The 537250-nt window shown below is 35.8% G+C and overlaps 10 protein-coding genes, 3 non-coding genes and 1 pseudogene across 14 annotated transcripts; 7 read left to right on the plus strand and 7 right to left on the minus strand.

The window, feature by feature from the left end:
* Nucleotides 1-8633: 8633 nt before the first annotated feature.
* Nucleotides 8634-10376, minus strand: SmD1 (small ribonucleoprotein particle protein SmD1). Its single transcript, XM_089648537.1, has one exon. The coding sequence runs from the start codon at nucleotides 10305-10307 to the stop codon at nucleotides 9921-9923; it is 387 nt and encodes a 128-aa protein (XP_089504663.1). The 5' UTR covers nucleotides 10308-10376; the 3' UTR covers nucleotides 8634-9920.
* A 1282-nt stretch (nucleotides 10377-11658) lies between these two features.
* LOC149410053 (uncharacterized) lies at nucleotides 11659-14804 on the plus strand. The gene is made up of 2 exons (XM_089648837.1): nucleotides 11659-11764; nucleotides 14407-14804. Exons 1-2 carry the CDS (start codon nucleotides 11740-11742, stop codon nucleotides 14802-14804), a joined length of 423 nt encoding a protein of 140 aa, XP_089504963.1. The 5' UTR covers nucleotides 11659-11739.
* A 4189-nt stretch (nucleotides 14805-18993) lies between these two features.
* LOC149410054 (uncharacterized) lies at nucleotides 18994-21927 on the plus strand. Its single transcript, XM_089648836.1, has 3 exons — nucleotides 18994-19234; nucleotides 19328-19428; nucleotides 20913-21927. Exons 1-3 carry the CDS (start codon nucleotides 18994-18996, stop codon nucleotides 21681-21683), a joined length of 1113 nt encoding a protein of 370 aa, XP_089504962.1. The 3' UTR covers nucleotides 21684-21927.
* Nucleotides 21928-24028: 2101 nt separating this feature from the next.
* Nucleotides 24029-250304, minus strand: IntS14 (integrator complex subunit 14). The gene is made up of 11 exons (XM_089648835.1): nucleotides 249991-250304; nucleotides 249417-249571; nucleotides 246031-246151; nucleotides 244750-244850; nucleotides 244183-244381; nucleotides 235695-235786; nucleotides 231793-231885; nucleotides 231070-231247; nucleotides 225433-225581; nucleotides 224255-224446; nucleotides 24029-24120 (listed from the first exon to the last, which is right to left on the minus strand). Exons 1-10 carry the CDS (start codon nucleotides 250175-250177, stop codon nucleotides 224270-224272), a joined length of 1452 nt encoding a protein of 483 aa, XP_089504961.1. The 5' UTR covers nucleotides 250178-250304; the 3' UTR covers nucleotides 24029-24120; nucleotides 224255-224269.
* LOC149410056 (uncharacterized) lies at nucleotides 228872-229670 on the plus strand (annotated as a pseudogene).
* A 5465-nt stretch (nucleotides 250305-255769) lies between the features above and the next one.
* Nucleotides 255770-255842, plus strand: TRNAK-CUU (transfer RNA lysine (anticodon CUU)). The gene has a single exon. It is a non-coding gene; the product is annotated as a tRNA-Lys (tRNA).
* A 6867-nt stretch (nucleotides 255843-262709) lies between these two features.
* Nucleotides 262710-267115, minus strand: Fdx2 (Adrenodoxin-like protein 2, mitochondrial Ferredoxin 2). Its single transcript, XM_089648593.1, has 3 exons — nucleotides 266804-267115; nucleotides 265852-266031; nucleotides 262710-262965 (listed from the first exon to the last, which is right to left on the minus strand). The coding sequence occupies exons 1-3, from the start codon at nucleotides 266953-266955 to the stop codon at nucleotides 262809-262811; spliced, it is 489 nt and encodes a 162-aa protein (XP_089504719.1). The 5' UTR covers nucleotides 266956-267115; the 3' UTR covers nucleotides 262710-262808.
* A 31810-nt stretch (nucleotides 267116-298925) lies between these two features.
* Nucleotides 298926-334524, minus strand: sim (bHLH transcription factor single-minded). Its single transcript, XM_089648930.1, has 7 exons — nucleotides 334350-334524; nucleotides 328184-328359; nucleotides 326646-326852; nucleotides 318672-318856; nucleotides 304197-304303; nucleotides 300495-300642; nucleotides 298926-299535 (listed from the first exon to the last, which is right to left on the minus strand). The coding sequence occupies exons 1-7, from the start codon at nucleotides 334522-334524 to the stop codon at nucleotides 298926-298928; spliced, it is 1608 nt and encodes a 535-aa protein (XP_089505056.1).
* Nucleotides 334525-366789: 32265 nt separating this feature from the next.
* On the minus strand, nucleotides 366790-366861 carry TRNAT-GGU (transfer RNA threonine (anticodon GGU)). Its single transcript has one exon. It is a non-coding gene; the product is annotated as a tRNA-Thr (tRNA).
* Nucleotides 366862-408396: 41535 nt separating this feature from the next.
* Nucleotides 408397-408469, minus strand: TRNAP-CGG (transfer RNA proline (anticodon CGG)). The gene has a single exon. It is a non-coding gene; the product is annotated as a tRNA-Pro (tRNA).
* A 1027-nt stretch (nucleotides 408470-409496) lies between these two features.
* On the minus strand, nucleotides 409497-416280 carry LOC149410062 (tetratricopeptide repeat protein 1-like). Its single transcript, XM_089648489.1, has 3 exons — nucleotides 416145-416280; nucleotides 413067-413654; nucleotides 409497-412245 (listed from the first exon to the last, which is right to left on the minus strand). Exons 2-3 carry the CDS (start codon nucleotides 413648-413650, stop codon nucleotides 411954-411956), a joined length of 876 nt encoding a protein of 291 aa, XP_089504615.1. The 5' UTR covers nucleotides 413651-413654; nucleotides 416145-416280; the 3' UTR covers nucleotides 409497-411953.
* Nucleotides 416281-417122: 842 nt separating this feature from the next.
* On the plus strand, nucleotides 417123-432663 carry LOC149410063 (uncharacterized). Its single transcript, XM_089648600.1, has 9 exons — nucleotides 417123-417371; nucleotides 418703-419090; nucleotides 422168-422362; nucleotides 422945-423137; nucleotides 423218-423399; nucleotides 424671-424747; nucleotides 425362-425534; nucleotides 429334-429442; nucleotides 431385-432663. Exons 1-9 carry the CDS (start codon nucleotides 417243-417245, stop codon nucleotides 431595-431597), a joined length of 1659 nt encoding a protein of 552 aa, XP_089504726.1. The 5' UTR covers nucleotides 417123-417242; the 3' UTR covers nucleotides 431598-432663.
* Nucleotides 432664-436804: 4141 nt separating this feature from the next.
* On the plus strand, nucleotides 436805-472431 carry slmb (beta-transducin repeat containing E3 ubiquitin protein ligase slmb). Of its 2 annotated transcripts, none has more exons than XM_089648773.1 (11): nucleotides 436805-436957; nucleotides 449114-449248; nucleotides 450391-450499; nucleotides 452372-452558; nucleotides 453294-453558; nucleotides 455036-455227; nucleotides 457195-457338; nucleotides 458292-458443; nucleotides 460272-460428; nucleotides 465449-465602; nucleotides 470009-472431. In XM_089648773.1, the coding sequence occupies exons 1-11, from the start codon at nucleotides 436904-436906 to the stop codon at nucleotides 470017-470019; spliced, it is 1560 nt and encodes a 519-aa protein (XP_089504899.1). In that variant the 5' UTR covers nucleotides 436805-436903; the 3' UTR covers nucleotides 470020-472431. The 2 variants fall into 2 exon arrangements, with proteins under 2 accessions (XP_089504899.1, XP_089504900.1); XM_089648774.1 differs by having other exon boundaries at nucleotides 465452-465602.
* A 15566-nt stretch (nucleotides 472432-487997) lies between these two features.
* LOC149410065 (uncharacterized) lies at nucleotides 487998-493199 on the plus strand. The gene is made up of 3 exons (XM_089648931.1): nucleotides 487998-488670; nucleotides 489217-489381; nucleotides 493011-493199. Exons 1-3 carry the CDS (start codon nucleotides 488521-488523, stop codon nucleotides 493197-493199), a joined length of 504 nt encoding a protein of 167 aa, XP_089505057.1. The 5' UTR covers nucleotides 487998-488520.
* Nucleotides 493200-537250: the final 44051 nt, after the last annotated feature.

Here is a 537250-nt window from a genome sequence, read left to right on the forward strand (position 1 = left end):
TGGAAAAACTGATGAGGATTGTTAGAATTATTAATGATAGCAGCAATAGATTAAATAAAACCGACAAAACGGAAATTACCACCTTGGTAGATGCACTCATGACGGATTTGACCTCCATGACGATTGAACTTACAAAAGTAAAAACGAGAGGTGCAACCATTGAGGAACTTTTGGAAGCTCAACAAAAGATGTCAGATAAAATGGACAAAATCATAGTACAACCGCCTGTCACTGTACCACAAAGAAGAAGTTATGTCAGTGTAGCCTCGGGAGCCCCAGCATCACAGACCATTGTACTTAATGGGTTAGAGCGACCAACACCTCAAAAACAACCTACGGTGCTGTTTTACCCTTCGATCGCGGAGGGTAAAACTTCTGAACAACTACAGAAAGCGCTCACAGAAATTCTAGATCCTAAAAAGGACGGCTTTCAAGTGGTGCGCACTCGTAAGATAAAGGGAGCTGGCCTGGCCTTACAGACCACCTCTCTTGGAGGTCTAGATAACATCAAAAAGGCTGAAGAAAAACTAAGCGCCCAAGGAATTTAGATGATCTCCCCCCAAGGCAGATTACCCAAAATCGTTTTGTATGACGTCCCAAGAGGAGAAGCAAGCTCAGACGTGGCCCTTTTTGAGGAAATTTATACTAATAATATTTCAGATAAAGGTAGCCTCACCAAGGAAGATCACATAAGGACCATGCGACGAGTCTCGCTCTTCGGAAAGAGGGACGGGCCGTATATGAACATGATCTTAACCTGCCATCCCGAGGCCAGGAAAATTCTAATCGACAGTGGCCATTGTTTCCTTGGTTGGAATTCTTGTAGGGTTAGAGATTTCGTTGGAGCCACTAGATGCTTCAAATGCCATTTGTATGGTCATATTTCGAAGGTTTGTACACAGGAAGCCGCCATCTGCAGACATTGTGCAACAACTGGACATGATTTCGAAGTCTGCCCCAACAAAGGCAAAGCGGCTGTCTGTGCTACTTGTAGCCGTTTCAAGAAGCCGTCCAACCACACAACAGGTGACAGACAATGCCCGGCCCAGTTGGCTGCCATAAACGCTCAGGTCAGAATGACTGATTATGGCCGTTAACCCTCTCTTTACCATAGGTCAGATCAACCTCCAGAGATCTCGGGCAGCTACGCTCGAGGCGCTGAAGGTCATGTCCGACCTGAAAATCGACCTTATGCTCATCCAGGAGCAATACACCTGGCAAGGGAGAACACCAGTAAGTCATCCAGGGGCGGTGCTTGAAGTAGGCAGATCACCGGGGGCGGGTGTCCTGGTCAATACCACATTGATCAGCCCCCTCCTCCTGGTTGGCCTGTCGAACGAATACCAAACCTGTGTATCTATTAATTTTGGCCAAATATACTTTAAATATAGCAACCCTGTCGGACCACACATTCTGAGCTTGACGCGCGCCCTTAACGCGCTTAAAGGCCGTAACATAGTTATTGGAGGTGACTTTAATGCTCGCTCCCCAATGTGGTTTGACGATAATAATCATAGAACGGAACGATCAGACGCCGTTGAGGATCTAATTGCTGCGCAAGGTCTATTACTATTAAATGAAAACTGTCACTTAACCACATTCGCAAACATACATGGGGAGAGCAACATAGATCTAACTCTTTGCTCTGGATCAGTTGCAACCAGGATGTCAAACTGGAAGGTCCATGATAGCGCAATTGTCTCCGATCATAGATTAATTACTTTTGCTGTGGGGGTCCAGAAGACCCATGCTCCGAAAACCTCCTGGAACTTCAAAACCACAGGGGCGAATTGGGATAACTTTGGGGAGGCTCTACGTGACACTCTAAGGGGATTTCACAACGTAGCAGCAAACGATCCGGATAATTTGGGAAATTACTTTAACGCAGCCGTTGTGTCAGCTGCTGAACGGTCTTTGGGAAGATCAAACCCAAAAACCGCTATTAGAACGCCGTGGTGGTCGAGTGAGTTGACTTTGCTGAAGGGGGACTATAAGAGGGCTTTTAGGGCACTTGGATCCCTAAAGAGGATTGGTGGCACGCAAGAGATGCTCACATCTCTTAAGACTCGTGTCAGTAGGGCCAGGAAAGCTTTCAAATTATCTATCCTCTCGGCAAAACGAACTGCATGGCACAATTGGGTAAAACAAGTGGGTAACGCCAACCCGTGGGAAATCCACAGCGCAATCGAAAAAACGGGAAAAGGTTCTGACCGGTATTTGACTAGCGTCATATCGGATAATCCCTCTGGGAACTCTGAGAGTACTGATGTGACCAGCACACTAAACACCTTGTTGGATAAATTAGTTCCATTAGACTCAGTAATCGGGGAAAACGACCACCACAAACAGATAAGAGCTCTGTCACGGCTTCAACCTAGGATCCTCGCCAGTGAGGATAGAACGCTAAAAGTAACTAAGGCTGAAATTGATGTTATAATTAAGGGTTTGGATCCGAAGAAGGCACCAGGGCACGATCGTCTTAATGGTATAATAGCGAAGAACGTCTGGATCCATGCCAAGGAAGAGTTGTTCCAGGTTATGGAAACATGTCTGCGTAGAGGAGTTTTCCCTACGGAATGGAAGAGAGGTGTGCTCAAGATTATCCCAAAGGGAAACGACAAACTCAGGACGGACGTGAAGGCCTACCGTCCAATCACCCTTTTGCCTGTTTTCAGCAAAATTTTGGAAACACTAATAAATAACAGGTTGCAGCAATATCTTTCACCAGCATGTGAGCGACAATTTGGCTTCGTCCCTGGGAAATCTACCGAGCACGCCATTATGTATGCGCTTGAATGGGTGAAGGTCTGTCCAAAGAAGTATGTCATTGGAATCTTCTTAGATATAACTGGTGCCTTCGATCACGCGTGGTGGCCGATGTTGATCACCAAAATTAAAAATAGAGGCTGCCCACCAGACCTTTTTAAAATCAACTGCGATTACTTAAATGATCGCACAATAGAGATCGTTTATGGTGATCAGAAAATAGTGCGTAAGGTTGATAAGGGATGCCCACAAGGCTCCATATTGGCACCTAAATATTGGAATATAAATTTTGATGACTCCTCCAGGTTACCCTTTCCTGAAGGATGCACATCGGTCGACTACGCTGATGATAAGTTGTATCTGGTCTCGGGGGACAGCAGAAGGGAAGTGGAAAGAAAGGCTGAAGAAGGTTTGCAAGCAATCCTCAGTTGGGGTGAGAGGAACAAGTTGAACTTTGCCCCCCAAAAGACCGTGGGACTCTTGATGAAAGGCACCCTCAGTAGAGGAAGAAATCCTTTCATCAGAATGGGAGCCTCCACTATTCAATTTGCAGACTCTGTCAAATATCTTGGTGTAACACTAGATCGATCGTCTTCCTTTTTAACTCATGTTAAAGAGGTCTCCAGCAAGGCCCAGGCCCTCTTCTTGAAACTGAGAAGAATCTCTACAGCTGAGTGGGGGTTGCGATCCCCAGCGCTGCGACTACTTTATAGGGGTACATACGTGGCGCAAGTCTCGTATGCTGCCTCTGTGTGGGAGCACCGTTTGGGGAATTCGCTTATACTCTCGGCTCTCAAGAGGGGTCAGCGAACCCCCTTGCTGGCGCTCTCCGGTGCTTATAGAACCGTTGCTTCAGACGCTTTGCCCGTGTTGGCCGGTATTTTGCCAATCGATCTAGAAATTAGGGAGGTTTTAACGAAGAAAAAGTTGACCAGGGGACTCCCCGCTACCCATCTCGGCGTAACTCTTACGCCAGGCGGTGTCGGGACTCTTCCTGGACTGCTTAGACAAATGAGTGATTTGTCACTCAACGAGTGGCAATCTCGCTGGGATAGGTCGAATATGGGAAGATGGACTTTCTCCTTCTTCCCATCAGTTAAAATCAGAATGGAAGGAGCCCACATTAAATTGGATCATCACATGACCCAAATTTTGTCAGGACATGGTGAGTTCAGGGGGAGACTACATAGACTCTCCCTGTCCCCACATCCAAACTGCGCGTGTGGTAGTTCTGATCAAACCGCTGAGCACATTTTGTGGCACTGTGAGATTATGATGGATGCAAGAGATGAATTATTGGCCGGTTTGGAAGTAACAACGAGACCGGTTTGGAACTCCGATCTCGTCTCGAACAAAGTGAATTTCGAGTGTCTGAGGAAGTATACAAAGATCTGGGTTGAGAGATGGTCTGATCTTAGAGTCGAGTACTAGACTAAAATCGATAGCTTTAACGCCAGGTGTTGCTCCTGGACACAATGGACTACGAGACAATTGTTTTCATGTACATATTTATAACTGTTTTTTTTTCTTTTTCTTTCTGTTTATTTACTGTATTAATTAGCATTCTACAAATTTTCTGTTCCTGATTATACTAATGTTTATTATTTGCATCTAATGTTTACTTTCTATCTCTTATTGCAGGTTATTTTGGATATTTTGTAACAGACTGATTCTGCTTATAATTTTTTTAAGATTTTCTTTTATTTTTATACACTGCTTTGTATCTTGTTCTTTCTTTTCTACTATAGAGTGACCTGCTTGCTGGTAGTAGCACTGAACTTATATTTTTCTTGTGTCAGTCCGGCGTACCCCAACTCTGGGGTGACAGAAGACCTCGTCCGTGCATATCAAACTTCAAGATCAAATCACGATGAGGGATCTGTGTCATCGTCTGCTCGCAGCGCCTCCCCTGAGGTCAGGAACTGGACTGAGGATGGGCCGAACGTGGATTGGCGACCTTCCGCCCTGCCTCCAGGTATTCCGACGCTTTCTCCTCATGGTCTTCGGGATATTCCCAACCCCAACTCACACTTCTCGTCGAGGCACAACCGGTTTCCTGGCTTAGGGGCGCGGAACCTGATTCTCGTGAAGCCAATCCAACGCCCAGCTTTCTCTCCCTAGGTCTGCCTGTTAGTGGGTATCGACACCCCCTTCACCACAGAAAGAGGCGCATACTTTACCATTTTCTTTTTTGTTCTCTTTGTAGGTGGCTGTGTATTATTTTAATTCTTCTCTACCTATTGTTGACATTTTGTAAATGTGTTTTTATTATATTAACCAAGTAGAATAGAACTTACTAAAATTATTAAAACACAGCACTTGCATACTGCGAATAACATCGTATGCATGGACATTTTGGAGGTCTTGTTTTGAAATTTTAAATGTAGATTCGTTTTTTTTTAAAAATTAGCGTCCTTGCGAGAGCTCTGAAGGGGTACCATCAGTACCTAAAACAGGGCGGGGAAGTGGTGGGCCTCCTCCAAAATGTCATGTCATTGTCTCACTGGCTCCGGTCAGAAAGGAATTAGTAGTTGGGACTCCTATGCGGTATTTACGTTTATGCATGTACCTACTATATATTATGTAGCTTTCGTGGTCCGGTGCCGGCTCACGGACCACCGTCTGAGAAACACACGATAGGATAATGTGTTAAATCAATCACTCCACAGATAAGATTGTAAAAAAAATCGCTATGTAATAAATCGAATAATCCACGGAAAATATTGTATGACGCATTCGCTGATAATGCAATAATCATAATTCATATCTCTAAATAGTATAAAATAAAGTCGCTATCCGCGTCTGTCTGTTTGTGCGCTTAGTTCTTCTAAACTACTTGGTGGATTTTGATAGGATTTTCTTCCGGAAAGTTTATGTATATAATTCATGCATATTATACTTATAAAAAGTAGAGACTGAAGTCCATGTTTTGTAATCAAGTCGTAAATAAAATATTTTCAGGTGCTTACATCGTTAACGCTGGCTACACCTTATGAGATACATCAAAATAATGTACTACGGAATTGTATATCTTAAAAAGGCCTACGGAAAAGTACGGGATGGTATATGTCTATCTCCTAAGAAAAACTCCCATCAACGCCGGTACACGTCAGAATTAATGTTGATACAGTGTAAGATTTTAAATATATATTCATTTTACTATTGGTAGCCCTGCTACCAAGGTGTCAAACCACCAATTTATTTTCGATATGTTGCCATCTATGGAATATAAACAGAACTCCGAAATGAAAAATTCGTTTGGTTTGAGTCCCGGACAATATTGTTTAACTTTTATATTTGTGTATAGATGTCGCCCAAATCGTATCAACTTTTTTTCAAGTATGGATAATTTTTCTACAAAAATAATGGCTTCAACGCCCTGGTCCGAATTTATTAATTAATATTTAATTATTTTAGGGACATAAAATAAAAATACGTAGACTTTACGTTTTACATCCCAGAAACCAGATAAAAAATCCCAGCGAAGCAATGAAAGCAGAAAAAATAAGTAATTTGGGTGCCGGTATGGGTACCGCCGCCCCTGGGACCATTCATAGGGTCACCTCTGCCATATGTCACCCCAAGTAATTCGCTACATTTGGCGACTTAGCAGTGGTGTCTCCTGTGTGGAGCCAATATAAAAAAGCAAACAAAACTAATCATTTTCTGCATCTTCCTTTTTTTTTAATCATTAGAGGTATTGACTCACCTAGTTTGTTGCAACTCATCTCTTACCCTTTTCCTCAATCAATATTCCACAAATTATGGATACCATTCACCAACGTCCAGAATCGCCAAACTGTCAACTAATGGCAAGGCCATTTTTTTGGTGTAAGTCTTAATGAATTTGTCATCACACAAGTATTACTTTGTATAGATGTGGCAGAAGTCATGAACTCCATCAAAACCTTGTTCCTTTCTTGACTTGGCATTTTCTTTATTGTTATTCATACCCTATTTTTATCATAGCTGTCATTTTTTCCTCGCGATCCGTATCGGCAGCCGTTTGCCCTGCATGTTTTTTTACAACCTCAATATTGGAACCTCAAAAGGCATAAAGTTTTATGCTGACATATCGACGTATGGAGTTAAAATAAGCCAGCAGGACAAAGAATAGTACACTGATCACTGTACTATTGCTTTCTCGGGCATTTGACGGCCTCCATGGTCGAGGGGTAAGGCTCTCGACGAGCAACCCGGAGGTTGTGGATATTTTATTTTATTACTTAAAAATAACAGTGTACTTGCGGCACGTTCTAGAGTGGAAGTTACTCTCAAAGTAGCCCTGGTGAAGACTACCGTTCAGAATTGAAATATGGGTTAAAATGGCTTCAGCTGTGAATAGCCAGGTAGGTACTTCCCCACCTTCCTCTCCCTCGTCTCCTACCCCTCCCTACTTCATTCAGCCTCACAAGAATTAAGGATGATCATCCCCAAATAATCGAGTCATTTGGTCTCTTGTCTCACCGCTACGCTGACGATCAGCAAGTTTATTTTTACTGCGCTCCAAACGAAATCAATAGTCTCAAGATCTGTATAACTGAATGTCTAGAAGCAATAACTCGTTGGATGTCTTCAAACAAGCTGAAGCTCAATCCATCTAAGACTGAGTTTCTCTGGGCAGCTACAAACAAACGTCAACATTTCATAGACGATTCCCCTATTTCTATTTCCGGCAGCAATATCATCCCAAAAATAACAGTCAAACTTCTCCGTGTCAATTTCGATGCGGACTTCTCGTTTAAAAGTAAAATAAATAGGACTGTAAGTACCGGTTTTTCAGACAACTCAAGACTGTCCGAAGAAATCTTCCTACAGAAGCAACGAATCTACTTATCAACTCTTACGTAGTTTCACGTCCCAATTACTGCACATTGACAAACTTCAATCAGTGTTTAATGCAGCAGCACGGCTCATTACCGGGGTTTCTAAATATTCACACATTTCAGAACACCTTCGTAACCTACACTGGCTCAAATACCCTGAAAGAATCCAGTGCAAATTGTGCTGGATGGTGTTTAAATCCATCAATGAAATGGCCCCACCCTACATCTCTGAACTATGCATACCGGAAAAGACTGGTCTGAGGCAGTCAACTCTTAGATCAGCAACATCATCAGCTGTAGGCAGACTGATGGAACCTAAGCGCAAGCCAAATACTAAGTTTGATGATCGCGCTTTCGAAGTATCTGGGCCGAAAGCTTGGAATAAACTCCCTCCGGAACTAAGATCCATAACAAGTCCAAAAGAATTCAGGTCTAAACAAAAAACTTACCTTTTTAAGCTGTCATATCCTTAAATTAAATATACCATTCCTGAGAGAAAGTCCAATTATATCCAATTTTACAATTATGTTTTAAATCCTGTATCTAAATTTCACTAACAAACAATTAGTTAATGTTAATCTCAAGTGACCTACCAGGTAAGTATTATACTGTATATTATCTCCATATATAGTTAGTAATAACATAGATCATTGTAGAAATGTATTATATATTTGTACAGCGCCCTTGAGGTTATTTTGCACATAAATGGCGCTATACAAATCATCCAAATATTATTATTATGAGGATGCCAAAGTCCCAATGGCTCCAGATGGTTGGGTCGCAATATACGAAACGGAGGTGTTTCCCAGGACTCTAAAAGGATTGTAAATAGAAATAAAGTCATTTGTGTTATAAAAATTAATTTATTTCTAAAGAAATTAAATTTAACCTTAATCTAACCTTCATGTAATGTGCAGACAGGGTTTACACTTCATAGATCAACACTTTCCTTCGATAATAACCCTCAGTAGAAATCTTAATTCGGCGAGTAATACCGTTAATGTGCCATAAAACAAATTGTTCAAAAGAGAGGAAAAACAATGAAATAAAACATGGATGAATTAAATACAGGAAGATACATTCCAGAGACAATGCACATGGTTATATAGCTATTTCACCGGTAAACACATATTCGTTGAACGGCTATCCTTTTCATACGTATTGTTAGCTTTGAATTGAAAATAAGAATGTGCTACTGTCGAAGATCTGAAAGGAGAATGTTGAAAATCTCCTACTACCACCACAGTAAGCTGAAAATGTTGCTTGTGTTGTGATGGAGGACTTAGCCAGCCGAGGAATTGAACACACTACGCCTGGGTGGGACCCAAACGCGATGTCAACTCGGCCACCGACCGGTCCTTTATATTGTATACCGATATTGTCCTTTGATGTGATGTTACATATTTTCCACAAATATTAGTCACTCTGTTAATGGAAATAAAAATACTTCTGGAAAAATTGTTACATTTACATGTCGAAACACAACATATTTTCAGATTCCCACGGCCAAAAATAATACATAAATATAATTTTTTTTAAGTTAAATACGCATACATGAAAATGTTAACCATCCTATCTTATACAAAAGAAAAACCATGTGAGAAAATACAAAAACTTTAATGTTATTTTTTCTTACACAAATACGGTTGGCTACATAATAATACCTGAGTACACAATATGGTATTATGAATGAAGTAGACAGTGTTGTGTTTTACATAATTACCGATATTGTTGTTTATCATGATAATTTTTAGGGTAATTATGCAGTGTTGCGCTCCCTCCTTCTTTAGCCAACGTTTCAAACAGCATTCAGTGTCCATCATCAGGGCAGATGAAGACACTGCAATGCTGTTCTAAATTTTGTCTAAAGAAAGAGAAAGCTCAACACGGTATAATGACCCAAAAACTAATAACGATAATACTTTTGGCAGTGAAAATCTCAAATCATAATATATAATATTGTTGTTTGTTTGGACTTACAATCCTATCTGAAGTTTTTATCTTGGATTAAACGTTAATATGAAGAAGGAAAAGTATCAAGAAGTTGATAATGATGCTCCCTTTAGTAAATTTTATTAAATTATGACAACCCTTCATATTGTTGTAATGAGTTATCAGCGTTCAACTACAATTGTTTTGGTCTTTTATAAACACTAGTATCACTGTAGGAAAAGTTTGAAGGATAAACGGGCGCCCAGCACAAATTTGAAAACACTTAACACTCTTGACATTTTGACGAGCCGCGGTACACTTTTAAAGGGAGTGAAATTGTGGGAAGAACCAAGTCTTCCCGGGTTCCACGAATAATCATTAACACTTTGATTTAGTCTATCGTCTTCCGCGCCCCCGTCCGCCGCCACGGCTGGCCCCCCGAGGGCCCCCGCGTCCTCCACGGCCTCTACCTCGCACGCCGCGGGGCCCGCTTCCCCTGGCCATGTCCTTCTTCCTGGACTTGCCTTTAGGATTCACATCGAGCAGGAGAACCTCGAGAAGTAGACTGTCGGGAAGGATGTAATATCTTATGTTATTCCCGCGGATGCTGAGGGTATCTAGCTGCACCGGGTCCTTGTTCTTCAGCGTCATCTTGACCGCTTTCAGATGGGTGTTCATGGCTACATCCACTCCCGTGATGGTCCCGTGAACCTGCGTTCCATTCTTCAACTCTATCGTCACTGTTTCGTGGCTCAATTTCATTAAAAAGCGAACTAACTTCATGATTGTTTGAATTTAGAAGCGGCTTGTGATTAATATAACATTGAGGTTATGAAAGCGCAAACTCAACGCCGAATCCAGTGTTGCCAACTCTAATTTTAAAGTAGAGCTAGGCGAAACCCAAAAAGAGCCAAAAAGGAGCTAAAATTTTGAAAGTGACATAAATCATGGGGGGGGGGGGGGGTTGTTAGAGAATTTGAGAGAAGAAAAATTCGGGGGCGGACTGCAGAATTTTTGACAGAAAAAAACTTACCTTTTGTCCTTCTTGTTGGCTGCTTTTGAACAACTCATAACAAACACTCAACAATACACTTGTTTGTTTTTATAATTTTCAAAACACTATTATTTTTGATAATATCGAAGTCTTCAGGATATTTTTATTGTTTTTTAATTAATTTTTTTTTTGTTAGGTTAGGTTAGGTTAGGTTACTAGTCGCTAGTCCTCTAAAAAAATCTAAGCAGTCATCCGGTTCCAGTTCCTGTACCATCGCACTACTAGGACCGGCTTCATCAGGATTTTTTTCATATACAGCCATTGTTTCAATTTTGTTTTGAACTTCTGGGGGAAGTTCATAATCCTCGCAACATTTGTTGTGTCGCCTGAGCCCCGATCGAATTGTTAAAATCGAACTAACCATGTCATTGCCAAGTCTATTTCTAGTTTTATTTTTGACTATATTTAACTGGCTAAAAACTCGTTCCACTTCTCCGTTTGACCACGGCAGAGCAAGTACCGAAACTGTGAAAGATCTGATTTGATCGATAAGTTTACAGCGCAGTTCACTGTGAGACTTGCGCGGCGGCTAGAAGTGTCGCGGGACTCGGTCGCTCCGAAGTGTGCGTGTAAACGGCGCTATTTTTAGTAACTGTTTACTTGTGCAGGAGTTCGGGGAATCTCTTTTTTTGGGAAGTCCTCGTTATTTTGGAATATTATTCCAAATATAATTTTTTTTAATATTATTTCACGTGAATAAGAGCTAAAAAATCTGAAAAAAGAGCTAAGAAGCTAAATGACTTTTTTTGGAGCTGACGACGTCGATTTAGAGCCAGATCTAGCTCTAAAGGAGCTGAATTGGCAACACTGGCCGAATCGCGCTATTTCGTTTCTGCTCTATGACTTAGATAATACATTTTTCTATGGGATAAATTTCAGCGAAATGCTAAAGCCTGACTAGAAATGCTCTGTTAAACTAATGTTATTCAAAAATAGTCTTTACCACGTTCCATTAGTATGGTTTTAAAGATGATATTGCTGCACACATTATAGACAAACGCTCTGTCAAACGTCATTTACAATATTCATGTCTATGGTATAATTTTGTGAAATGATTTTCTAATATTTGTAATTTCTATGACCAATTGAATTCGAATGTTTACTGTCTGTTTGGATTGTTGATCGAATTTTTATTTATTGGATTTATGAAAAACTGGAAATATGGCGCAACAAAACAATACTACAGGTAAGATCATGCTCTCACAAATAATAATAATAATGACATTAATTATTTATGATCTGACAGAATATCAACCGGTTTCCGACTAAATTTTATACAAACTGAACAATGTTTTTTTAGACTTTCTTGTTCACTAGGTATTTGAAAATGAAAATTTTACAACTATTTAGGTGTTATTACTTTGTATATTTACCTATATTTACTTTGTATATTTACCTTTACGGTAAGAGGGCTGACAGATTATTCTATACGCATCATTGCTTGGCCTATGTCAGCATGAAATAGGCCTAGCCACGATTATATAGTGTGGTCTGTCATAGGCTTTCTGTTATCAGACCTGGGGGCCTACTCTGTATCTTTCGGGTTAACCAACCAGTTCGTGGTTTAACCTTTCCTTGCCGGTGCTATCAACTAAGTGAACATCGTCTCTAATTAATAAAATATCTCTGTAAATACACTAAACAAAGGGTTCAAATTGTAGGTATTCCTCCTCAATACATTTATGTATTGCATTAAGTAATATATAAATATTTACCGAGTGTATAGCACCGGAGGACGAGGAATTTTTGAACACCGTAAGGGAGGGGTTAGTACGGGTTTGTAACGTGGCTAAACCGGCGGCAGGAAAGTTTCCAAAGATACAGAGTAGGCCCCCTGTTACAATTCGCATACCCGCACCTACACTGCTGTAAGTCAACGGATTTTGATAGGTTTTTCACTATCTTTTAGGGAATTTCTTCCGGAATGTTTATAGAAAGTAGAGAAAAGCCGATGTTTATCTTAGAATTCTCAACCTCAAAACATTACTCCAAATCATTCACTCCGATCAACGCCGGTACCTACACGCCTGCTAGTATATACTAAATCAAAACCAAAACTTCCTCTGAGATTATAAGATTTGTAAGTAGGTACTTAAATACCTACCTACTTTATTAAAAACAATCGTATTTTATGTAATATTTTTTTATATTTCAAATAAGGAATTATAAAATTTGTTGAAAAACATCACTACCTCGGTGATAATTCTGTGAAACCGACATAGAAGGACATTGATGGATCCCTCTGATGGAGCAAAGTCACTCATAAATTCGTTCGTCGTCTCACGTATGGACTATTGCAATAGTGCATATGCCGGCCTACCTCAGAAAACAATCAATAGAATCCTGTCAGTTTTTAATGCTGCGGCGAGAATGATTTTTGGTGAATCTAAGTATTGTCGTATAACCCCACTTCTAAGGGATCGCCTTCACTGGCTTCGATGCCCTGAAATAATAGAGTTTAAGATCTTAATGACCTTCATTGCAAGGAATAGCGCCAGCCTATATATCGGAACTATGTGTCTGACAAAACTTAAGCAATAGACAGCTTACTCTAAGGTCAGCAGATCTAGATGTTAGTAATCGTCTAATCGAACTTTCTAGGTCAAATCGACCCGTATATTATCGTTCTTTTCGTGTAACAGGCCCGCTCATCTGGAGTAGACTTCCCTCAGCTCTTACTAATCACCAGAATTTGGCTGAATTTAAACGGGCTTTAAAAACAAAATTATTTAAAAAATCTTACCATTCATAAATCTTAACTTATTTTATAATAAGCCATATTCTAAAACTTCCGGTAATTGTTTGGTTTCGGTTGTCTCCTTATTGTACCTTTTTAAAATGTCTGCTCAGAAAATTCTCATTTCTGAGCACAAACTGCCTCCTGTTTTATATTACGTTTTAGTTTTAATATTCTTGTTTTGTCCTGTCCTGCTGTTATTGTTATTCTAAGTTTTGTCATCACTTTGTATAAGAATTTTAATTATTAGTGCTATAATATTAGATCTGTATTGGGTAAGGCACACTGTAGGAATAATTTTAAGAACCACTAATACTGAATTACCATTTTTAAGTTTATTATAGTAAAGCGCACTTAAGTGAAATGACACTAAACTGCGCTATATAAATGCCATGTTATTATTATTGAAAGAAGGATAGAAAGAAATGACCCCATTTGCTTCTTCAAAATTATAAATGGTATTGTTGATTCACCTACTCTACTGCAACTCATTCCCTTCAATATGCAAAGACTCAGAAATAATGAACTGCTCTTCCTCAACCACCATTCGACAAATTATGGATATTATTCACCATTGTCCAGATTATCATGTTTTTCATAGACTGGTCAACTCAAGTCAAAACCTTAACTTTTTTGGGATAAGTCTAAATGATTTTTGCCAGTCGCTAAACAAGTGGCGGAATATTAAGTGTCCTGTGGTCCCTGACCCACGGCGTATTCTTAACTTGATTCGACTTGTCACTTTATTTTCTTATATTATATCTACCTATGTCTTTGCTTTCATGTACCTTTGTCTACTCCTATATTTTTCATTTTACTTTATTTGTGTTATTATTTTGTAATTTGGACGATGTCCGTTAATAAATAAATAAATAATAGTAGGAACTACATTGAAAGGGTAGTGCAGATATGTGGGCACAAAATATTATGGTCGAGCAACTCTATTGAATTGACACATTGTTTTTATCCAAAATCTCATTTTATGATCTTTGTCCCAGTTTGACATATTTATTTTGATCATATATTGATATTAATTATGATCTTAATTTCGATAAATTAATATACTCACCAATTTTCTATTTATCTTTCAGAAATTGAAGAAGAAGCAACTCTGGAAGAAAAATGCGAACAATTGATGCAATACGTTGTTAAAATGCGCGTCCTTTATCCCACGCACGTTGCTAAACTGAATGCAGAAATAACCAAACACAACATGGCCCATCTTAAAAAGCAAATGAAACCCAAAAAGGTAACAACCGACAAGAGGAAACAAGTTAAATCGAATGGAGAACGTTTGTTGAGAGAGTTGGAAGAGCTACAAGGTATCGAGAAAGAACGAATTAAGAAACAAAATAATTTAAAATCGTTAATGAATATCGAACAACAATTTAAGAACGACTTAACGGGTCAAATTATAAGAGATGGAACTGATTCAGCCACCATTTTGAAACGGGCTAAACTAAAAATTGAAAAAAACAAAATGGCCTAAACAAAATTGGGTCGGCTGTCATTTTGAAAAGAGTTAAACTAAAAATATATAGAAACAAGATGGCCGCCTAGAAAAAATTGATTCAGCCGCCATTTTGAAAAGAGCTAAACTAAAAATATATAGAAACAAGATGGCCGCCTAGAAAAAATTGATGCAGCCGCCATGTTGAAACGAGATGAACTAAAAATGGATAAAAACAATATGGATTCATCGAAATTGGGTCAGCCGCCATTTTGGAAGAAGCTAAACTAAATGTATTTATTATAAAAGCCTACTTTTAAGTTTGAATATTTTTGTTATTAAAAAATATATTTGCTAACTGCGTAAGAATCTCAACGGACTGTGGCTGAAGGAAGTCGGAAAGGGAAAGATTGGGAAGTGCCTGGCTATCGAAAATGGCTAAAGCCATTTCAAGCAACGTTTCGATATCACATTATAAAATTAATATTATCTAGTATTAACATTTTTTAACTTACTTTTTTTATAAAAACAGCTTCACAGATGTTGTGGGGTCATTGACGCAGTGATACAAAGATAATATGATATACATGGAGTGAGGAAAGAGAAAACAGAATAAACACAAGTTATCGCATTAACAAATTTATTTATGAAAAATATAAACAATTGGAAAATTCTTTTTATAATCTTATTTTCATTTACATTGTATTGAAATCACAGAATAAATACATTTGCGCAACAACATTATCAACAATACAAACAAATCATATATTTAAAAAAAAAAACTGGCATTATAATATATTGTAAGTATTAACCCCTCAGGGCTCTGGCATATTTTTTATTATTTAATAAATGTTTACATGTTACATTTTTTAACTACCATACTAGGCTAATGCCCGTGTTGTGATAGTTATACATGAAATAATAATAAAAATAACATAAAAGAACTAAAAAATACTATTTTATAGAAACATAAGTATGCAAGTACGAATCATACATGAAATAATAATAAAAATAACATAAAAGAACTAAAAAATACTATTTTATAGAAACATAAGTATGCAAGTACGAATCATACATGAAATAATAATAAAAATAACATAAAAGAACTAAAAAATACTATTTTATAGAAACATAAGAAAGAAGTAAAGAAAAAAAAACAAATTTAATGATTGACCCTTATATTTCCTAAAGACGCTGTCAGAAAGTCAGAGAATTTATGTGTCTTTTTGCTTTGCAATAAAATTATACAAATGTATTATAAACATTATTTTCACTTAATTTTACCTTACAATAAAACTTATATTATGTACTTAGCTTTATTTAAAACCTAGGCAAGGGATGCCTGATGAGATCTAATGAAGCGTGAAATTATAGCGTCACTAGTGGCGTCCCCACTACTGGCGCCGCCTCAAGGATGCATTTGGAACTAGCAGGTGACATTGGCAGGAGATTTAAACTAAGAATTACACACGAAATTGGTAAGAAACGTCGATTTGGCTGCAAAATGGTAATGTTTATCTCACTTTATAGGTTTTAAATAAAGCTAAGTACATAATATAGGTTTTATTGTAAGGTAAAACTTTTTCATTTTCACTTAATTTTTTTTGTTTCACATAAAAATATTTAGTAAAAAAAAAGTTACATAAATTTTTCTCGAATTGTGGTTTGAATCTTTGGCTTTGTAGGGGTGTACATTTTAATTCTTCAGTAATTAACTTGTAGATTTGAAGTGTGGTATTTTCTCTTTCTAACATCATTTAGATAATATTTCTAACCATAGTGATTTGTGTGTGCCATTCTCCAAAGCGATCAAATTGACTCTACAGGTATTTGTTTCCAAAACTGAAAAAATTTGCATGAGGAGTTAAAGAAAAAAACATAACACTACTCCAAAGCAACAGTGAGATATCTCTGAAAAAAAAATGCTTCATGTTCATTGTAAAATCTTGAGTCTTTTCTACATGGTGCATTAAAAAATATACCTGTATTACAATTAATATCTAAAGTACTTTAATTTCCGGTTACTCTGAGATTTTTATTTTTTTATTATAGCGACTATTTAAACATTGTACATACAAAATATGATGTGAATATACGTACAGTAAATTGTATTTCTTAGTCCTCCTCACTAGGGTGACCTGTGCTGGTCGGACTAAAGTTAATCATTTCAATTTTATTAGTTTTCTATGTCGTTTTTAATGTTTTTTTTCATTGATCTCTTTCAGCCAGATTTTTATACTTGACTAGCTGTAACCCGCAATGCGTTGCTGTGGTTCAGTATATCTGTGCAGATAGAGAAACAATAGCGTGTGCTACTTTTAAGTCCAACAGAAGGCGCTGTTTTTCGAAAAAAAATCATGTTTTTACCTGTCACACGTGACATATAAAAACACACATATTCGAATGCAAAGTTGTGTCAAAATTTTATAGCAATCAATGAAGAACTTTCGCAGATTTAAGATTTTGAACAAATAAACATTTACATTTTTATTTATATAGATAGATTTGTAATCATTAAACTTTTCTATTCGCTTTATATCTGGGATGCGGATATTGTATTTTAATATATCCCACTATTGCTCTGGGTTAGTGACAATTGTACCCCATATCACTGAAAACTTATTTTTCTCTTTAATAACATATTGATGACCTTTGTTTAGTAATCAAAAAACCATTTCATAATGTGATTCTGCTGAGAGCTTCGTTGCATCCATGGATTCAAAATTCAAAAAAACATATTTATTGCACAAATATACAGAGTACAAAGGGTATAGCTTATAGGTTACATCATATTTATTTCAGCTAACCCAACAAATACACATTATATTACATAACCCAACAATTACATGTTAACAAATGTATGTAAATAAAAAATTTAAAAAACAGAGGTATTTAATTAATGTAAGGTATTCATTTAAGGTGTAGCGACAATTGTTTGATGCTACGTGGAAGGTTGTTGTATACTTTAATGGCCATGTAGTGTGGTCCTTTTTGAAATATAGTTTGGTTTGCTTTTGGGATTAATAAGTTTTCTGTAAACCTTGTAGCGTGTTTATGTGTTGAGTTTTTTTGTGGGAACTTTTCTGGAGATGATCGAACTAACAGGCATAACTCCATTATATATATGTCCGTCACTGTCAGAAGTTTGAGATTTTTAAAAATTGGTCTACATGAATCCCGGTGATCACAGTTTGTAATTTTTCGATGCCGACTGTGGCAAAGCCACGTGTAGTCAAGCCAGCCTGTAGTAGTGTGGGTGAACAATGTTAGCGACACTCGGTTTCTTACTAATAATAATTCATGGTGATCATGTGTTATTTTTATGTTTTGGTGAAATTAAAAGTATTCATTATTATTTTTTTGGTAAACTAATGTTTAAGACAAGATTTTTTATGCGCGGATAAGAGATAAGCCGCCATAGCTCAGTGGTCAGAGCTGTCGACCGGAAATCGAAAGGACACAGGTTCAAGTCCCGTTGGCGTCATGTATCTTTAATCAGGAGATTTTTCAGAATGATGAAGGATGAGTGTTTCAGGCTAATAATTATTGCTTATAAAATAAAAGTATTTAAACATGAAACCATGAGATTTAATTTTTCTTTTATAAAAGTTGCATTTAAAATATTTAGAGGGTTTTATGATTTTTCATAACAGGTTGCGTCTGACAAAGCTCCCTCCGGAAGAATGAGCTGAAAAGATAAATGCTTTAAAGATCATTTCTCAGGACTGCGCTTCGTCAGATGGGACCTTGCTATCGTGAAACATTCCGACATTTTTGCTTCTTTGGGAATATTATATATTTCGAAGACAAAATTTTTGCCCAGAAAAATCGATCTATATATCGTATATTTATGATTACATTCAAAGGGGATTTCCAATATTATTGGAATACCCTTTTATTAGAATGAAAAAATGAAATCGAGAAATCTTTTGTTTTGTTAAGCCGCGTCCAAATACGTGGCAAGCCTCTGCAAGCGTCCACAAGCCCCAGCGTCTGGTGCCGCGCGTGTGGCTTGGCTTGCGTAGGCTTGCAAGAGCTTGCGAGAGCTTGCCGCCGATCCGATCGAGGTCGGATATTTTGGCCCAAGCAGCAAGCGCTTGCGGCAAACGCTGGCGTGGCATCCACACGTTAGTACAACTTACGGACTGGCGGAAGGTAGACGTGCTTTTCGTTCCGAACTTGACGTGCTTTTCGTTCCGAACTTTTTATACAAATAAAAATTCCAAACATGAATACCTGGACAAATGACACGACATTATTTTTCTTGGAATGTTACCAAGGGGAGTCGTGCATTTGGAACCCAAACGATGTGGATCATAAAGATAAAAAAAAAGTGTCTGATGCGTGGACTCGTTTGAGCCGAACTGTGAATAAGCCCGTAAAGGAAATAAAATCAAAGAAAGAGATTTTGATGACAACTTTTAGGAAACATCTAAAAAAGAAGCAAGATTCCATACGATCTGGCGCTGGTATGGATAATTATTTTTATGCCTCTACCTTATTTTTGTTTCAATTTATTTGAGTAAATTTGTAAGAGAAATATCAATTTTTTTTCCTTTCAGGCGTTGAAGACATATATGATCCCATTTGGTTCGCGTACAAGACGATGGAACTTTTTTTATTGCCTATATATACCTGTAGAAATACAATAAATACCGAAACGGTGAGTAAAAAAACTTCATATTACTTTAATGGTTTATTTTTAGGTTTAATTTTATTGACATGACATGACATTGTATAAAATTATATTGGTAAAATGTAATTTTATAAATCACGTCCTGAAGAGCGATTCTATATCTTTTGTGAGATAACGGATGTGATCTCCTGTCAGATTTGTGTGATTTTCTATGGCTGTTATTAATAGGAATTAGTGTTTAGAACGATCTAAGCTAAAATATGTGACAGCTCACATACAGTGGCGGCTCGTGACTTTTGGGTGTGCTAGAGTGCTAATATTAAAAAACGGCATTATTGAAGTTGTCGTAGGCGAATTTTCTTTTATTCTTTTCGAAAATCGGTTTTTTGTATGAAGATTTTTCAGGAAATCCGTGTGACACACGGCCAAACTAAAAATTCATAAAATTTTTCATACAAAAAATCTAGCACACAAAAAAGTCATGAGCCGCCACAGCTCACAGCTAAAACCTGACATCGGCCCATAGAAAAATCAAATAACCGCTATAGAAAATCACACAAATCTGAAAGGAGATCGCGTCCGTTATCTCGTTACGATCCCACTAAAGATATAGAATCGCTCTTCAGGTAGTGCTCCTACAAAAATATGAAGTAAATTCTTCCCTAATTTGAATGGCGTTCAACGGCGACCTTCGGGGTATGTTTGGCATGTTTTGTATTGCATTATATTCATCCTGGTTTCTTCGCCATGAACCAAGTCTCATAAGATTGCCATTTTCATCATGTGCATCAAACGTACCTGGGGGAGTATATCTTGCTGAAGAACTTTCACTTTTTCTGAGAAAATTATGTAGGAGTACACAAGTCATCGTGATTTCCGACACAGTATCTGGTTGCAAATTAATTGGTCGTCGGAAAATTCTGAAAACTGAAGTTAAAACCCCAAATGTATTTTCCACGACAACCCGAGACCTAGATAAGCATTGGTTAAATTTCCTTTTTGGTGAACCTATTTCATGATTTCCAGGGTATGGCTTCATTATATGAGTGCTTAGGGCAAAAGCACCGTCGGCTAAAAAGACGTAAGGCACGTCATTATTTGATCCAGGAAGTGGGCAAGATGTGGGGAAATTAGTTTCGTTTCTACAAATTCTTTGCCACAATAATGAATTCTTAAAAACACCACCGTCACTAATTCTCCCTTGACTTCCTATGTCCGCAAATGTAAATTTGTATTTGCTATCGACTAATGCCATAAGAACAATGCTAAACGTTTTCTTGTAGTTGAAATACTCAGTACCACTATAAAATGGACTTTCAATAACTATATGTTTGCCGTCCAACGAACCCACGCAATGTGGAAACTTGCTCCTGTATCCTTCTTCTATTGCCAGCCAACCTTCCGCTGTTGAGGGCATCTGAAATTATAACATATTAGGTATATCAGTAATTAATAAAACAATTAATCTGTAACAAATAACAATTTAATAGTGTCGGTTTATATTTTTTCAGCAATCACGACCGGAAATCGACGAGATAGAAATCGAATCCGAAGAGATGGATGGGGACTTATTAGGAGAAGACAACAATCACCCGCTGCCATCGACTTCTTCGGCCACACCTGTTTCTACGCCGAAACCCCCTCGCCCGCGCCGTGGTCCTGACTTTGCTGAGCGACAAATGACCACAGCTTTAGGACAATTGACAAACATTTTAAATAAGCCACCGCCTCCCAAAGACGATGAATGTGACCTCTACGGAAAGTTATTAGCTTTGAAGCTGCGGGAGCTTTCTAACAATGAAAGGAAACTTTTTATGTTAAAAATTGATGGATTGTTTGTGGAAAGACTTCAGCAAAGTGAATTCATAAGAGAAACCTCAATATCTCCTCAATATTCAAATTTTTATAGACCTCCATCGGCATCCAGCGTCCATTTTCCCAGCCGACCTTCATCATCTCAATCTTCCCATTACGAACCCTTGAGCACACCAATTCCAAAACGCCCTTCATCCTCCCAAACTTCTTACGAGCCCTATATGAGCTTATTGAACCCAAAACCTCGAAGAACCAAAAAATTTGTTCCATTTAACCAGTACCCGATACAACCCGATACTTTCAATCCGCATTCATCCAATCGTCAACCCCAAAACGACTGCAATTCTACCCGTCCAATAGAAATAATATCGGCAGAAATACTTCAGCCCCCTCGAGAGTACATTGCAAACGCAGATTTATTGAAAGCGTATGAAGATTTCGAATCTTCTAATGACACGAATCAGTAAATTGTTAGTGTCATTAAAATTTTAATTGTTCATTAGTGTCTAATGACACTAATCAGTAAACTTTTTTGTAATTGTAATTTGTGATTGTAATTTGTTATTGTAATTTGTGATTGTAATTTGTAATTGTAATTTGTGATTGTAATTTGTAATTGTAATTTGTGATTGTAATTTGTAATTGTAATTTGTACTAACAAAAAAGAAATAAAAAATATCATAAAAAATATTATTATTGTTTTCCTTTACCTTTATTTCGTCCTTTAGAACTGCAATAATAGCCTTGCAAACTTCTCGTACGATTGTAGATATGCTTTGGCTCGATACTTTAAATAAATAATGAAGGCTTTTATAACTGTCGCCAGATGCCAGAAATCTTAAAGTTATCGCAAGACGATATTTCGCTGGTATAGCTTCCCTGAAATTGGTATCTTGCTTTGAAATCGCAGGTGAAATTTTGTTCAGCAAGAATTCAAAATCAGCCGAGGTCATGCGACAGAAGTTATCAAACTCCCCAGACGGCTCACAAAGAAGTTCATTAAACCGTTCTTCAATTAGTTCTCTGAAACAAAACAAAAAAAAATAGCATCTACGAACACAAAACACACAAATAAACAAAATATTAGAATATAAATGAATTACCTGGTACGATTTCTGTGAATTTTAATCATCCACCATCTTCTTCTCTTTCGAATTTTCCGTTTTTTTTTCATTTTGTTTCGCTTTATAATAAAAATACGTTAGCGCAAAAATAACAGCTGATGCAGCTGCTTCGACGTCCGCCATCTTTGGGCTCTGCGAATATACTGGCGCGCTTGCGTGGGGATGCCAGCCATTCGCTTGCCAGAGCTTGCCTGAGCTTGCGACAAGCTGCTTGTCGCAAGCATTTGGACGTAGCAATAGACCGTGCGATTGCGTTCATCAGTATTTGACGCAATCGCGTGGTTCGAGGTTGCTTTACACGTACAGTTCTTTCGCGCACGCAAGATGGCGGACATACGCACGTGGAGTAAAGAATTAATAATAGAGTTACTTGAGTTATATAAGTCTTTTCCTTGCCTATGGAAAATTAAGTCGGAACATTATAAAAACAAAAATCTTAAGGAGGAAGCTTACATCAAAATAATCGACTTTTGTAAAGAGAAAGGATTTCCTGATGCCAATCGAGATTTTGTGGTCAAAAAACTACAAAGTCTAAGAGGCTCTTTTCGAAAGGAACTAAAGAAAGTTCAAAACAGCCACCGCAGTGGAAAAGGAACAGATGAAGTGTACAAATCCTCGCTTTGGTACTATGATCATTTGCTGTTCACTAAGGACCAAGAACTACCTACTGACAGTATATCTAACATTGAGGATGATCCAGTTGATGAAAACAGAGCTGTTGAGGAAAATATTATTTCGACCAACGAAGGCGGAATAACAGAAAGTGGCGTTGGTGAAATTGGACAGCAAACTCAAGTCGTAAGTAAATTTAATTTATTTTTATTTATTATTATTATACATTTAAATATATCCAATAGTACAGTTAAAACATTTTGACCGTTTAAGAACTCACGTTACTTAACCCCATTGGTTGTCGCACACAAAGACACACACACACGCAACTTTAAGAGAAGGTCCGACAACCTTTACATTATATTTTCTGTTTTTAAGTTCTTCCACTATTAACCATACGATCTTGCCACTCAACACTCCCATCTGTATTAAAGTATGTTTTATATTGTTCTCTGTTTCGTTTAGCTTCCGAAGTGATCTGTGTGTGGGGACGTCTTTGAAGATTGATCAATGGAACAGAATTTTGTTGAGAGTCTGTAGTAATCTCGTCTCGTGGGTAATTAGAAATAGGATATGTGTTACTGCGTTTACACAAAAAATTGTGTAAAGTGCAAATAGCAAGGACGACGTAACAAATACTTTTGTGGTTTTTTATATTTATTGCTGTTTGTAATACCCTAAACCTAGCTGAAATGATTCCAAATGCATTTTCAACTACGTTACGGGCCCTTGACAGTCTGTAATTATAAATCCTTTTTTCGTAATCTAGTTCTCTCTGAGAATATGGTTTGAGAAAATTAGGTTCTAATCCAAACGCTTCATCACCCAGAAAGACAAAGTTCAAGTTATTTACGGTATCACAATTTTCTGGAAAATTGAGATCGCCCATTTGCAGTTTATGATAAAATTCTGTTTGCTCTAAGACTCCTCCATCGGATACTCTTCCATTTTTACCCACGTCAACATAAAGAAACTCATAGTTTGGACCAACTAAAGCCATCAATACGATGCTATAGAAGTGTTTGTAATTATAGTACACAGCTCCGGAACCCGGCAAAGGCACAATGCGAATGTGCTTGCCATCCATGGCACCTCCGCAGTTGATGAATTGCCATTTCACTTCAAATTCTTTTGCTATCTTGATCCATTCTTCCTTCGTAGACGGCATCTGAAAATGAAATTATAATATGTTTTTTGTCTTATATTTTTAGAATGATGCTGCTCCTACTGGATGGGACTCGACACCGCGTAGAAATAAAAGAAAAGCTACAAACAACTACCAGACCGAATTCTTTAAAGTCTGTGCAGATACTCTCAAATCAAATAGCAAGGAGTTTTCGGAGTTCGAAGTCGCCGGAATGAATATGGCCAAAAAATTAACTAAAATGGATCCGGTGCAGGCAATTTATGCGGAATCCTTAATAAATAATATTTTACGCAAAGGGTTGCTGAAAAAGTTGACGGAAGAAACTGACATATGCGACAATTATTGTAATAAGACCATTCGAACACCGTCTTCTGCTGACTTGCACAGGACTTCATCGATTAGTTCAGACGTATCACAGTCTATATTAGAAGGCATCTACCAAAATCAGGAAGAAACAAGCCTGAGAACTTTTTACGAATCTTCTACTGATACGTACCAATGACAATCTGATATGTATCTCAAATGAATCACAATTAATCTCAATAAAAAATACTATGTAAAACTATAATTTGGATGATGATTAAAGATATACAGGACTGATTATTTAGATTTTTATTTATAACAATAATAAAGTTACTTACCTTTAAATAATCCACCCTTAAACATTCATAAATAGCTCGACACGTTTCTGGTATTATTGAAGAAAGAGATGGAGCAGATATACCGGTACTGAATTTCAAATCTTCAAATGAGCGTCCTGTGGCGAGATATCGAAGAGTTGCTGCTAATCGTGCTTCTGCACTAATACTCTCTCTCATAATGGTGTCTTGTCTTGATATTTTATGTTTGATTTTATCTAACAACATACTAAATAACTGATCATCCATACGCAAATAATTCTTGAAATCGTCCGGATAATTTTCACGTAATTCTTCAATCAGTGGCATATGACAATATTGCTGTCTGTATTTCTTAACCCATACAGATCGTTTCTTCTTCTTTTTGAGTAGGCTAACACCAGCAAATATCATGACTTGTGCCATGATATTTCTTTTTCTTCTATCCATTTTGCTCCGTCGCACTATACTGAGTGTACGCGAACTTGAGTAAAACTTTGTAAATTGCACACACTCCAACACGCGCCAGTTCCACGCGGTCTATCGCGCATGATTAGTCTTTACACGTTCGCTCTTTCCGTTCACATGTAACGTACACATGTAATCGCGCGCGAATGAATGTTAAGCTTCAAAACTAACAAAAAGTGATCGCGCACGATTGCGCGCACAGGCTTACCAATACGCAATCCTGTACGCTCCTGAGAATGCGCGATAGAGCGACTGTATAAAGGCAGCTAATGACGAGGAGTGCCTCCAACATATTATTCTAGGCCAGCCATACTCAACCGGCTGTTCTAGACCACTAGTGGTTTCTTGATGTTATCTTCTAGAAACGGCAAACAGGTTCAAGACCAAGATAATTTATGTGTAATTAACTACCAGTCGTTCGTGTGAAGCATAATGTCAAAAAAATTTAGAAATTCAGCAAATTATGTTTGAATTCCTCGTGACAGACTGGAGAAATCTGCAGATTATGCCGATATACCCACCTTATCAAGAGAACACTGACTGAAGTGCCAAATGCTTTTGATACTTGAATTATGGGAGATATTTAAATTCCTCGCAGAACCAAATACATTCACTTATTATTAACATACTGTAACGCAAACAATTACAATAAAACAACCATTTTAATCGGAGATGCGGTGATGATTTCCCACCGCTAGATGGCAGTGACAGACTGGAGAAATCTGAACATGCAGATATACCCAAGTGATCAAGACACCATTGACTCTGTCATGAGAGAGATTTAAATTCCACGTGGAACCAAATACATTAACTTATTATCAGAGATGTGCTTTATTTCAAATAACCCCATTTCAAATGGAAATGCAAAATGGGTATTTTCCATTTTGCATTTTAAATGCTTTTCTAAAAACCATTTTGCATTTTGCATTTTAAATGCTATTCTCAATGCATTTTCCATTTTAAATGCTTTTTTGCAACATTCTTCCTACTATCGCCACTCATCTTTTTTTCATAAGTCCCAAATATCAGTCGGTCCTCAACCTCGCTATGAGAGATAATTTACATTTGTCAAGTTGCTCCCTGGTAGGAGGCCTGGCAATTGAGTGATACCATTACAAAATACTGAACATGGGGCCATGACGCTGTAATATTAAATGTTAGATAGCAGTTTCTATGTTTTTACGTTGGCAACATAAGTCCCGCGCAAATGTTTTGTGGTTTCATAATCTGTAGTCGTGGTGTTTTTGGATTTACCATCATGTAATATGTTTGTTCTACATTGATGTCCATTATTGAATGACAAAATTGTTTAAAAATTCAATAATTATTTTAATTGTTTGACCCGAGAATCCATTTTGCATTTTCAATGCATTTTGAAAATAGGTGTTTTGCATTTTGCATTTGAAATGCTTTTCTAAAAACCATTTTGCATTTTCAAATGGAAAAGTTTTGACCCATTTCCATTTTGCATTTCAAATAGTTTTGGGTACCAATTTTGCACATCTCTGCTTATTATTAACATACTGTAATGTAAAACCTATAATTAAATCGAATTGAAGGAGGCGAAAATTAAATTGAAAGACAAAAGTTTGCTACCAATTATTGAATAACACTTTATCCGGAGACATTTATATGCAGGAGAGCTGAATGAGGGGTACTAAGAGTGCTCCACCAAGCCCGGCCCTAAAATTTAAGGAAAAATAATTTTAAAAAGTCGCAATGAAAGAGTATTTTGTGTTCGATTTTCAAAATCAACTTTATCAAATCATTTTAACTAATCCGACCTCAAGTCGTTGAGGCAGAACCAAGTTAAAGGAAGTACATAGTTTGTAACTCCAATCTATGAAATCCAGGAAAAACTCCCGTATCACATTAACACAAAAAATGAATTCAGATTAGTCTTGTTTCCTTTGACATTATATCTGGTTTGCACCAGACCCGGCAAGCTGGCAGACCAGTGATGTTATGTATAGGGAAAACCCAAGATCTAGGAGAAAAACTTATTTTGGGGGAAAAGAGAAAAAATAAGAATCTAGGGAAAATTTGAAATGTTGCCTACATTAGCAACCCGGCTATTGAATATTGTGGGGGAATTCAGTATGTATATAATGGTCGCAGGAGCACTGATGACAAACCAATCTCCGGGCTCCCCTTTGAGGTAGTAACTCACAAAATGATCCATAAAATTGTGTTGGAAGATCGCATATTTAAAGTGAATGAGATAGCTGCGGCTGTTACAATGTCAACCGAATGTTTGCGCAATACTTTACGTAACCATTCAGGTATGGAAAAACTGCGCGCTTGGCGGGTGCTAACAGTTGATCATGGGCACGCCATAAGACTGCTTCAAATGAGAATTGGCGTTGTGCAGACGAAATCGAAACAAATTTTTGATAAAAGAAACAATAAAAAATGAAAACGACAACATTTGGCTAAAAAAAACCTTGTTTCACCACAACAATACATCATCACATACTCCAGTTGTCGCGATGGCTAAAACGAACCAATTAAAGTTTGAATTGCTTACCCAACCACCTTATCAGCCAGCGACTATCATCTATTCCCTCAGCTCAAAACATGGCTCAGAGGACAAACAATTCAGAGCTTCCGAGTCATTGGCTCTGTGAGGAGCTCGATGGATCGTACTATAATGTTGGTATCACTACATTAGAGCACCACTATCAAAAATGTAGTAGTCTTCTTGGAGACTTTGTTGAGAAATAAAACCAAAAAAAAGTGTTTTCTTTGTCAGGCCGGAAACATTTATATAAACATCAAAATGTGTATATTGTTTACCACTAGTCTGCAGTTTAATACTAGTAGAAAATACAATTGTAAAGTGGATTAATATAACAAACACCATATTTATAATGTTTATTAGCGGTAAAAAAACTAGGTAGAGAAGTCTTAAGGTATTTGAAGGGTTATAATTATTAGCCAATGAACTAGACACCGTGAGGCGAAGTTCCTATGGTCTAAAAGCAAGCAAATCCATTCTTCCTGAAAAGGATTATTTATTTAATAAAGCTGAGACGGTATACGGATAGTTCCCATAAGCACTCAGGCTGTGGGCCCATTGTGCGTTCTCCCATTTCACCTCATTATATTATTGATTTTTTTTTTTAATTTCGGTGATGAGGTGATAATTTCCTACCGCTAGATGGCAGTGTACCTGCATTCTAATAGAATGCACAGTATAACAGATGTATATAGGAACCTGCAGATAATGCCGATATACCCAAGTGAGGAAGAGACCATTGACTCTGTGCCTAATGCTTTGGATACTTGCATTATGGGAGAGATTTAAATTCCTCGCGGAACCAAATACATTCACTTATTATTAGACATCGGATTATATGCATTTGCATATTTGCATATGCAAATGCATATAACTCTCTAATTACGACGTTAATGCATATTTCAGCCTTTTTTCCCAAATCGTGCATATTTCGTTTAATAGCGGGAGGTATCATCTATGTATAGGGACAAATTTTTGATAAAAGAAACAATAAAAAATGAAAACGACAACATTTGGCTAAAAAAAACCTTGTTTCACCACAACAATACATCATCACATACTCCAGTTGTCGCGATGGCTAAAACGAACCAATTAAAGTTTGAATTGCTTCCCCAACCACCTTATCAGCCAGCGACTATCATCTATTCCCTCAGCTCAAAACATGGCTCAGAGGACAAAAAATTCAGAGCTTCGAGTCATTGGCTCTGTGAGGAGCTCGATGGATCGTACTATAAAGTTGGTATCACTACATTAGAGCACCACTATCAAAAATGTATTAGTCTTGGAGACTATGTTGAGAAATAAAACCAAAAAAAAAATTGTTTTCTTTGTTAGGCCGGAAACTTTACACCCCACCCTCGTATTATGTTGTTTCATTTAGTCGGAACTTTCACAGTAAAAAAATGTGTATATTGTTTACCACTAGTCTGTAGTTTAATACTAGTAGAAAATAAAGTTGGAAAGAGGATTCATATAACAAACACCGTATTTATAATGTTTATTAGTGGTAAAAAAAAATAGGTGGAGAAGTATTAAAGTATTTAAAGGGTTATAATTATTAGCCAATGAACTAGACACCGTGAGCCGAAGTTCGTATGGTCTAAAAGCAAGCAAATCCATTCTTCCTGAAAATGATTATTTATTTGATAAAGCTGTGACAGTATACGGATAGTTCGCATAAGCACTCAGGCTGTGGGCCCATTGTGAGTTCTCCCATTTCACCTCATTCGTGTAGCATTTTTATTTTAATTGAATCGGAGATGAGGTTATAATTTCCTACCGCTAGATGGCAGTGTACCTGCATTCTAATAGAATGCACAGTATAACAGATGTATATAGGAACCTGCAGATAATGCCAATATACGCACCTTATCAAGAGACCACTGACTCTGTGCCTAATGCTTTGGATACTTACATTATGGGAGAGATTTAAATTCCTTGTAGAACCAAATACATCATATCCATCAATAGATAGATATATCATCACTGTAGTTCGTTTTTGTCCAACAGACCATTTTGGGCGAAATTGAGTAAAGTATGCAGCTTTCTTAGAAAGCATTTATTTATACGATACAAGTAAAAAAAAATATTGTAAGGTGTTTTCAAGACGCAGTTTGTCGTAAGTCCACCAAAATTAAACAACATTGAGCGTGTTTGTCCAACATTTTGTCCTACATCCAAATTAAAAAAGTGATTTCTGCGTAATTTTAAACATTTGGAACGAATTTTACTTTAAAATAATAATTCCCATCACTTTAAATCATTTTAGTAAGCTTAGAATTGAGCTAATTTCATTGTATATGCGTTTTTCGTAAAAAAAACTTTGAAGCGCTATTTCTCCCGATTTACGTTTTGGTCTGTTGGATAAAAACGAACTAGAGCGACGATATCACAATAAAGTCCAAGTGAAGGGGTGTGGGAAAACCCGAAAATACAAAGACTGTAATTAGGTAAAAACCCTTGAAGCCACAAAATTAAAACTTTACTGGAGGCGATGAAAATGAGTATTTACGGATTCAGAACTAAAGGCCCGAACAAACCGCCGCGATCAAAGCGCGTCCGCGATCCCGTGCATAGTGGAGATCAGATGTTGTGTATGAACTTGTAGCAACGTGTTCACATCGAAGCGTTCTCTGATTGGCCGCGGCGTCCTGTGCAGCGTCTGGATGCGGCGATCGCTCGCGTCCGCGATCAGTTGATGCTTGCAGAATCTCCATGCTGCACGCAACGTAATTATCTCTGAGTTTGTGGTATTTCTCATGATGTCGGATACAAATACAGAGAGAATGATCAACGAAATTAGCAAGCATCGTTTACTTTATGACACTTCACATCCAGAATATAAAAATAATAGAAAGAAGTATCAAGTTTGGAAAGAAATAGGAGAATTATTGGGATTAAGTGGTAAGTTTTAGAAAAAATATATTTATTTTTATAGGACATACATTTTTATGAATTAATATTTTCACGAATTAACATCTTCTGTTTTCACCTAGCGATATTTGTTTATACTTGAGTAAATATCAATATTATTTATTTATTTTTATTTATTTAATACATGTTACATTGTTTCGAAATTTACATAAAGTAGATATAATGAATCACCATACTAGGCGGCTGCCTGTTTCATGGTGACCAATTGAGTGTAATTACTTTGTATGAAATATGAAATCTAGTGTAAACATATGAAATAAGTAACTATAGATGAAGCTAAAATTTTGGAAAAATTGTAATAAAAAGTAGAAGATAGAAATTAGAAAGGAGAAATAAGTAAATTAGCATTAGATTGTAAAAATGTACATAATTATATATATAATTTTTAATATGTGTGCATACAAGCACACATGTGTATATAGCAGCAGACATACCTATATACATATAACAACACATGTATACATACAACCATATGACGCATCCTCACGCATATAAACAATATAGTATACACCTCTATCTGAGTACTTGGAATAGGCTACTAACACTATAACAATCGCACATCAAAAAAATCCCGAGCGCTTTCCTGAAACTGTCGTATTTGGCTATTGATTTTATTTCTAACGTTAAATTATTGAATATTTTTGGAGCAAGAAAGTTAAATTGTCTTTGTGCCATTGAGGTTTTTATTGGGGGAATAGTATAATTGGATTTGTTGGAATATCTTGTATTATGGGTCGATTCAAAAATATTTTTTTTCGTATGTTTGAATTTATAGTAGGAGGATATGTTTTTGACGTATAAGGATTTTAAGTTGAGTACTTTGAAGTCGTTAAATAAGTCCTTCGTGGGGTGAATATAGTGTACTTTGTAAATAGTCCGCATTATCAATTTTTGAGCTTTAATTAATGGATCTAATATCGTGTTAGAGCATCCTCCCCAGACTACTATACCGTAAGATATAATTGATTGGCATAAAGAAAAGTATACTGTTTTTAGTGTATTTTTATTTAGAATATTTCGTAATGACCTGAAGATATATGCCAGTTTCCGTATACGGTTTGTAACATTTATTACGTGATCTTCCCATCGTAGTTTATTGTCAATTATTACACCCAAATATTTAATGGAATCTACTCGTTCTAGTGGATTGCACAGACAACTAGAGTTATCTCTACAAGAATGTATTTTTAGTGTACGATTGATTGAAGGCTGACTCGGAATATTAAGACTAAACGTTATATATTTCGTTTTAGTAATGTTTAGGGTGAGTAGATTATCATCCAACCACTGTTTAATAATTTGCAATGTTAGATCCGCTCTATGAAATGTTTCTTCCCATGTCTTACTTTTTAGTACTAGGGCAGTGTCATCGGCGAAAGTGATTATATTGCCATCAATAATAGATAGTTTACATAAGTCATTGATATAAATGAGAAAAAGTGTGGGACCGAGTACACTGCCCTGTGGCACACCAAAGTTAATGCTAGTTGAGTGGGATGGTTTATGCGTGAATTATATCAGTGAACAAAACTACAAAAAACATTAAAAACACGCCTCTTTTAGAAATTATTTTCTCTTAAAAAATTGTATCAGTAATTTATCTTCATCATCTGCAATAGCCGCTAGAAGTAATAATTCTTCTTCAGATTCGTCTCCAAACATGATTATGATTATTTAAATGGTTCCCGCTCCGAGCTATACCTACCACACAACCGACACGAACGTACGAGTGCCACGGACGCCAGCTGATCGCTAGTTGATCGCTAGTTTGGTGTGAACGGTTCTGCACGTACACAGGACGCTCACCGTGCACGCCATCGCGGACGCAAAATGATCGCGGCGGTTTGGTCTTGCCTTAAATCCATCTACTAAAAATGTCAATAATAATATTGAGTAGTATATGAGGAGAGTTAATAGTTACTGTTCAGATCCTCAAATAAGGCCTGAGGGCTGTTCAAATTACGCACTTCTGTAAATGACCAAATGAAGTCTCCAAGGATGATAATGATTGTCATAGAATATATACGTATTGATTTATTGTTGAAATATGGGAGAGATTCAATCGAACTCAAGGAGGCAAAAACGAATTGAAAAAATGAATTCTCCTAAAATGTAATGGTCGCACTTATCTTGGCTATTTGTATTTGCATATTTGGTTTATTTAGTAACAATCGCTGTGTATTAACGGTGTATATTTGATAAAATATTATCCTTATTTGCCGAATAATATGGGACCCTCAGAATGAATGCCATAAAAATAGGCAGCATGTAAACAATGCCTTGAATAACATTAACACCGCATTCAGCCATTAAATGTCACTAAACATGCAAACCCAAATATTCAGAAATTGGAATCCCTCAAGGAACAGTATTAGGTCCAATATCGTTTATCATATACGTAAATGAAATGTTATCAATACCGAAAATTAAAATAATATATCTTTCGCCCACGACCACGACACAATCTTGATCATAAAAAAGAAACCTGAGAAGAAGCCTATCAAAGCGCGAATGTAGAAATAAACAAGTTAAAACAATGGTTGATAATTATAATGATTGACAATTATCTATCCTTAAACTAGGACAAAACTTACCATATGACATTTACATTAACGGACAAAAACCTTTCAATAATAAATTCGAAAATTACTCTTGTAAAAATTCTGACGACCGCAACTCACCAACATGCTCAACACTGACTAAAACGAATTATTAAAACGAATTATTAAAAATATAGAGATATTTAGGTATAATAATAGATCAACACATTACATGAACAGAACATACTGCAAACTATTAAAAGAATACGTAAACTTTATTGCATTTTCCTCAAACTAAGAAATATTCTTCAAAATCCAATGCTACAGAAGGTTTACTATGCATTCGCCAATCAAATATACAATCTTGAATAAAAGGGTGGGTGCAGCATATTAAACCAACTTAGTCCCACTGGAAATAGTCAAGAGAAGACTCATTAAAATTTTTAAATAATATAATTATTTTTTTTAAACACTTAAAAATGATCAACGTGTGACAATTTAAGTGTACTTTTTATATTACATATTTAACTTCCTCGTGACAGCACGGAGACATCTGAACCTGTAGATAATGACGATATACCCACCTGATCAATAGACCATTGGCTCTGTCATGAGAGAGATTTAAATTCCTCGTGGAACCAAATACATTCCCTTATCATTAACATACTGTAATATAAAATCTATAATTCAATGGAATTGAAGGCGGCAAAATTAAATAGAAAGACAACAGTCTGCTATCAATTATTGAATAACACTTTATCCTTTAGACATTTATATGGAGGAGAGCTGTATAAGAGGTACTAAGAGTGCTCCACCAAGCACCAAGCACGAAGCAAGTTATGCAGACAACATGATGTTGATGACGCCAACGATAAGGGGGCTAAAAAGCTTTTAAGCAAAAATTAAGATACTCCCGAAATACATGTTGAAGAATGTAAATTTCAATTTTGCAATACATGACTACCCCACGTGAAACTGTGGAGATTTTAAAGGATTTAAGTTTTTTAATGAATTACCGACAGATGTTAAAGAAGCTAAAAGCTTTTTGTGGGTTATGCCTAAATACTATAAAGAATAAGTTTTCCATGTATTATAAAGTGTCCTTCATGTCGTAGAAATAAATTGTTAAAAGATTTAAACTAGATATAAAACTAAACTTTACTGGAGCAAGCACTCTGGAATGCATTTGTGTTCAAATAAGTCTAAATTTAGAAAAAAGGTAATCTTTCAATATTTATAAAATTACCCTGCAGCAGAGTTTTCATCCAAATGGGGAAGACCATCAAGGAATCCCCCAAGCAATCCTATCCTTGTAGCAGTGAGGTCCATGGCTATCAGTAAACTCCCACCCTTTTTGTGATTGGTTCGTATGAGGAAGGAATTGGTAAAAGTTCATAAATCATGAGCCTCTTCATAATCAGCAGTTCACTTTGAAAGTGTAATGGAAAAATGGCCGAGGGAAAAGTGTTCATTTGATAAACTTTCGGAGACAACGTTATTGGCAGCAGGTACGATGTGATTTTAGAAAAGTATATAATTAAAGAACGGTGGGACTACAAACTTTAATTCAATTAAGTTTTGAAAAGTAACTAAGAGTATGTTAAAAACCATAAAGCGCTTGTTATATGACAGTGAATTTTCGCAAACTATCAAAATGTCTTCATTTTTTGTCGCTAGAGGGCGGTAGTCGTAAAATTAATGAACTTGTTAGAATACAACGTCAAATGTCCGTTTATGTCACAAAGTGTGTACTTTATGAACATACGCAATTCAAAGTCAAACTCTTCTGACCACTTTCTATTCACTTAGGGTGCTATTTTTGATTCCATACAAATTTGTCCAACTCTGACTCTTCAAGAATTCTCTTGGATTTAGTGTTAAAAAATGTATGTGGGCATTTGTAGTAACAGTAAGGTTAAATTAAACAACATCATTTTAATTATATTAAATAAATTGTGCATGTCCTTAATTTTCTTCCATTGTGTAATGTGAAAAGACACTAAACTGCGCTATATAAATGCCATGTTATTATTATTATTATTAACATTTACACTAGAAATCTCCAATGCACGACAGTTGTTTTCATTTTTTAGTTGTGGTAACACTAGCCCTTGACCAGCCAATGTAATGATTATGCCTAAGAATACTTCCAACAGTAACAAGTACAGTACAAGTAAAATGTATGCTTTCTGTTTCGTAGATATTCATAAATATTTTACCATACTTATTTTGATTTTCAACTGAATAATCTTCAATAATTTTCAACTAACCTTTCATAATTTAATAATGTTGAATAATTTATTGAACACAAATCATTGAAATCCAAAGGTCGACGCAGTCACCGAGTTATTGTCAGGAATGACGACATTTGACTATTGTATTACAAAATGGTGAGACAATGAACCTGTCATCATGCTGTCTTCGGTGCAAGCTAAAGAAGAAGTAAACAAATGCAAACGCTGGTGCAAAAAGGGAAATAGCTGTCAATGAAAATATGTGAGGTGTTGACAGAAGTTTAAAAAAAATTCAAACATTGTCTGGGTCTGAAGGCATTGTTTTTTTAAGGACCTACTTCATAAAGTAACCATAGGTGACAATTCATAAGTCCATTTTAAAAACTCTGGGCTTTAGGGGGTTAAACGTATCATGTTCTGTAGTAAGTATTACTACTAATAGTTATCTAAAATAATGTAATTAGTAATAATACGCAATATTACATTTTTTGGAGAAGAAATGATCAATTATGGAAAACTAGCGACCCGCCACGGCTTCGTACGGGTCCAATGTACTAATGTGGCGATCCAAGCGATTTATACACATGTACTATCTAATCCAATTTTTTTTTTGCACATCGACATTTATAATTTATAATACATATCTATCTATATACATAAAAATCACGTGTCACGGTGTTTGTGGTTTGTGTGTGTGAAACGGCTTGACCTATTTTTATGAAATTTTGTATGTGTATTTGTGAGGTATGAGAATCGGTGGCAAAGTATATTTCATACCGCTGGGTGATTAGGGTGTCCCCGTCCAATTTTTTTGTTTTAAACTTTTGACAAAAATAATATTTTTTAATCAAAAAATACCCATAACTGAGCAAAACTTTCAAAGCTCATATTAATGTTGAGTTCTGCAGTTCGGTGAAGAGCATCAAATCCATTTGCAAGTGTGTGAATACGGATGTGAATGCTTCTCGATTAAATGACAACGATGAAATAATACGCTACCAAATTGGCCGGTACATCAGCTACAATGAAGCTGTCTGGCGTATCTTTGGTTGCGCTTTGATAAATCCACCAAAAACTACAATCACCGAATTTTTCGAATTGTGTAAAAGTGCGGATACTTTCGGTGCCTTTGCACGAACACTACTCTATTCCAAAGTACCACGCTAATTCACATGGAATCAAACAAAAAATGGATCCCCCGCAAGCAAGGCACACCAATTGTTGCGCACCCCGGCCTATTCAAATCAAACAATTTCGGCCGAGTATATAAAGCCAATCCAAGACAGATTGAGTGCTTCTACCTGCTACTGTTGTTGGTTAATGTCACCGGCCCATTGTCATTTCAAGATATACGCAAAGTGAATGGACAACAGTGTCCAACATTTAAAGATGCATGCCTTGCACCCGGCTTGCTCGAAGACGAAAATCACTGGAACGATATGCTTGCTGAAGCAGCATTGGGCTGTACATCAACACAAATTCGTCTACTATTCGCTATAGTGTTGACTACAAGTTTCCCGGGACGAACAGACACATTGTGGGATAAGCATAGAGATTCAATGACTGACGATATATTGCATCGAATTCGTACACGGTGCAACGATCTAACGATTAAATTCAGCGAAGCTATGTACGATGAAGCATTGATTGCAATCGAGGATCTATGCGTTGTCATTGCCAATTTACCACTCAGTCATTTCGGTATGAGTTCGCCAAATCGAAGTGCTTCTGATTTAATGGACACCGAAATGAATCGTGAATTGCAGTACGATACTGCAGAAAAATTATTATCTGTGATGAATGCACTATGGCACACAAACATTCTGTTGAGGCGTTGAACAGAACACTCAAAGATATAAAAAAACAACGACAAACTATTCGGCGGCATTCTTTTCAGGTGATTTCACGCAACAAACACTTGTTGAGTGAAACACTTTCCGTCATTCCACGTTCAACGAACGCTGATGAGATCAACGCTTGTATGAAAATGCGATTAAGCACTTGACTATAAAATAATTAATAAATTAACTGATTCGTTTGTCCACATTGGCAACATTGGTGATGTCACCATTTCCGACTAGAGTGAACCCCGTTCGGAGAAACTTGACGGACTTCATTCTAGTCGTGACTTTCGTGCCGAGAACACGTGGCGAAAAATTAAGCTATTTCGCATTCCCAAGTTTTTACCTACCGCGATCTCGCCTAAATGTAACCTGTACATTTCGTATGTAAAATTCAATAAATTATTAAATGTGCGAGGAACTTTTGATTTCATCTCTGAACACATGATCCTTCCTGAAAGATTCGTAAGTATCTTCGACACCACACGAAGTAAAGTTTCCTCCACACTTGCTTGAAATCATCGCAATCTCGAAAAAGTCCAGCTGAAAATATACATGCGCGTCCAAATGTTACAAGATCCATCCACTGACACATTCTCGAACCAATTGTTAAATATCGGCGATGGAAAAGTTGCAATACTGTTGAAAATACTGGATGCCGCAAAATGCTCTCATTGACTGCATAAATCCTGATGTACGCACACAATACATAAATTGATTTGTGACAAATTAAGTCACCAGATTATGCCATTCACTGGAGAAAATCAACACGGTTTCCTTCTAAAGAAATCAACAATCACAAATCTGCTTACTTTCTCAAGATTGGTGTTATTTGTTTATTTGTTTATTTAATTTCGGTGATGCGGTGATGATTTCCCACCGCTAGATGGCAGTGTAACCTACCTACCTGCAGAGTAAAAAAACATTGGTAATAGACTTCTTGTGACAGCGTGGAGACATCTGAACCTGCAGATAATGCCGATATACCCAAGTTATCAAGAGACCATCGACTCTGTCATGAGAGAGATTTAAATTCCACGGGGAACCAAATACATTCACTTATTACTTTAGTCTTGGGCGTAAATGGGTTAATATATCATTATAGGCTATTTGCTTGACAGAACTGAAATAAAAACAGAACTTGAAAAAATCTTTCCCATAACAAGGAAAATGAATTTTACAAAGCAAGCAAATAATTTTAAAAAGTCGCAATGAAAGAGTATTTTGTGTGCGATATTCAAAATCAACTTTATAAAATCATTTTAGAGCAACTTATACGACCTCAAGTCGTTGAGGCAAAACAATACATATATTAATAATTAATATATATACATATATTAATACTCAGTTTCTTTGTTTTTTTTTGCTCGCCGAAATTTAGGCGAAAAGCGACCACTCTCCCCCTTAAGTTCAAACAACTCGAGGTTCGTTTTGGCGTGAAAGTCGCAAAAAAGTTGCCTTTCATTTGTTTCGGTCTTCAGGCAAAAAGCGACCGAGACGCCTTCCCGTCCGTATAGAAGCCGAGGCTCAATTCAGTCTGTAAAAACTGAAAACACGACAGTATAAGTTTGTATGAAAATGTTTACTAAAATATTCGTTCGGGATAAAATGTCGACACAAATTTGAGTAGCATCTAGCGGTGGAAACTGGAAGCGCTCGCGGCGCGCCATACGAAAGTGCGCGGTTCTCTCTCCGGCCGCCAGGTTTGCCTAACACACAAATTGCCTAATACTTAAGTTGATTTGCGGCAGTTTAATTGGCACAGCTTCGAATCTTTGACAAAAATTAGTCACGTGGTCAACACGAAACCACGTGGTATGCCATTTTATAAAATCAACACGGTCAACCTAATGATAGAATACCGTCAAAAAGGCACAGTCTACGGTTAAAATTATCGAAAAAATTCATCCTCCGAAGGTTTAGGAACGTTAATCGGCCGTTCCACAGATGGCGTTCGGTTCAAAATGTCTCACAGTAACCGGCTGAAGTTTTGACATTTGCCATTTGAACCGAAAATGCCAACAATCGGGATTTTGGTTAATCAGAGATAATAGCCGATCATAGACTAGCATCGAAATGTTGTGAATTCAAGGAAACAATAAAAACTGTGTAGGTACTTACTTCGCAGTATATTTTTAAAAATCGATAGTGCTTTTGAACGAAATAAAATAAAGTTTGGTAAAAATAATTTGGCACGTGTACCGTCGCCCCGTAGTGAAAAACTACATCAATAGCGTCAAGCAAATTTATTAGTTGTACCAGGAGCGCAGAACTTGGATGAGGTTAGCCTGGGAGCCATTCATATTAAAAGTTTTCATATGTTTATTTTTTAACGAGTAGGTGCCTAATTGCGTTATGTAAATATTTTTTCGGTAAATTTTTAATAGTAGGTGCAGGTACCTACACAGATGGTACCGGGTAGAGGTCCTAGGTAGGCAGGTACTGAGAGCGTGTTTTAGCCTGTTTTCTAGGTTAGGTCCGTATAGACTGAGAGGTCACAGTCTTTTTCATAACGATCACAGGAATGGGTAGTTTTAGTACATATTCAAAGTATGGCGTCTCCGCATATGAAACAAGTTGGTCTGCCTGCTCTAAGTGGTTGCAACTATGAGTTATAGAGCTAGAAGAGGCTTCATTGTTTCGAAAAAAAAACGATCAGAGGAATGGGTAGTTTTGGTGCATATTCAAAGAATGGCGTCTCCGCATATGAAAAAAGTTGGTCTGCCTGCTCTAAGTGGTTGCAACTATGAGTTATAGAGCTTACAAGAGGCTTCATTGTTTCGAAAAAAAAACGATCAGAGGAATGGGTAGTTTTAGTACATATTCAAAGTATGGCGTCTCCGCATATGAAAAAAGTTGGTCTGCCTGCTCTAAGTGGTTGCAACTATGAGTTATAGAGCTTACAAGATTAGGCTACATTGTTGCGGAAAAAAAAAACGATCACAGAAATGGGTAGTTTTAGTGCATATTCAAAGTATGGCGTCTCCGCATATGAAAAAAGTTGGTCTGCCTGCTCTAAGTGGTTGCAACTATGAGTTATAGAGCTTACAAGATTAGGCTACATTGTTGCGAAAAAAAAAACGATCACAGAAATGGGTAGTTTTAGTACATATTCAAAGTATGGCGTCTCCGCATATGAAAAAAGTTGGTCTGCCTGCTCTAAGTGGTTGCAACTTCGAGTTATAAAGCTTACAAAATTAGGCTACATTGTTGCGAAAAAAAAACGATCAGAGAAATGGTCAGTTTTAAGTAAATCTGAAAAATTCCCCGCAGTTTGGGGAATTCCCGCAAATCGGGAACCCTGCTTGACACACACATTGCCCCCTCCTCCGCCCGCGTCCGGCCCGTAACCATAGTGATTTGTGTGTGCCATTCTCAAAAGCGATCAAATTGACTCTACAGGTATTTGTCTCCAAAACTGAAAAAATTTGCATGAGGAGTTAAAGAAAAAAACATAACACTACTCCAAAGCAACAGTGAGATATCTCTGAAAAAAAATGCTTCATGTTGTGATGTTTGGATACTCACATAAAATAAACGAGACAAACATACTCCAAAAAATTTTTTGTTTAGAATATGAGAAGATTTATGGACAGACAGGCCTGGAGTAAACAGATTCCCACGGGAAAGGAGAGACCGGAGCGGCAGTCGAGGCTTGAACTTGGGTGCATTGACAGCCCCGAGAAATGGATACAAATCAGAAGTGTTGTTTGAAATTACAGTTAATTATTGAATTCAAATGGTATTAGAGAATATTGTGGAATTTTGAACTAAAGTGAAATATTATTGAACCGGTTTTTGTGTGAAGTGAAAGTGGTTGGACTCAGTGAGAAAACAATTAATAACAATGACAATAAGGAACAATCGGATAATTTGTAGAGCGCCGTTTTGTAAAAACCCACCTCAGGGGCGCCCGGTGTTGTGCAATCGCGATTGTGTTATAAAGTTGTGTTGATTTAAATGTGTAGTTCAAACTAAATTACTTGTCTTAAAAACATGAAAATAATAATAATAATGATCGCGTTTTTAAAACAGAGTGACCGTATATAAAGGCAGCAAGTTTTAATCGGGCTAGGTTATTGATTTGGCGAGATGGCATTCTATCCACGGAGACCGAAAAACCAGAGAATCAAATAGATTATTAACTGTGGGTTCGAATCCTAACAGATTAGGGAGGTACAATTTTATTTACAGGAATATTTAATTACCCTTTTATAAGCGTAGGGAGGAGGTCGAAAATTAAAGTGATTTAGCTATATAGTGTAACCAGGTAAGCTTCACGCTGAGAATGAGAGGTGCCTAACTGGGTGAGTTTTTTATATTATTTATTAAATTCCAGAGGACCCCCTTTAAAAGACGGATACAACTAAGTTTACAACGCCTGCAACCCAAATAATCTTCCCATAAGTAGGGATACGCTAGACGCATTGTCAATCAGCTGTGAGCGAGAGACGAGTCAACGACCTTTTCATATATAGGCCGAGAGGCGCGGAGTACAGTCAGTCAAAGGGGAAGTTTTGCTAGTGTATGCCGTCCCAAATTGAAAGCGATCGGATACAACCAGACGGAACAAAATGAAAACTTTTCTTCTGTTATTTGACCTTCTAATTTAATACCTTTCATCTATTGTTTGACTTCCTAAGTTACGAATTGGGATGCACAAAAACAAATCTAAAGTCGAAAGAGGGAGATGGTAATCTCCGAAATAAAACTACCAACCGAACAACTTTTCTCAACAGGTATCTTTCGAGAGGTAGGCGGCCTCTTTAAATTAAATGCAAAAAACCAAACCAATTATCCGTTTATACCTTACCTGAGAGGATAGGTATTCAGTAGAAGTTACCCATACCTAATACACGAGGATGCTAGTAACCTCATAAAATAAATACTGGAACCAAATATTAAAATACAGACAGTCCTCATCCCAAATTTGGCATATCGAGTAGACCTTACATATATCTCACATGATAATTGGCTGAATGGGTAGGCACACAACCTATCGTTAATAAGCAGGCAGAATGTCGACAAGATCGTCGTGTGTTATATGTGTATTGACCTAGAAAGGGATGTAAATCCCCGACGGCGTGGGAGTTACAACGTTTTCTGGAGGTGGCACGTAACTTAGGACCTTGCGTGTCACATTTTCGCGACTAGATTCGTGATAAAGGGATGTTATGGTTTTCCCCTTCTACACTCAGTAAAGTAGTTTATCCTGGAGGTGTTTGAGATTGGGGCAATTCTGAAATTGGTGAAGAGACCTGGTTTTCTTTATTCTGGCGTGAAGGTTGCCGATTTGGAACAAGGGGAGACCCGGCCGGTTGTGATATCCAGACACGCAGATATCGATTGCCTTGTTCGAATTATCATCCATCAGTTTTGTTTGGTAAGCGGAGGAGCCAGTCTTAACTTGAAAAAAAATTCATTTCCTTTCCTCTCCTTCCCCTCCCAAAATATATACATGGATGGCGCCGACAACTAACACCATGAATTTATCGTATGTATATCACATATATAAAATCTAACACTTTATTATATTCACATTACCCTACGATAGGTAGAATCGAGTAGCTAGGGGGGGGTGAGCAGGCGACTTAGAAGATAAGGTTTATGAAATGGTTTTGAAAAACAGCGGTAATGGATTCAACTCACTCTATCTCAAAAGAACCAAGGGATACCACACAAAACATAAATAACTAGGTTTCTAAACCGAGAAACAAAAACCCAACACAACGTTCGGTGAAGCCTTTTTATACTGAACCGTCACGTGAAATGAGTACGTTCAAGGTCGTACGTCACGTAGACAAACTAGGATGTACACACTTGAAGGGGTGTGTAATAAAGAAAAGACGGCAGGGAGGACCTTCCTACCCCGGATATATATATATAACCAAAGCCTTATGGAAAAGTTTGAAGTAGAAAGGGCATATCATTACATCTGATGCCGCAAACCAGGAGAGATAGATATACAAGCTGGTTTGAATTCATTACTGTTGTTGAAAAAAAAAAAAAAATGGATTTCATAAACCTTATTAATTCACATTAACAGCAAAAGAAATGGTACCTATCGTCAAAAATGATAACAGAGACATCGTACTTCAAAGGCAAAATAGAATAAACAGACAGACCCGGAAAACATTGAATTCATTGTGACGACAAAAAACATCTAAAATGTTCATAAACAACGAAGCCAAAGGATAAACAAACATCGAAATCGGATTAATTATAACACAAGAATAAGATAGCTGGGACAAATCTAAAATAAACATTGCATTCAGATATCGTGAAGTATATGGCATATTTTATACCGTTGATATTTGAATAAATGTAAACAATTATTGTTTATTCCAGATCTAAAAGGCAGAGAATGTTTAAGACATAAATAATAAAAGACAGACAAAACCATCGGATCACCGCCGAGGACACAAAATAAAAACAAATCAACATGAAAATAAATAACACTCGAACATAATACAAATAACGTATTGAGGTGAAACAACACTGTTTAAACAAATAACTCAAAATTCTAAAATAAACAAGTGTGACATGACATATTGAATTTCTACCCATAGCGACACGAAACACTTGAAAAAGCTGAGGGCGGAAAAAAACTCACCAGTAGAACAAGCCGATAATCACGGAAACCAAAAAATAAACAGATGGTAGGTTGCGAAGAAAAAACCGAAGAACAGGGGCGCTCAACATTTTGGAAGAATTAAAATAAAATTTAAAATAAAAATAAAAAATAAATACAGAGGTATTCGAGAAACGTAAATTACCTATAGTTATTTCTAATCCCATCGACTAACACGAGGAAGCGAGATTACCCGCTGGGCTTAGAACTAAAGGGAGGCTGTGATGTTTGGATACTCACATAAAATAAACGAGACAAACATACTCCAAAAATTTTTTTGTTTAGAATATGAGAAGATTTATGGACAGACAGGCCTGGAGTAAACAGATTCCCACGGGAAAGGAGAGACCGGAGCGGCAGTCGAGGCTTGAACTTGGGTGCATTGACAGCCCCGAGAAATGGATACAAATCAGAAGTGTTGTTTGAAATTACAGTTAATTATTGAATTCAAATGGTATTAGAGAATATTGTGGAATTTTGAACTAAAGTGAAATATTATTGAACCGGTTTTTGTGTGAAGTGAAAGTGGTTGGACTCAGTGAGAAAACAATTAATAACAATGACAATAAGGAACAATCGGATAATTTGTAGAGCGCCGTTTTGTAAAAACCCACCTCAGGGGCGCCCGGTGTTGTGCAATCGCGATTGTGTTATAAAGTTGTGTTGATTTAAATGTGTAGTTCAAACTAAATTACTTGTCTTAAAAACATGAAAATAATAATAATAATGATCGCGTTTTTAAAACAGAGTGACCGTATATAAAGGCAGCAAGTTTTAATCGGGCTAGGTTATTGATTTGGCGAGATGGCATTCTATCCACGGAGACCGAAAAACCAGAGAATCAAATAGATTATTAACTGTGGGTTCGAATCCTAACAGATTAGGGAGGTACAATTTTATTTACAGGAATATTTAATTACCCTTTTATAAGCGTAGGGAGGAGGTCGAAAATTAAAGTGATTTAGCTATATAGTGTAACCAGGTAAGCTTCACGCTGAGAATGAGAGGTGCCTAACTGGGTGAGTTTTTTATATTATTTATTAAATTCCAGAGGACCCCCTTTAAAAGACGGATACAACTAAGTTTACAACGCCTGCAACCCAAATAATCTTCCCATAAGTAGGGATACGCTAGACGCATTGTCAATCAGCTGTGAGCGAGAGACGAGTCAACGACCTTTTCATATATAGGCCGAGAGGCGCGGAGTACAGTCAGTCAAAGGGGAAGTTTTGCTAGTGTATGCCGTCCCAAATTGAAAGCGATCGGATACAACCAGACGGAACAAAATGAAAACTTTTCTTCTGTTATTTGACCTTCTAATTTAATACCTTTCATCTATTGTTTGACTTCCTAAGTTACGAATTGGGATGCACAAAAACAAATCTAAAGTCGAAAGAGGGAGATGGTAATCTCCGAAATAAAACTACCAACCGAACAACTTTTCTCAACAGGTATCTTTCGAGAGGTAGGCGGCCTCTTTAAATTAAATGCAAAAAACCAAACCAATTATCCGTTTATACCTTACCTGAGAGGATAGGTATTCAGTAGAAGTTACCCATACCTAATACACGAGGATGCTAGTAACCTCATAAAATAAATACTGGAACCAAATATTAAAATACAGACAGTCCTCATCCCAAATTTGGCATATCGAGTAGACCTTACATATATCTCACATGATAATTGGCTGAATGGGTAGGCACACAACCTATCGTTAATAAGCAGGCAGAATGTCGACAAGATCGTCGTGTGTTATATGTGTATTGACCTAGAAAGGGATGTAAATCCCCGACGGCGTGGGAGTTACAACGTTTTCTGGAGGTGGCACGTAACTTAGGACCTTGCGTGTCACATTTTCGCGACTAGATTCGTGATAAAGGGATGTTATGGTTTTCCCCTTCTACACTCAGTAAAGTAGTTTATCCTGGAGGTGTTTGAGATTGGGGCAATTCTGAAATTGGTGAAGAGACCTGGTTTTCTTTATTCTGGCGTGAAGGTTGCCGATTTGGAACAAGGGGAGACCCGGCCGGTTGTGATATCCAGACACGCAGATATCGATTGCCTTGTTCGAATTATCATCCATCAGTTTTGTTTGGTAAGCGGAGGAGCCAGTCTTAACTTGAAAAAAAATTCATTTCCTTTCCTCTCCTTCCCCTCCCAAAATATATACATGGATGGCGCCGACAACTAACACCATGAATTTATCGTATGTATATCACATATATAAAATCTAACACTTTATTATATTCACATTACCCTACGATAGGTAGAATCGAGTAGCTAGGGGGGGGGTGAGCAGGCGACTTAGAAGATAAGGTTTATGAAATGGTTTTGAAAAACAGCGGTAATGGATTCAACTCACTCTATCTCAAAAGAACCAAGGGATACCACACAAAACATAAATAACTAGGTTTCTAAACCGAGAAACAAAAACCCAACACAACGTTCGGTGAAGCCTTTTTATACTGAACCGTCACGTGAAATGAGTACGTTCAAGGTCGTACGTCACGTAGACAAACTAGGATGTACACACTTGAAGGGGTGTGTAATAAAGAAAAGACGGCAGGGAGGACCTTCCTACCCCGGATATATATATATAACCAAAGCCTTATGGAAAAGTTTGAAGTAGAAAGGGCAGATCATTACAATGTTCATTGTAAAATCTTGAGTCTTTTCTACATGGTGCATCGAAAAATATACCTGTATTACAATTAATATCTAAAGTACTTTAATTTCCGGTTACTCTGAGATTTTTATTTTTTTATTATAGCGACTATTTAAACATTGTACATACAAAATATGATGTGAATATACGTACAGTAAATTGTATTTCTTAGTCCTCCTCACTAGGGTGACCTGTGCTGAGGCGGACTAAAGCTATTCATTCCTGTTTTATTAGTTTTCTATGTCGTTTTTAATTTATTTTTTTTAATGGATCTCTTTCAGCCAGATTTTTATACTTGACTAGCTGTAACCCGCAACGCGTTGCTGTGGCTCAGTATATCTGTGCAGATAGAGAAACAATAGCGTGTGCTACTTTTAAGTCCAACAGAAGGCGCTGTTTTTCGAAAAAAAATCATGTTTTTACCTGTCACAGGTGACATATATAAAAACACACATATTCGAATGCAACGTTGTGTCAAAATTTTATAGCAATCAATGAAGAACTTTCGCAGATTTAAGATTTTGAACAAATAAACATTTACATTTTTATTTATATAGATAGATTTGTAATCATCAAACTTTTCTTTTCGCTTTATACCTGGGATGAGGATGTTGTACTTTAAGATATCCCACTATTGCTCTGGCTTAGTGATAATTGTACCCCATATCAGTGAAAACTTATTTTTCTCTTAAATAACTTATTTATGACCTTTGTTTAGTAAACAAAAAACCATTTCATAATGTGGTTCTGCGGAGAGCTTCGTTGTATCCATGGATTCAAAATTCAAAAAAACATATTTATTGCACAAATATACAGAGTACAAAGGGTAAAGCTTATAGGTTACATCATATTTATTTCAGATAACCCAACAATTACATGTTAACAAATGTATGTAAATAAAAAAACAGAGGTATTTCATTTATGTAAGGTATTCATTTAAGGCAGGGCTGTCCAAACCACGGTTTAGATTATTGCGGCCCATTGAACCTTTTTTTAACCGACTTCAAAAAAAAGTCCGGTTCGGTTACACCGACTACAAAGAGGTCTGTAGGTGTACCCACTGCATATAATAATACTTTATTAACACGCTTTTATATTAACTTCACTTGTATGTTTGTTTGCTTGCTTGTTTGCTTGCTTGTATGTAACTCTCCTGCTGCCTTCCTCGGCCCTAGTGGTAGCCGTTTCTCAGGCTCCCTCTCCGGAATAAAAGTTACCTGTTAGAACCATAGTCGGTAATAAAGAAACTACCATTAAATAAATATAGTTTAAAGAAACTAAAAAAACACGCTTTTGTAGCATACGAAACTAAAAAGTGAAAAATAAATATAGTTTAAAAAAACTAAAAAACACGCTTTTAAATAATATAGAACTAAAAACTTCAAAATAATTTTTAAAATAAGCTTAAAGCAATAATGAATGAAAAATGATAGTATTATTGTGAAAAAGCGTCGGGCGCACGATATACGAAAAATATGGCACAAAGCGCCCACGCTTTTTAACAATAATACTATCATTTTTCATTCATTATTGCTTTAAGCTTATTTTAAAAATTATTTTGAAGTTTTTAGTTCGATATTATTTAAAAGCGTGTTTTTTAGTTTTTTTAAACTATATTTATTTTAATTAATAATTGCTTTAACTTAGTTACTTTATTTATTTCTTGTAACATTTTGTATGAAAGCAATTATTATTCAGATTTTAGTTCATTATCTTCTTTGTTCGAAGTTTTAAATACATTAATGAGCAAACTATTTTTCTCGCGACGAAATTCAAACGTTTTGGGTATGTTCGATCACGTCGCTCACATCACTATTGACTCGAGAATTCGGGGAATTCCCCGAACTCAAAATAGGTACCTACCGCGCATCGTTCATTGGGCATTTGTTTGTCACTTGTCATTCAACGCAATGAAAGTTTTGATTGCGCAAGGTTACTCTCAGGTTATTAAAGACTTTTACATTATTTTAAAGTTTGGTATTACGTTGTTCGCTTTGTGTTTGAGTATATTGAACTTTTCATCATGTCTACAAAGAAGAGGAAGTTAAGTGAAGAAAATCGTACATTCAATGCGAAATGGGAGTTAGACTACTTTATCTCCAACAATAACAATAAAATTCAGTGTTTGATTTGTATGCAAGTTTTATCTGTAAGTAAAGAATATAATGTTAAGCGACACTATACTTCTTTACATGAAGAAAAGTATAAAAAACATGTCGGTGAAGCAAGAAAAGTTATGGTGGCTGAGTACAAAAAAAAACTAATACAGCAAACAAGTATGTTTTCAAAAGTAAGTACTGAGAATGAACAAAGCTTGGCTGCCTCATATGAAGTTTCATTACAATTAGCCAAAGCAAAAAAACCATTTAGTGATGGAGTTTTAATAAAAAAATGCGCAGTTGAAATGGCTAAACGCTTTATGCAGCCGAAATTAGCGGAAAAGTTTGAATCTGTTGCATTATCTCATCAAACGGTGGCGCGACGAATAGAGGACATGGGTAATTATATTACAAAAAAAATATGTGATTACTTTGTAGATTGCGAATACTATTCAATATGTTTGGATGAAAGTACCGACCAGACCGATGTCAGTCAATTAATAATCTTTATACGTTGCATTTCCAAAGATTTTACAATCACGGAAGAAATGCTGGATTTAATACCATTTCATGGAACAACTAAAGGCAGTGATATATTTGAAGCGGTTAACAAAACTATAGTAGAATATGGAGGATTTCGTAAGTGTTCTTGTATTGTGACCGATGGGGCAAAAGCTATGACCGGGACAGTGACAGGATTCGCGGGACTTCTAACACAAAATGGCATTGATTGCCCGTTGTTGCATTGTATTATACATCAGGAAGCCTTGTGTGGAAAATCTTTGCGTCAAATGAATGCTATGAAAGTTGTTATAAGGATAACCAATTTGATTAGAGGTGGAAACAGGGCATTGACACATAGAAAATTTAGAGACTTTTTAAGTGAAATCGATGCAAACTATGGAGATTTACTATTGCATTCGGAAATCAGATGGCTAAGTGCTGGCCAGTGCTTGCAACGCTTTTTCGCCTTAAGAAAAGAAATACCTTTATTTCTAAAAAATGAGATATCATCTGACACTTCTGAACTACAAGATAAAATGCGAGATCATCAGTTTCTGGCTGATCTTGCGTTTTTAACTGATATGACGCAACACTTGAATGAATTAAATTTAAAATTGCAAGGTAAAAACCTCAATATAGCCAACATGTACGGAAATGTGAATGGATTCAGAAGTAAACTGAAATTGTTCAAAACGTCTCTACAACAAAATGATTTTTCTTTTTTTTCAAGTTGTAAAGAACATTATTTAGAGATGAAAAATTTTGAAGAATGTAATTTTTTGGACCACCTCAAATACATGGACGAAATAATCGTCGAATTTGAGCGGCGTTTTGCAGATTTAAAAAAAATTGAGAGTGATATAGCTCTCTTTACTCATCCATTAACGATCGCAGTTGCGAGTGTGAAGATTGATTATCAATTGGAACTGTGTGATCTGCAATCAGACCCCTTTTACAAGGGCAGAACAGAAACAGGAATTGATTTTTTTAAGCTCCTCGCTGAACGTTTCCCGAAACTGACGAATTTCGGGCAAAAAATGGGCTCGATGATGGGCACTACCTACCTTTGTGAAAGTGCATATTCAACAATGAAGTTTATTAAATCGAAATACAGGTCTTCATTGACAGATACTTCACTTAAACATGCACTGCGCCTAGCTACCACTAGTATTGAGGTTGATGTTGACAGAATTGTAAAAGACAAATTAATGAAAAAGTAGATAATAAAATAACGATATTACGTATTATTACCAGTATTTTATTTTTATAAATATTTTGCGGCCCACCAATGTATTTAGTCTTTTTTATTGGCCCTGGGTCCCATCTAGTTTGGACACCCCTGATTTAAGGTGTAGTGACATTTGTTTAAAAGAAATGTTTTTAGTGATGATTTAAATTTGAGTATGTCGGTTATTTGTTTGATGCTACGTGGAAGGTTGTTATATACTTTAATGGCCATGTAGTGTGGTCTTTTTTGAAATATAGTTTTGTTTGCTTTTGGGCTTAATAAGTTTTCTGTGAACCTTGTAGCCTGTTTATGTATTGAGTTTTTTTGTGGGAACTTTCTGGAGATGTTCGAACTAACAGCCCTAACTCCATTATACAATATGTCCGTCACTGTCAGAAGTTTGAGATTTTTAAAAATTGGTCTACATGAATCCCGGTGATCAGAGTTGTAATTTTTCAATGTATGCGTGCCGACTATCGCCACGCCACGTGTAGTCAAGCCAGCCATAGTAGTGTGGGTGAACAATGTTAGCGACACTCTGTTTCATACTAATAATAGTTCATGGTCCACTGCCACCTCTGGGCTGGAGCCCCGCAATACCTGATTCTGTGCAAAGGAGGGCTGTTCGTCAGATTGACAATCCATTGTCAGCAGACCGATTGCCATCTCTAACGTACAGACGCAATGTGAGTATGCTGAGTCTGTTCTACAGACATTTTAAAGGAAACGCTCTGAGGAGCTAGCAGCATTGATCACCGGTGCACGTGTGTGATACTCGACGTGCACAAGCGGAATTGATGTTAGCTTCATGAGAACGGGCCGCTTCTTTGACTCTTTTGTGTATGACGGCTTGTATGTGGAACGAGCTACAAGCAAATGTTTTTAGTAATTTAGGAAATTTATTAAAAATAATTTGTATATGGACGCCGAAAAGGTTTCAAAGTGTAAAGGTGCGTCCACACCAGTAACAAAACGTGTTACAAAGAGTTATATAACCAATGTTATGTAACTTGTTAGAAATTCAACTGAAAAATGTTGTATAACACGATGTTGTGTAACTTTTTTTCTGTTTTTATAGCAGGTTACATGTTACCCAGAGGTTGTCGGTAAAGATCAAAGGAATTAGATAACTTGGTTGTATAACAAGTTGCAAGCTCGTCCACACACACAACAAAACAAAAAAAAAAAACACAAAAAACAAACAACCCACCTTTCAGTGTCCTCCCATCAGTTGATGGAGAACTATCTGTAAGTGAGTGTGTCTGAGTGCGTGGAGTTTTTTTTAATTTGACTGGCGTTCTTTGTTTTGTGTATTTTGTGAGGTATTTTTTGAGGTCTTTTGGAGATGGAGTGGACGAAGGAGAATACCGAAAGATTGATTGAGCAGTATCGTGAGAAAGCAGTACTTTGGGATCCACAACACAATGAATACAAAAACCGTAATAAAAAGCAAGATGGTTGGACACACTTCAGTTTTAATTAAACTTTAATTAATTTTAATTACATTTTATACAGTTTAATTTTTCAACTTTAATTTAGTAGTTAACTACCTATTTAGTAGGTACCTACATAATAATTATTTGTCACTAAGAAGAAAGTGGGAGGAGAAAAACAATGTAGGTAGGTACCTACTTAATCCCTCGCATTCAGTATCTGTTTTGCCACGGCACTGATCCCTCTTCAGATTGAAAAAAAGCGCTGATTTCATTACGAACCATTCTGCCGACGTCGGAGGGTTTTCTCGGGATCCTTCTGAGCCGCAGAAAGGTATCTGTTGGTTCACCCACGATTCTCCAATGTCCAGGTGTAACTTCACCGGAGGAGGTATCTTCATCATCGAAGGTCCCAGGGGGGGTGTACGATGATGCTGATTGACTTTTTCGAAGAAAGTTGTGGAGGAGGCAACAAGTTAGGACAACATTTTCTGCAGTTAGGGGCTCAAGAAGCAGGGGTTTTCTGAGGACTCTGAATACAGCTGACATTATACCAAATACATTTTCCACAGTGCGCCTTGCTCTGCTATGTCTGCCATTATATATTCTCTGTGGCGAACCTTTTGCTTGTGCCCCCGGATACGGTTTCATCATGTTTGGCAGTAACTGAAAAGCGTCGTCACACACAAAAACGTAAGGAGTTGGCAGTGTTCTCCCAGGCAGAGGTGTTGCCGCTGGCAAATGTAAATGTGATGTTTCAAGAAGCCTCTTGAACTCTGTACTGCCAAACACGCCACCATCAGATATTCGCCCTTGGCATCCAATGCTGACATAAGTAAAACAGTAGTTTGCGTTGACGATGGCCATAAGTACAATACTGAAATACCCTTTGTAGTTGAAATAATCACTACCGCTGTGTTTGGGAGCTTGCAACGTAATATGTTTCCCATCAATGCTGCCACAGCAGTGAGGATAATTCCATTTTTGGTCAAAGTCAGCAGCTAAATCAAGCCATTCTCCTTGACTGCTTGGGGTCTGCAAAAAAAGAAAATATTTCATCATATACTTATTGTTGACAACCCACTTCATTTCTTTGAATTAATGAAATTTGTTTTTCTTTATAGGGGCCAGAAGAGACACAGACAGAGCAAGAACAGTCTACTTTCCTTCCGCCATCTCAAATGAAAAGACCCAGCAAAAAGAGATCCCACAACGACAGTATGGCCAGGGAAGCATACGATGTAATGAAAAAGCTTAGCGCCAGGACCAGGGACGAGTTTGATGTATTTGGGGAACAAGTAGCTATTGCCCTGAGAAATTTGAAAGATAAAATGTTGGTGGTGGACACGAAACATCAACTTACTAACATTTTGTACCACGCAGAAAGGCAAGATCTACGCGGAAGACCACAAGTCTACGGTCATGGAAGCCCACAAGTCTACGGTCAAGGAAGCCCACAAGTCTACGGTCAAGGAAGCCCACAATTCTACGGTGACGTAAGCCCACAGTTGCACCCTAGTACCCAGCAAGTCTACTCTGCTGTCAGCCCAGATGCTTACTCTGCAGCTAGCACATCTGCCGAACCTAGCCCCGTTGACCAAGCAACGACTGACTCGTTGAATTTACTGGATATGTAATTGGCTTTTTAATTGTTTTTTTTTTCTTCATTTTATTTAGCATTATTGAAAGTAATAGTATATAAGTTTGCATAATATATATTAAAGTTTGCATAATAAAATATTTGTTTGAATATAATTATTGATATACATACCTTGATTACATCCTTCAAGAAGACAATAAGGGCCCTACAGACTTCAGGAACAATCTTGGAAATACTCTGCTTTGAGATCTTGAATAAGTAACTCAAGCTTTGATAGGAATCACCACTCGCCAAAAATCTCAGAGTAACTGCAAGCCTTTCTCTTGCAGGTATAGCCCATCGATAATTGGTGTCCTGCTTTGCAATAGTTGGGGCAACATTGATCAAGAGATATTCAAAGTCAGAACTGCTCATTCGAGCGAAATTCCGAAAACTCCCATCATCCCTGATTTCCCCACTAAGGGGATCTCTACCGTCTTCCATCAGATCCTCCATCAGGTGAGTTCCACTGTAACGATGTCGAGCTTCCAGCGAAGGTCGCACCCACCATCTGCGCTGAGTTGGTTGACGGTGAGTTGATATAATTACACAGGCCGCGGCGGCCAGCAAAACCTCTTCCTCCGAAGCCATGATTACTACTGAATCCTCAAATGATTGAAAGTGTTGCATTTCTTGTTTCATGAGGTGTGGACGCGTTTGCTAGTTGTAACTTGTTATATAACAAAATTATAAAAGTTGTACAACAAAGTTTATACAACATATATACATGTTTTAAAACAATTGTTATACAACTTTGCTATTTCGTTACCGGTGTGGACGTACCTTAAGGAAACGTATATCTAAATATATGCAAGAGACAACTGAGTAACAATGAGGCAGCTTAAAGTGAGTATGTAAATAAAAGTGCATGACTGTCAGTAGCGGCCAGTTAACAAATGCTCCTGAGCACCGAACAACCTATAAAATTGCCCACATGGCTAATCACAATACGAAACTCGATTCGGTTATAACATCTCACAAAGATCTCATACAACAAGTACCTACTAAGCGTGCGTAACTAGCAGAACGACTTCGCCTGTTTTCGTAGCAGTTCGCTTTCGATTGCGATCCAGATTTTGATTGCATAATCTGTGAACTTAAGCATAGGTACATATGAAGCGTGTTGAAACAATGACAGCAATCTCCACCATTGGTGTAAAATGAGTTAGATATGGCGATGGATAGAGAATCAAAAATACTATCGACTGCTGCAAAGGTTTCGGAGCATAAACGACAATATTCAATACATTTTTGAATTTTAATATTTAGTTCCACAACAAACATGGCGATTTCCTTCTGGTTACGGAAGAAAAACAGCAGTTTTTGTTTGAGACAATCAGAGACCCAGAAATATGATATTTAAAACCGCCACCCCATACAAAGTGTGAACAGCTGGTGTGATACATAAGGTATTGGAAAAATACAAAAAAAAACATTTATTGCATTTTACTCAAAATGAAAAGAAGTGGAGATTGCTGTCTTTGTTTCAACACGCCTCATATGATTCTTTCCCAATATTAGCATATCGCAGAAAGCGTCTCAACTTTTACCACCATATCGGAAGGAACGGTTTGTTCAGTAGCATGTTAAATGGTACACCTCACCAGTATTGTCAATAAAAGCAAGAACAAGTGCTTCAAGAAGATCTTTACACACTACATAGCTGGTGTACTCAAAATGATATGTTTCTAAATATTGATAAATGTTACATTATAACCTTCACTCGTTACAGAAGACGAATGGATCGTGCATATTTCATTAATAATGTTCATTTAAATGCAGTCACCACTATTAGAGATCTAGGAATCACTCTTGATTCAAAATTTAAGTTTGATGTACATATCAGTGATATCACGAGTAAATCCTTAAAAATGATTTATACATAGAATATCGAAACCATTCAAAAATCCCCAATCCATTATAACCTTGTACCACTCATTGGTCAGAAGCAAATTGGAATATGGTAGTGTTATCTGGAACCCACACTACTTCAAATATTCAAAAACTATTGAATCTGACTTTTTGAAATAATGTCATACAGAGCTCCGGGCCAAAAAGGCCTAAAAAGTTTAACCCTTTATAGGTCATAAGCTAAAAACGGATAGTTTTGAGACCTGCAATATTAAGGTCTATATTTGTTTGTGTTAACTAGTTATAATCACCCTTATGGGTTGTAATCATTCTCAGGTAACGCACGGAGGTCTTGAATCAAAGCAACCGCCCCGAAGTTCGTACATGTTGAGTAAATTTACGAAAACCGCGTCCTGGTCAGTTTCTAGACCTGCGTCCATTTAGCAACACGACAGCTGCCAGTTTTACAAGAACACTTATTTTTATGTTATTGTTTCTCTAACATTGAGAGTTATTTCTGAAAACAAAGTAAGTACATTTGTTATATACACAATACTGTATAGTTTTTGTATTTTTAATTAAAAATTGTATGTGGAATAATCGAGTAAAGTCAAATTATTTACCATCATGTCTAAAATCTAACCTCAAAAGCTAAAATGTAGGCCCTTTTTGATTATCATATTATAGACACTGCAAATAATTTCTTAACCACAATACATTTAATTTCGTATGATAATATTATATTCTTTTACAACTAATAATTATTTTTTGTGGATATTTTCCCGCCATCGAGTTTCTTGATGATATGTGTCATCCTTGATAAAATGATTTTCGTAAAAATTTCCTATCAAAATTATTGTTTTTGTTTTCATTCAAACTGTAATAATTATTTGAAATACATATCTCAAATTGAAGTAGAATAGTTATGGAATGTTATATGTATAAGTAAAAGCCTTTATTGCAGCGCAAAACTATGTTTTTACTTTGTTTTAGGATGGAAAATAAGAGTGGCGGAGGTTTTAGTGTGAAAGACCTTGAAGACATGGGTGAAGGTGCATTCCTATCACTATTTGAGGGAATTACAAGCTGAGGATTCGGAGCTTGGAGGAGACTCCGATCCCGAAGATGAGATTTCCCAGGTTCTTTCAAGTCCTCGGGATTCAGTTCCTAGGAGCGCTGCTAAGAATAATTTCGATTCTAATCCTGTCAATGCGGTGTCGGACCCTACTTATTGAAAGGATTATGGAAGCTGATTGTTCTTCAGATGAAGACCCAAACATTCCCGATCAATCACCGGAAATTACTCCTTCTCCTAGTGCGACCTACTATAAATGGCGGAAACGAAGGCATCACGCGCCTTCTAGTTTACTTCTAAGTATACTTCTCACAAGTTTTCACAATTCCAAGGAATTCATATTGAGGTAGATTTGTCTTCACCAATCAATATTTTTTTCAATTTTGTTACTCACGCTATTCTGCAGCACATGATTGACGAAAGTAATAAATATGCTAGGCAAAAAAATGTTGCCCTTGATTTATCCATAGAGGAATTAAAAGCGTTCATTGGCATCATTATTATAATGGGATTTCACCAGTTACCTAGCTTACGATTGTATTGGTCAACCCATGCTAATTTTTATGTTGCCCGTATTGCAAAAGTTATGAGCCTCAGGAGATTTTTAAAAGTTATTCGTTTCCTTCATATGAATGACAATCAAAAAATGCAGCCTCGCGAAAGTTTGCTGTTTGATCGTCTACATAAAATAAGGCCACTATTGACTCACTTCAGTGCCGTATTTAGGACTGCATTTTCACCAAGCAGATTTCTTTCTGTAGATGAAAGTATGATTGGTTTCAAAGGGAGATGTACACTAAAACAATACATGCCTTTGAAACCAATAAAGCGAGGATTCAAAGTTTGGGTGATATGTTGTGCAGTTACTGGGTACATGATCAACTTCCAAGTTTACGAAGGAAAAGAAGTTACATCTCAACACCCCGAAATTGGTTTAGGAGAACGTGTTGTGATGCAATTGTCACAGATGTTTGAACATTTGGGATATTGTTTATTTTTTGACCGCTTCTTCACTTCCATTCCTTTACTATCGAAGTTACTAGCAAATAAGTTGTTTGCTTGTGGCACGATTCAAACAAACAGAAAATTTTTTCCAAGTGCAAAAATTAAGCAAGATAAATACATTAAACTTGGTGAGCACGACAGTGTTATGGCAGATTCTATATCTGTAACAAAATGGAAAGACAGGGGTACGAAAGCAGTTTGCATGGCGTCCAACTTTCACGATCCTTCGAAAACAACAACAATAAAACGAACCAACAAGCAAGGCGGCAAAGATGATGTGCCCTGTCCGATAAGCATAGCAGACTATAATAAGTATATGGGAGGAGTTGATCGATTTGACCAACTTGCTTCATCATATAACATAACGTGGAAATCAAGGCGGTGGTGGTTAAAAATCTGGTATTACCTTATTGAATGTGCCATTGTTAATTCGTACACTTTATATAGGGAAACATTGAAGAAATTGGATAAAGAAAAAAACCTATTACACATCTTCACTTCCACAACCAATTGGCTGATCAGTTGATAGGATCTTTTACTTCAAGAAAAAGGATTGGTCGTCCTCAGACTTCATTAGCTAACGATATCAATTCTAATCATTATCCTGAAAAATGTACACTTCGTAGATGTGGATATTGCAGCACGTCGCTGAAAGTGGTACGAAGCTCAGTAGCATGCAACATTTGCAAAGTAGCTCTTTGCATACCGTGTTTTATGCCGTACCATTTATCTGGTCAAAAGAAGAAACTAACGAAGCCTTAGAATTTGTTAACATTTTATGTCGCACCATGTACCTATCTGATCAAAAGAAGAAACCAACAAGGCCTTAGAATTGTTTATTATTTTATGTTGTACCATTAATCTGTTCAAAAGAAGAAGTTTTCGAGGCCCTAGAACCGTTTATTATTTTGAAATTTTTTTATAAAATTATCAAAGCAGTTATTCTCTTGTAACGCAAATAAATAAAACGACATTTTTTGTTACCAAACTGTCTTTTTGTAATGTAAACAAAATTTTTATAAAATATATTTTTTTTTTACCTAAATGGACACCGGTCAGAAAAAAGACTTTTTTTTATTTTTTTATTTTTTATATTTACTCCACACAGGAGGCCCTGAAGAAAATAATTTCCCTCAGGGCCTATGTCATCTTTGGGAATGCTGTGTGGAGGGTCTTTTTGTGGAGAGGAAGGAGTGAACATGGGTCTTGAAGAGTCCCATGTTGTAGGAGGGAGGAAACACAGAGGCCGGCAGTTCGTTCCACAGCCGAGCTGTTGAACTTAAGAACGAATCGTAGAAGCGACCCGTTCTCATGTGACAAGTGTCAACTGTGTACAAATGTTGGGCGCGCGTTTGGCGTGTATCCCGACTACGCACCGGTGCCGAAGGGATCAATGACGCTAGTTCCTCAGAGCATCTTCCATTGTAATACCGATAGAACAAGGACAGCATACCTACCTGACGCCTGTGCTCTAAAGATTGCAGTCCGTTTGTTAAGATTGGGGAATCTATCAAACGGACCGCCCGTTTCTGCACAGAGTCAAGGGTTATATAGACTGCTGGAAAATCGAAAAATTTCAAAAAGACCAAGCAAAAAAAAAAAAAAAAAAGTTTTTTCTGTTCATCAAAATGAATATAGTATTCATAAATAAAACCATTAAGGGTGTATCGTTAAAAACAAAAGTTGTCCTATAAAGGGTTAAATTGGTTGTAGGAAGATAATTTTTATTTCTTCATATGAAGTGGTTACTTTGTGATGTGACATTATAATTTAAAATACTGCCCTGATGAAGCTACGGTTGTAGCGAAACCCGGTCGGCATTAAGTATTTACCTATAAGTGATGTTTACAAAGTTATTGTTTAATTTTAAATTAAAAGATAATTTTTAGTTTTTTGTGAAAATTTTTTTGCAATAAAACATTTCTGCAATTAGGGGGGTAATTTACGTAGGATTTGTTTTGGTTTTTTATACTAGGTTTTGGCATTTGCGTCGTACTGGGCGAGACAATTAATGGAAGGGTTTGTATGGGTTGGAATGCCCGAATAAAAAAGATTTCACGAGACTTATGATGTGGTTCTTGAGGAGGGGGACTTCGGAGTCACGGTGGATTTGGGAGACCTTCATCCACGTTGGGGCTCCCAAGGCTGTGCGAATGACTTTATTTTGGAATAATTGTAATCTATTTAATTGTGATTTTGAAGCGTGGGCCCAGATTGGGCTTGCGTAGGTTAATTTTGGTCTTACCGTGGATTTGTATATTAAAAGGTTATTTCTTGTTTTTTTTACATATCATGGGAAAAAAATTCTATGATTGTTATCATTTAAACTTGGACTAAATGCCGTACTCCAGTCTTACGAGGAATGCCTCCAATACTTTAACTTTACGACCCTGGATAAAAGAAGACAATTTGCTAACTTAATATGTCTACAGAAAATTATTCATGACAAGCTTGAAACAACTCATTGTCAGAGCAATATTGGCGTAATCCAAGGAGTCAGTATATATTCCATCTAGAATTATTTAAGAACAATATTGCATACTACAATCCATTGTCTCGAATGTGTCGTCTGTACAATTCAATTGAGTGTAACTACATAGATATATATGCAAATAGTCTCGCTTCGTAATCGTCCAACAAAACTAATTGTTCAATCAATCAGTGTAATTATAGACCAACATATGAAATGAAAAAACACATATGTTAACTTGTTAAGCGCATTAGGAAATGTATTTATATATTTATTAGATTAAGAAATATTCTTAAGTTAGATAATTTTAAAAAGTGTGTTACGCGCTAGTCCAGTCATTAATTCAGTATGGAATTATTGGATGGGGAGGTGCATATGAAACAATTGTAAACCATGTAAATGTGGTACAAAGACTAATTATTAAAGTAATTTTGAAAAACAACCACATTCCCTTCAGCAACATTATTCAAAATTTTGGCAAAAAATTTATAAAAAAAGTCTCAATATTACAAGTATTCAAAGGTAAAACATTGAAACAATTAAAACTTAATTCATCATTAAGACATTAATATAACATTCAAATTTGTCTATTTTCTATACAAAAATTATATTTAAAAGGGATAAAATTGTAACAAGCGTCAAGAACAACCAACCCCGAGCAAGCCGCATCAATTCACAGAGAGTGAAGTTGAGAAATATCCTGCGAGTGGCCACCTTGGAGCCACCTGGAAGGGTAGCCCGACTGCCTACCCGTTTCTCGCGCTCTCTTCTCTCTCCTGAATCCGAGCCGGAAACTTCCACAAGACAACAGCAATTACAAACTTTGTGCCACGTCTTCCTCCAGATGCAGATAATGCCGATATACCCATCATATCAAGAGACCATTGACTCTGTGCCAAATGCTTTGGATACTTGTATTATGGGAGAAATTTGAATTCCTTACAGAACAAAATACATTCACTGGGACAGTATTCCACAAAGTGTGTACCACAGCACCGTGGTGTACCGTGGTCATTAGTTGGTATGGAATGCTAGCTATATGTTATGCAAGCGAGGCGCTTCATTGCGAGAGGAGTGGTCATAGCACAATGCGCGTGACAATATAACATTGCGACCCTGCGCCCGCTTAGTCGTCGTTCGTTAGCACTAGTTTGGGATTGTGTCGTCGGGAACGACTTGAAATTGACTTTTTCAATTGCAAATAAATAGCCCATAATAGGTTACATACAATGGATAAATTTGTTAAACGTACTGCAAGTTTGTCAAGTGGATTCACAAGAAGAAGCAGAGTCAACGAAAAAAAAAGCTTACCTAAGCTTGTTAATCGAAAAGCTGATGAGAGCTATGTAAGTTATGGCTTTATATATTGCGGAGACGAATCATGCTCAACCCGAAATGTCTTGTTTGTGGAGAATGGGTAAAAATTTGATGGTGCGGTGGCTCAAAAACACAAAGCCTCTTTTCAACTTATGAAAGACCAGTCTAAGAAACAGGTAACTCTCATTTTACAGATTTTGATTATCTGTTTAAGTGCTTTGTTCCTTTTCGGACCAGATTGAAAGCTTTCGCGCTAAGTTGGTGTTATGGATCAGCCACGCTACCAATGGTAGTAATGAAATGTTCGCAAATGTCATGACTGCAGATTCAGAAACAAAGTGCAGGTTTTGATAGTGAAACACTTGGAGCTATTAGCAGAAAAAATTACCTAATATTTTCCTAAGTGTGACCTGCAACCTATGGACTGGGTATGAAATCCATTATCAGATAGCATTTCTCTTGGACACTTGCCGATAAACGAGCAGGAAGAATTCATGGAGCTAAAAACTGTTTGGATATTTTATTTTATTTTTATTTAATTCTATATAATTCTTACAGTGTTCACATAATTATTTATATTTGTACATGATACATTTCAAACTTATAACTATAATATGTTGTGTGTAAGGTAGGTTTGAGAAGGTGAAACTGTATGTGATTAATATTGTATGTTTCGTGAACACCTCACTAGGAGAACCTGTGCTGAGGTGTTTACATTAAAACTTAAGTTTTCCAAAACACATTTTCCGTTATGACATTTGTCATTTTTCAGGCTACGCCACATTATTAGCTTTGTTACTGTCACGCCAACCATAGAGCAGGAATTCAAACTCCACGCTTGATTTTTGGATGTGCAATTTTTGTACGCTGCTAGCTGCATTCGGTTGCACGTACAAAATCTAGTTGCTCGCTAGTGAAAAATGCGGGAAGTGAGGAATCAACCGTCATCGACTCAAGATCAAAGAGTTATTTACCAGAGAGAAAACTGCCGTAAAATGCTGTAAAATTCATTAATCGTCCGCCGTTTGAGGCAATGATTATAATTCTATCGTGAACAGTGTTTTAAATGTCTTATTGATTAACTTCCGTCTCCTCTATATGTGAATTAAAGATACCACCGTAAAACTCATCCCAATACGACATATTGGAAGGTACCGCGTACCTGCAGATATTAAACTGCCGTTAAATATAATTATTCGCAGCAAGTGATCGCCGATTGTGTGTGCTAGCTCATGTTTAAAAGTGACTTGTGATTCATTAATTCATGGAACATTCTTCCCAAGTGCGGGCCCCACTGGACATCAATATACGAAAGAATCACCAAACCTGTTAAGTGCAGAAATCTTGCGATCACTTTGTGTGTTGGTTGGGGCAGCGCAATTCCCATCGACTTACAAGTCTCCCTAGAACAGAGAGAGGATAGAACGCCTTTCTCTGACCCAATTACGGTGACGCAATCTACTGCGTCATCGTACAACAGAGCTAGCACATTTTTGGCTGCATATAAAAAATGAGTATCCACTGCTTTCAAAGCGTGCTATTGCAATTCTCTTACCACTTGCTACGACCTACTTATGCGAATTGGGGGTTTCAACTCGAAGACGATCGACGAAGAGATGAGACCAGCATTATCAACGATTGTTGAAATGCTCCAAATGTTGATCACATGTGCTCAGTTAAGGACGTTCACATTTTTCACAAAATATATTTTCATGTTATATTGATTTTAATTAAAGTATTAAATATGCATTTTTTTTTCTTTGGTGTAGGTATGTCTAAAATTCCTTGTTTTGGTAGGAGTACCTTGAACATAGAAAGTTTGCAGAACACTGCACTAGGACATAGCTAGGAGGACTGACCTAACTTAACCACCATTTTGGTATTACAAGTACACACTACGGAGAGCACTAGCTATTATAAAGTCCAGCTTATAATAACTGGAATTACTTAGGATACGTCAACATATTAAATATATGTGAAATGTATATGTATAGCATCAATAAAAACTGCTTGTGGATGTATTATTTTAATGAAAAATGCTATTTCTAATTGTCAAGTCTCTTACAGCCCTGAACTGTGTACTTATAATCCCATGTTTCACATTACTGTAAAAGCCTTTTATGGCGTTTAATAAATAAATAAATAAATAAATATTACTCTATAAGTACTATACAATACTATTAAGTACTGTAGCGCACCGTTTTTACGCTTGCCACTACACCATCTCTTTTCCCCGTACAGCGCCATCCTGCTCACCCAAACCTAGGCGAACCAGGCTGTGCATTTCCCACTCTCGAGTCGCCACATAAGCCACGCCCCGCCACAAGGAATGGCCTATATAAAGAGCTGCAGACCTCAATTCAGCCAGTTCGTCTGCAGCTCGCCCTTGGCTAGTACCCTCTCTTAATTGCGCCTCGTCCTTTGGCACGACCCTCTAAGGAGTATTCTACTTCCATAAGCAAAGCACCAACCAGACCCCGACTGCTGCCTTAGTTGCGCTTTGTCCTATGGTACGACCCTCTAAGCAGAACACAGTCGCCGCCGCCCGTTACCATAACGGCACAAGTCAGTTTTGTTGCTCCCAAAGACTAATCGGCAAGGTTCCCTCCGATCCCGTGCTCAGTTAATTATTATTGTGATTTGATACATTGTGACTATTTTTACTATATGTGATCTGTGAACTTACCTTAAATAAATAACATTTAACCAACAATTGTGTTATAGTACTACATAATGCCTACTACTTACAGTACTGCAGTACAATAACACGCTATTAAAATTGCTCCAGTTTAAAACAAAATAAGTGAACATCCTCAACACATTTTAATAAAAATAATTCGCTCGGTAAAAATACACAAGGAATTACAGTAACAGTGCAATAAAAGAGTTTCAAGATATTCCAAAATCTGAGTTGCTGTCAAAACAATATTTAAAATCACCGATCACTCAGTCCGAACTCTATCAGTGTGTGTTGTGTGTGTTGTGTGTGTACCTTGTTTACAGACATTTCAATCATTTGATTTTCCTGCACAAAACAGGGCCACAAAACCTTTTTTTCTCTCTGAAGTAACATGGACAACTGCAATGCCTATTATTTTATCACTGCAGCAAACAATATCATAAATTCATTACAAATGACTATAACAGATTCAAGGAACAAATTCACCAAAGAACATATGGGATAACTGCCCCCTAAACTCTCGGAACTTTTGGGAAATATAAGTCTAGTTGCTGCCAAAATGGGCTTTATCGAAGGAGAACTTAATAATAATAATTATTATTATTTATTCCAGGATGTGGGGAAGTGAGTGCAATCATTAAGACGCATCACCGCATCTCGGAGAACCAGCCACTCCAGCCTCAAATAAGGCAAGTTTTACATTTTGTTAATACTAAACACGGGAGAAGTTATAATCTTACAACGACGGGGCACTCACTTGCAGGCTGGTTGGCCCAAGTAACGGCGTTCACGGCGAAGTGGCTGAATGTATCGGACGGAGTACTAATGAAGAATACCAGCAGAGGGCTGTACGCTAAGACCGTGGTATTTGACAGCCCGGGTGCAAAGAACATGTTGAATAAAATACGAGATGAACATAACCATAGACATACGACTGATTTGGTCTGGTTGGACATTACAGTTTACGTTTCGGCACCAAACCGTATCAACACTTGCGGTGCGCATGTAGGAAGGGTATATCGTGTTTTCATTGATGTATCTAGCTTTAGTTCGATAGATAATAAAACCATTCAGTATAATCTAAAAACTCATGAAATTTGTAATTTCACAAATTCTTTTAAACAAAACTCACCGAATATAAGCGAAGTATTGGACTGGGCGAAGGACAGGGCTGAATTTTCTCGCCTTCTTGGAAAAGAAGCTTTGAACCGCGTCAATAATTACCACTCAGATTTTGAGGATTTAACAGAAAAAAATAAATAAAATAGCTAAGCCGTATAACGTGGTCCCTACCGGACCTCAATCAGAAGCTGAAATTTCTTTTATTATTTGCTTTAGTTCGATATATGTATATAGAATTTACTCTGACCAAACTCCTCTACAAAGGCAATATATTAATGATCTCAGACAAACTCTGGCAAACCGTACCCAGGAAGGCGAAGTCGGACTCACCATAAAATTTATTAACAACAAGCAATAAATAAATAAACAATAGTAAAAATTGTCCCAAAAAACTAGACCTAAGTAGCCGAAAATGCCGGACCAAATGCCAAGACGTGACTAAAATCTACTACCAAAATACGCGAGGACTTCGTACAAAACTACACAAACTAAAAACAACAGTACCTTTACATCGACACGATATATTTATCCTTACCGAAACATGGCTCGTCCCAGAAATAAAAACTCCAGAACTTGGTTTTACAAATCACAAGATATTTCTTGAGGTGAAATACTAATAAAGGAAAGCTAAGGTAGCAATAAAGGAAAATTTATCAGCGAAAAAACTAAACACGCAAAATACTTCATTGGAACAATTATTTGTACAAATTGTTACCCCCATGGAAAAAAATCATCATTGGAACTGTAACATACCGCCAAACTCCGACATTCAAATTTACAAGAAACATTGCGAAGACATTGAATCCCTTATGTCAAAAAATCCTACGTCGAAAATAATTATCGTCAGCGATTATAATTGGGAAATTTGAAATGAAACTCCAGTGAGAGTGGCTATATTACTAATGAATGTTATAATGACCCAGCACGTGAAGTGATAGATATGATCAACTATTTATATCTGCACCAATAAAATTTTGTATACAATGAATGTAAACTATGTGTTGAAATGTCAAACGATCAGCTCGTACCGGTATATAATCATCATCCTCTCTTACACATTGTAGTAAATATGTACACAAACAAACCCCCATTGAAACAAACAACGCTCAACTTCAAAAACGCCGATTACGATTCTATTAACTATCAACTCATTAATACAGATTGGATCTTTTTGACTTATGATAACATCGAACAAACCCTAGAAAAACTTTGCCATACATTTTCTATAAACATAAATTCTCATGTCCCCTCGTATTTACCAAAACACAGAACATATCCATTTTGGTTCTCCAAAGACCTTATTATATATTATTACTCAAATAAACAAAAAAAAACAGTTATGTAAAAATTTTAAACTTACTCACCAAACCGATGACTATTTAAACTTTACAGAAACGAGAAAAAAATGTAAAACACTATCCAAATTGTGCTATAAAGCATACATCACCTCCATTGAGAAAAAAGCCCTAGGAACAAAAAACCTGTGGAACTTTGTTAAAAAAATAAACAATGAAGGTACCGACTATCCCCCCCACAATACATTACGACGGCAAAATAGTAAATAGTACCATTGATATTGTAAATTTGTTTGCTGATCATTTCCAAAGCGTATACGAAGACGAAATATCAGACAACAAGGTACCAGTGTATGTATATCAAAATATAATAGTTACAGAACCACCGCATTACACGGGAATCATGTCTAAACAAAATACTTTCCCTAACAAATCTGCGGGCCCAGATAACACACCGCCAATATTTCTAAAACAATTCGCACATGCAATATCAAGTCCACTTGCCGCACTATTTAACCACTTACTTTCTTATGGACATTTTCATAAAAAAGCTGAAACAGACAAGCATGGTAAAAAAGTGGTTGGATATAAACAAGCTCCCACTGAACCCCGAGAAAACTAAATATGTCACATCAAGCATTAATATTACTGGTCAACCTCTTGACGATTAGAATACACTCACATTAGAATACTCACGTCTCCATTAGAATACACTCACATTTGAATTCCGATGAATGTTGCCAGTGCCCCTACATTGAGCCACTACTAGATGAAGTACCTCGGCCTCACCATTGATCCATATCTCAAATGGAATCTTCATACTCAAATAATTGCAAACAGAATAAGAAAAATTATACACTTTTTCAGAATCATACGAAACTTTCTCGGCTTACAACACCTGAAAATGATTTATTTTGCAGTCTGCCAATCTATTATTGAGTATGGTATCATAGCATGGGGAGGCGGCACTTCATCTGCACTAGACCCAATCATAAAGGCTCAGAAAATAATTCTTAGGCTACCTATAATTACAGACTCGAACCTAATCATCCATATTATGAATGTTTTTGATGTTCGGCAGCTATATGCAAAAACTTTCTAACTCATCAGTACACAAATATACATAATTACTTCGAAAAAAGTTCAAATACACGATGTACTCGAAGCAACAACAAAAACAGACCACAAATACCGATAACGCATACTACTTTTGGTCAACGAAACTTTAAATACTTTGCGACAAGACTCTACAACATTCTTCCAGACAGCATAAAACAATGTGATTCACAAAAAAATTTCAAAGACAATGTAAAAACTCGGATCAAAAATAAGAATAGGACCTTCACCGGTGCATTCACCCAAATTCGCAGTTATTGAAATAACCACATTAATGAGCGAATACATCTTAATACACGTATGGGTATGTATTAGAAAGTAACTTGAAAAATTCTGCCTCAACATTCTACCTCAACAGGCTATCGTGAGGCGGTATTTGAGAAACCTCAACTAACTGTACTTTTATTTTCTTTTTTACCTTCATCATATTATTTTTGTATTTTTCTGTTAAACTGTTAAGCTTGAAAATTATAAATCAATGTACAATAAACATCGTAATATGCATTTTTAGTTGTAATGTGCAAACTTTTCAAAATAAAGATATATGTATACATACATATATTAATACTCAGTTTCTTTGTTTTATTTGGTCGCTTAAAATTAGGCGAAAATCGACCACTTAACCCCTCAAGTCGTTTACACTCTAGGTTCGTTTTGGCGTGCTTGAAAAAAGTTGCCTTTCATTTGTTTCAGTCTTCAGGCGAAAGTAGACCGAGACGCCTCTAGAACGCGTAGAGCCCGGCGTTCAATTCAGCGTGCAAAAACGTAAAACAGCAGTCAGTGATTTATTTTGGAAACTCGACCGGATTCGAAGTAGAAAAAAATTAGAGGAACTCTGTCGGCGGAAACTGGAAGCGTTCGAGGCGCGCTATACTAAAGTACCGAAGTTCACTCTCCCGCCGCCAGGACAGGTGACACTCTGGCAAAAAATCGATTTGCGGCCGTATAATTGTCAGAGCTTCTAAATTTGGGAATCGTACCACGTGGTCATTACGAAACCACGTGGTACGATTTATTTATAAAATGTACACGGTCAAACTGATGATTGCATTCCGTCGAAAATATGGAGGCTACGGTAAAAGTTTTCGAAAAAATTCAACCTCCGAAGGTTTAGGAACGTTTATCGACCGTCCCACAGATGGCGCTCGGTTCAAAATGTCTCACAGTAACCGGCTAAACTTTTGACATTTGCCATTTGAACCGATAATGCCAACAATCGGGCTTTTGGTTAATCAGAGATAATAACCGATCATAGACTAGCAGCGAAATGTTGTGAATTCAAAGAAACAATAAAAACTGTGTAGGTACTTACTTGACAGTATATTTTTAAAAATCGATAGTGCTTTTGAACGAAATAAAATAAAGTTTGGTAAAAATAATTTGACACGGATACCGTCGCCCCGTAGTGAAAAACTACATCGATAGCGTCTCGCAGATTTATTATTTGTACCAGGAGCGCAGAACTTGGATGAGGTTAGCCTTGGAGCCATTCATAGGTTTTCATCTGTTTATTTTTTAACGAGTAGGTGCGTAATTGCGTTATGTAAATATATTTTCGGTAAATTTTTGATAGTAGGTGCAGGTACCTACACAGATGGTACCGGGTAGAGGTCCTAGGTAGGCAGGTACTGAGAGCGTGTTTTAGCCCGTTTTCTAGGTTTAGTCCGTTGTATTGTAATAAAAAGTATGGATTTAAAATTTAAAAAAAACGACAAAATCTGTGCAGGTACTTACTTTTGCAGTTTATTTTTTTAAATCGATAATGCTTTTGAACGAAATAAAATAAATGGTAAGTTTTTAGATTCTCACGGCCAAAAGTATTTTTGTTATTTGTTTTTGGGGTGTTATGCCGTGTTGCGCTAACTCCTTCTTTATCCGACGTTTCGGACAGCGTTGCAGTGTCCATCATCAGGGCAGATCCGGTAGATCCGAAACGTCGGCTAAAGAAGGAGTTAGCGCAACACGGCATAACACCCCAAAAAAAAACAACAAAAAAAGAAATAAAATAAAGTTTGGTAAAAATAATTTGACACGGATACCGTCGCACAGTGGGGCCAAATCGCCAAAACGTGGCGGAAACCCCGAAAAATGAATGTTCGATTCGGGGTATTTCAAGGAATGAAGCGGGTGGGGGAAGGGTTCGTGCATCTCACTCCGAACGGATAGGTCCCTACCTTCGGGATCTGTCAAACCATTTCAGTTCGAAGTTGACCTTTGTCAAGAGCACACGTGTCGCTGTCGAAACTAGTCAAATTTACCCTCGATTAGTGAGTTCATAATTAAGTAGTGAAGTAAAGAATTACAATTCTACAAAATGGAAACGATTGCCTCAGGTATGTAGAAAATATTCATATACTAATAAGTTTTAAATCTAATGGTTATCCTATTTATATTACACATATTTCGACGCTTGTACAAAAATAGCATGATTTTCTGTACTTGTATTTTCAACTAGAGCAAAAGTAGCATTTTTTGCAATATCATGCGGAATTACAACTCCCAGACTATAGAATAATCAATTATCTGATGGAATTGACAAAAATCAGCTGCCTAAATCTGCCTATTCTCTTGTATAATGAATTTTTCTTCGAGCGTGTGCGTCCCAAATAACGTATCACAACATGGCGGTGCACCGCGGTCGATGTAGCGCGCGGTGCGGCAGGCTTCAGAACTATTTTTCCCATGCAGCACGCTTACGATATTTGATTATTTTTCTGTAATTAATTTGTTGCTAATGCTAAAGTAATATTTTTCATACAGATTCGGATGAAGAGTGTGTGAAATTCACTCGGCAAGAAATATTCAACATCGTTAAACACCGGTTGAATGATGGCCTACCTGAAATAATCCCTTTTCTGGAGGAACAACTTTCCGGAAAAATTGATCGACCGTTGCAGGTACCTGAGGACATGAGAGTCTCGCTTTCTATATTGTTTAATCAAATGAGAACAAGGTGGCAAAAAGCTAACAGGACAGAGAATCCCTTTTTGAAACGGAATAATGAATGGCTGAATGCATCCGTTTCATTTCCGGCACCTATTGTTAGTGGCAATTATCAAGCTGACTGTGATCTGCCATCGACTAGTACGTGCAGTGGTCGTCCTTCTGGGGATTTTGAATTATTGAGCAAGAGGTCGAAACGCGAAAGAACCCAATCAGTTCGCGAAACTTTGACGCCACAAGAGTTAGCTTATGCTACTCAAATGAGCCTGCGCTCTGCAGGTAAATTGGATGCTTCAAAGGTTCTTTATGAAATAACAATGACAAGTCCATCGAGAGCTTTGAAGTATCGACAGGCTTTCCAATTGACCGCGACAAGCGAGAAAACTTTGTCCTCCGAAGCCGCACTTTCGTTATATATTGAGTACAAATTCACAAAGAATCAATATCAGGGATTGAGAATAACAAGTAATGAGAATAACTGCAAGCTGTATCCTTCATACAAGAAATTGGCAGAAGCGAAAAAACGTTGCTATCCACCTAATACTGCTATCACCATTACAGAAAGCATGGCTGAAGTTCAGCTACAAGCTTTATTGGATCATACAACCGACCGTATTTTACTATGCCAAGAAGATATCATTCGCAGTTTGGATCAAGCGAATGTTAGCCACATGAAATTCATTTTCAAATGGGGTTGTGACGGAAGTTCAGGACAAAGTGAATATAAACAAACATTTGAGGATGAACGCGTATCAGATGCGAATGTATTTTTTACATCGGTAGTACCCTTACAACTCATTTCTGTGGATCCAAAATCAGAGGCAGTAGTCGTGATTTGGAAGAATCCTAGACCATCGTCTCCTCGATTTTGTAGACCACTGAGACTACAATTTTTGCACGAAAGTGCAGAATATACGGTCAGTGAGGTGCAATATATTGAAGAGCAGATAAAGTCACTTGTTCCCTTTGAGAATATAATATATGGGAAAGAAATCTCGGTTTCGTACAATATGGCGTTCACAATGATCGATGGCAAAGTATGCAACGCAGTCGCATCCATAAACTCTACGCAACGATGCTATTTATGTGGAAGTACTAGCAAAGATTTCAATAACATCGATGCTGTTTTGCAAAAAGAAGTCAAAGAAGAGAATCTGAAGTTTGGACTTTCAATATTACATGCTTGGATAAGGTTTTTTGAATGCTGCTTGCATTTGTCGTATAAACTTGGCTTAAAAAAATGGCAAGCACGCAGTGCCGAAGAAAAAGAGATGGTAGACACGCGCAAGAAGATCATTCAAAAGGGATTCAGATCAAAACTGGGACTTATTGTCGATCGTCCGAAACCTGGTTACGGAAATACCAATGATGGAAATACAGCTCGACGCTTTTTTGAAAATTCGAAGACATCTGCTCTCATAACATCATTGGACATAGATTTGATAGAACAGTTTCACGTCATCTTACAAGTCATTTCGAGTGGACATGAAATCAATTCTGATAAGTTCCATAATTATACGCTGACAACTGCGAGGAAATTCGTTGAGCTGTATCCATGGTATTATATGCCTACTTCGGTGCATAAGTTATTGATTCACGGTCCACAAATTGTAGCTCACGCATTGCTACCAATCAGTCAGTTATCCGAAGAAGCACAGGAAGCGAGGAACAAGGATATTAAAAGATATCGCGAAGACTTTTCCAGAAAGTGTTCGCGAGTAAAAACAATGGAAGACGTTTTCAAGCGGCTTCTGGTAACTTCCGATCCATACATCTCCAGCATCAGAAAACTGCCACAGAAGAAAATGAAAAGTTTATCAAAGGAGGCAATAGGATTATTACTTTCTCCTGAAATTCAAATCGCACCACGACTGAACACGGAAGACTCTGATGTGGATTCTGACTCTGAGGACTTCGAGAGCGATACTGATTCGGATAGGGCATAGGGTTAATCAGATTAAGTTTTGAATTTTAAGACAACAATGCTTCGATATATTTTCGACTGATATTCTGTTATTTAGTTTAATAAACAATGACGTTTTCAGTATGTTAATTGTTGTAATTATTGATCTCCTACTGTCTATATATTTTCGGGTTTTCATGCGTCTCGTTGCTATATTGGATCCACCATTGTGTTTGGATAATTTTTAACTTCAAATTCGTAATCAGCGACCTCAAAAACCCCTGAGTGATGAGTTTTGTTTGAATTAAACGTCGTTTCGGGGTTTCAGCCACGTTTTGGGGGTTCGGCCCCACTGTGCGTCGCCCCGTAGTGAAAAACTACATCGATAGCGTCACGCAAATTTATAAATTGTACCAAGTAGTAGTAGCAGTAGTAGTAGTAGTATTAGTAGTAATAGGAGCAGGAGTAGGAGTATTAGTAGTAGTAGGAGTAGGAGTAGGAGTAGTAGTAGTAGGAGTAGGAGTAGTAGTAGTAGGAGTAGGAGTAGGAGTATGAGTAGTAGTAGGAGTAGTAGTAGAAGTAGTAGTAGGAGTAGTAGGAGTAGTAGGAGGAGTAGGAGTAGTAGTAGTAGTAGTAGTAGTAGTTGTAGTAGTAATAGGAGGAGGAGTAGGAGTAGTAGTAGTAGGAGTAGTAGAAGTAGTAGTAGAAGTAGGAGTAGTAGTAGTAGTAGTAGTAGTAGGAGGAGTAGGAGTAGTAGTAGTAGTAGTAGTAGTAGGAGTAGTAGAAGTAGTAGTAGTAGGAGTAGTAGTAGGAGTAGTAGAAGTAGTAGTAGTAGGAGTAGTAGTAGTAGTAGGAGTAGTAGGAGTAGTAGTAGTAGTAGAAGTAGTAGTAGTAGTAGTAGTAGGAGGAGTAGGAGTTGTAGTAGTAGTAGTAGTAGTTGTAGTAGTAGTAGTAGGAGTAGTACGAAAAACCGTACATACAATATGGGTATCAAATTACGCGTCTCGACTTACAAAATCCGAATGGCTCAGTGAAAAAATGATCAGAAAGCTCCTTGGCACTTTTTTTTCTCAAAATATCCATTTATTTCTATCCATACATATATTTTAATATATTTGTGGTCACACACTCATAGTTTCATTTATATGCCAAAATACATATTACATTTTTAAAAGTTTTTAAATTTTGCGTGTTGATTGAGCAATTCTTTTTCCAAAATAACAACTTTTGAAGAATGTCGGTGACAAAACCGTACATACGATATAGGTATCAAATTACGCGTCTCGACCAACACAACTCGAACGGATCGGTGAAAAAATGATTATTAAGCTCCTTGGCACTTTTTTGTCTCCAAATATACATTTATTTTGTTAAATTTTTAGTAGACCCACACTCCTTGCTTAATTTTTACCCATTAGTTGCCTGCAACGGGCAAAAAGCTAGTATATATATTATTATTCAATTTGGTTTTGCCTGAACGACATGAGGTCGGCTAAGCTGCTCTAAAATGATTTGATTATGTTGATTTTGAAAATCAAACACAAAATACTCATTCATTGCGACTAAATTATTTAATGAGTAGGTACCCTCATTTGCACGAGTTAGTACTGCGGCCATCGTGTTCCGTACCCCACTACATTGACCCGAGGGAGATGTTTTTTTGGTAGAAAGGTGGCGTTAAAGTCATAAGTTTGGGGACCCCTCGTCTAAATACTCGGAGATGATTTCCCGCCGCTGGATGGCAGTGTAAGCTACACAAATACGGATGACTAAATGAATACTTAAAGGGTTAAGCACGCAAACTGTGCGATACTCAATTTGAATGCTGGCTACCCGGTGTTTCATCATATATTCCTAGAATTATGACTTCCTCGTCACAGCATAGATATGTTTCCTACAGATAATGCCGAAACACCCGCCTTTTCAAGAGTCAGTATTGCAACATTAAGATTGTGGTTTAGATTATTTCTACCGCCTGTTAAGAAGCCGGAGTTTTATTGAGGTTTGGATTTACTTCCAAGAGGAGTGCGGCAGGCTGTTCCCTTCGCCCTGGTAGAGTGAAGGACCATCACATGTACATCACCTAAAATTAGAGTTTGAAATTGAATACAGAAAAGCTTTACTACATGGGCCAACTAGATGGTTAAGTTTGGGGAGAGCTGTTGACCGATTGATATTGTCGTGGCCTGCTGTATCAGCGTATTTTAAAAGTCGTGGTGAAGCAGCTAAGACGATGAAGCACTACAGGAATGTTATTTATACATATTTCATTCATCATCACATGAATATGCTGACAGAAGCCATATTGTTGCTAGAAAAAAACTCCGTGACAGCTGCTAAATTGCACCCAATTATGAGGAACATAAAAGACAAGGTTGAAAGCCGACTGTATGATGAATTTTACGGTGCCAAAATAATGAGAAACATAAAGTTTTTGAGGCCTTCTGATCAGGATCAATTAAAAAAAGAAGCCAATGAGGTTTACAGGAGAAACCTTGAATAGATACAGAAATATTATGATTTTGAGGATTCTGTATTCAAAATCTTTTCCAAATTCGATCTAAAAAGTGCAGTAAGTTACGAAGCTGTCGAATCACTTGGTTTGAAAAATGTCGACGAAGATAAACTTTATGACGAGACCCGAAAATTAAACCAAGTATTTCCTAAGTACGTACAATCTAGTGATTCAACATTGCCTGTTGATTTACGATGGATTCAGTCACCTCAGCCTTCACCGAACTGCCAAAAATAATTGGAATTTTTTTTCAATCCATATAATGCTTTTGTTGAACGCGTCTTTTCTTTAATGAGAAATTTGTGGACATACGAGTGAAACTGCTTGTCAGTGGACATGGTGAAGGCAGAGTTAATTGTGAAAATTAAGTTTTTGAAGAAACCTGAGCAAGAAAAGATGCTTAAACAATCTCTTCAGAATGAAAAATATAGTTTTAAGTGTCAAGCTGGTCCAAGTCAGCTTAGCACTAGTTAGGTCATTTATATTTAAAAAAAACATTACCAATGGTAATTTACCATGACATTTTGAGTTAATTAAATAATTCATACTAAAAAAGTTTTATTTTAATAAAAAAACTATATTTCTAAAATCTCCGGGTCTAGGTACTGTTTTAGAAAGGTGGCAGCCCTAATTGCAAGATGAAATCAGCAGTGGAATACGTTCGTGAAAAGAAGGTGACAATTCGAGAAGCTGCCTTATATTTTGGGAGAAGGGGCTCGGGGTGAATGGAAGGATTGTAATATGAAATCAGTAGTGGAATACGTTCGTGAAAAGAAGGTGACAAATCGAGAAGCTGCCTTATATTTTGGGAGAAGGGGCTCGGCGTGAATGGAAGGATTGTAATATGAAATCAGTAGTGGAATACGTTCGTGAAAAGAATATGACGATTGGAGAAGCTGCCTTATATTTTGGGAGAAGGGGCTCGGGGTGAATGGAAGGATTGTAATATGAAATCAGTAGTGGAATACGTTCGTGAAAAGAATATGACAATTGGAGAAGCTGCCTTATATTTTGGGAGAAGGGGCTCGGGGTGAATGGAAGGATTGTAATATGAAATCAGTAGTGGAATACGTTCGTGAAAAGAATATGACAATTGGAGAAGCTGCCTTATATTTTGGGAGCAGGGGCTCGGGGTGAATGGAAGGATTGCAACATGAAATCAGCAGTGGAATATGACAATTGGAGAAGCTGCCTTATATTTTGGGAGCAGGGGCTCGGGGTGAATGGAAGGATTGCAACATGAAATCAGTAGTGGAATATGTTCGTGAAAAGAACATGACAATTCGACAAGCGGCCTTATATTTTGGGAGCAGGGGCTCGGGGTGATGGAAGGATTGAAACATGAAATCAGCAGTGGAATATGACAATTGGAGAAGCTGCCTTATATTTTGGGAGAAGGGGCTCGGGGTGAATGGAAGGATTGCAACATGAAATCAGCAGTGGAATATGACAATTGGAGAAATCGGATACCAAAGAATCTTTGTTGAAGACGCACATCCAGTTATGCAATGTTACCACTGTCAACGCTTCGGACATGGTACTGCAAGATGTCTGCAGAGAGAGAAGGACGAAAAGCCTGTTTGCAGTTACTGCAGTCTCAATCACACATACAGCGAATGCGGGAGCAAGAACAAACAATCAAATTGCAAAAATTGTAGTATTCAAAATGAAAAATATAAAATGACATTTCCAGTTAATTATTAGCTAGGCAAATGACAAACACAACTGTTAGGTATATAAAAAATGCTCTCAATCGCTGAACAAAATATTGAATATTAAATTTTACATATAAAAAAAATGCTGCAGTATATTTTAAATAAGAATCCTGTGTTATATTTTAGTATTTTGATAATTAACATCAATAAAAATAATCAATTTAATATACATGTGTATGTGATATGTGAACTCACACTATACTGTTGGCAGCAAATGAATGTATAGTTTTAAATGTATATATCAAACTGTATAACTAAAACTAATTCACTTTATATTGATAACATTGTGACATGTCACCTTCTTGTCAAAATAATTGTTTATTTTTATTCGCTTCTATTACATTCTAAACATACGGATGGTAGGATTTCAAGTGAATATTCTCAAATGAAAAAAGTCTTTTAGTTATATTGATGATGAAAGAGATGTAAATTATTGTAAAGTTAATAATTTGCATGAATTGATTCAAACTCAGACTACAAGAAAATGTGAAACAAATAATCTAACTTGTTTAGAACTAAACATTAGGTCAATATGCAAGTACTGGGATCTCTTTCAAGCTTATTTTAAAAACAGTATAAATCACATTGACATACTTAACTTATGCTTTGTGAAACAGCAATACGTTCGGAACAAGTTGATTTCTATGAAATTCCCGGATTTAATTCGTATCACTCTTGCAGAAGTTACATATCCGGTGGAGATATTTTGTCAAATGTAAAAAATAATCTCGCCTTCTCGCAAATATTTATAGACACAAAATGTTTGGAAAACGTTTTTGGAAAATTGACACTTAAAAGAAACGAAATTTTAAATCTTTTACCTATATACCGACCTCCGAATCTCAATAAACAAGCATTTTTGTCTGATGTATCTTCTGGGTTTAAAAATAATATTGACCCAAATGAAAGTGTTATAATATATTTTAGTGGCATCGATTTAAACTTATTAAATAAAAATGATTCAGTCATAATAACTTATGAAAATATCCTCTCAAATAATTATTTAATAAAATGTATAGATGACGTAAAAAGAGAAGTTATAGTTCAACAGAAAATAAATAGCTCGTGTATTGATGATTTTTTGTAAGGATTAGCGGAAGACAATCCGCTGGAGCTTTTGCAGGTGTGAGTTCAATCTCCTCATACGCAGCGACCGCGGAAGTGGGGGGCAGAGGGGGCCAAATGCCCCCCTAAAATCAAATGGGGGGGGCCGCGCCCCCTCCAATTTTACTACCTGGGTAAAGAAGGATTATCTGTGCTGGTAAAGATTATCTGTATCCTTCACAGTGCTTTTTTTCATAAATGAAAAAATGTTTGTTGTATACAAGAAAAATTGTCAAGAGATAGCATTAGAGCTTTGATTATTTAAATAATCAAAGCATTCGAGGACTTGTTTTATATTGAGGCGGAAGAAGATGCAATAGTGTGGCGGTGACGGTATTATTGTTAGGTATTACTTTGCGTTCATTTTGTGTTATCAAAACAGTTAAACAAATAAGAATCTGGCGATCCAGTGCGTTAAGTTAATTCGCTTTTTGTTTCCGACAAGGTGGTGACTCGGCAGTGGATACTCTGCCGCCAAAACGGGCCAAGAGTCCCAGAAAGGAAGGTAGCTTGGACAACGCCCCAGACATAGAACAGACGATACAAACGCGAAAGTCTGATGATACCTGTGCACGAAAGTCTATTTTCACTGTTTAATAACGAAAACTACGGTCAGGCCTCTGTCACTCGAACATATATTTGATTTGATTTTGTTTGTAGAGCTCGCAGATGTCGCAGACGCTGGATCCGCAGAACCTGAGCCAGTGGAACAGTTCGTTCCGTCGCAAAACTTTAAGTTCCCTAAGAACGACAGCGGCCGCTCTTGCGTTCTGGACTGGTTCTCTAAGTTCAAGTGGCTGCACTACGATCAAACCAAGGACAGCGTTCGGTGCTTCACTTGCATCCAAGCCCGTCGCCTCGGAAGACCCGTCACCTCGCGAGGTAATGAGGAAGCATTTACCAGCGAGGGAGTTCGAAACTGGCGGAAGACTTTGGAGAAACTGCAAAAACATGATTTTAGTCATTTTCATCGTGAATTCGCCCATTATGTTTGTCAAGTATTGAAAAGGGAGTCAGTGGCAGTTCGCCTTAGTACGCAACTGAAACAAGAACAGCAGTCTGCACGTGTCGCTATGCGCCGTATCATCAGCTCTATTCGCTATCTTACACATTCTGGTCAGGCACTGCAAGGGTCGACTGCTGATAAGGGAAACTTAATGGATCTTTTGCATGAAAGAGCTCTTGATTGCCCTGACTTAGCGAACTGGATCAAACGTTGGAACAAGTGGGTAAGTCATGATATTCAAGATTAAATAATTCAATTAATGACTCATCAAGTGCAACGTAAACTTATTCGTGATATAAACAGCAGTCCTTTTTTTGGTCTTATGGCTGATGGCACCACTGATAGAACTGGTGATGAGCAGTTCTCTACTTGTTTTCGATACGTAGAATTAGACACTTTGCAACCGAAGGAAATTTTCATGGGCTTGTATAATGCCGATGATGGGACTTCTAAAACACTTCACAAAACAGTTTGTGATGTCATGCTACGTTCTTCACTGCCGATTGAAAATCTTAGGGGGCACTGTTTTGACGGCGCAGCAGCTATGTCTGGCCGCCTTAACGGATTACAAAAGCTTTTGACAGACGATCAACCAAAGTCGATATTTGTGCACTGCTCCAACCACTCCCTCCACTTAGTCATTCAGGAAGTTGCTAGAAAATGTGAACTTATATCTAATTCCATTGCCCTTGTAAAAGACGTTTCAAATGCAATCCTGGAGTCATCCAAACGGAAGAACATATTCTCTAACATTGTCTTGGAGCCATGCACTGAAGATGATAATTCTCCCCTAAAACCGAATCGGCTAATCGCATTATGCCCTACAAGATGGTGCGTCCGAGCAAAATCAATGAGGCGCTTTGTACAATACTATGTTCGAGTTCAGGAGACCCTTGTGGTAATGCTAGACGATGACAAGTCATGTAATATTAGTGATGAGCGCAGGGCGACACTTTTATTTATTTTTATTTAAGTACATAAAACAGGCATGGTGCCCAAAAATTTATATACATGGATGTTTAAATACATAATGAATACATAATTAAATACATAGACACTTGGCGGCTATCAAGGGAAAATGGGCGAATTTACCACCCTGCTTGCACTAAATATTGCCCTTGCCATTTGTGAGCCGGCGGAGCAGCTGGCTAAGGCCCTGCAGAGTGTTGATTATACTGCTACCGGGGCGCAACAATCTACACGGTCATTGTGGAATGTGTACAACTCGATGGGTGAACACGATTCCAATCGCATATGGACAGATATGGAAAAGGCTAATACCGATCAAAATATGGAACTCACTATGCCTACTATGCCCCGTGCTCGAGCCCCTCCAAAACGCTTCAGTGGCAGAGCTCCAGCTGTGCAGTTGTCGCCTAGGGAAAGTCTATATCAGTGTTAGACTGGTCTAAAAACGAGTTGGAAAGAAGGTTTGAACAGCCTGGAATGAATCGCCTCGCCCAGCTCGAATCTGTTCTACTTAACCGTTCAAAGGAATTATCAGCAAGCGACATCCAGGCCGAATTAGGCATTCACGCAACTGATTTTGATATTGACTCACTAGCACTGCAAATGAAGATAGCTAAGAAAGCAATACCTCACGTGAAGACTGTCCGAGAGTACGCAAGAGAACTGGCTAATCTACCTAAAGTTTCAAGAGCAATGATTAATGAAGTAGAAAAGTTACTAGTCTTGCTCCTCACCGTGCCAGCTACGTCTACGTCGTGTGAAAGGTCTCTGAGTGCCCTCCGACGCATCGGAACATTCCTCCGACTACCAGCAACTGAAGCAGAGAAGACTTACTTATCTAGCAATACTGCACGTGCATAAGGCGGAAACATTTAGTTTAGATTTAAATGAAATTCTTAGGGAATTTGCTTCAAAGACGGCTTAGAGACGCAACGTTTTTGGTATCGTTCAACGAATGCAATAAAGCAATACATATTTAAAAAAAAAAGTTTTTTATTCACTGAACCTGTTATTTGTTTGACCGTTTTGTCTTATTTATAACTAGTTGATTGACTGGAGAGGAAACTGAAGGAAGAGGGTGACTAAACAAGTTTGCCCCCCCCCGTCATAGAGTATTTCCGCGGTCCCTGCTCATACATAACATTGCAGATCACCACACTACGGCTATTAATGTTCAGTTAGATTCTAGAAACTGAAAATATAACGATTCTTTTGCAGAGACATATCGACAATATTATCCAAAATTATGATTGGAAATCACTTCCAGAAGAAAATGACTGTTCTACTATTTATTCAAAATTTCAGAATTATTTTGATGACTTGCATAAAAATAGCACAATTGTGACAAGCAAAAAATCCAAAACCCGGCCTTATGCGAAAAACGATTGGATATTCCGATATTTCATGTAAAATTAAAAAAAGAGATAACTTATATGTTGAAAAAATGCTCCAACAAACAAATATTACGAGAAAGAATATAAATGTTTTAGAAATGTATTAAATAAATTATTAGTTAAATTAAAAACTTCTTACTATAATGATAAATTCAAAAAATATTTTCAAGACTCAAAAAAAAAACATGGGAGGAGTGTAATAAAATTTTAGAAACTAAATGTAAAAATGACTGTGATGAAAATGCTTCCAAATATCTGATGAAAGATTGAACAAAAGAAAGTTTAACTAATGATTTTGGTGATTATTTCTCTGAAAGTGTTTAAAATATGTTACATAAGTGCAACCATAAGACAATTGAATTTGAACCAGAAAAGATGCCTCAAAGCATGTACCTACCGAGGGCAACAGCGGCGGATATAGAAAGATATAGATCTTATTTCAAGCAAAAATTCCCGCTGACTTAAAATGTAGTATTGTAAGACCTATATATAGTTATCGGCGCATTCAAATACTGTCGCCACAGTGTTTAGTTCACCAATTGGCTGCCAGAGGCGCCACTCTCATCACTGTCGGCCAACCAGAGATCTACACTTCGTGAGTGGTTCGCGGTATGGCCGGCAGAGGCGCTGATGGTTTAAGGCGGGAGCTACTCCCCCCCCGACCTACCGGCCACCAGTGGGACGAGCAAGGATTGCAAGCGATCAAGACATTAGCACAGCCACGCTGAGCGAATAAGAGCAAACAAAGTTATTGATTGTAATACCGTGGAGACAAGACCAATATATTCCATCTCAAACATCTATTAGCGTTTTATTATTTCTAACATCAGAAGTGGGATTCGTATAAACAAATACTTCAACATATCAGTTCGCTCTACTGACTTTTCACACTTCGTGTTTTGAAAACAAGCGACGCTTGGCGATCCGCCATTGCGCGTCACCAAGCTTGTTTTGTGTTTACATACTGTTTCGTTTATAAATAGTGACTTTTGTGAGTAAGTGTGAAACATAGAACATTGGACAATACTCATTATTGCGAATCACGATAATGCCGCGTAATTGCAGTGAACACTCGGAGGAATGCTATACTCCGCCACGTCGTTCGCGTTCCCGCCGAAACTCGCAGAGAAGCCGTAATCATCGTAGATTTCGCACGCGATCTCGCTCCCGATCGGAATCACAACCAAGAAGGACGCACAAGCGTTACCGGGGCACATCCGAAACCCCGGAATTGGGATTGGTTTCGCATTTCAATCACGCGCGTGAAAACGCATATGTGGTGGAATGGATTCGTCAAGTGGATGAGGTGGCCACGTATTCATGGAGCGAGCGGCGTAAATTATACCGCGCTACTCAAGCCTTGGAGGGAGAAGGCAGAGCATGGTTCAACCTGTGGACGCCGCCCAAGCATATCTGGAAGACCTTGCTTTGTCGTATTCTCGGGAACCGAACTTCTATGCAATGATCGAAGATATCGTCAAGTATAAAAGCTGCCAAGCGAAGTCGCTTGTACTGTATGCTGGGCGCATGACCGGCAAAATTAAGAGGCTCGGTGTGAAGCTGACAGAGAGGCAATAGATGGACGTGATGCTGGGTGGCACCAGCGATAAGAGCCTGAGCGTCGTTCTGGAGAGCTGCGAGACGATGCAGTCCCTGGTCACCCAGATGTCGCGTCCCTCGATGGCGGTGAGGATTGATTCGCCAGCGGTAAAGCCCGGCCCTACGGCCCCTTCTAGTCGACAAACGGATGCAGCCACTAAAAAAGCGACTAGTTTGGTCACCTGTCACAAGTGTGGACGCACTGGCCACAAGCGCAATGAGTGCAAAAGTGCTGCTAGCAGTGGGGCTTCGCAAAGGCCTAAATGCACACATTGCAAGATGGAAGGCCACACCGAGGAAACATGCTTCAGGAAGTTGAAGCCAGTGAATTTGTGTGGTGATAAGTTGTTGCACATGACAACAAAATGTAACATTAACGGCACCGTTATCGATGCCATCATAGACAACGGCAGTTCCTGTACTTTGATGCGGGAGAAAAGAGCAAGTTCCCTTGGCCTGCATCTGGTACCATCCACTGCGCTCATGAGTGGCATCAATGGTGCCATCGTACCAGCAATAGGGGCAGACCAAATGCCACATAACATCTCAGGGGATTGGAATTCAAATGGAGGCCTTGGTGATGGAAGATAAGGGCCTGCCAGTTGATCTTCTCGTTGCGAGAGACATCATGCGCCACCTCAGTTTTGAAGTGTTGGCTGACAAGGACGGAGTAAGACTTCAATAAAAGGAGGTGCGGCCCGATCATGTGGTTGAGGTGACTGATCTTCCCGCTGGAGCTCTGTCAGAGGTAGGAGTTACATCCCTTCATAAGCTCATGAAAAACTATTGGGATCTCACATCCTCCTCCCTTAAAGATATCGGATGCTCTAAAATTGGCAGCCTGAAGATCTTGCTGAATTCAAATGTGCCCATTTTTGTGAGACCTCGTCGATTGTCACTAGTTGAGAGGAACACGGTGAAGGAAAATGATTTCGGAGATGATTAAGGCCAACATTGTCCGACCAAGTTCATCACCCTACACAAGCCCTATTCTGCTCGTCAAAAAGAAGGTTGGCAGTGATCGCCTATGCATTGATTTTCGAGCTTTGAATGGAATTACAGTAAAGGACCGTTATCCTTTGCCGAGGATCCAAGACCACATAGACACTTTGGGGAAAGGCATATACTTCAATAAGTTGGATTTAATGTCTGGCTTCTACCAAATTCCCATTGAAGAAGACTCGGTTGAGAAAACTGGGTTTGTGACTCCTGAAGGACATTATGAATTTTCGAGAACACCTTTCTGTATTGCTAATGCTAATGCCCCTTCAGTATTTCAACGAACACTAAATAAAGTATTAGCCGATTTAAACGACGAGGTACTTATGTTCATTGATGACATCATAATTTCCGTCGGAAACAGAAGAAGAAGGTTTTGAAAAGCTTGAAAAAGTGCTCTTGCGTCTTAAGCAAGCTGGTCTTAACCTAAATTTGGCGAAGTGTGAGTTCTTTCAAACCACTATAAACTATTTAGGCAAAGAAATATGCGCTGGCTCTATAAAACCAAGTAGCTGTAAAACAGAATGTCTCATCAAAGCATTAGTTCCTAAAATTGTGAAACAGCTGAGGCAATTCATCGGCCTTGCCAGCTACTTCAGGCAGTTTATTCCCAACTTCGCAACTAGGATCGGAGCTTTATACGATCTGTTGAAGAAAGATGGTGATTGGAGTTGGACTTCCAAATGCAGCGAGGCATTCAAAGATATAAAAACTGCCCTGACTAATAGATCTGTGTTACAAATATATAACCCAGAAGCTGCTGCAGAAGTCCACACGGACGCTTCTGCTAAAGGACTGGGAGCAATCTTATAACAGCAAGGTCAATATAATAAAATGCATCCCGTGGCTTACTATAGCCGTCGTACATCTCCGGATGAATCATTTCTGGAAAAGTTAGCTGTAACACAAGCCTTGAAACACTTCCGCGTATACCTGATCGGAACCCGATTCAAAGTGGTAACAGATTGTAATGTAGTCCGGGCTACGATGACTAAGAAGAATATTAATCCACGTGTGGCACGGTGGTGGATATTTTTACAAGATTACCAATTTGACATTGAATATCATGAGAGCAAAAGAGTAGCATATGTCGACTACTTCAGCAAAAACCCTGTATGTTTGACATACGAATGGACTACCCAGGAGCATCTGTTGGATATGCAAACCGCCGATCCGGAAATTTACAACATAAAGAATATCCTAAAAAGTGGCAAAGAGGCAAAAGACTGCAAGCAATATTTTATTGACTACGAGATAAAGGAAGACAGATTTTTCCGTAAGACGTCAATTGGTTTGAAGTGGTTCGTGCCTAGAAATGCCAGATGAGGCGTTCTTAGGATCCTCCATGACGATAGTGGGCATCAATGTGTTGATAGAACAATGGCTGCCATCACTGGTTTCCGCAGATGAGGAATGTTGTCACGAAATACGTGAAAAAATGTTTCGAATGTTTAGTTGGGAAAAGCGATACCGGTCGAAAGCCTGGGGTATTACATCCCATTCCCAAAATAGAGATTCCTTTTGCCGTTGTGCATGTAGTCCCTTTTGGGCCCTTCGTGAAGAGTGTGGAGGGAATGCAGTACGTCATTGCTCTCCAGGATGGCTTCACGAAATACTGCTTCTTAGACTGCTTTCTTGGCGGTGGCAGAGACAAGTACGAAAGGTGTCATAAAATCACTTTCGGCGATGGCGTACCTTTTCGGGGTGCCAAGGAGACCTGTTTACGATCGAGGTACAGCTTTTACTTCGAAAGCGATGCGTGCTTTATGTGAAGAGCACAGCATCAAGCTGACCATAAACTCAGTTTTTAACCATAAACATAAACACACTTGCGGTGCGCATGTCACAAGGGTATTTCGTGTTTTCAGTGATGTATCTAGCTTTAGTTCGATAGATAATAAAACCACTCTCCATAATCTAAAAACTCATGCAATTTGTAATTTTACAAATTCTTTTAAATCACAGAATATAAGCGAAGTATTGGACTGGGCTAAGGACAGGGCTGAATTTTCTCGCCTTCTTGGAAAAGAAGCTTTGAACCGCGTCAATAATTACCACTCAGATTTTGAAGATTTAATAGAAAAAAATAGCTAAGCCGTATAACGTGGTCCCTACCGGACCTCAATCAGAAGCTGAAATTTCAGCCGTAATTCATTTTGACGCTTTCTCTGAAGACGAATTTTAAATTCTCAACCGGTTAGTGATTATTCAAAAGCATCAAAGAAAATTTGGCAGGGCTGGCGACTCCTGACGACTGGCTGCAGCCCGGGCTGGACTAACAGGTATTTCGGTTCAGCGTTTGTGGACGTTAAGTCGCAGCAAGTTGTGGTGGCCCACCGCGGAACCATTCTAACTAACACGGGAGCGCTACTCACAGATGGTTTAGGAATTTGCAGAACCCAATACACGGCCCACATGAACTCCGCAATCACTTTTGTTGACCAAATAAGGCAAGTTTTACATTTTGTTAATACTAAACAGGGGAGAAGTTATAATATTACAACGACAGGGCACTCACTTGGAGGCTGGTTGGCGCAAGTAACGGCGTTCACGGCGAAGTGGCTGAATGTATCGGACGGAGTACTGATGAAGAATACCAGCAGAGGGTTGTACGCTAAGACCGTGGTATTTGACAGCCCGGGTGCAAAGAACATGTTGAATAAAATACGAGATGAACATTACCATAGATATACGACTGATTTGGACTGGTTGGACATTACAGTTTACGTTTCAGCACCAAACCGTATCAACACTTGCGGTGCGCATGTAGGAAGGGTATATCGTGTTTTCATTGATGTATCTAGCTTTAGTTCGATAGATAATAAAACCATTCTGTATAATCATAGACATATGAATATTAATAGACGAGAACTTAAAGGCGAGGGGTCGAACCAACAGTTGGGGGACGCAGAGGGGAAAGCTGACGGTGATTCGTCAATAAATCAATCTGACAGTATATAGGCATCTCGCATTATGATATCACCATTTAGTTCTTAAAAGTAAAATCTGCTTTCGAATGAATAGACATTTTTATATGGGAGCGCAAATTACTCGCCACGTTGTGAACAAATTTGCGAAGTCCAAATTAGGCAAAGTAAATTTCTTCTATTTTCAGAGTCGAATATTTTGTTTACGTATTTAGTTAAGACACTTTTATAAATGTTTCATAATTTACTTCCCAGTAAACAACGATGAGCACACTTGAGAATCGCTACATTCGAGCAATGTTGGAGGGTTGTCACCAGTGGCGGTTCTTCCCTTAGGTCAATTGGTGTTTGACCCCCCAAAATTATAAAACAACAATAATAATCAATTATGTGCATCAACACAACTGGCATTATTATTAATTTATTTAAAATGTAACGCGAAATAGCAGAGCTGCGAGCGGCGCGGCGGCGGCCAGTGACTAGCAGTGACATCTGTTGTCTCTAATAGAAGCTTTCATTCACAAGTCCACACGATTCGCTGGGTCAATTAAAAGAATGTCCACTTTGGTATCTTCTGTCCCTATGCGCGCCATAGAATAAACGAGATGGCACTATATTTTTTGTCGAAGTAAAAATTAGGTAACGAAAAAAGCTTAGGGACGCTTAGGTCATGACCGTGAGGGAGACAACACGATGAATATTATATGTTTTACAGAGATGGTGACATAAACAAAGTCGGTTTTTCATTTCAAACGCTTGTAGTGTGTGGAACAACGATTGTTTTTCAATTGGATAGTTCGGGAAAGGTTTGGAATAATTATTTATGTTGTTAACGATTTAGAATGACGCTGAAGAATGAAACAAAACAAAAAATGTAAAAGATCATTGTCAAATAGAATCAAACTCTTATTTACTTTAATGTTGTACACAACTACATTAAAACTTAATATCTTAAAAATAATTTGCTGTAAGTACATAGATTGTGTATTTATTTCCAATTTACTATATTAACATAATACGCGGACTCTAAATACTATAACAAATTGATATAGATAATAATAAATGGGCATTTTTCACAATATCAAATAAAGATTAGTCACACATTTTTTTCAAATAACCTACCACGATTGGATCCCTAGAGCCGCCTCTGGTTGTCACAACCGCTCTGTTCCTATTAATAATAAAATAATGAAATCTTTAAGAAAATATATAACATTTCACTTTAAAGAAGATAATAGAAAAGGAAAAAAACTAAAAAAACAAATGAAATTATATACACACAGCTTTTACCAGCGATTCCTAAGAGTATTTGGAGTAAAAATTTGGACATCATTTTGCCGTCCGATGACAGTTTTTCAATTAAAAACAAAAAACATGTTTTTCTATCACACATCGCCACTCGGTATAATCTAGCGCATTACGTTATATGCACTCCTTCTCGTTCCAGCAGTACCGTACATACGAAACAACGCGCGTACCTAACACGTGGTCCGTTGCGACGTGTGATAGTATGATCCAAAGATAATATATGATCGGTGGCGACGTGCGATAGAAAAATATAATATTTTTAATTTTAATAGATAAAAAATATCATCAGACAGCAAAATGACACATACATTTTTCATTCCAAACATGCTCACTGTATCTACATTTTACTTCCAAACATACCAATTTTTCACAATTGATAACCAACCATTTATCCTATACCAAGTGTTGTTTATGAGTTGTGTAAAATTCAAAACTCGTTTAGTAATAACTCCATTAGTGGAATAAATTTAAAAATGATTGGTTTATTATCCTTTATTAATACGACGGAGTTCCAGAAGATATAACAGATGAAAAAATATCGTTCCAAATGATACAATTATGTATTTTATCAAAACGCAAAAGGCGAAGGCACATCCCTGATTCTTATGAAAACGGCTTTGTGTTTTGCGTCCAGATGTATCTCGATATGATAATATATGTTTCTACAACTGATCCATATTATACGATGTGAATAAGCTTAAAATAAAGTAAAATAATGCTTACATGTGGAATGTAATACGACAATTGGGTTTATTCTCTTTTTCACATCTATTTTTACAAGTTTTCATAGCACAAGCCACCATTTTGCCGCGTTATTTCGTAAAATGAACCGATGAAGCTCGACCATAGCTCGACGCTAGTTCGCACAAAAATGACGACGTCACATTTTCTAGATTCACGGGAAGCCATACGCGAGCCCAGCCGGCTCCAATGGAACCGGTATGGGGAGTGGGGAATAATACGCTTTTATCACTTAGGGCAGGTTTACTAATATTCATATGTCTATGTGTATAATCTAAAAACTTTTAGGGGGCAACCCTACCTTTCTCCTTTACATCTGCGACAACCCTGGAGGTCTTGCACACGGCCCCAATCATCACGCGACTGCGATGACAGCGCCGCCAGAAGCGGAGAACGCGCAGCGCACCACGCCGGCGAGAAGCCGCGCACCCGTCCCGCGATCAACAGTTCCCTCGACTCTTATTATCGATACCGATTTGTATTACTTTAACTTGACGCTCAGAGCTTCTCCTGAGACGTAAATAAATCAATCAACGATCAATTGTGTTTTTCCTCACCTACCTTCTGATTCCTTCTCCTGTGGATCCTGCCATAGACATTCGGCCCACAAACTCATGAAATTTGTAATTTCACAAATTCTTTGAAATCACCGAATATAAGCGAAGTATTGGACTGGGCTAAGGACAGGGCTGAATTTTCTCGCCTTTTTGGAAAAGAAGCTTTGAACCGCGTCAATAATTACCACTCAGATTTTGAGGATTTAATAGAAAAAAATAGCTAAGCGGTATAACGTGTCCCTACCGGACCTCAATCAGACGCCGAAATTTCAGCCGTAATTCATTTTGACGCTTTCTCTGAAGACGAATTTTAAATTCTCAACCGTTTAGTGATTATTCAAAAGCATCAAAGAAAATTTGAAGATTCAACTAAATTAGTTGAGGTAAAAAAACTTGAATTGAAAAACAGTAATTTATTTTCCCATTTTAAAATCAATCACAATAATAGAAAAATAATCTGTGAGTCTAAACAATTACTTGAAAACCGACTGAAGCAGGTGATGCGGTGGCTGGGGCCAGAGTGCTTCAAGGCAGTGGAGGAACAGAGCAGAAACGCTGACTTGATTTACCGCGATGAGGGACAAACCTATCGCATGCATCTGCCAAATACTTCGAAGATTCAATAGGCCTTCAGGAATTCTCGCTTTCTCCCACAGATCGTGTTCTTTGGATAATTCTAAAGAAGGGGCATTTGTTCGCGGTACGGCCGGCAGAGGCGCTGCTGGTTTATAAGGCGGGAGCTACTCCCCCACCCAGGCACATAAGGGACGGGGCACTGAAAGAGAAGCCCCTCCACGAGTTACAGTTTGCTTACCAAGCAGGTAAGTCAGTCGACGCGGCACTGCACAGGTTGGTGTACAAACTGGAGCAGGCACAAGCGACTGGGGAACTGGCGGTAGGGCTATTCCTGGATATAGAGGGAGAATTTAACTGCACCACTATTAAATCCATTGATGAAGCGGCAGAAAGACATGGACTCGACAAAACCACCAGAAGGTGGCTGAGGAACATGCTCTCAGGCCGGATACTTACGGTGACAAGGGGTGAGGTAAGCATCAAAGTGCTGGTGACACGAGGGTGTCCACAGGGAGGGGTCTTATCACCCTTGCTGTGGAGCCTGGTGGTGGACAACCTCATCCGGAAACTCAACAACAGGGGCCTATATACGCAAGGGTATGCGGATGACATTGCAACCATAATAAGGTGTTGGGATGCAGACACAACCCGAGGCCTTATACAGTCAACACTGGCAACAGTGGAAGAATGGTGTGAAGAAACAGGACTGTCAGTCAACCCAGACAAGACAGAACTAGTAATCTTTACGCGTAAAAGGAAACTAGAAGGATGGAGCAATCCAACCTTCTATGGAAAGGAATTAGAACCCTCTGACACGGTTAAGTACCTCGGAGTCATCATAGATGCCAAACTGAGCTGGAAAAACCAGGTGGAAACTGTAGGCAGAAAGGCCTGTGCTCTGATGTGGGCAACTAGGCGAATCTGCGGCAGAACGTGGGGTCTCAAACCTAAAATGATGCAATGGCTTTACACAGCCGTTGTAAAACCAAGGATCATGCACGCAGCCCTGGTCTGGTGGAGGAGAACGACACTGAAAACAGTGATGGTCACACTCAATCACATACAGGGACTTGCATGCAGAAGCATCACAGGAGCCATGAGAACCACTCCAATACTAGCCATGGGAGTGCTGCTGAACCTACCCCCACTAAACATAGAAATAGAGGGGGCGGCGATGGCGGCAGCCTACAGGTTACATTGCAATGGCCAATGGAGAGGAGAGTTGCCCAGAAACAGTCACACGGAAATAGGAATAAGACTGAGGGCAATTAGTCCGACGGCTGGGATGAAGCAGGACGGCAAGCAAGCCGAATACTTCTTTGGACAGCTGTTTAAAGTGACGTACCCCACAAGGGAGGAATGGGACTCGGTCCCAGGTCCAAACTCCAAACAGGAACTAATCTGGTTCACAGACGGGTCCAAGATGGAGGAAGGTACAGGGGCCGGGGTCTGTCTACAGGGATCTAAGAGGGAACTCAGTATACCTCTAGGAATGCACTGCACTGTGTTTCAAGCTGAGATGAAAGCCATCTTAGCCTGCGCACAGGAGAATATGAGTATCGGGTACAGAAATAAGAACATAAACATATGTTCGGATAGCCAGGCGGCCTTAATGGCACTGGAAAGTAACCGATGCGACTCCAGACTGGTGATGGAATGCAGGACTATCCTAATAGAACTGGCGACCATCAATAAAGTAACCCTGCTCTGGGTACCAGGACATAAAGGTATTGAGGGCAACGAGCGGGCTGACGAACTAGCAAGGAAAGGGGCGAAAGCACCACTTGCGGGATCCGAGCCGGCCGTAGGAGTAGCAGCTTGCCACACCAAACTACATATCAAGAGGTGGGTCAAATCCCAACACTGGAAGGAATGGAAGAAGGCACCCGGAATGAGGCAATCTAAAGTACTCATAAACGGACCGGACCCTAACCGAACCAGGCAACTACTCGATATGGACAGAAACTCACTGAGGGAACTGGTAGGACTATTAACGGGACACTGCCATCTCAGGAGACACATGCAACTGTTGGGAGTGGAAAACACCAACATCTGTAGGAAATGTGAAGAGGAGGAAGAGACTCCAATTCACCTATGGTGCCAATGTCCCGCTCTGCTGGGAATAAGGCTCAGATACCTGGGAAGACACAGTGTGGAACCAGAAGACATCGCCACATATCCAATGACAGCCCTGGTGAACTTCATAAAAGGGACCGGGTTACTGGCAAGGGAATGAGGTAAAATGGGAGATAGTACAATGGGCCTATGGCCTAAGTGCTCGCGGGGAACGTAAGTAAACCGCCTCCGACTTAAAAAAAAAAAAAAAAAAAAAAAAACCACCTACCAGCTACCCGCGAGGCGAGCAAGGATTTCAATCAATCAAGACATTAGCACAGCCACGCTGAGCGAATACAGAGCAAACAAAGTTATTGATTGTAATACCTTGGAGACAAGACCAATATATTTCATCTCAAACATCTATTAGCGTTTTATTATTGCTAACAATATAAGGGAGGTAACCACACTGTATTGGGTAATTACAGACCAATTAGTATATTGTCATCACTAGAAATAATTCTTGAAAAATATATTCAAATAAAATATTTAGAAGATTTTCTATAATAGATACTAATCAATACGGTTTCCAAAAAAAATAGTACAGAAGGTAGTAGTGTTAAGGTATATATTACACCAGAAATAAAAACCCATACTTCAGATACTTACCTATGTAACTGAATTTATACCTATGTCAATTTTAAGCGTACGCCTTTAGCAAACCAACCGACAAAATGAATGTGCAACATTTTGCGGTGGCTTATGTACTCTCATGTAGCGTGGGTAATATCCTCACTCCTTTTCGGTTGACAGCCAAATTTCGGCCGAGAGTCGACCTTATAGGTTCATATTTATGTATACTCACGTATCATATTTTTTCATAATTTTGCTCTTATGCCATTCACTATGTATTTTTGTACGAAATATTATAAATGTTTTTATATGTGATGTAATTTAAAAGAATAAATTGTGAAAATCCTTTTTCGACATAAAAATATTCTAACTTCTAAAGTACCAAACAATCCTGGACACAATGACGAGGAGTGCCTCCAACATATTATTCTAGGCCAGCCATACTCAACCGGCTGTTCTAGACCACTAGTGGTTTCTTGGTGTTATCTTCTAGAAACGGCAAACAGGTTCAAGACCAAGATAATTTATGTATAATTAACTACCAGTCGTTCGTGTGAAGCAAAATGTCAAAAAAATTTAGAAATTCAGCAAATTATGTTTGAATTCCTCGTGACAGACTGGAGAAATCTGCAGATTATGCCGATATACCCACCTTATCAAGAGAACACTGACTGAAGTGCCAAATGCTTTTGATACTTGAATTATGGGAGAGATTTAAATTCCTCGCAGAACCAAATACATTCACTTATTATTAACATACTGTAACGCAAACAATTACAATAAAACAACCATTTTAATCGGAGATGCGGTGATGATTTCCCACCGCTAGATGGCAGTGACAGACTGGAGAAATCTGAACCTGCAGATAATGCCGATATACCCAAGTGATCAAGACATCATTGACTCTGTCATGAGAGAGATTTAAATTCCACGTGGATCCAAATACATTAACTTATTATCAGAGATGTGCTTTATTTCAAATAAATCCATTTCAAATGGAAATGCAAAATGCAAAATGGGTATTTTCCATTTTGCATTTTAAATGCTTTTCTAAAAACCATTTTGCATTTTAAATGCTATTCTCAATGCATTTTCCATTTTAAATGCTTTTTTGCAACATTCTTCCTACTATCTCCACTCATCTTTTTTTCATAAGTCCCAAATATCAGTCGGTCCTCAACCTCGCTATGAGAGATAATTTACATTTGTCAAGTTGCTCCCTGGTAGGAGGCCTGGCAATTGAGTGATACCATTACAAAATACTGAACATGGGGCCATGACGCTGTAATATTAAATGTTAGATAGCAGTTTCTATGTTTTTACGTTGGCAACATAAGTCCCGCGCAAATGTTTTGTGGTTTCATAATCTGTAGTCGTGGTGTTTTTGGATTTACCATCATGTAATATGTTTGTTCTACATTGATATCCATTATTGAATGACAAAATTGTTTAAAAATTCTACTAACTAACTAACTAACCATCACGCCGTTTCCCCGCAGGGGTAGGCAGAGAGGACGGACCGCCAAACAACTCGGTCTTGGCACACACTTCTTGCCTCATTCACATTCATACATCGTCTCATACATACTCTTCTATTATTCTGACTCTTGACATGGCCCGACTCTAGTATCTGATTCACTTGATCGTGCCATGTCTTCCTCGGGCGTCCCCGACTTCTGCTACCATTCGCATTTGCATCATATATCCTCCTTACACTCCTATCTTCGCTCATTCGCTCTACATGCCCAAACCATCTAAGCGTCCCTTTCTTAATCTTACTCATTACGCTTACATCAGCCTTGCACTCTTTGCGGATCTCCACATTCCTCACACGATCAAACATGGTTTTACCACACATACGCCTTTAATTCATTTAAAAATTCTATAATTATTTTAATTGTTTGACCCGAGAATCCATTTTGCATTTTCAATGCATTTTGAAAATAGGTATTTTGCATTTGAAATGCTTTTCTAAAAACCATTTTGCATTTTGCATTTTCAAATGGAAAAGTTTTGACCCATTTCCATTTTACATTTCAAATGGTTTTGGGTACCAATTTTGCACATCTCTGCTTATTATTAACATACTGTAATGTAAAACCTATAATTAAATCGAATTGAAGGAGGCAAAAATTAAATTGAAAGACAACAGTTTGCTACCAATTATTGAATAACACTATATTCGGAGACATTTATATGCAGGAGAGCTGAATGAGGGGTACTAAGAGTGCTCCACCAAGCCCGGACCTAAAATTTAAGGAAAAATAATTTTAAAAAGTCGCAATGAAAGAGTATTTTGTGTTCGATTTTCAAAATCAACTTTATCAAATCATTTTAGAGCAACTTATCCGACCTCAAGTCGTTGAGGCAAAACAAAGTTAAAGGAAGTACATAGTTTGTAACTCCAATCTATGAAAAATCAGGCAAAACTCCCGTATCACATTAACAAAAAAAAATGAATTCAGATTAGTCTTGTTTCCTTTGACATTATATCTGGTTTTCACCAGACCCGGCAAGCTAGCAGACCAGTGATGTTATGTATAGGGAAAACCCAAGATCTAGGAGAAAAACTTATTTTTGGGAAAAGAGAAAAAATAAGAATCTAGGGAAAATTTGAAATGTTGCCTACATTAGCAACCCGGCTATCGAATATTGTGGGAGAATTCAGTAGAGAACATAATTTGTATGAGCTTGTACTGCAGCCATCGTGTTCCATATCCCAGTACACGAAAAAAGCCGGCAAATCCGGCAGCCAGGCGCACAGTGAGCATGTCCGGCTTTGACCCGGCCACCCGGTGCCGGATGTAGGGGTACACCCGGTGCCGGATGTAGGGGTACACCCGGTGCCGGATGTAGGGGTACACCCGGTGCCGGGGGGTGCGGAGATTTTTTTATGATAGAGAGGAGGCGTAACACAAATAAGCTTTTGGCTTATTTTTTTTTTAAATTTATTTTTAGCCAAAGAATTAGACACCGTCAGGCGAAGTTCCGATGGTGTAAAAGCATGCGAATCAATTCTTGCTGAAAAGGATCATTTATTCAATATAGCTGAGACGGGATACGGATAGTTCCCATAAGCACTCAGGCTGTGGGCCCATTGTGCGTTCTCCCATTTCACCTCATTATATTATTGTTTTTATATTTAATTTCGGTGATGAGGTGATAATTTCCTACCGCTAGATGGCAGTGTACCTGCATTCTAATAGAATGCACAGTATAACAGAGATATATAGGAACCTGCAGATAATGCCGATATACCCAAGTGGTCAAGAGACCATTGACTCTGTCATGAGAGAGATTTAAATTCCACGTGGAACCAAATACATTATTAACATACTGTAACGTAAAACCTATACTTCAATCGAATTGAAGGAGGCAAAAATTAAATTGAAAGACAACAGTCTGCTATCAATTATTGAATAACACTTTATCCTTTAGACATTTATATGGAGGAAAGCTGAATAAGGGATACAAACCTGCAGATAAAGCGGAGATACTGAATATATATTCTCCATGAACATCAGAAGCTTTCACCGAAATTTGAATGAATTAATGGTACTTTTCACAAGCTTTGAGATAAAAGCTGGATCAATGATAACTATCTTCCTAAAAGCATAATGACCCCACAATCATTATAATACACAGAATAACCAACCCCAAAATGATGTAATTATCATATATACGCGTCACGTGGGTACACATCAGCTTGTATGTAAATCTTTCTAGTTTATTCCGATAACTTCCTTGTCCCATGCCAAAACTGACTATTTGGCTCCGTGTGTTGACGATTTTCAAATCATCTAAACACAAATCATTAATATCACAGCAACTCATCCATGGTCACTTACATAGCAGATGAACGATTTAGTCATGTATGTGTATTAGGGTGTCCCTTATATTTCAAAGTTTTTATTTTCTAATGCATAGGTCTTAGTTTTGTTCCTTTGCTTCTAAAACACTCGGATTTTTTTTTTAACCTTATTCGGAGCACGATAACCCGTGCCGACTTGCACCGAATCATGTTCATACAAGTTGCGCGGAAGTAGCGGCGCGCACTCGCAGTATCTGTCATTTGTGTTCAGTTATTCTCGTGATTATCACATACTGTTTTACATTTAAAAGATGGCAGTGGAATTAAGAAGCAATAAAAAAAGTATTTTCTTAGTTGGTGACGTAAATTATCAAATAACAGGCGCAAAGTTACCGTCTAACCGGCAAGTTCTTGCAGTACTTTTTTTTAACATTCGCGAAGTTAAATTGACTGTTAGTGAAAGCGCGAATCTCGTCATTCGAGAGTGTATTATATTTTGGGAAAAAGCTAGAATCCCTACCAGAGCTATACCTAACTGTGTAAAAAAACTTGTGGATCTTCACCATGCTTGGAGGGAGTTGCAAAAAAATACCAAAAAAAAAACACTTGTTTACAAGCGCCGTGAGGAGGACTTTCAAAACAATTTAAACAATATATTCGATATAGCACACGTTGATGCTTTGGAACGGATGAAAATAGAAGAAGACAAAATATTTTTACAAAAACAAAGAGAACCAGGCCGTCCAGGATGCTTAGCGGGTGTAGACAAAAAGTTAGCCGAAAAAGAAGAAAGGACAAGAGAGAGAAAATTAAAAGAGAAGAAAAGACATGAGCAAATGTGTTTCGCGAGTTTATCGTCATCTCTTACTACACAAGATTTTATACAAACACAAGGACATACCGATCAACATACCAGCTCTGAAGAAAGCCTCGAGGAACCCTTGCCTACCACCTCTCAAACGGTTTCTGAAACTACTACAAAAAGAGGACGGAAAAACTTTATCACGCCTAAGTTAGTTGCAGCTTTAGATAGATGTCAATTAAGCATAAGGGATTCTGTCTATATTCTTCATGCTGTAGTAGAAGCGCTAGACCTTAGCTGTGATCAGAGGCGGTCCCTGCCTTAGTGCATTTGTGCACTGCACTGCCAAACATCGATATACGTTAGAAATGTAAATTCGTATATCCACTCACGAAGAATTCACGCCAGATCATTATAATATTCTTACCAATCAAAGTTTGTACTAGACTGCCGCGCATGCGAAAAACAGTGTAATATATCAACCCGTGCATTTTCGGCTTTGCCCGAGACATGCCATGTACCTTCTATAGGCATTGTCTCTAGAGGTCGGAACCGTGAAATGAGCGAGACAGGTAGAGACCCATAACGGCTGATGATGTGTTAGAGCAGTGGAGATAGAAGCTGGTCTGTGCATTATCGGCGCATGCGCAGAAACATCCTGATATGTATCAAAACCTTAAACATGCGTAAAACGTTTGGAATGCATTAGTTAGGATTGACAGATTTCGAACTAATTAACAATGTTATAATATTCTAGCGTTAACGGCGCGAACTACATATCTGCAAACTTGACAGTATTCATTATTGGCGATTGACGCGACCTTTTAACGGTTTTTACGAGTTTTGCTCTGCAAAAAGCTTTTTAAAATTGAGTGCTAATGAAAACATTGCGGTTTTATCAAAAGTAACCGAAGTTCATTTAATCCCAACAAACTAGAGATGATTTTGCGAATGCTGACGGAGCAATATCAATTTTACAAGTGTAACTTGGTGGAGTGTTTTAGTGAAATAGTGAAACTGTTAAAAATAATTTGTATTATTCCGATGACAACTGTCGAGTGCGAAAGGTGTTTTTCTACGTTGAAACGTGTAAAAACATTTTTGAGGAATACTATGTCCCAAGATCGTCTCAATGTTTTATCAATGATGAGCATCGAAAAAAGTTTGATCTCGTATATACCAGTCTTTAATAATCTTGTAATTGAAGAATTTTCTCAAATGAAAGAGCGACGAATGGATTTTCTCTACAAATGAATTATTTGTACTGGGTATGTACCTAGTTCCCTTTAAATCACTTTATTTTCCTATTTTACATTTTACCATTATTTGTGAAATGCACTGCTGGCAAATTCTGTCACGAGCCGCCTCTGGCTGTGATGATTTTCCGATAAACAAATCGTCCATTCAACGCATTCGCACACAGAGTAGAAAAGATAGAGCGGAATCTATAAAATCAGATTTTCAGGATAATATGCCTGAAATGGTGACCGTTCACTGGGATGGGAAATTATTACCTGGACTAGACGTGAGAAGTTCTAAAGAAGAACGCCTGCCAATTCTAATTTCATTTGGAGAAAAGGAAACACTGCTGGCTGTACCCAAACTGGAGAGCTCTTCCGGCCAGGATCAAGCTAAAGCTGTGTTAAACGCACTTCATGACTGGAACATCGATGACAAAGTTCAAATAATGTGTTGTGACACAACTGCGTCTAATACAGGGCGATTGAAAGGAGTCTGTGTACTTTTGGAACAAAGACTAGACAGGGAATTACTACTCTTTGCTTGCCGCCATCACGTTTACGAACTGGTTTTGAAATGTGTGTTTGAAACAAAAATCCAACAAGTTACTAGTAGCCCTGATATTCCAATGTTCAAAAAGTTTAGAGACAACTGGAAAACTATTAATCCTGCTGCTATTGAAACATACACCGATATCGTCACACAACATTTTTGTAATACAACAATAGAAGAACTGTTGACATTTTATAATCAAGAACTGCAAAAAACCATTGTACGTGACGATTATCGTGAGCTGATTGAACTATCTATTATTTTCTTAGGAGGAGATAATGAGAAAAAAATTAATATCAGACCTCCTGGAGCGATGCATCAAGCAAGGTGGATGGCTAGAGCTATTTACTCTTTAAAGATATGTTTGTTGCAATCCCAGTTCCAAATTAGCGCCGAGGATAAACGAGCACTTCAAGACGTTTGTTTATTCATTGCGGTTATATATGTGAAACCATGGCTTGGATGTAGTCTGGCGGTAAAGGCACCAAATCAAGATTTGTGCTTTTTAAAGAGGCTTAAGGAATATGAAACTGTTGACAAATTGATCTCCAAAGCAGCCCTGAGCAAGTTTAGTCAACATCTTTGGTACTTGTCAGAAGAAATTGCCGTTTTGTCACTCTTTGATGATGAAGTTAATACACAAACCAAGGGAAACATTGTAGTGAACTTACAAAGAGAGAGTTTGTATGATTCTGGGAAGAGATACATTCCATCGAAAGAAGATATGTCTGATTTTTTGTATGGTAAGTAGGAATACATAGTTTTATTTTTTATACTGTTTTCACTAAACTGATAATAAAACTTATTTATTATTGCAGGAAAATTATTAAGTGATTTTGTGTCTGTCAAAAGCACAAATTTATTTTCTCGATTAAAAATTGATGAGAACTTCCTCCAGAGACCCGTTTCTACGTGGGACGAAGATGTTGCCTATATAGAGGCAAAACTAAATTCCTAAGGTATGTTTACATGCGATCATACGGAATATATCCGAAATTCATGCATCACGTGGAACTGCTAAAGGAGACAAATTACCAAAGCCTGGAGACTAGGCGTAATGCCGGACTCATGGTATTTGAATTAAAGTTACTAAAAAACCTTATCGATTGCCCATATCTCCTGTCATGCTGTGGATTATTCGTTCCTGATAAATACTGTCGAAATCGTAGCCACGACCTATTCTGTATACCGCAGGGTCGGACAGATGTCATTGCCCGACATAGCATGACAAGAGGTATGACCTTACTAAATGCCCTACCAGCGGATATAGATGTGTTTAATATCACTATACCATGTTTTAAAAAATATATGTACATGTATTGTTAGTTTTAATAAAATTGTACCATAATTGGACTTACCTGTCTGTCGTACAATAATAAAAAAAATAAAAAATAAAATAAAAAAAACGAAAAGTTTTTTCTGGGCAGTTAATGATACAGCTGAAAGAGCTGTAAAACTTATGCAAGATTTCCATGGTTTGATCACTGCAAATGAAGAACAAAAGCAATTTTTGCTACGCTGTGTGCAAGAGCATAGAAATCTGTATCCAGATTGTAAAAAAGAGACCCCCAAAGGAAAATATCCTGCCTGATCTGTAATTTTATTTTCTTAATAAATATTATTTTAAATATAAATATTTAAACTGCTTACTTTGTACTGTTCATGATTTATTCCTTCTGTGTACTCCCTGTGTGTAATAAAAGTTTATTATTATTATCATTATTTCAATTGATTTCAATACATAACGGAAAGAATTAAAAACAGCAATTTTCAAAATCTTCAGAGCTCTGTCGGCACGGGTTAATGTTGACGTAGGAAGATAAAATTTTGTATTTAAGTAAGTCTGGGTAGTTCAAAAAGAAATAGTGGGTATCACAGACATAGGAATTAATAGACGAGAAGATAAAGGCGAGGGGTAAAATCAACTGTTGAAGAACGAAGGGAGTGAAGATGACTGTGATTCGTCAATAAATCAATCTGACAGTAAATAGGCATCTCGCATTATAATATCACCATTTACTTCTTAAAAGTAAAATCTGCTTTGAATGAATAGACATTTTTACATGGGAGCGCAAATTACTCGCCACGTTATGAACAAATTTGCGAAGTCCAAATTCGGCAAAGTAAGGCAGCTTCTATATTCAGAATCGTAGTTAGTTTCAGAGTATTTAGTTAAGACACTTTTATAAATGTTCATAATTTACTTCCCAGCAACCAACCAGCTTTGTGTTTCGCGTCCAGACGTTTCTCGATGTGATAGTAACAACTGATTCATATTATACGATGTGAATATGCTTAAAATAAAATAAAATAATGCTTATATATGGAATGTAATACAACAATTGGGTTTATTCTCTTTTTTCGCATCTATTTTTACCAGTTTTCATAGTACAAGTAAACATTTTGCCGTGTTATTTCGTAAAATGAACCGATGAAGCCTCGACCATAGTTCGCACAAGAATGATGACGTCACGTTTTCAAATATCACTTGAGGCCGTACGCGAGCCCAGCCGGCTCAATGGAACCGGTATGGGGAGTGGGGATAATACGCTTTTAATCACTTAGGGCAGGTCTACTAATATTCATATGTCTATGGTGGGTATGCATTTTGATATCAAATTTTTTTTTTTTTTCAACCATATAAGGGACGCCCTAATGTGTATATACAAGTCAGGTCGATGATACAATACCCTAATAAAGACCTCCATTACCTTTATAATTTATTTATTTATTTGTACACGCCCAATTAGGGCTTTTACATATGATACAATCAAAAATACATTTGATATAATCAGAGAGAGAAGTAATCGTAAATGTTTAAATATGTACCAATAATTGTAATATTATTGGGAGACAGCCAAACCTGCAGATAATGCGGAGACACCGAATATATATTCTGCAGGGATATCAGAAGCTTTCACAGAAATTTTAATGAATTTATAGCACTTTTAACAGACTTTGATTTTGAGATATGGGACCGGTCCAAATACTTTGCAAATGTTGACAGCTGTGGTTGTCAGCGTTGATCAATGATAACTATCTTCCTTAAAACATTGTCAAATCATCTAAACAAAAATCCTTAATATAAGAGCAACTCATCCATGGTCACTTCCATAGCCAAGGGTACTGAGATTGGAATAGCAAGGAGGATGAGAGATTAGTAGAAATTACAGTATCACATCGTAAAACACCAGAGTGGGGTCAGATGGAAGTAGAGGTTTCCAAAGAGAAAGCGTCGCGCTCGGCGGATGTACAACAGATAACATGAGTTAATATTGGATCATTCCAAAAAGTTCTGCCTCCGTGAAGCGAGGACGCACATTGAGGTCTTATTCTATAGATCGCGTTGAACTACAGAATTATGTTCACTTCTTATGCTACACCATTTTTATTTACTACGGTTTAGTCCAAAGATAAATTCTTCTGACCACTCCCTCAAGCAATGGGGAGACATCCAAACCTGCAGATAATACGGAGACACCTCATATATATTCTCCACGAACATCAGAAGCTTTCACAGAAATTTTAATGAATTAATGGTACTTTTCACAAACTTATACTTTGAGATAAAAGCTGGATCAATGATAACTATCTTCCTAAAAACTTAATCACCCTACAATCATTATAATACACAGAATAACCAACCCCAAAATGATGGAGTTATCATATATACACGTCACGTGGGTACACATCAGCTTGTATGTAGATATTTCTAGTTAATATGACTACTTCCTTGTCCCATTGTAGCAGTTCAAGTTCGCCCCGCTACATTTGTGGTAATTCTTTCCTCAACTCTATCTACAGACCGCTTTCCTTTTTGGGACGCTCGGTCTATGGTTGATCGCAGAGCAGCGCGACTGACGAGCTCCGGTGAATTCAGTACCAAACGGGCGCCCTTGGAACGAAGACAGGACAGCGGGAAGGATTCGAGCAACTGCTCCAGACGACAGACATTACGGGAGATTTTGATGGCTGATTAGCTAGCTGTTGTAATCGCTGGTCATCATGTAAACCTTTATAAATTTTACAGTTCTGATCCTAGAGATGTATGGCGCCCTTTTGAGAAACAGGTCAGACAATATTCTTTGTAATCGTTTGTCACAAATTTAACTTATAAATTACTAACATTAATACCAACTGTGCTAGTGATCTTCGTTTCACTGCAACACCTTGAGATAATGTCATCCATGCTAATTTGAGAGTCTAATGTTTCTAATTATTATTTAATAAATGTTGTTAACTTCATCTTTCTTTTTATTCTTTAACAATGCAATCGTTTCTGATAGTAAACCTAATCTGTTACAATGATGCCGCAATCGCGGGTTTGTCATCTCATATTTGATAATTATCAATTACTTTTGCTTCGTAAAGATTTTATTTATTACTATGGCGTTTAACGTGGTGAATTTAAGTTGACGCAATAATCTCATTGTTATACCATGCCTAAACTGAAATTAGATAATAGAAATCACACATCATTTTTCAAAGTGAATTTATAATAGTCGTCAAAAACATTTCTTTTGCTGTAAAATCAATTATGCCACCCAACGAAAAGCGATTGGTCAATCTACCCCTCAAGCAAAGGGATTAAGGCATTACGAGCTTCAGAAACAGACGAGCAACGGGAAGCAAGACTGGAAACCGCTCGATTACGCATTGCTCAAACCTTTTCATCTTAAACAGTCGAGCAACGGGAAGCAAGACTTGAAACAGTTGACTACGCGCTGCTCCATCCAAACGAACACTGCACGTAGATTTAAATCTAGGTGCATCCATGACATTTCTAATTGTCTTTTTCGTTATCCAAGTATGGTTTTGGATTAATGGATAAATTATGTGTGCAAGAGTAGTTTGTGTTCGATTTTCAGGTCAACTTCCTCGAGCCACTTTAACAATTCATCCATCGTTAGAGGCAAAAACCAACTGAAAAAAGTTTCAGCCTTTTGTTCTAGATAGTATCAAAATAACTTTCAATCCAATAACCAGTTGAGATATAAGATCCAATATGAGACTTTTTATTATTCCATCGCATGATTGAATATCTATAATGCTAATTTATTTTAACTGGTAAACCCAAAAACGGAAAGCTGGGGTGCAAAAGATTCATGATAGTAACAAGAAAACACCATTGCAATTCTCGCCAGAGACATGGAAGTAGTGTTCAAATACCAACAGACAGATGAACTACACGCGGCAGCTTCTTCGTCCATCACAAAGTTCCACTATAAGTTAAATGAGCTTGTAATATGTGACATGTAATCATGATTAGGAAATGACTTGACTAGTCATAGATATTTGAGAATAGAAAGCACCTCCCACAAGAACTCGAACTTATCCATCCTAAGTAAGCAAAAACAACTGTAGTTTTCAATCCGACAAGGAAAGGGGGATGGAATGAAGACTCAGACAGGTACAGACATTGGAATAACAAAGACAATGAGAGATAAAGACCTGACACTTGTAATACGTATCTAATAAAATCCTAAGTAAAAAAAAAAAGAAATTGAATCTTCAGGCCTACCCCCTTTCCTGGTAATATTGAAAACTACAGACAGGTACAGAGATTGGAATAACAAGGACGATGAGAGATCCCCGCTACCTGTGTAATTGTAAGATTATGTAAATGTTTTTATCTTATTCATGAGCTTGAAACGCCGGAGTGGGGCCAATCTAAGCGATTTATACACATGTACTATCCTAAACCTGCAGATAATGCGGAGACACCGAATATATATTCTCCACGAACATCAGAAGCTATTACCGAAGGTTTGATGAATTAATGGTACTTTTGTCAAACTTTGATTTTGATATAAACCCTGGAGCAATGATAACTATCTTCCTAAAAGACGCTCAACGCTCAAATCTAAACCTGCAACATTGAATGTTTGACCCTGTGACTCATTGAAAATGCACAATTTGGGTGGATTAAAGTTTTGTAATAAAATAATGGGACACCCTACTTTCAACACCAATTTATGTGGGGGGGAGTCCAGAGAGCTGCAAGAAATTCTGTAGGAAAATGAACAGCCTCTTCAAGATCGAGCACACTGTCTACAGAGTAGCATGCCTGCGTCGATGCATCAATCTTCGAGAAAATCAAGTAATTTTACCTTTCCTACTTGTTCGTTAATAGGTGATAGATTTGCTCTCTCCTTGAAACCAAGGTATAGTCTTACAACTTATGTTATTCATAATTTTGGGATAAACATTAACAACCAATTCTTGAAGGTCTTTTACCAAAACCCAAAGTAAGCTGCCCATTTCCAATTTTGAGTAACAACTGCAAAAAGCCTGTTTTCATGTGTAGACAACGAAACTCTTATGTTGATTTAAAGTTCCAATTTATTTTCATATTGCTTATTTCATCAGCACGTGTACATCTCTTCACAACCGGGAAGATTTGACGAAAGTCAACTGAGAACAAAATTTTACAACCACCCATAGGTGAGTTTTGCTGCGCAAATCGCACATTCTTCTGTTTAATGCTTACACGGAAGTCTTGTTCGACATGGTAGCTTCATCCCAAACTATTGATGAGCAGTCACGCATCATTTTTCCAGTATTGGTTTATTTGGAAAAACTTCAAACACTGTTAGTATCATCAGTAGCAATTTTTAGCGGGAGTTTGAATGTCGCGTGTGCGGTTCGAATTCCTTACAAAAATGTAGCAACAGGAAAAATACTTTTCCTTAGTTCCTATCAATCGATGTAGATCTTGAGTTAATTAACATCTTAAAACAGTTTTAATTGACCATAGCATGTTTCTCTCGTGCAGATGGAACGACCAGATTGATTTCTCAACTTCATTTGGTGATTGTGTGCTGAACGTAGCCTGATTGGTACCTTTATTCATATACACATTTAGTACAGTATTGGATTGATTTTACTGAACTACACAACTCAACGTTGATGTGAGCATTAGAGAATAAGTATTGAGTTATAGGGAACGACCCATCGGTTGTCAATTTCATGGTTTTGCACAGTGGTAGTTTGCCCACCTTCGTCTGGCGACTGCAGAAGATATTTAGGATATCCGTCATCGCTGGTGGATGTTTTGCTCTGGAATGATTTCGAAAGGTGGGAGGAGTAAACAAAATAGTTGTTATTTGAACTCTGTTTACGAAATAAGTGTTTTTTAGCGAACTTTATGTGAATGTACGTCTATTTATTAGTGGCTTTTTTATAACGTTTACGTACATTGCGTTTATTAAAAAACTGATTTTTATTGTGTTCCAATATTTCAAGTGAGAGTGAATATGAAAATATTAGCACCTCCGGAAGGAAGTGAGACCACTATAAGTGAAGATTTTTCTACTTCACAAGATGAACATGAAAGCGAAGTAGAAGACGTTCCTACAAGTGCTCAGGAGTGGGTGGATGTAAATTCTGAAGAAGATGTTTTGCAACCACCATTTGAATTTACGTGGACATGTAAATTCAAATGAATCCTGAAGCATTAAATAATTGTAAAGATGAATATGAATTCTTTAACTACTTGTTTGATGAAGAACTGACGCAACTGATAGTGGATCAGTGGAGCAATTTAGCAGTTCTACTCCATACGGATAGTACCCATGAGCACTCAGGTCGTGGGCCCATTGTGCGTTCTCCCATTTCACCTCATTACAATATTATTTACATATTGGGATGGTGATTTATTGACTTCCTTGTGACAGCGTGGAGACATCTGAACCTGCAGATAATGCCCATATACCCACCTTATCAAGAGACCATTGACTCTGTCATGGGAGAGATTTAAATTCCTCGCGGAACCAAATACATTCTCTTAATATTAACAAACTGTAACCTAAAACCTGTAATTCAATTAAATTGAAGGAGGCAAAATCAAATTGAAAGACACAGTCTGCTATCAATTATTGATTATGTAACACTTTATCCGGAGAGATTTATATGGAGGAGAGCTGTATGAGGGGTACTAAGAGTGCTTCACCAAGCCCGGCCCAAAAATTTAAGGAAACGAGGCATTGTTTTTACCTGCTACCTGGTGCTAGGGAGCTTCGTCCGGCACGTGTGAAACATTTTTTTTGTGTTAATGTGATAAGGAAGTTTTTCCCTGGTTTTACTTCCTTCAATTTGGTTTTGCCTCAACGACATGAGGTCGGCTAAGTTGCTCTAAAATGATTTGATTATGTTGATTTTGAAAATCGAACATAAAATACTCATTCATTGCGACTTTGTCTAAATTATTTAATGAGTACCCTCATTTGCTCGAGTTAGTACTGTGGCCATCGTGTTCCGTACCCCACTACATCGACACGGTGGAGATGTTTTTTTGGTAGAAAGGTGGCGTTAAAGTCATAAGTTTGGGGACCCCTCGTCTAAATACTCGGAGATGATTTCCCGCCGCTGGATGGCAGTGTAAGCTACACAAATACGGATGACTGAATGAATACTTAAAAGGTTAAGCACGCAAACTGTGCGATACTCAATTTGAATGCTGGCTACCCGGTGTTTCATCATATATTCCTAGACTTATGAATTATGACTTCCTCGTCACAGCATAGATATCAGTTTCCTACAGATAATGCCGAAACACCCGGCTTTCCAAGAGTCGGTATTGCGTTTTATTTACTTTGTAATTACATCCAAACGACATGGTGCCCCTTATTAATGAGCGCAGCATTATCAACGATTGCTCCAAATGTTGATTGCATGTGCTCAGTTAAGCACGCTCATATTTCTCATTAAATATATTTTCATATTTAATTGGTTTTAATTATAAATAAAAAATGCTTTTTCTTCGGCTTAACGCTAAAATTTCATGATTTGGTAGGTGTCCCTTGTGCAGATCTCGAAGTCGTGTTCAAATTTCAGGAAAATCATCCAAAGTTATCCAAATCCAAGGCTGCACACCTCCGCAGTCCGCACTAAATTTGACTTTTCACATGAAAATATTGTAAACCATGTAAAGGTGGTACAAAAAATAATTATTTAAGTATTTTTGATAAAACAACCTATATTCATATAAAAAAATGCAGTGATATTGCTTTTTAATCTTTCACCAAACCAAGAGCTAGTTCTCTTCATTGGTGTAGAAATTTAAAAAAATCATATTTTTTCATAATTTTGCTCTTATGCCATGCACTATGTATTTTTGTACGAAATATTATAAATGTTTTTATATGTAATGTAATTTAAAAGAATAAATTGTGAAAATTCTTTTTCGACATAAAAATATTCTAACTTCTGAAGTACCAAACCAACCTGGCGGCTGGTTTGGTTAGCAAACACAATGACGAGGAGTGCCTCCAATATATTATTCTAGGCCAGCCATATTCAACCGGCTGTTCTAGACCACTAGTGGTTTCTTGATGTTATCTTCTAGAAACGGCAAACAGGTTCGAGACCAAGATACTTTTTGTGTAATTAACTACCAGTCGTTCGTGTGTGTTGGTGTTATTAGTATAATGTTATCTATGGCCATTTCCTAATATATTGTCTGTGCTACACAAACCCTAGCTGTCACCACTTGTCAACAGATCGCCAGCTGGGCTGGTTTAATAAATAACATATCAAATACAAGCGTGTTATAATATTCGTTCACCACAATACAACATGGTGTCAGGTGTGTCTTAATAAATATATTGTGAGTGAAGTCAAGTCAAGTCACATCAAGAGTCAATAATTTGTATCCAAAACAAATTGTCAAAAGAAATAAAATGTCGAGTCATATTGTGCCGATGGTTCAAGATATCGCAGGAATAGGAAACACTTAAATTTAGACAGATCACGTCAGGAATCATCATCACCGCTGAATGGAAATAGTTCATCGAAGAAAGGTGTACGTTTTGACAATGATTTTCATTCCATCCCGTTTTATCCAGGTCCTACAACTTCTGATGAGCTGACAAACAATGAGGCAAGCATTCGAACTCGTTCGGGCAGAATTGTTAATAAACCTGATAGATATAATCCATCTGATTATAATTAAATTTGGTAATTGTATTTCACTTACAGTTTATTACTACATATGTCATGAATTATGTTTATTTGAAAAGAAAAATTTATTATTATTTTTCGGAATAACTTATTGAGTAAAACCTCAAATTATAATATTTAAATATTGAAGACAATATTAGTGATTTTTAAACGCAAATCTGAAACAGAAAAATCAGAAAAGGAAACGGTCTTTTCTGATTTTTCTGTTTCAGATTTGCGTTTAAAAATCACTAATATTGTCTTCAATATTTAGAAAAATTTATATTTGTAATGTTCATCTTGTCTTGACTTGTTTTTCTTTATTAGGAAAAGAGGGATGTTGGTGTTATTAGTATAATGTTATCTATGGCCATTTCCTAATATATTGTCTGTGCTACACAAACCCTAGCTGTCACCACTTGTCAACAGATCGCCAGCTAGGCTGGTTTAATAAATAACATATCGAATACAAACGTGTTATAATATTCGTTCACCACAATACAACAGTGTGAAGCAAAATGTACTGAAGAAATTCAGCAAATTATGTTTGAATTCCTCGTGACAGACTGGAGAAATCTGCAGATTATGCCGATATACCCACCTTATCAAGAGAACACTGACTGAAGTGCCAAATGCTTTTGATACTTGAATTATGGGAGAGATTTAAATTCCTCGCGGAACCAAATACATTCACTTATTATTAACATACTGTAACGCAAACCCTACTATTTATTATTTTCTTTTAATCAGAGATGCGGTGATGATTTCCCACCGCTAGATGGCAGTGACAGAATGGAGAAATCTGAACCTGCAGATAATGCCGATATACCCAAGTGATCAAGAGACCATTGACTCTGTCATGAGAGAGATTTAAATTCCACGTGGAACCAAATACATTCACTTATTATTAACATACTGTAACGTAAAACCTATAATTCAATCGAATTGAAGGAGGCAAAAATTAAATTGAAAGACAACAGTTTGCTACCAATTATTGAATAACACTTTTTCCGGAGACATTTATATGCAGGAGAGCTGAATGAGGGGTACTAAGAGTGATCCACCAAGCCCGGACCTAAAATTTAAGGAAAAATAATTTTAAAAAGTCGCAATGAAAGAGTATTTTGTGTTCGATTTTCAAAATCAACTTTATCAAATCATTTTAGCGCAACTTATCCGACCTCAAGTCGTTGAGGCAAAACCAAAAATAGTTTGTAACTCCAATCTATGAAAAACCAGACAAAACTCCCGTATCACATTAACACAAAAAATGAATTCAGATTAGTCTTGTTTCCTTTGACATTATATCTGGTTTTCACCAGACCCGGCAAGCTAGCAGACCAGTGATGTTATGTATAGGGAAAACCCAAGATCTAGGAGAAAAACTTATTTTAGGGAAAAGAGAAAAAATGAGAATCTAGGGAAAATTTGAAATGTTGCCTACATTAGCAACCCGGCTATCGAATATTGTGGGGGAATTCAGTAGAGAACATAATTTGTATGAGCTTGTACTGCAGCCATCGTGTTCCATATCCCAGTACACGAAAAAAGCCGGCAAATCCGGCAGCCAGGCGCACAGTGAGCATGTCCGGCTTTGACCCGGCCACCCGGTGCCGGATGTAGGGGTACACCCGGTGCCGGGGGGTGCGGAGATTTTTTTATGATAGAGAGGAGGCGTAACACAAATAAGCTTTTGGCTTATTTTTTTATTTATTTTTAGCAAAAGAATGAAGAAAGATGATAAAATGCATTTCATACTTTTTATTAGAGATGCGGTGATGATTTCCCACCGTTAGATGGCAGTGTAACCTACCTACCTGCAGAGTAAATAAAATTGGAAATAGACTTCTTGTGACAGCGTGGAGACATCTGAACCTGCAGATAATGCCGATATACCCAAATGATATAGAGACCATTGACTCTGTCACGAGAGAACCAAATACATTCACTAATTATTAACAATCTGTAATGTAAAACCTATAATTCAATGGAATTAAAGGAGGCAAAATTAAATTGAAAGACAACAGTCTGCTATCAATTATTGAATAACACTTTATCCTTTAGATATTTATATGGAGGAAAGCTGTATAAGAGGTACTAAGAGTGCTCCACCAAGCCCAGCCCTAAAATTTTAGGGAATGCGGCAACAAGAAATATAAATTTATAAAGCAAGATGCATAGATCACATTTTTATAAGGTTCAACAGCAGGCAGCAACAAGCTGTCGTATTTTCATCTTGTATTTGTGATTTTACTATAGCGGATCACTTCGCGACAGCTCTTAACATCACATATAGTAGCGCAATTACAAAAACCAAACATCGCGGGGAAAGTATTTCAATAATATCCCAAAAACGAATTGATAAAAACATACGTAGTTTTAATTGGAGAGCCCTGCTTGCTGAAGAAAGTTGCGTTGACATATACAAAAAACTCAAAATCATTTTTAACGATCTATATGAAAAAAGTAAAATCACTTTCTATCCAAAACCCAAAAAAAGACCACATGCAATAAAATTATGGATAACGAATGATATTTTAGAAATAAGAGACTCTTTGTACAGAAGATGGAAAAAGTCACCTACTAATAAAACCTACGAAAAACATTACAAATCAACCCGAAATACTGTTTCCAAATTAATCATAAAAAGTAAAAATACGTATATTAATGAAACATTTAAAAACTATTTCAGCAATTCTAAAAAAACTTGGGAACAAATTAATAAATTATTGGGAAGTAAAACGAAAACAAACTGCGATGAAATTATTTCAAAGTATATGTTAAATAATAGCGAGCAAACAGAGGAAATCATTGTAAATAGATTCGCTGAGCAGTTTACCAATAGTATCAACTATATAGCAACTCATCCCTGGTCACATTCATAGCAGACAAACGATTTTTTTTTTTTTTTTTTTTTTTTAATTTATTAACGAGGCTTCTGACTCACATAATGTTGTCATTTTTTGCCTCTTCAGTTTTTAAAATTACAATATTAAAATATTTTAATTATAATTTATAAGTTCTTTAAAAGGTGCCTTTTGTCCAAGATTACACTTTCAAATATTTTCCAATTTACATGATCGAATAAATTTCATGATTCTAAATATGGCATAGAACTCTGTTGAGGCTATTAAATTCTGAATTTCCGATGGGTCCGAGGTCATCAATATTGTCACTCTCTGTTGTTCATACTTAATGCACTTTGTTAATGTATGTTGGACATCTTCAATTTCTTCACATATTGAGCACATTGGAGAATCAGAGAGGCCCATCAAACACAATACTCTTCCCATTAGTGCATGTCCGGATCTTAATCTAAAAATTATTCTCATTTCTGATCTTTTCAGATTAACCTCAGTGAACCAGGGTTCTTTAGGCTTGGGCAAAAAATATCGATGTATCAAAATATCGATATTTTTTCAGGAAAATATCGATATAAATCAGCGATATTTTTTTCCGCGATATATCAACTTTCGATATTTATTTTTAGGTATCAAAATCGATATATTTTTTAAAGCTCTGCTGTCTTCTCATGCGTCACATCATGTCTTTGACCAATCTGATTTCTTAAATTTAATTCAAACGCAAACAAAAATTACACTCTATGACCTGCTTGTCTATTTTGTTCATCTATGACAATGACACTGCTTGTTGGTTTGGTTGGTGTTGATCACTGACTGCGTGTGTGTGTTGGAGTGTTGGTACTTGGTAGATACGTACGTGTTTTTGTGCTGTGGCGGGCGACTGGCGAGTAAGCTAAGCGTAGCTCATTGTTATTTTTTGTTATTTATGATAAAACGTTATGTCTGCTGTGTGGAAGTTCTTTACCAAAAAACGGAACAACGAACCTGATACTTGCAACTTGTGCGGTAAAACGTATAAAACTTGTGGAAACACTACAAATTTGGCAACACATTTAAAAACGAAGCACCATTATGCTTATTTGCAAGTGGTAAACATACAAAATTCATCGAAAACCGAAAAGTCTAGCAATGAGACTATAGATGTTGCGTCGGCAAACTTTGATGATGATGACACCAGTGTTGATGTAAGTCTCAAAAGATCCAAACTAAAATTGCAATAATTAGTCAAATTTTTAAATAGGTTATGAAATTATTTTTGTTCTGTTGACTATTGTCAGGTTACTTTACTAAGATCAAGTACTCCAAATACGAATACTTCTAATGACGATTCCCAAATACAAAAGATTAGAGAAAATTCTGCACATTCTCCAAAAATCCAATTCTTCAATGAAGCCGTAAAAAAAAGAAAGCAAGAAATGCAACTTAAGCAACCTACATTAGCAAGCTGTTTAGAGAAAAGTTCAAGCTTTGAAGGTAAGTTAGTGCCACGGTTTTAAAAAAATAATATTTTTATCTTAATTTTGATAATAATAACATTCATACATTCCGGTAAACAAATTAGAGTGATTCACAATATTTTAGTGATGTTCCTCAATCAATTTGCAAATATATCGCTAGTTTAGACGTGACTTTATTTATATTTGTGTTTTCAAACAATTTTTTTTTTCTAAGTACATATCAATTATATAACTTAAGATAATTTATATATTTCAGAAGGTGGACAAAAGCATTGTGAAATTACACAGGCATTAATTTACATGATATGCAAGGACAATTTGCCAATGTCGTGTGTAGAAAAAAAGGGACTACAAAAATTTATTCGCACAGTTTGCCCTCTCTATAAACTGCCTTCAAGAAAAAAGGTTGTCTTTAAATTACTTTTGGTCTAATTTATATTTTTAACATTTAATCGCAGTGAAATAACTGATACTTTTTACTTTCAGGTAACTCACTTAGTACAAAACAGATACAATACTACAAAGGAGGTCATAATAAAAACATTGAAAGAGATATCTTTTTTATGTTTCACAAGTGACATACTTACAATTACTAATTCTACCAGAAGTTTCTTAGTATTGACGGTTCACTTTATTGACATCGTAAACGGATCGCCTGTCCTTCAGAGTTTGAACCTATGCGCCCAGAAACTTTCTCAGGTATATTTGATGTACTTTATAATTTTTAACCCCACCTCTAAATTATTTTGATTTGCAATTATTACATTTTATACAGTGTACAAATATACTTATTTTAGGGTCATACAGGACAGTACATCCAAGAATGTTGGAAAGAAATATGTGAAGAGTTTGAAATTGACAAAAATAAAATTGTATCTATTACCACTGATGGCGGCGCAAATATAGTGTCAGCGGTACGATTGTTTTTAGGTGATAATCATTATCAGTCAGTCAACGCTATGGATCATCACCACATTGTGAACGAATTATAAGTGGCCTCAGCGAAGTTCCGTAACAACCCCCCCCCCCCCATGGATTTCACAAATATTTTGTGGGGAGCACTCATTTTGAATTTTTGTTGTGGGTAATTATGTTTTATAGGTTTTTTCGATCCGTCGGTGTAGATCTGGTAGAATCCTGAATATTTCTTAATTAGCATATCGCTTACGATATTACTAATTTCTCTCAATGAAAGTTGTCTTTTGGGGTAATTGAAATCATCAATATCAACTGCAAAACATTCTAAATTAATTGCTCCAACCCAGGTTTCGAAGGAGTACATATCGAGACATTTGTTTCTATTTGGTTTCCAATCAATGGTTTCTGTACAAATTTTTATCAACATAGGTAATTTTTTATTATTCCAGAATCTGTTTTGTATCAAGGATTTTAGTTTGAAAATTTCCAAAACAAGTGGATTATTTTCAATTGATACAGCTCTTAGCCAAAATCTTGCAGCTAGTTTCCAAGTTCTTATATGCAAAGGAGGGGCACACATTTCACTTTGTAAGACATGCACCGGAGTTGAGTTCAGGAAGCCTCCACATATTCTTAAAGCTCGTGATTGTATTCTCTCTAATTTTTCAATATTGCTTTTGGCAGAATTATGAAAGAGTATACTACCATAATCTAATCGACTTCTTATAAGGGACGTGTACAATCTTCTCATATGAAGTGGATGAATTCCCCAGCTTTTGCCTGACAACACTTTCAAAATATTCATCGGCTGGTTCAATTTTAGACAGGTATTATTTATATGTTTATTCCAAGCGAGTCTGTAATCCAACCACACCCCAAGGAACTTATGTTCATCCACTCTTTCTATAAGTATATCATTTATTTTAATATTCAGAATGTTTCGTCTCTTTCCCCTTGCAAATAGACATATTTTCGTTTTATGTTCCGATATTTCAAGACCTTTTATTTGAAGAGCATTCTGTAGTTCTAACAGAGCTTGTTGAATAATGTCTTCACATGTTTTTACTTTCTTACTTGAATAATAAATACCAAAATCATCAATTTACTGTACGCGTTTCACTTGAGGATGGTTTCCTATACCAGAAGTTCCAATATTGAATAGTAGGGCAGACATGGGATCTCCTTGCGGTAGTCCTCTCGAGCACCTTTGTGTAGCAAATATGTTAGATTCTTTAATAATGATCATTCTTTGTTTAAAATATTCCCAGATATACTTTATAACTTTTCCTTTTATACCTTTAGAGATGAGAACCTTAATGACCTCTTCGATCTTTATATTATTGTATGCATCTTTAATGTCTACAAAAGCAGCAATTGTAACGGCATTGGTTGTTTGGGCAACTTGTATTTCTGTAACCATTCTTCCCAGATTATCCATGGTTGATAGTTTTCTTCTAGATCCTATTGTAGACTTATCGAATAAGAAATTATTTTCTAAATACCACTCTAATCGTCTTGTAATTATAGTGTTGAAAGTTTTACAAAGACATGAAATTAATGAAATTGGCCTTATAGAGGTCATAAGTTTCGGATCTCTTCCGGGTTTAATTATAGGCACAATTTTTACCTGTTTCCATTGCATAGGTAATATAGAAGTTCGTAAAATTGAATTGAATAAATCGATGATAAGCAAATGACAAGAAGTAGGTAAATTAGTTATCATAGAATAAGATATCATATCTATTCCTGCGGATGTATCTTTCATTTTTAATACTGATTGTAGTTCAGAAGCTGTTATCGGTTTGTGAATGCCAAAAGTATCCGAGGTTTCTTCTTCTGTCCACACATGTTCAATTAGATCTTCGTTTGGGGCCAGATATTTTAGATACTCCAACGCTGATTCGCTATTCTCAAATATATTTGGACGGGAGGTTCCTATTCCCTTATACCATTTCATTTTCTTCCACATATCAGAATAGGTTGTATTAGCGTCAACAGAATCACAGAACTTTCTCCATCCATCCCTTTTTGCTTTTCTTACTATCCGCCTAGTACTCGACTCCTTGCGCTTTAATTCTATGTAATTGTCAATATTAACATTTTTCCGTAAACGAGTCAGAGCTAATCTTCTTTCAGCTATAGCTTTCGAGACTTCTTGATTCCACCATGACTTCGGTTTGAATTCTTTATTTTTAGACTTCTTAAAGAATGGAATACTTTCATCTGCACCTTTGTTCAGAACTTCTTCTAATTTGTCATAGTACTCTTGGATTGACAATGATTGTTCTGGAAGGTTTTGTATTAATTTTTCCACCGTGGATTTATATTTGTTCCAATCTGCTTTTTTGAAATTTCTTTTCAAAATTGGTTCATAGTTACAACAATTTTCTTCTAAAGTGATAATAATTGGTAAATGATCACTACCCATCGTATCTGAATCTACCCTCCAGTTACAAGTCAGTACAAGCTCTGAAGATACCAGGGTAATATCCGGGCTCGAACTCCTTGGTCCGGGATGTCCTAATCTTGTTATATCTCCGTTATCGATAATAATAAGGTTTGAATCTTGGCAGGCTTCTGCAATGAGATCTCCCCTCGTATCTCGTATAGCTCTATCCCATAGTGGATTGTGGGCATTGAAATCACCGCATACTAGGGCACCTGATCCCATCTGATCAAAAACTTTCCTCCATGTTTGAATTGTAACATTTATATTACTAGGACAATATATCACGTTGACGGATTTCAGATTTCCAGCATTGAGTAAGTTAACACTGCATAATTCTAATTCACAGGATCCGATGATATCTAGGGTTCGTTCAATTGACTGTAAACTTTTATGGATTAAGATTGCAACTCCTCCATAGCAATCGGCTCTGTCTCGTCTATATGTTGTATAGTCTTTAAATGTCAAAATGTAAGGAAATTGTAGCCAAGTTTCTGATATAAGGGCAATTTTAATGTGTTGCCTCTGTAAATATATTTCTAAATCAGGTTTCTTAAAATGTAAGCTTCGAGCATTCCATTGTAATATGTTAAGGTTATTCTTATCCATTATTCGCCGTGACAAGTGATTTCAATATATCATTTAAGCCTCCATCCTTAATCATACCCATTATGGTGTCTATGAATCTATTAATTGCTATTTTTACGAGATTTTCCCAGTTTTCCCCATTTATTATTGCTGTCAATATTTCACGAGCAATGTTGCAGATGAACGATTTAGTCATGTATGTGTATACACAAGTTGGGTCGATGATACAATACCCTAATAAAGACCTGACATCCACTCATTACCTTTATAATTGTAATATTATGGGGAGACAGCCAAACCTGCAGATAATGCGGACACACCGAATATATATTCTACGGGAATATCAGAAGCTTTTACCGAAAGTTTAATGAATTAATGGTACTTTTGACAAACTTTGACTTTGAGATAAACGCTGGATCAATGATGACTATCTTCCTAAAAACATAATGACCGTAGAATGTATGATTGTAGAATCATTATAATACACAGAATAAACAATCCCGAAATGGGAGTTATCATATATACACGTCACGTGGGTACACATCAGCTTGTATGTAGATATTTCTAGTTAATTATGACTACTTCCTTATCCCATTGTAGCAGTTCACGTTTGCCCCACTACATTTATGGTAATTCTTTCCTCAACTCTATCTACAGACCACTTTCCTTTATGGGACGCTCGGTCTATGGTTGATCGCAGAGCAGCGCGACTGACGAGCTCCGGTGAATTCAGTACCAAACGGGCGGCCTTGGAGCGAAGACAGGACAGCGGGAAGGATTCGAGCAACTGCTCCAGACGACAGACATTACGGGAGATTTTGATGGCTGATTAGCTAGCTGTTGTAATCGCTGGTCATCATGTAAACCTTTATAAATTTTACAGGTCTAATCCTAGAGCCGAAACTAGAAACCGCCATAAAAACCCCCCCGTTCAAATTTTATTTAAAAATTCTCCAATCCCCAACGCTTCTGAAGTAAAATTTTTGGGAGTAACATTTGATAGGAAACTTAAATGGTCTTCCCATATTAATAATTTAGTTACTAAATGCGAAAAAAATTTAAATATCATCAGATCATTATCTGGCGTTTGGTGGGGTACTCACCCTACTTGCATTAAGTTGCTTTACAACGCACTTATTCGAAGCCATCTTGACTATGCCTGCCCACTTTTTAGTACTGCCTCAAAAAATGTACTTGATAAATTAGACAAAATTCAATCTAAATCTTTGCGAATTATAACTGGAGCGATGCAATCGTCACCCATCAATTCCCTTCAAGTAGAATGTTCTGATCCTCCTCTTTATTTAAGGCGTCAACTATTTGCTGACAAATTTGTTCTTAAATGTTTAAATTCTAAATGTCATCAGATTATCCCCAGCGTCTCATTGTTCATTGACTCAACCCATTCATCTACAATCAGAGCTTCAACTAAACCTCTTCCTGACATCTGTAAAAATTTGAAGTCTCTCTCAGAGCTCCACATCATCCAAAATGATCTACTACCCTTATACAAATTAAAATATAGTCACGTCACCCTATCCCCAACAATAATAGAAGGGATCGGAATCCTTAAAAGTCATTCCAATCTCCCGGCCCGAACTGTCAATAATATGTTCAATGACATTATTTCATCTAAATGGCCCAACTTTTCTCTTTTATTTACTGATGGATCCAAATCTCCCGACTCTCCTAACTGTGGTATAGGTATTAACGTTTACCACAATAATTCTAATGACAGAATATTTCATTCAATTTCAAATCAATTTTCAATATTTTCAGCCGAGTGCATTGCAATAATAGAATCTCTCAAATACATAATCAAAAATAATTTTGAACATTCCCTCGTTCTCTCTGACTCTCTCAGTTCCCTCCAAAAACTTAAATCCAGTCCTCTTCTTCATCCTGATGATCACTTTGTATGCCTTATTCGAGAGATGATAGCCTCCATTCAAAGCTATGGTAAAACTGTAACTCTGATTTGGATTCCTGGACATGTTGGTATCATGGGTAATGATATTGCGGATGCCTTGGCAAAACAAGGAGCGTCCAACCCTGTTGTTACCCTCGTAAACCACATTCCCCTATCTGACATTTTTTCCATCATCAAAGATAGATCCCGCAATGTTTGGTCGGAGTATTGGCACATTGCTAGTCAATCCAAGGGAGCCTGCTATGCCTCAATACAAAGGACTATTCCATCAAAACCGTGGTTTCAGCAATTCCCTCATTTTTCCAAAAAAGAAATTTCTTCACTCATTCGAATGTGGATCGGACATTGTTCCGTTCCTTCCCATCTTTTTAAAATTCACGTTGTTGACTCCCCAGATTGTACATTCTGTGGTCTAGAAGTGGGAACTTTAGATCACATATTTTTTGGTTGTCCCTCTCTAAACAAATATCTTCTATTCTATCAAGCCTTATCTAAAATTGCCTCCCCTCCATTCAACATCTCATCTCTTCTAAGTCTGAACTCGACTCCAATTTTCATTATAATTTTGAAATTTGCCTATTTAAATAAAATTAATATTTAAATTCACCTTTCATTTCTCAATAATTTTAAATGATGGCCAAGAACACCCTTGAAGGGTGAAAGCCAGAAATAATGTTTAAAAAAAAAAAAAAAAAAAACCATTGTAATTTAATAACCCAATCATATGTACCTACCTTGACAATGTGTACCTAATTTTGTATAAATTCTGTAACAAAAGAATTTCAATTGCCAGCCTGAAGATGTCCATAATAGGACGAAACCGGTACTGGTAAAATAAACAAGTGGAAATAAGTTAAAAAGTGATTTATTTTCTATTTTAATACTATATAGTTCCACCACGTATAACAGTGTAATAAATAAACTAATAATTTCTTTATTTTAATCGGAGATGCGGTGATGATTTCCCACCGCTAGATGGCAGTGACAGACTGGAGAAATCTGAACCTGCAGATAATGCCGATATACCCAAGTGATTAAGAGACCATTGACTCTGTCATGAGAGAGATTTAAATTCCACGCGGAACCAAATACATTCACTTATTATTTACATACTGTAACGTAAAACCAACATTCAATCGAATTGAAGGAAGCATAAATTAATTTGAAAGACAAAACAGTCTGATATCAATTATTCAATCCTTTAGACCAGGGGTGCTCAATCGGTCGATCGCGAGTGCTTTTTGAGTCGATCTCGAGAAAAATTTCCCATTTTTCATGCCTTCTTTTTTTTATTATTTATTTGTAGCTCGTAGCAGACTGAGTTACTGAACGGATTGTTCTGGAACAGCTGGCAAATTTCGTATTCGCTGTGAGCTGAGAAAGTTCCACGTGCTGCCGAGCGCGGGTATGCACTGTCTCTGGACCTTTCCACTGAGTGCCGATATATATACTGCGATACAACGATTGAAGGCGATACAACGTTTGTTGATAAATAATACAAAATGAGTACGGTGAAGAGAAGTAAAACGTATCATTTTAATAACGATTGGGAGGAAGAATTTGTATGGTGAAGGATAAGTGCATTTGTCTCATTTGCCAGGCGTCAGTTGCAATAGCTTAGCGTGGGAAATTAGAGAGGCATTATAAAACCATTCATAAAAATTATGAAAAGGATTTCCCGCCACAGAGTGAATTAAGAAAACGAAAAGTATGTGATTTGATAGCTAGTTTAAAAAACGAACAAACCTTGTTCACAAGACCAGTCAAACAATCAAAAGCTGCAACGATCGCATCATATAAAATATCTCATATACTGGCGAAACACAAGAAACCATTTGAAGATGGAATGGTTGTGAAGGAAGCATTTATTGAAGCGGGTGAAACTTTATTTGGCAATTTTTAAAATAAAACAGAGATTATGTCTGCTATTAGAGAACTTCAGTTATCTCGTCCGACTGTCACAAGGCGTGTTGAAGTCATGAGCCAGGACATGGCAGATAAACTAAACAATGATATCATGGAATGTACATACTTTTCTTTACAGTTCGACGAATCCACCGATTTGACAGACACTGCTCAGCTGTGTATGTTCGAATGGTATTCAATGACATGTCGGCTAAGGAAGAGTTTTTGACAATGATTCCTCTGAAAGGAAAGACCCGTGGCGAAGATATAGAGTAAAGACGCCATTTACCGGGTAGTTGCCCAATTCCGGGTACCCCTTTATGTCAAAACTGGTGCCAACTGCGCCAACTAATCGACCGGTAAAACAGAGATCTTACCATCCGCCATCATAAGGCGAAGATCGACAACCGTCACTCGCACGTTCATTAAGTGGCAGGCATTTTTGCAAAAAATCTGATAAATAGTTTATCAAGGCAGTTTTAACACGGCATATTTTGATAACAAGGGTAAGTGTTTTTTAGAGTTATTATTATTTTTCTTTTAACATATGTAGTTAAGTTCACACGACATGCATTCTTTGGACATTTCATCGCTCTGTTACGTTTCTGTCATCATTTCGTTGTTCAGATTTGTGATATCCACAATACTGATAGTAATGGCCAACTTCGGATACCCGATAAAAGGCTTAATTTATTCAGCTAATATTTGTTTTAGATGGCAACTTCAGCACGCAAAAAATGGGATAGATATGAAAAGAGCTATAGAAGCTGTTCAAAACAAAACGATGGGATATATGAAAGCAGCCCGGGAGTTCCATGTCCCACAGACTACTTTGGAAGATTACGTGAGAAATAAGAAGCAAATAAGTTGCATCGACAAACTGATTTTCCAGAAGTCTGGAAGAAAGCCTACACTGTCAGCAGGATTTGAAAAACAGCTTGTGCAGTACTGTATTCAAATGGATGAACGGTTCTACAGACTCACTCTCGCTGATGTCAAAAGTTTAGCTTTTCAACTTGCCGATTTAAATAAAATACCACATCCGTTTAACGTCAAAAAACATCTGCTGGTGCAAAATGGCTTAAATTATTTTTACAGAGACACCCCCATCTTGCCAAGAGGAAGCCCCAAGGCACGTCTTTGGCACGTATTAAAGGTTTCAACCCAGACAATGTTTCAAAATTTTTTGATATTTTGGAGGCACAACTAGACAGTGTTGATAATTCCCCAACTAGAATTTACAACGTAGATGAAACCGGTATCAGCGTTGAGCAAAGTAAATTGCCAAAAATCTCTCTCTCTCTGGTTTCAATCCTGGGATTGGTTTGCAGCAATTTCATCTAATCTCCTTTTCCATTCTTCCCTGTCTTGTGCGGCTCTTTTGACTTCTGCATATGATGAGCAGCGCACGTCCACCAGCAGGTCCTCCAGGTACTCTCGGCGTGGGCGTCCCCTAGAGTTGGTCCCCTCGGTCATACCCTCCATTATGACATGCAAGAGGCCTTCTTGTCGTATAACATGGCCGATTCATCTTGCACGCCTTTCGGACAAGGTCCTGAGCAGGTGCCTTCCTCCTTCGATTCTTTGGAGAACCTCCTCATTTGTAATATGGTCTCTCCAGGAAATTCCTAACAGTCTTCTATAGGACCACATCTCAAAAGCCTCTAGTCTCCGTTTATCTCTTTCGGATAGGCACCATTTTTCGCAGCCGTACATCAAGATACTGCATACATAGGTCTTGATGAGGAGTATTCTCAGTTTTAGGTCTATATTATTCGATTCTATTATTTTCGACCTTTTATTGAATGCAAGCCTAGCCTGATGTATACGGCTGTCGACCTCGCTCTTAGACCGACCGTCTCATGTTATTTTGCTCCCGAGGTAGACAAACTCCTTCTTTAGTGGAACTCCTGCCATCTCTACTCTCATCTGATGTTGCGTTCGGCCTACAGTCAGCAGCTTTGTTTTGTCTTTATTTATCTTCATGTTGTAGTTGTTTTGAAGAATGCTTTGCATGGTTGTTAAGGCCTCTTGCAGTTCTTCTTCGCTTTCAGCAACCAAAGCAATATCGTCAGCAAACCTTATCATATCCACCTTTTGCCCGTGTATCTTTACACCTTTTCTGTGACTCATTCTCTCTCTCAAGTCATCAATCGCACTCTGTATATAAGCATTAAAAAGAACAGGTGACAGAGAGCATCCCTGTCTCACCCCTTGTCTTATACTGGCTTCTTTTGTTTCATTGTCACATCTAATTATAGCGGCCTCATTCTTGTATAGCGCCGTCTATCTCTATATTTTATATCAATTCTCTTTATTATCGCTGAAAGGAAAGAAGCAAGTCGGAGCTATAACGTCTGCAGAAAGAGGAGCCCTCATAACTGTTATAACATGTATGAGTGCATCTGGCAACTACGTACCTCCGATGCTCATATTTCCCCGTAAAAACATGAAAGCAGAACTCATAGATGGAGCTCCTCCAGGAGCTATATCGGCGTGCCATCCTTCAGGCTGGGTTCAGCAAAATATTTTTACTGATTGGTTTCGCCACTTCGTTAAATACACCAGGCCTTCTAAAGGGGATCAAATTATTCTTATTCTTGATGGTCATTACCCGCATACACGAAATATTGACGTAATCAACATGGCCCGCGACAATGGCGTTATAATAATTTTTTTACCCCCACATTCAACTCATAACATGCAATAGCTAGACCTAGCTTTTATGGGGGCATTTAAAACATATTATTCAAAAGCTGTAACTACGTGGTTAAGGAATAATGTCGGAAGAATGGTGACTCCATTACAAGTCGCAAGTCTTATGGGGCAAGCATACCAACGTAGTGCAACTGTTGAAGTGGCCATCAATGGTTTCCGCAAAAGTGGCATATTTCCTTGCAATCGTTTCATATTCAGAGACCACGATTTTGCTGCTCACGATGTTCCAGAACCAGAAAAATCACAAAATATTACGCTAGAAGCTGAGTTACTTGATTCTGGCACACATCTCACTCAGGCGTTGGCAACTGTTTATACCCCTGGGCACTGTAGATACCCCTGCTGCATCTTCAAGCAATGATCCTATTAGATGTATTGACATTAAAAAACTACCCACTGTTAAATCTAACACAAGTAAAAGAACCGGATCTGCTTGTTTAATTTCGGGATCCCCATACAAAAACAATTTAAGTGAGTCTTTAGCTAAACAAAATAAGAAAGGCGTCAGTAAATTAAATTTGGTTAAAGGTAAACAACGCATTATGAAAAAACAGACGAAAACTGAAAATACAACGAAGATGAAACGGAAGCAAAAAAAAGTGGACACATCAGATTCCAGCAGTGGTGAGAGTAACGATGACTCTGTTATTTTCATGGATACTGACGATGATCCAGATACCGATGAAGAAGATGCAGCGTGCGTTTACTGTAACAAAGCATATTCATCTAATTTCAGAGGAGAAAAATGGATAAAATGCATTGCATGTAAAAAATGGGCTCACGTAGAATGTTCCGGTAACGGGAATTTCGATTTCATATGTGATATTTGCCTTAACGGTTGAACTTAACAGTACGAAAATAATCAACCTTTTTTTATAACTTAATTAACTATGTTTTATTAAAAAGAAAAAAAATTTTTTCAAAGCACCTGTAAAAATACTTTTTATGCGTATTACCGGGTACCCGATAAATGGTAGGCATCCTATCACCGGGTACCCGATAAAAGGCAGGTATGGTACCCGATATAAGGACCTCTTTTTTTCAAAGACAAAATTTCTCCTTTCACATATTTTTCCTTTTGTGTTTTTAAGTACGGCCACTAAATTATTTATATTGTACATACATGATAAAAGATTAATACAGTTATACACATACAAACTAATTTTCAGAAAATTCAATCATTTCTTTGTTTTAAGGCTGATCAAAAAAAAGTACCCGGTAAATGGCATCCTCACTCTATATGACGTTTTCTTCAATTTTGTAACAAACTATAAGCTACCAATATATAAACTAGTGTGCATTACAACCGATGAAGCACCAGCAATGACTGGAAACAAAAATGGTTTTGTGGCATTGTGTCGAGCTAACAACAATTTCCCTTCGTTTTTTCTCATTCCATTGTAAATTTTATTCTCAACATTCAGTCGATAGATCGGAATCTAATATTGAGGTAGATCGCCAGCAGTTCAAGTTTGAGCACCCCTGCTTTAGACATTTATATGGAGGAAAGCTGTATAAGGGATACTTAGAGTACTTCACCAAGCCCGGTCCTAAAATTTAAGGAAATGCGGCAGCAAGAAATATGAATTTTACAAAGCAAGCAAATAATTTTAAAAAGTCGCAATGAAAGACTATTTTGTGTTCGATTTTCAAAATCAAATTTATCAAATCATTTAAGCGCAAATTATCCGACCTCAAATCGTTGAGGCAAAACCAAGTTAAAGGAAGTACATAGTTTGTAACTCCAATCTATGAAAAACCAGGCAAAACTCCCGTATCACATTAACACAAAAAATGAATTCAGATTAGTCTTGTTTCCTTTGACTTTATATCTGGTTTGCACCAGACCCGGCAAGACCAGTGATGTTATGTATAGGGAAATCCCAAGATCTAGAAGAAAAACTTCTTTTAGGAAAAAGAGAAAAACTTCTTCTAGGGAAAATTTGAAATGTTGCCTACATTAGCAACCCGGCTATTGAATATTGTGGGGGAATTCAGTAGAGAACATAATTTGTATGAGTTTGTACTGCAGCCATCGTGTTCCATATCCCAGTACACGAAAAAAGCCGGCAAATCCGGCAGCCAGGCGCACAGTGAGCATGTCCGGCTTTGACCCGGCCACCCGGTGCCGGATGTAGGGGTACACCCGGTGCCGGGGGGTGCGGAGATTTTTTTTTTTATAGAAAGGAGGCGTAACACAAATAAGCTTTTGGCTTATTTATTTATTTTTAGCCAAAGAATTAGACACCGTCAGGCGAAGTTCCGATGGTGTAGAAGCAAGCGAATCAATTCTTGCTGAAAAGGATCATTTATTTAATATAGCTGAGACGGTTTACGGATAGTTCCCATTAGCACTCAGGCCGTGGGCCCATTGTGAGTTCTCCCATTACACCTCATGATACACATACTTTTCATTAGAGATGGGGGATGATTTCCCACCGTTAGATGGCAGTGTAACCTACCTACCTGCAGAGTAAAAAACATTGGTAATAGACTTCTTGTGACAGCGTGGAGACATCTGAACGTGCAGATAATGCCGATATACCCAAGTGATATAGAGACCATTGTCACGAGAGAACCAAATACATTCACTTACTATTAACAATCTGTAATATATAATTCAATCGAATTGAAGGAGGCAAAACTAAATAGAAAGACAACAGTCTGCTATCAATTATTGAATAACACTTTATCCTTTAGATATTTATATGGAGGAAAGCTGTATAAGAGGTACTAAGAGTGCTCCACCAAGCCCAGCCCTAAAATTTTAGGAAATGCGGCAACAAGAAATATAAATTTATAAAGCAAGATGCGTAGATCACATTTTTATAAGGTTCAACAGCAGGCAGCAACAAGCTGTCGTATTTTCATCTTGTATTTGTGATTTTACTATAGCGGATCACTTCGCGACAGCTCTTAACATCACATATAGCAGCGCAATTACAAAAACACAAGATCGCGGGGAAAGTATTTCAATAATATCCCAAAAACGATTTTTTTTTAAATTTTTTTTTTTAAACTTGAAGAACTTAATAATTACTAGGTATAACATTATTAAATTTGATTTATTTTAAATTTATTTAAAAAATTAAATGGAGTTCTACAAATTAAACACCAAAACAATAAATAAACAAAAACGAATTGATAAAAACATACGTAGTTTTAATTGGAACGCCCTGCTTGCTGAAGAAAATTGCATTGACGTATACAAAAAACTCAAAATCATTTTTAACGATCTATATGAAAAAATTAAAATCACTTTCTATCCAAAACCCAAAAAAAGACCACATGCAATAAAATTATGGATAACGGATGATATTTTAGAAATTGTATTTGCGTTTTTCGTAAAAAAAAATTTGAAAAGCTATTTCTCCCGATTTACGTTTTGGTCTGTTGGATAAAAACGAACTAGAGCGACGATATCACAATAAAGTCCAAGTGAAGGGGTGTGGGAAAACCCGAAAATACAAAGACTGTAATTAGGTAAAACCCTTGAAGCCACAAAATAAAAACTTTACAGGAGGCGATAAAAATGAGTATTTACGGATTCAGAACTAAATCCATCTACTAAAAATGTCAATATTAATATTGAGTAGTATATGGGGAGTTAATAGTTACTGTTCAGATCCTCAAATAAGGCCGGAAGGCTGTTCAAATTACGCACTTCTGTAAATGACCAAATGAAGTCTCCAAGGATGATAACGTTTGTCATGGAATATGTACGTATTGATTTATTGTTGAAATATGGGAGAGATTCAATCGAACTCAAGGAGGCAAAAACGAATTGAAAGACAACAGTCTGCAATCAATTATTGAATAAAACTTAATCAGGCGTACTCAAAGTGCCGTACCAAGCCCGGTCCTAAAATGTAATGGTCGCACTTATCTTGGCTATTTGTATTTGCATATTTGGTTTATTTAGTAACAATCGCTGTGTATTAACGGTGTGTATTTGATAAAATATTAGCCTTATTTGCCGAATAATATGGGACCCTCAGAATGAATGCCATAAAAATAGGCAGCATGTAAACAATACCCTGAATAACATTAACAGCGCATTCCGCTATTAAATGTCACTAAACATGGAACCCACATATTCAGAAATTGGAATCCCTCAAGGAACAGTATTAGGTCCAATATTGTTTATCATATACGTAAATGAAATCAATACCGAAAATTAAAAAAATATATCTTTCGCCCACAACACAATCTTGATCATAAAAAAGAAACCTGAGAAGAAGCCTATCAAAGCGCGAATATAGAAATAAACAAGTTGAAACAGTGGTTGATGACAATTATATATCCTTAAACTAAGACAAAACTTACCATATGACATTTACATTAACGGACAAAAATTTTTCAATAATAAATTCGAAAATTACTCTTGTAAAAAATTTTCTGATGACTGCAACTCACCAAAATGCTCAACACTGACTAAAGCGAATTATTAAAAATATAGAGATATTTAGGTATAATAATAGATCAACACATTACATGGACAGAACATACTGCACAAACTATTAAAAGAATTGGTAAACATTATTGCATTTTCCTCAAACTAAGAAATATTCTTCAAAATCCAATGCTACAGAAGGTTTACTATGCATTCGCCAATCAAATATACAAACTTGAATATAAGGCTGGGGGGAGCATATTAAACCAACTTAGTCCCACTGCAAATAGTCCAGAGAAGACCCATTAAAATTTTTAAAAAATATAATTATTTTTTTAAACACGTAAAAATGATCAACGTGTGACATTTTAAGTGTATTTTTTAAATTAGATATTTAACTTCCTCGTGACAGACTGGAGAAATCTGAACCTGCAGTTTATGCCCATATACCCACATTATCAAGAGAACACTGACTGAAGTGTCAAATGCTTCCGATACTTGCATTATGGGAGAGATTTAAATTCCTCACGGAACCAAATACATTCACTTATTATTAACATACTGTAACGTAAACCCTTATAATAATAATACTTTTTTTTAATCGGAGATGCGGTAATGATTTCCCACCGCTAGATGGCAGTGACAGGCTGGAGAAATCTGAACCTGCAGATAATGCCGATATACCCAAGTGATCAAGAGACCATTGACTCTGTCATGAGAGAGATTTAAATTCCACGTGGAACCAAATACATTAACTTATTATTAACATACTGTAACGTAAAACCTATACTTCAATCGAATTGAAGGAGACAAAAATTAAATTGAAAGACAACAGTCTGTTATCAATTATTGAATAACACTTTATCCGGAGACATTTATATGGAGGAAAGCTGTATAAGGGATACAAACCTGCAGATAAAGCGGAGATACTGAATATATATTCTCCATGAACATCAGAAGCTTTCACCGAAATTTGAATGAATTAATGGTACTTTTCACAAGCTTTGAGATAAAAGCTGGATCAATGATAACTATCTTCCTAAAAGCATAATGACCCTACAATCATTATAATACACAGAATAACCAACTCCAAAATTATGGAATTATCATATATACGCGTCACGTGGGTACACATCAGATTGTATGTAAATCTTTCTAGTTTATTCCGATTACTTCCTTGTCCCATGCTAAAACTGACTATTTGGCTCCGTGTGTTGACGATTTTCAAATCATCTAAACATAAATCATTAATATCAGAGCAACTCATCCATGGTCACTTACATAGCGGATGAACGATTTAGTCATGTATGTGTATATACAAGTCGAGTCGATGATACAATACCCTAATAAAGACCTGACACCCACTCCATTACCTTTATAATTTATTTATTTATTTGTACACGCCCAATTAGGGCTTTTACATATGATACAATCAAAAATACATTTGATATAATCAGAGAGAGAAGTAATCGTAATTGTGTAAATATGTACCAATAATTGTAATATTATTGGGAGACAGCCAAACCTGCAGATAATGCGGAGACACCGAATATATATTCTGCAGGGATATCAGAAGCTTTCACAGAAATTTTAATGAATTTATAGCACTTTTAACAGACTTTGATTTTGAGATATGGGACCGGTCCAAATACTTTGCAAATGTTGACAGCTGTGGTTGTCAGCGTTGATCAATGATAACTTCTAATAATCTTCCTTAAAACATTTTCAAATCATCTAAACAAAAATCCTTAATATAAGAGCAACTCATCCATAGTCACTTCCATAGCCAAGGGTACTGAGATTGGAATAGCAAGGAGGATGAGAGATTAGTAGAAATTACAGTATCACATCGTAAAACACCAGAGTGGGGTCAGATGGAAGTAGAGGTTTCCAAAGAGAAAGCGTCGCGCTCGGCGAATGTACAACAGATAACATGAGTTAATATTGGATCATTCCAAAAAGTTCTGCCTCCGTGAAGCGAGGACGCACATTGAGGTCTTATTCTATAGATCGCGTTGAACTACAGAATTATGTTCACTTCTTATGCTACAGAAATTTCATTAATTACCGTTTAGTCCAAAGATAAATTCTTCTGACCACTCCCTCAAGCAATGGGGAGACATCCAAACCTGCAGATAATGCGGAGACACCGAATATATATTCTCCACGAACATCAGAAAGTTTCACAGAAATTTTAATGAATTAATTGCACTTTTCACAGACTTTCACTTTGAGATATGGGACCGGTCCAAATAATGACCCTACAATCATTATAACACACAGAAAAAACCAAACCCAAAACGATGGAGTTATCATATACACACTTTCGTTGGAGGCAAAAACCAACTGAAAAAAGGTTCGCCTTTTGTTCTAGTTTGAAATAACCACTTGAGAAATATACGATATAAGGCTTTTTACTTCCGAACCGAGTACTCCATTGCAAGATTGAATGTATGTAATATTTATTTCTTTTAACTGGTAACCCCAAAAATGGAAGGCTGGGGTACTACAAATTCCTTTTACATATATCTGATATAAAGATTTTTACTTCTGAATCAAGTACTCTATTGCATGATTGAATATGAAATAAGCATTTTATGTACATATATATCACAATATATATAATACTTATTTCATTTAACTGGCAACCTTAAAAAAGGATTATATACAAGAAATCGCCATGGCCAGAGATATGGAAGTAGTGTTCAAAGACCAACAGACAGATGAACTACAGGCGGAAGGTTCTTGGTGATACGTGACATGTAATCGTGACTTGAAAAAAACGAAGAGGAGTGAGAATAGAAAGCAATTCCCACAAGACATTTTACTAAAATAGAATAGGGTTAATTTCAGGATGCATTGTACTTGTTAATATTTTTATACCAAGTCAATCGCATTCATATATGCGTTCCAAAGAGACTTTAGTACTAATTTTCAATGATGAAGAATAAGTTAATGATGAATATTAGTAAGTCTAAAGTAATGGTGTTTGAAAGAGATAGTACGAAAACTTTATTGTATACTATATTTCAAACATAAAATTGATATGTATCATCAAAATTCAAACTATTTATAGGAATGAAGATATTTGTGGAACAAATATGAAAATTATTCACTCGGTTTGATGTTTATGCATTGTCAGCATCCACAAGCGCTATGCACTTGTTCGTCATGTTCTTTTATCTACTTTGCATTTTTTAACAAGTAGCACGTAACACGCATTTTAATAATACAATCCAGCTGTTAGAGCAAAAACGTTTGTACTGTTATGCAATCAAATTGCTCTCTGAATAGCAAATGTATTTGTATTTACTATTTGGCTCCATGTGTGGACGATTTTCAAATCATGTAAACACAAATCATTAATATTAGAGCAACCCATCCATGGTCACATACATAGCAGACGAACGCTTTAGTCATGTATGTGTATACACAAGTCGTCACACATCCACTCATTACCTTTATAATTGTAATATTATGGGGAGAAAGCCAAACCTGCAGATAATGCGGCGACACCGAATATATATTCTCCACGAACATCAGAAGCTTTCACAGAAATTTTAATGAATTAATGGTACTATTCACAAACTTTGACTTTTAGATAAAAGCTGGATCAATGATAAATATCTTCCTAAAAACATAATCACCCTACAATCATTATAATACACAGAATAACCAACCCCAAAATGATGGAGTTATCATATATATACGTCACGTGGGTACACATCAGCTTGTATGTAGATATTTCTAGTTAATTATGACTACTTCCTGGTCCCATTGTAGCAGTTCATGTTCGCCCCGCTACAACTCTATCTACAGACCGCTTTCCTTTTTGGGACGCTCGGTCTATGGTTGATCGCAGAGCAGCACGACTGACGAGCTTGATAATTTTCAATTACTTTTGCTTGGTTAAGATTTTATTTATTACTTTGGCGTTCAAAGTGGTGAATTTAAGATGACGCAATAATCTCATTGTTACACCATGCCTAAACTGAAATTAGATAATAGAAATCACACACCATTTTGTTTGCTTTTTCAAAGTGAGTTTGTAATAGTTGTCAAAAACATTTTTTTTGCTGTAAAATCAATTATGCCACCCAACGAAAAGCGATTGGTCAATCTACCCCTCAAGTAAAGGGATTAAGGCATCACGAGCTTCAGAAACAGACGAGCAAGACTGGAAACCGCTCGATTACGCATTACTCAAACCTGTTCATCCTAAACAGTCGAGCAACGGGAAGCAAGACTTGAAACAGTTGACTACGCGCTGCTCCATCCAAACAAACACTGCACGTAGATTTAAATCTAGGTGCATCCATGACATTTCTAATTGTCTTTTTCGTTATCCAAGTATGGTTTTGGAAAAATGGATAAATTATGTGTGCAAGAGTAGTTTGTGTTCGATTTTCAGGTCAACTTCCTCGAGCCACTTTAACAATTCATCCATCATTAGAGGCAAAAACCAACTGAAAAAAGTTTCAGTCTTTTGTTCTAGATAGTATCAAAATAACTTTCAATCCAATAACCAGTTGAGATATAAGATCCAATATGAGACTTTTTATTATTCCATCGCACGATTGAATATCTATAATGCTAATTTCTTTTAACTGGTAACCCCAAAAAGGAAAAGCTGGGGTGCAAAAGATTCCTGTTAGTAACAAGAAAACACCATTGCAATTCTCGCCAGAGACATGGAAGTAGTGTTCAAATACCAACAGACAGATGAACTACACGCGGCAGCTTCTTCGTCCATCACAAAGTTCCACTATAAGTTAAATGAGCTTGTAATATGTGACATGTAATCATGATTAGGAAATGACTTGACTAGTCATAGATATTTGAGAATAGAAAGCACCTCCCACAAGAACTCGAACTTATCCATCCTAAGTAAGCAAAAACAACTGTAGTTTTCAATCCAACGAGGAAAGGGGGATGGAATGAAGACTCAGACAGGTACAGACATTGGAATAACAAAGACAATGAGAGATAAAGACCTGACACTTGTAATACGTATCTAATAAAATCCTAAATAATAAAAAAAGAAATTGAATCTTCAGGCCTACCCCCTTTCCTGGTAATATTGAAAACTACAGACAGGTACAGAGATTGGAATAACAAGGACGATGAGAGATCCCCGCTACCTGTGTAATTGTAAGATTATGTAAATGTTTTTATCTTATTCATGAGCTTGAAACGCCGGAGTGGGGCCGATCTAAGCGATTTATACACATGTACTATCCTAAACCTGCAACTAAATACAAATGATATTTATAATATATATAGAGTATCACAAAGAAACAAAAATATTCCTCCAACAGTTAAACCTAGGTCAGTGGTAATTAACTTTAATTCAATACCGTTAAAAGAGGAGCTTCTTAATGCTATAAAAAAATATAACAGGTCTTGCGAAAAGATTGGGGACAAACTAAACACGGGAACAATCGGATTGTCTGGCCCCATTACACCCATATACGTCTCAGAACTCCTCACGTCTAAAGGCAAACGGCTTTGGTATCTAGCTCGCCAACGTGCGACGGAATGTAAATATAGGTACGTCTGGACGAAAGCAGGTCTAATCTACATGAAAAAAGATGACTCTTCTCGACCTATATTAATAGACTCAGAACAAGCTATACCGAAGCTCTGACTACCTGCTCTTTATTCTGATTATCGTGATAAAACTACTGACTACCCCTTTATATCGCCATTTCATACTCTATTACATAACAGCACTATATTATATGAACACCTAGGTTTTTGCATAACTCCAATTTGTACTGGAACAATTTTAATCCTAATTTTAACTTTAATTTTAATCTTTATTCTCTCTAGAATGGTAACTACACTTATTATAAGATTATTATTTGATTTATTAGTAATATTACTAATAATTCGGCAAAAGAGAACTCTAATCAACATATTTTATGTAACCCAGATATTACTTATTTTTCATACTTATACTACTTTTTACTGTCTTTTGAAAGAAAAAATGCCACACACCAACTACATACGTTATTTATTTCCTGGATTTTATTTCAGATATTATTTCTTACTCATATATATTTTAATTTTCCTAATTACATCATTTTGTTTACAGTTTTGTCGCTACATATTTCGTACTACAAGTATTTATATGATAATAAAATACTGTTTTATAACTTTACCCAGAAAACAACAATTAATTTTTGAATTCTAATGGTAATAAACGATCTTCAACATGAAATCGATAGTATCTTAGTGCCAAATACTGAAATAATTTTTGAAAACATTAACAAAATTATGCAATTTAATTGGGAATCTAATAGGATTAATATTATTCATCAAAATATTAGAACGATGGGAAACTTGGATGATTTTCTTATATTTTTGGAAGAAATAAAAGCTGTGGTAAAGTTCCATGTACTAATTCTCACTGAATGCAGGTTAAATGATTCATACATAGCCAAACAAATTTCAGGCTATAACGAATACCATACAACATCGCATATTAACCAAAATAGCGGAGTAGTAGTATATATCGACAACACATTAAATTCCTTAGTACAAGAAATAAACATAAATCAGTGTAATTGTTTAAAAATCAACATTAATGAAAATTTAGGTATCCTAGCTATCTACCGATCACCATCGTTCAATGACATCCAAGATTTCCTGGAAAATCTTATTGGTGAGTTAAAAAAAACTAAGGATTATGCACAATATGTACTGATCGGGGACATGAATATAAATACTATAGGAGAAGTATTGCATAGACAGTCCGACGACTACTTATGTGCTATGGCTGAAAGTAACTTTATTTCCAATATTAATTCTCCAACTAGGGTACAAGGTAGCTCTAGCTCATGTTTGGATCATATATATACCAGAAATATAACAAATTCAAATGCATTTGTAATACATAATACAATCACTGATCATTACACCACTGCAATCAGTATCCCAAACTCAACACCCAAAAAACATAAAATTAATCACAAACAGATTATCGATTATGAGGCTTTATTAAATGATCTTAATAATAAAAATTGGGAATATGTTTATAAAGAGACTGAAGTTAACAATGCTCTAAACTATTTTATTAATGAAATCAATACATTCATAACAAAACACACAATAACTAAACGCATTCCATATAGTAAAATACATCTCACACCATGGATTACCAACGGCATTGTTAAATCTATACACAAAAGAAATCACCTTCATAAAATAGCTAAACGAGACCCATTGAACGATACTAAACAGCAAAACTATTACCGATACCGTAATATTTGCAAAACCGTTATTCGCAAATGTAAAGAGCGTTATTATAAATTCTTACTTGATAAGGATAATTCCAGCAAAAACATGTGGAATGTTGTCAGAGACATAACTAAAAGTAAAAGAAATACCAATGCATCTGTAACTGAATTAAATACCGGAAATTTGATTATAACTGACAATCAATCAATTGCATGTCATACTAATCAATATTTTGCATCTGTTGGATCAAATCTAGCAAAAAAAATTTTATTAGAAACCCAGAAAACGGAAGACTCTTTAGCATCGACAATTGAAACAAAGGAACAATCTTTTTCATTTAATATTAAACCAACTACTGTAGAAGAGGTCTTAAAAATAATCAACGGCCTTAAAACTACACATGCAAAGGGTCCAGATAGTCTAAATATCAAATACTAAAAAAAATTAAAAATCAGATTTCTGCTCCGCTATCATATATTTACAACTTAAGTTTTGCATCAGGAATATTTCCTGATCACTTCAAAAAATCAATAACTGTCCCAATTCACAAAAGTGGACCTAAATCTCTTGTAGAAAACTATAGGCCAATATCACTATTAAGCGCGATATCCAAAGTCATTGAAAAGCTTTTCAAAACTAGGTTAAACGAATATGTGGAGAAACATAACATTCTAAGTCCTAACCAATACGGCTTTCGGTCGGGTAAGGGAACGGATGATGCCATCGCATGTCTCACTGAAACTATTGCAGGGAATATGAACCATGGCAAGAAAACTATTGCCCTTTTCCTGGACCTGGCCAAGGCATTTGACACTATATCTCATAAAATTCTTTTACAGAGACTTAGAAATATAGGAATAAAGGGAAAAGCTTTTCAATGGATAGAAAGTTATATATCTAATAGATTTCAACAAACCAGAATTAACGAGGCTATTAGCACTTCACTAAAATACACTTTTGGGGTACCACAAGGAAGTACACTTGGGCCCCTTCTCTTTATTATATACATAAACGAACTTTGTAACCAACACATTGGTGGCAAAATTATCACGTTCGCTGACGATACAGTTATTTTGTTTGAAGGAGATGATTGGATAGAAACACACCACCTTGCGAACACAGGTATAAACAGAGTAAAACAGTGGCTAGACAGTAATTTGCTTACACTAAACATACAAAAAACAAAATATCTCACATTTAGCGCTACCCTTGCAGGTCAACCCAAAACACCTCATCTCCTCACAATACATAATATTAAGTGTAGCCTTGGAAATAATAACCATACTTGTAAATGCGAAACCCTTGAATGTGTTAAATCTATTAAATATTTAGGTATAATAGTGGATAACCATCTTAAATGGAAACAACAAATTGAAAACACAGCTAATAAAGTGCGCAAGCTTATTTATATATTTATAGCATTGCGGGAAATTATAAAAACTCAAGACATTAAAAAAATATACTACGGGCTCTGTAACTCCGTCATAACCTACGGTTGCATTGGATGGGGTGGAACAGGATTAACAATATTATACCCGCTACTGAAGGCACAGAAATCCATTCTACGCGTCATTATGAAGAAACCCTTCAGATACTCGAGCGACGCTCTCTTCAAGGAGTTTAATGTGCTTGATGTTCGACAGTGTTACATAAAAAAAATAACAATCTGCGTCCACAAAAATAAAAACAAAACGATAACAGTCGATCATAATCATCACACCAGAAGTAAGAGCAGAAACGACCTTTCTATTCCAACTAGCAATACTGCGGCTTATCAAAAAGTTTTCTCATACCTGGGACCAAAAATATACAACAAAATCCCCTCTCAATTTAAACTATGTGAATTATCAGCCTTCGGTACTAAAATTACTAAATGGTTATTAGACTTAGGTAGGACAGATTCCGAAAAATTATTAAAAAACGTAGTCTGAGTTGATTTCCTCGATTTTGTATTTTGTATTTACCTAAAAAATATTTTTTTTATTTTTCTTTCTTACATTGATATATTATATTTTTATTTTATATTTTACATGTACCTATCTGGATTTTATTGTTCATTACTGCTAAATTGTATTTTCCTAAAAAAATATTTTCTTTCTATTTTTCTTTCTTACATTTATATGTTATATTTTAATTTTATTTTATATTTTACATGTACCTACCTGGAATTATGTACACGCAACCTGCCAATTTGACTGTCCTAAAACGGGAAACTTCCTAGTTGGACAGTCAAAGCTTCCTTTTATATTTGTATATCTTGTATGTAATAAATGTAATAATAATAATAATAAATAAATAAAAATAAATGCGGAGACACCGAATATATATTCTCCACGAACATCAGAAGCTATTACCGAAGGTTTGATGAATTAATGGTACTTTTGTCAAACTTTGATTTTGATATAAACCCTGGAGCAATGATAACTATCTTCCTAAAAGACGCTCAACGCTCAAATCTAAACCTGCAACATTGAATGTTTGACCCTGTGACTCATTGAAAATGCACAATTTGGGTGGATTAAAGTTTTGTAATAAAATAATGGGACACCCTACTTTCAACACCAATTTATGTGGGGGGGAGTCCAGAGAGCTGCAAGAAATTCTGTAGGAAAATGAACAGCCTCTTCAAGATCGAGCACAGTGTCTACAGAGTAGCATGCCTGCGTCGATGCATCAATCTTCGAGAAAATCAAGTAATTTTACCTTTCCTACTCGTTCGTTAATAGGTGATAGATTTGCTCTCTCCTTGAAACCAAGGTATAGTCTTACAACTTATGTTATTCATAATTTTGGGATAAACATTAACGACCAATTCTTGAAGGTCTTTTACCAAAACACCAAGTAAGCTGCCCATTTCCAATTTTGAGTAACAACTGCAAAAAGCCTGTTTTCATGTGTAGACAACGAAACTCTTATGTTGATTTTATGTTCCAATTTATTTTCATATTGCTTATTTCATCAGCACGTGTACATCTCTTCACAACCGGGAAGATTTGAAGAAAGTCAACTGAGAACAAAATTTTACAACCACCCATAGGTGAGTTTTGCTGCGCAAATCGCGCATTCTTCTGTCTAATGCTTACACGGAAGTCTTGTTCGACATGGTAGCTTCATCCCAAACTATTGATGAGCAGTCACGCATCATTTTTCCAGTATTGGTTTATTTGGAAAAACTTCAAACACTGTTAGTATCATCAGTAGCAATTTTTAGCGGGAGTTTGAATGTCGCGTGTGCGGTTCGAATTCCTTACAAAAATGTAGCAACAGGAAAAATACTTTTCCTTAGTTCCTATCAATCGATGTAGATCTTGAGTTACATCTTAAAACAGTTTTAATTGACCATAGCATGTTTCTCTCGTGCAGATGGAACGACCAGATTGATTTCTCAACTTCATTTGGTGATTGTGTGCTGAACGTAGCCTGATTGGTACCTTTATTTATATACACATTTAGTACAGTATTGGATTGATTTTACTGAACTACACAACTCAACGTTGATGTGAGCATTAGAGAATAAGTATTGAGTTATAGGGAACGACCCATCGGTTGTCAATTTCATGGTTTTGCACAGTGGTAGTTTGCCCACCTTCGTCTGGCGACTGCAGAAGATATTTAGGATATCCGTCATAGCTGGTGGATGTTTTGCTCTGGAATGATTTCGAAAGGTGGGAGGAGTAAACAAAATAGTTGTTATTTGAACTCTGTTTACGAAATAAGTGTTTTTTAGCGAACTTTATGTGAATGTACGTCTATTTATTAGTGGCTTTTTTATAACGTTTACGTACATTGCGTTTATTAAAAAACTGATTTTTATTGTGTTCCAATATTTCAAGTGAGAGTGAATATGAAAATATTAGCACCTCCGGAAGGAAGTGAGACCACTATAAGTGAAGATTTTTCTACTTCACAAGATGAACATGAAAGCGAAGTAGAAGACGTTCCTACAAGTGCTCAGGAGTGGGTGGATGTAAATTCTGAAGAAGATGTTTTGCAACCACCATTTGAATTTACGTGGACATGTAAATTCAAATAAATCCTGAAGCATTAAATAATTGTAAAGATGAATATGAATTCTTTAACTACTTGTTTGATGAAGAACTGACGCAACTGATAGTGGATCAGTGGAGCAATTTAGCAGTTCTACTCCATACGGATAGTACCCATGAGCACTCAGGTCGTGGGCCCATTGTGCGTTCTCCCATTTCACCTTATTACAATATAATTTACATATTTATTTATTGGGATGGTGATTTATTGACTTCCTTGTGACAGCGTGGAGACATTTGAACCTGCAGATAATGCCCATATACCCACCTTATCAAGAGACCATTGACTCTGTCATGGGAGAGATTTAAATTCCTCGCGGAACCAAATATATTCTCTTAATATTAACGTACTGTAACCTAAAACCTGTAATTCAATCAAATTGAAGGAGGAAAAATCAAATTGAAAGACACAGTCTGCTTTCAATTAATGATTAACACTTTATCTGGAGAGATTTATATGCAGGAGAGCTGTATGAGGGGTACTAAGAGTGCTTCACCAAGCCCGGCCCAAAAATTTAAGGAAACGAGGCATTGTTTTTACCTGCTACCTGGTGCTAGGGAGCTTCGTCCGGCACGTGTGAAACATTTTTTTTGTGTTAATGTGATAAGGAAGTTTTTCCCTGGTTTTACTTCCTTCAATTTGGTTTTGCCTCAACGACATGAGGTCGGCTAAGTTGCTCTAAAATGATTTGATTATGTTGATTTTGAAAATCGAACATAAAATACTCATTCATTGCGACTAAATTATTTAATGAGTAGGTACCCTCATTTGTACGAGTACTGCGGCCATCGTGTTCCGTACTCCAATACATTGACCCGGCGGAGATGTTTTTTTGGTAGAAAGGTGGCGTTAGAGTCATAAGTTTGGGGACCCCTCGTCTATATACTCGGAGATGATTTCCCGCCGCTGGATGGCAGTGTAAGCTACACAAATACGGATGACTAAATGAATATTTAAAGGGTTAAGCACGCAAACTGTGCGATACTCAATTTGAATGCTGGCTACCCGGTGTTTCATCATATATTCCTAGACTTATGAATTATGACTTCCTCGTCACAACACAGATAGTCCTACAGATAATGCCGAAACACCCGGCTTTCCAAGAGTCAGTATTGCGTTTTATTTACTTTCTAATTACATCCAAACGACACGGTGCCCCTTAAAATCAATAGATATTAATGAGCGCAGCATTATCAACGATTGCTCCAAATGTTGATTGCATGTGCTCAGTTAAGCACGCTCATATTCCTGATTAAATATATTTTCATAGTTAATTGGTTTTAATTATAAATAAGAAATGCTTTTTCTTCGGCTTAACGCTAAAATTTCATGATTTGGTAGGTGTCCCTTGTGCAGATCTCGAAGTCGTGTTCAAATTTCAGGAAAATCATCCAAATTTATCCAAATCCAAGGCTGCACACCTCCGCAGTCCGCACTAAATTTGACTTTTCACATGAAAATATTGTAAACCGTGTAAAAGTGGTACAAAAAATAATTAAAAGTATTTTTGATAAAACAACCTATATTCATATAAAAAAATGCAGTGATATTGCTTTTTAATCTTTTACCAAACCAAGAGCTAGTTCTCTTCATTGGTGTAGAAATTTTAAAAAATCATATTTTTTCATAATTTTGCTCTTATGCCATTCACTATGTATTTTTGTACGAAATATTATAAATGTTTTTATATGTAATGTAATTTAAAAAAATAAATTGTGAAAATCCTTTTTCAAAATAAAAACATTCTAACTTCTAAAGTACCAAACAATCCTGGACACAATGACGAGGAGTGCCTCCAACATATTATTCTAGGCCAGCCATACTCAACCGGCTGTTCTAGACCACTAGTGGTTTCTTGATGTTATCTTCTAGAAACGGCAAACAGGTTCAAGACCAAGATACTTTATGTGTAATTAACTACCAGTCGTTCGTGTGAAGCAAAAAGTACTGAAGAAATTCAGCAAATTATGTTTGAATTCCTCGTGACAGACTGGAGAAATCTGCAGATTATGCCGATATACCCATCTTATCAAGAGAACACTGACTGAAGTGCCAAGTGCTTTTGATACTTGAATTATGGGAGAGATTTAAATTCCTCGCGGAACCAAATACATTCACTAATTATTAACATAATGTTACGAACACAATTACAATATAACTACCATTTTCATCGGAGATGCGGTGATGATTTCCCACCGCTAGATGGCAGTGACAGAGTGGAGAAATCTGAACCTGCAGATAATGCCGATATACCCAAGTGATCAAGAGACCATTGACTCTGTCATGAGAGAGATTTAAATTCCACGTGGAAGCAAATACATTAACTTATTATTAACATACTGTAACGTAAAACCTATAATTCAATCGAATTGAAGGAGGCAAAAATTAAATTGAAAGACAACAGTTTGCTACCAATTATTGAATAACACTATATCCGGAGACATTTATATGCAGGAGAGCTGAATGAGGGGTACTAAGAGTGCTCCACCAAGCCCGGCCCTAAAATTTAAGGAAAAATAATTTTAAAAAGTCGCAATGAAAGAGTATTTTGTGTTCGATTTTCAAAATCAACTTTATCAAATCATTTTAGCGCAACTTATCCGACCTCAAGTCGTTGAGGCAAAACCAAGTTAAAGGAAGTACATAGTTTGTAACTCCAATCTATGAAAAACCAGGCAAAACTCCCGCATCACATTAACACAAAAAATGAATTCAGATTAGTCTTGTTTCCTTTGACATTATATCTGGTTTGCACCAGACCCGGCAAGCTAGCAGACCAGTGATGTTATGTATAGGGAAAACCCAAGATCTAGGAGAAAAACTTATTTTAGGGAAAAGAGAAAAAACAAGAATCTAGGGAAAATTTGAAATGTTGCCTACATTAGCAACCCGGCTATTGAATATTGTGGGGGAATTCAGTAGAGAACATAATTTGTATGAGCTTGTACTGCAGCCATCGTGTTCCATATCCCAGTACACGAAAAAAGCCGGCAAATCCGGCAGCCAGGCGCACAGTGAGCATGTCCGGCTTTGACCCGGCCACCCGGTGCCGGATGTAGGGGTACACCCGGTGCCGGGGGGTGCGGAGATTTTTTTTTTTTGATAGTAAGGAGGCGGAACACAAATAAGATTTTGGCTTATTTATTTTTAGCCAAAGAAATAGACACCGTCAGGCGAAGTTCCTATGGTCTAAAAGCAAGCGAATCAATTCTTGCTGAAAAGGATTATTTATTTAATATAGCTGAGACGGTATACAGATAGTTCCCATAAGCACTCAGGCTGTGGGCCCATTGTGCATTCTCCCATTTCACCTCATCACAATATCATATATGTTTTTATCGGAGATGCGGTGACGATTTCCTATATTATTAAGTAGTAAAAAAAGACGATAGACTTCTTGTGATAGCGTGGAGACATCTGAACCTGCAGACAATGGTGATATACCCAAGTGATATAGAGACCATTGACTCTGTCACGAGAGAACCAAATACATTCACTTATACATTATACATACATTACAATCTGTAATGTAAAACCTATAATTCAATTGAATCGAAGGAGCAAACTTAAATAGAAAGACAACAGTCTGCTATCAATCATTGAATAACACTTTATCCTTTAGACATTTATATGGATGAGAGCTGTATAAGAGGTACTAAGAGTGCTCCACCAAGCACTAAGCACCAAGCAAGTTATGCAGACAACATGGTGTTGATGACGCCAACGATAAGGGGGCTACGAATACTATTCAAAATCTGAGAAGAGTAAAAAAAAACAGCACTGTTGGTCAACAGATATGGACGGGGTCCAAAACGCATTCCACCAACTTTCCTGACCGGCGAGGCTATAAAAGTGGTAGAGGAAACAGTAGTAAGTATTTAGGCCACATCATCAATAGTAAGCTGACGGACGACGATGACATCGACCGGCAAAGACGAGCGCTCAGCATAAAGTCGAATATGCTCAGTAGAAGGTTACGGCTTTGCAGCCCACGTATAAAAATAATGCTTTTCCTAACATTTTGTACGTCCCTTTAAAAAGTGCGACCTCTGGGCGAACTTTAAGAAGAGCAGCATGGAAAGCCAAAGCGTGCAGTATAGCAACACCCACCGCATGATATTTGGCCTACCCAGATACTGCAGTGCTTCCAACTTGCTCACGGAAGGGCGAGTACGAGGTGTGCTTTCGGTTAATATGGAACTATTAACCGCTCTTTCATCGAACGTACGTAATACGGCCGCCATATTATCACCCGAGCGTAACAATCCGTATCTCGTATGCTCAAGTACAAAAAAAATCCGTAGATCCGTTCGTACACATCAAGTTTGTTCCTGCGTCATCCCGTTGAGTATTTCGAGGTCAGCCGAAGCAAACGGGTGTGTTCGGGTATTTTCGTCTCTCCCATTCAAGTTACGTCGCTAGTCAGTGGTTCTCTATGCAAGTGGCGCAGTTTTTATAACAATATTATTATGTTACGTGTTTTTTATTGAACTTTATGAGAATGTACGTCTATTTATTAGTAAATTTTTTCACACCGTTTGTGTACTTGTTTTATCAAAAACTGTTATCTTTTTCCAATATGTCAAGTGAGAGTGAATAGGAAAATATGATCACCTCCGGAAGGAAGTGAGACCACTAGAAGTTAGGATTTTTCTACTTCACAAGATGAACATGAAAGCGAAGTAGAAGACGTTCCTACAAGTGCTCAGGAGTGGGTGGATATAAATTCTGAAGGAGATGTTTTGCAACCACCATTTGAATTTACATGAATATGAATTCTTTAACTACTTTCTTGATCAAGAACTGACCCAACTGATAGTGGATCCAACAAATATATTTACTGAGCAATTTACCAGTTTTACTCCACATTCTTCGACAAGCCTTGTAAGTTCGTGGCATCCAACAACAATCGACGAAATGAGAATATTTTTGGCAATCATTTTAGTGCAAAAGTTTAGTAAAGAAACCAGAAGAGAAGATGTACTGGTCCAAAAGTCCGATATTTAAAACTCCATTTTTTTCACCGTTTCATGCAGGCGGTTTTTATTGCTAAAGAATTTTTTGCATTTTACAATAATGCTGAATACAATGAATCGACCCACCCCAATCCCAAACTGAACAAAATATGTCCTGTGTATCAATACTTGCAAAATAAATTTAGTAGAGAAAATAAATACTTGGGCATTATAATAGATAATCGACTCAAATTTAACTCTAACTTTGAATAATAAGCTAAATAAATTACAAAAACTGTCGATTTTTTAAGAAGAATAAGGAATAAATTATATGTAATACAAGTAAATTAGTTTATAATAGTATGTATGGTAGCATCTTATTTAAATTACTGCTCTAGTGTCCTTTTCTTGTGCAATCAAACACAGATAAAGAAGTAGCAAATAATTGAAAGTAGAGCCATGCGAGCAGTATTGAATTGTAGTAGATATCCTAAGATAATTATTGTGCAAAATAAACAAGGAATGTTAAGTGTGAGACAGCGAATAATTTACAATACCCAAATATTTACATTTAAGCTAAATATTGGAGATACTGAGATAAAAGTAAAGTAGATGGCAGTATAACCTACCTACCTGCAGAGTGAAGAAATTGGTAACTGACTTCTTGTGATAGCGTGGAGACATCTGAACCTGCAGATAATGCCGATATACCCAAGTGATCAAGAGACCATGACTCTGTTATGAGAGAGATTTAAATTCCACGCGGAACCAAATACATTCACTTATTATTAACATACTGTAATGTAAAACCTACAATTCAATGGAAGGAGCAAAATTAAATAGAAAGACAACAGTCTGCTATCAATTATTGAATAACACTTTATCCTTTAGACATTTATATGGATGAGAGCTGTATAAGAGGTACTAAGAGTGCTCCACCAAGCACTAAGCACCAAGCTGTTGATGACGCCAACGATAAGGGGGCTACGAATACTATTCAAAATCTGAGAAGAGTCTGCACTAGAAACCAACATACTGTTTCAACCGAGAATTGGCGTTGTGCAGATGAAATCGAAACAAATTTTTGATAAAAGAAACAATAAAAAATTAAAACGACTAAATCTGGGTAAAAAAACACCTTGTTTCACCACAACAATACATCATCACATACTCCATTTGTTGCGATGGCTAAAACGAACCAATTAAAGTTTGAATTGCTTACCCAACCACCTTATCAGCCAGCGACTATCATCTATTCCCTCAGCTCAAAACATGGCTCAGAGGACAAACAATTCAGAGCTTCCGAGTCATTGGCTCTGTGAGGAGCTCGATGGATCGTACTATAATGTTGGTATCACTACATTAGAGCACCACTATCAAAAATGTAGTAGTCTTCTTGGAGACTATGTTGAGAAATAAAACCAAAAAAAAAGTGTTTTCTTTGTCAGGCCGGAAACATTTCACCCCACACTCGTAATAGTTTGTTCCATTTAGTTGGAACTTTCACTTATTGTTTTTATTTTTTAATTTCGGTGATGAGGTGATAATTTCCTACCGCTAGATGGCAGTGTACCTGCATTCTAATAGAATGCACAGTATAACAGAGATATATAGGAACCTGCAGATAATGCCGATATACCCAAGTGAGGAAGAGACCATTGACTCTGTGCCTAATGCTTTGGATACTTGCATTATGGGAGAGATTTAAATTCCTCGCGGAACCAAATACATTCACTTATTATTAGATATCGGATTATATGCATTTGCAAATGCATATAACTCTCTAATTACGACGTTAATGCATATTTCAGCCTTTTTTCCCAAATCGTGCATATTTCGTTTAATAGCGGGAGGTATCATCTACGTATAGGGAGCTAGGTGACTCGGACGCTAGGGGCACGAGCGCGGTGGCTGACTGACTGAAACGGATTGTTATGCATAAATCACCTTAGAAAGCGTTTAGCGGGAGGTATCATCTACGTATAGGGAGGTAGGTGACTCGGACGCTAGGGGCACGAGTGCGGTGGCTGACTGACTGAAACGGATTGTTATGCATAAATCACCTTACAAAAGCGTTTAGCGGGAGGTATCATCTACGTATAGGGAGCTAGGTGACTCGGACGCTAGGGGCACGAGCGCGGTGGCTGACTGACTGAAACGGATTGTTATGCATAAATCACCTTACAAAAGCGTTTAGCGGGAGGTATCATCTACGTATAGGGAGCTAGGTGACTCGGACGCTAGGGGCACGAGCGCGGTGGCTGACTGACTGAAACGCGGTAGGGATTGTTATACATAAATCACCTTACAAAAGCGTGGATGAAAAAATCTGCATGTTTGTTTCTGATGCTGCGCCATACATGATGAAAGCTGGCCAAGCCTTTTTATCCAAATTTACTACACATTACCTGCTTAGCTCACGGGTTTCATCGCCTTGCAGAAGAGATACGGCAAGAGTATGGGAATGTCAATAAATTGATTTCCTCTACAAAAAGTGTTTTTAAAAGCACCGTCGCGTGTGCAGTCTTATAAAGAGCAATTGCCAAATCTAGCTTTGCCTCCAGAACCCATAATTACTCGATGGGGTACTCGGCTAAAGGCAGTATTATTCTATGCTGAAAATTTTGAGGCCGTAAAACAAGTAGTTGGGCAATTTGACAGTTCTGAGGCCATTGCAATTCATTCAAGCAAGCTAGCATTTGAAGACGCATCCATTAAACAGAATATCGCCCTCATCTCAACACATTTCCACAAGTTACCAGATACCATAAAAAAATTGAAAACAAAAAACCTTCCTCTAATTAAAGCAATAGAAATACTGGAAACAATGATCGAACTCGCCAACGCCCTTCCTAATTCAATATCAGAAAAGGTTAGACTCTATTTTGCTTAAAACCCCGAGTCTTGAAGATATGAAGAACATTAATGCCTACATCAACGGCACAGGTACCATGTCTAAACAGATAGGTATATCCATTTGTCCAATGACGTCAGTTGACGTAGAGAGGTCGTTCTCGGCGTAAAAATTAATACTGGGTGACAAACGTCACAAATTTGAGCTCGAAAATTTGGAAAAATACTTAGTTGTATATTGTCACAAAAACTATGCATAATTTTAAGAATATTTCGCTGTTTTTGTACGGTCTTTAATTAAAATATATAAAAATATAAGTGGCTTTTTGATTTTGCATTGTGCATATTTTGGGCAAATCAAGAGTTTTTAGTGCATATTTCGGCCTTTTTTAGTGCATATTTGCATGCATATTTTGGCACTTTGTTAGTGCATGTAATCCGATGTCTACTTATTATTAACACACTGTAATGTAAAACCTATAATTCAATAAAATCAACAGTCTGCTATCAATTATTGAATAACACTTTATCCGAAGACATTTATATGGAGGAAAGCTGTATAAGAGGTACTAAGAGTGCTCCACCAAGCCCAGCCCTAAAATATAAGGAACTGGGGCAGCAAGAAATATGAATTTTACAAAACAAGCAAATAATTTTAAAAAGTCGCAATGAAAGAGTATTTTGTGTGCGATTTTCAAAATCAACTTTATCAAATCATTTTAGCGCAACTTATCCGACCTCAAGTCGTTGAGGCAAAACCAAGTTAAAGGAAGTACATAGTTTGTAACTCCAATCTATGAAAAACCAGGCAAAACTCCCGTATCACATTAACACAAAAAATGAATTCAGATTAGTCTTGTTTCCTTTGACATTATATCTGGTTTGCACCAGACCCGGAAAGCTAGCAGACCAGTGATGTTATGTATAGGGAAATCCCAAGATCTAGAAGAAAAACACATTTTAGGGAAAAAAGAAAAAATAAGAATCTAGGGAAACTTTGAAAATGTCTTTCCTCAACTCTATCTACAGACCGCTTTCCTTTTTGGGACGCTCGGTCTATGGTTGATCGCAGAGCAGCGCGACTGACGAGCTCCGGTGAATTCAGTACCAAACGGGCGGCCTTGGAGCGAAGACAGGACAGCGGGAAGGATTCGAGCAACTGCTCCAGACGACAGACATTACGGGAGATTTTGATGGCTGATTAGCTAGCTGTTGTAATCGCTGGTCATCATGTAAACCTTTATAAATTTTACAGTTCTGATCCTAGAGATGTATGGCGCCCTTTTGAGAAACAGGTCAGACAATATTCTTTGTAATAGTTTGTCACAAATTTAACTTATAAATTACTAACATTAATACCAACTGTGCTAGTGATCTTCGTTTCACTGCAACACCTTGAGATAATGTAATCCATGCTAATTTGAGAGTCTAATGTTTCTAATTATTATTTAATAAATGTTGTTAACTTCATCTTTCTTTTTATTCTTTAACAATGCAATCGTTTCTGATAGTAAACCTAATCTGTTACAATGATGCCGCAATCGCGGGTTTGTCATCTCATATTTGATAATTATCAATTACTTTTGCTTCGTAAAGATTTTATTTATTACTATGGCGTTTAACGTGGTGAATTTAAGTTGACGCAATAATCTCATTGTTATACCATGCCTAAACTGAAATTAGATAATAGAAATCACACATCATTTTTCAAAGTGAATTTATAATAGTCGTCAAAAACATTTCTTTTGCTGTAAAATCAATTATGCCACCCAACGAAAAGCGATTGGTCAATCTACCCCTCAAGCAAAGGGATTAAGGCATTACGAGCTTCAGAAACAGACGAGCAACGGGAAGCAAGACTGGAAACCGCTCGATTACGCATTGCTCAAACCTTTTCATCTTAAACAGTCGAGCAACGGGAAGCAAGACTTGAAACAGTTGACTACGCGCTGCTCCATCGAAACGAACACTGCACGTAGATTTAAATCTAGGTGCATCCATGACATTTCTAATTGTCTTTTTCGTTATCCAAGTATGGTTTTGGATTAATGGATAAATTATGTGTGCAAGAGTAGTTTGTGTTCGATTTTCAGGTCAACTTCCTCGAGCCACTTTAACAATTCATCCATCGTTAGAGGCAAAAACCAACTGAAAAAAGTTTCAGCCTTTTGTTCTAGATAGTATCAAAATAACTTTCAATCCAATAACCAGTTGAGATATAAGATCCAATATGAGACTTTTTATTATTCCATCGCACGATTGAATATCTATAATGCTAATTTCTTTTAACTGGTAAACCCAAAAACGGAAAGCTGGGGTGCAAAAGATTCATGATAGTAACAAGAAAACACCATTGCAATTCTCGCCAGAGACATGGAAGTAGTGTTCAAATACCAACAGACAGATGAACTACACGCGGCAGCTTCTTCGTCCATCACAAAGTTCCACTATAAGTTAAATGAGCTTGTAATATGTGACATGTAATCATGATTAGGAAATGACTTGACTAGTCATAGATATTTGAGAATAGAAAGCACCTCCCACAAGAACTCGAACTTATCCATCCTAAGTAAGCAAAAACAACTGTAGTTTTCAATCCGACAAGGAAAGGGGAATGGAATGAAGACTCAGACAGGTACAGACATTGGAATAACAAAGACAATGAGAGATAAAGACCTGACACTTGTAATACGTATCTAATAAAATCCTAAGTAAAAAAAAAAGAAATTGAATCTTCAGGCCTACCCCCTTTCCTGGTAATATTGAAAACTACAGACAGGTACAGAGATTGGAATAACAAGGACGATGAGAGATCCCCGCTACCTGTGTAATTGTAAGATTATGTAAATGTTTTTATCTTATTCATGAGCTTGAAACGCCGGAGTGGGGCCGATCTAAGCGATTTATACAAATGTACTATCCTAAACCTGCAGATAATGCGGAGACACCGAATATATATTCTCCACGAACATCAGAAGCTATTACCGAAGGTTTGATGAATTAATGGTACTTTTGTCAAACTTTGATTTTGATATAAACCCTGGAGCAATGATAACTATCTTCCTAAAAGACGCTCAACGCTCAAATCTAAACCTGCAACATTGAATGTTTGACCCTGTGACTCATTGAAAATGCACAATTTGGGTGGATTAAAGTTTTGTAATAAAATAATGGGACACCCTACTTTCAACACCAATTTATGTGGGGGGGAGTCCAGAGAGCTGCAAGAAATTCTGTAGGAAAATGAACAGCCTCTTCAAGATCGAGCACAGTGTCTACAGAGTAGCATGCCTGCGTCGAGGCATCAATCTTCGAGAAAATCAAGTAATTTTACCTTTCCTACTTGTTCGTTAATAGGTGATAGATTTGCTCTCTCCTTGAAACCAAGGTATAGTCTTACAACTTATGTTATTCATAATTTTGGGATAAACATTAACGACCAATTCTTGAAGGTCTTTTACCAAAACACAAAGTAAGCTGCCCATTTCCAATTTTGAGTAACAACTGCAAAAAGCCTGTTTTCATGTGTAGACAACGAAACTCTTATGTTGATTTTAAGTTCCAATTTATTTTCATATTGCTTATTTCATCAGCACGTGTACATCTCTTTACAACCGGGAAGATTTGAAGAAAGTCAACTGAGAACAAAATTTTACAACCACCCATAGGTGAGTTTTGCTGCGCAAATCGCGCATTCTTCTGTCTAATGCTTACACGGAAGTCTTGTTCGACATGGTAGCTTCATCCCAAACTATTGATGAGCAGTCACGCATCATTTTTCCAGTATTGGTTTATTTGGAAAAACTTCAAACACTGTTAGTATCATCAGTAGCAATTTTTAGCGGGAGTTTGAATGTCGCGTGTGCGGTTCGAATTCCTTACAAAAATATAGCAACAGGAAAAATACTTTTCCTTAGTTCCTATCAATCGATGTAGATCTTGAGTTACATCTTAAAACAGTTTTAATTGACCATAGCATGTTTCTCTCGTGCAGATGGAACGACAAGATTGATTTCTCAACTTCATTTGGTGATTGTGTGCTGAACGTAGCCTGATTGGTACCTTTATTTATATACACATTTAGTACAGTATTGGATTGATTTTACTGAACTACACAACTCAACGTTGATGTGAGCATTAGAGAATAAGTATTGAGTTATAGGGAACGACCCATCGGTTGTCAATTTCATGGTTTTGCACAGTGGTAGTTTGCCCACCTTCGTCTGGCGACTGCAGAAGATATTTAGGATATCCGTCATAGCTGGTGGATGTTTTGCTCTGGAATGATTTCGAAAGGTGGGAGGAGTAAACAAAATAGTTGTTATTTGAACTCTGTTTACGAAATAAGTGTTTTTTAGCGAACTTTATGTGAATGTACGTCTATTTATTAGTGGCTTTTTTATAACGTTTACGTACATTGCGTTTATTAAAAAACTGATTTTTATTGTGTTCCAATATTTCAAGTGAGAGTGAATATGAAAATATTAGCACCTCCGGAAGGAAGTGAGACCACTATAAGTGAAGATTTTTATACTTCACAAGATGAACATGAAAGCGAAGTAGAAGACGTTCCTACAAGTGCTCAGGAGTGGGTGGATGTAAATTCTGAAGGAGATGTTTTGCAACCACCATTTGAATTTACGTGGACATGTAAATTCAAATGAATCCTGAAGCATTAAATAATTGTAAAGATGAATATGAATTCTTTAACTACTTGTTTGATGAAGAACTGACGCAACTGATAGTGGATCAGTGGAGCAATTTAGCAGTTCTACTCCATACGGATAGTACCCATGAGCACTCAGGTCGTGGGTCCATTGTGCGTTCTCCCATTTCACCTCATTACAATATTATTTACATAACGGTGAAACCAATATAACTATCAAATATGTGAACTCTGTACCTAAAATTATTGAATGTGCGCCAAAAAACTGAAACAACAAAAAATAAAATGCTACTACCAAAATGTGAGAGGGATCCGCACTAAACTTCCCATGTTGCTGACTTCGGCGGCAACTATCAGCAGTGATATCTTCATTTTAACCGAAACATGGCTCGACTCAGGAATCAATTCCGCCGAATTAGGCTTCCCTAATTTCAACATCTACCGTATGGATAGGAATTCTAAAACAAGTGCCAAAACGAGAGGAGGTGGTGTAGCCATTGCTATCTCAAAAATTCTCAGTTCTTCAAAAATATCCACAAAAAACACATCCATCGAGCAACTATTTGTCAATGTGAACACTTCTAGAGGTAAAATAATAGTGGGATGTGCATACTTACCTCCGAATTCTGATGTCCAAAGCTACAGCAATCACTGCGACGAGGTTGAATCAATTTGTGCTAAATATCCTAATACTAAACTACTTCTAGTTGGTGATTACAATCTGCCACATTATGATTGGTGTAATATGAATTCTGTCAATTCTTGTTCTAATGTTAATATTCGTGTTATTAGAGATATGGCACTGTTCTTAGGTCTAACACAGTGTAATAATGTTCTTAATATAGGAGGTCGTACGTTGGATTTGGCACTGTCAAATGTGTCTGACATCTGTGTTGTGAGAAGTACCGAAATTCTATTACCTGTCGATGTTTACCATCCACCACTAGAAATATGCATGTCCAATCTTAAACCAATTCCTATCGTAAAAAAGGTAGTAGAAACTCGAAATTTCAAAAAAGCTGACTATGTTAAAATTTCAAATTTCCTTAAACAGACTGACTGGTCATTCTTTGATAGCGACGATGATATTAATGTACACCTTAAAAAATTTTACTTCATCGTTAATTCTGCAATTGAACAATTTGTTCCTTTAACGACTTACAGAGAAACTCTATACCCAAAATGGTTCTCAAAAGACCTGATAGACTTAATTTACCTCAAAAAATTATCTCATAAGAGATTCAAACAAAGTCGCCTGGCCATCGATTATACTGCGTTTCAAAAATTGAGGGCAGAGTGCAATAAGCTCTCCGCAAAATGTTACAAAAATTACATTAGTGATGTCGAAGGCTCTATCATGGACGACTCAAATTTCTTTTGGAAATATGTTAAATCCCAAAAAGAAAATGGTACTTACATACCTAGTAGTGTGTCATTCGATTCTAAATTATCCCAAAATCTTCAGGAAACTGTTAATCTTTTTGCTGATTTTTTTAGCGGCGTTTACATTAATGCAAGTGAAGACAGCAATATTTCGTGCTTTGATTTGGTTGAAACTCTTGATATATCTGACTGTAATGTAACCATAGACGATATTATATCTAAGCTGAAGAGTCTTGATTCCCGAAAATCCGCAGGACCTGATAATGTTCCGCCCAGGTTTTTAGTAAATTGTATGCATACATTGCCATATCCTATTCATAAGTTATTTACAAAGTCACTCTCATCAGGTGTATTCCCGGACCTTTGGAAGTTTAGTCTTTTAACGCCCATTTTCAAAAAAGGTAATAAGAGCGAAGTAACAAATTATAGGCCAATATGTATAATGTCTACTTTACCCAAACTTTTTGAAAGCCTAGTACTAGATAAGTTGATATCCCGAATCAATCGAACCATCTCTCCTCTTCAACATGGATTCATTAAAGGTAGATCTACTCTTACCAATTTGATATTGTACACGAATGATATTGTTAATGCCCTTAATGCATCACATCAAACTGATTCCATATATACTGACTTCAGTAAGGCATTTGATAAAGTAAACCACAAAATATTATTACGTAAACTAAAATTGTTGGGAATAAGAGGGAGCATGTTGGAATGGTTTAAGAGTTATCTATTAGGAAGGTACTTAGCAGTCAAGATAGATTCGTTTACTTCTTATACATTTGCTGCCTCGAGCGGAGTACCACAGGGATCTCACTTGGGCCCAATATTATTTTGTTTGTTTATCAATGATATTGTTAATATTTTTACTAATGTTAAAGTCCTGTTATTTGCCGACGATCTGAAGATATACAGAATAATCAAAGACGATGACGATCGCGCAATTTTGCAGTTGAACCTTAATAAACTATGTGCGTGGTGTTCTGTCAATGATTTGCAACTAAATTTAGGTAAATGCCAGATTATCAGTTTTTACAAAGGCAAAAATCCACTTAATTTTTCCTATTTTATGAATGGTGCTAATCTTCTTCGTGTATCACAGATTCGTGATCTTGGTGTTATATTCCACGAGAGTCTACAGTTTAACGAACACATCGATGAAATAACAAGCGATGCGATGAGAATACTAGGTTTTATTTTGAGAATGGGAGCAAATTTTAAAAGTATGTCAACATTAAAACATCTGTATTGCTCGTTAGTACGAAGCAAATTAGAATACAATTCCACCGTATGGTCACCGTACTACAAGGTCCATTCTCAATCATTAGAAAAAGTACAAAATAAATTCCTTCGGTACATTAATTTTAAAATGAAAATTCCAATCGAATTTATAAATTACAATAACTTGCTTGCTGAAACTAAACTTCTTAAATTATCTGATAGAAGAGTGTTAATTGATTTGCTATTTTTATTCAAAATTATTAAATCTTTAATTGACAGCCCTAATTTGTTGGAACTTATTTGCATTAATGTTCCTGCTAGGCAAACTCGCAGTAAAGATACTTTTAAATTTAACAAGAACCTCAACACTAATTATTCTATTTTTTCACCAATTCCTAGAATTCACAACCTTGCGAATAAATACTGTGAACTTATAGATATGTTTGGTTTTGACAATTTTGTGAGCTTTAAAAGGCAACTTATTTCGATTCTATCGGCTAATAATTAACTTTTATAGCTTTAATAATTTTATTACATCTTCTCCCATTCGAAACCTTTCAAGTAAATTATATCCATATTTGTTTGTTTTTTTATTTGCTCTACTATACACTTATAATTGTATGCATATACCTACTAACTACTTTTTATACATAACACTATGTTCCATCTCAGATCTTATTATTTCTTATTCATGTCGATATTGCTAAATTCTATTAGTTTTTGCTTTTTACAGGTGCAACTCTTATTTTGTTATTTTTTTTTTTTTTTTTTTTTTTAAATCTCTGTTATAATGTTCTTTACCTCACGAGTAAGTTACACTCTAATTTATATTGGTTTATCGATTTGTTAAACTCACAATTAATACTGGGTTTAAACACACCCACTTACTTACTTTTTATGTTGAACTTTCTTTTACTTACTATTTCATGCTTGGGTATATTTTATATTGAATCCATCTTATTAGTGTTTTGCTAATTTGCACAAAATTTTATTATATGTGTTGCTTTCTTACAATTAACTCCATTTATCTTCTTATGTTCAATTATTGTAATCAATGTAAATGTATATTTTCATGTAAAAGCCCATTAGGGCGTAAATAAAATAATAAATAAATAAATAAATAAATAAATAAATATTGGGATGGTGATTTATTGACTTCCTTGTGACAGTGTGGAGACATCTGAACCTGCAGATAATGCCCATATACCCACCTTATCAAGAGACCATTGACTCTGTCATGGGAGAGATTTAAATTCCTCGCGGAACCAAATACATTCTCTTAATATTAACGTACTGTAACCTAAAACCTGTAATTCAATTAAATTGAAGGAGGCAAAATCAAATTGAAAGACACAGTCTGCTATCAATTATTGATTATGTAACACTTTATCCGGAGAGATTTATATGGAGGAGAGCTGTATGAGGGGTACTAAGAGTGCTTCACCAAGCCCGGCCCAAAAATTTAAGGAAACGAGGCATTGTTTTTACCTGCTACCTGGTGCTAGGGAGCTTCGTCCGGCACGTGTGAAACATTTTTTTTGTGTTAATGTGATAAGGAAGTTTTTCCCTGGTTTTACTTCCTTCAATTTGGTTTTGCCTCAACGACATGAGGTCGGCTAAGTTGCTCTAAAATGATTTGATTATGTTGATTTTGAAAATCGAACATAAAATACTCATTCATTGCGACTGTTGCGACTGTTGCGATGTTCCGTACCCCACTACATCGACACGGTGGAGATGTTTTTTTGGTAGAAAGGTGGCGTTAAAGTCATAAGTTTGGGGACCCCTCGTCTAAATACTCGGAGATGATTTCCCGCCGCTGGATGGCAGTGTAAGCTACACAAATACGGATGACTGAATGAATACTTAAAAGGTTAAGCACGCAAACTGTGCGATACTCAATTTGAATGCTGGCTACCCGGTGTTTCATCATATATTCCTAGACTTATGAATTATGACTTCCTCGTCACAGCATAGATATCAGTTTCCTACAGATAATGCCGAAACACCCGGCTTTCCAAGAGTCGGTATTGCGTTTTATTTACTTTGTAATTACATCCAAACGACATGGTGCCCCTTATTAATGAGCGCAGCATTATCAACGATTGCTCCAAATGTTGATTGCATGTGCTCAGTTAAGCACGCTCATATTTCTCATTAAATATATTTTCATATTTAATTGGTTTTAATTATAAATAAGAAATGCTTTTTCTTCGGCTTAACGCTAAAATTTCATGATTTGGTAGGTGTCCCTTGTGCAGATCTCGAAGTCGTGTTCAAATTTCAGGAAAATCATCCAAAGTTATCCAAATCCAAGGCTGCACACCTCCGCAGTCCGCACTAAATTTGACTTTTCACATGAAAATATTGTAAACCATGTAAAGGTGGTACAAAAAATAATTATTTAAGTATTTTTGATAAAACAACCTATATTCATATAAAAAAATGCAGTGATATTGCTTTTTAATCTTTCACCAAACCAAGAGCTAGTTCTCTTCATTGGTGTAGAAATTTAAAAAAATCATATTTTTTCATAATTTTGCTCTTATGCCATGCACTATGTATTTTTGTACGAAATATTATAAATGTTTTTATATGTAATGTAATTTAAAAGAATAAATTGTGAAAATTCTTTTTCGACATAAAAATATTCTAACTTCTGAAGTACCAAACCATCCTGGCGGCTGGTTTGGTTAGCAAACACAATGACGAGGAGTGCCTCCAATATATTATTCTAGGCCAGCCATATTCAACCGGCTGTTCTAGACCACTAGTGGTTTCTTGATGTTATCTTCTAGAAACGGCAAACAGGTTCGAGACCAAGATACTTTTTGTGTAATTAACTACCAGTCGTTCGTGTGTGTTGGTGTTATTAGTATAATGTTATCTATGGCCATTTCCTAATATATTGTCTGTGCTACACAAACCCTAGCTGTCACCACTTGTCAACAGATCGCCAGCTGGGCTGGTTTAATAAATAACATATCAAATACAAGCGTGTTATAATATTCGTTCACCACAATACAACATGGTGTCAGGTGTGTCTTAATAAATATATTGTGAGTGAAGTCAAGTCAAGTCACATCAAGAGTCAATAATTTGTATCCAAAACAAATTGTCAAAAGAAATAAAATGTCGAGTCATATTGTGCCGATGGTTCAAGATATCGCAGGAATAGGAAACACTTAAATTTAGACAGATCACGTCAGGAATCATCATCACCGCTGAATGGAAATAGTTCATCGAAGAAAGGTGTACGTTTTGACAATGATTTTCATTCCATCCCGTTTTATCCAGGTCCTACAACTTCTGATGAGCTGACAAACAATGAGGCAAGCATTCGAACTCGTTCGGGCAGAATTGTTAATAAACCTGATAGATATAATCCATCTGATTATAATTAAATTTGGTAATTGTATTTCACTTACAGTTTATTACTACATATGTCATGAATTATGTTTATTTGAAAAGAAAAATTTATTATTATTTTTCGGAATAACTTATTGAGTAAAACCTCAAATTATAATATTTAAATATTGAAGACAATATTAGTGATTTTTAAACGCAAATCTGAAACAGAAAAATCAGAAAAGGAAACGGTCTTTTCTGATTTTTCTGTTTCAGATTTGCGTTTAAAAATCACTAATATTGTCTTCAATATTTAGAAAAATTTATATTTGTAATGTTCATCTTGTCTTGACTTGTTTTTCTTTATTAGGAAAAGAGGGATGTTGGTGTTATTAGTATAATGTTATCTATGGCCATTTCCTAATATATTGTCTGTGCTACACAAACCCTAGCTGTCACCACTTGTCAACAGATCGCCAGCTAGGCTGGTTTAATAAATAACATATCGAATACAAACGTGTTATAATATTCGTTCACCACAATACAACAGTGTGAAGCAAAATGTACTGAAGAAATTCAGCAAATTATGTTTGAATTCCTCGTGACAGACTGGAGAAATCTGCAGATTATGCCGATATACCCACCTTATCAAGAGAACACTGACTGAAGTGCCAAATGCTTTTGATACTTGAATTATGGGAGAGATTTAAATTCCTCGCGGAACCAAATACATTCACTTATTATTAACATACTGTAACGCAAACCCTACTATTTATTATTTTCTTTTAATCAGAGATGCGGTGATGATTTCCCACCGCTAGATGGCAGTGACAGAATGGAGAAATCTGAACCTGCAGATAATGCCGATATACCCAAGTGATCAAGAGACCATTGACTCTGTCATGAGAGAGATTTAAATTCCACGTGGAACCAAATACATTCACTTATTATTAACATACTGTAACGTAAAACCTATAATTCAATCGAATTGAAGGAGGCAAAAATTAAATTGAAAGACAACAGTTTGCTACCAATTATTGAATAACACTTTTTCCGGAGACATTTATATGCAGGAGAGCTGAATGAGGGGTACTAAGAGTGATCCACCAAGCCCGGACCTAAAATTTAAGGAAAAATAATTTTAAAAAGTCGCAATGAAAGAGTATTTTGTGTTCGATTTTCAAAATCAACTTTATCAAATCATTTTAGCGCAACTTATCCGACCTCAAGTCGTTGAGGCAAAACCAAAAATAGTTTGTAACTCCAATCTATGAAAAACCAGACAAAACTCCCGTATCACATTAACACAAAAAATGAATTCAGATTAGTCTTGTTTCCTTTGACATTATATCTGGTTTTCACCAGACCCGGCAAGCTAGCAGACCAGTGATGTTATGTATAGGGAAAACCCAAGATCTAGGAGAAAAACTTATTTTAGGGAAAAGAGAAAAAATGAGAATCTAGGGAAAATTTGAAATGTTGCCTATATTAGCAACCCGGCTATCGAATATTGTGGGGGAATTCAGTAGAGAACATAATTTGTATGAGCTTGTACTGCAGCCATCGTGTTCCATATCCCAGTACACGAAAAAAGCCGGCAAATCCGGCAGCCAGGCGCACAGTGAGCATGTCCGGCTTTGACCCGGCCACCCGGTGCCGGATGTAGGGGTACACCCGGTGCCGGATGTAGGGGTACACCCGGTGCCGGGGGGTGTGGAGATTTTTTTATGATAGAAAGGAGGCGTAACACAAATAAGCTTTTGGCTTATTTTTTTATTTATTTTTAGCAAAAGAATGAAGAAAGATGATAAAATGCATTTCATACTTTTTATTAGAGATGCGGTGATGATTTCCCACCGTTAGATGGCAGTGTAACCTACCTACCTGCAGAGTAAATAAAATTGGAAATAGACTTCTTGTGACAGCGTGGAGACATCTGAACCTGCAGATAATGCCGATATACCCAAATGATATAGAGACCATTGACTCTGTCACGAGAGAACCAAATACATTCACTAATTATTAACAATCTGTAATGTAAAACCTATAATTCAATGGAATTAAAGGAGGCAAAATTAAATTGAAAGACAACAGTCTGCTATCAATTATTGAATAACACTTTATCCTTTAGACATTTATATGGAGGAAAGCTGTATAAGAGGTACTAAGAGTGCTCCACCAAGCCCAGCCCTAAAATTTTAGGGAATGCGGCAACAAGAAATATAAATTTATAAAGCAAGATGCATAGATCACATTTTTATAAGGTTCAACAGCAGGCAGCAACAAGCTGTCGTATTTTCATCTTGTATTTGTGATTTTACTATAGCGGATCACTTCGCGACAGCTCTTAACATCACATATAGTAGCGCAATTACAAAAACCAAACATCGCGGGGAAAGTATTTCAATAATATCCCAAAAACGAATTGATAAAAACATACGTAGTTTTAATTGGAACGCCCTGCTTGCTGAAGAAAGTTGCGTTGACATATACAAAAAACTCAAAATCATTTTTAACGATCTATATGAAAAAAGTAAAATCACTTTCTATCCAAAACCCAAAAAAAGACCACATGCAATAAAATTATGGATAACGAATGATATTTTAGAAATAAGAGACTCTTTGTACAGAAGATGGAAAAAGTCACCTACTAATAAAACCTACGAAAAACATTACAAATCAACCCGAAATACTGTTTCCAAATTAATCATAAAAAGTAAAAATACGTATATTAATGAAACATTTAAAAACTATTTCAGCAATTCTAAAAAAACTTGGGAACAAATTAATAAATTATTGGGAAGTAAAACGAAAACAAACTGCGATGAAATTATTTCAAAGTATATGTTAAATAATAGCGAGCAAACAGAGGAAATCATTGTAAATAGATTCGCTGAGCAGTTTACCAATAGTATCAACTATATAGCAACTCATCCCTGGTCACATTCATAGCAGACAAACGATTTTTTTTTTTTTTTTTTTTTTTTAATTTATTAACGAGGCTTCTGACTCACATAATGTTGTCATTTTTTGCCTCTTCAGTTTTTAAAATTACAATATTAAAATATTTTAATTATAATTTATAAGTTCTTTAAAAGGTGCCTTTTGTCCAAGATTACACTTTCAAATATTTTCCAATTTACATGATCGAATAAATTTCATGATTCTTGATATGGCATAGAACTCTGTTGAGGCTATTAAATTCTGAATTTCCGATGGGTCCGAGGTCATCAATATTGTCACTCTCTGTTGTTCATACTTAATGCACTTTGTTAATGTATGTTGGACATCTTCAATTTCTTCACATATTGAGCACATTGGAGAATCAGAGAGGCCCATCAAACACAATACTCTTCCCATTAGTGCATGTCCGGATCTTAATCTAAAAATTATTCTCATTTCTGATCTTTTCAGATTAACCTCAGTGAACCAGGGTTCTTTAGGCTTGGGCAAAAAATATCGATGTATCAAAATATCGATATTTTTTCAGGAAAATATCGATATAAATCAGCGATATTTTTTTCCGCGATATATCAACTTTCGATATTTATTTTTAGGTATCAAAATCGATATATTTTTTAAAGCTCTGCTGTCTTCTCATGCGTCACATCATGTCTTTGACCAATCTGATTTCTTAAATTTAATTCAAACGCAAACAAAAATTACACTCTATGACCTGCTTGTCTATTTTGTTCATCTATGACAATGACACTGCTTGTTGGTTTGGTTGGTGTTGATCACTGACTGCGTGTGTGTGTTGGAGTGTTGGTACTTGGTAGATACGTACGTGTTTTTGTGCTGTGGCGGGCGACTGGCGAGTAAGCTAAGCGTAGCTCATTGTTATTTTTTGTTATTTATGATAAAACGTTATGTCTGCTGTGTGGAAGTTCTTTACCAAAAAACGGAACAACGAACCTGATACTTGCAACTTGTGCGGTAAAACGTATAAAACTTGTGGAAACACTACAAATTTGGCAACACATTTAAAAACGAAGCACCATTATGCTTATTTGCAAGTGGTAAACATACAAAATTCATCGAAAACCGAAAAGTCTAGCAATGAGACTATAGATGTTGCGTCGGCGAACTTTGATGATGATGACACCAGTGTTGATGTAAGTCTCAAAAGATCCAAACTAAAATTGCAATAATTAGTCAAATTTTTAAATAGGTTATGAAATTATTTTTGTTCTGTTGACTATTGTCAGGTTACTTTACTAAGATCAAGTACTCCAAATACGAATACTTCTAATGACGATTCCCAAATACAAGAGATTAGAGAAAATTCTGCACATTCTCCAAAAATCCAATTCTTCAATGAAGCCGTAAAAAAAAGAAAGCAAGAAATGCAACTTAAGCAACCTACATTAGCAAGCTGTTTAGAGAAAAGTTCAAGCTTTGAAGGTAAGTTAGTGCCACGGTTTTAAAAAAATAATATTTTTATCTTAATTTTGATAATAATAACATTCATACATTCCGATAAACAAATTAGAGTGATTCACAATATTTTAGTGATGTTCCTCAATCAATTTGCAAATATATCACTAGTTTAGACGTGACTTTATTTATATTTGTGTTTTCAAACAATTTTTTTTTTCTAAGTACATATCAATTATATAACTTAAGATAATTTATATATTTCAGAAGGTGGACAAAAGCATTGTGAAATTACACAGGCATTAATTTACATGATATGCAAGGACAATTTGCCAATGTCGTGTGTAGAAAAAAAGGGACTACAAAAATTTATTCGCACAGTTTGCCCTCTCTATAAACTGCCTTCAAGAAAAAAGGTTGTCTTTAAATTACTTTTGGTCTAATTTATATTTTTAACATTTAATCGCAGTGAAATAACTGATACTTTTTACTTTCAGGTAACTCACTTAGTACAAAACAGATACAATACTACAAAGGAGGTCATAATAAAAACATTGAAAGAGATATCTTTTTTATGTTTCACAAGTGACATACTTACAATTACTAATTCTACCAGAAGTTTCTTAGTATTGACGGTTCACTTTATTGACATCGTAAACGGATCGCCTGTCCTTCAGAGTTTGAACCTATGCGCCCAGAAACTTTCTCAGGTATATTTGATGTACTTTATAATTTTTAACCCCACCTCTAAATTATTTTGATTTGCAATTATTACATTTTATACAGTGTATAAATATACTTATTTTAGGGTCATACAGGACAGTACATCCAAGAATGTTGGAAAGAAATATGTGAAGAGTTTGAAATTGACAAAAATAAAATTGTATCTATTACCACTGATGGCGGCTGAAATATAGTGTCAGCGGTACGATTGTTTTTAGGTGATAATCATTATCAGTCAGTCAACGCTATGGATCAATTACGAGCTCAACAAGAATCATGTGGAAAAAAAGAAGGTGAGGTGTTGACATTGATACAAGCTGTCAGCACTAGATGGAATTCTTGCTCCGACATGCTAGAGCAAGGCTGCCCAACCCCAGGCCCGCGGGCCACATTGTGGCCCGCGAACGAATTATAAGTGGCCTCAGCGAAGTTCCGTAACAACCCCCCCCCCCCATGGATTTCACAAATATTTTGTGGGGAGCACTCATTTTGAATTTTTGTTGTGGGTAATTATGTTTTATAGGTTTTTTCGATCCGTCGGTGTAGATCTGGTAGAATCCTGAATATTTCTTAATTAGCATATCGCTTACGATATTACTAATTTCTCTCAATGAAAGTTGTCTTTTGGGGTAATTGAAATCATCAATATCAACTGCAATACATTCTAAATTAATTGCTCCAACCCAGGTTTCGAAGGAGTACATATCGAGACATTTGTTTCTATTTGTTTTCCAATCAATGGTTTCTGTACAAATTTTTATCAACATAGGTAATTTTTTATTATTCCAGAATCTGTTTTGTATCAAGGATTTTAGTTTGAAAATTTCCAAAACAAGTGGATTATTTTCAATTGATACAGCTCTTAGCCAAAATCTTGCAGCTAGTTTCCAAGTTCTTATATGCAAAGGAGGGGCACACATTTCACTTTGTAAGACATGCACCGGAGTTGAGTTCAGGAAGCCTCCACATATTCTTAAAGCTCGTGATTGTATTCTCTCTAATTTTTCAATATTGCTTTTGGCAGAATTATGAAAGAGTATACTACCATAATCTAATCGACTTCTTATAAGGGACGTGTACAATCTTCTCATATGAAGTGGATGAATTCCCCAGCTTTTGCCTGACAACACTTTCAAAATATTCATCGGCTGGTTCAATTTTAGACAGGTATTATTTATATGTTTATTCCAAGCGAGTCTGTAATCCAACCACACCCCAAGGAACTTATGTTCATCCACTCTTTCTATAAGTATATCATTTATTTTAATATTCAGAATGTTTCGTCTCTTTCCCCTTGCAAATAGACATATTTTCGTTTTATGTTCCGATATTTCAAGACCTTTTATTTGAAGAGCATTCTGTAGTTCTAACAGAGCTTGTTGAATAATGTCTTCACATGTTTTTACTTTCTTACTTGAATAATAAATACCAAAATCATCAATTTACTGTACGCGTTTCACTTGAGGATGGTTTCCTATACCAGAAGTTCCAATATTGAATAGTAGGGCAGACATGGGATCTCCTTGCGGTAGTCCTCTCGAGCACCTTTGTGTAGCAAATATGTTAGATTCTTTAATAATGATCATTCTTTGTTTAAAATATTCCCAGATATACTTTATAACTTTTCCTTTTATACCTTTAGAGATGAGAACCTTAATGACCTCTTCGATCTTTATATTATTGTATGCATCTTTAATGTCTACAAAAGCAGCAATTGTAACGGCATTGGTTGTTTGGGCAACTTGTATTTCTGTAACCATTCTTCCCAGATTATCCATGGTTGATAGTTTTCTTCTAGATCCTATTGTAGACTTATCGAATAAGAAATTATTTTCTAAATACCACTCTAATCGTCTTGTAATTATAGTGTTGAAAGTTTTACAAAGACATGAAATTAATGAAATTGGCCTTATAGAGGTCATAAGTTTCGGATCTCTTCCGGGTTTAATTATAGGCACAATTTTTACCTGTTTCCATTGCATAGGTAATATAGAAGTTCGTAAAATTGAATTGAATAAATCGATGATAAGCAAATGACAAGAAGTAGGTAAATTAGTTATCATAGAATAAGATATCATATCTATTCCTGCGGATGTATCTTTCATTTTTAATACTGATTGTAGTTCAGAAGCTGTTATCGGTTTGTGAATGCCAAAAGTATCCGAGGTTTCTTCTTCTGTCCACACATGTTCAATTAGATCTTCGTTTGGGGCCAGATATTTTAGATACTCCAACGCTGATTCGCTATTCTCAAATATATTTGGACGGGAGGTTCCTATTCCCTTATACCATTTCATTTTCTTCCACATATCAGAATAGGTTGTATTAGCGTCAACAGAATCACAGAACTTTCTCCATCCATCCCTTTTTGCTTTTCTTACTATCCGCCTAGTACTCGACTCCTTGCGCTTTAATTCTATGTAATTGTCAATATTAACATTTTTCCGTAAACGAGTCAGAGCTAATCTTCTTTCAGCTATAGCTTTCGAGACTTCTTGATTCCACCATGACTTCGGTTTGAATTCTTTATTTTTAGACTTCTTAAAGAATGGAATACTTTCATCTGCACCTTTGTTCAGAACTTCTTCTAATTTGTCATAGTACTCTTGGATTGACAATGATTGTTCTGGAAGGTTTTGTATTAATTTTTCCACCGTGGATTTATATTTGTTCCAATCTGCTTTTTTGAAATTTCTTTTCAAAATTGGTTCATAGTTACAACAATTTTCTTCTAAAGTGATAATAATTGGTAAATGATCACTACCCATCGTATCTGAATCTACCCTCCAGTTACAAGTCAGTACAAGCTCTGAAGATACCAGGGTAATATCCGGGCTCGAACTCCTTGGTCCGGGATGTCCTAATCTTGTTATATCTCCGTTATTGATAATAATAAGGTTTGAATCTTGGCAGGCTTCTGCAATGAGATCTCCCCTCGTATCTCGTATAGTATAGCTCTATCCCATAGTGGATTGTGGGCATTGAAATCACCGCATACTAGGGCACCTGATCCCATCTGATCAAAAACTTTCCTCCATGTTTGAATTGTAACATTTATATTACTAGGACAATATATCACGTTGACGGATTTCAGATTTCCAGCATTGAGTAAGTTAACACTGCATAATTCTAATTCACAGGATCCGATGATATCTAGGGTTCGTTCAATTGACTGTAAACTTTTATGGATTAAGATTGCAACTCCTCCATAGCAATCGGCTCTGTCTCGTCTATATGTTGTATAGTCTTTAAATGTCAAAATGTAAGGAAATTGTAGCCAAGTTTCTGATATAAGGGCAATTTTAATGTGTTGCCTCTGTAAATATATTTCTAAATCAGGTTTCTTAAAATGTAAGCTTCGAGCATTCCATTGTAATATGTTAAGGTTATTCTTATCCATTATTCGCCGTGACAAGTGATTTCAATATATCATTTAAGCCTCCATCCTTAATCATACCCATTATGGTGTCTATGAATCTATTAATTGCTATTTTTACGAGATTTTCCCAGTTTTCCCCATTTATTATTGCTGTCAATATTTCACGAGCAATGTTGCAGATGAACGATTTAGTCATGTATGTGTATACACAAGTTGGGTCGATGATACAATACCCTAATAAAGACCTGACATCCACTCATTACCTTTATAATTGTAATATTATGGGGAGACAGCCAAACCTGCAGATAATGCGGACACACCGAATATATATTCTACGGGAATATCAGAAGCTTTTACCGAAAGTTTAATGAATTAATGGTACTTTTGACAAACTTTGACTTTGAGATAAACGCTGGATCAATGATGACTATCTTCCTAAAAACATAATGACCGTAGAATGTATGATTGTAGAATCATTATAATACACAGAATAAACAATCCCGAAATGGGAGTTATCATATATACACGTCACGTGGGTACACATCAGCTTGTATGTAGATATTTCTAGTTAATTATGACTACTTCCTTGTCCCATTGTAGCAGTTCACGTTTGCCCCACTACATTTATGGTAATTCTTTCCTCAACTCTATCTACAGACCACTTTCCTTTATGGGACGCTCGGTCTATGGTTGATCGCAGAGCAGCGCGACTGACGAGCTCCGGTGAATTCAGTACCAAACGGGCGGCCTTGGAGCGAAGACAGGACAGCGGGAAGGATTCGAGCAACTGCTCCAGACGACAGACATTACGGGAGATTTTGATGGCTGATTAGCTAGCTGTTGTAATCGCTGGTCATCATGTAAACCTTTATAAATTTTACAGGTCTAATCCTAGAGCCGAAACTAGAAACCGCCATAAAAACCCCCCCGTTCAAATTTTATTTAAAAATTCTCCAATCCCCAACGCTTCTGAAGTAAAATTTTTGGGAGTAACATTTGATAGGAAACTTAAATGGTCTTCCCATATTAATAATTTAGTTACTAAATGCGAAAAAAATTTAAATATCATCAGATCATTATCTGGCGTTTGGTGGGGTACTCACCCTACTTGCATTAAGTTGCTTTACAACGCACTTATTCGAAGCCATCTTGACTATGACTTTTTAGTACTGCCTCAAAAAATGTACTTGATAAATTAGACAAAATTCAATCTAAATCTTTGCGAATTATAACTGGAGCGATGCAATCGTCACCCATCAATTCCCTTCAAGTAGAATGTTCTGATCCTCCTCTTTATTTAAGGCGTCAACTATTTGCTGACAAATTTGTTCTTAAATGTTTAAATTCTAAATGTCATCAGATTATCCCCAGCGTCTCATTGTTCATTGACTCAACCCATTCATCTACAATCAGAGCTTCAACTAAACCTCTTCCTGACATCTGTAAAAATTTTAAGTCTCTCTCAGAGCTCCACATCATCCAAAATGATCTACTACCCTTATACAAATTAAAATATAGTCACGTCACCCTATCCCCAACAATAATAGAAGGGATCGGAATCCTTAAAAGTCATTCCAATCTCCCGGCCCGAACTGTCAATAATATGTTCAATGACATTATTTCATCTAAATGGCCCAACTTTTCTCTTTTATTTACTGATGGATCCAAATCTCCCGACTCTCCTAACTGTGGTATAGGTATTAACGTTTACCACAATAATTCTAATGACAGAATATTTCATTCAATTTCAAATCAATTTTCAATATTTTCAGCCGAGTGCATTGCAATAATAAAATCTCTCAAATACATAATCAAAAATAATTTTGAACATTCCCTCGTTCTCTCTGACTCTCTCAGTTCCCTCCAAAAACTTAAATCCAGTCCTCTTCTTCATCCTGATGATCACTTTGTATGCCTTATTCGAGAGATGATAGCCTCCATTCAAAGCTATGGTAAAACTGTAACTCTGATTTGGATTCCTGGACATGTTGGTATCATGGGTAATGATATTGCGGATGCCTTGGCAAAACAAGGAGCGTCCAACCCTGTTGTTACCCTCGTAAACCACATTCCCCTATCTGACATTTTTTCCATCATCAAAGATAGATCCCGCAATGTTTGGTCGGAGTATTGGCACATTGCTAGTCAATCCAAGGGAGCCTGCTATGCCTCAATACAAAGGACTATTCCATCAAAACCGTGGTTTCAGCAATTCCCTCATTTTTCCAAAAAAGAAATTTCTTCACTCATTCGAATGTGGATCGGACATTGTTCCGTTCCTTCCCATCTTTTTAAAATTCACGTTGTTGACTCCCCAGATTGTACATTCTGTGGTCTAGAAGTGGGAACTTTAGATCACATATTTTTTGGTTGTCCCTCTCTAAACAAATATCCTCTATTCTATCAAGCCTTATCTAAAATTGCCTCCCCTCCATTCAACATCTCATCTCTTCTAAGTCTGAACTCGACTCCAATTTTCATTATAATTTTGAAATTTGCCTATTTAAATAAAATTAATATTTAAATTCACCTTTCATTTCTCAATAATTTTAAATGATGGCCAAGAACACCCTTGAAGGGTGAAAGCCAGAAATAATGTTTAAAAAAAAAAAAAAACCATTGTAATTTAATAACCCAAACATATGTACCTACCTTGACAATGTGTACCTAATTTTGTATAAATTCTGTAACAAAAGAATTTCAATTGCCAGCCTGAAGATGTCCATAATAGGACGAAACCGGTACTGGTAAAATAAACAAGTGGAAATAAGTTAAAAAGTGTTTAATTTTCTATTTTAATACTATATAGTTCCACCACGTATAACAGTGTAATAAATATTAATAACAATACTTATTTGGGAAATATCATATTTCACGAAAAACCCCTCATAATTCAAATCAACCTACTATGTTAACCCCTCCCCTCATTGTAATTTTGCCTATGTATATAAACCCTAGTTTAAGATAAAAATTGTACCAGTCTGAAGATGGCCCTAACAGGCTGAAACCGGTCACGGTCAAATAAAAAACAAGTGGAAAAAAGTTTAAAATTGTGTTCTTTATATATATTAACACACTTTAATCGGGAAGAGTAGTTCTACCCGTTCGGTCGATTGATGCTTAACGTCGGGAAGGGTAGTTCTACCTTCTGCGCCCGCCTCATTTCAATGGCAGAAAAGAAGAAATTATCCGATGTCTTTATATGAATATTATATACCAATCTCTTTGTAAAGGTCCCAACTATACGTACATAATTATCAAATTGTAATGCAAGTCTTTTTTTAATATTTATCTTGGAGTCTTTTGTGTACATCGATATTTCAACTAAAATGACCTATATTATTTAAAACTTGACACTTGATAGGTATTTCATTTGAAGATCAACGAAATAAGTAATTTAGATGACATATTCTGTTATTCTAATAATTCAATTCTTGGAATGAGGGTTTTTATGACCATGAAACCCGAAACAAATCTCTCTATCTCTGTTCCGCACCCACTCAACTCCTAGGTGCGAGCGAGCGCACAGTGTCTGACGCGACTAACAAAAGCAGGTATCGGCAAACACAGTTAGGCGGACCCTAATAAATATTTACAAGACAAGTGCATGTCAGTTTTTAAAACGCAAATTGTCGTACGGTTGTGTTCTGAGGAGATAATATTTATATTAGCTTTTTCAAACCTTTCAAAATGGATTCTGAAAATTACGAAAGTGATGACGAAATCGTTGCAGATAATTTATCTGCCTGTTCTAGTAATTATTTGCCTGAATTCAATAGTGAAAGTGAAGAATCTAGTGGAAGTGAAGAAATTCCTTGTAGGAGAAGAATGTCAGTGATGCCATTACAGTTTAGTGATTCTGAAGAAAGTGATATGGAGCAAGAAGGAGAAGAGTGGTCTCGAATAGATAATCCGCCAAATATCGAATCATTTTTAGGTCATCCTGGTGTTTGCGTAACACCAGCTGATTCCAAAAGTATTATGCAAGTAGTAGAACTATTTATTGGAAATGATTTGTTTGAAATGATGGTAGAAGAAAGCAATCGTTACCATGCTCAAAATGAATCAAGATTCAAACAAACGAACAAATCCATCAAGTGGAAGCCCATAAACATTCCAGATATGAAAAAAATGTTAGGATTGATTCTGCTTATGGGTCAAGTGCAAAAAACTACGAGACAAGATTATTGGTCTTCAGACCAATGTATCGAGACGCCCATATTTTCAAAAACAATGAGCCGTGATCGTTTCAATCAAATTTGGTGATCTTGGCACTTTTCAAATAACCAAAACATTACCGATTCCAGCGACCGCCTTGAAAAAATTCGACCCGTTTTGACATATCTCATCCCAAAATTTAATTCTGTTTACAAGCCTCAAAGGGAGCTTTCTCTAGATGAAAGCATCATACCGTGGCGGGGAAGGCTAGCATTTAAAGTATACAATGCGTCAAAAATAATTAGATATGGTATTCTCGTGCGAATGGTTAGTGAAGCCCCTACGGGATATATTTGCAATTTGGAAATATACTGTGGGCAAGGAAAGCGACTAATAGATACAGTTGAAACATTGCTTAATCCATACCTAAATTTGTGGCATCATGTATATATGGACAATTACTATAATAGCGTTAAAACTAGTGAAGTGTTGTTGAAACATAAAATAAGAACGTGCGGAACAATGCGAATTAATCGAGGTTTTCCCGAATGCCTTAAAAACGTAAAACTCAATCCAGGCCAAAGTATTTTCCGTCGAAAAAATGATGTGTTATTGCAAATTTGGAAATCTAAGAGGGACGTCAGAATGATTTCAACTATACATTCTTCGATCATACTTGAAAGCGGCAATATCGATTGGAAGACGAAACTACGAATCTGGAAACCACAGAGTGTTATTGAGTATAACAAATATATGAAAGGAGTTGATCGTGCAGATCAGTATCTTTCGTATTACTCAATAATAAGAAGAACCAAAAAATGGACTAAGAGAGCTGTGATGTATTTATTGAATTGTGCTCTGTTTAATTCCTACAAAGTTTACAAGGCCTTGAATGCAACCAAAAGACTGACTTATAAACAATTTTTACTTAATGTTGCCAAATATTGGATAATGACCGAGATTTCTGAAACTGATGCAAATTTTGAGGAACCGAGACCATCCACTTCACAATTACAAAGGAAAGTCTTGAAAAAAGATCCTCCAGGGAGATTATCAATGGACACGAAAAAACATAAAGCGATAAAAATTGTCACCGGCGGTAAAAAGAAATATCCCCAGAGACAATGTCGCGTGTGTTCTGCGCACAAAACGAAAGGTCTGACGAGTTATATGTGTCAATTTTGCGACGTCCCTCTTCATAGGGGGGAATGTTTCACTAAGTATCACACCGTATCCAAATATTAGATGAACAATTTTTAGACGTGAACTGAAACTGATTAGATAAAAGTGGTTAGAAACTAAAACCTAATAGTGTATGGTGAAAAACAATAAACAATATTACGTGAGCAATACGAGAAGCATTCTACCGTAAGTGATTATTTTAAATTTCATTTGAAAAAATAACCAATATTATTAGCATGTTCCGATGGTTTTGGTCCGCTGTACCGTGCGAGGAGCAATTGTACACGTGGTATTTCAATGGGTAATAATGTGTTACTTTGACGATACTAGAGAAGTGGCAATTGTTTTTGTTTTTATAATGATTTGGGCTTGGTGAAAATATAATAATTTGTAATTTTATTAAATTGAAACCTAGTTTATACTTAAAAAATTGAGCCCTAATGACACAACAATGACTTTGTTTTCGATTTATTATGTTGCATTAGAAATAATACTTGGTTTTCGGCTAGAAATTTTATAGCTTGGGTATGCTGAGTTAGTATGTAGAAAATTTTATTGAAATATTTCCATTATTTAAGAAGATATAGCGATTTAAAACAAATTACACAAATTCGCGCGGGACCTTTATTTTCGCCCGTTTTCAGCGGTCAGCCGGCGAAAAAATAACCCGATCAAAGTGTGTTAATACAGTTATACACATACAAACTAATTTTCAGAAAATTCAATCATCTTCGTTTTATGGCTGATCAAAAAAAAGTACCCGGTAAATGGCATCCTTACTCTATATGACGTTTTCTTCAATTTTGTAACAAACTATAAGCTACCAATATATAAACTAGTGTGCATTACAACCGATGAAGCACCAGCAATGACTGGAAACAAAAATTGTTTTGTGGCATTGTGTCGAGCTAACAACAATTTCCCTTCGTTTTTTCTCATTCCATTGTAAATTTTATTCTCAACATTCAGTCGATAGATCGGAATCTAATATTGAGGTAGATCGCCAGCAGTTCAAGTTTGAGCACCCCTGCTTTAGACATTTATATGGAGGAAAGCTCTATAAGGGATACTTAGAGTGCTTCACCAAGCCCGGTCCTAAAATTTAAGGAAATGCGGCAGCAAGAAATATGAATTTTACAAAGCAAGCAAATAATTTTAAAAAGTCGCAATGAAAGACTATTTTGTGTTCGATTTTCAAAATCAAATTTATCAAATCATTTAAGCGCAAATTATCCGACCTCAAATCGTTGAGGCAAAACCAAGTTAAAGGAAGTACATAGTTTGTAACTCCAATCTATGAAAAACCAGGCAAAACTCCCGTATCACATTAACACAAAAAATGAATTCAGATTAGTCTTGTTTCCTTTGACATTATATCTGGTTTGCACCAGACCCGGCAAGACCAGTGATGTTATGTATAGGGAAATCCCAAGATCTAGAAGAAAAACTTCTTTTAGGAAAAAGAGAAAAACTTCTTCTAGGGAAAATTTGAAATGTTGACTACATTAGCAACCCGGCTATTGAATATTGTGGGGGAATTCAGTAGAGAACATAATTTGTATGAGTTTGTACTGCAGCCATCGTGTTCCATATATTAGTACACGAAAAAAGCCGGCAAATCCGGCAGCCAGGCGCACAGTGAGCATGTCCGGCTTTGACCCGGCCACCCGGTGCCGGATGTAGGGGTACACCCGGTGCCGGGGGGTGCGGAGATTTTTTTTTTTATAGAAAGGAGGCGTAACACAAATAAGCTTTTGGCTTATTTATTTATTTTTAGCCAAAGAATTAGACACCGTCAGGCGAAGTTCCGATGGTGTAGAAGCAAGCGAATCAATTCTTGCTGAAAAGGATCATTTATTTAATATAGCTGAGACGGTTTACGGATAGTTCCCATAAGCACTCAGGCTGTGGGCCCATTGTGAGTTCTCCCATTACACCTCATGATACACATACTTTTCATTAGAGATGGGGGATGATTTCCCACCGTTAGATGGCAGTGTAACCTACCTACCTGCAGAGTAAAAAACATTGGTAATAGACTTCTTGTGACAGCGTGGAGACATCTGAACGTGCAGATAATGCCGATATACCCAAGTGATATAGAGACCATTGTCACGAGAGAACCAAATACATTCACTTACTATTAACAATCTGTAATATATAATTCAATCGAATTGAAGGAGGCAAAACTAAATAGAAAGACAACAGTCTGCTATCAATTATTGAATAACACTTTATCCTTTAGATATTTATATGGAGGAAAGCTGTATAAGAGGTACTAAGAGTGCTCCACCAAGCCCAGCCCTAAAATTTTAGGAAATGCGGCAACAAGAAATATAAATTTATAAAGCAAGATGCGTAGATCACATTTTTATAAGGTTCAACAGCAGGCAGCAACAAGCTGTCGTATTTTCATCTTGTATTTGTGATTTTACTATAGCGGATCACTTCGCGACAGCTCTTAACATCACATATAGCAGCGCAATTACAAAAACACAAGATCGCGGGGAAAGTATTTCAATAATATCCCAAAAACGATTTTTTTTTAAATTTTTTTTTTTAAACTTGAAGAACTTAATAATTACTAGGTATAACATTATTAAATTTGATTTATTTTAAACTTATTTAAAAAATTAAATGGAGTTCTACAAATTAAACACCAAAACAATAAATAAACAAAAACGAATTGATAAAAACATACGTAGTTTTAATTGGAACGCCCTGCTTGCTGAAGAAAATTGCATTGACGTATACAAAAAACTCAAAATCATTTTTAACGATCTATATGAAAAAATTAAAATCACTTTCTATCCAAAACCCAAAAAAAGACCACATGCAATAAAATTATGGATAACGGATGATATTTTAGAAATTGTATTTGCGTTTTTCGTAAAAAAAAATTTGAAAAGCTATTTCTCCCGATTTACGTTTTGGTCTGTTGGATAAAAACGAACTAGAGCGACGATATCACAATAAAGTCCAAGTGAAGGGGTGTGGGAAAACCCGAAAATACAAAGACTGTAATTAGGTAAAACCCTTGAAGCCACAAAATTAAAACTTTACAGGAGGCGATGAAAATGAGAATTTACGGATTCAGAACTAAATCCATCTACTAAAAATGTCAATATTAATATTGAGTAGTATATGGGGAGTTAATAGTTACTGTTCAGATCCTCAAATAAGGCCGGAAGGCTGTTCAAATTACGCACTTCTGTAAATGACCAAATGAAGTCTCCAAGGATGATAACGTTTGTCATGGAATATGTACGTATTGATTTATTGTTGAAATATGGGAGAGATTCAATCGAACTCAAGGAGGCAAAAACGAATTGAAAGACAACAGTCTGCAATCAATTATTGAATAAAACTTAATCAGGCGTACTCAAAGTGCCGTACCAAGCCCGGTCCTAAAATGTAATGGTCGCACTTATCTTGGCTATTTGTATTTGCATATTTGGTTTATTTAGTAACAATCGCTGTGTATTAACGGTGTGTATTTGATAAAATATTAGCCTTATTTGCCGAATAATATGGGACCCTCAGAATGAATGCCATAAAAATAGGCAGCATGTAAACAATGCCTTGAATAACATTAACACCGCATTCCGCTATTAAATGTCACTAAACATGGAACCCACATATTCAGAAATTGGAATCCCTCAAGGAACAGTATTAGGTCCAATATTGTTTATCATATACGTAAATGAAATCAATACCGAAAATTAAAAAAATATATCTTTCGCCCACAACACAATCTTGATCATAAAAAAGAAACCTGAGAAGAAGCCTATCAAAGCACGAATATAGAAATAAACAAGTTGAAATAGTGGTTGATGACAATTATATATCCTTAAACTAAGACAAAACTTACCATATGACATTTACATTAACGGACAAAAAATTTTCAATAATAAATTCGAAAATTACTCTTGGAAAAAAATTTCTGATGACTGCAACTCACCAAAATGCTCAACACTGACTAAAGCGAATTATTAAAAATATAGAGATATTTAGGTATAATAATAGATCAACACATTACATGGACAGAACATACTGCACAAACTATTAAAAGAATTGGTAAACATTATTGCATTCTCCTCAAACTAAGAAATATTCTTCAAAATCCAATGCTACAGAAGGTTTACTATGCATTCGCCAATCAAATATACAAACTTGAATAAAGGCTGGGGGGAGCATATACCAACTTAGTCCCACTGCAAATAGTCCAGAGAAGACCCATTAAAATTTTTAAAAAATATAATTATTTTTTTAAACACGTAAAAATGATCAACGTGTGACATTTTAAGTGTATTTTTTATATTAGATATTTAACTTCCTCGTGACAGACTGGAGAAATCTGAACCTGCAGTTTATGCCCATATACCCACATTATCAAGAGAACACTGACTGAAGTGTCAAATGCTTCCGATACTTGCATTATGGGAGAGATTTAAATTCCTCACGGAACCAAATACATTCACTTATTATTAACATACTGTAACGTAAACCCTTATAATAATAATACTTTTTTTTAATCGGAGATGCGGTAATGATTTCCCACCGCTAGATGGCAGTGACAGGCTGGAGAAATCTGAACCTGCAGATAATGCCGATATACCCAAGTGATCAAGAGACCATTGACTCTGTCATGAGAGAGATTTAAATTCCACGTGGAACCAAATACATTAACTTATTATTAACATACTGTAACGTAAAACCTATACTTCAATCGAATTGAAGGAGACAAAAATTAAATAGAAAGACAACAGTCTGTTATCAATTATTGAATAACACTTTATCCGGAGACATTTGTATGGAGGAAAGCTGTATAAGGGATACAAACCTGCAGATAAAGCGGAGATACTGAATATATATTCTCCATGAACATCAGAAGCTTTCACCGAAATTTGAATGAATTAATGGTACTTTTCACAAGCTTTGAGATAAAAGCTGGATCAATGATAACTATCTTCCTAAAAGCATAATGACCCTACAATCATTATAATACACAGAATAACCAACTCCAAAATTATGGAATTATCATATATACGCGTCACGTGGGTACACATCAGCTTGTATGTAAATCTTTCTAGTTTATTCCGATTACTTCCTTGTCCCATGCTAAAACTGACTATTTGGCTCCGTGTGTTGACGATTTTCAAATCATCTAAACATAAATCATTAATATCAGAGCAACTCATCCATGGTCACTTACATAGCGGATGAACGATTTAGTCATGTATGTGTATATACAAGTCGAGTCGATGATACAATACCCTAATAAAGACCTGACACCCACTCCATTACCTTTATAATTTATTTATTTATTTGTACACGCCCAATTAGGGCTTTTACATATGATACAATCAAAAATACATTTGATATAATCAGAGAGAGAAGTAATCGTAATTGTGTAAATATGTACCAATAATTGTAATATTATTGGGAGACAGCCAAACCTGCAGATAATGCGGAGACACCGAATATATATTCTGCAGGGATATCAGAAGCTTTCACAGAAATTTTAATGAATTTATAGCACTTTTAACAGACTTTGATTTTGAGATATGGGACCGGTCCAAATACTTTGCAAATGTTGACAGCTGTGGTTGTCAGCGTTGATCAATGATAACTATCTTCCTTAAAACATTGTCAAATCATCTAAACAAAAATCCTTAATATAAGAGCAACTCATCCATGGTCACTTCCATAGCCAAGGGTACTGAGATTGGAATAGCAAGGAGGATGAGAGATTAGTAGAAATTACAGTATCACATCGTAAAACACCAGAGTGGGGTCAGATGGAAGTAGAGGTTTCCAAAGAGAAAGCGTCGCGCTCGGCGAATGTACAACAGATAACATGAGTTAATATTGGATCATTCCAAAAAGTTCTGCCTCCGTGAAGCGAGGACGCACATTGAGGTCTTATTCTATAGATCGCGTTGAACTACAGAATTATGTTCACTTCTTATGCTACAGAAATTTCATTAATTACCGTTTAGTCCAAAGATAAATTCTTCTGACCACTCCCTCAAGCAATGGGGAGACATCCAAACCTGCAGATAATGCGGAGACACCGAATATATATTCTCCACGAACATCAGAAAGTTTCACAGAAATTTTAATGAATTAATTGCACTTTTCACAGACTTTCACTTTGAGATATGGGACCGGTCCAAATAATGACCCTACAATCATTATAACACACAGAAAAAACCAAACCCAAAACGATGGAGTTATCATATACACACTTTCGTTGGAGGCAAAAACCAACTGAAAAAAGGTTCGCCTTTTGTTCTAGTTTGAAATAACCACTTGAGAAATATACGATATAAGGCTTTTTACTTCCGAACCGAGTACTCCATTGCAAGATTGAATGTATGTAATATTTATTTCTTTTAACTGGTAACCCCAAAAATGGAAGGCTGGGGTACTACAAATTCCTTTTACATATATCTGATATAAAGATTTTTACTTCTGAATCAAGTACTCTATTGCATGATTGAATATGAAATAAGCATTTTATGTACATATATATCACAATATATATAATACTTATTTCATTTAACTGGCAACCTTAAAAAAGGATTATATACAAGAAATCGCCATGGCCAGAGATATGGAAGTAGTGTTCAAAGACCAACAGACAGATGAACTACAGGCGGAAGGTTCTTGGTGATACGTGACATGTAATCGTGACTTGAAAAAAACGAAGAGGAGTGAGAATAGAAAGCAATTCCCACAAGACATTTTACTAAAATAGAATAGGGTTAATTTCAGGATGCATTGTACTTGTTAATATTTTTATACCAAGTCAATCGCATTCATATATGCGTTCCAAAGAGACTTTAGTACTAATTTTCAATGATGAAGAATAAGTTAATGATGAATATTAGTAAGTCTAAAGTAATGGTGTTTGAAAGAGATAGTACGAAAACTTTATTGTATACTATATTTCAAACATAAAATTGATATGTATCATCAAAATTCAAACTATTTATAGGAATGAAGATATTTGTGGAACAAATATGAAAATTATTCACTCGGTTTGATGTTTATGCATTGTCAGCATCCACAAGCGCTATGCACTTGTTCGTCATGTTCTTTTATCTACTTTGCATTTTTTAACAAGTAGCACGTAACACGCATTTTAATAATACAATCCAGCTGTTAGAGCAAAAACGTTTGTACTGTTATGCAATCAAATTGCTCTCTGAATAGCAAATGTATTTGTATTTACTATTTGGCTCCATGTGTGGACGATTTTCAAATCATGTAAACACAAATCATTAATATTAGAGCAACCCATCCATGGTCACATACATAGCAGACGAACGCTTTAGTCATGTATGTGTATACACAAGTCGTCACACATCCACTCATTACCTTTATAATTGTAATATTATGGGGAGAAAGCCAAACCTGCAGATAATGCGGCGACACCGAATATATATTTTCCACGAACATCAGAAGCTTTCACAGAAATTTTAATGAATTAATGGTACTATTCACAAACTTTGACTTTTAGATAAAAGCTGGATCAATGATAAATATCTTCCTAAAAACATAATCACCCTGCAATCATTATAATACACAGAATAACCAACCCCAAAATGATGGAGTTATCATATATATACGTCACGTGGGTACACATCAGCTTGTATGTAGATATTTCTAGTTAATTATGACTACTTCCTGGTCCCATTGTAGCAGTTCATGTTCGCCCCGCTACAACTCTATCTACAGACCGCTTTCCTTTTTGGGACGCTCGGTCTATGGTTGATCGCAGAGCAGCACGACTGACGAGCTTGATAATTTTCAATTACTTTTGCTTGGTTAAGATTTTATTTATTACTTTGGCGTTCAAAGTGGTGAATTTAAGATGACGCAATAATCTCATTGTTACACCATGCCTAAACTGAAATTAGATAATAGAAATCACACACCATTTTGTTTGCTTTTTCAAAGTGAGTTTGTAATAGTTGTCAAAAACATTTTTTTTGCTGTAAAATCAATTATGCCACCCAACGAAAAGCGATTGGTCAATCTACCCCTCAAGTAAAGGGATTAAGGCATCACGAGCTTCAGAAACAGACGAGCAAGACTGGAAACCGCTCGATTACGCATTACTCAAACCTGTTCATCCTAAACAGTCGAGCAACGGGAAGCAAGACTTGAAACAGTTGACTACGCGCTGCTCCATCCAAACAAACACTGCACGTAGATTTAAATCTAGGTGCATCCATGACATTTCTAATTGTCTTTTTCGTTATCCAAGTATGGTTTTGGAAAAATGGATAAATTATGTGTGCAAGAGTAGTTTGTGTTCGATTTTCAGGTCAACTTCCTCGAGCCACTTTAACAATTCATCCATCATTAGAGGCAAAAACCAACTGAAAAAAGTTTCAGTCTTTTGTTCTAGATAGTATCAAAATAACTTTCAATCCAATAACCAGTTGAGATATAAGATCCAATATGAGACTTTTTATTATTCCATCGCACGATTGAATATCTATAATGCTAATTTCTTTTAACTGGTAACCCCAAAAAGGAAAAGCTGGGGTGCAAAAGATTCCTGTTAGTAACAAGAAAACACCATTGCAATTCTCGCCAGAGACATGGAAGTAGTGTTCAAATACCAACAGACAGATGAACTACACGCGGCAGCTTCTTCGTCCATCACAAAGTTCCACTATAAGTTAAATGAGCTTGTAATATGTGACATGTAATCATGATTAGGAAATGACTTGACTAGTCATAGATATTTGAGAATAGAAAGCACCTCCCACAAGAACTCGAACTTATCCATCCTAAGTAAGCAAAAACAACTGTAGTTTTCAATCCGACAAGGAAAGGGGAATGGAATGAAGACTCAGACAGGTACAGACATTGGAATAACAAAGACAATGAGAGATAAAGACCTGACACTTGTAATACGTATCTAATAAAATCCTAAATAAAAAAAAAAGAAATTGAATCTTCAGGCCTACCCCCTTTCCTGGTAATATTGAAAACTACAGACAGGTACAGAGATTGGAATAACAAGGACGATGAGAGATCCCCGCTACCTGTGTAATTGTAAGATTATGTAAATGTTTTTATCTTATTCATGAGCTTGAAACGCCGGAGTGGGGCCGATCTAAGCGATTTATACACATGTACTATCCTAAACCTGCAACTAAATACAAATGATATTTATAATATATATAGAGTATCACAAAGAAACAAAAATATTCCTCCAACAGTTAAACCTAGGTCAGTGGTAATTAACTTTAATTCAATACCGTTAAAAGAGGAGCTCCTTAATGCTATAAAAAAATATAACAGGTCTTGCGAAAAGATTGGGGACAAACTAAACACGGGAACAATCGGATTGTCTGGCCCCATTACACCCATATACGTCTCAGAACTCCTCACGTCTAAAGGCAAACGGCTTTGGTATCTAGCTCGCCAACGTGCGACGGAATGTAAATATAGGTACGTCTGGACGAAAGCAGGTCTAATCTACATGAAAAAAGATGACTCTTCTCGACCTATATTAATAGACTCAGAACAAGCTATACCGAAGCTCTGACTACCTGCTCTTTATTCTGATTATCGTGATAAAACTACTGACTACCCCTTTATATCGCCATTTCATACTCTATTACATAACAGCACTATATTATATGAACACCTAGGTTTTTGCATAACTCCAATTTGTACTGGAACAATTTTAATCCTAATTTTAACTTTAATTTTAATCTTTATTCTCTCTAGAATGGTAACTACACTTATTATAAGATTATTATTTGATTTATTAGTAATATTACTAATAATTCGGCAAAAGAGAACTCTAATCAACATATTTTATATAACCCAGATATTACTTATTTTTCATACTTATACTACTTTTTACTGTCTTTTGAAAGAAAAAATGCCACACACCAACTACATACGTTATTTATTTCCTGGATTTTATTTCAGATATTATTTCTTACTCATATATATTTTAATTTTCCTAATTACATCATTTTGTTTACAGTTTTGTCGCTACATATTTCGTACTACAAGTATTTATATGATAATAAAATACTGTTTTATAACTTTACCCAGAAAACAACAATTAATTTTTGAATTCTAATGGTAATAAACGATCTTCAACATGAAATCGATAGTATCTTAGTGCCAAATACTGAAATAATTTTTGAAAACATTAACAAAATTATGCAATTTAATTGGGAATCTAATAGGATTAATATTATTCATCAAAATATTAGAACGATGGGAAACTTGGATGATTTTCTTATATTTTTGGAAGAAATAAAAGCTGTGGTAAAGTTCCATGTACTAATTCTCACTGAATGCAGGTTAAATGATTCATACATAGCCAAACAAATTTCAGGCTATAACGAATACCATACAACATCGCATATTAACCAAAATAGCGGAGTAGTAGTATATATCGACAACACATTAAATTCCTTAGTACAAGAAATAAACATAAATCAGTGTAATTGTTTAAAAATCAACATGAATGAAAATTTAGGTATCCTAGCTATCTACCGATCACCATCGTTCAATGACATCCAAGATTTCCTGGAAAATCTTATTGGTGAGTTAAAAAAAACTAAGGATTATGCACAATATGTACTGATCGGGGACATGAATATAAATACTATAGGAGAAGTATTGCATAGGCAGTCCGACGACTACTTATGTGCTATGGCTGAAAGTAACTTTATTTCCAATATTAATTCTCCAACTAGGGTACAAGGTAGCTCTAGCTCATGTTTGGATCATATATATACCAGAAATATAACAAATTCAAATGCATTTGTAATACATAATACAATCACTGATCATTACACCACTGCAATCAGTATCCCAAACTCAACACCCAAAAAACATAAAATTAATCACAAACAGATTATCGATTATGAGGCTTTATTAAATGATCTTAATAATAAAAATTGGGAATATGTTTATAAAGAGACTGAAGTTAACAATGCTCTAAACTATTTTATTAATGAAATCAATACATTCATAACAAAACACACAATAACTAAACGCATTCCATATAGTAAAATACATCTCACACCATGGATTACCAACGGCATTGTTAAATCTATACACAAAAGAAATCACCTTCATAAAATAGCTAAACGAGACCCATTGAACGATACTAAACAGCAAAACTATTACCGATACCGTAATATTTGCAAAACCGTTATTCGCAAATGTAAAGAGCGTTATTATAAATTCTTACTTGATAAGGATAATTCCAGCAAAAACATGTGGAATGTTGTCAGAGACATAACTAAAAGTAAAAGAAATACCAATGCATCTGTAACTGAATTAAATACCGGAAATTTGATTATAACTGACAATCAATCAATTGCATGTCATACTAATCAATATTTTGCATCTGTTGGATCAAATCTAGCAAAAAAAATTTTATTAGAAACCCAGAAAACGGAAGACTCTTTAGCATCGACAATTGAAACAAAGGAACAATCTTTTTCATTTAATATTAAACCAACTACTGTAGAAGAGGTCTTAAAAATAATCAACGGCCTTAAAACTACACATGCAAAGGGTCCAGATAGTCTAAATACACAAATACTAAAAAAAATTAAAAATCAGATTTCTGCTCCGCTATCATATATTTACAACTTAAGTTTTGCATCAGGAATATTTCCTGATCACTTCAAAAAATCAATAACTGTCCCAATTCACAAAAGTGGACCTAAATCTCTTGTAGAAAACTATAGGCCAATATCACTATTAAGCGCGATATCCAAAGTCATTGAAAAGCTTTTCAAAACTAGGTTAAACGAATATGTGGAGAAACATAACATTCTAAGTCCTAACCAATACGGCTTTCGGTCGGGTAAGGGAACGGATGATGCCATCGCATGTCTCACTGAAACTATTGCAGGGAATATGAACCATGGCAAGAAAACTATTGCCCTTTTCCTGGACCTGGCCAAGGCATTTGACACTATATCTCATAAAATTCTTTTACAGAGACTTAGAAATATAGGAATAAAGGGAAAAGCTTTTCAATGGATAGAAAGTTATATATCTAATAGATTTCAACAAACCAGAATTAACGAGGCTATTAGCACTTCACTAAAATACACTTTTGGGGTACCACAAGGAAGTACACTTGGGCCCCTTCTCTTTATTATATACATAAACGAACTTTGTAACCAACACATTGGTGGCAAAATTATCACGTTCGCTGACGATACAGTTATTTTGTTTGAAGGAGATGATTGGATAGAAACACACCACCTTGCGAACACAGGTATAAACAGAGTAAAACAGTGGCTAGACAGTAATTTGCTTACACTAAACATACAAAAAACAAAATATCTCACATTTAGCGCTACCCTTGCAGGTCAACCCAAAACACCTCATCTCCTCACAATACATAATATTAAGTGTAGCCTTGGAAATAATAACCATACTTGTAAATGCGAAACCCTTGAATGTGTTAAATCTATTAAATATTTAGGTATAATAGTGGATAACCATCTTAAATGGAAACAACAAATTGAAAACACAGCTAATAAAGTGCGCAAGCTTATTTATACACGGTGTCCGGAAACTCGTAGTACAAGCGGGAAACTGGAGAATCTACACCACATGGGGAACCCAAAAAAACATAAAGTTTTTTGATTTGAGCATTTTCAAAAAAAAAAAAAAAAAAACCAAAAAAAAATATTTTTCGGCTATTTTTGGGTTAAAGTTTTTTCTGGTGTTTAGGTTTGAATAAAAGATGTTTTAACCCTGCAGAGCAGAAATATTTTATGATTACACCGGGTTAAATGAAGGGTGATTTCAAAATAATGCTTCAAATCCGAGTTTCTTCATTTGTTTTACTTTCAAATAGTTTTAATTAGTTGGGTACTTTGATCTTCAGTAATAATTTATAAAAATTTGATTAAAAAAAAAAAAAAAAAAATCAACTTCAAACTCGATTTACTCGATAACGAAAGCTCAAATAAAAAAAAAATATACTACAAAATCGACTCCAAATGTGATGTAGATTCACCAGTTTCCCGCTTGTACTACGAGTTTCCGGACACCCTGTATATTTATAGCATTGCGGGAAATTATAAAAACTCAAGACATTAAAAAAATATACTACGGGCTCTGTAACTCCGTCATAACCTACGGTTGCATTGGATGGGGTGGAACAGGATTAACAATATTATACCCGCTACTGAAGGCACAGAAATCCATTCTACGCGTCATTATGAAGAAACCCTTCAGATACTCGAGCGACGCTCTCTTCAAGGAGTTTAATGTGCTTGATGTTCGACAGTGTTACATAAAAAAAATAACAATCTGCGTCCACAAAAATAAAAACAAAACGATAACAGTCGATCATAATCATCACACCAGAAGTAAGAGCAGAAACGACCTTTCTATTCCAACTAGCAATACTGCGGCTTATCAAAAAGTTTTCTCATACCTGGGACCAAAAATATACAACAAAATCCCCTCTCAATTTAAACTATGTGAATTATCAGCCTTCGGTACTAAAATTACTAAATGGTTATTAGACTTAGGTAGGACAGATTCCGAAAAATTATTAAAAAACGTAGTCTGAGTTGATTTCCTCGATTTTGTATTTTGTATTTACCTAAAAAATATTTTTTTTATTTTTCTTTCTTACATTGATATATTATATTTTTATTTTATATTTTACATGTACCTATCTGGATTTTATTGTTCATTACTGCTAAATTGTATTTTCCTAAAAAAATATTTTCTTTCTATTTTTCTTTCTTACATTTATATGTTATATTTTAATTTTATTTTATATTTTACATGTACCTACCTGGAATTATGTACACGCAACCTGCCAATTTGACTGTCCTAAAACGGGAAACTTCCTAGTTGGACAGTCAAAGCTTCCTTTTATATTTGTATATCTTGTATGTAATAAATGTAATAATAATAATAATAAATAAATAAAAATAAATGCGGAGACACCGAATATATATTCTCCACGAACATCAGAAGCTATTACCGAAGGTTTGATGAATTAATGGTACTTTTGTCAAACTTTGATTTTGATATAAACCCTGGAGCAATGATAACTATCTTCCTAAAAGACGCTCAACGCTCAAATCTAAACCTGCAACATTGAATGTTTGACCCTGTGACTCATTGAAAATGCACAATTTGGGTGGATTAAAGTTTTGTAATAAAATAATGGGACACCCTACTTTCAACACCAATTTATGTGGGGGGGAGTCCAGAGAGCTGCAAGAAATTCTGTAGGAAAATGAACAGCCTCTTCAAGATCGAGCACACTGTCTACAGAGTAGCATGCCTGCGTCGATGCATCAATCTTCGAGAAAATCAAGTAATTTTACCTTTCCTACTTGTTCGTTAATAGGTGATAGATTTGCTCTCTCCTTGAAACCAAGGTATAGTCTTACAACTTATGTTATTCATAATTTTGGGATAAACATTAACGACCAATTCTTGAAGGTCTTTTACCAAAACACAAAGTAAGCTGCCCATTTCCAATTTTGAGTAACAACTGCAAAAAGCCTGTTTTCATGTGTAGACAACGAAACTCTTATGTTGATTTTAAGTTCCAATTTATTTTCATATTGCTTATTTCATCAGCACGTGTACATCTCTTCACAACCGGGAAGATTTGAAGAAAGTCAACTGAGAACAAAATTTTACAACCACCCATAGGTGAGTTTTGCTGCGCAAATCGCACATTCTTCTGTCTAATGCTTACACGGAAGTCTTGTTCGACATGGTAGCTTCATCCCAAACTATTGATGAGCAGTCACGCATCATTTTTCCAGTATTGGTTTATTTGGAAAAACTTCAAACACTGTTAGTATCATCAGTAGCAATTTTTAGCGGGAGTTTGAATGTCGCGTGTGCGGTTCGAATTCCTTACAAAAATGTAGCAACAGGGAAAAATACTTTTCCTTAGTTCCTATCAATCGATGTAGATCTTGAGTTACAACTTAAAACAGTTTTAATTGACCATAGCATGTTTCTCTCGTGCAGATGGAACGACCAGATTGATTTCTCAACTTCATTTGGTGATTGTGTGCTGAACGTAGCCTGATTGGTACCTTTATTTATATACACATTTAGTAACGTATTGGATTGATTTTACTGAACTACACAACTCAACGTTGATGTGAGCATTAGAGAATAAGTATTGAGTTATAGGGAACGACCCATCGGTTGTCAATTTCATGGTTTTGCACAATGGTAGTTTGCCCACCTTCGTCTGGCAACTGCAGAAGATATTTAGGATATCCGTCATCGCTGGTGGATGTTTTGCTCTGGAATGATTTCGAAAGGTGGGAGGAGTAAACAAAATAGTTGTTATTTGAACTCTGTTTACGAAATAAGTGTTTTTTAGCGAACTTTATGTGAATATATGTCTATTTATTAGTGGCTTTTTTTTATATCGTTTATGTACAATGTGTTTATTAAAAAACTGATTTTATTGTGTTCCAATTTGTCAAGTGAGAGTGAATATGAAAATATTAGCATCTCCGGAAGGAAGTGAGACCACTATAAGTGAAGATACAAGATGAACATGAAAGCGAAGTAGAAGACGTTCCTACAATTCCTCAGGAGTGGGTGGATGTAAATTCTGAAGGAGATGTTTTGCAACCACCATTTGAATTTACGTGGACATGTAAATTCAAATGAATCCTGAAGCATTAAATAATTGTAAAGATGAATATGAATTCTTTAACTACTTTTTTGATGAAGAACTGACGCAACTGATAGTGGATCAGTGGAGCAATTTAGCAGTTCTACTCCATACGGATAGTACCCATGAGCACTCAGGTCGTGGGCCCATTGTGCGTTCTCCCATTTCACCTTATTACAATATAATTTACATATTTATTTATTGGGATGGTGATTTATTGACTTCCTTGTGACAGCGTGGAGACATTTGAACCTGCAGATAATGCCCATATACCCACCTTATCAAGAGACCATTGACTCTGTCATGGGAGAGATTTAAATTCCTCGCGGAACCAAATATATTCTCTTAATATTAACGTACTGTAACCTAAAACCTGTAATTCAATCAAATTGAAGGAGGAAAAATCAAATTGAAAGACACAGTCTGCTTTCAATTAATGATTAACACTTTATCTGGAGAGATTTATATGCAGGAGAGCTGTATGAGGGGTACTAAGAGTGCTTCACCAAGCCCGGCCCAAAAATTTAAGGAAACGAGGCATTGTTTTTACCTGCTACCTGGTGCTAGGGAGCTTCGTCCGGCACGTGTGAAACATTTTTTTTGTGTTAATGTGATAAGGAAGTTTTTCCCTGGTTTTACTTCCTTCAATTTGGTTTTGCCTCAACGACATGAGGTCGGCTAAGTTGCTCTAAAATGATTTGATTATGTTGATTTTGAAAATCGAACATAAAATACTCATTCATTGCGACTTTGTCTAAATTATTTAATGAGTACCCTCATTTGCTCGAGTTAGTACTGTGGCCATCGTGTTCCGTACCCCACTACATCGACACGGTGGAGATGTTTTTTTGGTAGAAAGGTGGCGTTAGAGTCATAAGTTTGGGGACCCCTCGTCTAAATACTCGGAGATGATTTCCCGCCGCTGGATGGCAGTGTAAGCTACACAAATACGGATGACTAAATGAATATTTAAAGGGTTAAGCACGCAAACTGTGCGATACTCAATTTGAATGCTGGCTACCCGGTGTTTCATCATATATTCCTAGACTTATGAATTATGACTTCCTCGTCACAGCACAGATAGTCCTACAGATAATGCCGAAACACCCGGCTTTCCAAGAGTCAGTATTGCGTTTTATTTACTTTCTAATTACATCCAAACGACATGGTGCCCCTTAAAATCAATAGATATTAATGAGCGCAGCATTATCAACGATTGCTCCAAATGTTGATTGCATGTGCTAAAATGTTTAAAATTGGTGTAAAGTCACAGGAATATGCCCATAGACGGCAATACGATGCATATTTACAGAATATGCATCGAATATGCATATGCGACCCCTGTCGTCCATAGACGTCCATACTCCTTTGGCGAAAGTGTGTACCGTCGTTCATTTGCGTCCATACTCCCGGAAAGGTTAATTATAAATAAGAAATGCTTTTTCTTCGGCTTAACGCTAAAATTTCATGATTTGGTAGATGTCCCTTGTGCAGATCTCGAAGTCGTGTTCAAATTTCAGGAAAATCATCCAAATTTATCCAAATCCAAGGCTGCACACCTCCGCAGTCCGCACTAAATTTGACTTTTCACATGAAAATATTGTAAACCGTGTAAAAGTGGTACAAAAAATAATTATAAGTATTTTTGATAAAACAACCTATATTCATATAAAAAAATGCAGTGATATTGCTTTTTAATCTTTCACCAAACCAAGAGCTAGTTCTCTTCATTGGTGTAGAAATTTTAAAAAATCATATTTTTTCATAATTTTGCTCTTATGCCATTCACTATGTATTTTTGTACGAAATATTATAAATGTTTTTATATGTAATGTAATTTAAAAAAATAAATTGTGAAAATCCTTTTTCAAAATAAAAACATTCTAACTTCTAAAGTACCAAACAATCCTGGACACAATGACGAGGAGTGCCTCCAACATATTATTCTAGGCCAGCCATACTCAACCGGCTGTTCTAGACCACTAGTGGTTTCTTGATGTTATCTTCTAGAAACGGCAAACAGGTTCAAGACCAAGATAATTTATGTGTAATTAACTACCAGTCGTTCGTGTGAAGCATAATGTCAAAAAAATTTAGAAATTCAGCAAATTATGTTTGAATTCCTCGTGACAGACTGGAGAAATCTGCAGATTATGCCGATATACCCATCTTATCAAGAGAACACTGACTGAAGTGCCAAGTGCTTTTGATACTTGAATTATGGGAGAGATTTAAATTCCTCGCGGAACCAAATACATTCACTAATTATTAACATAATGTAACGCACACAATTACAATATAACTACCATTTTCATCGGAGATGCGGTGATGATTTCCCACCGCTAGATGGCAGTGACAGAGTGGAGAAATCTGAACCTGCAGATAATGCCGATATACCCAAGTGATCAAGAGACCATTGACTCTGTCATGAGAGAGATTTAAATTCCACGTGGAAGCAAATACATTAACTTATTATTAACATACTGTAACGTAAAACCTATAATTCAATCGAATTGAAGGAGGCAAAAATTAAATTGAAAGACAACAGTTTGCTACCAATTATTGAATAACACTATATCCGGAGACATTTATGTGCAGGAGAGCTGAATGAGGGGTACTAAGAGTGCTCCACCAAGCCCGGCCCTAAAATTTAAGGAAAAATAATTTTAAAAAGTCGCAATGAAAGAGTATTTTGTGTTCGATTTTCAAAATCAACTTTATCAAATCATTTTAGCGCAACTTATCCGACCTCAAGTCGTTGAGGCAAAACCAAGTTAAAGTACATAGTTTGTAACTCCAATCTATGAAAAACCAGGCAAAACTCCCGTATCACATTAACACAAAAAATGAATTCAAATTAGTCTTGTTTCCTTTGACATTATATCTGGTTTGCACCAGACCCGGCAAGCTGGCAGACCAGTGATGTTATGTATAGGGAAATCCCAAGATCTAGAAGAAAAACTTATTTTAGGGAAAAGAGAAAAAATAAGAATCTAGGGAAACTTTGAAATGTTGCCTACATTAGCAACCCGGCTATTGAATATTGTGGGAAATTCAATATGTATATAATGGTCGCAGGAGCACTGATGACAAACCAATCTCCGGGCTCCCCTTTGAGGTAGTAACTCACAAAATGATCCATAAAATTGTGCTGGAAGATCGCATATTTAAAGTGAATGAGATAGCTGCGGCTGTTACAATGTCAACCGAATGTTTGCGCAGTACTTTACGTAACCATTCAGGTATGGAAAAACTGCGCGCTTGGCGGGTGCTAACAGGTGATCATGGGCGCGCCATGAGACTGTTTCAACCGAGAATTGGCATTGTGCAGACGAAATCGAAACAAATTTTTGATAAAAGAAACAATAAAAAATGAAAACGACAACATTTGGCTAAAAAAAACCTTGTTTCACCACAACAATACATCAGCACATACTTCAGTTGTTGCGATGGCTAAAACGAACCAATTAAAGTTTGAATTGCTTCCCCAACCACCTTATCAGCCAGCGACTATCATCTATTCCCTCAGCTCAAAACATGGCTCAGAGGACAAGCAATTCAGAGCTTCCGAGTCATTGGCTCTGTGAGGAGCTCGATGGATCGTACTATAATGTTGGTATCACTACATTAGAGCACCACTATCAAAAATGTAGTAGTCTTCTTGGAGACTATGTTGAGAAATAAAACCAAAAAAAAAATTGTTTTCTTTGTTAGGCCGGAAACTTTACACCCCACCCTCGTATTATGTTGTTCCATTTAGTCGGAACTTTCACAGTAAAAAAATGTGTATATTGTTTACCACTAGTCTGCAGTTTAATACTAGTAGAAAATACAATTGTAAAGTGGATTAATATAACAAACACCATATTTATAATGTTTATTAGCGGTAAAAAAACTAGGTAGAGAAGTCTTAAGGTATTTGAAGGGTTATAATTATTAGCCAATGAACTAGACACCGTGAGGCGAAGTTCCTATGGTCTAAAAGCAAGCAAATCCATTCTTCCTGAAAAGGATTATTTATTTAATAAAGCTGAGACGGTATACGGATAGTTCCCATAAGCACTCAGGCTGTGGGCCCATTGTGCGTTCTCCCATTTCACCTCATTATATTATTATTTTTTTATTTAATTTCGGTGATGAGGTGATAATTTCCTACCGCTAGATGGCAGTGTACCTGCATTCTAATAGAATGCACAGTATAACAGATGTATATAGGAACCTGCAGATAATGCCGATATACCCAAGTGAGGAAGAGACCATTGACTCTGTGCCTAATGCTTTGGATACTTGCATTATGGGAGAGATTTAAATTCCTCGCGGAACCAAATACACTCACTTATTATTAACACACTGTAATGTAAAACCTATAATTCAATCAAATCAACAGTCTGCTATCAATTATTGAATAACACTTTATCCGAAGACATTTATATGGAGAAGAGCTGTATAAGGGATACTAAGGACGGGTTGTTTCGGAGAATTTGAACAATTCATCAAATTTCATGGTCATTTCTGGGTTCTGTGAAAGTCCTATTCAACTTCTATTAATATATCATTATAGGCTATTTGCTTGACAGAACTGAAATAAAAACAGAACTTGAAAAAATCTTTCCCATAACTGGAAAATGAACGTTGAAATTTGATGAATTGTTCAAATTCTCCGAAACAACCCGTCCTAAGAGTGCTCCACCAAGCCCAGCCCTAAAATTTAAGGAAATGCGGCAGCAAGAAATATGAATTTTAGAAAGCAAGCAAATAATTTTAAAAAGTCGCAATGAAAGAGTATTTTGTGTGCGATTTTCAAAATCAACTTTATCAAATCATTTTAGCGCAACTTATCCGACCTCAAGTCGTTGAGGCAAAACCAAGTTAAAGGAAGTACATAGTTTGTAACTCCAATCTATGAAAAACCAGGCAAAACTCCCATATCACATTAAGCCCACAGGGTCGAAAACGACCCAACCACTTTCAGCTGCTCTCTACTTTTTATTATTTATTCAATTTTTTTTGTTTCCCTCTTAAATTATTTTTCGGTTGGTACTTCTGCAAAAGCAATAACATATTTGATACTGCAGTGACATCTGTGGTCACTAAGTGAAAGTTTCTAACTACCGTTGACTGCTGTCAGTTTTGCGAGTTGTCATCCTAAGATAAACATGAAGTACTAATTACTGTATATATGATAATGAAGCGTTTTGCATTTTTAAATCACTCACATAATATGTACATACAATTCAGAATCATTGAAAGTCTTCAATCTTTGTTAGGATTTTATTTATACATGGTCAAAAATTATCTGGGTCGAAAACGACCCAGTAGGCATATATATGTGTTCTTTTCATCCATAACCTAACTTTTCACTGTTTATTATTTTGTCTTCTTTATGAGTCACTAACTAATATATGTATTCCGAATAGGTCAAGAAGGACTCTCACGGCACTGGAGATATTGGAGGAGCTAGACCTCACTCCGCCCAACGATGATGGGCCAGAAACTGACGGAGATTCGGGAGATGAAGACGACTGTGATGATCCGAGCCGACTAAGCCGGAAACAACTAATGGCTGAGGCAGAAATAGTCTTAGATGATGGTGAAAGTGTAATACCACCTCTAGCTGTCGCGACTGTTACCAACAGTGTATCAACTGATAATAATGGGACAAAAACGTTCACCGTTATTCATGGTGGAAGAAAACGAGTGGCGAAGGGAGGTGCTCAACCTGATGGAGATTAGCCGCAAAACCGCACTATCGGCAGGTTAGAGCCTGAGCAACTTGTCAACAGCCTACTGAATGAAGGCAGTCACCCAGCCGATTTTTTTGAATTCTTCATGGATACAAATGTTGTTACCAATATTGTAAAACATTCAGTCAATTATGCAGTTTCTAAGAATTCACCATCCTTTGAGTTGTCTGTTGAAGACATGTACACATTTATGGGCATTCTTTTTGTAAGCGGATATGTGCCGCTCCCACGCCGAAGGATGTTCTGGGAGTCACAAGACGACGTGCACAACGTTTTAGTTTCGGGTGCAATGCGCCGCAATCGCTTCGAAGAGATCTTTCGATATTTGCACGTCGCGGATAATAATCAATTACCGGAAGGTGACAAGTTCGGCAAAATAAGGCCATTGCTGAATGAGCTGAACGATAATTTTCTGAAATATGCTCCTATCGAGGCGAAGGTATCCATAGACGAGTCTATGATTCCGTACTTTGGGCGTCACGGATGCAAACAATTTATCCGTGGGAAACCAATCTGTTTTGGATTCAAATGATGGGTTTTGGCCCATAGACTTGGGTATTGCCTCCAAGTTGATTTATATCAAGGGCGTGATGGCTTGAGGGTTCCAGAGGTCTTGGGGAATCTGTGGTTCTAAATTTTGCAAATACATTGAAAAATTCATTAAAAAATTCAAATTTTTCATTATATTTTGATAATTTTTTCACGTCAGCTAAACTTATTACAAAGCTGGGTGAAATCTGTTTCTTTGGTACTGGTACCGTGAGAGACAATAGAACCGAAAGATGTCCACTTACTGAATCTACAGACATGAAGAAAGCCGAAAGGGGCACCTATGATTATAAACTTGACAAAGTCAACAATATAATAGCTTGCAAGTGGAAGGATAACGCTGTTGTGACGGTCATGTCCAACGAGACGGGTGTTCATCCACTGAAAAAAGCACTGCGTTACAGCGCAAAAGAGAAGAAGAAGGTTGAAGTGCCTCAACCGCATATGTTTTCCATGTATAATAGATTCATGGGAGGAGTAGACCAAATGGATAACAGCGTCGCGAAGTACCGCATTGGGATGCGTGCTAAGAAATGGTACATGCCAATTATCATGTGGCTTTTCCATGTCTGTATGAACAATGCTTGGCTGCTTTCAAGGGCGTGTGGTCAAAAACTGGACAATTTGGGTTTTCGGCGAGCAGTCGCACGATGCCTAATCATGAAGTATGGTGTTCGACCTGCCGCTTCGGGACCATCTCGGCCGGTGAGCGGTGCATTTTGTGTGCCCGTTGCTGTCAGAACACACAAAGCAGCACATCTTATTATTACCAAGCAGGCTCGAAGAAGATGCGCAGTTTGTGCAAGCAAGACTACAAAGGCCTGCATAAAATGCACCGTTGCTCTTCACGATAAATGTATTGTGCTTTTTCATCAAAAGTAAATAATTTCAAGTTAGATTTTAAACCTATATGGATAAGAAGTAATAATTACTTAATTAATAATTATTGTAATATAAGGAATTGATATTGTAACATATGTTTCACATTGTAATAAATATTTTTAAAAAATGAATTGTATACTTCATATGCCCACTGGGTGGTTTTCGACCCATTGATTATTTAAGGAACAGATCTAAAAAAAGAAAATTCCAGAAATTACTTTGCTTGTATAAAAATAGTGAGCAAGTTCATAAAAGTTTCATTCCTGGCGGCTGGTTTGGTTAGCAAACACAATGACGAGGAGTGCCTCCAACATATTATTCTAGGCCAGCCATACTCAACCGGCTGTTCTAGACCACTAGTGGTTTCTTAGTGTTATCTTCTAGAAACGGCAAACAGGTTCAAGACTGTAGTGTCTCGTATAGGTGTTCGTGCACGGCCGAGGTTTGTCGAACGTTTCCGACTCTGCTCGGAGAACGCGGGCAGCGGGGAGCGCGACGGCATTCTGCTAGATTCCTTCCTTGCAGTTAGACTGCTCTGTACTTTATAAACAACTGTATTATCAATAAACTACCTTCTTATAAAAGAAACTTATTTAAAACAGTAAAGAACATTACAAAGACCAAGATATTTTTTGTGTAATTAACTACCAGTCGTTCGTGTGAAGCAAAATGTACTGAAGAAATTCAGCAAATTATGTTTGAATTCCTCGTGACAGACTGGAGAAATCTGCAGATTATGCCGATATACCCACCTTATCAAGAGAACACTGACTGAAGTGCCAAATGCTTTTGATACTTGAATTATGGGAGAGATTTAAATTCCTCGTGGAACCAAATACATTCACTTATTATTAACATACCGTAACGCAAAAAATTATAATAAAACTACCATTTTAATCGGAGATGCGGTGATGATTTCCCACCGCTAGATGGCAGTGACAGACTGGAGAAATCTGAACCTGCAGATAAGGCCGATATACCCAAGTGATCAAGAGACCATTGACTCTGTCATGAGAGAGATTTAAATTCCACGCGGAACCAAATAGATTAACTTATTATTAACATACTGTAACGTAAAACCTATAATTCAATCGAATTGAAGGAGGCAAAAATTAAATTGAAAGACAACAGTTTGCTACCAATTATTGAATAACACTATATCCGGAGACATTTATATGCAGGAGAGCTGAATGAGGGGTACTAAGAGTGCTCCACCAAGCCCGGCCCTAAAATTTAAGGAAAAATAATATTAAAAAGTCGCAATGAAAGAGTATTTTGTGTGCGATTTTCAAAATCAACTTTATCAAATCATTTTAGCGCAACTTATCCGACCTCAAGTCGTTGAGGCAAAACCAAGTTAAAGGAAGTACATAGTTTGTAACTCCAATCTATGAAAAACCAGGCAAAACTCCCGTATCACATTAACACAAAAAATGAATTCAGATTAGTCTTGTTTCCTTTGACATTATATCTGGTTTGCACCAGACCCGGCAAGCTAGCAGACCAGTGATGTTATGTATAGGGAAAACCCAAGATCTAGGAGAAAAACTTATTTTAGGGAAAAGAGAAAAAATAAGAATCTAGGGAAAATTTGAAATGTTGCCTACATTAGCAACCCGGCTATTGAATATTGTGGGACAATTCAGTAGAGAACATAATTTGTACAGTACACGAAAAAAGCCGGCAAATCCGGCAGCCAGGCGCACAGTGAGCATGTCCGGCTTCGACCCGGCCACCCGGTGTCGGGGGGTGCGGACATTTTTTTTATGATAGAAAGGAGGCGTAACACAAATAAGCTTATGGCTTATTTTTTTTTAAAATTTATTTTTAGCCAAAGAATTAGACACCGTCAGGCGAAGTTCCGATGGTGTAAAAGCAAGCGAATCAATTCTTGCTGAAAAGGATCATTTATTTAATATAGCTGAGACGGGATACGGATAGTTCCCATAAGCACTCAGGCTGTGGGCCCATTGTGCGTTGTCCCATTTCACCTCATATTTAATATCGGAGATGCGGTGATGATTTCCCACCGCTAGATGGCAGTGACAGACTAGAGAAATCTGAACCTGCAGATAATGCCGATATACCCAAGTGGTCAAGAGACCATTGACCCTGTCATGAGAGAGATTTAAATTCCACGTGGAACCAAATACATTATTAACATACTGTAACGTAAAACCTATACTTCAATCGAATTGAAGGAGGCAAAAATTAAATTGAAAGACAATAGTCTGTTATCAATTATTGAATAACACTTTATCCGGAGACATTTATATGGAGGAAAGCTGTATAAGGGATACAAACCTGCAGATAAAGCGGAGATACTGAATATATATTCTCCATGAACATCAGAAGCTTTCACCGAAATTTGAATGAATTAATGGTACTTTTCACAAGCTTTGAGATAAAAGCTGGATCAATGATAACTATCTTCCTAAAAGCATAATGGCCCTACATTCATTGTAATACACAGAATAACCAACCCCAAAATGATGGAGTTATCATATATACGCGTCACGTGGGTACACATCAGCTTGTATGTAAAATCTTTCTATAATAATTAAAATAAAATAACTTTGTTTAAATACCACTTTATTGTATATATTTATAACCAACCGGTTTCAGTTCAACCTGAAACTTCATCAGGGTTAATAAAAACATATTTTTTTATTAACCCTGATGAAGGTTCGGGTTGAACTGAAACCGGTTGGTTATAAATATATACAATAAAGTGGTATTTAAACAAAGTTATTTTATTTTAATTATTATAATTATGTATACCCACAAAGTGTTTGCTACAAGTGAAAAATTAAAATCTTTCTAGTTTATTCCGATTACTTCCTTGTCCCATGCCAAAACTGACTATTTGGCTCCATGTGTTGACGATTTTCAAATCATCTAAACACAAATCATTAATATCAGAGCAACTCATCCATGGTCACCTACATAGTGGATGAACGATTTAGTCATGTATGTGTATATACAAGTCAGGTCGATGATACAATACCCTAATGAAGACCTGACACGCACTCATTACCTTTATAATTTATTTATTTATTTGTACACGCCCAATTAGGGCTTTTACATATGATACAATCAAAAATACATTTGATATAATCAGAGAGAGATGTGATCATAAGAATTTAAATATGTACCAATAATTGTAATATTATTGGGAGACAGCCAAACCTGCAGATAATGCGGAGACACCGAATATATATTCTGCAGGAATATCAGAAGCTTTCACAGAAATTTTAATGAATTTATAGCACTTTTAACGGCCCTCGCTATTAAATGTTTCTAGCGCGAATTTGAATATCTAACTCCCTGCACCTGCAGCTGGCCGGTGCGTTCCATTCAATACAAGACACGCACAGAGCAAAACAAATTATTATTAATTAAAAATATTGTGATTATGAAAATTATGAAAATTATGTTAAAATATATTTTAGAATGTAATGCAATATTACAATAGCTTGATTCATGGAGGAGGTTCTCAGAAACAACATTTAATATAACTTTTTATTTGGAACTTTTTTTGATACATACATAGATGAGATGTATTAATATGTACCCATACAAAGGTACACATAGTAATACATAAAGAGTGACAAAAGGCTTGGCCTTTGTTCCAGCCTGGTTTCGCAGTGCGGCCGGGCACTGTTAATACTAAATTGCCTAGTTTGATTTGAGGTCACGGATTCAAAACAAATTTAATTTAATTTATATGAGTATATCATATTGTAGAATCATTTTTTTTATACAGGTACATATAATGAATTTGTACCTCGTTCCATAGTGGAAGATACGTTCAGTATCACCCTGGTGAGAGACCATAATTCTAAATTGAGAGTTGCTTGAGAACGGCGTAGATATATTTAGTGACTAGATCTGAATACTGAATAGCCAGGAACTTTCCAACCCCCCTCTTCCCTGTCTCTAAATATGTGGACTACATACATTAGGAATATAAATAAAATTTCTTTGAAGACACTTCAATGAAATAAAATGTTATTGATTTATTATTAACAATTCCTTCTTACATGTTTTGGTTTTAGCTGAAACCAATAATTTACTTCTTTTCGGTATTATGCACTTTTCTAAATACTCGGGATTTCAAATAGGCATGCAGCGATTACGTCGAGGATCAATTAATTCGGGTAGCATGCAAATTTCCAAAAGGTAATTCTTTTGGATTATACTGCTTCATATATGAGCATGCTGCGAAAGGATATTTAATTTCAATCACGGCGTCTTCAGAAGAAATTCCATCTGGGGTCGCACCCATATACGGATACTCTTCATCTATGAAAAGACCACACTTTTCTATGGTAATGTTTTTTAGTCCTGCAAGCTCCTTCAGGACATTGTATTCATGTTTTTGTCCGTGCCGAATTGAAGGAATATTTGATAAGGATTGCTGATACAGTATATTTTTGACTAATGGAGCGCAACTGATATTTTGCCGCCGTTTGCACACTTTTCCAAACCACGATGCCGTAATCATATTGCGGCGCATGTCGATCCACTTTCCACTAGATGCTTGAAGTACTGTCACCTTTTCAATTGCTTGCCTATCTTTGGCTATGGTATAAAGCCATTTAAAAAAATCATCTTTGGCTGCCTCATACAATGCTTGGTCCATGTCAGGTTTTTCTGCATTGGAACCATAATGCCGATCTTTTGCTGGAGCGAGCTGCAGCGTTTTTCTTTTCTTTTTTTTTTACTTAATACTTGTTGATTATTTTTCTGCAATCTTTTTAATTCTAATTCCTTTATGAGTTTTCCGGAACTATTACCAGTTCAAATTTATGCAAAGAATAGTGTGGACGATTGGTGTTGAACGCCACTACTGCTGCAGCGCACCTTCCATTGTAGGACCGTTTTAGAAAATAGTTGATATGCTTTCCGCCAACAAATTTAGCCACAACATTATTATAACACACCACATTTTTGCTGTCTACATCTTGTATTAAACTTCGAGCATTAGATGACAAAAGTCGAACGTGCTGCATGATTCTGTACATTATCAAGCTCGAAGTCATATTGGGTACGTAATTAGTGTCGCCAGTATCCCGTTTGCAAAAGTATGCCCGTTCCTTGCATAGTGAGTGGTCTCCAAATACATGTTTTGGACCATTCAATATATCCAAGTAAAACTGTTTTATTTTTCCTCTTGACTACAATTCATAGCCTTCCGGTACGTTATTGCACAACGTACAGCCGTTCTCAGGCGTAAAATACGGCTTGACACAATCTTCCTTAATGATAAGTATTCCTTAGCATTGACAGTGATCTAAGTTTTTTGCAATAATTTCGAAGTAAGTGATTTCGGCATTCGATCTTTTCGACTGAAACATTTTTATACGATGTGCTTCTTTTATTTTATTGTAAGTGCTGGAATATTTTATGTACTTTTATATTTGAAAAACATCAAATTGTTCATTACAATATTTATTAGAAACATGAAAAAAAGTTAACAATAAATTAATTCTTAATAATATCAAATTGTTTATTACCTAGAAACCAGAAAAAATGTTAACAATATATTAATTCTTAATAATATCAAATTGTTTATTACCTAGAAACCCAAAAAAATGTTAACAATAAATTAATTCTTAATAATACTATTTGACACTACACAGCTTTGACGGAAACGCACAGATGAAACATAAAAAAGGCGACACACTATTATAGTCCCTACGCGCAACGCATAGAGTAGAATATTGTTGAAACGTCACATGGAAGTGTAATAATTACGCGGAATTTCGAACTTTGAAAAAAGATTGACACGACGGACCGTAGGAAGCGTGCATTCACGGCCACCTCATAGAGCCGAATGAGTAGGAGAATTCTTAGATGTTCATTATATAGTATTTAACGAAAATAAATTGTTAGTAAAAACATATATCTCGACAGAAAAATGTATTTATGGTAGCCTAGCGTGGCTACATTATCGATATTTTGACGATTAATAACTTTGATTGTCGTTCGAATCTGACAATTCATGATTCTCCATACAACGATTGAGATCGCTAGTAAGGAAGGCCCTTAACAGACTTTGATTTTGAGATATGGGACCGGTCCAAATACTTTGCAAATGTTGACAGCCGTGGTTGTCAGCGTTGATTAATGATAACTATCTTCCTTAAAACATTGTCAAATCATCTAAACAAAAATCATTAATATAAGAGCAACTCATCCATGGTCACTTCCATAGCCAAGGGTACTGAGATTGGAATAGCAAGGAGGATGAGAGATTAGTAGAAATTACAGTATCACATCGTAAAACACCAGAGTGGGGTCAGATGGAAGTAGAGGTTTCCAAAGAGAAAGCGTCGCGCTCGGCGGATGTACAACAGATAACATGAGTTAATATTGAATCATTCCAAAAAGTTCTGCCTCCGTGAAGCGAGGACGCACATTGAGGTCTTATTCTATAGATCGCGTTGAACTACAGAATTATGTTCACTTCTTATGCTACAGAAATTTCATTAATTACCGTTTAGTCCAAAGATAAATTCTTCTGACCACTCCCTCAAGCAATGGGGAGACATCCAAACCTGCAGATAATGCGGAGACACCGAATATATATTCTCCACGAACATCAGAAAGTTTCACAGAAATTTTAATGAATTAATTGCACTTTTCACAGACTTTCACTTTGAGATATGGGACCGGTCCAAATAATGACCCTACAATCATTATAACACACAGAAAAAACCAAACCCAAAACGATGGAGTTATCATATACACACTTTCGTTGGAGGCAAAAACCAACTGAAAAAAGGTTCGCCTTTTGTTCTAGTTTGAAATAACCACTTGAGAAATATACGATATAAGGCTTTTTACTTCCGAACCGAGTACTCCATTGCAAGATTGAATGTATATAATATTTATTTCTTTTAAATGGTAACCCCAAAAATGGAAGGCTGGGGTGCTACAAATTCCTTTTACATATATCTGATATAAAGATTTTTACTTCTGAATCAAGTAGTCTATTGCACGATTGAATATATGAAAGTATTTTATGTACATATATATCACGATATATATAATACTTATTTCATTTAACTGGCAACCTTAAAAAAGGATTATATACAAGAAATCGCCATCGCCAGAGACATGGAAGTAGTGTTCAAAGACCAACAGACAGATGAACTACAGGCGGAAGGTTCTTGGTGATACGTGACATGTAATCGTGACTTGAAAAATAACGAAGAGGAGTGAGAATAGAAATCAATTCCCACAAGACATTTTACTTAGTAATATTTTTATACCAAGTCAATCGCATTCATATATGCATTCCAAAGAGACTTTAGTACTAATTTTCAATGATGGAGATAATGCAATGAACGAAGTATGTATGAAGAATAAGTTAATGAAGAGGAGTGAGAATAGAAAGCAATTCCCACAAGACATTTTACTAAAATAGAATAGTGTTAATTTCAGGATGCATTGTACTTAGTAATAGGGGTGTGCCTAATATAACGTTAACAGGTATGGATAACATAGTATCTTCAAATAATGGCATACCTGTTACTCTAGTACCGCATAACATAGTATTGAATAACTTCCCGTTATTTTATAAGTGGACTAGTCAACCGTTCTGACATGGAACGGTTGACTTAAAATAACTGAATAACTAAATAATAACTAACTTCTTGGAACTTGGAAGTTCCGAGTTCTAAGAATGTAAGAATAATTATTAATTATTAATAATAATAATTCGAATAACGAACGGAACGGAATAACAAAATTATGAAATAATGTTAACTTCTTGGAACTTGGAAGTTCCGAGTTCTAAGAATATTAAATAAAATAAAATTTAATAAAATTCGGTTAATTCCCGATCACCGAAGATATACGAAGTATTGTTGGATAATTTTGTTATTCCGTTCCTTTCGTTAGTGGCATTATTTACTTATTCAATTATTTAGTATTTAGAATCAGTATCCATCGGTCAGCCCTAGTAGTTGGTTATCGGTGATTAAAGTGCTTATTTCGTTCTACCGTTTTTTTAAATTACAAGCTTGTGAAAACGTACTGTTGTGATATTTTGAATATAGAGAGGACTGGAAAGCAATATAGACATTATTATAGACTATTTATTTTAGTGTTCGTTGTTCGCTTGTGGAGATTTAATTAGTTTTTTTCTTGACTTCGCGTATATTTAAGATGTCGAATAGAAAATCGAGTGAAGTGTGGAACTTTTTTGAAGTTGGGTGTGAAACTGAAAAAATTGCTAAGTGTAATCTTACAAATCGACTGTTTCAAATCTCAAAAAACATTTACAATCGAAACATCTCGTGGTAATGCGAGAAGAGACGAGGAATAGGAATGTAGAACATTCCAGCAATGTGGAACCTCTGCAGCAGCCAAGTTCTTCAGACACTCCTGTACCTGTTGATCTGGTTAGTGATCTTCCCGCTCAGCCGGTTCCACTTGCGGGATCTTCAACTTCAGTAGGTTCGGTGCCTTCAGCGATGACGACGGCAGTAACACACTTTTTTAAACACCCGCGTGTTACAATGGATGGGTTTGTTTAAAAAAGAATGGATGTGACCCAGAAGAAAAGGTTGGATGAAGTTTTGATGAAACTCTTCACATTAGACTTTCAACCATTTACGATTGTAGAAGATGCTGGCTTCAGAGAATTGATAAAACATTTGAATCCGAGCTATACATTACCGAATCGTAAACATTTGTCCACGGTTTTGTTACCGGCGTTGAAAGGAAGATTCCAGAATATCCAGTGGGTGTCAGTGTGCCTGACTACAGATTGCTGGACCAATTCCGCAACTACCGACGGATACATTGCAGTCACGGCGCATTATTTGGATGAGGACTTTTGTATGCACTCGATATTATTAGAATGTGCCCCATTAACTGGTTCGCACACTAGCCAGAATTTAGCGAGTGAGTTGGATCGGATAATGAATGCCTGGAACATACGTTAAAAAGTTCTCATTATTATTTCGGACAACGCGTCAAACATCAAATCGGCTATAAAAAATGAATTAGGGATGAAACACTTTGGCTGTTTTGCGCATACCCTTAACCTTGCCGTAAAATCAGGGCTGGAATTGGATCAGGCTATGAGTTATTTGAAAACTAATTTATATAATGTCAAAGGCAGTAAATATTGCCATTTAATATTGTCACCCAATTTCCAGTAATTTGGTAATCACTGTCGCAGGAATATTGCTATACAATAATACAATTGTTTGCCAATATATAAACGATTTATGTACTATTTATATTTGGGAAATAACAAACATAAATATTATATTGTTGTGTAAAAATATTTTATGGTTGGTATATCCAGGGTTGTGTCCCATTGAAAGTTAATTTGAACGTCCGTTATAATTGTTTTCTAGGAATCAAGTAACTTTCAAGCGTTTAAACGTAATAACAAGTATGTTACCTTCACGTATCTCCTTTGAGAAATGTATAGTTCTTATTTATTACGTCGTTTTTGTTATGTACAGCAGTTGCGTGAAATTTCACTGCAAGTGCAATTTATCATAATTTTACAACACATTTACCTTACATACTTATCCAATGGAGCGATTTTTGCCATATTTTGATACTATTTTAAATGTCTCTGATTGATTTGTGGCTTTGCTATAGCTAAATCCTAAAAATATGTGATAAAAATATATGATAAAATATAGTTGGATTCATTGCCTAGATATCAATTTAATCAGTTTTGTGTGTCTCCATATTCAAATTCGGCAGCATTGATATACACTAGATCGATAATTACCGCGTCAAAGCATTGCCACTGCAATTTAGGTCACAGCCAACTTTGCCGCTAACGTCAGTTCAGTGCTCAGTGAGACGCCGACCGAGTTAAACCGAGCGACACGCCGTCAAAACTATTTCCAAAATGGGTAAATGCGTCGTTAAAGAATGCAATTCAAGGTCACAAAAACATAATAAATCAAGCGGAATTACTTTCCACTCGTAAGTTTAATGTTTACATATTCACATTAAGTTAAAAAACGCTAAAATTGGAATAAAATATCGAATACTATAAATATAGGTTCAGTGTTGCCACTAAAAATTCGTTTTGGTTTTCCCACATTAATGGGAGAATACATAATTTATGTAATAAGTTACTATGGAGGTAACCTCTGATTTTAAATATTTTTGAAATAATATTAAATTATATTTTAATCTTCGTACAAAAAAATTCTTTAATCTTATTTTAGTTTATTAATGAATAATCCAGTAATTATATTTTTTTACGTATTTTATATTAATAATTTTGCAGTGTACCTAAAGATCCAGCACGCCGTAAGAAGTGGGTGGAAATTATTCGATTACTTAGAAAAGAGACAGACTGGCTGTCTACAGTCATTTGTTGGAAACACTTCCGGGATCAAGACAAGCTAAGACCAAAAAGCGATGGTGGTCATGTTTTTTTGTCTAACGAAGCAATTCCAATGCTTTTTGTAAGTAAAGATTTAATAGGCTAGGTAATTTATATAGTCAAAACATAGTTAATATTTGTCTAAAATATATTCTCATCAAATAACAACAACCTGCTTTGGGGTCGTCCATTAATCACGTGATGTTTTTTAGCAACTTTTGAAACGTTTTTTAATGATTTTGAATGTTTTTTAACAATGTGATATCTCATTGTACCTCCCCCCCTTGTGATATTTCGTAATTTTTTCCGAACCCCCCCCCCCTCCCCCTTTCGAGCCTCGCGTGATTAATGGACGACCCCTTTAATGCAACTCAAACTAAATTTGTTTCCATGATGAACGTTTTTTTTTTACTTAGTAATCAGATTTGATGTTGCTCTTTTGACTACAGTATAATGTACTTTTTTCAGGACGAATCTCATTCTGAAGAGCCGGTGGAACTTGTAGTGGAAGAAAATATGGATGTGGATATTGTGGAAACCGATGAAGAGATAAATGAAATAACTGAAACGCCGCGAAAGCCCAAAATGAGAAAAATAATTCACCGCTTGAAAATTGTATCCGCACGAAGACTAAGAAAAATTAAAAATATATCACAGAAAAATAAAAGACTAGAAGTAAAAAATAAAAAATTAAAAGGTGTTATAGAAGAACAGAAATTAAACGTAAATTTGAATGAAGAAACAATGCAATTGATGGAAGAATTTCAAAAATCCTTCAAAAAGAAAAGGACTTTTAAAAAATTTCCTTATACGCTAAAAAAATTTGCATTAACATTAAACTTTTACTCCCCTGCTGCTTATAAATATGTTCGATCCGCATTTAATGACTCATTACCGCATCCAAGAACGCTGGTCAATTGGTATAGCAAAATAAACGGGGATCCGGGGTTTACATCGGAAGCCTTTAATGTTCTTAAGGTCAAAAGTGATAATTCTAAGTCCAAGATCATTTGTAATTTAGTTATCGATGAGATGGCCATCCGTCAACAAAAAATTTTCGATGGAAAGAAGCACCACGGGTATGTTGATTATGGATTAATTGACACGAACGATACGCAAAATCTAGCGTCCTCCGCATTGGTTTTACTTCTCGTGTGTTTGAATGAAACATGGAAGGTACCTATTGGCTATTTTTTTACACATGGGTTATCTTCAGTAAAACTTGCCAATATCATAAATTTGGCTTAGACAAAATGCGAACAAATAAATGTCGAAGTAACATCAGTAACGTGTGACGGCAGCCAGACAAATATTGCTGCAATGCGGGTTTTAGGATGTAACCTAAACGACCCAAACAACCTGAAAACAACTTTCAAACATCCTACAACAGGACACGATGTTGTGCTATTGTTAGACGCTTGTCACATGCTCAAGCTAGTGAGAAACAGTTTTGCATCAAAAAAAATATTTTTAAACAAAAATATGTAATGAGAAGATAGAATGGAAGTATGTAAACCGTTTACAGGAGATTCGAGAAATTGAAGGCCTTAGAACAGGTAACAAATTAAGCAACCGCCATATTAATTTTCGTAATCAAATTATGAAGGTGAAGTTGGCATCACAGCTGCTAAGCAATAGTGTAGCTCAGTCACTTCATTTGGCCAAGGAGTTGTCTTCTGAATTTTCAGGAGGTGAACCCACTGCGGAATTTATTCAATTACACAATTATATTTTTGATGTCCTAAATTCTAAAGGGGACCCCAAAGCTTATGGTTTTAAGAAAAGTCTTAAATCAGATACGAAAAATGATATCTACACATTAATTGAAAGATATAAAAAGTATGTTACGAACCTAAGTGTAGAAGTTATAACAAAAAAAAACAATTAAACAGAAGGGCCAGATACACAAGATACTGATAAAAAAATATATGAAGAAAGTGTTAGATTACAAATTTAAAACGGGATTTTTGGGTTTTCTGATTTGTCTGGAAAGTTTAAAAGTATTATATACAAGGTTGATTGAGACTAACGAAATGAAATACATCGCAAAATATAGACTTTCACAAGACCATGTAGAATTATTTTTTGGTTGTATCCGGCAAAAAGGTGGTTACAATAATAATCCGAATGTTGTGCAGTTTAAATCTGCCTACAAAAAATTATTAAATCACCTTGAATTAAAAAACGGTTTTAGAGGCAACTGTGTGCCCCTTGAAAAAATTAATATCTTGTGCTCTACAACTTCTGCAAGTGAAAAGGACCACATACAAGAAATCAACAAGTCTTCCTTTGATCGTCATGATGACATTGACTTACAAAAATCTCAAACTATAGTGAACAATCAAAACGTAACAGATTTAGAAGAAGAATGGGTCGTGCAGCAAACGAATGATAACCTTTTTACGAACGTAACAAAACAAGTCGTTGGATACATTTCCGGCTATGTTGTTAACAAAGTTGGTCAAGAACTCAAATGCGAAATATGCATCAAAGCTTTACTCGCTACAGAACTGGAGTGGTTTCACAAGCTAATTAATGTAAAAGATAAAGGAGGATTATGTTACCCATCGAAACATGTGTATGAAATATGTATTATTTGTGAAGGCATTATAAGACATGCAATAACGCTTTCCGACACTAAGTCTTTGCCTCCTAAATTTGGGCTCATGATATTAGCTACAAAAACTTTAAAAACGCTTCAAGGAAAAAAGTAACTAAAAGAATTTGCAATGCAGCCGGGGGATCATTTGTCATCAGTAGAAGTGGATCATTCTCTTTTATTAATTAATGCCATTATTAACAAATATTTAAAAATAAGACTGTATCAAGAAAGCAAATTATTCACACAAACTCACAAAAAGGAATCTAAAAGGCAATTGTTTACAAAATTAATGCTTCATAGCGGAGTTTAATTTATTTTTTTTATTTACTATTATATTTTAGTAAATTGAACATTTGAGTTTATAACCGGTCCAGTTTATGACCGGTCAGTGGTTGAGTGGGCATAGCGCTTGGGTCTCACCCGAGCGTCGCGTGTTCAATTCCTCGGCTGGCTAAGTCCTCCATCACAACACAAGCAACATTTTCGGCTTTCTGTGGTGGTAGTAGGAGATTTTCAAACATTGTCGGGTTATTCGTAACCCGGGAATGTTTGTCTATCTTTAAAAAAAAAAAAAATAATAATTTGCTAATTAGTTACATTTTTTCATATTGCAAACTATATTTATTCTTGTTTAACGTAGCTCCAACAATACATCTTGAACTTGTTATGAAATGAACTTTCTTAAAATTAAAACATTCAACCCCGCAATATTTTCTTAAAATCAGGTACTTTGTATTTTTAAATATTTTCATATGGTAACCCCTTGGGGGCGTTGACCATTATCGGGGGGGGGGGGGCGGGGCGAAGGCCAGTCCTCAGCTTGTTCGGAAGAGAGACAGCTTCTCTTGGGTTTTAGCTGTCGTAACGAGAGGTTGTTACGCTCTCCGCTTTGAATTCCAGACTTGCTTTGCTAAACAGTGTTTTGAAAGTGTTTAAAAAATTAATTACTAGTATATTTCGATTCATTTTTTCTACTGCCTGCCCCCTGGACGTCTACAAAAATACCTGCGGTATCGTTCCATGCTTTATTCTATTAATTTCTGTCTCTGCTTTCTTCCCATTAATTTAACATCATTTTTCATTCTTTTAACCGTCCACAAAGAGATTTAAGCTTTTCCTACGCTTAGAATAAAGTGCTGTAATATAGGTCTTCTTGAAGGCATTTAAAAGCACCACAATAATAGTGTTTTATTTCCAAGAAACCCTTTTGTTCTATCCACTTCTAGAAGGCGTCTGTTCTCTCCTAATACAAACGAACTAATAACACGGAACCTGCTTGAGCTAGCCAAGTATTCTTGAAGATATATATTACGTTTCCATAGGCGGTTCGATTCCGTGGAAACGCGTTATCTAACAAACTTTCCAATTTGTGCGGACTTTAAAGTTTCTGGTAGCGTGTTATACTACAACTTAATCCCTTTGAACAGTAAACTGTTCTGCGTATTCGCTTTGTCCTTTTTTTTGTAACCTGATTTCCTTGCACGTCCTTGTATTATGTCTGAGAATGTCCTTGTTGTATATAATTTTATTTGAGAAATATTTTGAAAACAGGTTGTTTACTATTTTACTGTCAACGTCAGCATATATGGTGTAGCTAGTTTTATTTCTTAAATTTGATGTTTCTTTTACAAATGTTACTCTTATTTGTGAGTTTTGTTAAAAAATAAACTCATTTAGAAATATGTTTTTCCTTTCTACCTCTTCAAAAGAGTATTTTTCGATTAAACCTATAATTTCGAGAGATGTTTGAGTATTGTATGCTAGGTATAATACAAAATATTGGAACAAAAAATGTCTTTATTATTTAATTAATTATGCTTACTTTTAGTCATATAATAAAAAAAACACATATTAAAATAATTTTAATTAGTTTATCTTATTACAAACTAACGTTAAAAAAACACTCTATTTTATTGCTTATGTCGGGTAAAATTTCAAATGGTAGGCAACACTGACACGCCAGCGCAGGTTTGTGTTTCTGTCGTTGTCTAATCGTAGCGGCAGCATTGTTCTCGTGACTTGTGTAAGTGAGACAAATATATGTTTACTTTAAAATGTTTATTGGTTTCAAAGCTACGTCGTCGCGGTTCTAGAGTGGTTATGCTTTTTTTGACGCGCGGTAATGAAGCTTGCTTCTCTATTTATATAACCTCATTGTTCGGCGGTAAGATATTTTTAATGTGGAATGAACTTTTTTCGCGCAGGAATGTCGAGCAATCAAGGAGAATATTTTTTATTTCTGTAATCGCTCCAGTGATAAAAATATATATTTTTTATTTGAGGTATTTATTCAAAATTAATTCAACAATTTTATGTACTTCATAATGTATATGCAACCTGACTGTCACTAGAAAAGTGCAAAGCAATAAAAATCATCAAATTATAAACATTATTTATTTTATGCTCCTCTCCTGCCCTAATATGAATATAACATATTATAACATTTCATTATCGACTCAGCCGCTCGGCCCCAGCAACGAATAACGATGCCGTTCGTTATTACGTATCTACAAGCTTATCCAAATTCTTGGAATACTATGTTATTAAATAACAGGTATGATACTATGTTATTGGGTTGGGGTGTTATTTGTTATATTAGGTATCGGAAAAGAACCGTTATTCACACCTCTACTTAGTAATATTCTTATACCAAGTCAATCGCATTCATATATACGTTCCAAAGAGACTTTAGTACTAATTTTCAATGATGAAGAATAAGTTAATGATGAATATTAGTAAGTCTAAAGTAATGGTGTTTGAAAGAGATAGTACGAAAACTTTATTGTATCCTATATTTCAAACATAAAATTGATATGTATCATCAAAATTCAAACTATTTATAGGAATGAAGATATTTGTGGAACAAATATGAACATTATTCACTCGGTTTGATGTTTATGCATTGTCAGCATCCACAAGCGCTATGCACTTGTTCGTCATGCTCTTTTATCTACTTTGCATTTTTTAACAAGTAGCACGTAACACGCATTTTAATAATACAATCCAGCTGTTAGAGCAAAAACGTTTGTACTGTTACGCAATCAAATTGCTCTCTGAATAGCAAATGTATTTGTATTTACTACTTGGTTCCATGTGTGGACGATTTTCAAATCATGTAAACACAAATCATTATTAGAGCAACTCATCCATGGTCACATATTTTTTTTTTTTTTTTTTTTTAATGTTCTTTATTCAGTAAACTTTATACATTGCAGTAAACGGGTAAATTTTTGGCCACCACACTAGGCACATGCCCGTGTTGTAGTGGTCATGGTCATATATTACAGATGAAAGGTTTAGTCATGTATGTGTATACACAAGTCGTCACACATCCACTCATTACCTTTATAATTGTAATATTATGGGGAGACAGCCAAACCTGCAGATAATGCGGAGACACCGAATATATATTCTCCACGAACATCAGAAGCTTTCACAGAAATTTTAATGAATTAATGGTACTTTTCACAAACTTTGACTGGATCAATGATAACTATCTTCCCAAAAACTTAATCACCCTACAATCATTATAATACACAGAATAACCAACCCCAAAATGATGGATTTATCATATATACACGTCACGTGGGTACTTATCAGCTTGTATGTAAATATTTCTAGTTTATTCTTTTTTACTGCTTACCAGAAGAAATAAACAGTCTAAAAATTCGTATAACTGAGTGTATAGAAGCAATTAGAAGTGAAATAACCTCCACATTAAAATTACCAAAACAAGTGTATTTTTGCAAGTAAACAAACTAGAAAGTGTTCTAAAGTTGAAATCAACTAGTGAATTTGATCTCCAGTCAGTTAGATTTCCTTAAAATAGTGTTTGCTGTGCTTGTGAGGTGTTTTAAATCTCAAAATAATCTTTAAAAATAAACGTGCAACCATAAACATCATAAACACGCAGGCGCTAGAAAAGTGTTGTCATTCTGTCACCATTGGTCTAAAGTGTCGTCATCTGCATCGCTATTGGTCGATAGTGTTGTCATAATCGGCTTGTGTTCAACTGATTGCGGTACATAGGCGCTATTGAGAAATTTCAGTTTATTATTATTTCTCTTTGAATATTATCTCGGAGTAATATCCTTTTGCCAAATTATCAATCAATCATGAACTCAATCAATCTACACGAAAACTCTCTGATTTACATGACCAAGGCAAAAGACCTTTTAAGTACACTAATAAAAATTATCAATGACCCAGTTAACAAATTTACTAAGGAGCAAATGGGAAAAATTACGCAGATAACTTCAGAACTTCTGGGCACCACTGGATTGATGGCGGTGCAAATGGGGATCCTTGAAGGCGAATTATCAGCCTTTAAAAGCATTCCTCAAACTTTGTCATCAGAAGTTAACTCCCAAATTCCTCCATCTAATATGTGTGATGTACTGACAGAAATCGAAGAGAGAAAGATGCGAGCAAATAATATCATTCTCTTCAATATCCCGGAGAGTGTGTCAGATCTCACCGCAATTAACATCTCAGAGGATATTAGCAAGGTATCTACAGCTCTTAAAAACATAGATGATATTAAAATCCAAAGATTAGGAGCAAAGAAAGTTGATGGTAAAATAAGACCTATCAAATTGGAACTTAAAGATCATCAATTAGCCCGGACGATTCTAATTAACAATAAAAAATTAAAGGACGGTGTTAAAGCCAGTAATGATCAAACTTTCCAACAACGGCGGCAATTGATAATGCTTCGTGAAGAACTGGAGTCCAGAAAAAAAAATGGCGAAACAAACTTAACAATAAAGTATGTGAACTCCAGCCCTAAAATTGTCGAGATGCAGCTTAATGGTGTTCCACTAGTTACAAAAAACGGTTAATTTCACACATGAATAATAACCCAGTAAATAACTTTATGGTGAATTATCAAAATGTTTTAGAATTACGCACGAAGGTGGTTGATGTGAAATTACAGAGGCCAGCTAATAAACATAAACTGGGATCATGCAGCATCTACTACCAAAATATCAGGGGTATCAAATCAAAACTCGGCAAATTCAGAGTTACAGCTCCTACCATCACACAAGACGTCATCGTACTCACCGAAACCTGGTTGGAACCTTCCATTCATTCAGCAGAGCTCGGATTACCGAATCACAACATATACCGAATGGACCGGAGTCATAATACTAGTGCCAAATCAAGAGGAGGGGGCGTCTTAATAGCAGTAAATAAAAGCACTAACTCTAAATTAATTAAACATAAAAATTATGATGTCGAGCAAATATTTGTACTATTAAGCGGAAAATCATGTAAAACTATTATTGGCAGTGTATATATTCCTCCCAACTCGGACCTGTCGATATACAAAAATCACTGTGAGGACGTCGAGTATGTAAAAACAAAATATCCAACACACAAAATAATTGTCTGTGGTGATTACAACCTACCGAATTGTAAGTTTAATGATCCTAATTACTCGCCAATTTCTGATTGTGAAAGGGATATTCTGGATATGTGTTCTTATTTAAATCTTTCTCAATTTAATAATGTACCTAATGTTAACAATCGCATTCTCGACTTGATATTCTCAAATGAAGATAATGTAAATGTTTACGAATCTCCTGAGTTCATTGTCCCTATAGATAAACACCATCCTACACTTATAGTTTCTATACCCTACACTGGAAATGATAATCTTAAAATCTCAAGAATTTGTTATAATTTTAAAAACGCAGATTACAATAAAGTTAATGAGGTACTGTCTAACATTGACTGGACAAGTCTAAATGATGGTGATATTGATTTCAATACTGACTATTTTTACTCGCAACTCAATAATGTAATTTCAAATAATATTCCTCTTACCCAACATAAAGAATCAACGTATCCAATATGGTTCACTAAGGAATTAATTCACTTGATAAATTGTAAAAAAGAATCTCATAAAATCTATAAAGAACATAGATCTGTACCTAATTATATTAAATTTAAAAGTGTCAGGAAAGTTTGCAAAAATTTGTCTAAAAATTGTTATAAAAATTATATAATGGAAGTGGAAAATACTATAAATCATGATGTAAAACATTTCTGGAAACACGTAAAGTCTATGAAAAAAAATGAAGTCGGGATCCCCGGAACTATGAATCATAAACAAAGGAGTTCTAGCAACATAAAAGAAATTGTTGACATGTTTGCCGATTTCTTTAAAGATGCGTTTGAACCTGACATTTCAGATGAACAAATTCCTGAATTTAATTCTGATATAAACTTGCAATTATCAAATATTAATATTAACATCACCGACATTACAAATTACCTTAAAACACTTGAACCAAAATTAAGTTCCGGGCCGGATCAAATTCCACCCATCTTGATTAAAAACTGTGCAGACAGCTTATCCATTCCGTTGTTCATATTATTTAATAAGTCTCTGTCAACGGGAAATTTCCCAAAACTTTGGAAAAAAAGTTACTTAACTCCAATATTTAAATGCGGGGATAAATCTGCAATTGAAAATTATCGTCCAATTTGTATACAATCATCAATACCCAAGATTTTTGAAAAATTAATTCTTCTAGAGATAAACCCCAGCGTGAAATCCATCATTACAACTTGCCAACATGGTTTTGTTTCAAACAGATCAACCTTAACCTCTCAGAAAAGGACTTTTATTTACTTTGTGTTCCTTTGCGAACTGTCAAAACGCGAAAATTTTTGTGTTATTCACGAGTTCTGTTAAAAGCTTCATAACTCACGCTTTGGGAAACGTAGCCTCATTCTAAAAAATGTTTTGGAAAGATTATGAAATTCACTATCGTATTGTTTTGTTATACGTAAATATTTGCGTTTCTAAATATACATTTTCTGAAAACGTCAAAAATATGTAAAAATCGCTGACCATTATTTCAAAGCTGTGAAAAATGTACCATTTTCTGAGTATCATAAAGAAATAACACTTTATATATTGAAGAAATATAATTAAAAACTATTAGTCACCTCAAAATAGTAACCGTCCAAACTAAAATATTTTTAATAAATTATTTAAAAACGCAATAAATTATGAACGAACAAGATGACAAGTCCAATCGACTTAGATAATGCACCTCGAAATTCCATAGATATTCTTGAATGCAGACGCGTAGCGTTATTCATTATCGATACTCTGTTTTTTAAATCATGGCAATCCGTATACTAGTGATGGAAATAAATCGATTTTTGTAAAATCTCGCGCGTTTACGTGAAAAGACGTACTAATGTCTTGACCGCTATTATCATATTTACGTCTTTTGACGTTCTAATGTTCCGAGTGGTTAACCAATCTATCCCTGTACGAAAATTATATAACAAATGCACTTGCTAATAGACAACAAGTCGATTCTATATATACTGATTTCAGCAAAGCGTTTGATAAGGTTTGCCATAAAATTCTTGTTAACAAGCTGGCGAAAATTGGCATAACCGGTAACGTACTATCCTGGTTTAAGAATTATCTGTTTAATCGAGAGCTTACTGTCTGCATTAAAGGTCAACTGTCCTACACCTTTACAGCTACAAGCGGCGTGCCCCAGGGATCACATCTAGGACCCATTCTTTTCAACATATTTATAAATGACGTTACAAATGTATTTAAACGTGTATTTACTTTGATGTTCGCAGATGATATGAAAATTTACCGAATTATTGACAATATTAATGACTGCTTATTATTACAATCAAATCTCATTAGCTTTTCTGAATGGTGTATCCGAAATAAATTAACCCTTAATGTAAAAAAGTGTCAAGTCATGAAATTTTTTAGGAAGAAAAACCCATTGATTTTCACATACTGTATGAATAATCAAGTCTAATCCAACATAAATTTTTACGAAACATAAATTATAGATTAGGTATTCCCATTGAAAACATTAACTACACCTCACTATTGAAAGTCATGGGCCTTGCCACTTTAAAAGAAAGAAGAATATGTTCTGATCTCTTTTTTCTTTATAAAATTGTTAATAACATGTTTGACTCCCCTGAACTCCTTAGGCTGATTGACTTTCATGTGCCTAGTAGAACGGTTCGTCAGAAGGTACCTTACCATTGTAACATTGCAGGTACGAAAGCAGAATTAAATTCAGTAATGAACCGACTGCACAGTGCAGGGAATAAATATAACATGAACACCAACGGTACTGAATGTCTGTCAGCCTATAAAAACATTGTTATTAAATCTTTATGTCTATCTTGATTTTTTTTAGATTCATTGTTATTAAATCTGTATGTCTATCTTGAGCTTTGTAATGTTTATAATTTTCAATGTATCTAAAGTTATAGAAATGTGCATCCTATAGTTTACTCTGTTTGTTGTTTTTAACTTAATATTTTTATACTCGGTACATTTTTAATTGTTTTATCTCTTCTACTCTCTGATTATATCAAATGTATTATAATTGTATCATATGTAAAAGCCCTAATTGGGCGTGTACAAACAAATAAATAAATAAATAAATTACTCACTGGATGACCTCAAATAGATTGAAACTGAATCCCACAAAGACTGAGTTTCTGTGGACTGCTACAAGCAGACGTCAGCATAACATTGAAAACTCCCCAATAACCATTTCCGGAAGTGACATCACTCCAAAAACGTGCATCAAATTACTGGGTGTCAATCTGGACGCTAATTTTTCCCTTAAAACTCAGGTGAACAGAACTGTAAGCACGGGGTTCTTTCAATTAAGGCAAATTAAAGCAGTGCGGAGAAACCTGCCAACAGAGGCGACTAAATTGCTAGTCAATTCCTATGTTGTTTCACGTCTAGATTATTGCAACGGAATATATGCAAATCTCCCTAAATGTCAAATCAACAAATTACAATCCGTTTTCAACGCCGCGGCAAGGCTTATCACCGGAGTATCTAAATACTCCCACATTTCAGAGCATCTCAAAAATCTGCACTGGCTCAAATGTCCTGAAAGAATCCAGTTCAAGGTATGCTGGATGGTATTTAAGTCACTTAACGGAATGGCTCCGGCTTATTTATCAGAATTGTGTATTCCAGAAGATTCCAATTCCCGACAGTCAACCCTTAGGTCAGCAACGTCATCAGCTATCGGAAGGTTGAAGGAACCAAAGCGCACACCAGATACTAAGTTCGGTGAGCGTGCTTTTGCCGTGTCAGGACCTAAAGCCTGGAATGGACTGCCACATGATTTGAGAATGATCGCAGACTCGACAGAATTTAGGTCTAAACTTAAAACGCACCTTTTCAGACAGTCGTATCCATAATTTCAGAAACCTCCACTTTCACAGTTGACGGCAATTTAAATTTAAATTAACAAAATGTAAAAAATACTAAAAATAAAATAAAATAAATAAAAATAATAATTAAAAATAAATAAATAAAAATGATAACAACTAACAATTTGTAGGCTTTTAAGACAGTTAAAATACATTTAAATTAAAATAAAAACTATAGCAGACTTAAGATCATGCGACGACCAGTGTTTTTTGATATAGTGTCCTCTGCGTGCAGTTCTATCTTTTATAAGCATAAACTTTTTAATATAAGTGTGTTTGTTGGAAGTGACTTGCCAGGTAAGTATGTTTTGGTATCTTTTCTAAATAACAAATGTAGATCCTAGGAAATAAATTGTACAGCGCCCTTGAGGTGATTTTTCACAAAAACGGCGCTCTACAAATTATCCAATTATTATTATTATTATTATTATTCTGACTACTTTCTTGTCCCATGCCAAAACTGACATTAGATAATAGAAATCACACATCATTTTTTATTGTTATTAAGTTTAATTTGTAGAACTCCATTTTATTTTTTTATTTTTTTATATATACAATAATATTATTATTGGGTTTATAAAAACAATTTATTTTTAAACAAGTTCTGCTGTGTAATTATTATTACGCGTGACAGCTGTTTCGCCCTCTGAAGGCATTATCAAACTGTGGGTAGCCCACTTACAGACGATACATTTATATTATTTCTAGGTAGGTATTTTAATTTCAATTACTGATTTCTTAATTGATTTCTGTGTAAAAATGTTAGAAATTATTGATGGTTATTACCCTAGTAAAGTTTCCCCAATTAGTGTAATGTTTAAATTTGACTGAATGTCTTAATGTTAGTTATTCCCAAACGATGACTCATAGGGTTATTTTAATAGTATAATTAAGTACTTCAAAGGCACTCAAATTACAAAATAGTGGCATTTATAAACTCCAGTGTGACGAATGCAACGCTGTTTATGTTGGACAAACGGGCCGGTCCTTTAACACTAGGTTCAAAGAACATATAAGATCTTTTAAAAATAATAATAAAATACAATCTCAATTTGCCAAACATCTCCTAGATGAAAATCACTCACTTAATGATAATAATAAACCAACTCCGTTACACGTACAAAATAAAGGCCGTAAACTTAATCTTTTAGAGCAGTTAGAAATTAACAAAAATTCTAATAATCCGAAAGCTATTCTAATTAATGAACAAACCAATATAATTCGTTCACCCCTACTAGATATCTTCAAACCTAGTGCAAATACGAGTGCACATTGAAGTACTTAATTATACTATTAAAATAACCCTATGAGTCATTGTTTGGGAATAACTAACATTAAGACATTCAGTCAAATTTAAACATTACACTAATTGGGGAAACTTTACTAGGGTAATAACCATCAATAATTTCTAACATTTTTACACAGAAATCAATTAAGAAATCAGTAATAAGGAAGTTGAGTGAAAAATATTTTGACTTATAAAAAATATGTTCATGTAGATCAAAAAATATCGATTCTAAATATATAAATATATTTCTATATTATTATTCTTAGAATTAGTTAAACGTTCTTGAAAAAGCATTCAATAGCAATAGACTGTATACGCTCCACGATTGGTCGAAAGAATTCTGTCGTCACATGTGTCGTGACTTGTACGTACAACGGAACACCTATGGTGCATCTCTTTCTATTACATGAGAGATGGTCGGTTTAGATGAGAGAGCTGTATAGGCCAAAGGTTTATTTGGGTTTGTCAAATATATGTACGTATTTGTTATTATTATTATATGAAATAGATTTCTAAAGATACATATTCGTATAGTGCTTTATAATAATATGTTGTTTATTGCATAACTTAGATGTTTTTATTATTATACATGTCACATAGCATGTGATACACTTCAGGCCGCCGGCCGCTCAGAAAAGTCTCACAGTGAACTGGGCTGTAAACCGTTATTTTACTTTTGGTCTCTACTTTTCTGCGCGGTGGTCCTGAATTCGCGCGGGGAACGTCAACAAGTAGCGACGGCAATACCGTACCGGGCGTGAAAAGCAAATATTCTAACTTAAAATATTAATTTAACTATCAAATCTTAATCAATTTTCTTTTTTTTTTAATAACATCAATTATAATAGACGGTTAACATTGGTAAAAAAATTACTGGAATTCCTTGTTAAAGAATTAAAAAAATTTCCATACATAATGCTTAAGCGACGTGGTTTTCACAGTTCTAATGACGTCACACTACACCCCGCCTGTTACCGCTCGGATTCCGCTCGTTTTGGCGGGCTTAATAAAATTTAAACTTTGAGAATTAATTTAACTATGAAAACAAACTTAAAAAAAAAAAAAAAAAATACCAGTATTTAAGTTTGAATGCGAACATTGATAAAAAAAAATAAAAAAAATGGACTCAACTTCCTTATTGTAATTAAAATACCTACCTAGAAATAATATAAATGTATCGTCTGTAAGTGGGCTACCCACAGTTTGATAATGCCTTTAGAGGGCGAAACAGCTGTCACGCGTAATAATAATTACACAGCAGAACTTGTTTAAAAATAAACTGTTTTTATAAACCCAATAATAATATTATTGTATATATAAAAAAATAAAAGAAAAAAATAAAAAAAAACACATCATTATGTTTACTTTTTCAACGTGTATTTGTAATAGTCGTCAAAAACATTTATTTTGCTGTCAAATCAATTATGCCACCCAATCGAAAAGCAATTGGTCGATCTACCTCTCAAGCAAAGGGATTAAGGCATTACCAACTTCAGAAAAAGATGAGTAAAGAGTTACAGCTCAGTGAAAATTTATTGTATCCTATATTTCAAATATAAAATTGATATGTATCATCAACATTACCAAGTATCAAGTGTAACAGTCGATTATTTCAACTCTCCGTTATAAAACTAGTTAATCCGCAATAAATCACTACAATAACTAATTTCTCGGTGGTATCTCAATAACTATTGCCATTCGAAACTGTTAGTGTTTATAAACCGTACTGTGCAAACATTATTATAAATTTAAAACGAAAAGTGACATTTACTCACGACACTGGTTGCTCTGCATGTTTTGTTTATGCTGAGTGAGCTGAATATACATTTGTTATAGTAGTTCCCGCTTAGTGCTGCAGGGTTGTCAAAACTTAATTCTTGTCCAAAATTAAAAAATAATATTTATTTTATTTTCATTATGAATAATAACGATAGTGCCGTGTCATCATTAAATATGGCGACAGAATCAATTAGTGCCCTCCATAAAGCCATCACCGATCCTGCACTTAAAATCACCAGGGATCAAATGACAAAAATATTGTCACTACGAACGTCACAGCGGTGCTGCCAAGGTTTGTTATCTATGTGAGGATGTTGTGTCAGCGCTCTTTATTGGCAGCAGACACATGTCAGCGCTATATTGGCGGCAGACACATACCTGAACGGATGACGAACCTCGTGTTGGCACAGTTGGTCTAAATAACAAATGTAGATCCTAGGAAATAAATTGTACAGCGCCCTTGAGGTGATTTTTCACAAAAACGGCGCTCTACAAATTATCCAATTATTATTATTATTATCAACCGTCTCTGGAAACATGACAGACGTAGGAGTGAAGGTGGGGATTCTCGTGGGTAAAATTGATACTTACGAAAGGACAATTGATAAGCAACAAATTCCAGTAAACTGCTTTCCAATAAATGATTTGTTCGCGGAGGCAGAAGTAAGAAAAATCCGATCGAAGAATATCATTCTCTTTAATGTTCCGGAGAGCATCTCGGAATCTACTGCAACGACTATCGCAATGGATAAAGAAAAAGCCGTTTCAGTAATTAGTGATATTAATAGCGAAATCATACCAAATTTCGTAAAGATGTATCGACTGGGTGTACAAAGAGCTAACAAAACAAGACCAATTAAGATCGAATTTAAGGGATCTGTATCGGCGCGTGAAGTTTTATCAAGAAGTGCAAGAATTAAAAATGGTATCAAAGACAGTAATGATCAAACTAATTTGCAGAGGGCTCAACTTCAGGATTTACGAAACAAACTTGACACGAGGAAGAAAAACGGTGAAACAAATATCACAATCAAATACGTGAACTCAGTCCCAAAAATTATAAACTGTGTACCAAAAAACTACGACAGCAAATAATAAAGTGCTATTATCAAAATGTGAGAGGTATCCGCACCAAACTTCCCATTTTGGTAGCATCGGCAGCAACCATCAGCTGTGATATTTTATTTTTGTGAAACATGGCTTGACTCGGGAATCAAATCTGCTGAATTAGGCTTCCCTAATTTTAATATATGCCGCACGGACAGAAATTCTAAAACAAGCGCCAAAACACGAGAGGGTGGTGTAGCCATTGCTATCTCAAAAAATCTCAGTTCCTCAAAAATATCCACAAAGAACCCAAGCAAAGTGAACACCTCTAGCGGAAAAATAATAGTGGGATGTGCGTACCTACCTCCAAATTCTGACGTTCAATGCTACAGCAATCACTGTGAAGAGGTTGAATCAATTTGCGCCCAATACCCTCATACAAAATTACTTCTAGTTGGTGATTACAACCTGCCACATTACGACTGGTGTAATATAAGTACTGACAATTATTGTTCCAATGTTCAAATTCGTGAAGTTAGAGATATGGCCCTGTTCTTGGGACTAACTCAGTGTAATTATGTTCATAATATAGGTGGCCGTACGTTGGACTTGGTCTTTTCCAATGTGTCATCTGTGTTGTGAGAAGTACAGAAATACTTTTGCCCGTCGATGTTTACCATCCGCCACTAGAAATATGTGTGTCTAATCTTAAACCAATTCCCACTGTAAAAAAGATAGAAGAAACTCGCAATTTCAAAAAAGCAGACTATGTTCAAATTTCTAACTTTCTTAAACAGAGTGACTGGTCATTTTTAGACACTGATGCTGATATTATACGACGGATGTACAACAGATAACATAAGTTAATATTGGATCATTCCAAAAAGTTCTGCCTCCGAGAAGCGAGGACGCACATTGAGGTCTTATTCTATAGATCGCGTTGAACTACAGAATTATGTTCGCTACTTATGCTACAGAGTGCTAATTTATTACAGCTAGAAATTTCCAAGTCGAATGCTCTGAAAATCCAACCGCTCAACTCATATTAGAGTTATTGACACGATCGCTCGAATGGATATCAGCGTTTGTTGCGCGCACTTATTTATTTTTTATTTGCTCTCTGTCTAACGTAAAGAAGAGCGCCTGTGACGGGAGGGCGGAGTGCATTTTATTTTAATACAAATCTACACTTTTATTCAGAGATTGGTTAAATTTTCTAAATTGTGAAACCTTTTACTGAAGGTGATTTTATTAAGGAATGCTGCAGAAATAGTTTGTCCTAGAAGTGTGACGGCTTTGACGGCGTGCAATGGCAATTTTCGATAAACGTTATCGAAAATTTTAATTGATAAATGACTAACAGTACAATTCAGTGATGTTGGAGTGACTTTCCAAAAAATTGCCAGTCAGGTTTAAAAATACAAAAAAATTGGCATGTAGAAATTTCCATGTTTGGAAGTACCTACTGGCAGTGTGTAAGGAGTTTTTAAAAGGGCAGGCTGTAGGAAATAAAGGAAATTAATTTCTATTAAAAAAAAAATTCTTGGAATAACTTAACTTTAATAAATTTTGGAGGATATACCCATCAATGTAATACATCATTTAGTTGAAGATTATACCCATCAATGTAATACATCATTTAGTTGAAGGTTATACCCATCAATGTAATACATCATTTAGTTGCAAGATAATATTGTTAATTCTGAATTTGAAATATGAGATCGACAAAAACGACGTGTAATAATTACGTCCTAATGGTAGAGTGGTTAAAGACGTTTTCTCTGAAAGACAGAGATTCCCGGTTGAGACCGTTATCTTTTTATTTTTCCGTGTCTTGTTCTGTTTCATGTTTCATTTAGATTTTAGTATTATCTTCTTTAATGAGATATTAAAAAAACTTAATACAGATGTTTTAGTTTCGCTAAGAATGGCAAAGCTGCTGACTTCAGCCGATGTTGGTCGGGATTATCACATTAAATAATTGTTTCACTTATGCATATTACAAATTTAAGGCCAATTACTGGACGTATAAAATTTTCAAGCAAGAAAGCTAAAATAATATATATATATATATAGCAAGCAATTAAGAGTTAGCAGGTTTTTTTGTAGCGGAGCTGGTACAAACGTCAAATATTTAACAAGTAATTGTGGATAATTTTTATTGTAATGTAATTAATCCAATGGATTATTAACTTTCTAAAACATATTTTCTTCGATATTATCCAAAAGTTATATGAGCAAAAGAGATGTTTTTTGCAGAAATCTCGTATTACATGAGGCAATTAAAAAAATAGTACATTTTCTAACGGCACAACGGCAAAATAAAAAAACAAATTTTTGGCACGAAAGTTTCCTTGTGAAAACTTACTATTTTTACTGGCGAACCTGCTGCTTGGAAATATAACTACGGCGAAATTTCTTCAGTGAGTTATGAGAAGTTATTAAGTTCCAGTTTTGGTCGCCGTGGGGACGCAGGTAAATTTTGTAACGGTATTTCAAGTTAATTTTCAAAGTCTTCATTTTTTGGGTCCAGTCGCCTGCAAACCAAAATGAACCTTACGGTCGGTTAAAATTGAGGGGCAGAGTGGTCGTTTTTGCCAGCAGACCCCTGATTTTATTTTTTTGCGCAAAGGCTATGTGGAATTTACCCGAAAGATACGATTTGAATTCGACCAATCAAAGGGCCGAAAACGTCCAAACGATAGCATAATAATACTATCAGATAATTATTTGGTTAGTAAAATTGCACTAATTAATAGAGGTATCAACAGATGGCACTGATTGCTATATTGGTGATTTGTACCAAAAAGGCATGACCTTTTTCAACACTAAAACAAACGAATCATCCCTACAATTAGCATTCCGCGAACATCAACATTTTTGTGTCGAATCGAGACAACATTTGAATATTACGTATACGTCACTTTGCATACATGGTTAATAAGAACCTTAGAGTTTGATTTGCTAGGCTTAGAAAATTTGACGCGGTACCTGTTTCAAAACAACATAATCAAGTCACATTAAGAGAAAAATAAGTTTTCACCACGTCAAAACACGTAAAATAGTTTGTACCCATGGAATAAATTTTAGTGTAAGGACTTCGGCTACGAAATAACGAAACTCGGTGAGTGGAAATGCGTACATCAATAGGTGCGAAACCTTGGTCAATTTACAATCTATGTTTGTGTCAAACTATATATACATAAGTATTTTCCACTTTCCGGCGTTTCATTATTTCGTTAATAGGATATAAATACATTTTCAACACGACAAACCGCAGTGAAATTATCAACAAAATCTCCCACTACAACTTCAGCCGTCTTTGTACAAAGAACCGGTAGACTCGCGCAGGTCTTTCATGAAGATGAAGATAGTCGAGGGAGGTCATGACCAACAGCGGAAGTCAAATGGCTCAACTATTGATTGTTCTACATCAATTGGCAAAACTGGAGACAGTTGATGTTGGTCACGTCCAAAAGTGGATATCAAAAGGCTAATCTTTCTTTACGTTATAGATGGACATAAGAACTGGAGACAATTGAGGGAGGCCACATCCACATTCAGTACCAACAAACTGATGGACGTCAGGAGACACAGAGTGAATAGAATGGATACCGTGGGTGGTGGCAGTCAGAGTGGCAGCTGCATCTTGGGGTCGGTGCACTGGCGCAGGTGCTGCACAGCTGTGGCGATGGCGGGCCCGGCCTGCGGCAGGAGTGCTGCTTCTCGCTCCAGCACCGTGGCGGCGGCACCCAGCGCCTCCACCCAGCCCAGGGCCAGGGCGGCACGGCGCACTCGGTTCACCTCCTGCCCAGTGAATTATTTCTTTAGTACATTGGAGGAGACCCCACCACTTTCCCAACGGAAAAGGAATCATTTCCTCCTTCACCGCACACGTCAAGACCTCCAATTTCCCTGCATACGGGGTTAGCAAGCAGTATGCAAGTACTTACATAGTTAGTTTTAAATTACAGGCACCGCAATGATGAAAGTAGACATGTATACTATAACAAGAGATAGTGTAAAAGAGAAAAAAGGAGATCTAAAATCAAATATGTAAGTATACAAGGTTGTGAAGTTGCATCATCGCGTACCCAAGACAGCTAAACCCAGGTACCCAGGGCAGTCCCATTCCTTTAGCAGTGTGTGTTGTAACTCTACGTGACCACGCTCAGCTAAACTGCTTCATCAGGCCAGAGTTAAGTTAGCCGGCAGATACTGCAGATAGTACCTAACTGCCAATAACCCTGTACAAATCGCAAGCGCCCTGCGGTCGAATTTGGCAGCCACCTCTGGTCTGGAGACCTGACCGTGCAGAAACGGGTGTTCCATTTGATAGATTCTCCTATCTTAATAAACCGATTGCAATCTTTAGAGTACAGGTGTCGGGTGGGAATGCTGCCCTTGTTCTACCAATATTCAATGGAAGATGCTCTGAGGAACGAGTGTCAATGATTCCTTCACATGAGAACGGGTCTCTTCGACAACTCGTTCCAACATTCAACAGCTCCGCTATGGAATCGTATGCCGACTGTGTTCCCTCCCTCCTACAACACGGGTCATTTAAATAACCCTGTTTCACTCATTCCTTTGCTCAAAAAGACCCAAAAACGAACGACCCTGAAGGAAATTACTTCCCTCGGGAACTCCTGTGGATTTTGTTAAAGTTTTGGTTAATTTACACACGAAAGTGGGGAGCAGATGGATTATAGAAACAGGAAAGGGGAATGGGAAGAAAACGAGAAAGATAAAAGAAACGGTGTAGGGAAAAAAAGTTTAAATAAAAGTGTCACCTTGTTAAAGTGATGTGTCTTCTCAGGCAGTTTTCTGGCATGGCGCAATAGCTTGTGCAGATCTGCCTGGAGGCCGGCCGGTCTCACCCACACAGCACCTGCCGCTGCGTAGCTGCGACGCTCCGACGAACGCACCGGGAAGCAATTGTCTACAAACAATACAAACAGGTACCATCAGCGGCCACCACAGATAACAGAAACAAGGGAGATGGGCTATGAACCATTAATGACTGTTTTAACTTACACATGATGATTCCAGTGGCGCCCAGCTAATATGTGCTCCTTAGCGCCGAACAACCAACAAAATTTCTGACATGGCTAATCACAATCCGAAATTCGGTTAGGTTATATATCTCATACAAAAAGTTACCTACTTATTGAGCGCGCTTAACTTGCAGACCGACCGTGACTAGTGCCTATTTTCGTAGCAGTTCGTTTTCGATTGCGATACAAAATTTAACTGCTTTGTTTGCATATTCTGTGGAACAGTCGAAAGCGTGGGTACATACTATTCTTTGCAAATATGTATTACCATACCGCGGACAGAGTCCGGAGCTTTACCACCACATCAGAAGGTACGGTTTGTTCAGTAGAAAGTTAAACTAAAACGCTTATGTATGATATTGTGTCTTCCCTTTACCATCTACTCTTTTTCAGCGAATGTTCCGCTTACTTCGATACAAGCACATAAGATAAAACATGTCATTAAGAGATGAGTGATGTTCAGATTAGTTATTATCAGTTCAGTCAGTTGTCGCCGTCGTCGGACATTATCTGTTCAATTTAAAACCTTTCTTGCTCTGCAAAAGTTTTGAAGTTTAATTGCAGATTATTTCGATCATAAATATCAATTGTTAAATTGGTATATCAACCGCAGGCTATATCAACTTGTATGTTTTTTCATTGTATAAATTAAAAATGTCTGTGAATGTGGAATATATTAAGAACAATAAGTCGAGTAGAGAGACTTACGGCCGTTCTTCCCAATCCTACTGACCAACTGCTGAGCCGAAATTTTGGCTCAACACTGCTCAAACGCACAACTATGCTCTTTCCAACGGAAAAGTGACAACTGAGTGATCAACCAATTTAAGGAAGCCAAACTACTGGATTAAGCTTGCCTCAGTAAATGACTACTTATAAAAAGTGTCAACAGAGTGAAACATATTTGCGAGCCCTAGGCACGGTGGCATTAAAGTCAAGCTAATACTTTATTTTTAACATATTTCATACGCTTAAATATAAAATATCTTTTTATGTATTACAGTACTTAAAAAAATATATGCATTAATAATAAATACAATAATTAATTTGTCAATGTTAATTTAGCGTTGAAAGTTTTAACTTTGATGTCATTTTATTGTCTATGAAAGTGGGCATGGCCACTTATGATAATCAACAGTAAAGATGTTTGGAAACAGGCGAATCGAACGTTAGTGAATAAATCACTTGGCTGATCGGACCCTGAGATTGATCGTTCGAAATGTTGGGAACAACGGCCGTGAATGTTGTACACCGGTGAATCCCGACATATTTTGACCACCGGCCGCCACTGATGATTCTGCACTTTTCAATTTCTACCCAGTTTAAGGGAACGGCTCGGTCCCTCAACCAGTTTTGCAGTAAACTGCTTTAAAATGCAACAAGTAATTCAAAACTACCTATATTTATAAAAAATATAAAATAACAATAATAAAGAATTGACAGAAGCATATGTTTTTGTAACTCCTGAGAGAAAACTGCCTTATCATATACATAATCAGTAAAGTCTAAGTAAGACGACAGGGAGTTCAGACGAGCTTCAATATAAAGAATAGTAGTATGTAGTTACTTTTTAAACGGCCTAATAATTAATTGTGCAAAAAACCGCACCAAATCAATGCGGGGGTGCCACAAGGATCTGTGCTGTCTCCGACGCTGTTTTTATTGCACATCAACAATCTCGTTGAATGTGCACCAATTCACTGCTACGCTGATGACAGCACCGTTCACGAGGGTTATCTTTTTGACAGGCCCCCTTCCACCTATGATGTCCGAACAGCTCGGGAAGTTTTGAAGCAAAAAATTAACCACCACCTCGAGATGGTTCGTGCCTGGGGCAAGGCCAACTTGGTCAGTTTCAAAGTCTCAAAAACCCAAGCGTGTCTGATTTCGGCAAAGAGGGAGATCAATGACTGTCGGGTGCAATTTGATGGGAGCACTCTCCCCAATAAAGACTCCATTGAAATGCTTGGAGTTACTATATCAGACCAGCTCAAGTATCGGGGATCCATAGAAGCCCGAGTAAATCAGGCCTCCAAAAAGTTGGGCGTCTTGTACAGGGCTAGGAGATTCTTCAACAGTGACCAGCTGCTGACCCTGTTCAAGTCTCAAGTCCGCCCAACTATTGAATTTGGGAGCCACCTTTGGGCTGGTGCCCCAAAATACTTGATAAACCTGCTTGAATCTGTGCAAAGGAGAGCGATCCGTCTGATTGACAACCCGTTGTTAACAGACCGATTGCCTTCTCTAATGCATAGACGCAATGTAGGCATGCTGTGTCTGTTCTACAGGTATTTCAATGGAGCCTGCTCCAAGGAGCTAGCAGCATTGATTCCTGATGCACCGGTGCACGTGCGCGAAACTCGACGGACACGAACTGAACACCCGTTCACGGTTGACGTTGGCTTCATGAGAACGGGCCGTTTTTACGACTCGTTTTTGTGTAAGTCGGCTCGTATGTGGAACGAGCTACCGGCATCTGTTTTTCCTCCCTCCTATAATCTGAGCCTCTTCAAGGCCCGCATTAACAAATCCCTTCCTACAGCACCTACCTTATTCCGCCTCACAACGCCGCCCAACCGGGTGGTGACATAGTTCCCCTGTCTGTACACTGCACAGGCAGGGACACACTTGTGAGGTTTCACATTAAAAAAAAAAAAAAAATATATAAAAAAAAAAAAAAAAATAAAAGTCGTGTTTATTTGCATTTTTTCATTATTATGGTACCGACATATTTCCGCAAAAAATCGATATTTCGAGGCCAATTTGCTACTGACCCTATAAATTCAGATATTCGATATTTAAATTACAATTTCGAGGCCGATTTCTGTGGCGGCGGACCTTTAAATTCATATATTTGATAGATAGCGAATGTCGTTGGACAACTGACTGATTGGGCCAATTGTTCGCATATCGATTGAGTTAAAATTCAACAGTTTCTATGCGTGTTAAGGTTATAAGTTAGAATTTTCAAAAAAATGAAAAAAAAATTATTTCATTTTCGTAATGAACATTTATTTAAGTACACACACAGAAAATTTCAAGTTAATCCGGCTATTATTTTCGAAGTTACACGCATATTTGTAAAGATGGGTCAGAGCGGAGACAGTGACTCCTAAACGTATTCGGGGGTTTTAAAAGGTGCACCTGACGGCGATCAAGAAGTTATGAAGAAAAAATGTATTGGACAAGTACAGAAGAGAATGGGCACGTGACACCGAGATTGTGTGAATAAAAATGTGGAAACAGTTGATAATAAAAACGAAAAAAGTACAAAAAAAAAACTTTTGGTGGAAAAGGCCAACTTAGTGGTAAAATTATCGACAAGTTGACAGTTTATTATGGCTTAGCAATTAGGAAAAATTGTGATCTCGTTGAAAAAATGTATAATGCTATCTGGGCCACATATTATCATTATTGCTCAATGGACAAAAACCTCAACACGAGAAGTGCCCGATCGGACCAGAGTCATGGTGCAGTTGGCAACGGGCAGTAGCTGCCAATAAATTACCCACTTTCAAGCATGATCATCCATCATCACCACAATATTTTGCTGAGACTATACTTCCCATTTATACAGATCTCAGCAATGAGAAATTTTTAGAAAGATGTGTTTGTGGTTTCACCCAAAACAACAAAGAGAGCTACAGTCAACTGATACGGAAAATCTCTCCAAAAATAGTTCAGGCCGGTTCCAAAACTGTAGAAACCGCTGCATACATGCTGCTGGCATATTTAATGAAGTTACAACATCATTATTATATTACATGAATGCAATAGGGGTTTTACTTAGGCCCAAAGCGCATTCATACGCCGAAAGAGAGGATAAACAGCGCGTGGCCGTCTCCGACCGCAGAGCACATGATAGCACACGAGAGGGAAGAATGGTCCGCAGACAACACCAACTCGAGTTATTAGAAGCTGCCGAAGTGGCGGAGGGTGTATTATATGACCCTGGAATAGACGACTCGATGTAACTTTAAAAAATTATTTTTTTACTCCATGTAAAGTACTTTTCAAACTTTAAACGCATTTTTCTCAAAACTGTGTTTTTAAAGTCGGTGACCAAGATTACTCGGAAACGGCTGAACCGATCAGTCTCAAATTTTAACACAAGCTTTTTAAATATATTTTAAAGTTATTAATCGAAGGCCTGTTCTTACCGATAAACTCATATTTTTTTATAAACAATATAAGGCCAAAATTTTGCCGAGAAGCCGCCATTTTGCCAAAAAAATATTTTGCTCTGTCCTTCGATCAATTAGAGGAATATTTATTATTATAAAGAAATCCGTTTGGTTTTTTCATTTTAAATAATCCAGTCCAGAGATATGATGGTCACCGCAAAATGCCTTTTTTGAGAGGAGCTTCTGGAGAACAGCTATGGCAGCTTTCAAAATAATTATTTTTACAAATAAAAATTCTTAAAATACTTTTTAAAGTTGCCATAATAGGTGTACGAATTTTTACTTTAATAAATTAAAAAGTCTTATCACGAAAAATTTTTGAAAACTCCCTTTTTTTGGGCCTCCTGACTGTATATAACCCCTTAATGTGCAGCAATTATTCTTATCTCTTAAAAGGATGCATGAGAGCATTAAGGAAGGAAGAAAAATAACCGAAATTTACTGTTAAATCCAAAGATATTAGAAGAACGAGATGTGCTATGAGCAGTTCATACTGTGTGGAATTGTTTTGCCCAGTGTCGCCGGTTTTGTTCACCAATACTACTGCACACCTTCGCATACGCTAAGGTATCCGCACTAATACATAGAACAGATTTCTGTGCGTACACGTCCCGATACCGTTCAAAGTACCCTAATTAGGTAGTACTCCGCCTACGGTCCGGCGGCCAACATAGCATATCTCGTTCTTCTAATATCTTTGGTTAAATCCCATTTGACACATGATAAGTGTCCAGTGATAAACCTCAAAGAATTTGGCATAAAATGTGTGATAACAGATAAATATTCATTTCCTTAATTATTTCAATTATTATTTAAGTACATCCATCTGTTGTCTGGTACATTATTAATACAACAACTAGGATGATGTATAAAAAGACATTTTACGGCATTTTACCACCATTGCTGTCTGTTAGATACAGATTTACGAAATGATCGTTTTTGCAAACACAAAAAAAAAATTTGTGCGCGGACAAAAATAAATTTAGAATTAAGAATTAACGAATTTCGAATAAAAAAATCATTTTGCATGAAAAAATTATTTGGAATTACGCATTTTAGAATTATCGGGATTTGAATTAACAGGGTTCTACTGTATTATGATGGCAGTAGGAGAAATTCATACATTATCAGGTTATTTGTAACCCGAGAAAGATTAAATGGCAACACAAAGCGGCTGAGAGCGAAGTACCTTGGTCTGCAGGATCCGCAGGCCCCAGCTGCCCCAGGGGGCCCAGCCAGGGCACGGCATCGTCCCCGGGGGGCAGGCAGCTCAGCATGAGGTTGGACTTCTTCTTGGAGTCCGCCCAGGAGTGCACCAGGCCGTACCAGTCCTCACCCAACTGCACAAGAGCTGCCATGTTCTCCACCTGAGATATCCAGTAGAACAAGATTGTTATCGAGCGCTAATCGAATAATTCAGTTTTTGTGCAAATTCATTCAAACTACACGCCATATATCCATCTATGTTCACACCAAAAGACGGCCGGTAGCACGAGCGACGTATTTTCAATGCAACGGTCAGGTCAAGTCAATTTGAAACGGACAGTTTGTGTGGAGGGCTTTTGGATTGTTTGCCGTTATGTGACCTTTTTCTATAAAAATAGTACTGATTGGCTGAAAAACTAGCTAAATATATTCTAATACTCAGCAAAGAAACTGACTCTGAAGACACCCATTTTATTGAAACATAATGTTAAGAAATTGCAAGTTTAAGTTAAATGTTGATTTATGAAACTTGTATTTTTCTTCTTATGGTGGAGGCCAAAGTGTGTGACGCAGTTATTCAGTCTGAGTACGACAGCACTCGGTAAGTCACTTGGTAAGGTACACGCCTTCGGGAAAATGATGAAGATGACATTCTTCTATGAAGCTTTCCGTAGTTTGTATTTGTTATTGAAATGTTTAAAGTAACCTTTAAGGCTCCGTGCAGCAGGACACAGAAACTGGGCTTCCCAATGTCACTGGGATCTTCCTCGGGAGTGCTCGGAGCCTCTGTAGGCTCCCCCTGAAACAAAAAAAAAATCATTTTATTAGGGATAACCGGAGTATGGATTAGACTGAGCTGCAGAGGGGATCAAGGAGCAGGGGGAGTGGCGCGGGTGTGTCCCTGTCAGTGATTTGTCAATAAAGGCATCTGACAGTATACAGGCACCCCGCACTGTAATATCACAATTTAATGCTCTAGTAACTTAACTACATAATATACATCCCAAATCGGGTAAACAAAAGTTCGGGCTTGTTTATTTAGACACTTTTACAATACGCACTCAATTTTAGCGTCGCTACATCAGGCGATTCTTTCAAGAACAAACAGATCCTGCATAGAAAAGTCTCACAATGGACTGTGCTGAAAACCGTTGCCTTACTTCTTTCTGCGCAGGTTCTGGTTATTTTCATGTGTTCTCATCGGCGTTCAACGTACGACTGATGTTGTAGATTATTCAAAGCATTCTGGAACCCTTTTGGTGTTAAAAATGCAGTACATAACATGTTTTGCCTCCAGCTTGTCAAAATGATAACCAGATTCAATGTGAAGGGAAATCTATCAATGGTGTTCGTCTGTTTCATATTTTCAATATTATCTTCGTGAATGATAAAATGAAAATACATACATATCATAGAAAGTCAAAAACATGACATGGGTTGAAACAAATTGGCACAATGAATTTAAAACATTCACGGACACTTGCCGGGAAAACAGAGGTTCGCGATAAGACACATGCTTGGGTGTGGTACTAGCCATCGTAGAAGTGTTTGCGTTGACACAAAGACAAACTAATATCGTGTCCCTAACAAAAAGATGTATTTATACATCGTGTCATCTTGCAACTCCTCTAAAATGAAGTCCACAGATGTTGTATCCACGAAAGTGTTAACTAACATACTTTGCAAGTTAAATTATATCAAAGCTTCAAGCTCTGATAAAATATCAGATGAGAAAATTTTGATCTGTGCTGTTGAGATGGCAAATGACACGGGCCAGCCATGCTGACAACTGACTTAAACTCTATGGTTCTCATTTCTTCTTCTTCCTCTAGTCCTATTCGGATGGTGGACCCATGGATTCGACATTTCTGTCATGTGCCACTTCAATGAGTCTCTCCTCGCACATTGTCTAGAATCGCTTTCTCCAACATTGCAACAATGGACGTCTTATTGCTAAAATAGTCTTTTTACTGCTCATCTATAATACCCCCATTACACAAGTCAGTTACAAGCCATTACAAATTACTTGTGTATTGGCAAATACTAATAACATTACTGATGCGCATCTAGATATTTGGATAGGCCTATCAGTTTTGGGGCATTGCCAAAAAGTGGTAGGGATACTGAAGCGCTACTGATACTTGTGTGCGCTTGCCATCACTGTGCATCAGTATTTCTTGTGATCTAATTTAGACGACTTCTGCATAGTGTAGTGCTACGATGCATCCATCGCCACCAGCTACAAAGATGTCGCACCTCTGCCGCAAAAAGAAAATGTCCTAGCGACATTTATAGAGGCATATGAAACACGTGATCTGCTGTGGAACATGACTCACAAGGACTACAAAAATACACTCAAGAGAAATCGGGCTGTGTCCAATATCACTTGGCTTATTGCCGCTGGAGACAGAATTGCCGAAAACTTTAAATGCTCAAGGCTTCGCATAGAAACATAGAACTACAGCTGATTTTTCTTTGGGCATGATCGAAACTCTCGTGGCTGTATCTTGTTACATGTAAAATAAATAAATATAACCAAATATAGGAACTTGTTGAAATTCTCATTGGTTTTCCTTAAATATTTTTTTATAGTCGTGTGGATCAGTCAGCAAAATTTCATCCGTTAAATTCAAATGTGAGAATTTTTCTATTTTGAGAAGCCAGTCCTTCACCCATACTTTTACGCTTTTACGCGCCAAAATTATAGCAACACAAGCTTTTCACTTCAGATCCATTACATTAAAAACGTTTTGCGCAGGATTCGCAATATTACTGATGTCAGTATACTGAGATTGTGTAATGGCAGCAATACTGAGGGATGCTGTCAGTATACTGATCAGCAAATAATGAGGCAAAATACTGATTCGTGTAAAGGCAGGGTAAGTACGGGTTTGACAGTTCAACATCGACCTATTTTGTCATTTTTTATATTTCCATAATAATAATAGATATTTATTTAATACACTAGAAAACTCTAAATATGATATGTTCATGAATGGGCTAATTATTTGATTGATAGATTATCATTGAAACACGAACAAAGTCACGACTCAACACCATTATTATATTATATATGACTCGACCTGCACTCCAAGTTCATATTCAAATTACAGATAGATTAGGACAGTGAAGTCAAATGATTTTATACAGATTTCCCGGGTCTCAGTGTTGATACGCAGACCGATGTTGGTAACACAATAAATCAGATATAAGCTGGCAACACTGGCGCATCTCTCTATAATTGAAATTCCTAAACGTCAGACGGCTACATAAAAGTTAAAAATACTAATAAGTTGCCAGTGTCAAATTGAAATACTAACTTTAATATACATTGGCAGTCGGCATGTACTTTTTGACACTAAAAAGAATTACAGAATAGTTATAGTTCATGAGGAAGCTGGAAGGTCTATGGATCGTGTATACCACAAACATATGAATATATAGACTAGAAATTAAAGGTGAGGGGTAAAATCAACTGTTGAAGAACGAAGGGGGTAAAGCTGACTGTGATTCGTCAATAAATCAATCTGACAGTATATAGGCATCTCGCATTATAATATCACCATTTAGTTCTTAAAAGTAAAATCTGCTTTTGAATGAATAGACATTTTTACACAGGAGCGCAAATTACTCGCCACGTTATGAACAAATTTGCGAAGTCCAAATTCGGCAAAAAAAAATTTCTTCTATTTTCAGAGTCGAATATTTTGTTTACGTATTTAGTTAAGACACTTTTATAAGTGTTCATAATTTACTTCCCAGTAACAACGATGCGCACACTTGGGAATCGCTACATTCGACCAGATGTATCTCGATGTGATAGTATATGTTTCTACAACTGATTCATATTATACGATGTGAATAAGCTTAAAATGATGCTTACATATGGAATGTGATACGACAATTGGGTTTATTCTCTTTTTCACATCTATTTTTACAAGTTTTCGTATAACAAGCCACTATTTTGCCGTGTTATTTCATAAAATGCTTCGACCATAGCTCGACGCTAGTTCGAACAGGAATGATGACGTCACATTCTCAAGATTCACGGGAAGCCATACGAGAGCCCAGCCGGCTCCAATGGAACCGGTATGGGGAGTGGGGAATAATACGCTTTTAATCACTTAGGGCAGGTCTACTAATATTCATATGTCTATGGTGTATACAATTTCTTTCAGTTCTAGGAGCTTAGTTAGTTCACCACAATTTGCCAGTTATTTTGACATTATCCAAAAAAATTGTGCATATTGACAGCTTATCTGACACCTTGGAGAGCAGCGGCTTTTGTCTACCAACTGTCAGAATCATATTCTGACCGTCCTCGCAAATATCGCTAACCGACCATAATAGATGACAAATTTGATCAATATTGTATTGACACAGGGCTTTATCGATCGTCCATGCTAGACCTCCTGGAGTCGCTAGACGAGCCCCAAAAGATCACAACCCACACTTCTGACTGGTCTACGGGCATAGTGTGGATTTCTAGACGGCAGTCTGCTTTGTAACGCAATTGCCTGATAAGCCCCTGGTCCTGTTTCATCAGTAACAGGAGACTAAATAACAAGAAAACGAATACGATCATACAACATTGGTGGGTGTACCTACCTTGACGGGTGTGGTGGGTGGTTTAGGGGTGGCCAGCGTCACGGGGGGAGGGATGGGCAGCACCAGGTGTCTGCTGAGAGCCATGGGGGAACCTGGGAGTAAAAATAATCAGAGATTAGTACAACAGCTAACAACAATTACAATCTAATTTGGGAGACGGATTGGGAACAGTTTATCAGTTGACCAACACCTCTGCCATAGGTTACCCCAAGTGTTTTCTTTACGATTAATGACTTAGCAGGGGTGCCCAGTTTCATAGAGTGAGATTTGTTCAGGATGCGCTTGCCCACCAGTTAGACGGATTCACGCAGAACTCACTTCCTCACCAGAACGTCCTCTCCTTCCTTTCCTTAAAAATACTCTCCACACAGCATCCCCAAATACATAGGCCCTGAGGGAAATTATTTTCGTTTTATTCTCCTGTGTTATGTTAACATTGAAAATAAAATAAAAAACTAATGAGGATAAAGAAAAAAGGTGAAATCTATAATCTCTGCAATACATTTATGTGCAGCGGTTCAAACCACTCAAGCGATATAGCTACCCAAATTTAGGTAGGTATTTTTACGAATTATAAATGTAACCATTTTTATTTATAAAACCTAAGAATGTGGGATCTAAGAGTCATTAACAACTTAATTGATAGTCCTGCCATCGTTGCCACCATTAAATTCCATGTGCCGACTAGGAACACAAGACAAAATGTAACATTCTTCTGCAATACATACACAACCAACTATCAGACACACTCACTAACCAATAGGATGCATTTATATTTATTTATTTATTTATATATATAATTAGTACATTTATTTATAACAATTACAGGTAATAAAGCCTAAGACGTTATAATTGTACCATTTATGCAGTGTATATGCAATGCCAAAAATCTCGTAAATGCGCTATAGGACACAAAAAATAAATCTAATTTCTTATCTACCGCATTCAAAAAGCACGTAGCTCTCCCCACAGGTGAGTTCATTAATAAATTAGTGCGGCTTGCTCTACTATATAGAAGATTGTGATGACGTCCTCGAGAGTGAGACTCTGGTACAAAAAAATTTAATTGGGCCAGTATCTCATTATTAGATAAGTGACCGTTTATTAGTTGGAAAAAATATTTAAGCAAAGCAATACCTCTACGTGTCTCTAGGGAGTGGTAATTGGTCATGCCTAATATATAAATCGATGGGTAAAGCCAAGGGTAACGTCCATAGAGCCGCGAGAATAAAAACCTTAAAAATTTTTTATGGACTCTTTCAATGCGTAAAGTGTATGTTAATTCATGTGGAGCCCAGATGATCGAGTTTGATTCAAGTACACTTAGGACTAGTGTGTTATATAATAACGTCAGTGTTTTTGTGTTACGAAACGGATATGAGTTTCTAATTACGAAGCCGAGAAGCCTGTATCCTCTGCTTATTAAATCATCGATGTGTTGGTGAAAGGTTAGTTTGCTGTCGTAAATAACTCCTAGATCTTTGATTTGATTTAGGTGTTGGAGAATAATTTCATTGATTGTATATTCAAATACATGCGGTTTCTTTGATCTTGTATAGGAGACGATATTGCACTTGGGTGTACTGAAGTTCAAGCCATTTATTTTGGCCCAGTTTGAGACGCAGTCAATGTCACGTTGAAGGAGAATACAGTCAAGATGGTTTTTTATTGAACGATATAGTTTCAAGTCATCTGCAAATAGTAAATACAGCGAATGTGTGATGACTGAACCAATATCGTTGATAAAAATCAGAAACAGAAGTGGTCCAAGGATAGACCCCTGAGGAACTCCAGAAAAAACTGTGAATTCCAAAGAACTGGAACCCTTATAATAAACAAACTGTCTACGATTTCGAAAATATGAAGCAAAAAAACAGAGTAGTCTTTTGGAAAAACCAAATGAAGCTAGCTTATTTAGAAGAATGTCGATGTCAACCTTGTCGAATGCTTTTTCCAGGTCGAAATAAGCAACATCCACCTGTCCCCGATTGTCGAGAGTTTGTGATAAGAAATCTGAGATGCATAAGAGGTTTGATGTTACTGACATCTGGGGTCTAAAACCATATTGACGGTCATCAAGAATTGGATTAACGTGATTAAGTATATATTTATGTAGAATTTTCTCGAATATTTTCATGATGGAACATAGAACGGCAACTGGTCGATAATTCCGGATATCGCGTTTATCTCCCTTCTTGTAGATAGGGGTTATTTTAGTTAATCTCCAGATGTCTGGGAGAATCCCGTTTTTTAGGCAAACATTGAAGAGATGACATAATGGTGGTATTAAAAGGTCGGAACAACCCTTTAGTATAAATGTTGGAATATTGTCAGGACCGATGGAGTGAGGTTTCTTTAAATTTGAGAGTGCCTCCTTAACATCTTTTTCTGAAATACTGACCAGGTCGAATGAGGGCCCAATCTGTACAGTGTGAAGGGTAGAGTCAATATTGAGAGTTGGTTGGACATTTTTGTAAACAGATGAAAAAAAGGTCGCAAAACTATTTGCGATTTTATCATCAGTAGTCAATTCCTCTCCGTCAAGAATCATAGACTTAAATGAGTTGTTGGATTTTTTTAGATCCTTAATGTACTTCCAAAACTGTTTGGGATCGATAGATAATTTTTCTTCCATTGAAGTTAAATGATTTTTAAAAGCTTCACTGATTTCATGTTTTACGATGGAGCGATAGGCTGAAAAACTAGCATAGTCCAAGTTGTGACGTGTTTTTTTCCATCGCTTATGAAAAATATGTTTAATTTTAATATTTGAAATAATACTATTGGTGTACCACTTAGGATATACTCTGTGTGCCGTAGTGCGAGGTGTGGAAATGGGTATACACTTGTCGAATATATTGTAAATTGAATTGTAAAAATTTGTACATAATGCATTTATATCTGTTGAACTTTGGCAGACCGGTTGCCATGAGCATTCAGAAAGCAATTCATATAATAAGTGGAAATTTCCTTTGTTGAATCTCCATGCGTTTATGGTTCTAGCTCCATGATAGGAGGGAACTTCTATTGGACTTGGGTTTAGACATGAATTTGCAACACCTGAGTGAGTTTCACTAATACTTATAGACAAAGCAGGGTGGTGCTTGTCCTCGTTTGTAATAGGGTCATGACATTTCTCAACACACTTTATAAGATCCTTGGCATTACATAAAACTACGTCCAGAGTGTTATTATAATCATTACATATCAAGTTATATTCTTGCAAACCGTAGAAACATTTAAAATAGTTAAACATGTTCACAATATTGGAGTTACAGGAAGGGAGGTTCAAATCACCTAATATTAAGATATTTTTGTCACTGAGAAGATTATAATTACTTTCTATTTTTTCGAACATGTTGTAGTATAACGAAGTTGAAGAACGAGGTGGCACATATATCACACATACGAAAACAGTTGAAGATTTCAAGGATAGCTTCACCCACAGGGATTCAGTGTCGGGGAGGTCCATTGAAGAAATCCTCTCAGCATGGGTTACAGAATCAGCACGAACAGCCAGGACGACACCCCCCGCTCGTGTGAGGCGGTCACGACGAAAGACAACATAATTTTCTGGAAATAGCTCTGAATTATGCACACTTGGTTTCAGCCACGATTCAGTGATTGCTATTAAATCTAAGCTATCTCGAGCAAATAGGTTGTTTTTAAATATTGCCAATTTCGTATTTAGCCCTCGAACGTTTTGGTAATAGATAGAGAGGTTAGAATTACTTCTCACTCTTAGAGTGTTTCGTTTTATCATTGGTTGCAACGTTTCTCCGAAAAAACCACTCATTGAATGCAACATGGTTTGGCCATATGTTCGGGTCCATAAAAAATGAAAGCTTCGATTCCGGGACTCCAATCCGGAAAGAGGCGTAGTCAGCTTTGGCTGTCAATTTGACAACATCGTAAACAATTTCTTTGTTTATATTGAGAAGGAAATTTACAATATCCTCGACCGTAGTGTTGACATCGAATTGCCAGGCATGAATATACTTGCGCCTTTCAACGGCTATGAGGCCTTTATGCTCAGTCGCGGTACCATGAAGTACTGGTCGTCTTTTTTTCCTATGCGTGACTCGGCGCCAATTGGGGTTAGCCGAAGTGGAGGTATAGGCTTCTGTTTCCGATTTGGATTCTGCTGTATCGGTTTCTGCAGTCTTCGATGTTATAGTATCGGTAGGTTGGGCAACGGGAGTTGACATCTTCTTCGGTTTAGATGGGCCGAACATCGGAACCGATGGATCTGGAACAGATGATGCCATTGAAGCATATGTTGTAGCAGGTTGAGGGTCTACTTCCGATTGGCCCTTTTTTGTAGCAGATCTCGTGGTAATCTTACGAGCGTTGGGGCAGCCGACTAAGGCAGCTTGGGTTGTGGCAGGCGGTGGGCTAGCCGCTCTGTTTGTCTGTACATCGCTGGGCCCCGTTGGGAGCTGCGGGGCGGAGGGGGGCGAGCGTAGTAAAGTAGTGACCGCTAGTGCGGCGGCGGCAGGCGCGGCGGGCAAGACGCGCGGGTCCGGGGGGATCGGACCTGCGGCGTTCGACGAAGAGACACTGCATGTACATGTACACATTTTAACACTACCGACATACGTTGTCAGTAAATTTTTAAGGGAATTCTGTTCCCTTTCAAAAAACAACATTTTGTCACTCAAACTTTCAATCGTTTTCGTTAGTAGGTGAAGCCCAATCAAAATTGATTGGGCATGATCTGGGCAACAAGTTTGTGGGTACTATTGATATATTTATTGACTCCATTTATAGAATTGAGCGTAATCTATATCAGCACTTTGTTAAATCATACAAATTAGAGTAGCATTGGTAATGTAGTTTTAGTGACTTGTCTTATATGTAGTATCGTTCTAGTTTCAATAATATTTTAGGTTACTGTTATATTAGTAAAACATGTTTTTTTTTCCCATTATTTCTGAATTTCACCCTTTAAGGGTGTTGTTCTTGGCCATCATTTAAAATTACGGAGAAATGAAAGGTGAATTTAAATATCAATTTTATTTAAATTTTTTGCAAATTTCAAAATTATAATGAAAATTGGAGTTGAGTTCAGACTTAGAAGAGATGAGATGTTGAATGGAGGGGAGGCAATTTTAGATAAGGCTTGATAGAAGAGAGGATATTTGTTTAGAGAGGGACAACCAAAAAATATGTGATCTAAAGTTCCCACTTCTAGACCACAGAATGTACAATCTGGGGAGTCAAGGACGTGAATTGTGAATTTTAAAAAGATGGGAAGGAACGGAACAATGTCCGATCCTCATTCGAATAAGTGAAGAAATTTATTTTTTGGAAAAATGTGGGAATTGTTGAAACCACGGTTTTAATGGGATAGTCCTTTGTATTGAGGCATAGATTTAGGTTCATCAGCTTTAAAATACAGTAAGCAGTTCATATAAATTTCAGTGTAAATTTGAGGTATGGTCTTTGACTGATATGACTTTGGGAAATAGAGTAATTAGCTTGATTTACAAACTCTAGCTCCTTTGTAAAGATGGGAACAATGATTTTAGGGGTGATTTTATTGTTAGTTTTGCAGGAGATGGCTGCTTTTTAATCCTTCCAGAGGATTTGTTTGGACTTTATATGTTTTGTTTGGACACTTTTGTCATAGTGAGTTTATTTATAGAGTTGTTCTTATGGTTGGGAATGCCAGCATAAAAACGCTGCGCTTGTTTTTGGAAGAATTCTTTCAGCTTAGGGATGCCGGAGTCTTTGTGGATTTGGGATATCCTCATTCAACGTGGAGCACCGAAAGTTACTATTCGGATCGCTTTGTTTTGGAGGATTAAGGAGGTATGGTATTAATTAAATCGAATAACTGAATCGAAAAACGAATTACTGGAAGTCTCCATCGCTCGAGTGGTTACAAAAATGGTACATAATATGAGTCGTGTAATTTCTATACCCGCTATATCAACTTTCATTGATTTGGAGAAAACCGCAAAAAACTGTCACATCTCTAGCGTACATAAGTAAATGCATTACAATTTTTTATATAATGAATTGGAGTAATAAAATTTCGAAAAGCATTTATTTTTCTATATATGTCTAGCAATAATTAAGTAATTTCGATAAATAAAATGGATATAGCGGATTTTGATACTCACTTCGTGATTTTGAAAGTCAACTGAGCCGACATGGCGGATTTAGAAACTCACGCGTAGATCATTTTGACACACGAGCGTGGCGTCAGAGCGGCGGCCATATTGTATTTTGGCAAAATAACTGCTTGTGATTCGTTGAATCCGATATAGCGGGTTTTGATAGTAACTTTCTGTATGATATAGCGGATTTGGTTTCTCACTCGTAGTTTTCACATGGTTTTTGGTCGTGATAAGGAGGGTTTTGAAACTCAATTTTAGGCTCCTCTTGTTGCTCGCAAAAATGTGAACAAGATGTCATACTCAGATCATTTTGTCAAAAAATCGGATATAGAAATTATAGGATTCATATACTATATGTAGTTTCCTCAGAAGCTAGTTATATTCAGATAAATGATTTATTAATGCGAAATAGTATCTGTCCACCTGAGTGACCTGAAATTTGGCATTTTTGAGGCCAGTTTTAGACGTATGGACACTTTTCTAGAAAAAAACACAAATTGATTTTGAAAGATTGTTATTTTATCTAGTAAAGCAAGATGTAAATTTTTTTTTCAATAATATTATTTTCATATCATAATAAAGTGTTACCGTTGGACGTTAGCAGATTTGTTGCATTTTCAAAGGTGAATTTGTATTATACAACAAATATTTCAAATCGTATAATAATACAGTATAAACAATCAATAAATTATCTATCTAGTATGTATAAGAATTTTGTTTTTATTTCAAAAAAATTACTAATAAATAAATCCGAACACGCGTTTTGTGACGAAAATCCCTCAATTAGACTAGTTATTTATGGTCTTACAAATGGGTATACTTCAGATTTTTTTACAAAAATAATTTACCAAGACATTATTGAAACATTACAAATAATTTATGACCAAAAAATATATTCTTAAAGTATATAATAGTAATTAATTTCGATTCGCGTTTGTGCATTTTTATTAACTCGGCACAAGACAAAATTTTGTCATTCTCCGCCGCGACCGGGCGGCGAACGGACGTGTAGTCCACGCCGGTCTAGTTAATAACATTTTAAAGAAATTCCTTGCTTAAAAATGGGGAGGAAAATACCCTTGGAACAAAAGTTTTATTAGAAAACACAAATTACGACATCAAAAACGTACGTGGGAGATATATTTTCAAAAAAAACAAAGGTTAGTGGTATTTAATTATCCGTGTACATTGTACGTACTTATATGCTACAGGGTCATTCGAAAGAATCAGTAGGAATAAGCACATATTTTTTATAACATTTGGCGATAATTGTGTTGTTTAATTTCCAGGGAAAAGAATCAACTATGGACTATCAGGAGTTTATGTATGTCATCGATGTTTCGTGTATAAATGTTAAAACTTATGCCAAAGTACGTGAAACTGTTTGTGATTGGTGCTCAAAAAGTGCCACAAACCAAATGAATTTTGATTCGTGATGTGCGATTCAAATAATATTATTGTTCATAATTTCTATTTTATTGTCCAATTCACTATTACATTGGTATAATTCAACATATTTAATATTTTTTGTGTTACTTTTTGTCAGATTCATAATGTCATATTGTGAATTGAGTTTCTTGTTTTAAGAAAAAAGACGAGGTTATTTTTGACATACTAACCTATGATTTTTCAATCGAAATTTACCTGGTGAATTTAATAACATTTCGAAAATTAGACGAGTCAGGTCGCTCCGTTAACCATGAAAACAAATACATGAAAGCGATACAATATTATGCAATCGCATAACTACATATGTAGGTAGGTACCGTAGAAAATAGTTGGAAATAAAACCTAGTTATAATATATATACTACTTCAGTTTTAAGGAATAAACCCTCTTTTCAATGTCATACGTATCAAATCAAGTGATACTTTAAAGATAAGTATTAGAAATAAAACTTACCGGTAATACCTTTCGGACAAACGAATAAATATGTAAAACAAAAGGTTTTTACTCACTTTTGGAAAACCTATGTAAAATAAATTTAATCAAATTAAACAAATATTGGAAATTTTTTTATATCTACCATGTTAACACACTGCATTTGTATTTATTTATGTTTATGCACTCCGATGTATAATTTACAAATATGTATGTAACTACTTATTAGGAAGAAAGCTACAACCGAGAATTCAACAACAATAATTGTTATTTCATCGGAACCATGCTGTAGTTTTCGTCAGCCGCGCGGATGTACGGCTCGCAGTGGAATGAATTCGGTATTTCTGTCTCGTTCTAAAAAAACGTCCGATCGCGAGACCGTCTTTTAACGAAATTTGAATTCTCGTCTGCTGGTTAAGACGCCTTAATAGTATCTTAAGGATACGCTGGAGTTCAAGAGGTTAAGACTGGTAACGACTCACCTATATCTTGCATGGAGATGAAGCCACAGATCTCCAGCGTGGGGGACATAGTCAGCTTGGTGGTCTCAAAGTCGGTGGTGTGCGTGTGTGGCAGGGGGGCGGGTGCTAGCGTAACGCGCGCCTCCAGCGAGCCGCATCGCAGCGTGCCCCGCCACGCCATCAGCTGCTCCGAGCATAGCTTCCGGAACATTGCCAACACCTGCCATACACAGGACATGAAACATTCATGAGAATTCTTATTTGTAAACTAGTGGTAAGTGATTGGTTTTCCTGTTTTCCTTCCTTGCATACCTTGTTCATTCCGACACATAATATCACTTGATGTTAATCTGAAGCTGTAATTGGTTAACAGTTTGGGATACAACATAAGGTCTGCCACTGAGTTTGCCACAACTTTTCAGGGGAGTGTCGTAAGTGAGGCATACCTTCTATCACCTTCACTCCATATTGGTTTCCTGGATGTGAGGCAGTTTTAACAACTTTAATAAATTACTCAAGTATCTACTCTCATGGCAGCATTCCAATATTGAGGTTAAGTAGAGACATGACAGACTGCGTAATACTCACGGAGAGCATGCTGAGAGGGCCCTCGGGGATGTGGAGGGAGCCAGACGGTGCGGTGCCGGGGCTGCCCACCCTGTCGATGAGACGCTTGTACACCACGCTCGCTGCAACACACATTCAATTAGTCAAATGAAACGAACAGAGGCCGGGCCTGCAATGGACGGAGCCGCTGTTTAGGACAGGGAAGCTGGAGGTGCCTGATCGAAGCCCGACCCACTTATGACAAGGGAAAGAAGATGATGAAATATCAGATACGATACGAGAGTGAAAAGATCGCCCTTCGGCGAACACATTTCGGCTGGGTATTTTTTGCGCTGAGTCTGAGTCCGCCTATCGGTATTTGCTCACGCCTGCTTTCTTTAAATACGCCCGACATCTCTCACTCGCTAGCACATAGGAATTGAGTGGGTGCGGAACGGAGAAAGAGATTCGAATTAGATTTCACGATCATAAAAACCCTCATTCCAGGAATTGAATTATTTCACTAACAAATAATATACTATCCTTTTGTTGAAATACCAATGTAAACGAAAGGAAAATAAATTTTTAAAAAGACTTGCATTACGATTCGATAATTATGTAGACATAATTGGGACCTTTACATAGAGATTGGTATATAATATTCATGTAAAAACATTGAATAATTCTGTCTTTTCTGCCATTAAAATGAGGCCGGCGCAAAAGGTAGAAATACCTTTCCCGTCCGAAGTGTTTTAAGCTCCATCACTTTGAATGTTTGGTTAGTTGGTCGAGTTCCCGCCCAGACGTAGCGATTTCAATTGTCCGCTGTATAAGTCCTCTATCATTGCACAAAAAAAATTCTCTGCTTATAACGATGGTCGTACAGGTATAGGTCACGGGTTCAAATCCCGGCTTGCCCAAGTAAATTTTATTGGATTAATTTGTGTTATTTGACAATTTATTAATTTCAAATAATAAACATGTTCCAGAGTGGAAGATACTCTCAGTATCGACCTGGTGTAAGACGATCATTCAGAATTGAAGCGTTGCTTGAAATGGCTTTAGCCATGATTGGTGACCAGATTTAAATAGCCAAGTATTTCACAATCGACTTCCACATACCCTTCACCCTGACAACATATCCCAATTGATGATGCCATGGTCTCACTGGCTCTAGATGGTTGCTAGCAGTTGGGACTGTTGTTCGGTAAAAGACGAGAAATCCAAAAAAATTGTCCAATACAAAACCTGGAAATATCTCTCTGAGAGAGTAGAGCAGACATTTTATTTTGTCTATGATTAATGGTGATGTTTGGTACTTACAAGCGACGAGCGAGGATTCATTTGGGGCCACGACGCAGACCACGTGCAGCGAGCAGGGGAAGCTGGGAACTGGGGACGGGGAGACGGCGTTTATCGCAGAACCCGAACATCCGTCCGTCACCTAAAATAATAAATAACGAATTAATTTAACTATCAAAATAAAAACTACTTCCAGTTCCTCTCTAAATTCCCGTCTCCGAAAAAATATTGCCTAGTGAGGTAAAATAATAAACGTCCAGATTGCCAGTATACCAATACACGCAAACGTAACATAAAATGAATATAAGTATTAATATACATTTTGCCCGCTAAGCGCAGAATTCCCACACAGAATCGCTATAGTTCCCGGTAAATAGACGTTTCTTGTTCTAATTCAGTTGATACGAAGTGTTATTTCAAAAATTTTGGCATACTTAGAAGTAAGCGAAGTATGGATATTTTACTTAACCGTTTGAGTGCCAAAAAATTCATAAGCAGGGTACTCACCTAACCGTGTAACATGTAACGTATCTGATACTGTGTCAAGTGAGTACGTAGGCACGAGCCTACTGCGAGCCGCTCGCGGGTGGAGCGCAGTGTGCTCGCAGTGACCCTGTTTCACTGCGAGCACACTGCGATCACTAAAGGCGGATCCGGGAGCTCGTAGCTGGATACGCGGTTACCGTGGACGAGCCGTACCCACTTGCAGATTGATACAGTACCAGATACGTTACATGCTACACTCTTGGTGAGTACCCTGCTATACAGTTGCTTGTAAAATGCCACCAAAAAAACATTATTTTTTATGAAACTATATATTTTTTTAAAACCCCATAAATTCTTTGAATTTTCAAGGATTTCGATGATTTTTTCGGTGTTTTATTAAAGAATATTGGTTTAGAATCACGCGGAGGAGGATCCCGAAGTCCAGGCGTTTCGAAAAAATGAGAATTTTCGGTAGAAAAATTGGTTCCGGGAGGTACATTTGAAAATGAGTAATTTCCGGTGTTACTCTCCATTTCTTGGTCACGATCCGAAGAATTACTCGAAATTCGCATCCTGCGGTTGGGAAACACAGGTATGACATCACTGACATCACTCTCATCAGAGCTACTCTTACTCGAACTTGAATTAGAGGAGTGGAAATCGTCGCTCCCGCTGTCAGACATTTCAGAGACGTTATATTTTTTCAATTAACTAAAATAAAACAAATAATAAATGAATCTGAAATTTAAACGGTTTACTACGATCTTACAACTATTAAGATAATATTAGAATAATATTTACCAACGCCGCAGCACCACACCCGACGTACGCGCGAATCAGAACACGACTGACGCAATCGACGGAAATCGACGATCGGCAATCTTCGTTAAAACACGAATCGACGAAAGTCGACGATTGGCAATCAAACGGTTAATATCAAATCGATGAAAAGAATCGTCAATATTGTATTGAAAAAATGAATTATTGTCAGTATCATATTGATGGAATCAATTGTTAATATGATATTCAAGAAATGAATTATTGTCAGTATCATATTGATGGAATCAATTGTTAATATGATATTCAAGAAATGAATTATTGTCAGTATCATATTGATGGAATCAATTGTTAATATGATATTCAAGAAATGAATTATTGTCAGTATCATATTGATGGAATCAATTGTTAATATGATATTCAAGAAATGAATTATTGTCAGTATCATATTGATGGAATCAATTGTTAATATGATATTCAAGAAATGAATTATTGTCAGTATCATATTGATGGAATCAATTGTTAATATGATATTCAAGAAATGAATTATTGTCAGTATCATATTGATGGAATCAATTGTTAATATGATATTCAAGAAATGAATTATTGTCAGTATCATATTGATGGAATCAATTGTTAATATGATATTCAAGAAATGAATTATTGTCAGTATCATATTGATGGAATCAATTGTTAATATGATATTCAAGAAATGAATTATTGTCAGTATCATATTGATGGAATCAATTGTTAATATGATATTCAAGAAATGAATTATTGTCAGTATCATATTGATGGAATCAATTGTCAATATGATATTCAAGAAATGAATTATTGTCAGTATCATATTGATGAAAGGAATTGTCAATATAATATTCAAGAAATGAATTATTTTCAGTATCATATTGATGAAAGGAATTGTCAATATGATATTCAAGAAATTAATTATTTTCAGTATCATATTGATGAAAGGAATTGTCAATATGATATTCAAGAAATTAATTATTGTCAGTACCATATTGATGAAAGGAATTGTCAATATGATATTCAAGAAATTAATTATTGTCAGTATCATTTTGATGAAAGGAATTGTCAATATGATAGTAAAGAAATAAATAATTATTGTCAGTATCATTTTGATGAAAGGAATTGTCAATATGATATTCAAGAAATGAATTATTGTCAGTATCATTTTGATGAAAGGAATTGTCAATATGATAGTAAAGAAATAAATAATTATTGTCAGTATCATTTTGATGAAAGGAATTGTCAATATGATAGTAAAGAAATAAATAATTATGGTCAGTATCTCGATGAAAAGAATTGTCAGTATCGTATTGACAATATCTTTGATTGCATGTAGGTGGGGTTTTTCCAGTAATATTCAGCCATTTTGAATTAGCGCAAGATGTCCGGAAAGGTCGTATATACCTTTAGTAGTTTGAAAGCGATCCATTTTCTATAATAGAACTTGTCAATTCATCCGGAAACATCCCAATTTATACAAGAAACTTTTAAATTCAATACAAACTCGTCCAAAGTATATTCCGCCATTTTGAATTTTAAGTAATCTATATTAATATTCAACATGTCTGGAAAGGTTGAAACTATTTTAACTAAAATAATTGAATGTAATAGTGTATTTAGAGATGCCCCAGTTCATATTAAGCCGATTCAAAAAAAGAAAATGTTAAATTCAATCCATTATTCCAGGTCATACGGCCATTTTGAAATGGCACAATATGTCTGAAGAAGCTGCACCTATACTATTGGCTCCAAGACTGTTTAGTAGCAATTTATTTCTTATTTCAGCGCCTATTTAATCTTACAACATTTACAAAACAAGACTTGATATTGTGTCCAAATATTTCTACTCTTATTCAGCCATTTTGAATTTTAGATCATTGAGACATTTTCTCAGATCTCATCCATTTTAACACAATTTTAATGAATTCATAAAGAAAAACTATTATTAAAGAATTGCATAAAATCACTTACTCTTTTAGCTATTCTCAATTCAAAATGAAACCCAGATGGCTTCAGTTTTTTTCAGTTTTCTCATTTTTATCCAATACTAATCCATTTTAAAACATTTGGGCAGGTAAATAATCCATTATAATGAACGAAAACGACAGGGAACTTACCAGAACAATGTGGTTGTGCGTCTGGTTGCCCCATTCAGACAGCACCATATGGTAGGCCCCTTTCAGGGCTCCCTCCAGACATGTCTTGTCGAAGTCCTCCAGCTGCCGAAGTTTCTGTCTAATCGCGTCGTAGTCCCGAGTAAAACCGCTCACAACTGCGAAAATTTATTAAGAAATAAACGAAATGCAGACAATTCAAGACCTCTGTTCTTCAAACGTAGTTAAAAGACTGAGAGCGATCGGAATCGGCACTTGTTGAGCGTCTGGATGCTGCAGAGAGAATGATTGATTTACCTGGCCACCCGGGAGATGTTTACCCCTTAAATCATTATTAAAACCTGCGCAAAACCTGCAGTCAGCTTCCACTGCATTTCAATCAATAATGCACCGCGCAATTTCCATTGGAAGGGGTAAAATACCCGGGACGCTGCAGCAGCCACCCTCCCCACACCATTACACCACGCAAAATATCATATTTATAGAACATGGCCACCTATCTATCCATAGAATTCAATATTATTATAAAAAACACAACACAGCAAACGTCGTAAGTCAAAAGAATTATTGTATTTACCTTCGTAGAGAGATGAAAACGCCACCAAAGATACAAATTCAAGCTTGGAATTAGCCGCCAAATGATCCAGCAACACATTGACACCGGCAACGGCCAATGTGAATCTCGTGTGATTTTTTCCCGGCTCTTGGGTCACCACCGGCCGAGACATCGATAGCGAAACATCAAGCAATACAACGATCGGCATATTAGCGTGATCAGTGAGAAAAAGCTCTAAACAATAAAATAAAATGACATTCAATTCGCAAATCAATCGGCAAACTCGAATTTCAGGCCGCGAAATTATGTGTCAATATTGCCAAAACGAGTGACAGAAAGCAACATAGATAAAAAAACAAAGTGAAAAATATCATAGACAAGAAGTATCAAGAAGACAAGCTACAAAATTTATAAAAAATATCTATGAATAGTAAAAAATAATAGGGTTATTTGTTTTTTACAATACAATGAGAAAATATGTGTCCTTCATGTGGTACTCGATCCAAAAGTCATATTAGTAATTACACATATCTTTTGTTATACTATTTAGTTTGTACAAATAAAATTATATATTCCATTGCAAAAATACCTGTTTAAAAAAAAACAATTTATTGCATGGCAAGTAAAAATAAAAAATATTTACGAAATAAGCTTAAAAATATATTTAGAGGAATCGAATGGAAAAAATGAATTCTCCTTCATGGTTTTAACATGATTTCAATGTGGCATAACTATAGCATTCACATGGGAGGGGGTTCACCTTGGTGGGGAGGGGGGGTGGAAAATTTATTTATTGTTTTTTGGGACCTCTAGTTACCGCAAATTTATTATTTACGTGACATTGATACAAAATATTGTGCAAATAAAAATAATAACCAACACAGTGGCCAATTTTGAATTTGAAATGGCCATTTTCAAAATCCAGAAATAAGCTCTGTTTATTTATAATATTAAAATATACTTAACCCTGTTTCCGGTGCCATTTTTGACTCGGGATAGACATCCAAATTTATAGAGTTGCCCAAACATGAAATTCGGGTTTCACTTCAACGAGCTGGAGGCAAACCACGTGACCATATATTTGGGACCAGTAAGGGTTCGATATTGCTCTGAATAATCTACGACATCAGCCGTGCCAAGTCGTACGTTGGACGCCGAAGAGCGCACATTTAAATAAGCAGACCCTGCCCAGAAAAGAAAAGTTCCCTAACTAAAGTAAGGCAACCGTTTGCAGCACAGTCCATAATTGTGGAACTTTTCTGCGCAGGATCCGAATGGTCGTAAAAAAGGTTAAAAATAAACTGAACCGTCTTTAAATACGGTTGCATGGCGACGCAGAAAATGAGTGAGGTGGATAAATTATAACATTTTCAATGATATTCATAGAAAATCGCACTAATGCTCTGTCCAGGGCTTTTTAGGTCTAAGGTTTCGATGACTGTCCAAATGTGATTGGTTTATTTATGGTCCAAATTCAACTGTCGATAGTGGGCATCAGGGGCATTTCTCTCAGCTTTGGCCTTGAAACTCATTTGAAACCGCCACGCCCACCTCAAAGTTCTTATAGAAAACGAATAATATGGCTAAAAGCTCAGATCTCATTGGTTAGAGCAGAAGGATTGGTTTGATCTCTCGCTCTCTACCCAAATGACTCGTGTAACAGAAAGAGATGACGAAATTTTGTCGTTAGACTTTTTTCAAATCATTCAAACAAAATGAAAGTGGTTATTTTATACACGCGGGTTGTCATTTGCTGCCGAAATACTATAATTTCGCGTCGAAAATATTGCGTGATAAAGTTGTTCGTGATAAAAATACAATATAAGCCAGTATAGTGTTAGCGAGTTACAAACATATATTCAACCTACCTACGTAAGTTCAAGTTTAAAGTGAATTGACAGTTTTTAGGTTATTCGTTCGGTTTTTTGTTATAATATGTCTTCCTCCACAACGTATTAATGTTATTTATTATATCGACCAACTTATTCATGTTATTGATTAGTGTTATCCTGTATTATCTTATTGTTTTGGTGAAATTAAAGATTTTTAAACATATGTGACCATGAGTTCAAAATAGGCAGAAAAATGTCGGAATTCTTCGTCGTACTGTCGGACAATCATGTTTTGGAAATTTTCTTCAGTGATTTTGCAAATTTCTTGTCATTTTGGGTTTCTTCTTCTCAGGAAATGCACTGTAAAAGTTTATTTTCTTAGTCAGATGAACCTTGCCCTTGGAAAGCATTTCGACACTTTTCTGCTCAAGGACATTTTTATTTTTAAAATATTTTTTTGGCTAGTGAATGAATGGAGTAGGCCGAGAGCAATTATATTGTCTATGGTTGCATCTTATTTTTAGATGACCTTGAGTTTTTTCTACCTTGTCTACTGCTCTGCTCCGCACGGTAGGTACTGCTTGTAAATCTGTGGTTAAGTACTGTATAATTCCGTTAGATACAAAAAGCCCGAAGATATCGATCTAGAGCAAGGCTGCCCAACCCCAGGCCCGCGGGCCACAATGTGGCCCGCGAACGAATTATAAGTGGCCCGCGTGAACCATTTTCAAAAAACCCGCCAATCCGCCAATTTGAAAAGGTGTCGCGGGCCCGCGGTAAAACAAACAATGCAGCTTGCGCGCGGTCACCAGTGTTGCCAACGAAGGCGATTTATCGCTATTTAGGCTACTCAGAACGAGAATCAGTGACGAAAAAATCTAACTTGTTGAACTTACTTTTTAAAAAAAAATACACCGGTTTTTGATATAATATTTTTTGCGTCCGAAATGGAATCTTGTAGTTTTTGGGTGCGCGGAATTTTTTCTCAGCGAAGTTCCGTAACAACCCCCCCCCCCCATGGATTTCAAATATTTTGTGGGGAGCACTCATTTTGAATTTTTTTTGTGGGGAAATATGTTTTATAGAAATTCTCTAACAACCCCCATGGAAATAGGAACCGTCAGGTATTTAGTGGCCCGCCAGTGATTCAAAATCCTCAATTTCGCCCAACTGTTAAAAAGGTTGGGCAGCCTTGATCTAGAGAGTGGTATATTTATGCTCAGATCTCATTGGTTAGAGCAGAAGGATTGGTTTGATCTCTCGCTCTCTACCATAATGACTCGTGTAACAGAAAGAGATGACGGAATTTTGCCGTTTGACAGTTTTCAAATCATTCCAACAAAATGAGAGTGGTTTATTTATACACGCGGGTTGTCATTTCGCGTCGAAAATATTGCGTGTTAAAGTTGTTCGTGATAAAAATACAATATAAGCCGGTATAGTGTTAGCGAGTTACAAACATATATTCAACCTACCTACGTAAGTTCAAGTTTAAAGTGAATTGACAGTTTTTAGGTTATTACGTAACATACTTGGCATATGTCTTCCTCCGCAACGTATAAATGTTATTTATTATATCGACCAACTTATTCATGTTATTGATTAGTGTTATCCTGTATTGTCTTATTGTTTTGGTGAAATTAAAGTTTGGAAACATATGTAACAATGAGTTCAAAATAGGCAGAAAAATGTCGGAATTCATCGTCGTACTGTCGGAAAATCATGTTTTGGAATTTTTATGTAATTTTGGGTTTCTTCTTCTCAGATTAACAAGTTTCATCTTAAGGAAATAAACTGTAAAAGTTCATTTTCTTAGTCAGATGAACCTTGCCCTCGGAAAACATTCCGACACTTTTCTGCTTCAAGGACATTTTTATAATAGTTTTTTTGGGTTAGCTATTGCTCCCGCACTCCGAGCGATTCATTCGAATGGATCATTCGATTCTTTTGATGTTTCGGTTAAAAAAAATCGATTATATAAATATTTCGATCATTCCCATCACTACTCTCTACCATAAAATATTTTTTGGCTAGTGAATGAATGGAGTAGGCTGAGAGCAATTATGTTGTCTATGGTCGCATCTTTTTTAAATGCCCTTGAGTTTCCTCTACCTTGTCTACTGCTCTGCTCCGCACGGTAGGTACTCTTGTATATCTGTGGTTAAGTACTGTATAATTCCGTTACATACAAAAAGCCCGAAGATATCGATCTAGAGAGTGGTATATTTATGATGGGCATATTAGAGCCATAAATCAACTATATTAGAGCTTCTTACAAAATAAATGCCTCGAACGATGAAGATTTGTGGGCATTCAGTTTTGGATTGGGCAGCACTCATTGAAAAAATCATACCTCCGAATATTTATATGGAAACATATAAACTGCTTAATGTGGTTTAAAGCCAATGAATCGACCTATATTTCATCGTTTATATCATATTTGCGGTTCCATGATAACTCAACACAGTGACAATTCAACACACTTTTAAGTCATTAGAAACGATGAAAAAAAAATTAACCTAACCTAACATACTTAACCCAGTTAATAAAGTTTTTGTTTCATCACTTTCCATGACTTTATATAACTTTTTAAAAATGTGATGAATTATCATTGTGATGATTTATCCGGTCACCCATATTTGCAGGTTTAAAAAAAAGGTAAATATTCGGAGTCGCTGGACAGGGATTATATGAAATATTTTTAAATAAAACCTTCTGATTTACCTTAATTACTATAAAAGGAATCTGACTGCATTTGGGATATTGTTAATTTTAATTTTTAATTACGTAAATCGAAAATTCACTTTCGTTGTATGGGATGACAGCTGGAATTATTTCTGTTGACATTTTCTCTGGTTGGTATTCCTGATACGAGTAGCTAGAATTTGAATCATTTCAGAATGCAAATTCTAGTTAGGTACTGTTTTGGCCAAACTCTTTTCGAAATATTTTTATGTTACTTAAAAAACTTAAATCATTTATATTTAGGTATTATTATAATTATGGTTTTAGTTAACCTAAGCTATAGTAACCTAACCTATAATAATCAAACCTAAACTAACCTAACCTAAATCTTAATCTAACCTATATCCTAACCTAACCCATAATAATCCAACCTAACCTAACCTATAATAATCCAACCTTACCTAACCTAACCTATATCCTAATAATAATCCAACCTAACCTATATCCTAATAATAATCCAACCTAACCTATAATAATCGAACCTTACATACAATAATCCAACCTAATCTAACCTATAATAATCCAACCTAACCTAACCTATATCCTAATAATAATCCTACCTAACCTATAATAATCCAACCTAACCTATAATATCCAATCTATCCTAACCTTGTAGCAGTCTCGCCCGTTTAAGTGCCTACCTTACCGACAGTCAGCATTCTCAAGTTGCCGTCTTGTTTTGCGAACTAATCTGAAAGGCGCTGCGCTGCATGGAATTGTTGGTTCGGTCAGTTGTGGTTCGAAACTCGTGTGACAAGGAACGGTGAAAGGCTTACCGACCTTGGCGGACCCTGAATTTACGTAAGAGGCCCTTTTATTTGAGATTGACATATTTTTAGTTTATTAGGGATTACACTGATAATTTATAAATTTGTTCAGAATTATCTAATTCTGAGCTGGCGCCCATTTATTCTTATAGCATCATTTATTCTTTGTAAAATCTTCAACTGACATGACTTGCATTTTTTAATTATCGAGCATTTCTGTCTCGACACGCTTTGAGATATAACCTTTATATTGAGTCTCTTGTTTCTTTTATTATTTCTTAGAGCTATGTGTTTAGAAACCGCATTTTATAAAAATAAATCTTATATTTGTTATAAGAGTTTTATTACTGGTGCAAGCATTTAATCTACCCACATATATCTTGAGTTCCTTTTGAGAAGTATTCAATACAGGTAAGATGAAATGTAACAATTTTTTTTTTTTCAACAAATATATATGCCCGGCTAGCTCAGTCGGTAGAGCATGAGACTCTTAATCTCAGGGTCGTGGGTTCGGGCCCCACGTTGGGCGCCAATTGTAACATTTCATCTTACCTGTATTGAATACTTCTCAAAAGGAACTCAAGATATATGTGGGTAGATTAAATGCTTGCACCAGTAATAAAACTCTTTTAACAAATATAAGATTTATTTTTATAAAATGCGGTTTCTAAACACATAGCTCTAGGAAATAATAAAAGAAACAAGAGACTCAATATAAAGGTTATATCTCAAAGCGTGTCGAGACAGAAATGCTCGATAGTTAAAAAATGCAAGTCATGTCAGTTGAAGATTTTACAAAGAATAAATGATGCTATAAGAATAAATGGGCGCCAGCTCAGAATTAGATAATTCTGAACAAATTTATAAATTATCATTGTAATCCCTAATAAACTAAAAATATGTCAATCTCAAATAAAAGGGCCTCTTACGTAAATTCAGGGTCCGCCAAGGTCGGTAAGCCTTTCACCGTTCCTTGTCACACGAGTTTCGAACCACAACTGACCGAACCAACAATTCAATGCAGCGCAGCGCCTTTCAGAGTAGTTCGCAAAACAAGACGGCAACTTGAGAATGCTGACTGTCGGTAAGGTAGGTACTTAAACGGGCGAGACTGCTACAACCTAACCTAAATCCTAATAATAAACCAACCTAAAGTGTCAGCTACACTACTCGCTTCGACGCTTCGACGAAGTCCTCGACGAAGTTAGCCGAAGTTCGAAGTGCGTGCCCACACACTCGTGCAACTTCGCGAGTAACGCTTCGAGTCCTTTGACTCGGGCGCATTTACCGACAACAATCGGAAGTCGGGCGAAGCGAAGCGAAGTTGCCCGAAGCGAAGTGAAGTTCGTGCCCACACTATCGTATTCGGTCAACTTCGATCAACTTCGCGAGTAGTGTAGCTGGGCTTTAACCTAAAATAATCCAACCTAACCTATAATAACCTCACCTTTTTAATTTTTCTATTTTATAAAACATACCTAAATATCTTTATTTTATTTTTGGCTAGTTTGGCGAGTTTGGCTAAAATAGTACCTACCTACTATTTGCACGTGGTAAAAAATATAGCCATTCGTATCAAGAATACCAACAAAAGTAAATTTTATCAACAGAAACCATTGATTGTGATTGGTTTATTTATGACAGAAACCAGGGGCATTTAACTAAGCTTTGGCCTTGAAACTCATTTGAAACCGCCACGCCCACCTCAAAATTCTTATAGAAAACGAATAATATGGCTAAAAGCTCAGATCTCATTGGTGAGAAAGAGAAGAATTGTTTTGATCTCTCGCTCTCTACCATAATGACTCGTGTAACAGAAAGAGATGACGGAATTTTGCCGTTTGACAGTTTCAAATCATTCAAACAAAATGAGTGTGGTTTATTTATACACGCGGGTTGTCATTTGCTGCCGAAATACTATCATTTCCGTCGAAAATATTGCGTGTTAAAGTTGTTCGTGATAAAAATACAATATGAGCCAGTATAGTGTTAGCAAGTTACAAACATATATTCAACCTACCTACGTAAGTTCAAGGGAATTGACAGTTTTTAGGTTATTCGTTCGGTTTTTTTAGCAATGCTTCATACTTGGCATATGTCTTCCTCCACAACGTATAAATGTTATTTATTATATCGACCAACTTATTCATGTTATTGATTAGTGTTATCCTGTATTATCTTATTGTTTTGGTGAAATTAAAGATTTTTAAACATATGTGACCATGAGTTCAAAATAGGCAGAAAAATGTCGGAATTCTTCGTCGTACTGTCGGACAATCATGTTTTGGAAATTTTCTTCAGTGTTTTTGCAAATTTCTTGTCATTTTGGGTTTCTTCTTCTCAGATTAACAAGTTTCATCTTAAGGAAATGCACTGTAAAAGTTTATTTTTTTAGTCAGATGAACCTTGCCCTTGGAAAACATTTCGACATTTTTCCGCTTCAGGGACATTTTTATTTTTATAATAGTTTTTTTGGGCTAGTGAATGAATAGAGTAGGCTGAGAGCAATTATGTTGTCTATGGTCCCATCTTTTTTTAAATGGCCTTGAGTTTCCTCTACCTTGTCTACTGCTCTGCTCCGCATGGTAGGTACTGCTTGTATGCTGCTTGTATATCTGTGGTTAAGTACTGTATAATTCCGTTACATACAAAAAGCCCGAAGATATCGATCTAGAGAGTGGTATATTTATGATTCCAGCTGTCATCCCATACAACGAAAGTGAATTTTCGATTTACGTAATTAAAACTTAAAATGCTAAAATTAAAAATATCCCAAATGCAGTCAGGTTCCTTTTACAGTAATTAAGGTAAATCAGAAGGTTTTATTTAAAAATATTTCATATAACCCTTGTCCAGCGATTCCGAATAATTACCAAAAAAATTTTAACCTAACCTAACATACTTAACCCAGTTAATAAAGTTTTTGTTTCATCACTTTCCATGACTTTATATAACTTTTTAAAGATGTGATGATTTATCCGGTCACCCATATTTGCAGGCTTAAAAAAAAAATTAAATACATTTGAAAAAATTGTCTACCTAAATTTAGGAAGCCAACACTCAAGGCCTAGGGCGATGATACCTAAATGTGGGTAGCCATTATTCGAGTGGTTAAATTATGTAGAAACACACATGAAGCTTGCCTGATAATAATAAAATTGGCAAATCTTCTCTAAATACCTTAGTATAAAATAGCCGCTATTCGCGTCTGTCTGTTTGTGCGCATAGTTCTTCTAAACTACTAAACAGATTTTGATAGGATTTCACTATCATTTAAAGTATGTCTTCGTGAAGGTTTATACATAAATATACAGGGTGTCCGGGGTCAAAGTGCAGTAACTTCGGGAGGTGATTCTACATGATGGTAGGAGCAAAAAAGAAATATAACTTTTTCCGAAATTCCGCCTTTTTTTTCCATACAAAAAGACATACCTTCTAAAAATCCTTAGTGGAGGTACGCACTTACCCGATAAATTCGCTGTGTGCTTGTCAAGCGCGAGACTGGTGAAGTTGTTTATTATTACATCCACCTGCTGTCCGGTACACCCCCAACGTGAAAAAATATTTTTCACCAAATAGTTTCCTCGGATAGTAAGGTATCTTCTTAAGCGGTTGAACACGATGGTTTTCACAGAATGTGTGTTAGTGTCTTCCAACTGTAGGTATTCCTTGAAGTTTCCGTCATTGAGTGGTATGTTGTCGTAAATGTTGATTAAAAATCCTTATCTTTTTCACGGCATGAAACGATCATTGTTATCTTTTTTACTTCTACCATCATGTAGAATAGGACACCCTATACATAAACCTCATATATATATATATATAATAGATAAAAATTTAGTTTTTGGCGGGAAACGGCATTATACGGGTTTGTTATCAGCGTGAAATAAAACGCCTTGAAGGGTAATTGCTACCTGGGTGCTAGGCGACAGTCTGTCGACATTATTTGAGATGTCTTGTCCGGATTGGCTAGTGTGCCGCTTGTAAAGGCGTCGCCACAAATCTACAGTTTTTATGCAATCTCAATTTCCAGTTTAGTTTGAGTCATTTCACGTATTGGACTATTTTTCATACCGCTCGCACTGTTTTGTTTACTGTTTGGTATTTTATTATTTGAATATATTATCATTGTACAGGACTTTATCCCTACAAAAATGTCTTTACAAGCCAATGATACATGCACTTATGGTGTGTGATGGATTATCAACATATGAAGTGTACTGATTCCTTGAAAGAATAAATACTATCATTCATAAGTGGAATGGGCTCTTCAATTAGGCGAGGCAACCGCGAAAGACTCTTTTTTGACAAGAAGCAATTATGTAAACTTATGAGTTATTGAGTGTTCGCCTTCGGCCTTAGGCGACACTGTTCAATATTTACGCGATCAGATTTCACACATCCAGCGATTGTAAAATTGCGGGCACGGCATATATATGTTATTATTTATTATATAACTATATGATATAAATAAACATGTTATCTTTTACATGGAATTTTCAAATATTGAATATTGAATGCTATTTACTGAATTAATATCAGGTTTTTATATTCAGCTTTTAAATGTGTTGAAATTATGATGTAATCAAAGCAATTGTAATTTATTTTTGATGATCAAATGTCATATATGATTTCTTTGAAAATTTCAATTGAAAATATTATTTGGTTTAGAAATTGTATCAATTTTAAGAAAGCGATATATTTTTGCGCTAATCACGAAAAACACCCGCTATAAGCTAGAGTTTATTGTTTGAAGCGCCTGACTACAATGTGTTAATATTGGGCCATTCCTGACCCACCAGCGGAGGGTATAGGAATTAGATAATAATCAATGTTAACTATTGAAATAATAAGACACATTTTGTAAAAATAGTATATTAATTTGTTCTACATAAAAGATGACCACCTTGCAAATGTATACATTATATCGTTACTTAAAACTTAATCACTAATCAATATGTAATAGCCACCAAGAAATCACCCTTATTATATTTATAAAATTGTGATTTATTTGACATTGAAATATATTTAAAAAAAAACATAAAACCAAGATATTTTATAAAATTTAAGTAAGATTTATAAAAAATGTGACAAACTTCAAATAACCACAAAATCATTTTAGACAAGCACCATTGCACTAAATTCTATGTTTTATATCTACTTTATGACCTGATCTATGAAATTCATCTTTGACAACGAGCGTTTCTATGGAATAGAGACCCAAAGTTGAATCGACTTCAACTTTCGTCCTACAAATTGACCACAGGTTCTCAAAGAATAATAGATCCAACATTACTCTTCTAATTTATTTTTCATATATACAACAAAAATTGCAACCCATTCTGCTGGTGCAGTTGAATAAGTGGCGGTGAATATGTTTGTAAGGACGGGTTGTTTCGGAGAATCTGAACAATTCATCAAATTTCAACGTTCATTTTCGGGTTCTGTGAAAGACTTATTCAAGTTCTGTTTTTATATCATTGTAGGCTAGTTGCTTGACAAAACTAAAATAAAAACAGATCTTGAAAAAATCTTTCACAGAACTTGAAAATGAACGTTGAAATTTGATGAATTGTTCAGATTTTCCAAAACAACCCGTCCTAAAACTCCAGTATAGATTAACTAATGAAAACTATAAAATTAATTCATTACACAGCATCAGAATAAATACATAAAGGATTTAAAATAAAGTTACCAATCAAAAATTATAAATAATTTTCATGGATTACATTAATTAATTACATTCATTTACTGCAAAGCTCACAACACAACTTAAACTTGGGGCAAATAGTCTTAACATACTTCCAGCATGATAATTTTATAAAAATTTGTTTATATCAATCTCTTTGTAAGGTTTCCAACTACATATATGTAAATGTAATTTTTATTTTATTTTAATGATAAACTAATGTTTATAGACAAGGTTTTCAAGGATAACAAATTATTATAATAAGCAATAATTAAATTAAATAAAAGCAGCTGACCGGTAATCAGAAGGTTGCAGGTTCAATTCCCGTAAGCGGCATTTATTTTTTCTAGGGATTTTTTTTCAATTTATATGGGTGTTTTAGACTAATAATTACTTTTTTTATAATAATTTGTTATAATCTGTATATGTATTTGAAAAAATGTGAACCATGTCTTCTCCATCTTCAACTTCTTAACTTTCGCGTGGAAGAATATTTTATAAAAAGGAAACTTTAACCCGGGTAATACATGCTTACACTTATTGCACTGGAAATGAGAAAATTAAAACTATTTTTTGTAATGTAATAAATACATACATTTTTTGCACATAAAACGTCACTAAATGGCCCAACACTGACTTTAACTTCAGTTTATGGAGTAGTATTACAAAAATAGGCTTTAATTTCAGACAATAATGTCAAACTTGGGGTGTGGTGAGTACAATGTAAAAATTTAATTAAAATATATGTATTATTTTCAAAGATACAGCTGTTTTAAAGAAAATCCATTTTCTAGAATGGGCCCCGAGTTTTGGCCTGCATGAACTGTATTAATAATGAAATTATAGGGACTTTAAAGCGAAATCGAATTGTTTACTTTCATTAAAAAAACCAAGAAAAACCCAAATGAAAGTGTGATAGTTCGAGACACGTAGCATAGATGGCTCTAGTGCTATGTATTAGCTTATAGAGTTCTACAAGAGATGTCTCTAGTGTATAGGTTTGGCACCCATGATCAGAAGAGAGGGGGGAGCCAATAATGCGGTTTCTAGCAAGAGATTTTGAGAACAATAGGGAATGTTGGCCTTCAGGCTGTCCTACCCACTAGTTCCTAATTATAAAATTTTGAAGTCTACATAAAGAAATAAGTGTTTTGTTGTGAAGGTGTATTTATTTACAAGAACCATTCACAACAGAAAATATGTCGACAGGTGAATAACAAAGAACACGGCATCTTTAGTTTCCCTTTTGGCTGCGTGCAAAGTTAACTATGTCGAGCTGTATAAAAGAATGACAAATTTGTGATTTTTGGTAAACGGATAAAACGGAACAGTGACAAAGTAGAAAATGAAAAAAGTAATAGGAAAGGTTAAGTTGGAAGATACTCTCAGTATCGCCCCAGTGAAAGACTGCCATTCAGAAAAGATTATTGCTTGAAATGGCTTTAGCCGTATTTGATGACCACATTTGAATAGCCAGGTACTTCCCCACATCCTCTTCCCTTTCACTTCCCCCTCCTAACTATCTTCAGCCTCACAAAATACCCCAAATGGTTATGACATAGTTCCACTGGCTTATACTTCCCAACCTTCCTCCTACTAATCTCCTTCCCCTCCCCGCCAAATGTGAATGTCATATCCCCTCTGGTTCCAGACAGTTGGGTCTCTTGTGCGGTATTAGTATTAGTTTCAGTGAGGTTAGGTGTGTTGTTTGTTTCTTCAATATTCTTTTTCATCACCGTTCTGTTTCACGATGAAACTGTGATATTCCTTATCTATATATGTAATTGATTTATCGTCTAACAATGTTCATTGCCGGGCGTCGTTGATGGATGCCGGGACGTGCACCTCCAGCCCATCCAGCTCCTCGGTCAGGGTGATCTGGCAGCCGAGGCGGGAGGTTTCTGTCAGCCCGTGGGCCAGGTCCAGCATGTCCAATTCTTCATCCACCGGCTTCTCGGGTAATCTGGAATATACAACAAAACATTATATTAATGATCATTTTTTAATTTTATTATAATGGAGCAGTCTCGCTTGTTGGGTACCTACCGCATCGACAGACAGCATTCTCAAGTTGCCGTCTTGTTTTGGGAACTAGTCTGAAGGGCGCTGCGCAGCATTTGGAATTTGTTCCGTCAGTTGTGGCTCGAGACTCGTGTGACAAGGAACGTTGTGAAAGACTTGCCGACCTTGGCGGACTTTGAATATACGTAAGAGGCCCTCTAAATTGAGATTGATATTTTATACTTTAGTTTCTTAGGGATTACTCTGATAATATATAAATTTGTTCAGAATTATCTAATTCTGAGCTGGCGCCCATTTAATTCTTTATAGCATTATTTATTCTTTCGTAATTTCAACTGTCATGACTTGCATTTTTTTTAACTATCGAGAATATCTATCTCGACACGCCTTGAAATTTAAACCTTTTATAATGAGTCTCTTGCTTCATTTATTAACTTCCTAGAGCTATGTGTTTAGTAACCACATTTTTATATAATAAATGTTATTTTTGTTATAAGAGTTTTTATTACTGGTGCAAGCATTTATTCTACCCACGTGTAACCTCGAGTTGCTTTTAAGGAAGTAATTAATATTGGTAATATATTTGCTACAATACGGCCATACAGCTTTTACAAACATGTGATATGAGTCGTGTAATTTCTATACCCGCTATATCAACTTTCATTGATTTGGAGAAAACCGCAAAAAACTGTCACATCTCTAGCGTACATAAGTAAATGCATTAAAATTTTTTATATAATGAATTGGAGTAATAAAATTTCGAAAAGCATTTATTTTTCTATATATGTCTAGCAATAATTAAGTAATTTCGATAAATAAAATGGATATAGCGGATTTTGATACTCACTTCGTGATTTTGAAAGTCAACTGAGGCGACATGGCGGGTTTAGAAACTCACGCGTAGATCATTTTGACATACGAGCGTGGCGTCAGAGCGGCGGCCATATTGTATTTTGGCAAAATAACTGCTTGTGATTCGTTGAATCCGATATAGCGGGTTTTGATAGTGACTTTCTGTATGATATAGCGGATTTGGTTTCTCACTCGCAGTTTTAACATGGTTTTTGGTCATGATAAGGAGGGTTTTGAAACTCAATTTTAGGCTCCTCTTGTTGCTCGCAAAAATGTGAACAAGATGTCATACTCAGATCATTTTGTCAAAAAATCGGATATAGCGGGTATAGAAATTATAGGATTCATATATCTATATAATAATTTAGTGGGACAGTAATCATGAAGTAAAATTTTGCACATTTGGCACAGCCTCTGCAAAATAAAAATAAAATCACCGTACAAAAATTTGAAATTTTGAAACTTCATACAAGTTCAATAATACTGCCACTGCGATCGCGCCATGTCTATCTCGGGCGTTCTCGACTTTTACTACCTTTCACTGCTAAATACCACATGTTTTATCTATCTTAATTAGACTCGTATGTACAAACATAAGTGCAAGGAAATTAACTTAGATTTACTAAAAAATAATGTTATGTAGTGAAAAGTGAAAGAGATTGTTCATTTCGAATTTCAACTGCACTTTGTGCTAAGTCACGAGTTTACTAGCGATCTGATGCGTTTATTTTATGAAAAGTGCCAGTATGAGTGTCCTTGTTAAGTATATATTTTCTACGAACCTTGCATCCTACTGTTATCTATCTATATAAATAAAAATGTTAAAATTCATTTGTTCAAAATCATAAATCTCCGAAAGTTCTTCACAGATTGCTTTGAAATTTTGATACAACGTTGCATTTGAATATGTGTGTGTTTTTATATACCTATATTATACAGATGTCACCTGTGACAGGTAAAAACATGCTTTTTTTTTAAAAACAGCACTATCTGTTGGACTTAAAAGCAACATGCGCTATTGATTCTCATATCTGTATAGACAGACTGAGCCAAAGCTATGTACGGCGGGGAACAGCTAGCATTATTATATAAAGGAATTGATAGGATAATAAAAGGGATTGACCTGTTAAAACAGTGACTTTATTTAACCTTTCCCTTACTGTGCTAAAAGAATACACGCGTTCCGGTGCTGTGTAGTCAATACACATCTCAAAATAAGCGATTTAATTTCGGAAAAATAGAAATATTCATAGCTAATCGATTATGTTTATTATATTTTATATCAAAAGTGATAATAATTGTAATTTAATTGCTGAAAACATGAAAAAACCATCGGCAGATGCTAAAGAAACGTGCGAGGGGTCCACATCTAACGACGGTTCGCGGCCAACTGGCTAGCGGCTGGCACAAACACAGCTGTGCGGTCGTAGGTATCGATGGTCTAAATCAAAAACTACAACTGCAGAAGTGTGGATGTCTCATGTTCCCGCATAGCGAATTAAAGCGGGACATCAATAGCGTGTCATTTCCTCGCACAATCTTCGGGTATTAGTATCACACGGTTGATTGTATTGGTGTATTTGTTCCCGATTTTTAACAAAAAACTCTGATTTTTAATTGAATTTGAAAACTATGTAATATATTATTTTTTAATTCAGTGCATAAATGTATAACGGAGGAATACCTAAAATCTGAACCCAGAATTTATTATATTTATAGAGTTATTAGAAGCAATGTGTAGTAAATACACACCACAGATAAGGAAAGGTTAAAAAGACCATTGTAAAATTCTGTAAGTCCTAAAGAATGCGATGGGCTGTATATGTTGAAGAAATGCCAGATGTCGAAAATTATTACCAAGTGGGCGCATCAGTGGAAGTGTCCCAGAGGCAGTCCGAGGAAGCGGTGGATAGACTGTGTGGAAAAGGATTGGAGCAGAATGGGAAGAACTGAGGACTGATGAAACGTTTGTCACCTGTCATAGTCTTCCTGTTTGAGGATGACGTGGCAGGTGGAGCAGGTGAGGGTGCCCTCGCAGGCCCCGTAGCCCTCCAGGTCCACCTCCGAGTCCACCACCACGTCCAGCAGGGAGTCCCCCACCTTGGCCTTCACCGGGATCCGCTCTCCGCTGGCTCGGATGAAGGTCACCGTGACTCTGAAACCATGAAAGACACAGGTCAATAAATAACGAAGTTGAATTACATAGATTAAACCTATACAACGCCGGCCATTCCAATGCTATGTATCTCATAACAAGTCTATTTTGACACAGTGTATGTGGTTTCGTGAAACTTCATGGATCACCTATGTAACATTCTTATATGGGGCTAGCCATAGCTAGTGATTCCTGGGAAATCTTATTTCGGGGAATATTCCCAAGAAAATTACCGAAATGAAGAATATTGCTGAAATTTTGAAATCCCCATAATGTTGTTCTACTACAATGAAATTGTCTCATATTAATTAGAGCATGTTAAAGACAGATCTTTTAAATTTTTTAGAAAATACGTAACAGTACCGAAGATATAAGCAGTCAAAATGTTGACATTTGCTCCTGGCTGAAAAGTGCGGGATGTCACGGTGTATACAATGAAGGCACAGCAATACTTCATTGTATACACCGCACTTTTCGGGATGTCACGGCGTATTCAATAAAGGCACAGAAATACTGCAGTACTGCCATTCGAATTATGAATCGTCTCAAGTGACGTTACAAGAATTTATTTGTAAGGCTTATTTAAAACATGATTCATATTCAGGGCATTCATGAAAACAATTCAATTCCACACATCAACAGGCATGATTACACAAATAGCTGAAATTACGCTTCAATTAACACGAAATTACATTCACATTCCGATGAAAAAAGTATAAATTCCTCAACTTTTCTCTTGCGCTTTGAATATGAAAAATGGCAAAATACTCACTCGGATTTTTTCAGCACTGGCTTGGTATCGTGCACATTTCTAAACACAGTATTTTTGTTTAACTTTGCGATGTTACATAAATTACTCTGGGTTTTAGAGACCGAAGAACTATAACATCGAACTGCACTCCTAACCAAAAAGCGTAAAGACATTATGATAGTTTTGGCTTTTAATTAATTTAACCTTGAGGTGGTCTTGACCGCACACTAATTTATCCCGTCTCGGGCGATAGCGAAGGAGACGAGAAAAGCAATGAATTATGGAACAATTGAATAATTTTTGGTAATCTCAAATCACCGATCTGTCTAAAGTCTGACGTTTACATAAATACAGTGTTGCTAGTTGCCATGTTGCTAGTTGATAACAATATTATTTTGAACTGACAGTTATGGCGAAAACAATTCTTTTTTCAAAGTTTACCCATCAAAATAATAATGTTATATGTTTATTTATTACTTTTCGTGCCCTTCGGGAAATCCACAGTTAGTGGTTTTTAATTTTTTTTGAAATATTTTACCTAAAATAGAACCAATAATAAATACACAATTAACAGAACAGAACAAAAGATTAGAATACATCAAAATAAATTCAACATAATTATATAAACAACATATAAATAAACTTACTTATGACGTGTCAGAAAAACACTCTTCGCATTTATTGAAAATGTACATTTTTGATATCATGTTTTTGTAATACAATAATGTAAGTAACCTGATTAAAATAATAGTTATTACCACTTAAACTATAAACGCATGCTTTTATTTAACTAAATCTCGATAAAAATAAAGAAATTAATTTATTCTACTGTGATAAAGCTTAAGTTGGTAAAAAAAAGTTTTAACCGAGAATCTAAATACGGTAATAAAATTTATTAATGTGATATTCAAATTTGATTTTTAAATATTCGTAATTTGAAATAATGCAAATCTTTGTTAATAACAGTTCAAATCAACAATCGCGTTTTAACAATACCAATCGCCATGGCATTTAAAAATATCACGTTTTAAAATAGATTTATTTTTGTTGTTGTCAAAAGTTGCACGTTACACCATCTATTTGCCAAATAATTTTTTTATGATCATGTAATGCGGCTTTTACCAATTTCGCCATAATAGAATTGATTTCAACAGTGGCAACACTATATATTTCATCTTCCAGTCGGTTGAGAAGAATTTCTTTTTATCAGATACCTGAATTGCAGAAGTGAGACAAACCTATACGATGGTGTGTAGAATGACAGAGAAATAACATATATTCGACCTATGGACTATTTGGCACTTTGAAATAATAAAAAGCACCTTGACTTGCTAATATTCAAACATTATTTTGGGTAGGTCGGAAACCGGACCGACAAGTTTTGTTAATTTGATTTCAACATGAATAATATGTCAACTTAGGATGTGGAGAAAGTAGGCATGATTTTATATAGCCTGATCACAAGACATTGATTTTTTATAAATTACTGAATGTATTGATATATTTTAAAAGATTAAAATTTTGGTGTTTTTCTCAACTACCATATTAGCCTCATGCCCGTATTATGGTAGTCGTACATGATTTATGCAAGAATAACAAAATAATATTTAGTAGAACACTATAAAACATAAGGCAAAAGGACATGTTATGGTAAACAAAACAAAATTGATATTATTTTAGAAACCGTATTAGAAATAAAAATAATGATTAAATTGATCGATAAAAAGATATTTTAAAGAAAATAGAAATAAAAATATTAACAGCTATAATAAAATACATGCAAAATTATACCAAATTATTTTATGCTTTTTTTTTCATTAACACAGGTTAATCGTAGTACGTACTTATCTAGAAATGTACCTATTTACGGTCACATTGTCACATTTGAATTTAGCGATATAAAAAAATAAATGACAGTTAAAACTTTTTTATAAGAGTGTTAGTAACTCATGTATGTTATGCCTACCTTTCAAATAGCCAATGTTGAACACGGATAGTAAAAAGGGATATAGAATTCATTGACTTTATATCCGTGTTCAATGAATTGTATATTTTAGGAGCGATGAACCAGGATTGTCGTTGAGCGAATGTGGTTCTAGTTTTAGGGGCCACGCATCCTAGCTTTGATGAAAAGCGGGTGTGTGCTTGATGTTGTGGAGACACCAGCCCGGTAGTTTTAGGGAGCACGCATCCCAGGTTTGATGAAAAGTGGGTGTATGCTTGATCTTGTGGAGACACCAGCAGGTTAGTTTTAGGGAGCACGCATCCCAGGTTTGATGAAAAGCGGGTGTGTGCTTGATGTTGTGGAGACACCAACAGGCTATTTTTAGGGAGCACGCATCCCAGGTTTGATGAAAAGCGGGTGTGTGCTTGATGTTGTGGAGACACCAGCAGGTTAGTTTTAGGGAGCACGCATCCCAGGTTTGATGAAAAGCGGGTGTGTGCTTGATGTTGTGGAGACACCAGCAGGCTATTTTTAGGGAGCACGCATCCCAGGTTTGATGAAAAGCGGGTGTGCTTGAAGTTGTGGAGACACCAGCAGGTTAGTTTTAGGGAGCACGCATCCCAGGTTTGATGAAAAGCGGGTGTGTGCTTGATGTTGTGGAGACACCAGCACGTTAGTTTTAGGGAGCACGCATCCCAGGTTTGATGAAAAGCGGGTGTGTGCTTGATGTTGTGGAGACACCAGCACGTTAGTTTTAGGGAGCACGCATCCCAGGTTTGATGAAAAGCGGGTGTGTGCTTGATGTTGTGGAGACACCAGCACGTTAGTTTTAGGGAGCACGCATCCCAGGTTTGATGAAAAGCGGGTGTGTGCTTGATGTTGTGGAGACACCAGCACGTTAGTTTTAGGGAGCACGCATCCCAGGTTTGATGAAAAGCGGGTGTGTGCTTGATGTTGTGGAGACACCAGCACGTTAGTTTTAGGGAGCACGCATCCCAGGTTTGATGAAAAGCGGGTGTGTGCTTGATGTTGTGGAGACACCAGCACGTTAGTTTTAGGGAGCACGCATCCCAGGTTTGATGAAAAGCGGGTGTGTGCTTGATGTTGTGGAGACACCAGCACGTTAGTTTTAGGGAGCACGCATCCCAGGTTTGATGAAAACCGGGTATGTGCTTGATGTTGTGGAGACATTAGCAGGTTATTTTTCCGTATGTAGCATAAGCTTGTCTTAGTAAATAACTGGAGAATATCTAAGACCCTAATTTTATCAAATAGTTCGTTTTAGGGGTGGGCAGGATGGCATTCAGATATAATTCTCAAAATTAGTTTTGTATTCAAATAACTGGATTTATAATAGATTCCGCACAGCCAACCCATTCCACAGTACCATAATTTGCTACAGATTGGAATAGGGCAAGATGGACGCTTCTTAAGAGTGTCCAAGTCTAAGTAGGAACTACATAAGAGATTTATGGTACAATTTACCGCGAATCAGGTCCATGTATTTATTTTGCAAATGTTTAATTTAACGGGAATTTTATTTGACCATTTTCTTCTTGAATAGTTTGCCTCTTCGCAGAGGATGTGACCCCCGCCCCCACGTCTGAACAAGGCTGGCTAGTACTCATACATTTTTCATTCCTGTAAAATACAGTAATATTTTTTGCACTTATCTCGCTAAACATTGTCATGTACCTAAATAGTAAGTTGTCTTTGTTCTACCAGTATTTCGAGAGAAGATGCTCTGAAAAACTAGTGTCATTCATTTCTTCGGCACCGGTAGACAGTCGGGAAACACACCAAACGTGCGCCCAGCGTTTGTTCGTATATAGTCACATGAGAACGGGTTGTTTCTACGACTCGTTCTTGATTTCAACAGCTCGGCTGTGGAATCATTTGTGCTGGCTTGTGTTTCCTCCCTCCTACCTCCTCCGCATTCCTTTCCTCAAAAAGACCCTCCACACAGCAACCCCAAAGATGACGTAGGCTGTGAGGGAAATTATTGTCCTCGGGGCTCATTGTATGGAGAAAATGTTTAAAAAAATGCTGTGAGTAAAGCCAAAAACCAAAAACCTAAAAAATGTTAAAAATGTCTTCTACAAAGAGACTCTTAAAGAGATCAATGTTTTCTCCTTCCTCTCCTCAAAAAGGCCCTTCACACAGCATCCCCAAAGATGACGTAGGCTCTGAAAACAAACTATTTTCTTCGGGGCCTCCTTTGATACGGTATCACACACTCCATTACAATCTACACATTTGCCCTGATAATGGACACTGTAACGCTATTCTAAGCGTTGGCTAAAGAAGGAGGAAAATAAACACCACATAATAACCCAAAAATAAACAAAGATATAAATAAAATACGGCGTCATGATAAAATTATGTTATAAATAGATTGCACACCATTCATGTAACTTTTAGGTTATGTTGGCTAATCTTTTTAATGGGACCGGATAACTCTTCAAAATGACAATTCAACCCACCTATAAAAAGTGCTATAAAGTTATGAAAAAAATGAAACAAAAACTAGGTTAAATAGTTAGATATATATTCAATTTAACCTAGTTTTTGTTGAGAACAAAACTCACAGAAAGACGCGGAAATTGACCTTGTTTTATACTATTTACCGAGACCACAGTATTGACACGATTACAAATTTACTAAAAATTTACTGTAATCCTGTTTTTAGTTCATTATGATCTGGGATGTTCCGGGATGTTCCTGAACATTCCACAACATTCCAAAATGTTCGTAGATGGTTTGGAATGTTGTGGAATGTTGTCGAAAACTTTCGAATGTTCTGGACTGTTAGATATTTCTAGAGGGCTGAACTTCCAGCCCTTATATCTTCAAAATCACGCCCTTCAGGTGAATATCATGTACCCACAAGAGCTACTCGTTCTAAAACCCTGTTTAATTGTAACAATTCTAAGACTGAACATTTCAAAAACTCGCTTGTACCTAGATTACATGAAGCTAGTAATAGGTACGCAGATGTAGCGGATCTGTTTAATTGCACAGAAGCTAGGTACAAAAAGGCTTTAATATCATATCTTTTAAATCACGACCAATAAAATGTAAGTCTACTCATACTTACGTAAAAAGTCAAATAAATATGTATATAAAATGAACTGCCTGTGGCAACTGAGGAAACTTGGGTCAATAATAATACTCAATATACGGTGAATCAACAGCTTGATTGGCACTTACCTACTTTCAACCAAAACCTGAAAATAAATGCATACATTTTAGCTATTGTAATATATTATATCATGTATCTATACTATCATAAACAATAAACACTGCACATAAACAATATAACGCTAATGCGTTAGGTAATCCTAGTAATTTAAAACTTCCGGCAACGAACAAAAAAACATTGGCAAAAGCTCTTAAAAGCTATTTCCTCAGCAGTTTCATTAATGACCATCACAATCTTTCTCTGGAACTCCATAATAACATCTGCGTTTATTTATTTTAATGTATTTTATTTATTTGTCTTGTCCTTAATCTAATGTTGTCTTTCCCGAAATGAGTTTTATAAACTCACTGGGAATAATACATTATTACTTTGTTATCATTTTGTAATAAATGTATTATCTTGTAATAATAAAAAAAATTTATATATATATATATATATATATATTTCAATCAATACTAATGTAACCTAGTCTACCTATAAGTTTTGCATGTACTTGTATCTCTAACTTTTTATATCCATCTAGAGTTTCTGTTAACTGTATATTATCTGATGTCACGGCTTATAATTTATTGTATATGGTATATTTTATACCGTTGATATTAAAATAAATAAATAAAACGGGAACCTTCTTCATGGATTGGAGATAGAGTGCTACCACACCCTATAACTATATTAATCGTACCGGGACTCGTTTCTGAGTTTTAGCGGCACGTATTATACACTTTTACAATATATATTGATAGTAAGACTGAAAATAATAAAAGGTATTGAATTGAATATAATGTGCAATGTTGCTAACCCCTGTCTGGCAGTATTATCGCTATTTGCTCAGGCGCTTGGAGTGTGCCATCTCCATGGAGACGGCAACCCGCCGAGCGCTGGTGTTAGCGCTATTGCGGAATCATTCTAGGTAGGCGCACAGCTCCATAATTGATTTTTCATGTATGATATTTGCAATTTGTAAAAATATGTTTTCAGATATAGTCACGTCTGAAAACATATTTTCCTCCACTTGAGCTGCATAATTCAAGTAAAGGTATTAAATCTATTATTATGATTCAATCGTAGATCTATTTAAGGTATCGTTATACAAATATGAATATTTTTTCCATCAATTTTCATTTCTATTTTCTAATAAATTTACACTCGCTACATAATATATATTATATTTCTCATGCCGAGACTTTCATTATTTGAAATTCCCTCGGTAGAAAAAAATCGCAAAGTAAGCTCAGAAAATTATAAAAAACACGTTTTGTTCTGTTATTTAATATGTTATAGGCATGAAAAAATTCACAGTGTATCTTTAAATGCAACTAAAGCATTTGAAGAGACGTTTTTGCTCTTTTCAAATGAGTCGTGTTTTATTAAATATTTTCACAATTTTCGCTTAATTATTATCGTTTTTTAATATTAGCACGCTCCCTCTAACATTCTAATTTACATATCTCCCTTTAAAACCATATTTTAACGCTTACTACGGGGCCTTAAACTGCTGTGAATTTTTAAAATGTCTTTTAAAACTTTAAAAATTTGGTGTGACTGAGGTTTGAACGTGCCTCCTCAGGAACTGTAGTCAACCGCGCTAACAACAACGCCGAATCTCAAATGGATAGGACCGACATTTATTTCGTATATTAACTGTTGTAATGTATGCGTGATTGCCACCAAAATTTGATAGAATTCTTTGTCATCGACAACGCAACTGAGTTTCAGGTCGATCGGGTGTCGGGAAGTGGGTTAATTTCAGAGATGTGCTATAGATATTTCAAATGGAAAAACCATTTTGCATTTTGCATTTTAAATGCTTTTCTCAATGCATTTTCCATTTTAAATGCTTTTTTGCAACATTCTTCCTACTATCTTCACTCATCTTTTTTACATAAGCCCCAAATATCAGTCGGTCCTCAACCTCGCTATGAGAGATAATTTACATTTGTCAAGTTGCTCCCTGGTAGGAGCCCTGGCAATTGAGTGATACCATTACAAAAAATACTGATTCAAATACTGAACATGGGGCCATGACGCTGTAATATTAAATGTTAGATAGCAGTTTCTATGTTTTTACGTTGGCAACATTAGTCCCGCGCAAATTTTTTGTGGTTTCATAATCTGTAGTTGTGGTGTTTTTGGATTTACCATCATGTAATATGTTTGTTTTACATTGATGTCCATTATTGAATGACAAAATTGTTTAAGAATTCTATAATTATTTTAATTGTTTGACCTTAGAAACCATTTTGCATTTTCAATACATTTTGAAAATAGGTATTTTGCATTTGAAATGCTTTGCTAAAAACCATTTTGCATTTTCAAATGGAAAAGTTTTGACCCATTTCCATTTTGCATTTCAAATGGTTTTGGGTACCCATTTTGCACATCTCTGGTTAATTTACACTTCCAAGATGTACATTCGTTCATATAAGTCGCTAGCTATTAAAGACATCTATTAAACATCTATTAGACAGCTATTAAAGACAGTAATAAGTTATAAAAATAGAAGCATTAGTAAATTGTCTAGCTCCATAGTTGGACCCTGAATATTTCTAATTAGGTAATTAAAGCGATGCACTACGTAGTAATGCAAAATCATGTGTTTTGGTATGAACATTAGGTCGCCTAGAAATGTTTCAGATGCTTTAATTAAATACTGCGAGTAGAATACATTTTGGCCTTTGAAATAATAGAGTTTTTTTTGATGAGTTCTTTTTATAAGCCTAGAAAAAAATAATGTATAAGGCCTATGAAAATTGCTTTAATGTTCAAAATCTCCTACTTACGAACCCATTTTTTGCTATAATTTTATTGTATAATGTGTAAAATTAAATTATTTATAAAATGATCAAAAAAAATTAAATATTTGTGCCTGAACATCCACAAAATAAAATAAAAGGCACTTTTTTGCAATGTTTTTTTCTTGCATAAATCAAAACAGGCGGATGGTGTTAAGCGGGAATTTAAACCTTATCGCCATCTACGTAAGGGCTGTTATTGATAGCGGCTCGATTTAAAATATTACATGACGTAGTGCATCGCCTTAAATTAGTTGATAAAGAATGTTATGTAATATATTAATGATTTATGTTTTGCTTTACAATTTCCATCACAATCTCTAAACTCAGCCAGGCATGTGGCACAATAAGGAACTGCCGAAAAAATATTATGACTTAAAATAATATATTCATACAGATCAAAAACACTGTTTCTGAAAACATAAGTTTTTTATTATTATTATTATGCGTAGAATTTGTAAGTCGTCATTTAAAAACGAATAAAATATCATCTCATTAAACACACCGTTTGGTTGGTAAGACTGAACCTGCAGTTTTATCACAACCGGTCTACGTGAGTAATATATATGGTCTACACTGTCTACAAAATCCACATCTCTATTCAAGCGCCCTTGACATGATTTTTTCACGAAAACGCCGCTATACAAATACTCCAATAATTATTATTTACGAAAACCAAGGTGAATTTCAAATATAAGTATTGAAAAAAACATCGTTTTTAAGGGTTGATTTTTTTTTAAATTGCGCATTCTTTTGATATGAGTATTCTCTTCCTGTCGTTATTTCATTCGTAAGAACAAGCACTAGGTCCCCCTCACTGTGTGAATCACATTACACTTCCCTTTGTTAGGTAAACGCCGATCAAACAATCAATTACTCGCGTTACTCCCGGGTTACTCGGACCATTGTTATCTTAGGGGGTGGTCTGTCTACCACCTACCACCTCACTCCTCCAACACAACTAGGGGCACATTCACCATTTACAGTAGGTACCTAGTAGTTCACAAGAAGGTTGCAATAAACTCTATTTAATAACTACACACACCATAACTCCAACACAAGACATGTTTAAAAACTTTAATGTTTTCAGTATACAGGGTGTATCGGCACGTACCCGACAAACTTCAACCAGCTTTTCCTTAGCACATTTAGATTAAAAAAAATTATGGGCACTTTGCTGTCCGGTAACATTTTTTTTCAATTAAAAACAAAAAAATTATAAAAAAATCCACACTTCGTCACTGTCATTGTCATTGTTTCTCGTGTTCAACAGCTGTTATTAGCAAGTGTGTCAAAAAGCTTATTCGCTCTTTTATACACACTAAATAATAATAGTTAAAATGAGACCAACGGTGCCATGCCATTTCGTTGTGATTGTAAAAGCGCGCCAATGTAGGTACGCACGTATATTATTCAACGAAACTCGAATAAAATATTGCCAGATGGGTTTTCAAACTATGACAAAGGATAAAACAGTGGTGAAAATATGAATGATACATTTTTTATTAAAAAAAATGTTACCGGACATCAAAGTGCCCATAACATTTTTTACTCCAAATATGTTAAGGAATAGCTGGTTAAAGTTTGTCGGGTACGTGCCGATACACCCTGTATAGTATATACACAGAGTCATTAACAACTTAAATAATAGCCCTGCCATCGTCACTACTATTAAATTCCATGTACCGATTAGGAACACAAGACAAAATGTAACATTCTACGGCAATACATATATAACCAAATATCAGACACACTCACTAACCAATAGGATGCATGATCTGGGCAACAAGTTTGTGGGTACTATTGATATATTTATTGACTCCATTTATAGAACTAAGCATAATCATTACGTAGCGTTGGTAATGTAGTTTTACTGATCTGTCTTATATGTAGTATTGTTCTAGTTTCTATATTATTTTATGTTACTGTTACATGTTTTAATAATATTGTTTTATATTCAGTTTATTAGTTTACTGTTATATCATGCTTTAAAAATATTGTGTATAATTTTAGATATTCTGTTCTTAAATTCCATGGTAAAGTCCGGCTGGGCGTAAAGCCATATAAAATAAAATAAACTACTTTATTTAGTATTTTTTAAATTACAATTTTAAAAAATACGTCCCCTGAGAGATGGATTAAAGACCATTATCGAATAACCAACACCTGCAATGGGTTGCCCCTAAGAGTATGAATATTACATAGTTCGATGGGTTACCCAGAGGCGGATTTGCAGTCTTGGCCGCCCTAGGCCCCAGACCATGTAGCCGCCCCTTTCTCAGTACCCATCATATTGACCAGGAGTATCCAAACTTTTCAGTAAGTTCCTAGGGTCAAAACCGTTTTAATTTTCCTGCCATTATCATTCATGGTTCATGGGGTGAGATTTGTCCAGGTCTTGGCGGCGGATACGTCTGCCCACCTGCTGCGTGGCGGGCCGGATCGAGAGAGACTGGGTGAGGGAGGCCTTTTGACCTTTCCAGCCGGACTATCTTGACCCATCGCCTTTCACCGCAGTTGGAGGGATGTATTCATACGTATGTCACTCCTGGACACACCAATCCCCAGATTCCTACCCACCCCTCATACATTTTCCTTTTCAGAACTTCCTATCCTTCCCTTCCTTAAAAAGACCCTCCACACAGCTTCACCTAAGATGAAATAGGTCGTGAGGGAAAATATTTTCTTCAAAGCCTCCTGTGTGGAATTAATGTAAAAAAATACGCTTGCTAAATTCGCTAGTTCAATTACTGTATAATTGTCGATTGTCGCAGGTCGGATTGATGACATTGGCGGGCCGTTGTTTGGAGACCCCTCATATAGACTATAGACTACATAATGAATTTACTTTATTGACAACTTTTATCGAAATCGATTCAGAAATTTAGTTAACTATAATAGCTGCTAGTTTGTAATACTTTCTAAGGTTTCAAGGATTTGAATAAAACATTTAAAACAGTTTTAGGTTTAATTTATTTAACTAGTTTCAGGTTTATTCTCATACAATAATATATATGTATTTGACGGCCGGCATAGTCCAGTGGTAACGCATTGGACTGCCATTCCGAAGGTCGCGGGTTCGAACCCGGCGTGCGCAAATAAATTTTATTTGATTAATTTGTGTTATTTCACAATTAATTAATTAAAAATAATATATAGTATATTTGCGGCACGTTCCAGAGTGGAAGATACTACCAGTATCGCCCTGGTGTAAGACCACCATTCAGAATTGAAACGTTGCTCCAAATGGTTTTAGCCGTGTTTAGTGACTAGATCTGAATAGCCAGGTACTTCCCCACCTTCCTCTTTCCCTTCCCCACTTACCTTCAGCCTCACAACATCCCCCAATTGGGGATGCCATAGTCTCACTGGCTCCAGACGGGAGCAGTTGGAACTCTTGTGAGGTATTCACTATAAAAAAATAAAAAATAAAATATAAGTGTTTCACAGTTACAATTAGGGTTGCCAGATACGGGCTGGATAAAAAGTTATTATTAAGTCTCCAAACAAATAAAAGAAATCAGCACCTCTTTTAAATAAAAATCAACTTAAGGTACATATTCGAATATAATAACTAAACTTAAAATACAAATTAAAACGTTGGTAAAAAAATTACGTAAAGCATTATCTAACATAAAAATAAAACTGAACTCAAAACAAAAATCTGGCAGTTACAATATGCTGAAATACGCCATCCCACGCATATTATAGCTCTGTGTGTGAACACGCTATTATGAATAACAATACCAAACGCGGTTCAGTCACTAGCGCAACTGAATCACGGTAGGGATTGGAAATACGCGAGCGGGCGAGCGATGGAGCATGATAGGTGTGGCGAGGGCGGCTGCGGGGCGTGGGGGCGCGCTGTGTGCTGTGTGTGAACACGCTATTATGAATAACATTACCTAACGCGGTTCAGTCACTAGCGCAACTGAATCACGGTAGGGATTGGAAATACGCGAGCGGGCGAGCGACGGAGCATGATAGGTGTGGCGAGGGCGGCTGCGGGGCGTGGGGGCGCGCTGTGTGCTGTGTGTGAACACGCTATTATGAATAACATTACCTAACGCGGTTCAGTCACTAGCGCAACTGAATCACGGTAGGGATTGGAAATACGCGAGCGGGCGAGCGACGGAGCATGATAGGTGTGGCGAGGGCGGCTGCGGGGCGTGGGGGCGCGCTGTGTGCTGTGTGTGAACACGCTATTATGAATAACAATACCTAACGCGGTTCAGTCACTAGCGCAACTGAATCACGGTAGGGATTGGAAATACGCGAGCGGGCGAGCGACGGAGCATGATAGGTGTGGCGAGGGCGGCTGCGGGGCGTGGGGGCGCGCTGTGTGCTGTGTGTGAACACGCTATTATGAATAACAATACCTAACGCGGTTCAGTCACTAGCGCAACTGAATCACGGTAGGGATTGGAAATACGCGAGCGGGCGAGCGACGGAGCATGATAGGTGTGGCGAGGGCGGCTGCGGGGCGTGGGGGCGCGCTGTGTGCTGTGTGTGAACACGCTATTATGAATAACAATACCTAACGCGGTTCAGTCACTAGCGCAACTGAATCACGGTAGGGATTGGAAATACGCGAGCGGGCGAGCGACGGAGCATGATAGGTGTGGCGAGGGCGGCTGCGGGGCGTGGGGGCGCGCTGTGTGCTGTGTGTGAACACGCTATTATGAATAACAATACCTAACGCGGTTCAGTCACTAGCGCAACTGAATCACGGTAGGGATTGGAAATACGCGAGCGGGCGAGCGACGGAGCATGATAGGTGTGGCGAGGGCGGCTGCGGGGCGTGGGGGCGCGCTGTGTGCTGTGTGTGAACACGCTATTATGAATAACAATACCTAACGCGGTTCAGTCACTAGCGCAACTGAATCACGGTAGGGATTGGAAATACGCGAGCGGGCGAGCGACGGAGCATGATAGGTGTGGCGAGGGCGGCTGCGGGGCGTGGGGGCGCGCTGTGTGCTGTGTGTGAACACGCTATTATGAATAACAATACCTAACGCGGTTCAGTCACTAGCGCAACTGAATCACGGTAGGGATTGGAAATACGCGAGCGGGCGAACGACGGAGCATGATAGGTGTGGCGAGGGCGGCTGCGGGGCGTGGGGGCGCGCTGTGTGCTGTGTGTGAACACGCTATTATGAATAACAATACCTAACGCGGTTCAGTCACTAGCGCAACTGAATCACGGTAGGGATTGGAAATACGCGAGCGGGCGAGCGACGGAGCATGATAGGTGTGGCGAGGGCGGCTGCGGGGCGTGGGGGCGCGCTGTGTGCTGTGTGTGAACACGCTATTATGAATAACAATACCTAACGCGGTTCAGTCACTAGCGCAACTAAATCACGGTAGGGATTGGAAATACGCGAGCGGGCGAGCGACGGAGCATGATACATAGGTGTGGCGAGGGCGGCTGTGGGGCGCGCTGTGTGCTGTGTGTGAACACGCTCTTGCATATCGCTATTTCGTACGTACAATATTTAGGTACTTAGGAAGTAATTTCTTGTTATCGTGTGTGACTTTTTTGTCACGATTGGCCGCCCCTAATATCTGGCCGCCCTAGGCCCGGGCCTACATAGGCCTAAGGGCAAATCCGCCTCTGGGGTTACCTGAAGTGGTTCGCAGTGTTTGTTGACTTGGCAAGGGTGCACGGTTTCGTGGGGTGAGACTTTTACAGGCCTTGACAGCAGAAGTGTTCTGCCCACCAGTTGAAGGAGATCTTTTTATCTCTTCTGCAGGACTCTCTCGTCGCCTTGCACCGCAGTGGGAGGGATGAAACCCAGGATTCTCACCCTCCCCTCATACCTTTTTTCCTTCCCAGATCTTCCTCTCATTCCTTTCATTAAAAAAAACCCTCCACACAGCATCACCAAAGATGACATAGGCACAAAGGGAGATTATTTTCCTCAGGTGAAGTGATAGCAGGTGAAAGACAACCATTTCAAAAATGAAACATCACTTAAAAGGATGGCTTTATCTATTGATCGGATTTTGAGAAGTAGGTAAGTTAATTTCCACTTCAAAAATTGGCATTCATTCGTTCACCAACGAATACCAAAGTATAATTTAAATATGTAGATGTATTTAAAAAAAAAAAAGAATTTACAAAAATTCTCACAATCGTAAATAAAAACATTTTTTGTAGTAATTGATTGACCCATGCACTTATTGGAAAATCTCTGCAATAGATCACCCCAAGTGGTTCTCTAATAATAATTATAGGGTAACAAAACTAACAAGTTCCCGCCACAGTAATAAATAATAATCCCTGGACATTCGATCCTTTGATATCTCCCTCCTATTTCTGCTTCGTTTATTATTTTCACAACCAATCCTGTTTGCTCAGCGATTTAAAAACAATTACCAACCATTGACACTTTCCGCCCCCTGCCCCTGTTATCAGGAATCATGAACCTAAAAGGCAGAGATGTGCTTTATTTCAAATAAATCCATTTCAAATGGAAATGCAAAATGTTAAATGGGTATTTTCCATTTTGCATTTTAAATGCTTTTCTAAAAACCATTTTGCATTTTAAATGCTTTTCTCAATGCATTTTCCATTTTAAATGCTTTTTTGCAACATTCTTCCTACTATCTCCACTCATATTTTTTTCATAAGCCCCAAATATCAGTCGGTCCTCAACCTCGCTATGAGAGATAATTTACATTTGTCAAGTTGCTCCCTGGTAGGATGATACCTGGCAATTGAGTGATACCATTACAAAAAATACTGATTCAAATACTGAACATGAGGCCATGACGCTGTAATATTAAATGTTAGATGGCAGTTTCTATGTTTTTACGTTGGCAACATTAGTCCCGCGTAAATTTTTTGTGGTTTCATAATTTGTAGTCGTGGTGTTTTTGAATTTACCATCATGTAATATGTTTGTTCTACATTGATGTCCATTATTAAATGACAAAATTGTTTAAAAATTCTATAATTATTTTTATTGTTTTGCTTAAGTTTTGTTTTGGTTAAGAAACCATTTTGCATTTTCAATGCTTTTTTAAAATAGGTATTTTGCATTTTGCATTTGAAATGCTTTTCTAAAAACCATTTTGCATTTTGCATTTTCAAATGGAAAAGTTTTGACCCATTTCCATTTTGCATTTCAAATGGTTTTGGGTACCCATTTTGCACATCTCTGCTAAAAAGCCCTGGACAGAGTTCTAGTGCGATTTTGTATGAATGGCATTGAAGCCAAATCTATGGTGAGGGGAAATTGCTTGGCAGCCATCTTGTATGACTACTTTTAAACTGATTTGTATGTAAAGTGGTGCATAATGAACTATTATTATTTTTTTATATGATGATAAACTAATGTATATAAGACAAGGTTTTTATGCATAGCACAAAAGATTAAAAATTATTAAAGCAATAATTACTCGCCTGAAATATCCATACAAATTGAAAATATCTCCCGAGTATTAATTAATGCTTATAATAATTTGTTATCTTTTATGCTATGCATAAAAACCTTGTCTTATAAACATTAGTTTATCATTATAAAAAATAATAATATTTTAAAGTCAAAATATTTCACCAACAAATGTAGATATAATATGTCTCGACGCCATCTTGTGGGAAATTCAGCACTACAAAGCCTTTCCTACAAAAATAAATTTGTTATTTGGCGGGTTGGGAATAGGCCGACGTAGCTCAGTGGTCTAAAGCACCTGACCCGACATCAGAAGGTGCGGGTTCAATTTCCATCGGCGACATTTATTTTTACTCAGGAGATATTTTCAATTTGTGTAGATATTTCAGGCGAGTAATTAATGCATATAATAATTTGTTATTATTATTTTATTTGGGTGTTTTTAATGCAGTTACATATAAAGACTTATGTTTTTTTTGGGATATTTGATGAGACAAAAAAGCGATACGTCATTAAAAAATTGTAGGTTTTACCCTCACCCCGTGGCTTCAGATTGTTCTCGAGTTACCCTGTCCAGGAGTTTTTAGGTCTATGTTAGGAGAGGACACTAGAGACCAAAGACTAGATAAAAGAGACACTAGAGACCAGACATAGACCATAGACAAAAGGCTAAATACTTCTCCACGGCCAATCGATACATTTTGATAATCGAAAACGTAATCTTTTTGAACATTTAGAAATCAAGAAACACACATAAATGCATAACAACACACATCGGGCAACAGGACGGGCGAACATGGGTCTTGAAGAGACCCATGTTGTAGGAGGGATGAAACACAGAGGCCTGCAAATCTTTCCACTGCCGAGCGGTAGAACTCAAGAAAGATTCGAAAAAACGATCCGTTATCATGTGACAAATGTAAATACAACTCAACTGACGAGAGTCGGAGGAACTATGGAATTCCCAATTAGAGTATTTTGTGAGGCATAAGGAGACAGGGAATAGGGAGATAGGTACTGGCTATTCATACCTGGCATGACGGCCGGCGTGGTCTAGTGGTATACGCTTTTGACTACAGATCCGAAGGTCGCGGGTTCGAACCCGGCGTGCGCAAATAAATTTTATTTGATTAATTTGTGTTATTTCACAATTAATTAATTAAAAATAATATATAGTATATTTGCGGCACGTTCCAGAGTGGAAGATACTCTCAGTATCGCCCTGGTGTAAGACCACCATTCAGAATTGAAACGTTGCTTGAAATGGCTTTAGCCGTGTTTGGTGACCAGATCTGAATAGCCAGGTACTTCCCCACCTTCCTCTTCCCCATCTCCCTCCCCTCCCCAATACCCTCAGCCTCACAACATACCCCAATTGGGGATGCCATAGTCTCACTGGCTCCAGACGGGAGCAGTTGGGACTCTTGTGCGGTAATACTGTAAAAAAAAAAAAAAAACACAGCTAAAGCCATTTAAAGCATAATTTAGATTCGTAATGGTGGTTTTTTACCAAGGCGTAAGAGTACCTGCCTATATAGCACAGTGACGTGCTTTTATTATTATAGGTAGTTGATAAATACTAGGTAAGTGGCCATGTCAGAATAATAGAAGAGTATGTATGAGACGATGTATGAATGTGAATGAGGCAAGAAGTGTGTGCCAAGACCGAGTGTTTTGACGTGATGGTTAAGTAGTTAGTGAGTTTTAAATTGTCATTGTATTGGGTTATCATAAATCCGTTTCTTTAATAACATAATTTCTAATATGTAGGTACTGAAAATATGTCTGAAAATAATCATGTTTGCACATAAATTATTAGACATTGTAGATATATATTATTACATACATAAATTATATGTAATATTGTGAATTTTAATGTAGATTCTCCTATAAGTGTACTATGTATTGTAAATTCACTACTTTAAAACACAAACATAACCTAACATATCTTCATCTCTTTACGTTGTAAACCTTAATGTAATTCCTCCAACATGTTATCAGGTATCTGGTTTACACCGTTCAATACTACTAACTTATCTCATACACTGTAAATCCGTATATATTACCTATATGTTACCAGGTTAATTCGGTAAATTAATACTACCAGGTTAGTTTTCCTATATTGTCACAACTACAAACAAACAAAAAAAAACTCCGTTTCTACTTTTCATTAGTACTAAATACCTAACATATCTCTTATACTGTAAATCCGAATGCAATATATGTACCATGTTAATCTTTACAAAGCCACTACTACTGTTTTTTTTTCTTTATTACACAACTTAGTTGCAGAGAAAAATGTTTTTTTTTTGTAATGTAATTATGTACCTACATTTCTTAAGGAATAATATGAATTAGGTACACCTGTTAATTTGTCTGTCCTGGAACGGGAAACTTTCCTAGTTGGAGAGGCAAAGCTTCCTAATATGTAATTTGTACTTTCTTTTGTATGTATCTATAAATAAATAAATACTTTACCCAGATTTCGGCATATGGGTCTACGATTAGAATAAAGCTCAGAAAATTATTTGTTTAGCGAATTAGTAGGCCATGTGGATGGTGTTCCTTTATTATTACATCCTTTACTTGTTATTGCAACCTTCGCACCCTTGTTTTTTCAAAGTTCCGCTTGAAATAAAATATTAAGGGCCAGTTGTTGCACAGAATTTTACAAATTTCAAAGTTAATTTTCAAGGTCTGTGAATTTTCTAATCAAATTATCTTATCAATTCTGTCCTGTTAAGCAACCGTCCCATAATGATCTAATAACAGCCTGTAAGAAAAATTGAAAATTAATTTTCAATTTTTATGATTTGTTCAAATTCTGTGAAACAACTGGCCCTTAATCTTTTATGGCCAGCGCATTAAGAACTCAGATGAAATAAAGCCCCCGCATTACCAATTTCCACCGATTTATAACAAGTTTCTCTCCAACTATTTATGTTTTTAAGTTCCAAAAAAATATATGTTTTTTTAAACATTTTTTATGCCGAAACGTTAATTATATGAAATTTCATCGACAGAAAAAAATCTCCGAAAATTACTAAAAAACATGTTTTTTCTGTTATTTAATATGTTATAGGCATGAAAAAAATCACAGTGTAGATATCTTTAAATACAACTTCGCTCTATTTCAAACGAGTCGTGTTTTATTAAATACTTTCGCTTTCGTTATTGTTTTTTTTATATTAGCGCCCTCTCTCTAACATTCGTATTTGCATCTCCCTTTCAAACCATATTTGAACTCTTACTACGGGGCCTTAATGATTGTAAATTATTAGGCTAGGTAAATAATAGATAATTAGAAAAAAAAAATAAAAAAAATAAAAAAACAAAACAAAAAATTTTCGACTGCTGATATTCTTGGTTTAATTCAATTATCATAAGTATAGCACCCTTGAGTTGATTTTTCTCAAACACGGCTTTATACAAATCAGCCATATTATGCTAGGCCCTGCGGGCGGCACTTCTTTGGGCTTCGCCCATTTTAAGTGATAGGTACCAACAACAGTTACATTTAATAGATAGATATTAGGTCATTCCCAGAGAGAGGGTGAGTATATATTGTTAAAAGACGAAACAGGAAGGAGTTAATGAATAATAACATGCTAAATTTACGCATAATAAGAATGACAGTTGTTTGAATAAATGAAATTTTACGTATTTGTGATGGATTATTTCAAATGAAACACTATTATTGACTACATGTCTACAACTGATATTAACTGTTATCGTACCTAATATAATTAGCTCATAGGAGACTTGCAGTGCTTAAATATGTGTTACAACCGTCAATGTCTATAAGTTGAATCAATATCGTATAGTTTGTCACAATTAAAGATAGTTAAAGTTGTAACAAAGTTGACTTAAATAATAGATTATTACATATTGATTAATTGTACCCGTGTTTATGAATAAAAGGGGGGTAATTATGCGATGAGATCAGCAGTCGGTTTAATTAAAATGTGTTAATTTTACTCCAACTAGTGGTAATTCTTTACCTACAACTGTTACTGTATCTAATAAAGTTTAATGTTAGATTATATATACCTTCATCAGGCGAGTAAAAATCTATACCTATATAAAGGTAGATTATTATAACATAGCGCCCCTGAGGTGATATCTCACAAAAGCGGCGCTATGCAAATTGTCCGATAAATAAATAAATATAATGTTTACATTTTATTGTGTATACACCGAAGTCAAAAATTAAATTAAGAAAGAAGAAGTGGAAGGAGGGGGGAGGGGTAAGAGTAGGCTGGGTTTATAAGAATTAGGAATTACAATATTGCTAGACGGGAATGACCAGTTAAGTGGGAAAATATTTAAAAGAGAGTTTATAAAAAAAATCTCGTTACTTATATCTACTTTTGTTTTAACATGTTTCCTAATTTCTAAAATTTCAAACTTATTTATTTGCGATGCTTTATATCGTGTGTGAAGTATTTTAAGACCTGAAAAAAACAAATAGCATATAACCATAAAACAATATATTCATAAGACAAATAGCATTTAATATCGGTTATTCTAATAAATTGATAGTTGAAATACTAAATAAAAAATTAAATATATTATCTTCAAACGGTATTTCTAAAGATAGAAATAAACAATGGCGTAGAATTCTGTTTGTGGATAACGATACTTCTAAAATTATGTATAAAAACAATCCTGGTACTATTCAACTGGCGTTTTACACTAATAACAATGAAGAAATATATTCTTAATAATAAAGATCAAAGAAAAAAATCAGGAGTTTAAAAACTCAATTGGGATGATTGTAATTTCTTTTACAAAGGTAGAACCAATAGAAACTTTTGAGTCAGAACTAAAGAATATCTCAGGGCTCTAAATGGAAATAGTGAATCTGAGTTTGCAAAACATCTTTTGAGTAATGATCACACTTTCGATAAAAATTCAGGTCTTAAAATACTTCACTCAGGATATAAAGCATCGCAAATAAATAATTTTGAAATTAGAAAACATGTCAATATAAAATCAGATATAATTAATAAGCAAAAAAAATTATAAATAATAATAAAAAAGGCCATTATAAAGTGATAAGCTTCCAGAAGAAACTATCTTATTAAACGCTTGTTAATGGTCAAGTAGTCAAGTATTGTAAGCTGCATATTTAAATATTCGCGCCAGTCATTTGGTTCGTTTTTATACCGCCAGAGGTGCGCTCTGTCGGCCATCTATAGTCGTGCGTATCGGCCATATTGAAGGAATGCGTGATTTTTTATAAACGTCAAACATAATCACGTAACTGTGGATAATTTTCATTGTAATGTAATTAATAAAATGGATTATGAACTTTCTAAAACATTTTTTCTTCGATATTATCCAAAAATTATATGAGCAGAAACGATGCTTTTGAAGAAATCTGGTGATCCTATTTTAGTATGAAATCGGGTCTTAATTTTCAAGTTAGCGGAATTTACACGAAACAGTCAATTTGAATTTGACCAATCAGAGGGCCTACATCGTCCAGACGATCGCGTAATAATACTATCAGATTCACAGAAGCTATTAAGTGGCATTATAAAGTAGGTACCAAAATTATTTTATTAATTAACAGTTCAAAATGAATTTCTTTTTTATAAATATTTGACAGTAGTGAAATTCTGAAAGTAAATTTCTGGTCGTCTTATGAAAGGCAATGATCCTGGGGCATTTTTTTAAAAATATTTTTTCCCAGTATTTTAAGGGTTTTTCACAGATAACGGTATTTGCACCAATTGACAGAAATAGCTTGTCTGTTGTACCCGAATGGTTCCGAGTGCAGCCGAGGTTAGCCGATTCCTAGGCAGGGAGCTCATTTTCAGTTGCTTCTCATGTTAGGTTACAATAACTCATATCATAGTTGATTTATGCTCATATCCTCTGATAGAACGGGTGTACGTCCTGCTAGAGATTCATTGTAATTATTTTATGATAATAAAATAATAGTAATCTTTGACGAACAAAAGAATATATTGAATACTCCCGATCTCATGTGTATTTCATACCAAGACTGTAACTATACAGTAAGAAGTTTAGGTACCTAAAAGAAACTTGTTAGCCATTAAAATTGTTTACTGAATATATTCAAATGAAAAAGGCGGCAAAAAGTGACAGCTGTCAATGTCATAACGCGGCAAATCTAATGTTACCATTACCGGAATGATGTAATTCCATGAAATATAATAATATTGTATGGCTGTTGGGTAAGCGACAGTACCTACTTAACGCTGCTTAAATATATCGGCACCTCCTGCTAGCGAATGCTGCTTATCGCCTTATTTATGGGCAAACATCGGCGAAATCAATGACAGAGTGGCACAAAGTAATCAGAGAAGTGAAATTCTATACCGTAATACTGTTTGTTTGCCACATTTCTTGGCCATCCATCGGGAATTACTATTAGAAAAATATGTTTGGTGAGAATAAGGGGTAAGATTTTTTTTTGCTTATTTCTTATAAGTTTTCGTAAACATTTCGTATGTTTTATAGTCGGTAGGTACCTACCCTCTAATATTGTTGAATTACCTACGGTAGTGAAATAATATTTTTTGATCTGTGAGTACGGCATAACAGTCCCAACTCTGCCAGGAGCCAGTGAGACTATGGCATCCCCAATTGAGGTACGTTGTGAGGCTGAAGGATACGGCGAGGGAAGGAGATGGGGAAGAGAAAGAACCTGGCTATTCTAAACTGGTCGCCAAACACTGCTTAAGTAATTTCAAGCAACGATTCGATTTAACTCTAAATTTAAAAAATTAACTGGTGATAAACCAGTCGAGTTTTAGTTGAAAATCTTACTTGATCAGATAATCAGTTTCGTTGACCTTTTTGGGCCTAGGAGTTAAAAAAAAATAATAAATAAAATCTCACTTAATAACTGACGACAGCAGTTTTCATTAAAATCCGCACAAATCACACATTTTGAATTTTTTTTTTAAATTCCACTGAGGAAAATAATTTCTTTCAGGGCCTTTTCATCTTGAGGAATGCTGTGCGGAGGGAATTTTTAAGGAAAGGAAGTTCTAAATAAGAAAAATGTTTGAAGTTGGGTAGGAATTTTGCGGTAAGTTTGTCCAGGAGTGGCGTGTGTATCCATCCATCGACCCCCGCGAGACGCATCAACCGCCAAACCTGAAAAAACCTCACCGATGAACCCAGGCACCCCTGCTAAATCACCAAACGTATCGAACAATTTGGGTGACCTATGTCAGAGGTGTTGATTATCCAATGAATGCTTCCCGGGGCGGCGGTACCCATACCAGCCTCATCCAATTTAATTTTCACGTCAATATTTCAAAGCTCCCACAATCAGACAATGAATTCCGTTCGTATCTCTCGTTATAATATGAAGTAAAAATATGTATTATACTTGCCGCTATTTAATTAAAAGAATAGCCAGTTGCGTGACTGACTTGCCGGCACGCGCCCGAAGTTTGCCTCGCAGCAGGGGTGTACCGTGAGCAAGCGCCGGGAAAGACAAAACTCTACTGTCAAGTTGACATTTCACTATTATTATTTTTTTGCGTTAATGGCTCTGTAATGAGCACGAAAATTTTGACTGTAGATACGCGTAGAATAATTATTGTCTAATGGGGCGAATTCACACAGAGCATGCTGTGAAGTGTATAGTACTTACCTAGTTATGTTGGAGCTACAAGTGTTACGTTGTTTTTTTCATAATAAATATCTACCTAAATTCTTTGTTTATGTATGTAGGTACTTACTTACCAACATTATCGTCATTTTCTCAATAATCTTTTTTCTGATTTTACTGTTTCGTTTGAGAGTGGTTAATATTGTCTTGAGGCGATGCACTACGACGTGTAATATTTAAAATGGAGCCGCTATCAATAACAGCCCTTACGTAGATGGCGATAAGGTTTAACAAATTAAACACCAGCTTAACACCATCCGCCTGTTTTGATTTATGCAAGAAAAAAACATGGCCAAAAAGTGCCTTTTATTTTATTTTGTGAATGTTCAGGCATAAATATTTAATTTTTTTCCGATCATTTTATAAATAACTTAATTTGCCACATTATACAATAAAATCATAACCGAAAATTGGTTCGTAAATAGGAGATTTTAAACTTTAAAGCAGTTTTTATAGGCCTTATACATTATTTTTTTCTGGGCTTATAAAAAGACCTATCTAAAAAATACTCGATTATTTCAAAGGCCAGGATGTATTCTACTCGCAGTATTTAATTAAAGCGTCTGAAACATTTATAGGCGACCAAATTTTCAAACCAAAAACACATGGTTTTGCATTACTACGTAGTGCATCGCCTTAAATGATAAATATGACAATATGAGGTTTTACTTATTACGTTATTCCAAAAATAAAAAAGGTATTCATCCTAGACTTGTAAAAAAGTCAATAGATGTCGCATATTAAAAAATGGATACATTTATCCAAGACACTATGTAGATTGCATTTAGTTCGGGTAGAAATTTGCAAACATACGTAAATAATGCAGCCAATAAAAATATTGTTGGTATCTCTTAGTCGAAGTATAAAATGTACAGTTAAAAATAACTGAAGGGGATAGGGTCGAATCAGCTCAGAGGTAGAGCAAATTCCCAACACTGCAAGGCCTTGGGTTCAATTCAAATTTTCGTTTGAGAGTCGTTAATATTATCATCAATGATTAAATATTACAATTATCTGATGTAATGTTATCTAAATGACTACATAGTTCTGGTTTCTTGTAAACAGAAGTGGCGCCCTCTATTATTTAAAAAAAGAACCGTTGAAGTTTTTAAACAGCATAACCTTCAAAAAAATTTACAAAACTTGAAATAACTGGTTTTATTATGATTTTCCTCAGTGCTTGTTGTGTGGAGTCCAATTTGATTGTCACAAAAGGTTATGAGAACTTGAAACTACCGAGAATAGAACTAGATTCTTTTCCAGTTGGATGTATTTTTTGATATTTTACTCCCCTAACTCTCTTCCGGGGTAACTTCAGAAATGAAGCCAATTACGATGACTCGCTTGACTTGTAGAGTATTTGAGATTTACACATCGCACCGTCCCTTCTGGCGTTTCGGCACGCGACCAATCAAAAAGGATTCCCGTGGATATAGAAAATACTAAATTCACTGACGACTAATAATACTACAAAAGACATCACAACGTTCAGGAACGTTTAAAATGGGTATAATAGGAAATCTTGTCCTTTACTGCGAATGAGAAAGTTTTGCGGGTTGACGTCACGCCTAATTAATTAATTAATTTACTGGACAATTTGTATTTGCTTTTGTGAGGTATCACCTCAGGGGCTCTTTACAGTTGATGCTGGTATTACAAAAAATATAAATATTACAAAAATAAAGTTAAGTTAAGTTAAGTAAAATTAAGAACAGGAACGGGTGACTTGATGATAGGAGATGGAGACTCTGCAGCAAGAATCCTAGGTGGTGAAGAGACTGGACCAGCTGTTGCAGCGATCGACGCTCCTAGAAGGTTCCGGAAAGACGTCCGATATAGAATGCATGGGCCGCGAACTTTCGAGACATTTTGCAAGGCACAATTATTTGCGTAACGTAAATAATACCGGCTACCTGCTGTCTACGAGCACCTACTTGCGACGTCCGAGCGAATTACCTACGTCAATACAATTGAGTTTGACTAGGTACATTACGCACATCCGCCAGAAGTTTCTAGGCAGGTGCCTAGAACCTTCTGAACTAGGCACTTGCCTGGAACCTGGAACTAGGCAAATGCCATTTGGTCCTGAAGTCATCTTCCATACTGCATTCTGACTCAACAATAAAAACACTGTGACCTTCACAACCTCTTTCATTGCGTGTCTCCTCATCAGATCCTCAAAATAGTATATCATATTATTCGACCAATAGTTTTTAATATATAGATGCATATTAGCCATTATTAAATCCTTTATGTTCCACAACATTCATTATTACAGATAAAAAAATAATTTAACTAAATTATCTTAAGATATTGAATGTTTTGATCGGTTGCAGTTATTCAAGTCAAACTGTCAAAAGTGGTCATGCGAACAAATTTATTTTCGTACTAAAACAATCTACGCTTTTCGGAATCACTATTTTGATTAATCTTTATAACGAATTGGTGTACATTATGAATACCAAAAAATATGCTTTAGATAAATTGAAGGTTTTTCTATCATTTCGCTTAAGTAGAATACAAATAAATTAATCAATAAAAAATATAAATGGAAATTACTAAAAAAAAAATTTTTTCAATAAAAATGTATGAACGCGTAAAGGAAACAACTTAAAAAAATACATTATTATAGCTAAGATTATCTGTGATAGTTTCACTTGATTAACTTTTTTGCTTTCTTATAAAATTATTAACAAAATAAATAAAAACCAGTTTTGTGCTTTAAATCGAACGTTTCTAGACTCCGTTTGTCAAGCGATTTTAATGCCAATTACGTACAATATAAGGTATACCAAGAATATACACATTTTTGGCTTTTAGCTTCCTCTTAAGGCGACATATGACTCTAATAACGGGAGTTTGCTCGACACTCACATTTGAATTATTTTTGATGGATGTAAGTTATTTATATTTAAGATTAATAAAAACAGAACCTTACCATTAAAATATTTTCTGTAAAACGGTTTTAAAATAACACACAACATTTTTCAACCATAAAATTAGAGGTAAGCACCAGATTTTATTTTTCTAGACGATGAATTAGTAACTTTCCGGGGGATCCATCTAGAAACATTTGTGATTTCAGTGAAAAGTTCAACAGAAATAATTAAATTAAACCCAACGGAAGGATCAATTTTCTAGACTTGCTTGGGCAAAATCGACCGTAGGTCCGTCTTTACACCGGGCCGCGCGCTGAATATTGTTTTTACATGATTGCATCACTTACGTCGTTATGATTTTCACTTTATTTTATAGTTTTGATAGGGCAAATAAAACCGTAGGTATCTCCAATACACCAGTTCCGCGCGTCGCATTTTGTTGTGCACGGCTGCTTCACTTACGTCGTTTAAGATTCTGGCTTTGTTTTAGGATGATCTGGTCGAATAAGTGGCTTATTAGGCAGACCTAAATGGGCATGCGCGAATATCAAACTCTTTCCAGTATCGTGGACATGGAATCAAACAGAGAATCCTGTCCACACTGTTGCTGGTGTCTGTGTGTTTACGCATCATTAATAGTATCGAAAATATATTATATTATTTATTTTGACCCGCTCTGTGTCGGTGTCATTAAATTACAGTCCTGTTTACGCCTAGAAAACAAAAATCGAAGGAATTTTTTTTAATTTGAAAAAAATGAATGAAAATATTTATTTAAAGCTTAGAAAACAAGGGAAGCCCAGCATCCAAAGCATGTATGACGTGACCGCGCCTGCTAAATTCTCGGCTATTCAAGATAAATAATGATTTTTAAAACGTAAAGTCAACGCACGCGGCATAAGAGCTGAAGCCAGGCAATAAAGAAATACCGTCGATGGTTCCGTTTTGACCTCACCCTCTTTTTCATGAACGGCGCACGCGACAAAAATAGAGGTCACGACGGATATCTCAGCGGCAGAACCGTAAAACTAAAAAGGCTACAAAATGTCCCGTCGAAGCAGAACGACCTCTCAACTTGATTCTAAGAAATGCCCGAGTCTCAGATTTTCAAACTTCAGTCTTTTTGTGCCTTTTATTATACAGTACATCGATAACAGTAGGTATATTATTCTGGTGTAATTTACGGCACAAACTTATATGGATTCATTAAAGTAATTTTTGTATTAGATATTTGATTTAACCTCTCAGGCTAATTTGTTCGGTTTTGGGAACAAACCCGTAGAGTCAATTTGTTCGCTTTTCGGAACAGCTTTTAAGCACTCATAGAAATCGTTGTCTCTCTTACCGTCATGCTTACAAATATGAACTAAATTTGTTGGAAAGAGAAAACACCAAGCTTTATATTCAAATTACAAGTTAACCACAGAATAATTAAAATGTACACCGAAGATTCCGACCGCGAATTAATTAGTATTAAAGTCGCTATCCGCGTCCATCTGTTTGTGGGCTTAGTTCTTCTAAACTACGCAACGGATTTTGATAGGATTTTCATTATCATTTAGATAATTTCTTCAGAAAAGTTTACATATATAATACACGCATATTATATTTATAGAAAGTAGAGAAAAGTCGATGTTTCGTAATCATGTCGTACAAAAAAATATTTTCAGGCGCTTACAATGCTAACTCTGGCTAAACCTTATGAGATACATCAAAGTAATGTAATACGGAATTGTATATCTTAAAAATGCCTACACTAAAGTCCGTGCAGATCTCCTAAAGATAACCCCCGAAACGATAAAAATGTTTATAATATATTTGTATTTTCCTTTATTAGTAATTTCAGTTCTGTGTTTAGACGAAAAAACGTAAAGTGAGCCATTTTTAAAACTTTTTTTATGTTTGATTTAAAAATTTATATTTAATAATAAAGCTTGTAAGCGTATTTCAAAAATAGTTTTATTATAATTTTAATTGAGAAGCGGAAATATACACAAATTCTACGAATTTCATCTTTACGAAATATATCGGTCAATATAACAGAGGCATGAAGGTTTAACTCTTGACATGCCAAGATGCCAAACAAAACGTCTGTAACCAAGTGGGTCTTCCGACGACCCCATGCGTTTTCTGTCTTATGGGCTTTTAAAGGATAGAAATCCCAATAATTCAGTCAATTATGAATGGTAACTTTTGTATTTGCGCAGGAATACGTAAAATACTAAAATGATATGTCGAGTATTTAAGCTAATAGAAGGAGGATAGTAATTTTGGGTACTACCTACTCCCCCACTTGGCTGCGAGATAGTTAAGGAGTGTTAGAAATTGGCATCTCCACGCTTTGTATTTGTATTCAAAAGTTTACCATAGACGATCCCAAATAAATATAATATGTTCCAAAAAGTCATCGACCGCAATTGTTTGAATGTTTGACAGAGATTCATCAAAGATTGTTAAATTTGTATGAATTATTTTTAGATAATTATGACGAAAAAACCAAACGAAGTAATCTTTATAATACGCCAGTGTATGTTAACCAGATACTTGAGTCGGGCCATGTCAAGAGTCAGAATAACAGAATGAATGAGACGATGTATGAACGTGAATAGGCAAGGAGTGTGTGCCAAGACCGAGTTGTTTGGCGGTTCGTCCTCTCAGCCTACCTCTGCGGAGGAACGCCTTGGTGTTTAGCTATCGTTTACAAGTGGCTTCAACACAATTTGATAATGCCTTCAGCTCGTTTGTGAATAAGTGGAATAATAATGTTATTGCACATATGAAAGGAAAACTTAATATTAAAATGGAGTTTTAAATTTATATTAAACTCGATAACAATCAAAGAATGTATCTTAGTTAGCTTTGATTTACAGAAGTGTAGGGGAGGTGGATTTTCGTGCCTTACAGACAAAACTGAACGGTATATAAGTTCACATTTCTGTACTTGGACATGGATATTATGTACTGACAGAGTTCCTAAACAATGAGTTTATTGACTCCAGCATAATTGCAAATTTCGATTTTCTTTTGAAACTTTACATGGAATGATTTTATTATGGTGGGGTGAAATGAAACTTAAAACAATACTGCGACTTGGGACAGGATTTGCCTACTCTTTGCGGATAATTACTTCAGGTCTTTCATTCGCGCTGTATTGAGCGAGAGTGTTAATGTTGGATTTTCATGTCCGGCTAGGCTGGCGTAGAATTCTTGTAGATTAGTAATTTATTGTCTGCTGATAATCAACTATTTTTACATTGCTTGGGGTAGTGTGTATTGAATTACTTTATAAGCTCTTAAATGAGTTTTTAAGTAAAATAAAAAGAGATTTAGGTGCATGTTTAAAACAAAATATTTATTCAAACAAATAATTTATATTGTTCGTATTGGCAGTAAATTATTAACTATGCATAATTAATGTACATAATACATTGTCATAAATAATATACACATTGATAATCACAAGTATTTGTTATGGCTGTTTCTAATCTCAATATAACTTGATTATTATTTTAAATATTATTTTTCTACTCAAACAGCTGATATTTCTACCTAAATGCTAATCATTAAATTAAATTTAAATTTAAATTAAAATATTTATATCTATTCAGTTCTTTTGCAAGAATAATGCAAACAATGTTTAAAATACAATAATTATTTATATTAATTATGGAATAAATTTTGGGATACGAGCAGAAACCTTTGTTACATAAAAATATGCATGTTATGGGTATCGTGGCCAAATTTGACACGAATTCATTCTTGACATTGCTTGCTTACAGCTTACATGTTTCAAATTTCAGAAAAAAAGTCCCAACCGTCTAGAACCAGTAAAACTAACTAATAACTCAATTCCCAATTGAGGCATGTTTTGAGGCTGAAGGAAGTGCGGAAGGTAAGAGAAAGGTGGGGGAGTAACTGGCTATTCAGATATAGTCATAAAAAACGGCTAAAGCCATCGATTCAAGTCTGAACGGTGGTCATACACCAGGGCGCTACTGAGAGAATCTTACACTCTGGAACGTGCCCCAATATATTATTTTTAATGAATAAAACGTGAAATAACACAAATTCACCAAATAAAATTTACTTGCGCATGCCGGGATTTTAACCCGCGACCTTCGTATTATTGTTATTAGCGAGAAAGGGACAAAAAATAACATTTTTACTGATTTTAAACATTATAAAAGTTTTACGTTGTGTTCTTTATATTATTTAAAAAAATACTTTCTCTGTAATAATTTTCTTTTCTGACGTCAAATGACAAGTTTGAATCATGCTGTATGCAAGAGATGCATCTGTGAGTAGATACTAAATTCGCGTCAACTCTCGTTGCGATACTTATACCTATGAATTACAAATATTAATATCCAGTTCGCAATTTTAGGGATTAAATATGTATAAAAAAAATAATGTTACGGTTTTGCTTAAAATGTAAGCAACACAGGTTTATCATATTTTTGAATAAAGCTTCAGGCGTTTTAGCCTACAAAGTAATACTTACTTATCTCTAACTTGATTATTGAAAACCATTTGAATATTGTTTATTCACTAAATGATATGAACTATCCTCTATTTTGGTTAAAATTTCAATCTAAATACGTCATTCCACCGACAGTCTGAGAAATAAATTATTTCTTAACCATAGATAATAGAAACAAATGGGTTATTAACATCTATTAGTAAGAAACCGCGTGTCGCTACTCGCATCTACGCACATCGGCGCCATATCTTTGTTTTTACAAATGACTTTCTAATACTGGTGGCCACAGATTACGCTATGTACATCAAATCGTTTTATATAACTCCATATCGCTCGTTATTCAATCTCTGTCACACCTGATACGCCGTGATAAGTGATCGTGGTGACAGATCCCATACAAAAAATGATATTCCGCGGCAGTTCCCCAATTGATTTGACCCCTCTCCTGAGGAAGATTGTAGCGTAGTGTGACACTTCATATCTCAAATAAGCGTTGATGTGTACAGTGTAATCTGTCTTACTCTTACATCTAGACTCGTTATTGTCTCACAAACTCAAGATAAAATATGGTAAGTAAGAAACAGTCTTAGGTTTCTAGTAAATTCTTAATTCAAACGCTGTTCATGTATGACAAAGATAGACATTCAAACAATATGTGCGTATTTGCGTCGAACACTATAGTCTTCATCACGGGTGTGACTGAGATGACAATATACGCTTTCTCGCTTACACTATAAGACGAACTTGGAATACTGTATGAGAAGTCCTACTGCTATTAGGTTGTCCTTCTTATACTTATGTGTTGCTAAATTCACTATCTCACTTCTTCTAAAGGCTCTGAAAATGCCTACACACCAAACGCCGGACTTACATAGCATAGCTGTTTTCATAGTCTGTATAGTTTGGTCATTTATTTAGCTGGATGATGGTAGACACGCTTTCATGCATTATCTCATCTTGTTTCTATCATCTATGCTTTTTAGCTTACATTAAAGATGTAGAAAAATCAATATGGAACCAAAAATGAGTTTCAAAATATAAAATAAATTTTCCTAAAATTATTATTTGTACAATCACGTTATATGTAATAGAGTTTTTGATAACAATTTATTCATTTTCCTACAGAAAGCTAACAGTAAGAATTAATAAAGTTATAGTACAGCTGGAGTGTAGATATCTGTTATAAGTTAGCCATATTAATTAAAAGCTATAATCTCTAGTTATACAAAAGTCTAATTGGTTAAGATATAGAAAAAAGATGGCACAGCCTAAAAAATTTCACTTTTCAAATAATTTATAATTTTACATAATTATTAGCGACACTCAAACGAAAGATGTAAAAAAGAAAAATCAGAAAAATATTCGGTCGTATTAAAACATGGACTCCAGGACCTCAGCCGTTCCGGGTATTTAGGGTCCTAGGTTCAGTTTCACATATTTCGTTTGAGAGTCGATAATATTGTCTTTAGTGATTAAATATTACATTTTGAGGTTTTCCAAAAAAATCGTCATCACTCGAATGAAGCTGTTAAGTTCAGGAGCAGACATGTTGGGTTAGCATAGCTTATTGTTTGCCTACGATCATTTTTCGTCAATCATTTCAGAGTTACGATCATTTGATTACGATTGATTGATTACGATCATTTTACCTGTAACTGTTAAAATCATATTTACAAGAGATTCAAATAATAGATTATGAACTATGGAGAGTCAAAAATGTTGATTTTAAGGAATCTAAAAGATCTGATAATAAATAAATATTAAAAACAGAGTACTCGAACACTATTCAGTTTAGTGAATTTGTACAAACTCGTCAGTCAGATTGTGCGGGTGTTGGTATTGCTGTGTAGTTGCTACAATCACGCTGGTGTACGCTGGCGGAGGTGCCGGTTGATGATTGTAACACTGAAGTTGTTGGAAATGTCCATCTTCCTGGCAATAAACCTGCGCTGGAGGAATATTCAACATCAGCCTGCCACCATCAGCACTCTCCGCGGAGCTGCACGAGGAAGAGCCAGCAGAAAACGGCCTCTGTTGATGTGAAAGATTGCTGTGGTCTGCAGTATCACCATAACCACCGTTGTAGAACAGTTCGTGGTAGCCTCCATCATTTGGCACTTGATTACCGAGGTCCTGAAGCAAATCCGTTGGGTATTCCGGGTAGTGGAAACCGCTTCCAGAGTCGCTGAATTCTCCTGCTGAGAATTTGTCCATGGAGTTGACTTGGTGTTGCAATTGGTGGTCTGGAATGTTGTGGTTGTGGTGATTCTGTAAGGTCCTCGGTGGGATGGGATCGCAGACCGAGTTGTTTTGTATCTCAACAGTGACGGGTGCTGTTGGAGACGGCAGTGTGGCTGGTCCTTGCTCTGACGTCAGAAGTAACTCTTTGGCTTCGATTTCACTGTGAAAAAAAAACAACCAGTAAAAAACAAAGTTGTTTTACTATAATAAATCTATTTTCAATGTTAGACCTAGATGCAGCTTCTCTTGAGCCGGCTAGTAGCCAACAAGTTTTTTTTCTTCTTTTTTTGACTGAGGGTTGACCGTTCCTCCCCAGGGACTGGAGACTACTGTGCTAACAACGTGGCCCGATCGCGATTGGGTAGGAACAACATTTATTTAGCATATTATCTGCTTTAATGTCATCCTATTTCAGAGAAATGCTTATATGTCCCCGTTTGTGTGCGTGATTTCCACTAGATTGACAGAATGCATTGTCATCGACAACGAGACTATGTGCCGAGTTTCAGCGAAAACAAAAGTGTAATTCAATTAGGTGTATTTAATAACTTGGATCAGAAGTTTTGAAAATATTGGATTTGTTGAAGTTGTATTTTATATCGTTCTATCAGACGTGAAAAAAGTTGCGTACCAGAATTGGGATTATAACCTCACTTTTAGTTTTCAGAATCAGTAGCTTTTGGTCCTCTACCGAGGTTGAGGTAGTATATTTTATTTATAAATTCACTTATACAGTATTTTTTAAAACACAATATTCGACATATAATAAATCGACAGTCCCAATGAAAAATGTCGGAAGCAAATATGTAACTTTGCAAAGCTGTTTATTGTGATAATATATGTTTCCGTATAAATGGAAACGAAGAAAATTAAAGAAATTAAATCTATACAAAATGACAAAACAACATCGATCGTCTTCATTTAAAAAACAATCAAACTGTTGAAGCGAAACTTTAAGCACCTCTCACTCTCAAGCAAAACTACCAATTCACACGCACATCCGACATTATTCGTATTGATTAATTCAAATGCATTAAATGAATTGAAAATGTAGATAGATGAGAAACTATAGAAAAGTAAAATATATGCAAGACTCTCCAGCAAAAGCTGATGAATTACCTGAGCACATAGTTGACGGAGACGATGCAGTGCGGTCTGGAACTCCTAGAGTTGTGAACGATGGTGGCGTAGCTCTGCATCCACACCCACCCGCCGCCCTTCGTCAGGAACCTGTAGTACTTGGAAGTTACCTGGCCCTTGGACAATACTGTAAGAGGACATAATATATACCAATCAGAAACTGTTCAATGGTCTTCAAAATAAAATTGTCCAAATCTGGTCCTTCGAGCCGGATCAATTGTTAAATTATTTCTTTTAACTTTAGAACGGGTAATTTCTACGACCCTAGTTTAATCGAGACCCTAGTTTAATTTAGAAGAAGAATCTATTGTAAGCTCATTTTTAAACAATCTTAGGAATGTGTACCTAACAACACCAAACCAACACATCTTAATATTTGGCGATTTCAATAAGTCGAACATTCATTGGATTACCGATAAAACAAACAATTTATTACCTTTCACCACAAACACAAATACAATCACCTCTGACATCATCGATACACTATCATTCTGTAATCTTAAACAATTTAACGGAATAGTGAATCACCAATCCAAAATATTGGATCTCATTTTATCAGATAAAGAAGACATATCAGTAATACGTTCTTCATCTCCACTAAGCAAAGAAGACCCATACCACCCTGCTCTAGAAATAAATGTTCTTTTTAATTTTCTACCACATCTAGAAACCCGTAACGCCCCAAGACCAAACTTTTATAAAGCCGACTATGATTCAATTAATACCTTTCTTCGTGAGATTGATTGGGAATTCATTAATCAGGGAAATATTGATCAATCTGTCGATCAGTTTTACAGCATACTCTACCAGATTATCTCTTCTCATGTTCCCCTCAAAACGAACAAAAATCACTTTCCTAAGTGGTACTCAAAAGATCTCATTCGTTTGATAAAGGAAAAAAACAAATTTCATAAAAAATATAAGAAATATGGTAATGAACTAGATCATTTATCATTCAGCTTGATTAGAACCAGAACAAAAAATCTGATTAGAGTTTGTTATCATAAGCATTTAGACTTAATCAAACAAAATTTAAAAGCTAACCCGAATGATTTCTGGAAATTTGCAAAAAGCAAATATAAAAACACAACCGATATTCCAAAAGAGATGCACCTAAATGATATAAAAACTACCCAAGGTCAAGTTATCTGCGGGCTTTTTTCTAAGCACTTTCAATCTGTTTATAAACCTCACAATGCAAACTATTCACCACAAATATCTGAAGATTTCTGTAACGAAAGCCTTGGTATGATCACTGTTTCGCCCTTAACGATATTAGTCAAGTGTAAGAAATTGAGAACCAATAAGGGATCAGGTCCTGATGGTATCCCGCCAATATTTTTGAAAATGTGCAGAGATGTTCTTGCCAGACCACTTAGCCTTCTTTATAACAAATCATTACAAGAAGGTGTTTTCCCAGTCAAATGGAAAACGGCTTTCTTAACACCTATATTTAAGAAAGGTTGTAAGAGCGATATAAAAAATTATAGACCTATCTCTAAACTTGACTGCATAGGAAAGTTGTTTGAGTCAATAATATATGACTGTCTATTAGCTCATGTAGGTAAATATATTATCATTGAGCAACACGGGTTTTTCCCTCGGCGTTCCACAACAACTAACCTTCTCGAATACTCCCAGTACATCCGCGATAGCATCGATAAACGTTTACAAGTAGATGCCATCTACACGGATTTTTGCAAAGCATTTGACCAGTTAAATCAATCATTACTCATCAAGAAGCTGGAAAAGTTTGGCATAAATGGAAATACTTTGAAATGGTTCGAAAGTTACATTACAGAAAGAAAACTGCAAGTGGTTGTAGGAGGCTACTCCGCTGATATTTTTACTGTAACGTCGGGAATTCCGCAGGGCTCGCATCTTGGACCTTTGTTGTTTTTAATCTTTATCAACGACATAATTTTAAGAATAAAAACATCAAAATATCTCCTGTTTGCCGATGACCTTAAGTTGTACAAAAAAATTACATCATTAGAAGATTGCACCGATTTGCAAAAAGACTTATCATCACTTCATGAATGGTGCACACTAAATGATTTATATTTTAATGAAAACAAATGTGCCGTAATTTCATTCACAAAGAACATTAATAAATTCTCAAACACATATCACATTAACAATATCCCTTTACAAAACACAACTTCAATCAAAGACTTAGGCGTGACATTTGACTCGTCACTTAGCTTCAATAAACATGTAGATAAAATTTCAAAAAGTGCATCACAAGTATTAGGATTAACGCTAAGAATCACGAATTGTTTTAAAAGTACAGAATTAACTTTAACATTATATAAATCAATTGTGCGAAGTATTCTCGAATACGCATCAACAATTTGGTCTCCCAATTATGAGATTCATAATTATAGGATTGAATCCATACAAAGGAAACTAACCCGTGTAATTGCTTATCGTGAAGGTTTATCTGGTCAATTTGGAACATATAATGACCGAATTTTGCACTATAAACTACACTCACTGACGGTCAGACGTAAACTTTCTGACGTACTGCTCCTACACAAAATTATACATGCATCAGTTGATACACCAAACATTTTATCCCAAATTAACATCAATATACCATCAAGAAAATCAACAAGGAGGATGAAAGACATTTTCTATATTAAAGCCTACCACACAAATACAGGATATTTTTCCCCTGTACCGCGAACATTAAGAAATTATAACATTATACATGGCTCTAATAATGAAATAGACATTTTTAATGACCAATTTAAACACTTCAAAAAAAATGTATTACCTTTAATCATATTAAGCTGATATTGTGATGAAGCCCTTTATTTAAAGAGAAGCAACATTGTACCTACCTAATCAGTGTCTCACCAGTACAGGTGTGACAATAACAAATAGTTTATGAACATATTTGTATTTACCTTTTACCCATTCTTATTTGTTATTTACTTGCATATTTAGCTTACATATTATTATAATAGATTAATATTAATATTACTTTTACATTTTCCTTTTGTTACTATTTTTGTTATTATCATTTTGTTATTATTATGTATTTAAACATCCATGTATATAAATTTTTGGGCACCATGCCTGTTTTATGTACTTAAATAAAAATAAATAAAAAAATAAATAAATAAATAAATCCTTCCATTTCTCAAAAACATTCTTCACAAATCACTCCCAAATAAGACATAGGCACCCCAGGTTAATTATTTACCTTAGGACCTCCTATATGAAGTTAATGTAATTGTTAATGTTATAATGTATGTATGTAGTAATGTATATAGTAATTATTTTTATATTACCCACACTCAGGTCAATCCTTAGTGGGTTTTCATTTCTTGTTCATACTATTCGTTATTATATATAATGTTTTTATGTATTATATGTGAAAAGAAATGAGAATAAATATATATTTTTTTAAATGTATAAAAGGGTTGCATTTCAATTACTGTATTTATTTTGCAATGTTTGGTACATAAAACCGGATTAAAAAACAATACATGTTTATTGTGCTTCTGGAATGCTCATAGGAGCCTCCGATTCTGTTATTTTTGGGGATGCTATTTGAGGGGTCTTTTTAATGGAAGAAGTAAACCTGGGACTTGAAGAAACCCACGCTACATACAATTTGGTTTAGTTTAAGTAGGTATCTAACAGTAATAATAAAAATGTCGGTGAACTTACAAGTAAAGTGGGCATATCTCATGTGAAGGATGTCAGTGGCATGGATGAAATTGTAGAGAGTCTTCTCAATGAGATCCTGAGGTTCATATCCCGTCAATGTTGCTACCCTGTGAACAAACAAATACATTAGATTCAGTTTTTTTTTCTTCATATTGATACCGCACACTGCTCGGAGACGTTGGGACTAGGTACATAGATGGCATCCGTAATTGATTGGGGTATATGAAGACGAGGAAAGTTATGTGATAGTTTGAGCTATGTAGCATAGATGGCTTTAGTGTCAGTGGCTCAAGTAGTTCTTGGAGTTCTTCAAAGTTTTTGAAAGTGACGAAACGTCAAGCTAGATAAAATTAAAATAAAGGAACTATTAATTTGAGACACTGGCGATTTCTAGCTAATCGCCACACTGAGACGCATGCGCATTCCAGCGAACCTGCCAGTGCGGTTTTGAAAGTGCTCGTATGAACTTTATTCTGTCTCGAACGACTTGCAGTGCAACACGTAATTCCTATATTCCTACATTCCTACCTTTCGCCTTTTCCGAAACCTTTTGATAAAATATAATCGCTTCATTTAACCCTTCAGTACTTTCATCACTTTCGTACAGTTTGCAGGGTTTTCTGTGGATTTCAAAGGCGCTATATAAATATTATTTTTTTTTAATTTTTCGTAAAAACAAAGACTGTTTTAGAAACTATTCAATATTTAGAAAAAACATTCGTTTTGTTTGGGGAACTAAGGCGAAGCTTAATGCCAAATCACCATTTTGATTAATCTTTATAACGAATTGGTGGACATTATGAATACCAAAAAAATATGCTTTAGATAAAATGAAGGTGTTCCTATCGTTTCGCTTGAGTAGAATACAAATAAAAAATAAATTACTTCAATAAAAAATATAAATGTAAACTACAATTTTTTTTTTTTCAATATATTTTAGTATGAACGCGTAAAGGAAACAACTTTTAAAAAATAAACTATCGTAGCTAAGATAATCTGTGACAGTTTCACTTGATTAACTTTTTAACTTTTTTATAAAATTATTTACAAAATAAATAAAAACCAGTTTTGTGCTTGAAATCGAACGTTTCTAGACTCCGTTTGTCAAGCGATTTTAATGCCAATTACCTACAATATAAGGTATACCAAAAATATACACATTGTCGGCTTGTAGCTTCCTCTTAATAAGAAAACTGTAATATTACTTTTATCTCGTACATATATTAAAAAATAAGAAATCATCTTTAAAGATAAACCAATTGTTACGATAGCTGCGCGAAATATGAATTATTCATTTTGGCTATTTTTAGGATTTTATTAATGTATTCCAGTAAAACAAACTGGAAAGAGTTATTATTTTTCTTTCTAACGTTAAAAAAATTAAGTATTTCTGCATGATAGAAAGAAATGTAAAAATACTTAATAAAATTTGGACGCCCGGTCATATATGATCAAACACTGGAGGGGTTAAAACGCATCCTTAGCATTGTTCACCTAATACCCTTTTGAGTATAACCTCTACGACTGCCATCGCGACAAAAGAAGGGGTATATTCTATCATCTATGAATACCAGACGTTAATACAAAACTAATACCATTACAAACAAATCCGATTCTCCTCCATTAGCCCCTAATTGCTATCACTCCATCGTTTCTGAGTTCCCCTTCGAGTTGGGAGAGTGTCTGTCTTCTTGAACGAGCGCCCGCTCTATTCCCCCCGAGTGTTTGCACCACCCCTACTGAGGGGTGGGTGAAACCAGATATAAAGAAAGAGCCATGGGGGTAGCAGGAAGTGATTTGTTTTTTTAAAGGGATGCTGTTTTTTCCCAGATATTGTTTTATCGAGACAAACAATGTGACGCAGAGGACATCGGAGCATTGTTTTGTTTGTGTAACGGGAAATTGGATCGATAAACAATATAATAAGGAACTCAAGTAAAAAAATGTTACATCCCAGATATTAGTTTGACGTATTATTCACAGATGGCACTTGTAGCAGTTTGGTAGAGCTGTCGATAATACAGAGATGCATAATTCCATTGCTACCAGATCAGTGGCCCAGCATTATAAGAATACACAAGCCATAAATGTGTTTATTCTTAGTATGCCTGGAATATAGGTAATACGCATTAAATTTGCTTGGCAAACGTAGTCTGGAAACGTTCGATTTTAGTGCAAAAGTATTTTTTATTTATTTTATGAATAATTTTATAACAAAAAATGGTGTCAACCAAGGGAAACTGTCAGAGACAACTTTAGACATAACATTGTATTTTTTAATGTTGTTACTTATGGATTTCATAATTTTCTAGTAAAAAAACGCATTGTTTAGTAGTTTGCGTATACAAGTATGTTAACAAAATTTTCCTGATAAAACAGGTGCTTGTGCTTAAGGGAGTAGAATTTGTTTATTACAACTTTGTAAAGTTTTTTTTTCTGTTTGTATATCAAGGGGTAATTGATTGAATAATTTTATTCCATTATATACACAGTGATACACGCATAGTGTCATTGAAACAAATGGATTTTTCTCAGTGACGCTTCGCAAAAACACCGCTGTGTGGAGTGTATAGATATGCACAAATAATACATGTGTATTGTTCGCCTCAACTTTTGCCGTGCAACCTATAATAAACATATGATTTCATAGAAAACATCATATCTTTGAGTTTGCTGTTTTCTGTGTTTGTGAAAACCTTAGTATTTTGTGACTATAATAATGATTAGTAAACCCCTGCATAAAGTGTAGGGCTGGTAAACATGGCAAGTGGCGGGGCCCCCAGACCCGCTGTAAGGGTGGAGGGTAGGGGGGTAGGACGTGCCTAATCTTTCTCTTGTAACACTTTACACCTCGGGGTGTACCAGCATACTACTAAACCCTCTCTTCTCTGTGGGATTTAGGTAGACCTCCTGCTCATGAACAAACAATACAAAGTAGACATACCTTACAAGTAGATTTGAATACAAACCGATGTCGACACTGACTAATGTGCAATCGCGCATACACACGCGAAAATATAAGCATTTCTTGGAAATCGGATGGCATTACAGCAGATAATATACGAAATAAAAGTCGGTCCTATCAGTCCCTGGGAAGGAAGGTATAAACTTCAGCCAAACCATTTTATTTTAAATTTAAAGATATTTTATAAGTTATAAGTTTGCAGTCGCTGGGGAGGACGGTTCAATATTCAGTCAAACCATCATTAGTAGGTACTTATCTAGGTTCTAACCCATTTAGAACTCGCTCTGTCTCTTTTACACTGTTTGATATCATATATGAACATTTTATTTGATCGAAATGAAAATTTCATAATGATGATGACACGAAATTCTATATTTAAAATTTAAGGCTAGATTGGCCAGACTTTTGAATCACAGGCCAAATATTCAACAGTTGTAAGGTACTAAATATACGCCTATTATACGTTAAAACACTACTAAACTATATTTTTGACCAAAATAACAAATTTAAACATACATAAACTATCACTAACAGACCAGTTAGACAAGCGTACAAAGAAAACATAAAAACTCCGACAATAAATACAAGCTTTGGACAAAGACACTATCTATAAAAGCATTCAACATAAATTCAGACACAAAATTACAAAATGTATTAAAGAACAAACAAGACAATATTACCAAAAATTCGTAACATAAAATAATAAAACCTACACGTAACACATAACACCAATATAAAACACACATCACTCACAAACACAAAACATTATATGTATATTTCTCTTTAAGACGAAGCTTAATGTCAAATCACTATTTTGATTAATCTTTATAACGAATTGGTGTACATTATGAATACCAAAAAATATGCTTTGGATAAATTGAAGGTTTTCCTATCGCTTCGCTTGAGAAGAATACAAATAAAAATTGCTCAGTAAAAAATATAAATGTAAACTACTAAAAAAATTTTTTTTCAATAGAAATATATGAACGCGTAAAGGAAACAACTTTAAAAAATACAGTATTACAGCTAAGATTATCTGTGACAGTTACACTTGATTAACTTTCTTATAAAATGATTTACAAAATAGATAAAAATAAGTTTTGTGCTTGAAATCGAACGTTTCTAGACTCCGTTTGTCAAGCGATTTTAATGCCTATTACCTACGATATAAGGTATTCCAAAAATATACACATTTTCGGCTTATAGTTTCCTCTTAAATGCATTATGTATACTATTTTTTTAAATTATAAAATGAAGGCCTCAGCACGGGTAAACCACCCAGTGAGGCCAACATTACTGGATAACTATGAAATGTAAAAATATATTGTACCCACAGACATATGAATATATAGACTAGAAATTAAAGGTGAGGGGTAAAATCAACTGTTGAAGAACGAAGGGAGTAAAGCTGACTGTGATTCGTCAATAAATCAATCTGACAGTACCTATATAGGCATCTCGCATTATATAATATCACCATTTAGTTCTTAAAAGTAAAATCTGCTTTTGAATGAATAGACATTTTTACATGGGAGCGCAAATTACTCGCCACGTTATGAACAAATTTGCGAAGTCCAAATTCGGCAAAAAAAATTTCTTCTATTTTCAGAGTCGAATATTTTGTTTACGTACTTAGTTAAGACACTTTTATAAGTGTTCATAATTTACTTCCCAGTAACAACGATGCGCACACTTGAGAATCGCTACATTCGACCAGATGAATCTCGATGTGATAGTATATGTTTCTACAACTGATTCATATTATACGATGTGAATAAGCTTAAAATGATGCTTACATTTGGAATGTAATACGACAATTGGGTTTATTCTCTTTTTCACATCTATTTTTACAAGTTTTCATAGCACAAGCCACTATTTTGGCGTGTTATTTCATAAAATGCCTCGACCATAGCTCGACGCTAGTTCGAACAAGAATGATGACGTCACATTCTCAAGATTCACAGGAAGCCATACGCGAGCCCAGCCGGCTCCAATGGAACCGGTATGGGGAGTGGGGAATTATACGCTTTTAATCACTTAGGGCAGGTCTACTAATATTCATATGTCTATGATTAAACCAAAAAAACACGCCCATATCGCAATTCTTGCATTCTTCTATTCTGTGCTTATCCCGCCCCTACTTTACCTATCACACCCTCTCTCCTTCTCCAATGCTTGAAACTTTATCGACGTCAGCTAAAACATAATTGTTACAAAATTGAAGGCAAGAAATCTAACAAAATTCAGCCCGGTACTGTTTTTCATTGCTAAAGATTCTGCTTCCCACTCCTATTTCCATTGTGGATATCAATTATCTATAGTATAACATCTTTTACCAGAAAATTATTTCAATTCTATCATATTAATTCGCAATATATTTCTTTTGATTAATATTCTTTATGTTGCCACATTGATAATACAATAAAATCTAATTTAAACACAAATATAAAATTATAACAAAAAATTAAGGATCCAGTACCAGAGGGCTAAAATATTTACAAAAAATACAAAATCTCGTTAAGATCTTCACCGATTGCTTTGAAATTTTGACACAACTTTGCATTCAAATACCTGCGTGTTTTTATATACCTATCACCTGTAACAGGTAAAAAAAAACTTTAAAAAAAAAAAACAGCGCCATCTGTTGGACGAAAAGCAACACGCGCTATTATTTATCTATCTGCACAGACAGACTGAGCGTAGCCTCGCGTGGCGGGGTACAGCTAGTTATAAATGATATTAATTAAAAAATAAAATAAGACACAGCACAAATAATGACAATATATAAAAAATATATATATATCTTAAGGCGATGCACTACGTCGTGTAATATTTTAAATCAAGCCGCTATCAATAACACTCCTTACGTTGATGGCGATAAGGTTTAAATTCCCGCTTAACACCGTCCGCCTGTTTTGATTTATGCAAGAAAAAAACATGGCCAAAAAGTGCCTTTAATTTTATATTGTGGATGTTCAGGCATAAATATTTAATTATTTTTCGATCTTTTTATAAATAACTTAATTTGCCACATTAAACAATAAAATCATAACCGAAAATGGGTTCGCAAGTAGGAGATTTTGATCTTTAAAGCAGTTTTCATAGGCCTTATAAAAAGACTTATACAAAAAATACTCGATTATTTCAAAGGCCAAGATGTATTCTACTCGCAGTATTTAATTAAAGCATCTGAAACATTTCTAGGCGACCACATTTTCAAACCAAAAACACATGATTTTGCATTACTACGTATGGCATCGCCTTAATATTGATTAAGTGCTAATCTCAAGTGACCTACCAGGTAAGTATGGTACTGTATATTGTCTCCATAAATAGTTAGTAGATCATTGTAGAAGTGTATTATATATTTGTACAGCGCCCTTGAGGTGATTTTGCACAAAAACGGCGCAATACAAATCATCCATGGTTACCAATATTTATCTTAAAATTTCAAGCTCCAATCTTGACGAGTAAGTCAGATTTCATGATTTTTCAAGGGTCTGAATTATTCACAGATTTGCGTTGGTATTTCAAATAAACGAGGTCATTAATTAAGGACACGTGACTAATGACTTATACATAATTCTTATCTAGTTACCAAGCTTGCACTTTAAAGTATCATATTTTTCAATTCCTTTTAAGGAATAGCGTTAGGCTGTCTAAGTAGATCAATAGCTTAAAAGTTTATCTTAAAATAAATAACATGAACTGACTCACATCCTTTTGGCATGACTAACTAACTAACCATCACGCCGTTTCCCCGCAGTGGTAAGCAGGCTGGACAAAATGTGTTTTTAATAAATGAGGAACACTTGGAGCTGGTGGATGAGTTTGTGTGTTTAGGAAGTATGTTCTAGAGAGATGAGAAGACTGACAGAGATATTGAAAGAAGGGTAAATGCAGGTAACTCCACTAATGGAGGACTGCACGTAGTTGGCGCTAACAAAAAATGTCAAAAGAAGCAATGCTAGCAGTCCACAATTGAGTGCTGGTTGGTACCTACCCTGTTGTATTGGCAGTGAGGCAAGGAACTGGCAGAGGAAGGATGAAAGTAGACTGAACGCTGTAGAAATGAGATTCCTGAGGCGTATGTGCGAGGCTGATGTAAGCGTAATAAGTAAAATTAAGAAAGGTAAACTGAGATGGCTTGGACATGTAGAGCGAATGAGCGAAGAAAGGAGTGTAAGGAGAATATACGATGCAAATGTGAATGGTAGCAGAAGTCGGGGACGCCCGAGGAAGACATAGCACGATCAAGTGAATAGATACTCGAGTCGGGCCATGTCAAGAGTCAGAATAATATAAGAGTATGTATGAGACGATGTATGAATGTGAATTAGTCAAAGAGTGTGTGCCAAGACCGAGTAGCTTGGCGGTCCGTTCTCTCTGCCTACCCCTGCGGGAAAATGGTGTGATGGTTAGTTAGTTAGTTAGCTAGTCGGATCTCACTATGCGATCTTTTTCTATCGAGCAAGTGTTAAAAAGAACTCTCTAACCTCGAAATAGTAGGTTTAAAATAAAGTCGCTATCCGCGTCTCTGTGCGCTTTCACTATTTTTTTCACTATCATTTAGAAAATTTCTTCCGAAAGGTTTATATATAATACATGCATGTTAAATTTATAGAAAGTAGAGAAAATTCGATGTTTTGTAATCAAGTCGTAAATAAAATATTTTAGAGCTTCACATTGTTAACGCTGGCTAAACCTTATGAGATACATCAACATAATGTAGTACGGAATTGTATACCTATCTACAGAAAAGTCCGCAATGGTATATGTCCATCTCCAAAGAATAACAGTAATATAATGGCAGCTAGTGTGTTGTAAATCAGTAGAGATTCGGAATACGGGGGCTAATGGGTCGAACAGGACGAAAAGCTTAGGAAGTACACATTTATTTAATATAGATTATGACGGGTTTATTCACAGAATTTCAAAAAATGGTAATACGTGTCATTAACAAGCGACCGACAAGATACCCCTCAACTCGACTCCTCATAGAGTATAAGGTCTTAAACATACGACAACTCCACCTAAAATGTTCGCTAATACATTTCCTGTTCAAATATAAAAAACAAAACTCTCTTACAACACAACTACACCACCAGAACAATAACCAGCGGTCACTACAAAGTACCTTCACTACATACCACGTCAGCTCAAAGACAATTTTTCTTCCTAGCTCCTAAAATCTTTAACATTATCCCTGAAAACCTAAAAACCGTGAGTCAACCCCATTCCTTTAAAAAACAAATTACGAAATAAACTACAATACCCATTAATTCTACACTCTATCAATTTGATCACCTTTCAGACAAATATAATATATCCTTATTCCCTAATTATTAATTATTTATTAGTGTGATCTATTTACTAAAAATTTCTCAAATTTTTCATCTTCTTATAATTCTCTAACTTCTCAATTCTCTTCTTGCAACCCAAACTAGCTATACATCATTTTTATTTTTTATATTATAGTAATGTATAGATTCTTTGTCCGCAAACTGTAAAATTCACCCGCCATAACACATGGTCATCCCTAGCATGGAGGGTGAAATATCACAAAAAACCACTTGTACTCTCTAAATCATGTATCAATAAAATAAAAATAAATAAATAAATTTGAACAATTCATCAAATTTCAACGTTCATTTTCAGGTTCAGTGAAAGTCCAATTCAACTTCTGTTATTATATCATTATAGGCTAGTTGCTTTACAGAACTGAAATAATATCAGAACTTGAAAAAATCTTTCACAGAGCTTGAAAATTATCAATGAATATTGAAGAATTGTTCAAATTCTACGAAACAACCCGTCTTTAGAGTCCTTTCTGATTTTTAGTATATTAGATTAATTCATATTAGCTACAATTTATTATGACAATTATAATGGATAAACAATGATCATTAAATAGCATTCTTCAAACGTGAATAATGAAAGCGAACGTAACCTGATAGCAAAAATATGTGGCACGCGAACAATTGTCGTATCCACTGACAAACAAATACTCAGCTGTGCAAATACTGCTAATTAACACCGCAGAACAGGACACCTTTCAGGCTGTCGGTTTTTTATGACAATATTTTTGCCACCTAGTTTCCTGTTTCAGATACAAAATTAATTGGAGGTATAATAATAAATTTTTGAGATATATCGACGTATGATAACAAATTGTTAGACAAGGCGGCGGGTTTTGGATACCGCCGCCCTGGAACAATTTATTAAGAGGAAGCTACAAGCCAAAAATGTGGATATCTTTGGTATACCTTATATTGTAGGTAATAGGCACTAAAATCACTTGACAAACGAAGTCTAGAAACGTTCGATTTCAAGCACAAAACTGTTTTTTATTTATTTTCTAAATAATTTTATAAGAAAGCAAAAAAGTTAATCAAATGAAACTGTCACAGATAATCTTAGCTATAATACTGTATTTTTTTAAAGTTGTTTCCTTTACGCGTTCATACATTTCTATTGAAAAACATATTTTTTTTTGTAGTTTACATTTATATTTTTTATTGAGTAATTTATTTTTTTATTTGTATTCTACTCAAGCGAAACGATAGGAAAACCTTCAATTTATCTAAAGCATATTTTTTGGTATTCATAATGTAGACCATAAGTCACCTTCACCATAAGTAACCAACACCTTTGCCGTAAGTCACCTCAAGTAGTTATCTACGATTGGTGATTTTGAAGGTAGTGATTGTTTTTTTTTACAGAAATGCCGCGGTATTACTTACCTTACTTGAATTGAAATAACATAAAACAGTATCATTTTTTCCATGGTTAAGGCGATGCACTACGTCGTGTAATATTTTTAATTGAGCCACTATCAATAACAACCCTTACGTAGATGGCGATAAGGTTTAAATTCCCCCTTAACACAATCCGCCTGTTTTGATTTATGCAAGAAAAAAACATGGCCAAAAAGTGCCTTTTATTTTATTTTGTGGATGTTCAGGCATAAATATTTATTTTTTTTCGATCTTTTTATTAATAACTTAATTTGCCACATTATACAATAAAATCATAACCGAAATGGGTTCGTAAGTAGGAGATTTTGAACTTTAAAGCAGTTTTCATAGGCCTTATACATTATTTTTTTCTGGGCTTATAAAAAGACTTATCTAAAAAATACTCGATTATTTCAAAGGCCAATATGTATTCTACTCGCAGTATTTAATTAAAGCATCTGAAACATTTCTAGGCGATCAAATTTTCAAACCAAAAACACATGATTTTGCATTACTACGTATGGCATCGCCTTAATAACTTTCCATATTCAACAAATTCTTACTAATTTTGGTAAATACTGGGTTTTTACTTAAGACGGCAGTATAGGTTCTATCCAGTTATGTGTATTATTAGGAATTCCTTCTGCCAGCTGTTTGGGAATAATGTGAAATGGGAACGCGGTCGGACTTTTTACGATGATAATAAAACATTAAGTTGACCGCAGCACAGTTATGGAAACAATGCGACCGAACGCGAACCTCTAAAGCAAACCTCTGGCAGGCAGGGGAGGTAATACCTCATCGAATAATAATAATACGAAATAATTAACAATAATATTCGATGAACACTTCCAAGTGTTCATCCCCAAGTCCCAAGTGTTTTGTTGACCCCGGAGTTTTATTTAAAAAGTTGTGAGATAAACGTAGAGTTATAACCATTAATGCATATTGCTACGTTTACATACGCGAGCCGAACTGCCGAGCTGAACCACAACTTATGGGAAAGGAACGAAGCAACCGCAAATGACACGAAATACCGCTTGCAAGTTGCTTTGTTTCAATCCCGTGATTCGTGGCTCGGCTCGCGTGTAGTAATTGGATCTGAATATCCAGATACTTCCCTACCTTCCTCTTTCCCATCTTCTTCGCCGCGTCACTCTTTTCAGACTCACACTATACCCCAGTTTGATTGTAATGTAACTCACAAAACAAATAAAAAACATTCTACAAAAAACAAAGTTTTTTTCTACTATGATACATCTATTTTCATATGGCTTATAAAACAAAACAAAAAAATATAAATTGTTTGACTGAAGATTGAAACATCCTATTCAAAAACTGGAGTCAACAACTCTATCAACTGAGCCAAATCCCGATTGGATAGCAATAATGTCATCGAATTTCAGAGAAACGCGTGTACCTATGTGATTGATATAATGCATTGTTATGGACAACGATTATATCTACCGAGTTGCAGCTCGATGGGATAAACATACACGAAAACAAAACTGAAATTCAATTAGATATGTATTTTTTTTTTTTTTTTTTATTTATTTTTTTTTTTTTATTATTGTACGACAGACAGGTAAGTCCAATTATGGTACAATTTTATTAAAACTAACAATACATGTACATATATTTTTTAAAACATGGTATAGTGATATTAAACACATCTATATATCCGCTGGTAGGGCATTTAGTAAGGTCATACCTCTTGTCATGCTATGTCGGGCAATGACATCTGTCCGACCCTGCGGTATACAGAATAGGTCGTGGCTACGATTTCGACAGTATTTATCAGGAACGAATAATCCAAAGCATGACAGGAGATATGGGCAATCGATAAGGTTTTTTAGTAACTTTAATTCAAATACCATGAGTCCGGCATTACGCCTAGTCTCCAGGCTTTGGTAATTTGTCTCCTTTAGCAGTTCCACGTGATGCATGAATTTCGGATATATTCCGTATGATCGCATGTAAACATACCTTAGGAATTTTTTTTGAATTTGTTCAATCATATTTATGTATTTAAGTTGATAAGGTATCCAGACAGTACTGGCGTACTCCAGCTTGCTTCTGACCACTCCGTTGAACATGGAGGTCATTGCTTCTTTGTTATTGAATTGTTTGCAAGTTCTAATTACAAAACCAAGAGTTTTGGAGCAAGCCGAGGTAAGCTGGACTATGTGGTTTGAAAATGTCAGCTTGGGATCAAAGATCACCCCAAGGTCCTTGATGATGTTTACGCGTGTAAGTACTTCACCATTCATTCTATACTGGCAGAATACCGGATTTTGTGAACGACTATAAGTCATAACAACGCATTTTTTAATATTGAAGTTAAGTTTATTTTCTACCGACCATATCATGATTGAATCGAGGTCGGCCTGCAGTTTCGAATAATCATAATCTGATTCGATTTCCTTCATCAGTTTCATGTCATCTGCGAATAGTAGACATGAGCTGTGACGTATGCAATCCTGAATGTCATCAATCAGAATGAGGAATAACATGGGACCGAGATTCGATCCTTGAGGAATTCCTGACAGAGCTGCGAACTTATGGGAGTCGTATCCATTTATATTTACATACTGACTTCTATCTTTTAAATATGACGCAAAAAATGTCAGTAAGGGTTGATTAAAACCTATTTTATGCATCTTTTTTATTAGAATATCGTGATCTACTCGGTCAAATGCCTTTGCGAAGTCCGTGTAAATTACGTCCGTCTGATGCCTACAGTCTAGGCCTTGTGCTACCCGTCGAGAGAAAGAGAGTAAGTTGGTTACCGTTGATTTCTTCGGTAAGAAGCCATGTTGATTACCTCTTAAGAAAGGCGTGATTTGTGGACTGATTTTATCACAGATAATCATTTCAAAAATTTTTGGAATTGTTGACAGTACTGCAACTGGTCTATAATTTCTGACGTCAGTCTTTTCATCAGCTTTGTGAATGGGGCTGACCCTCGTTAGTTTCCAACACTGTGGAAATGTGGAAGACATGATGCAGAGATTAAATATGTACGCAAGGGGAACACAGATATTTGGAGAGATTTTTATAATTATTGAAGGAGGAATACCGTCCGGACCAGTAGCCTTATCAGGTCGGAGATTCCGGATACAAGTTTCTATTTCCTGGATGTTGGTCAATCCGAGTGAGATATCTCCAACGTTCCAGGGTGATGCTGTTGGGAAATTGGTTTCAAGTTTAGGGGTTACTTGACTATAGACGTATATATATTTGAAAAGGTAATAAATAATTCAACTGATATATGGGTTTATTTAATGTTTTTCTTTTCAAACAATAACAGCCCCTGCATCAATCTAACAAGAAAAAGTTTCGCGCTCTTTTTATTTTGACAGTTGGTACATAAAACAGTGTTGCCAGCCTGGGAGAAAAAGCTCAAACAATGGCGACACCCAACACCGACCAGCCCGGTGGGTAGGTACCGGCGTAGTAAAATAAATACCGACAGCTGGCCGAAGCGAATGGCGGCTTGATTTTCAGGTGTGTTTATGATTGCATAATATTACATTTATATGCGACGATCATTATTATAAAGAGATATATCGATACACGAAGAAAAATTAGTATTGCTAATTTATTAAGAATCTCTTCAAATGATTGGTAATCCGGTTTAAAATGGATTGTAGACCGTTTCCTGATAAGCTTTTTCTAAACTCCTAACAATATATCAAATCACGTGTTCATGCACTTGATAATAAATAAAATGAAATGCGAACACTTGTTCCGACTTGATTTACTAAAACTTTATCAGGAAACCTATCAATTCATTTGTTAAAGACCTGTAATAACGTTTTTAACCGGATTGTGATTTTTTTGTTAAAGCGGAGACGGTTTACACGTAGTTCCCGTGAGCACTTAGGCCATAGGCCCATTGTGCTATCTCCCATTTTACCTCAATCCTTTAACAACAACCCAGTCCCTTTAATAAAGTTCACCAGGGTTGTCATTGGGTATGTGGCTATGTCTTCTGGTTCTACTGTATGTCTCCCCAGGTATCTGAGCCTTGTTCCCAACAGAGCGGGACATTGGCACCATAGGTGAATTGGAGTCTCTTCATCCTCTTCACATTTCCTGCATCTGTTGGTGTTTTCCACTGCCAACAGCTGCATGCGTCTCCTGAGATGGCAGTGTCCCGTTAGTAGTCCTACCAGTTCCCTCAGTGAGTTTCTGTCCATTTCGAGTAGTTTCTTGGGGATTATGCATAATGTGAACAGATTCTAGGGATGGATTGTTTCATAGAATATGAACAGTTCATCAAATTTCAACGTTAATTTTCGGGTTCTGTGAAAATCCCATTCAAGTTCTGTTATTATATCATTATAGGCCAGTTATTTGAAAGAACTGAAATAATAACAGAACTTGAACAGAACTTTCACAGAGCTTGAAAATTAACTTTTAAATTCTAAGATTTGTTCAAATTATCTGAAACAACCTGTCTTTAATGAATTAAGAACGTTTTGGTTTAATATCATGATTTCCTCATCTTCGTGTTCTTTGATTTATTCTGAGATGTTCATTAGATTTAAAGTTTTCGTCTTTGAAGTGTAAATGTGTTGGTCTATAGATACCCCTAAATTTGAGTAGAATTTTTTATATAACTTTAGCTATGTACTTCCTCTTTACATTCAGCCTTACAACGTGACCCAAATAAGGAAGTCATAGTATACCACTGATTTCGGATAATTGGGAGCAGATATTCACATACGAAAATTGTTCATAATCAAAAATAAAGTTGATGTGACTCACCTAGCATCCAGGAATATGATCTTGAGGTCCAGGCTGGCCCGGAACATGAACATGTTGTGGTGCATCTTCAACTCGGTGACGGCCGAGGGGGGCAGAGAGTGCCCCACGGCCACCAGCCCTAGGAGTCGCACGCCTCCGCCCCCGGGCACGTGGCGGGCCTTTAGGTAGCCCGAGCAGTGGATCACCTGGGGTAAATTATGAACATTTAGCGAAGGCCTAAAAAGTCGGGTTAAGCTAGGGTACAAATTAATAGTCGACTTAAGTTAGGGAACGAAATATTTATTTATTGCATCTCACTATGCATAAAACACCTTTTTTCACTTAAAAATCAACCTCACTAGGACTTAGCCTGTATCGAGGTTAACAATTTACTTTTGAGTGAAGCAAACATAAGAGCAATCACAAACATAAAGTAATTCTACATACAAACACAAACACATTCAAAACTCAAACAAAATAAGTTAAGTTAAGCTAGGGCAAGAAAATAACATGTCAAGTGAAACTAGGAAACGAAGACAACAAGTTAACATAAGCTAGGGCAAGAAAATAAGATATCAAGTAAAACTAGGACACGAAGACAACAAGTTAACATAAGCTAGGGCAAGAAAATAAGATATCAAGTAAAACTAGGACACGAAGACAACAAGTTAACATAAGCTAGGGCAAGAAAATAAGATATCAAGTAAAACTAGGACACGAAGACAACAAGTTAACATAAGCTAGGGCAAGAAAATAAGATATCAAGTAAAACTAGGACACGAAGACAACAAGTTAACATAAGCTAGGGCAAGAAAATGACATGTCAAGTGAAGCTAGGGCACGAAAAACAACAAGTCAAGTTAAGCAAGAACGCGAAAATAACATGTCAAGTGAAACTAGGGCACGAAAAATAACAAGCAGGGCCGGCCCTGTACATGCGCAATTGGAGCTGTCCGCTCTGGGCGCCGACTTGCCAGGGCGCCAAGGAGCCAAGTTCCTGATTATTATCCTAACTTATACTATCGCCAGGCGCCTTTTGGCTCGGAACCGGCCCTGCCCCTCACTTAAAAACTTTTCATGTTTGTATAACCTCCTGCCACATCAAAGAAAAATCCTACAAATTAATTGGACTTCTCAACTTGGCCAATAACCTGACAAGTGTGCATATATTTTCATGGCATTCACCCCTAACTAATTACCAACACCCACTGAATAGACTAACCAATAGAAATGTGTTGTAGGCTTGTCCGTGTGCTCGAATAAGCTCAATTTTTCCATACCTACCTAAAATAGATACAACAATTTTCAAATAGCGAAATTCTTGGCTGTACTGGTGACATCTGTTTTATATAAAATCGGTGTGGAAAACACGTCTAGAAATTACCTGTTCAGCGCCAACCTCTCACTTCGTCACTGCACAACAGATGCATGATGCATTTCCACCAGTGCAAGCGATGCAATCAAACCCTTAGATAAGGTAATTCCGCATGCAGTTTCGGAAGAAACGTGCCATTGCATATTACGCTATTATTAATATGTGCATCACTTAATTTTTAGGTGTATGCATGATATTTTATTATACGATTTTGCCAATTTAAAAATCCTTGTGTCAGTGTTTTGGAATAACGCAAAAAAAAAATTTAAAAGCAAGAAGAGAACAAACGATATTATTTTGGACATTTTTTCTGCCTTTCATCGTTTCACTATTAGTGCAATTGGTGTTTATGTACCAGAGGCCTCAGTAATGGCCTCATCGTCTACAAAGCGACTTTGAGCAGGGAATTTACGGGCAGCTGGGCTTTTGTACATATTTATTTTTTAACACAAAGAACATCTAAATAAGCATAACAAAAAAAAACAACAAAATACTCTACCATGTACGTTGGAAAATCATAGATCGGGAAAACATAGTACAATAAATAAATTAAATAAGTCGAAGCAGAGTTAGGCAGTTTGTTGAATTAGTTTCGTTGATCTGCTTTCCGATATAAATGTGCATTTGAGCCAAAATTTCGGCTCATCAGTTGATAAGTAGGATTGAGAACAACGGCCGTAAGATTTGTTTGTATTTAGTGATTGAAACATTAAATATGTTACCCAAATTCTGGGAATATAACATTGCGATGTCGTGTTGGAGTTGTCACAATAATATGACAGATATTGCCTTGATAGTGTGAGGTATATTTATTTATTAATTAACTCCCTTTTTCGGGGCTTTTACATGTGAATATTAAGAAATATACATTATTTATTGTACATAACTGAATTGCTTCATTAACAACATTTTATATTTGTTTAAAGATAAATTGAAGATGTCCACTGACTTGGTATAATTGTTTCCCTCCATTAGTATTCTGGGCAAAGAGGAATACATATGGTAGTAAGTCACAGAATTTCTGCATTGAAATAATTCCTGACTTCTAATATTACGTTGTAGAATCCGGAAGCTTATCAATTCTAGCAATACCGGACTATCAACTAAATCATTTAGAATTTTTTATAGAAATACCATAAAATAAGTCAGTGAAAATTCTTCTGTCTGACAATTTGAGCATATTCATATAATTTAACAGAGTGTTGTAGTTCAACATAATAGCTGGAAAACTCATTTTAAAATTTATAAAACGTAAGATTTTGTTTTGCATTCTTTCAACATCTTGTACATGTATATTATAATGTGGGTTCCAGACAGGAGAATTGTACTCAAGTTGACTTCTTACATAGGCAAAATATAACAAAATAATACACTTTATATTATTAAAATTTCTGGTTAGCCTAGTTATAAATCCCAACATTTTTATGCCCTTATTAGAGATTTCTGTTATGTGGTTATCAAATGAAATAATTACAGTGTAATAGAACTAAGAAAATCAGATTACAAACATAACAACATAACCACATTTTAATCAAAAGCTGAAACGGATCGATACATGTCAAAAACTCAAAATCGCGCTGATGGTCGATTTGATGTTCATTAAACGTGATGTAGTTTATGACACCCCAACACTAATAATATAATTTAAAAAGTCAGAAGTGTGTGGTAGATGTAATTAATTTATTTTTATTGCGTCATATTATGTGTGCCTAATCCCTTCAAAGTGCTATTGATTTGCCTTGTACAAATAACATACTGCACCAATGTGCAGATAATGCAAAGAATTAGGTTGAAACAGGGGTTAGGTTTTTGTATTGTTGTTTGCGTTGAATGTGTTCAAATTAAGTATTCGGGGATTAATACCAAACAGTTAATGGACCAAATGTACGAATTTGAAAGCAAAAACTTCATGAAATATCCAAATGGTTAAATATAATTAAACTGAAAGTAAATTCATCGTGTCAGGTAAAAAACTAAACGAACTTATTACCCTAAACATGGACAATCGAAATATTGGAGAAGTAGAAGAAATTAAATACTTGGGAATTATAATCGATGACAAATTAAAACTTAACACTACATAACTTAAATAAATTGCAAAAAATTTCTTAACCCTTCAATACTTTCATCACTTTTGTACAGTTTGAAATGTGTTCTGTCTATTTCAAATGCGCTATATATATATATATATATATCTAATTTTATACTGTTTTAGAAACTAGATAAAATTATATGTCCGGTGTATGCATTTAAAATAAACATTACTATTATTTGTAAATAATAAAATTTTAATATCAAAAAATTTTAATATAAAAAATGTTGACAAAAACACTAACCATATTTTACTAACCAATCATAAAAAAATTGAGAGAACTCGATATTTCAAAAACACGTTCGTTGTGTTTGGGGAATTTGTAAGAAAACTGTAACTTCACTTTTATCTCGTTCGTAGAATAAAAAATATTTTTTAAAGTTAAACCGATTGTTACGAAATATGAATTATTCATTTTGGCTATTTTTAGAATTTTATTAATGACATTCAGAAAATTATTATTCTTTCCAGCGTCAAAAATTACTTGTTTCCGCATGATAGAAAAAAAGAAAAAATACTTTTTTAAATATGAACGCCCGGTCATATATGACCCTAAAACGCTGTACGATAAAGACAAAATTAGACTATTAAATAAAATAATGAGCAATAAAACACAAGTTGAAAGAATGGAAATAATTCAGTAAAGAGGCATGCGATATATATTGGATAAAAATAATGCATCGACAACTCAATATGCTTCTAAGTATGTGGCGACGTTTAGTTTATAATATCCTAGTATTTATTTTAAGCTAAATAATAAGATATTACCAGATTATTTATTTATTTATTATTACACGCCCTAATAGGCTTTTACACACTACAAAGTTTAATAGTAGAGTATCACAGTTATTATAAATTCTACAAAATTAAAACAATTAAGGAAACATAATACAACGAAAAAAGAAAAAAATATTAAATGTTACAACAAAAGCATATAATAAAATAAGATACATTAGTAAAAATGATAAGAATAGATTATGTGTTAATAGGTATTAAAAGTACAGTTCATGCCTATCCTACGAGAAGCTGCAACGAATTTAGGCTTCCTAAGACAAATTTATCGCTAACACAAAACAATATTTATGATAAGGGTTTAAAACGTTCAATGGACTCCCTTTTAATGTAAAGGAAGACAAAATACGTCGCCAAGGTCCAAATTTTAGTACGTAGGTAAATATTAATTTAGTAGTTTTAGAATGGATATACACTAGATATAGAATGTAAAAAAATATACCCAAATAAAATTTATTTAATATCAACGGTATAAATATACCATAAACAATGATAACATGTCACAGTTAAAATATTTTTAAAAAAGAATTACAAATATATGTGGCATTTGATTGTGAAATGACATTAGAGAGTAAGTAGGTAAGTAAGTAAACAAGAGATACAAGTACATAAGTTTGTATAGTGCAAATAAGGTAGAATTAGATTAAATTAATATTGATTGAAAAGATTTGATAGCATAACCCTCTTGTACCTACCTTGCGTGCAGTTAAATAGATCTGCCACATCTGCGTATCTATTACTAACTTCATGCAACCTAGGTACAAGCGAGTGTTTGGAATACTCAGTCCTGATATTGTTGCATTTAAACGAAATTTTAGAACGAGTAGCTCTCGTGGGTTTATGAAATAGACAAAAATAGACAATAAACAAAATATACAAATGTTCTAACGAGGTGATTATGATGGTTTTGTAGTTAAAATACACTGTACGCTTTGCCCTTGTAAAGCACATAATTGTGCACTTTACTACGCCGTCAATATCGACTTATAAACTAATGGAGTCCTCTTGCTTCGCCATACTGACATATAGTTTGATATCGTTAGCAAATAATAAGAGTATAACGAAGTTTATATATAGAGCTACTACTTTTATAAACATAGAAAATAATAGAGGTCTTAAATTAGACCCTTGAGGGACCCCAGAATTTGGGAGGCAAAGTTTTTAAGCGAACTACCCAAAAACTACGTATTGTTTTCTGTTAGACAAATAATTATGAAAAACAAATAAATAAATAAAAACTATAAATCATTATTAGTTTGTACCGCGCACATTATTAGTATCTACCTACATTCTAAATGCATTATTTTCCTAGAAGCTTTGATAGTCCGTGCAATTTGGTCTTAGCGAGACGACAGTCGGAACACTAATATGCCATATCTCTCTTTGCCTCGATTATCTATGTAATAATAAATAACCGTATCTGATTTTTATAAGTACGTACCTACGTATAGAGTTTAATTTTGAATGCTTGCAACCCCAGTCTTTCATTTTGTGTAGTGTATAGAGGTAGGGCACTCGCAATGGCGGACCGCCGCTGAATGGAACCGAATGAAAGGGCGCGTGACGGCTCATATTTTAAGGTTATTAACATTCTGGTATGATCAAGCTTTATTGTGTGACCGGGTCAGAGAGGGACTAGAAATGGACAGAGTTAGCATTTCTACATAAACAAATGCATTTAAATCTAATATGCAGTCGTACTCGGGAACGATGACAAGTTACCGAAATTATCGAATAAACATTTATCGATATGCTTGTTATGGGGGGCGTGGAAAAGCTTATATAGGAGGGAACGGGCTCGATAAACTAATTTATTTTTATCGATAACATCTGTGTTTTGCGGTTGGGCAACTAATTACCGATATTGATAATAAAAATCTTTTATCTTATCAATGTTTTTAAATCGTGCTAGGGACCATGCTCCAAATGTGTCCTATAATCATACGACCGTCACTTCAGGAAACACTGATTCCTACCCACCCCTCATACATTTTTCTTTTCTAGAACTTATTCTCCTTCCTTTCCCACGTAGTATCCCCAAAGATGACACATGCCTGAGAGAAATTATTTTCCTCAGGGCCTGAGAAAATATAAATTTAAAGAGGAAAATACAAAAGGCCGTATTAATCGAGAGATTAGTAGCTAAGTAGACTAATGTGTTGGGTTTTCACCCAGAAATCGTGGGTTAAATTTTGCAGCTAGATAAGTCATTCATGATTTCTGTATGACAACAGTAATGTTAGTTTTTATTTAGGACCGACGTCAATTCGTATGTTAACAGCTGTAATGCCTGAGAAATGCGTAGATGTCCGCGTGTATGTACGCGATTGTCACCAAAAGTTGATAGAATACATGGTCATTGATAACGAGTCTATCTGACGAGTTTCAGCCAGATCGGATATCTGGAAGTGGGTTAATTTCCACTTCCAAGATATGCATGAAAATAATAGTGGAATTCAAATTCAAATATTGTCAGGTTATTATTAGTATGCTGGAAAGGTTTAAAGTAATACGAAAAATTTATAAATAGAAGTTCAGTACGTCCCTGAAAGGTGTTTTAAAGAATTGGCAGAGCTTTGTCCAGCAAGTCTCTACAGCGAAAGAAAATGTTTAAATGGTCATAAAAATCCTGCGCTGAGACATGTTCACTGTTATTCATTAATTTTATGCGGATTTGAAGAGAGTTATGGAAAATTTGATGATTATTTCAACGTCACGCTAAACGGACCCCACAAGATTTTCACTGGAAGATAGTTTGTTCGCTAATCGCCGGCATAATTTGCGATTTTTCACACCATTTGAAATCATTGCAGCCTGTGAAATACAACAACATATTGTGAAGAACACAGATTTTCTTATGAAGCCTTTCGAAATATAAGTATTATTACTGGTTCGTGGGTGTCTTTACTTTAAAGCAGAAAATCTGCGTGAATAATGCAGGAAAACCTCTTAGTTTCAAAATACCCACAGAACAAAACCGCATTCCCACTAAACGTATGTTTCATTTGATTTGTATAATCTGAATACCATGCAACTTTTCTTATTCCTTTCCTTGCAAACAACCTCCAAAAAGCACCCCAAAATATAACATAAGCTCTGCCATACGTAGTAATGCAAAATCATGTGTTTTTAGTTTGAAAATTTGGTTGCCTAGAAATGTTTTAGATGCTTTAATTAAATTCTGCGAGTAGAATACATCCTGGCCTTTGAAATAATAGAGTATTTTTTATATAAGTCTTTTTATAAGCCCAGAAAAAAATAATTTATAAGGCCTATGAAAACTGCTTTTAAGTTCAAAATTTCCTACTTACGAACCCATTTTCGATTATGGTTTTATTGTATAATGTGGCAAATTAAGTTATTTATAAAATGATTGGAAAACATTTAAATACTTATGCCTGAACATCCACAAAATAAAATAAAAGGCACTTTTTGGCAATGTTTTTTTCTTGCAAAAATCAAAACAGCTGGATTGTGTAAAGAGGGAATTTAAGCCTTATCACCATCTACGTAAAGAGTGTTATTGGTGGCGGCTCAATTCAAAATATTACACGAAGTATGGCATCGCCTTCATTGTTTTCCTCATGGAGTGTGGATTCTTACATCATAATGAAGTTATGCCACGACATAGATAGCATTTCTCGATGAAGTATCTCAGTCTCACAAATGGAATATTGACAATCAAGTAATGCAGAAGCAGTGGGTCCAGGACAATGGGAAGAAGATGAATACTAACCTTGTAACCGGAGGTGGTGAGGCCCGCATTCCGCTTGGCCAGCACGCACTTCATGCGGATGAAGAAGGCGCGTTCGCACTCCAGGTCAGCGCGCGGACCGTGCGCGGGCGGGCACGCGGGGCCCGGACCAGCCGTTAGCACGGCAGACATCTCCTCGTGATCGGCGGGGTGCACGTACTCGTAGATGGAGTTGCCTGTCAGCTCGACCTGCACAACAACACCCAACACCCAACACGTTAATCCACTACCACACGCTTCAATAGCCAAGAATGGTGCGCTGATTCCAACTCTGATGACAACGAAACACGGAACTATGTGGCAAAGCTGATAAACTTAACTAACCTGAATTTTTTTTTAAGAGTCAAACATTCCCGGGTTACGAATAACCGGACAATATTTGAAAATCTCCTACTATCACCACAGTAAGCTGAAAATGTTGCTTGTGTTGTGATGTAGGACTTAGCCAGCCGAGGAATTGAACACACTACGCCTGGCTGGGACCCAAACGCGATGTCAACTCGGCCACCGACCGATAATCTGGGTATCATTTCGACGAGCTGAAGGGAAACCACGTGACCATATTTCTGGCACCAGGAGGTCTATCATGGACGAAAGCCATATTTCAATAAGATATTGACGAAATCCGTCATCTATGGTCAGTTAGCGATATTTGTGAGCACGGTCAGAATATGATTCCGACAGTCGGTAAGCAAAAACCGCTCCTTTCAGCGTGGCCTCCAAGATGTCTGAAAAGCTGTCAATATGCACAACCTTTTGGATAATGTCGTTCGTTATGCAAAATAACTGGCTTATTTATGAATGGATGTAAACTAACTAGTTTATGGAATGGCCGTTTTAAAGTTTATTTCCAAAATGGTAGCAGTTGGCATATTTTGCCAGACGTTTTTGCTCTGGCAAAAAACCCTAGTTAGTTAGTGCTTTTTGTCCGTTGTGTATTTGTTTCAAATTGACTGCTTCGCCATATTTTCGATGCACTACACATTTAAAAAATATCTGCTTTCACTCGAATTGCCAAACAATGCACAATTATACAATACACAATATGTGACGTTTACAGAAGGTATACCTACATTTGAAACCAGTGCACATCTATAGAGGTAATGTAAGTCAAATCAATTTAACGTTTTTGCCAGTACAAAAGTAATCGTTTTCGAATTTATTTTTTTATTTAAAGAAAAATTAATATTTAACACGACTTCGGACGGGTTTTTTTAACAGAATTTGAAAAATTCAACAAACTCCAAAGTTCATTTTTAGTTTCTGTGATAGGTATATTCAAGTTCTGTTTTTATTTCAGATTTGAGAAATAACTGGCCAACAATTAAATAATAACAGAACTTGAATAGAACCATCACAGGACATGAATTTTAACTTTGAATTTTGACGAAATGTTCAAATTCTGCGAAACAAACCGTCCTTAGTGTGTTCTGCCAGTTTACAGAGCGTAAATAAGTGATTTAAGAAGAATTACAATAATTTAAAAAATACCGAGGAATCCGATTTGCTAGATTCTTTACCTGACTCAGTCCAAGGTGGACGCTGGCCGTCTCCGAGATGTACATAATCTTGCCATCAGGTGCCACCACGAAGATGAACCCATCCAAGGTCTGCAGCAGGTGGGATCCCAGCTCCCTGATGAACATCTCCCGAGGACCCCGCGTTGGAGGGACTGCGCCCCAAGCATCTCCGAGACCTGGGCATTCAATTACTGTTAGTTAAGGACACGTGAAGCTTGAAATTAACAACAAATGAATGAGCTAAAATACGAAGTAACAACGATGATTATTATAATAATGAATTCAAATATAGTTGAGTACCGTAAACTAGGTTTACTTTGGATCACCTTTTAGTTGTCTTTCACTAAAATTGTTTATTTTAGGGCTATGAGTACATGGTACTTATTGGAGAAATTTAATGCTTAGATAATATCTGATGTTTAAACAACGTTCTGTTATTGTTTTAAGTGTACTTAATAGTTTTATAAGTTAGTTATTTTTTTTAATGTATAGTAGGTTATGAGGGAGTTACGTTGAATCACTTTTGAATTTTCTTATTATTATCTCATATTAGATTTGTAAAAGAGGATAATATAAATATAAACAGTGGGTATATCAACTATCTAGTAGTTACAAAGGTTAGGCAGCTTTTTTTTTTTTTTTTTTTTTTTTTTTTTTTTTTTTTTTTTTTTTTTTTTTTTTTTTTTTTTTTTTTATTTTTTATATATTCAATAATATTATTATTGGGTTTATAAAAACAGTTTATTTTTAAACAAGTTCTGCTGTGTAATTATTATTACGCGTGACAGCTGTTTCGCCCTCTGAAGGCATTATCAAACTGTCAGAACTTGTTTAAAAATAAACTGTTTTTATAAACCCAATAATAATATTATTGAATATATAAAAAATAAAAATTAAAATGGAGTTCTACAAATTAAACTTAATAACAATAAAAAAAAAAAAAAAAAAAAAAAAAAAAAAAAAAAAAAAAAAAAAAAAAAAAATAGTTAGGCAGCTTCTTTGATGTTAAATATGTCGATATCCGAATCGATTCAGTAAGATTGCTCTGCCTTCCGGCATGACCACTGGCAAAGTTAGTCCTGCAGTATATACTATCGATGACGGAAATAACCATCGGGAACATAGAAATTCATGCTCCTCGTGATAGCCGAGCTTTCAATTCATCCACAAATCAGTCTGGAGAAATGTGTAGCAATGTGTACATAATTTCTGACCTATAGATGGTTCATTCCGAATATACTACAAAAGAAAATCCGTAGAATGGAGCCACGGGTAGTAGCCACACCATGCAGAAAAATTGCAGAAGTTTTTTCTGAACTCTCTCCAGCATGAGATAATACTTTTCCTGGTGTGGACTCATGGAAATTACCGACACACGTTCAAGTCTACTCCTTACTTAGGAATTGAATACAATTATGAGATCCCAGATATCTCTAAAATATCTTGCAGTGAGTAGAACAAAACCCAGTATTATCAATGAAGTCATCAAGTCAACAATATAAGCATAAAAATTCAGCCTACTATCAAACATGATTCCAAGATCCTGGTGACAACAGACAAGGAATATAATGATATTTATCTCACCAACATGAGATAATGCTTTACCTGGTGTGGACTCCAAATCACCGACCTACTTTCAAGTCTACTCCTTACTACGGAATTGAATACAATTATGAGATCCCAGATATCTCTAAACTTTCTTGCAGTGAGTAGAACAAAACCCAGTATTATCAATGAAGTCACCAAGTCAACTAGATATATAAGCATAAAAATTCAGCCTACTATCATACATGATTCCAAAACCCTGGTGACAACAGATAAGGAATATGATGAAACATGGAAGATAGTGCAATGGGACTACAGTTAATACTGGTGCTTACAGAAGCTATGCAGACCATTTCCGTATCAACAATATGAAAATATATTAACAAGTTACATTAGCTTTGTTTGAGCCAGATTTGTCAGTAGTTTAAACACAAAAGTACTCAGGTAGGTATGAATAAAAATTGTTAGTCTATTTGATATTATTTGTATGTCTAGATTAAACGAGCGATTGACACCATAATAAAGCCGGACAAAGAACTTTGGACTGTGCAAACAATCAGATGGGAGATATGTTTAGTTTCAAATTACAAAGCCAACAGTGACACATGCATAGAGGACACGCTTCTTATAATATTCAATGTCCACATCATGGTGCAAATATGCTGAACATTTTTTGTCGATATTAAATCCATTTAAATACATACGATGCAGATTATATCAGTAGTCTATGACAAAGATTCCCAAACAATTTTGTAATAAAAACAACCTCCATATGTTTCTTGTGTTTTTAATTAATGATATTCAGTTATATTTCCGCTTAATTATGTTTTGTATTGTTTTCACAATTGACTAGTCAAAACGTCACACGTGTTCCGTTTCGTGCAATCTGCACCTAATCTGTAATTCCTGCAACCTGATGCAATATCTCAAATTCTTACTCGAATTTTTTTTTAAATTTTTATAATTTGAATACCACACAGGATTCCTAACTGCCCGAAGTAGGATAGATAGGTAGGAGAATAATTGGGAAAGAGAAAGGTTGGTAAGAGACTACCTGGCTATACAGATCCGGTCACTAAACACAGCTAGTGCACGGAGAAAACTTTTTGATATAAAATATTGCTAATTTATAAAAAATCTTTGTTATTTATAAAATTATTCGTATTCCTGTTAAAAACGGGACTGCGGGCCTTTAACGAATGAATTGACAGATTTCGTAATAAAATATCAGTAAAACACGAATGTTTTATGACGATGTCGGAACACGTGTTCATAAAATTTCTACCATTTTTGGATTCCGTCATTATACACGGTGTCCGGAAACTCGTAGTGCAAGCGGGAAACTGGAGAATCTACACCACATGGGGAACCCAAAAAAAAATAAAGTTTTTTGATTTGAGCATTTTCAAAAAAAAAAAACCAAAAAAAAATATTTTTCGGCTATTTTAGGGTTAAAGTTTTTCTGGTGTTTAGGGTTGAATAACAGATGTTTTAACCCTGCAGAGCAGAAATATTTTATGATTACACCGGGTTAAATGAAGGGTGATTTCAAAATAATGCTTCAAATCCGAGTTTCTTCATTTGTTTTACTTTCAAATAGTTTTAATTAGTTGGGTACTTTGATCTTCAGTAATAATTTATAAGAATTTGATTAAAAAAAAAAAAAAAAAAATCAACTTCAAACTCGATTTACTCGATAACGAAAGCTCAAATAAAAAAAATATATACTACAAAATCGACTCCAAATGTGATGTAGATTCACCAGTTTCCCGCTTGTACTACGAGTTTCCGGACACCCTGTATAATAGCAAAATAAATACAGCTAGGTACATAAACAAGTGTTTCCTTATATACTATGAAAGTACCAATAGTTTGACAGGAAATGATATGCTGTCACGTTTTTAACAGGATTTTTATAAATCAGCCATACTTATCTTTCTGCGTATGCATTTTAATGCAATATTCTATTATGAATATATGACATGATAACCTGGACGTTACTTCTATCAAAGTGGAAGCTACAAGCCAAAGATGTGTAAATTCTTGGTATGCCTTATATCATCACGAATTTAGATGATAGGCATTAAAATTGCTTGGCAAACGGAGTCCAAAAATCGATTTCAAGCGCAAAAGCGGTTTTTATTTTTTTGTAAACAATTTTCTAAGAAAGCAAAAAGTTAATCAAGGGAAACTGTCACAGATAATTTTAGCTAAAATATTGTTTTTTTTTTAAGTTGTTTAATTTATGTTTTCATACATTTCTAATGAAAAAAATACATTTTTTAGTAGTTTACATTTATGTTTTATATTGAGTAACTAAAATATTTATTTGAATTCTACTCAAGGGAAACGAGAGGAAAAGCTTCAATTTATCTTAAGCATATTTTTTGGTATTCATAATGTACACCAATTCGTTATAAAGATTAATCTAAAATAGTGATTTAGCACTAAGCTTCGCCTTAAAATGGATCGTTTTTAACATGAATTTTATAGATTTCCTTAAAATAAACAACATTAGAAAATATCTCAAAGAAGAATGTCTGAATTTTCATTTCGATGTTGATAAAATCTTACACACTAAACCTTCAAAACAAGAATATGGTCACTGTCTAACGTGCAACGCCGGGAATTACAGCTAGAATTTGATATTTATGAAAAGTTATAGTATGATTCTAGCGACGAAGTATAACTTTGACCAGGGCCACCCCTGAAACAAACGGCGCCAATTTTTCTCGCCCCTTGTCGAAACCAGTAGACGCCTATGTAGGCGATCACTGTAAATCAATAATATTCGGATGATTTGAATTTTTGTGTAGCGCCGTATTTATTAAAAATAATACCAAGGTTTATGTGTAAGGAGTGTTAGACTGCAATTCGGCGCTCGGACTGCTCCAATTGCGACCGCATATGGTCGACCCTGACTATGACTATATCTATAACATGGTCAAGTGAAAAATTATGAAAAATATTTTAGTCGAACGTATTTACCCCGGAACTCTCTTGCATTGCTAGGAAGGTTATATCGCACACTTTGAGAATAACAGATCTACGATGTAGAGATCTTATTCTCTGGGTGAAAAAACTGTTTTAGCTTTCAAAGGATTTGATGAATAAATCTTTTGGTTTAGTTACCTACTACAAGGTTTGAAGGGTGACCTGATAACTCATCGAAATGACAATTCAACAGACCTATAAAAAGTGCTATAAAGCTATGAAAAGTGATGAAACAAAAACTAGGTGTGTTTCATCACTTTTCTTAACTTTAAAGCACTTTTTATAGGTGTGTTGAATTGTCATTCTGGGGAGTTATCATGGAACCGATTAGTAATAGAGTATACGATTCTGTGCATTATACATATTAGCATTAAAGACGGTTTTTGTACGTTGGATGCTGTCATCAATATCGTATAAAGTTGACGAAGATATTGGCTTGCGTTTTTTAGTGCGCATGCGCGGAAAGAACGTAAGTTCTAGCATTTTGCATTCGGTTTACGTGTGTTTTACGTGTTTAAGGCGAAGCTTAGTGCCAAATCACTATTTTGATTAATCTTTATAACGAATTGGTGTAAATTATGAATACCAAAAAATATGCTATAGATAAATTGAAGGTTTTCCTATCGCTTCGCTTGAGTAGGATACCAATAAAATAATAAATTACTCAACAAAAAATTTAAATGTAAACTATTAAAAAATATATTTTTACAATAGAAATGTATGAACGCGTAAAGTAAACAACTTTAAAAAAAATACAGTATTATATCTAAGATTATCTGTGACAGTTTTACTTGATTAACTTTTTTGCTTTATTTTAAAATTATTTACAAAATAAATAAAAACCAGTTTTGTGCTTGAGATCGAACGTTTTTAGACTCCGTTTGTCAAGCGATTTGAATGCCTATTACCTACAATACAATATATACCAAGAATATACACATTTTTGTCTTGTAGCTTCCTCTTAATACATTCGAAGAGTTTGACTGATTCGATTGGTTCGAAAGATTAGAATTTATAATAGTAAGGAACTGGGCGGATTTCATAGTGGTTTGAAGGTTGTTAATTAAAATCTAACAATATTCTTTCCGAAATTCTTATAGGGAAATGTTGACGTTTGTTTGTGGCTGCCCAGAGAAACTCAGTCTTAGATGGATTGAGCTTCAGCTTGTTTGAAGACATCCAACGAGTTATTGCTTCTAGACTTTCAGTTATACGGATCTTGAGACTATTGATTTCATTTGGAGCGCAGTAAAAATAAACTTGCTGATCGTCCGCTTAAGATGAAGAGAAGTGGACCCAAAACGGATCCCTGGGGTACCCCTGAAGAAAGTGTTGCGAAGTTGGATAATTTATTTCCAACCCTCACGGCTTGTGAGCGATTGGATAAATAGGATACCAGCCAATTTTTTTATGTCGGAATTCAAACCAAATGTTTCCTCTAATCTCCTAATGAGGAATTCATGATCAATCGTGTCAAACGCTGCACTCATGTCTAGGAGTGAGATAAGTGGTAACTTACCTGACTCTACGGCAAGAGTTACGTCTGATAGCATACGAAGTAGTCCGGTTTCAGTTGAGTGGAACTACGTTAGTTAGTTAGTTAGTTAGTTAGAAACGGTTGTCTCACCGTCAGGGAACAGCTGCCTCAGTCGCAGATAGCTGGTGGACAGTCTGATGACTGAAGCTTTGTCCAGCTGTGCCGTGATAGCTGTAGGCAGCGGTAGCAGTCTCCCTAATTCCAGGAACTCTGCGTTTTCCTTTTCTCTCCTAGATCTTGCAGCGTTTTTGCTTTTCTCCTTCATGGCTAGGACGTCGGGTGTGTCGCGAGCTGTAAAGAAAGAAAACAAATTTTGATTATTGATTTGGTTTCGAAAAAGATTTTAAATGGAAATTCTTCAAAATTTGTAAGTGTGTTGGTGTCTCAGTGGAAACGAGCAAGCTCAGAGCTGGATAGACTTACTAACCCAGGGCAAAAGTCCGAAAACAGGTCACTCCGTAAGTTCATATACAGGGTTTTCCAATAAGAGGTATTATTTTGAATAGCCCGCTATTTCGGTAGATGTAACTTTTGAAGCTGTCATTTTTTAACATTTGACAAGTAAAAACTACGCCATTGATAAAAATGGAACGATACACGCTTCAACAGCGCATTGAAATTATTAAAATTCACGTGAGTGAATCAAATGCAAATCATCTTGAGTGATGAGGCCCATTTCCACCTCGGTGGCTTCGTCAACAATCAAAATTGTCGCATCTGGGGCTCGGAAAACCCAAGAGTTATTGTTGAAAAGCCTCTCTTTACTCAACGTGTGACTGTTTGGTGCGGTTTATGGTCCGGCGGAGTCATTGGACCTTACTTTTTCGAAAATGAGGCTGGAGCAACAGTTACGGTGAATGGATTGCGCTATCGAGAGATGATTAATGATTTTTTCTGGCCGGAATTGGATGGTATTGATCTGGACAACGTTTACTTTCAACAAGACACATGCCACACAAGCAACGAAACCATTGATCTTTTACGATTGAATATCAAAATAATACCTCTTATTGGAAAACCCTGTATAAAAACAATTAGATTTCGATTATTTTCCATGTAGGTAATTACCTACCCATCGCTCAGTACCTATCTACCACCCCTGCTGTAGTAATTGTGTGTGGGTAGGTACTGGGTAGATACTAGGGAGGGGGCCGCCAGCGAAGAAGTGGCAACATTATGAATAATTCATGGAAAAGGCGGGAAAGTGCTTGTCATTCGTTACCGACACAAAATGGCCGACAGCCGGGGCTCTTTTGTACGCCTATTTAACAGATTGGGGCAATTTGACGACAGAACTTTGTTACATCTGTAATGGAGCCTATTATTTCGATCGTTTCGCATTACTCGATGGTACATTAATTAAAAGAAAATACAAGTAAGGAATTAAATAAAATTGCGCATTAAATTTTACTGCAATTTTGTTGTATTTCGGACGAGGCTAGCAGTCCACAATGGATTGCTGGAACACACCCTGATGTATCGCAGTGAGAAATGAGGCATGATTACAGATGGAAGCTAAAAGTATACTAAAAAGTTGTAAAAATAAGATCCCTGAGACTTATGTGTGGTAAAACCCTGCAGGTGTGACCGTGTTACGAATTTAAACATTTACTTTGCGAACGAAAGCTTTAGAAACGGAGTTCTAGTTAGTAATAACCAAACAATTTATCTATTTGGCGAAATTAAAAAAGAGCAATAAAGTTTTTTTAAATTTTGGAAAAGGGATATTACTGGGTAAGGAGGTAAAAAAACTTGGGTAGATAGTAGGTACCTACGTATAAATTATAAGTAACAGAAATGAATATGATTTGAGGTACTAAATAAAAAAAATATTCGAGTTTATAGGTAAGCACTTTCCTCAATATTTGAAGCAGGTAGGAACCCACTAAACAAAAGAAACAGGTTGGTTTTTAAAGATGGCTTATTGGCGGGAAAACACAGCTTTGGAGGGAAAACACAGTTGGTACGATGGCATAGAGAAGAGATTGGTTGTAGGTACCTACCTAATATTTAGTAGAAATTATGTAACAAGTCATTTGGCAGATACTCTCCACATCGCCCCGGTGACAGATCACCCTTCAGAACTGAAATGTTGCTTGAAATGGCTTTAGCCATGTTTTTTAGATCTAAAAAGTAAGTTACTTCCCAACCTACCACTTCGCCTCCCAATCTCTTGAGCCGCACAACATGCCTACCCAAATCTGATATTTTTAAATGTGAATACTGCACAAGAATTCCGGAGTCCACAGCCAGTGGGACTATGGCGCGGGAGTGGGGAGGGGAAGGAGGTAAGTAAAAAATGGTTTGGGAAGTACTAATAACGATCTCCGTGCTAGAAGAGTAAGGGTCTCGACTAGCAACCCGGAGGTAGCAGATTAAAAAAATTTGCTCAGACACCTTCTAGAGTGGAAGATACTCTCAGTATCTCCCTAGTGTAGACCACTAATCAGAATTGAAACGTTGCTTGAAACACAGGTCATGTTTGGTGACAAAATCTGAATAGCCAGGATCTTCCCCACCTTCCTCATCTCTCGCTGACTCCAGACGGTTCGGAACAATTGGAACTTTTGTGCGGTTTACACAATTACACACAATTCACCACAATCTACTCATCTACCCTGATATGAACACTGTAATGCTGTCCGAAACGCTGGCTAAAGACGGAGCAAGCGCAACACCATAAATAAACCACTAACTACTTAGATCGTTAGCTTTTTGTATGAAATAAATTGGTCCTAAAAAACCATAGATATGCCAATATATAGAGAGTAAAATTCTCATTAGGAGCCTACTTATTATAATATACACCAATGAAAAACTCTGAAAGTTTATTCCATAGACTTTCAGAGTTTTTTATTGGTGGAAATAGTTATGCAATCAACGTCACAATATTTCGGTTCCAATTTTCGTAGTTATACCATTGATAATAACCTAAATATTAATCACGATGATAGTATAAGCTTTAAAAAATATATTAAGTAATAATTTTTTACATACCAAAGACACTTTTTCTATCCACTCTGCTTAACAACCTCATATGTGTTGATTTTACGCACACGATATAACAGAATGAATTTGAAAGTTGCGCAACAATATCATGTATCTATTTGAACAATACAAACAAAGAATGAAAAAATAATTTTTTTAAACACTATAAAAATCACTTAAATCACAATGGCCGTGGTCACTTTTATAAATAATAAGTTAACCTATAAAAAATGATTTCAATAACTATAAATCATAACGATACACGTCAAACGCTCAAATTTCTCGCAGCCAGTCATAAAAAAGGTTATTTTCGCGTTTCGGAATCGAAGTTTCGAAAATTTTTACGTTTTGGAACACGAAAATTATGGCCGAACAAAATGTGTGTTGACACAACAGATGTACATGTCAGACTGACAGGTTTTGCACATAATATTCTCGTCTTAATCTCATTGCAGAAGGTGTATAAAGGTGAAATGGGACTTCCCACCTGTGTCTCCATTGGACAGTTGCTTTTCGGAGGATGGACCCGATACGTGTGGGAAAGCAATAAGTCGATAAAGGTGTTTGTTGTAAAAGATTTACGATGGGTCGTAGTAATCTGGTTGTAAGTTGTAAGGTCTTGTTTTATGAATGGAAAAGTGTGGAACTTATTTGCCTAAAGTTTTTGCACAATAATAATGAATTCCAGTCATTTTTTCTTTAAATTTATTAATGTTCACCTTCTAGCTAAAGAACCAATATTTTTTTTTACAAAACGATCGAAATCTGGCGGGGTACGCGTGACGTCATACGCACCTTGGTGTTGTAGGTTAACAGTAAGGTCAATCCCACTCGGGTCGGTATGAAATCAGAATCCCAATTTAAATATTTTGCAAGATTTCCAAAAAACATGAATTCTTTTGAAAATCTGTATACCGCAGTAGTAAACCATGTGCGAGTTTACGCAGCGAAAAATTATCCGACTCCTAATGCACCGACCCGTGAGGTAGCGATCTAAGGTATGACAGAACCCGTCGACCAATCACAGGGCGTTTAGCCCTCTAACTGTTTAAATATTTTAATTTTAATTTATTAATTCTACGCGTAATTACATACGATTAAACTTATATACTCACAATCAGCGCTTGTTGATCTACGTGAATATGATTTTTTATTATTCTTTATTTTGGCATTCACCCATAAGGGGTGATATTGACCATACACAATTAACATTTTTTCTTATTAACAAATACAACAAATGACAGAATATAATTGATTATATATCATAAACATAACATAACTTAACATAAATAAACCTTACATTAACATAACATAAGGTAACATAAATATAGCTAAGATAAACATAATATAACATAACATAAACATAATATAACACAACATAAACATAATAATATAACAGAACATAACGTAACATAAATAAACCTAACATAAACATAATATAACATAACGTAACATAAACAAACCTAACATAAACATAACAGAAACATAATATAATATAACATAACGTAACGTAACATAAATAAACCTAACGTAAACATAACATAACACACTTAACATAAACGGTACAGAGTTGGTAATAGTAGGTAATCACAAAATCATAAAAATAGGAACCTGTGTACAATATTAGTGGGCGTTTTTCGTACGTGAATACATTATAATGGTTTATTTTTGGGGAATTATGCCGTTTTGTGCTACCTTCTTCTTTAGCCTTCGAATTTTGAACCCAAGACCTCCAGTTATTCTCTCATTTTCATGATATTATTTTTTTATTTTATGTTTTGTTTATCCTCGAACATTATTTTGTGATGCAAGTAGGTATTATTTTTATATCGGTACTGAGTTTACATTATTTATCTGTATACTTTTAATCTGTGATTTCCCTATATTTTTCTTTAACTATTTACTAATTGAAACTTTACTGGTTAATTAACCATGCACCATTCATTTTACACAACAACGTTGGTGAATTCCCTGCTATTTCTACATTATTATCTTAAAATCGCGATTTTACATGGTTCTTTTAAATTACAAGAGCGATAGCCTGAAACATTTTTATTTGCAATCATAATAATAAATCAATTGAACATTGACATCGTCCTGTAGGTATTTTTTTATAAAATATATGACTTACAAATACCTATAGAATATTTTAGTGTGAACGGTGGAGCGTGCTCGGGAAGTCAGGAAAAAGATTAGCATGGAATGAACTTGAAACTGTGCTCCGACAGATGTTGGCAACCAGTGGTTTTAATTATATACTTTAATTAAAGTCAACTATTATTGTTTAATTTATATGCGGTGTGAATTATGTTTAAGAATCCAAGCCGGTCATTGTGTTTCCTCCCTCCTACAACATTTTCACTCCTCTTCTCAAAAGAGATAAAAATTATTTTCCTAGGGGCCTGCTGGTAATAAGGGTTCCAAAAGAAGAAGGAGATGGCATAAAAGGGAAATTTAAATACGCATGTTAGAGGGCGCATGTTGATAGGCGTAAGAGAAAATATTTAGTCTTTAAATACAGGTTTTCCAATAAGAGGTGTTATTTTGAATAGCCCGCTATTTCAGTAGATGTTACTTTTGAAGATGTCATTTTTTAACATTTGACAAGTAAAAACTACGCAATTAATAAAAATGGAACGATACACGCTTCAACAACGCATTGAAATGATAAAAAAATCGCTTGAGTGAATCAAATGCAAATCATCTTGAGTGATGAGGCCCATTTCCACCTCGGTGGCTTCGTCAACAAGCAAAATTGTCGCATCTGGGGCTCGGAAAACCCAAGAGTTATTGTTGAAAAGCCTTTTTATTCTCAACGTGTGACTGTTTGGTGCGGTTTATGGTCCGGCGGAGTCATTCGACCTTACTTTTTTGAAAATGAGGCTGGAGCAACAGTTACGGTGAATGGATTGCGCTATCGAGAGATGATTAATGATTTTTTATGGCCGGAATTGGATGATATTGATCTGGACAACGTTTACTTTCAACAAGACGGCGCTACGTGCCACACAAGTAACGAAACCACTGATCTTTAACGATTGAATATCAAAATAACACCTCTTATTGGAAAACCCTGTAGTATAAAACAAAGTCATATCCGCGTCTGTCTGTTAGTGCGCTTAGTTCTTCTAAACTATGAAACGAATTTTAATAAAATTTTCACTTTCATTTAGAAAATTTCTTCCGGAAGGTTTAAAAAATAAAACATGCGTATTATATTCATAGAAAGTAAAGAAAAAATGATGTTTGTAAACAAGTCGTAAGAAAATATTTTCGGGCGCTTACATTGCTAACGCTGGCTAAACCTTATAAGATACATCAAAATAATGTATTGCGGAATTGTATATCTTAAAAAAGGCTACAGAAAAAACAAAATAGTATATGTCTATCTCTTAAGACTAACCCCCAGTAACGCCGGGTTCACGTCAGATAGTATTTAATAAAGCACTACATATTTAAAATAAAACAAAAGTCTCCTGACAAAAGTATAACGCCATCTCATTTCCTTCCCCTCCCCAATCCCTTTATGAGGTTGAAAGCTTAGAACAACATAACTCAATTTCAGATGCGATAGTCCCACTGGTTCCCTGGTCTTCGCATAAAAAAAACACTAAAAGTGACTGATATATACATAACTAAGATAATCTCATCAACTCTATACAGGGTGTATCGGCACGTACCCGACAAACTTTAACCAGCTATTCCTTAGCATATTTGGAGTAAAAAATCTTATGTGCACTTTGCTATCAGGTAACGTTTTTTTTTAATAAAAAATTTACTATTCATATTTTCACCACATGTCACCACTGTTTTATCCTTTGTCAAAGTTTGAAAACCCATCTGGCAATATTTTATTCGAATTCCGTTGAATAATGCACGTGTGTACCTATATTGGCGGGCTTTTACAATCACAACGAAATGGCACGGCAAAGCAATGCCAATGACAGTGATGGAGTGTGGAAATTTTTATTTTTTTTGTTTTTAATTGAAAAAAAAATGCTACCGGACAGCAAAGTGCCCATAACATTTTTTACTACAAATGTGCTAAGGAATAGCTGGCTAAAGTTTGTCGGGTTAGTGCCGATACACCCTGTATAAATTATCTAAATAAATAAAATTGTAAATTTATAAGACTTCATCCAAATGTTATCCACCAATGACTGCTTGCATTTTTTCCCATTGCATCAAATGCAATACTTCATAGAACCGTGTTAAAAAAACTACCCTTAAATAGTGAGATATTTGTAGTCTTAGACACGTAGTCTCCTCTTTAAGGGTTAATGTGTACCTCAGGCATATTTACACGTTTCTAGGGTAGTAAAAATTACCTCAACGATCCGAACGTGAGTTTTTCAAAAGGTTAAGTTCCCAAAATACATTATTTTGTTTTGTTTGTTGTCTTAAGTTAAAGTTATTCAATTTTTAAAACAGTTCTATCCCTCTTGGCTGTTTGAACGTGTTTATTTGTAGCTAAAGACACCTACACCTGTATTGTATTTATGACTAAAGTATTATTATTGTTTATGATCTGAAACAGAAATAAATAATACAATATGACTAGTTGTCATCCGAGAAAAATCTAGGAACTTACCTGACTTGCCAAGATGAAAAAAAATAAATTTTATTTCTACGGAATCAAAAAATATTGCACATTTTAAATATGCCTAAAATAAAAATATTTTTTAGTTAAATGCCTAGTTTCTAGTTAGTCTGAATTTGTCATTATATTGATAGAAGATTAAATTTGTTTAGGTACACGGAGAAAAATGAGTATTGCTAATTTATTAAAATCCTGTTAAAAACGTGACAGCGTCATTTCCTGATAAACTATCAGTACTTTCATTATTATTCTTATTATATATGGACCAAATGCGATAATTTAGAATTTCTCTGTAAATTCATTCGTTATTTAATGTAATAAGGTTATAAACGGGACTACAGGCCGTTTCCTTTTACTTTTAGTAAATTCCTAATGTATTAGAACACGTGTTCAAAATATTGATATTTTTATGACGTTGTGATATTAGATTGGTATTTTACTAAAAGTATAACAGAAAACCAATAAATTCATTCGCTAAGGGCCTGCAATCTCGTTTTAAACAGGAATACGAATAATTTGAAAAGATTTTTAATAAATTATCAATATTTTAGATCAGCAAGTTTTACGAGTAGTGTTTTTGATTTTGGACCGTTTACAGCAGATATAGTTTTCCGATGTTTACGAATTTTCAAAGCGTAAAGTAACGTTTAGCGGCCTACGTGGCTGAATGGTTAAGTATCTCGACTATGAATCTAGAGGTAGTAAGTTAATTGCAATCATAATAATATATAAATATGGTAAGAGCGGTAGATATTTTCTTGATGTACCGCCCTAAGAAATAAGTCTTGCCTCAAATGGATTTAGCGGTGTTTATTGGCCAGATTTCCTCACAATATACTCTGAATGTGGTTGAAATAGACATCACACTAGCTCTGGACAATTGGGACTCTTATGCAGTATTCACATTAAAAAGAAATAAAGTTTATAGTATCTAACTAAAACTCAACTTTAACTCTTGGTGACTCGCCGCAATATTTTGGCTGTTCGTCATCTGATTCTATTTTCGTCATAACTTACTTTGTTTTATGCAAAATTATGTTTTTATAAATTGAACCTTCTTACCAGATAATGTGTTTATATATTTATATTTAAAAATATGTGATCCACCATATGTAGTTTCCCCAGAAGATCTAATTATATTCTGAGAAAAGATTTTTAAACGTGGTGTTAAAGCTAAAGTGGGCTAAAATGTACTCCCACTTTTCAATGACTTCAGACAAACAAAGTTCACAAACAGGCTTTTATTTTGTACAAATAAATAAAGATATTGGCAATGGTGGCCTTGTAATTTAATTGTTTGTTTAAATTATCGTGTACATACACGAGTAGACAAAGAAACAAGTTGCAGTCTCAAGTAATTATTATTATTTTATAAGTGAACCGCTTGAGTCCTCTTTAAGAGGAAAGGCAGCACGGCCTTTTCCATACAAAACTATTGTGATTTTGAGGTCAATATACCAAACAAAATTGAATAATATTTTTAAAATAAAAAAAATTACCAAATAACTAGTAACGATTTTTTTTAAATTTTAAATTACACATATAAATATATTTTTTTGCATTTACCCCAAATAGAAGGCCCTGGGAAAAATAATTTCCCTCAGTGCCAATGTCATCTTTTGGGATGATGTGTGGAGGGTTTTTATTAAAGGAAAGGAAGTTCTGGGAAGGTAAAAGGTAGCTGGGTAAGAATCTAGGGATCAGTGTCCAGGAGTGACGGACATATTTTGGTTATGGTTAGGTTAGGTTAGGTTAGGTTAGGTTAGGTTAGGTTAGGTTAGGTTAGGTTAGGTTAATAAATGGTTGGCACCTTGGCGGTGGTACCCAAAGACGCCTCCAAAATTGTTAAGCAAGCCATTGAAGAATTTAATTTTTCACGATATAAGACATTTTTTTGCAAGTTGATTATAATTATTTAAGAAATAATCTTGCCCTATCTACAGTGTTAATACAATGAAAAATAAAACGTTGAAAAAATAGTTTTTTGGGTAGAAATTTTAATTTATGTACGTTCAATTTGCGTTCCAACGTAAATCATTTGTAATTTAAACCCCCAAGTGTTTTAAGATCATATGTGAACGGGCGACCATATTTTATAAAAATATTTTTATCTTTTTTTCTATCATGCAGATATACATAATTTTTTTGATGTTAGAAAGAAAAATAATTATAATTATAAGCAATAATTAGTCATCCGAAATACTAATATAAATTAAATATATCTCGAGTAAAAATAAATGCCGCCAACGGGAATTGAACCCGTACCTTCTTTTTCCAACCCGCCAAATGATTCATATGTACTAATACCTCAATCAACAATTACTGCTTATTATATTTTTCCACCTGTAAACAACCAACTTTATTTTTGTAGGAAAGGCTTTGTTAGTGTTAAATTTCTCACTAGATGGCGTCGAGACATATTATATCTTCATTTATTGGTGAAATAATTTTGACTTGTCAAATATTATTATTTTTACATGAAAAACTAACGTTTATAAGATTAGGTTTTATGCATAGCATAAAGGATAACAAATAATTATAAGCAATAATTAGTCATCCGAAATAGCTCAGCCGACATAGCTCAGTAAGCTATAGCTATAAGCAATAGCTCATAGAAGCCGACATAGCTCAGTGGATACAGAGCACCTGACCGGACATCAGAAGGTGCAGGTTCAATTCCCGTTGGCGGCATTTATTTTTACTCGGGAGATATTTTCAATTTGTATTGATATTTCGGGCGACTAATTATTGCTTATAATTATTTGTTGTCCTTTATGCTGTACATAAAACCTTGTCTTATAAACGTTAGTTTATCATTTAAAAATAAGAAAAATAATTATTATTTCTAGTTTGGTTGAAATATTTATACTGAAATCCATTAATAAAATAGCCAAAATGAATATTCATATTTCGCACCGATATCGTAACAATTGGTTAAACTTTAAAAATTATTTTTTATTATGTGAACGAGGTAAAAGTGAAGGTACAGTTTTCTTAAACATTTCTATTTTTATTTTTTCAGCCTCCACCCTCCCCAAGCCAATCAACCATTTAGTTATCATTGAACCAATGAAGGACATTTTGCATGTTTTAATATTTAATTCTTGGAGGATTTTATTATATAATTTCGGTCCCAGATATGTTACGACTTTTGATACTTTGCCGTTTTGCTCCCTGGGACTACGAGATCCTTTCGGGTGTGACTTCTTGTGATATATTTATGATAAATTTTATCAAGATTTTCTAGATATTTGTGTACGTGAATAATAACCCTTTTTATGTAATTTTTATGAGTGCCTATAGGGTTTACGCAAAATGACTCTAATGATGATTTTTGGGCCTTCACAAGTTTACAGTTTTACATAAACTATTTTAATGGAAAGGTCATGGAACATTAATCTTAAATATAAATAACTTACATCCGTAGGGATCGGTCTAAATTATGTATATGTTATCGTTACGAATTCGTCGGAATGAATTAAAATGTTAGTCTCGAGTAAGCCGCCGTTATTAGAGTCTTATGTCGCCTTCAGAATCCTGCATGGAAGGCGAAAATTATGATTTCGGTAGTAACAAAATTACTGTGGAGGACAACTCCAAAGGCTAAGCGAGGCTGGGCCAGCATTGAACGGAGGTCAGGAAAGGGACGCCTGGAGGCGACTTGTCTGTCTTATCCGTGGGTACCTGAACCGAATAGGACAAGGGGAAGAAGATGATAAGGAGGTAGGAGTGGGAAAGAAAGCTGACGTATCCGTTTGTCTAAGAGGATTAGATAATGTTCCTAAACAAGTAATTATTATTATGGTTCTTTAGGGAAACTCAAATATTGTTAAGTTAAGATGTAAGGATTTTTTATGAGAAAAATCCTTAATACTGTGATCTGTACTGACAGAAACCGGATGTCGCCAAATCACAAAAGACCCTTCGTCTCGTAGACATGCAAAAGAAATATCTGCTCAACGAACTCTTCTGGTGTGTCCCAACTGATCTCAATCGCTGGAGTAAGTGAGACTAAGACATCCTAAAGTGGGGTATGAAGGTAGTAGGGAGGAGAAAAAGATAGGGAACAGGAAGATGGGAAAGTACCTGTTCATTCAGATCTATTCGCCAAACACGGTTAAAGCCACTTCAAGTAATGTTTCGATTCTGAATGGTGGTTTATCACTAGGGTGATACTGAAAGTATTTACCACTCTGGAACGTGAAGCAAACACGAATAAATAGATTGTTAAATAACACAAATTAAGCAAATATAAATTACTTGCGCACAGCCACGACCGGATTAGTATCCAAGGATTGCAGCCACTCAACCAATTAGCTCGAAGCTAAGAAAAAATGAAGTTTTCGGGCCCAAGAACACGCCCGAAACACACTTAAGGCAATGCCATACGTAGTAATGCAAAATCACGTGTTTTTAGTTTGAAAATTTGGTCGCCAAGAAATGTTTCAGATGTTTTCATTAAATACTGCGAGTAGAATATATCTTGCCCTTTGAAATAATCGAGTATTTTTTAGATAAGTCTTTTTATAAGCCCAGAAAAAAATAATGTATAAGGCCTATTAAAACTGTTTAATGTTCAAAATCTCCTACTTACGAACCCATTTTCGGTTATGATTTTGTTGTATAATGTGGCAAATTAAGTTATTTATAAAATGATCGAAAAACATTTAAATGTTTGTGCCTGAACATCCACAAAATAAAATAAAAGGCACTTTTTGGCCATGTTTTTTCCTTGAATATATCAAAAAAGGTGGATTTGGGTTTAGCGGGAATTTAAGCCTGTCGCCATCTACGTAAGGTGTGTTATTGATAGCGGCTCGATTCAAAATATTACACGACGTAGTGCATCGCCTCAAATCGGTTTATTATCAACTATCAGACGTGTACCCGGCTTTGCTAGGGGTTAACCTTATGAGATAGACATATACCATGATAGACTTGTATGTAGGCCTTTTTAAGATATACAATTCCGTAGAACATTATTTTGATGTATCTCATAAGGTTTAGCCAGCGTTAGCAATGTAAGATTGCTTACAAAATATCGACTTTTCGTGCCAAAAGAGAGTATGTTCCGGTTCTATTTATAAATCTGTCAAAATCAATACCATCTTGCTCCTACAGATTAAAATAATAATTCATGAGTGGGAATCAACCCCCAAATAGTTGAAAACATCCCTTTAATCCCGTGTAAACAACGCGTCATCCCTTTAAAATAAGACAGATCGCTTCCATACTTCCGATACTCGGTCCTGGGATTAAAATCATATTAAATTTGTGTCGGGCTTAGGGGATGTGAATAGTACGAAGATGCCACCCGCAGAGGGTAGAAGGAATAATTAACAGATGTTAACGTATGAAAACGTTATGATTTTAATATTACGCATTCTTACAGATTTTTAATTTGTTTTTAATCTAGATATAAGTGGGTACAGTGGTGATATAAAAATTACATATCGGTACAAAATATATTTATTATAATCGCAATCTCACCAAAGATGAAACTGGTTATTGTGCTTGGTGAGCGAGTTACACTAATTATAAGGACAATAGAATAACATTACTCAATAGGTAAGTATATATAATAATAAAAATAATATTTGGATGATTTGTATAGCGCGGTTTTTGTGCAAAATCACCTCGAGGGTGCTGTACAAATATATAATGCATTTCTGCAATGATTTATGTTATTAGGTACTAACTGTATATGGAGATAATATACAGTACAATACTTACCTGGTAGGTCACTTGAGATTAACACTTAATTAACGTTAACTAATTGTTTATTAGCGAAATTTAGATACAGGATTTAGGACATAATTGGATATAACTGGACTTTCTCTCGGGAATGATATATTTAATTTAAAGTTAAAGTTGTAAGTTTTTAGTTTATAATAGGAAAATTTGAAACTTCTGGATCATCTATATGTGTAGGTGTAATTAGCAATTAAGAGAGTAATTATAGAAACATCTAAATTAAGTAAATATAAAAATAGACTGATAATAAATATAAAGAAAGGGAAAAATAGGCAATCATTTATTTCATTATTCCTGACAAGTAAAGTTTACTTTACTTCAGTTTTAGTTTCAGTTTGTTGATATCTTTTAATTTCTTTATTTCAATCGAAAGGTTTTTAAAATACTTTATTCCTAAATAGATAAAATTGTTTTGCATTTGTTTGGTATTAAATTTTGGTATTTTGATGTTTTTTTGATATCTTTTTGATAGGTGGGTTTCAAAGTTTTTGATGGTACCTAGAAATCTGCGAATAGCGTTTCTGTTGGATATGTGGAGGATTTCTTTAGAATTACTTAGATGATTATGATTAGCTTCTGGACCACTTTGATCGGGGTTAGAATATTGTTGTATGACCCCCCCATCCAATAATGTCATATTAAATTAATGACTGGACTCGCCATAATCTTTTATGGTATAGGTATTTATCTAAAAAGAGACAAACATTCCCGGGTTACGAATAACCTGACAATATTTTAGTTCATCCTACCAACATCATTATAGTGGAAAATTGTTGCTTGCGCAATGATTAATGAACCTTCGACGCGACGCCTGGGTAGGAACACGACGCATTTGTTCACATTGCTACTTCTTCTTCTTCTTCTTTCGTATGGTGGGGGGGTCAGAAGGGGGCATCTAGGTCTGCGAGCCATTTTAGGGCCTCAGGCGTCGCCATGTGAACCTCATCAATCCCGCCGGGGAATGAATGGAGCGGACATTCGTTGACCGTTGCTACTAACCGATCTATTTATAACGGGCGTTTTACACGATACTTTTTTTCATACCGATCCCCATATGTAAACTATATCGGGGCGCATAAGAAAAATCTTTCATTCTTATGATTTCGTACAGATAGTTTGCCATTAGAGAAGAAATAATATTTAGGGACGGTACTTAATCGTCAAAAATTGGAACACCTCGAATATAAAAGCACCTTGAACGAATAGCACCTTTGCCGTCAAAAATGCACGTGTAATTCACAATGCCAAACAGTAATACACGTTTACCATTACAGAGGTAATATAAAATTATTGTCACTTCACTTTTATCATTTAATAAAAAAATATTTTTCAAATGCTTAGGACGAGTTAAATTTGAACAATTCTTCAAGTTAATTTTCAAGTTCTGTTATGATTTCGGTTCTGTTAAGCAACTGGCCTATAATGATATAATAACAGAACTTGAATAGGACTTTAGAACAAGAAAATGAACGTTGAAATTTGATGAATTGTTCAAATTTTGTGATACAACACGTCCTAAATTTTGTTTCATAGAATTATTATGAAGTTTTTCGGGAGCGTTTATGGTAATCTTTTAATGCAAATTGAAAGCACGGTATTCTCTCTTTACAACACTGTTTTAATCATATTAGCGAAAAAAATTAGATCACCTAACAGACCGTGTCAGACTGGGAGATATATCTCCCACAAAGACTGTTTGTTGTCTGTGAATAATATCTCCCAAAATTTCTCAAGGGGTTAAAATACACAAAATAAATAACAGTACATGAATTTATGAAAATTTGCTTGTAAATTCTTCTTGGCAGTAGAAATGAAGATCAAATGCAGTATCCGCCCAAAACAAAGTGATGGAACACCACTCTAACAAGTTAACCCTTGTTTTTTTTTATAAAACGAATTATCTCACCAAATATGTATTCTATCGACTTGGGTTTCATTCGATTTAGCATGAATGAAAACATTGTAAACGATACCTCACTCGACCTAATTTAGGAAAATAAATTGTCATCTTTGGGGATGCTGCGTGAAGTCTTTTTTTAGGGAAAGGAAGGAGAGGAAGTTCTGGAAGGAAAACGGTATAAAAGTGGGTCAGTCAATGCCAGTCAAGGAGTGACGGGCATATTAATCCATCCCTCCCACTGCGGTGCAAGACGATGGGTCGAGCAAGTCCGGCTCGAGAAGTCAAAAGGTCTCCCTCAACGTCCAGACGCACTCGCCGCCAAGACTTAGACAAACCTCAGTCCCCAAATGCAACGAACCACTTGGGAAGACCTATGGCAGAGGTGTTGGTTATCCAATAAATGGTTCCTGGGGCGACGGTACCTATACTCAAATTGAAATTTAGCGATATCTTTTGCTATTTTTCATATCGGTAGGTAAATAAACATCAAACTTCTAGTGAATATCAGATCTATCCATTGCTACAAAAAAATAATAACAAAAAATGTGTGACTGTCTATGACATCTGGTCACACGGTCCTGGAGTAGTAAAAATACCCAAAAAAATATTTACAACAACCGGCTAATAAACGACTAAACACGTGCGAAAACAATTAGCCACTATTATAATCACCTGCAAAGCCTTGCCGCAAGGTGTACGAAGGTATTGGTGCAGAATGGACTTTCCTAATGCCGACCATATACACCTAAACACCATAATGACCGAACCTTGGACAACTTCCTTACCTAAAGCGGATTACTGGAAGAATCATTCAAGGAACAAATGCTGACCCTTATTTATTTAGAGGTATTTAGGAGTGATTAGGAATTGTTTAAATTTATTGAAAATATTCCCACGCTGTTATGAATTAAGTTAGGATATAATTCGATTGATTATTGACATTGCAGAGATTAGTATCAACAAGTGTTGATGTTTATGGGAGATGCAAGGTCAAAAGCAGAAAATTCTTTAGATGGACTTAAGAGGAAGCTACAAGCCAAAAATGTGTATATTCTTGGCATACATTATATTGTAGATAATAGACATTAAAATCGCTTGGCAAACGGAGTCTAGAAACGTACGATTTCAAGCACAAAACTGGTTTTTATTTATTTTTAAAATAATTTTATAAGAAAGCTAAAAAGTTATTCAAGTGAAACTGTCACAGATAATCTCAGCTATAATACTGTATTTTTTTAAGATGTTTTCTTTATGCGTTCATACATTTCTATAAAAAAACATATTATTTTTAGTAGTTTACATTTATATTTTTTATCGAGTAATTTATTTTTTTATTTGTATTCTACTCAAGTGAAACGATAGGAAAAATTTCAATTTATCTAAAGCATATTTTTTGGTATTCATAATGTACACCAATTCGTTGTAAAGATAAATGAAAATAGTGATTTGGCATGCTTCGCCTTAACAAAAATTGTCCCAACCCACGGAGCTAAATTAAAGTCTATAAAAACAACGCAACAACAAGCGCCGTTTGCTGTTGCTTTGTTCCTTTGTGATTTGGTCCAACAATATTCTAATCTCTTCTTATTACATATGTGTGTATCTGTTCACCACCTATCCGCAACCAAAACTGTCATAAATTCGAAAGCCAATTAACAAATTATTTCGCGTTTTTTTTTCAAATTTACACAATTAGGATATGGCCTTTTGTATTGTGAATTTGTCTTATGTAACATTACGGCAATCTTGACGAGACCCGGCAATATTGACGGCCAACACCTTGCCCGGCATTTCGACAATTATTGGTCGGCAATATGCAATAATGGGCAATTTATCTTATTCGTTTACAAGCACCAAATAGCTAAAGATTCAAATTGATCCATCGCAATTATTAAATTATTTTCCTTTCAGTGGGTTTATATTCAATCCTGTCGTAATTTCATTTTAAAATCTCACCTGAAATAGATCGAAAACTGACTTTTAACAGGAACCGTTCAAATGCCCAGAATTGAAAATGGCGCTGATTTCAATATGAGTGTAACCAAATTGAAATCAATTTTTTTAACAAACCTCCGTATTGGCAATTTGTTCACTTTTCAGATCAGCTCATATGGTTTTATAAAAATCGTTGTGTATCCCTTCTTGTCTCTCTGTTTGTACGCGTAGTTCTTTTAAACTACACAACGGATTTTTATAGGCTTTTTACTATCATTTAGAGAATTTCTTCCGGAAGGTTTATGTATATAAAACATGCATATTATATTTTCAATGGTAGAGAAAAGTCCATGTTTTTAATCATGTCATAAAAATATATATTTTCGGGCGCTTACCTTGCTAACGCTGGCTAAACCTTATGAGATACATCAAAATAATGTACTACGGAATTGTATATCTTAAAAAGTCCGTTGTAGCATATGTCTATCTCTTAAGGTTAACCCCCAGTAACGCCGGATACCTGTCAGCTAGTTAGAAATATGTTCTAAACAAAAATATCAAACTTTTAATTCAAATACAGAAGTTAACCACAGAATAATTAAAATATACAGGTCTATGAAACCAAAGATTTCGACCGAAATTTGAGAATAAATTATGAAACTTTGTGAATTTTTAATTAATTATTTTTATGTAGAACGTCGGAAAAATTAATCGGCAAGTTTATAATACATTTTTTTAATAAAAAATGTGTTTTTTTTTCGTTATCAGTAATTTCAGTTCAGTGTGTAGATGAAAAAACGTAAGGTGAGTAATTTTTTAAACTTTTTTATGTTTGATTTCCAAATTTTAATATTTAGAAAATTATATATTTATTTTTAATAATAAAATTTGGAAGCTTGTTTAATCACCTTTATAAAACAATGTTTAGTTTTTGGATACATTCATAAATATCGCATCTATTTGTATTTTATTGAGAAGAGGAAATACACATAAATTCTCTGACTTTCTCTCAGAATCTTTAGAAAATATAACGGTTAATACGCCAGAGGACTAGAGAGTTAAAAGTAATTTACACTTGCAACTTGTAATGATGGTATTTCTGTAAATCTCGGTGATTTTTCTTGGAAATAAGCAGTTTCCAGCGGTCCAGTGGTAAAAGCGTCGCGTGGGAACAAGCAGACAGCGTGTTCCCCACAGGATTAGGAACTTGGAAATTCCTTCCGGCAAAATGGTCGAACTTTACTGGCAAACTTTATTGCCCCTGTAAACCTAGCGTTTAAAACCTCCTAACCTGCAGAATCCCTTAAAGAAACAGGTTCCCACAGGTGATACTGTATAGAATATGGTTTTATAATGATTTACTATTATATATTAAGGATTATATTTATAAACAAGGCTTACGAAGTGAATCGATAAACACCTAATAAATAAAATAAATATTCGCACATTTCAGAACACCTTCGTAACCTTCACTGGCTCAAGTGCCCTGAAAGAATTCAGTACAAATTGTGCTGGATGGTGTTTAAATCCATCAATGAAATGGGCCCACCCTACATCTCTGAACTATGCGTCCCGGAAAACACTGGTCTGAGGCAGTCAACTCTTAGATCAGCAACATCATCAACTGTAGGCAGACTGATGGAACTTAAGCCCAAGCCAAATACTAAGTTTGGTGATCGCGCTTTCAGAGTATCTGGGCCGAAGGCTTGGAATAAACTCCCTCCGGAACTCTAAGATCCATAACAAGTTCAACAGAATTCAGATCTAAACTAAAAACTTACCTTTTTAAGCTGTCATATCCACCATTCCAAAGAGAATGTCCAGTTATATCCAATTTTCCAATTATGTCCTAAATCCTGTATCTAAATTTCGCTAATAAACAATTAGATAATGTTAATTAAGTGTTAATCTCAAGTGACCTACCAGGTAAGTATGGAACAGTATATTATCTGCATAATATGTAGTTAGTAATAACATAGATCATTGTAGAAATGTATTATACATTTGTACAGCGCCTTTGAGGTGATTTTGCACAAAAACGGCGCTATACAAATCATCCAAATATTATTATTATTACAGACAATATAAGGCTTTGAATAGATCCATATTGTAGGAGGAAAAACAGAAACCAGCAAAACATTCCACAGCCAATCTGTTGAAACAGGAAAGAGTGCCCGAAGCAACCCATTCTCATGTGCCAATCAATAAATAAAAATGTAAATGTTCGTTTGTTCAAAATCTAAAATCTCCGTAATTTCTTCACCGATTGCTTTGAAATATTTACACAAAGTTGCATTCGAATACGCGTGTGTTTTATATACCTACCTGTAATATATAGATGTCACCTGTGACAGGTAAAAACATATTTTTTTCAAAAACGGCGGTATCTGTTGAACGTAAAAGCAACATGCTATATTGTTTCTCTATATGCACAGACGGACTCACAGCAACGCGTGGCGTGATACAGCTATTAAGTATAATATCCGTAATAATATTAAACATTTTAGAAGCCAAGATGGATGTAATGATAATAATAAATGTTTTAATATCTTCCTTTTTTGTTTTTGTAAGATAAAAATGATTTCCTCACTGGGATCTCTCGTGTAGAGGATTTCATATACATATTAAAATTGAATATTACGAATAATACGAAGTATATATATTATGGGTGACCGGATAAATCATCAAAATGATAATTCATCACATCTTTAAAAAGTTATATAAAGTCATGGGAAGTGATGAAAAAAAAACTTTTTTAACTGGGTTGAGTAGGTTAGATTAAAAAAATATTTTTTTCATCATTTTTAATGACTTTATATCACTTTTTAAAGGTGTGTTGAATAGTCACTGTGTTGAGTTAGCATGGAACTTATAATGTAATGTTTTTTCGTGCATTTGTGTTTAAGGCGATGCACTACGTCGTGTAGTATTTTAAATTGAGCCACTATCAATAACAACGCTTACGTAGATGGCGATAAGGTTTAAATTCCCGCTTAACACCATCCGCCTGTTTTGATTTATGCAAGAAAAAAACATGGTCCAAAAAAAAGTGCCTTTTATTTTATTTTGTGGATGTTCAGGCATAAATATTTAATTTTTTTTCGATCATTTTATAAATAACTTAATTTGCCACATTATAAAATAAAATCATAACCGAAAATGGGTTTGTAAGTAGGAGATTTTGAACTTTAAAGCAGTTTTAATAGGCCTTATAGATTATTTTTTTCTGGGCTTATAAAAAGACTTATCTAAAAAATACTCGATTATTTTAAAGGCCAAGATGTATTCTTCTCGCAGTATTTAATTAAAGCATCTGAAACATTTCTAGGTGACCAAATTTTCAAACCAAAAACCCATGATTTTGCATTACTACATATGGCATCGCCTTGTCAATATTTGGTGTCAGTATATTATCTATTTCTGATCTATTTTATACCCAGCTTTTTAATGAGCTTTGAATGATAGTGGGATTTAGTTATAGAGTTTTGTTAAATGTTGTATGTTGTAGTTGCTTGGTAGATATATTTTTGACCCTGAGATCTAGTGTTTCTAATATAGGTGTTAGTTGCTATTTCTTGTGTTTTGTATTTATGAATGTAAAGTATTATTTTAGAATATTATTTATCTGGCTCCGACAATTGGGACTCTTACTAAATATTAACTTTTTTAAACTAGCGACCCCACGACTGCTAAGTTGAGCATGTCGATCTGTACCTACCCGCTGATGGATGCTGTGCTGTTAAGTGGGGGACCATAGAGGATTGTGGCGCGTGTCTATGCATAATTCTGTTGTTTTTTGTTCCCTCATTATTTGTCTATGGCGCGCAGGATTTCGGATAGCGCGGGAAGGGTGCTACTAAAAGAACATTCGGATTTCAAATTTGAACGACGTTCTATGAAGTGCTTTGTTTAGAGTTTAGTTCTGGCAAAGGGAGGAGAATATGATTCAATTATTTTGATTAGGTAATGCGATAATTTACTGAATGTTTATTAATGCGTTGTTAGTTATTACATTTTTGTCATGCTTTTAAATTACCGTTTTAAAGCAATCGAACAAGTCTAACCAGGCAATAATTAGATATAAAATTTTCCGACACAATTGTTTTTACACGGAGAATAATGATTACTATTCCATTTATTCATAATCCGATTTAAAACGGGATTGCAGGCTCTCAACGAATGAATTGATAGGTTTCCTGATAAACTTTTAGTAAAATACGAATCTATTGTGTAGATCGAATGAGCGAAGAAAGGAGTGTAAGGAGAATATATGATGTGAATTCTAATGGTAGCAGTCGGGGACGCCCGAGGAAGACATGGCAAGATCAAGTGAATCAGATACTCGAGTCGGGCCATGTCAAGAGTCAGAATAATAGATGAGGGTGTATGAGATGTATGAATGTGGATGAGGCAAGAAGTGTGTGTCAAGACCTAGTTTTTTGGCGGTCCGTCCTCTCTGCCTACCCCTGCGGAGAAACGGCATGATGGTTACTTAGTTAGGTATTTAGTTACGAATCTATTATGACGATGTCATAAAAATCCTTATATTTTCGAATTTCGTCATTATATATTATCAAGACAAATGCAGGTGAAACTGCCTGCAATCTCCTTTTTAACAAGAATACTAATCTTCTTCTTTCGTATGGTGGGGGCGTCAGAGGGGGACATCTAGGTCTGCTAGCCAGTCTAGGGCCTCAGGCGTCGCCATGTGAACCTCATCAATCCCGCCGGGGAATGAATAGAGCGGGCATGTTCGGTGGTCTGCACCGCGAGACATTCACACATCGCCGACTCATCTGCCTCTGTGCAAAATGTGGGCACAGCGGCTATGGTATAGATATGTAATACTAATAATTTGAAGGGATTTTCAACTAAATAGCGATACTCATTTTTCTCCGTGTATAAAGAAGGTTATTTAATTTCAAAGTAGCACCATTTTACAGTTCAACTATTCTCGATATCAAAAGTGACACCAATGCAAAGTAGTCCTTGTCATTCTGTAAAAGCAGAAACCACGATGCTGTACATTATGTGTATATTTAAATGGTGTTGGAACGTGCCGCATAGAAAAAGTGCAATGACGAATTGGTAGCGTACGTGTGTTCGTGATGTTTCCACCTTTACTGTTTACATAGCCTACCTACCCAAGTGATAAACCATCGGCTCCTGTGATGCTGCTTTACAGCAGGGTGATATTTAGGGGACTACCTCACCTTTGCAGGTAGGTACTGGGTACCTAGATCTAGTACCTACCTATCTTAAGGCGATGCACTACGTCGTGTAATATTTTAAATCGAGCCGCTATCAATAACATCCCTTACGTAGATGGCGATAAGGTTTCAATTCCCGCTTAACACCATCCGCCTGTTTTGATATATGCAAGAAAAAAACATGGCCAAAAAGGGCCTTTTATTTTATTTTGTTAATGTTCAGGCATAAATATTTAAATTTTTTCCGATCATTTTATAAATAACTTAATTTTCCACATTACACATTAAAATCATAACCGAAAATTGGTTCGGAAGTAGAAGATTTTGAATTATAAAGCAGTTTTCATAGGGCTTGTACATTATTTTTTTCTGGGCTTATAAAAAACTTGTCTAAAAAATACTCGATTATTTTAAAGGCCAAGATGTATTCTACTCGCAGTATTTAATTAAAGCATCTGAAACATTTCTAGGCGACCAAATTTTCAAACCAAAAACACATGATTTTGCATTACCACGTAGTGCATCGCCTTAACCAGTTAACTAAACATACATTGATCGTATAGAAAATATCCAATCCAAATTTATTAAACACCTATCGTATCGGTTTGACCCTACCGCTTTATATAAACGCAGAAAAATTTCTGATGCCCTATTCTTATGCAAAATCGCGAACAGTCTTGTTGATTCATCATATCTGCTAGAAAAGATAGCATTTCGTTGCCCTGAACACAACACCAGATCGAACGACTTATTTAGAACACCACACTGTAAAGCCAAATATGCGCAAAACTCTAGGACGTATCTGTAAAACTCACAATGCCTCTAGAGATGTAGGCATTTTCAAGTGTAACTTGAAAACGATTATGATTCACTCATATTTTATAAACATTATTGAAACAACTGCAAAAAAATTATTAACAGTGTTAAAAGAGATTACTACAAAAAACAAATCAGTGAAGCTACTGATGACAAAAAAAATTTGGAATATCATAAAAGATATAGCCAATATTCATAAAATCGACTCACCCATTGTTAAAATTAACATAGAAGACCTAACAACTCATATCAATTCCGAACCTGAAAAAATATCCGACCATTTCAATCAATTTTTCTCCAATATCGGACATAAATTAGCAAAAAATATTCTAGACCAAAACAACGTCTCGGAGAAAGATCTTGCAAAAAATATACATGTCAATAATCTCAGCTATAACCCTTTTCACTTCACTCCCACCACTGAAATAGAAATAATAGAACTTATCTCATCTCTTAAAAACAGTAACTCTGCCGGGAAAGATCAAATTTCAACAAAAATTATTAAACACATTCAAAAATTTATAGCCCCACCTCTGAAACACATTATCAACTTAAGCTTTAAAACTGGAATATTCCCTAACTCTTCAAAACAGGCCACAATAATCCCTATCTTCAAAACAGATGATAAATTATCTGTTAATAATTATCGACCGATATCATTACTCAGCACAATTTCTAAAATTATAGAAAAGGCGGTGAAACATAGACTTTGTAAGTTCCTTGAAAATAATAAAATATTATCGGATAACCAATATGGCTTCCGAAAAGGGAGGAATACGTCTGATGCAATAGCTGCTCTCACAAAAATTGTTTCCCAAAATCTTGACAAAGGTCGCAAACCACTTGCTGTTTTCCTTGACCTCGCAAAAGCATTTGATACGGTTTCCCATCCCTTACTACTTAAAAAACTTCAACAGATCGGCATTACAGGGATAGCCTACACATGGTTTAAAAACTACTTGACAAATCGTACACACCAAACCCTTATCCACTCAGACAAAATATATATGAGCAAAAAATTATCCATGTCCTATGGGGTCCCTCAAGGTAGTGTACTAGGGCCAATTCTATTTCTCATATATATCAACACACTATGCACTATGAATATTGGAGGCAAGATAATTTCATTTGCCGATGATACAGTCCTAATATTTGATGATGAAACATGGCAATCAGTTACAAACAAAACTAATATTGGCCTAACAAAAGTTAAACATTGGCTAGACACAAACCTCCTCACACTGAATATCGACAAAACACAATATATGACGTTTTCCATACCCAAACATAACTTTCCCAATAACTGCCCCAAACCTACCATCCACTCGTGTTCACTCTACATACAGACTCTTGAAACCTCACCTAATATTCAATCCACGTGTTCAACTCTTAAATCTTCAAAGGAAGTTAAATACTTGGGAATAATAATCGATGACCAACTACGCTGGGAAACCCATATAAAAGAAACAACAAAAAGACTTCGTAAACTCTCCCACATATTTTGCTCTCTTAGATCCATCTTAGACCTAACGACTCTAAAAAGCGTATATTTTGCCCTTTTTCAATCGATAGCAACATATGGTATTCTGGGATGGGGTGGCTGTGCAGAATCCGTCATTAATCCAATAATAAGGAAGTTGAGTCCATTTTTTTTTTTTTTTTTTTTATCAATGTTCGCATTCAAACTTAAATACTGGTATTTTTTTTTTTTTTTTTAAAGTTTGTTTTCATAATTAAATTAATTCTCAAAGTTTAAATTTTATTAAGCCCGCCAAAACGAGCGGAATCCGAGCGGTAAGAGGCGGGGTGTGGTGTGACGTCATTCGAACTGTGAAAACCACGTCGCTTAAGCATTTTGTATGGAAATTTTTTTAATTCTTCAACAAGGAATTCCAGTAATTTTTTTACCAATGTTAACCGTCTATTAGAATTGATGTTATTTAAAAAAAAGAAAATTGATTAAGATTTCATAGTTAAATTAATATTTTAAGTTAGAATATTTGCTTTTCCCGCCCGGTACGGTACTTGTACGGTATTGCCGTCGCTACTTGTTGACGTTCCCCGCGCGAATTCAGGACCACCGCGCAGAAAAGTAAAGACCAAAAGTAAAATAACGGTTTACAGCCCAGTTCACTGTGAGACTTTTCTGGGCGGCCGGCGGCCTGAAGTGTATCACATGCTATGTGACATGTATAATAATAAAAACTTCTAAGTTATGCAATAAACAACATATTATTATAAAGCACTATACGAATATGTATCTTTAGAAATCCATTTCATATAATAATAATAACAAATACGTACATATATTTGACAAACCCAAATAAACCTTTGGCCTATACACCTCTCTCATCTAAACCGACCATCTCTCATGTAATAGAAAGAGATGCACCATAGGTGATCCGTTGTACATACAAGTCACGACACATGTGACGTCAGAATTCTTTGGACCAATCGTGGAGCGTATACAGTCTATTGCTATTGAATGCTTTTTCAAGAACGTTTAACTAATTCTAAGAATAATAATATAGAAATATATTTATATAATTAGAATCGATATTTTTTGATCTACATGAACATATTTTTTATAAGTCAAAATATTTTTCACTCAACTTCCTTATTACAGTACAAAAACTAGTTCTCAGAATTATATTTAAATGTCATCCTACCTATCCCTCCAAAATACTATTTACTAAAATTAGGGTCTTAGATATTCGCCAGCTATTCATTAAGACAAGCTTATGCTACATACGAAAGAATGACTTGCTAGTGGCTCCTCAACTCCAAGTAAACACCCGCTTTTCATCAAATCTGGGATGCGTGGTCCCAAAAACTAGAACCACATTCGCTCAAAGACAATTCTGGTTCATCGCCCCTAAAATATACAACGCGTTGGACAGGGACATAAAATCAACTGGATATTTGAAAGGGGACGAGCCTTTTTTTTAAAGAATACATGAGTTCCTAACTTTTAAACCATTATTATAATATTAACCATGTATCTGTATATTTATGTATATAATATGTGAATACACATTACGTTTGTGTGTGTTCATATATAGATTCGTATGAATGTATTTATATATGCATGCATGTATGTATGTATATATATGTGTGTATATATATATATAAATATATATATAAATCCCGCTACCGATGTGGCGACCTTTCACTTCGCATCCTTTTGACTACCACCGCTTATGGTAGGTTTAGAAACAAAAACGCTGTGAATGTTCACTTATATATAGTTATAGAATAAAGTGATCGTAACAGAATTTGCCATAAATCGTGTTTTAAGGGTATTCATGTTTTTGCAAGGTACATACATTTTAGAGTCTTTTGGACACCCTCTCATATTGCTGCCCTTTTGGTAACCGCATATATCTTACGAATATCACAGTACATTACGTTTTTAATAAGGCGTCCGTTCATTACGAACATTTAACGACTTCCGTATATTCCCGTATGCCATACGTTTATATTCCGATGCTTTCAGAATCCTTTTAATTTGGTCTTGATTTGGCACCGGTGTATATCCTATGTATATAACGATACGCTGTCATTGAAAAGACGAGTCCATACAAACAAAGGTTAATTTGACGACATAATACATTAATTTAATTTGCTTGTCTAGGATGATGCAAGTTTTATTTTAAAAGAATAGCATTCCGAAAATTCAAAATGGTGGACGATTTTATGATACATTTTATATTAGAAATAACAGAAAATAACGTAATTATCTCTCTTCACGTCTGTCAAAATTAACTATCGATTTTGGCTTGTATTTTAACGAACCGCTTTGGCTCTAGCGTTATATTTGTCACCAATAAGTATTCTGACTTAGTAGCTGCCTTTCTACGATGGACGACAATTGCGAAAAGGTTTATTTCTTAAAAGAAAGATAATCATTCTCGGATTTCGTAAAACCTATCACTATTTAAAAATCTCCTACTACCGTCATTATAAGCGGCAGATGTTGGTTGCTTATTCAGTGATGGAGGACTTAGCCAGCCAATGAAACCAGCCAGGCCTTGACTGGGTGGGAACAAATGGTATTAGCCAAATGAATTGAATTCACTGACAGTGAAACCGTAAGATTGGTAGAAAATTAATTATTTTTCTATGCTTAGAAACAACAACGAAATTTTGCCAAATTTCATAGTTAGCGGCGGTCATCTCAAGTCTTGTCTCCAGCGACAAAATGTTTTCAAAACATTCGACAAAAACAAAAACATTGGGACAGGGCCACTTTTCGAAATAATTGCATAAAGCCGGGCAAGGCCGGGTAATCAGCTTTATATCTATCTACATGCATAATTTATAAAGACTAGCAGTTAAAAACCCACTCCGCGGGTTTTTTTCTGCTAGGCCCTGCGGGCGGCACTTCGTTGGGCTTCGCCCATTTTAAGTGATATTAACAACAGTTACATTTAATAGATAGATATTAGGACATTCACATAGAGAGGGTGAGTATATATATTGTTAAAACACGGAACAGGAAGGAGTTAATTAATAATAACATGCTAAATTTACGCATAATAAGAATGACAGTTGTTTGAATAAATGAAATTTTACGTATTTGTGATGAATTATTTCAAATGAAACATTATTATTGACTACATGTCTACACCTGATATTAACTGTTATCTTAGGTACCTAATATAATTAGCTCGTAGGAGACTTGCAGTGCTTAAATATGTGTTACAACCGTCAATGTCTATAAGTTGAATCAATATCGTTTAGTTTGTCACCATTAAAGATAGTTATAAAAAAATTGACTTAAATAATAGATTATTACATATTTATTAATTGTACCAGTGTTTATGAATAAAAGGAGGGGGATTGTGCGATGAGATTAGCAGTCGGTTTAATTAAAAGGTGTTAATTTTACTCCAACTGGTGGTAATTCTTTACCTACATCTTTTACTGTATCTAATAAATTTTAAAGTTAGATTATATATACAACATCATCAGGAGAGTAAAAATTTATATATAAAGGTAGATTATTACAATATAGCGCCCCTGAGGTGATATCTCACAAAAGCGGCGCTATGCAAATTGTCCAATAAATGAAAAAATATAATGTTTACATTTTATTGTGTATACACCGAAGTCAAAAATTAAATATAGATTGCAATTGGGAAAGAAGAAGTGGAAGGAGGGGGAGGGGTAACAGTAGGCTGGGTTTATAATAATTAGGAATTACAATATAGTTAGACGGGAAAGACCAGTTGAGTGGGAAAATATTTAAAAGAGAGTTTATAAAAAAATTCTTGTTAATTATATCTGCTTTTATATTAACATGTTTCCTCATTTCTAAAATTTCAAAATTATTTATAGTGAAGTATTTTAAGACCTGAAAAAAACAAATAGCATATAACCATAAAACAATATATTCATAAGACAAATAGCATTTAATAACGGTTATTCTAATAAATTGATAGTTGAAATACTAAATAAAAAAATTAAACATATTCTCTTCAAACGGTCTTTGAAATAGTGAATCTGAGTTTGCAAATCATCTTTTGAATAATGATCACCCTTTCGATAAAAAAAAATCAGGTCTTAAAATACTTCACTCAGGATATAAAGCACCGCAAATAAATAATTTTGAAATTTTAGAAATTAGAAAACATGTCAATATAAAATCAGTTATAATTAATAAACAAAAAAAATATAAATAATAATGAAAAATGCCATTACAAAGTGATAAGCTTCCAGAAGAAATCTTCTTAGTAAACGCTTGTTAATCGTAAGTAGTCAAATATTGTGAGCTGCATATTTAAATATTCGCGCCATTCATTTGGTTCGTTTTTAAACCGCCAGAGGTGCGCTCTCTGTCGGCCATCTATAGCCGTGCGTATCGGCCATTGAAGGGACGCGTGATTTTTTTTATAAACGTCAAGCATAATCACGTAACTGTGGATAATTTTCACTGTAATGTAATTAATCCAATGGATTATGAACTTTCTAAAACATATTTTCTTCGATATTATCCAAAAATTATATGAGCAGAAACGTTGCTTTTGAAGAAATCTCGTATTATTATGAGGCGATCCTATTTTAGTATGAAATCGTGTCTTAACTTTCAAGTTAGCGGAATTTAACCGAAACAGACAATTTAAATTTGACCAATCAGAGGGCCTACACCGTCCAGACGCTGGAGTATTAATATTATCAGATGTTTTGTTTGGCTTTTTATACAAATCTACAGTTTTATTGCGATGTTGATGAAATTTTGCATACTTGACGATAAGAATAAAATAAAAATTACTACCTACATCCGAATTCTAAAAATTGTGTGTAAAGCCCGGCTAATCTAATATAAATATGTTTCAAAATTTTATTTTAAAATCTGGGAACCCTTTTAAAATTAGTCTCGCGATAAAGGCAAGATAATCTCTCTATATATCTAAACAACACAAAATCCGTATTAGTAAACTAATCATTTTCTCAACTTTTTTGGCGAACAAAAAACTTATCACCGTAAATAAACAAGTTATTGTTTAGATAGAACTGAGTTGGATAAAATTATCACGGAATGGTCATATTATTATTAATTTGATTGATCCCCCTTATATTTATTGGAATCTGTTTCGTCAAAGCTAACAACATCTGACATTAGCGCCCTACCAAATGTTTGTTGGGCGATTGCAATTTTTTCTGATTTTAGATAAAACGATTTCGTTCACTGATATAAGTAATTATCACGAATATTATGTACCTATTTTATGACTCTATTCTACCATTCTAACAAGAAAAAGAGTTGAGTTAGTTTAAGGAAAATTTCATAAACAATTGATTAAGTAAAGGGACCATCGTCCATATTACATCTACTGTCAATAATCTTTTTTTTTTTCATTTAGGACATAATTTTTGTTTTAATTTCCGGCAAATAATCATATTATGATGGTCCGATGCTCTGAAAGGAACCCGCTTGCACAGCGCGGGTGTAAAACTGTACAATCTAAAGTTTAAGTTTTGACTTACGGATTTCAATACTTTTGTTTGTGTGAAAGCACTATGAAATAATACATGATTTTACTTCAATGACAAGCCATAGATTATTAAGATAAATGTATTGATTACATAATATAAGTACTACAATAATATCCTGTTATTATCATATAACGTCATTCGATGTGAATAATGCTGACGAATAATAATATATTTTGCATTTATTTTGAAAAAAAAGTTATCCATCTGTTATATAGTTGGCCATCTTCCTAATATATTTATATCTGTCGCATGATTATTAGCTTTTCTTTAATTTTTTTGTGGTCTCGTACTCAACAAATTGTTTTATTTATTTATTATGTGTAATATCACTTTTTTATAATAATATATAAAAATCACTGAGGATACGTGTTCAAAGAATAGCTGGAATGCTTATAATAATTTCTCTATCATCATAAATAACATGAATCTTCGTAGACTCTACCGGCTACCCAGATTTCAACTTGCCACTTAAAGAATATTGTACTATTATATCTATCTTTTACGCATCATATTTTATCTTTTATGTACTTCTTTTACACAGTTATTATTATATTATGTACTTTAAACTTGTCATACTACTTTGCACAACTTACCTATAATAACGTACCTAAATTTGTAAAAGACTTTATTGTGTGGCATTTAAAAAAAAACAACATAAGATGAAATAAATGGTCTGTCTTTGAAAAAATATTAATGTCACGTGATATTTTAAGATATAATAAACGAATAATCCTGCCATAAGCTAGTTGTAATTTCAACAAGTCCTGGGGCAAGTGACTTGCTAATTCATCAGTTATGCTAATCCTGAAAATAATCGAAGGGTGTCGTTGTAAGGATATGCCATAGTATCACCATACCATAGTTTCAGCGCCCATGAGGTGATTTTTCAAAATACGATGCTCTAAATATTATCCGATTATTATTATGCACTCAGTGTACACTGTTCACACTTGAGCACGTAGGAACTACATACCTAGTAAAAAAAATATTTTGATTATTTGTAGAGTGTCGTTTTTGTGAAAAACCACCTCAAGGGCCTAAGATATAACTTATTGCAGGAAAAAAATGTTTACTTTACTTAAACCCATTTTTTACATTGAGGCCCTGAGGAATATAATTTACTTCTGGGCCTGAACATGTCTTTTTGAGGAGAGGAAAGACTGTACATGGGTATTAAAGAGACCCATGATGCATGAGGGAGGAAAAACAGAGGCCGGCAAATCATTCCACAATTACTAAAATAATGTATTGATCAATAGATTAATCAGTAGATATTTACACCATGCAATTTGCATACGTAAAATATTTCTCATGTATAACAATAAACACATTAGAGAATACAGGTAGGTATACGAACCAAGTTTTGAGGTTATTTAGAGTAATTATATATATATACTGTTTTTACAATATTATTCAATAGAACAATTCCTATTGTCATGCTATGCTATGCTTGAAAATCTATTCTGCAGTTTGGTATCTTGAACAATTCGTGTCATGATGACGACTACCTACTGCTCAAGTTTTCAGGCACGTAAATGTCAAAGCATTCCAAGAGTAATAGGCTATCAAATAGAGATACGCACTACTTTATTAAAACTAAGTATTGCACGATATGTATGACGATTTTTCATTTTTTTTCAATGTACCTACCTGCCCAGCTGCCTACCTACCTAATTAAAGTCTCAACTCTTTCTTCGGATATTTCTTTAACCTCATATGTATGATTGGAGGTTGGCTGAGTGTTTTACACCCGCAGAGGGGATGTTTTCCTTGAGCAGTTAGAGACAAGAGTTTAAGTTCAAAGTGTCGCTTATGGGTGGATTCATTAAGTCATCAAGTTAATCCCATACATGAATAGGTACAAAATTAAAAATGGAAACAAAAATTGTCGCACAAATAAATAACACTCCAGCAGGTTTGGTGACTAGTGCATGGCGCTAATTAGCAAAGAACTATTTCTCAAAAATAATCTTAGGTAACTATGACAAGGTAATTAGACAATAGTAAAAGTTAGGTTGCTAAACCATTTATTTTACAAAATTCAGAGTTCGAGCATCAGTGTACTTATATTAATATTTGTTTTTTGTATATAGTTTTTGAGTATGGAGGCTACTAACAAAGAATACCCATATTATTAACTAAGACTACCAAAACATTAACCAAGATTAACTTAGATAAACCAAGATAAACTAAGATTAATCAAGTTTAATAGATAATAACCATGATTAAAGAAGATTTTTGTAAACCTCTCGGTTACAAATTATTATAAGCAATATTATTGTAAGAGAAAAAACTTACAAATTGAAAAATCTCCCGAGAAAAAATACATGTCACCAATGGGACTCGAACCCACGGCCTTCTGATTACCGGTCGGCAGCTCTACCACTGAACTATGGCGGCTTATTTAATACCCACCAAATTAGTCAATTAATCAAGACATATCTCGACGCCCTTAAGTGGGAGAATTAGCACCATTAATTAATTAATTAATTAAATTAATTAGCACCGTAATAATTCCTTTACCTACAAAAATGAAGTTGGTTTTTTCAGGTGAGAAAAAAATTAATAAGCAATAATTTTGCTTGCAGAACACTAAGTACACATTGACTAATTTGGCGGATAAGCCGCCATAGCTCAGAAGTAGAGCTGCTGACCGGTAATCAGAAGGCCGTGGGTTCGAGTCCTATTGGCAGCATGTCACTTTATAGGTGACGTTTCGATAGATAATTTTGCCTTAACTCACTTAACGTAAAAAAAACTTCCAAGTGTAATCGCAGCCTTACAACAATTATTGCTTATAATAATTTGTAATCCTTTTTGCTATGCATAAACCTTACCTTATAAACATTAAGTTAATTCAAAAGAAAATTAATAACCTCTCTGTTTGCTGTCTTATTTTAATTTTTGTTTGTTGTATTTTTTTATCTAATATAGTTTTATTTTTATTATTACTTTATTTTGTTTTAAAACTTTCTGTGATGTTAATATTGTACTACCTACATGTAAAAACCCCCAGGACGCTTGTACACCCACTTCCAGTTATATTATTTTGTTCTTCTACTTTTTGCGTCTATCAGTACATTTTTTAATTGAATACCACACAAGAGTCTCAATCGCTCCCGTCTGGAGTGAGACTCTGGCCTATCCCCAATTGGGGAATGTTGTGAGACTGAAGGTAGGTGAGGGGAATGAGACGAGGAAGAGGAAGGTGGGGAAGTACCAGGATATTCAGTTCTGGTCACCAAACACAGCTAAAGCCATTCCAAGCTAGCTTAACACACTTTAATCGGGAAGGGTAGTTCTACCCGTTCGCGTTCGGTCGATTGATGCTTAATGTCGGAAGGGTATTTCTACCTTCTGCGCCCGCCTCATTTCAATGGCAGAAAAGAAGAAATTATCCGATGTTTTTATATGAATATTATATACCAATCTCTCTGTAAAGGTTCCAACTATACGTACGTAATTATCAAATTGTAATGCAAGTCTTTTTTTAGTATTTATCTTGGAATCTTTTGTGTACATCGATATTTCAACTAACTAACTAACTAACCATCACGCCGTTTCCCCGCAGGGGTAGGCAGAGAGGACAGACCGCCAAACAACTCGGTCTTGGCACACACTCCTTGCCTCATTCACATTCATACATCGTCTCATACATACTCTTCTATTATTCTGACTCTTGACATGGCCCGACTCGAGTATCTGATTCACTTGATCGTGCCATGTCTTCCTCGGGCGTCAAATGACCTATATTATTGAACACCTGACACTTGATAGGTATTGCGTTTGAAGTACAACGAAATAAGTAATTTAGATAACATATTCTGTTACTATAATAGTTCAATTCCTGGAACGAGAGTTTTTATGTCCCGAAACTCGAAACAAATCTCTCTATCTCGGTTCCGCACCCACTCAACTACTGAGTGTCTGGCGCATCTAACAAAAGCAGGTATCGGCGAACACAGTTAGGCGGACCATAATAAATATTTACAAGTGAATGCCAGTTTTTAAAAAGCAAATTGTCCTACGGTTGTGTTCTGAGGAGATTATTTTAAATTTCATTTAATAAAATAACCAATATTATTAGCATGTTCCGATGGTTTTTTGGGTGGCAATTGCACACGTGGTATTTGAATGGGTAAATAATGTGTTACTCTGACAATACTAGTGATGTGGAAATTGTTTTTGTTTTTATAATGATTTGGGCTTGGTGAAAATATAATAATTTGTAATTTTAAATCAAATAAAACACTTTGTTTATTAACCACGACTTTTTTATTATTACATCTACCGGTTTCGCTACAGTCGAGCTTCATCAGGATGTGAAATATAACAGTTATATTTCACATCCTGATGAAGCTCGACTGTAGCGAAACCGGTACCTAGATGTAATAATAAAAAAGTCGTGGTCAATAAACAAAGTGTTTTATTTGATTTAATATATAATGTCTAACCACAAAGTGATTGCTTCCTACGAAAAAATTTGTAATTTTATAAAATTGAAACCTAGTTTATACTTTAAAAATTGAACCCTAATGACCCAACAATGACTTTGTTTTAGATTTATTAAGTTGCATTAGAAATAATACTTGGTTTTCGGCTAGAAATTTTATAGCTTGGGTATGCTGAGTTAGTATGTAGAAAATTTTATTAAAATATTTCCATTATTTTCGAAGATATAGCGATTTAAAATAAATTAAAGAAACTCGCGCGGGACCTTTATTTTCGCCCATTTTCAGCGGTCTGCCGGCGAAAAAATAACCCGATCAAAGTGTGTTAATAAAACACCAAAACATCATACAAATAAGAATACTCAAGGGGTAAATAAAATCATATAAATAAGTTGCCTTCGTGTGGCGTAACTGAAGTTTTATAAGTACTTGAACCCCGAAACAGCCGTCACAATAATAAATACAAAAATATTTGCAAAACTCAGTTAGGTATCTGTTCTTTCCGGAATGCGACAATTCCTATTCCAAATAGTTTTTGTCATAAGAATTATATTTATTCGTCATTTATTTTTTAAAAGTAGCATAAAAACATATATTATTTCCTCACATGTTCACAAATAATGTCATAGCCTTATATTGTAAAGTACAGTAATATTTTTGGCATGGTATATTTATAAACACGGTGTCTTACAACTATATTATGAAATTCTAAATTAATGTTGCATTGTAAATTATATTTTTAGGACTTATTTTTAAGTGTTAGGTAAACTACCTACTGAAGCCCTTATCTATTGTCTATCTCAAGTAGGGAAAGCAATAAATCTCCAACATTATATGGCAGCTTAAAATTAGAAGTGTTGAAGTCCCACCCGCTATATCACCGTCCGAACCATAATAAAATTAAATGTGCATCTTCCGAAAAAAATATTTACATTGCTAACGTCATGTTCAATATCTTTTATATTATTATTTCTGTTTTACTCTGTACCCACTTATATTGTATCTACTTTTAATTATCAACTTATTTTTTTAAAATTTGTTTTTATTTAAATTTATTTAGGAAACTTATAGTCGTACAGTGAAATATAACAATAAACATGAATATGTTATAGACCAATTAAATTCCATGAAATGTTAAAGAAGTACCTACATAATATTAAAAATAGATACAGTTTTCGCATGGTTATAGTTACTAATTGAAAATAATAAAACAAACTACGGAAGTAATAGTATAATTTTCCCAAAAGTAAAAGTGTTTTTAGCTATTAATTATTAATTTAGTGAGTTGCAATTTATTTGATTTTAAGTTGAAAATCTCGTAAGGTATTATAATTTTCACAGATACGTCCTATTATAGAGTTTTGCGCGTATTTGGATTTACAGTGAGGTATTCTAAATAAATCGTTCGATCTGGTGTTTTGTTTGGGGCAACGAAATGCAATCTTTTCTAACAGATATGATGAATCAACAAGACAGTTCACGATTTTGTAAAAGAATAAAGCATCATAGATTTTTCTGCGTTTATATAAAGCGATAGGTTCAAACCGATGATCACTAAAGCGATACGATAGGTGTTTTATAAATTTGTTTTGGATATTTTCGATTCCAAATGACTGCGGCGAACTCAAGTTGTGACCTTACATATGACATTTATAACACAATTCACTATCCAAACTACTAGAAAAAACTATGAAAAAAAGATTGCTCGCATACCTTGATAAACACAAACTGATCTCAAACAGCCAATTCGGGTTTCAAGCGAAAATGGGAACAGAAGACGCCTTATCGGAACTAACTACTTACATAGTCAAAAACTTATGATGGCGGGTCAAAGGTAGTAGGGGCTTTCTTAGACCTAGCAAAAGCTTTCGACACCATCTCACATAAATTACTACAACAAAAACTCAAAAATATCGGCATAACCGGTCCACCACTAAAATGGTTCATCAACTACATTGAAAATAGACAACAAATAGTAAAAATCAATAAACACGAAAGTGACAAGGTAGGTAACAGGTATGGAGTACCGCAAAGCAGCGTCTTGGGTCCCATACTTTTTCTCATCTACATAAATAGTCTAACTGAGATAAACCTTGGAAAAATAGAGTACAAAGTAATCAGTTACGCAGATGACACTGTAAATTTATTCAAAGCACAGTCATGGGAAAATGTCTACAAAAACACAGAAGCAGGGATGACTGAAATAAATAAATGGCTAATGAATAATCTTCTTACACTCAACATTTCTAAAACAAAATACTTGACTTTTAGTAAAACAAAAGCTGGTCAGTCAGATAGTCGCCCACAATTCCATCTTCACCCCTGCACCAATACTTCTACAAATAACACACGCTGTACTTGTGACAAAATAGATTATGCGGATAATATCAAATATCTCGGCTTAACTGTTGACCATAATCTAAAATGGGATCTCCAAATTAACCCAATAACAAAAAAAATCCGGAAACTATCATACATCTTCAAAACAAAAACAATTCAAACAAAACGAAATATTTTATGTCATTAAATCAGCTAAAAAATATATACTTTGCACTTTGTCAAAGTATTCTAATGTATGGTATTTCAGTATGGGGAGTAGCAGCAGACACTCATCTCAAATCCCTTAAAATTAGTCATAAATCAATAATTCGAATTATGTTTAGAAAGCCTTATAAACATCCGACAGAACAGCTAATGGTTGAAAATAACTTATTTGACATAAATAAACTGTTCATAAAGAAGATCATCTACAAAAACTGCATAAAAAAATTACCGAATCACATAACTCACTAGCAAAACACGAGAGCAATTACACACAAACAATTACAAGTACCGTATATCAAATCAAATTTCGCTAAAAGACATGAATCTTACCTGGCTCCTCACATATTCAAAATGTTCCTAACCCAAACTAAAACTTACGTCTTACCAAATAATTTGAATTGGGTGTTCAAAAGATTTGTAAATTGGTTTTTGGTAAAACAAAGAACAGATATTAGAAATATTCTAAACATCTAATGCATTTTACAAACCATACTGCACACAAATTCTAACAAAATTACAAAATTTTACAATTAATTATAATTCGAAATACTCATTTCATATTTTTATACATAATTTTTCAACACATATAGTACTACACTTATTTTTCTATTTTTATATTACTCAATTTTTTACTCCAATTTTTTCTTATTATTTTTATTTTACTAAACATTTGGTTTATATATAAATTGTTAATTACCAGCCTCAGAACAGACTATGTCTAGTGAGGAGGGTAATGAAAAAAAAACATCTGTACAGAACCAACCTTAAATAAACGCCCCGGTTGCCGGCACTGAAACTGATAATTAGGGTGTGTGCTACGGGGAAAGGCTTTGCTATGCTTATAATAAAGACCATTTCTTTATAAGCTTTTTCTAAAATATTTTCAATATGATCCTTAAATAACTAATTTTAGAATGTAGTATTAATCCAAGAGATCTGATTGTTTCTACCCGTTGTAGGGGTACAAGGTTCAATTTGTAAGTATAATTAATTGGATGTTTTTACGTGAAAAGGTAATAACATTACATTTGTTTATGTTTAGAAGATAGTTGATTGTTCTCGCAATATTGTTCAATTTTGTTAATGTCTTCTTGTAACTGGTTGCAGTCATCTACGGAGTCAATGCATTTATATAATTTCATGTCATCTACGTAAAATAAGAAACAAGAATGACTAATATTACGTTCCATGTCATTTATATGTAAATTAAACAAGTGTTATGTTCTAAATTATATACACTTAATATTGTGATCCTGAAAAAGTATCCTTGTAAACTTGTATTCATGTAAAAGCCTTCAAGGCGTCAATTAATAAGTAAATAAATAAATATAAAACTATTTTGTAAAGGGTAGTGATTTAAATACAGTGGAACCTCTCATAACGAGACTAATTCGTTCCAGAATTTTACTCGTTATGTGAAACACTCGTTGCGAAATAATTTTTCCCATATAAAACAATGTAAAATACAACAATGCGTTCCATGCCGAAAAAATAATCAATTTTTATATTTTTAACATTTATTCAAATAAAATTACATACTAATAAATTGTTAATGAGCCTTACCCTTAGGAGTACAACCTGGAATGCGATTTTGATTTACAAAAACAATAAAAAGATCGAAAAAACTAGTTTATTACTTGTGACTTTATGACAAATAATTGCAGTACAACCCTAGTATGCTATTTCTATTTATGAATTAATAATAAGAATTTTGTTTTCCGCCGACTTGTCAATGTAACGGTTTTGTTTATTTTTGTTTGTATCATTGTGTATTTTACTTTAAATCTGAGATACTTGCAAGTATAGCCAGGAGCATTCAGAAAGGTGATTGCATTGTGAAGACAGTTGTTAGGTACAGGCGTACCTATTGTTTAGTATTATTGGAGACGCCATGTGAGACTTTGTAGAGAAATTGAAATTAGATTTTTTTAAAATTAGATTTTAATAAAATGAATAAAAAGAAGATGATACCATAAAATTAAAATGCTGTAATTTAAGTCAGAATGTCATTACTAATAATAAAATATAAAAATAATGGACTGGAGTTCCTTATGGTTGTTTGTTTAATGTTCACCAGTTAATTGTTTTCTTATTTGTATATTTTTCTGCAATGTTATGAAGGGAAAGGAAGGTCTGGGAAGAAAAGGGTATGAGGAGTGTGTAGTAAACTAGGGATCACAGAGGACAGTAGTGATGGTTGGTATGAACCCAACCCACCCATTGCGGTGCAAGGCGATGAGCCGGGAGAATCCGGCAGGAGAGGTCACCCCAAATGTCCCCGAACGCTGTTGCTGGGTCCGCTTCGGTCACGAACCGGCACAACAGTTGCCCAACTAGTTGATGGGGCAGGCAGCACACCCTCAGTCGTCAGTCTGAGGGTCAGGCCCCGGCATTACCGAGCGGCCCTGACCGCGGTAACCGGTTGTAAACGGTCATCGCACCCACCACCAAGACCTGGGCAAACATTACCCCATGAAAACGGACACACCTGCTAAGTCACGAAACGTAGCCAACCACTTGGTGTGGCCTATGTCAGGGATGTTGGTCATTAAATGGTTTCCAGGGAAGTGCTACCCATACCCACATTCTAAATTTCTATTTGTGCTTTTTAACTTCTATTTAGAACGAGTTGCTTTCATTGTATCGACAGTAATCAATACTGTATGTAGACAAGACACTAAAATGATTGGTCGCCAAATAAACTCTAAAACGTACAGACGTCAATACTCGGTATTAAATTGAAAATAGATACATTTGAAATAGTAAGACATTCGAGACCACTGGCAAAACATGTGCTGCAACGTCGCAAATAACCAGCCACCGCGAGTTGAAACGAACCGGCAACATTGTACCCTTCACGGTCACCACTTCAGGCTAAACGTGAAATGCAGAATACGTCGTTTCCGGTCGCCACTAACGGCTAGGAATAAAACGCAGAATACGTCGAACACGGTCGCCATTTTAGTCTAGTTATGAAATGTCGTCACTTTAGGCTAGATATGAAATGCAGAATACGTCGTACCCGGTCGCCACTAAAGGCTTGTTGTGAAATTAATAATTCGTCATACCCAGTCGCCACTAAAGGCCAGGAATGAAATGCGGAATACGTGGCTGTGTATATCACCTAGCGCCAAGCTGCCTCGCGACAGACTCCGGAACTTAAATATTCGAAAACTTGCACTCCCAGCCCAATTTGGCGACCAGGACTAATTTCGCTGAAATGCTTGTAACGACATCTATTATTGAACTGTGTAAAAATTTTGAGAAAACAAAGTGGCAACCGTATATCGGTCGCCAAATGTCGGTGGTCGCCACTTTAAATGCATATTTGCCCATGCTGGTCGCCAAATAGGCGGTGTGATATATATATATATTTTTTTTATATATATATATTTTTTTATATGAATTTATTTATGTATGCATGTATGTATGTCTATGTATGTATGTATATGTATATATATCTGAGCATCTATATATGTGTATGTATGTATGTTTGCATGTATAAAAACATATATTTTGTTTTATATTTTCCTTAAATATGATTATTTTTTTTTCCTTCTATATTATGTTTTATTTTTTATTACTACAACATATGGTTTTATTGTAATTTATAGAATTATGACTACCACAACACGGGCATAAGCCTAGTGTGGGAGTTATTAAGTACACTAAAATTGAAATTCATAAAATTCACTGAATAAATAAAAAATAATAAAAAAAATATCAAATGCTACTTACTAAACTGATAACTTAATTTTTTTATTTTGTTAAATAATCCTATCATCTTAGTTTATTTTATTGTTTTTATTATAATCATCCGAAAACTGTATTACCTTACTACTAACTGTCTTTACTTGTTTTTATAACATTTTGTAATTCCTTATAATGTTTATTCTTTATATTTCTTTGTCATTTATAAATATATTGTATAGGTGCAAATATTGAATCAACGACTAGAATTAATGGAACATTATTGGTCTAATATTGTAAATAATTGCTCTTTATGCTAAATATATAAATGACTGTTTGTTTCCCAAATAAAAAAAATAAAAAAATAACTCCTTCATAAGTGCGTAGGATTGTAGCTATTACAAAAATGTTCCAATATCTTCTTCTATTATATAAAAAAGACTGTCTGTAGAGAGGGGCGGAATGATCTTCATACAAATCTACAGTTTTATTCAGAATTTTACGATTTTTTTCACTGAAAGAAGAGGATAGAATAGATAGCAGCAAAAATGAGGGAAAAAATATTTAAAAATAATATTTTTGATTCTGAATTTGAAATATGATATAGACAAAAATTACGTAAAAAATTGTTAGAGGCGTTGTCCTTGGTATATAAGACACAGATCTTTGGTTCGATTTCAAGTCGTTTCAATTTCTGTTTCATGTTTCATTTAGATTTATTAGTATTATTTTCTTCTTCAATGACATCTATTGAGATTTTGTTTTCCTGAATGAATGAATGAATGCAAATCTTGGAAGTAGAAATTAACCATCTTTCCGACATCCGATCGAGCTGAAACTCAGCATATAGACTCGTTGTCGATCACAACATATTCTATCAAAATTTGGTGGCATTCACATATACACACGCGGAAACATACGCATTTTTCTAAAATCGGTTAACTTAACAGCAGTTAATAGATATACGAAATAAATGTCGGTCCTACCAAATCGGAATTTGCTCATTTGTTAGCGCGGTTAACAAGAAAGGTGTTATAATAATAATTACAATAACATGGCATTTATATAGCGCAGTTTAGTGTCATTTCACTTCAAGCGCGCTTTACGATAACAAACTTAAAAACGGTAATTTAATTTAAGCGGTCATGTTCTCAATATTATTCCTACAGTGTGCCTTACCTAATACAGATCTAATATTATAACTCTTAATATACTGTTTATACAAAGTAATGACAAAACTTAGAATAAAAATAACAGCAGGACAAGACAAAACAAAAACATTAAAACTAAAACATAATATAAAATTAAAAGTTTTAATGACACTTAAAAAGTGCACAGCTCTTTAAGAGTCAATCTTGGATGGGAGAGGGTACCTAGAATGTGAAAGTAGGTACTCATAAAAGGACCAGACTCTAGACGAACCAAGAAACTACTCGATATGGACAGAAACTCGCTGAGGGAACTGGTAGGACTACTAACAGGACACTGCCATCTCAGGAGTTGTTGGGAGTGGAAAACACCAACAGATGCAGGAAATGTGAAGAGGATGAAGAGACTCCAATTCACCTGTGGTGCCAATGTCCTGCCCTGGTGGGAATTAGACATACAGTAGAACCAGAAGACATAGCCACATACCCAATGACAACCCTGGTGAACTTTATTAAAGGGACTGGGTTGTTGTTAAAGGATTGAGGTAAAAAGGGAGGTAGCACAATAGGCCTATTGCCTAAGTGCTCACGAGGACTACATGTAAACCGTCTCCGCTTTAAATAAAAAAATAATAATAAAAGAGTCAATCCCTGGGAGGATGGTTCAATCGCAAAGTCAGTGTTGTTAGGCTGAAAGAAGTGGGTAATGGAAGGAGATGGAGAGAGGAATGTTGGGAAATACCTGGCTAATCACCAAACACTATGCTAAAGCCATTTCAAGAAACCTTCTGAACGATCGTGATTCACGTACAGGGTGATACATAGAGTATTTTTCGATCTAAATGGTTATGCGGAAATCACAATTATATAGACATTTACCTTCCGCGTTAAACATTATTATTATTTTAGCAAATTATTTATAGATTTGCTATGCTACATTATAGTCAGTAGAAAACACAAGAGGCAGTTCTGTACACAGCGAACAAAGGGATATTATTAAATAAGTATCAGAAACAATAAATTGTTATTGAAACAATAGTCATAGTTTACGATTGCTGAGCTGTTTTATTGTAGCATTAAATGAAAAACAGTAGCATTATACATGTTTTGCCACTGGAGCGTTCTGGTATACGAATATATTTATATATAATCAATTTCTGCATTGAGCGCCAGGAAATTGTTAAGTGTGTGTTTTGGAAATTTCCCGCACTACAAAAAAATTAAATCTTGGAATTTCAATTTTGAGACATATAAAGTGCTTATAGTGCTAGAAAGCTATTGAATGAACCTACATTTGATCGTATATGCAGGATTCATTTAAAAATATTGAAATTCGTTAAATTTACAAAGCGCAAATTATGCTTATTATTAACTATAAAATTGCCGTTTGTGGTACCTACTTGGAGCAATATTAAATATAATTACTTCTGTATGTTGTCTCTATGGCCTAGTTGATAAGCACTGCAATAAATTTAAATTTTAACGCGCATAATTTAATATGTAAACACATGATCAACGATTTGTAAGAAAAATTGTCAAAAAAAAATATTTCGGAAGAGATACGTGACATCTTTTGTTAGAATGTGAAACTACAAAGTTATCTTTATGATTAATCGAAGATTTCAACGCGCTGGAGATTACGAAATAATTCCAATAAATGTTTTAAAATATCTCTTCAAATTGCCCACATTTTGGACAGCGTGAACTCGAGGGCGTTTGCAAATTGGTCAAAATCTGGCCAAAGATCCGGTGGTTAAATCTAATACAAATACAGGTAATACCTACATGATATAATACAACACATTAGTGAGGCAGGTTATGTCCAACTTTAAATATAGTCCGTTTCTTTTTCATTATAAAAAAAATCTATTTCAGTTCTTATTTAAGATTAATTGTAAAAAATATAAACAAGCATCTACTGTGTAAAAATAATGAAAAATAAAAATATATTAAGTACCTACTTTCACCTAGTATGTACCTACCTATACACGGTTTCCGTGAATTCGTAGCACAAGCGGGAAACTTATGAATCTATTTTGAGTCGATTTCGTGCTATAACTTATTTAATTTAAGATTCCGTTTTCGAGTAAATCGAGTCAAATTGGAATTTTTTAGAAAAAAGGTCGCTATTTTATTACGAATTAATATCAGTTGTTTAAGGTATTTTAAAATTACTTCAAAATTTTTTTGCGGAAAAATTAAAAAAAAAGCTTTTTTATATATGTCGAAATGCTTAGATAGAAAAAAGTTTTTTGGGATCTCTAAGTGATTTAGATTCAACAGTTGAACGACGACTTTCCGGACACCTTGTACGTGTAAATTAAAGACAATTCAATCAACCTAACATAATTGCATCCCGTCAACTGCGCGGGGCCGGTGTGTCTATTACATCCCCGAATGGAATATATTTTGAGGTAAAAGAGGGTGGAAAGGGGAGAGAGAAGAGGAAGAGGAAGGTGGGGAAGTAAGATACTATTTTCGTAATAACTAATTTTGGATTTTTGCAAAATTGTGTTTCTGTAAATTGTACCGTCCAACCATACAGATAATAAATACATCAATATATCCAACGAGATAATATAAATTTTGTTTTAAAAATGTATACATCTATCCTTTGTAGTTTCCGCAAGTTAACTTACTTATAATCTTTTTCACTTTGACGTTTTAAAAAAATATTATGTAATGAACACATGCGAAAATATTAAATAAGGATTCGTCATAATCTTTGACTTTTGTAAATCGTAATTACATTTAGGATAGATTTTTTTTACAAATAAAATAAACACGTCTCCAAGTGACAAAACGACAATCTAGAATAATATTAAGAAATATAATTTCCTTGTCAAGCGAATAAAATTTATTTCTGCACGCTAGGACCATTTTTAAGGTTCAAAATAACATAACATCGAGGAAAGTGCACGGAGAAAAATGAGTAACTACGGCTTTTTTTTATCAAGATATTGTTTAAAATGTGACTGCATGACAATTTCCAAATAAAATATTATTAATTCAGAATATATCTGAACACTTTCTCACGCAGGTCCGCATAAATATAATTGACAAAATGCTACAATATTATTATTTTGAAGAACGCGCGTTCCGTCTAACTCATAACATATTCGTTCTGTACTGTTATTTTGCAATGAATTTATTTTTTTTAACAGGAAAACGAATAAATTCACCAGACTTTTAATAAATGAACAATATTTCATATTAGTAAGTTTTCTTTTTGTGGCGGCAAATCCGCGGTGGATTTGCCGCCACACGACAGGTACAAACGTCAGAGATCCACGGCGGATTTCTTAGCACACTAGAGGTTAATTTATACTGAAATTTATCAATTTATGATCAACTTACGTTCATGTTTTTCATAACCCAACAGAAACTCTATTTTAATTTCATCTAAATTATAATCATACATCTCGCCTTTTTAAATTACTATTTAAATTTTAAACTTATCACAAAAAGATTTAGGTACACTAAATTACACAGTTATAAAAAATAATTTAATAAAACACAATTGCTTATTTTTTTAATATAAAATTTAAAACACTTGTTGTTTTAGCAAACTTTAAAATCAAACTGAACTCATTATAAAAACAAAACTCATTAAATGTAAGTAAAATGGGTGGTAAGTAGGTTCACAATAATAATTGTAAAGTTGGCTATTTAAAACAATAGAGCAATTTGTTTGTGGCGTTTGTTTGTTGCTTTTTATCGTATTTTACATTGTCAAGGTTAGAACTTTCAGTGGATGCTTGTTGATTTTTGTCGTAAATACCTGTGTATTGAGTGGCTGTATAAGGAAATGTTTTGGCTGAGTTTGCATTTCTTCTGTGCTGATGTCAGCATCATTTTTATTTGCTAATCTACTGGGTAATACGTGTCGTTATAGGCGTATGCAGATAAAAAAGCGATGTGTAATCAATATAATCAATGGCTATATTTGAGAGATATTAACCCTTAAATGCATACTATTGCAAAACTGCAACATACCGTTCAAACCACCTTTAACTCTTTGGTGTATACTTAATGCATGCCGTTTTAGATTTATCAAGTTCACGGTAATATATTTTATCGAGTGGCATCACCTTTTTTTTCAAAATTTTTTTGTCAAATGTCACTTTTTCTAACAAAGTGAAGATTCTCGAAAATTGGTTGGAGGTTAGAATTACAGTTTTGTTTTGCTGTTATTATTTTGATTTTCTTAGGTAAGTAGATACAATAATACAATACTTATATGTAATAACTCGTATTTTTCTGGTACACTTATTAGTTTTGAGAAATTTTTTTAGGTTTTTTGTTTTTTGTTTTTTATTGTTCATATTAATTTTTATTAAATACATGGTGTTGTAAACCTGCAACAAATTTTGGTAAAGGTTACGAATTCCGCTTCACGGTAAATACGCAATATTTCACTTTCAAATAAATGGATTTAGCTTTATTAATTCAAAAAATGATTTATTATGTCGGGGGAGACGGAAAAATACGCACTTTTAATTTTAATTTCGTTTATTAAGTCACTTACGCGATATGTCACACGAGATTTCAAAGAAACAAAATAATGTGACATTGTATTCCTGATACAACTAGTTATTTACCTAGCCAGTGCGCGGGTTAGGTACAGTACCTACCTACGAACTAATTCAGTTAAAGAAAATAAAATCTTGAAAATATTAAATTAATATATATAACCTAACCTAATCTAACTGTGATTTTCTATAGCAAAAAATGCCCCTTTAATAACGCCTGCTCGCGTCCCCTTTAGAGTTACATCCCAGTTTTCAAATAGTATGTGGGCTACGCTAGGTTTGTATAGACTTGTTTGTGATTTAATTCTAATACCTATTTTCCATGTTCTAACCTAACTGAACCTAAACTACCTAAACGGAATACGTTTAATCACATTTTATTCTATTTGTTTGTTATTCGGGTTATTTTATTTAATTATATGTTGATTATTTGTTATAAATAATACATTGACTTACATATTAATATGGATTAATTATACACGATGATATTATTTATTTTATATGGCAATACTATTTTTTTTTTGGTTGGCAGCAGTGTCTATGAAATATTTTGTAGGTATGAATTAGATATTATGAATATAATCCAACTCTTGATATGAATATAGTCGCTTTCGGCGGCGCCGCATACTAATTGACATATCGCGTAAGTGACTTAATAAACGAAATTAAAATTAAAAGTGCGTATTTTTCCGTCTCCCCCGACATAATAAATCATGTTTTGAATTAATAAAGCTAAATCCATTTATCTGAAAGTGAAATATTGCGTATTAAGAGTGAGGCGGAATAGGAGAAAATTAATCAAATTTTTTTAATCAAATATCATTAAAAAATTACAAAAAAATAAAATTCTTTTTATTTCCTTGCATATGCATGTAAATATCTAGAAAATATTTTTTTTTTCCAGAAAAAATAATAAATCATGCATTTAAGGGTTAACGTCTGTTCTGAATTGCCGAAACCCAACGGACTAAGAAAACTTCTAATCACATTGTTTATTTCATATGCTTGTTGTAAAACAACAGAATAAGTTGGATATTTTACAAAATAGTGCAATTAGAATAATACTCAAGCGAAATACATTTTGAAAAGTAACTAAATTGGCTAACAGTGAAACAGATGCTAACTTTGAATATTGATGATATTTATACATGTAATAATAAACAACCTATGACCAAAATACTTAACAAAATTATATACAATAAGGACATTCACAGACATGCCACAAGAACATGCAATTAAATTAGGCTACCAAAAAAGGACAAAGTCAATACACAGAACAGTTAACTATACAAAGGAACGCACAATTATATATTTAATGCATGTATTTTAAGTTAGACAGTTTTAAACTTGGATGTGCAAATGTCTAAAATAAAATAAGTAAATAAAATACCAATCACCGCCATTTGCAAACTGTCGTTGATCGATGGCATTGACTTGATCACGTGACACTTCAAAATCTGTTGTGTTTCTGCCTCTGTACCTACTCTAGTATAAGTCTTGTGGGATTTGTAAAATAAACGCAACATAAGACATAAATTAAAGAAGAGATGATAACAGTCCATAATGGGTGCTGATACCAGTGATACCAACCCTATTGTAAGTAACAGAGGAAGGAAGGCATATTCAAGAGTGAAAAATACTCTCAGTATCGCCCTGGGGTAAGACCACCTCTCAGAATTGAAACGTTGATTCAAATGGCTCTAACCGTGTTTGGTCACCAGATCTAAATAGCGAGGTACTTCCACACCTTCCTCTTTCACATCTCTTTCCCCTCACCACTACCTCCAGCCTAACAACATACCCCGTATGACGATGCTATAGTCTCACTGGCTCCATACGGTGAGAAGCAGGAAGAACTCAAGGAATGAAAATATATTTAATATACTGGAAGTACCTTTTTACACTTAGGAGTCCCATTAACTTGTTAAATATAATATAATATTAGAAATCCCAGAGAGAGGTTGTATGTGAACTCATCGTTCTAGAATATTCTGTCTTTTTTGTTTTCATACAAGAGAGAAGTAAGAGAACGGCACGGTTTGTCTCATAGCCAGCCCTGTACGACCTCTCTCTAGGACTAGTATATGTGTCCGGAGTCCGAAAGAGTTGCAATCTCTTCCTGGTTTTAGGATATACAATATACATGGCTAAGTTTGGACAAGGTGGCCCATACCAAATCTTCAAATACTATTTTTAATAACCTTTTGAAGCCACGGAAGTCGCTTCAACATTTTAACATTTTAAAGAAGGGTAGTTCAAGGGTAGATGATGACAATAATCTACCCCCATATCGGATGTGATGTATCTAAAGGGGTAGACAGCAACAAGAGATTCTCTTCCTTGTTCCTTACAACTTTCAACCTGTGTAGTGGCAATAGATCTAACATAATATTATTATCATCTGATACGAGATGCGGGCTGCAAGTTTTGCATTTGTTTCTTTTTAAATTGATCTATTTTCACTTTTGTTTCGAAGCGGAAATTAACCCACTTCCCGACATCTGAACGAGCTGAAACTCGGCAGATATGCTAGTTGTAGAAGCATTTTTACACGCTGTAGTTTCGCTGAATGAAAGTTGTTGTCATTGTACGGCAAAATTGTCATTTATCTAAAAAAATGCTAGTATTTTCGTCATATTATGACCAACTTTGTTAGTTTATTCTAGCCAGTTATTTAACTAACTAACCATCACGCCGTTTCCAAGCAGGGGTAGGCAGAGAGGACGGACTCGGTCTTGGCCCACACTCCTTGCCTCATTCACATTCATACATCGTCTCATACATACTCTTCTATTATTATGACTCTTGACATGGCCCGACTCAAGTAACTTCACTTGTTACATGACATACCAGATACCAGTTTTCTTCAGTTTTCAGATACGTATTTCTCTGAAATCGTAAGATATTACAACAGTTCATATACGAAATAAATTTCACGATCGGCATCTGGCAAGATCGGTAGCGCAGTTGACTCCGGTCTCTGGGAAGAAAGGTTCAATCCTCAGCCAAAAATCACTATTTTGATTAATCTTTATAACGAATTGGTGTATATTATGAATATCAAAAAATATCCTTTAGATAAATTGACGGTTTTCCTATCGTTTCGCTTGAGTAGAATACAAATAAATAAATAAAAATACTCAATAAAAAATATAAATGTAAACTACTAAAAAAAATATTGTTTCAATAGAAATGTATGAACGCGTAAAGGAAACAACTTAAAAAAATACAGTATTATAGCTAAGATTATTTGTGAGAGTTTCATTTGATTAATTTTTTTGCTTTCTTATAAAATTATTTACAAGATAAATAAGAACGTTTCTAGACTCCGTTTGTCAAGCGATTTTAATGCCTTAATGCTTTTTTGGCTTGTAGCTTCCTCTTAAGAAGACATTTTAAAATAGATGTATTGTAGTAAGTTGTACTTGGTTATTTTTCTACGCAATACTAAGGCTGATTTGGGGGGTGGGTGAATTCCTCTAATTCCTTCAAAATCTTAGTATTTAAAAAAAAACTGCTTACGTATGTTTGTGCTAACAAAACTCTACAGTATCGCTGATAAAGAGACAAGCAGAGATAAGTAGATTCATTTTTAAGTTCTTAGGCACGAAATATTTTATAAATCCTGCTCCCACAATCCATGTATCAATAAACACAAATATCTCCTGAGTTAAATTCAATTTGTATGGATATTTCAGGCGACTATTTATTGCTTATAATAATTTGTTATCCTTTGTGCTATGCATAAAAAACCTTGTTTTTAGTTTATCATTAAAAAAATAATAATATTTGACAAGTTAAAATATTTCACCAACAAATGTAGAAAAACTCAGGTGAACAGAACTGTAAGCACGGGGTTCTTTCAGTTAAGGCAAATTAAAGCAGTGCGGAGAAACCTGCCAACAGAGGCGACTAAATTGCTAGTCAATTCCTATGTTGTTTCACGTCTAGATTATTGCAACGGAATATATGCAAGTCTCCCCAAATGTCAAATCAACAAATTACAATCCGTTTTCAACGCCGCGGCAAGGCTTATCACCGGAGTATCTAAATAGTCCCACATTTCAGAGCATCTCAAAAATCTGCACTGGCTCAAATGTCCTGAAAGAATCCAGTTCAAGGTATGCTGGATGGTATTTAAGTCACTTAACGGAATGGCTCCGGCTTATTTATCAGAATTGTGTATTCCAGAAGATTCCAATTCTCGACAGTCAACCCTTAGGTCAGCAACGTCATCAGCTATCGGAAGGTTGAAGGAACCAAAGCGCACACCAGATACTAAGTTCGGTGAGCGTGCTTTTGCCGTGTCAGGACCTAAAGCCTGGAATGGCCTGCCACATGATTTGAGAATGATCGCAGACTCGACAGAATTTAGGTCTAAACTTAAAACGCACCTTTTCAGACAGTCGTATCCATAATTTCAGAAACCTCCACTTTCACAGTTGACGGCAATTTAAATTTAAATTAACAAAATGTAAAAAATACTAAAAATAAAATAAAATAAATAAAAATAATTATTAAAAATAAATAAATAAAAATGATAACAACTAACAATTTGTAGGCTTTTAAGACAGTTAAAATACATTTAAATTAAAATAAAAACTATAGCAGACTTAAGATCATGCGACGACCAGTGTTTTTTGATATAGTGTCCTCTGCGTGCAGTTCTATCTTTTATAAGCATAAACTTTTTAATATAAGTGTGTTTGTTGGAAGTGACTTGCCAGGTAAGTGTGTTTTGGTATCTTTTCTAAATAACAAATGTAGATCCTAGGAAATAAATTGTACAGCGCCCTTGAGGTGATTTTTCACAAAAACGGCGCTCTACAAATTATCCAATTATTATTATTATTATTATTGATATGTCTCGACGCCATCTAGTGGTAAATTCAGCACTAACAAAGACTTTCCTACAAAAATAAAGTGGTTGTTTATAGATGGAAAAAATATAATAAGCAGTAATTGTTGATTGAAGTACTAGTACATATTGAATTATTTGGCGTGTTGGAAATAGCCAAGTGTAGTAGCTCAGTGGTCCAGAGCACCTGAACGGATATCAGAAGGTGCGGGTTCAATTCCCGTCGACGACATTTATTTTTACTCGGGAGATATTTTCAATTTGTATTGGTATTTCAGGCGACTAAATATCCTAATAATTTGTTATCAAATGTTTTTAAAAAGACGTAAATCGCATAACAAATCTCTTGTTAATGTTTGTTTTGTTTTAATGTCAATAACACAGCTGTTGGCGTTGACAAATATTGGAATAACATACTGGTGCCTAACTCAATACTTTTATAGTTGGGATAGGTCGTGCAAAATTGCCGATGACATTATTCGATTAATAATAATCGATTTATGAAAGAATCAGAGACATTGACATTATTAAAGTTGAAGTGTCACGTGATCAAGTCAGTGCCACCGAGCAACTACAGTTTGCAAATGGCGGCGATTGTTGTTACTGCTGATTTCTGCATTGTGATTTTACTATTAAAACAGTGAAATTTAATTCCGATATCCGAACACGTGCATTTGCCTCGAAAATATATCATAATTAAATGCGAAAATATTCGTTTTCGTGAAAACGTGTTCTACATCGTGATATCATATTCGTAATTTACTAAAAGTTTATCAGGAAACATGTTAATTTATTCGTTATTCCTGCAATCCCATTTTTAACCAGATTACCAGCAATTTTAAGAGATTCTGACCAAAATAGCAATACCTACTCATTTTTCTCTGATTTTTTACCAGGGTGATACTGAGAGTACCTACTCTTTATACCAGTCGGGAAAATGGGCTACCGAGTGTAGGTACACACATCTGTTATCTTAACTAACTAACTAACCATCACGCCGTTTCCCCGCAGGGGTAGGCAGAGAGGACCGCCAAACAACTCGGTCACACCACACACTCCTTGCCTCATTCACACTCATACATACTCTTCTATTGTTCTGACTCTTGACATGGCGCGACTCAAGTATCTGATTCACTTGGTCGTGCCATGTCTTCCTCGGGCCTCCCCGACTACTGCTACCATTCACATTTGCATCGTATATTCTTCTTACACTCCGTTCTTCGCTCATTCGCTCTACATGCCCAAATCATCTAAGCGTTCCTTTTTTGATCTTACTCCGTTATTCGCGCAATCCCGTTCATAACCAGATTATCAGTAATTTGAAGAGATTCTGAATAAATAGCAATACCTACTCATTTTTCTCCAATATTTTACCAGGGTGATACTGACAGTATCTACTATCTAGGTACACACATCTATTATCTTAGTAAGATGATTCGTTATTATTTTAATCTTTCAAGTGCTTACCTATCGTTAAATTTATGATTAATTCGCATTATACGGGACGAACCTTTCGCAAAAAATAACGGTCATTGAATTTGACCTCGAGTCCCTACAGGACCCTTTTCAAATCATCAAACAATATCAAACCGTCACTAACCTGTCTGAAATAAACATCTAACAATAGAACCTTTTGGCTGTGCAACATTAATAACAATATTATCGATTTTTAATATCTTATTAGGAAGTAGCTATTCACAAATCTTTGAATATTTGGACCAAACTTCGATAATTCTTTTTAATAATAAGTGTATATCTACATATTATTCAAATTTAGTGGAATGTATAATATAAATAAAAAGAACATGGAATTATAGGACTGGGATCTGCTGTTTCTAAGTATACAGGGTGTATCGGCAAGTACCCGACAAACTTTAACCAGATATTCCTTATAATAATAATAATAATAACATGGAATTTATATAGCGCAGTTTAGTGTCATTTCACTTCAAGTGCGCTTAACTACTCGTATAACAAACTTTAAAAAAATGGTAATTTTCCTACAGTGTGCCTTACCCAATACAGATCTAATATTATAACACTAAATACACTGTTTATACAAAGTGATGACAAAACTTAGAATAACAATAACAGTAGGACAGGACAAAACACGAATATTAAAACTAAAACATAACATAAAACAGGAGGCAGTTTTTGCTCAGAAATGAGAATTTTCTGAGCAGACACTAAAAAGGTACAATAAGGAGACAACCGAAACCAAACAATTACCGGAAGTTTTAGAATATGGCTTATTATAAATATTGAAAAGAAGTTAAAATTTATAAATGGTAAGATTTTTCAAATAATTTTGTTTTTAAAGCTCGTTTAAATTCAGCCAAATTCTGGAGATTAGTAAGAGCTGAGGGAAGTCTATTCCAGATGAGAGGGCCTGTTACACTAAAAGAACGATCATAGTAAACAGCTCGATTTGACCTAGAAAGTTCGATTAGACGATTACTAATATCTAGATCTGCTGACCTTAGAGTAAGCTGTCTATTGCTTAAGTTTTGTCGGATACATAGTTCCGATATATATGCTGGCGCCATTCCTTGCAATGCTTTGAAGGTCATTAAGCAGATCTTAAACTCTATTCTTTCAGGGCATCGAAGCCAGTGAAGGCGATCCCTTAGAAGTGGGGTTATACGGCAATACTTAGATTCACCAAAAATCATTCTTGCCGCAGCATTAAAAACTGACTGGATTCTATTGATTTGTTTCTGAGGTAGGCCGGCATATGCACTATTGCAATAGTCCATACGTGAGACGACGAACGAATTTATGAGTGACTTTGCTCCATCATCATATCACATTTGGAGTAAAAAATGTTATGGGCACTTTGCTGTCCGGTAACATTTTATTTTAATAAAAAAAATATTATTCATATTTTCACCACATGTCACCAATATTTTATCCTTTGTCAAAGTTTGAAAACCTATCTGGCAATATTTTATTCGAGTTTCGTTGAATAATATACGTACGTACCTACATTAAACACAACGAAATGGCATGGCACCATTCGTCTCATTTTTAGCTATTATTATTTAGTGTGTGTGAAAGAGCGAGGACGCTTTTTGGCACACTTGCTTTACTGTTGAATACGAGAAACAATGCCGATGACAGTGACGGAGTGTGGATTTTTTTTCTTATTTTTTTAATTGAAAAAAAATGTTACCGGGCAACAAAGTGCCCATAACATTTTTTACTCTAAATGTGCTAAGGAATAGCTGGTTAAAGTTTGTCGGGTACGTGCCGATACACCCTGTATACATAACCTGAACACAATTCAAAAATGAATCATAAACACCACACTGAAAGTACCCAAAGAACGCCTTCGATTGAAATTTTAAATAGTTTTGATGTACCAAATGTACAACAAAAATATACTATTGAAACTATTCAAAAATACTGAATCGTCCACAATACCACGTATTCATCAAACAAGGCATAAAAAATATTCCAGGTCATAAAACCACATTCGGACAAAGAAATTATATTTATTTTGCGACGAAACTCCACAATATCCTTCCCCCTGATATTTATTTATTTATTTATTTTCACATATACGGCACAACATGTGCCATTCACATACTAAATTACAGAGAATAGTACAGCAACATAAGGAATGCAACAATATAAATCTAAGTATAACGGTATAATCAGTAAATAGTATAAAGGTTAAAAGTATGAAAAAAAGAGATATAAATATAATATAAGTAGCAATCTGTAGTAAAGTATTAAGTCAAAGTAAGAAATTATATGTAATAATATACAATAAAGTAGTATAAGCAAGAATGAAGTGCTTATAAAATGTCTGAAAGGCAATAAGAGTTTGTAAAAAATAAAATAAAATAAAATTAGAAAGGTATATACTATTAGAAAATGAAAAGAATAAAATAAATACTATTTTATAATATGAAAAGGAAACAAAAGTAATAAATGGGAGAATCGCGTGTATAATAATGTGCGACACTGCTTGACAGTCCGATAAAGTTTTACATAGTACCTACCTATGATGACTATGATATACAGGGTGTCCGGAAAGCAAATAGAAAATTTGAATTATTACAAATCAAGAATCAAAATCTGGCTGAAAGAGATTAATGAAAAAACATTAAAAACGACATAGAAAACTAATAAAAAAGAAATGAATAAGTGAATATAACTAGTGAGAAGGACTAAGAAATACAATTTACTATACATAAATTTAATCATATTTTGTATGTACAATTTTTAACATATTAATTACATTCATCTCTTTCCAGCATGATTACTTATCTTGTTTTTATCTAATTATTACTTCCACCTGCTATTTTTACAAAGGCGAATCATTTTTGAGCATTTTAATTCAAAAAAGTGGAACAAATACATTTTTTAAATTTTAATTTTATTTATTAGATAATATTCTACCCCTATAGTTTTGGACAAAGGCGTTTTAATGAAGAAATTAAAACGTTATTTAAAAACTACATCTATTCCTAATGCTAATGTCCTTACTCCCTTACTAATGGACATGTTTTAGATTTGGTGAAGTTGAGAAACATAAATTTTCTACAATTTACACTAAGGGTTGGGTTAGGTTAGGTTAGGTTTATTAGTAAGGCCAAAATTCTCAATTTGTGTTGTTTACTTTTATTCAAAATAAGCATAATGATCACCATGAAACAGGCAGTTGCTTAGTATGGTGATTCCTATCCGCGTCTGTCTGTTTGTGCGCTTAGTTCTTCTAAACTAGGCAATGGATTTTGATAAAATTTTCACTATAATTTAGAGAATTTCTTTCGAAAGGTTTATATATATAATAAAAGCATATTATATTTATAGAAAGTAGAGAAAAGGCGATGTTTTGTAATCAAGTCGTAAAAAAATAATTTTCTGGCGATTATATTGCTAACGCTGGCTAAACCTTATGAGATACATCAAAATAATGTACTACGGAATTGTATATCTTAAAAAGACCTACAGAAAAGTCCTAAGAGGTATTTGTCTATCTCTTAAGGTTAACCCCTAGCAACGCCGGGTACGCGTCAACTGATTATAAATATATTAAATAGTGTTTTTTCTGTAATAATTATAAACATATTATTATTACATGGCGTTTTTATGATCAGCTTAAGTGGTTTCAGTTTCAGTCTGTATTTGGTGTCAGTATATTATCCATGTCTGATCTCCCTATGTTTTGTATCCAGGTTTTCATTTCAGATTTAAATGTTAAAACATTGTTATAAGTTTTGAATGAGAGTGGGATTTTGTTGTAGAGTTTAGAGTACCATAGAATAAGACTCTTCTCTGCCCAAATGTTGTATGTTGTAGTTGTTGCTGGTTAGATATGTTTTTGACCCTGATATCTTGTGTTTCTAATATTACGTGTTAGTTGTTATTTCTTGTGTTTTGTATTTATGAATGTAAAGGAGTATTATTCTGCTTTCATTGTTATTATTTGTGCCCACATAATATAGCTGATGTTTTGATTTTGAAAACTTGCAGTAATACAATAGGAAAACGTTATCCTTGCTATCTACTTTTCAATCGGTCCTTAGGGTCTGCAGTAACTGTCAATAAATGCTGCCCTTCATTGATGATGTAGGGACTATTTGAATAACATTTATTATTGATAAGGGTAGATTTAAGATATGAAATAGCACGTGAGGAAGTTTTACGACTGACTTGGGTTATGGGTTGTGCGAACAACCTCCTTACCCTTACCCATTGATTTAAGATATATCGGTCGATCGTACCTAACCTAACCTACCTATAACGCAGTAAATATTGATGCGAACACTGTAGGTAATTAGACAGGTGCATTGCTTGCATTCAGCATAATAATAAGAATATTTAGATGATTTTTATAGCGCCGTTTTTGTACAAAATCACCTCAAGGGCGCTGTACAAATATATTCATTTATTAATTTTCGGGAAATCGACAGCTTACATTTATTTCAGTTTGTACATAAGTATTATATAGCCAAAATAAAAACTAATTATGGATTTCCTCCTTTTGAATTTACCTCTACTGAGACAGCATAATACATTTCCACAATGATCTATGTTATTACTAACTATATGTGGAGATAATATACAGTACCATACTTACCTGGTAGGTTACTTGAGATTAACACTTAATTAACATTAACTAATTGTTTATTAGCGAAATTTAGATACAGAATTTAGGATATAATTGGAAAATTGGATATAACTGGACTTACTCTCAGGAATGGTATATTTAATTTAAGGTTAAGACAGCTTAAAAAGGTAAGTTTTTTGGACTCGTTATGTATCTTAGTTCCTGAGGGAGCTTATTCCAAGCCTTCGGCCCAGATACTCCGAAAGCGCGATCACCAAACTTAGTATTTGGCTTGCGCTTAGGTTCCATCAGTCTGCCTACAGCTGATGATGTTGCTGAGCGGTTAGCAAATTAGCTTGAGGTTAAATAAGTACATAGAGGATTATTTTCACAAAATGCCGTGTAAAAAAATACGTACATCTTTATACATAGGAATTATTAGCGAAATTTACATACAGAATTTAGGACATATAATTGGAAAATTGGATAAACTAGTAATTGGGCTTTCTCTCGGGAATGGTATATTTTATTTCCGCTTACTATGGTGATAGTAGGAGATTTTCAAATATTGAAATTATGGGGTTTGCCGGTAGTTATTTTAATAATATATATTTATGTTCTTTAATGAGCGTGTTTAGGAAAGAAAAACAAATTTTATTCTGGGCGGTATTACAGTACAAGGTGTTGATCAGATTTCACTTTCCTAGCATGTTTTAAACGTGGCCATAAATAAAAAATGAACTTATATTTTTAATAGATGTATTAAAAATATTGTTGTTTTTGGTTTCACAATTTGACGATTGAACATTCCTCCCCAAGGATTGACTAAAATGAGTGAACCGCGCTAACATTTATGCCAAATCCTAATCTAATAGCAACGAGATTTAGTTCGTATATTAACTTCTGCAAATTTTAATATTTTCATCCAATTTCAGAGAAATTAGTGTGGACGCGTGATAGAATGCATTTTCATCGACAACGAGTATATCTGTCGAGTTTCAGCTCGATCGGATGTCGAGAAGTGGGTCAATTTCCACATCGAAGATTCCATTTCATTAATTCATTTATTTATTTAATCATTCAAGAAAACAAAATCAAAATTGAGAAAGATGTATTTACTAAAGCTAAAAATGTGGCTTGTGCAGTGACAGAAGCATTAACTTGCTTAAAATTGAACCTGCGATATGATAACAAATAACCCAACGTTTTGGAACACTGCACTACAAACCGATTAGAGACATTTTTCTTAATATCACAACTTGCTTATTTCGTACCTATTTTGACTTGGAATTTTGGGAGGATGACAATATCATTAGTATAGTAAATGATTTGACAGTGATTAATCGGGACGTGCAACGACACAGACAAACGATTGACAACAAAAATTTAGAAATTTTATAAAGTGGAACTATTTATTTTTAAAGTAAGACAAACATTCTCGGGTTACGAATAACCTGACAATATTTTAAAATCTCCTACTATCACCATAGTAAGCGGAAAATGTTGCTTGTGTGAAAAATGAAGAACTTGCTGGCCGAGGAATTGAATACACTACGCCTGGATGGGACCCAAACGCAATGTCAACTCAGCCACCGACCGGTCATTTATTTCTGTAGTAGAATTTGTTATAATAAGCTGTCATACCCTTAAATTAAAAATATCATTCCTGAGAGAAAGTCCAATTATATCCAATTTTCCAATTACGTCCTAAATCCTACATCTCTGAACTATGTGCCCCGGAAAACACTGGTTTTAGGCAGTCAACTCTTAGATCAGCAACATCATCAGCTGTAGGCAGACTGATGGAACCTAAGCGCAAGCCAAATACTAAGTTTGGTGATCGCGCTATCGGAGTATCTGGGCCGAAGGCTTGTAATAAACTCCCTCCGGAACTAAGATCCATAACAAGTCCATCAGAATTCAGGTCTCAACTAAAACTTACCTTTTTAAGCTGTCACACCCTTAAATTAAATATAACATTCCTGAGAGAAAGTCCAATTATATCAAATTTTCCAATTATGTCCCAAATTCTGTATATAAATTTCGCTAATAAACAATTAGTAAATGTTAATTAAGTGTTAATCTCAAGTGACCTACCAGGTAAGTTTTTTACTGTATATTATCTCCATATATAGTTAGTAATAACATAAATCTTTGTAGAAATGTATTATATATTTGTACAGCTCCCTTGAGGTGATTTTGCACAAAAACCGGGCTGTACAAATTATCAAAATATTATTATTAACAGTCAAAACATATCCGTTCCACGTGTGTGGCTCTATAAATCGCGTAATCCCATCAGTAGATATCCAGTCTATCCTCCGGTTCTACTAATCCCTGTCAGCAAAGTGAGAATCATACCATGACGAGACTACACTAATCCTTAGGTCCTTGGGTCAGGGCCCATAAATAACAACCTTTAGTATTAAAAAAAAGGGTCCTGAAAAAACATTGATATCTTTAGGTACCTATCTATATTTTGTAGGTCGGCATCTAGTTTTTTTTTAAATTATTATTTCTAGCTGAAGACGATAGTAAAAATATGTTTTATTGTATTCCATTTCGTTACTTTTACGTTGCACTTGAACAGGACTGGCGAAATTGGAGCAGTCCGCTCCGGGCGCCGACTTTGGAGCCAAGGATCCAACGAGCCAAAGAGCTGATCATAACTGACACCTGATGAGGCTTTTATTTTATGTTATTAGTTGTTGGCTGAGGGCCTGCACTTGAGTCGAAAGAATCCGGCTGGAGAGGTGTTGAAGGGTCTCCATCGACCAACCTCTAGTAGAGGTGCTGGTTATCCTATGAATGTTCCCGGGGCGGCGCGGCGGTACCCATACCCGTCTCCCAAATTAATATACCCACAACATACTTATTCGGTTTATTTCATTCAGTAATATAAAATGACCAAACCATATCGGTCATTGGTTGAGTCGGCATCGCGTTTGGGTCCCACTCGGGCGTCGTGCACGCTAGTATGGCTGATTTATTGAAATCTTGTTAAAAACTTTACTGGAATCCATTTCTTGATAAAATATGAGTAAATCAGGCCTCCAAAAAGTTGGGCGTCTTGTACAGGGCTAGGAGATTCTTCAACAGTGACCAGCTGCTGACCCTGTACAAGTCTCAAGTCCGCCCAACTATTGAATTTGGGAGCCACCTTTGGGCTGGTGCCCCAAAATACTTAATAAACCTGCTTGAATCTGTGCAAAGGAGAGCGATCCGTCTGATTGACAATCCGTTGTTAACAGACCGATTGCCTTCTCTAATGCATAGACGCAATGTAGGCATGCTGTGTCTGTTCTGCAGGTATTTCAATGGAGCCTGCTTCAAGGAGCTAGCAGCATTGATTCCTGATGCACCGGTGCACGTGCGCGAAACTCGATGGACACGAGCTGAACACCCGTTCACGGTTGACGTTGGCTTCATGAGAACGGGCCGTTTTTACGACTCGTTTTTGTGTAAGTCGGCTCGTATGTGGAACGAGCTACCGGCATCTGTTTTTCCTCCCTCCTATAATCCGAGCCTCTTCAAGGCCCGCATTAACAAATCCCTTCCTACAGCCCATACCTTATTCCGCCTCACAACGCCGCCCAACCGGGTGGTGACATAGTTCACCTGTCTGTACACTGCACTCGCAGGGACACTCTTGTGAGGTGTCACATAAAAAATAAAAAAATTCAGAATATATCGAAACACGTGTTAATGCACGTGTTCTTTTCCTAATTATTATAATGAAATGCGACAATATCAGTATTTTTATGAACACGTGTTCCGCCGTCCTCACAACAAATTCGCGTTTTACTGATACTTTATTAGGAAATCTGTCAATTCATATGTTAAAGTAATACAAATAATTTGACCAGATTTTCCATTCATTAGCAATATTTTATATAAATTAGCAATATTTTACATAAATAAGCAATATTTTATATACCTACTATAGCAATATTTTATTTACATTAGCAATATTTTATATAACTAAGTTTTCTCTGTGTGAGTTCAATTCCTCAGCTGGTCCTCCATCACGATACAAGCTACATTTTCCACATACTATGGTGGTAGTAAACGATTTTCAAATACTGTCAGGTTATTCGTAAACCAGGAATGTTTGTATTTCTTTAAAAAAATATATATAATAATCAATTCGGCTAGGTAACTTCATACTTAAGTCTAATTCACTTTTCTTCTCATTTCATTAACGGTTAGGTTAGGTTAAGTTTAGGGTAAAATGAATAGCCAATTTACAATACCAATTCAATAGAAACCCTATTAAGGTAAATCCTAAGAAAAACCCACCCCAGGTAAATTAGGGGAGGCAAACTCGACTCCTCATTGGCTGCCGTCAAATTATACCGCCGGAGTGTCAACCAATAGCGGCAAAGGAAAGGTAACAAAGGATTGATCTTTTTAATTTTGAGAATTAACCTTTTTTAATTTGACTAGTACCATAATTTCTTCAAACTATACCACTATTAACTTCCTTATATCACGCATGCAAAGCTTAGGTAACCGATATACAGAAGTAGCAGGTACCAGGTAAGTATGGTAATAACTACATAATAATATCTAATAACATTTTATGTACATTCTAGCATCACATTCATCAATCAAATGCATTGTACATATAGCTTTGACGGACCGGTGGATGTAATCTGTTAGATTGATAATAGTTTGACTAGTCCTATAGTTAGTAATAAGATAATTGTAGAAATGTATCATATATTTGTACAGCGCCCTTGATGGATGTGATTTTGCACAAAAACAGCGCTATACAAATCATCCAAATATTATTATTATTATATTTGAATGGCTCTGAAAGTACTTTTCACATATTTTTTAAAATATGTTAAACGAGTTAAAATTTTGTTGCCGGATTGTAAATATTAGTTAATAATAATAATAAAAGCGTAAAAGCTAGTAGATTAAAAAGATATAATTATACGTATAATAAAAAAAATAATAATAGATTATTTCAGAAAAATGAAAAAATATTTTATTCCAAACTTGACGATAAACAAAATATTATTTTGAATAATAATATTCCGTTACCATCTGAATCAGATATGCGCGATTTTTGGACTAAAATTTGGAGTAAAGATATAAAACATAACGAGTCAACTCCATGGATAGAAAATGAAGAACTCAATTTTTCAGGTATTGAACAAATGAGTTTTTCTAATATATCGGTTGAATTGTTAACCAAAATTATTAAAAATACTCATAATTGGAAAGCCACGGGTTGCGATTGGATACATAATTTTTGGTACAAACGTCTGACTACTTTACATCCTCTTTTGGCAAAAAATCTTTCAAAATTTGTCAGTCAACCTCAAAATTTTCCAAATTTTCTAACTAAGGGTATTACTTATATGTTACCCAAAAGCGAAAATATTAATAATCCTTCTCAGTACAGACCCATTACATGTTTACCGACAATATACAAAATTTTAACCTCTTGTTTAACAGATTTAATATATACTCATTTAGATGAAAAAAATATTTTATCTGAACAACAAAAAGGTTGTCGCAGAAAACATATGGGATGTAAAGAACAATTAGTTATCGATTCTGTAATTCTAAAACAGATTCAAACTCGAAAACGTAATTTACATACTTGCTATATAGACTACCAAAAGGCTTTCGATAGTGTCCCGCACTCGTGGCTGATCAAAGTATTAAAAATATATAAAATTAACCCCATTATTATTAGCTTTTTGGAAAATATTATGTCCTTTTGGAATACCAATTTACTTATCAATTTAAAAGGTAAGAAAATATTAATACCGGGCATTTCAATTAAAAGAGGAATTTTTCAAGGAGACTCATTGAGTCCTCTTTGGTTTTGCTTAGCATTGAATCCTCTATCTAAAATGTTAATTAAAAGCAAGTTTGGAATAAAAGTTAAGGGTAATACAAGGGAGAGTAGTACAATTTCGCATTTATTATTTATGGATGATATAAAATTATTTTCGAATTCTGAACAAAATTTAGAGAAAATGATCGAGGTAGTTAAAAACTTTTCAGATGATATCAAAATGACATTTGGTTTAGATAAATGTAGAACGATCCATACAGAGAAAGGCAAAATTGTAGATGGGGACGAGAGTATATTTAGAAATTTCCAAATTACTAGTATGAAAAGGGATGAGGTTTATAAGTATTTAGGATACCCACAATCAAATAGATTAGACCATAATAGTATTAAAAATGATATTAGGATTAAATTTCAAACTAGGATAAGGAAAATTTTAAAATGCAATCTATCTGCTAAAAATTTAGTAAAAGCAATAAATACTTGGGCAATACCTCTATTAACGTACTCATTTGGCATAATTAAATGGTCTAATACAGATTTAGATAACTTAGAAAGATTAATTAGAACTACGCTAACAAAGTTTAATTGCCATCATCCAAATTCAGCTATAGAACGAGTTAATTTACCTAGAAATTTAGGAGGTAGAGGTATAGTCAAAATAACTTCTTTGAAACATAATCAGGTAGAAATGCTAAGAACTTTTTTCCATAGGAAAGCTCATAGCTCAGAAATGCACAAAATAATTTGCAAGGCAGATAGAAATATTACACCTTTAAATTTATACGATGAGAATGCCAACATTTTTATAAATCCCAACCAGGAATTATTAGATTCCTGGTCAAATAAAATTTTACACGCAAAACACTTCAATTATCTCAACCAAACGTATGTTGACAAAATTAAGTCAAACAAATGGTTGAGTATTGGAGAGTTGAGCGCAGAAATAGAAGGATTTATGCTTGCAATTCAGGATAGAGTCATTAATACTAAAAATTATAGAAAGCATATAATCAAAGATACAAATCAAATTGATGATTTGTGTAGAAAATGTTTGGCTTTTCCGGAAACTATAGAACATATTATATCGGGATGTTCTATATTAGCACCGTCCGAGTATACATTTAGGCACAATCAAGTTTTAAAAATAATTCACCAAAATTTGGTAATTAAACATAACTTGATTGACTGCCGTAATGTAGTACCATATTATGAATACGAACCAAATTCATTTTTAGAAAACGAATTTTATAAAATATATTATGATAAAACTATACTAACAGACCGAGCGATTAGTCATAATAGACCCGATATAGTTTTACATGACAAAATTAAAAAAATAACTTATATCATTGATGTTGCTATTCCAAATTCCTGTAATATTCAAAAATCTGTTAGTGAAAAAATAAGAAAATACACAGATTTAGGAAATGAAATAAAAAGAATTTGGCATTCTCAGACTATAAAAATATTACCATTCGTTATTTCGGCTACTGGCATTATACCTAGCTCTCTAATTAAAAATTTAGGCGTATTAGATCTATCAAAAAATTTATATATAAAGATGCAAAAGTCGGTCATTTTGAATACATGTAGGATAACAAAAGATTTTTTAAATATTTATGTTGAGGGATCAGTAGGATTTATAGGCCCTGTTAGAAGTTCTACCGAGCCGAACCCTCTGATATGAAAATATCTGGAGACGGTGAATTTTTTTTCCCATTTGATATCTGGTGATTTGACGTGTTGTTGTTCTTGTATTGTTTTGTATTTATTTTACTTATATAATGCACTTACATAGTGTTGATTGACTAGCTGATCATTTGTGGAAAAGTGAGTGGAAGGGTTAAGTTTTTCCTTTGGGGAAGACTTAACCCGGACAACTAAATCGGAAGTTTAAAAAAAAAAAAATAATAATACTTGGATGACTTGTATAGCGCCGTTTTTGTGCAAAAACACCTCAAGGGCGCTGATTATTTGTTTGTTAACACAGTACCTATAATTAGTTTCTTTACACTGTATAATTAGTTTGTTTACACTGTATAAACAGTTTGTTTACACTGTATAAACAGTTTGTTTACACCATATAATTGTTAGCATTCATCAAAAATTGTTGTGGAATTTTTTATTTATTTATTTATTGACGCCCTATTGGGCTTTTAAGTACATAAAAATTACAAATTTCATTTTTAGCAACAGTATAAAACAAACAATAGAAAATCGAAATAAAATATAATGATTTCTTATACATTATTTACATTTAAAAAGTGGTAGACTAATTTGGCTTTAAATGTATTAAAGTTTAAATTAAATATGTCAGCGACATCACTTAGTTCATTGCCCAACCTATGTATTCTTTCTAACACAGAATTCGTGGCGAAGTTATTGTTGTAGAATAAAATATTCCGTCTAGTATATTTTGGAGGTATATGTAAAGATAGCAAGTTTATAGTGTCAGGGCAGTCTAACCTTGAATGCACAATTTTATATAATAAAAGAAGATCAAATATTTTTCGCCTTTCAGATAATTTCAATAAGTTAAGTTTACTGCGTAAATTGACATAATTGATTTCAATAATAGGAATACCAATTTTGAAATTAATAAAACGTAAAAATTTATTTTGAATTTTTTCAATTTGTAAACAATGAGAGTTGAAATGAGGACACCAAATGGTTGCATTGTATTCAACCTGACTTCTAACCAGAGACGTGTACAGTAATTTTATAGTTTTTATGTTATTAAAGTCTTTGCGACAAAACTCCACAACATCCTTCCCCCTAATATAAAGCGAATAGAAAATTTGAATGATTACAAATCAAGAATAAAAATCTGGCTGAAAGAGATTAATGAATAAACATTAAAAACGACATAGAAAACGAATGAAAACAGAAATGAATAACTTAAGTCCGCCTCAGCACAGGTCACCCTAGTGAGAAGGACTAAGAAATAGAATTTACTATACAAGTAGAAAGTTAGAAAGATAAAAAATAATCTAATTTGCAGAACTGTAGGTACAAACAGCAAATATTATCCCAGCCCAAGAGATAGATCCTACGTACAACATTAACGATTGACCTCTCTCTGGGACTACGATTTTTAATATAGGTATACAATATAATATAGGACTACGATTTTTAATATTGGTAGGTACCAATTACTGTACATTTTAGGTAGGTAGGAACAGAGCCGGCCTTGTGCGGGCGCAATTGGAGCAGTCCGCTCCGGGGGCGGAATTACCAAGGCGCTGATAATACCTAACACCCAACAGTTCTTGCATTTGAGATTGTTTTTCATAAAAACGAAGCTTTTTTTAATTTTTTTTTTATGGTGAATACCTCACAAGAGTCCCAACTGCTCCCGTCTGGAGCCAGTGAGACTATGGCATCCCCAATTGGGGGATGTTGTGAGGCTGAAGGTAAGTGGGGAAGGGAAAGAGGAAGGTGGGGAAGTACCTGGCTATTCAGATCTAGTCACTAAACACGGCTAAAGCCATTTGGAGCAACGTTTCAATTCTGAATGGTGGTCTTACACCAGGGCGATACTGGTAGTATCTTCCACTCTGGAACGTGCCGCAAATATACTATATATTATTTTAATTAATTAATTGTGAAATAACACAAATTAATCAAATAAAATTTATTTGCGCACCCCGGGTTCGAACCCGCGACCTTCGGAATGGCAGTCCAATGCGTTACACAAAAATAAAAATCATCCGAATATTATTGATTACAGTGATTACCTAACTGGGCGTCTATTGGTTTTGACAAGGGGCGCCAAAAGTTTAGTTCCTAGCCATGCGCCGTTTTGGCTCAGAGCCGGCCCTGGGTAGGAACAACGGGTTACATCGGGAAAATAAGGTTTCTTTAAAATCTATCTGCAAATATTATTTAAATAAAGCAAAATAGGTATTCGGGATACAAATAACAGATTTGTGGGAAGACTGACAGAGATATTGAAAGAAGGGTAAATGCAGGTATAACTCTATTAATGGAGGACTGAACGCAGTTGGCGCTAACAACAACTTGTCCAAAGAAGCAAAGCTAGCCGTCCACAATGGAGTGCTGGTACCTACCCTGATGTATTGAAGTGAGGCATGGAACTGGCAGAGAAATGATGAAAGTTGATTGAATGCTGTATACATGAGGCGTATGTGTGGTAAAACCATGTTTGATCGTGTGAGAAATGTGAAGATCCGCAAAAAGTGCAAGGCTGATGTAAGCGTAATGAGTAAGATTAAGAAAGGGACGCTTAGATGTTTTGGGCATGTAGATCGAATGAGTGAAGAAAGGAGTGTAAGGAGGATATATGATGCGAGTGCGAATGGTAGCAGAAGTCGGCGACGTCCGAGGAAGACATGGCACGATCAAGTGAATCAGATACTTAAGTCAAAATAATAGAAGAGTATGTATGCGACGATGTATGAATGTGAATGAGGCAAGAAGTGTGTGCCAAGACCGAGTTGTTTTGCGGTCCGTCCTCTCTGCCTACCCCTGCGGGGAACGGCGTGATGGTTAGTTAGTTAGAATTTTCTCATATGGGATTGAACCCACGACAGTCGTAGCAGTCGTAATCCGTTTTAGACCGCTCTTATCGTAAAAATATTAGTAATAAATTGTTACATAAATAAATATTTTCTTATATACAAACAGCTCTAAAGTATGTGCAAGAAGAAGCTGTGACTGCAGGAACAGATGCCACTGAAGTTTTGGACATGCTTCATCGAGGCGATAGAGTAAGTGGAAAAGAATAAGAGATAAGAAATAAACATTACCAACTTACCCAAGTAAAGAAAATATTCTTATTGGAATCTTCGCTCACAACATAGTATTATGTAGATATTTAACTTCACAAAACATTGCAAAAAAACACTTTTTTTTAATTCTCATTCCTAACACAATATTTGTAACTTTTTCTATTAAAATCACACAAGTATCAACAATTTTATATCTCATTCTTACATTGTAATTTAAAAAATAACACTAGTTTAGAGTTTAATTGTGGAGAAAATCAGGCTGGAAAAATATGTTGTCACTTTTGAGTAGGCACGTACTTACATAGATTTATTTTCAAATTATTTTTTATCTATGGAATCTATAGGGGATATTTCATCTTATATTAGGGGATATTTCACAACAAATGTTGCTATTTTTTATAACTGGTAACCGGATAAAGAGAACAGTGACTTGAGAATGATAAAAAGGTTAGATTAGTTTGAGTTAGGTTAGGTTTTCTTCAATGTTCTGTGAAGTATAAAATGTAAGGTTAGGTTAATTTAGTTTTAGATTGAGTTTTCGTCAATGTTCTGTTTGTCACTGTTTTGTCGTGGAACCGTTATTACCAGACATTAAATATTTTTTAACGCAGGAAAGATCGGATTAATAATTATTATTATCGATTAATTTCACATTCCAAAACAGATCGAACGTGTTTTTCGGGTGTGTTTTTGTGCGCTTTACCGTCGACGCGTCCCGCCAGAGTCGATACCGAATTAAAATTGATATTTAGTTTCTCGACAAGATTCGAGTGAGTTCTCCCCTCTTATTTCTGCCGCGTCCCTCTCCCAGCCACCTCAAAGGCGTGGCTCCAAATCTATTGGTGGGCGTTTTGACATTTTAGGAGACACCTAGTTTGTCAAACAGATGAGTTGGTATTCAACAAGAAGAACAAAAGAAATGCGATATGGGCGTGTTTCGTTATTTAAAAGTCTAGCCTTTAATTTCCAATACAAAAAATGTTATTGTGTTTCATCATAGTATATGACATTCTAATAGGACGGCAATATACCTTTACGCTTAGATGTCAGCTAAATGTAAAGATACAAGTACACGTTGGGCATTTTTGGCCCAACGTGTTCTGGCAGCCATGGCCGGCCATGAGCCAAATAATGGCGCCTGGGCCGAACTTAAAAATAGCCACACGGGACGCCTGGCAGATGTGAAACATTGAAATTGATTTTTATCGAAGGAAGTTTAAATGAAATTCAACAAGTCTTTATATTTTTGATAAGAAATCGATTATTTTATTATTATTATTAAAAGATACACAAATAAAAATATAGGTGTTATTAGGCTTTATGAAAGGTGTTGGGTATTATCAGCACCGTTGCTTCTTGGGTCTTTGTCGCCTTGGCAAGTCGGCGCAAATTTGCGCCTGCACCGGGCCAGCCATGTTGGCAGCTTTAGAGAGACAGAGCGCGTTCAAAATGGGATAGAACCAAAAGGTATTAAGTCAGTCGCGATCAAATCTACATGGATGGACATTTCTAGTGTGTATCTGCATCTACTCTGTGGTCAAACAGCGATAAGCATTTGGTATTCAAAATGTTAAATGGATTATTTATTTATCGAGTTATAAAACTATATCGTGTTCAGTCGTTGATATTTAAGCTTTCAACGATTTTAGAACCGTCTTTGTAACTCCCTTTACGACGTTGGTGGAGCGATTTATGTAAGAGATGGCACGATCGGGTAAATCAAATTCTTGAGTCAGGCAATATGAAGAGTCAGAATAACAAAAAATGAGGTATGTATGAATGAGAACGAAGCAAGGTATGATTGGTGGTACTGTAGGTATCGGTGAAACCGTTTTTTCTAAATCTATTTTAATATATATATATATAAACTGGAGAAAAATTTGATTGAAAAAAAAACATCACATTTATTACAAAATTTCTTTTTCTGGTGGGAGTCTTAGTTGACCACGCTGTATTCCTGTAGCATGGCATATTTCATAATATTATTTTAAAACTCTTACCATTCATAATTTCAATATTTTATAATAAGCCATATTCTAAAACTTCTAGTAATTGTTTGGTTTCGGTTGTCTCCTTATTGTAGGTACCTTTTAAAAATGTCTGCTTAGAAAATTCTCATTTGTGAGCACAAACTGTCTCCTGTTTTATATTATGTTTTTAGTTTTAATATACTTGTTTTGTCCTGTCCTGCTGTTATTGTTATTCTAAGTTTTGTCATCACTTTGTATAAACAGTGTATTTAGTGTTATAATATTAGATCTGTATTGGGTAAGGCACACTGTAGGAATAATTTTAAGAACATGACCACTAATAGGTACTAAATTACCGTTTTTAAGTTTGTTATCGTAAAGCGCACTTGAAATGAAATGACACTAAACTGCGCTACACAAATGCTATGTTATTATTATTATATTTCTAGCAATACATTACCATTACTTAACCGTCCTAACACGTCCTAACACGTCCTCGCACTTGAGATTATTTTTCATAAAAACGGATTACGTTTCATAAAACACAAACATACAAATCATTCGAATATAATTGATTACAGTGATTACTTACCTAGCACTGGCGGCTCGTGACTTTTGGGTGTAAGGTACTAGAGAGCTAATATTACAAACGAAATGGCATTACTGAAAATTTGATTATTTGTATGAAAAATGAAATTTCCTGAAAATCTTCGTACAAAATATCAAATATTCGAAAAAAATCGTTTTCAGCTACAAAAACATCAATAATGTCATTTTACCGGCGTCTACTGGTTTTGACTAGGGATGTTAAAAAGGGCGTTTGTATTGCTCAACGCCGGCCCTGTAACTTTCTGCATAAAACGTTAATAAATATGAATAAATAACCAATTTCTTACCAAATAAATAATAATAATAACTTTCGAAGTATAGTCGGGGTCAGATTGAATGGTGTAGAAACGAGATCTCTGAGGCGTGTATGTGGTAAAACCAGGTATGATTGTGTGCAAAATCTGGAGATTCATAAAGAATCCAAGGCTGATTAAACGAAATGAGTTAGAAGCGAACAAGCGAAGAAACCAGTGTAAGGAGTATATATGCAGAGGCGGATTTGCCCTTAGGCCTATGTAGGCCCGGGCCTAGGGCGGCCAGATATTAGGGGCGGCCAATCGTGACAAAAAAGTCACAGATGATAACAAGAAATTACTTCCCAAGTACCTAAATATTCTACGTACGAAATAGCGATATGCAAGAGCGTGTTCACACACAGCACACAGCGCGGCAGACGTATCCGCCGCCAAGACCTGGACAAATCTCACCCCATGAACCATGAATGATAATGGCAGGAAAATTAAAACGTTTTTGACCCTAGGAACTAACTGAAAAGTTTGGATACTCCTGGTCAATATGATGGGTACTGAGAAAGGGGCGGCTACATGGTCTGGGGCCTAGGGCGGCCAAGACTGCAAATCCGCCTCTGTATATATGATGATGCTAATGCGAATGGTAGAGGTCGGGGACGCCTGAGAAAGACATGGCACGATCAAGTGAACCAAATTCTTGAGGTCGGTCTTGTCGAGAGTCAGAATAACTGAAGGAGATGTATGAATGTGAATAAGGCGAGGAGTTATACTTAGTTAGGGCAAATCCTCTTCCAGAAGTAGGTACCTCTTCAGCCCTACAACAAACCTCAATTATTGAAGACGCTAGAATGAATTTAACTCGACCGTTTTGCATTTAGTCTGTCTGTAATTTTTTTTTAAGTTCCGTTTCAAGATGGTGGCCGTTTCAATAGCTAAGAAAAAATTATGTTTTAAAATATAAAAACGTCGTTTTTATTATTTTTAATATTATGGTACCTACCTACCTGCCTGAAGAAAGTATGAAAAATAATTATTGTCATTGAGATAGTGACGTTTCTTCGCAAAATTTCAAGTTATTAATTTTGCTAATTTATTATTGTTACCTTTTGTAGATTTTCCTAGGGGGTAGAAATCTCATGTGAAAATGTGGGGTGAATATTTACGCCCCGCCCCCGAGCTGCTATTGGTCGGTAGGCAGCCAATCAGGGAAGCTCATCTTTATCAACTGTCAGTGTGACATCTCCTAGCCAGGGGCGCTCAACTAGTAAACCATTCGCCTAATAATAAAAATAATTGGAATAACTGACGAACTAAACTGATAGAAGCATATTATGGGTGTATTCGAGCGCCCAAGCAAATTTCTATCTTACTTCTGTTTTAAATATCGAAATTCTTTCTAGGATAATTATCAATTTCATTATCTTGTTTGGGGCCTAGGAGTCGAAAGATGAATTTTAACCCATCCACACACTACAAAAGCAAGGACCTCTTACAGGTAATGATTTACCTGTAATTGGGGTTGATTCCTGTTGCCAGGGCAAATTTACACTGTGAAGATTAGAGCAACTAACGTAATAGATCGTACTATTAGAGGTAAAAAGAACAACACACTTCAGTTGTGTGTATTGGTGCACATGCATTAACTCTGACATTAATGTAGTGTTAAATGTCTCTAAGAAACAGAATTTTTTCTCGTTTACGACTGCTTATTTTAGCTAGAAAGAGAACAGTGTACATTTATTGTTATGAAGTTTAATTTGTAGAACTCCATTTTATTTTTTTCTATTTATATTCAATAATATTATTAGTCAATTTACAAAAAAAAGAGATTATTTGTAAACAAGTTCTGCTGTGTAGTTTGATAATGCCTTCAGAAGGCGAAACGGCTGTCACGCGTACTAATAATTACACAGCAGGAATTGTCCAGAGTTGTTAAATAAGATTCAATTCAATGTACCTGCGCGTTCAACACGCTCCTCTGACCTGTTCAGGGTGGATCAATGCAAAATGAACTCTAAGCAGAATTCTTGCCTCAACACACTATGCAATAATTACAACAGCGTATTATCCAAGGTGGATATTTTCATTTGCGAACTTACCAAATACAAGAGGTCCATAAAAGAATATTTCTCTGATGGTTTGTGAATAATGTTATGTCTCTATTATGATTTGATTTATATCTACAACCTCTCTCCATGGCTACAAATGTTTTGTTTTGTAATTATTTATTTTATATAATCTTTTCTTTTGTATACATTTTTGAATTCATATTCCTTTCTTACAAATTTAATTTCCTTATTCATTATTATACTGTCTCAGTAGAGGTAAAGTCACAAGGAGGAAATCCATAATTGGTTATATTTTGGCTATATAATACTTATGTACAAACTGAAATAAATGTAAACTGTCAATTTCCCGAAAATTAATAAATAAATAAACTGTCTTTTTGTAAATTGAATAATAATGTTGAAAAAAAAGTGTAAATACGGTTTATACTGTTTATTTTCATTGGAATTTTCTCTCCGGAGGTCACATAACAAGTTATATGTAAGCAATGCATCTGTGTGGACACTTGACATCCGCTGCTATGGGTTGATTTTTTTTTTTCATGCAGGCTATAAGAGGTAGATGCAGTGGTAGTAAGATGGTACCTAGTAATTTAATGTCTTTATAACTGTTGAATTTGACAACCTCCTCTGGTCTGCAGCCCCAAAATACTGAGGACTAAAAAAAACCTGTGACTCCTGTCTAGAAATGGGTGGTCCGTTTGATAGATCTTTAGAGCATAGGCGTTAAGTGAATGCTGTCCATGTTCTACCGGTATTTCAATGGAAGATGCTCAGAGGAATTGGCGTCATCGATCCCTTCAGCACCTGTGCATGATCAGGACATGGTTAACATTTGTCACATGAGAAGTTATTTCTACAGCATATTTTTGTGAACAGCTCGGATGTGGAACGACTTACCGGCCTGTCTTCCCTCCCTCCTACAAGGTCTTGAAGAGACCCGTGTTCACTCCTTCCTCTCCTCAAAAAGACCCTCCACACAGCATCTCTAATGATGACGTAGGCCCTAAGAGTAATTATATTCCTCGGGACCTCCTGTGTGGAGTTTATGTTAAAAAAATGACATTATTTTATTTATTTTTCGGAATATATTGAGTAAAACCTCAATTTGTAATATTTAAATATTGAAGACAATATTAGTGATTTTTAAACGAAAATCTGAAACAGAAAAATCAGAAAAGGAAACGGTCACATCTGGGACTCGAACCCAGGACCCTTGTGTTTCCGGGACAATGCTCTACCAACTGAGCTAATGGGACCCTATTCCCCTCGGTCACTTTTAACTGTATCATACATCGAATAAGAACTACCAGCATTGTCTTCATTTTTTCACCGCACATTTTTATTGGCAACTATCTTTATGTATGATCGCAAGATTCAACCCGAACTAAATGCAATCCAGACAGCGTCTTTTTAGATAAACCTATCTTATTTTTTATTTTTAATGTGCGACATCTGTTGACTTTTCTGCAAGTCTAGAATGAATATTTATTTTTCGGAATACATTGAGTAAAACCTCAAATTGTAATATTTAAATATTGAAGACAATATTAGTGATTTTTAAACGAAAATCTGAAACAGAAAAATCAGAAAAGGGTTTGAGTCCCAGATGTGACCGTTTCCTTTTCTGATTTTTCTGTTTCAGATTTTCGTTTAAAAATCACTAATATTGTCTTCAATATTTAGACATTATTTTAATATTATGAAGTGAGATGGCAGAAATAATAATAATCAACAGTCTAATTATTCACCGTGTATTATCTTAAGTAACATGATGATAACGTAAAGACATAGGTAAGGAGTAGACTTGAAAGTGGGTCGGTGATTTGGAGTCCACACCAGGTAAAGTATTCTCTCATGTTGGAGAGAGTTCAGAAGAAATTCTTGAGATTTCTCTACATGAGGGAGTATGGCTACTACCCGTGGCTCTATCCCACTGACTTTCTTTTGGGTATGCTGGGAATGAACTATCTACGGGTCAGGAGGGATGTTCGCATTGCTACACATTTCTTTAGACTGATTCGTGGATGGTTTGAAAACTCGGTCATCATGGAGAGCATTCATTTCTATGTTCCCGATGGTTATCTACGTCACCAACAACATAGACTATTTTATCTCCCGGCCTGCAGAACTAACTTGCCAATGGTCATGCTTGTGGGGAGAGCAATCTTGCTGTTGAACAGAATCAATTCGGATATCGACATGTTTTGCATCAATGAAGCTTCCTTTAAAAGGCAAGCTCTATTATCACTGGTATAGTTGATATACACACCGTTAATATTAATCTAAGAATTCTTATTATAAAAATATTTTTAAAATGCATTGAAATTAACAATTTTGTAATGTTTTTGAAATGAATAAACAAAATTGAATTGACAATCGTTACTGCTCTTTTATAGTCCTTTCTTCTCACTCATTATCCGGAACCTTTTATACTAGAATTCAGTTGTAAGATTGTTACAGTAATAAAAATCATTAATATGCATTTAATTTATTCATGAAGAAATATAATTAAGAAGTGTTGCTTTATGCTTCTACATATATCTCGATGCTTTAAATGCCTATAATAAGTAATTTTAAACAATGATAGATTTACATGTATATTACTTACATATTATACAAAATAGAATTACAGTTGAAATCGCTCAATACAAATAACATGAAAAAAAACGCTACTCAAAATTCTGTAGATTGACAGCATTAATCTTAGAAAACATAATTTTAATCTTATTGATTAACTTTCAGGTAACAAAATGTATGTTAATATGTAAGTCTGCAATATCCAATATTCATACAGGAGAACACATTCATGACTATTATCAATAACTTGGTGGAGGTGTTTCATCTGCGCCATATTGTTTTTTTAACATTTGGACGGTCCCTACTAAACGTTGATTCTAGGATCGTTTCAGCCAGGGGAGGTTCTTCAAAGGTGGACCCTGGGGACAATCCCAGATAAACCGGATACATACTAATAGAAAAAAAATAGTCGAAGTTTTATGTTCATCAAAATTAACGAATTCTTTAACCTTTCTGTGTAGTCAATACACATCTCAAAATAAGAGATTTAATATCGGAAAAATATAAATATTCATAGCTAATCGCTTATGTTTATTATATTTTATATCAAAAGTGATAATAATTGTAATTTGATTGCTGAAAACATGAAAAAACCAACGGCAGATGCTAAGAAAATGTGCGAGGGGTCCACATCTAACGACGGTCCGCGACCGAATGGCTGGCGGCTGGTACACTTATAGCTATGCGGTCATAGGTATCGATGGTCTAAATCAAAATACAACTGCGGACGTGTGGATTTCTCATGTTCTCGCATAGCGCACTAAAGCGGGACATCAATAGCGTGTCATTTCCTAGCACACTTTTCGCGTAACAGTGTCACACGGTTGATTGTATTGGTGTATTTGTTCCCGATTTTTAACGAAAAACTCTAATTTTCAATTGAATTTGAAAACTATGAAAAATATTATTTTTTAATTCACTGCATAAATGTATAACGGATGAATACCTAAAATCTGAACCCAGAATTTATTATATTTATAGAGTTATTAAATTTTTTTATTTTTTTATTTTTCGGAATAACTTTATTGAGTAAAACCTCAAATTGTAATATTTAAATATTGAAGACAATATTAATGATTTCTAAACGAAAATCTGAAACAGAAAAATCAGAAAATGAAACGGTCACATCTGGGACTCGAACCCAGGACCCTTGTCTTTTTGAGTCCCAGATGTGACCGTTTCCTTTTCTTCTGTTTCAGATTTTCGTTTAGAAATCATTAATATTGTCTTCAATATTTAAAGAGTTATTAAAGTTATTAGAAGCAATGTGTAGTAAATACACACCACAGATAAGGAAAGGTCAAACACAAAAGCAATCATTTACATTTGCAGAAATAGAGTAAAAAAAATAATTTCAGATAATTTTAAGTTCTTACGAACAAACTGATGTCAGGTCCGCGTAATAACACACTTGTCGCTCAAGTCCTCGAGTGACTCTATAGGCACAGAAAGGGGATGTGACCGAACTTTTTCCCTTGAAATTCATATTTTTACATTGAGTTTCATAGGCATTCTGCGAAACCTAAACGAAACGCACTTAAATGTGGATTTCATAAAACTCGGGACAACTTTTAAATTCCCTTGTGAAGAATCATTGGACCGTTTGATAGTTTCGGGCGGGAATCGCGTGTGTTCATATTATGTTCAGATATTTAAATTTATTTTGTGTTTAGACATCTGATTGGGTTGTCCATAAAATTTGAGAAATTTTATACACTCTCCGGGTAGTGAGATTTCAGTAAGTACACGTAAAAATGTCAGTTCCCACCGTCGAAAAAGTGCTCGAGTCGCTACTGGTTTCATCTCTCTATCAAATTGCGATCATTTGACAAGCATACCAGCTTGACAGTTGTGTTTTACCGCTGATCAAAAATTATTCAAAAGCTGAAACGGACTTAGAATCGACGTTTAACGGGAACCTTTCAAATGTCAAAAAAAAAAAAATTGCACAAAATGATTAGCCATTTGATGACAATGTTATGTACATTTCAATTTCTGCAAAACATCCCCAACCATAAACTTAAATTATTAATAGAACTGTGTAACTCAATCGGTTCGCTGCTGACTCAATCTGCCAATACACTAAAAAGCCAAAATTATAAATTTAAATTGTCTCATTTTATAGTAAAACACTATTATTTTTTTGCAATAATTAACACATCGTTACTCTTTCTTTCCCTGATTAAAATTAATAGAGTAACCCTTGGTTTCTGGGTCTTGCGTCATTTGGAAGTTCTCCGTAGAGAGGCCAAACGGCCGAAGAAACAGGTTTCCAAGGTCTTTGAGTTTGCCTAGCATCTCCGTTTTGAGCTTCTCGTTCTTCTGCTCGATGAGGGGCGGAAGTCGGAGCACCCCTCTCCGGGCCTCCTGGTGGTCGGGATCCAATTCCAGGATCTTGTTGAAGTCGGCTAGGGCTTCGTCTAATTGTTCCGTCAGCTCGTAGCACTGGGCTCTCCTAGAAAAATAATGATATAACAGTATGAGCATAGATTGAGCAGGTTATAATTTCATCCTTGTCTGACTAAGTCCTCTATCATTGCACAAGCAAAATTTTCACACTATAATGGTGGTTGTAGGATGAATTCAAATATTATAAGGCTATTTTTAACACGGGAATCTTTGTATTTGATAAAAATGAATTATTTTTTCTTCCTGTTTGTATGATCACCCTGCCAATAGTTCTGTCAATGGGGACGAAAAAGAAAATTTGATTTTGAGGCATCGAAATATATAAAAAAATCTTTGGAATAGCCTGAGTTAGAGATGCTACACTTCTACACGTACAAATTTGGGATGCTGGTAAACGAGAAAGATAAATTTCCTATTGTTGACTATTACCAAATAATTTTTTTGGTTGTCAATAGTGTTGCAGAACAAGGTATTGCCAGTTAATAATGTAAATGTTTGTTCAAAATCTTAAATCTCCGAAAGTTCTTCACCAATTGCTTTGAAAAAGTTGCATTTCCATATGTGTATATTTTATATATACCTACATTATGAAGATGTCACCTGTGACAGGTAAAAACATGACTTTTTTGAAAAACAGCTCCATCTATTGGACGTTAAAGCAACTAGGGCTGTGTTATTCCGGTTTTGTTCTGAAGACATAATCGTAACAAGCCGTGCTAAAAGGGTTTTTTGGTGTCGTATTTAGTACATAAATCTTTTTCATCAAAAAATGCCAAAACCAATAGAAAACTATGTTACATTCATTTTAAAAGTATGAAAAAAATACATTGTTACAAAAACCAATGTGGAAAAAACATAAAATCTTACCTATAATACGCCTTGATGTAAGAATTATCATTTTCTATCGCTTTTGTGCAATCTTTTATGGCATCCTTATTCTTATCTAGTTTCATCTTAGCGGCCGCACGGTTGGAATACATCACCGCCCTATCGTTGGCGTATGCCAGCGGACAGATCCTCAACCCCGCACTGTAGCAATCCACGGACGTCTCGAACTCGGCCAATTTAAACCTATCATTTCCCTCGATCTTGTGCTTCTCCGCTTGAACTTTCCGTTCTATTCTCTCCAGGTCTGTGAGGGTGACCTCTAAATCTTTTAACGCCAGCTCATCTTGGTCTTCTGAATCGCTTTGCTCCGATTGGTCATCTTTTTCTTTGGCGTCGAAGTCTTCAGGATCGAATCCCGTCTTATCCGGTGGTTTTTTGAAGTCAGTTTCGAAGTCCGGATGCGATGTGGAGTTTGGGATGGAGTCCCCAGAATCCTCAACAGAAGAGTTTGGTGACTCTATGTCTTCTGAGGTCAGTAGTGAGGACTCCAGGTTTTTGGTGAGTTCATTGATGATCTCTTCGTTGTTAACTTCGGGCAGGCTTTTGGAAGTTAGTTGAGACATGATTCTGTGAAAGAGTTAAATTGTTCAGGTTAGTGTTGATAGCAGATAATGCTCAGGAAATAAAATGGTTACAAGATTAGTATTACACCGGTGAAAACTACCTTTGAAAATTGAAACCCTGCTTGAATTAGCAGTTAAATTTCCATTCTCCACTTACTGTTTGTTACACACCCAAATTATTGAATTAACACTTCGTTTCAACTCAATTAGTACATTTCAAATAGACAATTCGTGTGAGAAATGTGGAGATCCGCAAAGAGTGCAAGGCTGATGTAAAGATGCTGATGTTTCGGACAGCATTGCAGTGTCCATCATCAGGGCAGATGTGTTATTTTAAGAGACGCTTAGATAGTTTGGGCATGTAGAGCGAATGGTAGCAGAAGTCGGGGACGCCCGAGGAAGACATGGCACAATCAACTGAATCAGATACTTGAGTCGGGCCATGTCAAGAGTCAGAATAATAGAAGAGTATGTATGTAGGAATGAGGCAAGAAGTGTGTGCCAAGACCGAGTTGTTTGGAGGTCCATTCTCTCTGCCTACCCCTGGGGAGAATCGGCGTGATAGTTAGTTAGTTTGATTGACGAGGAACATTCCCAAATACATAAATTTGATTGGAAAAAAATGGAACCTTAACCGTTAGTGTGCATTGTTATTGTGCACTTGTCGGAGATACATTTGAATGCGGTGTATTGCGGTTGGCGCGTGTTTGATACTGTATTTATTGTTTATCCTGTTAAATAAATGCACCCCAAAGAGAATCGATATTTTTCACCATGTCGGAGATTACTTCTATTGCGGACGATGTATCAAATGAAACTGACACTACGGACGACGAGACCTTTGTTTGACAAATTTTGTAAAACATCTAAAAAATCAATCGTTATGTTGCCCAATTTTTGAATATTCTGAAATTCACGGGTAAAAAAGTGGATACCAACTACTGTGAATGAAATAAAAGCATTCATTGCCGTCTTACTGGAAATGGGGATAACAAGACGAGCCACCATTTTTCTTATTGGAAAAGAGATTCCAATAAGTTAAGGCGATACAACCTCATATGCGCTGGCTGTAAAAAGGAGCTACAGGGATTGTGAAGCGACATCATTTTATATATTTAAATATTGAAGACAATATTAGTGATTTCTAAACGAAAATCTGAAACGGAAAAATCAGATAAGGAAACGGTCACATCTGGGACTCGAACCCAGGACCCTTGTGTTTCCGGGACAGTGCTCTACCAACTGAGCTAATGGGACCCTATTCCCCTCGGTCACTTTTAACTGTATCATACTTCGAATAAGAACTACTAACATTGTCTTCATTTTTTCCACCGCACATTTTTATTGGCAACTATCTTTATGTATGATCGCAAGATTCAACCCGAACTAAATGCAATCCAGACAGCGTCTTTTTAGATAAACCTATCTTATTTTTTTTATTTTTAGAGATATTTCGAGGGGAATAGGGTCCCATTAGCTCAGTTGGTAGAGCACTGTCCCGGAAAGACAAGGGTCCTGGGTTCCCAGATGTGACCGTTTCCTTTTCTGATTTTTCTGTTTCAGATTTTAGTTTAGAAATCACTAATATTGTCTTCAATATTTAAATATTACAATTTGAGGTTTTACTCAATAAAGTTATTCCGAAAAATAAATATTTATTTTATATGGTTGTAAATTTGTAGGTTTTTTTATCAGAAGCACAAAATATAATTCTTTACTTGTTTAATTACAAAAAGAATCATTAAAATTTGTTGATATTTGTTCTAACTTATTGCATATTTATTTAATACCATACTTTTTAATCTTAAAAATGTAGCAATTTACATACATACTTGCAAAATAAGCATTGCACTAAAACGGTTAATCAAAGACATTACAAAAATACAAGACACGCTATATTCATACTAATGAAAAGCGTGGTCATTTGAAGAATGTTTGTTTGTACAAATAATGAAATAGCTGTATGGAAGGCTGCTAAAGTATGTCCACTGGACCTACTTCAGTGAAATCACACACGTCTCAGTAACGTATCTTCACTATAATAATTCATCTAACACTTGAATGCATCTTTTACCATCTCCCCCAACGTAAATAGTTGTTTCCCCTAGTAATTAAGTTAGAAACAAAGTGTTATTTAAATAATTTGCGTTTATTAAGAAGCAAGCAGAGTACGGAAACTTTACCAATAGTATTAAATACTTCTGGGTTTGTCGCATTCCAAACAATAAAATCTCATAAAATACATTGCAGTACACTGAAAAATGATTTTAAACAGGTTTCTAAAGGAAAATGTTAGACGGGAAATTGAATGAATAACAGTAATAAATCAAAAATTCATAATATGCAGATAAAACACAGTCTAAAGGGCGTTATCACAAGAAAATTCTAGAACTCAATAACAACATTACACGCATGTTGGGAATCCTGACATTGTCGATATCCCATGGCCATAATATACAAAAGAAAATATGTTACAAAAGTATTTAATACTCACGTTATAAACTGTAAATTCTCAAAATAACTAATGAAGACTTGGGTTATTGTTAAAAAAGCAAAATAAAACCACGACACCTAAATAAAGATGAATTCTTCACAAAACACAAATGCATGGTTTGACAGCTCAGTGTTGTAGAGATGGTCAATATTCCTATCCCGGTTACAGACCCGGTGACTTTGCTGTCACTGGATCGCCCGATATTATTATTTTTTGTAACCAGTTCTTTAAGGTTTTTTTTTTATAATGCGTCAAATTTAAATAATACGTGAATAAAAATATCCAAATTGATATTTTAGGTCTTGTTGTGCCAGCCGCTAAATTTTCGCAACCAGCCAGCTAATTCTATTTTAGTAATAACTTATTTGTTTTTCAAAATGATGCTTCTGTAAAGTTTACTTTCTTACCAGATAATGTATTTACATATTTATAAAAATAGTATGTAATCTACGATAAGTAGCTGCCCCTGAAGAGCTAAGAGTAAGAATGTTTTATCAAACGTATTAGATACGGCAGTACACTTAGCGACACTCGAAATCAAAAATAAAATAGCCCCTTATATTTTGGTTATACAGCGTTCATTACCACAGCGGAGACAATATGTAGAAGGAGTCGGTTTTTTTTTCTAGGGGTCCGTTGGAATCCCTCCCCCCTATCGATAAAATTTTTATTTTTTCGCTGACATTTTATCAACAGACAGGTATATCAATATTTTTTGGTAATAGTGTAACTAGGCTTATTTCCTACCAGAGAGCAACTCGACGGAGGTTAATATCTCGGAAACCAAGCTTAACCTCTAGGATGCCAAGAAATCCACCGTGGATTTCTGACGTTTGTAAAAAGACATTGAAACACCGGCTTAATGTATCAGCGATTATTTTTAGTTCCCACTATTCTTCTTAAGAACCGGTTGCTTCTTGAGTAATCTTTAGAATTTTATATAATTGCAACACTTGTAAATGTTGAGGTTAAGTAAACAATAAACACATAGCTGTCAAAAATCATGTCAAACTATGATTGTGTTTGAGACATTTATTATGAACATTTGCAATGTTGATATTCTGATTGTTTACCTATTTTGGTGCAAATTAATGTAAAATGAAAGAAACTATATCAAATAGCGACACTTGCCGCCTGTGCTTGCAAAATGGAGACTGTCAGTCGATCTTCAATGTTGAAAACAATATGCATTATGCACAGAAAGTAAAGGCTTGCACTTCTATTGAGGTAACTAACTAACTAACTAACTAACTAACCATCACGCCGTTTCCCCGCAGGGGTAGGCAGAGAGGACGGACCGCCAAACAACTCGGTCTTGGCACACACTCCTTGCCTCATTCACATTCATACATCGTCTCATACATACTCTTCTATTATTCTGACTCTTGACATGGCCCGACTCGAGTATCTGATTCACTTGATCGTGCCATGTCTTCCTCGGGCGACCCCGACTTCTGCTACCATTCACATTTGCATCATATATCATCCTTACACTCCTATCTTCGCTCATTCGCTCTACATGCCCAAACCATCTAAGCGTCCCTTTCTTAATCTTACTCATTACGCTTACATCAGCCTTGCACTCTTTGCGGATCTCCACATTCCTCACACGATCAAACATGGTTTTACCACACATACGCCTCAGGGATCTCATTTCAACAGCATTTAATCTACTTTCATCCTTTCTTTGCCAGTTCCATGCCTCACTTCCATACATCAAGGTAGGTACCAGCACTCCGTTGTGGACTGCTAACTTCGCTTCTTTGGACAATTTTTTGTTAGCGCCTACGGCGTTTAGTCCTCCATTAACGGAATTACCTAAGTTTAAAATTAAAAAAATGTCAATAATTTTGAATGATATTTTTAATCGGTTATGTGATGTCCATTCCCAGTCCTCCATCCTGCTACAGTCCTGCTCCACACAGTCAATCGACTTCTTCCTCGACTTACTTCTGGGTCGGAATTGAGTATTATACAGGTTTTCCAATAAGAGGTGTTATTTTAAATAGTCCGCTATTTCGGTAGATGTTACTTTTGAAGCTGTCATTTTTTGACATTTGACAAGTAGAAACTACGCCATTAATAAAAATGGAACGATACACGCTTCAACAACGCATTGAAATTATTAAAATTCACTTGAGTGAATCAAATGCAAATCATCTTGAGTGAAGAGGCCCATTTCCACCTCGGTGGCTTTGTCAACAAGCAAAATTGTCGCATCTGGGGCTCGGAAAACCCAAGAGTTATTGTTGAAAAGCCTCTCTATCCTCAACGTGTGACTGTTTGGTGCGGTTTATGGTCCGGCGGAGTCATTGGACCTTACTTTTTCGAAAATGAGGCTGGAGCAACAGTTACGGTGAATGGATCGCTATCGAGAGATGATTAATGATTTTTTATGGCCCGAATTGATCTGAACAACGTTTACTTTTAACAATACGGCTATACGTGCCACACAAGCAACGAAACCATTGATGTTTTACGATTGAATATCAAAATAACACCTCTTATTGGAAAACCCTGTACAATATTATTGATGTTTAAATTATTTACTTTTTCAGATTTTACCTGAAGATCAAATGCCATCTTTGATATGCCACCCGTGTATTCTAAATTTAAACAGCGCTTACAATTTTAAAAAGCAATGCGAACATTCCGACAGAAAATTAAGAACACAGCTAGGATTAGAACACATTGCTCACACTTCAGAACATGGCGACAAATTATGGATTGAAGTTGATGTAAAAAATGAAGACTTAAAACAAGATATTAAATTGGAAACTGAAGACATTTTCCAACACAGTTCCGATGACAATCTTTCATTTCCAGATTTACAAGAAGATTCGGACCATTCCTTGTCGAAATCACAGAAAAAACTAAAAAAGAAAATTGTGATAAAGAGTAGAGAAATCAGTGAAAAAATATTGAATTTAAAACATCGAGAAATTGGTAAGCTTGAACTTTTATTTAATTCCACAGGCCTCTGGCATATATCATAGAATTTGTGTGTATTTCCGCTTATCAATAAAATCCAAATAAATGTAATATATCGAACGTATCCGAAAACTCAAAAAACATCTTTTGAAAGGCTACACTTTCAAAATGAATTATTAAAAAATAATCATATAACTTTTGAAATATTATAATTTTAAAATCAAACATAAAAAAGTTTACTCATCTAAATACTGACCTAAAATTACAGATACCGAAAAAAAGCACATATTTTTTTAGAGAAATTATGGTGGTCTGACTTGTAAGTAGCACAGACCATCCGGGAATATTTTAATTCCCTATGAAAAAATGGATTGATTATTGAATTCACTCAGCAGGAGAAGCAACAACTTATAAACCAGCCACCAAAATACATATAAACAGAAAGACTCATCAGAGAATACCACTCGCAATGAGTTCCGCTCCTTGATCTTCGAATTCGGCAGCATACGGCAAATCAGCACAATAATATATTTGCATTCGCACTATGAGATTATAATATGTCAACCAGCTCTCAAGAGAGTAGAATTTTTAATAATGATGAATTAGCACATTGTAATTCAAACGTAATGCACATTATTGTGACAAAAAATATTTTTAATCATTTTAGTCTTAAATAGACCTCTTTTGACAAACGATACAATCCGGATGAATCCATCTGATCAATGCAAAGGTGACTATAATTCGCTATCACTCACCTGCAGAGCAAAATCTATCCAAAACTGACCAGAGATGTATCTTTCGTCCATTATTTTTAATTTATATTTTAAAAATTAATTCACACTAATTTTAAATCGACTGCTTCTCCAAATGTTTTATAAACATACTGCCACTTCACTTTTTTGTAGTTTCATATAAAAATAATTAATATAAAATTGTGGTATACATTTTAATTATTCTTCTGTGGTTAACTTCTGCATTTTCGAATGTAAAGTGTGGCGTTTTCTCTTTCCAACACCGTAATAACGGTAAGGGAAATTTGGAAAAAAGGATTTCTATGAGCTGTCAGTTCAATTAATTAATATTTTTAATCAATTTACTCTACGGGTAATCTCTAAATAGTATAAAACAAAGTCACTATCCGCGTCTGTCAGTTTGTGCGCTTAGTTCTTCTAAACCACAAAACAGATTTTGATAAAGTTTTCACTATCATTTAGAGAATTTCTTCCAGGAGGTTTATATACAGGGTGTATCGGCACTTACCCGACAAACTTTAACCAGCCATTCCTTAGCACATTTGGAGTAAAAAATGTTATGGGCACTTTGCTGTCCGGTAACATTTTTTTTAATAAAAAATTAACCATTCATATTTTCACCACATGTCACCAATGTTTTATCCTTTGTCAAAGTTTGAAAACCCATCTGGCAATATTTTATTCGAGTTTCGTTGAATAATGTACATACGAACCTACATTGGCGCGCTTTTTCAATCACAACGAAATGGAATGGCACCGTTCGTCTCATTTTTAACTATTATTATTTAGTGTGTATGAAAGAGCGAGGACACTTTTTGATACACTTGCTAATAACAGCTGTTGAACACGAGAAACAATGCCAATGACAGTGACATAGTGTGGATTTTTAATATATATTTATTATTGAAAAAAAATGTTACCGGACAGCAAAGTGCCCTTAACATTTTTTACTTCAGATGTGCTAAGGAATAGCTGGTTAAAATTTGTCGGTACGTGCCGATACACTTGTATATAATATGCGCATATTAAATTCATAGAAAGTAGAAAGAAGTCTAGCAACGCTGGGTACATGCCAGCTAGTAGCTGTATACATATTTGCAAAACTGAACGAATTAGCCAGGGGGTTTAAAAATATATTTTTTAAATAAGTAGTACTTATAACAAATACCCTATAATATTAATGATATCTTAAACTGCAGACATTTCCTATACATTCTGATGGCAATATACTACACCAGCGCCTTCTAGCAGCACTAGTTGTGAAGCTTGGTTTTCATTCGTACATTATTTTGGGAAAACTTAAAATTATTCGTAAACTGTTCATAGATGGCTCTAATTTAATTATTTTAGGAAAAAACACTTTTTTGCAAGTTTTGATTATTTTTTGTTTCCATATAAAACTCTCTTTTTTACAAACAAAATTATACCTATCTGAATAATATCTGTACAAACTTACCCTTGACTGAACGATTTTTAGTTTCTAAAACATTTAATTTCAAAATGATCAGAACATGTAACATAATGTCTAGTAAAAATAATCAGCGTTTTCATATTTACTCCATGCTCTAAATTTTCACAATACGTAACTCAAGTCCCTTTTTATTTAGTTTTTTATCAATGACCTTCGAATTTAAATTCCTGTATGTTTTTTTTTTTACAAAATGTCGATTTCGTAGTCCAAATAATTTTCAAATTTTTAATATTTCGGATCTGCCAAGATCGCACTAATTCTATGGACGTGAGCAGTGACGCCACCAGTCACCAGTCTCAAATAGCCTATTTTTTTTTTTCCGGAGTCGAACACTAGGTAAAATGTTAGAATCTCGTCAGTAATGTTATTGTATTGAACCAAAGTGCAAAAACACATCCATGACCGCGCTTGATAAACAATTTACCGGTGTTTAAAAAACTGCATTAATATGAAAGAAAAATACATTGTAGACCATAGATATAAAGTGGAAGATACTTTCAGTATTGCCCCGTTCTAAGACCATCATTTAGAATTGAAATGTTGCTTGAAATGGTTTTGGCCGTGTTTGGTGACCAAATCTGAATAACCAGGTACTTCCCCACCTTTCTCTTCCCCATATCCTTCCCCTCCCCACTGCCTTCAGCCTTACAACGTGCCCCAATTGGGGATGCCATAGTCTCACTGGCTCCAGACGTTTGCGAGCAGTTTGGACTTTTGTGTGGTTTCACAAATAAAGAATATATATTACTCACGTAGACTGGTCATGATGTCAGAATCAGCAGTACCAACCAAACCAAGTTTTTAAATGACTGATATGAAGCTAACATGAACCATTTGATTTATAAATAATTTATATTTTATTTGAATAGCATCAACGCCTGACATATTCAGTTCTCTACCTCTCACCGGAAGCGGAAAGTCCAAAGTGAAAAAAACTGTAAATCCGAAGAGAATTAGGAGAAAAATAGTCCCCTCCGCTGCAACCACACATTTTGAATGCTCGGACTGTTTCAAAATATTCAGATACAAAAGTGCATTGATTATTCACATCAGGCGACATACCGGTGAGTTACTAGTAACCCCAAACTTGTTGCCCAGATCATGCATCCTATTTGTTAGCGAGTGTGTCTTTTAGTTGGTTGTGTATGTATTGCAGAAGAATGTTAATTTTTTTCTCATGTTCCTACTCGGTAGAGGCAGGGCTGTCAATTTAGTTGTTAATGATTCTGTGTAATATCTTGCAATAAAGTGTCAAAAGCATGAACTAAGTATGCAAAATGATTTGGACGTATTTCTTCAAACTGATTTGTGGATGGTTTGAAAACTCGGCTATCATGGAGAGCATCTATTTCTATGTTCCCGATGGTTATCTCCCGGCCTGCAGGATTGACTTGGTGGGGAGGGCTGTCTTGGTATTGAACATAATCAGTTTTGATATCGACATATTTAGCATCAATGCTCATGAAAGCATCAATTAAGCTGCCTTTAAATGCAAACTTTTATTCTACTAGTATACATAGTTGATACCTACTTTTTTATATCTTTGTAATTATCCTTTATGCATTTATTTGAAATTGAAGATTACCAATGCCTCCAAGTTTGTAATACCACAATAATGATCATTTGTTATTGTTACCTTTGTATAGGCGAGAGACCGTGGCCATGCCCCGACACAAAGTGCACAAAGTCATTCATCTCGGCATCGGAATGCGAGCGGCACCGCGTGACTGTGCACACAGATGGAGCGCGTCTGCCCTGTCCCGTGTGCGGCCGCCTATTCAGCCTGACCACCGGCCTGCGCATACATATGCGCACGCACACTGGCGAGAAGCCCTACCAGTTAGTACTCCGCATTACTCATTACAGAGTCATCATGAGTTTGCTTCTTCTCCAATAAATTATTTTATTTTATTAATCAGGTGCAAAGAGTGCGGCGCTCGCTTCTCACAGCCGGGCACTCTACGCACGCACAGTCGCCGCCACTCCGGGGAGCACCCCTTCGTGTGCGACGTGTGCGGCGGGGCCTTTACCAGCCACGGCGGCCTGGCGAGACACAAGCGCACGCACACCGGCGAGCGCCGAGCCCAGTGCACTGTCTGCGGTAAGTAACAACATGTCATTACAATAAACTATTCATTTTTATTTACGGAAGACCTTTTGTCTAGAATTATTTATTTATAAAGCGAAGATGCTTTATGGATAGTTTCCAGGCCATGGGCCAACTGTTCTGTTTCCCATTTTACCTTTTGGGTGTGGTAATATGACGAATGAAAAATGTGGTGTTGTATCATAGCGTTTGCTGAGGTCAGTGTTGATGAGATGACTCCAGACTGATGATCGATACGGAAGTGGTGGACTTGATCGGTGGCAAATTTCCCAGACCGAAGATCGACACCACGTTGGCCAAGTAACAAAACTGAAGGTGCTGTGGATCTTGACAGTGGACTATGTGAGTGGGAATACCTGTGGCCCTATGGAGAGTCGATGTGGTGCAGAGCGGGGGGCGATCGCCCCCCGTAGTTTGCACGGTGGTTTGGCTAGCCACTGTCTCGGTAGCGATGTGGGCGCTCTTATGAACGGTCCCCCTTAACCGTTTGATCGTCATGTTCACCCGGATGTGGTGCTGCGGTGTTGGTAAATATTATTCTAATATTATCTTAATAGTTGTAAGATCGTAGTAAACCGTTTAAATTTCAGATTCATTTATTATTTTTTTTATTTTAGTTAATTGAAAAAATATAACGTCTCTGAAATGTCTGACAGCGGGAGCGACGATTTCCCTCTAATTCAAGTTGGAGTAAGAGTAGCTCTGATGAGAGTGATGTCAGTGATGTCATACCTGTGTTTCCCAACCGCAGGATGCGAATTTCCAGTAATTCTTCGGATCGTGACCAAGAAATGGAGAGTAACACCGGAAATTACTCATTTTCAAATGAGGTACATTTTTAGGTACCCGGAATCAATTTTTCTACCGAAAATTCTCATTTTTTCGAAACGCCTGGACTTCGGGATCCTCCTCCGCGTGATTCTAAACCAATATTCTTTAATAAAACACCGAAAAAATCATCGAAATCCTTGAAAATTCAAAGAATTTATGGGGTTTTAAAAAAATATATAGTTTCATAAAAAATAATGTTTTTTTGGTGGCATTTTACAAGCAACTGTATGAATTTTTTGGCACTCAAACGGTTAAAGACAGCCAGGAATGTTCTGGCTGCCTGCATAGTTCGTTCTCGTCTAGGGTCTGGTTCATTTATGGGTACTTTGGATTGTTTCATTCTGGGTGACCTGTCCCATTCCTTCCAGTGCTAGGATTTGACCCACCTTTTGACTTCTTACAAGTCTAGAATTAATAATTTGTGTTATTAACAGGAAAGAAGTTTGTCTCGGTCAGCTATCTGCCCGAACACATGCGACAACACACCGGTGAGAAACCATTCGCTTGTAAGGTGAGACACACTTATCTACTTATGCATATTATAAAATCACAATACATACCAACTAGAGCTGGGTCAATCATTCATTTTACATGACCCAGGTCGCTCATGGCCTTCTGGCGAAGTGATTGGGTCAAAAATTGCCATTGAATAGAGAGGAGGGATTGATGCTCACGCTGCCCGCTGCTGGCTGCCACAAGTCATAAGTAACCGAGTACCCCTTGAACGGGTACTTATGTTTAACGTAGGAAGGCATGTAGTAAGTAAAAAAAGTAAGGTCTATTTTAGATTTCAGGTAGCTACCATCTCTATTTGTCTTTGGCAAGAACGAGATTTGAGATGCCTAGTCTACAGATTTCATACATCTATTGTCGCTCGACACACCCATCTAGAGACACGGGTGCTGATGATGGAATCTTAAAGTAACCTGATTGCTCATTGCTGGTTCGTGAGTGGGTTATAATGATTGGGTAGTTCATGATCGACTCAGGACTAATACCAACAGATACTTGAATGACCAAACCACTAGGCTATCGCGCCCAATTTTCCACTTTGCCTAACGAACAATTATATATAGATAACTCAGTCATTCTTTCGCTGTTTCATTATTTTTTTTGTATTTCCAGACCTGTGGCAAGTGCTTCGCCCTGTCCAGCAACATGTCCATCCACGAGCGGCTGCACGCGGCGGAGGGCGCCCACGTGTGTCCTCAGTGCGGCAAGGCCTGCACCGACCTCAAGACGCACATGCGCTCGCACTCCGACTCTCGTCCCTACCCCTGTCCGTACTGCGATAAGAGGTAAACCACCAACCGTCTATGAGTTGATGACTCCACAACTCTACATTGTCTTTGCTACGATTATCGATATTGTCTATGTGATATTTACCACCGGTGGCGGCTCGTGACTTTTGGGTGTACTAGAGTGATACAGTAGAACCCCGTTAATTCGAACCCCGATAATTCGAAAAAACGCGTAATTCGAAATTTTCGCCAAAAAAATTTCCACAGAAAAATTTTTTCATCCAAAAATTTTTTTAATTCAAATTCGTTAATTCGTAATTCGAAATTTATTTTTGTCCGCGCACGATAATTTGTTGATGTAATTCGAAAAAAATTGATTTTTGCGAAAATAAATCATCATATTTCGTAAATCTAAATCTAAAAGTCAGCCGTGGCGGTAAAACGCCGAAAAATGTATTTTTACGTGGTTATACATCGTCCTAATTAGTATTATTATTTTGTAAATCTGAATCGATTTACACTGGAATGTCGTACTTTTTCAAATTTATTTCGAATTTCCGAGTTTGGAGGGCCGAGAAAATACGTTTTACGCGGATATATGTCGTAGTTTTACGAGTTTACACAAAATATCTGAATTTAAAGGGTCGGCCGCGTAATTTCGATTTACGCGTAAATGTATCGTATATTAAGAATTTATGTCGAATATTTGAATATCAAATGGCCCGCTGCGACGGAAATCGGCCGCGAAATTTCGATTTACGCGTAAATATTTCGTATTTTTACAAATTTATTTTGAATATCTGAATTTTAAATGGCCCACCGCGACGGAAATCGGATGCGAAATTTCAATTTACGCGGAAATATATCGTATTTTTACTATTTTTTTATTTTTTTTTTTTAAAGTCGGAGGCGGTTTACTTACGTTCCCCGCGAGCACTTAGGCCATAGGCCCATTGTACTATCTCCCATTTTACCTCATTCCCTTGCCAGTAACCCGGTCCCTTTAATGAAGTTCACCAGGGCTGTCATTGGATATGTGGCTATGTCTTCTGGTTCCACACTGTGTCTTCCCAGGTATCTGAGCCTTATTCCCAGCAGAGCGGGACATTGGCACCATAGGTGAATTGGAGTCTCTTCCTCCTCTTCACATTTCCTACAGATGTTGGTGTTTTCCACTCCCAACAGTTGCATGTGTCTCCTGAGATTACTAACTTTATTTCGAATATCCGAGTTAAAAAAATACGGCGCGACGGAAATCGGCCGAAAAATTTCGATTCACGCCCAAATATGACATATTTTTACGAATTTACTTCAAATATCTGAACTAAGGCCGGCCGCGACGAAAAATTGCCAATAAAATTCGATTTACGCGGAAATATATTATATTTATAAGAATTTATTTAGAATATCTGAATTTTAAATGGCCCACCGCGACGGAAATCGGATGCGAAATTTCAATTTACGCGGAAATGTATCGTATTTTTACTAACTTTATTTCGAATATCCGAGTTAAAAAAATTCGGCGCGACGGAAATCGGCCGAAAAATTTCGATTCACGCCGAAATATGATATATTTTTACAAATTTACTTCAAATATCTGAACTAAAGCCGGCCGCGACGAAAAACTGCCAATAAAATTCGATTTACGCGGAAATATATCATATTTTTAAGAATTTATTTCGAATATCTGAATTTGAAGAGCCGGCCGCGACGGAATACGGCCGCGAGTTCTCGTTAAAGGCGGAAATATATCGTATTTTTACGAATTTAAATTCAGATATTTGAAATAAAGGGCCGGCCGCGACGGAAAATTACAGCGAAATCTTTATTTACGCGGAAATATATCGTATTTATACGAATATCTCAATTTAAAGGGTAGGCCGCGACCGAAATCGGCAGCGAAATCTCGATTTACGCGTAAATATGTAGCATTTTTACGAATTTATTGCGAATATCTGAATTTAAAGAGCCGGCCGCTACGGTAATCGACCGCGAAAATAAAGAAATAATTGGTATTAATACGAATTTACAACTAAAATACCACCCGGATTTGAAGAGGCGGCCGAGAAAATCGATATTCGGCGTATTTTTTTTTTTCATAAAATTTCGAATTACGTGGGAATTCGTTAATTCGAAATTTGATTTTTGATGTCCCATGGATTTCGAATTAACGAGGTTCTACTGTAATATTACAAAAAATTTTGTAGCCGAAAAGGTCTTCTTTTTTTCAGTAATAATTCAGTGTTTTGTATGAAGCTTTTCAGGAAATATGTGCGGCGTACGGCCAAACTGAAACTTATATATTTTTAGACTAAATGACATCAATAATGTCGAATTTTTCAAACTTAGCACTCTATCACGCTCAAAAGTCGCAAGCTGCCAATCCATGTCACCTGTCCCTCATAAACTCTGATTATTGGGAATCAAAGGTATCAAAGAGCAATAGGGTGCTTAGCATAAAAATGAATTCTATACAATCTATATATTTGAGGCTACAAGTGGGGTTCCTCAAGGGTCCCACCTTGGCCCAATATTGTTCTTATTATTTATCAATGACATTATTGACCAATTTAATGATGTAGAAGTCCTGCTATTTGCTGATGACTTAAAAATGTATAAAAGAATACGATTGCCAAATTTTATAGAACAACTTCATCAATGGTGTGAACAAAATACTTTATTTTTTAATATTCAGAAATTTCAAGTAAAAAAAAATGTAAGGCTATCCAAAACTTGTCATAATATCTTTGTGACTTGTCGTAATATTCAATGAAAACTTGACAATCATTGCACACCTACCTAATTGCCGTATCTTTTATCGTCATGATATTTGTTGGGTACCCATACAACAAAAGCAAATTTTCATTTTACATAATTAATAATTAAAATGCTAAAATCAAAAATTTCCCAAATGCAGTCAGTTTCCTTTTGTAATAATTAAGGTGAATCAAAGGATTTTATTAAAAAAAAAATCGTATCAAGAGTCGCCAGCGATCCCGAAAGTTTGCCCATGAAACTAAAAAACTCAATCAATTAGACAAAGGTATCGCAAAAGTTATTGTCTCTCCACTTTTTTTCGTTTAATTTTCAAATGCTGATTGTTGTTTCATAGAATTATTTTTAATTTTTATGGAGCATTATGGTAATTTTTTTTAATGCAAACTGAAAGCGCGATGTTCTCTCTTTCTAACACAACTAAAATCATATTTCTCACCGTAATACAAAATGAGATAGCATAACATTTATGAGACTGTATCAAGCTGGGAGATATATCTCCTGATAAGACTACGAAAAGACTACGGTTGTTTGTTGTCTGTAAAGAATATCTCCCAAAATTGCCCGAGAGGTTACTATATAAATAAAAATCTGTTGGACAAACATGCTTTTTTTTTAAAACAGTGCCATCTGTTGGATCTAAGAGCAACACGCGCTATTGTCTCTCTATCTGCACAGACAGACTGAGCTACAGCAATGCATGACGAGGTAACTGGTCTAAATGTAAATGTTTGTTTGTTCAAAATCTTGAATCTACGAAAGTTCTTTACTGATTGCTTTGAAATTTCGACACAACGTTACTTTCAAATTCGCATGTGTTTTTATATATGTCACCAGTGACACATAAAAATATGCTTTTTTTAAAAACAGCGCCATCTGTTGGACAAACATGCTTTTTTTGAAAAACAGTGCCATCTGTTGGACGTAAAAGCAACACGCGCTATTGTTTCTCTATCTGCACAGACAGACTGAGCCATAGCAATTCATGGCGGGGTACAGCTAGTTAAAAACTCATTAAATTAAATAGTCATTCTAACCTAAATATGTACAGCAATTGTGATAACATTTCTTTGCGTTTCAGTTTCAAGCAGCCCGGCAACCTGAAGTACCACATAACTATCCACACCAACGAGAGGAAGTACGCATGTCCGGTCTGCAATAAGATGTTCAAAACTAACGAAGCTGTCAAGGTAATTTCTATATTCAATTATAAAGAATGTTTCAATAGGAGCGCCATATCTGAATTGCACGCCAGCTTGGCTGTCATGATGTCACATGATTATGTCATGACAACTCGATAGGAGACAGATGGGAGTTAGTTAATATGGAGCATTAACCTCTCAGACATAGAATTTTATTTATTATGTTTCCCTTTGAGAACTGTCAAAACGTGATAATTTTTGTGTTATTTACGAGTTTTACTAAAATCTTCATAACTCACGTTTTGGGAAACGTAGCCTCATTCTAAAAAATGCTTTGGAAAGATTATGAAATCCACTATCGCATTGTGTTGTTATATGTAAATATTTGCGTTTCTAAATATACATTTTATGAAAACGTCAAAAATATGTAAAAATCGCTTACCATTATTTCAAATCCTTGAAAAATGTACTTTTTTCTGAGTAGCATAAAGGAATAAAACTTTATATATTGAAGAAATATATTTAAAAACTATTAGTCACCTCAAAATATTAACTGTCCAAACTAAAATATTTTTAATAAATTATTTAGAAACGCAATAAATTATTAACGAACATCTTGACAGTTTCAATTGGCTTAGATAATGCACCTCTACGTTCCATAGATATTCTTGAATACAGACGCATAGCGTTATTCATTATCGATACTCTGTTTTTTAAATCATGGCGATCCGTATACTAGTGATGGAAATAAATCAATTTTTGTAAAATCTCGCGCGTTTACGTGAAAAGACGTTCTAATGTCTTGACCGCTATTATCATATTTACGTCTTTTGACGTTCTAATGTTCTGAGTGGTTAAACGATAGAACAACGCGTTCTAATTGTTAAACATCATTATAAAAATGGTGAAAGTTTGACTGCCACGATTCATAAAGTGCGTCCAATATTCGGTTGAAATAATGTCCCTAATTCATCTACTGTGAAAAGAAAATTTCGAATGTAATGGTTCGGTTAGTGATGTGAAACACACATTACAATGCAACAACGTTATTGCAATTTTGCCAAAAGAGCATGTATGTGGCCAGCCCTGATGTAAGATTTTGACGGCCCTTGTCAATACCAGTAGACGCTGTAGATCAAGGCTGCCCAACCTTTTTAACAGTTGGGCCATGAGTGCTCCCCACAAAATATTTGAAATCCATGGGGGGGGGGGGGGGGGGGTTGTTACGGAACTTCGCTGAGAAAAGGTTCCGCGCACCCAAAAACATCATATGTGATTCCCCACAACAATTTTTCGAATTCCATGGGGGGGGGGTGGGGGTGGCTACAAGATTCCATTTCGGACGCATAAAATATTATATCAAAAACCGGTGTATTTTTGTTTAAAAAGTAAGTTCAACAGGCTAGATTTTTTCATCGCTGATTCTCGTTCTGAGTAGCCTAAATAGCGATAAATCGCCTTCGTTGACAACACTGGTGACCGCGCGCAAACTGCATTGTTTGTTTTACCGCGGGCCCGCGACACTTTTTCAAATTGGCGGATTGGCGGGTTTTTTGAAAATGGTTCACGGGGGCCACTTATAATTCGTTCCTGGGCCTGGGGTTGTTAAATTGTTAAATAAATAATCTCAAGGTGCGTTATCTTGCGATGTGTTTTTTGGTGTTAGGTATTATCAGCGCCTTAACAATTCGGCACTCAGAGTGGACTGCTCCAATTGCGCCCGCATAGGGCTGGCCTTGCGCTCTTGCGATGGAAGCCGTGGTGGCTATTTACCAAATGTGTTTTTTTTATACATAACTCAATAAATATTTCAATATGTTGCCATAATAAGAAAACCACGTTTTATTGAACCTTGAAATATTGCGTCCTTATGGAAACACCTTTACATTAATTTAAAATTCCACTTTCAAGGGTATTTGGGTCGCGTCTGGAACCTTGCAATGTATTCTTTTGTTAATCTAGTTTCTAAAATTAATACTATTTTTCTCAGGAACATTCCACTATTCACACCGGCGAGCGACCTCACAAGTGCGTGATCTGCGACCAGTCCTTCAGGAGTGCGGGCTGCAAAAGGAAACACATCAGGAAGTGCCACGACTCCAAGTCAGAAATGTCCAAGAAGTCCACAAAGAAGAAAAAAAACAACATTTGCAATGTGCAAAATATCGTCAAAACTCTGGGAAAGTTGAAAAATAGTAATTAAAGTAATTATTTTTTTGCTAGTACTTTACTTATGTACTGATGTTAAAAGAGATAGACTTGCCTTAACGCAAAACCGGGTATCATTTCGACGAGTTGGAAGCAAACCACATAACTATCTTTTTGGCACCATGAGGGTTCAAGAATGCTTTGAATAAACTACCACATCAGTAGTACGTTGACTACCGAAGAGCGCACATTGAAATAACCAGACCCTACGCAGAAAAGTAAAGCACAGAAACGGTTTGCAGCGCAGTCCGTTGTGGGATTTTTCTGTGCAGGGTCTGAATGTTCGTTTTTAACCAAACCGTCTACAAATCCGGTTGCGTAGAGACGTAAAAATGAGTGTAAATTATAATAGATTTGTAAAAGTGTGTGTAACAAAATATTCGATTTTATAAACAAGCCCAAACTTTTGTTTACCCAATTTGGGATTTGTAGTTTTTTAAGCAGCCAGCAATTTGCGCACCATTGTAAAAACGACTATGTACTTATTCGTATGCAGATTTTATTTTCGAAGTATAGATACTGATAGTACAATGCGAGTTGCCTGATCAGATTCAGATGATCACGCCAACGTCCTCGTTGGGCAGGTCTATTAGTTTATGTCTATGAAGGTGCCGTACTTCATGACTACTTCAAAATACAAAAAGCATGATAGAAGACTTTAAATAATTTGTGAAAATATCTGGCCCAGCAACTGTAGTAGATATCAGTATAATTTTTACAATATTCATCCAGATCAATCTAGTGTACGATACGATTGTACGGTATGATACAACCCTAGCCAGAAGAACTCGCTGTCGCGGTATTACCGGTACATCGGGGGGCAATGATTTGTTAGGGCTTGAAACACGTGCTCTGAGGAGAAGAAGGATGTTGTAATTCAATGGACTGGTATATATTGGAATTTAGGATGGGCGGGAAGAAAGGAATTGATTGAGCATTTTTTTCTTCCTGTACATTCTTTCTTCTCGCTTCTATTACTTTCAATTAACTTAGTCATTTTTCAATTATTTGTCAAATTCTTGAACAGTTGTATGCCCCTGAATTTGTGGTAAGTCTCTCATAACTGTCACTTATAATAATAAATAAATATGTAACACCGTTTAGAAGTCTCCTTTTAATAAATTTCCGACTTTATGTTCGGGTTAAATCTTCCCCATAGGAAAAACTAAACCCTTCCACACACTTTTCCACGAATGATCATCTAGTCAATCAACATTATGCAAGTGCATTATATAAGCAAAATAAATACAAAACAATACAAGAACAACACGTCAACTCACCAGAGATCAAATGGGAAAATAATTCACCGACTCCAGATATTTTCATATCAGAGGGTTCGGCTCGGTAGAACTCCTAACAGGGCCTATAAATCCTACTGATCCCTCAACATAAATATTCAAAAAATCTTTCGTTATCCTTCATGTATTTAAAATGACTGATTTTTGCACTTTTATATATAAATTTTTTGATAGATCTAATACGCCTAAATTTTGAATGAGAGAGCTAGGTATAATGCCAGTAACCGAAATAATAAATAGTAATATTTTTATAGTCTGAGAATGCCAAATTCTTTTTATCTCATTTCCTAAATCTGTGTATTTTTTCATTAACAGATTTTTGAATATTATAGGAATTTGGAATAGCGACATCAATGATATAAGTTATTTTTTTTAATTTTGTTATTAATTATTTTATTTTTATTATTAATTATTTAACAGACTTACGTCCAATATATAACAAAGCGACACGAGATTTATGACAATGTACAATGCAAGAGTAAAGAATGGTATATAAAAGCAGAGACAAACAGGGAAAACATAAGAAAATAGAAATGAAATAGAAGTGTCAAGTCAAGACCTTGTTAAAACTAAAGTGATACAAAATATCCTCAATTGCATAGTGAGCGACAAAAAACATTCTGACTTATACCAAAAAAACCATTCTACATATTCTGGACAATGGTGAATTGTAAGCATAATTAGTCGAGTGTTGATTGAGGAAGAGCAGTTCTTTATTTCTGAGTCTACGAGAAGGTATATTGAATGAGATGGGTTCTAGTAATGTAGGTGAGTCAATCAAATTGTTGATAATTTTAAAGAAACAAATGAGATAAGATTTTTTCCGACGGTCTTCTAGAGGAGAATGGTTTAGAATTTGTTCAATTTCTATTAATTATGTTAATCTCTTGTTCGCCAGCATATCTTTAATATGTATATGTAAGTACATTTTCTGGTAAGACGGTAAAATTTACAAAACCATAATTTTGTATAAAATAAGTAAATTATTACGAAAATAGAATCAGCTCGAAATTTAGCATTGACGATCAAGAAGTTATGTAATTCTACTTTGATGATATTTTCAGTTGTTATCCCTCCCAGCTCTCTTCCAATAGTTGTACTTATAGGTCGCTCAATGAAAGTTGAGCCGAACACCACAAACTTAGTATTGTGTGTATTGGTGCATATTATGTCTGACGGTGATGTCACTGTGAAAACAGCCTTTTGTCTTGTTTACACCTGATTTTTGTTTTTAGCAAGAAAGGGACAGCAACTTTACTATTTATTTATTGGACAATTTGTATAGCGCCATTTTTGTGAGATATCACCTCAGGGGCGCTTTACAGTTGATGCAGGAATTACAAAAATATAAATATTACGAAAATAAGTGAAATTAAGTTAAATAAAATGAAGTACAGAAACAGGTGATACGAAGATAGAAGATGGAGACTCTGCAGCAAGAATCCTAGGTGGTGAGGAAACTGGACCAGCTGCTGCAGCGAGAGAGTCCACCGCGTCCACCAACAGTGCCAGCACGAGGTTCATCATCCGTCCAGGTGTGTGTCTGCTGCTAATTAAGCGCTGACACAGTATCATCACATAGATAACAGACCTTGGCAGCACCGCTGTGAAGTTCGAAAATTCTATCATTCATCTCCATGTAATTTTGTTCCTGGTGATTGTGTTAGTGGTGCATTGTGCCCGCAATAAAAGGCGACAGTCGGGATAATAAATTACCCTGGGCTTAATGAAACATTTCTTAGGGCCTTCAGAGTTTCCAAGAATTCCACTTATATGTACATTGTTTGAATTTGAATAGTTTTCAATACCTATGATTAAAAGTGAGGGTTTTTAAATTTCACTGGAATTTTCTTGTCGAATAACAAGTTTGAGAGTGTTAAAGAAGACACTGTGTTTTTTCTACACACATACTTACTTTGACCGCCTCTGTGGTTGCAAGTAAATTTTATTTGATGATTTTTTGTGATATTTCAAAAACTATATATATTATACTCGCCGCAAGTTCCAGAGTGAAAGATACTCTCAGTAACGCCTTGATGTAAGACCACCATTCGGAATTGAAACGTTGCTTGAAATGGCTTTAGCCGTGTTTGGTCTGAATAGCCAGGTACTCCCCCACCTTATTTTCGTCCCCACTACCTTCAGCCTTGCAACATACCCCCCTATTGGGGATGCCATAGTCCCACCGGCTCCGGATGGTAGCGAGCAGTTGGGACTCTTATACGGTATTCAAATAAATAAAATAAAACACGACAGAGTGGGAAAGGGCATTCCAATAAATAGTATTAGTCCTGTAAATTGTAAAATTAATTTGTCTCTGATCTATTTTTGATGTGTTACAAAAAGGTACCCTTTCAGTAATTTAAGATTTTTTAAATATTTTTAAAAATTATTCATCCTACAATATTATTATGGTGGTAGGTTCGAAGTTTCGAAGTACCTTCGAAGAATCTATTGTACAAAAGATGAACAATCTACCGAAAATTTCTCAATAAAAATTGGAAGCTTCGCACATTATCAAAAATCAAAAAATTGAAGCATGTTTGAGCATGTTGGAATAGAAAGTCTGAAACAGTTTAGAATGAGTCATATTATTTACTAGATTAATTTTATAGTTCTACTTCATTCCGCTGGAGAGTGCTAACGTCACTATACATGATGTAGGATAATTTTGAGGAGAGTTTCCCGTAATTTTCATTCTGCTGTAGCATCAAGGTTGGTATAATTGGACGGTAGAGATGGTCGATATCTGAAATTGGTTGTCGCAGCGATTCCAGCTACAGGAAACCGAAATGGAACCGGTTCTTCATCCAACTATTTTTGGAACCAGTGCCCAATGATAGGAGTGTTCCTTCAGTATTGCTAAAGAAACTCGCAAGATTTAGTTACACAAGAATGCACCATCGGAGTGACCTGTTATCCCGTGACAAATCTTTGGCATGTTTCCTGGTAATGCACGAAGGTGCCGAAGGATTGAATGGACAATGACGCAAGGTCATCAGAGTTTTTCCACCAAAATACCGATATAAAACGGACAGCATTCTCATCTGACGCCTTCGCTTCGAACTGCAATCCGTTTTTTTAAGAAATGGGAATCTATGAACGTCTAGACCACACGAAATTGAACTATTCTAAGTTTAATAAATAGAAATAAATACCGACCGTTTCTGCAGAGTCTAAAAGTTTACATTTATATGAAATCTGATTGAAACCAGCTCCAAAAATAGCAAGTTCCTGGTAATATTAGGCGATCCGTTACTGGAAAGAGCAGGTATTTCATTTACATATTTAGCTCGGCTTGAGAGATATTTACATCCGCCAAGTTGATCTAAAATTCTAGCAATAAAATTTCAGTTTGAAAGCAGCTTCAGAATTAACCGGTACCCCAGAAAAATATTTTCAAGCGATCCAGCGACAACAAAGTCGCCGGGACAATGTAATCGGTGCAATCACTATTGTGCGAAGCTTTACATATTTTTCAACATTGGCGCTAGTTCCTGTCTTTTCGTAATGGCCGCTGCAGGGGGGTATAACTCCGAGAAAAAGGTGGGTCAGAAAAAAAGACACGGTAATCTCTATGGGTGACTTGTGACGTATATTTTCCACATTCCAATACGAACTTCATGCATGTTTATAGGCCGCTGTCACGAACTTCATGCATGTTTATAGGCCGCTGTCATTGGCCGATTTTAGGCTAGCCAATGGGTTGGCTCCGAATGAGAATTATATTGTCTATGGTTACGCCTTTTTTATAGTTTCTATCCTAGTCGATGGTGAGTATGTGTAGTAGTGACGTATATTTTTCAGTTACAGACTTTTATCTATGGCAAACATTAGGACCCATGGGCTCAGTACTAAAAACCCGAAGATATTGATCTAGTGAGTGGTTCATTTATGGGCCGCTGGCTGACGTCACTGTGGGAACTTCTCCAGGTGGACTCGAACACAAACATTTTATAAATGAATTATCCGCGTTGTTAGTGCGTTCTATACATTAAGTATAATGATTAAAATGGAAAGTGATAAGACTATAGAAGATGTGAACAGTAATTCGCAGGTATTTGCCTTTGTTTAAACTAAATGTGAATCCGCTTGTCAAAGTGTCAGAGGCTCTCGCTTGCACCGCCATCTTTTCAACAACACATTTCGCCTCTTTTCTACTTGAATACGAGGCTTTGTGCTACTTTGCGGCCCTAAAATGAGATTAAAACAAACATTATAACATCTATGTTGAATTACGCGCATGGTTTAATTAATAAGTGCAGTGTAATGAGTGTTTTACAGTTATTTCGCCTGCAATGCAGAGGCTAGATTTTACGACAATTTTATCGCGTTAATATTGTCGTATTTGAGTTCGATGAATTGCTATAAACATGAATAAATCCCTCTTCCACATTCCCAACGTAAGAATCGCTGTGAAAAATGGATTTAAACATAATCTCTTTTCGATATTTTGTTGAGTTTTTTGGTTGGCTTCTATATTCCGGCTAAACGTCAATTTGTGACCACGGACCGTGCAAAATTCGTCGACCTCCAAAAAGAGAAAACTTACTTTTAGCCTTGTGCAAATTCGTGTTAGGTACTGTATTTCTGTTTTGACACATTCATATTTGTCAATAATCGGAATTCGCACAGCTATCAGTTGACAAAATTTCACATTCTTTATTCACCGAACACCAGATCCAGAACCGGGATTACAGAGTAGTTAAGCTGTGATATATTTTAACAGATTTGTACCCTTTCGATTATTAATCGTTTGTCACATTGAGAGTTTTAGTCGTGTTTGGTGACCAGTTCTGAATAGCCAGGTGCTTCTCAACTTCCTCTACCCCCACCCTACACAACGTACCCCAATTGTGAACCCCATATTCCCATTGACTTAGGGCAGTTCGGACTCTTGTGTGACATTCTTATAAGTTAAAACAAATGGCAATCCATTTATTTTTGTTTCCTCTTCCTTGTGGTTGAAAGCTGATTGTTTAAGCAACATTTGAAATGATTGTTTAAGCAACATTTTCCTGATAATGATGGTATTAGGAGAACTTCAAATATTGTCAGGTGACTTGTAACTTGGAAATGTTCGTCATTCTTTAAAAAAATATTGTGTACTGTGTAGTATTCAGTACCTACCCAGTTAATTAAGCGTAGTGAACCATTTGGCATTTTATCTGTCTTTAAATTTGTTTGTTACGTTCCGGTTCTAGTTGGATGGAAGATGGTGGCCTTGTTAAATATCCTCTTTTTATCCCGCCGGAGTTGTCAGAGCTGTCAAATCGGAATAATCAATATTACAGTACTTACCCGCCTGAAGAAAGTTTAAAAAAGAATTTTCAACTGAAATGGTGACATTTCTATGGACAAATTGTATAATTCTTTATTTGAAATTAAAAAAAAAATGTTACATAAAAATATTTGGTTTATAATTAAGTAAGTACCTACTTACAAATCTTATGATTTATAGGAAATTTTGGTTTTGATTTGTTAAATTGTAATATACTTTTGTGGACGAGAGGTCTACTATGTATACATAGTTGTTTTTATTTATTTATATAATGTATTCATGTGAATGACCTCTCTGTGGTTTTGACCCTTATTAGTATTCTAAAAGACATTCACAAGTAGCTCTCTACCTGCCGTGTAAATGAACAAAAATAATACTGTTACCTTTATTCCAAGTATGCCAAAGCTGTGAGTCATACATCCAGCTTGACACATTTAAATTTGCAGTCGGTGGTGTTGCCAATGTTTATAGATGTTGGGGATACCAATGTAAATTATTAGATAAAGTCTACAAAACTACCTAACTAACCATTGTGACGTTTCTCAGGAGCGATCGTCAGAGAAGATGGACTTCCACAACTATACCTTAGCACAAATTCTTGCTTCATTCGCAATCATGCAATTTCTCAAATATACTCTTTTATTATTTTCTTGACTTTTTGATCGGGGTAAGGCTCACAACTAGAAAACCTGATGTCGCGAGTTCAAATCCTGGTGTGCGCAAGTAAATTTTATTTCATTAATTTGTGTTATTTCACAATTTACTTGTTAAGGCGATGCACTATGTCGTGTAATATTTTAAATTGAGCTGCTATCAATAACAACCCTTACGTAGACGGCGATAAGGTTTAAATTCCCTCTTAACACCACCCGCCTGTTTTGATTTATGCAAGAAAAAAACATGGCCAAAAAGTGCCTTTTATTTTATTTTGTGGATGTTCAGGCATAAATATTTAATTTTTTTTCGATCATTTTATAAATAATTTAATTTGCCCACATTATACAATAAAAACATAACCAAAAATGGCTTCGTAAGTAGGAAATTTTGAACTTTAAAGCAGTTTTCATAGGCCTATACATTATTTTTTTCTGGAATTTTAAAAAGACTTAACTAAAAAATACTCGATCATTTCAAAGGCCAAGATGTATTCTACTCGCAGTATTTAATTAAAGCATCTGAAACATTTCTAGGCGACCAAATTTTCAAACCAAAAACACATGATTTTGCATTACTACGTATGGCATCGCCTTAAAAATAATATATAGTATTTTTGTGGCACTTTCCAGGTAAGACCACATTTTCAGAATGGAAACATTGCTTGAAATGGCTTTGGCCGTGTTTGGTGACCAGATCTGAATAGCCAGGTACTATCCCAACGGTCTCTTCCCCATCTCCTTCCTCTCCCCACTATCTTCAGTCTCACTGGCTCCAGACGGTTGGCAGCAGTTGGAACTCTTGTGCGGTTTCACCCAAAAAAAACTATTTTGTATTCACTTATCTTGACTCGACTCAAGTACATATTTGATTTGCTTGGTCGTGCCATGCCTTCCTGAGTAGTACCCCTTTCTTCTTCTACCAATCACTTTTGCATTAAATATTCTCTTACACTCCTTTCTCTGTTCATCTTCTCCATATGCCCAAACCATCTAAGCGTTCCTTTAATAAAAATAATAATATTTTGATGATTTGTATAGCGCGGTTTTTGTGCAAAATCACCTCAAGGGCACTGTAACCTTGTTAATCTTTCTTAATATTGTTCTTAAACTTTGCATTCTTTCTAGATCTCAACATTTGTAACATGGTGCAACATGCTTTTACCACCCTTACGTCTCGGGGATCTCATTTCTATGGTTGACAAAATGACAATTCAACACACCTTTAAAAAGTGATATAAAGTCATTTTCATAGATTTTCTATAGATTTCAATTGCCTTTGTAATTATGTGTGCTTAATGCGTTTTGGGTCTTACCGGGACTTCAGAAACAATCCAAAGTAATGTGTGTTTGTATAGATTCTGTCGACTTTCATCCTTCCTATAGCCAGTTCTACAGATTTCGATAGCACAACTGATAGAATATACATAATCGATTTATTTAAAAAAATGATGTGTTTGTTTGTTCCTATATCACCACCTGTAAAGCATTGTAAAATCTATATTTCTTTGTGCTGGGACTAACTACTGAAATGATGATTAATAATATACAAGTGACAAATTATTTATCTAAACACTTCTATGCATCTTTTGTATTCAATCAATAACAAAAACAAATTATTGCTTATAATTCTTAGAATGAATTCTGTAGATAATGATAAGAAATAGTAGTGATGATTTAAGATTGTAAACTTTATCTATTTATTTTTATGTGAATACTGCACAAAAGTCACAACTCCCAGCGGGACTATCAAATACAATTGCGCTATTGCGTACTAACATCTTGTCGAAACTTGTTCCACTATTAGTATGTGATGCGCCAAGATCGGATTCGGCAGTTTCCGGTCGTTTTAGCGTTTTGAGAATTGGAGGTAAAAATGTGGAACCAAGTTTTTCATTTCCTCATCTAAGTATAATACATCGTCTATATTTGTATATCGCGATTTGGGGAATGATGTGAGATTGTGAAGAGTAAGTTGGGAAATACTTTGCAATTAAAGATATATTCCCTAAACACGACTAAAGCCGTTTCAAGCAATGTTTTGATTCTGAATGATGATCTTTCTCTAGGGTATCGAGGTTAGATATTGAGAGTACATGGCGTCCCCAATTGTGGTCCGTCGTGAGGCTGGGGAGGGGAAGTACCCGGCTATTTAAATCTGGTCACTAAACAAGGCTAAAGCCATTTAATGTATTTTGAATAATCTCATTCTGATAATCGTTTTTTTTTTTTTTTCCAATGTCATCTTTGGGAATGCTGTGTGAAGGTTATTTTTAAGGAGAGGAAGGAGTGAAGACCCATGTTCACTCATTCACCCATTGTAGGAGGGAGGAAACACATTTTCTTTTAAAAATTTATCTGTGTTTTTGGTCCACCATTGTCGATAAATTGAAGTGGTAAATACTCTTCAGTATCGCCCTGGCCGAAGACCTTCCTCTCCCCCATCTCCATCCCCTCCCCACTACCACCAGCCTCACAACGTACCCCAATTGGGGATTCCGCAGTCCCACTAGCTCGTAACGCTTTAAGATTCACATCTCAATTATTCACCATACAAAATAATGACTAGCTAATGTGCTCTAGTTTTGCAAGAGTACACAAACATTGCCATGTCCTTCTCTACCACTGAATAGATAAACCTATAGAAGTGTGTTGTGGACGTTTCCGTGTGCCCGAAATCAATTTTCCCTCACTTTGGGTGAAATCTATCAAAAATTTTAATATTAGTAAACTGGAAACGAATGTGAAACCTTACTGAGCTACCCCGTTCTAAGGTCACATTGCACATGGAAATATGGAGGCCGGGAGGTGCTGATGGAATAAAGCATTATCTAAAAGAAAAACGTAGCGTTAATCTTTGTTAGGTTGCAACATTGTGTATATATTCTTCCTTCCCGTGTCCATAATCTATATCATAATACTTCTTTTGAAGTCTGTTATTTTTTTAATGGTTTTTATTGCAAGAACTGATCTTGAACAGATACTCTATATCATTCAGCTGTCTGGCGCGTAGGAGTCAAAATTTCTTGCATAAATTTGTAAGATTGTTTTTTTTTAAAATCTGTAAAGATCACACTTCTAGGATTTTTTTGTTTTTATTGACGTAGTAAATAAATGCTCTCTTCGTGTTTTGTGAATTTGAATTTTACCTTGCGACACTACTAAAAATTCAAATTTATGACCAAAGAATTTGTGGCAAATGTTTGATTTGTATTCTCTATCCAAAACATACATTCTTACTTCTTGAAATGTTTACCAGAGAGGTAGATACTCACAGTATCGCCCTGGAGAAATCACCATTTAGAATCCAAACAGTACATGCTTTAAAAGACTTTTGTTAATCTAATTTTAATACTGCGCAAGAGTCTGGAACTAGTGAGACTGACATCCTCAAATGAGGCTGTTTTGTGAGGCTGAAGGAAGATAGGAAGGGAAGGAGATGGTGAAGAGAAAGGTGGGGAAGTACTTGACTATTCAATTCTGGTCACCAAACGGTTCAAAAAGCCATTTGAATTCTGAATGTTGGTCTTTCACCAGGGTGATACTGGGAGTTTCTTCCACTCGCATCTTGCTTCAGCATTTTTGAATGACCAGATCTGAGTAGCCTGGTGTTTCTCGTTCTTCCTCTCCCCTCCCCACCTTCTTTAACCTCGCAAGATTTAAAATTTAGCTTGGAAACTAGACGTCATGCAAATCTTGCATTACTTAGTTTTAACATAATCCATAACTATATTGATAGCCCGTTCCTCTTGGAATGCTATGGTTTATACGTGCCCGAAAACTTCAGCCGTAGTCGTCGACACGACTTATTCAAAATACCATACGGAAGAACAGATATTCTAGCACAACATAGCATGACAAGAGGAATGGTGCTATTGAATGAAATCTCAGAAGCACTAGATATATATAATTCTTCTTTAAATAGCCTAAAGTTTTTTTTGTATAATAATTATCTTGATAGGTGTTAAGATTGTCAAATTGAGAATTGTACAGTAATTGGATAATTTATCTGTTGTGCAATAAATAAAAAAATAAAAAAATAAAAAAAAAAGATACCGGAATCGGGGATGTCACAGTACCATTGGCTCCGTACAGTTAGAATTCTTGTGCGGTATAACAAAAAACGTTTTAATAATTCAAGATGACTTCCTTTCCCTTCAAAATGCCAACAGTTGTTGACTTTTACTTCCTCAAGTATCATCGGGGAAACAAATATGAAGCCGATTTTCCTAGAATCGCTTTAGATTAGTTCACTCTCTCTGATTGGATCCGCTCCAGTGGACCGCGATTCATTTTTTGCACATCTTGTTACATAGCCTGCCACTGACTAGATATTTCCTAGTGTTGTTATGCAATACTGATTAGAAAGAATACTGAGTTTGTCTAATTACATTATAAGACCCCTTTGACTCCTAGACCCATATAGGACAACGAACCTTTTGACACCTAGACCCCCATGTAGGACAATGAAATTACATTACAAGACCTTTTGACTCCTAGACCACCATGTAGGACAATGAAATTACATTACAAGACCTTTTGACTCCTAGACCACCATGTAGGACAATGAAATTACATTACAAGACCTTTTGACTCCTAGACCACCATGTAGGACAATGAAATTACATTATAAGACCTTTTGACTCCTAGACCACCATGTAGGACAATGAAATTACATTATAAGACCTTTTGACTCCTAGACCACCATGTAGGACAATGAAATTACATTATAAGACCTTTTGACTCCTAGACCACCATGTAGGACAATGAAATTACATTATAAGACCTTTTAACTCCTAGACCACCATGTAGGACAATGAAATTACATTATAAGACCTTTTGACTCCTAGACCACCATGTAGGACAATGAAATTACATTATAAGACCTTTTGACTCCTAGACCACCATGTAGGACAATGAAATTTCATTCTGCAATAGACAGCTTACTCTAAGGTCAGCAGATCTAGATAATAATAATAATAATTGGATGACTTGAATAGCGCCGTTTTTGTGCAAAATCACCTCAAGGGCGCTGTAGATTTTAGTAATCGAACTTTCTAGGTCAAATTGGGCCGTTTACTATGGTCGTTCTTTTCGTGCAACAGGCCCACTCATCTGGAATAGACTTCCCTCAGCTCTTACTAATCTCCAGAATTTGGCTGAATTTAAACGGGCTTTAAAAACAAAATTATTTAAAAAATCTTACCATTCATAAATCTTAACTTCTTTTCAATATTTTATAATAAGCCATATTCTAAAACTTCCTGTAATTGTTTGGATTCGGTTGTCTCCTTATTGTACCTTTTTAAAATGTCTCAGAAAATTCTCATTTCTGTGCACAAACCTGTGCCTCCTGTTTTATATTATGTTTTAGTTTTAATATTCTTGTTTTGTCCTGTCCTGCTGTTATTGTTATTCTAAATTTTGTCATCACTTTGTATAAACAGTATATTTAGTGTTATGATATTAGATCTGTATTGGGTAAGGCACACTGTAGGAATAATTTTAAGAACCACTAATACTGAATTACCATTTTTAAGCTTGTTGTAGTTAACCTCTCAGAAAAGGACTTTTATTTACTTTGTGTTCCTTTGCGAACTGTCAAAACGCGAAAATTTTTGTGTTATTCACGAGTTTTGTTAAAAGCTTCATAACTCGCGTTTTGGGAAACGTAGCCTCATTCTAAAAAATGTTTTGGAAAGATTATGAAATTCACTATCGTATTGTTTTGTTATACGTAAATATTTGCGTTTCTAAATATACATTTTCTGAAAACGTCAAAAATATGTAAAAATCGCTGACCATTATTTCAAAGCTGTGAAAAATGTACTATTTTCTGAGTATCATAAAGAAATAACACTTTATATATTGAAGAAATATAATTAAAAACTATTAGTCACCTCAAAATATTAACCGTCCAAACTAAAATATTTTTAATAAATTATTTAAAAACGCAATAAATTATGAACGAACAAGATGACAAGTCCAATCGACTTAGATAATGCACCTCGAAATTCCATAGATATTCTTGAATGCAGACGCGTAGCGTTATTCATTATCGATACTCTGTTTTTTAAATCATGGCAATCCGTATACTAGTGATGGAAATAAATCGATTTTTGTAAAATCTCGCGCGTTTACGTGAAAAGACGTACTAATGTCTTGACCGCTATTATCATATTTACGTCTTTTGACGTTCTAATGTTCCGAGTGGTTAAGCGCACTTGAAGTGAAATGACACTAAACTGCGCTATATAAATGCCATGTTATTATTATAGTATGAACTCTGAGCTCACGGCTCTCGTTCATTGAGTTGACTCTCTGAGCCATATAAAGATATTGAACTGGTACTTTGACTCCCATCCACAAGATATTTTTCAATTTCTCCGTCTAGTCTCGGTATGCATTTAAAAATATAAATAAAGCAACTCATTTTACAGCCTTGTAATTAATATTAATTAGAATACTTATTAATCAATTTATATGTCGTTAAAGTTAGATATTGATAAAATTAAATGTTATTAACCTCGTGTTATGAGAACAAACTTCTGAAACGTGGTTCTATTAGTAATTTACAGTTTGACAAGGATAAATTTACATTAGCATTATGGGGATGCCAGCACAAAATAAATACAGGGTTTTCCAATAAGAGGTGTTATTTTTGAATAGCCCGCTATTTTGGTAGATGTTACTTTTGAAGCTGTCATTTTTTGACATTTGACAAGTAGAAACTACGCCATTAATAAAAATGGAACGATACACGCTTCAACAACGCATTGAAATTATTAAAATTCACTTGAGTGAATCAAATGCAAATCATCTTGAGTGATGAAGCCCATTTCCACGTCAACAAGCAAAATTGTCGCATCTGGGGCTCGGAAAACCCAAGAGTTATTGATGAAAAGTCTCTCTATCCTCAACGTGTGACTGTTTGGTGCAGTTTATGGTCCGGCGGAGTCACTGGACCTTACTTTTTCTAAAATGAGGCTGGAGCAACAGTTACGGTGAATGGATTGCGCTATCGAGAGATGATTAGTGATTTTTTATGGCGGGAATTGGATGGTATTGATCTGGACAACGTTTACTTTCAACAAGACGGCGCTACGTGCCACACAAGCAACGAAACCATTGATCTTTTACGATTGAATATCAAAATAACACCTCTTATTGGAAAACCCTATACATTGAGAACACAAGTTATTCAACTCTATTGCACGATGCTTTATTTTGTATTTGGTCATTAGTGTGGAGTTGTGGTTGTGCAATGCAAGTGCGTGGACCACAACACTGTTGACCGTTGTGGTCCGCGCATTTGACTTGCTTTTAATTAAACTTAAACTCTTGAGTTTAATCATGCATAATGGAAATAGAGGTAGCGAAGTTAGCAGTCCACAATGGAGTGCTGGTACCTACCCTGATGTATGGAAGCGAGGCATGGAACTGGCAAAGAAATGATGAAAGTAGATCGAATGCTGTTGAAATGAGATTTCTGAGCGTATGTGTGGTAAAACCATGTATGATTGTGTGAGGAATGTGGAGATCCGCAAAGAGTGCAAGGCGGATGTAAGCGTAATGAGTAAGATTAAGAAAGGGACGCTTAGATGGTTTCGGCATGTAGAGCGAAGAAAGGAGTGTAAGGAGGATATATGATGCATATGCGAATGGTAGCAGAAGTCGGGGATGCCCGAGGAAGGCATGGCACGATCAAGTGAATCAGATACTCGAGTCGGGCCATGTCAAGAGTCAGAATAATAGAAGAGTATGTATGAGACGATGTATGAATGTGAATGAGGCAAGGAGCGTGTGCCGAGACCGAGTTGTTTGGCGGTCCGTCCTCATGGACATGGTTAGTTAGTTAGTTAAGCTTGTACGACGTGGAAGGATGCCAATTGTCGCCATCGTCTTTGTAATGATAGAAGTTTTTGTTGCATAGGTAGAAACAAAGACGGGGCGTCGCTGTGCGTAATGCAATACGAGCAGTATGAGTACCGCTGCCCCGGGAACCATTCATTAAATAATCAACACCTCTTGTCATAGGTCACCTCAAATGCTTCGCTTTGTTTGGTGACTTGGCAGTGGTGCCCGGGTTCAAAAAAAATTTCTCAACACAGAATCCCCAGAGATGACATAGGCCTTGAGCGAAATTCTTTTACTCGAGGCATCCTGTAAAAAAAAAACACCGTATGGGTGAACAATGTTAGCGAAACTCGCAAAGTGCCGTTTCATACTAATATTCATGGCCCATCTCCCTTGTTTCTATTATCTATAAATTTAATGCTTAATAGCGTAAATGATTTGTCGTAAATACAACCTTATTGTATTGTCTATAATAAATTATTATTTATTAATTTTTTGCCTCGTGACCCCAACTGACCTCTTTCGGCAGTTATAATATTCCCCAAGAATATAATTCCTTTCTCTGAATATTATAATGTTTGCCACGCTTATAACAATGGCCTGGGAAAGTCTGCCGTGTGTATGGCATATTTTGAGTAAAACGAATCGTCTAATAAAAGTTATCCTCTGCTTGATTGGATATGAAAAAATTACTGTGCATACTTTCAAATTATATCGGCTTGATGCATAACACATAACACCCGGTTCCCACGGCTGTATGCGATTTAAATTGGGATTAGATTAAGGCGTAATCTAAACAACCTGATTGTGAAGTATTTTAATGATATGGTCTAGCGGTTAAAATCTTCGGATGCCAGATTTCGCAGTTTTGAAACTCGTCGTTTGCAAATAAATTTTATTTGTGTTTATTTCATTTGCAACACATTCCAGAGTGATAAAAGCGATTGTCGCCTTGTTGAAAGGCAAACATTCCAGATCAGATCTGAATAACTAGGTACTCTCCAACCTTCCCCTTTCTCGTATTCCCACATTCTTAAAGCCTCGCAACATCACCCAGATTGGGGATAACTTAGTCCCGCTGGCTTTGAGCAGTGCGGCTCTTGCGCAGTGACAAAATAAAACAAAAATATTAATACAAAGAAACTTCGTAAAATAACACAAAAAAGAAAAATAGACATATTGCATAGGAAGTAAAAAAAGTCAGAGTAAGCAAAAAAAGTAACGATACAGAAAACAATGACCTCAAATTTTGCTTCCTTATAAAAACAACAACGATCGGCAAAAATTTTATTTCCTGACAAAACAAAGACAGCACAATTTCAATGTCATGAACCTCTTTTTGAATTCAGCTTGTCTCGGTAAATTAACAGAATGATGAACTTAGGAATTCGATTACTAATTCAAATGAATCGAAGTGTTGCAAATTTAGTTTAATCGATTTAAGAAATTGGATATTTCAAAGGAATTAACGGTTTATTTTTAGAAGTTAAGTATTTTCATCTATATAAATAAAAATGTTTTTATTTAATTTTTTTGAACTTTGCCATCTGTCGGACATAAAAGCAACACGCGCTATTGTTTCTCTATCTGCACAGACAGACTGATCCACAGCAGCGCGTGGCGGGGTACATCTAGTAAGTTAATTAAATTGTCATTGAAAATAAAATATAACGTGTATCCCGCGTTGCTAGGTGTTATCCTTAGGAAATATACATACACAATCTAGACTTTTCAGTAGGCCTTTATAAGATATACAATTCCGTAGTACATTTTGATGTATCTCATAAGGTTTAGCCAGCGTTAGCAATGTAAGCGCCCGAAAATATATTTTTATGACTTTATTATAAAACACTGACTTTTCTCTACTTTCTATAAATATAATATGCATGTATTATATTAATAAACCTTCAGGAAGAAATTCTCTAAATGATGGTGAAAACCCTATCAAAATCTGTAGCGTAGTTTAGAAGAACTGAGCGCACCAACAGACAGATGCCGGATAGAGACTTTATTTTATACTATTTAGAGAAGCTAAATATTTCAGGTTGCGAATAACTTGACAATTCCGACTACCGAGATGAAAATTTTGCTTGTGCAATGATGGAGGACTTAGCTAGCATAATAATTGAAAAATTATATTTTAGGTTAGTAGTTGAGTGATCTAAAGCTATGGATTCTCAATGCGGCCTTGTGGGTTCAATCCCCTGCTAGCTGTTAGTCTTCCATTATTGCACAAGCAATATTTATTATTATTATTATTTAACAATAAGTTTAATGGTAATTCAAGTTGGGACCAACCATACATATTCACAAAGTTTCTTTGAAATGGATTGGGCGGTTTTGGAGATTAGCATGCACAAACACAGTGACACTTGTTAAGTAGTTATATAATTGTAATAATATGTTTGTGTGTTTTATGTAGTTTCCGGTGACCGTCCTATTGGAGTCGAACAGGCGGAGAGACTCTACGGCCACACAGGAGAGGGAGAGAGAAGCTCACAGAGCCGAGAGGGAGGCATGTCTCGCCTACTTCCCGGGGTGGAACGAGGCGGACCAGGTTATTAGCTGAACTTCCTTATAAGATGTTGGATTATTATAATAATATGGTTCCATGACAACAAAAGTGATGGAAAAAACTTACTTAACCTAACGTAACCTAAACTTAACTTTTAGTTTTATCATGTTCTGTTTTATTCATCAACTTTAAAAAATATGGTCATTTACCCGTATCCCTATGAGACAAAAGAAATTTAGTAAATTTCTCAAATGCAAATATAATATTGAATATTTTAATAGAAATAATATACACACTTCTACAATGTCAACAGTAACGACAGTAATGAAATAATCCAAAACTTAGCTTTACGCACTGCACACTGCAGTGCACCTCAAGGAACTTATGATTTCGTTGAACTGCAAATGCAGCCAGCCGCACTATAGGGGTTAAAGTAATTTTTTATTAGTATTTAACCTCTCAGACAAAGACTTTTATCTACTATGTGTTCCTTTGAGAACTGTCAAAACGTGATAATTTTTGTGTTATTTACGAGTTTTGCTAAAACTTCATCACTCACGTTTTGGGAAACGTAGCCTCATTCTAAAAAATGTTTTGGAAAGATTATGAAATCCACTATCGCATTGTTTGGTTATACGTAAATATTTGCGTTTCTAAATATACATTATATGAAAACCTCAAAAATATGTAAAAATCGCTTACAATTATTTCAAAGCCTTGAAAAATGTACTTTTTTCTGAGTATCATAAAGAAATACCACTTTATATATTGAAGAGATATAATTAAAAACTATTAGTTACCTCAAAATATTAACCGTCCAAACTAAAATATTTTTAATAAATTATTTAGAAACGCAATAAATTATGAACGAACAAGATGACAGATTCAATCGGCTTAGATAATGCAACTCTACGTTCCATAGATATTCTTGAATACAGACGCGTAGCGTTATTCATTATCGATACTCTGTTTTTTAAATCATGGCAATCCGTATACTAGTGATGGAAATAAATCGATTTTTGTAAAATCTCGCGCGTTTACGTGAAAAGACGTTCTAATGTCTTGACCGCTATTATCATATTTACGTCTTTTGACGTTCTAATGTTCTGAGTAGTTAAAACACTGGAAATACCTTTTGTGTATGTACTTGTATTCTGAATTAACCCATTGTTTTTGTGTTGTAGGTTGAATTTGTAAAGCAACTGTTGGAGCGGATGTGCCACTACCAACATGGCCACATCAACACATACCTCAAGCCCATGCTGCAAAGGGACTTTATCACCTTATTACCAAGTAAGTCCTCTCACCAATACTGCCACTATGTACATCCCAGGGTGTAGCGATGGGAGAGCGGGAGCCACGGTACCAGCTCAATATATTTGTACGACTCAAAGAGCCTACTCGAGAGTGCTCGTCTGGTACGGCTCTCCCCCTACAGCTCTCCCAACACCTCCCAGCGGTACTCCGCCTCGTATCTCGTATTATGTAATGAGCAGGCAGCATTCTGCTGATGCGCTCATATCCGGTTTCACAACAAGTTTGACAGCAATTGAGTTGTTTTAAGTTTGAACTAAGTCCTTCCTTCTCCAAATGTGAATCCAATAGAGCTTTGAATTGATTTATATTTGTTGCATCCATGACATGTTGTGGGAGTTTGTTCCAAGCATCCACTACTTTATTTGCAAGGAAGTGTTTTCTAGGATTAGATGCAAAAGGCGTTTTGGTGATTTTTTTTGAGTGTCCACGGAGATTTATATTTTTATTAGTAGTGAAGATTTCTTGGAGGCTAGGGCAACTGTAATGTCCAGATAAAATTTTGAAAGTCTCGATCAAGTCACCCCTTTGTCTTCTTTCTTGTAAGGTTGGTAATCTCAATTCCTTGAGTAATTTCCAATTCGTATCGTAGATCTTTCAGAGCTATTATGCTCGTTGACAACTCATCGTTTGGGTGGGATTTATCCTCCTCCACTGGCTGCGTTCCCTCGCTATTTGCCTCCAGTCCCTAGGCCTCCCCGTTTCTGCCCTAATCCTCTTCCACACGGTCTATCCACCTCTTCCTCGGTCCAAATCTGGGCACTGCTAACTTCCACTGGCGCATCCACACACTGATAAGTGTCCTGTCATCTGGCATTCTTAACTGTGTCCTATTTACATTAACCCCGCACAGGAGGCCCTGAGGAAAATAATTAACCGTTTGAGTGCCAAAAAATTCATACATTTGCTTGTAAAATGCCATCAAAAATTAATTATTTTTTATGAAACTATATATTTTTTTAAAACCCCAAAAATTCTTTGAATATTCAAGGATTTCGATAAATCAAAATATGATATTGGTTTAGAATCACGCGGAGGAGGATCCCGAAGTCCAGGCGTTTCGAAAAAATGAGAATTTTCGGTAGAAAAATTGGTTCCGGGAGGTACATTTGAAAATGAGTAATTTCCGGTGTTACTCTCCATTTCTTGGTCACGATCCGAAGAATTACTCGAAATTCGCATCCTGCGGTTGGGAAACACAGGTATAATATCACTGACATCACTATCATCAGAGCTACTCTTACTCCAACTTGAATTAGAGGAGTGGAAATCGTCGCTCCCGCTGTCAGACATTTCAGAGACGTTATATTTTTTCAATGAACTAAAATAAAACAAATAATAAATGAATCTGAAATTTAAACGGTTTACTACAATCTTATCGACGGAAATCGACGATCGGCAATCTTCGTTAAAACACGAATCGACGAGAGTCGACGATTGGCAATCAAACGGTTAATAATGTCATCTTTTAGGATGCTGTGTGAAGTGTCTTTTTTTAAGGAAAGGAAGGAGAGGAAGTTCTTGGAAGGTCAGTGTGTCCTGGAGTGACGGACATATGAATATATCCCTCCCACTGCGGAGCAAGGCGATGGGTTGAGAGAACAGTTGGAGAGCTCAAAGGGTCTCCCGTAACCCTCCTCTTCTGATCTGGCACACCACGAGCTTGGTGGGCAGGCGCATCCTGAACACAATTCATGCGATTAACTAACTCACCAAATGCAGCGACCCACTTGGGGCGACTATGGCAGAGGTGTTGGTTGTCCAATAAATGGTTCCCGGGGCGGCGGTACCAAAACTACCTCCCAAATTAAGAATGAAGATATCTAACATTATATGTTTTTTGTGTTCCAGTTAAAGGCTTGGAGCACATAGCAGAGAGCATCCTGTCGTACCTGGACGCACGCTGGCTATGCGCCGCCGAGCTGGTCTGCCGGGAGTGGCAGAGGGTCATCTCCGAGGGGATGCTGTGGAAGAAGCTGGTGGAGAGGAAGGTGCGCACCGACTCGCTCTGGAGAGGGCTGGCCGAACGGAGAGGCTGGTGAGTACCTAACTAACTGATTTATTAACTTTTAAACTAATGTGTTAATTAATCAACTAATGTATCAACTAATTAACTAATATGTTTAGTAATTAACTTTTGTGTTAACTATAGTATTAACTGCTGTTTTATTCATCCGATGTGTTAACTATTAACTTAATGTGTTAACTAATTAACTATTGCATTAACTATTTAATTTGGGAGGCAGGTTTAGGTACCGCCGTCCCGGGAAGCATTTATTGGATGACCAACACCTCTGCCATAGGTCACCCCCAAGTTCGTCGCTACGTTTGGTTATTTACCAGGGGTGTAGTAGAGACTGGTTTGGGGAGACACTTAGAGCTCTACAGCTGGTTTCTTGGGAGGGATAGAGACTTCGTCTGTCACATCCGCCCTTCATACCTTTTTCTTCCCAGAACTACCTCTCCTTCCTTAAAGATACCCTCCACACAGCATCCCCAAAGATGATATAGGCTCTGAGGGAAATTTTGGACAAATCTTTTACAAACCTGCAAGCAATGGCGGTCGATGACTTTGGAATTTATTACATTTATTTGGAAGTGTGTATGGCAAACTTTTAAATGCAAATACATAGTGAAGTGTTGCCACTTTCTAATGCCGCTTAAATCATATATCTCACCGTATCAGTTAGTGACGTAAAGTACACTATTGCTGTTGGTGTACTGTGTATTAAAAAGATCTAAGGGATTAATTGATGTTGTATGTATGTTGCAGGATACAATACTTGTTCAAGCCAAAGCCGGGCTGCCTGCACCCCGGCCACAGCTTCTACCGCGCTCTCTTCCCCAAGATCATCCAGGACATCGACTCCATCGAGAACAACTGGCGCATGGGCCGCCACAACCTGCAGCGCATCAACTGCCGCAGTGAAAACAGCAAGGGCGTCTACTGCCTGCAGTACGACGACCACAAGATTGTCTCGGGCCTCAGAGATAACACCATCAAGATATGGGACAGAAATACCCTGCAATGTATAAAGGTGACCATTGACTTTTTCTCACGGGACCAATATACTCTTTATTTTATGGGCACTTCCCGTTTCCAACGGGGGTAGCTAAAATGTGATTTGTCGCGGGTTTGAGTACCGCCGCTCCGGGAACCATTTATCAGATAACCAACACCTCTGCCATTGGTCACTCCAGGTGGTTCGCTACGTTTGTTGATACAAAACTAATTCCGGCGAGTGCTCGTACGGACGTCATGGAAGTTCGTCCTCTTCCTTTTAACTTACTATATACTAGAACGATGACGTCACTAGTGATTCGCTGGGATTACTCGTGATACTAGAACCAAAGGGAACAATCTCTCACTTGTACCTAGAGACACCCATTCATAGCTTTAATTTTTAAGAAATGTAGCATTAATTATTGAAAAAATAGCTTTTATAGCTTTAATTTTGTATTTATAGCCAAATAGGATAACGTCAAGGAATGGGTGTCGGCAAGAGGGGAAAAACAATTAAATTAGCAAAATCACTTGAAACATGTTTATTGTATTATTGATTGAATCTCAACATGGCACATGTTTCTACAGTAGAGTGTGTTAGGTTGTTCTACGATCTGTCAATACAAGATTATAGCGACTAAAAAATCTTTCTTCGTCAAAACTATTCACAGGAAAAACACCATTTATCGCTTTAATTCGCGAAAATATCGTTAATGCTATGAATGGGTGTCTTTACTTATATCTTTCGTCAAAACAACTTTTGGCTAAAGAAATTTTAGATACTTTGCAACAAAACTATAAAAAGCATTTCCGCTGGCCGTTAGACAGAACACTAATTATTCTAAATATAAATTAGATTCCAAGTCTTTGGATCATCAGCCAAGACAGATCAAACATCAACGATTTTATTAAAACCTGTTTATAAGTATGTATTTCCAACGGTACGATGCTGATTATCTTTTAATTAAATGTAATTTTTGTTGTAAACTGCTCTCAACACAGGATTTTCTAGTGACGCAGACACAGTACATAACCAATGTAATGTAATTAATAAAGTTAAAGAAATAAATAAATAAAAAAATTGAGAATTCCATATCGGGCGAACAAAGGTTCGGCTTGTTTCCAAAATCAATAAACTTTGTCGAATTCCGCCTCACGCTCAATATGCAAAAAAAATAGCCAGCCAAAGCGGAATTCGACAACTTTATCCCAAAATCGAATATTTTGTTACAGAATTTAGTAAGACACTTTTACAAATGTTTTATAATTTACTCACTACAGTAAAAACGAACACGTAAAATATGGGAGAACGCCTTGCGGAGAAAAATCCTACAATGGACTTCGTTGTAAACCGTTACCTTACTTTAGCGAGCTTTGCTTTTGTGCGCAGGTTCTGTTTTATTCGAAGTGCGTTCGTTGGAGGTACAAATTATCATGGTTTGATTTAACCAAGAGTTGGACTGTACCAGCAAATATGATGTTGGTCTCTAATCGATTGTTAATGTTTCCAGGTGTTAACGGGTCACACGGGGTCGGTGCTCTGCCTGCAGTACGATGAGCGCGTCATCATCAGCGGGTCGTCTGACGCCACCGTTCGTGTGTGGGACGCCAACACGGGCGACATGGTTAACACGCTCATCCACCACTGCGAGGCCGTGCTGCACTTGCGCTTCACCAACGGGCTCATGGTCACATGCAGTAAGGTACGTGACTATAAATGGTACAATATCAGACAATATTAAGTGTATTTGACTATTATATTTTGCTTTTGTTAAAAGTCAACTCGAGTACAATTCTCCTGTCTGGAATTTGGAACCCACATTACAATATTCATGTACAAGCTATTGAAGTCAACTTGAGTACAATTCTCATGTCTGGAATTTGGAACCCACGTTACAATATTCATGTACAAGCTATCGAAGTCAACTTGAGTACAATTCTCATGTCTGGAATTTGGAACCCACGTTACAATATTCATGTACAAGCTATCGAAGTCAACTTGAGTACAATTCTCCTCAGGTTGATACAGTAGAACCTCGTTAATTCGAAATCCAGCGGACATCAAAAATCAAATTTCGAATTAACGAATTCCCACGTAATTCGAAATTTTGTGAAAAAAAAAAAAAAAAAATACGCCGAAAATCGATTTTCTCGGCCGCCTCTTCAAATCCGGGTGGTATTTTAGCTGTAAATTCGTATTAATACCAATTATTTCTTTATTTTCGCGGTCGATTACCGTAGCGGCCGGCCCTTTAAATTCAGATATTCGCAATAAATTCGTAAAAATGCTATATATTTACGCGTAAATCGAGATTTTGCTGCGGATTTCGGTCGCGGCCTACCCTTTAAATTGAGATATTCGTAAAAATACGATATATTTCCGCGTAAATCGATATTTCGCGGTTATTTTCCGTCGCGGCCGACCCTTTATTTCAAATATTTGAATTTGAATTCGTAAAAATACGACATATTTCCGCGTAAAACGAGGATTCGCGGCCGTATTCCGTCGCAGCCGGCTCTTCAAATTCAGATATTCGAAATAAATTCATAAAAATGCTATATATTTAAGCGTACATCGAGATTTCGCTGCCGATTTCGGTCGCGGCCTACCCTTTAAATTGAGATATTCGTAAAAATACGATATATTTCCGCGTAAATCGAGATTTCGCGGTAATTTTCTGTCGCGGACGACCCTTTATTTCAAATATCTGAATTTGAATTCGTAAAAATACGATATATTTCCGCGTAAAACGAGAATTCGCGGCCGTATTCCGTCGCGGCCGGCTCTTCAAATTCAGATATTCGAAATAAATTCGTAAAAATATGATATATTTCCGCGTAAATCGAATTTTGTCGGCAGTTTTTCATCGCGGCCGGCCTTTTAAGTTCAGATATTTGAAGTAAATTCATAAAAATATGTCATATTTCGGCATGGATCGAAATTTTTCGTCCGATTTCCGTCGCGCCGTATTTTTTCAACTCGGATATTCGAAGTAAAGTTAGTAAAAATACGATATATTTCCGCGTAAATTGTGTTTCGCGTCCGATTTCCGTCGCGGTGATGAAATACGATATATTTACGCGTAAATCGAAATTACGCGGCCGAGTTTCGTCGCGGCCGACCCTTTAAATTCAGATATTTGGCGTAAACTCGTAAAACTACGACATATATCCGCGTAAAATGTATTTTCTCGACCCTTTAATCTCGGATATTCAAAATAAATTTGAAAAAATACGACATTCCAGTGTAAATCGATTCAGATTTACAAAATAATAATTCTAATTAGGACGATGTATAACCACGTAAAAATACATTTTTCGGCGTTTTACCGCCACGGCTGACTTTTAGATTCAGATTTACGAAATATTATGATTTATTTTCGCAAAAATCAAATTTTTTCGAATTACACGAACAAATTTTCGTGCGCGGACCAAAATAAATTTTGAATTACGAATTAACGAATTTCGAATTAAAAAAAAAATTGTATGAAAAATTTTTTCAGCGGAAATTTTTTTTGCGAAAATTTCGAATTACGCGTTTTTTCGAATTATCGGGGTTTGAATTAACGGGGTTCTACTGTAATAAGTACTTGGCTATTAAATTAATTATTACACTCGCATGTAATTATTTCTTTCCACTTGCTAATTGAGAATTGAATGTTTGTTGCAGGACCGATCGATCGCAGTATGGGACATGACGTCACAAACAGAGATCACGTTAAGGAGAGTTTTGGTGGGGCACAGGGCGGCGGTGAACGTGGTAGACTTCGATGAGAAATACATTGTCTCAGCGTCGGGTGATAGAACTATTAAGGTAACACACTGTTTTTTTTTTATTATTTATTAACACTTAGCTTATGTAATAACTCTATTGACGGAGGACTGGATGCGGTAATCACTAATCAAAAGTAATACGAAGGAACGAGGCTAGTAGTCAGAGGATTTACAATAATCAGTGGAAATTTCAAGAATTAACCTCTCAGGCCTCTGGCATATTCTGTCAGAAGCTCGGAGTATTTCTGCTTTGCAATAAAATCCAAATTAATGGAATATTTCTGAATGTGTCTGAAAACCAAAAATTGTTTTCGAAAGACGATGAAATGGTTTGAATTGAGCATTTGAATTCTTCTGTGGTTACCTTTTAGATTTGAACATAAAGCTCTGTAATTTTTTTTTCTACCTCGCTTAGATCATATTTTTCACCACGATGACGAAGGAGACACAACGATTTTATGAGACCTTATGAGCTGTTACCAACGGTTAACAAATTAGCTTGAGGTTAATTACGTACATAGGGGATAAGTTTCGCAAAATACTGTGTAAAAAATACAGTGCATCATAATATATACAAAAATGAGCATATCATGATCAATCAATTAATATTTTTACCTTTATGAAACCAACATTTCTGACAATATGAAAAAAAAAAAATTTTTTTTACATTATCAGTATTTTTAGCTATTAAACTTTTATATAATATTCACATAACTTTTTTGTTCACATTTAAAAAATTATATGATATTTCTAATAATAAAATTTGAAAGTGTATTTCATCTCCTTGATTAACCTAAGACTATCTCATCTACAGATGAGATAGTCTTAGGTTTTCGGATATGTTCAGAAATATTCCATTTATTTGGATTTTTTTTGCTAAGCGGAAATAATCTGACCATCTGACGGAAGGAATATGCCTGAGGGGTTAAGATTTCTCTCGGGGTATTTAGTTTGTGATGTATTTACATAACGATTGTACATTTGTGTTTGCAGGTGTGGAATACAAGTTCGTGTGAATTTGTGCGGACGCTAAACGGCCACAAGCGAGGGATTGCTTGTCTGCAGTACCGGGACCGGCTGGTGGTCAGCGGCTCCAGCGACAACACAATCCGCCTCTGGGACATCGAGTGCGGGGCCTGTTTACGGTAAACCTTCTTTAGTCCATTCCTCATTTGTCGAGGATCTTTCCCTGGTGAAGCCGGCTCCTCCACTCCTCGCGGTTATGATCTTTGTATCGATTCTCCAATCCAGGCCGCTTGCAATCGCTGTTGAAAGTACATGCATTGGTTGACGTTCTTATCTTTGAGTCTCATCAAAGGTACATACTTACATATTCCATAGGTCAAAAGTCATTCCACTCTAACAACGAGTCGGTCGAACCACTCGCTGTTTGAGTGGAATGACTTCGTCGAGAACGGAGAGCCATGGACACTGACATCCCGGACATTGATGATAATCATGACTCATAAAATAATCATTCATCATAAAACATCATTCTAAAAAATGTTTTGGAAAGATTATGAAATCCACTATCGCATTGTGTTGTTATACGTAAATATTTGCGTTTCTAACTATACATTTTATGAAAACGTCAAAAATATGTAAAAATCGCTTACCATTATTTCAAAGCCTTGAAAAATGTACTTTTTTCTGAGTAGCATAAAGAAATAACACTTTATATATTGAAGAAATATATTTAAAAATTATTAGTCACCTCAAAATATTAACCGTCCAAACTAAAATATTTTTGATAAATTATTTAGAAACGCAATAAATTATTAACAAACATCTTGACAGTTTCAATCGGCTTAGATAATGCACCTCTACGTTCCATAGATATTCTTGAATACAGACGCGTAGCGTTATTCATTATCGATACTCTGTTTTTTAAATAATGGGAATCGGTATACTAGCGATGGAAATAAATCAATTTTTGTAAAATCTCGCGCGTTTACGTGAAAAGACGCTCTAATGTCTTGACCGCTATTATCATATTTACGTCTTTTGACGTTCTAATGTTCTGATTGGTTAACTAAAGAACTTAACCCTTGGGACCTTCTAAGACCCAAACAGTCCCAAATGCCGTGCGCGCATTATACTCTCCTAAGACCATATTTGTCCCAGAACGACCGCACATTATTTAAATGCATATATCTCTCTTCCTCTCATCTAAAAATTAATTATTTCTTTTATGTCAGAAAGAGAACGAAATACTGCTTGTTATTGTCTTTGAAAAAATGGAAGCTTGTAGAAGGTTCGATCCGTGCAAATCAACAACGTCTCAAGGGTTAATTTGCCACATTATACATTATAAATGTCTGCTCAGAAAATTCTCATTTCTGAGCACAAACTGCCTCCTGTTTTATGTTATGTTTTAGTTTTAATATTCATGTTTTGTCCTGTCCTGCTGTTATTGTTATTCTAAGTTTTGTCATCACTTTGTATAAACAGTAGTGTATTTAGTGTTTTAATTTTAGATCTGTATTGGGTAAGGCACACACACTGTAGGAATAATTTTAAGAACCATTAATACTGAATTACCATTTTTTTAAAGTTTGTTACACTAGTAGTTAAGCGCACTTGAAGTGAAATGACACTAAACTGCGCTATATAAATGCCATGTTATTATTATAAAACCTATTCAGAAAAGGGGTTCATAAATAGGAGATTCCACTTCAGAGCATTTTTGAAGGACTGATTGACAGAACTTATTTTTCTAGGCTTATATAAAGGTTTGCGCGATTATAAAATTATTTTGCAGTACTTCGCATTGCATCACCCGAAAAAGCTGGAATTAACCCGAAAATGATAGATAAAATTTAAAAATTCCCTGCAAATCATTTTTTAAAAATACAGTGAAGATATTTGATAACTCCAACGCTTCGGTGATAATCTTCTGCTTCTCCTGCAAAACTCTTTGGCGGTGACTACGAGCTGTAAAAATTGTTTTACCATATGTGTTATTTGTTACAGGGTGCTGGAGGGACACGAGGAGTTGGTGCGGTGCATCCGCTTCGACGCCAAGCGCATTGTGAGCGGTGCGTACGACGGCAAGATCAAGGTGTGGGACCTGCCCGCCGCACTCGACCCGCGCGCACCGGCCGCACAGCTCTGTCTGCGCACACTTGTGGTAGGCACTGCCAAATATCACCTTGCTATGCATCGTCATTTTATATATCCACCAACCATTGAGATAAACTAAATTTGTTTTTAACGCGTTTAAACAGAACAGGACACTAAAGAAAAAGAAGAAAAAGAAACAATACACTTAACTCTTTGCATGCGGCCGTATCAACTGTTGTTACGGCAAAAAGCCCATACTCACACGCGGCTGTATCAACAGTTGATACGGAAACTTTGACGGCCGATATTCCAGCGCTCTTTCGTCATAAATGTATTTCTTGCTCACTTGGACATTCGTAGAACTATCACGATGCTGACATCTACAAGAATTTCTCAAAAATAAAATTGTATTTCTTAAAAAAAGATCGATAATCAAGTGCGCCTCTTCGCGCCTTTTAGTCCTTTAGTTTAGATTTTTGTCAACGGATGGCGTTAATATTAGTATGTCATTCACAACTTTTCATAACTAAAAATGATAAGTGATCATGGTGTCCCACTTGTGTCTATCACCTAAGTACACACACGCCGAGTGAATGGCGGGACCACATTCAAAAGATACGGTACGTCTTTTTATGAAATTTGAGGTTTTTGTTTTTATAAACATCTAAGAGTGTTGACACACGAGGATTTGTTTACATATTGTGGAGAATAATCTGTTCTGTCTATATAGTCCAATAAATCATGCCAGAATGCTATAATTTGACATTTAATTGCGTGCATAGGTATTTGAAAATATGTACCGCGTACGGGTATAGATAAAACGGAGCAAATTAACGCGTTCAAAAGGTTAACCTAAGCTATTCTTAAATCCAGTGGAGCGATTTTTGGAAAATTTGCAAGATTGTCAAGTTTGCAAGATAAGCTGTGAAATCTAGGTGAATTCTTTGGCTTTAAACTGTAGTTTCATATGTTTCCATATTGTAAGGAATTGTATTAATTAGATAATATGGTAAATATATATCGACTGTCCCGAAGATGTCCCCCAATGTCGAATTTGCAAATTTGTAGTTTTGCAGTAGATCTGTTTATAGTTTCCTTTCTGAATTTTTACTGTTTTTCATAATATATTTCTCCAACTAATTAAATAGAGGTTAATGCAAAATATCAAACAACACTATATTTCTTGATCTAAAAAACAGTAAAACTGTGTAGTGCAAAAGTACAGATTTTCACATCTGACGTTGTTCTTCGGTACCGTGGATATATGTACGACACCAATTGCTAGAGTGGTTATCATCTTCTATTTCGTTACTGTTCTGTTTATCCCGTTACGTAAATATCTTTGGAGTGGTGTGAATTAGAGACGAATTTGGGTTCTCTAAATTAGCTCTTACAGGGTGGCCACAGACCTGGAAAACCGGGAAAACCGGGAATTATCAGGGAATTTTACCGAACCGGGAATTATCAGGGAAATGTCAGGGAATTTTAAAATATTCTTAAAATATCAGGGAATTCCAAAAATAAAACGAAATTCGTTATTTACGATTTGTGAAGTCCCAAAGTTTTGTTTTATTACTTTTACTTGCGGCAAGTGTAACAAAAGATATGCCGACAAAGACAAACTAGATAAGTAGGTATTTTTATATTATTATTTTCGTAAATAGCCCTTGCAACACAATCATGTCGTAAACCACCCGCCTTGGTTTTTCCCCTATACTATGTAGGTGCGAAATCTGTAAAGAAAAAGATAGCAAAGTTACAACAAAGTGTCAAAAGAGTCGGACACCCAGTATGGTCGTAATAAAATTTAAAGATCATCATTATCAACATTTTTACAAAGTGTCAATACAGTAGAACCTCGTTAATTCGAAATCCACGGGACATCAAAAATCAAATTTCGAATTAACGAATTCCCACGTAATTCGAATTTTTATGAAAAAAAAAAAAAATACGCCGAAAATCGATTTTCTCGGCCGCCTCTTCAAATCCGGGTGGTATTTTAGTTGTAAATTCGTATTAATACCAATTATTTCTTTATTTTCGCGACCGATTACCGTAGCGGCGGGCCCTTTAAATTCAGATTTTCGCAATAAATTCGTAAAAATGCTATATTTTTACGCGTAAATCGAGATTTCGCTGCCGATTTCGGTCGCGGCCTACCCTTTAAATTGATATATTTAAAAATACGATATATTTCCGCCCAAATCGAGATTTCACGGTAATTTTCCGTCGCAGCCGGCCCATTATTTCAAATATCTGAATTTAAATTCGTAAAAATACGATATATTTCCGCGTTAAACGAGAATTCGCGGCCGTATTCCGTCGCGGTCGGCTCTTAAAATTCAGATTCGAAAAAAATTCGCAAAAATACGATATATTTCCGTGTAAATCGAGAATGCGCGGCCGATTTCCGTCGCGGCCGACCCTTTAAATTAAGATATTTGATGTAAGTTCGTAAGAATATGAAATATTTCCGCGTAAATCGAATTTTATCGGCAATTTTTCGTCGCGGCCGGTCTTTAAAGTTCAGATATTTGAAGTAAATTCGTAAAAATATGTCATATTTCGGCGTGAATCCCAATTTGTCGGCCGATTTCCGTCGCGCCGTATTTTTTAACTCGGATATTCGAAGTAAAGTTAGTAAAAATACGATATATTTCCGCGTAAATTAAAATTTCTCGTCCGATTTCCGTCGCGGCGGGCCCTTTAAAATTCAGATATTCGTAAAAATACGATATATTTACGCGTAAATCGAGATTTCACGGCCGATTTCCGTCGCAGCGGGCCATTTAAATTCAAATATTCGAAATAAATTCGTAAATATACGATACATTTACGCGTAAATCGAAATTTCGCGGCCGAGTTTCGTCGCGGCCGACCCTTTAAATACAGATATTTGGTGTAAACTCGTAAAACTACGACATATATCCACGTAAAACGTATTTTCTCGGCCCTTCAAACTCGGATATTCGAAATAAATTTGAAAAAATACAACATTCCATTGTAAATCGATTCAGATTTACAAAATAATAATACTAATTAGGACGATGTATAACCACGTAAAAATACATTTTTCGGCGTTTTACCGCCACGGCTGACTTTTAATAGTAATAATAATAATAATAATAATAATAAATTTATTTCACATAAAAATTTAGATACAGATTTACGAAATATTATGATTTATTTTCGCAAAAATCAAATTTTTTCGAATTTCACGAACAAATTTTCGTGCGCGGACAAAAATAAATTTCGAATTACGAATTAACGAATTTCGAATTAAAAAAAATTTTGTATGAAAAAATTTTTCTGCGGAAATTTTTTTGGCGAAAATTTCGAATTACGCGTTTTTTCGAATTATCGGGGTTCTACTGTACTTACTTTTGTTTATTTGTCTGGTCTTTTCATTTGTACACAAATTGTCTTCAGGCGAAATATCATAAATTTGTAATAAGTGTATTTTGTTTTGAATAGATAGATCATTGTGGTGCAAGGAAATAATAAATGCTTTAGATGACGGAATTCCCTTTATTTATGTATCTGTTCTAATTTTCTGGCGTAGATGAAAATCGTATTTCAAAAATAAAATTTTGAAAGATATGTCCTTATACCAAATAAAACATATCAGGGAAAAATATAGAAACTGCCCTGGAAAACCTGGAATTATCAGGGAATTTTGAAATCCGTTTTTTTGTGGCCACCCTGTCTTAGTAGATTCTAGTTTTATAGTTCATTTGCCGCAAGTTCAGTGTGTTGACTTTAAGTCATTTTACTGGCCCAGCGGTAAACCTCGTTGCAGATACCTGATATTCCGTTTAATTTTGACCATTTGGGATAGTTAACGGCCATTTGCCAGAGGATCGAATGTCACGCCTGCTTCTTAGCAAACACGTCTTTCTACATCGTTTCCTTTTATTGTAACTTTTGACACAACTGGGCTAATTAATTTAGATGGACCGTCACAAATCGTCGGCTCACCACTAACTGGCCATTTGCTTGGCCTGTCAAAAGCTCTTGTTGCTTTTACATCCAACAGATGGCGCAGTTTAAAAAAAATCATGTTTTTAGCTGTTACAGGTGGACATCTATATAATATAGGTATATGAAAACACATGCGTATTCGAATGCAACATTGTGTCAAAATTCTAAAGAAGAACTTTCGAAGATTAAAGATTTTTAACAAATGAACAGTTTTATTTATATAGGTAGATAGATTAGTTTACTTGACAGTGTAATCAACGGCTGATCAAACAACTCAAAATTTAATTTGACAAATCGCTTTCTCGGGCTGCTGTATTTAAATTATATTATAGTTCTTAGTGGTTCCCAAACATTTCTGACTATTGACTGAAACACAATCATGTTCAAATTTTGTATTTGTAGTTGCATGCATTACAGATGTGTTTGGTGTCAAAAGGGCCTCTTGATCAGCGTGAAATTGATATTCCTTATGTATAGTTAGTTATCCTTCTGCAGATATGAAAAAATTACTTTTAAAGAAATTAACCGTTTTCTAAAAAATATTCTGCATTCAGTCGCTTGAACCAGAGGCCTTTTTCATAACCCATGTTGAACTACTGTATTTGTATTTCATGTTTTGACTTTGACTAAGTGGAATATATAGTGTTTTCTCTCTTTTTCCCTATCCCTCTCCTTCCGACACGCGCAACAACACACAACGCTGAATCTAAATAAACCTCCAAACGATAACGACTCTACTCTACAACATTGCGCAATGGATCCATCCCCGAAAAAATTACTTTAAAATCTAACCTTTTTAAAATATATTCAATCATTTAACTTTTATCTTGAAATGAAATCGAATAACTCTGGTACAAATTCAATCATTTTACTGTTTATTCTCTCGAAACGCTTTGACGTTGAATCATTTTCGATCATTCTATCTGATCCACACATAATCAATTATCCTGTGTGTGACGCACTGAATCATTCTCTCAATCATTTGATTCTGTCAATTGTTTGACCATTGACTGGTTCTCTGTAAACGCCCGGTGCCGGATCATTCCGTCTGCGATTGAACGTGTCCTCCGTCCTTCCCGTTCCCGCTCCCTGGTTTTCCCCCCCAGGAGCACACGGGGCGTGTGTTCCGGCTGCAGTTTGACGAGTTCCAGATCGTGTCCTCGTCGCACGACGACACCATCCTCGTGTGGGACTTCCTCAACTGCGCACCGGCACCCCCGCCCGACGAGGGACAGCCCAGCCCCGTCAACATCAGCATGGGTAAGCAACTATCAAACCACACCACACCACATCACATTACTACCTAACTTTTATTATAAACAGTCGTTTATCAAGAAAGTGTTGACCAAAATGAAGGGCGCTGCAATTCTTTCAATTGTTTTGAATGGCAACACCAAGTTGGTTCAAAGGAAGATAATGTACATAACATCAAATAACCACTATGGTGTAAGTGAATGTTATTCTCATCGACATCTAATGGTGTTCATAAATTAGTGCTACTTTTAAAAGGAGAAAGAATTGTACATCATATTCTAAGGATATTTATTATGCAAACTTCTTGCAAGATAATTGTATGGAAAAGTTTTTTAAATTTTCATATCAAAGAAGGCATTAATTGGAATGGAAGTACTTACTGCGCACTTTTAACGTTACAAATTTTTTATTGCAAAATTGAGCTGTGGCGTTTTTCCCGTCCACTGTCAATCTCTCAGATTCGTCAAACACTGTACACCTGAATCCACGTTGGGTATCGACTGTGGTTTGGTAAAACCCAGGGCCGGCCCCGAGTCAAACGTAGCCTAGCACTTTGTTAGGTATTATTAACGCCTTGGCTCCTCGGAGCCTTGGCAAGTTGGCACCGGGAATGGACTGCCCCAATTGCGCCTGCACAGGGCCGGCCCTGGTAAAATCCTTCAAGCCACAAAATTTCAAAGAAGACAATAAAAACGAATATTCACAGATTCGTTAAAGATCTTGAAGTTTATATGAAAGTGGTTATTTGTTTTTGAAAATGTTGATGTAAAATATTGCAAATCTATTTATAATCTTTAAAATTCTATTTATAATTTTTTAAATTTGATGGTGGAGTAATTTCATCTATGGTTTTCTCGAAATAATCTAAAAAAACAAATTAATCATAAATTTAATTTTTAGTATTAAAATTGCCAGAAAACTATTCCACGTGAAACCAATGAAAAGTGGCATTCCCAAAAATATGGCTTGAAGGGTTCTACCAAAAGACAGTTGATTTGAGATTTATGCGGCCAAAAGTATTATCGTGATTTATTTTTGAGTTATAATGCAGTGTTGAGCTTCCTCCCTCTTTAGCTAACGTTTCCGACTGCGTTACAGTGTTCACCATCAGGGCAGAAGTCTAGAATGTAGCAAAGTGTGTGCTTATGTTTGTAGAAATGATACACGATAAGTGCGCAATACGGTATCACTTCTACATACATAAACACCACAATTTACACATCTGCCCTGATGATGAATACTGTAACGCTGTCGGAAACTTTGGCTAAAGAGGAGAAAGCGCAACATAGCATAATAACCCAAAAATAAACCACTATAGTACTATACATCAACAAAAAAGTAAAAAAATTGTTCCATATTAATACATTTCCGCACTTTCTTGACAGACGGAATCAGATCCAAATTACTATTATTTTTTCATTTGTTTGGGACATGCACGCAGGTTGGGCCGTTACCTTCTCAAACATCTCGGGGGTTTCAAAAGTTGCTTGCAACCATAGACATATGAATATTAGTAGACCTGCCCTAAGTGATTAAAAGCGTATTATCCCCACTCCCCATACCGGTTCCATTGGAGCCGGCTGTGCTCGCGTATGGCCTCAAGTGAAATTTGAAAACGTGACGTCATCATTCTTGTGCGAACTATGGTCGAGGCATCATCGGTTCATTTTACGAAATAACACGGCAAAATGTTGACTTGTACTATGAAAACTTGTAAAAATAGATGTGAAAAAGAGAATAAACCCAATTGTCGTGTTACTTTCCATATATAAGCATTATTTTACTTTATTTTAAGCATATTCACATCGTATAATATGAATCAGTTGTTACTATCACATCGAGAAACGTCTGGACGCGAAACACAAAGCTGGTTGGTTGCTGGGAAGTAAATTATGAACATTTATAAAAGTGTCTTAACTAAATACTTAAACGAAATATTCGACTCTGAAAATATAACCGAATTTTTTTGCCGAATTTGGACTTCGCAAATTTGTTCATAACGTGGCGAGTAATTTGCGCTCCCATGTAAAAATGTCTATTCATTCAAAAGCAGATTTTACTTTTAAGAAGTAAATGGTGATATTATAATGCGAGATGCCTATTTACTGTCAGATTGATTTATTGACGAATCACAGTCAGCCTTACTCCCTTCGTTCTTCAACAGTTGATTTTACCCCTCGCCATTATCTTCTCGTCTATTAATTCCTATGTCTGTGCTTGCAACCATTTGACTTGTAACCCTTGATGAATGTTTGATAGCTGCCCTAATCCCACATTTATAGATATAAAAATGATTTTTATACAAAGTATGGAATAATGATGCAGGAAATCCGGGAATATTTTAATTTTTTTTACATTTTTTAAGAATATCAGGAAATGGATTAACTCAGGGATCGGAGGGGAACCAGATAAATTTACCCAAAATGCTGTAAAAATTAAAATCTCTGAGGTAAGGTATATTAAACACAAATCAAATTGATTATTTAAACCTCTGTTTCAACATTTGCTATAGTATAGTAGCTAGTGGCACCAAATACTTACGGCTTGCTATAGTTACAATGATTGTAAAACGCATTTTGGGGTAATTTAACTATAGCAAACCTTTTTCTATAGCAAGCGTTGAAACAGACGGCTTCAGATCACTAGTCTATTGGCCTCGTAAACTGTGCTAAACCAATCTGTCGTAGAACAGCACTGTTTGATGTGTCATATAAAAGATAGTGCAATAGAAAATACCATGAACCATGCAAAGTTCATTGGAGGAACCTGATATTTTATTTTATTAATACAAGACTTAGAGGGTACATATGGTTTTTGTGATATTTCACCCTCCATGCTAGGGATGACCCTGTTTTATGGAGGGTGAATTTTACAGTTTGAACAGAATCTATACATTACTATAATATGAAAAAGAAAAATAAGAAAAATGATCTAAAGCTAGTGTGGGTTGCAAGAAGAGAATGGAGAAGTTAGAGAATTATAAGAAGATGAAAAATTTGAGAAATTATTAGTAAACAGATCACACTAACTAATTATGTACATACTATACCGCTAAGTTAGGGAATAAGGATATATTATGTTTTGTCTGAAAGGTGATTAAATTGATAGAGTGTAGAATGAATGGGTATTGTAGTTGTAATGTAATCCGTGTGTAAAGATCCATTTCGTAATTTGTTTTTTAAAGGAATGGGGTTGACATCATTATATGTTGTTATCATCCAAATGAATTAATTTAATTAAGGGATATCTTATAAAATTTATACAGGTGATACGTTCCATGTTAAAAAAGCACTACAATGTGTATTTGCAATGAAAATGCGAGCTAGGTTTTTTTTTAATGTGAATACCGCACAGGAGTCTACTGTCTGGAGCCAGTGATACTATGGCGTCCCCAATTGTGGTATGTTGTGAGGCTGAAGGTAGTGGGGAGGGGAAGAGGAACCTGGCTATTCAGATATGCCATTTCGAACAATGTCTCAATTCTGAATGGTGGTCTTACACCAGGACGATATATCTTCCACTCTGAAATGTGTCGCAAAGTAGTCGAGAGCCTTATCGCTCGACCATGGAGGCCATCAAATCGGCCGTCGGTTCCGTTATAATATGAAAATCACTCCAGGATGTCAACAAATGAAATGTATTATTATTTATTCCTACACTATTACAGTACTCTTCGCCGCTTGATTATACGACAACCACGTAACCCATTGTTATTTTTACTAGTTGAATCAAGCCCTATAATTTGCCGGTATTCTATACTAATATGTCAAATTCCATAATCCGTTGTTTGCCTAGCCTCGAGCGTCAAGCTTTCTACACCAACGTGACGGGTTTTCTTATTCTTACACGCTCAGTTACTCTGCTGTCTTGCTTGCTACAGCTGACCGTTTTGCCAGTCACCGGGGTTATTTATTAATTATTGTTGTTTTAGGAAATATCGATTCGTCCTTTGCATATTCTAGCAACCGTCGCAATGAGTTTACAAAATGTAGTCTCTTCGCGAGCGTAAACATCACACAAACATAACATTGAAAATTTTTGGAAAGATCGTTAACCGTATTTAATCAGTCATCCCTCAAAATATTGATATTGAAACATATAAACTGTTTACTGCAGTTTAAAGCCAATGGATCCGCCCAGATTTCGCTGTCCATCCCATATTTTTAGGTTCTATTTTGCAAACTTAAGAAGCCAAAAATCGTTTGAGTGGCTATTTATTTTTAAGAAATATCTGTATATATGCAATTTCGCTAACTGGACACTTGTCCAGTTTTTGGGGTGGCAGATAATTGCTAGAGTATTGCTTAGGAAGGTAAATCGAGGATTCTATAAGGACCTGTGTTATATCAAAATGTGTAAAAACAGAATTAACTGTAATTTATTTATTTATTTATTTGTTTGTTTGGTTGCAGGTTTCGATTGAGGTCCCGCCCCCACAAACTGACTGACTGCGACTTAATGTGATTCGTATATAAGATTTAAGAAATTGTAAATTAAACTAGTGTTGTGTGCTTTTTACCCGGCACCGAGCCCGGGCCTGGACTCTCACCATACTTATTTAAACTAAATAATACAACGGCAATTTAAATACAAAATGGCGACAGAGACATTTAAACCATTTTTTATTATTTTAAACGGGAACAGCTCTCCGCCTGTGAAGATGCAACAAAATTAAATAATTAATAAATATATGTTATTCTAATTATTGTAATTTTAGCGTGTACAGTTATGTAAAAATAAATATACAGTGATTTACGAAGAAACTATACGATGTGCAGCGATTTATGTGTGGTCGACGAGGCAATCTTTTATGTACAAGTTGTCACCTTTCTGTCGGTGCATAATTAACAATTTGCAATCGTTAATCGAATCTATTATCGATTCATCTTTAGTCTGAAAAAAAAATTTTGGGGGAATAAAAAAAATCTCTTTATTTTGTAATGGGATATTTTCACAAACTGAATACCGTCAACGTGTGTAGATTTAGGACAGAATTTGAACAATTCAACAAATTTCAAAGTTGATTTGCAAGTTCTGTGAAGGTTCTATTCAAGTTCTGTTGTTATTTCAGCTTTGTGAAACAACTGGCCAATAATGATTTGAAACTTGAATAGGACTCGGAAATCTTGAAAATTAACATTGAAATTTGATGAATTGTTCAAATTCCGTCCATAAAGTTTACTTTTCTGATTTTAATAATTCATTCCGAAACGGTTTTTTTCGACTGGCTGCAGCGTCATTATGACATAGACACCGCCAAAGTCTGGTAAGATGGTTTTCACCAACTTCGCACGGCGTCTCGTCAACGTCGCCGAAATCAAGAATCAAAACTAATGTGTCGTTTTGGCGGAATACCGAAAATGGAACATTTTAAATCGTAGCAGATTTATTTATCAACATAATACTAAAATAATTGTGAATATACCCTATTGTATCTTTTAGAATCACTTTTGGGAATATTTTTAATAAACAGACTCGATGGAGAGGTGACTTGCTGTTTTCTGTTTTCTCTGCTCAATATCGGACAAAAACAGCAAAGAAAAAAGTAAACAGCAACCATATTAGAACACCTTGTAAATTGGTGGTTAATTTTCTATGCAATCTATTTAAAAATTTAATTTATAGCCTAGCATCCATGACAAACAAAATATGTAACCTTTTATTCTAATCTCAATTATTTTCTCGTTTTTCATAATCATCCTCGGCCATTGTCCATTTGCTGCCGGATGTGGCTTCCCCGTGTTCCTCTTTTGTACTACTTGTCATGGGGATTCTCTTTTAGATAGTTTGCATGGAGGTTAGACTGCCGGCCAACCGTATTGTAACAACTGTTGTCAAAGACCCTATTAGTTGTAATGTTCATTTTTAATTCAATGGTTGTATGTTTTGTTTTCTTTTTATAATATATTTGTAAATAAGCTACTTTTAAACTGTTCATTGCATAATGTTATTTTTATTTAATTATTATTGATTACGGTGACCGCGTACGTCTTCAAAATGACAATTCAACACAAAAAGTGATATAAATTCATGAAAAGTGATGAAACAAAAATTAGGTTACATAAGTAACTATTAAACCTAGTTTTTGTTTCATCACTTTTATTGACTCTATGTCACTTTTTGAAGGTGTGTTGAATTTTAATTTTGATGAAATATCAGGGAACTATTCATTACATCATATTAATTTATGTGATTTATGATGATAGGCATTGAATTTCATCATCGGATTGAACTTTCTTTTAGGTCCAGTTGTGAAGCAGAAATTCAAATGTAACATTGTCATCAAATTTCCATTCAGCACCATTTTATTTTTTGTTTTTTAAGCTGACAAGCTTAACAATACGATAGTTGTCTTCTTCCGCTGATCACAATTTGTTCAAAGGCTCAAAAGGACCTAGAATCAGCATTTAACGAGAACCTTTCAACTGTCAAAACAACAAAATGGTGCTGAATGGCCATTTGATAACTTTGTCACACGTGAATTTTTGCGAAACAACTGGACTATCGGCCAACAATTAAATGTGCAAATTGTCACGGTTAACTTTGCAGGTGGCTGGAGGAAGAATGAACGGACAATCTCTTAATCTACATTACTAGACTGCATATTTAACCGTGGCAATCTGTATTCTATTTTTGAAAACATTCATTTGCAATAATACATAGCTAAACACACTATGTATAACTTTTTTCCAAAAATAATTTTTTTAAATGCTAACCAGTTGAATAATGATTAAAAATTGCTTTTATCATGTCGCAATCTGTATATAAAACCGTAGACAGTTCAAATATACATTTCATTTTGATGTCAAACAACTACTGTATTTGGTTTTTCGTCTGTCATGTGGTTGTGGTTGTTCGTTACAACTCGTTTCTGTGTTCAACAACCAACTCACGAGCAAGTCAAACGACGTTATCTACAAAAAACATACAAACGATTCTAGGACTTAAAATCAATAATGTTATTGAACAAAAAAAAAATGATAACTCGAGGGCTTGAAGTCAAACAATGTCATTTACAAAAAACATTCCAATACTAATTATTGGCATGTGTTTTTGTAGATAACATTGTTTGAATTTAAGCTCTTGAATTATTGGTTTGTTTTTTTGTAGATAACATTGTTTGACTTTAACCCCTCGAACTGTGGAATAACTTGCCGACCTCTGTGTTTCCTCCCTCCTACGACAATGGTTCTCTTCAAAATTCAGACTTACTCATTTTCCTCAAAAAGATTACAAATGAGAAACTCAAAAGGAGCTACATAGTACAATTTTTTTTTTAAATAATTTTTTTATGCAGTTTTGTTACTTTGATATTGGAAAATGGGTTTTTTCTGCACTTTCTCTATGGCCTCAGATTCAGTATTCGATTTTGTAACATTATCTTTAATATCGTTTAACCCTACATTGCAGTGATTTTCAACCTGGGTAATATCCCAGATTTAAGTAATTTGTGGGGCGATCAAGCTCTGAGAGGCGATTTTATATGATCTTGGGCGGTAGACATACTTTGTGTACTTACCTTATTATGAACACTGTAGACAATTCAGTGCTATTTTGTTGTGATCTACGTTTGAAGCAATTTAAAGGTTTCTAAATTTCATAGCAAAATTTTTTTTTGGAATGTGATAAGAATCAACAGCATTTTTTGGTTTGTAAAACAGATAATCTCTAAATAGTATAAAACAAAGTCCTTATCCGCGTCTCTCTGTTTGTGCGCTTAGTTCTTCTAAAGTATGCAACGAATTTTGATAGAGTTCTCACTATCACTTAGAGGATTTCTTCCGAATTGTTTATAAATATATATATTTGTACAGCGCCCTTGAGGTGATTTTTCACGAAAACGGCGCTATATAAATTAGCCAAATATTATTATTATGTGCCCAAAAAAGTTGGGAACCTCTGCTCTAATGGATTTTTTTTTTTTTTTTAACATAAATTTACTGTCAAATGTGCTGTCAGAATATGCCAATCTTTAAAGTGTAGCTTCCTTGTGAGTGGTCCCATGCAGTAGTTCTTGGTTATTTGTATTTGAAATTGTCGCTCATTTAAAGATGGCCTCCAAGCGGTTAAACGCTTTAAAGGATTAATATAATTACAGTGAAACTCTCATACAAGGTTTTCAAAGGGACCTCTAAATAAAACGGTTGACCGCGCTGACTAGCTGGACTGATGGTCCTCGTACACAGAGCGTGGCGCTACAGCTCTTCATTGATTCATCCACACATTACCACAAGCGACCGATGTATGCGTGGCATTTCCTGCCTTAGTATGTGGGATAATTTTAATTTATGTTTTGCCGTTAAGCAGATAAAGTGAGCTTCACTGTACCTGATTCAAACTTTTTAATAAAGGTTTTGCAGAAATAATTAACAGCGATTTACAAAACTTAAAACAAATTCGTTACTGCAACTTACAACTTTTTAACAACTGTACAAAAATCTAAAGATGTCAGTGGTGTGTCAATCCACTCAATACGAAAATAAACGCATGGAAAAAGGTTATAAAAAGTGTTTTTAATCTAATATATATATTAACAACGGTGGCAACTCAATCACAATGTATTTGTTAATGGATATAAAAAAAAACATCTTTTCACATTTTTACTAAATTCTACAATTGCTTTAATGTGTAAAATGTAAAAAAAAATGGTGTAGACTGTAAATAGCTACTTTTTAGGTTATATGGAGATTTGAATCTGTCAAAAAAGATGGTTGATTTGTTGTAATAGCAAGAAACATTGTTAAAAGTATTAGTAGTATCTAAAAAAAATTGTGTTCGCGACGCAAGAAATCCACCAGGTGAATCTATGTTTTTATTCCACCCTTTTTGGGTTAATTTTGTTCAATGTTTGTCTATATAATATAGAGTCTTCTTTGAACAGATATAGAATTTTTGTGAACTTTACACGTGTTTTTTTTTACGTTTACAAAAACAGATCAGTAGATTCTGTTTGGATGTGTAAATTAACAGATTTTAGTCCAACAATAAAAATACACAAAGTTACTGTTATTGTTCAATGGTTTTAGAAAAAATACTATTTTTTACTTGTCATTTGAAAGCTGTATTCCATAACCTTCACCAGTCTACATGTCGAGGGCTTAGTGTCAAACAACGTTATCTACAAAAAACATATCGATACTTATTATAATTGGTATGTCTATTTGTAGATAATTTTGTTTAACGTTAGCCCTCGAGGCGATGCAACTATCCAAATTTCATAAGTTTTCCGAATATCATTTCTTCGAAACTACCGGTTCTTCGACTACATTTTCTTTGAACATCTCACTTCTTCGAATTTTGTTCATATTTTTTCAGTGCAAAAATGGCGATTAGTTGTAGGGTGTGATAATTCTAGGCGGATTTTAAAGTATTAAGAGTTTCTGTGTCTAAAACACAAGTAATGTACTATGTTTGATTCTGATAAATAATTTATTCACAGAAGCTAGGTTATGTGCATAACAATATAAATTTATGCTGAAGAATTGCTATTCTAACAATTGAGACTTCGAAAAATGTGTATTTCGAAAAACTGCTATTTGAAAAGTGTGTATGTTGAAAAACTGCCATTTGAAAAGTGTGTATTGCGAAGATCTGCCATTTGAAAAGTGTGTATTTCGAAGAACTGCCATTTGAAAAATATCAATTGATTTTCGAAGAATTTACCTATAATCATTTCTGTTTGTTGAATTTTACAAAATGGAGTCTTCTCGCAAGCGTAAATACGACACCTTAAATATTATCTCGGAAAGATAGAAGTGAACACCATTAGCGTCATATTGAAACCTGGTTTTTGATTGGCTAAATTATACACGGTGTCCGGAAACTCGTAGTACAAGCGGGAAACTGGAGAATCTACACCACATGGGGAACCCAAATAAACATAAAGTTTTTTGATTTGAGCATTTTCACAAAAAAAAAAAACAACCAAAAAAAAAAATTTTTCCGCTATTTTAGGGTTAAAGTTTTTTCTGGTGTTTAGGGTTGAACAACAGATGTTTTAACCCCGCAGAGCAGAAATATTTTATGATTACACCGGATTAAATGAAGGGTGATTTCAAAATAATGCTTCAAATCCGAGTTTCTTCATTTGTTTTACTTTCAAATAGTTTTAATTAGTTGGGTACTTAAATCTTCAGTAATAATTTATAAGAATTTGATTAAAAAAAAAAAAAAAAAAATCAACTTCTAACTCGATTCACTCGATAACGAAAGCTCAAATCAAAAAAAAAATATACTACAAAATCGACTCCAAATGTGATGTAGATTCACCAGTTTCCCGCTTGTACTACGAGTTTCCGGACACCCTGTATAATATGTAGCACCATTTTTGTGGAATATCTGTTTGCGGCCACTTAACCTTCCCGTTGCCAACAGTTATTTATTATATCAGCTTATTTTTAGTATTCATATAAACACAGCCTTATGATGTTAACTTTTGTGGGGTATTTCAGTGACCCCTTATCGTAACAAAAGTTTTGTTTTGCTTCTTGGCGTGTTGTACAGTACTTGCATGTACTTCCTCACCTTTATCTTTCCCTCTCCACAACCTTCAGCCCCACGACATACCCCAATTGGGGATGCCACATTCTCACTGACTCCAGATGGCTTGGTTTAGTTGGGTTTCTCGTGCAGTGTTCACCTTCAAATTGACTTATTGGCCGTATTATATTGGGAAGTTTGAAAAAATTAAATTCACAATGGATCATATATATGCCATGTACCATTATTAGTATGAAACGACGCGCCACAATGCAATGCACAAAAAAAAAACATAACTTTCATCGTACAATAATATAATGATTGGATTATTTGTATAGCGCCATTTTCGTGAGAAAATCACCTCAAGGGCGATGAGTCAATTCCACGTTCCACACTCAATAGCCGCGTTGAGTCAGTGCAGTTTGTTCGTAACTCGACGACAGTCATGCTTCCGTGCCTTATCTCTTGTTTCTATCTATTATCTGTATGCAGTTGATGGATGGGTTGTTTTACAGAATTTGAATAATTCATAAAATTTCAACATTAATTTTTGCGTCCTTTTCAAATTCTGTTATTAAATCATTACAGAACTGAAATAATAACAAAACTTGAATAGAACTTTCACAGAACATGAATATTTCGAAGAACTGCGAAAAGTGTGTATTTCGAAGAACTGCCATTTGAAAAGTATGTATTTCGAAGAACTGCCGTATGAAAAGTGTGTATTTCTAAGAACTGCCATTTGAAAAGTGTGTGTTTCGAAGAACTGCCATTTGAGAAATATGTCCTTCCAGCAATTGATTTTCGAAAATTAACTTTGAAATTTGATTAATTGGTCAAATTCTCTGAATCAACCCGTCGTTATTTTCGAAATAAATTTGGGATAATTGGACAATTTTATTATAAGTTTTGGATTGCGCCTTGCTATTAATACCTTTTGTAACATATTTTAAAACCGTCAGTTAACATTAGAATTAATAATAATTGTAAATTAGACAAAAAAAATAGCATGCGATACGTGACACTGGAAGGGGATTTACTTGTTTAAGATGATGCCGCGGAAAAACTCCGATAATCAGACCGTTGACGTTGTGATACAGATGTACGCTTTTAATCATAAATTAAAATTACTAATACACTCTCAATATACTATAAACGTGTACTTTTATAGTATAACCTCTAAACTGAAAAGCAATACTGAATTATTTCAAGAGAAAACATTAATGTTTAAGCGAGTTTAAAACCAAACCCAACATCAATCTATTCTCCTCTTTTCACAATGTTATCAATTTAGTGATGTTAAATTAAGGAACACGTAAATCATTTTAAAGACGACCCTAACCGTCGAACGATGGATACCCATATTTAGGTCTCATAGCTCTAGGCATTAAACCATGGCTGCCTAAATTAAGGTACATGATTTTTTCTAATTTATTTACTGCTCAATTAACCTACAAATATGGGATAAGCTATGAAATAATGGTGGATTCATTGGCTTTAAACCACAGTAAGCAGTTTATATGTTTCTATATTAATATTCAAAGGTATGATTTTTTGAATGAGCACTGCCAAATACAAAACTGAATGCCTGGAAATTTCCATCGCTCAAGGCGTTGAGGCCCATCGTTCTAGTGGTTAGGGTGGGTTGTTTCATAGAAATTGAACAGTCCATAAAGAAAAAAATATTAATAGTACTTGAAATGGGATGAATTGTTCAAATTCTGTGAAATAATCTGTTCTTAGTGATGTGCTATATGGATCAAAAAAATAATTTAATTTTATATTAATTTTGTGTTTTTGTTAAACAAAAACAAAAAGAACATGGTCGAATTGAATCGCGAGTCTAAATTTAAACAAAATTAAAAAACTTAATCCGAGTTCATTGAACCAGATTTAGACAGACAGAAAGACAACTGAAATTAGTATTTTTATTTATTAAATTATCATTTTTTTTCTGAAGTCGAAACGTGCTGTACGCAAGCAGTACATACATGTGAGTGCTGTGTTTGCATCAACGTTTGTTATGATTTCTGTAACAAACAATGTAATTTTTCATTATTTTACCTTCTCGCCATAACCACGCGGGTGGTAAGAGAGGATTTAACGCCACTTGACATGTACACACTCTGCATTATTCGCCTTTATGTAATTTTTCTTCTGTTTTGATTCACTTGATCGTGCCATGGTTTCCATGATTTTAAACTCGTATTCTGATAGGTTCCTATTAGAATACATATATTTGTGAACAGATCAATTTCGTTAATGTAAATTGTTGTCAATATTATAGATCACACTTCTAGATAGTTTCGTTCAGTGATAATCTTATAATAATTGACTTATAATAAATAACTATTTTTGTTTGTAATTCAAAAAGTAATTGTAAATTATTTACTAATAACCAATGACATTACAAAAATATAGACACGTTATTGTCTCAAAAACTGTGGCAAGCAATAACCACACTTAAATCCTTAACTCAAAAGTTCATTCATGTAAGACAGAGATAGACAGACATTCATTGCGTCGAATACTACATTCTACATCACAGGTGTGATTGAGATGGCAATACTCTTAATCACTTACACTAAGACGAATATGGAATGCTGTATGAGAAAATCTGCACCGGTAGGTTGTTTTTGTACTTATGTGTTGTTACGTTCGCTATCTCACTTTCTCTTACGGCGCTGAATCGAAAGGATGACAATTGAGGAGCGTTTTCACAAAGAAATATCTACAAAAAGTCAATATTTTGTGATTATCTTTAAATGCAACATTCAATTCACTGTTAGACATGAAGAATAATAAGTAAATTCAATTAACCGATATTTTGACGATTTTCGCTTCTTCAGTGCGCGTTGAGAGTTCAACGCGAGTGAAAATTTATCATTTTCTGTTACACGTAAAGCAGGTAAATATGTTGATTTTTGAAAATCTGAATTTGCCAAAACAAAAAAAACCCTTTTGGATAGATAATTTGTGAAAATGCTCCTTTATTACCATATCTTTTGCGTACAATTTGAGATTTCTATGAGACGTCCTATAAGTTTTGTAATGTCGTTGCTAATAACGATTTATAGATTTCAATTTAGCGACTAAACTTAGCAAATGTGACGCTATGCAATGTTCCTTGTCGTTTAACTTTCGTTATAATGTGAATTCTGATAGTATTTTATTTTTAAACAGCTACCGTTCCCCGGTGATATTGCTTGCTGCCCATTACTAAGGATTAGTTCATACAGCAACCACTGAGTATAACTTTTAACTTAATATTATCTTGTATATAAGAGTAATCTAGTAATTTCTATTAAAAAATCGATTAAAGAAATTAATGGTACAAAAAAAAAATAGTATAAAAGAATATTGTTGGTCTTGAATTTTTTACCGAATTTTTAATAAAATTAGCTAGGAAATCAATGCAACCCTTTTGATAAAATTATTAACTGTTGTATTTCCATTAATGTTCCTGATTTTTTCCCGGATGGGTCATCATAAAGTCAGGGTCGAACTGTAAATAATGTATATTTTTTAATAAAATCATTTAAAACACCTAGGTAAACGCCAGTTGTTTCAAATTCTCGTCACATTTGACTACCGTCAAATAGTCGATTGGCGTCATTTTGAATTTTTGACACTGATTCTTCACCCGTTTTAGTTTTTGACCAATTTGTCACCAGCTGAAACAGACTTAGGACGGGTTGTTTCGGAGAATTTGAACAATTCATTAAATTTCAACGTTCGTTTTCGGGTTCTGTAAAAGTCCTATTCAAGTTCTGTTATTATATCATTTTGGGCTAGTTGCTTGACAGAACTGAGGTAAAAACAGATCTTGAAAAAATCTTTCACAGAACTTAAAAATGAATGCTGAAATTTAACTTCTCCGTAACAACCCGTCCTTAAAATCACCATTTAACCATTGCTGTTAAAATATCCTGATTTGAAAACGGCTGATTGTTGATTCGATGCTTCATCAAATGTGACGAGTTTTACAACCCAGCCTTAATTTTTAAACTAATGAAGCTATAATCACTGCGATTTATCGTTTTAGGAGTTTTAACTAGGAAAAATTTAAGAAACGAGAAAAATAACCTGTTAATTCTTATTACCACAATATATTAGCCTAAAATATGGGTTTTTATTTATTTACATTTTCTGACTTTTTGGTAACCCGTCCGAGTTTTAGTATTAACATTTGTACTGCCGCTAGGGATAAATTGTCAAAGCTCGAACCGAATGCTTCAATTTTATAATCACATGAAACTCGATAAATCAAAAAAAAATAACATTGTTGATTAATTTAATTTCAAATATTATACTTTACATAGCAATTTGTATTTAACACGATGAATTATTCATCAAATTAAATTTCTTCCGTGCGATTCGATAATACATAATAATAATTGATAAATAATTCATTTGTCATATTTCCGATGAAACTGAAATGATCGTTTAGCCCATTGCCATCACAATAATGTAGTGTTGTTTAAAAAAAATGACTATTATTTTTAGTAATTAATTATTTATTGAATGCCCCCTAAATACAAATTGAACAAATAAAAAAGACATAAACATTCTTGTTGTTTGGGCAGGTGAATTCAGGGCCAGTTTATTTAGTCACATTTGACATCGTCACAAATCAGTTTCATCTTTAATGTTTTAGGTTATTAAGGGTCGTGTTAGGTCTTGATCAAATTGTGATCAGCTGACGAGCTTAACACATTGTAGTCGGGCGCTTCAAACAATAGACTTTAGCCTATAGCGGGTGTTTTTCGTGATTAGCGCATAAATATATCGCTTTCCTAAAATTGACACAATTTCTAAACCAAATTATATTTTCGATTAAAATTTTCAAAGAAATCATATATGACATTTGATCATCAAAAATAAATTATAATTGCTTTGATTACATCGTAATTTCACCACATTTCAAAGCTGAATATAAAACCTGATATTAATTCAGTAAATAGCATTCAATGTTTGAAAATTCCAAGTAAAAGATAACATGTTTATTCATATCATATAGTTATATAATAAATAATAATATATATTTGTCATGACCGCAATTTTACAATCGCTGGATGTGTGAAATCTGATCGCGTAAATTGAACAGTGTCGCCTAAGGTCGAAGGCGCACACTCAATAACTTATATGTTTAATTGCTTCTTGTCAAAAAAAGAGTCTTTTGCGGTTGCCTCGCCTAATTGAAGAGCCCATTCCACTTATGAATCATAGTATTTCACGCTGATAACAAACCTATATAATGCCGTTTCCCGCCAAAAACCGACAGTCGACAAAAACGGCATTTACCGTGTCCCGCAGTTGACCGACAGTTCACGAAAAACGGCAAAGGTCGTGTCCCGACGACAATGTGTTAACAATGTGACCGTTGTGCTTGATAGGTCCAGTTTCTCTTCCCTTTTGAGCTGTTTATCATATTATGATCAGCCGACTAGCATGACCGAATCATGAACAGAATCTAATACGGACTGAAATAACTGATTATGCATGTCGAAATATTCTAAATGGAGCTGATTTGAGACATCTCGCGGGTATAAGTACTGCCGCCCCCGAAACCGAGTGGTCACTGAAAACATTTGGTCAGTGATTTAGCAGGGGTGACCGGTGAGGTTTTTCTGGGTCTTGGCAGCGGATGCATCTGCTGCTGCTGCGTAGCGAGCTGGATCAGGAGAGACTGGTTGGGGGAGACCCTTTGACCTCTCCAGCCGGACTCTCTCTCGACCCATCCTCGCCCCGCCTCGGGTGGGATGGATTCGTACATCTATCACTCCTCGACCCATTTTCCTACACACCCCTCATACCGTTTTCCTTCCCTGAACTTCCTCTCCTTGAAAAGACCCTTCCACACAGCATCCCCAAAGTTAACATAGGTCCTGAGGGAAATTATTTTTCTCAGGGCCACCTGTGTGGAGCTATTGATAAAAATAAGTAACAGTCTGTCAAAAAACTGGCCCTTAGTGAAATTAAATAAAAAAAATTCTAGTTACAATTGTAATTTCTGCCTTATTGGAGGCCCTGTCACGTAGCTCTGTCAAAATTTGGGTATTTTGCGAAACTTAACTAGAAATTTGTGATAACCTGGCTGTTAGATCTGGTCACTAAACAAAGCAATATTCCAACTGATCGAGTAGTTAGTGCCCGAGTTGACACATGCGCCAGGTTCCCACCCAGGCGTTGTGGGTTTAATCCTTAGGCTAGCTAAGTTCTCCATCATTTCAAAAGCAGCATTTTCAGCTTATTATGATGGAGGTGGGGTAGGGTAGTTTTATAATATCATTTTATTCGAAACCGGGAATCTTTCCACTCTAAAGGAACCTCTTGAAACTCTAATTATATACATAATAGTTTACATTGGTTGTATTGTATTATTATTGTGTTATTTTGATGGGATTTTTGGGAAAAGCGATGTTATTTTTCATCAAAAGCTGTGGAATTTTGCAACAAATGTGATATATTGACTTTTTGGTATTTTGCAGCAAAAAAGTGGCACGCTGCAGTTTTTTTCAAAATCATAAAATGAATGACAGCACTCGGGAGTTCTTGACGTGAAGTTAGCTGCATTCCATTTTATGCTTTTTGAAGTGCGTCAAACCATAGACAAATAAATATTTAGAATGGGTAATATTACTTTCTTGTTTTAAAAATACCGGAAAATAGACAGGTGACAAATACAAAAATCATGTTTTACTAATTAATAGATTCTATCAGTATTGCAATGGTGAAAGTACATCATTCAGAGTCGAAACGTTGCTTTAAATGGCTTTAACCATATTTGATGACCAGATTTCAACAGCCAGGAACTTGCCCACCTCCCACTTATCTCGTTCTCCTCAATCCTTCAGCGTCACAATTCCAAGTATTGATGCGATAGTCCAACTGGGTCTGACCAGTCAGGAGTCTTTTGCGGTATTCAACCCACCAAAGCATTATTTAAAATAAAACAAGTCTTTTCTGTGTCTTTTGTACTGTTCTCATTGTGTAAGTTTAATTTGTGTTGCATTTCCCCATATATTTTCACCATGATAATTGAATAGAATGATCTTGTATAGTATACCCATGATCTTGTATAGTATACCCATGATCTTGTATAGTATACCCATGATCTTGTATAGTATACCCATGATCTTGTATAGTATACCCATGATCTTGTATAGTATACCCATGATCTTGTATAGTATACCCATGATCTTGTATAGTATACCCATGATCTTGTATAGTATACCCATGATCTTGTATAGTATACCCATGATCTTGTATAGTATACCCATGATCTTGTATAGTATACCCATGATCTTGTATAGTATACCCATGATCTTGTATAGTATACCCATGATCTTGTATAGTATACCCATGATCTTGTATTTACTTGTTATAAACTGTTTAGAATAAGTTAGGTGTTTTTTATTAATGAATTATGTATAAACTTACACCGCAGCGGTCCTAAATATAAATAATAATTTGTCACGGGAAAACATAAGAATAATAATTTTGCTAAGCACCACAACTCTGTAAAGAAATTGAATATTGTACATATTATTGAATTAATCCTATAGTTGTAATAAATATTGTATGAACTCAATACATATTATGGTCCTTCAATAAATGTAATGAAGTGTTTATTCCTTGTTCTAATTACTTCTCTGTTTTCCCATGCTACTGTTCATTTTTCATCGCCAATGGATCAATCAATATCAACACATAGTACGAACTTAATACGTCTGGCGTATTCTGTTCGAAGATCGAAATATTTCTGTTTTACAATTAAATCCAAATAAATTGAAAAATTCTGAGTATATATGAAATTTAAAAACTGTTTTTGAAATATTAATGTCTCGCCATTCATTTTCTTGTCGTGCCTTGCTGTGCTAGAACATCTGTTTTGCCGTGTGGTATCTTGGACAAGTCGTGGTGACGACTACAGCTGAAGTTTTCAGGGTCAAGATTTGAACTCTGGACCTTTTGTTATCCGAGCATCTGCTCCAACCACCGAGCTATCGCATCTGGTGACCAGATAACTCGATCAAAATGACAATTCAACACACCTATAAAAAGTGATGAAACTAAAACTATGTTAAATAGTTACAAATATAACCTAGTTTTTGATTCGTTATCATGAAACCATCGCATCCACATCATCTCAGTATCGCCTCCAAGAAAGACCAACGTTTAGAATCGAAACGTTGCTAGAAATGGCATTAGCCATGTTTAGTGACCGGATCTGAATAGCCAGGTACTTTCCTAACCCTTCTCTTTCCCATCGCTTTTCAATTCCTACTCCCTCCAACCTCCCCAATTGGGGATGCCAGACTCTCATTGATCCCCCTGGATTATGATTACAGAATTATTGTACCTATAACTCGTGATGGAATCAATAATTTGTTTATAAACATGAATATGTTTGCACAATATTTTAATAAAACATAGTCCGTCCATCTATAGATCTATTCAATAATAATAATCATATTTCCGTCACAATCGAGCCTTTTCAATCTATTTTTTTCTTCCTTTGTTAATTAAAAATTATAATTCCTAATGCTGGAACATTGTTTATTATAATAAATGATGGCATGTCGGTTAGCAAGGTTTTTTTTTGATTTGCTCAAATAATAGAACTATAGACTATTCTAGTGCTATTTGTGTGGAGGAAAATTGATGAATTCATGGGAGGAATATAAAATTTTTTTAGAGGAGAAACTTTTTGAGTAAAACTTCAATTTCTTCAAATACGGCAATCTCTACCATTGTTCTAAAATGAGTTAGATATGACGATGGATAGAGAAACAATAGTACCATTGACAGGTGCACAGGTTCGGGAGCAAAAATGACAGTAACAACGTCAATCTCTGTTAGATTACAGAACGAAAATGGCAGTATTTGTTTGGGCCAATCAGAGAGCCAGAAATGTAATGTTCAACATGGCCGCCCCATACAAAACTTGAACCAAAAAAAAATTGTGTTTTCAGTTCCAATACCGGTAAAATTCGCTTGTGTTTGCAACATAACCGGTAGTATCCAATCTTACCCAACAAAAGCGGCAATCTCCATCTACTAATTGAAAATAACTCAATAATTTACGGATTAATCGAAAAAAAATATACACAGGGTGTAACTTATGGAAACATTTAACAAAAATTATATATTTCATAATCAAGTGTAGGAAAAGTACAAAAAAAAAACATTGTGCAATAACTCAATATGAAAAGATGTGTAGAATGCCGAAACAACGTTCAAATGAAAATATCAAACAGAAAAGAATTCAGCAGCATCTAGGAATTCATTATTCATCCTAGACTTATAAAAAGCCAATGGATGTCGCATATTAAAATAAAAATGGATTACCGACTTCTTGCCCTAGCACGAAATCTGGGTATCATTTCGATGAGCTAGATACAAACCACATGACCATATTTTTGGCACTGTGAGGGTTCGAAAATGTTTTGAATAATCTACGACATCAGTTGTACGTTGAACGCCGAAGAGCACACATTAAAATAATCGCACCCTACGCATAAACATAGAGTTCGCTAAAGGCAATGGTTGGCTGAATGTTTGTTCTTGAACGAATCGTCTTATTGAAATTAACCCACCTCCCGAAATCTGATCCAGCTGAAATTCGGCTGATAGACGACGATGATGACGACGATAGATGACGATGCATTCTTTTGGCGGCACTCACGCACACACATGCGTGCACATGCATTACTCTGGAATTGGATGACATAAAAATTTACAGCAGGTAATATACAAAATAAATCTCGATATCATTCGATAGTGTGGTTTACTCATTTTGCTGAGTCCTTGGGGAGAAAGGTTCAATCCTCAGACAAACCAAGTTTAAAAGACATTTTAAAAGTTCACAGCAGCTAAGAGCCAATCCCTGGGGGGAAAAGGTTCATTCCTAAGTGAAACCATAAAAAAATATTTTTAAATACATATATATCTATTAATAAAAATAGTTTTAGATTATTATGTTTTGCTTCAGTGTAATTAATCAATCTTACATCAGATTCATATTTTTACATTTATCTTTAATATATGTGAACACCGCACAAGAGCCCCAAATGCCCAAAGCCAGTGGGACTATGGCCAAAGGGGAGTGTGGAGAGCAAGGAGATGGAGAAGAATAAAGTTAGGAAGTACCTGGCAAATCAGATCTGGTCACTAACTATGGCTAGTGTTATTTTTTATTTTATTTTTTTTTTAAAGAAAGATAAACATTCCCGTGTTACGAATAACCTGACAATATTTGAAAATCTCCTACTACCACCACAGTAAGCTGAAAATGATGCTTGTTTTGTAATGGAGGACTTAGCCAGCCGAGGAATTGAACACACTACGCCTGGTGGGACCCAAACGCGATGTCAACTCGACCACCGACCGGTCAAATTCGGACAACTCTTCAATTCTGAATGCTGGTCTTTCACCAGAACTTTGGAATGTGCCACAAATATACTATATATATTAATTTAAAAGAAACTGATTAGATTTGAACCCGCAACCTCTGGAAATGAAGTCGAGGATCTTAACTGCTCCCCCACAGAGTTCGTCGGATTAGTAACGATTAATTATTTTTTTAAATTATTTATTCTCGCTTTTTTTCTCTATCAAATAAACTCGAGAATTGACACCCCAGTATTTGTATTGTATCTACATATTATTACATTTATAGATGACAACGGTGACTTCTTGTTTTAGTTTCGTTTGGTATGGACTTGCAGTTGAATTCAAGATGTGGCGGATTATATTATTGATTGGGATCTTTATTAATGTTATTTTGCTTGCCCGTGGAGGAAAAGCAAAAGGGGTAAGTAATAACATATCAAGGGGTAATTACTGCAACTAGGTAACTCCCAAATCAGCATTTTTTGAGTTACTACGTTTGAGTGTTTATGGCAAGGGGAATTAAAGGTATGGTTTTTGCATATATCTCAAAACCGCTGATGTGGAGTTACCAAGCAGTAGTTTTTACCAGTGGTGGCGTTCAATGAGAGATTAAAAAGTAAAAAAATATTCTTATTTTTTAATTTTAACTATTGTTTATAAGACAAGGTTTTTTTATGCATACCACAAAGGATAACAAATTATTATAAGCAATAATTAGTTGCCTGAAATATCCATACAAATTGAAAATATCTCCGAGTAAAAATAAATGCAGCCGACGGGAATTGAACCCGCACCTTCTGATGTCCGGTCAGGTGCTCTGGACCACTGAGCTACGTCAGCTTATTCCCGACCCTTATTATATTTTTTCACCAGCAAACAAAAAACTTTATTTTTGTAGGAGAGGCTTTGTTAGTGCTAAATTTTCGTGTTAGTGCGTATTTTAGACATCAATTAATTTGCTGTTTTTCATACTTCCTACCCTAATCAAAAACTCTGTGCATGCCACTGAACTAACAATGGGATTTTGGATTCATTTTGAATTCGCTTTTGGGCAGTACGAGTATCATTCGGATGAGTGGATTTTTTACCTTACCTTGTTTCATATTGCGAACCAAACCTTTGATTCCACAGAAGTGTACATTTTTTAATTCTTCTCTGGTTAACTTCAACAAAGTGCGGTGTTTTCTCTTTTTAACACAGTTTGGATCATATTTCTCACCATACGACTTCTAAGAGACCATATGAGTTGTTTCCATCACTGAACTAGTTGGCGCGCTGTTTAGTTTGTTAAATTATAATACAAGTTTGCCTTATTCCTTACATTTTTTATGGAAGTTCATTCCACAAACGCATTTAAAGAACTTTACCCGCTGGTAATTTATTTTATCATTTTTATTTTATTTTATATTGTAGAAACAAACAGTACATGATTTACAGAGATGAAAAAATATACAGGAATAAGATACTTCATGTTGGGTACCTATGATATGTTTCCCTGTAATGTCTGCTGAGTGGTATGTTTATGACCAGGTGACGTGTGTAGTTTATAGGTGTGTGTAATGTATGAGGGTGTGTTTGTGTGTGTGTGTGTGTGTCTGTATGTATGCACATTGAACAGTTTAAATTATTGACATGATGCCACGTTTAAATTTGGGCAGAGAATCCGAAAAAATATCAATGTTAGAGTTAAGACGAATATTATTTAGAGTATGAAGAGCTCGGTTAATCGGCGAATTAGATGCTGCATTTGTTTTATAGTTAAACGTGTGGAATAGCACTGTATGTCGTGTACGTCTCAAAGGTATGTTAAAGTTAATAAAGGACAGAAGTTCGTTACAGTCGATGTCATTTTTTAAAATTTTGTGTATAAATATTGAGTTTAAAAGCTTTTCTTTATTTAATACTTTAGTTATATACGAGTAGGTCTGGGAGTTTTTTTTTGTTAATTGTTTAGTTTAGGAAATCTGGGAAAATTAGATTAACAGCTCTTATTAGGTATATTGGTAAAAATTTAAATGACAGTTGTTTGTTTTAGAAAACGGTTTTTATGGACTGGGAAAAGTTTGTTGACTGTCCCGGCTTCGAAAATAAAGACATCAACACGACCAACATGTCTGTCTACAGAGGCGGTGTTACCGCACTTTCCCTGCAAGGTTCTTTTACAATAGAGACAGACATCATCACACCCCCGCTCAAGGTAAAAAAATATATATTATTATCACTCTGTACATTTCAGGGCAGGATTTAGAAATAGCTCTCCCCTGGCTGCGTTACCTTCCCATTCGCCTCTTTCCCGTCCTGCTCCAATCCTCTTCCACACAGTCTATCCTCAGCATAAATAAACCACTCAGTCTAACTCTTTTTGCATGAAAGATCATTTCACTAGATCGATATCTTCGGGCTTTTTGTATGAAACATATTGGTCCTAAAAAAACATAGATATACATATCTAGATTTCTACTGCGCGTCTATATATATTGTAACATCATTGATATTATGTGTAAAGAAAATTGACAACTTTTGTTTTTCAAAGGCAATGAGATCCACAAATCCTACAATTATAATATCCCGTGATTTTCACGTGTCTGCGATAGGTTATATAAAATTCAAATATGAATTACTGTTCTTGAATTTGAATATTGCTCTATTAATTCTGTCTTCTTTTTATAGTTTTGAGTAAACGGGCGGCATGTCATTTTGAGATCGGACGGGTGTTGGTAACGGTAATGCTCTTGCTTTGCAGCTCGTAATGGCGATAGACCGACAGATGCCGGGCGGGGGCGGCCACCGCGTGCTGTCGTACGAGGTGGGGAACTTCTGCGACAAGATCCTTCAGAAAGGCAGCCACTGGGAGTCCTACATGAGGGCTCTGAGGCCCCTGCCGCCCGAACGCTGCCCCATCTACAAGGTACCTCGACTGGACACCTAACTACATTATCCATATCAAGCGCACCTATACCTTTCAAATCCACGCTAGCTTTTTGTTTGATAACATCACAAGGGGCTCAGAAACTCCATTAGCCCCACGCAGCCACTTCTAGTCTGCAGCTCCTAGATACAGATATACTAGTAGTTGGGTGAATGGTAGACCTCGCGTCCAAAAAAGTATGTTTTGTAATTCTCATTTAATAAATCAAAACAAAAATTTCCTCTGAAATCATAAGATTTGTAAGTAGGTACTTGTAAAATCTACCTAATTAATTATAAACCATATATTTTATATGCCTAACATTTTTTTAATTTAAAAAGTTTATTTATTGTTTTTGTGTTTAATTCGTAGAACTCCATTTAATTTTTTTATAAATTTAATTTAGATTAAATTTGATAATATTATTATTAAGTTCTGCAAGTGTTTTAGTTTTTTATTATTGTGACAGCTGTTTCGGCTTACAAGGCCATTTTCAAACTGTCTGCCGAAACAGCTGTCACAATAATAAAAAACTAAAACACTTGCAGAACTTAATAATAATATTATCAAATTTAATCTAAATTAAATTTATAAATTTATATCTCAATGACAATTCTTTTTTCAAACTTTCTTCGTGCAGGCAGGTACCATATATTTAAAAATGGGATAAGAAAGTCTTAATAAACACGGTGATTTCACATTTGAAAAAAGAATGTTCACTGAATTATTTATTTATTTTGTAAGAAACAAACAGCTTTTATATAATATACAATGATAGATATAAATATACAAGTTAACTGAAGTCAAGCCACAGAAGTTTCTTATGTTAAAGTTCATTAAAAATGAAGTTTTAATATATTAAAATTAATTTGGTGTTAAAGGAAGGGGAGAGGAAGAGGATAGGAGATGCTGCCGATTATAGTCAAAGTTAGTCATCTAGTCAAAGTTAGTCATCTAGTCAAAGTAAGATTTGCTTGAATAATAAATTGGATGCAGCAGATTTTCAAAAACAGGATTGGAACACAGGGGCCGTTCAAGTATTACGTAAGCAGATTTATTACAATTATTTACCCCCTCTTCCCCCTTGTCACCAAAAGTAAGCAAAGCTCTTACCACCCCTCCCATGCTTACGTAAAAATTGGTACCTGTATGCATTTTTCTGTTAATGTATTCTGTTTTTTAAGCGAGTACCTAAACATATTAATTATTTGTGGGAATCCCCGAATATGTATTCGGTTTTCAAACATAGACAATTTGTGGGTTGCCAATATGTAAAAAAAAATAACTACTGCTGAGTGCTGACGTAATCACTATCTCGACCCCCCCACCCCCCATGTCATCAAAAATAAGCAAAGCAAAGACCCCCCTGCCCCCCTACAGTGCTTACATAATACTTGAACGGCCCCACAAACAAATTTGCAGATAGATGAAATGCCAAAGGTCGAGTTAAAACAGGACCAGGGGGTATAACTCCAATCGAAAATTGGAACCTAAGTATTGTGATGATAATTTTAATATTGTGACAATAAGTTTTTGGGTATCTGGTGAGGAGACACAATGAAAGAGGTTGTTGAAGGTCACAGTGTTTTTATTGAGTCAGAATGCAGCATGGAAGATGACTTCGGGACTGATGACGATGACACCAGATGTATGAGGTGAAGTGGTCTATGCGGTAGTTGGCGACGGCGCATTGGGACCGGACTCGTGGATGTGTCAGGAACTGGTGAAGACCATGGGTCTTCCGGGTGCTCCAGTGCTAAACAAGGTAGCTGAAGATGCGAAGGATCTGGTCGGCGGTTGAGTGGGATATGCAGACCGGCGAGGATGCCTCGGGGTCTAGGCGCGTGGATGTAGCGCTGGACAGGGATGCTGAAGCCAGGGCGCTGTGATGATCCCGTAGGAGTCCATTGATGAACCGTGCAAAGCCGGGTGTATGTAGGTGGTCCTGTGCGCAGGTCACTCGCGAGACAAACAAATTGAAAATTGTTGACTGACTGACTCGCTGAGTCGGGCCGGTTTATATAACCAAGCCGACGGCGGAAGTAGCTTCGCGAGACCGCTGGTAAACTGCCGGTTACTCGCTGAATCTGGATGTTTCGATGGCGCTGAAATTATGCCTAGGCAGTTGCCTAGAACTTCTGGCGGATGCACGTAATGTACCTAGTAAAACTCGCAATTGTATTGACGTAGGTAGTTCGTTCAGCGGCAAGTAGGTGCTCATAGACAGTAGGTATCTGGTATTATTCTAGAAGCGTCGATCGCTACAAGTCTTATAATTGCCTAACTATATCCACCAATGAATAACTTTCAGAACTAGTATAGTATGTTCCGAATGAGAATTTTACTGTCTATATATTGGCATATCTATGCTTTTTTAGGACCAATTCAAAACCATCAAACCATTCTCCAATCTTAATAACGCAATCGGGGTAGGTATTAATCATTATATCTTGAAGGAAAGATTGCAATGGTTTGGAATGGTTTTTTATGCATCTCTGTAATAATTCTTTAACTTCCTTAAAGAGACCCTCCACACAGTATCCCCAGAGATAACTTGGCTTCCGAGGACAGCCTCAGAGCCTTGTGTAAACTATAGTGGGAGATTGTGTAGTGTCGAGCCCCTAAGATTTTTAATGATATAAAATCTCTCGGAATTCATGGGGAATTTACTTTGAAAAATTAATTTTCAAGTTCTGTTATTGTTTCAGTTCTGTCAATGGCCTATAATAATATAATAACAGAACTTTAATATGAATTACACGGAACCTGAAAATAAACATTGAAATTTCACAAATTGTTCAAATTCTATGAAACAATCCTTAGTAAAAGTGGTCAGCTTTATATGGAAGCAAACTGGCCGGGGTTATTGGACTACTCCCATGTAGGCACAATACACGGTGTCCAGAAACTCGTAGTACAAGCGGGAATCTGGTAAATCTACATAACGAATCTAAACATTGGAGTCGATTTTGTGGTACAACTTTTTTTGATTTGAGTATTCGTTTTCGAGTAAATCGAGTCCGAATTTTGTGTTTTTTGGGTCACATCTGAAAAAAATTTGTCACCTGGAAGTTAAAATAACTTGTTTAATGTCTTTTAACCGTTAGTTAACTTTTTGAGTGCTTTTCAGTGCTATCGCTCTGTAAGAGTTAATTTTTTTTGTAGTTATAAATGTGCAGTTTTTTGTTAGTACCATAAAATATCATTTTTTACTAATTTAATTGCAAAAAGAATCATTAAAAATAGTTGATATTAATAAGATAAAATAGTTGATATTGATATTAATAAGAGAATCATTAAAAATAGTTGATATTAATAGTTGATAAGTTATTACCAAATATTTATTTAATCTAAAAACACAAAATATCTGCAGCTTATATACCTACATACTTGTAAAATATGCTTAGCATTAAAACGCTTAAAATGCGTCGAAGCGTAGATCCTACTCTAAAAGTTTTTGTAACCCTTTAGTTACCGAAAAAATTAATACTCACATGTACTGAAAAAAAAACAACAGTTTTTTTGGTTCTCAGTTTGCCAAGTGTATTATGATATTTTTTTTCAACAATTTGTATAAATATGACTTATTTTTGCGAGCATGTAACTTTAATGAGTGTTGTTTTCTCTAGCAAGAATACAATGTGGACGGTTTAGAATGCAACTTGAACAAGGTGCAGCTGACGAAGGAGCTGGTTGGGAAGTACACCGCCACTCTGGAGCTGTTCAGGCCGATGGAGAAACCCGCTATGCCGGGCTTGCCGGCACCCCTCACCAAATTCTGCTGCAAAAGATTGCATTTTGTTGTTGACACCGAATAATCATATTATATACTGTAGAATATATAAATAAATAATAAATTAAACAGTATATTTTTTTTTTTTTAACATTATTTCTGGCTTTCACCCTTCAAGGGTGTTCTTGGCCATCATTTAAAATTATTGAGAAATGAAAGGTGAATTTAAATATTAATTTTATTTAAATGGGCAAATTTCAAAATTATAATGAAAATTGGAGTCGAGTTCAGACTTAGAAGAGATGAGATGTTGAATGGAGGGGAGGCAATTTTAGATAAGGCTTGATAGAAGAGAGGATATTTGTTTAGAGAGGGACAACCAAAAAATATGTGATCTAAAGTTCCCACTTCTAGACCACAGAATGTACAATCTGGGGAGTCAACAACGTGAATTTTAAAAAGATGGGAAGGAACGGAACAATGTCCGATCCTCATTCGAATGAGTGAAGAAATTTCTTTTTTGGAAAAATGAGGGAATTGCTGAAACCACGGTTTTGATGGAATAGTTCTTTGTATTGAGGCATAGCAGGCTCCCTTGGATTGACTAGCAATGTGCCAATACTCTGCCCAAACATTGCGGGATCTATCTTTGATGATGGAAAAAATGTCAGATAGGGGAATGTGGTTTACGAGGGTAACAACAGGGTTGGACGCTCCTTGTTTTGCCAAGGCATCCGCAATATCATTACCCATGATACCAACATGTCCAGGAATCCAAATCAGAGTTAGAGTTTTACCAGAGCTTTGAATGGAGGCTATCATCTCTCGAATAAGGCATACAAAGTGATCATCAGGATGAAGAAGAGGACTGGATTTAAGTTTTTGGAGGGAACTGAGAGAGTCAGAGAGAACGAGGGAATGTTCAAAATTATTTTTGATTATATATTTGAGAGATTCTATTATTGCAATGCACTCGGCTGAAAATATTGAAAATTGATTTGAAATTGAATGAAATATTCTGTCATTAGAATTATTGTGGTAAACGTTAATACCTATACCACAGTTAGGAGAGTCGGGAGATTTGGATCCATCAGTAAATAAAAGAGAAAAGTTGGGCCATTTAGATGAAATAATGTCATTGAACATATTATTGACAGTTCGGGCCGGGAGATTGGAATGACTTTTAAAGATTCCGATCCCTTCTATTATTGTTGGGGATAGGGTGACGTGACTATATTTTAATTTGTATAAGGGAAGTAGATCATTTTGGATAATGTGAAGCTCTGAGAGAGACTTAAAATTTTTACAGATGTCAGGAAGAGGTTTAGTTGAAGCTCTGATTGTAGATGAATGAGTTGAGTCAATGAACAAAGAGACGCTGGGGATAACCTGATGACATTTAGAATTTAAGCATTTAAGAACAAATTTGTCAGCAAATAGTTGACGCCTTAAATAAAGAGGAGGATCAGAACATTCTACTTGAAGGGAATTGATGGGTGATGATTGCATCGCTCCAGTTATAATTCGCAAAGATTTAGATTGAATTTTGTCTAATTTATCAAGTACATGTTTTGAGGCAGTACTAAAAAGTGGGCAGGCATAGTCAAGATGGCTTCGAATAAGTGCGTTGTAAAGCAACTTAATGCAAGTAGGGTGAGCACCCCACCAAACGCCAGATAATGATCTGATGATATTTAAATTTTTTTCGCATTTAGTAACTAAATTATTAATATGGGAAGACCATTTAAGTTTCCTATCAAATGTTACTCCCAAAAAATTTACTTCAGAAGTGTTGGGGATTGGAGAATTTTTAAATAAAATTTGAATGGGGGGGTTTTTATGGCGGTTTGAGAAGGTGACACACTGAGTCTTTTGGATTGAAAGTTCAAGACCATTTAACGTGAGCCATGTGCAAAGGGCATTCATGGCTTCGTTAAGATATTTGACGGCGAGAGGGATGATTTTGGATGATAAGAAGAAAGCTATGTCATCTGCGAACTCAATAACTTTTACTTGTGGGGGAATAGCGACATGCATATCATATGTGTATATATTATACAGTAAGGGGGACAATACATCGCCTTGTGGTAAACCCTTCCAAATAGACCTACTTTGAGGAAAAATATCTGGAAGTTCAATGAAAATTTTTCTATCTAGAAATAGATTAATAATAGATTGGACAAACATGGGGGGAAGGCCAAGGCCTAGAAGTTTTTTTTTCAGGATTGGGATGGAAACATTGTCAAAGGCGCCTTCTATATCTATAAAGACGGCAAGACAAACTTCCTGTTTAGAAATTGATAAATTAATATCAGTACTGATGATGGCAAGGTTATCTTGAGTGGATTTTTTTTTCCTAAATCCAAATTGAGATGGAGAGAGAAGCTGTTTACTCTCGACAAAAAATTCTAATCGGTTTTTAATTAATTTTTCATAAAGTTTACTGAGGGTGGATGAAAGAGCGATTGGCCTGTAGTTGGATCCAGAATTTGGTGATTTGTTTGTTTTTAAAATAGGGATGATTATTTGACAACTCCAGTCATCAGGCATTATACCAGTCTGGAAGATTTTATTTAAGATGCTTAAGAAGTGGTTTAGAACATTATTATTACTATTTTTGATTATGCTGTAAGGTATACCATCTCTGCCTGGAGATGAGTCCTTGACTGTTGATAAACAATTTTTTAGCTCAATTAAGGTGAACGGAGAGTCTAGCCAATGATTAGACATAGGAGTATTATAGATGGGCGTTATTTCATCTAAGTTAGGTACAGAAGGGGGGGCAATTTTGTCCAAAAATTCATCGATCCATTTAGAATGAGACGCTCGAGGAGATGGTGAACTGAAGGAGGATCTAAATCTTCGGATCATAGACCAAACTTCCGAAATTGGAGTGTTCGGAGATACTGAACTGCAGAAGTTGTACCACCCGGATCTTTTTTTTTACCTCAATACCCTTTTGGCATTGGATTCAGCGTTTTTGTATATAAGATAGTTCTCCATAGTCATATTGTAACGATAGGAAAGAGATTTAGCTTTCCGAATTCTTACTACTTTGGAACATTCCTCATCCCACCAGGGAGTTGGAGGGAGTTTTTTGAGAGATTTAGTTTTAGGGGGAGGATTTGATTTATTTATTGCAGTTATGAGCATTGATTTGAAGTTATTATAATCATCTTTGACGGAAAATATATCGGTGGCGGGTGAATTTAATAGGAACTTGTCCATATGAGAGTTAAATTCATCCCATTTGGTGTGTTTCGTTTTAATTTTTGTCGAAATATGAGACTTGTCTGATTGGAAAGAAGTTTGATAAGTAATGGTGATCGGGAAATGATCACTGGAGCAAGGGTCGGGGGACACCACCCACGAGGAGAGAGAAGCCAGACTAGTAGAACATATCGATAGATCCACTGCACTGGGGTTTGTGCTGGGGCGTGAGATCCTAGTAGGAGATCCGTCATTCAAAAGAAAAAGGTTGGATTGATCTAGGAAATCCATCACACTTCGACCATCTCGGTCGGAGAAAGCAGAACCCCAGACGGGGGAATGGGCATTAAAATCGCCTAATATAAAGAAAGGAGGGCTTAGTTGACTTACAATTTGCAACCAAGTTTGTTTATTGAAGTGGGCTGTTGGGGGAAGATAGACTGAAATAAAGGATGTGTCCTTTATTTTAGCTGCAACCATTTGGAAGTCAGCATTGGGGGGTTTGATATTATTTATTGGGGAAAATGATATGGATTTTTTAATAAAAAGGGCAGCACCGCCGCCCGAACCTTCCGGGCGGTCATCGCGGAGACAGGAATACCCTCCCACATTAAAATGGGTGGATGGAGTAAACCAAGTCTCCGAGATAGCAGCCAAAGAAATAATGTTGGAATTTAATAGGTTAAGGAGATCAGATTTGTTAGAAATAGCACTTCGGCTATTCCACTGAAGTATTCTGACATCCTGAAGAGTCATTTTGAATAAATGATTTTAATGTGGAAATAATAGTAGCAGCGTTGGACGGTAGATTAGTTTGAGAAGAAATAAGGTCAATTAGAAGCATAATAAGAGTTTGGATAAATGAAGAATTGTCTTGGGAGAGTTTTTCAGAAAGTTTAAGAGAGTTCATTGAGGACGGATTATAATTATTTGCACACCCATTTGTGGCATTTGAAAGAGGTGAACCATTGGGATTTAAGAGCAGTGAGTTGTGTTGTTGCTGATCATATCCAGGAGCCGGTTTAGAAATAGCGTTTTTGTATGTGAATTTAGTTGAACGAGAAGAAGTTGTTGTAGTGGAGGGAAGAGGGTTGGATGAGGAGTTGCTGGATAAAGCCTCAGCAAATGATTTTTTGACAGGCGGGAATAGTTTAGAAGCCTGCAGAAAAGACAAGTTCTGAGAGGCCATAGAAATTTTAATATTTTTTTGGCGAGATTGTTCTGGGCAAGATGTGTTGATAGCTGTATGTGAGCCTGAGCAGTTAAAACATTTAGGTGAGGAGGAAGAAGGACATTGGTCAGCTGCGTGGTTTTCTCCACATTTAAAACATCTGGGTTGAGATCTGCATGCAGCTTTGGTATGACCAAAACGGCAGCAATTGAAACATTGAGTGGTGGGATAAGTATACATTTCAACTGGTAATGAGTTGAAGAATAAATATATATGGGAGGGAAGAGATTGACCTTCAAAGGTGATAACGACAGATTGGGAGGGCTTCCAAGAAATTATACCCTCAGAGGAGTCCTTGTAATTTAGCCTCCTGGCTTTTATGGGATTGCCAATGTGTTGGGGGGTTGAAAGTGAAGACAGAATTTCTTCGATGGACAGATCGGTCGAGATACCTCTGACCAAGCCCATGCGAGTGACATTGAAAGTAGGGATATATGCCTTGAACTTTGAATTAGATGAAATGAAGATATTTTTGATGAAACTGTTGGCAGCTGACCCTGAGAGGAATTCGACGGAGATTCGGAAGCGACCCTCGGCTTTTACACCTCCAGGCTTGATTGAAAGATTCTTGCTATTTGATAGCAATTTGCCAAATTCAAGAGGGTGGATGGTTTTTCCTTGCTCAGTTTTTTGGGCGTATACTATGAATGGGCCACGGGAATGAGGAGAATAAAAGTTTGTTGGAGGAAGTTGAGAAAGTGCTGGTGGGGACTGTGAAGTCGAAAGCGAGTCAAGTTTTATTGGGGAAGAAGGAGTAAATTTCCTTTTTTTGGTAGAAGTCAAAATGACAGAATCACTGTCAGAAATTTCTACATTTTCCCCGTCTGGGGGGTCCGGAGAGGGATCTGGGGGCTTTGTAGGGGGTCCAGGAGGGAAATCTTCCTCCATTATTCACAACAGTAAACAACTACAATAATAGTATGAAAAATGACAGAAGTAAAAAAGTTTATAAATATCTGGAAATCAGCAGCGAAAAGTGACTCCTGGAAGATCAGAAGGGAGAAGAAACCTCAAGGCACAACACACTACACTTTTTTTTAGCCAGAAAACAAAATAGAATGGAAAAAAATTAATTTTAGATAGAGCAAAACAAAACAACTAATGACAGCCAAATGTTATTGTTGCAATTAAACAGTATATTATTCTCTAACAACTCTCTGGAAACATCCTTCCCAATAAAGATTCTATTGAAATGCTTGGAGTAAGTATATAAAATCGACTCAAGTATCGGGGCTACGAGTATATAGAAGTCCGAGTAAATCTGGATTCCAACAAACTGGGCGTCTTGTTTATGTCTAGCAGGTTCTTTAAATTTTCCTCAGGGCCTATGTCATCTTTGGGGATGCTGTGTGGAGGGTCGTTTTCAGGAAAGAAAGGAGAAGAAGTTCCGGGAAGGAAAAAGCCATTAGGGGTGGGTAGGAATCTGGGGGTTGTGATTCTGTACAAAGGAGGGTGGTCCGTCTGATTGCCATCTCTAATGTATTAACGCAATGTGGCTATGCTGAGTCTGTTCTACAGGTATTTTAATGGAGCCTGCTCTAAGGAACTAGCAGCATGGATCCCTGGTGCTCCAGCGCATGTGCGCGAAACTCCACAGACACAAGCGGAACACCCGTCCACGGTTGATGTTGTCTTCATGAGAACGGGCCATTTCTTCGACTCGTTTTTATGTAAGACGGCTCATTTGTGGAACGAGCTACCGGCATCTGTATTTCCTCCTTCGTATAACCCGGTCCTTTTCAAGATCCGCATTAATATTTCTTTTCCTACAGCCCCTACCTTAGCCCGCCTCACAACGCTGCCCTACCGGATGGCGACATAGTTCCCCTTCCTTTAGACTGTACAGAAAGGAGCGCTCTTGTGAAGTGTCACATAAAAAATTTAAAAAACACACAAACAAACAGCTGAAAGAACAAATTAACTATGAATATTTTAAAATGCAGTCAAAGATTTTGGACCTAAATAAGAATGTATTACAACATCGATAAATTCTCCTTAAATTGCATCACACTATTCGTTGTTACACTTACGTGAAAAAGACATATCCAATAAAAATGTTACATTTACTTTCGTGATACAATCTATCTATCTAACTATATAAATAAAAATTTAAATGTTCGTTTGTTCAAAATCTTAAATCTCTTCATCGATTGCTTTGAAATTTTGGCACAATGTTGCATTCGAATATGCATGTGTTTTTATATAAATGTGTATATGTATATTATACAGGGTGTCCGGAAACTCGTAGTACAAGCGGGAAACTGGTGAATCTACATCACATTTGGAGTCGATTTTGTAGTATATATTTTTTTTATTTGAGCTTTCGTTATCGAGTAAATCGAGTTTGAAGTTGATTTTTTTTTTTTTTTAATTTTTTTTTTTTAATCAAATTCTTATAAATTATTACTGAAGATCAAAGTACCCAACTAATTAAAACTATTTGAAAGTAAAACAAATGAAGAAACTCGGATTTGAAGCATTATTTTGAAATCACCCTTCATTTAACCCGGTGTAATCATAAAATATTTCTGCTCTGCAGGGTTAAAACATCTGTTATTCAACCCTAAACACCAGAAAAAACTTTAACCCTAAAATAGCCGAAAAATATATTTTTTTGGTTTTTTTTTTTTTTTTTTTGAAAATGCTCAAATCAAAAAACTTTATGTTTTTTTGGGTTCCCCATGTGGTGTAGATTCTCCAGTTTCCCGCTTGTACTACGAGTTTCCGGACACCGTGTATAGATGTTACCTGTGATAGGTTAGAAAATGCATTTTTTTAAAACAGTGCCATCTGTTGGAAGTAAAAGAAACAATTTGTTTGTATATCTGCAGTCTGCACAGACAGAGCCACAGGAACGCGTACAGCTAGTTTTTTGATATATTTGTATCAATAAATTGTATGTTGCACCCAATTTTAAGCACGAGAATAGATTTAAATAGTTAAAAGATGATATCCAGATATTGAAAAAATAATTACGTCTCCATTTAACACACTTTTATCACTATTACACAGATCAATCAATACTGGGAAAAAATAATTAATCTTTAATTTATCGAAGAAAATTTCTTCTGAAAGCTTATCAATTTGTGATGTCATTATTTATTATATTAAAACCCAAATAACTTTGTTTACATATACTAGTATAGTACCTATACATATATTAGTATATACTTGCTCCTGATGAGGTGAACATTGTTCATGAAACATGTAGAGGTTATATATATTAAAGTGATGTAAAAAAAGTTATTTGTGTTTTAATATAAAAATTAAACAACTTAATACACACATGATTGTATACAACCAAAATTTCAAATGATCAACGTTATTTGACTTACAAATATATATCGTATGCATTCACAAATGATTTTTATTTGGATAGAATAATGAATATACCTATAGTAAATTTTTGCACACATTCTAATAATTGATGTTGTACATACAAAGGGACAAAACTCTACTATCAGGAAACCTTACTGAATTGGGCGAAGCCTATCAAAAAGCTGCCTGCAGGGCCTAGCAGAAATATTATTGCATCAGAATAAATCTGAATTTTCCAAACATGCAAATGATGTTCTTAGTGTAACTTCAAGTGACCAGCTCAGGCACCCATCAAAGCCAGAATTGAGCTAGCCTCTCGTATGCTGGGCGTACTATACAGGGAGCACAATAGGTACTGCAATACAAATTCAAATTCAAAAAAATATTTATTGCAAAAAAAGAGTACAAATATACCCTTTATAGGTTACATCCTATTTCTTCCAGCTAACCCAACAAATACACATTATATTACATAACCCAAAAATTACATGTTAACAAATGTATGTAAATAAAAAACATGGGTATTTGATTTATGTAAGGCAGGGCTGTCCAAACCACGGCCCGCGGGCCGCATGCGGCCCGCGGTTTAGATTATTGCGGCCCATTGAACCTTTTTTTAACCGACTTCAAAAAAAAGTCCGGTTCGGTTACACCGACTACAAAGAGGTCTGTAGGTGTACCCACTGCATATAATAATACTTTATTAACTTCACTTGTATATTTGTTTGTTTGCTTGCTTGCTTGCTTGTTTGCTTGCTTGTATGTAACTCTCCTGCTGCCTTCCTCGGCCCTAGTGGTAGCCGTTTCTCAGGCTCCCTCTCCGGAATAAAAGTTACCTGTTAGAACCATAGTCGGTAATAAAGAAACTACCATTAAATAAATATAGTTTAAAGAAACTAAAAAAACACGCTTTTGTAGCATACGAAACTAAAAAGTGAAAAATAAATATAGTTTAAAAAAACTAAAAAACACGCTTTTAAATAATATCGAACTAAAAACTTCAAAATAATTTTTAAAATAAGCTTAAAGCAATAATGAATGAAAAATGATAGTATTATTGTGAAAAAGCGTCGGGCGCACGATATACGAAAAATATGGCACAAAGCGCCCACGCTTTTTAACAATAATACTATCATTTTTCATTCATTATTGCTTTAAGCTTATTTTAAAAATAATTTTTAAGTTTTTAGTTCGATATTATTTAAAAGCGTGTTTTTTAGTTTTTTTAAACTATATTTATTTTAATTAATAATTGCTTTAACTTAGTTACTTTATTTATTTCTTGTCACATTTTGTATGAAAGCAATTATTATTCAGATTTTAGTTCATTATCTTCTTTGTTCGAAGTTTTAAATACATTAATGAGCAAACTATTTTTCTCGCGACGAAATTCAAACGTTTTGGGTATGTTCGATCACGTCGCTAACATCACTATTGACTCGAGAATTCCCTGAACTCAAAATAGGTACCTACCGCGCATCGTTCATTGGGCATTTGTTTGTCACTTGTCATTCAACGCAATGAAAGTTTTGATTGCGCAAGGTTACTCTCAGGTTATTAAAGACTTTTACATTATTTTAAAGTTTGGTATTACGTTGTTCGCTTTGTGTTTGAGTATATTGAACTTTTCATCATGTCTACAAAGAAGAGGAAGTTAAGTGAAGAAAATCGTACATTCAATGCGAAATGGGAGTTAGACTACTTTATCTCCAACAATAACAATAAAATTCAGTGTTTGATTTGTATGCAAGTTTTATCTGTAAGTAAAGAATATAATGTTAAGCGACACTATACTTCTTTACATGAAGAAAAGTATAAAAAACATGTCGGTGAAGCAAGAAAAGTTATGGTGGCTGAGTACAAAAAAAAACTAATACAGCAAACAAGTATGTTTTCAAAAGTAAGTACTGAGAATGAACAAAGCTTGGCTGCCTCATATGAAGTTTCATTACAATTAGCCAGAGCAAAAAAACCATTTAGTGATGGAGTTTTAATAAAAAAATGCGCAGTTGAAATGGCTAAACGCTTTATGCAGCCGAAATTAGCGGAAAAGTTTGAATCTGTTGCATTATCTCATCAAACGGTGGCGCGACGAATAGAGGACATGGGTAATTATATTACAAAAAAAATATGTGATTACTTTGTAGATTGCGAATACTATTCAATATGTTTGGATGAAAGTACCGACCAGACCGATGTCAGTCAATTAATAATCTTTATACGTTGCATTTCCAAAGATTTTACAATCACGGAAGAAATGCTGGATTTAATACCATTTCATGGAACAATTAAAGGCAGTGATATATTTGAAGCGGTTAACAAAACTATAGTAGAATATGGAGGATTTCGTAAGTGTTCTTGTATTGTGACCGATGGGGCAAAAGCTATGACCGGGACAGTGACAGGATTCGCGGGACTTGTAACACAAAATGGCATTGATTGCCCGTTGTTGCATTGTATTATACATCAGGAAGCCTTGTGTGGAAAATCTTTGCGTCAAATGAATGCTATGAAAGTTGTTATAAGGATAACCAATTTGATTAGAGGTGGAAACAGGGCATTGACACATAGAAAATTTAGAGACTTTTTAAGTGAAATCGATGCAAACTATGGAGATTTACTATTGCATTCGGAAATCAGATGGCTAAGTGCTGGCCAGTGCTTGCAACGCTTTTTCGCCTTAAGAAAAGAAATACCTTTATTTCTAAAAAATGAGATATCATCTGACACTTCTGAACTACAAGATAAAATGCGAGATCCTCAGTTTCTGGCTGATCTTGCGTTTTTAACTGATATGACGCAACACTTGAATGAATTAAATTTTAAATTGCAAGGTAAAAACCTCAATATAGCCAACATGTACGGAAATGTGAATGGATTCAGAAGTAAACTGAAATTGTTCAAAACGTCTCTACAACAAAATGATTTTTCTTTTTTTCAAGTTGTAAAGAACATTATTTAGAGATGAAAAATTTTGAAGAATGTAATTTTTTGGACCACCTCAAATACATGGACGAAATAATAGTCGAATTTGAGCGGCGTTTTGCAGATTTAAAAAAAAATTGAGAGTGATATAGCTCTCTCTTTACTCATCCATTAACGATCGCAGTTGCGAGTGTGAAGATTGATTATCAATTGGAACTGTGTGATCTGCAATCAGACCCCTTTTACAAGGGCAGAACAGAAACAGGAATTGATTTTTTTAAGCTCCTCGCTGAACGTTTCCCGAAACTGACGAATTTCGGGCAAAAAATGGGCTCGATGATGGGCAGTACCTACCTTTGTGAAAGTGCATATTCAACAATGAAGTTTATTAAATCGAAATAAAGGTCTTCATTGACAGATACTTCACTTAAACATGCACTGCGCCTAGCTACCACTAGTATTGAAGTTGATGTTGACAGAATTGTAAAAGACAAATTAATGAAAAAGTAGATAATAAAATAACGATATTACGTATTATTACCAGTATTTTATTTTTATAAATATTTTGCGGCCCACCAATGTATTTAGTCTTTTTTATTGGCCCTGGGTCCCATCTAGTTTGGACACCCCTGATGTAAGGTATTCATTTAAGGTGTAGTGACATTTGTTTAAAAAAAATGTTTTTAGTGATGATTTAAATTTAAATATGTCGGTTATTTGTTTGATGCTCCGTGTAAGGTTGTTATATAGGTATTTTAATGGCCATGTAATGTGGTCCTTTTTGAAATATAGTTTTGTTTGGTTTTGGGATTAATAAGTTTTCTGTGAACCTTGTAGCGTGTTTATGTGGTGAAGTTTTCTGTGGGAAACTAACAGGTATAACTCCATTATATTGTCGCTGTGAAATCAAACCGGCATATCTGCAAAATGCTTGTTTTTCACCAGAGCGCCTTAAAGATTTCGCATATGATATTTTCCTTTTAACGTCCGTTTGGTTCACCTCAAAGCCACCTTATGAATGAATAAAATTTAGACGAATACTGCTTATTGAAGTAGTAGTTGCAAATAAATCGAAAATTGCTTAAATTAAGAGTAAAATGCAGATATGCCAGTATGGCTTTAAAATCAGTGTAATATTTGCATTTGTGTCACAGTGGCTTCTTCTTTTGGAACCTGTTTAAGGTATAAAAAAAGACAATGTTGTCAATGAAAAAATAATTTATAACTTCACAATTTTTTTTATAAACAATTAACATAATACTGCTTTTTCCTTTGCTGGCAACTTCAAAGTTTCCCAATCGTTTATGGAAATCTGAATAAATTGGCGGTATTATCCCGGCGGTAACTAACTTTAGGATACCATTTTTCTTCTTCTCATCAATGGTCTCTTGGAATGCTTGCATCAGAACAGGATTCACGCTCCCATTGCCCCGTTTATTCCTTTTCTTTGCCTCCTCCCAGGCATGTGATCCGTAGGAGGTTTTGAAGTAAAAGTTGCCGTCGTAAATGAGACAAACATCACACTGATATTTCTTCGGTGTGAAAGTTTGTATGACTTGAAAAAACCTCTGTACTGGTAGTAGCTGATTCCTGCAAGGTTTGACTCCTTTCTTTCTTTTAGATAATCTCTGTGATCGATATACTCCCGAGAATTTTGAGATCTGTAGTAATGACTAGGAACACTTGAGTTTACAGTTGTGGCAAGGAGGCTTCATGCTTCGTTGATTCACTCTTCCACGGGTTTTAGACTCGTATTCCTCACCGCAGTTTCGCATCTTTCAGTTTGCTAAAGTTTTTTTTATTAAATTTGCGTATTTTAATTTATTTTTTTAACCGGGAGAAATTTTACCCGGGTCAGACATTTTGGCATATATGCCGGTTTGTTTTAGTTGAGGCTGCTATAAACGCTTTTGTTAAGTGCAAACTGGATTATCTGCCAATAAGTCATATCTGGGTAGTAATAAAAAGTACTATTGTGAGATAATCCAGTTTTACTTACATGATGGACGCATTTCCCCCTTGAAAGTTTTGAAGCAACTGGCGTATTGCGGAATAGTCTTCTGTTAAAAAAAATGGCGATTCACGCGTAAATGCATACCGGCCCAATGCCATCTGACAGATTTTTATTCAACTATACGACATGCCGGTTAAAAATAAAAATAGAAGGGAAAAAAAGAAATTTTTTGACACCAATAACTCAAAAGCTCCATTTTTGCATATATGCCGGTTTGATTTAACAGCGACGATATATTATGTCTGTCACTGTCAGAAGTTTGAGATTTTTAAAAATTGGTCTACATGAATCCCGGTGATCACAGTTTTTAATTTTTCGTACACAACTGCTGACCTGGTTAATAATACGGTTGAATTCGGCAGCCACCTCAGGTCTGGAGCTCAAAATACCTGAAAAAACCCTTGACTCTGTACAGAAACGGTTGGTCTGTTTGATGGATTCTCTTATCTTGACAAACGAATTGCAATCTTTAGAACACAGGCTTCACGAAGGAATTCCTTCGTCTAAGATGCTCCAAGGAATTAGCATCATTGATCCCTTCGGTACTGTCGAGAAACACTCTCCGAAAACTAAATCTTATAGAAAAGTTGAATCAAAAAACAAAATATTTGTAATTTGGAAGAATTTACTGCGGAAATTTTGTACAATATACATATGTACGTTATTATATTTTTATTTATTTATTTTATAATGAAATCAAATAGTACATCGGTTACATTGAAACAATTTAGGTACAGATATTAAATAATTCAAGATGGGGATCTACGATATGTTTCCTTGTATACTGCGAGCCACTAATTATTACAGGAAAGGTACAAAGCAATCACAAGTGGGTTTCAAGCAGGGGCAGTTCTTCCCTTAGGTCAATTGGTGTTTGACCCCCCAAAATTATAAAACAACTACCACCAAACTTAGCTTCCCACCCCAATATTTCAAACTCTTATTTTTTTTACTATTTTATTGTGGGCACAACTACATTAAAAAGTATCCTTTAAAATAACTACATAACATATATTTAAAATAATTTGTAAGTACGTACATGGATTGTGTAGTTATTTCCAATTTAATATATTAACATAATATGTATTTTGAGTCGCGAACTCGTGACGTAGCTACTTACAAATTGATATAAATTTTTCAGAACCTGTCGGTTTGCAACGGATTTTGATAGGGTTTTCACTGTCATTAAGAAAATTTCTTCCGGAAGGTTTATATGTATAATACTTGAATATTATATTTATAGAAATTAGAGAAAAATCGATGTTTTGTAATCAAGTCGTAAAAAAAATATTTTCGGGCGCTTACAATGCTAACGCTGGCTAAACCTTATGAGATACATCAAAGTAATGTAATACGGAATTGTATATCTTAAAAAGACCTACAGAAAAGTTGACCATGGTATATGTCTATCTTTTAAGGATAACCCCCAGTAACGCCAGGTACACATCAGCTAGTATCAAATAAAGATTAGTCACATATTTTTTTCTCTAGTTTCAAGCAATTTTATTATTATTTAGGTTTTTATCCAGCAGGACTAGGAGGGTAGTGCAATAATACATGATATACATACATATATACAACTATTACATCAGAAAAATAACAACAGTGACAAATAATATGCATAAAATAAAACGATTAAATTAATTACATATGCAGTTAAATTAAATGATCGTCCATCGAGGAGGTTGCCGCCAGAGATGTGCAAAATGGGTACCCAAAACCATTTGAAATGCAAAATGGAAATGGGTCAAAACTTTTCCATTGGAAAATGCAAAATGGTTTTTAGAAAAGCATTTCAAATGCAAAATGCAAAATACCTATTTTCAAAATGAATTGAAAATGCAAAATGGTTTCTCAGGTCAAACAATTAAAATAATTATAGAATTTTTAAACAATTTTGTCATTTAATAATGGACATCAATGTAGAACAAACATATTACATGATGGTAAATCCAAAAACACCACGACTACAGATTACGAAACCAAAAAAAAATTGCGCGGGACTAATGTTGCCAACGTAAAAACATAGAAACTGCTATCTACCATTTAATATTACAGCGTCATGGCCCCATGTTCAGTATTTGAATCAGTATTTTTTGTAATGGTATCACTCAATTGCCAGGGCTCCTACCAGGGAGCAACTTGACAAATGTAAATTATCTCTCATAGCGAGGTTGAGGACCGACTAATATTTTGGGCTTATGAAAAAAAGATGAGTGGAGATAGTAGGAAGAATGTTGCAAAAAAGCATTTAAAATGGAAAATGCATTGAGAAAAGCATTTAAAATGCAAAATGGAAAATACCCATTTTGCATTTTGCATTTCCATTTGAAATGGATTTATTTGAAATAAAGCACATCTCTGGTTGCCGCATCGTCTGCATCCATCACTCATTAAGTGGAGAGCTGAGCCATTCATGATTATCGTGTACTGCCCAAGAAGCTGGCTAGTCGGTGGTGAAGAAAGGCGGGGAATGAGTGCACCATCCCTTCTGTGAACATCGTGGAGGCACTGCAGAACCTTGGTAGTTGCCTGTATGCCTTATTGTAGCACACCCTCAGCTTGTTTCATTGCGCTACTGGGTATTGTGTCCACAGTTCTGTCGTGTATAGGGTAGTGCAGTAAGTCTTGAAGAGCAAGCTGGCTAGTCGGTTGTGAAGAAAGACGGGGAATGAGTGCACCATCCCTTCTGTGAACATCGTGGAGGCACTGCAGAACCTTGGTAGTGTTCCATAAGTTGCATGTATGCCTTGTTGTAGGACACCCTCAGCTTGTCCCATTGCGCTACTGGGTATTGTGTCCACAGTTCTGACATGTATAGGGCAGTGCAGTACGTCTTAAACCGCCTTAAAAGCATTCCGGCCCTTATACGAATTGCTTTCCTTTCATATCTTCTATATCCTTCAAGCTTCTACAGGGTTTTCCAATAAGAGGTGTTATTTTGAATAGCCCGCTATTTCGGTAGATGTTACTTTTGAAGCTGTAATTTTTTGACATTTGATAAGTAGAAACTACGCCATTAATAAAAATGGAACGAAACATGCTTCAACAACGCATTGAAATTATTAAAATTCACTTGAGTGAATCAAATGCAAATCATCTTGAGTGATGAGGCCCATTTCCACCTCGGTGGCTTCATCAACAAGCAAAATTGTCGCATCTGGGGCACGGAAAACCCAAGAATTATTGTTGAAAAGCCTCTCTATTCTCAACGTGTGACTTTTTGGTGCGGTTTATTGTCCAGCGGAGTCATTGGACCTTACTTTTTCGAAAATGAGGCTGAAGCAACAGTTACGGTGAATGGATTGCGCTTTCGAGAGATGATTAATGATTTTTTATGGCCGGAATTGGATGGTATTGATCTGGACAACGTTTAATTTCAACAAGATGGCGCTACGTGCCATACAAGCAACGAAACCATTGATCTTTTACGATTGAATATCAAAATAACACCTTTTATTGGAAAGCCCTGTAAATGTGAGCTGCAAACGGAAGTTTAGCCTCTCCAAATTGGGATGTCTTGATCTCACTTGCAGTTGGGACACTCGTGCGATGTTCACGTAATTTAAATCTTAACCCTGCAAGCTACAAGGTGTAACATCTACCTCTAGCATATCTTCCATCAATATAATCGTGGATTATCATTTTGAAATTCTTGTACCTGTCATTACTCATGACGGGGATGGAGGCAATAAATGTTTATAAACATGAAAAGCGTGTTTACACAATGTAATAAAAATTGGTTTTAATAAAACGTGGTCCATCCATCTATTGATCTATTCAATTATAATTAAATGTTATCTATTAAAAACATAATACTTCCATCAATTTTTTTAATTAAACCTTCTGATACATGATGTCAATACATCGTTTTATTTAATGATGGCATGTAGATTGCAAGGTTTTTTTTTTCATAGCGTGAATGTATTGTTCAAATAATAATAAAAGGCTATTAATTTGGGAGGCAATTCTGGTGCTATTTGTGTAGAGGAAAATTCATGGCAGAGGAACTTTGTCTAAATACAAATACATCAATGCAGAGGAAGGATGCAATTGGACTGAATAAATAAGATCCCCGAGTATACGTGATAAATCTGTACATGATTAACTGAGAGACAAAATACAGGGTTTTCCAATGAGAGGTGTTATTTTGAATAGCCCGCTATTTCGGTAGATGTTACTTTTGAAGCTGTCATTTTTTGACATTTGACAAGTAGAACTACGCCATTAATAAAAATGGAACGATACACGCTCCAACAACGCATTGAAATTATTAAAATTCACTTGAGTGATTAAAAATGCAAATCATCTTGAGTGATGAGGCCCATTTCCACCTCGGTGGCTTCGTCAACAAGCAAAATTGTCGCATCTGGGGCTCGGAAAACCCAAGAGTTATTGTTGAAAAGCTTCTCTATCGTGTGACTATTTGGTGCGGTTTATGGTCCGGCGGAGTCATTGGACCTTACTTTTTCGAAAATGAGGCTGGAGCAATAGTTACGGTGAATGGATTGCGCTATCGAGAGATGATTAATGATGGTATTGATCTGGACAACGTTTACTTTTAAAAAAAACGGCGCTACGTGCCACACAAGCAACGAAACCATTGATCTTTTACGATTGAATATCAAAATAACACATCTTATTGGGAAACCCTGTATTTTTTGCCGACTTCAGTGTTATTATTAAGGTTTGGCCCTATTAGTTTTCAATTTGAGAGGTGGGTTTGGGTATAACCAACACTTCCGCCATAGGTCACCGTTTGGTAATTTAGCAGGAGTGCCCGGGTTCATCGGGTGAGGTGTGTTCTGGATGCGCATGCCCAGCAGCTGAGAGGCTGGTTCAGAAGGACCCGTTGACCTCTACAACTGCCCCCTCGACCCATCACCTAGCAGAAAGGATAGATCATATGTCCGTCACTCCTAAACAAACTGATCCCTAGATTCCTACCAATCCCTCATACCTTTAAACTTCCTTTCCTTCCTTTCCTTAAAAAAAAATCCTACACACATCATCCTCAAAGATGACATATGCACTGAGGAAAATTATTTTTATCCTAAGGCCTCCTGTGTGGAGTTAGTGTAAAAAAGCCCATAGTAGCCCAGGTAACGGTCTGCAGCGTAGTCCAGTGTGGAACTTTTCTGCGCAGGGTCTTACAGCATTTGATTTATTTCGATTGCTTGAAACAAACATGGCAAACCACTTAGGGTGACCCTTGGCAGAGGTCTGGGTTATCCAATGAATGGTTACCAGGACGGCGGTATCGGTACCCACTTACCAAAGATGCAATTTTTGTTTTTATATGCTTCATAGTATTTCGGGGGAAATTTGTAACTTGTAATTAACCATCACGCCGTTGCCCGCAGGGATAGGCAGAGAGGACGGACCGCCAAACAAATCGCTCTTGACACTCACTCCTTGCTTTATTCACATTCATACATAGTCTTCTATTTTTCTGACTCTTGACATGGCCCGACTCAAGTATCTGGTTTGCTTGATCGATCGTGGTTCACATTTGCGTCTTGTATTCTCCTTACACTCCTTTCTTCGTTCATTTGCTCTACATGCCCAACACATCTAAGCGTCCCTTTCTTAATCTTACACCAGCCTTACATTCTTTGCGGATCTCCACATTTCTCACATAATCATCAGGGATCTCATTGCTACAGCATTCGGTCTACTTTCTTCTTCCTCTGCCAGTTCCATGCCTCACTGCCATACATCAAGGTAGGTACCAGCACTCCATTGTGGACTGCTAGCTCCACTTCTTTGGACAATTTTTTGCTAGCGCCAAGATAGGCCCGCAGATACTTTAATAGTACACAACTGCTGACCCTGTACAAATCGCAAGTGCGCCCTACTGTCGAATTTGGCAGCCATCTCTGGTCCGGAGCCCCTAAATACCTGAAAAAACCCTTGACTCTGTGCAGACGCGGTCGGTCCGTTTGATAGATTCCCCAATCTTAACAACCGGACTGCAATCTTTAGAGCACAGGCGTCAGGTAGGTATGCTGTCCTTGTTCTATCGGTATTACAATGGAAGATGCTCTGAGGAACTAGCGTCATTGATCTCTTCGGCACCGGTGCGTAGTCGGGATACACGCCAAACGCGCGCCCAACATTTGTCACATGAGAACGGGTCGCTTCTACGATTCGTTCTTAAGTTCAACAGCTCGGCTGTGGAACGAACTGCCGGCCTCTGTGTTTCCTCCCTCCTACAAAATGGGACTCTTCAAGACCCATGTTCACTCCTTCCTCTCCACAATAAGACCCTCCACACAGCATCCCCAAAGATGGCATAGGCCCTGAGGAAAATTATTTTCTTCAGGGCTTCCTGTGTGGAGTTAATATAAAAAATAAAATAAAAAGTGCCGGATACCAAAAACTATCACAATGTTTGCGGGGGGTTTTTTAATCAATCTACGCCGTAAAGCGGGCATTTTTTATCATGTTCGCGCGCAAAATTACGTTTCATGTAAAATAGCTATAACTTCTGAACTATTGATCAAATTTGAATAAAATTTTCAGTATTTTACCTTATTTGAAATCTTTCATTATGATCTGGTCACAAATTTTTATATTTTTGGATAAGCAATTACGATATTTAAGTTTAAATTAAAAAAAAAAATTGAAAAAACTGCACTTTTGTCGTATTGTCGATTTAGTCATTTTATGCACATTCAAGGTAGTATAGGCCTCCTGTGTGGAGTTAATATAAATTTTTTTTTTTTTAAAACTGCATTCAGCCCTCCATTAATGGAGTTACCTCTATTCTATCAGCTTTCCCATATGTTAAATGTAAACAATGTTAAAACTTTTTATATTCTATAACTTTTATTTGTATGTGAACACCGCACAAGATCTCTAACTGTGCAAAGCTAGTGGGACTATTGCTGAATAGGAATGAGATAGGGAAGAAGAAGGTTAGGAAGCGCCTGTCAATTCAGATCCGGTCATTAAACATGACAATTCTGAATGGTATTCTCCAGAAACGAAGTTCGTCAGATTAAAAATGATTGATTATTTTTTTTAAATTATTAAATCTTGCTTTTTTCTCTATCAAATAAAATCAGGAATCTGCACCCGAGTATTTGATTGGGCCACTTGCATGCATTTTATAATGACTTGGAAAAAATCGTGTGTATAGATTTTTCTACTAAGATTTCGTAAATGCTTAAAAAAATTATAAGTATAGTTTTTTAATAATAAAATAAACAAATCTGTTATATAAAAATGTTCGATTTTTGATTCCACAATGACTTTTATTTGAATATAACAACACTGAGATTTCTATTGATTTTAATGTTTTGCATTTGACATTATTCTAGAATGTTGTTTTACGAAATTGTGTCTGTATTATGTTTGTAAAATGTATCTATTGTACTGATATGTATTTCTGTATGATGTTTGTAAATTGTTGAAATGTATAATGTTTGTAAAATGACAAGTATTTATTGTACTGACTAAGATATTACTGTATGATTTTTTTGTAAATTTTCGACATGTACAGGGTTTTCCAATAAGAGGTGTTATTTTGAAATTCAAAGAAACTTGTGTGGCACGTAGCGCCGTCTTGTTGAAATTAAACGTTGTCCAGATCAATACCATCCAATTCCGGCCATAAAAAATCATTAATCATCTCTCGATAGCGCAATCCATTCACCGTAACTGTTGCTCCAGCCTCATTTTCGAAAAAGTGAGATCCAATGACTCCGCCGGATCATAAACCGCACGAAACAGTCACACGTTGAGGACAGAGAGGCTTTTCAACAATCTTCAAAGCTTCAAATGGGCCTCATCACTCAAGGACATTTGCATTTGATTCACTCAAGTGAATTTTAATAATTTTAAGGCATTGTTGAAGCGTGTATCGTTCCATTTTTATTAATGGCGTAGTTTCTACTTGTCAAATATCAAAAAATGACAGCTTCAGAAGTAACATCTACCGAAATAGCGGGCTATTCAAAATAACACCTCTTATTGGAAAACCCTATACTATGTTATAAATATATTTAATAATTCGAAAAATGGTTGAAATTGATTTTACTTGGGGTCAGTCTGACAATTTGCCGAGAATAAATTCTCACTGATGACTTGATGTTCAAATAATCATACTTTTTTTCCTGACACCGTCAATTCTCGGTACAATGAAAATCTTTTTCTTGTTCTGTAAGAGAAATATATTTTTGCACAAAGAAACTTTATAGTATTTTTGTGATCTCTGAGCCTACTATATTTAATAAATTTATGTTTAAACAATAAAACACAACTCAGAGTCCGCTCCCAGCTCAGATTTTTTACAGATGTGAAGTTTGATGTGAAGTTTGTACGTTTCTTTGGCTTCAGATTTAGCGGCTTTAACTGATTTTGGTAAATATTTAGAAAATAGGGACACGCTTAATACACACATTTTATATTAAAAACATTTAATATGTTTATTTATGTTTTAATTAAACCCAAACTTACAACCTAAGAACCTATTGTTTGGTCTTAGGATCATATTTTGGTGGTTTAAATAAGATAAGAAAAAAGCTAACCCCTTTAACAGCAGCTGGTCCAGTTTCTTGGATTCTTGCTGCAGAGTATCCATCTTCTATCTTCGTCCAACATCACAGCGGTGCTGCCAAGGTCTGGTATCTGTGAGAAGATATTGTGTCAGCGATTTATTAGCAGCAGACACATACCTGGACGGATGACGAACCTCGTGCTGGCACTGTTGGTGGACGCGGTGGACTCTTTCGCTGCAGCAGCTGGTCCAGTTTCTTAACCACCTAGAATTCTTGCTGCAGAGTCTCCATCTTCTATCTTCGTGTCATCTGTTCCTATACTTCATTTTAATTAACTTAATTTCACTTTATTTTTGTAAAATTTATATATTTTGTAATACCTGCATCATCTGTAAAGCGCCCCTGAGGTGATATCTCACAAAAGCGGCGCTATACAAATTATCCAATAAATAAATAAATATTTCCGGAAACTGAAATACTTAATTCTTATTGTCATCCAATTATCATTATCACGGGTTTTCTATTAAAAGTGAGTATTGACAGTACCCTTATTTTCTGTATATTTACCCAATAAACAACTATTTACATGATCAAAATAGGTTACTAGGTTCTTAACCTATGATAATCCCAGCACTGGGAGGAATGGGAAAGGGTACCCGGAATGAGGCAATCCGAAGTACTCATAAACGGACCAGACCCAAGGCGAACCAAAAAACTACTCAACCTGGACAGAAACTCACTGAGGGAACTGGAGGGAGTGGAAAACACCAACAGATGCAGGAAATGTGAAGAGTATGAAGAGACTCCAATTCACCTATGGTGCCAATGTCCTGCCCTGGTGGGAACTAGGCTCAGATACCTGGAGAGACATACAGTAGAACCAGAAGACATAGCCACATACCCAATAACAACCCTGGTGAACTTTATTAAAGGGACTGGGTTGTTGTTAAAGGATTGAGGTAAAATGGGGGATAGCACAATGGACCTATGGCCTAAGTGCTCACGGGAACTCCATCTAAACCGTATCTGCTCTATAAATAAATAAATAAATAACCTATGGTGCTAAAACAGGTTGTTAGTTTGGATTTAATTTAAAAATAAATAACTATCCCAAAAAAAATATTTTGATATTATTATTTCAAAACATAGCGTGAAGAAAATATGTGAAAATGCATTATTTGCAATTTCCGGAAACTGGGATATATTTTCTGTAAATTATTTTTTTTTTTGCATCCATAAAAAAATATGCCCAGTCTTTCATAATTCTTTCACAGATTCAATAAAATGCTCCAATTTCGTGGACGGAAACTTGGTTTCAAAAACACAATGAAATAAAAATAGAAATTATTAGAATCTTTTTTAAATGTGATGCAAGTGGCCTTTGAATGTATTGTATCTGTTATTTAATTTATGAATGACAACGATTTTTGTTTTAATTCCGTTTGGTACAGAAGTGCAGTTGGATTCAAAATGTGGCGGATTATCTTATTGAATGGGATCTTTATTAATTTTACGTTGCTTGTCCATGGAGGAAAGGCAAAAGAGGTAAGTTATATATCGAGGGGTAATTATTACAACTAGGTAACTACGAAATCAGCGTTTTCCAGTGCTTGTGGCACACTTGGGCGAGGAAATGAACATATAGTTTTATGTAACTTGAAATACTGATTCGGAGTTACTTAGCTGTAGTAATTACCAGTGGCGGTTCAAGCCATCTCATTGGGAGTTCAATCAGAGATTAACAAAGAGAAAAAATAGATATTTCCCTGTATCTAAAGTACTTTCATCACATCACTGCTCCAAAGATAAGCAATCTAGCAACAATATACCTACAATTAGGCGATTCATTAATATGTCCGTGGTTAACTAACTAACTAACCATCACGCCGTTTCCTCGCAGGGGTAGGCAGAGAGGATGGATCGCCAAACAACTCGGTCTTGGCACACACTCCTTCCCTCATTCAAATTCATACATCGTCTCATACAATCTCTTACATAATTCCTAAATTTTTAATTTTAACTTTTTGTCGCAGCCGGCCTTTTAAACTCATATATTCGAAGTAAATTCGTAAAAATACGATGTATTTGAAGCAGATATATTGCACATTGGAAGTCACGAATTTTCCTAGTTCCCTAACTTGTTTATGAAAAACTTCCAGGGTAATAATGACGTTCAACATTTAAATGTACTTTACACAGACTTCAAAACTAAGTTTGAGGACATTTTGACTGTGGAAATGGAACGTCGAAGAATCGGATATCATGTGACGAGAAGAACTGATCGGAATAAGCACTGACAAAACTTAAGGGGCAGTTCTGTAGGGCCAGCTACAGAAAGAAATTCCCGTTGCTTATCCTGCTTCATTTTCATTTGGTGTAATACCTCACAAGGGCGCCCCTGTCTTCACAATGCAAAAACAGATGAACTATATCGCCACCCAGTTGTAGGGCAGGCAAGGGAAGGGAATCTTTTACGAAAAAAATGAATGATTATCACATGGGACGTTAATAGTTTTAGGAAAATTCAATAAAAATTTGGCAAGTGGTCTACGGGGCAAAAAGTTTGGGACCTCTGCTTCAAATTCAGATATTTGGTGTACATTTGTATTTCCACGTGAAACGAATTTTCTCGGCCCTTCAAACTAGGATATTCGAAATAAATTCGAAAAAAATACGACATCGCAGTGTAAATCGATTCAGATTTACAAAAATACCTAATCATACTATTTAGGAAGATATATAACCACGTAAAAATACATTATTCGGCGCGTTTACCGCCACGACTGTCTTTCTTACAATAAAATAAATTTCGATTTACAAAATAACGAATTTCGAATTAAAAAACAATTTGGATGTATTTTTTTCTGTTATTTTTTTCTGTGATATTTTTTGGCGCAAATTTCGATATGCGCGATTTTTTCGAATTATCGGGGTTTGAATTAACGGGGTTCTACTGTATTACTACAAAGAAGTGGTCGGTGTGTTGACACTACATTAGTACATTTCGTATGGGACATTTGTGTACTAGAACCGCGGTGGTGAGGAGTGCATTTGCCCTACATTTCGTGTATGTATTACTCTCGTAGTAGGTAATGTAGAACAATATAACAACAGGTATGTAAAACAATACAAATCCACAGTGGCGTAACTATATCAATCACATGGGGGTATTAAAATAAATATATATATTATGTAACACCGCACAAGAATTCCAACTGGAGGGGTTGAGGTAAGGTTGTGACTATTGGGGGTTAGGCTGGTGAGAGAGGCAGGGGGGTGGACTAAGAGTGGCGGGGGTAACTATTTATTATTTGAATACCCCACAAAAATTCCTACCGCTCCTAACCGTCTTGAGTCAGTGGAGCGACTCAATAAGTTTACTACGTATATGTTATGTAGTTTGTTTGTCCCACTCGATGCTTGCCAATCCCCCTCCAGATACGAAAATATTGTGACACCTCACCTCATTTGAGGTGGGACACTTCGACACCTCAATTAAGTATTTGAGTACCTCATACAAACTCATTCTGATATTGTGTTTGGACTCGCTCTCGGTCCTTACGAGCAACATTCGGACAGGTGGATTTTTTAGCAAGGAATTTCAATGGAGCCCTGTGTTTGGTAAGATTACGATAGAATAAGTCAATAGATGTCGCACATTAAAATAAAAATATATTTATCCAAGACACTGTCCAGATTGCATTTAGTTGGAGTTTAATCTTGCAATCATACATCAGCAGCCAATAAAAATGTGCGGTTAGAAAATGAAGATAATGATACAGTTAAAAATGACCGAAGGATATAGGGTCCCATTAGCTCAGTTGGTAGAGTGGCGCCCCGGTAAGCCGAGGGTCCTGGGTTTATGTCCTAGAATTGCTAATATTGTCTTCAATAATTAAATTATAATAGAAGTTTATCACTAATTTCCTTCTAGTTTTTATGGGAGTTACTGCACAAACGCACTTTAGAGAGAACACTGTTAATTACCCCGCGATATAATTGTTTAAGAGGAAGCTACAAGCCCAAAATATGTATATTCTTGGTGTACCTTATATCGTAGGTAATAGGTAGGTAGTAGGCATTAAAATCGCCTGACAAAAGGAGTCTAGAAACGTTCGATTTCAAGCAAAAAACTGTTTTTTATTTATTTTGTAAATAATTTTATAAGAAAGCATAAAAGTTGATCAAGTGAAACTGTCACAGGTAATCTTGGCTAAAATACTGTATTTTTAAAAAGTTGTTTCCTTTACGCGTTCATACATTTCTATTGAAAAAATATTTTTTTAGTAGCTTGCATTTATATTTTTTATTGAGTAATTTATTTATTTATTTGTATTCTACTCAATTGAAGCGATAGAAAAACCTTCAATTTATCTAAAGCATATTTTTGGTGTTCATAATGTTCAACAATTCGTCATAAAGATTAATCAAAATAGTAATTTGGCATTAAGTTTCGCCTTAAAGAAGATTTAATTTAACGAATCTGGAAAATCTCAATTTACAGCTCTCACGAGGTTAATACGTGTCACTTGTTTGTTTTAGAAAAAGGTTTTCATGGACTGGGAAAAGTTTGTCGATTGTCCTGACTTCGAAAATAGAGACATCGACTCGAACAACATGTCTGTCTTCAGAGGCGATGTTACCACACTTTCCCTGCAAGGATCTTTTACAGTAGAGACAGACATCATCGAACCTCCGCTTATGGTAAAAAACATCAATACGATTTAGAAACGCTCTGCACTGTACTCTGCCTGTGGTCCCTCCCCATTCGTCTCCAGGCAGTCCTCGTCCTCAGTACTTCCCGCCCTGTTCCAAACCTCTTCCATAATCTATACTGCTCACTTCCACTGTAACCTACATACTCACCATTTTTGCTGCCCTGTCATTTTGTTATCTGCCTATATATTTCTTCTTGTTTTCCATAAAACGGTAATACACCAATATATCACGGAGAAGATTACAAATTTGAGGTACCTGTAAGTATAAGAATGTGACAGGGGCAGCTTTGAAAATGTCGATGCTCTCAGCAGAATCGTTAAGCAGTTGAGTCACTCTGTTGATTGGCGAGATCTGATAAGAAAAATACCTCGCTTTCGGACCATCTAGGTCAGAGGTTCCCAAACTTTTTGCCCCGTAGACCGCTTGCCAATTATTTTTTTTTCCGTAGACCCCCTGCCTGCCGAAAATTGAATTTTCATAAAACTATTAACGTCCCATGTGATAATCATTTATTTTTTTTGTAAAAAGATTCCCTTCCCTTGCCTGCCCTACAACTGGGTGGCGATATAGTTCATCTGTTTTTGCATTGTGCAGAAAGGGGTGCCCTTGTGAGGTATTACACCAAATGAAAATGGAGCAGGATAAGCAACGGGAATTTCTTTCTGTAGCTGGCCCTACAGAACTGCCCCTTAAGTTCTTTGTTAGCGCTTATTCCGGTCAGTTCTCCTTGTCATATGATATCCGATTCTTCAACATTCCATTTCCACAGTCAAAATGTCCTCAAACTTAGTTTTGAAGTCTGTGTGAAGTACATCTAAATGTTGAACGTCATTATCAGGCTAAGGACTCACGGAGCGATTTTTACCCGCGCCCGCCGCGGTTGCGGGCCCGCAGCCTCTGTAGAATGCAGATATGTATGTAAAAAATTAAAGCACATTTCACGACGCGTTTTACGCCCGCGGCGTGTGCGATTGTTTGCGGGGCCCGCTGCACCCGCGGTCATCTTGTACCGGCGGCGCGGCCGCGGTCCCGCGGCCGCCGCGGGTTGCCCCCGCGCGCTCTGCGATCGGTTGGCGGGCGAGTTAGTGGAACTCAGTCTTGCAACCGCCCGTCTTGCGATAATCAACCGCCAAGATTGCGGGCGATAACCGCGACCGCGGCGGCTGCGTCACCGCAAAAAAGAGCGGTCTCGTGAGTTTTGAAAATAAAACTCCATTCCGCCACCGCAGCGGACGCGGGTAAAAATCGCTCCGTGAGTCCTTAGCCTTACCCTGGAAGTTTTTCAAAAACAATTTAATCTTGGAAAAATTAATGTTAGCAAGGAAACCATTAAATCTTGTTTAGAAAAAATCGATACATCCAAAGGCCCAGGACCTGATAAAATACCTCCCTTGTTTGTAAGATGTTGTTCCAGCTCGCTGATTAACCCACTTCTTTTAATATATAATGAATCATTATCTTCAGGAACTTTCCCAGACTTGTGGAAAAATGCACATATTGTTCCAATACATAAATCTGGTGATAAATCTTTTGTGAAAAATTACCGACCAATCAGCATTTTATCTTGTTTTGCGAAAGTCTTTGAATCTATAATATATATTTCTGTATTTTCACACTTTAAACCGCAATTATGCATCAATCAACATGGGTTTGTTCCCAGCAGATCTATAAATTCAAATCTTCTTGACTTTTGTGATTATGTTTGTAATGCTTTCAATGAAAGAACTCAAGTAGATGCCATTTACACAGATTTTCAAAAGGCATTTGATAAAGTTAACCATTCTATTCTACTACAGAAGCTTGATCGAATAGGTATTCACGGTGATCTTTTTAGATGGCTTAAGTCTTACTTAGAAAATAGAACACAATTAGTACTTATTAATGGGTACGAATCACCTCCCATAATTGTAACATCAGGCGTACCCCAGGGGTCCAATCTTGGCCCACTGCTTTTCTTAATCTTTATTAACGACCTTGGCCCCATGTTACGCTGTGATTTTGTTCTATTTGCCGATGATCTCAAGATTTACCGCAAAATTTCCACTGATTGTGATCATGTTAAGCTTCAAGAAGACCTTTGCACACTAAATAGCTGGTGCATTCAAAACGATATGTTTTTAAATATTGAAAAATGTTACATTATTACTTTTACTCGTAACAGAAAACGAAAGGATTTTGCATATTCCATTAATAATGTACGATTAAATGCAGTCACCACTATAAGAGATCTAGGAATCACTCTTGATTCAAAGTTTATGTTTGATGTACACATAAATGATATTATAAGTAAATCAATGAAAATGATTGGATTCATTCATAGAATATCGAAACCATTTAAATACCCCCAATCCATTATAACATTATACAACTCGTTGGTCAGAAGCAAATTGGAATATGGGAGTGTTATCTGGAACCCACATTATATAAAATATTCTAAAAGTATTGAATCTGTGCAAAAAAAATTCCTAAGACTGTTATCATATAAACTTGGATTAAATGCCTCACTCAAATCTTATGAAGAACGTCTACTAAACTTCAAATTTACGACATTGGAAAAAAGAAGACAATTTGCAGACTTAATATGTTTATATAAAATTATTCATGATAAACTTCTTACCACTAATTGTCTGAGCAATATTCATATTAAAGTCCCTAATAGACATAATTTAAGGAGCCAAAATATATTCCATATTGATATATTTAATAATAATATTGCATATTTCAATCCACTATCTAGAATGTGTCGTCTGTACAATACAGTTGAATGCGACCTTATAGATATATTCTCAAACAGTCTCGCATATTTTAAAAAACAAATTAACCATCTTCTACCATGATATGTTATGGAGAACAGTTAAGAGATATATTTGCTTTATTATTTTCTTTACTTTTCTTCCTTATCCTTTCTCTGTACATTTACTATATTTTATATTTCATACTTAATATTCATGTTTTATATTTCTTTTTAATTATTATTATATTTGTATTTTTTTTTCTTTCACCACTAGCATCTCCGCCTAATATCAACTAAACCTTGTTTACGCATGCTGTGAACATTTTTAATTGGGGTGTTAATATATGTGCACATTCCCACCGAAATAATATAAATGTTATAATTGTTAACACTCTGTAAATGTTTCAAACAATAAATAAATAAATAAATAAATAAGTTGGGGAACTAGGAAAATACGCGGCTTCCAATGTGCAATGTTTTGGTTCAATATATTCTGACGAGAAAAGGAACGTAGACTCTATTTATATACCTCAATAAACAACTTTACGATATATAAACATACAAATATCAAATAAGTAATTTCTCAGTCTACGTAAACTGTGTTATTTGTATTAGTGCATTGTGTCATTTACGGAACTCCTAAATATTGAGTTGAGGTAAATGGGGGCCCACTCGTATGTACCCCCATTTGAATCTTGTGGACCCCCAAATTTTTTTCTCGCTGACATAGACCCTCAGCAAGCCGATATCGATCCCTGGGGGTCCATATAGAATAGACCACTTTGGGAACCTCTGATCTAGGTGGATTAAGTATAGATCAATTAACTTTAAAAAATGTTAAGGTGTTGAAATCAAGCATTCCTGTTAGAACAATGGTCGCAATAGGAATAGTGTTCTATCGTACACAGGTAATGCATAAAACTCTTTCTATTTAGAGGATATGGTATTGTTCAGAAGGGGGCCAAACAAGTGCTTCATTATTATTATTTATATAAAGCAGGGTGTCTGTGGCGGAGGTAGGGTTGCCAGATGGTCCAGATAAAAAAAAAAAATTGAAAATTTTTTTATCAAAGGGTCCCCCCTTTGATTTTTTTGGTACAACTTGTCGAAATCATAAACCCCTTTGATTTTGGCCAGATCAAACAGAGAAAATTACCGAAAATTACTAAGGGTAAACACAATGAAACACTTATTATTATTAGTAAATATTAAAACTTAAATTTATTATTACTATTGGTAAGAAAAAATCACTTTTTAACATATTTGTGCACTAGATTCTACTGCTTTTAATAATGGTTTATTGCCTGAAATTGTATCTTTAAATTCAGTGCAACTGACATTTAAATTGAAGAAAATACATAATTCGCTTTTTACGGTATTCACACCTAGTAGATTTCTTTGGTCAGTCCATATATTACCCATTACACTAAAAATTCTTTCTACGAAGGCATTGGAGACGGGAACACTGCACACATATTGTACCATTTTCAACAGATTTGGTGCTGATTCCTCGCTGAAAAAACTACACCACATATTAATGGATTTTCCTTCAAGTGAAAGAAAAATGCTTTGAAGTGCAGCCAGTTCCTCGTAAAGATTTTCAGGAGGGGTTTGCTGCTTCCATGGGGATAGTGACCATATAAAGAGATGAACTTTATTTCAAATAAATCCATTTCAAATGGAAATGCAAAATGCAAAATGGGTATTTTCCATTTTGCATTTTAAATGCTTTTCTAAAAACCATTTTGCATTTTGATTTAAATGCTTTTCTCAATGCATTTTCCATTTTAAATGCTTTTTTGCAACATTCTTCCTACTATCTCCACTCATCTTTTTTTCATAAGCCCCAAATATCAGTCGGTCCTCAACCTCGCTATGAGAGATAATTTACATTTGTCAAGTTGCTCCCTGGTAGAAGCCCTGGCAATTGAGTGATACCATTACAAAAAATACTGATTCAAATACTGAACATTGGGCCATTACGCTGTAATATTAAATGTTAGATAGCAGTTTGTATGTTTTTACGTTGGCAATATTTGTCCTGCGCAAATTTTTTGTGGTTCATAATCCGTAATTTATTTATTTATTTATTTATTTTAGGAACATAAACAGTCTTAGTAATATAATATACATAAGAGAATAACAAAAAACAGACCAATTATTAATGTTCACAGATATATATAGAAACATAAAACTAACCTGCAAACGATAAACCTATAATATGCCTACCATAAACAGCAATAAATAAAAGTGATTTTAACTATACTTAAATAGACTTGAGTTGGAACGGGAAAGGGGAGGAGAGGGATGAGGAAAAGTTGCCACACAGGTAATATTAAAATATTAGGTACAATCATTTTAACAGTGGTTAATATGAGTTAGAATGTGATACAATGAAATTCTGTAGTGATAGTAACTAGCAGTGAATATGTCAGCACGAGTGTCTATATTTGCAAATTTATTATTATAGTAGTTACATGTCCTTTGCATAAATTCATTTTGGTTGGAATTGGTATTGCATCTATCAATGTAGAAAAGGGTATTTTGTCTGCTGTATCGAATTGGCGCATGGAAATTTATTTTGTTCAGCAACTCCGGGCAGTCAACTTTAGAGTTAATAATTTTATACAAGAGCATCTGATCAGCGACAATCCTCCTGTTGAGTAGTTTCGTGATTCGAAAATGTTTCTCGATTTCGTCGTAAGAGTTGTATATGTTAAATGATTTAAAATTGAGGAATTTGAGAAATCGTTCCTGAACTCTTTCTAACCTGTTAACATAAACAATATAGCGCGGGTTCCAAACCGGTGAACAGTACTCCAGGTGAGGACGAACATGTGAATTGTAGAGAGTCAGATATGTCTTAGTATTTTTTAAAAATTTGCATGTTCAGAGTACAAAGCCTAGACTTTTTGATGCTTTGGTGACAATGTTATCAACGTGTTTATCAAAGGTAAGTTTAGAGTCCAAGAAAACCCCGAGATCACGCACATAGTCTTTATTTGTTAAAATCGATCCAGAAATGGTGTAATCATGCAGTATTTTCACACGGTTACGTGTGAATGTGACTTTGCAACATTTAGAAATATTGATAAAAAGCTTATTTCTGAGACAGTAATCCGTCAGTCGATCAAGATCTGCTTGTAAACGCGCAGAACAGTCCGGGGAGCTTATAGGAAGGTATATCTTCATATCGTCAGCAAATAGTAAAATTTGAGCGTTGTGAAAACATGTCGTAATATCATTAATATAGATAGAGAAAAGCAAAGGACCCAAAATGGACCCCTGAGGCACACCGGAAGTAATGATTTTCCAGACCGAGGAAAATCCACCCACTGTCACAGCCTGGGACCTGTTTGTTACGTATGAGGATAACCAACGAAGGAGATCTCCATGAATACCATGATTAGCAAGTTTTCTAAGCAGAACTTTGTGGTTGATCTTGTCAAAAGCCTTGCTATAGTCGGTATAAATGGTATCAACTTGCACACGTTTATCCATGGAGGCAGACAAGAAGTTTGTAAAAGTTATAAGATTAGTAGCAACAGAGCGACCTGCAAAGAATCCATGCTGAAATTCGTTGATCGAATTCTTTACCACAGGGAATAACTGGTCATAGACTATGTTTTCGAACACCTTTGAAAAAATGCAAAGCTTGGAAATGGGTCTATAATTATCTGCTTCACACTTAGTTCCCGATTTATGAATTGGTGTGATGTAGGCTCTTTTCCATATATCTGGAAATGTACCAGTCTTGATCGATATATTAAACAGTATTGATAGCGGGAGTGACAAATGATTTGCGCACTCGGTAATGAAAAACCTAGACTTAGTGGGATACCATCCGGCCCAGCTCCTTTGCTAGAATCGAGCCGTTTTAAATATTTAGACACGAGGTCAGCATCGATAAAAACTGATCCCATCGCACAAACCTGCTTAACTACAGAGTCATCGCAGGAAATCCCCAGAGGGTCAGCCGGTTCGTAGACGGAATGAAAGTAATCAGCAAATAAATCACAGACTGCCTGTCCACCCTCGGCTGTTACATCCTTAAGATTTAATACGCTAGGAATAGATGCTGATAGTTTTTTTGATTTAACATATGACCAGAATGCCTTGGGATCTTTGGCGATATTCTCTTCAGCATTATTAATAAAGTCTTCGTGACACTTTTTTGCCATTTTTTTCTGTCTGGTGCGTAGCCTTGAAAAAGTAATGTAATCGGAAGGGTTCTTGTAGGTTGTATATAGTCTGTGAAATTTCTGCTTTTCACGAATAAGTTTTATTAATGATGAGCTATACCACGGGGGGTAGGAATATTTACCAGTACGCCTCAATGGAACCTTATCAGCGATCAAATTATTAATAATATTGTAAAAATGCGATACTGCAGGATTGACGGAATCGGTAAGGTTAAGTGCGTTCCAATCTTCTTGTGCCAGGCTATCTCTTATGTCATCATAATTAGCCTTGTGGAATGAGGGCCGTTTAATTGAGTTTTCCTTTATGACCGGGGGTTCAACGAATTCAGCAGTGATAATTATGGATTTATGATGAGCATCCTCAGGAACCAACGGATCGTTCGCGGGAGCTACGCGTACCAAAAAATTACAGAGAACGAGATCAAGAATTCTTCCTAATGTATTTTGAATACCATTATATTGGTGGAGGTTACAGTAATTAATATTGTCGATAAATGTTGAGCTTATTGTAGAAGTGTAGTTGCTAGGAATCAGGTTAACCTCACCCACAGGAAGAGTCCAGGTAATATCGGGTAGGTTAAAGTCTCCCATGATAAGAAACTTGCCGTCTGGTTGATTCAAAAGCTTGATACCTAGATCATTCGAGAAGGCGGTGATTCGAGCATTGAAGTTGAAACTTTTTGACAGGTAGGTAAAACAGAGATGAACGTTAGTGAATCCAGTTGCACGTGGGATGCGAAGAGTAACCCATATGTCCTCATCCGTAGAACACCATGAGTAATTACAAATTGCATTGAGTTCCTTTTTGACAGCCAGGAGCACACCACCACCCATGGTGTAATGCTCTGCCCTTTCTACTTTCCCATAAGGCTTTGATTATGTATATATCCAGGGTAGGAATATCCTCCCTGTCGTCTGTACAAGCTTTTGTTCCTCTCTTTATTACGCATTCCTTCAAGTGTGCGCACCCTAGTTTGTCTACGTGACGTACGACCTTGAACGTACTCATCTCACGTGACGGTTCAGTATAAAAAGGCTTCACCGAACGTTGTGTTGGTTTTTTTTGTTTCTCGGTTTAGAAACCTAGTTATCTATGTATGTGTGGTATCCCTTGGTTCTTTTGAGATAGAGTGAGTTGAATCCATTACCGCTGTGTTTTAAAGCTATTTCATAAACCTCATTCTCTGATTCGCCTGCTCACTGACTAGCTATACGTGATTCTACCTGTCGTAGGGTAATGTGAATATGATAAAGTGTTAGATTTTATATATGTGATATACATACGATAAATTTATGGTGTTAGTTGTCGGCGCCATCCCTGTATATATTTTGGGAGGGGAAGGAGAGGAAAGGAAATGAACTTTTTTCAAGCTAAGATTGGCTCCTCCTCTTTACCAAACAAAACCGATGGATGATAATTTGAACAAGGCGATCGATATCTGCGTGTCTGGATATCACAACCGGCCGGGTCTCCCCTTGTTCCAAATCGGCAACCGTCACGCCAGAATAAAGAAAACCAGGTCTCATCACCAATTTCAGAATTGCCCCAACCTCATGCACCTCCAGGAAAATCTACTTTACTGAGTGTAGAAGGGGAAAACCATGACATCCCTTGTCACGAATCTAGTCGCGAAAATGTGACACGTAAGGTCCTAAGTTACGTGCCACCTCTAGAAAACGTTGTAACTCCCTCGTCGTCGGGGATTTACATCCCTTTCTAGGTCAATAACATAGATAACACACGACGATCTTGTCGACATTTAGCCTGCTTTTAGCGATAGGTTGTGTGCCTACCCATTCAGCCAATTATCATGTGAGATATACAGGGTGTCTGGTGGTAAAGTGCAGTAACTTCGGGAGGTGATTCTACGTGATCGTAGGAGTAAAAAAGATAAATAACTTTTTCTGAAATTCCAACTTTTAGGTGTACTTTTAAGCTAATAACGAAAAATTTGTCAGACGTGCGTAGACGGCATTATTTTTTTCGTCGTTGCCAAATCTACGTCCCGCGCCCCCCGGTAACTGTCCCCCCGCACCCCCTCCTGCACCCCCCGCTATTAGTAAATCGTAATTCAGTAAACAAACGTCTGTGCTTTGAATGTAATGTGTCACCTAATTTGACGCGCGGAGTAAACAACTTTGAAAATTTAATTTATCTAGTGTTAAAAGTCTCATTTAAATAAAAACTTGTTAATTTAGTGTCTTTATCTAGTGTTAAAGCCTTACTAAAAAGTACATCGGATTAGTCACCGAACCTCGGTAGTGTGCAGTCGTGTTTACCAGTGCTCTGTGTTTGACGGCTTACTTTGACGGCGGCGCGGCGTACAGATAAGATTTATTTATTGTTACCTTTTCGTATTAATTATTTTTGTTTGTGTTATTGGTTTGCGACGAAGTTGCGTGTATTATTTCTATCATTTATTATTTCTAAAATAATAATTATTGTTTAATTTTTTTTTAAATTTGTTGAAATGGAGGAAGATGAAAATCGACCTCCGGACCCTGAGCCCATTTCTAATATTGTAGACGACTACGATACTGATGATACCCAGACTTCTGTAACCCTTCCTTCACGAAAACGACGTCCTCCGCTTTGCCTTAGTGTACCTCCTAAAATTAAATCCCTTTAAAAATCAAACGAAGCCCCAATCTCTCATGGAAGTTATAATGATACAATTCCTCCAGAAGCAAAAGCCATTGAGCTTATGTATTCTATTTCATCTTCAGCTCCATTTATTGTCAATGTCCAAAGGACTGAACAGGGGAAAATAATTCATCCCCTGGATTTTGGTAAATTTATTTTTAGCTCAAAACTCAATAACCTCGGTATCATAAATGGATCAATAAAACCGGAAGGTCGATACAAACTATCCATAGAATTTAAATCAGCCACATTAGCTAATGATTTTGTTAAAAAAATAGGTTCTCTTTCAAATAATAAATTTAAATCTTTCATACCTACATTCAATTTAACCAGAATGGGCAGAGTAAGAGGTATCCCAACCGATCTATCAGAAACAGAAATAGTAGATGCTCTTAATGACTCCCAATTAACTCCAAAAGTTTTAAAAGCACGTCGTTTGAATTTCAAGGATACTTCCACCGGCACCACTATATGGAAACCTTCCCAATCCGTTGTTATTACTTTCGAAGGTCAAACATTACCATCCCGTGTATTTATTTATTATAACTCTCTTCCCGTTGAAATATACAGATTCCCGACTATCCAATGTTTCAACTGTTGCCGTTTTGGCCATTCAAAACCTATTTGTCGTTCCCCTCCTCGTTGCTTCCATTGCGGAGAGGATCATCCCTTTGAACAGTGTCAAAATACAATGAATAACCCTATTTGTATTAATTGTAAGGGCAACCATACTGCTGTTAGTGTGGCCTGTCCAGAGTTATCTAGACAGAGAAATATCAAACAGTCAATGGCTGCAGACAATATTTCCTACTTTCAGGCCTCTAAATTATTCGCTCCTACAAAAAAATCTTTTGCAGAGATAACGTCTAACGCTTCTCTCTTTCATTTTTCTTCCCCTAAATCCCCTCTATCATCTTCCCACAAAGAAACAATTTTCAAACCGATAAAATCTAATCCAAAATTTATTCCTTCTTTCGATAAAAAACTACATAATGAACTTTTACTTAACCCGAATGGGAATAATAAATCCCAGGCTCCCAATGGGACTGCCTTAAAAAACTGTTCCACTTCCGATATCTTCCCTAAAGTCACGATTGAAAATTCTTCTTTTATTCAAACATTAATTACCCTATTAATTACGATCCTTTCAAATAACAATAAAGTACCGTCCAACGCTGCCGATTATATGAAATCTTTACTCTCTAGCCTTCCCGATGTATCCGCAAATGAGCAAAATACTTCAATGGAATAGTAGAAGTCTATTCGCCAACAAAATTGATCTTGTACAGTTACTTGATGAACATAATATTTCAGTTGCTGCCATCTCCGAAACATGGTTAACACCCTCATACCAATTTAATATTCCTGGATATCATTGTCTAAGACATGATAGACTGGATGGCAAAGGTGGCACTGCTCTTATTATACATAATTCTATCCCTTTTAAACAAATTATTTTCCACACTCTCTCCAATAATTTTCAGATAGTAGCTGCTGTTATATCTGATATTACATTACTATCAATATATATCCCTCCCTCTACAATTTTTGTTGAAAACGAATGGTCAACATTTATATCCCAGATTCGTCCCCCGTATATGATACTTGGGGACTTCAATGCTCATTCTCCTTCTTGGGGCAGTGAGTTAACAAACCGTTCTGGCCATAATCTATTAGATTTTATGGATACCTATAATTTATGTATACTAAATGATGGATCTCCAACTCGTTTCACTGCCCCTCAACATCGGAAAAGTGCAGTCGATTTATCTCTTTGCTCATCTTCGGTGATTCCCATATGTTCTTGGAACATCCTTAAAGATCCCCTTTCCAGTGACCATTTTCCTATAGTAATTACCTTCCACCATATATCTTCCACGCATTCCTTTTCGATAAACAATAGTTTTAAATTTAAAACGAAAGACGCGAATTGGAGAAATTTTTCTTCAGAATTAGACTCCATTGTTCAAGCATCTAAGTCTTCCCTTGTCAACACTAGTTTACAATGTGAATTATTTCCTAACATGATAATAAAAGCTGCAGAAAAAACACTTAAAAAACGTAATGTTAACATTAAGATAAAACATTCCACCCCATGGTGGGATGAAGAATGCACTAGTGTCGTTAAATCCAGAAGAGAAGCAATTTCCATTTTCCGTAAATGTATGTCTTTCGAAAATTACCTTTCTGTGAAACGCGCCCAGGCAGAAGCGAAACGCGTTTTGAAAAACAAAAAGCGGTCTGGATGGCGAAAATTCTGTGAACGCTTGTCTCCTGAATCTCCCCAGTTATCCGTATGGTCCAATTTAAAAAAATTCGGTTCGTCATATACTCCGCAGCGTTCTAAACATATTCCAGAAGAAATTATTATAGGTTTTGCTGATAAGATAGCTCCTCCGTCAGTTGCCAGATGTGAGGAAATGCCTTCCTTTATTTCTTATCCATCTCACTCTAGCTGGCTGGACTCTCCTTTCTCAATAAGTGAATTAAATCGAGTAATCAATTCCCTTCCAGACTCTTCTCCTGGCCCTGATGGAATCTTATATAGTTTCATTAAAGCATTCTCAGACGTGTCGGTTGAATATTTTCTATCCCTAATTAATTACATGTTCGAAACGGGATTTATTCCGGAAGTCTGGAAAGTTCAAAAAATCCTTCCGATTTTAAAACCTGGCAAAAATCCATCTGAAATCTCATCCTATCGCCCTATTGCTCTTTCGTCATGTTTAATGAAAGTAGCAGAACACTTGATAAAGAACAGATTGGAATGGTTTGTTGAAAATCACAGAATTATCTCTCCTAATCAATATGGCTTCCGGAAAAAGAAATCAACCATAGATAATTTAAGTGTGTTAACAACAGACATCCGTATATCTCAGTCCCTTAATTCTTGCACTCTGGCCACATTTCTTGATCTTTCGTCAGCTTACGACGATGTATTAATTAACATTTTGAAAGAAAAGTTAATTAAAATAAAAATTCCCTTAAAACTAGTTCAATTTATTATTAATTTACTAACAGACAGATCCATTATTATCCACTTTTCCTCAAAAACTATAAATCGCAAACTATGGAAGGGGTTACCTCAGGGGTCCGTAATCAGTCCATTATTATTTAATATATATATAAGTGATTTAGACAGTGTAATTCCTTCATCTATCAAGCGACTTTATTTTGCTGATGATTTCCTTATATATTTACCACACAAAAATCTATCGCGTGCTGCGAAGGAATTGAATTTGGCTTTACATAATATTAAAGTTTGGTTGTTGACAAATGGGATGAATTTAGCTACGTCTAAAACCAAAGTAGTGGCTTTTACGCGCAAAAGAAAAATACCCCCCTTTTCTGTCTGCTTTGATAATGTCCCTCTTCAAATCGTTAAGCAAATTAAATTTCTTGGACTACTTTTGGATCATAAACTTTCCTGGCTCCCGCATATTCAGAACATTTCGGCTAAGTGTGAAAAGGGGTTAAATATTATGCGAGCTGTTTCCAGAGTGTGGTGGGGATCTCATCCTACTACTCTTAAATTAATGTATGGTGCTCTAGTGCGAAGCCATTTAGATTATGGAACATTTCTTTTTGATCCTCTTCCTAAATATTTGGACAAAAAACTTGAAAGAATTCAGTCCAAAGCGCTCAGAATAATTATTGGAGCGATGAAATCTTCTCCAATTAATTCTCTCCAGGTAGAATGTGTTGATCCCCCCTTAATTTTAAGGAGACAATTCCTAGCTGATAAATATATTTTTAAATCTTTTTCTATATCGCGTCACCCTTTAGAACAAAGCCTTGATTATTTGTTCAATTACTTAAATAACGAAAAAAGATCGACAGATAAAAATCGACTTCCTCTCCTTCTAAAAAGTTTTCTTTCATTCAAATCTCTGTCTTCTTCCCTCCAAAATCTACAAAAAGATCCTATCCTTCCTATTTTCACCATCCCATTTGATTCTATCAATTATATCCCCAACGTTATAACTTCAGACTTCCGAACTGATATTTTAACCTCATCTAATCAAAATGTTGAGGAAAAATTTAAAAACATTACATCTTCTAAGTTTCCAGAATTTTCTCTCATTTACACAGATGGTTCTAAGTCTGATAACAAAGATTGTGGAGCTGCGGTACACATTCCCGAATTCGATTTAGATTTGTCTTATAAATTGCCTAAAGAAATTTCCATATTTACTGCAGAATGCTTCGCAATTGAACAAGCTTTGAGCCAAATCCAGCTTTTCAATATTCGACGAGCCTTACTGTGCACTGACTCACTAAGCGCAGTGTTGAAAATTTCCTCAAATATCCATAAACCTGAAGACTATATTATTTATAATATCAGAAACACCCTTAAATCTTTAAATGAATTAAATTTCGAGACAATATTGGTTTGGGTCCCTTGCCATTTAGGAATTGAGGGTAACGAGAAAGCCGATTCTCTAGCTAAACTTGGAACAATTTCTGGCTCTAATCCTTTAGATTTTAGAATTCCTATCTCTGACGTCATCCCAATTCTTAAATCCAACATGATCCGCTCCTGGGAAGAAAATTGGACTAGTACGAAAACCCGAACTGGTGCTTTTTATGCTGGAATACAAAATCATATTCCAAGTAAACCTTGGTTCCACGGCAAGAAAAAATCCAAAAGATTTATATCCTGTATCTCGAGAATGAGAATTGGTCATTGCTCCATTGCATCCCATTTGTTTAAAATCCGGGTCCTAGATAGTCCACTCTGCCAGTGCGGCATGGAAAATGAGACTCTTGATCACGTTTTCTTTAATTGTAAAAATCATTCATCCTTCAAAGGCATTTATCGTGTACTTATAAAAATCACCCACCAATCTCCCCTTAGTATTCCTTATTTACTTTCTCTCAACAATTCTCGCATTTTCTCAGTTCTATACAAGTTCATAGACTTGAATGACTTCAATATTTGAGATTTCCTATTCCCGTATAGATTTCCCATAAAATTATAACCATCTCCCTTAACTTTAACGGCACATAGCACTCTCTTTAGGGTGAATTGCCTAATACAAAAAAAAAGTACATCTTTATTCGGTGCGTGTTTTCCTTAAACATCGAGTTTTATTTAGTTTAAGAGTAACCTAACTGTTAAAAATGTGTTTCTTTTGTGCGTGATTTAAATATTGAATTATTGTGACAATGCCTCGCTTTACCAACGAAGAACGGGCAGATATTCATTATTTTTATGGACTGCATGGTGGAAATTACGAAGCGGCGCGCCGGGAATCGTTTTCCGAATCGTAATGTGCCCAACGCTTGTGTTTTTGTTCAAACGCATGCACTTATTCGCGAACAAGGAATTGGCCGAAGACCCCGAAACAACAATGCTATTCATTTACCAATAGCGGACGAAGACTTCATCATGGCTACAATTGTAAATGATCCTACATTGTCGCTTCGTAGAATTTCCGCAATGACTGGTGTCCCTAAGAGTTCTATCTGGGATCTCTTCAAGACGTACGGAATGCACCCGTTCCATTATCGGTGCGTGCAAGGCTTTCTGGAACGTGACCTCATATCAAGGATTGCATATTGTCAGTGGCTACTTCGTAAGCAACTTAATAACCCGAACTTCATTGGGAACATCCTTTGGACGGACGAGGCCCAGTTCAACAGAACTGGTGTGATAAACCTGCATAACTTGCATGAATGGGCGGAAGAAAACCCGCGCTCCGTAAGGCAGTTGCACCATCAAGTTCAATTCTCCGTTAACGTTTGGGCTGCAATTATTAACAATCAAATTATAGGACCGCATGTGTTGCCACCTAATATTTAATATTTGGCTAATTTATATAGCGCCGTTTTCGTGAGAAATCACCTCAAGGGCGCTGTGGCGCTAGGCGCTAGGCTTAATTCAATAAATTACCTGGATTTCTTGAAGAATGACCTTCCCGTTCTTTTGGAAGAAGTTGATTTAAATAGAAGACGTGAAATGTGGTTTCAACAGGATGGAGCTCCACCACATTTCGGACTTGCCGTTCGTCGCTACCTAGACGAACAATTCCCAGATCGTTGGATTGGACGAGGGAGTACTTCGCCATGGCCGGCGCGTTCTCCAGACTTGACACCGTTAGATTTTTTCTTTTGGGGTGCGATGAAGGATAAAGTTTACGCCAAAGAAGTAAATAACGTCGAAGATCTCCGGTTACGTATTCACAAAGCCGCAGATGAAATACGCGACAATGTACGAATTATAAATAATATTACTGTACGTTTACATACTTGCCTACAAGCAGAAGGTGGACATTTTGAAAATATTTTAAATTAGTAAAAAGCGATGAAAATAGTTAAGTGTTCAATAAGTTATTAATATTTTTTATAATAAAAAGTGTAACGTGATTTTAGTGCAGTTCTCTTTTTGAATTTGGTAAAATATCAAAACATACGGCGAACTCTGTGTTGTTATTGTTTACAATTCACATGCGGTTTCCATGGATACGCGCCACTCACAAATATGCAACGTTGCCACGTTCACACCTGCGAATTTATCGGGTAAGTTTGCACCTACACTATGGCTTTTTAGCAGGTATGTCTTTTTGTATGAAAAAGAAAAAATTGGAATTTCGGAAAAAGTTATTTATCTTTTTTACTCCTACGATCATGTAGAATCCCCCCACGAAGTTACTGCACTTTACCCCCGGACACCCTGTATGTAAGGTCTACTCGAAATGCCAAATTTAGGATGAGGACTGTCTGTATTTTAATATTTGGTTCCAGTATTTATTTTATGAGGTTACTAGCACCCTCGTGTATTAGGTATGGGTAACTTCTATTGAATACCTATCCTCTCAGGTAGGTATAAACGGATAATTGGTTTGATTTTTGCATTTAATTTAAAGAGGCTGCCTACCTCTCGAAAGGTACCTGTTGAGAAAAGTTATTCGGTTGGTAGTTTTATTTCGGAGATTACCATCTCCCTCTTTTGACTCTAGATTTGTTTTGTGCATCCCAATTCGTAGCTTAGAAAGTCAAACAATAGATGAAAAGTATTAAATTAGAAAGTCAAATAACAGAAGAAAAGTATTCATTTTTGTTCTGTCTGGTTGCATCCGATCGCTTTCTATTCGGGCGGTCATACGCTAGCAAAACTTCTCCTTCGACTGACTGTACACTGTCGTAGCCTAAACGCCTCTTTCCCTCATAGTGTTCGCTGTTTCAATTGTACGCCAGTGTTGTGGTAGGTACCCTGTAGATAGGTATTTTTATACTGCGAATTTATATTGGTTGGCCTAATTTGTAATAGGTATTTTATGTTTCGTCGGCTATTCAATACCTACCGCAGGGACAACGTCATGATTTGATTCGTAATGTTTTAAAAGAATAACAGATCGGCAGGTAGGTAAATTTTCGATATGATCCTCGGTCCAAGGCGTTCCCCTAAAACAAAAGTTATCGGCCTACATATGAAAAGGTCGTTGGCTCGTCTCTCGCTCACAGCTGATTGACAGTTCGCCTAGCACATTCCTTTTAATGATAACATTATTTGGGCGGCAGGTGTCGTAAACTTAGTTCCTGTACCTCGGTTGTATCCGTCTTTTAAAAGGGTCCTCTGAAATTTAATAAATAATATTAAAAAAACTCACCCAGTTAGTCATCTCTCATTCTCAGCGTGAAGCTTACCTGGTTACTCTATATAGCTAAATCAGTTTAATTTTCGATCTCCTCCCTATCGGCTTCTTTCCTCATTTTAGCGAAATCCTTGCAATCTGTTCAATTTGGTCCCCTCCCTACGCCTTTAAAAGGGTAATAAAATAATTCTGTAAATAAAATTGTATCTCCCTAATCTCTGTCAGGATTCGAACCCGAGTTTATGATTTGTTTGATTCTCTGGTTTTCGGTCTCCGTGGATAGAATGCCATCTCGCCAAATCAATTCCTCTCTAGCCCGATAAAAAAACTTCCTGCCTTTAAATACGTTCACTCTGTTTTAAAACGCAATCATTATTATTATTATTTTCATGTTTTTAAAACAAGTAATTTGGTTTGAACTACATATTTACGAAATCACGTTTAATTTAACACACTTTATATTATAATCGCGATCGCCCAACTCTTAGCGCCCCTGGGGTGATTTTTCACAAAACGGCGCTCTACAAATTACCCAATTATTATTATTGTCATTATTATTAATTGTTTTCTCACTGAGTCCAACCACTTTCACTTCACACAAACACCGGTTCAATAATATTTCACTTTAATTCAAAACCCAACAAAGCTTTCTAACACCATCTGAATTCACTAATTAACTGTAATCTCACACATCACTTCTGATTTGTATTCATTTCTCGGGGCCGTCAACGTACCCAAGTTCAAGACTCGACTGCCCCTCCGATCTCTCCCTTCCCGTGGGAATGTGTTTCTTCAAGGCCCGCCTGTCAATAAATCTTATCTGTTAGCCCAAACAATTTTTTTTTTGAGTACATAAGCCAAGTCTCTGTTATGCCGATAACGTCATAATCACCGCTCGTAACACTACGAAGAAATCTAACACTACGAAGTAATCGTGGCATTTTTTGATTTATCATCATGTAATATGTTTGTTCTACATTGATGTCCATTATTAAATGACAAAACTGTTTAAAAATTCTATAATTATTTTAATTGTT

Source organism: Hesperophylax consimilis, chromosome 28, assembly GCF_061612785.1.
Source record: "Hesperophylax consimilis isolate HC1 chromosome 28, BYU_Hcon_1.0, whole genome shotgun sequence".
NCBI lineage: Eukaryota > Metazoa > Arthropoda > Insecta > Trichoptera > Limnephilidae > Hesperophylax > Hesperophylax consimilis.

Bases quoted from the DNA above. Each gene is read 5' to 3' on its own strand.
- Fdx2 (XM_089648593.1), bottom strand. From the start codon at position 266,955: ATGTCTTTACGCTTTTTGGTTAGGAGTGCAGTTCGATGTTATAGTTCT. The intron at 266,032-266,803 runs GTGAGTATTTTG...TCATGGTTTCAG, and splicing joins CCAGTGCTGAAAAAATCCGA to AGTCACGGTGACCTTCATCC. The intron at 262,966-265,851 runs GTGACAAACGTT...TGTATATTCCAG, and splicing joins AAACAGGAAGACTATGACAG to ATTACCCGAGAAGCCGGTGG.
- SmD1 (XM_089648537.1), bottom strand. From the start codon at position 10,307: ATGAAGTTAGTTCGCTTTTTAATGAAATTGAGCCACGAAACAGTGACG.
- IntS14 (XM_089648835.1), bottom strand. From the start codon at position 250,177: ATGCCGATCGTTGTATTGCTTGATGTTTCGCTATCGATGTCTCGGCCG. The intron at 249,572-249,990 runs GTAAATACAATA...AAATTTTCGCAG, and splicing joins GTTTTCATCTCTCTACGAAG to TTGTGAGCGGTTTTACTCGG. The intron at 246,152-249,416 runs GTAAGTTCCCTG...TTATTATTTTAG, and splicing joins CGCACAACCACATTGTTCTG to GTGACGGACGGATGTTCGGG.
- sim (XM_089648930.1), bottom strand. From the start codon at position 334,524: ATGAAGGAGAAAAGCAAAAACGCTGCAAGATCTAGGAGAGAAAAGGAA. The intron at 304,304-318,671 runs GTGAGTCACATC...GTTTGTTCACAG, and splicing joins ATCATATTCCTGGATGCTAG to GGTAGCAACATTGACGGGAT. The intron at 300,643-304,196 runs GTAAGTTCACCG...GTCCTCTTACAG, and splicing joins GAGATATGCCCACTTTACTT to TATTGTCCAAGGGCCAGGTA.
- LOC149410062 (XM_089648489.1), bottom strand. From the start codon at position 413,650: ATGTCTCAACTAACTTCCAAAAGCCTGCCCGAAGTTAACAACGAAGAG. The intron at 412,246-413,066 runs GTAAGATTTTAT...TTATTTTTCTAG, and splicing joins TACATCAAGGCGTATTATAG to GAGAGCCCAGTGCTACGAGC.
- LOC149410065 (XM_089648931.1), top strand. From the start codon at position 488,521: ATGGACTGGGAAAAGTTTGTTGACTGTCCCGGCTTCGAAAATAAAGAC. The intron at 488,671-489,216 runs GTAAAAAAATAT...CTTGCTTTGCAG, and splicing joins TCATCACACCCCCGCTCAAG to CTCGTAATGGCGATAGACCG. The intron at 489,382-493,010 runs GTACCTCGACTG...TGTTTTCTCTAG, and splicing joins AACGCTGCCCCATCTACAAG to CAAGAATACAATGTGGACGG.
- LOC149410063 (XM_089648600.1), top strand. From the start codon at position 417,243: ATGAAAGAAACTATATCAAATAGCGACACTTGCCGCCTGTGCTTGCAA. The intron at 417,372-418,702 runs GTAACTAACTAA...TTACTTTTTCAG, and splicing joins AGGCTTGCACTTCTATTGAG to ATTTTACCTGAAGATCAAAT. The intron at 423,138-423,217 runs GTTAGTACTCCG...TTTATTAATCAG, and splicing joins ACTGGCGAGAAGCCCTACCA to GTGCAAAGAGTGCGGCGCTC.
- slmb (XM_089648773.1), top strand. From the start codon at position 436,904: ATGATTAAAATGGAAAGTGATAAGACTATAGAAGATGTGAACAGTAAT. The intron at 457,339-458,291 runs GTAACACACTGT...TTGTGTTTGCAG, and splicing joins CGGGTGATAGAACTATTAAG to GTGTGGAATACAAGTTCGTG. The intron at 458,444-460,271 runs GTAAACCTTCTT...TATTTGTTACAG, and splicing joins GAGTGCGGGGCCTGTTTACG to GGTGCTGGAGGGACACGAGG.
- LOC149410054 (XM_089648836.1), top strand. From the start codon at position 18,994: ATGAATACCTGGACAAATGACACGACATTATTTTTCTTGGAATGTTAC. The intron at 19,235-19,327 runs GTATGGATAATT...TTTTCCTTTCAG, and splicing joins TTCCATACGATCTGGCGCTG to GCGTTGAAGACATATATGAT. The intron at 19,429-20,912 runs GTGAGTAAAAAA...ATATTTTTTCAG, and splicing joins ATACAATAAATACCGAAACG to CAATCACGACCGGAAATCGA.
- LOC149410053 (XM_089648837.1), top strand. From the start codon at position 11,740: ATGGCGCAACAAAACAATACTACAG. The intron at 11,765-14,406 runs GTAAGATCATGC...TTTATCTTTCAG, and splicing joins GCAACAAAACAATACTACAG to AAATTGAAGAAGAAGCAACT.